A 576,716-nucleotide genomic window follows, 5' to 3' on the forward strand; every position below is an offset into this window, starting at 1 on the left:
CCTCTAACAGGCACAAAAGGGAAACAGAAAGAGAGGGAGAGAGAGAAAGATGGAGTGAGTAAGATGGAGAAAGAGAGAGAGAGAGAGAGCAGCCACCGTGGCCACTCACACAAAGAGTGTGTTTGAGCGCCAGCGTTGCAGATGGAGCAAGTGAGTGCGCAATAACAACGCTGATGACTGATATTTCTTTAACACTGGAGCCTATTCCTCCGCATGGAAAAGAGCAGGAGCGGAGGAGGAGGAGGAGGAGGAGGAGGCTGGGGTAGGAAGAAAAAAAGCACTGTATTCACCTGATGCCAGACCATAACATTATGACCCAATCCCTGTTATATTTACTGGTGGGGAACACTCGGTGGTGCAGGAAGCAGCTATAACATTGTTTTTCCCTCCTGTTAAAAAAGCCTCTGTTCTAGTAAAACTTTGGGGGGCTCGAACCCACAGCTCCCCTCGATCCGCTTCCAGAGGGGAAAGCTGAGTCACCTGAGCCCGCCTCTGCCCTCCAGCTCTCTCCATCTATCTCTCCATCTTTCTTTTTTTTTTTCTTTTTTAGCTCCATTCTCTCCATCTCTTCTCTCTCCCTCTCTCTCTCTCTCTCTCTGCCTTTGGAGGTAACCGCAGAGTACAGAGAAGCCGAGCCAAAGAAATGAAGGAGAAAAAAAAAAAAAAAAAGGGCATTTTTATTGCAAATGTACTAACTGTAATGGATCCATAATGTAACCCGCAGGAGAATCTGCTTTCACACACCGCTCTGCTGTTAAATGGCCCAGAGATGTATATACATATACAGTGAAATCCAAGCCAGGGTCCATTGTAATTTTGCCCAGATAGTGTTGTTATGTAAGGCGGTTTTAAAAGACTTTGCGGACTGACAGAGAGAGAAGAGAGGTCAAAGAAATACAATGGAGTCGCTCTTTTATGAGTCATTTAGTGGGTCATGGGCTGCCTTCTCAAGATGTCATCAACACAACAGAGGGATCTTTCACACACACACAAACAGATATTATGTTACAGGAACAACAACCCGAGAACAGAAGGGGAAAGCAGGCCACGATCATAACAAGGCCGGGGCAAGATGGATCTGTTGTTGTCTGGATGAGGACATCGCACAGCAAACTTTTTAATTACAAATAGATTAGACCGCTGTGATGTTGTTGTGTGGTCTCTGTGTAAACTCCCTCAATATTTTGTTTTGAGACTTGCGTGTATTGCTTCCCCGTTGTTTGTCTTCAGGAGACCCAGGAATCTCTCTCTGAAATGAGGGCCAGCCCTGCTTTGTATACAGGAACAGAGAGGCAGCGAGGGGGGGGAGAGGGGGACGGTGGTCTCGCGCTCGGGGCCCGACGGTGCATCCCAAACTGCAGCTTTTTCGGCTGGGTGAAGCTTGCCAGGACGTTACACTAAGCGTACACTTAAGCGTTGAGTAAGGCGCCAACACCAGTTCCAGTCACTTCAGAACCACAGATGAAGTGTCAGACAGGAAACGCGGCGTGCAACATTAGCGGGGCATCAGCCCCCCCCTCGCCCCACTCCCTCGGACTGCCTTTGACTCGGGTCCAGCTCCCAGGGCTGTGGGCTGATGTTATTATTGTTGTTTTTCGTGCTGAGAACAGGAGTTCCAGCCAAAACGGACTCCTGTTACAATAACAAGACCTGGAGGGCCCCTGCTCGGCTTTATTGGTACAGGGGAGCACCAACAACGATGTCTGTGGACAATCAACAACCAATTTGCTAAGGGGCGGGATGGGAGATGAGCCAGAGACTGTTCTTTCTCTTTGTCTCTCCTCCGGCGCTGAGTCTCTGTCACTGTTTGACAACCATCTCTGCTCCCTTCCTCCTGTGTGTCATCGACCCCCGCAATCAGCCATATGGAAATGTTACAGGCTATTTAACATGTACAGTGAGAACATTATGGCCCATCGCGGTTCTATAAAAAGGGAGATGTAGGGGAAACATGCGCCGAAGATGTAAATGTGGGAAGCTCGCCATTGCACCACATATGCCTACTCTTCAAGGTCATGGTTTGATGCGTCGACAGTGGAGGAAAGGAAATTAATAAGAAATGGAGAGGATGAGATGACTTCATAATTATGTGCTGGAATGCATTAATTTACATGAGAGGGCTTTAAAATCTGAACTGCAGACACCGTCCGTCCTTCAGCTATCAGTCTGGATACGGCAAAACTCAAAAAGAAAAAAATGTTCAGGTAGATGAGGTAAGGCAAACCTTTATTGATCCCATACTAGAGTAATTTAGTTGTTTCACCAGTTCAAGTAGAAGCAGGAGGGAAACTAGAAATGGCACTCAGTAGACTACAAACCTCCGCCAAGACAGAACAGTGACGCATTATTCCAACAGCGTAAAAAAAACATCTCTGGTCACAGATGAAAAGACATTTTCGACCTGGTTAACGCTCACTGGGTTCCCTGAGAAACTGACGAAAATGTGGGAAAAATGCCCCGTCATGCTGTGTTAAAGAGGGTGGAAAAAGTTCCTGGATCTGTCACTTTATCATCCAGATCCACACAAAACGTTATCGGGGTCTATTCTGGGACGAGACCCATCGCCCATCCCAGTTTGGTGGAAATCTGTTGGGAAGTTTTCGTGTAATCCTGGCGACAAACCAACAAACCAACCGGCCAACAAACACACGTGGACAGAAACACTGTGTCCTTGGCAGAGATTTTTAAAAATGACTGAAACGAGGCAAAAGCAAGACAATAAAACGGAAAAAGTAAGATAAAAAATAGACTATACCATACATACACCTTCCACCTATAGAGACACTATAGACAATTCAACAGAAACGGGTAAGAAGAATATAGAAGAATAGCAAAATAATAGGGAACCTTCCCTCCACGATCGACAGACATGTGATAATTGTGTCATGTCGTGTGTATGCAGGCAAATTTTTGATATTTAAGGACTCGTAGCGAGATCAGGAGCATAAAAATGACCCAGTACGTTTACATGCACAGCTAATCAGATTACAGCTATGGTTCGACTATGCTACTCAATCGGACAACTGCAATTGTCTGAGTATACATGTCGGTGAATAAATCGAATTATTGTCATACCCCGGTACGATAGGTGGCGCTGTACCCATTTCAACTAGTGACCTCTTTACGTCACCAGCAACAACAAACTGCCTCGGCATTCCAGAAAGATGGCGTACGAAGAGCGAGACGAAGCTACATCTTTGTACATTTCGTATATGGTGTACATGATAATTACACAAACTAGATGCACAATGGCGCTCTTTCTTGCCATTATTTCGGAGGAAAGACACCACCGCCGCCGTCCTTCTACTTCCGGCTCACGGCCCGTGGAAAAAAATCTCGAGCCTGCGCAGAATGCAAAATCCGATCTGATGGAACGTATACATGCAGGGGCAGTGGCGTGCACAGACCTTTTGAAGGGCAGGGGCAAAAAGAAGGGCACTTTAGCACGCATTTTGGCTCCCAAGAGGGCACTTTAGCGCACGTTTTGGCTCCCAAGAGGGCACTTTAGCACGCGTTTTGGCTCCCAAGAGGGCACTTTAGCACGTGTTTTGGCTCCCAAGAGGGCACTTCAGCACGTGTTTTGGCTCCCAAGAGGGCACTTTAGCGCATGTTTTTGCTTCCAAGAGAGCAGTTTATCATGTTTTAACCAGCCAAGGGGGCAGTTCAATGTGTTTTGCCAACCAAGAGGGCACTTTGGCGCGCTTTTTTGGCTCCCAAGAGGGCACTTTAGCACACGTTTTGGTTCCCAGGAGGGCACTTTAGCGCATGTTTTTGCTCCCAAGAGAGCAGTTTATCATGTTTTAACCAGCCAAGGGGGCAGTTCAGTGTGTTTTGCCAACCAAGAGGGCACTTTGGCAAGCTTTTTTGGCTCCCAAGAGGGCACTTTAGCACACGTTTTGGTTCCCAGGAGGGCACTTTAGCGCGCGTTTTTCAACAATTGGGCCACTGTGCAGGAGTAATGCGACTATCAATCGAATAATCTAGGTGTTTTAATCTGACTATGAGAAATCCGATCCGGTCCGATTGTAGTCAGACTAAGGTGTATACATGCATCTTAAAAATCCGATCATAGTCGGACTAACCCAGTAATTCGGTTTTCTTGAGTGCCGTGTAAACGCGCTGACTGACACAGTCGAGCCACTCACCTGTTGCTAACTTTAACACACAGTGAACCGAAAGCTCTGCATCAGCTCCTCTTACAGAAGCACAGCTATCAAACAGCTGCAGTCCCACATGCATCCAATCGATGGCCTTGTCCCGCAAACACGCTCTCATGCGGATACAAAGCCGTGATGGTAGCTACAATACGCGCAAGCTCTCTGCCAACGCGGTCCACAAAGGGGTTACTGATGCCGAGGACGGAGAGGACGGAGGAACCCCTCAGACCTCGCGATGCCCCCACATACTGGGGAAAGCCCGCTCCTTCCACCCAAAACTATTTACATAACTCCATGGAGAAAATTGGGCCGTCGCAGTTAGCTTTTCCATGTGCGCCACACAGTAGAGACGCTGTTAGGATAATTGTCCTCTTACACGAGCAGAGGGCATACGCAGTACAGTATTTACAGTAAGAAAATAAAGACGGGGGGGAACGGGACGGCGAGAGGGAGCGAGGAAAAAGGGAGAGAGAGGGAAAGTGAAAGAAAGAGAGAGAGAGAGAGAGAAAGAGAAAACTGCTGATCAGGAAAGAGAGTGGGGTTCCACGGATATTCCCCCAACACAAACACATCCACTGTTGATTTTTGTCATTTTCTTGGCTCTGGGAAGTACAGTAGTTGGCAGAACAGTAAGCTCTCTGATGGTTTGTATGACTGGCTGTCATGGTCTTAGAGGTGGCTTCCCGCTGCCTCAGCGTATGCCCCTTCCCTCCCTCTGTGGTGACCCTGCCTCTCTTCTACCTACTCTCTCTCTCTCTCTCTCTCTGTCGTTCACTCGTCTGCGATTTTTCTCCCCTGTCTCTCCCCTCCGATCCAGTTGAAAAAACAAATCAACCTGGGCTCGGTTGCGCTGCCTGCTACACCTACCGCCCAGCTGGCATCCATTGTTTGCAATTAGTTCCAAGGCATGTGTTTGACAGCCTGCGTACTTGTATACGTGCAAACTTGCTTGTGCATATTTGCAGGCGGGCACACGCGGATGCAAATGTGTGCATTTATTTATTCATTTATTTATTTATTTATTTAATGATTGGCAGAAAGGAAAATAAGGCAGCCTGGGAAAAGAAAAAGAGCCATAGAAGGACACGGATTCTGAGCAAGTCCAATTATTAAGAACAATCCATCAATATGCAAAGCAAGTCCTGGAGCAGGCTCAGCAGAAAAACATGGCAAAAAAAAAAAAAAAAGTGAAAGCAGAAAAAAATGTGGTTCTTACGAAGAGGGAGAGAAAAATCTGTCTTTACAATCCCCCTGTTTCGGCTTGCCAACTTTCTGCTGGCTGTTGGTAGTGCGGAAATGAGAGCGTGCTAGATTCTCCCCTCCCGAGAATAACACAAACCCCTCAAAGCTCAAATCAAACACACAATCCACGTCACAGGAAACCATTTTGAAGCGTAAAACCTCCCAATGGGAGCTCCATTTGAATGCTGCGGGTATGCGCTGCCTTGCTCGCCCCCTGTGCCTCCCCCCGCTCTCCCCTCCCCGCTCTCTCAAGGCTTCAACCACAACCTAACCCGAACCACACCACCTCTCAGACGACAAGACTCCCTTTCTCTCACTCCCTGTCCATTTCCCCTTTTATTCCTTCCTTTCCTTTTTTTTTTTTTTTCTTCTTCTCTTTGTTGTTCTTCATCGCCTCCTTCTCTCTTCTCTTTCTCTCTCTCACTTTCTCCATCTGCTATCGAGATAGACGGACAGATTTAAACGCTGGACGTGGAAACAGACGCGGTTTTAATCAGGTTAAGGGTCGTGAGGCAGCCCTCTCTGTTCAAGTACGGGAGTGACCTCTCCTGCCACCAGCAGCCCAGCCCCCCCTCCTCCATCTCAAAACCTCAAGCGCAACCTCCCTTACCCCCCCCCCATCCTCCTCTAAACCACGTCTTCCTCCGTCCCCTCACCCCTTTTTCCTCCTCCTCCTCCTCCTCCTCGCCTGGCAATTGAAACGCAGGGGTCAGGAGGGCATATAGGAGGCAATCACAGTAGTTTGTTTTGGCTCTCTCGCCCCCACACCAAGTCCTTGGCTGTGCAGGAGCAATGCCGCCACCTTGCCTGCTCGCAGCCTGGGAAACAAACACATCCTTAATCACCCTGGCCCCGTATCCGCCAAGGCCACACTAGTCGAGCCCCGTCTGACAAGCGAGGGCCAGAGGAGTTGGACTCCGTCTGATGAACTCAGGCCATACAAGTCAAGCTCTGTCTACTGAACCCAGGCCACATTAGCAGCAGCCAGACAGTCAAATCCAGGTCGCACTAGCTGAGTACCCTTTGTTGAAACGGAGCCAGCGAGGACATACGCTTTAAGCTCAACTCAGGCCACTCTAATCAAGCCCTGATGGTCAAGCCCAGGCTAGGGGAAGTGGAACCCCGTCGAGGCCACAGAAGTCCTGCAGCGCTGCCTGAAATCGGGCCAGAAAAAAGGCTGATCTATCTTTGGCTTTGCTGAGCAGTTCTGTCATTATGTTGGCTAAGTGTTGCCTAACAGTGGGATCCTCTGACGTAAGCACTGCGCAGCTGAGGGCTGGCAGCGAGGCAAGATGTAAGACAGGGAGAGAGAGGACGTTTCAAATGGGAGCCAGCCATTTAGACCAGAAATGAGTTGCGCAGTCGTAGCCATCCCTCTCCTAATCCCCCCCAAAACCATAACCTATAGCCTCTAAATCTCACTCTATTTTTCTCTCCGTCCGTCCGTCTCTCGCCACTGCACGTTCTCGCATACTTTCCGAAACTACCTCATCCTCATCCTCTTCCCCTTCTCTCACACCTCCCTTTTGTACATCAAGTCGCAAAACGCAGCTCAGGAGCAACAAAATGAACGTATTCAAGTCTGAGAATGTGTTTGTGTCACTTGTGTTTGTGCGTTAACAATGGGGGTACTAAAACCCAGGCAGCGTTTGTGCAGCTCCCCCCCCCCCCCCCCCCCTCGACACCAGCGTCTGTTTGACAATGAGAGCCAAGGCGGGGCCTCCGATCTGTGTTATACTGTACACCACAGCATTCTCAGACCCTAAAGAATCTCCCCTTTGGGATATCTTATTAGCATGTACTGCGTTATCCCTATACACACATACACACCACCACCACACCCTCCCACGTTACGCTCCGTCTCCATCGGGATGTCGGACAATTAACCTCAGTGTTCTCCTCCCTGGGTGATATAAAGAGATTAGTGACCCCGGTTTGATTGTGCGTGATGAGAGGAGACTTGTGTTAAAGTACAGAGGATTTCATCGCTCGGAGGGGAGAAATCTCATTGTTCTCATGGTTCCTCTGATCACCTATGAGCCGCGTTTCACGCCAGGAGTGACCGGCGGGCAGCGACAGACCCGCTGATCCCGGTCCAGCCCACCGTGCAGCCGGGCGGCAGCTGGAGCGGCGAGCAGGTACATGAAGCGCTGAGACCGGCCGGGACTTCCAGGAAGTTCAGCATCAGGGATCAGTCTGTGTTATTGACTTGGCACAGCCTCCAGCCAGTACGATTCCACTAGCGAGGGGTTCACTGGCTGCACAAGTGCACATATGTGTATGTGTGCAGAACAGGGCTCGGCGCTCTGTAGTCCAGATGGGTGGCCGTGTCCCAGTTGATTTGTGTTATTCTGTTATGACAATTGAACTCATTTGAACCATTCATACTTCTCTTTCTCTCTCTGCTCCTCTCGGAAACACGCATACTGCCTCACCAGCCCGACTCGCCTCTCGTTCCTCGGCTCTCCCTACGTACGTTTCACTGTTATTAAGTTGTTTAAAATGCAAATGTGTGTGTTGAACAGCTGGCAGAGTCACGGACCACCCAGCCAGGAGACGGAGCATTGTGTTGATAGCAGATAAGCTGAAGCGGAGTGTCGGGAGAAATGCTTCCCCTTCTTTCAGACAGACGGCCGCGCGTAAGCCTCACAAACACCCATGCCACAAAAAAACAATGGCCGATGGCTCCTCCCCCCTCTGGGTCGCCACAAACAAATCTTTGAGAGCAAACACGGATCAAAGAGGGCTGCCGCCACTCGTTTGGTGATGCAGGCTGGCATGTGCCATCTTCCATTGTCAGGACTTCTAATTGATCCTAATTGATGTTGTGACAGGCGAAGAAGGGAAGGATCTCCGGAGGACGACGGAGTTGGAAAACAGCATTCAGCTTTTATTAAGCAGCGGCGCTGTTGAAGAAACCAGAATACGACATGGCTGGCTTTTACTGATTGATCCTTTGTGTTGGCCGGAAAGCAAACGGAGGAGCATGGAAGCAATAAGATGGTTCACGCAAACCAGACTGGGACAAGATGTTGACAAATTCTACAAACAAACAGCGGTGGGAGGATCGGTCAGATCTCTAACGAAAGTAGAAATACCACAATAAAGCCTCATATTCACATTTACATATTAGCTCGTGCTTATTAGAATGTTGTTTTAAAACCACATAATGAGTCAATTATTGATGTATTATGTACTTGCGTGATGTTTTTATCCACAAAGTCACCAGGAAGTAGCTTTCGAATAGAGTTAATGGCATAAAAAAGGGCAAATAAGTGCTCTAAAGTAACATTTTAAGGTCTTTTGTTTCTGTTTTTGACGATTTTAATCTACAATTTTACTACATATTAGTGACAGAAATAGATTTTTTTAATTGACTGTATGTATCTGACAGCTAACACGAGATTTCACGTAGAAAACATGAGATTATCTTTATAGATTTAAAGGTGCAGTATGTAAGGATTTTAGCAAAGAACAACAACGATTACAATATGGACACAATGTGAAAAAGGAAGAATATTGACGTCGTGTCAAAGACGTTAAGGTGTCGTGTTGCAGAGATGTTCACCTGCGAACCCCTCGCCCGTCCTCGTGGTTCCCCCGGCGAGAAAAATCAGCAACATGCTTAAAGTGCAAAAAGAAAAAACAGAGGGGTTTGTTTTATGTGTGTCCGATCAAACTGATGACGTTTCATCTTAAATGCAAGATTTTCAAGTATTTTGACAGCATGGTGGGTCTTCTTTTACTTCAGGAAAGGTATCTGAGTACTCCCCCACCTCAAATCAGTATTAAGCTCTGAACATCATGGCGGGCTTTTCCTAAGAACCTGGTTTTGAGCTGCCATTTAAAGAAATGTACGTTCTACGTGTCGTGGATCCTTTTCGAGGCCGACTCTCAATGAGCGACAGTCGACACCAACGTAAAGACCGGACGTGTTTTTAGATTTTTTTAAGAAAAAGCTGAAACTTGCACAGAAATCTTGCTGACAATAGAAGCTCATCCGTCGTACCTTCTCTAATTAAAAACAAAACAACAAAATAAAAAAAGACGTGTTGACTCATAAAGCCCAGCCTACTGATTCTTTGTAATCCACGCAACAATAAACAGGCGCTCCACATGTTTTCTACAGTGTCCTCCTCCGGTTGTTGCTCCTGGCTCTGAGCCAACAAGTGTATAGATGTGAGTACAGTATGACCGAGTGTGTACGCCGAGGGGCCACATCAGGGTACGCTTTATGTATGTGTGAGCGGTTTACTATGAAGCATGAGCGCGAGGGTTCATGTGTGTCAGCGCGTGTGCATGTAAGCAAGAGTTCTTGGAAAAACGGAAGATGTTGGCTTTTCTTTTTCTTTTTTTTCTTTTTTCCTCTAATGTAAGGGTACATACTGTACATAGGCTCACACACACACACACACACACACACACACACACTTATGGGGTGACAGAGTACACTGGCTGAGCTCAGATGAACCAATGGCAACCTGGGGAAGGAGGAATGTGTATGGCGCTAGTCCAAGAGAGGCCGTCAGAATCCTCAGCAGGCAACCCCGGTTGTCTTAGTGAAAACAAGTGTGAGTGTGTGGGAGTGTGTGCGTCCGCGCAAGAGGCTGGTAGGGGTAGTAATTGTGCAACTATATGAGTGTGTGTAATTTTACAGACAGTTGGCGATGAATTGTGTGAATGTATGCAACACAAAAGCCCGCAGTTTAAACCTTCTTTTGCCGCGAGCTGAAGCAGACGACGACGTATACGATGCTCTCTTTTTTCCTTTCTCACGCGCGGCCGTCTCACGCGCACCTTATCGGCAGCGTTGCTTGATCTAAACCCATCAGCTACGGGGTGCAGCGGTGCATCTGTAGGTGAAAGGTTCCCATCACGAGTGGGCAGTTACTACAGCCAGCAAGGAGGAGATCTGCCCCCCCGGGGGAGGCGAGAGAGAGTCAGCGAGGACACTCACTATACGGCCACTCATCCCACTAATCCCAAAAATACAGCATGATGTCATGCAGATTCCAAGTGTGGACTGCAGTAGCAGGAACAGGGTCATGTGTGCACTTGACTAATGCACAACCGAGCAAGGAAAAAAAAAGGGAGGGAGAGAGAGGAGTAAGGAGGGAAAAGGAGGCGAGTGAAGGGCTGTTTAAAATATTCAACCCCCCTTCCATTAACTAACCGTGTAGGGATGGGAACACGACCTGCACTGTACGTCTCATGAGAGGGGGAAGAAGAGGGAGAACGAGAGAGAGAGAGAGAGAGAGAGAGAGAGATGGTGCACTGTGGGAGTGGACCTCTTTCATCCAGTAGCCCTCGAATCCAGCTCAGCATTTTCTCAGTGATGTCATCTCTTTTTCACTCTCACTTCACCCTCTTCACTTTCCTCCCTCACCTCCATCTGCTCTCTCGCTCCATCCTTTCCCTGGGCTTTCTGCCGTCTCGCACGCACATGCTCGCATTCCCTCCTTCCCTCTGCACTTTACACGACGTGCGGTGCATTACAATATACGATGCATCTTGTTCGGCACACACGGATCCCTATAAATCTGCCCGCAGTCATCCCGAGTTCAGCTGAAAGAGGATGTTCAGCGGGCTCGCATACCTCTCCGGTTCCTTTTCACACTCCGGCCACACAGCATCATCTGACATCTGACAGGCGGGGAGAACACTGTGTTAACAAACATGGAAATGGCTGCCAGCTGCATGGACAGGGTTCGGACTGTGTGTGTGTGTGTGGGGGGGGGGGGGACACATTGTGCATGCAGCTTTTTATTGGGTATGAAGAGAAGGGAGACGCATGGGGGAGAACATGGGAGAGAGGAGGCGAGTATGCAGCTCAGGTCTTTGAAGCTATACAGCGGTCGTTATTTTTTACAGCGGTGGAGTTGTTGCTGCAGAATATTTACAGTGCAGACGGGTACGGTAAAGAGAAAGTGAGGAAAAATTCATAAAGAAACACTTGCATGAGGGAATAATTTGCACTTTGCTTCGTGACTGTTGGGCAGCGACGAACCGCGGCTCCTCCTTCAACTATTTAATCCAGTAATTGTGCGACATTGTGCGTCCTGGTCGGAGCAATTAAGACGCCGAGCATGGTACCGTACGTGGGAAATTTCCTGTCACTTCTCTGTCAAAACGCCAGAAAGAAACCTAAAGGAAGAAGAGCGACTGTCCCTTTCCAACTCGGACATACTGCCTCTGTAGAAGGAATCACCTGGATCACCTGTTCTGCATCTTCTGGATATGACGTCAAGCAGGGGCGGTTCTGGGGGGGGGGCAACAGGGGCCAGTGCCCCCGTAACTCTTGAGTGTGGACCCCCCTGTGGCCCCCTGACAGGGAGTCTACATTAATAACACAATGACAGATTTCTTGCAATGGTTTTGTTCTGAAGGGAAAGTCAGAAATAAAGTGTCTCAGCAGTTTACTACCCAATCAAAATTGCTGAAATTGTAAACACTCCTTTTCTGAATGAGGGATTTATCCTTTTTTCCGGGTTGTATGTGCCCCCTTACAAAAAAGCCGGCCCCGACCTGGCCCCCCTATTAAAACTGGTTAAGAACCGCCACTCGTCAAGGACATCTTAGTGCACTGGAGAGTCAGCAAATCAGTTCAAACATTATATATGTATCATCAAGCTGAGGTAAGGCCTGATGCTCCTCAGGTCGAGGTGTCACTTCATGTTCTGCAGTCAGGTCAGGATGATGCACCGTGATCGGTCTCGTGTCAGCACATCACCACGGCTCACAATCGAGGAGTTTCCCGCAGCGCGCCGGGGTCGCCTGATCAGTCTTAATGTAAATAAAGCGCTCCGAGGTCGAACCCGCGTTCTCTCCCTGAAAAGTGAAAACAGTCGTCTGTTGAAACTCGCGTCCAAAACACTACGCAACGCTGGCCTGGTCTCTTCCCAGATGTTATCGCTTAAAAAAAAAAAAAATGAAAGTCTCTCCTTATTTAGCTTATGTTACGTTTTTATTCATTAGAATAATATCCCCAAATTATCTTGTCAGCAAAATTATCATCATGGGTCAGAAAAAAAAAAAAAAAAATCTAATCATGCCGTCTCCACGTTTTGCTTCCAGTTAGAATATAAATGATTGCGAGAAAAACAAAACTTCCCGAAACATTTTAATCACTCGTGGAACAGACCGTCGAGAGAGTATCGAGTTGCTTTCGTGCGTCTCCGTCTCGTTGACTGCGACTGTCGATGACTTCATTTGTTTTCTCGAGCCCACGGATGATTTTTCGGGTTGTTTTTCTCATAATGAGTTAATAAGCTGTTCTTGTGTACTTGTTTTTCACGGAGCTAAAATGACTAAGAGACATTTATCCGTGTGGGCAACAGATGAGTGTGCCTCAATCTGTCTCTGCAGTATAAAAATCTGTCATCTCTCTCCATTGTAGCGGCGTCCAAAAAGGTCTCCAACAGTAAATATCCACAACTGTCAGCAGGCCTTAAACAGAGTTATAATATCACCTCAGTGCCAGTTTAAAGACATCAGAGATGGCTGCAGTATGTATGTAGGAGGAGCGTGTATACCTGAAGGCGTGGGGTTTCCCTGCGACAGTAACCAGGAGAAGAACAAGGACGGGATTTGTCTTCTTGGCAAACACCAAAACTTGATTTCCCAACTTTCGTGTGGGGTCCGTTCAGGCCAAGAAGAGCGCGAGAACAGGAATTCGTTCTCCCTCTCTGTTGGTTTAGCAGCTGTTTCTCTGGAGGACCCGACTGGGCAACAGAGACAGGAGGAGCAGGGAGAGAGGAAAATATATAAAAAAAAAGTGAGAGTGAGTCGGACTGAAAAGAAATGGAGTGGCTGTGTAACTGGATGCTTGTTATGTTCCAAATCAGATTGCTTTATAGCGACGCAGGGGGCGAGTGGTTCCAGGCAGCAGACAATGGGCCAACAGGATCAATATTGACATTCTCCTTAGTGATAGCGGAGTTGGCTGGGTGAGGTCAGGGGCTGGACCTTCGTATTAGCCAGCCAGCATTAGTGGTCACGGCTGGGGGACACTTACTGTAACCTTGGCCTCTCAGCATAATGGAGGGTCTGAGCGAGCCCAGGAGAGGTCCCTCCCCTTTATGGGCCTTATTACCGTAAGAGAGCTCAGTCCTCTGGTGGCCCGATTCAAACACAGATCATTACTTTGTCAAAACAGCTACCAGACCACGCTGGCGCGCGAGAGGGCCAGCTTGTGTGGTGAACAACGTCTCGAAGTGCCAGCTGTTGAGCGCAGCAGCCGTGGGAGATGAGGCGAGGAGAACACAAGAAAAAGTCGGCAGAGCACTTTTTTGGACAAGTGACCGTTTATTAGTCCTCCTTCCAGCAGCACTTACAATTAGACAGATTCACTGGCAAAGTCCCGCGCGCTAGGCGAACACACAAACACAAACACCGGGTAAAAATCCTCTCTCAAGAGTTATGGCAAGAGGTGCTACCACAAAATAATAAAACACTCCAGCAAATTCCATATCGTTGCTTTGCTGAAACAACATCTCAATTGTTGTTTACCTAAAGTGGTCAATTAATCTGAGGCAAACTCATAAAAGGGGATGTGGGTCGTCCAGGTGGTCCGATCCAGCTGGCCGAGTGTCAGGGCTACTAGGGATACCACAATATACCTCTCCTCAGCGTGGTCAAACGGAGAGGAGTGCGGGAGACGGTCATTAGAGGAGGAAACGAAGCTCCTAAGGAAAGAGGAGAGGAGGTGCTGAGGAAGAGGAGGAGGAGGAACAGGAGACGGAGGTGGGATAGGACGAGTGGGAGGGGGAAGAAGCGGAGGTCATCCGAGGTGATGGAGATTCTGTGCGGTGGGCTGGTTTCATGAAAGATGGAGTCGGGCCACTCTCCTCCTCCTCCTGTGATTCTGTTCTGGCTCCAGTTACTGGACTCAAGCCTCGCAAACACACTCTCTCTCTCCCTCTCTCTCTCTCACACACACACACACACACACACACACCAAACACATGTCTCCAGTCTCTCTCACACACATGCTCATTCTTCTTTACTACACAGAAATAGAAGTGACATCACAACAGTCGCGTCGTAAATCAATACATGTTCCCAATGAAACACCCACGCACACACATAACGAGCACAGAGTTCCCGGTCAGTGGGCTGTCTCACAGTCCGAACCACTCTGTGACCCCTCCTCTCCTGGGGTCAGGTTTCTGCTTCTGCTTCTCGTCCTCTAAGAACTTCTCCTGCATCTCTTCCACGGAGCCCTCCGCCGCCGTCCGATCCTTTTCCGGGAAGATGTCTGGGAAGGTGAACGTCTGGCCCTGTGCCTGGGGTGCGATGGAAAAAAAAAAGACAAAGATTAGCAAAAAAAAAAACAAGCCAATTGTTCCTGCTTAGTCTATTTTCGACAAAAAATCATCTCAGGAACTAATTTATCTTTTGCTTCAACAACAACATTATCCTTTTTTCCTTGCAGAGACCAGAAGTGAGATACTGATTTGGAATTCAGGACACCCTTTCTCCCTCTTTACTCCTCTTCCAGTTACACAAACGCCCTCTTTCTCTCTGGCATTCAATTTCTCCAACTCGCTCCCACATTTAATCTCTCATCTCTCTCCATTTCTCTGGTCTTGATTTATTCAGAGGGAAAGGATGGTATCCATTATTTATTCCATACCAGCCCATCTCTGGCCATGGCTAATGCATCACTGGCCCAACAGTAGTCTGTGTCAGGCCCACCGTAGAGTACAGTACACACACACACACACACACACACACATGCATGCTTGCACGCCCACACACAAAAAAATAACAGGTCAGTGGGTGCAGGCATGCACACATATCCATAGCCGATCCCTCTCAGCCTCACCCATGGACACCTGGCAACAAGAATGCACTGTTATCAGTCTCAACTGGAGCCAAATCACTGCTGTCCTTAAACGACTCAACTTCACACAAAAGATCGTGTAACTGAACATGAGACCGCACCAACAAGTGTTCTGATTCTGAACAAACTGCTGATCCTGACAAAAGTTTAAAAAAAAAGTGAGCTTTTGACTCAAATGTCATTATGTAACTCATAACCTATTTCATACAGAGGCCAGACACTAAAAAAAATGAATTGCCTCCATAACAATTGTCCATCAACTATTCTGTTTAAATATGTGAAATATTTTGTTTGGGGTCAGTGTGTAGGCGTTAAGGAATGGTCTGGCTCTGATGTGAACGTTACTTTGTCTGCCTCCAACCCCCAAAATACCAAGAGAAACATGCATATAATTACCACATAGCATGGTTTAATTCCCAAAGGGGGGAGACAACATGAACCTCGCTCAGCCGAAGATGCAGAATGGAGCTGGCCGAGACAACACACACACACACACACACACACAGCAGGAGTGTCGGGTGTCGTTACTGTATGTTTACACCCGCCGTTGCAAAATGTGGGCGCTCAGGTGCATGTATGTAGTGTTTGGTCTTTTGGCTGGTACGTTAAGAACCAGGTAGGAACGTGAAAACATCCAAAATAAAAAGGTGACAAAATAAAAGACGATATAAATGAGTTATTTCCTTCAGCTTGTAAAAACAGCGGCTGGCCGGTAAGAGCTTTATCACGCACGTAAGTTATGACACGCCGACGTTATTTCACATTTTCAGTTTAACCGTGTTTAAAAGGAAAACAGATTTTTATAGCAGCAGATTGGTTTTTAACTGTGCAGTTTTATGTCCCCATGAATCCTAAATTTGTTCCATGAGACGACTCTGTTAACAGCAGAGACTTTATCTGAAAGGTGAAGCTTATAATATACTTTTGATTAGCACTATAAGTACTGGTTATTGTATTATCAATTAATCTGCAAATGACGTATATAAAAGCAGACAATCATCACATTTCTTTCTATTTATTGGGGAGAATGTCGTCCGTCTTCCACCAGTGTTTCTAACTCAGCATCTAATCTTGAAGCTAAAATGAAAATCAAGACACCCTGGAGGCGAGAGACATTTTAGCCTACAAAGATTCGTTGATGTAATCGCATTGAGATGTGTTTACGTACGTATACTGCAATCAAGTCTGACATGTCCGATCTGACAATGCTGACAGGACCAGGCACCTAGCAACAAGCAAAACACAACTATTATGGAAACTACTATTATGGTACGATACTTTACACAGACTTGAATTCATGTTACTCTCTAAAACCTGGCCATTTGAGTCTAAACTCTCTGATACCAGCTTTGAGGAGCAGCTACAGCAAAACATGCACAACCTTCAATCAACAGAAAAGCAACCCTGTTCTTGTGTTCTTGTCTTGTGGCAACGCCTGGATTGCAAACTACACAAGGTTTTTTCTAGTGAGCGTGGTGATGCAGGAGGAGAGACAAGAGTGCCAGACCCAGGCAGGAGCGGAGAGCTGCCAAACACCAGGGAGGAACCTGGAAACCGGTGGCCATGCCAAGACTAATGGTGTCTCTCTGCATGCGCGCACACTGCCATCGAGGAACGCAGCATCCAGGACACAGATGCTGGACCAGGCCGAGGCAAGTCTGATGCAGGAGTAAGAGGTGGAGGAGGTGGAGGAGGAGGAGGAGGAGGCGTGAGGGTAGATGATGTGAGGAAGTGACTGGGTTAGGAGGAAGAGGAAAGCAGGGGTGATGGAGGAAGGGTCTACCACAGCGCTGTAAACACCAGACCCGGCAACGGGATGAACAATGAAGCAGTGAGCCAAACAAGACTTCATCCGACCTGAACTAAACGTTGTCGCATGACAATTCCCAGTTAGACGGCGCAGCGCTGGACACCTTGTGTATACACATGGCGAAGATTAATACCGACCTCGGAGAGTGCGATTCACAAAAACAACAAAGCCCCGAGATTGGAATCAACAAAGCTCGGAGACTCGTTAAACACGTCTTATTGTTGGCAGCAGGCCGCACCCTGTGTGTGTGTGTGTGTGAACGCGTGTGTCAAGCGTCTGCTGGACACATTTCCGCAGCGAGAGAAAGTGCTGGCAGCGAGCATTCATAGTTTTGTCTGAAATATATACATCGCAACACGGCAGAGGCCGAGCCCACGTCCCCTCGGTTTCTATAAGCTCCGAGCCAAAACGATCTTTTCTGTTGTCTGTCTGCTTGTGTGTGTGTGTGTGTGTGTGTGTGTGTGTGTGTGTGTGTGTGTGTGTATGAGTGCGTACCGAGTGATTTATGGAGAAGACCGCCGTCTGGCCAAAAGGGACTAAAGTGGAGAGAGACAGTCAGGCATTATGTGCCTACAATGCTTCCTAGACGACAAATTGAATGCGTGGATATTTTCCCTCGCGTTGCCATCATCTTCACCACGCTCCCAATTGAATCAAGCTGCCATCCAGGAATACTGGAACGAGGCCTCCTGTGCTAGCGATGTAAACATACTCCTCTTACGCACATGAACATCCCATTACACCCACAGTTTCCCTCTCAATGGGAAAAGAAGGAGAAACACTGGGGGGGGGGGGGTTGCAGAGGGAAAAGGAAATGTTGTCATTGACTCACGACCAACCCGTCTCACTTTCCCCATCTGTGGTCATGTGTATGTTTCCTAATTAAGCTCTAATTCAGTGTCTTGTTCTGTTCCAAAATGTGTGCATTTACTAGAGATGCGGAAATATCTCGATTATTAGATGCGTCGCAATGCGGACGTGGAAGATTCTGCATCGATGCAGAGAAGGAGAATAATCGAGAGTCCACAGCTTACGTTGATTGTCGATCATTCGACCTCAGCTGGACCACAAAGTTACGGCGAAATATAAGTCTCATGCTTTGAATTGTGGGCTGACATTAGGCTAATGTGAGATCATCTGCGAGTGATAAATAAAACCTCACCGAGTAATTTTCAAAAACGTACATCTCTGTTAGCTTTTATGGCCTCGCTGGGAAGCACGAACTGGACGAGACCCGATAGAATTACTAATCACGTTAGCCATTTTCACCTGAAGCGAACGTCCGCAGCCATAAATAATAACCGTTCCAGCGAGCCCAGCTAGTCGGCCAAGATCTGAGGAGGCGCTGTCAACTTTGCCGTCCAACTCTGTGAGAGTTGAGCCCGTAAATGCGTCATCTTAAAGCTGCCATGTGAAAACAATATGTACAGTGAAGATTCACACCTCTAGTATTTACAGTGTGGGTCAAATTTGGGTACCAGCTATCAAAGTGGGGACAACGTTCAGCGTCCTCGTATTGTTTTCACAGCGGTTATATTCATAAAGTTGTTGAAAGCCTCCAGGACACAAATGTGCCTCTGTGACAAAGTCACACACAAACCTTAGTAATCCCGTTTGCAGCCCCAGAGGGATGGAAGGAAAGACGAGAGTGAAAAGAGAGAAGACCAGGCAGGGGATGGAAAGAGAGACACAAAGGACAACTGTATTCTATCTGATTGACCTTTGCTTCTGATCTGTGACAAACTGAGCATGCAGTCATAACTCAAAAACAGCCGCAAGGGGAAGAAGGGGGGGGAGAGAAAGAAGTCCTGGTGTGTGTTTGTCTGTGTAATAATTTCCCCTTAAGAGCAGAAAAATAAATAGGAGAATGTTGAAAGAATGGACAAATGTGTGTCCAGAGTGCCTGGAATGCATGTGAAATCAATACAGGGAGAAATGTGAAGGGGTCGACTCTTTTTATTATTCATAAGCTTGAGATTTAAGTATGAAATATAAAAGCCATAGTTGTTCTGGCTTGATGTGTTAAAATGTCTTTGATGAAAACAGGAAGGTGGCTCGGCGCTTGAATAGAACATTATGGCACGGTCGGCAACCGAGGGACACAAAAGGCTGATTCAACCTGCTGCTCTGAGAGTTTAAACATACGGGACGCGACCGGACTGGAACTGGACCAGGACCAGCTGCAGGGACCAGACATGTGACAGATGAGATACACATCAGCATTTAAATGCCACTGAATGGGCTGCACAGTAAGCGCAGAGTAAGAACTATGTTACAAATCCAGAAATAAAACACAAAAGGAGGCTTTCAAAGATGATTACTCAACCCCATTGTAGTAGGTTTGATTTCATTTTCCAATATCCTCGATCCGCAGAATAGCCTTAATGGTATCAGGTTTTATGTCCTCTGGAATGAAAGAAGTTTGGAGCAACATTTTATTGCTTTGAAGACTGTTTAACAGCTGTAAAACTACTCTCGGGGTCAAACGGCGACTTCCATTCAGATAATCTGGACAACTTAAGAATTGAATCCATCAGAAAAAAGGCATTGTAACCGCGCTTTTACTACCCCGAGATCAGCCTTTAGTTTGTGTTCTCCTAAAACCTTGAGCACCTAGAGTTATTGTGGTGCTAAATAAGATGTGACTGAGGGGGTGGGGGCCAAGTACGCTGACTTCTTGGATGACCACACTTAACCGAATTAAAGAACAGAGGAGCTCCTCAATGTGGTCACGGAGACTGAAAAGGCTTTAAGTGGTCTTAAAATGTGAAACTGAACCATTCACACCGGCCCTCAGAGACTGTTGGACAAACTACATATTCCTTTTTTTTTTTTATTTTATTTGATGAGGAACAATCCAGAAGGCCTTGGATGATAGAGCCATTCACAAAGCAGTCAATAAAAAAAAAAAAAAAATCACCCCAGATGTTGGCGGTCGCCGTTCGAGTTCGGCCAGATCTGAGCCGCACGCTGAAACGGAGAGGTGTTGACGACGCGATGGGAAATCTCATGAGGCTGTGGCTCATGCGGCTGCGGTGGCACTGTGGTGGGGTAAACTGTGGCAAAGCTCAGAGACATCTTGAGTACTGGTGGGGTGTGTGTGTGTGTGTGTGTGTGTGTGTGTGGCAGTGAGAGAGAGACAGAGGTGTTCACATTGTGGTAGAATCTATTTTGACCGCACGGTAGGAGAGCCTGGCAGACTACAGAAGGAGAGACCACAGTGATGAGGTTACCAGAATTAGAGCTGAGGGCAACCCCCTGTTGAGTATATGGGATAAATGTGTGTGTGTGTGTGTGTGTTTGCGTGTGTGTGTGTGTGCGTAAACCCTGTTTATTAGGGGAAACAGTGAACGAGCAGGCATAATGCTCGTTCTCAACAACACGTGCAGACACACACATCAACACCTGAAGTCGTGAGAGCCGCCATTTCTTTGCTGTCGGTCAGAACCGGCTTCACTTGACCAGCTGAAGGAGGTTCTACGTGCCTTGCTCAACAGCAACTCAGCTCAGAGGGAAGAGCATTTACTACACTCTCCAAACGGGACTCAGCAGCTTCACTGTGGATTTCTTAACACAAGGTGTGATCACACCTTTTTTTCTTTGGTCTCAAACACCAAACCAAACTTTGTTTTGCATTTTTTCTTCTCAGTTCATTCAAGTTCACACTGCCCAATTACAAGTGATCCGGGGCTTGTAAACGAAAGTCAGATGGACTCACAAGTAGCTTGTTTATTGGACAGGGTTTTGGCAACCTGTTATCCTGTAAGATTACAGATTTTGGCAGCCAAAGAGCATGAGAGTAAAAAAACAAATCTGATTCCAGTTCCTTTAGGTTTACTGAGGAAGTACTGAGGACATGTCTGCACTCTTTGACATAATTTAGCATCTCTGGTCTATATAACAGATAAGAAGCACAAAGCTGACTGCAGTGATCTTTATAGGCTGTGGTTTGCCCTTGGTTCATTTGGTTATGCTACGCTTTCAGAGCATGAGTTACTGCTGACTATCCGATGTCAACATCCGTCTCTCTGTACTCATAAAGTCATATGAAGAAATTATCAAACAAAGGACAACATGTTTATGAGAATGTTTTTGGGGCTGTTTCCTGCAGCTAGTTCAGATTACATTCTCCGTTTTAATAAATTGGACCCCCGTCGGCTGGGAAACGGACCCATCAGGTTCGCCTCGAATTATATTCTTCCCTGACTTAAACAAAACTCTGCAGTCGTCAGGGGTTTCAATCGGCTTCAGCTCCGGTCAGCATGATGGAAACTGACACTGCTGGACACTTTTCCCCACTTTTTCTGGCACAATGCTTTGATGCATGTTGAGGTTAAAGGTGCATACTGTACGTATCCATCCATCTATGTTCAAGCCACTCTTGAACATTGTGCAACTGGCAATGAGATAATAGACACTGAAGTTAATGATATTCGAAAAGTAACGTCTACTGGATCCAAGCTGAAGAAACGGCCAGCTGTAAAATAATTCTGACTGACTAGAACCACTTTAGGTCATATCGCCCACACTTTGAAGTGGAGAATAATTCTATATGGCTCTTGACTTCCTCTGAAATAATACTGCTCTGAATATCTGCTTGTATCATTATTATTAACACATTTGTTTTGCCCAAATTAAGGATTTCAAACTACTTCCAGAGTTCAATCCCATCAAACAAATAACGGCGGACACAGCTCTTTTCTTTGAACACCAGTTTGATGACTATTGTGTGATTTTTCATTTTTCCTTTTGATATAGCGCATATAGATATGGGAAACACTTAAAGGGATATTCCGGTGTAAATTTAATCCATGGTCTAACACACCGTGAAACTGTGTCCCTCTCGAGAGATCAAGTTTGCAGACCGCTAGCTAACGTAGTTTTAGCATCCTCAGAAACGACCGCACGACAACAATACACTGCAGTAAATGGATCCAAATATAAAACCGCCATCAAAAAGCAACAAATAATGCTCAGAACAGCACCAAACTTCAGCAACAGTACAAAAAGGGTCTCAGTACATATTGCGAGGCATCAAACATTTGATATTGTTGCCGGATTTGTCGGAAAATATAAACAAAACTCAACTCTCCAGCTGCAGGCTCGTTGTGGGGAAGCCCTGTGAGTCGATTACCGAGTGCAGTAGAGTCCCGCAGCTCAATAATGATCATTACTGCGGGACTCTACTGCACTCGGTAATCGACTCACAGGGCTTCCCCACAACAAGGATGGCTTCTCGGGTAGTGAGCATGATGCCTCGAAATATTTGCTGGGACCCTATTTGTACTGTTGCTGAAGTTTGGTGCTGTTCTGAGCATTATTTGTTGCTTTTTGATGGCGGTTTTATATTTGGATCCATTTACTGCAGTGTATTGTTGTCGTGCGGTCATTTCTGAGGATGACCTTAGCTAGCGGTCTGCAAACTTGATCTCTCGAGAGGGAGTCTAACACAGTTTCACGGTGTGTTAGACCATGGATTAAATTTACACCGGAATATCCCTTTAATGACAACTTTAACCATATCATTCGGCCTTGTTATCATAAATGTAAAGTAGTGTTTGTATTATATTACAATGGTGCAGCGTTATGCAATACATCCATGGTTTGAATTTACTTTCATGTATACTAATAAACCCAGAGTATCGACTCCCCCCCTGAAATGCTAAAAAAGAAGAAACTTGGGTTTGCACTAAAGTATTTAGTAGTATTTAAGTGCCCTAAAAAAAGCCACAGACTTACAGTGGCTATCCGTCCACACATGCTTGGTGTGAACACACTCCAACTGTTGATCTTCTCTGTCCATCCACCCGTCCAGCTCATCCCTACAGAGAATCCTGTGCCCATATTGCTGACCTCTGCTCTTTAGTTTCACAGCCTGGTATTGTATTATGTCTACGTGTTTTTCTTCCCTCATCTGCAATCACAGAAAGAAACAGTAAAAGAAAACTGGGAGAGGCAGGAAGGACGATGGAAGAGGGCAGAAGAGGAGAAGAGATGTAGCCTGAAGATTGTAAACAGCTCTTGCTGCCAGGCCCCTGGGTGGGCCACACATTCACTCTCACTTTATCTTATTGACACACAAACACATGCACACATGCACACACACACACAAACACACACATAATACTCTGCCCCTCTGTCCAGACCTCCTGGTACAAACCATTCCAGGAACAGAGTAGCGAGAGACAGACATGGAGATAGAGTAAAGAGAAGGGAGGGGGGAAGGAGTAACGAAAGTCAATATCTAAACATGAACAAAACCGAACTGCTGTTTTCTCAGGAAACACTGTGAGGTGAGAATAATTCAGTAGAAAGACACTTTTGAAGAGACGGAAACCAAACTAATCTCCATTACATTTAATCTCAGTTCACCGAGGTGAAACAGAGTCAGGTGAAGAAGTCAAACTGTGGAGAGGACATGAGAGCCTCAAAAGCACGTAGAAAAAACAGCTGAGAGGAAAAGGCAGAGTGAAAAACTTCTCCCTCTGCAAAGACAGATTTAGTGGCAGTGAGAGTAGACCACTAACCAATAGCATCCTGCTGCGGGTTGGTTCGGGGTCATGACCCTGGCCCTCCCTCCAATTACAATGACATCTCCTCCACAGCCCGGCAACAGCCGAATAACTTGGTCAGCTTTGGCTTGCAGCAGTGTATATTTGTGTGCATCTCCATGTCATTCATACTAATGGCTGTTACAAAGTGATGGTTCCCATGACGGAGACAAACAGTGTTTTTGGACAATGTTTACAGACAATGTTTGGTGTGCACAGATGTATACCTGCACATGGAAATCCAAACTGCTTGTATGCATAAAACTACTTGTTTTCTATATATATACACTATTATAAATAATCACCAACTCACCTCAGAAAGGTAGCTATATTTATACTTTTTTGGACTGCCATGTCATCAGATTCTGTTGCAAATGCTAGAATCTAAGGAGTAAACAAAGTTGGGAACCAGTGCAGACCATTCTGCTGCAAGATCATTTATTAGTTTGTTCACGTAGGAATATCAGCTTCATCATTATCAAATTATTTTTTTATTCTTTGTATCATTATTTTTGGCCTTCTCGTGGATTTATAGTAACAGGATGAGGGAGGGGATTACATGCTGCAAAGGGTCGCAGGTCAGATTCGAACCCAGCGCTGCTGTAGTGTGCTGTGTTTTTGCAGAGCACTGGTATTTGGTATTACCCGGAACCTTATCTGAGTACTGAGATCATTTCAGATTTGTTATTGGCAGTCAGAGAAAGTTGGCCTGGAGCATCAGTGCGTGCTTTAATACCTGGAATGGATGATAATTCATCTGCAAATTTTAATGGAAGATACGAAGAATGAAGCAATTCTTGATGTGGTCACACAGTGATAAAAAAAAGATGCATGTAGACTTGTTTGTGTGGTATCGCTGGCCTACGTGTGCACGTGCTTAGTTGGACAAAGAGCAGGAGTCAGGCAGGTGGGGAGGGGGGGGAGCTGCTCGGTGTCAACTGAGAGTACTTTAAGATCTGTCACAGAGACCCTCTGACACACCAGTGCAGGGCCTCCAGTGATACACACGCAAATACTTCTGCCCAGAGACAAACAGGGGGTGTGAGGGAGAAAGTGTGCACGTGTGTGTGCGTGATAGTTTTCATGTCTGGGCATGTCTGCTCCCAGCCTGCTACTGGAGACATTGAACCCTGGTAACAGAGCTCTCAGGAAAAGATCATCACCATCTAAGTACACACTCAGCCACCCACAAAGACGTTTACATCCATCTGGTCATGAACTGGTCAACGACAACAACGACAACAATAACACTGACGGCAACAGCCAAGAATAACACAATCATATCTGTCCATATTAGCAATAATGGGTAACAAACGGTGAGTCATGTGGCTTTCCGTCGCCCACCCAACCCCTGGGCCTTAAAGCCAAATCACACCTAAACCTTGGCCGTCTCAGCTATCCACCCCCATATCACATATACACACACACACACACACACACACACACACAAACACACACACAGCTGTTCACTGTCATTATCCCCTTCATCTATGTCATTCACCCCCCACAACCCCCACGATGTACCCCATTTCTCTCCCCAACGCATGTAAACAACCCTCACGTACCCTCCCCCCCAATCTTAAGCATCCCTTCCATCTACCCCGCCCCCTCTCGGCCAGACCCAACAATCTAGGCTACCAAACACACACACACACACACACACACACAGAGAATGTTAGACCCTTCCTCAAAAACACACACACACACACATACACAAGCTCACCCCTACATGCACATGCAACATAAACATCCAGGCAATGCCCCTGCCCCCTTTCCAACTCTGAGGAATGCGGGGACCAGCTGTTGGAGAAAATAAAAAACGAGGAAGCATACCAAAACAGGAAATGCATCAGCAGGGGCCTATCAGAGGGCTTTATCAGGCCAGTGGCAGCCCCGCTGAGAACCTGGGTGGCGCCATATGCTGATTGGCTGATCAAAGTGGCAGCTGTGTCATTACAGGTCAGGAGGTCAGGGGTAATCAGGAAAGGTTACGAGCATGCGCACTCGTGCATGTGTGTGTTGCCATGGCTATCTAAATGAGGGGAACTTGGAGGAAATGTGGGAGGAAATGCACGGAGAGATAACGTAGGAATCAATCGCAAATGACAAAAGGAAAGATGGAGAAAGAGATCCAGAGAGAAGGAAAGAAAGAGATCTACAAATCTAAATATGTATTCAAACAAATGAACTGCGTTGTTGGAACATCACTCACTAAATCTCTGTCTCGTTGTGCTTCTGAGACATCCGTCCAACTTGTCTCTCTTCTGCTTCTCTTGATAAAAAAATCAACAGTAAACATCTGCCGTGGCCACACATCAGCAGCACAGTCGCGTCATTAAAGGTCGTATCATCGGAACTGAATTGGACGTTAAGAGCGAAACGTGTGAGAAAGGAAACAACAGAGAGCTTCGACTGAAGCCATTCAAAAAAAGGTTCGCGTGTGAGAATCCAAACCGGATGGTTAAAATCCTGCTCGGTTCTCTATAATTCATGTTCTCTCTCCACTGAGCTCTTATGAAACCTACACGTACACACACACACACACACACACACACACACACACACACACACACACACACACACACAGGATTTTACTTCAGAGTGAATTTTCCAAATCAGGAGACACATAGAAAGATGGTGGGGGCCTTTCAGCGGAGCTTGATTGCCAGGAAAAGCTTCTGCTTTTATTAGGCTCACCACCAGCATACTCGCACGTGTGCACACACATACAGTACAAACGTACACACACTAATTAGTGTATCAGGACTTTCTTTCCTTCCTACGATTTATTCGCCCAGAATGCTGACAGACACATTTAAGTGGAAGAGGGGCTGCATGACTCTGGATAAAAAGGAGAATCATGAGCTTCTCCCTTTAAACTGATGCTACAGTTTTCTCTTCCTACATCTAGTAAATCATTTGATAAAAATGTTGTCTCTGTAATGTCACAGTGCCTGTAGGAGCTCAGTAAACATGATGATGTCATGGTTATGGAGTAAATAAGGCTTTCTGTTACATGTGGCCTTGAGAACTGTATCATATTTTGACTGTCATCATCGTTTGTCTCCCTGTAAGAGACTGTAAATCTCAACACAGGTACGAGTACTGCACTAAAAAATGTTTGTCGAAAGTCAGCTTTGTTTGCTTTGTTAGGAAATAGCTGTGATTTCTTAAAAGACACTTAATATGCAAAGAAAATAGGTAAAGAAATGAACTTGAACTAATTGATCATTTTCTTATTTCTTAAAAGGATACGTTTTTAAGTTTTGTATTGCATAAAAAAAACTTCTTGAACTTCACAGCAAAACAGCGTTGCAGTTTTGTCCTAAACGACTGAAGCAGATGGAAACTTTGAAAATTCTGACAACTCATAACATGAAAACAACAACATAAAATGGCTCCATTGAGCTCGTACGTATAATAAAAGTCTTCAGAGACTCCAAGGTCCCAATTTGATTTAAAAAAGGCATTATATACGCCCTCGACGTGCGTTTAAGCTTGTGCACTTCAGACAGTGTGTGCGCTAACACATTTCAGCTTAGCAGCTATAGCGGGAGTAAATAACATCTTCTCAAATCAATTTCAGATCTCAGCATTTTCAGAGACTTGGATAACACTGGACAGACTGTATGGAGCTATTTTTATGTGTTTTTTTATGCTGCAATTGTTACGTTTTAAAACAAGTCCCCTTCTGCTTCAGTTGTTCAGGAGAATACTGCAACGCCGTTTTGCTGTGAAGCTCCAGAAATGCTGTGTGGACGAGGAAACGTTCGGGATGAGTGTGAGAAGATAATGACTGAATGTTTATTTTGGGTGACCTTATCCTTTAAAGCTTCTGGTAGGATGCTCTGATATATAGTAGTAAAACACAATAAGGGGATGCCCTCTGCTGTGAAAAGTAGAGTTTCAAATTTCACAGATAGCTGCATTGTCTACTCCTCTTATCTTCACTGGTGTGCTTGCTTGGAATTACATTGAGAAATGCAGTGTTTCCTGTACTCTGGGCTACTGGAAAGCAACCTAGCATACAGGAGAGATAGAAGACACACTAGCGGTATGAAGTGAATGGCAATTGTAATATCGATGTATCATCCAGCTCTGTGTGGAAGAGAAAAATGGGACAGACAGAGGAGAAGAGAGCACACAGGGAGAAAAGTGGCAGAAGTTAAAAATGTTAATTGGCGTGATAAGCAAGGGTGAGGCAGCACGGGGAAGGGAAGGAAGCAGAGCGGCACACAGACGGACGAGGCTGTGCGAGGAAAGCCTGTGTTTGCGTGACAAGGTGGAAAGGAGGAAGAGGGAGGGAAGGAGAGTGGGAGCCGTCACGATCCAAATAGTTGAAAATAATAAAATTCCACACAGATAAGCAAGATTTCCCCCTCTGTGCGACCGCCTGATTCAGCACCTCCAGCTCCAGAGAGCCGGGGCTCAGAGCGGAGAACAGGAACGGGAGGAGGGGAGGTGGAGAGAGAGAGAGCGAGGGGGGGATCATGGGGGGTTCGCAGCTCCCCATCCTGTACCCCTCTCCTCCACCACCGCCACCGCCACCACCACCCTCTCCCAGACCAGCCAGATACACACAGTCACATAAATACACTGAACCCTAGAGGGTCTATTGTTAAGCAACAAGGAGTCAATAACAGATCGGAGGATGGGAGGCAGGGAGAGAAGCTGTGCAGCAAAACGTTGCCATCTAGTGTCAGTCAAACAGAGAGGGGAGAGCCAGACTTGGCCACAGCTTCCCTCTCATAATCACTCTCAATACAGCTGTTTCTTTCTCTCTCCCTCCTTTTCAGCTGTGTCACAACTCCTCCATGTTTGCCACTCAGTCTCTCCCTCTGTTTGTTTGTTGGTCTCTCCCTCTCTCTCTCTCTCTCCCTCTCGCTCTCGCTCCTCTTTAACTGTGAGCGAGGCCTTCCCCGTGGATCGAGCGGGGGTGGAGAAAGCGACAGAAAGAAACACGGGAAATGAGCAATTTGAATGAAGCTGCCACTTATTCTACAACTGTTGGTCCAACCCCATATCTTGTTTTGTTCTGTGGTCGTCGGATCGGGACATTGCTTCGGGGCAACGAGTAATGTGACTGGCGCAACTGGTTTGCTTCAATGCTGTCAGCGTCCGAGACCCCGGAGAGAAACCGTGACAACCTTATTTACGGCTTTTTATGAAAAAACCCTGGCCAGAAGGCACACAAACAATCATGAGCAGCTACTTGTGGCATGTGAGAAAGATCACGGCTTTTAATACGTGCAAACGTCCCAACACGGCTAGAAGAACTGCTGAGACAAAAAGACCGGACAAATGTTCCAGAAAAAAATATTAATTTCAGGGCTCAAATTTGTTCACATTGAGCACGTAAATACAACCTTTGAATGTATAAAAGTGCATGAAAGCGACTTCTAGACAAAACTACTGCAAAACACAAGTTTAATGTTATGGAAATTATAATAGCATTTTTAAAAAAAAAGCATGTAAGATACATCTAGATCTGTCCTGTCCTATCGGCTAATATTGGCCCGATTGGGAAATATTTGTTTAAGATAATAATGCAGAAAAGAAGATGCTTGGGGGAAAATTATTCAATTCCAAATCAAGTTTACGGTGAGATGCATTTTATTGTCAAACAGCTAAATATCCTGCCTCCATGCCAAACATATCTGTGTGCTCGATAACATAAAAGGGATCTTCGAAAACATTTATCAACTTTCTAATACTGGTACTGGTCGGCTTCAGTGACTACTATCTGTCAGTGACAGCACTGGTTGATGTGGTAACAAAACTAGCGGCTCACTTCATGACAACTAAAGGCCGGCATCGTGACAACACCTTTGACCATCTGTCTGCCCGCTCTCCCTCCTGCTGCAAAGTTTTCACTCATCATCTACTTTTACTCATTCGCCCTGACGCAGACTCTCCTCTGACTGTATGAAGTGAGCTTTTGTCTGCTGAATGGAGCTTGTGTGGGATTTGTGCAACCACACCCCACAAAAGGACGGACTTACAACAATGCGTACGGAGTCCCGAGCAAGGCCAGATAACTCTTGATACACGCGGACGTCTAATCTCTGTGTGATTTCATTAGGTGTATACACAGTGTCAAACAACAGAGGATTTTTTATGCTAAATGGTTGCAAGCATCTCGCAGGTGCCTGGAGGTGCCATGCGGTGCCCAACACATAAAGAAAACAAACTCCTGCTCCTCCCTTCTGACCTCTGAAAACAACTCCAGGAAAATGTCTGAGATGCCTTTCTTTACACGGATACATAACAGGCTTTCAGGGAAATGATGGAGAACCTTTACTTAGAAGCTAAAGACTGGTCAATTACAAAATAAAGTTAGGAAAATGTTCCAAATGTAATTTGCTAAATGTTTTCCAAACTGTTCCCTTAAAAACTATTGAGGTTAAACCACAAGACTGCAAGAGAAATTAAATAAAATAAAAGTTATTTTTCAGAATCCTGTAAGAACTGTTAAAATACAGCATGTTGTCAAACAATCTGAGCAGCTGTAGACAATCTGCTGGGTGGAAATCATTACTTTTATAGCATGGATTTGACATTTACAGAACAATGTGGCACTAAACTCGATCATTCAGAAATGCTGAGACTGGTCAGGCATCCCATTCATATATTCACAGCGTCACCCTCCGGGAGCTTTCAACATGCACTCTGAGCACTCAGCCCACTGAAGTGCTGCGGCTGGCACCAGCCAGCAAAGCTCGCTTGCAAACTAGCTGCCACTCCAAAGAGAGAAAATAACTCCTCCCCTGACCAAAACTCACCACAGCCTTTTCATTTACATGCCAGGCAGAGAGTACTTTATCGTAAATGTTTGACTGACAATAATGTTGCCGAATGATGACTGAAAACATTCAAAACTGGCTATAATTTCAGGACTGGAGTGCTTTCTCTTTTATTAAAAGCACCGAGTTGGATTTACAAAGGTTTCAAATGAAGGCAAGGTTTAACTGGAAATGGTGGCACAGTGCGCTTTAGCTGTGAGATGGGCCAAGAGAATTTAATGAGGGTAAACCACAGGGTCTGACATGCATTATGAACATGATCGGCTGCAAAAGGGCCTTCTTTTCTACCGAGCACATTCAATCCAACTTCCAAGACCATTTACTGCAAAAACACTGCAGGTTTTTCTGATAATAAAGGTGACGTGACCTGCCCGCACTTTTCTTGAAAACCAGAGGAAAATGTTATTACACGAAGATATACTGAACCACATGTGAAATCTAATTACACCTACTGTACATGAAGTAATGTCTACAACAGAGGTCAAGCAGTGCATTGCAGAGTTTTCCAACATCAGCCCTTTACGGCATCAAACAGACGGAACAGTGTGAGCTGACTGCGAAAATGTGAAACAAGTGTTACCCCGAGCGTCGCGACTCGAGTTAGCTCTTTTACACACAGCTAGTACTTCCTAGCGGTGCATGAAAGCAGTCTGACTGCGTATACATCAGTTTAATGGACGTGCAGCCAGAACTAAAAGCAGTCTGATAGACTCAAGATTTTTCATTTTCTACTGCTGTTTCTGTCGCCCCACCACCAGCACCACACACACACGGCCTCTTCCCCCTCCCCCTGATCGCTTTGCCCCGTCTCTGGACCTCCCCACTCTGGCATGACTCCATCATGCCCTTAGTCACCTCTCCTGTGTGAGCCCCTCACACACACACACACACACTTTCCCACACACAGTGCACATTTCACACATGCAGACGTTATCTCCTCCCCCCCGTTACTGGGGTCCCCCCTAAGCCTGAGGAAAATGGCCGTCACGGAACCCCGCTAACGGGAGGCCTCCCCCCGACCACAAACCAAGAGTAAGGAATGAGAGAGAGGGAGCAAACGTATTACTGCTGCAATATTAGCTGATGGAGGGAGCAGGGGGAGAGAGAGATGGGGTAGAGGGAAGGATGAGGGTAGAATGGGGGGGACCGCGGTGTGAGCATCGACCCACAGAACACTCTCCCACATGTGGAGTCAATTAGGAACAATCTTGTTTTCTACCCACCGCTGCAAAAGAAAGGAGGGTTTTCTGGGGCTCTGTGTGTGTGTGTGTGTGTGTGTGTGTGTGTGAGAGGTAGGAAAGGGAGTTGAGGGAGCATGTTTTTCTGAAAAACCTGAAAGAGGAATAGGCTGGCTGTTCGGTTCTATATCAAGCCGTTTTAAGCACAAAGTCTGCATCTCAGTCTTTCCGCCCCGCTGTTCACCATCAAATGAGCATGACTTCAGAAAACCACGACATGACTGCGACTACAGAGCGAATGACACTCGAGGAAAAACATCAGTCCTCTAGGGCTCCGCGTGCATGAATGATGCAAACATGTCACCGTGTGTGTGCTGTTCCGCATCCTCACACCTATCATCGTCGTGTGCATCTGGTGAGACAGAAGCATCACTACCGACTCCGCTGGGAATTCCAGACGCACACAAAATCACAGGCCACTTCCTTGGTGTCAGACGAGAGGAAGTCTCCCCTTTTAAAAGATTCATGGCTGCTGCAAGTATGTATCCTCTTTCAAATTGTCGTGTTTAGACAATTTTCATTATTCATCCGTTTCAAGATTGATGGCTCCCAGTCGGTTGGGCGGCGCGGCGTAAACAAGCGTCTACACCGCTGCTGATTTATCTGGGCGAGATCAAAACGGCAGGCACAAAACAAAGGGCCCTTGCTTTTCACGTCTGCATCAAAGACGCATTAAAACACTGACTTTTTTTTTTTTTTTCGACTTTTTTTCGGGGGAGGTTTGTGTGATCTCAAAGAAGAACAGACTTCAAACATTGGCAAGAAGCACAGGGAATGGGCCTTTCTGACCCACGGCTCACCTCAAACACAGGTGTGAAGGCAACGGCCATGATGCAATGAGGTAGTCTGGGCTGACACACCAACCTACACACATGATTGCTCACATCCCATCCATGGCACAACACACACACAAGCACAAAAAGTAGAGCTACACCGGATGATAACCATATCTCAATATGTCCTGTAATAAGTCTGGCATGTAACCAAAGACGACCTTTCACCCTCAGGGCCCTGCAAGAACGCAGACTGCTGCTTTCTCCAGAGGGCGGCCAGAGTGTGTGAACCGCACAGGAGGAAGACGCAAGGTAGAGCTGTGTGATTTGTGTTAGTCTAGGTCTCTAAGGAGAGCAGGGAAGAACATCTGAAACGGCAGATAGTTCTGCTTTTTGGTACATGTGTGATCTTCTTTCTTATTGTTTCTCTTCGTACCTGTATCAGGGTTCGTACACATTTTTCAAGGTCAAATTCAAGCACTTTTAAGGGTCATTTTTAAGATTTTCCAGCACCTTATTGCTAGCGTAAAATACGTATCTAAAGGAATATATATACACTTGTGATTTTTTTCTTCACTTTTTATCACAATTATGTACAATATATTATGCTTTAAACATCTAAAATTATATTTCATAACAGCAAAAACTTCAGAAATTAATTATCCAGTCTGATCCCAATTTTGTGAAAGACACAGAGTTATAATGTCAAGCACTTTCAAGCACTTAAACTAAAATCCAAGCACTTTTCAGACCTTGAAAACACAACATTGAAATTCAAGCACTTTCAAGGATTTCAAGCACCTGTACGAACCCTGCTGTATGTGTGCGTGCGAGAGCTCACCTTCAAAAGCCGCCTGCTCTTAAGAGCTCTACGGGGGAACATCAACTTACCTGTCTCACCTCTCTCAACCCCCTTCAGAAAACAAAGATAGCCCATGACACAAAAACTGAAGGCTCGAGGGCCCCGATATGCCCTTGCCCCTAGGTATTGTGTTTAATAGTGCAACCTCAACAATTAGAAAAACACAACACAGCAGGGCGAGATAGAGAAAGAGACAGAGAGAGAGAGACAGACTGAGAGAGAGAGAGAGAGAGAGAAAGTTATTGTGGAGAGGTCTCCACCTCCCACTGTGTACTGGAATGGAGTCAATGAGCTAATGCTACTCAAACAACACAGCAACAAGAAAAGGCCGCGAGTAGGACGCTGAGTGTGTGTATACGTGTGTGTTTATATCTTCTCACCAGCTGAACGTAGGCTACTTTATAGTCAGGCTGCTTAACCTTCTGGCTCAGGTGATTCCTCTTCTTATTGGAGCCTGAAAAACAGAAACAACAGCAGACGTTGAGTCGCTCGGCAAACAGGAGTGACTAAACACGAGCAAACTGGTTATGGGACGGCAGACGGCGCGACACAGTGATGATGATGATATCGTTTATGAATTTGGTGCGAGTAGGGTTGGGCAATGTGACGATAAACCGTGAAGACGATGGACATTTGTTGACTGGTGGAGAGGCGGTGCTAAACGGTGGGAAATGTTGCTAATGAGTGAGTAGAAATGCTTTTGTGTTTTTCAATGAACGAGTTCCTCAATAAGAAAGCTGAAGCTGGATGAGACAAATACAGACTTCCAACATTTGATTTAGTTTTTATCAATAAACACTCAACAGACAGAAGATAAAATGACAACTTTGTAATAAATAAGTGATCTTTTTCATTATTGATAACTCAAGTTTTTAGTTTTCGACTATTGGTTAAACTAAACAAGGGATATCATGGTGTCACATAGGCCCTAGAAACGGAGATGATCATTCTTTATTGTTTTCTGATGATATTAAGACTAAATTAATAAGTGATTGTGCGTCCCATGCGTAGTTTCCACGCTATTCCCATGAGATGCCACAGTCCACCCCTGAGTGACAATCAGCCAAAGGCTGAAGCTCTATCCCGACATCTATTCACCTGCACAGCAATTATCAGATTATGTTTCATTCCTATCAGAACAACAGATATTTTACTATTCATTTTTCCCTGTAGACCAGAGCACCAGTGGTGAAGCAGAGCCGCAGCCTTTTTTGACTGCGAAAGGCGATTTAACCTCTTCCCCAGCTGGAGATGATGATGACATCATTCTCTCTCCTGTCAGACCTCTCACAGTCTGGAAGATAAGGGACTCTGGGAGATGAAGCGTGTGTGTGTGTGTGTGTGTGTGTGTGTGTGTGTGTGTGTGTTTGTGTGTGGAGGCCGGCCAGAATTCTGACTCTGACAAAAAAAAATCAAAAGGTCATTTTACTAAACGCACAGGCACGTCACACAGGTATCTCAATCTTTGCGCTACAATGTAAACCCACCTGATGGACGACGACGAGAACATCAAACGGTTCATCCCTAATCTCAACGAGACCCTGGTGGTCAAGTCAACAGGCCCTCTGAGTAACGGCCGTTGCCATGGGAACGGTTTATGACATGAAAAACAAGGGAAACATTCCGCTGTAATGAGTCATGTGTGTGTCTGCATGTGTGTGTGTGTCTGTGTGTGTTTGTGTGTGGTACGTATAGCTAGTAATCCCTAGGAAGGCAGCCCACTGCTCAGGGAAAGCCCTGAGCAGGGTTGTAAAACACCCCCCCCCCCTCCACTCCGTGCCTCCCTGGCTAACTGAAGGCCCCTGTGTGTGTGTGTGTGTGTGTGTGTGTGTGTGTGTGTGTGTGTGTGTGTGTGTGTCAGACAGAGGTAACGAAGAGTGTGCGCCTCTGTATGTGTGCGTTTGTGATTGTTGAGGGAATCCACTGGGAAATGCTATGACGTTTTAAAGAGCGAGGTAAGGCACTGACCTGTCCCCTGTAAATGAAACACACACACACACACACACTCACACACACACACACACAGACGCACACACACTCTTGTACACCTTGAAAAAGATACAAAGTGAGTTTCTCTTCCTTCACATGGCCCTTTTCCTAACACATGCAGACGCACAGACAAAGCTTTCATACAACACTCGCAAACGCAAGCACAATTTCTCCCACTTTGAGATTGCGGTTTGGCAGCCGGCTATCATGTTACAAATCCCAGGCCAGAGGGGTAACCATGGCAACCTCTTCCAAAATACCCCTGCCGCCCATGGAGGAAAGAAAGGGTCGTTTTTTGCGCCCCTCGCTCTCTTCTGCTGGTTCCCATCTTTACGCTGCCAATGGAGTGGAACTCCTGACGCAGAGAGGGATACCTTCTCTGACGCACCTCGGGATCACCAGGGGCCCCGAACCACCCTTTCTTCTCTATCCTTCTCTGTCCCCCCACAGCCTACCGCTTTCCTTCCACCCACCCTCCCAAGGGGCTTTCCTTTCCCCCTAGCTTTTAATGACACAACCCTAATAAACAGCGTTAATGGGTCCTCCACACTGTAGGCCAGGCTATACTAGGCGCCTCTCTCCTCCTCCCTCCCGCCCCTCCACGTCTCCTAACCAGTTTCTCCTCCAGAGGTAGAGGGGGTTCCTCGTGGCCCTTCAGGCGCGGTGCAGAGGGGGCTCGTGCCTCGTTTCTCAGCATATCTCGAACTTAAAGCTACCCATATGTCTTCGCCTTCTGTTCTTCCATGAACTTGCAAATTCCTAGACTTGTACGGATCGCAATCACTCCGTGTTAACGTGAGCCGTGTACTCCCCCAAATAAAAAGTCAAAGGGATTATTACGTCAATGATATAAGACTCTTGGCTCTATGATCATCCTTGACGAGGGGTCAGGAAGGGATCGGGCACTTAGGTCCTTGAACTTGCAAGTTTGTAAGTGAATAGCATGTGTTTGTGTGGAGGGAGCGTGGGGTGTCCTGGGACAGCTGGAGGCTGGAATGCTGCAGCAGCAGATTGTCAGATAAGCAGCTGTGTGTGTTAGGGGAAAGGAGAGCCAGGCACGCCAACCACTACCACAACTAGCCGCTGGAAAACACTCCCGCTGCTGCATGTCAATGGGAACATCGTAAGCTGAAATTGCTAATAGCTGCTAACCAACTTTTACGGTCTCCTACACAGAACCAATTTGGTTTTATGCCTCCAAAACGAAAATCATCTTTCTGTGAATTCCAGCACGCCATAACCAAAATTCACTGGCTACTGGGATGGCTGTAACCTTGAGGATTTCACAAAACTTGGAAGCTGAATTCTGCGTAACAAATGGGCTGAGAAACGAGTGCAACATACTGAGCATGTGGATGGATAGTGACACGGGTAGTTTCAACAGACGCTTTTTTCTGTTTTCATCACTGGAATCTATTGTAACATGAACATCATATCAAATTTCAACACAATGTGATTGACAGGCAAATGTTTAAATATTTATCCACTGTATAAAGTTGAGGCCACTTTTTGTCATCGAGTTATCAAATAACTATTTATACACTTTACAATGTCGTTTAGCACACTGTGGATGAGTTTAGCGTGTGTGTGTGTGTGTGTGTGTGTGTGTGTGAGTGTGACCATTTGCTCGATTTACTCATAACAGCTGCAGTACAACTTTAGGATTTTAATTTGGATGAACTGTTTGTGGCTTGGCAGCGCATACCATGAATCAAGTGTTTTCACCACTGCTTTAACACCCTCTCTCTCTCTCAACTCACTTTGGTGTTTGTCTTTATATACACTGTACATTGTACACCAGCAACACACACAAATAATCAACACAGACCTCTGCAGAGGGGTTAATGTTTAAGCCAGTTATTTAATACACAATGCCTGCAAACGACTGGTCTTGCAGGGGTTAATGCAGTACAGTATCATTAGAGTCATAAATATTCCATGGGAGCCTCTCCAAGTTCTTTATATGTAACAGCGCTCTGTATGTGCTTGTGCAAAGTCATGAAGACACTCACCAAATTGTATCCTGGTGCGGACTGCTCCTACAGGAACGTTGTAGATCTTCTCCAGGTAGTTCTTTACGTCACACTTGGTCATTCTGTCCAAACATGTCCAAGAGGAGACGAGGAGAAGAGAAAAACAGACGAAAAGGGAGGGAGAATGAGAGAAAGGAGAGCAGGGGTTATGTAAGGCATCCAGCATCAGTGCTCACATTGGGTAATGTGTGAACCAGAAGGGAGTGATGGAAGATGTCTGAGAGCTTGTAGGGTTACATGCTGGATCACCGTTCATCAAATAACACCACATACACTAAATTGACACAGGCATATAAATGATACAGCCTGTTTCCACACTACATTCCCATAAACTCTGCTGTTATATTACCTACTGTAGCGGACAGACACTCCCCTATGAACCCATATTCAGCTTTTCTCTGGACCATAAAGTGGAGAGAAGAGAAATGTGAGTGTCAGTGTTCATCCAATTAGCTGTCTGCATGTATTGATCGCGCCCGGTGAAACCCTACACAGGAAGTGGGCCTGGCACCAACTGATCCGGTGGGCCAGCCCAGCTAAAGCTAGCCCACTGGGCAGCATTTGGAACGGATTTCTCCGACCAGAGGAAGAAAGGCTTTTAACGGTTAATCAATCTCACCAATTGGATTAGCCTGGTAGAGAGCACTTCCCAAATGCGTCTGACAAAGTGCTTAATAGCGACGCTGTGGTCTGGCATGAGTGCCTCGGATATGGCGTCTTCTATCACCTCATATGTTTCTTTGATAGAAAAGGATCATGTAATATCCCCTGTTTTTCAGAGTAAACAGCACGATACCTCAAGCTGCTGTAACAATATCAGGTAAGGCAAACATTTGCATGAGAAAATCCCATCTGCGAACACAAAGACTCTTTGTACCCAAGAATGATGTCATATATGTTTCCGTGCAGTACAAACAATTGCCTTTTCCTCTATAATACGCTAAATTTTGGCAAAGCTGACACCAGTGTGGACCTAGAACACTTCCATTTGACCTGCTTAGTTCTGTTTATCGAGAGTGGTAAGCTTGCATTTACGATACTTCAGTAACTCTTTCCAAATTTGATTCCACCATTACCAAAAGTAGGTTGGTGTGATGTGGTAACTATTGGGTACGATAGGGATTTTTAACCAAACATCAACTTGAGGCAGCTGCGTTTGAGAGGTCCTCTCAGAGCCAGTACTGGTCCAGGTACAAACAGGGTGTTAGGGTTAGAGTTCCTGCATCTTGGTGTGAAAAAAGTTGACAACAAACTTGCTCGGGCCTCTTCAGGACTATTCATCTCCGTTTCCTAAGTCGAGAGGAGAGAGATGTGTCTCCAAAGATGTGGCATGCAGATGCGCCTTTCTGCTCTATTTGCACCAACCTCCCCCTATAACCCCCGTCTCGCAGTGTGTGTGCCAGAGGGCAGTGAAGCAGAGCGGAGTGACCGGGGTACTTGAGATCAAGAGAGGAAGAAAGAGAGAGTGATTGCACTGAGAGACAGGTTTTCCTAGAAAGCAGGGGCAGGGAACTGGAAGGGAGGAAAGTGGCTTGGGGACTGCGAGGTCTCTTCTGGATCATTAGCAGAGGGAACACTGATCCTGATTAATGAGGAACATTTCCCTATCCAATTCCATCTGCTTTTACCACTCCAATTATCAAGCCGCCACTTACATACATACATAGTCATGCCAGTAACTCTGCACAAGATGCCCATGCATGCACACATACATACTGGGACTGAAAAAGCATAACAAAAATGTAAAATTTACGAAGAATACAGATGAACATGAATCATTTATAAACATCAGTAATAATGAATATGCTGAAAATGTTACAAAAGCATAAATTATGTCACGATTTTGAATGCAAGTTGGATACCGATCAAAATGACTTCACGATCTCGACCTTCAAAATCAAAGGTGGAATCGAAGATTTAGCCACACCCTCAGTGTCACGTCCGGCAGGTGTGCCAACAGGGAAAAAAACCCACACACAGCACATTGTAGTGCGGCGAGTGGATTCACATTGGATCCGTCATTGCGGCGAAAAACGCAGGTTTTCCCATTTCTTTTAATGAGGGTAGTCTGTTTTGGCGGCAGCGGTGCGTGCCGAAAAAAGTGAGACACATTCAGCTTTTGGAGAAATGCAGCCAGACGTCATGTTGCGGTGGCCAATCACACAAGCTGGCGATCAGACTACGACTGAAGCCACAGTGGAGGGTAAAGCAATGTGTTGTGTGTATTCACTCAGTTTGGCTTTGTGCACCAGTTTAAAACACATCTGTGGATGCGGACGATTGCTTTAGGACCGGCATGTTTAACCTGCTGTGGCAGAGACCTGACTGGAGATCATAAGCAGAGTAGGACGGATCACTAGCAGGGCATGGATAAATACTACAGAGGGAACACAATCGACATTTCACCGTGTAAGTTAAGCATTAAGTTTCACTTTCACATCGGCTTTGTGCCCAAATTTAAAACGCACAATAATAACAGTAAAGACTTTACTGTTATTTTGAGCCTGTTGTTGAGGACAAACAATCCCTCGTAAGACCAGCACGCTAGTAGCAGAACAACACACCAGCTTCACCTTTTGTCAAACTGAGGGTTCCCCATAAGTCACACACACGGACCACGGAGTGACACTGCCACACCGCCACACCAGTTACAAAACAGAGTCACTAGTTGCCAGGTACCCTCCATGACTTCTCTTCTTTTTTTTTTACAGCTAGTTTCCAATTGGCTGGTAAGACTAGTCGTGGCTTCTTCTTCTTCTATTAATAATAATTTATTCACATTTGACAATAAGGCCTTAGTGTGGTACACTGCATACAAATAATGGAGAATATATCACTCATGACACCACGTAGGCCATCTTTTAAAATAATAATGGCATAAAACCAATCATCGTAGACTAGACTAGTCTAGAAATGGTATAGCCATCTGTGCTAAAAGAAAAAAACATCAAATCGAATTGTGACCTTAAAATCAAAAATCTAATTGAATGGAAGATTTGGAGAATTAACTACCAGATAGTTTACATACAAAATTCATAGGTATGTATGCACACATAGATTTACTTTGAATGGATCCAAACACAAAAACTGAAAACTAGACTTACAGTAGTTATATTAGATAGCTGTTTTTTCCTCTGACCAGAGTCGATAATGACTCCCATTTCAGCAACAAACTGGAATCCATTCTAAGATAAAGCCTTGGGCTGAAAGCTGAGGAGAAAATGTCAAGTTAAGCTTGAACATAAACAAGGCTAAACTTAGACAAAGGGCGTGGTGTCTCCAATAGTGATGCAGGCAGCATCTGATCATCATCCCAGTATAAACACCCATCTGACTCCACAAGCTAACCTTTCACACTTCTGCCTCACAGGAAGAATGAAAACCTGTCTTCAGCAACTGCCAAGGCTAAAGGCATCGTTCCTCAGCAACTGGTATATATTTATACGCAAACACACATGCTACAAAGATTCCTCACCCAAGATGATGAAAGAACTCCAAACACAAAACCTAGAAGGGCATCGGATGACGCAGGCGATGGATAAGGTTCAATTATGGTCCGTTGTTGCCGAGCAGTTTTTTTCAACAGGCACACTGGCATTACTGTCAGAAAACAATTGAAAACGTTACATTGTTCTGAGTTGTTCACAGGGAGGTGAAGAAGACAGACATAAGACCTAAATTTGGTATCAAGTTGGGCTAAAACAAACAGGTCTCTGAGGGGATGCAGGCATGGATGAAGAATCTGGGTATGTACAAGCTTTACTTGTGACATAGTTGCTTGATAGTGATAATATAGCAGACTCCTCCACCTGCAGATTAAGACACACACCTCTGTCAGCTGTTCTCAAATGCAATCCTTTCTCTGCAATGAATCTACGCTCCTGGATATTTACTATTCTCAAATGTGGGCTGACTCACACTGAGCCAAGAAATTTGTGTATCAGTTCCAGTTCCAGTAGTTTTAGACAGTCCATTTACACCTGTGTCCCAAAAGTATATGAAAGAAGTAGGTGAAAGGGCACATTTGGAAAAGTGCAAGACAGGACAGAGACAGCTTTGATTGTCTTTGACAATAAGGCTGGTGAATGTATTCAGAAAGCTCAGAGACTGCATGTCACTCGTCCATTTACTGGTGCTCATAGAACCTCTGCCAGGTGAATGGATAATGCCTCCGTTGCACATAAAGAATGCCCTATACAGCCACCCACTCACTATTAACTCAAATCAACGTCTTCGTTCATAAGTAAGTCCTCATTGGTGTACAATTACCTCTGCCAACAATCTGACTTATCCTCCTGAGCGAAGAATTACCTATCTGAATATACATAGCACGGGCAAGCTCTATGGAGGCCGCCATGTCTTTCCGGTTTTAAAAAAACTATGAACTGCCGAGAGGGACACAAAGCACTACGTGGTACTACGGAGTAAGGCTAAACACGTTTTCGCTCAGAGCTAGCTTGACTGCGGAACTGAGAGGGAGCTCAGCGAAAGTGCTCGTCACTAACAATAACAATAACTAACTACATCTTTACCTCACTACTTGAATCAGTAGAAATACTCAACGCTGTTGGGAAAGAGTCCATATTTTGAAAATGAGTTTCTTGTCCGTCAGGGCCACCGTAGCTTCTGGAACGTCTCCAACGTCTTCAGAACAGGAGGGGTGAGCAAAGGAGTGTTGCAATGTAGAACCTCACAGCTAGATGGCACTAAATACTTGATATATTACACACTGTCCCTTTAAAAAAGACTTCTAAGTAACCAGTCTGGATTTTTGTATGAATAATGTTGATGAGTTGGTTTAGGGCATGAACCACGAAACTGCAACATCACCATGTATGCCGACGACTCAGCAATATGTATAGCAGCATCCTCAACCGATAATTTGTTCAGCTAGCTAGTTTGGGTCAGGGCTCCTGCTTTACACAGGGAATTACAGTTGGTGGTGGAATGTTTTGTAAATACTGAAATTATCCTAAATGTTTCACCTGGTTTAGAGAAGATTGTGTAAGGACACTGACAAAATATCAACAATGTGCCCAATATCATGGGACTAAACTTTAAAAAGGTTCCATACAGGAGAAATGATTATGAGATAGTTGCTCAATTGTCGTGTTTTAGTGGTGCTCATTATACACAAAAACAGCTATAACTCCTCAAGACCTGAGCCAAGTTCCCGTGACTGACCACCTGCTGATTAGCCCCAGAGTTAGCAACAACGTCTTTGACTTAGGCCCACTCAAGGTGAACAGAACTTAAAAGGTAGACCAGCTATTCTCATTTTAGCGACCAGTCGCTTCTTCGACCACGACCCCCCCTCCCCCAAAAAAAAAATACACTTGGCCTCCAGGCCCAAAAGCTTTTCTGGTGGAAATCCTGTGTTTTACCACGTTAGTGCTGTTGCTGTGCCCGGTGTACTGCTGCCACCTGCAGGTTCAGTCCATAATGGCCTATTTTCACACAGCAGACATACAGATGTAGCCCCTTTCATCAGGTTAACAACAAGGAGTTGGTTTAGCGGCAGGAATGTAGAGCATTGAACAAATGTTATGTGAAAAACTATGTTTATCTGGTAGTTTATTTTCATCTTTGTGTTGGTTTAGTGGTCATCATAGTGAGTCATCTTTAAAAAATGGTGTGTGTACTCCACTGGGTAAACTGTGCAACAGTGCTTGTAAATTAGTAATGGCTACAACAACATTTGATCCAAGGAATGGGGGTGTTGCTGTTGTCATGTCCTTCTTGTTCTAAGATGAACTTTACTTTGTATAGGAATGATTCACTGACCATCATGCTTCTTGTGGCTACCATGAATCCTCCTTGGAAAGGCTGCTTGTTTTAGCAACTTGACTTGGCAAACCGCTGAAAAGCTTTTAATGTGGCTCCTTGTTTGATAGAAACTGGGCTGCATCTACATTTGGGCTTTTTATGGTGCCTTTTTTGGTTGGCAGATCAACTTGAAGTATTACAAGGGAATGGAAAAGAAGAGGAGCAGCCACACATAGAAGTGATGCAGAGTTGCAAGCGACGGGCACTTACTGCAGTTTGGAGGAACCTCAATCCTTCAGCACATCATCAACTCGGTTCCCTCTTTTTCCTGTATGTAAGTTGCCTTATGTTGTCCAGAAAAACATTTACAAAAATGGTGGTTGCCAAGCTCCTATTAAAGCTGACACTGATGTTAATTTGTTGACAGTATTCGCCGTCTGAATTGCTCTTGCATCAGCTAGTACTTTAAAATGATTTCACGGTACAAGTGGAAAACAGCAGAGGAGCACTGTACACAGGCAGACCCTTAAATCTCATGATTGGAACGTGATTGATCTGTCTGACCACATCTGGAGGTAGGATCGCATTGTGTTTGAATCTTAGCTAGATGTAAATGCAATCCATAAAACTTGCCGGCATCTATACAAAACATCACATTGATATAAATGTGTTTTAGCGATCAGGAGATAGAGTTGATAACATTTTGAGCGAGCTAGTGGAAGGAATGAAAGCAACACACATCTAACTACTGATTATACCTGTATTCTGTGCCATGACGGTGACAAAAGATGCGTTATTTTACAGAACTGAATGAAGAAATGATACAATAGGGGCGGGATGTATGTTGCACCCACTGGCGCAGCTGATTTGCTGTAAACAATGCATAAAATTTATCAAGTTACAGAGCGACTTTTCTAAAAAAGGAATATCCGAATTTACTAAATGGGAAAAATAATTAAGACTTTTGGACGCTACCTCAAATAACTCATGCACAGGTTTGGTCTGCAAGTTAGAGATCTAATCTCAGTGAAGATAGAGAAAATGCAGTAAAATGTATCAGCACCTGGTAATTTTTAATGGTTTGTTATCCAGATTAGTAGGGTTTGGCTGATAGACGTTGCCGTCGTCCATCACTAATGGCTGACAATCATCGTCTTCTGAGCCCATACCATTAAAAACTAGCCAGCAAACAGTACAAAATGTTTTGTGTCATGTGAGAGAGAACATATATCAAGTTTGGTAAAGTTTATGAGTTAACACACAGCTGAACTGTCTCTCCGACACATTAACGTATGTTATAATAAGCCTCTTGGACTTTATTTTGTGTAACCTTCATTAAACAAGCTGTAGGGTAAACATCCAAGGTACACTAAACAGTCCGCACACACACACACACAGAGTACAACATCAAAGTACATTGTGTCAGAGCGGCTTAGTGGTGAGAATGAAACAGGAGAGTTGTTTTCTGTGCAGATGAAAGGCAAAAGAAAGCCGCTCCTCATTGTAAGTCTGCCCCATTGTCAGGTTTGAGTCGAGATACACACACTCACTACTTTAACCCTCCCATCTACACAGACAATACATGCACAGAAGTTGCTCAACACTAAGTATCAAGATCATAATAGCAGACTTTGTTTAGAGGGAAAGCCATTGAGGAACCTGAGACTTAGGGAGAGAAGAGACAGTTGAGAAGTTGAGAGTATAAGAGCAGCGTGTGAAGGATTAGATTTATTGTTCAGGTTTTTGGTCTGACAATAGAACAGAAATAGATCAAAGAACAGGTCACCAGGAGTCACTAAACTCCTTACAGAGACACAGGTCAGTAAGGACCCGACAGCTAGCTGCATTCCTCTACAGGCTCACTAAATGACTTCGGATGACATAAACTGAGGTTAATTAGCGTGAAAAATAACCCAGTTTCCAACTTCAGCCATGTGTTTATGAAGTGGCTCAGGCGAACATAACCAGAGTGATTGCCATGGCGATCATACCACGGTTTGATCCAAAAGGTACTGAAGAGTATTCGAAGTGGAAAGACAATGTGAGATGTTTTGTAACATTATGCCCATGTCTAGAGCGAGACAGCCGCATGGTCTGGTTTCATAGTTATTAGACAGCATCGTAGCATGAAATGTGACTGAGTGGTAGTGAAAACAAAGTTCAGCATTGTGATCTTTTCTTTGTGTTAATGTGTGTGTGTGTGTGTGTGTGTGTGTCTCAGCGCTGGCATCTAGCCATGCCAGGTGAGGCCCAAGAGGTGTGTGTGTGTGTGTGTGTGTGTGTGTGTGTGGGTGTCAACCTAGAAATTTGATGATGTTCCTTCTGGAGCGGAGAGGAAATACTAACATAGCACAAAAGGTTCGAGAACAATCAAAAAGACAAACAAATACTTCCCTCCAGCAGGTAGAAAGAGAATTACACGAACACGGGCCAGGTGTCTCAAACAACAAGTGCCAAAGAGGGATTGGTTTTGGACGCGTTGCAAAGCGTTTAATAAAAGCACAATAAACAACAGAGTCCAGGGTGGGACAGAGGGAGAGGACGGAGAAAGACATGCGCACATCATAGCGAGAGATTCAGCAAACAAGCAAGAACACAAGAGAAAAAACGACAGAGAACAAAACAGACAACCCCTGATATCCAGCTCCCAGGTGTCATTGAGATAAAGGCCACCTTGTGTTATTGCCCTGAGAACGCCAACATGACCACTTCTCATTAACAGCTGCTTGGCACCACAACTTACCCAGACTAACACCACCTACCCTCGAGGGTCATAACTACGTCAGCTCTCACTGCCGTAATGACTCAGGCTCATCAACAAGATGACAGTTGGAGTGATATTTGGTTCGTGTCACTGTTTCTCAATGTGTGTCCAGTTACTACATGGTGTGTATGAAAAGTTAAAAAAAAAATAAAAAAATAACAGTGTTTCAAGAGCACACTGGGGCCCAGCAGCATATCAATCAGCCATGCACCTCTCCCAGGCATCAAAGACTCCAAGAAAAAAAAAAAAACCTTACACACCCTTATAAACACACACGCACCCTGCACTTACCCACTTTTGTGCATATATACACAAAGACACACACTATTCTCCCAAAACTGACTCGCCCACACTGACAAACGTGCACAGAGAAACACACACACACACACACACACACACACACACAATTACATAAGCACCCTAGGAGTTTGGCAGAGAAGAGGCAAAAATCAGAGTGGGAGGCCAGGCACCTGGATGAACAGATTATGGTCTAAACCCCACCAGAGACACATAGATGATCTGCCTCAAACTTCAATTTTTCTCCCGAGTGTGGGTTCTGGCCCTCTCATCGCCTGAGGAGCACTGCTAACCTCAGTGACCTTGGCTTGCGGAGCTTGGCAAAATCAGCTCATCACTTTTAAGTGCTGACTGGTGAGGACCTCCTGTTGCGTTTTATGACAGAATATGTGTTGTCCAAACTCATCAAATTGACTCATCGTGAGACAAAAACACAACACGGCAAGATTAGGATGCAGTAAAGTTGTATTATATATATAGCACACTCCATTGGACACACGTTTTGAATCAAGAACAGTTTACTTTCCTTATTGGGGTATGTATCAGTATTGCCTCCTCTAGTTGACTTCTAGCAAACGCAGTTTTGACCTCAGCTCCCAACTCGCTGACCACGTCAGACTTTCATAAGTCATCACTGCAACTGAGCTCATTAAAGACAGCCACAAGGTGATATGAACTCTAAAAACTGTCGAGGACAGAGATTTCTGTTCATGAGGCTGTGACGCCACCTGGAGGCCATCGTTAGCAACTCCAGCTGCAGAATACTGGTCCAGAAATGCTGCTACGTTGCCAGTAAAAACAAGTCATTGCAGACTGAAATGTGAAACATATGTTCCTTATATAACACTTCTGAGTGATACTTAAGTACTACTATAGTCTGACAAAAGTAATTACCTGATATAACATTAAGGCCAAACAAAATAACTATCATTTTGTAATTTTATAAAAGCACAATTTACAGCTTAGAATTGTTATATTTTTACTCTTAAGGAGTATTATAAATAATTTATGATGCGAGAGTTGACACAGCCACAAATTCACCTATTCATAGGTTTCACAGTATAAGGAGCTGCTATTGTGGCCAGTAGCAGTTAGAAGTGTAGATGTATTGTAGTATGAAATGTACGGCTCTATAGAGACTGGAGAAAGATACTGTGATGAGGAAACTATAATGAAAATGTCCACTGACATAAAATGGCATTAGATCATATATAGTCAGAACTTTGCAACAGGTAATAACTAATAACATCGGATATTATTATTACATACGAAGTGTTCTTAGAAGCTGATAGTTGTGCTGTTCTATACACGCACATCGAAACATAAGCCTTTACTTCATTCCATATCTCCAGTATGTACTATACAACCACTGATAGACGAGCACTATATGTAACAAACAAGAAAATGTATTATTAGGCATCGGTGGAGCTTGATGACGAGCTCATCATTTGAATAAGGTGTGTTAAAGCTGGGAAAAATCTTATGCATGCAGGTGAGGGGGGCCCCCAGAAAAACACTGATCAAAGGGGATGGATGTGTGAACAAACACAAGAAAAGCCTTACTCCATTGGGATGCGAAACTGGGCAGTGTCAGGAGGCTGCTCTTTCCCCGGTCTCACCAGCGTCAGGAACCAGTTGGGTCTGAAGATCCTCAGCTGAGGGTTACCCAGCTGGTAGAGAGGGTATCTGAGAGGAGAGGTGAACAGCTGTCATAAACAGTGTTTCATACAATCACACTGAAACTTCGGAAGATGTTAAAGCTGCACAAGTGATCAGGCAGAATTGTACAGTGCATTTTTTTGTTTTAGATGCTAAAGTCGTCAGTTGACAGAGTTGATAAAGACGGAGCTGTTTCAAAGAGAGCTTTGTAATAAAAAACACAGGAATTTAAACCACATATAAGGGAGGCCATCAGTCCTACTATTATTCACCAGCTTGACAAAAATGTGTCTGTGTGCTTTCAGTGCCGAACAAGGAAGAGAGTTTATCAGAACTTTTTAATTTTCATCACATGACCTGGTTCAACGGTTTATTTGTTTATAACTTCTCTGATTTGCTTTTGTATGTTTTTTGCCCTGTGATGATGCAGTGTTCCCAGATATGAGCAAAGTTACATAAACCTGGAATTATCCTATAAACTCGTTTTGAGCCTGTCAAGCATCATCACATCACTGACAAATATGTGTTAATGATGACATGACACGGGGGATAAAACATTATTTATGATTGTAGCATCATGGGCTAGTCTAAAGTAGCAAACTTTATCTTGGAGCTGGTTTGAATTCCTTAAACAATGAATATGTGCTGATGCAGTTTATATTTACAGACACAGGTGAGTTACTTCACTATCTACCGATCATTAACAGCTCCACTACAACCTGTCATAGCAACGTACATAGTTACTGCACCACGACACTAGCTGCATGTTGACGGCAGTTTGTTTGTAGCATAGCTAGCCACCGCTGGCTATGTTCGTGTCGTGTAACACCATCTAAGAGTGAGTTATAGAGTTAAACAAATACAATGCGCACCGACAGAAGTGTATAATAAGTGAAAACAACGTTTACCAAAGGCTACATTCAGGCATGCAGGGTAACTAAGAGGCGGATACATGCTAACGTTAGCTGTGTTTGCTAGCTTACAGAATCACCAGAAAAGCGGAATAACAACGACACAGTCTCTAGTTGAGGCGTCGTTTGGGGGTAATTACACCAAGAAATGGAAAGAAAAGGCTCGATACTCACAGAAGTCTTGTTACAGGCATCGCTGGAGCGGTTTGTTGTGAACCATAAGCTACCAGCTAGCTGTTTTGTAGTCTTTTCAAGGTTGTCAAACGCTGTGCTGCACGTGCGTAGATGTACTTCCGGTAGCACTCGCACGGCGCAGGCGCACTGGAGTTTGCTCCATGCCCTTGAAGAACAGTTCACAGCCCAGAGGCATGGATTTATATAAATGGACTCCATGTCCACTGTAGGTATTTATATAGTTATATGTTTTATCCATTAAATCTCAGTGATAAGGCAGCAATGGAGTATTTACAATCTGAATAACTACCAAGTCATATCCTGTTATAAAGGCAGGGTGCAATAAATCAGAGGACAGTGGCTAAAGATTTAGAACAGCAGCACAGTAGTTTCTCAATATTCTGATAATATCTAACTATTGGGTTATATTTAAAGGCATGCCACCAATTGGTCTTTGTTAATTACAAGATTCAAGTTAAACCTTCTTACCAGTACACAAATTAACCAGTTAGTGGTAGTAAGAGTACAGTAAACAGGACTGATAATAATGCGGTGCTGTTATATCAACCCGCTGCCATTAAAGTAAATCTGCAGAGTGTTTCTCACACCCATTAATTCTCTCTCCTTTTCGGAAGAATTGGTCCAAGTAGCACTCTGAGGCAAGTGTTTGATGGACCGTAGATCACATCTCGTTTTGTTTGCACACTTTTATTAGTAATCCTGAATTATGATTTAATCTTGCCATTAAAAAAAAGTGTTTTATACACATACACATACAGAATATGGACATCTTTGCCTTCACTTCATGAGTAAAAACAATTCAGACATTGACACATTGTTTATATTTATTATAGCTGGATTGATGAAGTGATAGATACTCAGTCAATAGATAGACATTTAGTGCCTTGTCATCCAGAATTTTTTTATTCTTAAAGACATTATATCTCTTACTCCAGGGTGCAATATTGGGACCAACTGCTTTGATTTCCTCGTTCGACAACAACTGAGTTCCCTCTCTTAAAAGTGGCTGTCTGTTTTGGGAACGCCGGGCACATGTGACGAGACAGCAGCAGAGGGAGACCTCGTACCATGTCTCCTGCAGACCCTGTGCCCCGGAGTCTGACCTGACCTCACACCCACTACGGTGTGCCTGCAGCAGGGGTAAGAATGATTGAAGGCCCCCTGAGTGGAACATGAGTCCCTGGCTCAGCTGGTTCAGACCTGGCAGGAAATGGACCACACTGACAGCCAGGGAGGGAAGTTTCCATCAGTTAAGATGCCATGGAGTGTGTGTGTGTGTGTGTGTGTGTGTGCAGATGGCAGTTAGGCATTTGATTATTATGCAGTTGTTGTAATGTTTACCAGTTGCTGCAGGTATTCAAAACGCTGTCAGAGTGTCTTTCCGTCCCTACAGTTGTTCAGCTGAGTTTTTATCCACATTCTTAGCCAATCAGATATTCTCTACCATCCGTTCATTGGTTGTTTACTTGTTTGTCTCTTGGAACGGGTTCATCTGACAGCTGATATGAGAGTGTACTGGAGATTCATAGAGGTGGTGAGGTAAAGGCTGAAAAGTTTCTTTCAAAGCATATACTGTACCGTGCTTTGCCAACTGCATATTAAAACATAAAAACATTAGATTGTTCAATAAGATAAATTATTAACTTAAATTGAATTCCATTAGCTCCAAAATCCATGATTCAACCATCACAGAGAGTGTTTTCTAAAGAAGGCAATTTGCAAATTGATCCAGTAATATTGTTTTATTCATGCACCTGTGGTTTCTGACTTAATGGTAAACTTTGTGAAAATGCTTGAATCAACCAGAAATATAATTTCCCTGTCTTGCAGAATTATTGTCCCTGCAGCTTGTGAATGTGCACTCTGTTTTCATTTCTAATACTGAAAGTAATTCATTGGTTCCATTTCTGTAGGTGTTTGCATCCAAAGATGCAAGAAAAGGTAAAGAACCTTTCTAGGAATAAAAAAAAAGTTGGACATTAGCAACGTAAAACCAAATTCGCCGCGCAAATGTACAACGCTAGTTATCAACCAGACCAACCACGCAACAGCTCCTTCAGCTTCAGATTTTTCACTATCCATCACCTTTTCAGTTTCTGATTAATTCAGGAAGTGGTGGAATGATAATTTTATTATCTCAGCATTCAAGTTTTCTAACCTGAGCACGACGTGAGAGGACAAGAGCCGCCGTGTGAATACTGGTTCTAATGCTTACATGGCAAAAATTCTTAAATAAACTAATATTTATTCAACTTAAACACACAGGGGCCTCAAAAGGCTCTGTGGTAATGTGTTTTGTTAATATGTGGCTCCTTAATGCATCAGTGCATTAGTAGATACACGCATTAGCGAACAGCCAAACGTGATTGTAGTCCGTCGTTTGCAGGAATGACCATTCAGAAGAAGAAAAATATGTTGTTGTTTCAGCGTATGATGGATTATCAATCGCTTACTGTATATACGCACCTTGCACAAAGGCTTTTGTTTGTGTTTGTGTGTGTGTGTGTGTGTGTGAGCATGGTTGCCTCGTGACCCTTGCCTCGCTCCGGGTGCTGTAGCAGTAGCTGCACTCATTACCTCAGTCGGGGTGCCAATGATTAGCAAAGGCTCCATCCAGTGCAGATCAGGCCAGGTCTAAGGGGAGCGGAGGGGGCCAGCAACATGAACCCACGCAACCTTGAGCCAAAGGTCCGGTCTCACACTGTTATCCAACTCTGCCATTTATAGATGCGATTCAAGCCTGTTTGTTAATGCACACAGTTGGGCTCTTTGATGGAAAATGAAAGTTAACTATATGATCTAATTTCACTGGATGCCATAAGAATACAAACCTGATTAATGAGGTTTTATTGCTTTTTGCAAACGACCGGGGCGAAGGCCCCCGAGAGCTCTGCGGCTCTCGTTACTTTTTTTTTTTAATTTGCTCTTTGCGAAAATGAATGTTTGTTTTTTTTTTTTTCTTCTTACGGTTCAGTTTTGCAGAAGTCATATTCTGGTTAATGGCTTGGCCACTTAACTGCCGGGCTACAGTACTTAGTGTTGGACACACACTCACACTGATACGAGCGCGCACACACACACACACAAAGCCTCTCACACACACACGTAAGGTTAATTTGAATTCCATCAGCAGTCAAATATTAATCATTTTAATTCAGGCACATAGCAATGCCCACTGTATATTTGTTACCAAATGAGACTTCACTCGTGTGTGTGTGAGAGCGGGGGGAGAGAGAGAAGTGGAATGAAGGTTCAGGTCTGGGGCAGTGGAAAGTGGCTGTTTGTGTCACAGTACAAAAAGGAAGAAAGTGAGGGAGGAGGAGGAGGAGGAGGTGGAGGAGGAGGAGGAGGTGGAGGGAGCGCTCTAACAGCAGAGGTGGATAGACGGAAACAGTTCGGTCTACAGCTCGCTCGTCCCGCCAAGAGCGGGCGCTGGGGCCGCATGGAAACTTTCCCCCTCCGACTCTCAGCCAGCCGGAGGAGAAGTTGTCGGTATTGAATATCCTAGAGAAGAAAAAAGGGAAACGGTAAATTGAAGATCCAGACGTGAAGATGGAAAAGTTTGTCAGTTCAAGTGAATAGTTCTGGGTGTAATGGCACTCGCTGTATTTAGTGATTCCCTCTGAAGCCACTTCATCCTTCCCTGGAGAATGAACCATCCTGCTAATCTGATTCAATTCCCCCAAGTAGCTGACAGGTTGAGTTTTTATATAATGCTTCATGTGCAAAAACACCTAATCCAAGGATTATACAAACAGCAGCAGTAGCAGCGCCTTCACGCATTGCACAGAGCTGCAGAGAAGTGGATGAAGAGCAGGTACAGGAACACGATCCAAGTCAGAGAGAGCGATGAGAGAGAACTTGGAGCTCAGATCCGGATCAACAGTGGGCTGTGTGCTTCTGCTGTCGCGGGCGAGGCTCGCACAGTAGGCTCGGGCTTCAGTATGTTATGTGTGTAATGTCCCACGGTCAGGGATGAGGCCGAAATGTGCCGGGGGAGCCAATTATCATTTTTGGCAGCAGTTGTCTGTAAAACCATTCTCATCTTCCGTTGACAATCTGTAGCAGATGTTTCATACAAGACCGTCGGCCCCAGTGGCTTGTTATCTATCAGGGGTCGAGTCAGGCAGTGCGTATTAGCGTGCTAACATGCTAAACCAAGATGGTGAACAAAACATGCTATACATTAAGGCATCAGCTCAAAACTTAGAGTTCTTCAGGCGAGGGACAGATTTTGGTATCCGTCTGTATCCATTCATAGCACAAGTGATATTGATCGATCTCACTTGATCAGGTTTTGGTTGCATGCGGGTAAACAGTCCGCGTGGAGAGCAGAAGAGACGGAACCCATTGGCCGAAATGCTATCTCGGAATAAATCAACGATCGTCTGGCGAGAAATTAGGTTTCTACCTCTGCAAAGGAAGTCGCTGAGAGTTTAGATTCAGAAATCATCATATAGATTTGGTCAGCGTGCCTGTGTGGTTCTCTGGTTAGGTTGAGAGATGTTGAGATGAGACTCAGCTGATAGTCACCCTCTTTAGGTAACATTAAAGGGCCATTGTTCGGAGGAAGACGTGAGCAGTGTGTGGCTGATTAAGTCAGCTTCATCATGAGGGCTGAAACTTCCGTCCTGTTGTTCATCCGACGGCACATAAGTCAAGACGTTGTGATAGTTTGCAGAGAACGTGCCGCATGAAGTGAAGAGATTTGATTCATCACAGAGTCTGTAGTTCGGTTGGTTTGTCGGTTTGTCGGCTGCACTACACAAAAACTACTGAACACATTTCCACAAAACTTCACAGAATAGACCCTGTTACCTTTTGGTAGGACAGATCGAAGAGGAGTTGGTCGATACAGAGCAGAGAATTCAACGTATGGATGGAAAACCACCTTCACCAAAAGAATGATCACGAACCTGCCCGACTGCTGTGTTGCACATCAGCCCCATGCAGTCACGAGATCAGATTGAATTTGATGAAGACGGCTTTAAACCAGTACGATGCCATTACTGCTCTGGACATGATGCCACCATGAGTATATTCTTTACACCTGTGGATCTTGGATCGACCAAACCCCTTCAGACTTTCAATGAAACACCTGAGTGACCATTGCTGCCAATCTAAAGCAAAGACGTTTTCCGATCATTGTAACGTTGACCTTTCCCAGGGCTGAACGAAGTACGTAAGTCTGCTCGACACACAAAACATAAAAACCATTAGCCCCTCTTGCCCCCCCAAGCTAATTAAACCCCTGCCCCTTTGCTTTCAACGCTAAATGAGTGGTCAGACGTAGTGGCCAGTTCAGGTCAGATTCCTCTGTTTTTTCAGGTTCCATGTTCACACTCTCGGAAGGGAGCGGGTGCATGCCACGCAGCAGTCCTCTGCCTATTAATAGCAGCGAGGGACGGACACGGGGGGCAATCTGGATGGCGAGTAAATTTAGACCCTCTCCCCTGGATGTTCCGTTGATGTCATGAGCCTGACCTCTGACCCGGGAGCCTCGCTGCCGCAAGACAAACGTTGGACTTGAATTTCAGGGGTCTGAACGCGAGCGTGCGCACAGGAAACACATGCAACCACTTATCGATCTACGGTACATGTACATGCACGCAAATGCAGCTTCCATGTCCGTCGTTCTCAAACCGGTGGTGCAGATAGAAGCAGGGTTCGATTCCTGCAAGAGACACAGTAACGACAGAATCGCGTGTGTCGTTCTGCGATCACACGCTGATTTCCAGAGATTTTGATATCGACTACAGTTGCAATGGGGTGATTAGGTAGAGTGCTCACACAGGTTCCCACAGCCTTATCCAGTGTCTCTGCCCCTGCCAGAGTTATGTGAAACGGGGGACGGGGGCAAATGATCTTCAAGGTATGTCAGCCGACACTCTCGGGATATCTTGTGCACTGCACCGTGGAAGACCTTAACCTACAAACATAACAACATTGTTCAAGTCATGGTTCCTCTTGTCTTATTTTTGGGATCCGATAAAGTTGTTGGTGGATTGCGGTAGCACCACGACCGTGTTGCAGTAAGAACCGCGACGAAATAAACGGGCAACGACACTGAATCAAGACGAGTCAACGTGATCCAGATACGGTTCAGGTTACGACAAAGACTTCTGGAAGAGCTGAAGGTGAATCGTGTCGTCTTGTTGCGTCCACACGTGTCGACACCGACGGAGCGCAAACAGCGCGAGTGCAAACAGAAGTCCGGCTATACTATGTTGACATTATAACTGCAGACACAATAGATGGTGACGGTGCGAATGCCAACAAATGCCGCCTTCGACCAATCACGCCACCAGCCACTACCCTTGAGGCACTCGTAAACAACATTCCTGCCCTCAAATGTCTTCTTGCCCAGCACACGAGCCGCACGGCACATTAAACCTCACACAACTTATATTTTCAGACATCACTTCAATCCAACGCAGGTTCTGGTAGCGGTCTGATGACATTCCCTTAAAGCGCGAGTCATCGAAAGCCCCGAAATGTGTCAGTAAAACCTGGAATATATCAAACTCACATCATACAAAGAACAATCTCTGTTGGCCATTAAAGTTTGGAGTGGTGCTGCGCCCTGATTGGTCCTGTGTGGTTTCACTGCAATCAATATTTATGCTACCCGTTCGGTCTCCTTTCAGTCGTAGCATCTCTTTGGTTTCACATTTCTTCGAGGGTTGTGAGATAATTAACCTTTTTGAAAACCAGCGTCGCAATATTGGTAAAAGCAAAATAAAGCAGATGAAGATAAATTATCTGCAGGAACTTGTGTGTTTGAGTGCTACATACTTTTCTTTCTTTTTTTTTTTTTTTTGCACATTTATGCTAGATTTGTTCTTCTAAACAAGAACCTGGTCCAGGCAGAATGCACTGTAAATTCCAGGAGGAGTAACGGAGTAATGGAGTACTGGAGTAATCCTCCACTGGCCCTGCAGCTTCAGACGACAGGTGGTTCATTTCTGAGCAAAACTGTCAGTACGAACTGTTCAGAGCCATTTTTATCCTGCAGATCTTCAAACCCAAGTCATTTCCTCAATCCTGGGACAAGTGGAGTTATTACTTATCGCTGAAAATGTGCCATCCAACCTCCAGGTCAATTTGATGACCGCGCGCTTTTAATCAGCGCTGGTGATTTCAAAATAAATGTCACTCTTTGCTCTCCATTAAAAAAAAATATAAAACACCACAAAGATCAGATGCGGACGAGGGAGGCAGACTTCGCCATGCCCAACTGACGCTCCTGGCCCGTCCGCCAAACCGCCGGATGACAAGTCTCCACAGTCTTTACGCACGGAGAGCGCACGGTGAGTTTTGCGAGCACGCGTGGGAGGGGGGGGGGGGTCCTCGTGGCCTCCTCGCCCTGGCGGGGCAGCTCCAAGACTCAGCCAAACCCTCCTGATCCCCCATTTCCCTCGCTCTACCTTTCCTCTGAAGAAACAACCCGGCGTTACGTCAGAAAGTGCAGGGCAAGCAAGACAGCGTCTTAGGAGCTATTCGCAGGCATTGCTGCCAAACCCGGCTTGGGGCTGCTCACGAGCTCACTGCAGCCAATGCAAGTTACAAATCCAACTCTTTTAAACCAGCAGCAGTATGTGGTAAGTCCATTATTCATTCATACTGTTACATTTGCCCGCTGGGATTGTTTCTTTCTCACAGCTTTCTTCACATGACAGGTCTCTGTTGCTGGCACAAATTGCGCAAAAAAAAAACCAACCAAACCCAACAGTGTGAAGCGGTGTAAAGATAAGGAGTAGGCTGGTTTACCCTGTAGCCTCACTGGAAGAAAAAAAAAAACACCATGACATGATGAAGCAGCAGAGGTTTTTGACGCACAGAGATTTCTGCAGCATTTTTTGCGTTTGATACTTTTGCTGATCTCCAAAAGAAAAGAGAGGAAAAAAAAAGAAAAAAAAAGAAAACATGCCCCACGCTCGAAATAGGAACCCCAGCCCCATCCCAGAGGTAACATGGGACACGGGATTGAAGGAGATGAACGAGACCTGGAAGGGAGCTATAGCGTGTCTCGGGGTGGCCGTCTTCTTTGTCATGACCATCGGGATCATATACTGGCAAGTGGTGGACCAGCCCAACAAGAACTGGATCCTCAGGGGGACTTTTAGCGGACTGATCTGGGAGAGAAGGACCCACTCGCTGGTCATACAGACCCTGACGGAGGACAAGACCTATGTGGAGATCGACGTGGGGAACGTGGGGAACCCCGACATCGAGGTCCCCTTCGTGAGGAACCTGTGCTGGCTCAACAAGACGGAGTTCTGCTATACGTGGGACTCGGTGGCCGAGGTGAAGATCTCGCTGGAGGTGAACGAGGAGACGGAGACGGAGTGCTACAGCATGAACTGGGCGCCGGTGCACTGTCATGTGGAGCTGAAGGTAGGAGCTCTGCACCACACACAACCAGAGTCTTTAATGAAAATGACATTTTCACTGAGGTGTGATGTGCAAAGAAAGAAAAAAAAAATCAGTTGTGCGTTCGGAGCTTCATCAATTTGCTCTTAATCAGAGTTAATTGGCACGTGATTACGCACGGCCGGTGAGACATTGGCACCACAGGGACCCTGTTCACTTTAAAAACTTTCATCAGAATTTTATCTTTAAAATCTGTCGAAAGAAGTGTTTTTTTTTTTCATACTGGTGATTCACACGAATGTCGCTGATCTCAAACAATCTGCGGATTAAAACAAAAGCATATTGAATCACAGGAGAACTGCGTTAAAAACAAGTGGAATCATCCTTTTAATGTGTATAAATCCCTTTTTTGTTGATATGATTGAGTAAAAAAAAAATGCTTTAATTTATTTATAATGTAATTCGATGTTTCATTTCTCATCTGACGATGTTACAAAGTCCCTCAGCTCTGGATTAAACTGCACCAGTGCCTCGTCACACTTGTCACGCTTCTTTACACGCACGGTACTTACTGTACTGTACTTCCCCCCCCCCCCTCGGCTTAATTATCAAAGGCATTCAACTATTAGGATGTTTGGGGAGGTTAATCTGTCCCCACTGGAACATTCCTCGCCATAACTCCCCTGTCATGTGGCGCGACCGCTCACACAAAATCTTTCCGAAGTTTAAGTCGCTTAAACTTTTATTTTTCCTCGTTTAAAAAAAAGGAAAAAGAAATCCGTGCCCGGTGCCTCTCAGGTGACCACTTGGCACCTGTTCTGAAACTCTTTATCCGAGCCCCTGGATTTGCTGACGTGAAATAAACGAGCGGCCGCTGTGCGCATTTGTCACCCGCGCGTAAAGACGCGCTGAGCCGAGAGACCAGATTTGTCTCAGAAAAAAAACACTCATCATCACTCGTCATTCAATCCTTCCTTTCTGAGGCGGTGTCCTGCAGCAGCCATCACATTCTGATCTGCGCCCTGCATTTCTGCCAAAACATCAGATTCATCTATACTCCAACACATCAGATATATAAAGTGATAGCAGAAGGGATTGAAAGTCATTTAAATTCACCTTGTAGACGCTTAAAAATGAAATGTGCATTCATCGTTGCATCATTGATCTGTTTTTTCAAGTATTCCTCACCCTTACCCTAAATGTCAGCGATTGTGAGGCAGTTAAATGTGTGATAAAACCAGAATGGCACTCAGATCACCTCCACCGAGGCCCAGCAGTCGCACTCTAATTCAATCACGCCTAATCCGATATCAACCTCGAGAGCCACTTTACATTTCAACCAGCCCGTAACGGCCTAACCTTAACCGAAGCTCACCAGCAGCCTGAGTACGCTTGAAGATCAATGCGTTGTTCCCTGAGAAATTGATTATTATGTTTAAAAATTACGCTCAATCTGCACCAAAAGTTAATGTTGTCTATTCTGGAGGGCCGAGACTGAAAATCCCTCCAAGTTTCATGAGAATCTGTTGAGTTGTTTTTTGTGTGTAATCCTGCTGACAAACCAACCAAACAACTGTGGGTAACGAAGGAAACTTCCATAAACTCGCATCAATTTTTAGATTAGCAGTTTTTCAGCCTGTCGTCGTTCATTTTCATAAATGTTCCCGATGCACTTTTCCTCTTTCTCACCGGTTTTGTTTCTTTGTGTGTTTGCGTGCGTCCTCTCAGGACTGTTTCTCCATGACCAACGTGTCCTGGTACGGCGGTGCCAGTGTCCGGGGTCAGACCTGGCCTATCAACGATCAGAACGCCACCACGCAGCCCTTCACCGTGAGCGACCTGAAGGACAACCCCTCCGGCTTCGGCTCCGCCCTGGAACGCTACTTCCTGGGCTCGTCAGGTAAAGAGGAAGTGAATCGGAGTGAATTCGCGCGTGTCGGCTTGAGATCGACTCTTAACGTGGGCGAATGTGCTCTTCACTCCGAGGTCGGTGATCTTTGAAAATGACACGGGGGTCAGCTGTTCTTTCCACACTCGCCATCAGCGCGGGGTTTAGCGCAAGGCCCTCGAGAAATCTGACCCCACATCAGCGGGTATACAATGTGCGGCGTGAATCCCAGGGCGTGAGGGAAGCCCTGCGGATGTTGTTGTGTTTTCCTACCGCCGCCGCTGCCGCCCCCCTCGTGTTTTGTTTGTGTTTGAGCTGAGAAAAATGGTTCGCCTCCAGAACCATCGTCCCCAGAACACACACACACACACACACACACACACCGCCGCTGACCGGATAGGACGGCCGCCCCCCACAAATAGAGCGTAACCCAACCCTGTCTGTGGCATCCCGGTTTATTAATTTAGAGATTAGACTACAAAGGGAAGTCGGCCACCTTTAGCATCTTAAATTAACTCTTAGGGATACCGAGGTAATTGCCCTTTGTTTCTATTAAAAGGGCAGGTTGGATGAGGGCCCTGCTGACTCTTATAACTCACCAGGTTATTTTGGGGGTGTTAGATTTTATCCTGGGGGCAAAGGGGGGGAGGGGGGGGGAGGCAGGGGGCCAGTGGCGGATGTGAATGGTTAATGTAACTGATGAGGAATGTGTGGTGTGTGTGTACGTGTGTGTGGTAGCAGGGTACAGCGTTGGTTTTGGGGACTTTGCCCTCAAGTTGTCGACAAACCCTTGATTCTTGAAAAAAAAATCCAACATGAATGTGATAGAGTTCGGAGACAACGTCAGCTGAAATGCAAAAATCAAACTCTTGCATCAATGCACACACAAACAATCCTCTGTGACGACTTTATTCGTTTGTCGTGGTCTCACACACACTGATTCACATGCCAACAGAAGCAAATGCGCACATGCGTGCTCACATAACACCCATACGCACGTCGGGCCGTTACGTAACATCACGGTGGCTTAAACGAGACGGTCACATGACTTAAAATCCCTTTTTTTCCACCCTTATGTGAGTGATCATCAGGACCCACGCCGTCAAAAAAAAACCCCTTTGTTTCTCACTCCACACGGATGAGACGAGACCCCGATGAGAACAACTGTTTGAACGTTGCCAAGCAGCCGCCCTGCAGACACAAACCGTACATAGACCCAAACATAGCAAACTGAAGCTCAGCAATGACAGCGATGCCCGCCGGAGCGTTACACGTATGTCCGACAGCAAGATCTCGCTTTTAAAGCTCAGGGATGTTTTTTGTTCGGCTGTTACGTCACGCGGCGAGCACCATGTTTGCCTCCAGGACGGACAAATCACAACTGGAGAAAAAATGAATTAAAGCATGTATGTTCCTGTTTATTAACCCTATTTCTGAGGGAGCGACAGAAATATATTCTCCCTAAATTTAGATTCAATACACAACAATTCTCTCCTTGTAATTACATATCACACGAGCACGTGTTTGAAATGAGTGTCATCTTTATATGTCTTGAAATGTATATTTGATAAGGTATCAAATGATAAATTCTGTACATACTGACAGGTAAACATATTATTGCTGTTTTACCTGTTTTTTTAAGTATAACCAGATCTCAAGTATTAGACTTTTAAATGCATGTCCAGTGAATTTATTAAAATGTGCGTTCATTCATTCATATTTTGTTATATATTCTTGAAGCAGAATGACAACACAGCCCGACAAGGCCAAAGAATAGTAACTATAATTTCTGAGTTATGACTAAAATGTTGCTGTTTTAAATGTTTATTTTGTCTTTTTAAAAGTTGCACACACACGGAGAGACTTTATCTTTTTTCTGTATTTTTAGCGTAATATTTTAAATAATCTGTATTGATTTTTAACACAATTTAATTGTTTAACACATATTTATTAAGAGCACTGCTCCGACTGTGATGCATGAAGCTGGACAAAAATCTTTTTTCTTTTTCTTTTTCTCAGTTTCTTAGTTTGCGTGTGCTACAGTTCCCAGAATATAACGTCACATGTTGTCAAACATGTTGAATCCGTCTGTATATTATTCATGTGACGTTACATATTTCAGTGTAAATCCGTATAAAGCCTGTTTGCTCCGTCAGGGAATGTGCAGCGGGTCTGAGTCGTCCCTCGTGCGTGCAGCTCACAAAGTTAAAAATTGAAGTGACCTCATATTGCCGTGCCGCAGCTTTTTTGGCTAATGTGTCGAGGACATGTCATGTTTTGGAACGTAGCGTGCCCACAGTTGTGCAATGTGCTACACGCTAACAATCAGATGCCGCGCGGCTGTTTTTGTTTTGCGTGAAGAGCCGACATGTGCCGCTCGTCCTGCCGGCCTCCTCAGATCGCACACGGCAAGAAAAAAGTGTTTGCACCTATTATTCAAAACCGTTCGCTCGTCTGTTTTATAATCCTGATTAATTTTTAACCAGTAGACACATCTGGATGTAGAACGTGAACGATTCCCTCGATGCTTCCTTGATTTTCCAGTTTTCAGTCTCTTTCTTGTGTCCATCGTCGAAGCAGCACTAGAATCCTGCAACACAACCACACAAGTGTCGTGAGACTGGCCAGAACCACCATTTTTCTCTTCTCACCCCCATCGGAAACATCAGAAAATCATCCCACGTTTCCCGTCTCCTTCCCTCCAACGGCTCCGTCAAAAACTCGTACCTGACGCGTCTCATTTTAAACTGTGAAATGTGAGTGCGGCCGCGACAAACAGCGCGACGCGGTCGAGTCAGAGCTGCGTTATTGTTGTGGTTAATAGTGACAGGACGGGAAACAATTTAAAGCAGCTTTTCTGGAGGAAAGAAAAAACCCCTCCACAGTTATGTGTGGATAGTAAACAAGATCATTATGGGGAACTGTGAGTTTATGCAACCGTGTGAAGGATTATTGATTTGTTCCGAGTTTTTGGCAGCGAGACGTTATTATTTCTGCATGTAAAGAGACCAAATCTAACTGAACGCAGACCTCAGTAAAAAAAAAAAAAAAAACACTTCCAGCGTGTGAAATAAAACTGAATGAATTATGATGTCATTTATAACCATGTTTAGTTTTAACTGTGGCGCTTCCAAGCGTAGCTGCACAGGAATCAAAGGGAACGGCTCTCAACAGGTCTGCAGACTTTAAATTTGAAATACAAGCGTCTGCTCAGGTGAAGCTGCTTTAAACTCTCAGCTCATGAAGAACAAGAAGAGAGGAGCTGGATCCACCATGTTTTAACTTTATGTCGGTTTCAGCTCATTTCTAGACGCAGCTGCACCTTCTTTGCACCTTTAAATCCCATAAGTGTCGGAACAGTTTGTCTCTCACAAGTTCACATGAGAAAAAAACCGTCGCGCCTCTCCTGCGCCGAGCTTCAGTCGGGCCGGAGAAAGCACTGCGGCGCGTTTGTTTTCCTCAAAACAGACCCGAGGAAGGCACAACTCCAGCGGTCATAAAAAGAGCAAAGGAGTCGCCGCACGTCTTGACCGTTATGGTGATTTTTTTTTTCATTCATAATTAATGGACTGACAAATCTGTCTTTTGGTGTCGCGCGGTGCTTCGTCGGCGTTTTCTTTTTTCTCGTCCTCTCTGGAAAACAAACAATGCTGCAGTTTTCAGTCCTGCGTGCAGTTTATTATAATATCAGGCCTCGCAGCTGCGTGAACCCGCCGACCCGCTAGCAGTACTTTTTTTTGTCGTGCATGTGAGCCGTCGTGTGTGCATGGGACCTGTCCTCGCTGCCTCTAGTTAGTCATGGGGCACATTGTGAATGTGGTAGGCAACATGGAGCTGTGACTGACATTACCAGCTTAAGAAGACTCCAGAGGGGGGTGACGGCTAAAGAGCAGGACGGACAGAATGAAACAGAGAGACTCAACAACCACGTACAGAACTGAAAACAGAAGCAGCGAAGTAAAGAGGAGGGAGAGGAGCGACGGGAGAGGAGATATATGTGCGACTGTGCAGGAGAGTGACATTTGAGAGTGTTGCCAACTGGAGGAACTCGTCATAGCCCCACCTGTCTTTATCCATACCAAAACAACCGCGCTACGGAGAACAGATTAGGTATCAGCGCAGCCTCATCCCGCATTAAAAAAAACATAAGAAGGGACTCTCTGGGACGGAGAAGTCGTCCCGGAGCTTTAGGTCGGGTTTATTCCTCAGCCGGATCGTCTGGATGATACAATCCGTACGTGAGGAAATGTAGGCGGAGATCGCGTTTGGATGAATGTGCAGATACTGAAAAATAGTTGCTGCACGCGGTCGAGTCACATGACACACGTCCGAAACTGTGTCCAACCGTTCAGTCCCACAGAAACATATTAGTATTTGAAATAAAGATATTTAAACAGTTTAATTTATAGATTGATCACCTACAATTTATTAGTTTTTCCTAGAAAGTTGTAGTGGTTTAAGTCTGGAGTATTATTATAATATCAGTATTATATATTTATGATTTAGTCTCAGTGTCAGTTTTTATTAATGATTATTTAAGTTTTATTTCTGGCTACTTTATCAGTATTATGTGCTGCAGTCTGCACAAATACAGCTGGTAACACTTTTATTATAACCATCATTTGTAAATGGAATAAATAGCAAATTGATATTTAATTAAACTTTTAGTTATTTCACTCTTAACACGTGATTAAATATTTTTTTTTTCTGTTGTAATGATGCAACTGCTGATTGTTATATTTTGTTAATATATATACTGTGTAGATTATTTATGAATAATATTTGATGGCTAAAGTTGCAACTGATGTTCGTAAACCTTTACAGTTGCTTAATAAACGATTTCTAATATAATAATAAAGCATTTTATTGTTTGTTAAGAGTGGAATAACGGTTATCTGACGCTCTGGGATGGAGGTCGTGTCGAGAATGAGACTAAAATAAATCTGCTTTGTTACCGATTGGACCTTTAATGATGGTAAAAAAACAAATCAACACGGCCGTCAGCAGGTTTGTTAATTGGCAGAAGGTTCGTGTTTCAAATCCTTCAACAGCTAAATGATGGTCGATGACGTTTCAGAGCTTCAGTTATCACAACACGCCGGTCGTTATGATGTGAGGACATTATTGAATAAATAGAAAAAGGAGACACACGAGCTGTTTTCACTGCAGGGATCTGAAAGGAAGTTTTTATAAGTGAGGGTGAAAAACAAGAGTTGGAAAACGTCTCTGATTATTGTATCGCGGGTGTTTTTTTATCCCCGGAGAGCCTCGTTCTTTCGGATACTTCACGTTTGCGTGAGGCAGATGTAACCTCACAGTCTCATCCTCACAAATAAGAGCTGGTAGAGATCCTGTTTGTTTTCACAGCAGGCCGCTGTAATAAATGACAGTGTGATAGTAACTCATCAGCTAACTCGCTCGCAGACTGAATCCAATAAAAGTGAATTTATCTGCCGTTCCCTCTTTTTTTTTCCTCTCCACGCGGACGTCAGAGATTAGAATCAGGTATAATTCTGCGAGACTTGTAGGACTTGACGTGACTCCAAGTTATTAGACCACCCTCTGTATGTGCAGTTTGTTGCAAATGTGGATCAACGTGAACTCCTTCTCCGGACCTCTGATCTCACCATTGTCCATTTTAAGCAGTCGTCTTTCTCCCCTCCAGCTCAGCGTCTCCCACCCCCCTTTCTATTTTATTCCCCTCTCTCTCTCTGACTCAGTCTTTCCATGTGGGATCCAAAGAAACGTTAGTTTGCTGCTCGTTTGTTGTCGGGTCTCTCGGAGGGGAAGCGGCCAAGCTCAACAGGCAGATAGGGGTGAAAGTTACATAGCTGTCACGGGGTTTTAGATTTTTTTTTGTCTTTGTTTCAGATAATGATACTACATCAGCTTTTATTTGAAACAACAGAAACTTCTAACGACGATTGAGAACGAGACGTAAAAACATATTTCGGTAACGGTGAGGAGCGAAAGGGGGCGAGACAAAATGTTTCCTGACGATCTGAGTGCAAGAAATCCACGAAGAGAAGTTGTGAAAGTGCAAATAAAGGGTAATTAACAAGAATAATGATCACCAAAGGTCAGGTCACATGCACGGATCAAAGTTCTTCCTCTTCTCTCCACTCTGAGTGCCGTTGTACAATTAAAAAACAAAGATACATGTTGTTTTTGCAAGCGAAGATGGCCGCCATCGTGAAGAAATGGTGATTATGGGGATGTGCAATGTGAAGGAATCTCATGTAAAGCCAGAACGTGATTATAGACACAATTAAATTAATGATAGAACATAAAACGAACCAGCTGACGTCACATCTCACGGCTCTGGAGGAGTTAAAGCTTGTCCTCTGCTCGCCTGTGGTTCAGTATTTCTTTAGCGTTCTGCCGAGCCAACACAACTGAGTCATACATACACAGAAGTTAACGCTCAAACTGTCCAACTCGCATGTAGCAGGAAAAACAAGCTGGCCCCGAATCACTCCCGTGTTACTCAACAGGTCGTCGGGAGGTCCCTCGGCAGCTGCCCGGAGGCCTCGACTCTCCCGGACGAGTCTGAGGTGAAACACTTTCACAATGACTCACTTCGCCAACTGAAGCTTTGTTAAAGGCGAGCTGTCGTCTCCCGTATGAGAAGGCTACCGTATGAAAAATCAGCCGCAGCATTTTCCACAGTCGATCTCCCTCGTAATGCTTTCCATCGGGGACAGCAGTACGTATCAGCTCGTTCGATCAGTATCTCAGGTCGGATCTGTTTCCTTCCCTTAAATACTGAACTACCTTTTTTTACAGATGCTTCAAAATCCACTTTCAGTACCTTCAGAACTCTTTAACAACAGTCTGACTTCTCCAGCTGACACTGAAGCAAAGCAAACAAGAGAGAGAGAGAGAGAAAAGCTAAATAATTTTATATTGCCTCAAAGTATTCGAGCGCTGGATCTTCTCGTCCGATCATTTTTACAACAGAACACAGCGTCTCACACTTGAAACAATAAAACTGATTGATGAGAGAAATAGAGCAGAGCAAGTCTCTCTGGTGTTTCATTATTTTTTCAATAAATGGAATTGGAAATTTACTACCGTGGCAAGATCCCAGTTTTGTGGCCATCAATTTCTTGAGGGTTGGGCACAGAAACTAAGTTTCCATTGTTAAGGAAATGCATGCCTGAACACACACACACACAGTCAGCATTTGAATACATCTTTTATAAGCCCGCTCAGGTCTGTAAGTGCGCACAGGTGTCATAAATAACAGTATAAATATGACAGGTAAAAGAGCGCGGCCCATCTGGTCGGCAGCAGCGGTGTTTTCCTCCGGGCCCCGCCGCTCTCTCCGAGGCCCTAGACGCCACATTAAAACCTTCCTGATCCATCAGAAGGTGCCTCGGGTCGCCTCCGCCGCCACCTCCAACCGTCGGGGGCTCAGACGGAGCGAGAGGAAGTGCAGCACCTTTATGGGTCCTGTAAGTCCTGCTCTGTTTTTTTCTTGGAAGTCTACGGTTTCCCATTAAAGAAAGCGTGCGTGGATGCGTGCGAGGAGGCAAATCCAAAGGCGGCTTGATTTGTGTGTTTTCACCCGGCGGCTGTAAAACTGAGGCATGTGTGTGTCAGGTCACTCGAATCTGCCCAATAAAACTTCATTCACTTTTTCTTTTTTTTTTACCTCGGCCTATCTGCCGCTTTGAAGGTGAGCGGATACGCTCGGTCAGGCGTATAATTTAGCTTTTGAGAGCTAGTGGAAAATATTTCAGGGGGAAAGCTTGGGAGTGTTTAAGGAATTGTTCTAAAAATAGGGTCCCCCAGCCCGTTTCCCCTTCAACTCCTGGGCACCCCACATTGGCTGTAACTCAAGGCCTCGAACCTGCTTCACTCTCTTTAAATAACACTTATTGATTCCTGCTCCCATCTACCGATACCGTGTGTCGTACGGAGCTCTGCACCGATATGAGCTCGGTGTCAAGCGTAGGTGTAGAAACGCAAACGGCTTCACGCTGCATAAACACGCAACACAAGATTCAGTGTACGTAACGTTCAATGCTGCGTGTTTAGTCAAAGGGTCCAGCTGTTTTGTCCCAGTTCCTTGAGGCCCCTGCGGTTGTCATTTCCCATAAAAATTAAATATGACTCGAGAAGTCGTGCTTGCAAAAAAAAAAAGCTAAACTCCACTTTCCACCCCGTGTGCACTTTTGGGGAAGCAGACGGTTTGCAGCCTGCTGTATCTGCACATCATTCTGCAGGAGCGCTCGGTGTCTGGTGTGCTCCGGTCGCCGCTATTTCCACTGCCTGCATTCCTTTTCCATCCTTCCATAAAGCTGTAACGTTTTCTGCTCTGCTCCACTTTCTCGCTCCGCTGTACGGGCAGCAGTATTGACGTGCAGGCTCTCGTGGCACCTTCGCTTCATTACGGAGTTAATTTAAGCCATTTTTTATCCCTCGCAGTGCTTGTTTCCCTTCAGATATCCACATTAATCTGCCATTATGAATCTATAACAAGCAGTTAGGAGGTGACCTAATACCTTGTGAGAGGCAGCTGAGGAGTTACCAGTATCTCTTTGACATTATCCGTTGCAAACACGTGAGAATTACCCCGAGGTTGAGGGCTCTTCGCTGGGCTTTATGCAGCACTTGAATACTGATCTCTCAAACTATTAATCTGATTATAAACTGGTACATGAGTATCCTGCCTGCTCCTGGTTCCTGCCTGCATAAGAACAGTAAGCCCATTGAAACTAGAGAGGGCGGCAGGAGCGAGCCAAGCTCTCAGCCCCGGGTTCTCAGACTTGCGCCTTAATCGGTTCACCGATCAGATCCGAATCCCACGTTTTTTGCTACTTCGTGCAAAAAACTTAAGGGAGTCTAGGTTGATTACGGGTCGGGTTCTGCTGTCTGACCTGAGATGGGTCAGACCGGCAGCAGAGACAGGACAGGAAGGTTGTTAAAAGCTGAGAGGGAGAAGGTGGGAGTCAGGACGGGTGAGAAGTGGTGAGGATATGTGGTCGGGGTAACCTGAGAGGGACGAGGCATTCCTCGCAGGGCAGCTACATCTGCAGACACAATTATCTGCTTCACATAATCTGATCATTTCACGCGGCCGCTGAAGGAGCGTCTACGCGTACAGTAGGAGAGAAAACACGGCCGCGTTAGAAACTTTTAGAAAGCTTGAGCTGACTTATTTAATCAGAGGAGCTGTTTGTTTGTTTTTACGTCGTCCCCAGAAAGGAAAGTTATGATTTTAATTTTCTGGAGCGGAACGAAATTATTAAAACAGAAACTCAACTTTAAAAAAAAGTGCAGAAAAGAGACAATATTTATTATAATTATTATTTTCAATTAAAGCACATTTTCATACTGTTTTACTTTGTTTATACGTGGCGGACCCTGCCACCTCTCTAGCTTCAAACACTGTTCAGCCGCCGTGTTTCCCTCTGATAACGTCTTTTTTATTCTGTCATGGGAAAATTAAATATTGTTAATAATAGTTTGTGTTATTACCTCACTAATATTCAGTTAAATTGTCTTGAATATCGATGATAAACAGTAAATATCGAACCCAGCGGTCAGGTATTTCAAATAACGTGTGTCGTATCGGTGAGAACCGATTCCGAAAATCATGTGAAATCTATCATGAAAAACTAGAAGCTTAAGGAGGAAAAGCTCTCAGACTTCTGCCAAGGAAGCGGCTTTTAAATATAGAACGAAATGTTGAATAAGAGTCTGAGTTTTATCCCCACTCTGGCATGAAGATATAATGCCGCTTTCAGTGCGCCCGGCCTGAATCCTGCAGCGGATTGTCTGGGCCACTTTCTAATAATAAGCTGATTTACAACGTCTTTAGTCTAAAATTGTTTCCATCTCGGCTGTTTTGGGAGCTGGGAGAAAAAGAAATCCCAGATATCCTAAATACCTGAACTTATTCGTGTTTCCTCGTCTTATTTTTCTGAATCGGCGGCGGGCTGATTGCGACCCGCACGCCGCCAGGTGACCATCACCGACCTAAACCCTCCTCACTCAGTGTAACTTACCTACTCAGAAGTTCCCAGCAGTCTCAGGGTAAACTCATCTAACCGCATGCTGCCATATCTCATTCTAGGGGGTGTTTTTCTCACATCTGAGCGGAGCGATATCAGCTGACGCAGCCCACACTCGGCCTCGCACAACTCTCCATCCGACACGCTCGTCCCGGTCTCAGTAACACTCGCCGCACTATGTCATATAAGAGGAATCTGCGGCGGATCGTCTCGCTTTAATATCTGCTTGAAGTGAAACGTTATATTATCGGCGCATCTCGATTCTCTGAAGCGACGGTTCTGAGTTTCTGACAAGTGTGATGTAATGAGCTGATGTCCTGTTGCCCTCTCCTCTCCCGTGTGCTTCCCGCCATGCAGGTGTTGCAGTGCTGGTCTCCCCTGATATTCCCCTGCAGCTGGGGGTGGACAGCAGGCAGCAGTTCTGCCTGCAGTCGCTGCCCAGCATGGAGCGCCTCCCTCTGCAGTACACCGTGTGTGTGGCCCGCGACGTGAAAGCTGCTCACCAGGAAGCCGTGCAGCAGCTCTCCCAGCACAGCAGGGAGCTGCCCAACATGAAAGCACTGTGGTTAGTTCGGTTTCTTACATTCACATTAGCAGAGATGAGGAAGGGGGCTGTCGTAACACCAGTAAGTCAACCAGTGGGGTGTGTCTGTGGGTCCAGTGAGCACCGAGCGACGCTTTAATGGGTGTTTAGGGAGTCGTGAATTTAAAAACACATCCAGGTTTTCCTCACGATTCCCTCCCGTGTGTCCTGCAGGCTGCCCTTCTGGAAGCTGCTCGCCAATGTGGATTCAGGGCAGAAGGTGGAGAGGGAGCTGAGGACCTTCTCCAATCGTCTGAAGAGACACCAGCTGGGGGAGGGAGTCATCAGCCTCAATGAACATTCCACCACCCTCCTCTCTGATATGGTACGTTCTCCACACCGCATCCTGTACCGAGCCGCGATCTTTAAATCACCAGTCACAGCATCTTCAGCAGACAGGAGGGTTTTTTTGTAAAGATCTGTTTCGGATGCACAAACCTGGAGAAGAGGGATCGTAGTTTGATGTTAGATGGAAGCAAAGTGAAAAGGTGGCAGTCATTTAGCTAAACAACACGAAAAGAATTCAGTAAAGCTCGAAGGTTTAAACTACGTAGCGTCCCATCCTTGACTTCCTATAAAACAGTAGTTTAGAAACAGCCTCCAAAAAAAATCAAAGAGCCAAATCGATGAAGAAATCCACCAAAGTAACGTCACAGATTTTTGAACAAATGCCCAACAAAATCATAAAGTAGACGTCGATTCATATTCCCTTAAAGATCTCCTCCACACATGTATTAAAGCAGACATAACACGCGTGTCTCACATGTTTTGTGGAAAAGAGAAAGTGTGATTTTCACATTAAAATCTGTATAAAAATTTCTCCCGTTCCTTTTAAAAATGGTAATAAAGAGTAACTCCGAAATATTTTCACATTAAAGTGTGTGTACAGGTCTTGTGGAGTCCTCTGGAAGAAGCTGCGTGTATTCTGATAAATTGCCTCCAGTGATGTCACTCACTAGACAAAGTTGCATTGTGGGTAATGTAAGAAACCAGGTATTAAAAAGCAGTCCACTGGACTCAGGTCTAAAACAAATGATCCAGAGATACTGGTTTTTATCCCACACATTTACCTTCCTTTTGAGAATGTGATGCCTACATTACCCACAATGCAACTTAGCCAGTGAGTGACATCACTGGAGGCAATTTTATCAGATTACGCACAGCTTCCTCTGGAGCCGCAAATGGCTTTATATGACTTTTTAAAACTCCTTTAAAGGCACTTTAAAGTGAAACTCTCACCAAAATGCAGCCTAGGCTTTTTTTGTGAATGCACCAAAGTCAAACCGTAGTGTAAAAGCAAAATTACAACGAAAGAGGCACTTTTAAGATTTACCGTATTTTAGTTTTTCAGGTCAAACTCATTTTCAATGGGAGTGCTACGGGCACTTTTACGACAGCATCAAAATCTCTATTTTTAAAACAGTAAGAAGTCTCGACACAACATGAAACTTTGCTCGTAGTATCACCAGGGTCTCTACACATGAACACGAGCATTGAGAACATTGTTTGTGTACACAGAGTTTACTAAAAATAAGGTTTTTGGACAAAAAATCGTGGATCATTGTTGCTGGAAGACAGTAGTTCCACTTTAACTGTCCTCCAGGTTACGTCACATTTGGAGATTGATACTTCTCAGCTGTCATGGCGGCGGCAAGCGGAACAAGCTACTGCTAACGTGAGTTGTTCAGAAACTTTCTTTTTAGTAAACTCTGTCTGCACAAACAATGGGCCTCATTCACCAAAATCTTCTTAAGAATCTTCTTAGATTCTTTCTTAAGTTGTTCTTAAGAGGTTCCTTAAGAAAACCCTACGTCAGATTCACCAACTCGTTCGTAAGCCTCAGAATTGTTCGCAGCTGTGTTCTTACATTAATGAAAGCCGCAGGAGCAATATATATGCCATTGTTTTGCGGGCCTTGGATGGAGAAATGCCACGTATAAATAGGGTGGGGGGGTTACTAATTGATGGCATGTTTCCAATTTACTTGATTTATTTTAAATCATTGGCACATTTAATTTATTTTAGAATTTAAATTCTTTGTAAATTACCAAAACTATGAAATAAATAAATAAATGAATACATATGACAGAATTATCACTGTAATATTGCATTTTATTGAACTACACAAGAGAAGAAAACACAACCATGCCAACATTTCGGCACTGAAATGTGCGTAAGAGTACTCCTGAGTGTTCGTAGGATTTGTTCTTGCCTAAGAAAAAATCCTAGATAAGAAAAAATTCATGAATGCCACAATCTTCGTAAAATCTTCGTAAGTGGGACTTAAGAACAAATTTGTTCGTAAGAACGGTTCATGAATGAGGCCCAATGTTCTCAATGCTCGTGTTCATGTGTAGAGACCCTGGTGATACTACGAGCAAAGTTTCATGTTGTGTCGAGACTTCTTACTGTTTTAAAAATAGAGATTTTGATGCTATCGTAAAAGTGCCCGTAGCACTCCCATTGAAAATGAGTTTGACCTGAAAACGAAAATACGGTAAATCTTAAAACTGCCTCTTTCGTTTTAATTATGCTTTTACACGGCCCGCAGGTGGTCGAGTGGTTAGAGCCCATGCCATAGACGCAGCTGACCCCGGTTCGATTCCGGCCGGAGGTCCTTTGCTGCATGTCACATCCCCCTCTCTCTCCCATATTTCCTATCTGTCTACTGCTTAATAAAGGTGTCTATGCCAAAAAAAATTATGCTTTTGCACGACGGTTTATTCACCAAAAAAGTCTAGGTTGCATTTTGGCGCGAGTTTCACTTTAAAGGGGGAGAATTTAGCTTCTTCAACAGATGTCAAACTCTGCAAATACGTCCTTGTACAGAAGAAAAATACATATTTGAATTGAAGTTATCTCTTAAGTTTTACAGTTTCACCCACTACCATGTGCTTTTTTGATCCATCCTCCTCTTAATTCAGCCAATTCTCACACCGTGTGGTTGTAGACTCAATCATAATCCTCCTCTTCAGCCATCTGGGCTGCGAGGGGCTGGAGAGGGTTCATCGGTCAGAGGCTCAGAACTGGTCAAGGATAGAGATGAAAGAGTTTTCTTAAGTGGATCTCCAGAGTGTCGGAGACAGGCGGGGAAGCGAGGGAGGGGAGGAGGACAGGTTCACAGAAATGTCACAACGCAGGAAAAAAAAAAAAAAGATGGTTTAAGGGCTTTGTCTTCATGTTGAACGGTTTGTTTCCCAGAGCGCAGAACACACAACCTGCAGGAGTGATGTCTTCAAAACGTGTAAATGTGATAAATAATGCTCGTCTAATATGTTTCAGGTATTTTAAACTTTTTGGTCCATAACTAGTGTGGGACAGGTGATACTCCTCTGTTCTCTGCAAGCTGATGTTTATGATTCTCTCACATTGATCCGGTTACTCTCCTTGAGTGTTATTGGGAGCAGCCAGGAAACAGCACCAGCACCACCAGTGAAGTGGATCTGAGTCAATACTTGGTGATATTCCATTACAAAACAAATATAGCCGAGAGAAGACAAACAGGGATCTCAGGTTGCTCCGAGTGTGGTAACTGCGGGACGAGCGAAAGAATCGAGCGTGTTTGAGATCATGAGGGATTTGAGCCAAGCCTAACTCGACCGGTCGATCCCGACACCAGCCTGATGCCGTGATCCGACCCGGACCGGGGCAACAGAAGAGGAGGCAGTCGAGGCATCTCATTATAAACATACACAAAGCTGAGAGTCCGCTCCCATCGCGGGTTCAGACGGTGTGAAAGGATAAAAGGAGGAGGGTGGGGCAGATGGAAAGAATAACACATGTCAGTCGATGGATGCCGTTTGGTGAACAAAACTTTCCTTTCGCCACAATCTCAAGTTTTCTGGTACATCAGAGATATTAAACACCAGCGCTGTTGGCTCCACATTACCCAGCTCCCCTTCTGTAAGTACCATAAAGAATCAGCCAGGCGTACAGTGCCGCATGGAAACATCACGGAGCTTGAAGTTGTCCGTGAGCGGCTCTACAGAAGTGCGACTGGCAACAATGAACCTCTGTCAAAACGTCTCTTTCACTCCAGTTTTACAAGAATTTCTTAAATTACTTTCTCTTCCAGTTTCCAAATGAGTTTGGCTGCCGTTGGAAAATCTGGGTTAAAAATCAGTTTGCTGTAAAAAAAAAAAAAAAAAAAAAAAAAAAAGAATATTCCTGTGACACTAAATAATGCAGCTTTTCACAAATCTTGTTTGGGGCAGAAACTACCAGACTGTACGTTATGGACCTCTTTGTGTCTGGTTTTGGCTTTTTGACGATTAGTTGGATTTACATTCAAATTCAGGAGACATTAGAGAGGCACTCAGTAGAGTGCATACCCCTGCCAAGGCCATAAATTCCCCCTGTAATAAAGTAAAGTTAAAGGTCCAATTTATAAGATAGTAAAGTAAGTCAAATTGTGACACTTTGGGTTAGTAGGTCGGTCCGGACACCCAACGAACACGTCGGTACTTGACGAGTTTGGAAATGAGACTCAACGATCAACACTCATAGATTGGACCTTTACATTTTGTCCATCAAACTGCACTCACTTGATATTATCCACCTAAATACGCCTGTTTCTTTAATCAACATCCATGCATCCTTCCCTGGAGGAATTAACCATACTATCTTCTATCTCCTAAATCCCTATGTTAAAGAAAAAAATCCTTGATCTGTCTCTTTATCCGAGTTCCTTATCTGAGACCCATCCTCCACCCAAGTTTAGCGCAAATCTGTTCAGTAGTTTTTCTGTAATCCTGCCGACAAACCAACCAACCAACCAACCAACCAACAGACACGGGTGAAAACATAACGTCTTTGTCAGACGCAAAAGGAAAAGACCGCGACACAATAACATTCTTCACCGTTACATAATGCGTCCTAATCCACCCTTTCTTTCCCACAGCAGGTTCACCTCCAGAGGTCGATCCTTGTATTCTCAAAAGGTTTTGTTCCCAACGTTATGTAACCTGAAATCTCTGCCGGACTTTACCATGTAAATTCCAAAGGATTATGATGCATGTTAGCGGTTCTGACAGAAGGTCACGCACGTCTCTCGACTGGTTTTTTTTTCATAGCAAAGCGCCCACATGGAGAGATCAGTGTGTCCAAAGATAAACATTTGAATTTATCCATGAGTGCATCGTGTTATTAGGTGAGGCTGAGACGAGGGGTGTTCAGTTGGTTGCAACCTCACTTCCGGATGCTGCTCAGTCCTAAACACTGGATCTTTTTATCTGTCTCTGTCTCTACCAGGACCATGACTACCTCTACAGCAGGAGAAGGGGGATGTCCAAGAGACTGACCAGGGACCTCCCGCTTGTCAAGCTTCTTAACATTTCCATCACCCTGTCCCCTTTCCTGGGCGTGGGCACCACGCAGTTCCACACCTCCCTCATGGACGGCACTGAGACCTACTGGCTCAGTCTCCCCTCAGCCCCTCAGGGACAGCTGGTAAGACTTCAGCGCCGTGCCGTGTTCCTTTTTACTCAAGGTCTGTTTGATTTCATTCTGGTTGTTGTTGCGCTTCACTTCCTCGACACTGTGACGGGTCCATTCACCAGAAACATACCCCGCGTCTTAAAAACACTGAACTTTCCCCGACTTATGAGAACACGTCACTCTTTCTAACAAGAAACCAGACACAGAACTTTTTTTTCCCATCTGCCCTGCAGCCTGTTCTCCATTCACTTGTTGCGGTTTGATAAAAAGCAGAGCAGTGTGAACGCGGCCTGGTCCAGAAAATCTTAGGGCTCCATGATTCATTCACTGAATAACCAAAATAGAAAATGATAGTAGTGTAAAATGAACCCTGTCCTTCAGATCCCTGTGATGAGTCAGTGGCGAGGCATGTTCTGCGTAAAGCTGAACATCTCCAACCCGGGAGCGGTGAGCTGGTTCCTGGACAGAGTGGGATCCCTGCAGGCCCATTTGGGGATGGAGTACGTCACGCTGGAGGGCGGCGAAGGGAATCTGTTTGAGGAGCAAGGCCTGCGCTCGCCGCACGCTCTCTCCGGAGACAAGTACATCAGCATGCTGGCCGACCTGGCCACGAGGATAGGAGACTCCACCATCGTGACGGCGGGGACACGGTAAACTCAGACATGTCGTCTTTGTTCGTATGCTCAATCAGCCGCAATTTAACCCAACACCAAGAGTGCGATTACGCTTATTAAGACCCTATTTGTGTCTCAGGTCGAGCCACAAGCCTCTGTTTGTGAGGATGACCCCCTTGCAGTCCGACTGGAGCCCGATGGGCCTGAAGGGCATCATTCCCTCCCTGCTGCACCACACTCTGCTGGGATACAACTTCCTCATTCCTGATGCAGTAGGTAATACCACAGCCGATGGGTCACTTTTCTCACCTCTAATAGTGCTTCATATGCACATTTGGTCTGTATTCCTGTAATATTTCATACTCTTGTGAGCCCGTCAAACAGCTGACGTCACTCAGACTCTCATGAAACACGGGTGACCGTCACATTTATGACCGCATACGAACAAAAAGAAAGTGTTATACAGACCTTCATGTCTCCAGCAAAACGTACCGCACAGCAGAATAAACCATTGCTGTTCAATCTTTTGGGATGTTGGTTAAAAGCGATATGACCTAAATACATGCAGAAATAAAAACGTCAAACTTTTGAGGATCTCAACACCAGAGTTCATGGAAAATTGGCAGTATCGAATCGTCTTGAGGCCGGGACACACATTAGGGTTTGTTGAGCTGATTATGAATACGATTTGCATGTGGTGACTGATGGCTCCAAGTTGGACCGGGTCCGTTCCACTCTGGGTCAGTCGGTGATTACAGTTGTCGGATCAAATCATACGGATTATTCAGACCCAGTCGCTGCAAGTTGTTCCTCAAGAGTTTTGATATTTGCGTCAGACCTTGGCGACCACTGGCATTGCACATATGCACCAGTTACTAAACAGCTTCACCTGAAGTTGAATTGAATCACCTCCAGTTCCTTCTTGCCTTTTCAAAGCAAACTGCACTGCAATTGGTCTGAGTAGAGCGAGCTGCTGGTTGATTTGGTATCAGTGTGACGGGCGGCACTCTCACAGGATGACCAGAAATGAATTTGGTGTCGAGTAGATTCACTCGCTCTCAAAGTTTGTGCATCTCCCTGACTATCTTCTTCGTCTTCTTCTCTTTCGTTCCCTCCAGGTGGCTCTTTATCCGGAGACCTGGTCACAGATGAGGAGTTGTTCATCCGTTGGATGGAGATTTCAGCCTTCCTCCCTGTTATCAGCTTCCACACACCGCCCTGGGTCTGCGGCGAGGACCGGGTTGGTACACATCCAGAATTTGATTCAGAAACACACAAAACAGTCACGTAGCCACAGTTACTCCTTCCTCTTTTGGCCCACTCTGCATCCCCAGCTGTCATTTCATCTGTGTGATCCACATTAGATGTAATTACAACGGCAACAACATTCCTTCCGCGCCTGATAACAAGACTTTCACTTGTGAATATTTAAAGTGAAGAGATCAGGCGTACTGATGCGTGAGTGCTGCCAATTAGACGCTGTCAAAGGGAGTGGGAGATTATCCCACCTTCTGGTTTATGGAAAGAGGCAGGAGAGGGAGAGTTTATTGACCCAGCCGCCTCTCTGAAAAAGTTCCCACCAGTTTGTCCGAAGAGACGTAGTCTATCAAAACTCAAGACCTGGCTCTCCACCCAGCGGGAGAGGCGGGACAACCTGTTCCCCTCTGCTGGAAATCAGGAATGTACCGTTCACCGTACGCGTCAGGAAAATAAAGCCTACAGTCTCGGAGAGTTCGGTGACAGATATCGATACTCTTCACGGACAGAAAAGCACTTGCTGCTGCTTCTCCGGAGGGCGAGGCTGTTTTTCCCCCCGCTGTCCTTCCTCCCTTTCCCTCTCAGCCCTCTCCCCGACATCACCTGTGGTTAGGACTCCATCTGTTCCGAATTACAATCCTTCCTCGAGATTTACGGCTCACTCTCGAGAGCCACTTCAGCAGGAATGATAATGAATTTGAGGACAAGTCTTGGAAAAATACTTTATTGTGGCAATTAAGATTTCCATGAGTAATTGACAAGTGTGACAGAGTGGGAGCGATCCGCTGCTTTCCACTGGGAAGAGCACCGGGCCAGCAGAATATATTGGTTGTGACTTGTGTTGCGTGACAAAGATAAAAATAGGCCTTTTGGACAGCTAGACGTTTGACAGCAGCAGCAATGTTTTCCATTTTGGTCTCTCGCATGGCCTTCAACTTATAAACTGGGTTAAAGTGAGACTGAGGAAATTTGAGAGGAGAATGTGCCGCTGCATTACACATGATGAATGAGTCGTTTTTAGATTTATTTTACTGTAGTTTAAATGTGGCACACCTTTTTTTTTTCTTTTCCAGGATGTGTGATACTTCAGTCAGTCACAGACAGGTCACAGCAGCAGCAGCCGCACTGGAAATCGAATAGCAATAAAAACCGCAAACCCAAACACACATGCCTGGCTTCTCAATTAGAGAAGGATCCACTCAAACCCGGGGCTGCGACTTCAAGCTCATTCCTACAAATGTTCCCAATCCCAACTCGTAAAAATACATTTTTTATAGATGCGGTCAAGCTTTTGTTTTTGTCATGGGACACTGAAGAGGATGTGACCCCTTCCAGGAATGCTGAAGTCGTTTTTGGCCAGAGGGGAGACAGGAGAAAAGACTTGGACACTGCTAAAAAACCACGAGTCGACAATGAGTGGTTCTTAGGTTCTGACTGCGTGTCTTGGTGCAGAGATGGCACAAATGTCTTTCGCAGACCTCTTTGTCAAATATTATTCTTGTCCAGAAAGCCTTGTGGAAGATGATTTAGTTAAGGAAATGGCTTTCTTTTTGTTGGTTTCAGTTTCTCAATTGGTCTAGATTTCTTGGCTGGACATTAAATTGACTCCTTAATGAGCTAACTTTTAATATAATGTGAAGATCAGCTGGTCCATGGGAGAAAACAAACTATGAGAATACAAGATTATGCAGAAATCAGGGAACTGAGGACAGGCTTCATCTGAGAGCTAGTTCCCAGTTGTTCGTTTGCCTCCAGGCTCACTAATTATTTTATTGATTGCATGTTTTCCAGACAGTTGCATGTTGCAAAACAATGGCGTCAAACTCCTGCGTCTCTGCTGCTGGAAACAAGCAACTTGACGAGCCAATTCCAAGAAGAAAACTTTTCGGGGAAAGGGCAGGCAAAGATTATTGGCAGGTGATTCGACGGACCATCGCAGGCTAACTTGAACCAATCGGCTCAACAGTAGGAGAGCTCAACCACCAGCAGAGCCAGATGGCAAATCAAATTCTTGCCAAAGCCAGTCGGGACGAGGGCGAAAACATCTTTACCATTGAGAAAAGCCTTCGGTTCCATTCTCCTCGCTACTTTTAATGAAATAAACTTGAGTTCTTATGTGATGCTACAGTAGCCTCAACGGTCGCTGGTCGACACCAAGGATGTTACTTTAATCTGGGCACAGTGTTGGAGGTGGAGCCCCATTCATCCCTATGAAAGCCGCTTATTGGCGCTTTAAAGCCAAAAAAAGAATAAAAATACCCAGAACTTCAAGATCGTGCGGCATATAGAGCGTGCACACCAAAAACTTCCACCAACTGAGCCGGCTAACTTCTGGTTAAGCACCCTGCTAACTTGGGGATGGGGATAAAATAATTGAAATGGTGGAAATAGTGAAACAAGTCATTTTGCCGGAGTTGTCGTCACCAAAGAAAGTGTATCCACCATTTTATTTGCGAGATAACATGATGTTGCGAATCCAGCTGCCTGGCAAAGTCCGGAGTCACGGCAGAGAGAAAGAGACGTTCCTAAGTGTGGTTTAATTTCTCGATAAGAGTGCGAATTGTAATGTCCTCAAATGATAATGCCACGTACTGTAAGAGTGAAAACACCAATAAGATGATGAAACATGGGCTTAAAATTCAAACGAGTGCCACCGCTTCCAAGATAAGACCCAGGAAATTGCTCGGGAATCAAGAATTGGATCTCTAAAATTCTCTTATATTTGTATCTTCTGTCTTTTGGTGGCCCGTAGGTTTTAAACCTGACTCGGACCTACATAGCAAAGCACCAGAGGGATGTGGTCCCATTGATAGAGAAGTATGCAGAGGAGTGGCAGATGACGGGAAACCCCATCTACCGGCCGATGTGGTGGCTCAGTCCCAGCGACCCCATGACCTTCACCATCGATGACCAGTTCCTCATCGGAGACGAGGTGACTTAATGATGTTCTGATGTGAAGGGATCGAGTATCCCCCCCTTCTGTCCGCATCCGATATACTTGGCATCCGATAGCGCATGAATCAACCCGCAAGGCTGTAACCTGATGTCTTGCTAATTGAGAGTGACATCTGAATTTTCTTTGACCGATCTTACGTGTGTTTTTTCCAGGTCCTGGTGGCACCGGTGGTGGAGAAGGGGGCAGTGCAGAGGGATGTTTATTTACCTGACGGGGGCTTCCAGTGGCAGGACAGCCAGAACGCTCAGGTGTTCGACGGGGGCACGTTCCTACAGGACTACCCCGTGCCCTTGGATGCGGTGGCCGTTTTCTTACGGAGAAGCTGAGTCACGCGACTGGTCACACTGAGTCGCTTGACTGATCCTGTTACTGTTTTGAATCAAATTCTTTTTTTTTTTTTTTTTAAATACTCGTGCTGTTCTCAACTTGCACTTTTCCACTAAAGACCATTGACCCAGTCTCGAGGCTCGGCCTTCGGATGACATGTAGAAAGATTTTTTTTATACTTGCACTTTACAGTTCAAAATGATTTGTGTTTTTTTTTTTTTTCTTTTTGTGACATTTTTCTTTTCTTCCTTTTTTAAAAAATGTTAATCGGTTTTACCTCTCGGCTGATTTGTTTCCGGACTTTTTGATCTGTTCTTCTTCTTCTTTTTCTTTTTTTTTTCCGTATGCAAGTTCCGGAGAAATCTGTGTGTTTACATGCTGCATTTCGACAGTCTTTAAGTTTGTTTTTTTTTTTGCTGCTGCTGGCTCTCTTGATAAGGAGGAACAAAGCAAACCCCTCCTTTGGTTTAAAAAAAAAAAAAGAATCTGAAACTCTCAAGAAGACCAAATGACGATATCGAAGGACAAAGGAAAAATGTTTGAAAAGGTTTTTTTTTTTTTGCTTATTGAGAGGTAGTCAGCTCACAGAAAGCTTCGTACCGAGACCGACGCACCGTGGTACCGTATGTCTTGCTCACTTGGCTTTTACTTGAACTTATCAGGCCAACGGGCCGACTTTTTATGAATGTACCTCAAGTTATGGTTTTTCACTACTTCACAGAGTCATCAGACACGACAACCTATCACCCCTTAGCACTTACTGTTAGTGGTTTTAACCTAATTTATAAACTTACCACTCTGTTGGACACGTCTGAATGTCCCTTAGTACTGTAGGCCTGATGAACATGAGGCCGAGCCACTGTAATGTAACTTCACATGGCTTTATATGATGTCACCTTCTTACTAACCTGCTGTAGTAACGGCTTTTTAAATGGGCTGCTCATTATTATTATTTTTATTTTTTTTTGTCTGATGCTGTGTTGATATGCTTTTTCATCTTCATGGGTGCCAAATTGAGTTTGATAGAAAGCCTCGTGGATGAAACAGGTTGACAGAAGATTTTTGGAAAGATGGTACGTTGGTTTGGAAATACACATACTCGCTTTTTTGCAGAGTTCAGTGAGAAAACTGACGCAGCTCTTGTTGTCTGTACGGATAAATATCAACCGACTGCGAGCAGCTAGTTAGCTAGCATGATCTAGTTTGTTTTGGCTAGCTAGCACGACTCAACGCTGGATTAGGCTAGCGCTGAGTCATGCTAGCTAGCCAAAACAAACAAGGTCTGCGTACCAGCAACTCTAAATCTCATAATATCTTAAATTACATCTTGATTGTTTAATCTGTAGAAACTAAAGTGTGAAAATGATGATAGTGTCTAAGGCTAAGCTAACGTCTCCTGGCTGTTGGCTACGTATTTACCATACGTATGTGAGAGCTGTATTCATCTACTCATCTAATTCTTGGCAAAAAAGAGACTACGTGTATTTTTCAAAATGTCAAACTATTCTGTTAATAGGACAACGTGGGAGGAAAGAGGGCTACAGAACCGAGAATTCATGAATAAGAGCTAAGCTAGCCTTCGTAAATGTCCGTTGCAACCATCTTGGATTTATTAGAAATAGCTGAAAGCATGACCTGATATTTGAAGTCCTAGAGGAGCAGTGGCCACGTGACGTAAACCCTGACGAGTTATTAACGTTTTGACTTCAACTGTCCTTGTAGTCACATCCACTTCCATTGCTTTGCTTTATCTCAGTAGCATTAGGCTACGTATATAGAAGATTTTTTGTATTTTTATTTGGCTTGAACCCTGATATGCTTTAAGCAAATGATGTGTAAATGAGATGATTTTTTTCTTTTTGTGATTATACTCATAAAACTAGCCCGTGGACACATGTACGCCACCTTTCGAACCATGATGCATTGCTCTATGTGCAGTTTAGTTAGCCTTGATTTGTTCTTCACGAGACAAACTTAAAACCGGCCGGCAGTGGTGATACAGACTCTGACAACCTTAGTACTGAACGCTTTACTACTAAATCGATTGTGTAACTTTGATCTCTCAAGTTTACTGTATCAACTCAAACACTCAGGTCTACCGAAGCTTATCAGATCACCAAATGTCTTAGTGCAACGCAGTAATGTTGTGAACACATCGACGTCTTAATCTCTCCCAGAGCCGAATGTACAATAGACAAACTGTGATTTTCCCAAACCGAGCCCTTCGTACGGGGTGGAGCTTTTTCTAGCTCCCGTTCTTCTTCTAATGCTTTTTAAGGAATGCTGTGGTATGTATGTGTTATTCCGTCCCTCTACAGACTGAGCGAACCACGTGCCTTAATGTGCCACTCTTAAATCTGGACGACGCGATGTTGTCTGGATTATTGCAGTATCAGCAATGTGTACATATTACGATGACTGTGCCATTACAAGTGTTTTTTTTCTCTTCTGTAAATCAGAGAACTTAGAACGACAAAGTTACAATAAAGTTTACATTTTCTTACTTCACTTCTTTGAGTTATTAAGTGTTTATTTTTTTGTTTTTTTTTTGGGATGCTTTAGGTTTGCTTCCGTTAGACGACGGCTAACGTTAGCATTCGACCATAATCTGGCGTTACGCTACCGCTCGATGCGATGCGATGAGGAATCATCTCTTCAGTCGCTGATCAATCGGGAAGTTGTTTAATAAAGTTTATGTGACCTGATGACATTATCCCAACGTTCAAATTTCCCACCCCGAGCGTGCAACGATGTCGGAAAATGGCCGCCGCGCGAATGAGGTCTAAATGTTTAAAAGGAATATATATGAAGATCTGATCGTGTGGTAATGATACTTGTGGTATTTTGTTTTCGTGCGTGTCCGTGTCCGCCTGCACATGTTCGTGTTACCGTGCGAGTGTATACGAGTGTGTATCATTAACACTCCTCGCTCTTCCTTCTCCTCATGTCAAGAAAAGTCTACATCTATATATCCGCGAGCAATGCTGACGACTAACATCTCCACTAATTCCATTTAAACCTAATAAAAGTTATTTATAGCTCCGGTGAGCACGCGGTGGGAGAGGTTTCCCAGGGGAATCACATTCGGCTCAACCTCAGCTGAGCTTCTCCTCCTTACCTCCTCCTGCCCGCTGCCCCCTGGCTGAGCTCCACCGTGGGGCCCCCCAGACCCCGGCTCCTTTAGCGCCAGTTAGACAGGTGCAGCCCGCCGCAGACACGCACGGACTCTCCAGCGCCAACCGAAACGCCGAGCGCCCTCGCCTCAATCGTTTAGATTCATACGGCAGAATAAAAATCTGGGTGCAGTTCTCAGCCAGATTAAAATTCACTAGACAGTCTGAGTGAGGCTCGATGGTTTGTGAGGTGATGGAGTTACAGTGACGGAGGCCAGAGAGGACAGCGGAGTTTAGAGAGCTTCACCGCGAAACCTCCAGAATTCAACATAAACATACAAAATCTGCCCATGAGATCGATCCTCCCTCTGTGAGGTCCACTTTGACGGGAACTCACGGCACAATAACTCGACTCCTTCCAAAAAAGCTGCGGTCAAAGACATCCACCCTTAAACTAACATTTAGCAGCAGGACACCGCAGTCCAATTATTTTTTCTCCCCCCTCCCCATTCACTAAATCAAAAATGTAACATTCAACCCAATTAGTTTCGGGGGGCATTACGGAGCCTTATGTAAGTCGCCCGGCAGCGCAGGAAAAACAAATTGTCCTGCCAAAACCCAAATCAAGAATGACACGAATGATCTGCATACGGAAGCTGCGATGACGACAGCGTCACTCTCCACTGTTAACAGCTACCGGTGATTACCGCCGGGACAAAATGGGAACATCCCCGCTCCGGCGTGAATGATTAGCTTATAAAACAGGATAGGCGACGTTGGCTCTCCCACCCTCCCTCCCTCTTGTCTTTGAGGGTGCTGTGGAGCAAGTGGCACATGAATTAAACTGGTGACAAGCAGAGGCCGCAGATCTCTCCCAAAGTCTACTTTTAGAAAGTGCAAGTCAAGGTTTTAGGTTTCAGCGTCTAGCTCCTGAGTGAATGGGTTTTCCAGCTTGCCAATTAGGCGTACAATCTAAAGGCCTGTTGTCCAGAAGCCAGCCGGCTGAAGTCTTTTTGGTTAAAGCCGTATGGATTTCTCATAGTTTGCCCGCACGTCTCGGGGGCTTTTTGTGTATTTGAATAAAGAAGATACTGCCGTGGAGATAAAACTGTCTGAATGCACAAAAGCCAGGAAACACTTCATGATTTCTGATAAATGACATTAAAAATAAAGATAGACAAAGGTCTGGCTTTGAACGTGATTTTTTTTTTCCCCTTATGCAGCCACATTGCAGGTTCCCAGAGAAGATGAGGAGAAAGCAGACCTCAGGAATGCAGTCTTGAAATGTTAGCCTGCTATCGGAAGCCCGGGGAAGGGTGAAATCGGGGCGGGTGCACCATTGTGGAGGTGTGTGTGTGTGTGTGTGTGTGTGTGAAAAAGACGAAGGCTGTGCACAAGTGGTGGGCAGCAGCGAGAGGGAAGCTGTCACATGTAATCACTTCCTGCCCCTGCCCTCCCCGGGAATCTGTCGCCTCACGATGCCTTTAAGCGTCTTCCGTTTAATTCAAGTTAATAGGTGAATATACCCGGAGCGGTCCCAGCGGAGGGGACTTATTAATACCCTCAAAGATGGAACTGGCTCCCGGGGTGGCATCCACTTGAGCCCGACCACCTGGCCAGATGGCAGGCAGCAGCTTCCCCTCTGATTAAGTAAACACTGAGCTAAGGAAGGAAAGATCTCATTTTCACACCAGCCCAGTTTCAGGAGGTTTACAGATTGTCAGAGCTAAAAAAAAAAACCTGAGCGCCCAACGTAAACACACGGCGAACCGAACCACGGTGTGCATGACACGACCTTTGTGTGAAGCAGAACATCGGTCATAATACAACCGAGCCAACCACCTGCTGAATGTCTTAATTACAACAGCAACAAACATCAATTAACAAAATGAATGTCATAGCTCTGGAGAGATGACTGCAACTGAAATATCTCAGCCAAAGAACCTTAAACCAAACATTCCCAGAATCATCACGTCTGAATCGTTTGGTCCTGATTATTTCATGCTCACGTTTAAAGACACGACTGCTTTGTTTCAAATATAGAAAGATGATTTTTGGGGAGTGGTTTTTGGAAATCGGGACCTGCAGGCCAAAGTCGGCCCAACATCAGGTTGGATTTGACCCACCGTGGCTAAAAATAATAAAATGGTCTAAGATCAATTAATATGTAATATTTTTTAACATTGTGTACGCACACTCACGTCACCCTCAGGATGAATTGTACTAAGTAAAGTTTTTGTTCCTTTAACATCTCCTTTAGCGCCATCATCAGGTCCAAATTCCATTTATTCAATAAATTTGGTCCATGACACGATGCTTGAATTTTGTGCTCAGTCATTGTTTTGGGATGTTAACATCACAGCCGGACATCTTCAACAGTTCATCTTAGTCCAGTTAACAAATTAAATCCAAATGCATTCTGGAAAACAGCAAATCTTCACATTTAAGAAGCTAAAGCCAGAAAAATTATGTCATTTCTGCTTGCAAACAGGTTGAAATATGAAGTTTTCTCTCAGTGGATTCATCTATTAATTGACTAATCTTTTCATATTCATCCAACATTTGATTGTCCTGGTGTTAAAGTCACCCACGGCATGTAAAGATTGGAAGTAAAAGATGACAAACTCGTGTCTGATACAGCTGTCTGACATTCACTTTATTGTTAAAACTCATTTTGGTATATCAGCTGCTTGTTTTTTTTTACACATCTTTAAATTAAAGGCAAAGATATACAGCTTCATCCTCAAACACCATGCAGCAGTGTAAACATGAGGTCTACCGTGATAAAAAGGTCATACAACTACAACTTACTGGCAAAGTCCGTGACAACAGAGCTGTCATGTCCAAAAGAAAACAAATTAAAATAAAATAAAATGAAATAGAAGGAAGCTTTTTTTGTCAGTTTCACTTCTTGAATCAGCAAAGCCTAACTAGTGTGCATCGATCGCTGCATTCAGCTGGTAAAAATGCATGTTTTGTTTTATGAAGAGGTGAAAACATGGAAAAAAATAAATAATATGAACTGACAACATATACATAATAACAGAAATGCCTTCCTACACATGACGGCCCCTCTTTATCTGCCCTTCCTAAACATTAATCCAGGTGATAAAGATAGTTTCCTACTGTACCGGAGAGACATTAACAACCTGTTAAGCGATTCTGCATCTCATCGACAACTGCAACATGCTGAAACTAACAAACGTTTTTACAATTCATCTTGATCTGACGAAAAAAAAGGCTACCAAGGCAGTCAGGTATCGGTTAGCTAGAACTAAAAATGGACAGTAATGGAGTGCACAACAGAGTACAATTACAGTTAACCCACTCTTTAAAAAAAAGAAAAAAAGAAAAGAAAGTCAGTGTCAGTCAAACACAAGTGAGGTTCACCCCAGACACACACCGTGTCCTGCCGATCGCTTACTTCCACAGCAAACTTCATGTTATCCTACCCGCCATGCTCACCGGGGTCACATGGCGTCGTACTGCAACTCGGTTTCTTCTACTGTTGCACATGTGCACGCCAACATAAGCACTCATCTTCCAACGCTGCAGCCAGCGCTCTCTCCGATACCAAGTTAGTAAAACCTGAGTATGAAAACGATAAAAACACGCACACAAACATGATCTGCCTTCGTCGCTGCTTCAAGAAATCATGGCAGATGAAATGAAACAAATACACCGGCTGTGCACTTTAAAGGCGATGAAGATCCATTGATTAGACGGTGGCAGCGGCACCCTGTCTCCAGTGTTGGTATCCAGAATCACACTGACAGAGAAGCACTTTCCAAAGACGAATATTTGTAACTCTTGTAATAACATATCAACTGTTTTAATCATTCAGGCCTCCGTGGTGGGAGTTAACCAAACACCAGTGAATCACACCTTGTGGTAGTTTAAATAATGAGTCATATGAGGCTCCAGTCCTTCAGCTGAAATGAACGGACATCAAGCAACATGCCATTCATAAAAGATATTTAACATTGAGTTTGCTGCTTCGGGCCACTTAAACATGACTCAGGTTCTGCAATGAAGAAGGAAAAACCTAAAAACAATAAGGATTTTCTACAGTGGAACAAAAACTAGTAAAATATTGCACCATCTCTCAACTTCAAACATGACACAAGTATTGGATGATGCTACTGAACGATCCTTCAGCTGAAATGTCTCTGGCGGTGGTTAACCGGACTTGATCTCACGACTACAGCGGCTCTAATTTCTCCTCCCTTTCTGCCCTTTTTACATTAGTGGGTCACTAAGGCACCGGTGCATACAGTCCTCTGAGTAAAAAGTTTGATCTGTGCACTACCTGTAGCCAATACCCTCTGAATCTCACCTTGCCTATACATACAGTACACATAAGCACTTCACACACATATTGACAGCAACTGTCAGTGCTGGATTACCATGACCTGGATGACTGAGAACCTTCGTCAGCATATTGACAGCAATGTTTTTCCAAATACCTCTCAATCATCCTTATTTCTGGAACATCAATTAACTTAAAAAATAACCCCAAACCCAACATTTTGATTCTGTACAAGCTTCAGGAAGAATATATGTTTTGCAAAACACAACTTCTTGTGTTTATTCCACCCGTGGAGAGGACAATCACTTGGTTTTCTTGTCCAGCTGGAAGAGATCCAGTATGTCCATCATGGCCTGTCTGATGTTGGTGCCAAAGCGGTGGGAGTCCTGGAATAAAGCAAAAAAGTGGTCAAAAGTCTCCTCAGTAGGGGATGGACATAAATAACCTAGAGTGTCTGTAAAAACTAGGCAACTTACGGTTTCTGGGCTTGAGTGTTTGCTGGAGATGTGGAAGTTGATGAGGTTCTCACCGACAATGATGTAAGAGACACCATAACCATCATCAGCCACCTTGAGAAAGAAGAGGACAGAAAAATAAGATTTATTTTTAAACTACATTTTCAAAATTAGTGAATTTGCATCATGAGTTATTATTACACATTTAAAGATGTACAAACACAGTTGCAAGAACACTGCACAACCGCCTTATCTTTATCGTTAAAAATCATTGTTTAAGCTTTAAGATGGTTTACTTACTGGACCAAATCCACCTCCAGAGGACACGTACTCAGGGTGTTTGACCAAGTCAAACAGCTCAAGCTGCTGGAGAGGAGTCTGACTTGTGGACAGCCTCCACGGCTCAGACAAGACCTAAACATAAAAAGTAACAGCCAGTATTATTAGATACTCCATGAAAAGTTACTGGGGGAAGGAAAGAAAGTTCTGCTCATGCACTTTTTGTTGTTCATTAGGGGGAATAAACTTTCAGAGCAGAAATCCCAACAAACTGTAACAACACCTCATACCTCCTTGAGGAAGGCTGAGTCCTCTCCCAGGTATTTGGACACCACGTAGAGACAGAAGAGATGCCGATCGATGCCCTGTCCTGTCATTGCCAGGCGGTACATATTCTGATGCTTATCTGCTGCCTGTTTGAGCAACTTGAGACGCTCTTCCGTCTGAGTGGACAGAGAGAGAGAAACAACCGAAAACATGACAAAGTGTCATTAAGAGCAGCACTGTAATCGGAGGTGCGGTGCGTTGCTGTTGTTAAGCCCTTACTGTCTCATCTCTGATCATGGAACGAACGAAGGCACAAGTCTCCATCGTGCAGGAGCGCACGGTTTCTGTTCGGCCCTCACGGAACAAACGTGTCATGGAGGCTTCGTATGTCAGGCAGAACTTCCCTTTGTCCTGATGAGAGACAGGATGGATCAGCACCAAACAGAGTCACCACAGGAAGTTCTGTTATAATGGTTAATGAGTCACAGCAGATTTCTTACATGTTGAGAATGAAGATCAGAAATCTAAACTTTGTATTTTCAGATAAACTGCAACATGAACACAAAAATACAGCCTTTAACTAAAGCTGACCAATGTTTTGATGAAATCATTCATCAACAGTCTTCAATCTATGTTGGCTGGCAAGCTGTGACTGCCCTCTGCTGGAATTTAAGAGGAGTGTAACTTGTCTGTATCCATTTTTATAATTAAAAGTAGAGCATGCATAAGACATTACATGGCACATAAATAAATGCTTCAAAGACTTGTTAAGTCATAACATTTTGTTGAGAAACCAGAGAGATGTTGGGACTTACCCTGTAGTGGGCCAGCTGCAGGGCGATCTGGATGAAGGCATCAGGACTGGTGCGGCACTTCTTAATCAGACCCTTGCCAAAGTCATTGAAGGGGATGATGTGGGAGTCCACATCGTCAGCCAGGGACTCAGCCACTTTCAGAGAGCTGTGGATGACTTCCTGGCACTAAAAGAACAGACAGAGTCATTACAGACTGAACCGATGACAGCATATTTTATGTCTAATATTTTGACAGCATTCTTATTAAAGAAAGCTCTGATTAATAAAATACTCATTAGTGGCAGTTATTGTACTGTCACATTTAAATATCCAACACCTGTTTCTCTACATCTTTGATTTAGGAAATGAAATAATAACACTGGTGTACGTAGTTCAAGCGACCAGCAGAGGGAGGCCAATTCCTGAATATCACTCCCAGTGTGTAAGACTTTGCAGTGGTCTAATGCTGCCAGTATGAAAAAAAAAACCCTCACACCACACCTGTCCTGCGTCAGAGTTTGGGGGGCATGAAATCTATCTCTACAACTTCTTTTCAAAACTGAAAACTTCAAGCAGTGATTGGCCAACTGCTCTGAGCTGAGTTTAAACGTCTCTCTCTAACTCTCTTTTGCATTATTTACCCATCAATTCTGTCACTGTTGATCTATACAAGTGAGTGCAACACTCTAACGTCTCCCCTCTTTATGATGGTTGTACAACATGTATTACCAAACCGTTTTTTTTAGAAGCACAACCCTGGCCCTTACCTCAGCAGGGATGTCCCACTGCAGCCTCTGAGGTCCTGGCAGGTTGGGGTGGGGCTCCCCGTGGCAGTGACCTTCCTCACTGTATCCCAGTTTAACAGGGTCCATGGCCAGCACATGCTGTAACAAAACAAAGTATTAACATGACATGTCTTCAGTGCTATTGTCTTAGTTCAGACTGGTAAGATAGTTAAATGTATCCAAAAGATAAATTCATAATTAAAACCCGATTTCATGCACAAACTTCATTGGACAGAAACTACAGACGTACCTCCCACAGATGGCCAATGATTGGAGCATCTGCCCAGGAATGCTCTGCGTTCAGTCCCATTGTACCATTCTTGAAAACTATGAGGTTAAAGGATTTGTCGAACCACCTGAATGAAAACAAAGAATAACCAACGTCAGTCAATGTATAAATTAACTTGCGACGCTTGTTATCATCAGAACCAAATTATATATACACGTTATCTGTCCCACCTGTCGTAGCACTTTCCATGAAGCAGTGACTTTGCATAACTGTCCAGGGACTTGACTGGGTTGTTTTCATCGTACCGCTGCTCAGTGTCATCAAGCGTCACACAGAAGGCTGCCTTCTCAATAGCGTCCAGAGCTTGCTTGTTCTTGCCACGGCTAAAGAAGGTTTCACGTGCTTTGGCCCAGGGGGTCCTACAGAATGTCAAAGGCAGACGTGAGACAACGCCTGGAAGGAGTCACTTCTACCAAATACATAAAACTTTCTCCTCTGTGTGAGAAAAGCATCATATGTAGGAAGGAGTTGCATGCATTTTTGTGGTCACTGTCACAAATTTCTACTTTCAAAACACTCACAGACAATCATAGTGCCTGACCAAAACATCTTTCTTTAACAGATAAATAATCAAGTAACATTGAGCCTGACCTACACATTATCTTGGCCCATATTCTGTTCCAGTTTTGGATTATCACAGATGTCAGCATGTTGGTCTGCTGATAATTAAGACATCACAGTTTAGATATGCCACAGATGTGTTTGAGGTCATTTAGAAACAGTGCTGCCATCATATCATTTGTCCACTGTGTTTATTTTTCTAACTGCAAAATGTCCCGTTAAGTAAATCACTTTATACTTTTTATTCAGTTTTTGAAAACTGAAGATCACATGATATAATATCTGAATTTTTAATAACTTATGAAATTTGGATATCTGTATTCTATTGGTATGTATTCAGTGTAACAGCGGCCTCATCGATACCAGCTGCAGCTTGCTCTCTAACGCCACCCACCTTTCTCCTGCAGTGAGCGCAGCTAGTTTCTCCTCTCCTGGCAAGGGCTCCGACTTGTCTGCCAAAATCCTCTCCATCTGCTGCTCTATCTCCCGTGGCAACAGCAGCCGCCCGTCATAAAACATCCACACCTTGAAAAAGCGTCCCTTATGGAACACGGTTATGTGTTTGCTCTCGTTCATGTGCTGCAGGGTGTCTGGGAGGGAAGGATCAATGGTAAAGAGACAAAGAAAAACAGAAAAAAAGAAGAAGAAAGAAACGGAGAAGCGTTTGGGGAGATTAGCTGTGTGAGCTTCAGTTTATAAATGTTAATGATTAAAGCTTTATATAAAAAAGTGAAAAAGAAGGCAGCAGGTCGAAAGAATGAAGTGTGGATATGACAGCATTTAAATCCTGGGAACAATAGAAGTTATTAGTAACCAGTTCTTGGTCCCAGGAGTAAAATGGGGTGATATCCACAACATCCAGGGGAGGTTCTTTTATTTTTCTTGTGAACATCCTTCTTCTTACTGAGTTATATTCATTTAAAGTGGAAAAAAAATATCTGAATTCAAAGTGATGCTATTCGATGGGAGGGACTATCCAGTTCAAAAACTAAAGCAGCTTGAAATGGGAGTGCAGGAAGTGAGATGAAAAGGGAAAGTAATTTTGGAACAGGGCGGTGGTTTGGAGTACAATGAACTGTGGCGATGTTTGTTTGAACATCACTGTGCAACAACCAAGAGAAACCAAATCATAAACATTATCTGCCTCTTTGATGCAAAGTTATGACATTGTGTTGGTGATGCTGAGTGTTCAAACAAGCATTGCCCTTGTTACAGGCAAGACAAAGGAGAGGATGCTAGGAACAACCCCGAGAACAACAACAACCTCACATCCAGGTAATACTTAGCCTCCCGTGTTTCCCCTTACACCTCCAGCCACTCATAGCCCATTGTTTAAGTGAACTTTTTAAAAATTTCACAAAGAAATACTTTTTTATTTAACATTATTAACACTACTTACTTTAAACAAACCATGTAACGCCATTGTTTAGGCCACATTAGACATTAACACTGCTGTCTTAAATATCACACCTCCTTTGCTTGCATAATGCAAACAACTGTAGCATTATGCTGCCATTGATTCTTTAAAAAAAATTAAAATAGGCAGCATGAATGAATTACTTGTTGCGTGCATTTCGGAATCAACAAAAAGTGCTAATTAATCCAGTTACATTATTCATAATTAGCTTTTGTCCTCGCAGCCAGACAGTTTAAATCAGTCTATCAGGGCCCCAAATATCTAATGACTTATGAAATTCGATGAAATCTCAGCTCAGAGTCTCTGCCCTGAGGCTTCGAGCAATGGGCTTTTATACTGAACCGGTCCTTGTCTTGTTATATCGTGCATTAGTCGTCCTTTCCACATTAATCAAGAATGTAACATATCAGGTCAGCTCTTTTGTGACTGAACAATTGCACTTAATCCTTAAGTTTAACAAAGTAAAACAGCAGAATGGCTGCCTGCCCTCTCAGAGGTCATTTGTTATTTTTAGATGCATGCCAAAGAGCACCACTCAGGAGATAAGGTGATAGTAGCTTTTAAAAGTTTTAGAACTTTATGGAACACATTCTGAACTGTATGTGAAATAATACACATCAATGAACTTCATAAATAGTTATATATTCATTTTTGTACGTTTGCATATCTCCTTATGTATTCAGGCATGTCACTGTTTGATATTTTCATGTCTAATCTTAACACTATCACAGTTTTGCATTCTCAAACTCAAAACATTAGATTTGAGTCACATGCAAATTAGTCCTTGGATGTGCACAGAACAGCACACATGCATTATTAATCCATGGAGGTCAGATAAGTTTAAATTCAAACAAATGGACAAAATGCCCCAAGGAAAAGTACAGCAGGAGTAGTGTGGAGGAGGCGGCACTGCTAAAGACTCTACCTGTGTCTACACCTGGGACACGACTGGAGTTGAACATATGCTCGTATTGGGCTGAGCACATGGGAATAGTGTGTAGGAGCATGAGCTGAAACGCAAAAGGGGAGAGTCAAACACAGAGAGATGACAAACTAATTCACTAAAATCCCCAGAGAGCAGCAGTAGACAGACACCTACAAGGACAGGAGCATGGATGAAGTACAGAGGGAGTGATGTGGATTGGTATGGTAAGCAGTTTTAAGGAGCAGAGGGGACGTCAGGAGGCTGCCAGGGAGAGAGAAATGAGCAGGATCCAGAAACCAGTGGTCTGCTATCTCACTGCCACCAGCAAAGCCCTGATATTCTCAGTAAGATTGGTACTCAAATGTAGATAGTTTAAGATTTAAGTATGTTTACCTCCCAAATCAATGCCCAAATAATGTTAACAAACGCCAATCAGAGGTAGGATGGATTCAGGGCTGTGCTGTTGAGAGTGAGTCTAGAAGTCAGGGGTTTCCGATTGGCGTTGCCATGGCAATAGCTAGGGTCGTAGGGTACGGGGGTCAGAGGACACGGTGGAGATGTGCCCTCCTCTTACCTGTCTCCAAACCAGGGGCGCGGGTGGTGTTAAACATCCGCTCCCACTGAGCCGAACACAGAGGAACCTTGTTTGCCAGCAAGTATATCTAACGCAGCGTCCAACACAGCGAAGGGACAAAACAGTAGAACAGAGACAACTGAATGTGAGTGTGTAACAGAGCTAGCACATGCATTGGTGTGTGTAAAAATGTATACAATCAGTCTTTGGCAGAGATAAATGTGTGTTTATGCAACATGTTGTGGAATGTTTGTCAGGACTGTGCAAAGGTAAAAAGAATTTGGACCTAAAAGTAGAGTCAGCGATTCTAATCCAATATACTTTTTTTTCAAAGTCAGCGACTATCTTCTCACCGTCCACTAGCTGCCCTTTCTGTTTGTGTGCTGAAAAAGAAGGTTCTGTAAATGGGAAACTAACAAAGTGACTTGGACTGTCCCATGAAACACTTCTTCAGCCAATCAGCAACAGGGGAACCAGTTGCACTCCAACCTATGTCTGTTCCTTTGTTTCTGCCAGCTACTCTTCCTCTTCTCTTCCATGACAAATGGGGCTACACCACAACAGTATGAAATGTCAATAATATCTGAGATGTTACTTTGCCATCTTGGTTTGAAAATGTTTCACTGTCTTCTTTCCCTGGGAATTCCACGCCTTTGCTGGTGTAACGTCGCTTATTGATGTCGACTACCCTAGGGGGCAGCAGACACACTGGATTTTGCCATATTTCTCTTTTGGTCATCTAGCCCAACTTTTAAAGTTGTTTCCTTGACAATGTGCATCCATGAATTTAGGGAGTAGCACTTATGAAGGAGCACAGAAGGTAGTGGTGTATTTGTTTGGGTGGAATCGCTAACTCCACCAAGGAGTTAAGCATCATGCAGGAAAAGGACAAACAAGGGAGCAGGAATAGATGACACATGCGTGTGTCAGTAGAATCACCAGCATTCATTAAGCCTTAGTCACTAAGCCTTCAGAAAATGCTTGTGATCTCGCTTTGCCAGTAATCAAAGCTGTACTTCTGATATAAAAAGCAAAAAAAGCGTAGTGCATAGCTCATTCCATGGTCAATGTTAGACATAGTGAGCTGAACACATTATCTGGTTTCATCACTGTAAAGTTGTGGATAACACAAACAAGAAAGAGTTGTGAAAGATAAGAAGCTTTCGTTGTAAACTATAAACACAAACTCACTAAGATAACAGTTATGAATCAACAAATCATAAATGAGAAAGTTAAACATTCACAAAAGATTGATGTGATCAAATATGTACTAATGGGTTTATATGACAGCTTGCACAATGGCTGTGGAGTAACCAAAGTTCAAAATCCTTTCAGAAGTGAAAACAAAATGACAGAGGAGCTCCATACTCACAGGTTTGATCTGTGCTCTGTCCAGTTTTCTCCTGTAGAGCATGATAGCATGGATGGCATTACCAGCCCGAGCAGCCTGGATGGAGGTGGGGAACACATACAGGAAGTCCTGGAAAGAAAGAAAACAAATTAAGTAAGATATCAATAATCAGTAACATTTAATCCAACATGTCACACAGCCCTGGAAAACACAAGGTCAGAAGAAGCGACTTGCAAATGGAAAACAGATGATCACACTGAACACAATGTCACCGTGTGATCAACCCATAAATTCTTTGTTGCTAATCCAGGACTGTATGTACACACACGGCACATCACAGTACATGTCCAAGGATGCCAAATGTTGTTCCACTGACCCCATACCAGATCTATCTCCAATGACAGCAGTGTTTTTAGTGATAAGACAGACACTGCCACAGTGCTGGAAGTGCCTGTCCTGAAGCAGTGACAGTCCAGACTACTGTCTCACTCACTTAGACAAAAGATTTGGGAACTATGTTTGTGTCCGAATCTTACAGGCAGTGAGTAGTGGTGCTCACACATTAATATACAGTTTAGCCAGCCAATATACTAAAAGATCTCCAGACTGGAAGACTTTACAGGGACTTTACCAGACTTGTTCTTAAACATCACATTCAAGGACTTTTTAAAAACATTCCAGGCCTAATTCACTTAAATTAGAGGACACAACACAGCTCAGTCTTAGTTACTGTTTCGACACTGAGAATTATTATGATGAAAACTAGAAGGCTTTACAGAAACTCACAGACCATCAAATCACCAATCAAACCACCAATCAAAAAGAGACAGAGTCTTAATGGTGTGAACACTTCTCAGTCGTGCTGCTGTGTTACAGTGAGGTCAGGAAAGTGCAGGAGACTTGCATGCAGACAACAGAACATGAATGATTTACTAATATTAAGTAAAAAATAACAACAAGAACTTCCTCATGAAGAAAGTTGAGAAGACTTTAGGAAGTTCACTTGTATGAGGAAATTATAGCTGCTCGGTCGCAATATGAATTTTTTGTTACGGATACAATCCTTTTTCAGCATGTGCACAGCAATAGTTCACAATCTAGTCTTAGACGTTGTGTTTGGCTGCTCAAGAACTCATGCTACTGTGTGTCACTTAACATATCATATATCAAACACACCGCAGTTTATGTGCCACACAGTTTACTCTGGAGCTCTGGTGACACATTTCTTTTAAGATTACATATTAACAGTTAATAATTAAAAAGGTAATCAATTACAACTTAAATGGAAAAGATTATTGCTTATCTTTAAACAAAGGTTGAGCCATTGTCTGCAAACAGATCAGGCAGTCAGGTAGACATCTTACCATGGCATAATAGTTGCTGTTGACCATGATGGGCCCCCGGCCTCTGAGGTAGATGTATTCCTCCCACCAGTCACTGACCTGTGCGATATGAAGAGAAGGAGAGGTGAAAGGAGCAGAGGGTGACACTATTAGTCCAAATCTGTGACAAAGGAGCAGACAGGAGGGAAAAGGAGAGGAATTCGTTCTAACTCACATAGTTGGAGGCCCACCAGGACTTGAGTTTGAGGTACCACTGCAGTCTGGGTCCCAGGTTCTTCTCAAAGTCTTTAGCCAAGCCCTTCATTCGTTCATACCGCTCATCATCCATCAGTGGGCGCACTGACTCCAGGTACTGTCAACACAAAGTAATGCATAGTCACAAAGAGTGACGCAAAGGGTCATCGGTTTTAAACAAGGGGGGGATTAGATAGGCTAGAGAAACCAGTTATCTATTCTTTCTCCCCTGAAAGATAATGACAGGCAGGCAGGCAGGAAGCCTGCTGTCGTGGCTTTGTATTGGGAAATACGGTCAAGAGACAGAAGATGACCCTGAGGAAACTGAGCCAAACGAAAACCTGCACTCCATTTTGTTTGTACTGCTTATTCAACTGGCTGGATTTGAAACTCTTTTATGAGTCTCACTGAAATGACATGAGAGGTTTAAATTACCCTTCTGCAGGTGTCCTTGACACTGGGGACAGGCAGACGTGGCAGAGAGTTCTGGAAACTGTAGAGCATCGGCTTCCGGCCAGAGAACACCTTCACTAATACCTGGAGATGCAGAATAGACAAGGGAGAGGAAGGGCGGCAAAAATGAATTTGAGGTTCGCATTTCACCTGGAGACCTGAGCTTTGGCAGACAAAGTGGATACAGCCTACCGGTGTGTTAAACTTACAGGAGTAGCATGCACGTCACACAAGAATTGTTTGGTAAGTAAGAAAATGGAAAAAATGAAAAAGTCAATGAATGTATTACAGCAATGCACAGTAATTCAATTCATTTACATCAGATTTAATTAGCAAGTGAAACAAGTGCATCAGTACATAAATCATATATCCAAACTTAAGTGCAGTTCAACACTGTACTGCATGAAAAGTTAACTCTTTAAATTAGAATATCAAATATATTAATTGTTTGTTTCAACTCTCGTCTCTCGTACATCTGGCTCCCATGAGTTCTGACCATGTCCTCCATGTGCTATGGAAAAAATTAATGCATTCTTGACTTGTGTGGAAAAGAATCGCACAAGAACATTCCTGTATGACTCTGCTCTAAAGTGAATTAAACAGAAGAGCACATTCATTGTCTCACCATCCACACACGAGTAGACCAGGACACAGAGCCATGGCGTGCACGCATCCAGCCATGCCACGACAACAGGCCCTTTAGGACATTCCTCATAATCATGATTATGGTGACCCACAGGCCCGTGCCCACCAGAACTCCTCCGACTATCTTCTGGCTGTCTGTAGACATGTATTGACTGTGGACAGAGACAAAGAGAGAAGGAAAGATGGAGACAGTTAATTTCATGTAGCAGCTGCCAGACTCCCAAAGTCAACAGAGTCACATTTAATTATGACTGATAACAATGCATGCAATATAGCTTGACAGGACAGACACACACACAAATCCTAGCCTGTGCATTTAATTAACTTAAGAACTGACATGGCTTTCCTTCAAAATGTGTCAAACAGGAGCTCTATCCTTACACAAAATATGCATTTGACATTTGTGGAGGTAATAACCTATAACTGACTAACGACACTGTCATAAATACTGTCCTCGACTTAAGGGAACATCCCCAGTACTGTTGATAACAGAGGCATAAAAACCTTTACATCTATGGCGGGAAGCGTTTGTATTATATCACTGAACATGATCAACATTGTTATTAAAATATAAAGAGGAGGTGTGGTGGAGAGTTGGAGGAAAAAGTTAAGTCAGAATGAGGCAGAACTTAATTCAAACTGTAACTACACCTGGAGCTGCCACTTAAGGAGGCAAAGAGAAACATGTTTTCTCGTAAATACTTCAGACATGTACATGACTGCCTAAAGGTCATACAAGCGGGTAGACATCAGGTCAGATGCATTCCACCTCCACCACTATGCATTTGTCAAGATGGGGCATTTTTGCACGCAAGTTCTTTTTTGGTTTTCTTTTTTAGTCTGGGTTAATAACTTCTTCCATGCCTTCTACCTTTTCTAGCCAAAGTCCTCCTCCAGAAACAGGCCAATCAGCATTATGTTAGTTCAGTGCCTGCCTCTCTACCACAGTGCCCGAGTGTAAACAAATTAATATGGTGGTCATAAGAAAATGTGCAAACAGCTCTTCTGTGTTCCATATTGTTTTAGAAGGACATTAATGGAGGGATTTTGAAGGTTTGAATGTGCGCTTACAGAAAAACAACCAAACATACATGCTCACACTGTGCCATACTCCTGTGGCCTTACCTGATGGGTATGTGTTGGCCCAGTTTGGCAATCAACCCAAGAGAGGGGTCCAACTGATGATATTTATTGTAGGACATGTAGGACACAACCACTACCATGAACCCACCAGGGCTTCCAGGGTACACACCAGTCATTACCCCATTCTGTGCAAAGGTAAACCAAACGCAGGGTTAGAAAGGTTATCCGACTCACCAAGAGCAAATAATCTGAAAAGACTGAAATAAAGTTCATAAAATTGCAATACAATGATTTGGTTACTACCGACATCTGTAAAATATTATAAATTATAGAAATCCAGAGAAAATTAGGAATGAGTGAAAATGCCAGCAGGTCTCTGGGTTTGAGTGACTCCGTATGAACTTTTTGTAAACAGACAACTAGGCCAAAGGCTACGAACACAAAGAACAAACAGGAAGGTTACTGTAACTGTTGACTCATTGTGTTAGAGAGAGTGACCTTCCAGTGTGATATAGTACACAACACCGTTACAGTAACTTTGTCAGCGGTCAGCATATATCCCCTCATACTATGCAGAAGCCATTTGGACTTTACCCTCCCATGTGTCTAACACTTCTCACCTTGAAGCGAATGAACCTTTTCTTCCAGGAGTGGAGGCCAGAGAGGTAGATCTGGCGTAGGGCCTCGTGGCACAGCTGGAGGTCAATGCCATCAGGGGTGACGGTGAACTGAAAGGCCACCGCCTGGTGAGCTTCTGCCATGGTGGCTACAACAGTATAGGGTCACTGAGGACAAGAAAAGATGATCAAGTTAGTGGACGTTGCAAGAGAGTTCATATCACGCATCACATAACATGACTTCAAGAGTGATCAGATCACAGCAACAATGAAAAATAACCACATCTTGTAGGCTGTAACAAATTGTTGTCAGGCATATATCAAAACAACTTTTATTATTCCTCCAAAACACTGCAGGCTTACCTCATTTACAAGGTTAACTGAGTAAACACTGAGTTAGATGAATGACCACATTCTTACCAAAAAGCACAGGACATATGTTCAGAGGCAAAACTGTGACAGAGCTAAACCATGATAACATATGCGCTAGATGAGCAGCTGCTTCGAATTACTCTACAGTACAACCCTCATCGTGCTGCCATTACTGTAGTTTTGTGTACCCTTTCTTAGTTATTATAGCTCAACTCCATGTTTTAGATGGCTTGACTTTCATGCTGCCTCAGATCTAAGGATAGTGGTTATTTTTAAGACTAGCCAAAGACACAACTGTAGCCAAATCATTTGACTCTGTCTCAGAGAACTACTAGTGTCTGCCGTTTGTGCCCTTTCTAAAAAAGTGTCATGTGAGCTGGCACCAACATCTATGGTTCTTTATTAAAACTAAACTTCAGATATCAGAGTACAAAGCTTGCATCCCAAACTGACATGTTGTTATGTCCTACATAAGAAATGCTTAGCAACAATGATTATTAACTATTGGCATTTAATGATTAATGGTATGTCATACAAAAAAACAGCTTGACAGGCATGTTTTGTGTGTAGTTACTAGCTACTGGTATGCTACAGGTGTGGCATCCTTTACTACAAGGGAACTTTTAATCAGAGGTTGTTAGTGAGTAAAGAGGAAAAGAGATCGTGGAGATAAAGGAAAGCTTGGTGGAAAGTGATATCTTCCCCCACGCTGGGTAGTGGAAGAGCTCTTGTTACAAAATCTTGTCTTCAAGGGAATAATGTTTGATCAAAGGAGAGTCGGGTCTAAAGCTCATATTTTGGCACGTGGTGACTGATGCTTACCTCACCTGGTTTCTAAGACCGCAGACTTCTTGTTTACCCCATCCCCTGTAATTTGGCAAACAACAAGTCTACTAATCTTGAGATTTCTCCATGGTCTTAGAGGCTTCATTTTAAATTACATTAGTTAAGCCGTTATTTCACCATCACCAGACTAGCAGTAATTTGAGCTGCAGACCACCACCTGGATAATGAAACTCTAGCTGTGGCATTTTGAAGGAGCTGCTGCCGCCACACTAACATACACATAATGTATCAATCTGAAATAACTCGGAGAGTCTAAAGCTGCATGTTGCTTGCACAGATCGTAAGGCTAATTATGTTAAAGAGTTCATGTTATGTTAACTTTCCGGTGCATACTTTTATTTAGGGCTCCTAGTAGAGTACATTTACATACTTTAATTTTCAAAACACACATTATTTTTCTCATACAGTGTATTGCTACAGCATGCTTTTTCAAACTGTGTCATGAACACTCTATTTTAGCAATGAAGTGAGATGTCCCACCTCTGTTCAATCTAGGCAGGATGAAGCCAATCAAAGGCAGAGTAGGCTGGGTGAGGCCCAGGTAGTGGGATCTAAAATAACATTGTTAACTGACTGGAGTTTATATATTCTATATATATATATATATTTTGTAATGCCTTTTACATAGTGACTCACATAAGTCACAGGAAGTAAAGGCTTGACTCCAAACTAGGCGTTTCTGGCAGTGCAGGAGTGTTTTCTGTGGGAGAGAGTAACTCCCTTTGGGTTTTTTCACTTTGCAGACTTTTTACACAAAAATACTACATAACTGAACAATAAAGGAAAAGCAAAACCCCCAAAACCATAATATGACCTCCTTTTAGCTTGGCATCCCATGGTAATACTTTGCTGTATACAGATTTCACTAGCTCTCTTTTCTCTACAACTACAGGAAGCTACTCTGCTTGGTCTCTGAAAAGCAATGCCTTTCTCTTTGCAGGGTCCATTTTTTATTTCATTCAACAGGAACACTCTGGAAGCAGGACACGTCGTTTCTACGTTTCCAGTCCTCGGAAGGAGCATCCACAGAGCAGCATTTCAGCAGCCAGTCCCCTCCCCCCAGCTACTTTCCCACATCACATGATCCACCCTGTGCTGCAGAAACTAGGGGAAAGGTCGCAATGCTATGCCGCTTAGATACCGGTCAAAACTAGCAACATAGTCCTTACCAACCTTCGTATGTCGGCATGCTTATTCAGCTGCGGGTGCAATGAAGCCACCGAAAACATAACGTTTGTTTTGGATGTCGTATAATCGGCCAGATTCCGTTTTCTATATTTTAAAGCATATGCACACCACTGTCGTTACGTTCATCAATCATGCCAACCACCCCCACCTCTCGTGAACTTAACGTTGCGTTTTCTGTATATTATCAAAATGACCGCAAACGCCACATCATCCATCACAGAAAGCCTTTTTCATTCGTCATTACTAAACACCACAACATCAGGCGCAAAGTCACTCTACACAAATGTAGGCTACATGGCTTTTTAAAAAAATATTAGTCTCCTGCCCACGTGGTCTGTGGGAAATGGGGTCACTAGTGTGCAACCCACCCCCCCTGGTGTGGATCACCTATATGTTATTTATTTATGAAAATAATCAGCACTTTCAGCCACGTCTAAATGAACAGGTGCATGTTTGTGATGCCCCTTCAGAAGAGGACACCATGACAAACCAGCTTTTACTGACCTTCACTGGCAGGTGACATTTACATGCACACATCTACCTTTCAAAATGTCTCTTTAGCTGCTGTCACATATCACAGGCCACTGCCAGGTCCACACATACTACCTTTAATTATTACTGAATTATGTCACTGTGAACGTATTGTATCAGAGCTGCCAGGTTGGTCGTCCATGGATGACCTTTACCTGGACTTTTGCCTACATTCATGTTATCAACAACCAGTCAGGAGTGCCAGCCAGGCTCGTTCACCACAAGATCACAACACAGCAAAGTGAACAGGTTAAATGTTTTAAACAGGTAGTCAGTGGAGGCCTCTTTAACACACACATATATATATTTTACCACCAAACCAAGAGTATCTATGGTTATGAATCAACAGTCCGCCCCCCATGATTAAGTTTCGACTTTCACAAGTCATATTTCATCTGTGAAACTTAATTTCTGACAGCTACAAGGCCACACGAGCCTCGCGAAAATGTCAACGCAAAGGTATAAAAATCTACTGTACGCTACGTCATGTAAACACCGCACAGCTCTGCGCTGTACGTCGACAAGGAAATGCAACAAACTGACATTAACTGCGCACAGATCGCGACAGTTCTCATCTGCTTTCTGCCCAGGTTGTTGTTGTTTTCTTCTTTTTTCAAACCCCCTGCAGTTACATTTGCACAGCTACTTCCAAACCCGCAGACAGAGTAAACACTAAACTGAAACACGCTCTGAAAGAAGGAGCTTTATTACTCACCAACCCTTCGGATCAGTCTGAGACGGCAGAGCTTTCCGATCTGACGAGGATGTGACACGGCTCGGCTGTCGGCGGGGACTGCTATACTCACTGCATGAATGGGAGCACAGACGTGTAGACAAAGCCTGCCCCTTTTGGTGGCATACTGAACACGTCCTGGTAATAACAGCGCCCTCCAGAGGTCTGTTGAGCCATAAAGAGGGTTGTTTGAGGTCAGCAGGTGAAGTGGTGATGCTGAAAATGGCTTCACAGACAGTCTGTACCCAGAACTCCATGTACCCAGTTATACAGGGGATGGAGACAATCTGTACAATATAAGGAAGTTCAATGGGAGTGGACATTATGGATAAAATCCTCCTTTATCATGGTATATAGTATTTTTTTAACCACGGTATGGTATATACCAAAAAAGTAGACACAGTCCAGCCACATACTAGGTTATAGGGGCTTAATGATCCACTGATCTAGAATAATAATCGATTCAATGATTAACAATACAACAGCATCACTGCAAAGTGAAAACATCAATTCATATCACTACCATCGTTAAGATATGCCTCTATTTTGATATTCCCATGGCACGTCCGTGTCACCGTTTCTGTCCACGTGCAACTCCTTTCTAAACAGTGCTTTGTTGTTAGGAAACAGAAGAGTCTGGAACCACTGATAAAATAATATTTCCACTGAAGAGTTCAGTAATAAAATTGTTAAATCCTAATTTAGTTTCTTTTTGTGAGTTGTGAGTTTGTGAGACATAGTCAATCAAAAAGTGCAACATCCAAATCACACAATGCTTATTTTAATGAAAGTAAAATGTGTGACTGAACAGCTTTATAATGAAGTACTTGAGTGCTGCAGAGATGACCCCAGACTGCAAAACTTGTTCTCCAGATGTAAGAAAACATGTCTGATTTGTGCAGAGACCAACAATTGATACATCATCATGATTTTAATCATTTGTCATTTATCATTTAATTGATCACTCAGCTTGTGTGTTAAGTTTACTGGAAACATTTTGTATCACTGACAACAAATTTGATATACTGCAATGCTTAGTAACACCATTATAAGACAGTATAAACAAAAACAACATATTTTTAACAAAGGCAGTATTTTCTGCATGCTAATTAACATTAAACATTTAACATATTGCTTTTTTATTGTGTATATATTGTTCATATTTAATATCTCCACCATCTCACCAATAGAGCATGCCAACTGAAAATAAAGCAACGTTGGATATACTGTCGTTAAGTTAAAAATGTAGCCTAATAAAGATGAGTGCCCCTGACTAGAATTGGGCTTAGAATTGGAATTTTATATGTAAATCATTTGATTACCTAAAAACAGTATAAACATGCAGGAAAAACAACTTGTTGGCAATCCTACTTTAAATGTCAGACCTTACTAGTCAGGTATTTTCACGTGTGGCTTATTAGACCTTTATTATCTCATAGCAGCACAGGTGTTGCTAATGAGCGGCTTTCCAACAAACCAGTATGTTCAGTGCTCCTGAACTGACATACCTATCCCTCCATCTTAAATTTTAACAATTAGCCTACTTCCCCTTCTTCTGCCAGAGGCACACATTAGTCTGCTGAGGGTGTGGTTGGAGAAGGCAAACAGTCATTTCAAAACCAGTGGAAAAAACTACGCAAGACTAAATAAACCTTGGACACAGGGTGGCACTGTTGCTCACTCTAGCAGCTCATTGGACAATCTTCATGCATAGGCAGTGGTTGAAATTACAGATTTAAATATTGTATTAAACTTAACTGTAGTCTGTGGTTTGTTATGTGACTTAATAAAAAGCCAACAAAACCAGTTCTTGCAGTTGTCCCTCTTTAAGTTACACTGTTGCCCCGACCTGTATTTATTACGGTGACACATAACTGCAGTGTGGTGGTGGTGTTGTCAGAAGGAGACATGTAAAAGTGCACTACTGTAAAAACCAAGTGACCAGGAGGAGTGTGATAATACATTTATGCAGTCAGGATATATTTTCAACTACTAATTGGCAGCAAAGTTGTAATACTACCCCTTTTCATTTTAAGGATTTTCTATGTGTATCTGCCCCTGAAGATGCCCCCTTTTTTATTTCTCACGCCTGAACGTAAAAGTGTGAGACCTTGCCATGATAATCACAACACAATCATCAAAAGTTATTGCCTTTTTCTAAATTCCACACATTTTCCCTCCTTTTTAAAACCTGGTACCTGTATTACCCCCAATGCAACTTAAAAACTGTGTGACATCACTGGAGTTTATCAGATTGCAAGCAGCTTCCTCTTGTGCCACAAACGGCTCTGTTAGCTGCACACCTCAAGACTTGTTAAAACACATAATGTGTAAAAATTGGCAGAGTTAAAGTAAGAAAAGTTAGGAAAAAGTAATGAGCGCTTTGTTTTACAGAAATGTATGTTGTACTTGTTTATCCCCCAGGTGTGGGAGCAACTGAGACAAAGATATTCAGGTTCAATAACGACACATTACACACAATAATAGATAATGTGTTAAATATATATATAACATGTGTTTATTTATTAATTTATAACCAAACATGTTCTGAATAATATAATTTAATTCACCACACTTTATCTTATGTATTATAGCTTATATATTGATTTATTATGTATTCTATAAACATGTACTACTCCTATAATTAAATATGTATGTTATAATAATTGAAGCAAGTATTATCCAGCATCCACTTGACCCTCACCATATATATATATATATATATACACTACTCACAATAAGTTAGGGATATTGTGAGAGACTCAGTGGATTTCATACATACGGTGTTTGTTTCACTTCAGAGAGTTTTGGGATAGGGAGGCAAGTGTATTGGGGTGATAGACACACCTCATTTTGTGTTTTCCACGTAATGGTCTCACTGTGTACAGTGTGCCTTACATATTGGGGCCAATACTAAAAAACTAAAAGACAACCCTTTTCAATGTGGCATCAATTTCCACATTCTGTGGGTATAAAAAGCTGGTATTGTCAGTAAGTCATTCCAAGTTCATCATTCAAACAGCCATGAACACACGACGTCACTTAACGGACGAGCAGCGCCACCTGGCCATAGCGCGCCTTCGGGTCGGTGGCAGGCAGTCAGATGTTGCTCGTGAACTTGGTGTGTCTCAAAGTGTCATCAGCAGACTTGCATCAAGACACAGAACTACTGGCAGAGTTCGTGACAGACCCAGGAGTGGAGCCCCACGAGTGACAGACCGCAACGATGACCACTACCTAAGGACCTATGCACTCAGACATCGTTATGCAACTGCCACACAGCTGCAGGCCCAGTTATGAGATGTGAGGGGTACTAGGGATTCCAGACAAACCATTCGAAACCGACTCCACCGCTTTGGCTTGAATGCCAGTCGACTGTTGCAGGTGACTCCACTGACACCAAGACACCGCCGTGAACGTTTGCAGTGGGCACAAGACCATGTGACCTGGACAATGCAGCAGTGGTCTACCGTCCCGTTCACTGATGAGTGTCGGGTCACCTTGCACAGAAATGACAGTCGTTAGCGTTGCTGGAGAAGGCGAGGTGAGTGATACGCCGAGGTCAACATGGTCCCCAGGGTTCCCTTTGGTGGAGGAGGTGCAACAGTCTGGGCAGGCATCACCAGTCAGCGCAAAACAGATCTGGTTATTGTAGATGGCTCAGTCACTGCACGTTCTTACCTCAGAGACATCATAGAACCCATCATCATCCCCCAATTCCGCCAGCACACCCCCAACTTTCTGTTCATGGATGATAATGCTCCACCACATCGTGCCAGAATTGTCACAGCTCGAGTTCAGGAAGTCGGAGTGCCTCATATGGTATGGCCAGCAATGTCCCCTGACCTGAACCCCATAGAGCACATCTGGGACCAGCTGAAGCAGAGACTGGATGATCGTACCCCACCCCCACGTGACCTGGCAGAACTGCGTGTAGCACATGTGGAGGAGTGGAATGCATTGCCTCAGAACAACATCATGAGGCTAGTGGGGAGCATGAGATGTCGCTGTCATTGCGGCAAATGGTGGAAACACCCGCTACTGACATTGTCAATTTTTGTTATTAGGGGCTATCCTTGTTATTGTCTAAATTTTTGGGGTAATAAATATTAAACTAATGAAAATGGTGTTTCTTCTCATTCATTATTAGTAATATCAAAAGGAACTTTTACTTATTTCATTCAAATTCAGACCAAATAGGAAAAGCACTCATGTAAATAACAATATCCCTAACTTATTGTGAGTAGTGTATATATATATATATAAACACATATTTATATACCCACTTTCCTCTCTGCAAACATAAATAAATAAATACATGAACAACCAATACAATAACCATCATTAATAATAATAATCCCCTAGAGAATTTTGAAGCTGTTCTGCATCCATGTATCTTGTAAAAAATAATGTTATTGTAAAATAATATTATAATTAATTAGTTAATCCAGGGTATATGTAGGAATCCTGAATTACATTTTATACATTATAAGACTTCATTGCCACATTTACTATATACTGATGGTAAAATAGCAAAACTTAACAGTCTTGGTTTGTGGGAACTCCTTATCAATACAACATAATTCATATAGGCAGGGTGGGAACAAAGAACAAGAGAGTGAACTGACTGACTAACCCAATACAAGGTTTATTAGAAAGAAACCATTAGAAACCAGTAGTTGACCCAAACTAAACAGTTGACAAAACTAAAAATGAAATATATTTCTTTGGTGAGCTTCAGGAGGGTCATGCCATGTAGGAAGTGGTGGGAGAAGTATCAGAATATTTTAATCAAGTCAAAGCAGCAATACAACAATGTAAAAGTACTCCAGAACAGGTAAGTCCTGCACTCAAAATCCTACGTAAGTAAAAGTAAAGTCCTATCAGCTGAAACTATTCAAAAAGTATTCTGTAGAAAATTGTCCCAGTGACTGTTATTTTATTAGATAATGTATCATTAGATTATTAATCATCAGTACTGTTGTAGCTGTAATAACTTTATAAACTATTAGGTACCCAGTGGTTCCCATCCTAGGGGTCGGGCCCCTACAAAGGTTCACAAGATAAACCTGAGGGGTGATGATATTATTAATGGGACAGAAAATAAGAAATGTATTATTTGTCTGAAACTTTAGTCAAATCTTGGCTTTTTTGTGAAATATTTCAGTTTTAAGAGCCTCCGATATCTGTTTAAATCAAACAATATGAGGAGTTAGGAGGGGAAATGTCTGGTAACTTCTCATGGTCACGTAATGATTACATTCAGGCAAACCTTACCTATTTGGATAAATATTAATATTGGAAACAAGCTATAAAATGTAATTTATACTGAACCCTAAATTGATTTATTAACCTGTATGCCTTGTGTTTGTGTATGCACCTGTATGCCTTGTGTTTATCCAGCAGAGGGTGCAACATAACAATTTTTGTGAAGGACTCTTCACTCTTCTATTTTGTTTGCAGCAATTTGAACCTTAAAAACTGTTTTGGTGTTTACTAAATTCCTGAATACATGAATAAAATACATAAATGTAACGTTAGTCAGCTACAACAAGCTAGCCTCAGCGTTATTATTAGCCGTTGTTGCTAACCATTCAACGGTTAGTTAACGTTAGTTAATTAGTTAGTTAGTTAGTTGGAGGGATTTGCTATCAGCTAGCAAAACAGTTTCAAAACATACATTTAAGAAGGGAAAACTGGACTCCTTCATTGTTTGAATTTAATAATCTTATTTATAAAACGAAGAAAATCGTTGAATGTGATGCTTACCGTCTTTTAGGTCAGTTCCTGTCCTACAAACAACCGTTATTCAAACTTTCGCTCAGTGTGCGCGTGAGAGGCGCGCCTCCCGCCTCTGCTCGCGCGCGTGCGCGGTACTGTCACTGGTGTGCCGCCTGGCAGACAGCTGCAGCAGCAGCCAGCTTGCGGCATGTAGAGCGGGGCTGTCGGCGGGGAGGGGGCGAGTCCGTTTGACCAGCATCGATTTCAGCGGAGCTAGTCGACAGTCGGGGACAAACCTTCGGTGCGGTGACAGCGTGTGGGTGACGGCTCCCCTGGACAGCGAGGGAGAGAATGAGAATAGTGGATTTAGTCTCTACTTGTAGGTACAGCGCAGACGAAGAAGACGAACAAGAAGGAGAAGAAGAAGAAGAAGAAGACGGAGGAAAGTCGTTTAAAAAGGTGAGCAGCGACGACGGCTGAGCGTTTAACGTGTGTACTACACTGTTTACTCCTCACTCACTTTACAGTTATTAGCTCCGGGGACACGACAAAGCGGGTGGTCACAAAAGACTTGTCGCCTTCATGTCTTTATCAGCTCCCTTTGTGTTTTTTTTTTTACAACTTGCCTGATCTGTTAGAAACCACTAAAATAAGCTAAACGTCCACTGAATGTAACGGCTACTCGCGCGCGTGTCTACAGTGGGGTAACATCACTGCTCGTGTTGTGTAGAAATGCAGATTTACGGCGGCTCTTATTCTGGGAACACTCGCGTCTTCTTGTAAGAGTATATGGCCAGCCAGACAAACCCTCCTGCGGTGAGGACAGTGAGTGAGCGCTTCTCTCGGGGGAATTTTTGATTTTGCATCACTCTTTATGGGCTTTCCAGGAGTTAAAGAGCACGTAAACCTACTGCTAGGATGGTGAGGTGTGTACGTGTTTTCTCTTATATCCACTCCAACGAGCAGTGCGTGCTTCCTGTTTGGTTGAGGGATTATTGCGCATGAAGACAATTCTCAATCTGTTTCAATCTTGATATCTTGTTCCGCATTTAAATCAATGTATAGGCCTACATAGCAGGTATGAAACAAGTGTCAAAATCAGGAACTATACTTCTGATCGACATATTTATTTACTTCTAAATGCACACACAGCATGATTTTACCCTTCACATCCGCACTACACAGACCACAGATGCTCCAGCATCCAGAAGTAGGCCAGTTACTGGTCTGTATGTCATGTCATGCCATGCGTGGTCCCCTTTGGAAGGTTAACTGGGCGTCTCACTGGTTCAAACATGGGGTGGGGGAGGTTTGCAGACAGTCTGAGTGAAAGATCTCCAGCAGGATTTAGCCCTCATCCTCTGCCAGATGTCTGGTGGTCATTGTTTTACTCTCATTTGTCCACTCCTCATTGTCTTTTGTTGTTTTCAGTGTGATGTAGCAGATGTGCATGCTGCTTGTGGCCAGTGCACATTTCCTTACATTTTGAATATGCACTGTCATTAATTGACACACATTATGTGTGATGGCATGTGGAGGAAGCTGTAGGAGACATAATATATTTGCTCATGCATGTTTGCAGTTCTGTGCTCATGGATGCACATGATCTAATCGTAGTTCAAGCTTACAACCCACAGAGGCCGTCTTAGAAGCCTCTCGTAGCAATGAGTTATTTTTGATTACCTGTGCATGCAAATGTCCACAAGCCTACGTTGCATCACTAGACATGGAGCATTTTTTCTTTTTTGTTGTTGCTATGTTCGGCCTTACTTTGCGTGACACACTGCGTGTGGTTTTGATGAGAAGTCCCACATCGGAAAGGTGAAAACACTGATACTTCTGTGTGACAAATGGCATGTGAGAACCCCTAAACCCAACCCTCTGCATATCTGATTCAAGCCAGGAAACCTTTTAGGTGGTAACATTTTTTAAAAAAAAGAGTTAAGTGATCTAAGCCCAATGAGTCGACCAACCATCAGATTTACCGTGGTACACATTAAAATTAGGGCTTTTCAAAAACTGTGTTCTGATAGTATTTTTCCTCCCTTATAAGCTTTTTGGATCAGTATTAACATTCTACGTAATGTATATTTTCTCAATAGAATACACTTAACTTGAAATGGATGCAAATAGAACTTGTATTGGTTGAAGGCTTTCAGGCACTTGAACGTGCTCATGAACAATGATCTGACTGCCCTCTCTGATGCCAGCAGGATGTGAGCCACGTGTGAGACAGAGCATGTGAGCCCTTATTTTGTTTTTATGCCCGTGAATGGGCCTCAGTCTGCAGCATTAGCCCTTTTTTTTTTTAGATCTTTCAGTCTTGATGATTCAAGTCTTTTTCATTATTCCCTACTGTGTCACCACTCACTTTGAGGCATGAAAAGACACTGATTGCTCTACTTAGGAAAGACACCATCTCAAAAACATTTTAATGCCATTAATAGCTTTATTGTCACTTAATCTTAAGGCCTCACTCTCTCCAAAGTCATGGTTCTCTCATAACTCTCTTCAATCTGCATTGTATTCTGTTGTGATAATATTATTTCAGTGAAGAGGCATCAATAGCCTTTTTGTAATGCTGAATGGCGTCTTTATGATAGATGTCAAAGGCCTACAAACGCACCACTGTCACAAAACGCACCAGATAGTGAAGCCTTTTGCCAGACACAAAGACGACAGAGAGGCTTTAGCCCTGCAATGTGACTCACGAAATGTCTTTTCACACTTTCAGTGCTGTCTTTTCAGATGTCATGGAAGTTGGCCTTCATGTCCATAGCCCTCCTTATAGCTCAGGGTCCCCATAGGCCCTGTAGCCTATGTCAGCACACACTATAGGTAATATGCGGAGGCACTCTCGGGACACGTTCTCAGTCTCTTCTAGGACTACGGTCAGACTCAAGGTCACACCTACATGCTATTTCAAGTTTCCAGTTCAACAAACCTGCATGTGGTGTGGACTGTGGGAGGAAACTATCACAGACACAACAGGCAAACTCCACACAGAGAGGCTTCAGCTGGCTGGTGGATCTGAACCCATGATGTTGCTCATGATATTTCTGATCTAGTACTTATTGACACTGCCACAATGTTGATTGTCACTATTCGTACCTTTTTTTAAGATATTAATCCACAAAGATACAACAAAGCATGTTTCTTTATAAGAAATATTGTGAAATATATATTACATAACAGCCAGAATTTGGTTTTAGGTTACTACTAGAATAGGTCTACATGCTTGAGTGAGGGAAAAAATAACAAACTGTCATGGTTAGAGCTTTTCAAGTTGATCGATATCTGCTTTCCCTTTTTTTTATATAATAGCATTTGAATATCTTTGAGTTTAAACTGTCTGTCTGACAAAACAGGCAATTGTTAGGTTGGGAAATTGTAATGAGCCTTTCCCCCCACACATTTCTTTTTCACATTTGATGCCCAAATATCAATTTAAATAATCGCTACAATGAGAGGAGTTGATAATGAAAATATTCATAGGGTGCCGGCAGCCCTACATGCCACACAGAGTGATAATTATACTGCACCATCATGTGTTGGTCCATAACATTCAAGCTCTGCCAGAAAACAGTGTGAATATTGCATGAGCTGAGTTTGTCTATAAATTAGCCAAACCTTTTCCCAACACTCTGTCGTTAGTGAAATTTAGGTCACACTTGTGTTGAGATTGTGGATTGTCACTTAGGCTAAAAATAGCTGCACCACTGAGGAGTTGAGTGATAGCTCTATGGGATAATAGCCCAAATAGTTGTTTGTCTTTTGGCATTTGTATAAAGGCTAAATTGGGCGATCTTGGAATTTCCCCTCTATGATTGTCTCAAGCTTGTGTCTTTTTTAGATGCCATCTTAGATTTGTTTTTGCTCTGAATACTTAACCTCTCTCTGCCGCTGAACGCACTGAAATTACAGTTTCCCTCCAGTGTAAAGCTGCTCCCCTTCTATGAACCATAATCCTCTGTTTCTGCGCTTGTTGACGTTTGAACATGAAAACTATGATAACTTAATCGCCAGTGCTGTGTGCATCATTGACGCATAGCATCATTTCTCCTCAGCTTTTGACTTCAGACCAGCTGACTTTGCTCCTGGTTGAGCCTGACCCATTGCATGTTCTCTATGTGTTCAGCTTTTAAAATTATTCAATCAGTTTGCATGTTTTGTGGTGCAGATAGGCATTGGGGAAATAAGTCAACTCTTACATATATCGCAATTCTGTCTTGATGCAACAAAGTCAGTAATCAACAATGTGAAGTCTAATTTTAGACATTATGATCTCCAGTAACGATTTTTTCCAAACAAGGCTGTACATTACTAATGGTTCCAATTCCATGGTGAAACTTTTGGAAATAACTCATGCATCACTATGTTGCGTTTATGTCCCTTATGGATGAATTTATCAAAATGTACGCCGTCTTTTCCTGCACGTGTTCACATTGTAGCCCTCTGAATCCAATTCCCATCTCCAGCTACTATCTATTTCTTGATTAATTGATCTGTTGTTTATTATGAAACATAATACAAAGCTCAAATTAACCCAAAGATTCTTCGTTTACTGTCATGGATTAAAAAGAAACCATTTTAATTTAAGATGCTGGAATCAGAGACCTCAAATCAATTGTTTGTTTATAGTTTAATTGTACTGAATTATATAGTTGTTGGTTTCAGTTGTAGTTGTTGTGAGTTATGATCACCAGGCCTGAACTTGGCGCAGAGTTATTCCAGTAGATCTCTGAAAATGGTTAGATAACTGATGGAATTTGAAAATAACATGACAGTTAGTGCGTGGTTGCAAAATCCTCCCTAAACGTTGTGTATTTCCCCTGTGCATTTTTAAATCCTTCATTATTGATTGCTCAACTTAATATTCTGATATGAGTTTACAAAGCTTCTATTATGTAATAGCACTTTTCCCTTTAGCTTCACTGCTAGCATTAGGACGCCATCCTTGCTGGGAAGAAGATCCATTTATGAGAATGTGGCTTTCTCAGCAGGATCCTGTGGTTTTGTGTTTATGAATACTGTTCCCTTGACATTCCTGTCCTCCTCATACCACCCCTCGAAAAAGTGCTGCCACTCTGGGAAACAAGGCCTCTCTGGCTGGCCGGCTACTGCAGCTTCTGAAACTTTCTGTGGTTATTGTTATATTTAGACACCCCCTCCCTCCCCTCCCCTCCCCTCCCCCCAGGTAAACGGGGTGAGACAGCAGCAAGGACCAGAGATTGTTCCCAGGCTGGGTCAGACGCTGGGTGAGGTGATAGAGAGCCCCTTTCCTCAGACTGCAGCTTGTTATTTCCTTTGTTAAGATGTGGAAAAGGTTAGGTAATTTGAGATGGTCAGTGTTATTGGTAAATCTGCATTCTGTGTGCTCAGCTTTAAAAAATAAATAAAAAAAAGGTTAAGTTAGAGTGACAGTGGTGATACAGAGCGGAGCAGGACAGAAAAGCCCCTTGGGGACAACAAGCTATTCTGAGCCATGTGCTTTTCCCCAGTCCCTGTGCTCTGGATGTTTCGCCCTGGGTCACACAGTCTCTGTGTCGCTGCTATTTTCTATGCATAAACACAAACACTGCAGCCGTACAAAAGAATTGGAGGGAGACGGAGGAAAGAGAGGCTCAGACAGAAAGAAAGACAAGGAATCTGTTGTTGAGGAGACTTTGTGGCTGGCCGTCAAGGCTGCCCAGCAGTATTCTCTCGTTGGCCTAATTTGGTATCATTCGCCTTGCTGTTCCCAAGTTGATTTCCTAGGTTATGTGGTCTCAGTGGTCGTCTTAAGTTAGTACACTGTTTGTCATGCTTTGCTGTGAGTCAATAGCCACTATGTTCAGGTCCTGAGAGGAACCACTGGGGAAAGGGTAAACAATTGGCCATTGTCCATGCACCATCACACCTGCAAAGCACATGTTTGGGAGCGTAGGGCTTTTGCATTTTTACATTTGCGTCCTTGTTCTTTGTCTGGGAGGTGACTGTACTGAAGTATCTTAAGGCTACAACCAACAAACATTTTCCTTATTGAAAATTTGCGGATTATTTTCTGAGTCTATAAAATTGTCAGAACTTTTTGAAGAATGCTCACTTACTTACTTGAAATTACTTGTTTCATCCCAACCAACAGTCTAAAACTTAAAGACTCCTCATTTATAATCATAAATAACAAAGAAGAGCAACAAATCCTCACATTTAAGAAGCTGAAACCTGCAAATGTTTGACATCTTGGCATGAAAAATGGCCATCGATTAATGACACTCTTGTACACTATTGGTCATCAGTATAGTGTGAGTTTTATACCATTTTGTACTATGAATTCACACTGAATCACTGTCTGGCTTACACTAGCGCCTTCAACCTACTGTTATCCAGTCTGAGCAGCTTTAGTGTATCTCTGAAGTTCCATCTGGACTCCATACCTTCCTTCATAGAAAGAGACGACTGTTGAACATCTCATACCAGCCTGCTTTGATTTCCTCTCGGGTGATTCTGTGAGACTCTTAGTCGCTTCAGGGGGCTTCTTTTTTAAACCATGACTTTGTTTTTAACTGCAAAACCAGCATTGTGTTGAGAGGAAATTTAAAAAAGATCAGTTGATAGTTGAACTGCAGTCTGTGGTAAGAATACTTGAACCTGGAACAGAGGCTACTTTGTCATCAACACTGATCTTCCTCATCTTCTTTACAATGGAGTACCAAGAAATCCGTTATCAAATAAAAGATTTCAGATGAATTTCTCACAGCTACCCTGCTGCTCTTTAAATAGACGACCTCTTAGAATGATCTAATTTCTTTCTCACTGCTATTTTCTGCTTCTATTGGACTCATGCATGCTTACATGCACATGCTGTGTGTCTGACACCCATTAAAAACTGGAGCTCTGAAGTCATCTTGGACTTCAGATGTCTTCATGTGGAAATTAGAGCCATGTGGTCGCTTGTTAGCCTCCTTCCTTTTCTGTCCTGGAATGATACGCTCGTTCTCCACAATCACCACGAGTCTACAACAGTTAGCATAAAGTCAGCATTTAGGGATAATAACATAAAGTACATTACAAGACACCCTTTGAAGTTCATTACTGTGAACTGTATTAGTATTGACTGCAGTGATTACTAAAATGACTACCTTTACTTGTTCACATAACATGGATCTCCTTGTCAAAAGTGTACAAAACCACAACAGTTGCAAAAAGTAGTAAATTAAATGTGTGTTATGGTATCATTCAGTGGTGTCACGCACCATCACACTGTGTAGTCACATTCAGCAGCATACATGTCATGGGATTTGGGTACACTGGAGACAGGCAGGAAAAGATTCAACCACACTAGTGACAGACGTGTGATAAGGTTTTTCCCTGGTTGGGTGATCCATTTATGAATCATCAAAATAAGCTGGTATTTTGTTTCTTTGGTAAGTGGTGGGTGTTAAATTCAAAACCAAAGGCAAGGTAATCTAAGCATGTGCAGAACAGATGATGGTTCATCATACATGTCGATGATAAAAGACACAGACGGATGATAGCAGAGGCACGGTATGGGAGTATGCTCTGTGAGGCTAACCAGGTTAAATGAGCACATGGCCCGGACTCGTCTGATCTCAAAGCCTGAGAGCATCTTTTGGCTGACCACACAGCACTGACTAATCATTCTGCACTAACGAAAATGAAGCATCTGTCGTGTTCTTCTATGTCACGCCATCCGCAGCAATTTGGGGAGAGGGTTCAACTACCAGTTTTGATCAGAAAATTTGATAGAATCTGTCAATGTAACATCTGTCAGGATGAAGCGGCGCGTACACAGTAACTTCAGCTGTTTCTCTCCTAAATCTGTCGATATAAGACATCCACACCCTGATGTAGTTTCACTGAAAGGTTTTAGTTCAGGATGCTTGCCCACTAATGCACAGATACTGTACATACACACCCCGTATCAGTCCAGTGTAGCTCACTGCCCTCAGTTTCCAGGCCCCTACAGCTATATGACAAGTGCCAAACTCCTAATCTCAAGCTTTCCTTCTGACTGTGCTCTGACCGTATAATCTCCTGCCTTAAATCTGACTACTGCTCAGATTGAGATTGATTGTAAGCCAAAAGAGAGATGATTATGGATCAGGGAAGAGCAGAAATAAACAAAATATATATGAATATTAAATGCCAGCACAACAATCCCATTAAATTTAATGTCATCCGTCAAAATTTTTTGTGTAGACCGCTTCAAAATGATAAAGCTTTAAATGAGTTTTTGTTCTTTTTTTTATATTTTCATTAGAAAAGGGCAAAGCTAGTATATAAAGCTCTTAGACAGAAATCAATGAATCATGGCATCAAGGGCCAAATCATGCTTACAGTTGTTACGTGTCGTAACAAATTCTGCCTCATTTATTTCTTGTTAACCATGACTTATTCCATGACGCCTCAGGATATGTCGGCCATACCTGAGCTGAACACAGCCGGAGAGACAAGTACTGAAAGATAAGGATGTTTTGAGTGGCTAACAGTGTCATGAGCATGATGTGATTCAGTATGCTTTGCAAGCTTTTTGTGGTTACAACATTGCACAGAGCTTTTATACGCAAGCTAGTTTTAGCTCTATGTCATAACAGGAAATGATGTCACCCAGGCCCCAGGCTCAAAGTCTTGTACCCAGCAAGCAGCCAGGTTATCAAAATTCAGCTTTACAGGAAAGTGCTATCCGCCTGTAGATCTACTCGACTGTTTGCACATCCCCACCTACCAGTTTCTCACGACCTCCACCTCACTCTGCCTGCCCACTGTAAAATATATGAATACCTGTCATTGTTTCAACAACTCACTCCCAGCTCCTCCAGGTGTTATGTGTCGTCGACTCTCGAACCTTCTCTGCTGCCTACTTACTTTTCACCACCAGCTTCCATCTGTTTGACACCCTGATTTCCACCACAACTAACCAACCACCTTTTCTAATCACCACTTTGAAAAGAGCAGTTCCAAGTTAATGTCTTTGAACCAACAGTAACATGTGATGTTTTGACGTAGTCAGACGGGCGTCTGTGGGTGACTCACAACCAAAATACAAGCAGTGTTAATGTGAGCTGACCACCTTGTGGCATTACTCATGTCTTTCCTGCTGACTACAAACACCAGGTCTGGATAACTTGAGGCTTTGTCAGTAGAAGGGTTTTCCTTGGTTAGGAGAACTGTTGTCAGTTCTCATTGAACCTGTTGTTGAAGGAGTGGCGGTTTCCTTTTCTTCCTGACCCCCAACACAATACTATCAGCGGCCTGGAGACTCAACACAGGAAGTAAGCAGCAGGGACCTAAAGATGAAGCATAACAGACCTTTTACACCAATGTACCCAGTAGACAGTGATTTAAAAAAAACAGCTCACATTCCCCCCATATGCAGCTTGAATGAAAAACATCTAATTGCGGACAGTCAGACCAACTTCAAGGCCGCTCCTGAGTATGAACACGTTTTACTTAGACTATTTCTTACAGCTCTCGCTCTCCATGTGTGGCTAAATCTTGTCTCTGCTTTTATTATTCATTCAAAAAGAGAATTAGAGGTTATTTTATGATTATCTTTAGTATAAACATAGACCTTTTTGTGGGGTTTTACCTGGTATCCATCTGTCACGGTTTACGGTTTTTATGTCCCACTATTTTGCTTTTATAAGCATGGTATAAACATGTAATACTTGGTTAATCACACTGCAATGGTGTTATAAGCTGATGTGTACTAATGTACGATGTTTGGTTTATAAATACATGTTTAATATTTTAACTATATTTCACTTTATTGTAATGTGATTATCTGTTTATACACCACCTTCCACTTCTTCTTCCTCAGAAGGAGTTACAGTTTTAGATGTTGTGTACATTAAAAAGCACTTATACTTGCTTACAGCTACATGTTACTGTGTTATAAAACATGCAGATTACTGCCAATGTGAGCTTTACGTTGATTTATCTTTAAGCCTTAATACCTCACCCTTTCCAATGTAGCCTGCTTTTTAAGTTTAAGGCAGGATTTTTTCGCTGATCATATGACGCACAGGAGGCAAGGTTAGTGGTACCACCCATCAGACAGCTTACTCAGCTGTCCTGAAAAATAAGCTGATGCCTCGAAAAACCTGAAATAGTTTGACCTGGGATGGACGAGAAAGGGAAAAATGGGAAAGGGAAAAAGAAGAGGCTCAGCAGAGTCCATTTGTTCAGTGGTCTGGTTTCACTGACCACCTGTTAGACGAGAGACTCAGCTGTTGTTTTGATGGAGAAGACTGGATGCTGGTGACTTGGACGTTGGTTATATGTGGTTAAGGGGCTTGGTACCTGATGAAAAAGAAATACTCGTCAATACTAACATCCATGGTATTTAGTTTGAGTTGAAGTTGAGGAAGAATGAATTTGACTCCTGTCTGACTTTCTTCTTTTTGTCAGAAGGTCTTCTTTCAGCTTGTAGCTTTTCATCCTAAATGGATATTATTGAAGATTAACTCAATGTGAAGCTGAATAAAGTAGCCCTCAACGGTCTCTGTAAGCGTGCCTACTGCTCTGACATCAAGGTGGAAGTCATGTCAGGGAAATGTCACATCGGTTCAGAAGACACTTAGCCTAGTCAGCACAAGGCGTGAGGGTCTCTAGGGAAAATTTAAAGGGCCTTTGTGCGAGGTAGCAGGTGTTTTCACACCTGTTGCTGCTCGGCATGCCAGACATGCATGCAGCCTGAGGCCTCAGCTGGCTTCACATGCCGTCAGGGGTCGGTGAAGATATTCCTCAGTGTACGGCACTCTGAAGATCTTGTTAATGTGTTAAAATGCTGTAGCTCACCCTACAGTTCTATGTTCAAAGACTTTTAATTTTAATTTTCTCTGCTTGGCTATCTGGCCCATTACAGCATTTAAGGGCCCAGCACAACGAAAGCCAGGCTGTCAAAACAGGTTTCTTTAAATAAATATCAGGTAGTAGCAGGTCCTTAACCCTGGTGCTGTAACGCCTACAACACTTTCAAAGGGTGTGGTTTGGTATCTGTTTCTATTTATCTCCTGTCATTCACTGTGCCTGCTAGGCATAACTGACATATTCTTCATATCCAAACATCACGCTGGGATGCCGACCTGGCAAACGAGTGGTGAGGCTGTTCTCTCTGGGGCGATTATTCAGCCCTGACAACTGCTTCACAGCTGAGCCTATTGCCAAAACACATCAGCTCAAGAAGACAGGCCAGAGGGAGGCTTAGAGAGGCAGACCTGGGTCTGGTTGGGGTTATACTGTGTGAGGGAGGGAGGGGGGGTGAGGCTCCAGGAGCATCCGAGTTCTGGCTCAGTTATCTTTCCTCATGGGCTCAGGCCCATCCGTCACTTTCTTGCTTCGTCTGCACCAATATGATAGTGTGCTCACAGGCAGATTGTTACATACATGTGTACACACACACAAGCACGCGTGCACGAACATACACACAGACAAACACGAGAGTCCCATGACTGTCACTCTGTGTCACACTTCATACATGACCTACTGGCCTACTCTGACTGTCTGCTAGAGATGAACCCTTAAATAAGTCAGGAAAGACACTCACATCAAAATATACTTGCTTTCTTTCTTTCCCCAATTCCAGAAAAGTTTCAACGCTGTCTTAAACGTTAGTATGACAGAATGTTATTATACCTTTGCTCATACTTTTTAAAATTAAATCAGTTGAAAACGGTACAAAGAACATTAATTATATGTTTTACCTCACGAACGTGATTGATTTATGTTTTTTTGTCTTGGCAAATTATGACATTCCGAGCGGCCAGACTTTTTATGCAATCTGAATGGACTTTCAGTCATCAGATCCAGAGCTACACCGGCAGATTATCAGGGTGTTTTTTTATTCACTCCAAAATCATGGAAGGAAAGCTTCCTTGCAATCATTTCACTGCCCAGATTATTTGATATTGTGTGCGGTTAAGAGGTCCAGTCTAACTGTTCTGATCCTCTCACAGTCTGACCTGAGCTGCTCTTATCAGACAACTGAATTGGATAGATTGGTAAATATGAATTTTGAAAAGTGAGGAACAGATTTATTTATTTATATATTAGATATATAAATGATATATTTAGCATCCTTTTTCAGGAGATGGCTGTATACACTAACCAGCAAAACATGGAACACCTCTGAATGTTGTGGCTTTTATTTCTTAAAATAACCAAGTAATTTCCGCTGTAATATTAATCATAATTTCACATTCAGTACGTGTGAACTTGTAACGGCGAACTCTTAAGCGTTTTGTTCGTTGAAGCTCTGGACACAGTTACAGGAAGTTGCAGACGGTCTTGTGGTTTGCGTCTTCACACCATGGCTCCTTATAGTCTCCAGCATGCTTCATGCAAAGATTGCTGACCCACAGTATGGTACACAGCACGATTGTTGCAAAGATTTATCAGTGATCAAATGAATCAACAGCTTTTTTTGATGAATTATGTATCGGTTTAAGTATTTTGTTTTATTTATTTATATCGGGGGGGGGGGGAGTAAAAAAATCTCTTGATTCAAGCTACTTCAATGTGACTATTTTCTGGAGTTTTTACTGCTCTATGACTGAAAACCATCATCCCTGCACAGACGGGCCAAAACAAAACAGGGTTAGCCACTTCTCTCCAGTATTACATTTAAACAAATTGTGATTACCTTTCCATATTCCACACCTTCACCCACAACAAGCTGCAAAACACCAGGCTATATAATGTTGTAAATGTGAATATTACCATGTGGTTAATGCCAGTTCTGATGATTAGCATTAACATTTTTGTCTACTTCCTTCCAGATTTGGACATGAAGAAGGACATAGACGCGTTGATAGCAGAGGAACGCGCTGAAATCATCTCTAAATATGACAAGGTAACTGTGTGCACAGAGAGACCGTCACGTACCGTACCTGACAATACTTCGGATCATGATGGGAGCCATGAATACTGCCTTTAAATTTTGTATCTGAAAATCAAGAGACCTAAGATGTGAAATTGTGAACCTTCGAAACATAAGATTTCTGCCAAGAAAGGCTGTCAAGGTGTATGCAACACATCTGAACCACCAGGAAAATGACTGTCTGTCTTGGCCCTGAGTGGCGCCTGCAATCAGTGTGAACTCTGAATAGATATGTGCTCAACAGCCAGCAAACATGGGATTACATGGAAGGATCAATTAATGACACAGCCACTGGGTGCTGCACGTGCAGTTCCCAATCTAGGGTTCAAACACTTTCAAGTCAGACATTAAGAACAGGAAAACAAGAGAACAACATGTGAAAGGGGGGAAAAAAAGAATAGGAAATTTCGGTGTGTCATTGTAACAGCTTATTTTGCATACACTATTTTAATATAGAGCTTTGTGGTGTGTGTGTGTGTGTGTGTTTCAGGGTAGGCAGGAGGGTGTCAACATTGACCCGTGGGAGGATGCCGACTACAGCATCTATAAGGTCACCGACCGCTTCGGCTTCCTGCAGTAAGTTACCCCACTTAAAGCTCTGACAGCTTCCTTATAGTGAATTCTAGGTGACTATTTCATCCCCTCTCCTTCCTTTCCACTTTCCTCTTTCTTCTTCATTGCACTGATTGATGGTGTCTTGTATTAGTGCTAGACAAATAAGACAACCCTCTCAGTGTGCGCGTTTAAACGGCATGTTGTGTGTTTCTGCCTCAGTGAGCAAGAGCTGCCAACACCCAGTCCGCTTGAAGAGAAGGTATAAACTTGCGGTGATTTCAGATTTTTGACGTTGCTTGTGACATATTTCCCCAGAGGGACTTACATGTATGTTCTTCCTCTCCTCAGCAAAAGCAGCAGGAGATAGAGCGGGTGGAGAAATGGCTGAAGATGGTGAAGAACTGGGACAAGTACAAGAACAGTGAAAAGGTGTGTATCTCAGTGGGGAAGTGCTCTGGCACAACAACATGCTGTCTCGATTTAGCCATCGCTTCCCTTTTTTCCCCATGTGATGTATTATTTCCTCCTCTGTTAATAATCTGTTTTCCATTCCCCTTCAAACCACAGTTTATTTCCCTATCCCTCCTTTCTCTCCCGTCTAGACAGTTAAAGCAAGATCTTAAGTGCATGCGATGAGTCCTTGTCTTTCATGAGAGTCAACAAGGCCACATCCTATAAAGCAGCATTTATACATGACCCTCTGCCTCTTCCCCCTCTGGTTGATGACTGTCTCTTTATGTTTAGAGGGTCCCTATTCATGTCTGATCATATGTCTCTGACACACTTGTTTCAGTTGGTGAAGCGTGTCTACAAAGGCATCCCTCTGCAGCTGAGAGGCCAGGCCTGGGCCCTGCTTTTGGACATAGAGAAAGTCAAACAAGATAACATGGGAAAATATGAGGTAGGAATCTCAAAGGGTGACGGTTCCTCAAAAATGTAGAGATTGTGAACGGGAACATTTTGACATTTTTTGCTCGTTCTTTTCTCCAGAAAATGAAGCAGCAGGCTCGTAGCTTCTCCACGGAGATCAAACAGATAGACTTGGACGTTAACAGAACCTTCAGGAACCACATCATGTTCATGGACCGCTTTGGAGTCAAGTGAGTTCTCAGCAGGAAACGTGTATTTAAATGTATTTACAAATATTACTCATGCAGTGTGATGACCCTTCATTCCTTCCTTTAAGCTGTCACATTAAAAACTTTGAGTCCTGTGTAGCTGCTCTGCATGTTAATCAAAGTAAACAGACTGCTGGTGTATCATGGATACTCCTCTGACCCCTTAGCCTGTAAAATAAATCACACAGTTTAAGTAGCTTCCATAACAAATCCCCTCAACCCCTTTTCTGTCACACGGATGTCTCCAAAGTTCTTGTTTTTGTTTTCTTTGTCACCGCACACGTTCAGGTTTGCCCTTGCTAAATCCTTCACAGGGTGTGACCTCTCACTTAAACCTTTCGGCAACAAAACACACACACACACACACACACACACACACAACCAAAATGGTGGTTTCCTCCTCTCTGTGTTTTATTAGCCTTCCTGTCAGTGCACAAAGCCCCACAGGAAATGGCATTCATACAGAAATGTGCACCGACACCAAGTGTACATCCGAGACAACACATCGGTATAATGCTCAGACATAACGAAACACACAACAAAGGTGAAACACGCGCTTCAGAAAATGATAGTGGGACAGTTTCGAGTTTAAAATCTGAAAGCCACTGGTTCATCCTTGTCTAAAACTCGCCTAGAGTGTGACTGAGTGCTCGCCTCTTGCTCTTTGTATCGCACTCTCTCCCCCCCCTTCATTTCAAAGCCACTGAGTCCAAACAGACCAAAACACCGTTCCATCCTGCTCGGCTGCCCACTCCTTCCCTGCAAGTCAACAGCTGTCCCACTCACACCGCAACACTGACAGCTATTTAGAGTTCCTTTCCTGTCTCTGTCACTGTCTATAAGACGTGTATTTACTATAGAGGCCTGGAGGGGAGACATCCTCTCCCTCGTCTGCGTTGTGTTTGTTAATGCCCTGGCTTCGCTCGCATACACATTTACACACACGCATGCACACAATAGCCGCCTTCACTGTCTCAAACCGTTGAGACTCCAGATGTAATCAGCCATGCAGCGCACAAGCCTGCGGTCATAGAAACTGGATAAAAGCTGCGTGCTTTGGAAGAAATGATGTGATAAAAATGCCGGATCTTTAGATTTTACCTTACTGACTATTCACCCACACTCCCAGGATGAGATGATGCAGCCAGGGTGTGTCAGCCTCCCCCAGAAATACCTGCTGTTGTTATGAGTCTGTGCTGATCGATGGACTTAATTTAAGGATGAGGTGGTGGAGTCATCGTATCTCATGTGGTCTTGGGGGTTTCCATTTAATAACCTCTGTCTCAGGTTGCATGATTGTTGCTAAGGAACCACATTTTTGTTTTAACCGGCAGTTTCTCTGTTCCCTCTCTAGGCAGCAGGCACTGTTTCACGTACTAGCAGCGTACTCCGTCTACAACACGGTGAGTTTGTTTGTATATAAGTATCGATGTGGGAGTTACATAATGTGGAGGAGTCTTGTGCAGAACAACAGTGCCGTAACAGCTGCAAGTCCATTGAGTCCGTTAGGTTGCGCGCAGCAAAGAACAGGCCAACCACTTTAAACCCATCCGGCCTCGGTGTTGTTCAGAGCCTTTCGGTGAGATCTTTTATTTATGAGTGTGGCTGTGACTGAATGCACAGCGGCACATTGTAACAGGCAGACCACCAGTGAACCCAGTCAGCACTCACAAGTTCCTCTTTGGCACTACGCGTTGATAAACGGTCAAGGAAACGGTCCACCTCAAGTACGTGTTTCATTTCTCCTCACAGCCAAATCAAGCAGTTTCATCCTTTTTATTGTAATTAACATTCATTTCTTGATTATGTGTTTAAAAATGCATTTTTGGATGATGTTGTCACACATAAAAATGACTCGGTGCATCTTCATTAAAGTGCCTTTAAGTTCCTCTGTAGCTTCTCCACCAGAGTTTGTGTCTGTTGGGTGAAACCAGGTTTTTACAACCAAGTAAGACTTAATGCAGTAAAATATGCATGTAGCTTTATCAGTATACATTAAAGGGTAAGTTCACCCCAAATAGAAAATGTACCCTCATGCTAGTTGATAGTCGGGTGAAGTAGCATTGTCCACATAACATTTCTGGTACATTTGTGGTCTGTGTTCTATTGTAGAAGATTCCATGGTCACCTCTTTTAATCGCACCGGTGTATAATAAGATGGTTTAAGTTTAGCGCACCCTGATAGCTTACCTGGTGGGGCGTGCAGCCCATGTATGGAGGGCTGAGTCCTCGGCAGCGTTGGTCTTTGCTTCACTCACTCCCAGATTTCCTGCCATCCGTAAGCTTTCCTGTCAAAATAATATCTTGTAAGGAATGGTTTGATGTTGAATTTCATGTGCGTTCTTCATCTCGGGACAGATCAGTGACTTTTCACAGACTGCCATTACGTGACCCAGAAAGACTACAGCTGTGGCTAATCACGCTTCGTCTGGATCTCAGCTCCTCTGTTGAATCCCCCCCCCGAGCAGGCCATATGTGTGATGAACACTTTTCACAAAAGGATTACCAAAATGCATGGCAGGAGAACAGAAAAACTGAAGCGCATATATGTGAACTGGAGCTCGAGCACTTCAAACCAGAAGGGTGCTTTTAGCTTAGTGGCTACAGTGAAGATCTCGGCTTTAAAAAGGGTGTAAATAAGGTCAGTTTTTGGGTCTCTGGGCAGGAAATGGAGCCATTTTGTGCTTTTTTTTGCTGTTGTTTTTTCCCCCAGAAACGTTTTGTGAACTACGAAACTTCACCAGACTTTCTGTCAGCATGAGGTGGAGTAGATGATGACCACATTTTATTTTTTGGATGAACTGTTCCTTTAATTCGTCATCCCTACCGTCTGCTAGGGATAAAAATATCCCCATCCAAAGACTCAGTCGTACAGCACATTACATCCTGCCACACGCAAACACCGTCCAAGTCTGTTTTTCTGATTGGGCTCGGAGGTGTTGGAGCCGGAGGAAATGGGCATGTGCTGTTCCCTTTTTCCTTTTTCCCCTCTCCTCACACACTGCTCAGCAGAAACTGGGTCAGTAGGAGAGAGTGAGTGAGAGAGAGAGAGCAAAGAGGGGGGAGTAGTGTGTTTGTCCTCTTGCCTATGTGATGGCAGAGAAGAATGTGGAGAATGTGTATTTTAACCTCCAGTGTAACCCTGATTATGTTTACTGTATTCCCTTGAAAGGATACTGTGGAGTGTCCATTTCTGGCCGTGCCATCAATCCGCCTTAATATGGACAAATACCAAGTGTTTGTCAGGTTTTGTGTATCTGTGCTTGGCAAGGGCGATGCGCTAAGCGTAAATCATTGAAACACCGTGGAGTCAAATTGGAGTTAATTCAAGTGGAGGACATGACATTACTGAGAATCTATGTTGGGCTACAGTAAATATTTGAACAACCTTTGGTTTGAGTGTTTATAATATCGTGGCCGAGTGTTCAGACAGTCTGCAGCTCCTCGTGTGCAGCGTAACCACACATATCCACAGTCTGCCTCCAGACCACATCAGACATTCAGGTGCTCTCTCCCCGCCCTCCTTCTGTGTGTGTGTTCTCTATTAAATTATGAATTATTCCTCTCATTTGGCCATTCTGTCTAATTGAACCCGTCTCTTCTCATGTGTTCCCCCAGGAGGTGAGCTACTGCCAGGGGATGAGTCAGATCGCTGCCATCTTGCTCATGTACCTGAACGAGGAAGATGCCTTCTGGGCTCTGTCCCAGCTCCTCACCAACAGCAAGCATGCCATGCACGGTGAGAGACCGAGGACAGAAATGAAGACAGACCTGATTCATTTCTGAACATCTCAGATGCCACAGATTTATATGTAATATGCAAATGTGTGCGAGTTGTCAAACTGTAACTCACTCCAGCCGTGATTACCTTCGAGAGCTTGTAAAACAAGATTTTTCAGATCCACTTCATGTACAGGACGGCTTTCAAATTGGAGTGAATTCAGATACAGTTTCACAACACATTCTTTTATATTATTGCTGCAATATTTGCCCCACAGGAACAATTCAAAGAATTTGATGAATCTTAAAAACAAAGCTTAATTTGAGTCAAAACAAAGTCACCAAATCTTACCAAATGATGGAAGGACATCACAGATTTTGTCATGTTTTCTCAGCGTCCTTTCATCAGACCCTTTTCATTTGTAAATATTATGTCTCTACCATTACCACAGACCCTTTATGGCCTGCTGATTTATTTTTTCACCGGTCTAGGGTTCTTCATCCCAGGATTTCCCAAGCTGCACCGTTTCCAGGCCCACCATGAGCTCATCCTCTCCAAAATGCTGCCAAAGCTGAAGAAACACCTGGTAAATTAAAGTACATCTTTGCGGCTGAGGTTTTCTGTCCTTGAAAGATAAACAGTGATAATTAATTGCTTACAAAGGCTGCAGTTGGTTTTATTCGGGTCATTTCTCATCATTTGAAGAGTCAGAACTGTTTGGAGAGTGAGATTGATTATTAAGAACAAATTATAAGGAGGAGAAACTTCCCATAGAGACTATTTCTCATTCACTCTTGCCCCACAGGACAAGGAGCAGATGACAACGGGGATTTACACCACCAAATGGTTTCTGCAGTGCTTCATCGACAGGGTGAGTATTTACATTTCCTAAAGAACGTGACCTGCAATGCTCCATCTCCAGATTTTCCCTGTTTACTTTATGTACTCCCACATATATGCTGCATTCAAATTCAGCCGTTAATCAGTACACCACAGTGTATTCTGTTGTTTTATCGTTGAACTTAGAACCACATGAAGTGCTTTTATTATTATTTAATCAGACTGACTCTGCTGCTCCATGTCTTACGTAACAGACCCCGTTCACCCTCACCCTGCGTTTATGGGACATCTACATACTGGAGGGAGAGAAGATACTAAACGCCATGGCTTATACAACCTTCAAGCTACACAAGAGTGAGTATGAGGCTGACAGCGTTATCCCCAATGCTGAGCTCAGTGTGTCAAACCATCTTCATGCCCTCATCCAGCCACGGTTGCTGTTGCTAGACCAGCGAGCGTTGCTGTGTGGATTACACGGCACGCTGCATCTCGCTCGGCTGCCTCCTAACTGGATGGCTTACATAATGCAAGTGGCCGGTTGCTGTGGAGAAGAATAGAAAGCTGACTTTTCATTGGACGCTTGCAGGAGCGTCGCCTCAGCATATTGGCTGAATTCTTGCTAAACAACTTTTTTGACGAGCTGGTTCTGTACTTTGCGTCTTTAAGTTACGCCTATCATTGAAGTGCTGTCTTTCACAATACAAGTGCTGTTCATGGCTCGCCACAGTGAAGAGGTTACCTGATGTGTGAGCTCATACACTATGAGTTAACTCTGTTTTGTGTCTGTATTGTGTTTGTCCAATCAGAGCGCCTGCAGAAGCTCCAGTTAGAGGACCTGAGGGAGTTCCTCCAGGAGCAGCTGGCTGTTTCTTTTTTCCTGCCTGATGATGTGGTGGTTGAGCAGTTACAGGCTGCCATGTCTGAGCTTCGCAGTAAAAAGCTGGACCAACCTCCTCCAGGTGCACATGTGCTCTCTTATTTTTCTAAGCTGCATTCAGCCATTTCTCCGATGCCTCCTAAAGTATCTTTTGTTTTCCTTCGTTGATGTATTCTCCATTTCCTTTTTTTAGCCAAGTCAGAGGAGCTGCCAAAGAAACCTCTGGGTCAAGAGAGACCAGTTCTCCTTCGGCCTCTGCAGCCAGAGTCTCCTCTGGAGGTCAAAATAAGCCTGCAGCCACCCAGCCAACCCAGTACAGAGGAGCAACAAACAGATGGCATCACCCGACATCGGACCCCTTCTCCTGCAGAGCCCCAGGACTCCAGAACACCTCCATTGCCTTCACCTGACCAAGTTGTAGTCCACACACAAGGAACACCTTCTTCTTTAAGGCCTTGTAGGGCACCTCCATTACCTCCAAAAGCAGACCAACTCTGTGTCCAGGTCGGGTTGGACAGGGATACAACGGAGTCGATTCCAGTTAGTCAGACTGAAGATGGGAGGAGACAACAGGAGAGCCAGCCTGGAGAGCCAGAAACCCAGGAAAATCCTGTGGACTGGCCTCCACCTTATGAGCCCCCTGTGGATGCTCTGACTCTGCAGACTGAGGAGGAGCTCATGGACCTTCCAGAGCTGCCACCTCCACCTTTCTTTTTCTCTGAGGAGAACGACCAAAAGCCTTTAGAACGCAGCTCACCCTGTTTGGGGACTCGCCCAGAAACCAGGCGTCGCTCTCCTTCCCCCCACGCAGCCCAACCACCAGTCCCTCCAGTGAAGCCATCTCCAAAATCATGCCTAAAACCCCCCACGTCTCTGGACTTAACACAGAAAACACCTTCCCCTCCCCGGGCCTTTACCACGTCCTCCTCCGGCTCTCCGAAACCTCCTCCCCCAAAGCCAACCAAGTTCCCAGTGTCTCTCTACGTCCCGGGGTCCGCAGGAGACCGCAGGCCCTCCAACACCTCCCAGTATGACAACCTGTCTGAGGCGGACGAAGAGGACCGCTACCTGGAGAGGCTCCTGGCCACCACGCCTGAAGAAATTCTCAGCATTCACGGTGAACCTCAACATACCACAGGCAGAGACTATGACGCTGCTCTCTACCCTCTGCCCCCTCCTCCTGTGTTCATCCCCCCTTCACCGTCTCCTGTTCCTCCCTCGCTGTGCGTTCTCCCCAGTTTGCCTCAAGAGCCAGACTATGATGGAGAGGACAGCTGGGTGAAGGACTCCATCATCCCCCCGCCTCCACCTTGTTTTGCTGACAAACTCAGTCCCTACCAATGCAGTGCTGCCAGCTGTTCCGACACACATCGAGCCACCTCACCTGGTTACTCTAAGCCTTTCTCAAGGGGCCCCAGGGACCATTCTGCTTTCCCAGCACCGCTGTTGTACACCGGGTCCCCCCCAGGCCACTCCAGGCCCACAGGACAGGTGGCAGTAGGAGTGCCCTTGGTCCGGTCCAGCCCAGACTTTTGCAGGATGCCTCCAGGTGGACAGCAACTTCCCAAATCAGTGACCTTTTGAAGTTTCCAAGCAGCATTCAAGTGTTACTGATTAATGCCATGATGATTCGGAGACTCTGTTCATGCTTGATTCGTTTTCTTAGCCTTGGAAGAGGTGGAAGGCCAGTAGCTATTCAGTGTGTCAGGTTTTGTGTGTGTGTGTGTGTGTGTGTGTGTGGGTGTGTGTTGGTGAGAAAGGACTTTTTTCATTGATATGTACAAATTCCTGATACTTGCACCTTTTTCGCAAGGGCAGTTAACTTTTCTAAGTGTTACATTTGTATTTAAAACTGCTGTGAGTTACTGTTGGCTGCACAAAAAACACGCCTGCTTTTGTTGGTGCTTCAGACCAGATTTGGTTTTCAATTCGATGGATATAAGGTGATCTAATACCAGCTGCATGTTTGCGTCATCTCCAGTTTGTTCCAAACAAAGTGTCTTAACCTGATCGCTGTGCACTGAGGGCAGCGACTCTAACACAAGGGCTTCTGTGGCTGCAGAGTAAGGCCATCTTTTGCTAAAGCACCCAAAGCCTATACATCCACGTACTGTGAGCAGGCTCACACATCGTACCTACGGAGGAAGGAAACTGCCAAATTCTGAAATTAATACATCATTTACTTGTTAAATGAATCAATATGCCATTGGACGCACCAAAAGTATTATAAAAGATAAATGCAAGCATAAATTAATATATTAAAATGTGACATAAATGAATATTTCTGTTTTATTTTGATCCTGTATTTATTTCCCATTGTATTAATTACCCCATTTATTCATTATTGTATCTTGTATCTTTTTATTCATGTATTTAATTATGACACAGTTTGAATGACATTAGCATGATGACAGAATGTAACATTTAAAATGCATAAATACATTTGGGGGAATAAATGGAGGTAAAATGCAAAAGTGAAAAAAAGACATATATATATATATATATATATATATATATATATATATATATATATATATATATATATATACACACACACACAAAGACATAAATGAAAGTTGAAGAAAATAAGGGAATTAAAACAAAGGTAAATAAATACAAAAGGATATTAAAACTATTATTATTTTTGGTGCATTTGATGAGATATTAATGTATCTATTGAGGCATTTTGAATTTGGCAGTCTCCGTCCTTCATACTAACAGTATGTCACACTGTAAAGAGGAACTGTTGCGCTAACAACGTTTGTTTACTCCAACCTTACTTGACAACAGCGGACCACTAAACCAGGTTGCACCGAAGCAGCTCGCATGCAAACTTTTTAAAAGAATCACCAAAGTCATCACCACCAGCAACACGGATGACACAGTGCAATATGTCACTGGTGTAAATACAGAAGTTAGTTTCGTTCCCATGAAGCTCAGCAAGGTCATTTTCACCCCCTCATGCAGGCAGCAGTTCGTACTCTGTGGGTATTTTGCTGCTTTTTTTAAATGTTTTTAAATTGATGCTGTTGATTTCGAAGGAATGGGTTCAGTGTTAAATCTGTTTGTCTGACACTTGATTTAACAGCAATAATGTACTGTTTCATGTGTATATAGGTGCATGCATCAAGGCTTAATATGGTGGAAGCATGAAACTTAACAGAGGGATTTATGAATGCAACATATTTATCAGCACTGACTGAGTTACAGTTAAAAAAAAAACCAACATTGTCACAGTATTTATGAAGAGGTGCTCCATCTAGTGGTCAGACATGTCGCGGACCGACAGGACGGAGGCTTTTTGGAGAGACTAGTTCAACTAGTAAAACAAAATCTATAAATTCTACCTGTAACTCCCATTTTATGAATGTGCACAGACTCGTTTCGACATTCAGGCATGTCTAATGATAAAGTAAGCTAATGGAGACGTTGTGTTACACTGTTCTGTGCTGGTGACAGACTGGGGAGGGAAAAAAATGACTTCAAATTCATTCATATGCACAGCCATGCTTCAGAGCCATTGACAGCGACTGTAGTGTAAGAGAAAAGTACTTAAGGAATGGAAGTTGAGCCATAATATACTGTACAAGGACCTAATAGTCAAACATGTTTATATTGTTGTTACATTCAGTCATATTTTATGTTATATACTACGTCTAAACAACCGTTTTGTTCAGTGCACTGACCTTTGTCATTACCAAGAGGTTTTGCAGATCTTTTAAGTATTCAGCCATTTTTTTCTAAAATGGAGTTCAAGGTTACTTCTAAAAAGTATTTTCATTTTAAGGAGTGATGTTAACAGATGTTTTTTACAGATTGTTCATGAACTTTGGTCTCGCTGCTGCGGTTCATTTCAGAGAACTCAGACCACTTGAACTGACCACTTCTTGTACATCACCGCTGTTTCTGTGGATTTGGTTGACATGAGTGACGCCGGGGCTCAGACCAAAGCTTGTGTACATTTATGCAAACTACTTATTTGAGTTTTATAAAAGAGACGAAACCTTAGTTGTCTGTTGTCTTCTCTTTCCCACAGAGACGGTGCACACGCAGTACGGTTTCAGATATTTATTGCACACCCACAGAGTCGTGTTGTTTCACTGTACATGTCTTTAGGTTCCAGCTTTCACACAGAGTAAACAAAGGTTAGTGCAAAGTCAATTTAAATATGAGAACGGCAATTAAGGCCATTAATATATATATATATACGAGTTGTATTTAACCATTCATGTGTTGACTCAACACCAACACCCTGTGCTACATATAATATACATGATTCATACTTTATCTGCATTCTGATTTCTCCAGAAGAATTAACGAATGGGTTAGTATAAAAATACTTACATCGTTTGGTGTGGCGTGTCGGCCAAATTAAACTTGAGCTGTTATAAAAAATATACGTAGTTCTTCAAAGCATTATTCTTTCGATGTCTTTGCAGAGTGTCATGGCTTTCAAAGGTTTTTTAGTGCATCAATATAACATGTTACAAATTGTGAATTTTGTATGAGACAGAGAGAAAAACCCCTCAGTCCTGCTTCATGTAGATACAAAATTTCAATCTGTACTTTGACATTTATCATCATTTGTACCCACTTTTAATACACAGTATCCAACGACAATATAGAGACAAATCTTGTGATTAAATTCTGCTTATTTACGACAGCAGTTATGTCCATTGCATCAGAATTGTAAGTAGTTAACTTCATTCAAACTTCAGCGCAGTCCGTCCGCTGAGGAGGTATCGACTGGAGAACTGCCCAGCCAGTGAGCAGCTGCTGCTCCCAGACTGGTCGGTCCAGCCAAAACTGAGGGAGCAGTCGCGTTCTTCATATCCTGAGCTGACTCATGAGGTTAGAAAGGGAGCCGACGCTGTCCCTCAGTTTGGAGTCTTCCTCCTGCCCGAGTGACACTCCGGCCAGGCGCGTGGAACCGCTCGCTCCCATGATGCACGGCAGGCTGAGGAACACCTCCGTGCCGATGCCACCCCAGCCCTGAAACAGACGACACGGTGTCACTCGTCAGTGTAAACCACCGATGCACTTCATTCACTGTTGTTTTAATGGAGGCCTACAATGCTTTGTCATTTTCATTTTCTTTCCTGTAGTGTGTTATTTAGGTTCAGCACCAACAGAAGCTCCTCTCCTTCCACAGGAGCTAAAACAGAAGCTGCTTTTTGAGCACTTAAACATGTAAAGTTCTAGCAGTAACCCAAAATAAAATTATGAAGCTGAAAATGAGCATGATACGTCTCTTTTAATAGGACATTTCTACCTGAGCCAGTGTGGAGACCGAGTGAGTCTTCTTCTTATCCGTCAGGACACTGTTTGTGATGTCAGCGATCGACAGACCCACAGACCACGACCGCTGGCCTCGATTCTTCACGATCTCAAACGCTCTGGGAGCACAAAAAAGATATGTTTTATATTTTAATGCAAAGGAACAGACACTGGAGAAACACCAAGGAAACATGCCTCTGTTATCACATTTTCTAATCGCATCTAATTCTCTATATTTGTACAAGTTTCTTCAACACCACCTGTGTGTTCTCATCCGTTTGATTCAACTACAAATTAATCCTTCACTCGGGGTCGTCTTAATTCATGTCAGTACCTGTCTAACAGCGGTTTGGTGGTGGCAGATCCTGATGCCATCTCCGGCTTCACGCTGGAGCTCAGCCCGGTGTTGCTCATCACAGCAACTGCAAGACACAAACACTGACGAGCTCAATCATGCGTGTCAGTCACAGACACGAGAATGGAAACGGCATACACGATGAGCAGGTGGCGCAGCATTCCTGGTGACGTCGGCACGATTCAGAGCAAAACAAATAAAACCGAGATGGTCACATGACAGGACGACAGGCGAGGGGAGGGGCTGGATGAGATAATACAGCTGCGTAATGGAGGAGCAGACACTAAATGCAACACGAGGCCTTCGTGTAAATACGTAATCGATCCTTTCTGGCTCACCTTTGTTGTCTGATAGCTCTCCGATGACCCAGGCAGGTTTGTGGGTGTTCAGGTTAATATCCAGAGCGTGACTGACGCGCTCTGAGTCCAGGTTACACCCCGCTCCGATCACGTTTGTCGGCGGCAGGCCGCTCTGCCTCCAGGCGACGTGGGTCATGATGTCCACTGGAATTGGAGGAGACAGAGAACAGAGCTGAAGATGTGTGAAAGGTTAATGAGCAGAGTGGAAGTTTATTTTCCTCCGGCACCAACCTGGCTGTGAAGCGATGACCAGCACCGCGTTGGGGCTGAGGCGTGCCAGATTTGGGATGAATCCTCGGTACAAGTCCACATTAGTCTGAACCACGCTCACGTACGACTGCTCGCTGCTCCATGCATTTGCGGTCACCACGACGACTTTGGAGCCCGCTGAGGCTGAAAAATCTAAAAAAAAAAAAAAAGGACGATAACAAAAATATCCAAAGCTTAAAGTATTGTTTCTCATCTCAAATACACGCTGATGGATACATGATTTGTGTTGTCCCTCTGATGGGGTCAAAGTTCAGAGTCAGCTACAGCACAGCAGCTGGTTGTGATAGAGATGCGTCATCGAGGACCGACTCGATGACTGTCGGCTACCTTTGAAACAATCAATAATATCTGCGATGACTCAGCCAAGAGACGTACCTCTGGATACCTCCACCTTGGGCAGACTGAAAATCTCCAGATCTGTGCTTCCGCCTTTGGTGGAACTCTCAGCGACGTCGACGAAAACAAGCTTATCCACTTTACACTGGATGGAAAGTGGAAGAAAAAGGAAAAAGAAAATCAGCATTTTAATAAGAGAATTTGACATTTTAATTCAAACTAGTACCATTTGTATGAAGCTCCCTGACATACAATTCAAAAAGGTGATTACCTTCGATAAAATGCTCATCACCGATGCCATTCCTAAATCTCCTCCCCCGATTACTGTGACTTTGTTGAGCTGTTGGTCGTGATGTCTGCTTCCACCTGAAATAGACATGAGGTAAGATAACTTATGATGATCTGATTATTGTATGTCAAGTAAAACTAATAATAATTGTATTTATACAGTATATTTATTGCCTCCAGATTAAAACATTTCAAGCATAAAAATGAAAAAATCTGATATATGCTGATAAATATATCAGGCGGCACTGAGCCCATACATACACAAATGGGGAGTGTAAGTGGCAAAACTCAATATATATATAGTATGAGGAAAATGTGAATTGGTGAAATAAACTCATATAAAGCAGGTGAAATTGAAATATAAGAAATAAGATTCATATATAGGAGATGATCTCGTATGAAGCAGATCGAATGACAACAAGAACACGTGAATTTGATCAAACTGACGCACCATCACTGATCTTCAGATTAGAGACGAAGGCCAGAAGGTCGTGGGGGTCTTCGGTGCCTCCCGTGGTCTTGGTGGACAGCGGAGGCTCCTCCTCGAACTGAGCAATCATCTCATTCAGCAGACCGACCACTGACGACTTCGGCTGTTAAAGTGCAAAAAGAAAACAGAAATAAAACACAGAAAACTTGATGAAAAACACCTCAGAACCTCTACTGTGCAACTTCAAACTGGACCAGGAAAGTTTTAACCCTCACATAATCCCAGCTACGCAGCCCCGGCAGGTGGAGCCGTCCTTGGGCGTCCACATGTTTGCCCTCTCTGATGACCATGTTGGCGGTCGGTCTCAGGAGGCATATGGGAGGAGTGAAGGGGAATGAGTCCATCAGCCACAGCAGGATGGGGATGTTGTAGGAGCGTCCTTCAGACAGAGACACCGTCATCAGTACATGATCACGACCTCACACATGAGAAACGGTCTCTGCAGGCGTCAAGAGGTCACACTTACCTCCATACTTAACAGGGAGGTTACCGATTAACTTCAGGAGGTCCTTCTGGGAGCTGTCGGTAAAGGCTGGAATTGACACAACGATGCGGTCAGTTATAGATGGATAAATAGAATCAGGTTTGATGTATGGAGAGTGTCTTCCAAGAAAGAAACTCACTGTATGTGCCTGTGGACGGCGTCATCCCGGGGAAGATGCGATGGATCTTCTGCAGCTCCTCGATGGCAACATCACGGAATTTGTACTAAAATAAAATAAAGTTAAAAAAATGTTGATGATGAGGGCGTGAACATATACGTCTATGAGTTTCTATACACATAATTAACTTATTTCATGTCAGTAGAGACATTAAGATGTAATTATAGATCGTTACACATGATCTTAAAATGATTTTGTTATCAGTATATTAAAGTAAATCTGTCTTTTCTTGTTGAACATCTTTTTAAATGTCAATTATTTTCTGCTGTGTACGCAGCTGTTTTCAGGCTTTATTCAACATCAACATTAAGATCCATTAATTAATCAATCAATCAGTCAAGGCTCAGTATCACACTGCCACATTCTTGATTTTATTTCATTATCTCTTTGCTTCCCATCAAAGATTTCAAAGATCTGTCCTGTACACTGGTCAGATACTATGGACTCATTAGCAGCACTGGACTTTCTTAAGGGCAATTTAACTAATAATTAAGAATAAGAAAACAGAAGGGCCACGAATAAGCTTTCAATGGATATCCTGGAAACTCTTTTAATGTGTTCTGACAGTGATTTAATGAAGCCATGAGATGCTCTGTGGTTTTATATCACTATTATTTGAGTTGTTTGGAGAAAATGAAACAAAAAAAAGTTGTTTTGGATCACATATGCGTGTTATTAAGGTTTTTCCATGACATGATAAGTAACAGAGCTGGTTTAACCAGTTAGTAATAGCTGACAGCATCTTACGAGAACTAGCTTGTTATGCTAGCCGGCACTGACACCTAAACAGCTAATTTAGAAGTTTTCAAGATTCGTCATGACTTTAAATAACTGACCTTGGAGAGAATCCGCTGTGTTTTCTCTGAACTCAGGTCCATCTATTGAATTATAGCAACAAAAAACACGCGTAATCTTCTGGTTTCACCCTGTTGACGCCCGACTTCAACTTAAGCTGTGAACAAACTTCCGCAAACTTTCAGGAGTAGCTAAGCGAAAGGACAGGCCACGCCCACTCGGTTGGGCGGCTACGGCAAGCCACGAGGGAACAAAAAGGCAGCCACAGCTACAACGCTGCTAATGGCCGTGATGCCCTCACAGTCTCCTGGGTACAAACATCACACTTCTTTAGGTTTCTTTCCACAAATATCTTTTTTTTTTTTACAAATAAATACATATAAACAATAACCACGCAATTGTATGGCAAGAAAATAACATTTCATTGCTTTGACTGGCAACCAAAAATCATTCCATCTTCTAGTCATTTCTGGATTACTAAGATTTGTTATACTCTTGATAAAACATTGACATGAAACTAGGACATTTAAATAAAACTCTTTATGCAATCATTTCTCTCAAATCCCTCTAAAGACAAACACGTCAAGTGATAATGTTTTTCTTTGCATATTCGATTGACTTTACAATCAAACATTGTAAAAAATATGCGACAGCTTCTGCTAAAAAAAATAGCATATTATAACACTTGAGACTGTATTTTTATTGTTGGTCTTTAAAAAAGAAAAAAAAAAAAAACACACTCTTTCATATTTATAGTTCTCTTTGCAACTCAGTTCCTTTGAGAAATTGGGACTGCTGATAGTGTAAACCTTGCACTCTTTGGGGGGGAAATAAATAATCTACCGGGGAAAATGTGACAACATTTCATCACATCGTCGCGGCCTAATGCCTGAATGATTTGTGCATATTTTGTCTTTGCCTTTTTAATGTTTCCTCTTGAGCCAATGTCATGTGTCGATCCACTCGGTTCTTGTCCAATCACAGGGAGAGAAGCAGAGAGAAAGCAACGAAGGCCGATGTGGACACAGTCACTGCCCTTCTGTGTAGGCAGACACACACTCCGGTCATGTGAGTGTTTCTTCTTCTTTCGTTTTTTTTTTTTTTTAATTCAGTTCATCAGCAAAGCAGCGTCAGTTGTTTTTTCTCCTCTTGATACTCCTTTTCAGCTCCTCTTCCTCTTTTCTCTGTTCCTCCAGATCTTCCTGGACAGCCATTTTCAGGCTGAAGTAACAAAGAACAGGGATGAAGAAAAGACAACATGATTTAAAAAGGGGGTGAATACAACAACTTCAGGTCAGAGTTAAGGACGATCAGGTTTTATCTTACCTCCTGGCCTCCTCTTTCTGCAAATCTCTCCAGCTGCTCTCCATGAATTTAAGTGCATAGTCACTCTCGTCCTTGTATCTGAGGATGTAAAAAGCATGTTTTTAGTTTAGAATTTGGTTAACCATACAGTGAAATGTCTTGTAACCAGAATTAATGGGGACAACACTAACTTGTTTCGATCATAGCCGAAGATTTCCTTAATGTGCTGGGAAATTTCGTCTTGTTGGTCGCCTCCATCGTCAATAAAGTCATCCATTTCTGAGTCATACTCCTCTTCTTCGTCCTCATATTTTCTCTTGTATGCAGAGGTGATGGGTGGCAGCATTGTACCTGGATAATAAACACAAGAATACATTTGAAGTATGTAGGTTTTTGGGTCATGAAATACAGTAAGCACTCTGCAAGAAGACGACATTTGATCCTGCTTAGGACACTCGAGCTTGGAGATTATTGATTTTAAAAGTCAGTTTCATGGTAAAAGAAAAAAGAAAAAAAAAAAGAAAAGTTAATTACATTGAAACAATGTTTTGTTTATCTGTGCGAGGATGATCGCCGCTCTCTGACCCAGGAATAACGACAAAAGCTGCTGAGTGTTGCTGACACACTTCATTCAGTTTGGCAAACAAACTCTTTGCCCTGTAGCACTGACTGTGTTATTTGTCTGTTGCAAAAAGTCAACAGCAGTTTATCATATTGGATGATATCATATTACAACATAAGTTTAATTGTAGACATTGTTTTAGTCAGTCATCGTCAGTGTTGCTAAAGGAGCAACACACCATGTTTTCAGATCCTTGACTTCAGTAGAAGTACTAATACCACACTGTGATCCTGCATTCAAAACTTTGCTTTATGTTCTCTTAAATCATTATTACTTCTGCATTAATGTTTGTTTGTTTTTTTTAAGCTTGGACTGATTAGAACAATCTATTGTGCTGCTGTCTTGTGAGAACCACAAATCTCTAAAAAGGTAAAATTTTCATAAGAAAACATTTTCATCTTGGTAACAATGCATTTTTCACCTATCAAAGAGGGATTTCAAATAGTTTAGTTAAATAAAGAAGTAGGGGAATTTTCTCAACACAAAAATATAACCTCATTTGTAGATGCATGGTTGTCAGTGGACAGGAAATATATAAAAAAATTGTCGCCTGAAAATGATCTAGTAGCAGAAGCTCTCAGATAAACATGAATGAGTACAAAGTGTAAAGTTGTGGAGAAATACTGGGACAATTGTGTTATTTTAGTTTCAACATTGTTACATTGTAATGTCTGCTTTATCCCCATTAGTAGCTTTATTTGCACAAACTTTGGCACTTTGCAGTACTGTACTGGAAAGCGCAGTAAAACTGAAGGTTAGTACTACTGCAATGTGTACTCATGGTCAACAATTGACAAATCCTGTTCTTTGGTGATATCATACCATGATCCTCTGTCTGGTTCTTACCTGGGTGTCTGTTCATTCCGGGTCTGGGAGGCATTCCTGGTCTCTGAGGCATCCCGGGTCTCTGAGGCATGCCGGGTCTCTGAGGCATGCCGGGTCTCTGAGGCATGCCGGGTCTCTGAGGCATGCCTGGCCGAGGAGGGACTCCCGGTCTGGGTCCACCAAAATTCTTCGATGAGATTGTCTCTGACACCACGGTGCACTTTGGTCTACCAGGCCCTGATCCAATAGCGCCGGTCGATCGTCCCGGTACTGGTCCTCCAATACCAGGCCGACCAGGTCCAATCCCTGGAGGACGGGATCCACTACCTCCAGGGTGACCCTGCATGCCCCTACCAGCAGGTCTGTTCTGAGGGACACCACCAGCTCTTGCCTGGGGTGGACCTCCAGGTCTGGCCTGGGGCTGCCCTCCAGGTCTGGCCTGGGGTTGCCCTCCAGGTCTGGCCTGGGGTTGCCCTCCAGGTCTGGCCTGGGGTTGCCCTCCAGGTCTGGCCTGGGGTTGGCCTCCAGGTCTGGCCTGGGGTTGGCCTCCAGGTCTGGCCTGAGGTTGACCTCCAGGCCTGGCCTGAAGTTGGCTCCCTGTTTTAAGAGGGCCACCTGCTGAAGGTCTCATCGCTGAATTACCACTTGATCTTACAGCAGAATTCATTCCCGGCCTCATGGGTTCTCCCTTCATAGACTTTGGGCCTCCAACTGTAGGTCCCTGCTTAGACGAGCTACCCTGACTGGGCCTGGTCTGTTGAGATTTTTGGCCTGTTTGGCCAGCTGCACCAGGAGGCCTGGTCCCAGGAATACCTGAAGCTCTTCCTTGAAATGATGATGAACTTTCTTTTTTACAACTAAGGTCACTTGAGGTGCTGGCTTTGTGGCTGGATGATTGTTTGGCTGAAACCTGAGAAGATGTGGCTTTCGAAGGAACTTTACTGTTCATGGCACTGGATGAACTAGAGTAGCCCGTCTTGGATCTGTCTCGGTCACTGTGAGACATCTTCGGTCCATCTCGTTCTCTGTTAGCAACAGCTGACTTTGAAGACGAGTGGCTTTTATCGCTAATCTGTGTTTGGTGCGACTTCTTTCCCAACCCACTGGGCTGCCCTGGCTTCTCTGAAGCGTACTTTTGTGGTTTGGAGTTCTTCTGCTCTCTCTCTGTGGTGCCTTTTCTTATTGAACTAGAGCTAGACTGGGACTTGCTGTCTCTTTCTCTTTCTGTCTTTGAGTCTCGGTCTCTGTCTGGTCTCTTAGCCTTGCGCTCCATCTCCAGTTCCCTCATCTCATCAGCTGTGCGGAGCCTTTCATCCTTTTTCACCGCCTTGGCTTTTAGCTCAACTGGCTCAAACTGCTTCTTCTCTGCCAATTTAAGTAAGTCTGCATAGTTAAAGGCTGCCGGAGGGGGCTTGGGCGGCCCACTGGGTTTTTTAGAGGAGGGTTTGTTGCTGCTGCTGCTACTGCCACTGCGGCTGCCACCAACACCTGTGGTTTTCCCCGGTCGCGGCTGCTCCGGCTCCTGATCCGGCTCAGAATCTGTCTGCTCATACTCATAATTATCCTCATCATCCTCTGGGTCAAGTGAGTTATTCCTAAATCTTTCCTCCTCCATTTCTTGTTTTGTCCTCCTCTTCTTAGGAAGCTCTACGATTGGGATGCCATTGTAGCCTCTGAAATTGTCCTTAGTTCTGGATGCCATGGCTCGTGCTTTACGGTCAGACTTCAATTCCACCCTCTTGGCGTTTAGAACCTCCTTCTGTTTCTTTTGTTGAATTTCTGGGGGAGAAAAAAACAGATGCATATTAAAGTAATGAATGAAGAACCCTTTCTGTACATTGTGTGTATAGCTATAAAGTGTTAAGTCATCACCTTTTTTCTTGTTCTCTTGGTGTTGCTTCTTCAGAAGAGCCTGAACAGCAGCAGGATTGACGCCCTTCGACCTCGGGTCCTTTTTAGGTGGTCCAGCTTGTAAACTGTATCTCTTCTGCTGCGAGAGGCACACAAATAATAATTATGGAGCAGTCACACACCGATTTTTTAGTCATAAACCTCAATCATAAGCCTAAGTAATTCATTGGGTAATCTAAAAAAACGCTACAGGCACAGAGGGTTTGGTAAAAGTCCAGCATGCAGTGTCACAGGGGTGGACCTCAGCGTCAAGCTGCATTATCAGAGCCTCGTCAGACAGATGAGCTGGCATTTGTGCTCACAAGGTTATCCACAACATCTGGTTTTGCTGTTCGGCTTAACTACACAGAATGCAAGTGACAGTCTCTAACTTACCGGTTTACTCACACTGCCCCCACCCTGGTTTTGCGTGGCGATGTCCAAAATATTATCAAAGTCCATCATTTTGGCAGCAGGTGATTTCAACTGGCTATCTGGAGACAATCAGGCAAAACTCATCCAAGAGTACTGCCGTTAGCTATTAGCTTATAAATAAGATAACGTTAGGCTAGCTCGAGGATTAGCGGTACCAAGCGGCACGTAGACAACTTTGTAGAGAACGCCGTCATCAAACACAGTCCATGGGGGAGATAAAACTGAATATTAAACAGTTAACGCCACATCACTTCATCCGCTTTACGTGAACATGAGCTAAGATAGCTAAGTTAGCTAGCCTAATGTCAACGTTAGCGTTAGCCAACCCAAGAACACCGAAAGAAGAGCTTTCCCTTTTGTACCGTTACAACAGCCCAAACTAAGGCCAAGTCCATCAAAATATTCGAATTACTAAAGCCTAGCTAAAGAAAAACACTAAAAATGTAGCCATAAGAACAAAAGCCGGGTGTTTGTACAGACGACAGCGAGAAAGACCGACAAATTAAAGAGTCCGGAGATTATGTTAGTCTGTGGAAGCGAGAGGATGCACTCCTACGTACTTCCGTCTTTGTGAGGCGCGTCAGATAGCGTCAGCAGGGCTGGTAATCTTGATAGAAGGTCGTTAATTTCATCGTTATGTCATGACGCCGGAACGATTCACGATGAAGTTTGACTGAATACAATTTATAAACACTATTTTTTTTTTCAAATATATTCTTTAAGTATAGCCTTTGAAATTGTGATTTAGCATTTCACTGACGACAAACAAAAACAAGAGGCTTGTGATAGATTTGTATTCAAATAAAAACAAATTTAGTACGAAAGCAAAAAAGGGATAATAAGTCATATTAGTGTTCATTAGTGAATGTAAATGTCTGGCAGTTACATTTATTCACTTAAATTTAACTTAAATCCGTTCATTTAATAAAATGACTTCCGCTTTTCTTCTTTCTCTTACGTGACGCAATGTCCGCCCGTGAAGACTACTTCTTCTTCTTCTTCTTCTTTTTTTTTGAAAATGTACAATTATAGTCCACATGATGTCGCTAGCAATCTAGATATTGCACTTCTTTAGAACTAAATCATCTGGATGTGGTGTTAAGCTTTTTTCTTGGGTAAATTAGAATTATGTAGTGCAAGCATTTACTATATATATTATACAGTATAAAAAGTGGCAGTACCAAAATGTGACAGTACTCAATTATAATCAAAGAACCTTCATCGATACTACACTTGAACAAAGGAGCTTGATTAGAAGCATTATCAGCTAAATGAAGCTCATCAACAGAACAGACATAATAAGAGATTTTACTTAAAGTAGCACTTGTAATTATGCAAAATGTCTCTTTCAGTAAGTTATATTAGCACCCACACAACAGAGCATTTTAATGTAGGTAACAATTATTTGAAATCGATTATAACTTTTCAATATTGTATTAATATTAATATATATATATATAAATGATGCATATACAAGTCTATTTCTGTTTCTTACCTTTTAATAATATTGTTTATTTTTTCCTATCATTATTGTTTATTGTTAAATTGAATTGTCCTTTGGCTGCTGTGACACAGTAGGATTCTGAATTTTGATTCTGTAATAGAAACTAAAATATTATCCCATGAAACGTAGTATAATAGCTGTATAAAGTATTATAGAATTAAAATGCTTCATTCAAGTTCAAGTTAAAATCCAGTATATTGTATTAAACAAAATGAAGACACGACATATAAATACAACAAAAGAGTCAATTCTACTAGCATAATTGTTTATTAATCAAAGCATATTAACATAAAAAAACAGCTGAGAGCGAAACTTGAAGAAAAGCGAAAGAAACAGATAGCTTATTAGTGCTTATTCCTTGGCTATACAATTCAGTTCAGTCTAAATGTATTTAATATGTCTACATTTATTTGATAATAATGAATTCATTGATATTCCATATTTCTGAAATTATACTTATGTGCCCATCATTAGATTTGCGGGGAAAAAACACATTTGTTAACGACTTATCTGAGAAAACCAGAGGTGGAGAAGTTAAATATCTTAACAATTAATAACAAAGATTTAAAAAAGGGAAATCAGTCACAGGACACACATATAAAATTTCCCAATCAATTAATTTTAATAGAGCAACATTTTGAGCCGGTACAGATGTTTGTCGGGCTCTTTTGTCCGCTCTTTAACTTGTAATCACAGCCATTAACAAAGGATCATCGGTGCACAGAGCCCGAGACAAGCGACAGCGACGAGCTCCATCTCTCTAAAATGTAAATAAAGGCCATCTGCTCCGATATGTAAACAACAGATTGGCTCCTCCTATCCGGGTGTCGCTGACGTCTTGGCCCCTCCCACCGTCACAACTGCCCCTCTTCTCCTATTGGCCCACAGACGGGCGCCCCGCCCACATTACGGCTAGCTTCTCAACTCCTAACGGACGTCGGACCGCCCACCGGAGCGAGCACAAAAACAATCGGCATCCCTCATCCAGAACATCACAAACAGCAGCATTTCACCCGGGTTTTATCTCATAAACCGGTTTTTGTGAACAGACGCGGACACCAGCGAGGGGAGACATGGTTTCTCCGGTGACAGTGGTGAGTGTCCGCTTCAAACCATCTGATTTATCGCTCACATTAAACAGGAACATTAAGCTAGTTTAGCTGCAACACAACACTTCCGAACAACAAAACCATCCATCCGCATTCACGTTTTCAGTCATTATCATCGATATCGACTGCTCGGAATCTCTAATCCGGCTGCTAATGTTTCATTCGCGTTATTATTTAACATCTTATCGTGTCAAACTTTTGTCCTGGAAGGCCAGAGAGGTGCTCTTTAGCTTGAAATTCAATTAACGGACAGTTAAGTATGTCTAGTTTGCTAAATGTGGAGATGTTTTTCGGATATCCTTGTTGTTCTTTTTGCTGTCACCGTGTTATTACCTGGTTATCTCACAGTGATCATCTGTGTATATATATGTGTTGGTGTGTGTGTGTGTGTGTGTGTGTGTTGGAGGCTCAGAGCAGGAACTTTTTATGCCCGGTACAGTTGTTTCCCTTCACATGTTTCGACACGACTCTTCTTCCTCCGCTGTTTCCCCCCCTCGTTATTCCACGAACAGCAGGACGTTTCCACAGATTTCCCCTAAAGGCAGCCAGCCACCCCCTGTAGAGAAAAAGATAAAAACCTGTCATGTGACGACCGTTTTTTGTCTCTTTTTTTTTTTCTCCTCTCCTCTCTCCACTGACGCATGCGCAGTGCACTGCTCTCTATCACTCTGCTTCGTCTCCTATGCTGGTAGCTGAGCTTGCATAGACTCCACACATTAGCTGTTTAATTGACCCAAGAGTACAATTTGAAACAAAAAAACAAGACAAAATAAAATATAAAACGCCACATGAATAATTGAACCCCTCCCAGCATCCTCTTACTTTGACAGAGCTGCTATGAAATGTTAGCCCATGTGCAGGGGGTCATGTGGGATGGTGTAACTTGGCCTCTAGTAAACCCTGATGTGCAGGCTGTGTGGAGGAATGCCTGACATACAAACTGGTTGCCGTAGTGATGGCGATGCTGCGTAACTCCTTTTTAAAGCCCTTTCCCGAAGCACCGCAGTGAAAGGGAAGGTCTGTGCTGAGAGGAGCATGCATTTTATTTTGTCTTCCAGGAAAAAGTCAACAAATTCTCACCATTTTCCTTCTAATGTGGGTTAATTGTGTATGCAGTTTGTCTCTGGTAACTGATCATTACCTGCTTCTCATGGCCCATTCTGATCAAATAAAGGGCTGCACAATAAATCCTAAATTAATCAAAATCACAATATGACCGAGTGCAATATCCAGTGTGTGTCAGACAAACAGTGTTTTAATAAAATATTGTACCGCTGCAGAGAAGCTCCGCCTCACAAACCTCGTTCTCCCGATGTAATAAAACAATGTTTGCTCAGCAGAGACTGGGAGGAATATCACATCCTCATGACTTTACTGGCTTTTCACTCGCAATGAAAACCGTGACGTAAAATGTAATCATCAGCAATAATCATGAGTTATACGGCAATCGCACCATCCGTCAGAATAATCACAATATCACTCTCTGACAATATCGTGCAGCCCTGTCAGAAAACTGATCATTTCAAATTGTTCGTATTTTCAAAAGGAGTTCATAACCTGTTTGTTTTTGTGAACCTCGCGGTAACAAAGGCTAGGATGTAGACAGCAAAGACGGATGAATTGATGTGAGATCTTTTCCCTCGTCTTTGCAAATGACTGTCAAGTTGTCTTCCTGTGAAACAGAATAAAAACGGTGATGACATGTAAAGCTCTCTGCTCTGCACGGCGAGACTCCCCCTCATCGTCTTCTCCTGCTTGGCTCGATATTATCAGCTCTGTTCATCATCTAGAATTTCACTAACATAGATAGCTGGCTCATCATGTACATTTCCCAATAAGAGACCGACAATTCATCGGTTCCCAGTATTGTGTGATCTGTGATGATTTACATTTAAAATGCTGCATTGTAATAATTAAGAGAAAGAATGAGAAATATCAGAGAGTTCAGAGTTTGCAGGTGCACCGTATTCCTGCTCACAGGTCAAATATTATGGATTATTACACCATTATATCATACTGTAACGCTATTATTGCATCTAAATTAGGGCTTTCTTTATATTAAGACTGTTAAATCAGGTCGTGATAAACACTGACACACTCCGTGCCAGATGGCGAACAGACTGTTGTGCTCTGAGGGTAATTTATCAACTTAAATCTTACAAATAAAGTAGAACCAGCCTCTCAGTGCAGAAAACCAAAACAAGTGTGTGCCCTCAGCTGAATATTGCACTTTGCACTTGCTGGCAGGTGCCGGCTGTACGGCACAGATAGCGCAGGTGCTTCACTTTGCTTTTTGGCTTTATTTATATAAACGCTGCGGTGTCTGACTCCTCCCAAACCTCAGTGTTACTCACTTATGTTAGAATTTACAGTACGTAAGCAAAAATGTCATGTGACGACGGCCCGGTTTAACTGAGTTCAACTTGCTCGTTCCGCAGCTGACCTCGACGTATCCTTGGGAGTCGCAGCAGCTGTAAGGAAGGAAACTGTTGTGTGATGCTACGTAGAAATAAAATCGTCACATGACCCGCATGCCAGCTGTTCCTGCCAGGACCACGCTCGTGTTACAGTTTCCCCTCCACCGGTTTACGTACACGGGACTTTACAGGTCTTTCATACTGTATGTTTGCGAGTGTCGTGTTGCTGACACTCGGCGAGCATATGACCCCGAAGGGCTGAATAGACGTTCATCCCGGCGGGGTGTTATTCAGTGCTCCAGCGCAGTGCTTTTGTTAGTTCATGGTCGGTGCAGACACGTTAGTGCCTAACAGCTGCTTTTACCTTCCTGTTCTGCAGCATCACAACAAGCTGGGTGTCAAATGAGTTCCTGATAGTTCTGTCTGGTTATAAACGTGAGGATTAGTAACCTTTTAAGGATATTTATCTTTTATTTTTAGGCATTTCCTCCCTCAGATGATCCACTAAACTAAACTAAACACGGATAAGTGAGCGGTTCATCTATACAGTTTAAAATGGCAGGAAATAGATTCTAATAACTGTTCGTTTGATGCGATTTGTACACCAGGGGGTCGTTCCATCCTGTTCTTTTCACTCCGAAACAACCTATCGCTTGAAGGTGACCATGCAAATACCGTCAATCATTAACCGTATTATTCTTTACCAGGCGCGGAGGAAGGTGGCAGCTGCGCGTGCGCCACGGCAGATTTGCAAAGCAGCTCTCGTTTAGAATGCGATTATTCAGACAGCGAGATGATAACACAGTGATTCATTTCATTTTCCTCCCAAACGCGGCAGTTTGTCCGGTTCCTTCGTGCTGCCGACAGCAGACAGGGGCTCACATCCTTGGCTAACGCTTCCTCAAGTGTCCCTGTAGACGAACTGACGCCTCAATCAATGAGAGGAGTAGCTCGCAGCTGAGATGATACCCTGCTGCAAAACCCAGATAGGCTCGAGACGCTGGCCAGGAGAAGAAGCGTCACATCCTCTGCAGACGGGTTTAGGAATCCCGCCAGGCGATCAGGTCGTCTTGGTGAAACAGCTTATCACAATAATGTTTTAGCTTCATGAGATAGGCAGCCATTAATCAGAAAAAGAACAGTTTCATCAGAGATTATAGCAATAATGTTTCGCATGCTTCCTTTCTAATTGTATCGGTGTTGCTGATCGCAGGCCAGTTAACGATACAATGAGGTTTCTTGGAACGTTCGAAAGGGCAGCTTCATGCTTTGTTGACTCCATGTTTCCCATGCACCCGGTGCTCTTTAGTCTCCCGTCTCTCTCGCTCTCTCTCTCTCTCTGCCTCGCAGCCCTTTCTCTCATTGTGTACAGTAAGTTTACATGAGCAACAATGGAGAGGGAAACTGCAAAGTATGGCTCAAACGCTGCGTGAACAGGACCAAAGGTTATGGGAATCTCTCACTTCCTCCCACCTTCCTCCCTGGAATCTGTATTCACAGAAATCCCTCACAAGACGCCGGTGATATCCATACATTTGTTTATTCCCCCCCCCCCTGTGACGACAATCAAACTGCGATCGTGGATCATTGAGCCTAAATATAATTCGGCCTTGGAAGTATCCTTTCAATGCACTTCACTGAATGATACATTGGCCCTATCTGTGCGCTGATTGTCCTTGAATGCCCGACATTGCAATACGAATGTTGTGTTTTTCTTGCGTCCCGTGCTGTGAGTTTGCACCAGCGGCCCGACAAACAGTTATGATACCGGCCGGTCTGGGAGTTCTGCCAGGGCCGTCCTCTCCGCTCGGTATCTTCTTCTTCTTTAGTTGGAAAAAAATAGACTCACCACACAAGCATTTTTTTTGGTCACAGGACCGACTTTATGTCTCCGTTTGTTTTGCGGACGCACACGACGGAGATAAGAGGAAAGGCATTAGTTTACATTACACCAGAGTTTCGCTTCCTCCTTCAAAATTCCTCTCATGTTACTTGAGAGGCTGATTTATCTTAAATGTACATGCGCGCGTGTCTGTGTCTGTAGACGTCACAGCGTGGTGTTGCTATACCGGCTTATTTTAATCTCGCCAGTTCTCGACTGTTGTTGTTCCTGTTTTTTGTCACCTTCGTTGGCAGATCAAACTTCAGAAGGAAAGAGTGAAAGTCAGAGAGATGCCGTGCTTACAGTTGGCAAACAGCGAGGCCATAAAATGATTCATGTTCCTGTTTCACAGCCCTGTTTATATAAAGACACTAGCGTAAAAAGTAAATCAACATAAGTAGACGGAAAATGTGCAAGAATAGCAACGGTAGCGATTAAAAAAAAAAAAAACTACGGGAACAGATGCTGGACAAACATAGCAATTCGTCAAGTCAAAATGGCTCGCTAGAATCCAGTTTGGGAGCAGAGTTAAATATAAAAGGACTCGATCTCTGCTTCTGAAGCCGCAGTGGAGGATGTGAGTGAACGCGAGGGCGCGTGAAACTACAGGCTGCCTGCGCTCTTGGCTCGTCTTTAGTCATTTCCGAGCTTCGGATACTCTACAATCAGATCTTAATGATGCAGAGCGCCGGTGTTTCATCGTCCAGCTGAATACCGGAGTGATATTCTTTCACTTTAGAAGCAGGATTTGGAAAAACACCATAGCGTCTTCGTGGCCTTTGGCGGAAACATTGTTAAAAGTGCATCTTCTCAGTGTGGTGTGCTTGAGAGGAACACATACACGAGCTTCTCAGCATCCCGCAGGCTCGTGAGCGTGCGTCCCGCCATTTCAATATTAAAATCACAGTAGATTACACCTCAGCTTGTGTAATTTGAGTTGGATCACTTGTAAAAAGTGCGCGTTGAGTCCCTGTTGTTTCCCCGCTGCGTTATCCACACCCGAGCGGACTGGAGGTCGCTCTGTTTTATCGAGCCGTTGCGCAATCGGGGAGCTCCCCTTTCTTCCATCCACCACGAGCGTAAAACCATATGAACTAGAGTGACCCCTGGTTTCCTCTCACCTCTCCTCTCCCAACCCTCTACTCTTAAATCCAGCTGTCATCTGAATGCCAGTAACACTTGTTTACTCTTTCGTGAATATTGCAATTGGAGCGGTCGCTTTCGTGTGCATTATTTTACTTCACCAGAGTGGTGTGCGATAAGTAGCGGCCCGGTCACTTCAACTCTGTCCCCGTCTCCGTCCTCCCCATCCTGTCTCACCCACATCCTCCTCATCCCTCCTCCAGTGGTCTTAGCTCTGGTGAACCTTCACTCGATTCCTCTCCCTCCCATCCAAATCTCCCCTTCCGCCTCACTCTCCACGAACCATAGGTGGGGTGGTCAAACCAGAGGCGTTGTGAAACCCTCCTTTTTTTGTGTGTGACCCTTGTCGGGCCTCATCTGTTTGGACAGGAAGAGATATGAGTGGTAACACAGCTGGAGAGAAGAATTCGAGACCCGAATACGTGACTGAGATACGGGGATGAAGGTGAGGCAGAGGAGGTGAGGAGCAAGGAAAACAACGCGGGGGGAGAAAAGCAGAGAAGAAAAAGGTTACTGGGAGTCAAAGAGACGGTGTGGTTAGCTTCGTGCGTTTCCCCTTCTCGTTGCCGTTTCTGCAGAGTTTCGCTTCAGCCACGAAACACGTGCTCGTCTGACACGGTGATGCAAACTGATGACCACACAAAGGCAGCCCGGAGACTGTTCCGGCTCCAGCCCGAACCACTCTCAAATAAAGAGAAGTGCTCAAAGTTTGCTGCTCGTGTTCCTTTTTTAATTAAAGATGTGAGATAGTGTATTCAGACACACAAAGTGCCGACTGTTTCCCCTCCCTGTGATGCAGTTCGTCCCTCTTGCTCGACATAAAAAAGCCCTTTTTAATAAATCCAGTTTAAGACAGAGGGACAATAGCGTGGTATTGTTCGGCCCCGCTCAATAGACTCGGCTCACGTGAGCGCGACCGGCTGTGACTCAAGCAATGATTTTAACGTGTCGTCTGCTTTCAGGTCAAGAGCGAAGGCCCCAAGCTGGTGCCGTTCTTCAAGGCGACCTGCGTGTACTTCGTCCTGTGGCTGCCCACCTCCAGCCCGTCCTGGTTCAGCGCGCTGATCAAATGTCTGCCCATCTTCTGCCTGTGGGTGTTTTTACTGGCGCACGGCTTCAGCTTCCTGGGTGCTCACTCCAGCGCCCGCAAGATCTTGGCCGGCCTCATCTTCTCCGCTCTGGGCGATGCCTTTCTCATCTGGCAGGAGCAGGGCTACTTCGTCCACGGTGAGGAGAGAAACCCGTGCACGGTCACGGTCGTCTCATCCGCAGGCTTGACTGCATTTGGATTTGATAGATTTACAAGATAAATCCGGCTGATTTCAGCTGTTGTTAATTGGCTGATTGTGTCTGGGAACATGAAAAAAAATCAGGTAATCATTAACCATTAAAATGAGAGCGGACAGATTTGCTGTTGACATTCACCCTGGTTAAACTTTGACTTGTGCAGCGTTCAGTAATCTGACAAAATTGTTGGTTCGCTCAGAGGTTGTTTGATCATCTGACTGAAAACCTCTAATTGACTCGTTACACTTGTTCCGACTTGTCGCAGTGTGACAGGGTTCGCTGCTCCCTGGAAGGCCTTTGTTGAGTACACAGAAATCAGAACCAACAGAAACACAAATATTAGAGCTAAATATAAGTTGTTAAACGCTCTCATGTGTCTGAGCTGCTGATCACCTCATGCCTCAAGCTTTAAGACACAGTTCCAAGTCCTATTTATCCGTCCAGATTGTTTTGGTGCGTTCGTCCATGTTTTGGAGGTGATTAACTTAATTTGATCTGGATAGTAACGAGGCTACTTTGTCAGACTGTGTTAAATTTATATCCTTCATAAAATGTCTTACAGGCCTTCTGATGTTCGCCATCACCCACATCCTGTACTCGTCAGCCTTCGGGATGAAACCCATTAACGTGTCTGCCGGCCTGATAATCGCTGCTGTGTCCTCCGTGAGTTACCTGCTGCTGTACCCCTACCTGTCGGGCCCCTTCACCTACCTGGTCGCGGTCTACATCGGTCTGATCGGCTTCATGGGCTGGAGGGCCGTGGCCGGCCTGCAGCTGGCCAACGACCTGTGGACCTGGACCAAGCTGTCGGCCTGCCTGGGCGCCGTGCTCTTCATGGTCTCCGACCTCACCATCGCCGTCAACAAGTTCTGCTTCCCCGTCCCACACTCGCGCGCCATCATCATGGCCACCTACTACGCGGCCCAGATGCTAATAGCGCTGTCGGCCGTCGAGTGCCAGGACGTGGAGATCGCCAGGAAGAGGTCATGAGGTACTCCGGCCCTGAGTGATCATGGACACGTCTCACTGCCAGATCCCCCGAAACCCTCGACCCTCATCTCAGCGTGGCGCTCCCACACCGTTGTTACAATGACGGCTGGTCCACCACAGTCTCCACTAGTTTGGTAGTCTCACACCGGTCTTCTTCCTACAAAGACACGGTAGTATTATCCTCGGCCCTACCTGCCTCCTCCAATCCTAGAACGGCTGTCTCTCAACCCTAGTTACCGTGGAGACGGGTGTAGTAATATTAACCTGCTATATATAGAGAGTATTACTTTAACTCTTAACTGTTTTAATTTAAGGGGAGCATGTCACTGGGGACCTTCAAGGAGTGTGTGCGGGAGAGCGATTGTGTCTGCGCGCATTTACACGTGTGTGTTTGATTTTTACACTCTTACCTCCACACAGTCACCACACTGACTCCCGCCACACACACCGCCACGTGGTCCAATAACAATCACGATTTCACATCTTATTTTTTTTTGTTTTGTTGTCCGAGACCTTGTTCCAAAGGGATTTTTTTTTTTTTTTTTTCCCTGTGCGTGTTCGATGCTTTCCATCCCCCGTACGCTCCGCGTTCCCCTGGATTAAGGGTGCTATTCTTAAAGTCAGGAGCGTATCCGCACCTGCTCCATCACCGCCAGTCCTTTCCATTTCATTTAACCGCACTGCCTTTGTTCCCCTCCGCTGTTTTACATCCCCGACAAATCCGCACCCGCTCTCAAACGAACGAGCGAATTAGGTCGTCCTTGATGTACGACAGAAAGAACGACAGAGACGTTAACCAAAAAGAAATAAAAGACATAATAATAAGGCAGCGAGGTGGCGAGGAGGGAACGTTGCGTGACTGCGACAACCGCAGGCGCATTGTAGTTTTAGCGACTGAGCACTTTAGGAGGAGGGGAGGCTGTTTGTGGGAGCGCGATCCTTCCTGCCGAGATTTTATTGACACAATCCTGCTGTCGCAAAGAGAGCCCAGTAAACATTGCAGTCACGCCAGACTGCCGCACGCACGCTGACACGCTGCACCGAGCACCTGCCTTCTCCCTTTTTTTTTTTTTAAGAGTCGAGTCTTCCAAGGCGTTTAACAGCGATGAAATGTAGGTTTGCAAAAAAAGTCGACACGCTCTCACACACACCCGACACCTACGACCGCCTGCTGGGTTAGTTATTAGGAAAAAGTCCGCGGGGTACTTATTACTGGACTGGATCAGCTGACTCATGCTGTCACTGGCCTGGGACCATGTAATGAAGACTGAAAAGAAAGGGCTACGTTAACTGGCTGGAAATCTTTTTTTTTTGTGTTTTGTTTATCAACTGTGTGTGTGTGTGTGTGTGTGTGTGTCGACGCCTCAGAAGGCATCCAGTCACTCATAACGACACACACACAAACACACACACACACACACACACATCGCCCCGAGGCAACCTGACTGAAGAGAAGCAAAAAAAAAAAAAAGAAGAAAAGAAAAGAAGGGAAATGAGAGAACTGGCTTGTCATGTGAGGGAACAGTAATCCCATTATTCCCAATAATTCCCTCTCACAGCGCACTTCATCGGCTCTAATCCCGCAAAATCCACCGCGGCTAATCCCCGACAGGTTGGCTGATATTTCGTCTTTCATCCATCGCACGTTTCCCCCCCTCCATCTCGCCTCTCGTTTGTTTCAGCTCGGGGTGAAGTGTCTTACCGAGCATCGAAGACGTCTCTCTTATGTGCGCGCGTGTTCTGAGCGCGTGTGTGTGAGAGAATGTGTGTGTGTTGTCTTGTGTACCTGCGACCAGTCAGAACCAACTCAAGGCCAGAAATGCTGTGAATCATCATAGTGGAGTAGAAACACTACCGGGTCTCTGTAATGTATTCTCACAAGGCTCTTAAACTGTCTTCGTACGTTTCAGCTTTTTGTAGCCTCTCGTTTTTTTTACAGCATCCCCTGAATGTGTTGTCAGTTGAACATGACTTTAAAGTGTTTGATCGGGTACAGTGTCTTCAAACCGGGTCACGTCTGTTCTTTAGGTTTGATCTGACCCGGATGGACCTGGATTGGTGGACATGCCTTCTCTTGACGATTAAAACCACTAAACTTAAATCTTAAAAATGTACCCGAGATATTATATTAAGTATTGATTATTCCAGGATTTGCTGTTTTTTTATTTTATTTGTGACGTTAAGTGAGGAGCTTTTGGGGGGTTTTCAAACGCTGGTCTGACGAGAGAAGCACTTTGAAGACATCAGCTGATGTTTCGAGAAACCCAAACAAGTACGACGAAGCACTCGGGATCGCTTGATGAGCATTTTTTCTCAGTTGTGTGACATTTTAAAGACTTAACGTTAGTCGCAGCCCCGAGTATTATTAATCACTAAAGCGACGGCAACCTGACATGTTCGGTGTGATGTAATCTATATATATAAATATATTATGCTGTATATCAAACAAACTAACAGGGAAGAGAAACTGACCCGTGTTTTGGGTTCCTCCTGCCAGGTCATTGACCCCTGGAGCTGTTCTCAACACACCCACATACGCACAAAACAAACCCACACACTCATCGGAACGTGTTTACGCGTTACCACCGTGATAGATCTGCGGGCAGGCCGCGATGTTGACACTCACTCGAGGTTTTCCGAAACATCAGCAGCAGCACACACGCAGTCTTAAGTTTGACCAGGACCACTCGGGCCCGGCACCTGTTCCCCGACTGCCAGATAGTTCCTCAGTCTCCTTTCGGCCCGTCAGCACGCTCGTCAGCAGCATATTTCTGCTTTTGTCAGTCCGAAGTGTTTCATCAGTCCGTCTGTGTGTCACCACTGGTCATCTGTTCCCTGTTTTTAATTTGCACTGCTCCAAGCACTGCTGCGTGACTTTGAAAGACATCCGCGGAGGCTCGCTGGCGTGCGTTCCTCTCCTGCTGCTGTCCTAAATGAGGGTTTAGCCGTTTGGAGTCTTGAGTTGAGATGCTGGTTAACGTGAATCGGCTCCAGCACGCAGTCTGAAGTAAAGTCACGAGGGACCGACGAGAGGGAGTCGAGCCGACTTACTCATCCTCGCTGTGTGGGCACTTTATGTAAGCGCTACTTTCTTTGTCTTGTGCCACATAAAGCCCGCTGACTTTTGTTCCTACAGTGCTGATGGCTTCCTGCCAGAAGACAGGCTTTACTTTGAAGTATTTTCTGAGATTATTCCTGTTGGCCAACCCACACTCTGGAAAATCTCCATGACTTTGGCATCAAGAAATAAGCTCAAATACCGTATTTAGCGAGTAAGTTGTCGGTTATTATGCCGATCTGGAGCATTTAGTTTTTAACCACTCGCTCTGGTTCTCATCCATCGCTTCGGTTTTTATCTGGCTTGGGCTCAGATAAGCATAATATAAAACCGGAGTCGTTTCATTGCGTGGAACCTGTTAGAACTACAGCACCCTCGTGTTTCAAACAACCTTTTGTTCTGGAGGAGACAGAGGTCCCCCCCCCTCGTTGGTGTTGGAGTGCATCTGGCCTTCCACTCCGGAAGGAGGTTATTGTTGAGCGATACTGTTGCTGGAATTAGGTGAAGAGGTGAAATATGACACACGGGGGAAGACTCCCCTTTACATCCGGCCCTCCCCGCACAGATGGCAGGCCAGCAGGCGCATCACTTTACCTCCTCCTGTCAACAGGCCTGTTGTTCTGAGCTTTGTGCATGCAGACAAAAGGGACCTGGGAGCTGTGGGAGGACGGGGTGGTTTGGCCCGAGCTATGAGTATTGAGCTGGAACCAGCAGCTGTTGCAGTGTAGAGGACCTGTGGTTTCCTCTGATGAAGTTGGCACTTTTTTCTCTCTCTTTTTGCTGTTTTTCAGTTTGTTTTTTCCTTGTGCTCTTTAATTTGAACCTTGAATGAAGGAGGATAATGTGCCGTGCTGTTATCACGCAGAGACATTCAAAACACACGGCTGTTAAAGGTGCAGTATGTAAGAACTGGTCGTGCTCGAAAAGAGAAAGGGGGCGGGGTAACTGCTAACTGCCGCCGACTGTAGCTGCCATTAGCTAGGTACTCGGTTAGCTGCGCAGCTAGCGGCGCGGACTGTGAACAAGGAGCGCGGGTGGAGTGTTCAGCAAGGAGCGCTGTGGCTAGCTGGTTAGCATGCCGACCTCAAAACTGTCATTTCTTCACATTCTGATCACTATAATTCACTTCTCAACCACTTTTTGTTTTTGTTTTTACATATTGCACCTTAAAGTTTGTGTGTCTTTTCCCGTGCATGACAAGTAGATGAATCCTCCACAGTGGTGGGAAAGTTCACACTACTGGACAATTGTGTAAAAATAGTACAAATCTTCTCTCCTTTGTAATATGAATCTGAATCTTCTGTGTGCTGCAGTTTTCTGTTTTTCCCAGGTTAAGGCCAGTCAATCTCTCCACCAAACCAGAAGCTACAGCGTTTAAAACAAAAGGATCGTCGTGTACTGTATTCTTTAAACTTCATGCTCCCTTCTCCTTTTATTCGTTGCATTTCTGTCTTTGAGGGAGATAAACAGAAGTTACTGTTCTGAAAGATTGAGAGAATCTGCATTTTTTTTTGCTCTTGAAGTGTTACAAACCTTTATGTATAAATCCTTTTAATCTTAAAAAAAAACAAGTGTTATCCTTTTATTTTGAGAAACGCAACCCCCAAATGTAATTCTTGCCTGTCAGTGTGGAAAAAGCTGGTTTTGTTTTCCACAGATATTTTATTTTTCATCTTTATTTCAGGCCCATCGTTTGAATTTTATGAACAAATGTGTTTTTTTTGGTATTATTCTATGATATACTTTACCTTGTTGTCCTTTCATTTTAACTTAGTGATTCATTTCATTCATGACTGTAGAGACAAAATAGTTTCTTTGCTGTAGTGAAACTGCTCTGAATGTGAATATCTATTGGAGAAATAAATGCAAGTACAATGCAACTTCACCATCGCGTCCCTCCTGCGTTTTTTCCTCCTTGTGTTTGTTTTGCCGCTTCCTCGCGTCAGGAAGGGTTTCACGTTCAGAATGTCAGCTGATATTTATAACAGGCGAGTGTTTTGTGTTTCCACAGAAGCTGTTGGCCTTCAGCGGCTAAAGTGCCATTAAGGCAGAAAGGACTGGAGCACAACAGAGAGCTCTGTTCTAGTAACTGCTGCACTCTATAGTCTGACAGAGGTGGAAAATGTGCTTTCAGCGGGCTTTGACCCCGTGGAAACACACATCCACTCTGCTACCAGTGCTTCCTCATTCCTTCGCCCAACTCATCCTGTCTGCTTTTTATCTCCTCTCCTCTCATTTTTTTTTTTTTTAAAACATGCACACACGGATCACAAGTTTATTCCTGTCTGAACCGTGCCAGTTCTTTTCCCAACGCGTCTCATTCATTCGCAGCCAAGGCCTCGGCATCAAAGAGCTCCAGTCTTCTACGAGAATGAGGCGTAATCTGTAGTGGCTTTTATAAAAAGAACAGTTTCGCCGACACGCTTCCGCTGAAATACTGAAACCCCGATGAACCGACGCTGATTCTCCAAATTGCAATTTTATGTCGCGCGATTTTTCCCCATTCAGGTTGCGACGGAAATACCGCTAAATAGGTTTTTCAGCCCGTTCGTGTGAATGTGTTTGAAGCGTCAGGGAAGCTGATCTGAGATGCAGGAACGCGTCGTTCCCTTCGGGGGTTTCTGTCAAATACCTCGATTGACTATTCAGGCTTTCACTGCTTCCACCTTATTATGCCTCATTCGAGCGGTAAGGAGGCGGAAGGTACCGGTGACGTCTGTTCGGAGCCCATTGGTGCTTTAATTGATTTGAACCTGGCAACCTGACCCTGCAAGTGCCCCGGTGGCTCTATAGAAACGGACTTTGTGTGAGCCAGCACAGTGACGTCAGGATGGAGAGGGGTTGTGACCCCTCTTTCTCTTTTTGGCAGCTCCTCACCGGACCACACTGACTCTCTCGAGCAGCAGCAGCGGGCCAGAGGCGACGGGGGCTGTCAGGGAAGGCTCCACACACTGAGGTTTAGGAGATTAGGACAGTTTTTCAACATTCACAGCGAGGTTGAGGCGTCCTGTCAGGGTCGGAGGCGCACATATGGCTGTAGTGGGTGAACAGCGTCAGACTTACAGCCCCCAAATGTTAAAACCATGCAGCAGGAAGGCGATCTAAAGAAGGGAGACTACTTTAATTTAGGGAAAAGGAGTAAAGCTGCTCCACAGGTTCATCCAGTGTGAGTGATAATACCTGCAAAGCTGGTGGTCAGCACCTTACTCTCATTGTTATATTTCAAATCCAATAATCCAATAATGTGCGAGACAGAGACGATATAAAAAAAAAGATAAATGTGGTGACCCTAAAATCTCCCAGTGGCTCCGGTGAAATCATTTCTATTTATGTGCATTTTTCCAGTCCTCCATGCAGAATTCCCCGGACGGAATTAGTAAATTTGAAGAGGATGGGCTCGGATAAAAACTGGTGCGCTGGACTCATGCATGTTCGGCAGATTAACAAACTAAGCAACCACGTTAAAGGCAAGTAGGATTTTCAACTAGTTGCATAATTGGCAGTGTGTGTGTGTGTGTGCCACTTTGCTCCAGCTAGCCTCAGACTCTTAAACTCTGGTTCAGTGGCTTTTGGGGATATTCTGCACTCACTGCGTGCTGTTCTATTAAGTTATTTTTACGTGCACACACACACACACACACACACACACACACACACACTGTCCCTTCCCCTCGGTTGACATGGCATTCGGCCTGGTACAGCAAACACTGTGAAACAAGCATATTTGGGGAAGAGAAGAAAAAACTGGAAACCCCCGAGAATAGATGCAAGTCAAATGTCTTTATAGAGACACAGAGAAAGAGAGAGAGAGAGAGAGAGGAGAAAAAAAAACATTTGTGACTTAGAGAGGAAGGTCAATCTCTCAGGCTGCGGGAGCTGGCTAATGAGTAAAAATCCCTCCATCACACTGAGCAGTAATGTGGATGGGAGCAGGTCTGACCTCTGGTGGACATCTGATGCATTACCAGAGGTAGGGAAGGTGAGTGGAAGGATTACAAATGTCTAAGGTGTGAAGCGCAAAGCAATCGGCCAATCGAAGTGCAGCTGTCATGGCAACAGATCGAGCAGACGTGTTAGAAAATGAGCTTCTCTTTGTTGGCCTGGTCGGTCAGGCTCTCCAGCAGGCCCTTGTCATCCTTATCTGGAAGAAACAACACATACAGACGGATGAGGAGTGAGTGAAAAGAAGCAAAATACAAAATCTTTGTGACCAAAATGTTGAAAATCGATGCAGGGGTGACGTAGGAGGGAAAATATGGTGTTTAAACAACTGTATTTGAGGTTTTTTTGCTTCCTGTGTGACATCACTCCACTCTCCTCCATCCTTCTCCCTCTCTCTCTCTCTCTCTCTCTCTCTTTTAAAGCCTACCAAATATCACTAGGTTGCAGGAGCACCTGGCCGTCCCCAGCGGGTTCTCCAGCACCAGTGTGTACTTTCCGCCATCTTTGGCTCCGCAGGTGGGGATCACGAGGGTGCACACTCCGTTGGCTGTGCTCTGCCAAAACCGAGTGCAGTCGGAGATCTTCGATTCCTCTTTATACCAGAAGGCCTACGCAGAGGAAGTAGATTACCTCAGGTGACTTGTTTCAGGTGGATGCGCCGCACTGACATCTGTAGCCGTGTCCTTCATATCATACCTGCGGTGTTGGCATGCCCTGATAGGCACAGCTCATGCTGCAGTCGTGGCCTCTGCGGACAGCGTGGTCCTTCAGGGGCAGCAGGAACGTCGGTTTCACCTGACGTGAAGGCGGAGCGTACTCCTTCAGCTGAAGGCTGCTGACGCACTCTTACGCACAAACACAGACACGCACACAGAAAACTAGTGTTGATTCAACTCACTGATCAATATCATCATCCTGCATTCAAACGTCTTCCCTCTCACCAGTGGCGTGCACAGACTTTTTTGAAGGGCAGGGGCGAAAAGAAGGGCACTTTAGCGTGCATTTTGGCTCCCAAGAGGGCACTTTAGCGTGTGTTTTGGCTCCCAAGAGGGCATTTTAATGGCGTTTTGGCTCCCAAAAGGGCACTTTAACGTGTGTTTTTGTTCCCAAGAGGGCAGTTTATAATTTTTTAACCAGCCAAGGGGGCAGTTTAGTTTGTTTTGCCAACCAAGAGGGCACTTTAGCACGCTTTTTTGGCTCCCAAGAGGGCACTTTAGCACACATTTTGGTTCCCAGGAGGGCACTTTAGCGCGCGTTTTTCAACAATCTTATGCACATCACGGCCTCTCACCTTTCTCCTTGGCGATGATGACCGGTTCCTTCGAGTCCAACGGATCGCTGTCTCCGATGGAGTTCTGCGCGATCACCCGGAAGAAGTACTTCCTCCCGGGAAGCAGTCCGGTGACGGTGTACTTGCGGCTGAAGACGCGCTCGGCCACAGTGAACCAGGAGGCGGTGCTGGTGTCACGTTTGAGGATGACGTAATGTGCTCCGTCATCGCCATCAGCCGAGTCGGAGGTGTGATCCCACTGCAGGGTCACTGTGCCCGGAACCTCCTCCTCCAAGCGGAGGTTCTTCGGGGGTGGAGGGAAGTCTAAAGAGGGATGGAGGTAAATACAGACGGAGGATGATGAGGAGAAGAAATATAACAATCAAGCCTTCGTCTCTTACCTGTAACCCTCACACGGACGTCATAGTGAGCCTCTCCGTAGTCGTTCTTCAGGTGCACACGGTAGACGCCAGAGTCGGATCTCTGAGCGGTTGAAATGAGCAGCTGGGAGTGATGCTTGCTCTTGGTGACGACTTCTCGTCCTGCGGTTATGACGCCATCCTTGAACCAGGTGACCACCGGTGGAGGTGAGGCCTGTCAGAGTGGAGAGAGGAAGGATGGAGGTGATGGAATTCATTCGATTGGACTGATGGATAGAATCGATTGTGTCTCACTGTGAAGCTGAGGTGAAGGCACAGCGTCGTCCCTGCTCGGATCACCATCTGCTTCTTCAGCTTCCCCTGGAGATCAAACCTCGGCGCCACTGTGTAGGAAAGAAAATAATGAATAGAGAAAGCGAGAGAGAGATAAAAGAAGCAGGGAGAATGTATTACCAGGTGGAGGCATGGCCGGAACACCCTCCAGCAGCTCGATGGGCTCCCCAACCCCTCCTTCATTGACAGCCCGGACACGAAAGTGGTACTTCATCCGCTCTTGAAGTCCTCCCACACTGAACGCGGTGCCAGCGATGGGGATCTTGGAGGCCTTCATCCACTCTTTGGCATCTTCAGGGCGAAACTCTAAGATGTAACCCGAGGGCTCGTCTCCGCGCTCCGGAGGAGTCCACCTCAGAGACACGGAGGAGTTTGTTGAGTCAGACACATGCAGGCTCCTCACCAGGCCGGGAGCTCCTACGAGACGTTCGATATGTCAGATAGTGTCGATAACGCAGATACGGAGAGGAGAGGAAACGAATAGGGCGGCGAAGGACTCACTTATTGGGTCTTTGGCCAGGGCAGAGTTAGAAACGGTGCTGGGACTGCCGGCTCCAGCTCTGTTCACACCGGTGACCCTGAACTCATACTCCACGTCACCCAGCAGCCCTTCCACCGTGAATTTAGTGTCTGAAAACAATAAAACATGCAAATTAATTATGAAAACAGAGGATATGTGTCATGTGAATACAGCAAAAAAACAACAAACATGATATATGGCAATTATTTTAACATATATAGGAGAAAAACAACAGTTTTTATACAACTAACACTGTTTGATATATAGTTGAGTTCATTTTTGTAACTTTTAATAATGTGAACATTTCATTTTCTGTATGTTTTTTGCAGCATTATTCCATATAATCTAATTATTTTATGGTTTATTGCATTTTTAGATTTAATTAAACGTTATTCATCATGTTTTTTTGCCTCACCCATGATTTCTGTCACCGTGAATTCATGTATATGTAAAAAAAATAAGTTTATGAAGTCAATTCTGTTTGATTACAAGGTGGTACAGCAGGAAAATGAGTGTTTATCCAACTGCATCTGTGATTTACTGCATTTTATTGCAACAAAACATCATCATCATCATTGTTTGCTCAGTCTGACCTGTGAGCAGCTCCTTATTGACCTGCATCCACGTGTTACTCCCCTTCTTCCTCCTCTCTACGTTGTAACCCAGAACTGGGGCTCCCCCGTCGTGGGCAGGAGGTGTCCAGCTCACCGTCATGCTGTCCTTGGTGACGTTGGACACCTGGGGCTGGGACGCGGTGCCTGGAGGTTCTGGGCGGGTGGGTTTAAACGGGAGAAGTGTTCTCAAACGCAAGATATGAAGAAAGTTGAATCTACCTGGTGAAGATGATTGCTCAGTAAAACAAAATGTCTTTCATCTCTCCGAGTGTCTTTCACACAGATGTTTTAAGAGATGATGATGGCGTCTTACCTACAGACTCTCCAGCGCGCACCTCCTCAGTCTCCAGAGCGTCGCTCATCCCCTCCACGTTCACGGCTCTGATCCGATACTGATACGCCTGGCCCTCCTCCACTTTGTCATCGCTGAAGCCGGTGGTGCTGCTGTCTACATCTCCAACCCTGGTCCAGGACTTCTTACCTGCCGCACGCCGTTCAACCACAAAGCTGCTCACCCGCTTTCCCCCGTTGTCGCGGGGGGCCTTCCACTTCATCTTGATGCAGTTTCCCGAGAGCTCGAGGAACTCCACTGTCCCCTGAGGAGGCTTAGGACGATCTGAGGAAGGTGGTCGAACATTTTTTTAAGCTTTTCAAATCGAGACCGAGGAAAACTTTGCTGTGAAACGCGCGTCGTCACCCACCGATCACATCCAGGTGCAGGGTGGCCACGGCGGTGCCACAGTCGCTCTTCAGACGCAGCATGACGACTCCACTGTCTTCTCGCACACATCTGGGCGAATATTTACACAAATATGTACGTGTGATTTAATCTGCGCGACCTGTGAGAAGATTCATAGCATGTGTGAGTGGGCGGAGCTCCGTCACCTGCTGAGCACCAGCGAGGTGCTGTCAGCTGCGCGCTCCACCTTGGTCCTCTCGTCCTCGATGACCTCGGCTCCGTCCTTGTACCAGGTGACCTTGGGTGGAGGCTTTCCTTTGAAGGGGATCTTAACGGCAGCTGTCTGACCGGCCTTCACAGTCACAGGTCGGGCCCCCAGCAAGTCCAGCACAGAGGGATCCACTTCCGGAGGGTCTGGGGAGCAGAGGTAATATAGACTGGGATGTTATTTCTACTGTTTCTATTTCAATTTGTTTGCAGTAAAGGTCTGGAAGTTTTTGTGAGTAGCATTTGAAAATAGCTGACTTTGGCGACTCCTGCTGGTAGAATAAAAACAATACACTGTGAGGATTTTAAATATGAACTCAGGTTTTGTTTCCACGACAGAAGCAGGACACTCGTACGAACACACACCTGCCACAGTGAGCACCGCCTCGCTCTCGGCCCCCTTAGCCCTGAAGGTGTACCTGCCCTCGTGGGCGTCGGTCACAGCAGAGAAGATGAGCTTGTGGACGGCTCCCTGTTTGAGCACCTGAACCCCGCTCAGCTCTGAAACCTGTTGAATGTCAACACAAAGGACCAAACACAACATTTCACGGCAACCGAGACTAAAAGACGGGACTTTGACCAAACATTTCCCATTATTGATTGACATAAGCAGGATGCGTTTGAGGCGCTTCAACCCTCCTCTCCGTTACCTCCGCTTCATCCTTCAGCCACACTCCGTCCACCTTCTCCTCATCGAGCGCAACACAGAGCTCTGCAGGGGAGCCGGTGGGACACTGAGCATCTGACATACCGCTCTTTACTGAGGCAAAACGCTCTGGAGACACACAAAGAAACACGGCTTATATAGACTCTTACATAGTGTTTATATGAACGTCCTAATTATTGCTGGCATGTAGTGAGATAAAAACTCTCTAGCAGCTCAATAAACAAAGATAACTGTCAATCCATAAGCGCTTTAACAGTTTACAGATGCCTAAGAATAAAAAAAACATATTTAATCTTTTATAATATATTTATTAATTGATTATATGATTGTTAATTTGATTTATTGACCTTAATAAGAAAATGTTCACCCTGTATATCTGTTACCTGCTGATATGTGCATAGTTAACTGCTAATAAATGCTCAATAAAGTATGTATTAATCTCAAGAAACATGCTTGTAATGTTATTATAAACTATTCACTTCATCTTTTAAGTCTTTGTCCAGCACAAATGTGTGTATTTATGCTGTTATTAACTCTTTAAATGTTAGTAATGATCTTTTAAGGTCTTATAAGGGCTGTATAAGTTCAAACTATTTGGCTGACACTCCAGACAGACAGAAATCATTACCATCCACCATCAGATTGGCCGAGGTGACATAATGGTGCGCGTCGTTGTCCTGGGTGCAGACGACAGAGTACTCTCCCCCGTCTGTCAGCTCGCAGTCCTCCACGATAACCTCTGCCCTCCTCCCCTCGCGCGTGAAGATGTAGCGGCGGCTCGCCGTGATATCGCGCCCATCTTTCAGCCAGCGGACGAGCACGTCCCTGGAGCTCACCTCGCACTCCAGACGGGCCGTGCCTCGCTCCTGCACACGGACGTTCTTCAAGTGGCTGGTGAACCTGATGGGAATCCCTGCATACAAGTCGGAGCAGGCGGAGATTCACTTTTCAGAGTTTCATTTGGCCCTTTTTTTTCCCAGCGTGCTTCAGGTGAAACTTTTTTGGGTGTCAACTAGGGGTGGGTATTGGCAAGAACCTCACGATACGATACGTATCACGATACTTTGGTCACAATACGATACGTATCACGATATTGCGATGTAAATAAAGATGAAAACACAAGTACCTGTATATGTACATCAGATGATATTGATCAGAGGACAAATTGAGTCAAAACTATTTCATTCAAATCAGCCTCTCCATTTTATTAATTCCCATGAAATTTCCGGGCAGTAACCTTCTCTTTGTCCAGCTCGTTGTTCTTGCTATTTTCCAAACGTCAACTTTAAATTGCGGAGGCGTTGTTAACTTGCAATCCATTTTGCAAAGACCTCAGCCACTCTCGTTGTACTGCATTCAGAACGCGTCTAAACATTTTTCGCATCCAAACAACTTTTTTTTTTTTAAATCGATATTTGGAGTTTAAAAAACGATATTGTATTGGGCGGCAAAGTATCGCGATATATTGCCGTATCGATATTTTTACCCACCCCTAGTGTCAACGCATGCAAACTCGCTCTAAACAAATCCAAAATGCAGGAAACATGATTAAAGAGTGATGATACACATTTATCCAACACATACAGCAGACCTCGGTGGCAGAATTATAGGGAGAGAACTAAACAGATAGAGTCGACTCATGAATAACTGTAATTAACACAACCTCAATTACCATGCCTCTGTTTCCTGCAAACCCCAGAGGACAGCCACATGTCCTTGTGAAGATATTTACATGCCCCAGCTTGCACCTTTGGGCAAGTAAGCATCTTGTTAGACAGCGCTGTAATAAATGAGCGTGTTGCGAGGAGGGATTTGGTTGGATTACTTTCAACTTAGCACTAGGAAGGGAGGATTTATTACGCTACCCATACGTCTACGCTGGACGATGGAGGGGGAGATGATGTTGTTTAGCATAGCGACGAAGGAACGAGAGCCTCTAATCTCAGGGGAGTGTAAAAAATTAAAAAAGAGGCAGTGCTGCTCATCTCCAACCGAGTCTGAGGGGGGAAGTTTGTTTCCTTAGAAATGCTGGCTCCACTAAAACAGGGTGACACGGCTCTTTTGGGAAAAAAAAAAAATAAGCATAACAAAGCTGAACACACAGAGCTCCTAGCACACATAAAAAAAGTTTTTTTACGAGGGCGAAGAGCATAAAGTACTCCGTACGTTCAATGAAAAGTGGCACGGTGGCAGCGAGGTCTCCGATGCTGACGGTGTAGTCGCCGGTGTCGCTGACTTTCACATCTTTAATCTTCAAGGTGTAGGTCAGACCATCCTCAGACAGAGACACGTCGAACTTCTCATCTCTTTTCACTTCCTTTCCCTTTACCTGCCAGAACACAAACACATCTGGGAAAAAAACAACTATTTCCATATTCCTGTATTTCCCCGGTGTTCATGTTCGCTGAGAATTTGTGTTTTATTTTTTAATCAAAGTTACTCAGATGCAGAAAACTCCTAGAAATGGTCTAAGAGAGCAAATTCTTGAAGCTTGTCCAAGATGGGAAAATGACACGTGTAAAAAAAATGTTTGAGTGACGTGCAAACCTTCCAGACGAGCGGCGTGTCCGTCTTCTTCGAGAGACGGATCTCAAACACGGCGGTCTGGCGCTCCGTCACTCTCTTGGGCTTGAAGTCAGACAGAAATTTCAGAGGTTCGTCTGAAAGAGAGATGAGAAAGAGAGAGAGAGAGAGAAAAAGACATTTTTCTTTAATTAACCAAATCAGGTAAACACCTCGCTGGAGAGGAGTTCATGCCAAATAACTACAGATGCAGGATACTGAATCATTGCTGCTCTTATATGTAAAGATGCTCCTGCCAATTTTCAGCTGATTCCTGTATTCCACCTAATTTGCAGAGAACATCAAGTCTCTCCTGCGACTGAAAAATTACTTATTATTATACCTCCTCTTATTGTGACAGCCCACTGGCAATTTTCAATCAAAGCTCATCTCACCAGCATGAAATATCGGCACTGATGTTTGTTGAATTTTCTGCAGATACCAACATTTCTTTTTAAAGCCTTTACTGGCAGATTCCGATGATGTGCTGCTGTTTTTGTGGTGCGTCCCTGGATATAGCAGCATTTATAAGCTACTAACACATCTGGCAAGCGGCACTTTGACATGTGGGTGTTCAGAGGAATATCTAAAGACAGCCAACTACTTGGGACTGGTCGAAAAAAACGAAATGATTAATTTGGTCTATTTATGTCCTGAGAGGAGATGGGACAAGGAACCGATGATGAAAGGAAGGAATAAGGGTGTGAAAATGTGTCTCTGAGAGTTACGAGCACTGGGAAGGACTTTGTGCACTTGCCTATGACGTAAAGCCTCGCTGACAGTCTCTTGTCTGCAACCTGCAGAGTGTAGGTGCCCGTGTCGGCGAGGCTCACGCTGGAAATGCACAGCATGTGTTTGGTCCCCATCTGTTTCGCTTCGTATTTCCCACGAGAGTACTGGATCCGCAGCAGCTCCGCGCCCTGAATCGTGAAACAGCACACTTGGATGATCAGTTTTGTGTTTTCTTTTTATATGTCGCTGGGATGCTTCGTGTGCATGCACAGGCTCGTCAGTTTTGTTTTTTTTACCTGGAACCACTGCATCCTGGTGTTGGGATCCTTCAGCTCCAGGATGGTGTCGAAGACGACGTTGGTGTCAGCCTTGGCGGTGACGTCCTCCAGGGGCTTCAGCACGCGCACCATCTGGGGAAAAACACCAAATGATCAAACACACATGAAAAGTGACAACATGACACTGCAAGCTATCTCCCCGTAATTCACACGGGTTGCTGTGCGACATGCGTGCCTTTGTTGCCGTGGCTGTGCTGTTTGACATTAAGCTTTTGTTCTTTTCTACCTTTTTTCCATTGTGCTCTATTTTAAGCCGTTTTTCATGTCACATCCCTAAAACCTTTCCCTCTTCCTCGTGTGATCCTGGGCTACGTGAACGAGCGCCGTGTGTGACAGGCCCACCTCCACCTCCACTTTCTTCTTCATCTCTTTCAGCTTCTTGAGGATGCCTCTGAAGTCGGTGAAGCCGTGCTCGGCGCAGATCCTCTCGTAGTCCTTCCTGTCGGCTCCGGCCAGGATCTTTAGCATCTCCTCCTCTGTAGGCGGCCTCCTCTCCTCTCTTTTCTCCACACTCCTGCACAAGGACAAAACAATTGGAGCACGTGTGTTTGAATGCATGACATGACAGCAGGAAAGCATCTTTTTTTTCCCCCCCCCCTGCAGCTGTGGCAGCATTGGTACACACACACACACACACACACACTGTGGCTCTTTAGATCTCGTCTTGTAGATATTTCTGGATGCATGCATGAGGGTGGATCAGAGAAAGCTCCATCACGATCCTGACAGGTTTTGGGAGTGTCAGGGCGAGTATTAGACAGCAGGCTCCTACCGTTTCTTCAGCATCTTTTTGAAGTCCAGCGCTGGATCTAGAAAAAACAAAGACAGACTCAGACGTTACCTGAAAACACACGCAGACTAAATAAAATCACGGGGGTTGAGAAAAGTTCACACAAGTGTACGATATGACGTGGGCGGACTCACTTTCTGTCACAGCGAGCGATACGGAGAAGGTGGCTTCTCCGTGCGCGTTGGAGGCGATGCACTCGTAGACATCAGCATCCTCCAGGGTCAGGTTCCTGATCTGAAAGTCGTTAGTCATGACATCATCAGGTCACCTGAAACCCCCCCTCCTGCAGTACGCATTTTGCATCAGAAGGAGGCAGTGCCACGCTGGAAATGCCCGGTAAACATTTAGCGCCACAACTTAACAGTCATCCCTCACCAGAGAAACAGATGGCAAGGGGAGATGCATATGTCAGCACCCACAAGTTAATTGCTTTATAATAGCTATTTAAGCTTCACTTAAGCTCCCCGGCTGGTACAGAGAAAGCGCTAAATCCACTCCAGAGTGGTTATAGATAAAAGGATCAGAGAGAGTTTTTTTTTTTCTTTCTAGCTACTTTTCCTCATGATGCATGGTCTGCTGTCTGAGATGACAGCACCAAGATGGCAGAGCCTCCTTCCCTCCAGGCTTTAATGAAAGGCTGGTCAGAGCCGATGCCCTCTGCAACAGTCTGTCACGCTCACATTCATATTCTAAAATGTTGTGTTTTGACTCTGCACTGTATCTTAGGAAGCGCAATCAGGTTTAAATGCACCTGAGACACCTGCAGATACGAGTGCTCCAATCGCACGCTCGCTCTGGAAACATTTATTAGCCACAAAGGAAGAAATTATAGGAGAACTGTGTGTGTGCTGTGACTGACAAACACTGAGCGGCTTTCTCAAACACTTCTTTGTCACATTAGTCATTGCTCAGTTTTATCAAACGGCGCAACGATGGCGGACAAAATGGTTCAATCGTTTGATCAACGCGGAACATTAAAGAGGCTCAACATGGATCAGAACCAACACATTTCAGGACCGTTGTTGTCTTCAATCGGAGCCGCTGGTTGGTTTTCAAAAGCAAAAAGCTGTCAGTGACTCCCTTTAATCTCCAATCAGGTCTGATATGAGCCGCGTCGTTGTCGTGACAAACCTTGAGAATGTGCTGATTGTTTATGTTGTCAAAGAAGGATTTAGTCGCGTCGGACAGTCGGGTCCCGCTGGCCCGTTCCCAGTGAACGCTGGGCCTGGGCGTCCCCGTCACCTTGGCCCTGAACGATGCACTTCCACCTGAGAATGACAGATGAGGTTAACGCGTGTTATCTGCTGTAATCTCATAAATATACAGCTTCCTGTACATGTAAAAAGATTCATGGACCAAACAACTAAGCGATCAATCAAGAACATATTCGACAGGTTAATTAAGTGTCAAAATCAAAGGTCAAACAGAAGCTCCTCTCTCCCACACGAAACGCTGCTCCTCAAACGCCTCGTCAGTAGCCCCGCCTTTATTTCTGTGACTTTGTGACATCACACTACGTCATCATGTCGCACATTTGTATAATTTATCCCGAGCCTTGGATCGATTTAGCGCAGCTGCTCTGTTGGGTCGGGCGTGTTTGAACTGGCCAATCAGAGCAGACCTCTTACTGGAGAGGAGGGGCCTTAAAGAGACAGTAGCTAAACAAAGCATGCACAACTCTTCTAGTAGTAACCCAAAATAGAATTATGAAGCTCAAAATGAGCATCATATGTCTCCTTTAAATCACACTGAAGCTCTTTCGCCTTTGCCCGTTTTCCTTTTTAGACCAATAAGTTTAAGGTCAACCCATTGATGCTTTTAATACTCTGCAGTGTTGCGACAATCTATCTTCCACAAGCCTCTAAATCTATAATTCACAGGGAGAGCGCAGGTGAACGAGGCTCAAACACCAACCGTTTTATGCACAACAGGCACTAGTATTCAGCAGAAGCACCTTTTTTTTTTCTTCCCTTTTCTTGTTCTGTTTCGGTGGAGGTCCTTAGCCTCACACAAACTTTTATCACGGTGTCTTTGAGCCCTGTGAGGTCTCTGTCAGGACTTTGATCAGAGCGGCTTTACAGTACCAGTAACGGTTCCGCCCGGAGAGGAATGTGGTTCTCTAAAGTTTACACGTAGCAGCAAAGTTTCACTTCCCTGGTGTCATCTGGAGTTTCCAGGCAAACTATTGGGCGAGGATCTAAAATTAGCTTTCCGTCTCAAGGGGCTCACAGTAGTTCATAATGCAATGTGAAGAGAGATGTTAAGGGGGCGCAGAGGGCGTTTTCCTGAAATTTCAAGGTGCTGCGAGATGACCTCACCCTCCCGGGCAGTGATGGGGCGCAGCTTCTCCTCAAAATCTGGGACGGACTCTCCCTCGGGGATCTGCGGGGATTTCTGTACCTGGCTGAAGAACTCCACCACAGCTGAGGTCCTGCTCTGAACCCCGGCGTGCTCTGAGGGGAGACAGGAAAAAAAAAAGGACGTCCACATCGTAATGTGCAAACTTTGCTAAAGCGGCCTCGCATGCAAATGTGATGTTATCTTTATGACTTTGAATGTTTGTTTGCTGCACTGAAGCGCTGCATAATGTAGTTAATTAGCTTTATTGTTGGTCTGGATTTGTCCGGGAGCTTAAAAATGGCACCCCGCCATCATTTAGTTCCCAACGTGCCCCGAGGTTTAAAACACTAAAAGTTACTATTTTCACCATCTTACGCCATTATGAACTTTACTTGTGCTCATTATTATGATACGCTGTCGGAGGATTCTTCTGCTCGTGTCTCCTAATGAAGAAAGATTCCGTTAGAGAGCGCGGCAGATGGGGAGAAGACGACCTTGCTGGGTTTCTCCTACCTTCCGCGGACCTTGACAGGCCCTGCGAGACTTTTCGCAGCATGGCGGAGCTCGTGGAGGAGGAAAAGGTGGAGGAGGACATTTGCATCCCTGACATCTGCGTCGTCTGCTCTTCCAGCCGCTCCACTCTGCCTCCAGCGGCCTGAAGGAGCTCTGCTGCCATGATGACGACGTTAAGGTGGTGCTGAACTACACCTGGCTGCGGCAGACACAAACGGAGATGTGAATCATGGAGTTTTACAACTAGCAGACTCAATTGACTCTTAATCCGACTGGGTCTCGTCGCTTTTAGTCCTGATGTATTGCCTCCTGTAGATAAGAGGGACCAGAGGGACGGAGGACAATCCTAACCGTCCCCTTCCACATTCACACACTGATACAGCTAATATCCTGCGGTGTACTGAGACTGCAAAAGAGCAAGCTCGTACTCTTGTGTTTGTCTACGTGCATGTGTGTGATTGTTCGCTTGCGTGTGTGTGTGTGTGTGTTGATCATCCTCGCTCCGTTTCGCTGGTAATTGGGTTGGTGTTTCCACAAGCACGCACGTAAAATGATTGAAACGCGCCTCCCTTCCTCTGCTCGTCCCTCTGCCCTTTCCCTGTTCCATCATGCTTCTTTCAACAGTGACTACAATAGGCCTTTGCCTCTGCCGGGCTTTTACAAAGATCCAATTAAAAAGGTAATCCACACACCTGCTGTGTGAGATAAAGCATCGTGTTTGCACCGCTGATGAACCGCGCTCTCATGCCCGTTATACGTTTCTTTCTTCCAGCGTGCCAGCAGGCTTTGCAACGGGGCGCATCTGTGCAGCGGGACTACGATTACGTGTGTTTCAACTAGAGCTGGTCGATGAATCGATGTGTTGAAATAGTGTCGCACCCTTCAGTTTTTGAGATTTGTAACCTTGTTACGCGTTTATAGCATCCCCTAAATGTGCTGTCAGTCAGGGGATGACAGCGTTTTAAAGCATATATGTCCTCAGGGTTTAATTGTCCTGTCACCTGACCTGCTTCTTAAATACTGTGAGGGCATCAAAACACAAAAATGCACACAGTACGTATTCACAAACTGTCTTTGAGCGAGCTGTCAGGACTGACGTACGGTTGTGATGTCACAACTATACAATCAAAAGGCTGCAAAAAACACCCACAGAGCTGATGTGGAAACATCGCGGGCGGTTCCTGCTCAGGCTTGTGAGAGCGGACCAATAACAGACAGAGGGTGAATAGAGGTGCTGCAGAAATGGGCTGCATGAGAAAATGCATGAGCTTTTTAAACGATAAAGCATGTAAACATCGTTTCATAGACACACAAAACAAAGGTGTAAACATTAAAATGAGGATTATACGGGACATTCAGCAGTAAGCATGCACAGTCATGCCTTGTCTGCAATGATTACTCGATCAATTGATTGGTTGCCTGATCTTTTTATAATAAATTAATTGTTTTAGCCATTTTTCAAGCACAAATGTCAAACATTTGCTTGTTCCAGCTTCTAAAATGTAAGTATTAACTATCTTTCTTCATCATTTTTGCTGGTAAAGACGAGTATTTGTGTTTTGGAGCGTTGGTTGGACAAAAGAAGCGATTTGACTTTGGACTCTGGGAAAATGTGAGGAGCATTCTCCACTTTTCTTTTCAACATTTTATAGACTAGACGTTCGCTGGGGTTCTCGTTGAGCGTCTCCATATTTGTATGCCGGCCTTAAACTACAGAATTTTTGTTGTATCAACAACAGCCCCGTTGTTTTTAACGCTGTAGGGTTGTAAAGCCAACGGAACAATTAGCCTCAAGATTACTCTCCGGAAGAAAAAAAAAAATGTCGAAATTGCTTCCTGCAGCAAATTCACCACATGTTGAGGTTAGGGAAGTAATTAGTTCTGTAAGCTTTGATACCAAACCGAGAGGAAGACGTTTTTTATTTTGTTCTTTTTTTTTTTAAGCTGCCCCAGCAAAACTCTTTGAAGGTTTAACTCTACAGTCTGAAGGAGTAGCAACTTCGCAAGTGACTGGAAGCTACAAAGTGCTGAACAGGTTGCCGCCTCACTGCGAGTGGAACACAAGAACATCTTTTCCTCCCCTCCCTCTCTGCCTCTTTGTTCGGCGCCCTTGATCTCTCGCTCTCTCTCTCTTTCTCACAGCATCCAGCATGGAAAATTGCAAAAGGGTTTTTCTCCCCCCCTCCTCCCCCCTGGCTCTATTATTTTAAAAAAAAAAAGAAAAAAGAAAAAACAGAGACACACAGCCAGCTGAACTTACTTGTTACTGCAAAGCCTTTACTTTCTCACAGATTCAGTGTGCGCCCCAGGTTTCTGGTTCAAATGCTTCCAGCCCAAATGTCTCCTCTTATGATGTTCTTAATCCCCACGCTGCTAACCTCTCAGCCGTCCTCCACTGTTGCTCGGTTCCCCTTTTTTTGTGTGTGTGTGTGTGGACGAGCCGAGGCTGAAGCACTCAGCTTTAACACCTGCTGTGTCTTGTCTCTGGACAAATAAGGCTCTGATCTGTCCTGGATTCACCGGGCCAGGCTGTCCTGGGCTGGACCAATGCATCACGGTAATATTTCCCACAGGTCGGTCGGTTTGAGGCTCCACTTTGGGGCCGTCTGCAGCCCAAAGAGCATGTGGTGACGGAGAGTTTCCAGCAGGTTCGGGCCTCGGATGCACATCTTCTGCGTCAGTGTCGGGCGTCTGAGTGTCTCGTTTAAAATGCAACAGTTAGAGCATTATACAGAAATAACATGCAGTAGTACCACTCTCTGTTTAACCGTGACCTTGCGCGTGCTTTGCCTCTTCAGTACCTTCAGGACGTTCGAGGCTCATGCCATCTGTCGAGAGCGCGTCAAGCACTAAACCAGTTTGTGTTTATGAGGATAAAGCAATCGACGGGACAACCGCTCGAACACGCAGAACTATTAGTAGTCATGTGTGCACGTTATACAGGGAAGTCAAGGGCCTTGGAAGTATGGAGAGTCGCAGTGTTCAGTTTTAAATTAATTAAGAATACAGTGTACAACAGATCGATGTCGCGTTACATCATATATATCTTGATGTTTTGAAGACAAAGACGTGGCATCGGAACTGGACGAGAAGGACTGTTTAATGTCACTCTCTGTAAATGCCATTTGTCGAATGTTGGGACAGGAAAATGGCAAAGTAAGATAAAGTGAATCAGGAGTTGAAGGCATAGCGGCATAAATTTTACATTTAGCAGCGGCGCCTTGTAACTTATCGGCTAAAGTTAATGAGCTTCAGCTCGACATACCGGGATCTTCCGCTTCTCATTTGCTGCCGCAGATAAAAATGAATTCCTCCGGATTTAAAAGTGTCTCAAAAAGAGAACGGATGGAATCGTTTGTAGCCGAGAGAAGACGGCAAGTGGCGGAAGAGACAGTCTGAAGAAATGCAAACGTTAACAGGGAAGCTATCTTTACCACATTTCTCAATTTGCACGGGAGTACAAGAGTACGTATCTTGAATTTAATTGCATAAATTAGGCCAACATCATCGTAGGGGGGCAGCTAGTCTTGGGGCTAACGTTAGCCACAGTACACGAGAGGCCCGATTTTTGGCTGCAGCGGAGTTAACCAGCCATAGTTTTATAAGTTTAGAAAGTCACTGAAGACTTGAATTCACTGATCAACTTCTGAGATGGGAAAACGTGAAAAATGTGGTAAATGTGTTTATTTTTCTCCGTGCTTTTATTTGTAATTGATTTACATTTTGTAGTCAGGTTTGACATCACATTTAATTACCCAGAGTCATCTCATATTCAGTCCGACGCCTACCTGTTTCAGGAGGGTAAAAATTTAATGAGGTTTCGCAGATTTTGTTTTCTTCACCTCCTCCACACGTTGACTGGTTTATAAAACGCTGCTGATTTAATCTATTCGGAGCGAAACTTGAGCCACGAAATATACTTTATCAAACATTGATTACATTTTTCTTTCTTCTTCTTTCCTTCAAAACTTCAGATGAGACGTTCAAACCTTCTTGCTGGTCAGACGACATTGAATGTCGATGTTGCAGAATCCACCCCCACCTGACAAGCGAGCGCCTGGTAGCAGACTTTGTGATATCGGTAAATATCGTATCGCTGTCGGAAGAATCGATATAATATCGTATCGTGATGAAACTTGTGTTTTAATCACAGGTACTGTCCTCGCTGTAGTTCATTCCTCTTCCACCAAATTCCCTTTTTGTTCTCATGAATGTCATCAGCGGCTCGTCTCTGCGGCTCACACTCATTCAACACTACGCCCATAAAAACAACCTTCTGTAGAAGTCACGCAGGACTTTACAGCGTGTATTGTACCTGTTGACTAAATGTGCCGACCTTGACTTTTTTTTTTTTACGATCTCGCGTAATGTCAGAATAGAAATTTAAGGAAATATCCCCGCTGTAATGGGCTCGAAACAAGCTCATCGTCAGAGCCGGGGTAATACATGAATGTTTTATTACGAGCCGCGGACGACTTGTCATGGATACGCTCTTTGAGGTGACAGAAGGGAGCACTTAAGTGTGATTGTTTGGTTTGAGAGCGCGGGAGAAAGAGAGAGAGACAAAGAGAGAGAGAGAGAGAAGGAAGGAGAGATAGACGTAGAGAGCCCCATTGGCATTACTTCCCTCTAATCCTCTTTGCGCTACACCTGGCTGGCATACTAATGATGGAGAAATGACCTAGATTTCTCTCTTAGCACATTCATACTCGCAGCACAAAACATAATGAATGAGTCGGTTGAATTTCACTTTGCGCGACTGCTGTTTTTTCTTTTTTTTCTTTTCTCTCCCTTTTCTGATGATGAATCTGAGAAGGAGGCCAAGCGTGGATATTCGGTCTGGATGAAAGACAGACTGCAGCGCTACAATAGTCACTTTAGTCTCAGTTAGCTGGAGCTTCTGCGGCGGCTCGCTGATGAATACAGTCTGGAGTTTTTTTGGGGGGGTTTTTTGAGAACGAGGCCAGGAGATTGTCAACACAAATCATACTTCTGATGTCTTTTGAACACTTTATGACTAAGAACATGGATACAGCTAATGTAACACTGGCAGCAGGGATATTTCTTTTTTTAATGTCGCTGCGTTAGACACTTTGGTTTATTGTGTTAAGCTTTCTGTGGAGGTGCACAGCTGAGCCACTCAGTGCGTTTACATGACAGTCAAGAAAACCGAATTACTGTGTTAGTCCGACTATAGTTCTCCTATAAAATACCTCTCGTAGTTGGATTAAAACACCTAGATTATTCGATTGACAGTCGAATTACTCGTTCTTCTATGTTCCATCAGATCGGATCAGATTTCTGCGTTCTGGGCAGGCGTGAGATTTCTTTCCCGGGGCCGTGAGCCGGAAGTAGATGGACGGCGGTGTCTTTCCTCCGAAATCACCGCAAGAAAGAGCGCCATTATGCATCTAGTTTGTGTAATTATCATGTACACCATATACGAAATGTACAAAGATGTAGCTTCTCCTCGCGCTTCGTACGCCATCTTTCTGGAATGTCGAGGCAGTTTGTTGTTGCTGGTGACGTAAAGAGGTCAGCTGGAGGTGTTTCTGTTACCACTAGTTGAAATGTGTACAGCGCCACCTAGCGTACCGGGGTATGACATGCTCCGGCCAATAATCCGATTTTCTCACCGGTATGTATACTCGGACGACTGCAGTTGTCTGATTGAGTAGCATAGTCGAACTATGGCTGTAATCCGACCAAGCGGTGCATGTAAACGCACTGACTGTCTATGAGGAAGTCCAGTAGCTGCAGGTCTGCGAGGCGAAGCTTGAGCAGGATAAGTGAATGCATGAGAGGTCGTTACTCTAACTTTTTCCCCGAGTATGATGTTCAACACGGCAGCAGCTGTAAGCTAACGTGACGTCTGAACTCCAACGTCTCCGGAGGCGTCTCGTTTTCAAACTTGCCTCGGCGTATTTGGAGGAAACAGCTGCAGACGAGTGCACGTGTCCGTCATTAGTACGCGTGTTTCTGGATGCAGGGTGGAGGCTGAATGTAAGAAATGATCAAAGTCGAGGTGTAAAACCTTGAATTCATGAATTTTCAAACATTTTCACAAGGTATTTGTGCTGTAAATGTGTGTTTTCGTGCATTTGGTGCTGACAAACATAAAATATGGGCCACTATGCCGAGCTATTACAGAGGAGAAGGCCCATTTAACCAAAATATAGAAAACAAATGTTCCCATATCTTCCCCTCTCCCCTCAATGCATCTCTCTTCTTTCATCTCCACTCCTCTTCTCTCCTCATTCCTCCCCCCCCCCCCCTCCCCATATCTCACATTTCCCTCTTTACTCATCTGTAAACATGGAGGAATGCTATCTCCCCAGAAGGGGAAATTCAATAGGGCACGGCGAAGCTGGAAGAAATGCCACTCCGCACCTGTTTTGGGGAGGAGGAGGAGGCGGCTCCGGCACAGAGGGCGGGCGGAGCTGATCCGGCAGGGCGCAGGAGGTAAAACCCCTTAATCCCTGCGACATTTTAGCTCCGACCTCTCGTCAAAGCCGGCGAGCTGCTGGTGCAAAAAAGGGAAGGTTGGAGGAGGCGGAGATAGACAAAGACAGACAAACGAGCAGATGTTGGATTAATAAGGGGACGGACATTTTTAAAAACCAAGTCTGAGATCAGATGAGTTGCTGGTTTAAAGCTTCTTTTAAAGAGGCCAGCTTCTCCTCGCTCGCCTGTCTGTTGGAAATGCACACACACCGCCACGGTACGATGCTCTCTGCATACTGAGTTTCTGGTTCTGCCTTCCCTTCGGCTGCGCTCAGCGGTATCATAACTTCACTGCCACACTTTGACACCTGTCACAGCCAGCTGGGCATTCACTCCTCCCTGTGGGCTCGGTCCCGGCGACACCCCAGGAGACAGCAGCTCCCTTTACCTTTATCACTGCCCACCTTGAACCCCCCCCCCCTCTCTCTGTCCATATCATCCCGCTGCACACCGCCTCTTCCCTGGACTCATCCAAGCATGTAGATCCCTGGAGGAGGAGGAGGAGGGTGGAGGTGGGACCTGGATGTCAGATGTTCCTGCAGGCATGAAAGGAAAGGAAGGCAGGGAGAAGGAACTGAGAAAGACTCGTGTTCCCTGAAAGATATTAAATCTATTGCCATTTTACACCTTCTCCAATAAACGGTGCCATTCGCAGCGTGTGCAACTTTCTGTCTTACCTTTTTTTTTAATGTGAGTTAAAAGTGTTCGGGTCCCTCGCTGTGCGTTTGGATGCCTGCCTGCCCTTGGATGAAAAGGAAAATAACGGAGGAGCAGACAGACGGAATATCAGGCGCAGCAGCCGAGGAGAAAATAGACTTGTGTTTTTGTCTTCAGTCTGACAAACACGAGTCAGATGATCAAACGCTGAGAGGGAACAGAATCCGGGCCCTCAAAGGAAGCCCGTGATAATGTCCTGCAGCCAAGGGAGAGAAACACGGGGCATGTAGGCATTCGATTACACACTTTGGATGACTTCGGATCCCGGCGTGAGTGATGAAACACCTTCAGTTTTCCCTGCAACGGCCCGAGCAAGGTGAACGCCTCGAAAGTTTGGTTTTTTTTGTTTCAGCGTTAAATGATGTTTGGCCGAGGTCAATCTCTAAGTACTCGCTTTCAATACAGCTCAGATGAATACCTAAGCATTTCATCTACCGCTCGGTGTTTGCTCCGAAGATTACATTATTAATCCACGGAGAGAGAGAGAGGATTACTGTTTGCCGTCCGACAGATTCAGAAGGCAGCAGCTGTGGTGATGGAGGGGGGGGAAAACTAAATTGAGGTCATATTCTTTCAAGCCATTTGATCCTTTACCTCGATTCATAATGGCATCAATGGCCGATCATAGCTGCAGCTGGATGATTGGACATGTAGTAAACCGGGGATAAACCGCATGTTTGGAGCATACAACGAGAATGATACAGAGGTTCGTGTGAGAGGCATCGGTAGTGTCTTCCCCCTCTTTCAGTGCTTTTTATTTTAAAACCCTTCACACCCACCATGAGTCACCCGCTCAGGTGTTTACACCCGATCTGCCTGATGAGACGTCTTCTCCGTCAGGACCGTGTGTGGGTGTCTGCAGACTGACAGCTCCCTCCTGACGTCGCTTTTTTTAAACTCCGTGTCACCTGTCAGGGTGCCACTACTTAAACCGAGACTATTCTCAGCGTCCCAGTTCCACATGCAAAAGGTGTACAGTAGTTTCTGTTAGTGGAGGAGGAAGCACTCAGATCCTCTACTTAAAGGGATATTCCGGTGTAAATTTAATCCATGGTCTAAATCACCGTGAAACTGTGTTAGACTCCCTCTCGAGAGATCAAGTCAGCAGACCGCTAATTCACGGAGTTTTATCAACCTCAGAAACGACCGCACGACAACAATACACTGCAGTAAATGGATCCAAATATAAACCGCCACAAAAAAGCCACAAATAATGCTCAGAACAGCACCAAACTTCAGCAACAGTACAAATAGGGTCTCAGCACATAGTCCGGGGCATCTAACCTCTGGATTCTAGCTGGATTTCTACTGAAAAGCTGACTAAATTTACCACTCTTCTGCAGCAGCTTCCTGTTGACGGGAAGTCCCGACGAGTCGATTACCGAGTGCAGTAGAGTTCCGCGGCTCATGGATGAAAATGTATGATTATGACTCCATGGAAAAGCAATCAAAGTTCATATGTGTCTTACCTGCCAGTTTATAACAGTTATTATCGAGAGCGGACAGGGAAAAGAACGGAATTGAGCATTTCTAATCGCACTCGGTAATCGTCGCGTCGGGACTTCCCCGACCCGGAAGCTGATGGAGGAGAGTTGAAATCTGTTTTAAGCTTCACAATAGAAATCCAGCTAAGCTAGCGGAGGTTAGATGCCCCGGACTATGTGCTGAGACCCTATTTGTACTGTTGCTGAAGTTTGGTGCTGTTCTGAGCATTATTTGTGGCTTTTTGGTGGCGGTTTATATTTGGATCCATTTACTGCAGTGTATTGTTGTCGTGCGGTCGTTTCTGAGGTTGATAAAACTCCGTAAATTAACGGTCTGCTAACTTGATCTCTCGAGAGGGAGTCTAACACAATTTCAAAGTGATTTAGACCATGGATTAAATTTACACCGGAATATCCCTTTAAGGGTGCGCTGTGTTGTTTCAGGGACGATGTTTGAATCAGAAGAGAACGATCTTCAATTTTTCTGCCTGAACAAACTAAATAAACACACCGTCTTTGTTTTCATGGCTGAATAAACAAACGGAGCTTAAAGAACAGCTTGTTTATTCACGTAAATATCTGAGTTTGCATTATTACCTCATTAACATCATACATATTCAAATTCTAAGTTTTAGTTTCTTCTCCCTTTCACTGAAAGTAGAAATACCATTGTCTGAAAATTCTCCAGCAGGAATGAAAGTCCCAAAAGTAAAAGTACTAATCCCAAAATAAAACTGATCATTTTGTAGAATGGGTCCTTTCATGGTGTTGTCGTCCAACAGGGGCGGAAGAAGCAAACAAGTATGTTTTCAAGTCTGTAACTTTACTCCTAATTAGGTTAACATTAATGTAATCATGTAATCTACTTAAGTTAATTTAAAAATCGTGATCGAGATCTGAGTTTCCTTTCATCTGCATGTTTGTGACCCGGTAAGACTCTTGGATCACAAACGAAAACCCTGAAATACAGACGGAGGAAACAAAACTGTGCAGGAGGCTCAAGTTTACACAAGTACGGAAGAGTGTTAGGGCCAAAATATGAGAAGAGGTCGGCATTTTTGTCATGATGCACCTCAAGAAATAAGTCAAAATGTGGACAATAAACCTGACATTTCAAGATTAAGGTCGACCTTTTCAGGCGACATCAAAACTACTTTAGTCACAAATGAATAATTTCTCTTTAAGCTCATAAACACAGTGTATTTGTTAATATTAGGACTTTGAACAGTGTGTATTTATATTAATCTTTACAGTAGAATGTATTTTCAATTAGTAAACTAGACATCAGTAAAAGAAAAAGATGAGTCGCCACTTTAGAGCCTCAACTAGGATTTTATTTTTCCTGAAATGCAACTGTGTCATGAGCAGCTCTATCAGTTTGTTTGTGCATATAAGTGCAGAAGAATAATGGAAATCAAACAGCACATAAAAAAACTTTATTTTTATGCATATCTGCTGCTTTTTGTATCTTAGTTCTGTCCAATTTTAGCGCTCTACATACCAGAAACCTGCTTCTAATTAGTATGTCGTAGGAATTTATTAAACAGCTTTTATCCTCTTAGTGTATCAAGTTTGATGACATCACTCATGCAGGCAGAATTGCTCCGCCCAACATCAGCCTGAGTTCTGATGAGCCAGAATAAGTTAATGAGGTCATATTATGCTTTTTTATCTTTCCTTTGTTATAGTTATGTCGAATGTTTGTGCATGTTAAAAGTCTGTAGAGTTGCAAAGCCCAAAGTCCTGCACAGCCTGATCGCCTACCTGTAACTTACCTGCGTCACTGTGTTACAGGTGTTAAGTAAAGAACATGTGCAGCTCCCACCAAAGATAGAACAGGGGCGAGATGTCTCACTCTGTAGCTAAAACAGGGCGACCAAAACACAGTTAATGTGCCTCAATTCAGGGTCTGCATCCTTCGAAGGACTCGGACTTTATGGTCTTCGAAGGCGAGTCCTTCAGAGAGACCTTGTTAACCTCGTCAGCCGTTGTTAAATGGGACGGTCTAGCCTTTGGAGCATTTTCCATTTGTTTTACCCTTACGTCACGATTTCTGTCGCCCAGGCCCGCGAAAGTGACCATCTACGTCACGCGATGTCGCCATTTTCTCTCTTTCTTTCTTCTTTTTCGGCGCGCAAAGACTCTTGTGATATGTGAGGCCACGAAGGATCGTAGCGGTGCATCCTCCAGAAACAGAAAATAAAAGGAGCATTTGGAGGAGCCTTCAGATTGGGACAGCCTTCACGCTGCCTTGTAACATAATTGGCCTTCAAATCCTCCTCCGAAGGATGCAGACCCTGAACTGAGACACAGCGAGTGTGAAGAAGAGATTCTGCAGCGATGCACCCTATGAGAAAAATAACGTGTTATCTGAAAATGTAAACGTGTTCTACTAGGACCCCAAAATAAAAGCATGAACCTGAAAACAAGCACAATATGACCTCTTTTAAAACACCCGAGTGTGAGCAAAGTCTTCGAACACGAGCCTTTTATTGTAGTTTTCGGAAAAGCACGAGTAGAATCGCTAACGTTCAGCCTCGTGTCGGGTCCAGGTTCTGTTCGAGCTCACCGGCCTGATCATAAGCTCTCACTCTACCGGGACAATCAGAGCCATCGTTAAAGACATTAGTTCCATCTCCTCTTCTTCTTCTGCTGCGACAAGTCGAACTGTTTGATGTGAAAAGACATCGTGTGCTGCTGACATGAACGCGCGCTCTGAAAATAGTCCGACAGGCGCGTAGATGTATGTTGAATGTATTTCAACTCATGGAATTGAAACACAGGCCAACCTCGCTTCAAAGACGAGCTCCAGCGAAGCACCAAAGACTCTCTGCTGCTGGCATTTAATGAAGTCATTGCTCTTTTATCTTCGGCCAGCGGGCGGCAGTCAAGCGCTCGTCTCTGCAGGGTGTCACCACACACACTGCAAACTGGAGGCCACATTATGTGTAATTACTTTGTAACGAGCCTTGTAAGGAAGTGCAGAGCCAATTAAGGGGAATGTTCTTTCAGTCAAATTAAAAAATCATTTATATGTGGAATAACTCTTCAGATGCAGTGCTGGAGATGTTTACACGCGCTTATTATTCATCTGAGAGTGAGAAGACGGGTCAGCTCTACAAAAAGACTTTTTTTATTTAATATCAGAAAAAAAGGGGAATATCAAAAATAAAACCGCCTGCTGATTTCAGAGATGTGACACAAAAACAGTCATTACTGTCCACAGATGCAGCGCCGCCGCTCCCACTGAGGTCACTGAGGTCATATTAAACCTATATCAGTAAAATAAACTATTATATATGATTAATAACTGCACTTTTATGGTTAATTAAGCTGTATTTAACAGTTATTTAACTGTAAACAAGCAATTCAATGCGTTGTACTCTATTTATTAGTGATTGTTTATTGGAAAGTTGCAGTTGAAGTTCATAATACATTGTAAATGGTTAATTATTACAGTGTAGGTCATGTAAAAACATTGTTGGATGGCCAGAAGAGAGTTGCAACTTGTGTTTTTAACCTTTACAACCTTTGATTTACTTAACATGGCAATATCAAGATTTATGGAAGCGGTAATAAGTATTTTTGGACCTCGGTGCTTCCCAGAGATCCAGAGACGCCTTTTTTTTTGGAAGTTTCATCGTCCGTTCTTTGTTCGGGCCACGACCGTTAACAGCAACGTTAACTGTTTCCTCCCAACGCCAGCAGAGACCAGGACGAACAAAACTGCTACGTCACGTATGACCCACCGCCTCTCTCATGTATTTATTTACATGATTATTACTTTAACTAGATCTAATAAACTATAAATTAACCATGTTTTCATGATGATTATCATAAAGTGTTAGCCTGGTTAATAAGTTCAAAGTGTCGGTATTTCAAAATCAAATCAACTTTATATACACATCCCAAAATCACGATGACAGTCTGCACATTGATCGACGTCCTCTGTCCGTATATTTGTTATTTATCTTCTTCTTCTTCTGTCTTATTTGCTGGCACTGATATTATTCCCTAAGCTGTTATCTGTCCTGTCAAAATGCAGAGAAATGCTTTGATTTATATAACAGTCTCCACATTGTCTTGATGTATGTGTGTGTGTGGGGGTGGATGTGTGGATGTGTGGAGGGGGCATGACCTCAGTGTTTCTAACATCCTGGCTCCGGCCCTGCAGACAGTGTATTCAAATCATTACCTTTTCTTTTTTCTTTTTTTTTTTTTAACAGCACATTTCTTCAAAATCTTAATTTCTATCAAATCACCACTGAGCCTCGAATTCATGGGGAACAGTATGAAACCTTAACAAGTTTCAGGGATGCGCGTTCAGCTATTGGATGATGGATTACACGGGTACCAAGCAACGGTGAGAGCGAGCCCTCGTGGTCCCGCCTCCTCGGAACCCGCTGCGAGGTTTCCTATTGGACGCCGGGCTCCGTCAGTCAACCCGCCCGCCCGCCCAGGTTAGGTTGCTCCGCACCGTTAAAGATGCTCAATTGATGGGCGTACGGAGCTGTGCAGTGGAAAAAGGAAGGAGAACCCCCGGTTTTTTTTTTGTTACGTTGTTTCATTGTCGCCACACACAGAAAAGAAACAGAACAACAACACAGAACTGAACCATGTTGTTTCTGTCTGGTGTCGGCGCTGCTCGCGGGTTCCTCCTCCTCCTCCCCGGAGCTCAGCTGGGTTTCCTCCCTGCGCGCGGCGGTGACAAGCGGGTCGGACGATGCTATTGCGGCGTTTTAAAGGGAAAAAAGCTCCTGATGGAATAACAACACACGGCAGAGCATCCGCCACACCGCGCCGTGTGCGAGTCCAACCCGGGGGAGAGCTGCTTCTGCTGCTCAGGTAGGATTACTTTTCGCGGGGGAGATTTTTTTTTTTTTTTTTTTTTTGCGTGTGTGTGTGCAGAGAAACGCACCTGCCCGTGGAGACCATCGCGGACCATCCGGACGCACATGGACACCTAAAGACAAACTGTTTTCTACCCGAACCTCTCCTCCTCCTCCTCCTCCTCCTCCTTCTCCTCCTGTACGCCGCCATGAAGCGTTCCCAGGTTCCGATCCACATCGGTGTGATATTATTTACTCGTCGCGGGGCTTCAAGCCAACCCGAGTGAGGAGGATGACAGCTGACCGCCCCTCCTCTCCCGGCAGGACTTAAATAAAAAAGAAGAAGAAGAAGAAGAAAAAAAACGCTCCACGTGAATCTGGAGTCTCAGTTTTCAGCTGTGTTTAACAATAGATGGAGCGCGCGGGGCTGTGACATTTGGTCGCGCGCCACCTGAACCCTCGATCAGGTTACCTCCTCCACACGCGCACACACACGCGCACACTCCACCAGCCTGGATCACATCGCACCGGAGGCCCCCCCCTTTTTTTTCCCTTTTTTTTTTTTTTTTAAATTCCGTTTGCGCTCCTCAGCCGAGCAGCAGGATCGCAGGTGCTCCGTGCGCTCACACATGGAAACTGGATCTCTTCTTCTTCTCGCTCTTTGGCACTCGTGCGCCACAGCTCCTGGTGCTGGTGCTGGTCCTGCTCCTGGTGCTGGTCCTGGTTCCCGGGGATGATCCTTGAAAGTAGCCGATAGAATAATCAGCGTCGCGGTGTCAGCAGAGGCTTGAGCCGCAGGGGATTTGTGTAGATTATCGCCGGACTGCTATTTTGTTCCTCCGGTCACACTCTCGGCTGAACTTAGCGGCTTTTTGATCCGCTGCCTTTTTCTCTGCTGCTGCCCTCCTCCTCTGTCCAGCTGCCTGGAAACTCCAGCAGGGGAAGCGTGTTTACAAGCCCCGCTATTCACAGGGGAAAGGGGAGGAAAAGCCGGGTTGCATTCATATAAGCAATGACCGCCACAGAGGTGTTTGGATCCGGATCTGAGGATACGACCAGTTTGGCGCTGCCGTCACCCCGCGGTGGATCCGGGGGACCGAGACGCGCTCTAAGCCGTCTGTAGTGAACACTCCCCCCTGTTTGCCGGCCGGGTCACATGCCGGCGCTGTGACCGGGAGGAGAGTTTATCAGGAGAACCGGAAAAAAACTCAAAAAAAAAAAAAAAAACGCAAAGCGAAGCGAAGCGAGCGCTTCTTCCCGGACCCGTTCTGACTATCTACCGGGCGGCTACCGGAGGATGTTGAAGCCAGGATGCTGCGCTTCCCCGTGAAGAAGATCCGGAAGCAGTTCAAGCTCCTGCTGCTGCTGGTCCTCCTCACCTCCGCCGTGTGGTTCACCTACCTGCACATCAACCAGGGCAAGACCATCAAACTGCACTTCAACTACGGCAAAGGTAGGAGCCCGGTTCAGTCTGCACGGTCGGTTTTTTTGTCTCTTACCCTGATGGATGCGCACTAACAGCCCCTAAAGACATTTAACATGACATTTAACAGATCCCCTTTATGAATACTGTAGTGACACCCGAGGAGGTGATTCCATAAACTAGTGTAACACCACTATAAAGTCAGTATGCTGAGTGCAGCCGGCTCCTGCAGGCGTCTTATAGAAATACCGAGGTGACATCAGAGGAGATAATAACACCATAAAGCATCGTTAAGTCTCCTATAAACTCACAAGATCTAAGGAGAGTAGATCACAGCAGTCAGATTGGAGATCAGAACAACACCACAGGCCCATAAAGTCTCTTTGCAAACATCAGTTTTGTGGATTTATGACGATTGCGTCCCCCTGAAAAAACGAACCGCCACCTCCTCCTGGGCTGACTGTTCCTCCGGAGGTCAGTGTGACGGGCAGGATCAGAGATAACGAGTCACAGCGAGAGCCAGCGTGTCTTCATAAATTAACAATAGTTTCCTTCAAGAGCACGGCGGCGGTGTCGGAAGGCCCCCGGGTCGAATGCCAGACCTCCGCCTTCCTTCAGCATTAATAATCAAAGGGCTGTTCATGGAGGTGGCCTCAGAGGTCACAGGCCTGCCGGTCAGACGTGGAAGAAATATCAGGGGTTGTGGGTTTTTTGTGGGGGGTGGGATGGGGGTGAGACGTCCACCTGCTGCTGCGTTGCTTCTCACTTGACCAGAGCTCGATCTGCTGTGATGATGCCGAGCGTTACGCAAGAACAGCAACTATTAATGGAGGGAATACTCATAAAGGTGTAATGTGGCATCGGCAGCTACGAGGCATAACACGGGGACGGCGGTGTACTCTGTCTCCTGCAGCTGTCTGTGTGTAAAGTGATACCCAATGATTATCACGTCCTTGAAGAGTGCACGCACACACACACACATATATATACACACACACGCACGCACGTACGATGCACGGCCACACAGGGATCATTTCATTGTCTCTGATCTCGGTCGTGGGGGGGTTTTCCCAGCGACAGACTGGATTTAGCTTTCCTGACGACGAGCCTTTATACTCATCAAGCTGCCGAGTTTGTGTTCAAGCTCTTGGGTTCAAACTGCGAAGCGAACGCAGCGAGCCGGTGGAACGCATCGATTCTCAGATGCAAGTTGTGTTTAAAACGATACGATGTGCGCCGAAAGTATCGACGAGCAGCATCGTAACGAGGCACTGTGGCGCTGCAGACACGCCGATCTTGTTCCCCCCGGATGTGAGAGCGTGTTTGCGTTTGACACGGACCCCAACAGACGTCACATCGTCTCGACTTTAGTGTCTTTTATTTTGCGGTGAAAGTGAATATCGTGATGCAACTTATCGTATCCGGATCGTGATATCTGTCGGCTTAAACGCAAGATTCGATTTTAAAGATCAAATTGTGCAGCTTTAGTCGACGCTGTTAAAAAGAAGGGATCTATAATCAGGTATTAGCGTTATTGCACATGTGTTGGTGTGTGTTTCTCTCTTCCAGCGCTGCGTGTGGGTTAAAAAGAAAACCTTTTTTTTCGTGGTATGCGAGGAGGTGTCGACTGCATCGTGGCGACCTCACGACACAGTGTTGTTCCAAGTGAATTTAACATTAATTGTCTGTTATTCAATACTGGATGCATGTGGCAGACCTCTCCAGAGAAGTAAACAGCAAAAAAAATTGTACAATATCGGCTTTAATTAGGTGGAATTGACTTCTCTGCACGTTTTGCACGCCCCGTGCTCGCGCATACAGACACTAAAGTTAATTAATGGTCACTCTCGCTCCTCCAATACCGGCGGATTGCCTCAATATCACTGCATTGTGCATTATTTATCCCTGCCTGAGAGCACGACAATCCCCTTTTCTCATTCCCTGAAATCACAAAGCCCCCGACGCGCGCTGCTATTTTCGATATCGCTGCGTTCCTCTTTTTTTTTTCTTTTTTTTTTTTTTCAAGTCTGCCTTTTGTGCGACTCGTCTGATGAGGAAGCCGGCTGTTTCGCGGCGGCGCGCCGGTCCGCGTGCCTAATTGACTGTCTTCCATTTAGCAGGCATCTGAGCAGGTCAACTCACTTAACCTCTTATGAATAACATGTCCCCTCTCGCACCGAGGGTTTTCTAAGTGAGATGTAGCCATTACTGGAAATTGGGGCTCCATGAAGTGTGTAAATATTCATATCAGGCTGGCAAGTGTTCTCTCTCTCTCTCGCAGCACCGGAATCCTTCATTGATTCTTAGCAGGCAGGTAGAAATAATGCGATTTCATTTCTGGCCCCTCAGTCCTCCCTTATTTGAATATGAAATGACAATTTGTCAGATTTCCCTTTCCTGCCTGTCACCTATTTTGGGAGGAAATGAGATCCGTGTCAGCCAAAATCCTCTCCTCGAGCAGGGCGCCACGCTCCCCGCCCTGCAGATGAAGTCTCGCCGGCCGGCCCCAGTTTGGCATGTGACCAGCAGACTTATGAGGAGTGTAAACGTCTCGGCATTAAATTGCCCCGCTGAGGCTGCGTCGGGTCTAATTGTGAATAACGATCTGAGAAGCGTGTCGGAGACGGTTTACAAGCTGATGTTTTTTTTTTTAATGCACGGTCTGTCAAGTGTTTTTTCAAACGTCGGTTTCCTCACCTCGCCTTGCTCGCGCGTTGGTTGGCTGGGTCAACATAATGAGGGAGCAGAGGCCCGGAGCCCGGCGCTGTAACGGTACCCTGCTGCACTGTTTCCAACGCTTTCGACGTTTACGTTCACCAAAAAAACACGTCTGCTAAACAACACTTGCGGCGTCTTTCTTGGAAGCCTTGAGACTTTTCTTTGTGCGTAAGTTTGCCGGCCGTCGTCTTCTCTTCTTCTCTACCTTTTGATGCATTAAATCCGCCAGCCTTTCGCAGTTGGCAGTCGTGTGTGTGTGTGTGTGTGTGTGTGTGTGTGTGTGTGTGTGCCTTCCTTGTGCGCCGACGCAAACATGTGGGAATTTCAAGTCATGGAAAAGTGTGTTTGAACTCTGCAATCTGGCCGACAAGAATCTGGGCGCGGCGGTGAAAGGAAAGCATTCTCCGCAGACGTCGATTGGCCCCCCGACTGGAGCTTCGCACAGCAAAACGCTTGTGTTTCCTACCTGACTGGTGACATTTACATCCCATGCTGAAAGGGTTCTGCTGGTGTCAAAGCGAGCCAGAACGTCCCCCATCAGCTAGTCACTATAACAGAAACTGTGCGATCAAAGTTTACGTACTCAGTGGGATGGTTTTTTTTTTGGACGCGCGTGGTCAGTGGTGTCAATCAGCGGTTGGCGGGTTAAGTTATCAATTAAACGTAAGTGTCATCAGGTCGTGTTGGTACAGAACTGTCATCGTTCAGAGCACTAAGTCGGCCACAGCTGTGTTGAAAATGGATTCATCTGCCACTGAATTATTCAGAGCAGGAGAGAGCTGTGTGATGGACTGGTGATGGTACGCTGATGGGCAGCACACTCACCTTTTTTTTTTTTTTTTGGTGATTTCACGGTAAGTAGAGAGGGAGACGGGAGGGACGGGTCCAGTGTCAGGCAGACGGTGGCACACGTGAACAAGTCGCTCGAGAAGTGAGAGGTGAAGTCACCTCCTACATCTCTGCTCGAGGAGGAGAAACTGCGGGTCGGGAGCTCGTCCTCGCGTCACCTCGGGGGGGGGGGGAAACGAAACAAAAGCACGGGAACAACCCGGATTTGCTTTGTTTATGATTATGATTTATGATTATTATCATTTACATATCCGCATGCTCGCTCATGAAAAGGCCAGTCAAAAAGGAATATAATTACAGCGCCGTGAGCAGTATAGCAACTAACTTTTGGTGAGCGCGTGGGTGTCTTTTCTTCCGGCGTTCGTCCGTATTTTCCTTAAAAGCCTTGGCTAGCTTGTTGTGAATGTGACGATGGGGAAGGCCAAAAAGGTATAATTAAACAGTTTTCGGATTGCACGCTGGCCAGACTGGCCTTATTTAATCAGAATTTCAATGAGAAAGTGTGTTGGCAGGCAGTGCCGCGGTGCATATTAGATGAGTGCCACATCTATGCGGCCACCCAGTTGTACAACGGCCCCCCTGTTTTCCAGCATCAACAGGTCCACTGAGGAGCAGGAGGAGGAGGAGGAGGAGGAGGAGGAGGCTGCATACAGGCCTCTATTGATTAACTATGATTACACATGTGGAGGCACGCACATATGCATTCACTCAGCAGCCCCCACACAAATATGTTGTGGAATAGCACATATTAAACACACACACACACACTTCCGTATCATCGCCCGCTCTTGAGGAATAAGGAGGAAGCCGGAGAGGGGAAGTCTCAGGGGCATCGACAGATTGGCTGCTTGGTTGCCCATGGAGACGACATATGGGAGCGGAACATGCTGGTGGGATGATGATGATGATGCCCAGCGTATTTTCACAGAGACCATCGGTTCTGAGGAAGCTTCAGTGCGTGTGATGCAATGAAATCCACTGAAGGACTAGAAATAAAGACAGGTGCAGGGATATTTCAACAAGGGGAAAAGTAGTAACGCCACAGTGTGGAATAACAACGTCTGATATCGATAAATCAGCCGAAATACACATTTTAAAAACGCTAGATTTCACAGTGTTAGCCCAGTATAGGCAAATAATAAATATAAAATAAAATAAAAAAACAATCTGTACTCATGCAGAATGACCCCGGTTCAGAACGATATTCAGATGTTACAGGATTATAATTAGCGATGCATTAAGGTGGTTAAGTGTTACTAATGCTGCAGCTGCTAAAGAGTCATTTTAATTACTTTATATTCTGCTGGGTAGCTTAATCTATCATCATACATTATTTATATTGTGTATTTAAGGTGCAATGTGTTAGAATTTTAGTTTGAAACATTCCTAAATCAACAGAATGTGAAGAAATGAAAGTTTTGACGCCTGTGCATCGTGTTCCGGGGTATCTGTTGAAGTTAGCATGCCAACTAGCTAGCTCCTAGCCGTGCTGCACCTCTAAAGGTGACAGTCTGTAGTAAACAACACCAACGATCCCACTTGTTGTGCTCCGAGCTACCTGACTGTACGGTAGCTGCATGGTTAACAGCGTTTTCGAGCTAACTGCAGCTACAGTTAGCAGCAGTTAGCGGCAACTGTGGTGATACAGCACGGTTGTTTCTATTTGCGTAAATGGAACCGGGGACTTATTCTAACCTACTGCACCATTATTGATGTGAATTTTAAAAGCAACTAGTAAAAAAATGTATTACAAGTACTTGAGTAAATGTACTTAGTTACATTCCACCACTGGATGAAACGGACACAACTGTGTTCGTGTCTCCGGAGAAGAAACGGACGCTCACATTCAAACACTTGGATGCAGTGGCAGTGTGAAGTTGGATTCGGCTTGTTGTTGCATCTCAGCAGCAACACCCTCAGGCTGGCTCGCTGTCATGGTAACCATGCCCTCCGATGTCACTTCCCCTAATTTTAGCTCCGGTGGTTCTCACGGTCGGTCAGCTTTACCTCGGCCAGAACCACTCTGCCAGCAAAACGGTAACAGACGCCACCTCTGTGTGTGCGTTAAGTGCTCAAAATCACACACAGCACCGCTTTCGTCGCATTATTTATTCATGCCGCAATGAATATTGTCAATTACCTTTTCAGGTTTTTTTTATTTTTGAATAATGCAGCCGCACGGTGCACACTTGCACCTTTGATGAGACGGAACAGTTGTTGATGGAGGAGGAGGGGAGGATGGAGTAAGAAGACATAAACAACCTGCGCGCTTGGTAAAAAAAGCAATTTCCGAGGCAGTCATGTTGTATATCGTAGGTATGTTTCCGACAGAGCTGCTTTTATAGGAACGCCGAGCCCAGCGTGGGTGCAGTCTGCAGGTCTGCATCGACAAAGTGGTTTGGGCATGTTAAAGCGGGGACACGTGTGAACCCAGCTGGGCGGTGTGGCTTTCAAAAGATTGCCTCCATTTAGAAAAAGTTTGGGCCTTCGTATCAGCTGTGGAGGAGCTCCGTTAGTCAGACAAAAAGAGACCTTTCATCAGGAGAAATTCTGAAAGGAGTGAAGTCGGAAATTGTAGCCGTACTAATGTGGTGATTTATATTCTTTAACAGAAATAGTTCCAGTTCTGTGCGAGCACGTGATTCGATTTCCAGGGGGAAGCTGTTTTTTTTTTCTTTCTTAGTGCTGTGGTCGTAAAATTCAAATTGGAATCTTAAATCTGTTTTTCAGCCATCCTCGAGAAATTATTGTCTATAAATTAGCCAACGTAGAGAAATCGCACAACATATTAAAACAGTTATTTCAGCGGTATCTTCCTCGAGGTATTGCATTCAAAAAGGGGCCCTGTCGTGAAAACAGTCGGTCTGTTGTCAGCTTGGACGCGGACTGTCGCAAGTTCAACCACGAATCTTCCCACTCAGTTCATCTGACCGACCCGGTAAATCTCTCTCTGGGTAATTCCCGCCGCGAGGATGAACGACGTCCCCCATAACAGCACACACGCTGCATCCTCCGCCGGGTGGAGGTGGAGACAACGCAGGGATTAAGAGGGAGAAGTAACACCTCACGCTTTTCCTGTGAGCACATTGCTTATATTTCACTGCGCATGCTGTGGAGGCGTGGATCTCTACTGGCCTCGTGATTCGATTCAATTACGATTCACCTGTCGATTCGACTGTACATGGCTACCGTACAAAAAAAAGCTGCATCTTTTCTGTTATGTGAGTACTGTATCTACACAAAAACATCTGCAGTGCGTTACAAGTGTGCTGGAATCGACAAAGATATTGTTTTTCACATCCGACAGGTCAGCAAACATCAAAAACACGACTTGGCTGCACGCGCGTCCCTCAGAGTCGGACGGCAGCAGCTCCTCCCGGCTGATTATCGGGGCTCGCCATTATCTTTAAGGTTGCAGACGTTAGCTCAGGGTGAAAGCAGCTAGCGTAGTTTGTAACTGTTGCGAGGCGGATTTAACGAGAAGCGCGCGTCCGAAAACCAGAAGCGTGCACCCAGTGTTTTGTGCGCTGCTTGTTGATCCGTGCCTCTTTCAGAACGATCTCCAAACATTCAGAAGTAATGTCAGCCGAACGCTCGGCCGAGGCCAGCAGATCAACATTCAGCATTAGTAGGCTTCAAATGCGCGTTGGCTCGCAAGCACCGATTCAGAGTCTTCCGCGTCGACGTCGCGTCTTCGGATCCGGAAATTTGCACACATGTTGTCAGATGAGTGGATCCGCTCGCTCTCGCGTCCGTGTGCATTTGTGAAAGCCTGTTCATGCTTCAGCTACACTCTTGTCCTCCCTCTGGTAATTTAGCATTCTCTGTTTTCTTGCCAACGCTCGAGCAAATGCAACAGAATTTCATAACAGCCCCTAAAATATTTCCCACTCAGGCAGGACGTGTAAAATTCACATACCCTCCGTTGCGGTTCCACGTTGCTCTAAGTGTTGCGTGCAAGATTAACGGACGTGGACGCAGGATTGACGGATGGTGAAAGGCGGGCTTGGTTGGAAGGTGAGCGTACGCGTTGGGGGGAAAAAAAAAACACACCGGTCAGGAGTGTGTTAACCTCGGGGTTAATGAAATTTGTGTTGGCCTGCCTAACAAGCCACCATCAAGGTACCAGCTCTGCCCCATGCAGATGAGAGCTCTGGCACACTGCCACGGCTTTGCCGCAGGAGATTTGTGTGTGTGTGTGTGTGTGTGAGAAAGAGAGTGAGAGAGAGAGAGAGAGAGTCAGCGTGTGAAACAGAGATTTAGTGTAAAAGAGAAGGCAAATGTGTACGTGTGATGTGGTTTGTTTTTTCCCAAAAGTGTGTCACTGCATGTGTCTGTGAGCGCGCCGCTCCCCCGATCCCGCTGCCGTCTGCACTTTAGCCCCAGTGTTTAGCCGAGCAGAAGAGGAAGCAGCTGAATGATGGCACTGTCTGCCCGCTGGCACGCTCGACGCAAACGGGGGGGGGACGAGCATTCGGGGAGGGCGGGAGGAGGGGGGGGACGGGGCAGAAGAAGGACGCCCTTCTCACGCAACAGGTGGGACATGCAGCAGGATGCATCAGGGGAGGATGTGGCCGTGACTTCTAATACCGTGAATCTGTTTGTGCACGGAGCCGCAAAAAATTGGATTCAGCGTCGGATGAGGTTTCGCCGCGGAAAAAGCCGTTCAGGTGTGGCGATCTTATACGGCAAGGGGGGCGTCTAATAATGCAGCGATCACGCTGTTAAACAATGCCATCAAGATTTAATTAAGGCCCAAATTTCCTCAGTGGCGACTCGTAAAAAGCCCACACAATTTAGACGCTTTTACTGGGACGCTGCTGGGAGACAGGCGGGGTGTGAACAAGGAGGGCAGAGAGTGAGTTGGTGTTGAGTTTAGCTTTTTTACGAAAATGAGAAAAAAAACAGAGAGAGAGAGAGAAGGAGGGAGCGCCAGAGAGACAGATGTCAGGTGGGAGTATCGACTGCAGACGATCATGATCCTTGTCATGATGGGATTTGTCAGTTTCCCCCGCGCTCTGGCTCGGTTCCGCTCTTTACCCCCCCACCCACCAACACCACCAACACCACCAGCCCACCGCCCCACCTCTGCAGAAGGATTTTCTTTCATAGGGGTTTCTATGCAGCGCCGGGCTGTATCAGCTCTGGTGTTGCCTTACTGTAAAGTGATCCAGACCTTGCAGGATTTCGATCAATCATCAAAGAGTTGTGTGTCTGTGCGCTCACCCCCGCCCCCGCCGCTCAGAAGGAGCTTTCTGTAGCCGTGGTTAATGGAAAAGGTCACCTCTCTCTTTCGTGGCTCGCAGCAAAGACAGAAGGAGGATCAGAGGAAGGGGGGGGGACAGATAAACCTCAGTAGACAGAAAGAGGGTGCCTTCTTTTTTTTATTTATTTTTTTTTCGGAGGCGGGCGTGTTGGTTGCACTATAATCGGCTTTTGTTGGATTCCTTTTGAAACAGCTCTGTTGAAAAGTCATAAAAATGGATACACTCGATATAAAAGAACAAATTGACCGTAACGTGTCCGTCCCTGCGTGCCGCGCTTTCTCGGCTCGTATTCCCTCTTCACCCTCCGCCGCTCGCTTATGAATATTTACGCGTTTGTGGAACCAGATCTGAAGGTGGGGAAGGAATTTCATCTGCATTTATGAAAGGTTTCGCGGGGTGAAGTCGAAGCAAACCGAGGGAGAGAAATCTTGAAGGTTTTTTTTTTTTTTTTTGGCATTTGAGGGCTTTCGCTAACATGAGCGGCTGCCATTTAGATGAAACTAAATCCCGTGCGTTACATCTGGCTTCGCATCTGAGGGGATAGAAGTGTGATTGCGGCGGTGATAAGGTTCCCCACCGCTCCACGGCAGGTCTGATGTTCCCCCCGCTGACAGAAGCCCGATGCGAAACTCTAGCAGCGTTTTTTTTTTTTTTTGCATTTTTGCATTTTGTTTAGTTGAGCTGCTCCCATCTCGACTTGTCTTCTCTTTTGTTATTCCACCTCACCTATCATCCGAGATATCTTTTATATCCTTCTCCATCTTCTTTTTTTTTTTCTTTTTTTTTAATCCTCTCTGCACGAAGCGTAGGAGTGTCGGAGGAGGCGAGGGAGCAGAGATCAGGAGAAAGACAGAGGACAAGGGCTGCACTTTGTCATCCTTTTGTTTTCGCGTCTCAAAGGCCCGCTCGCCGGCTTGATTACCATGTGAGCTGCTTTGTGAAGGAGCGCGGCGTCGCTCTCCGCGGCCTGTCAAACACTGTTCCCTTTTTTTTCTTTCCCCCCCCCATTGTGGCCAGTCATGAGGAAAGATATTCAGCAGAAGAGGAAAAGGTTCCAGTGTACTCTGGAGCCGTGTTTGTGTTTGTACAACTGTGCATACTTTGCTTTGAGAGGAGCCCCCGCCGACGTGCGCCGCATTTCAACATCTCTTCATTAATTTTACGCCTCTGTAATTCTCGGTAATTAAATACCCTCTTTTAGCATTCAATGTTCCATACTTAAGTTCTTGTTTATCCCTCTTGTCCTCGTCTCAATCACACGAACGCGGTTGATGTTTTGATCGGTAAAAGTGGTTGTTGAGTTTTTTGTTGCCGGATCAGCTTTTGTGTGTGTGTTTTTTTTTGTCTTTTTTTTATTTCTGCTTCTCTTAGTTTCAGCTTTTCATCTTTCTAAAGCCTGTTTTTTCTTTATTTGTGGCAATATCTGCGGGGAAAAAGTTGCAGGCAAAAGAAAAAGAAGGTTATAAAGCGAGCTGTCAGAGAAAAGTTCAGTCGCAGGCTGATTTGAGAGGACTGGAGTGAACGTTCCTGCGTACTCTACCACCGATTATTTTCTTCAGACTGGCACAGTTTTTTTTAAATGTGTATTTTCTGCGCGTCTGGTTTTTGCTAAAATCTCCACGACATGAAAACGAATAAGTGAATCCAACAAGTCGCCGTGAACTTGATGAAGTTCATCACATCTGCTCTCATATCTGGTTAAAGGTTACGTTATCATCGTGCGCGGCGGATAGCTGCAGCTGCATGTTGATTGTGTTTAGCCTTTTGATTTGTTGTTCCCTGTGATGGATTATGTGTCTCTGCAAGCTGATTTTTTTTGTAATGAGTAGGCACCAATGCTTTCTCAAAATGCAAGACATTTAAATTTGCTTTTAGAAATGCCAAACACATCTGGAGCAGCGGGTTTTTCTCGCTGAAGAAATCCTCCGTGAACATTTCTATAGTGTCTCCGAATCCCAAAGTTTCCTCCCATGTTCCAAGTTGAAAACTTTTGCAGTAAAAGTGTAAAAAAAATATGCCATGAAATATGTTTTTTTTTGGGATCTACAACATGAGCATAAAGCGAATCATTTATCTTCAGTTTTCCCTGCGTGGCGAGGACGTCCTGGAGAGAACGCGCTTCTCTCACCTTCAGGCTCGGTCCAGAACAATTATACCTGGCTGAGTTCGGCCTCGCTTCATATCTCTCCCATCGGATCGCCACTTTTCTATCTCTGCCTCTGTCGGCTTGTCTCTTGTACAGAGCAGCGGGCAGAATTCCCCACCTAACATGACGATGGCTGCCGGCTGGTGCAGCGCTATACATTCCTCCCTACTGGGCAGAAAAGATGGTAAACATTTTGCATCGCTTTCTTTTTTTTTAGTAAACCAGACTGTTTTTCACAGGGTTATCTTCTGTTACAGTACTGAAAAAGCCTACTTTTACTCCCTAAAATGCTGGATATATACATGAGTCTATGTACTGAAATGACAGCACTTTATTTATTAGCCCCAAATCAAGATGCTGCTATTTCCTAGAAGCGCCTTTAACAGCTGCGTGCAACTTAACAAGAGTTTTTTAGATATCGTAACTTATGCAAGCACATGTCGGTAATCTTTGGTCTGTCATTTGTGGGGTGACAGGGGAAATACTCGTGGTTTAAAGCAAAGTAGTTTTACTTGATGCAGATACAGTCAAAAAAAACTGCATGGCTGTGTAGTTGGGATCAAAACGAAGGAAGAGTTCAAAGATGGGCGAGCAAAAGGGGGCCAAAATTAGCGGGTGGCACGCATTTGTTCAAAATGAAGGCCGAGTTCGAAGACAGGTGTAGACCGACTCATTAGTACTGAGTATTTATGCAATAATGAAGTATTTGCTGCTGAGAAGTCACGAGGTGGAAACGTCAGTATGTTGACGGGCGTCACGGTTGGTGTGATCCCAACGTATGGCGGTCCCTCATTTATTCCAGGGTGTAATTTATTGTTTTATGACTGACTGTCAAGCTAGATAACAGGTATTCATTCTCTGTAAACATTTGCTCATGTTTCACAAAGAGCTTAACCTGATCCCCGACAAACGACAAAGGCAGCAGTCACGTACGTGAAGGGCGAGGACCGGATCTGGTTGACATGCAAGTTCAGCTACTGGGATCTTTGAATGGAGGGGAAAACTGGTATTTGGCGAGGCCGTCGGGGTTTTTCAGAGTGTCTGGTTGGCCAACTGGCTGTCTGGTTGACTTGCTGTATTGTTCAGTCTGCAGCCCTCGCTGTCCTGCAGCAACAGCAACGCTAACAACTCACATAAAGAGCCGGAAACAGAAGCAACAGTCCTCTGTCGGTTTAAAGAAAAGGATCCTCCGGCCTCCAGTGAGCAGGGAGTAAGCAGAAGTTGGGTGAAGATGATGATGATGATGGGGGAGTAAAGAGGAACGTTTGTGCGCTCCGTCACACAACATCAACATCAGCCACAAAAAAATTGATGATGACACTAAAAGCTAATTACCTGACGTTAGCTGTGCAGCAGGAAGAAAACCAAAACGTAGCATGTGAGCTACCTGTAGCTGCTGTTGACGTCTTGAGTGCACATCGCCTCGCGGCTTCGTTTTACGTGACGGCACAGAGAGGACATTCTTTAAAAGCTCGGCTGACAGAGGGGGACATTGTACGTCTAATGTCGCCACGCTTCCCTCCACCTCTTCCATTTCCCTCCTCCTGCTCGGTCGCTCCGCTTTGTTTTCTTCTTTTGCTTTCCTTCTCGGCCTCCTCTTTCCCCCCCCTCCGCACAATCACACGTCTTTTCCCACCCTCGCGCTTTCTCCTCACATCCATTCTAGGAATCGACAAATGAGACGCGGGACAAACGCGAGCTTTTTCATCCGGCTGCATTTGACATGGAGATTCACCTGCCTCAGCGAAAGCAAGACAATTCAACTCCATTATCTCTCTGTCAAACATGCCGCCGCCGCCGCCCGCCCCGCTGCTGGAAATGAGGTGTTTTTACATTGCTGGGGAGGATAGAATGACTGGCGACGAGCCAGCGCGCATAATACATCTTTTCTAGCACTTTTTTTCTGGCCATGTGATCGTGTTTCAGAGCGCAGAGAACGGAGAGAAAGCAGCCGAGGACTTGTTGAACGCCGGAGGGTACGGCGAGATTCAGAATGTGCTGCATTTTAAGTGGGTTTTTTAAGATCGGCTTGCATTTACACATAGATGTACACAAAGAGGAAGAAAACAAGATGGAGATAGTTTGTGTTCTCGTGTTATATTTAGATAAATAGAGGCTATAATACATGTAGAAGGCCACGGTCTTCAAACATGTCCATAAACAGACATATGACAAGACATTAGACGTGTTGAATCAGCAAACTGTGATTGTGTTTCTCTTTTTCAGTGTTCAAGTGTGTCAGTCAGGTGTTTCCGTCTCCCGACATCTTTGTGCGCTCGCAAGTGACTCAGCTACTTTTTTTTGGACGGCGCCACGTTCTGCGATAACAGGTCCAAACGGCTGCAATCTCCCCCCCCAAAAAAAACCGAGAAAGAAAACCCCGCTCTGTTGTTTTCAATCAGATAGAATCAGGCCTTAATCAGCGCGACGACAAAGCGTGCCCGTGTAACTCACTTATTTTTCGTGAATTAAAGTGCCAAATTAATTAGCCATTACATCAACTGTTAACTCTGCTTGCCAAGTTAATGCTCTTTGTTATAGCAGCTTGTCAGGAACGCACAATGCCCCTCATCAGACTCTGTTCCCTTTCAAAGGTGCTGCCGACTGCGCGCCGCCGGTTCACAGCGTCGACACCTCTGGCGCGCTTCGGCGTCGCTGACAGCTGCTGTAAAAGAGTCTCTTAAAAATTGATTCCCCCCTCTGAGCAGAGATTCCTATCGCGGTTAAAACTGTGCAGTTTTTTGACACTCCATAGGTCCGCATACTTTATTCTGTCTGTGTGAGTGTGTGTGTGTGTGCCTGAGGCCGAATGATGGAGGGAGGGAAAAAAAAAAGATGACTTTTTTGTTCACAACAGTGTTTCCCACTTAAAGAGCTGAAAGTTAGTGATGGAGGAAGCGATAGCGCGGCTCGTCTCCTCTGCAAACAGGGTCAGCGCGGCGTGATAACGCGTCGGAGATCTCGTCCTCTCCTCCCGTTATCTCACGCTCTCCGGTTTCTGTTAAGAATCGTAGGAACGCTGATTGCATTTCCTCCTCATACTAATCTGCTCCCAAGCCCACACACACACACACACACACACACACACACATGCACACGTACAGGATGCATGGAGAAGTAATTTGCTTTTCTTTGAGTGCACTCAACCCATTTCTGGTGCTCTGGATAAAACTAAACATAATCATCCAATCAAACAAAGTCCTCGCCGTTCAAACCTCACCTCTGCCGGAACAAATGGAGCCGTCACATTCACAGAAAGGCTCTCTCAGTGTGAGGAGGAGGGCGAAGGCCTCACCTCACCAGTGCTTGTTCACCTGCGTGAATACCACAGTGTCTCGGTCCTTTCTGTCAGGGTGTACGGGTGCTTGAAATCCTTGAAAGTGCTTGAATTTCAATGTTGTGTTTTCAAGGTCTGAAAAGTGCTTGGATTTTAGTTTAAGTGCTTGAAAGTGCTTGACATTATAACTCTGTGTCTTTCACAAAATTGGGATCAGACTGGATAATTAATTTCTGAAGTTTTTGCTGTTATGAAATATAATTTTAGACGTTTAAAGCATAATATATTGTACATAATTGTGATAAAACGTGAAGAAAAAAATCACAAGGATATATGTTCCTTTAGATACGTATTTTACGCTAGCAATAAGGTGCTGGAAAATCTTAAAAATGACCCTTAAAAGTGCTTGAAAAGTGCTTGAATTGGACCTTGAAAAATGTGCACGAACCCTGTGGACTGTGCAGGTGGCTTTCTGCAGGGTGCATTTTATTGCGTGTGACTCCCTGCACCCCTGAATCTGACGGGTGGCACATGTGACGGCGAGTAAAGAAGGAGTTTGATGCATGTTAACTTTTATGACCCTGACGCTGCTCCGTACAGGCAGTGTCGTGTTGCATAATTTAAATTGCGGACAGGATTAGAGATGACGTGATTCTGACGTCCTGCCGGAGTCCTTTGAGGCGAGCTTCGCCACTCAGCAGCCATCTTGGCGACGCCTCCGGGGGGGGCGTTATTCCGGGCTAACTAAGACCAGGCCGCTATCTGAATGAGAGGATGAATGAATGACTGGATGATGGCCGACTGTGCCTCCGAGCAAGGTTTACACTGTCAGCTAATCCTGTGCATTAGCGCGATATCCTCCCCTTCCTGCAGCTGCAACCACACGATTGGCTGACACTGTTTCCAGATCCAGCTCTGATTGGTTTGTCAGCGGGAGGAGGCGAGTTTTGTGTCAAACAACCGCCGTGACAGACTCTTCTACTCAACATGCTTTAAGTGGTTTGTCCCGTCTCTCATCACGTCTCTGTTTGTCGTGCTGACGGGTTCATTTTTACGAACAAACCTGATGAATGCGGGATGTTTTCAATCAGGACGGGAGCAAACAGGTGGCTGCTGCTCCCTGATGACTTTCTCTCCTCTTTTCTCCGTCCTAAATAATGGATGATAAGTGAAGAGTGGCAGGCGAGATACAAACTAAGATGTATTTGTTTGTTTGGAGATTCTGGCTTCCGACCATTTGCATAGTAAGAGACGAATGAATACTTGTCAGTGACATCTGTTGTTCACTGCCATCTCGCTGATGAAATCTTCCCGGTGTCTGCACGAGCTTCCTGCTGCATTTACCCACACTTCCTGCACGTAATACTTAAAGTATTCTCTCGGGACTAGTGTCATCCTAAAAGTGGGAAATTAGATATAATACAGGTTTCAGGTCCAATTGTTAGTTTACTTAATTATAGATACAGTACGTGAAATGACAGACATGCTGGGACATTCAAAGTTTAAGGGACAAATAATAATGTTTCACCAGTTTTGCCTTTTTCTTCTCAACCCAAAAATTCTCGTCCTTATATTTGCATTTCTTTTTCATAAATGAGAGCAATAAAAACAATTTATCGCTGTAAGTCATTTTTGTTCTGTGCTGCCACACGTGAGAATTTGTGTTCTCTTGGATTTCCGGGGCCTTTTTGTTTTGTTTTTTTGGCACCAGAACTTTCTCAGTATGAGTCTCTTTCCTCTCAGCAAGACTGAACAGCGCGTGTACGCTTGTGTGGCAGTATGCATGCGTTCCCTCTAATTATTTCTCTACAGTAACACAGTCAACAGTAGCTAAAGGTCATCTGACAGTGCTGTGCGATAAAAAAAATGGGATGTTTGTAGCGTTGATATTATCACAACGGGACATTAAGAGCTGTTTTTTGTGTTTTTTTTTGGGAGCGGAGCAACACGGACGTTGCGCCTCTTTCCTCGTTTACCGCGGTGAGTTTCGCGCTCGGCTGTTTCTGCAGGTGGTGTCCCTCCATCGTTTCAACGTGCCCAGACAGGCAGCTCTCTCTCTCTCTCCTCCTCCACCACCTCCGCCATCACCACCTCTAACTGTCCGTGCTGCAGCGAGGATACTGCCGGTGTGTGATGTGTCTGTAGAAGGTAGCACCTGTGCCCTGCTGCAGGCGGCTGGCCCCCCTGGGTTGGATGCCATCCCTGCTAGTACCCAACACACACATACAGGCACACACACACACACACAGGCACACACACACACACACACACACACAGCGCCCTCAATTTCATCCGTTCCCTTAATTCAAGCATTCTGTGCTCATTCATATGCTATGAGGGATTTCCTATTGTGCAGCCTAGATTCTATTCCTTCCGGGGTTTGTGGGAGTCCGCACCTGTGGGGGGGGGGGGGGGGGGAGGGTGCATGCACACATTTCGTGGGCTGAATTTTGCTCGCATGCCTCCTATTTAAAGCTGCAGGGACCCCCGACTCTGCAAGCATTCGGATGTGCCCACTGAGTTCCAGCTGCGAGGAAAATAAGTGCATGAGCTGCGCGGGAGACGGCATGAAAAACACAGAGGATGAAGGATATCATCGGATTCCTTTTTGCCACAAGAGATTTGTTTAAAGGGGATTAACGTGGACTGTGCATATTTAAAAAAAAAAAAGAAATAAAAAAACCTACAGACCTGTTAAGCCATTTCACACAGTTTTATTGCTTTTCACAGAGAGCGCAGGCTGCTAGCTAATGTTGTCAGACGCAGGTAGAGGATGCGTGGCGACGGCGCGGAAAACCTGAAACCTGCCGAACGCGCCGGCGAGAATGTGTCGGCTGCAGTGAGAGCTGAGAGCGAAACACACACATGAGATCTGTGTGCATCTGTATAGGTGCAGTGTGTGTGCGTGTGTGTGTGTGTTATATAAATGACAGTGAAACTACCTGAAGCCTATACCAGCTTTCCACCGCTGCATTTTCCTGTCAGCAGGTTGACTCACACGGCTACATGTGAGTCAGCTGAGTTTGACACCACATCCCAACGGACACACATACACACAGTTTCCCCTACACACACACACACACACACAGTTTCCCCTACACACACACAAACACATGCACAAGACTGTACCCACACCCCGCTCTCTGCAGAAGATGAATAAAATAGACATTAGTTTAAAAGTCAAGCTAAAAATGGCCTCCATCGCTCCGCTCCGTCCACCGCCCCACAAACACTATGTGTTTGTTTTTACTTGACTGAGCATCTAACTCAGTCTGGCCTCGCAAACCTCATCCTGTTAGCTCAGACGAGCCGGCGGCCGTCAGCAAGTTCAGTGTTTATTCAGGTCAAAGCGGAGCACAACCTCTCCCCAATGAGATTTAAATGTCCCACCCATAAGCCTAAATGTTAAAACATGGGGGAAAGCTCCTCCACCGAAAATAAATCACAAAGCCTTCCCGAAGGAATCGCTGTAAAATCTATTTATAAGGCGCTGAAGAATAACGTGAAGATCTGGATGACTAAAGCGCTCAGATATGCTATTTTTAAGCCCTTTTATGCAAGAATTGTTATTTTTTTTTTACAACTTGAAGCATCTACAGTCGGAGTTCAGTTCTCTTTTACATCACGGGACAACTGTATACGTGCCAGCGTCTCGCTGTAACATGCTAGCGGCTGTCGAAAATGGGCTAACTTGGCTAACGATCAAAAGCTAGCAAATCTTGCAACACAGCAAAACATCTAGCAAGTGCAATCAAGCTACTATTACTTACTAGTCCAAAAGGAAGATCTGTCTCGCAGACTTTTATTTAGTAAAGCTCTCGCCAATGATCTCTTCCTAGCTTCCTGCGTCGACGTCCTCTTTGGTTGCTGTTCCTTTGCCGTGCTGTCTTCACTGAGCTAGCTTCTTCTCATAGCTAGCCAAAGACCCATATTTGGTGGTGTGTGACGCAGCTGTGTGAGATCTTACCTGCCCGACTGCAGTGTGAGAGCAAGCAGGGAATGAACAAACGCTATTTTCTCCAAAAGTCAGTGTGCCATCAGAGTTATTTTGAATTGTTTAAGTTAAAATGTTGCTTTAAACACGGTAAATCATGGCTTCACATCATGCACATGTTTGTCTTTGTGAAGCTCAGTTCTAGAGGTATCGTTTCTATGGAGAGTGAAAGGAAATAGAGCGGGTCAGAATTAGCAGAAGTGTCACAGGGAGTGTCTTTTCCACTCAAAGTGTTTCATCGCCCATTAGGGGCTCGGACCAGAACCCACCTGTGAACGATTAACAATCAGAGCTAGAACCTTTCTAACCTGCCAGTCTCTCTGAATCTTGAGCAGCTCTGCGAGGCCGGATTGGTCTCCGCCCGTCCTCCTCCTCCACTATCGCCGCCCCGCTGCTGACAACAAAGGCGTCGGAGTGACTGCGAGCGCTCAGGCTCGATGTAATATTTCACCTCCAGAGATTGTGAAGCAGTAATCTGGATTTAAACCTGAGTCGTTCGACAATCTGTCCCGGACCCCAGACAGAAAAATCCCACCGTCCTTTATCCTTTTTCTACTTTCCCCTCTCTCCGCCGAGACTTTTTATATAAAACCTTTTAATATCCTGTTGAAACCAAACTGCAGCAGCGTGTTATTTCCCGATGACAAAAGTGACAGCAGGAAAGGAGAAAAGACGCACAATAGAAAGCTCCGGTTACGTCGCGTCGCGGACTACAAAGACATCTGGCTGCGAAGTGACGCCGGCGACACCGTCCTCTCCTCGGTGATGGATTTCTTCCTGTGTGATTTTCCCGTCACGCTGCAGAGTTTGACCAGTTGGTCTCTGAAAGTTAAGTACGCGTTCGGACGACAGAATAGGCCTGCAGGTGCGAGGTGCGTCCCCCCGCGGCTGATACGTTGGCAGCTTGACAAGTGCATTCAGAGTCTAAAAACCTTGATTTTCTTTCAAACCCAGCAGATTAAACCCCACCAAACAGCAGCTTTGTAATTTTTTTTGCACTGCAGCGGGACGGTAAAGCGTTGACATGCAGCATATTGTGTGTTAGTCAACACTTAAAAATGGAAGGAGTTGCCATCAGCCATGTTTTCTGAACATCCCCCCTCCCCTTGTCTTTCTCCGAGGCCTTCTGGCGCTTCCCTTTTAAACGCGTCTCGTCTCCGCTGTTCTCTCTCCCGGCGTTCCCCCTCGGCGTTTCCTCTTTAAAATGTCTCTGATTCCACTAATTGAGGGTTCGGCTGATTTGGGTGTCAGAGGACTTAGGGGCCAGATAAACACACACAGCCCTCCCCCCCTTCTTCCCCTCCGGTGCAGCGCAGATGCAGAACGGACGCACCCGAACGCAATCATGCGGTAAATAACGTTTCTCTTTACAGCCATCTGGGAAGTAAAGACGTCAGGACTCGTTTGTAGCCCACTCAGAGATTCAATTAATTAGACAGCCGTGTGGATATGTGTTGTTGTGTCTCAGGTTAAAAAGGGAGCGTTTTTAACAGCTATAATGTTTTTTTTCCCCCCCTCTCCTCGGGTCGCATCAAAGGCGCAAAGAACATCAGCGACGACGACATGCAAGCGGGAAGATAACGACGGGAATTCTCATCATGCTTTGCCACTTTTTATGCCGATTAACCAGCGTAGCAGGCTGCGCGCATACAAACAATACACCTAGCACGAGCAAATTTCCTCTTTTTTTTTAAAAGCATCTGGTTGTATTCAGTGGGTTTCCTAAGAGTCTGCTGGATTCTTTCAGAGACAAAGAAAGGAGAAACGGTGGCAGCACAGCGTGACACAGAACAACCTCGCACTCATGACAAATATAAATATACCTGCTGCTCATTCAGTTAAACGTTCTTTCGCGAGCTCTGCTAGGCAACCGTTTCTACGGGCCGTTTCCTTTGTTTGCGGCACAAGCTCCCTTTCTCTTTTTACGAGCCCATAAAGCGCCCACTTGTGTATATTATACCAGAGCGTCAATTCACTAGCTGTCCTATTTCATTTTTCCCCAAATAATATATTCTTCCCTTTCCGATATTCTCCGGGGCATCTGACAGACAATATGGGGCTCAATGAATTCCCGAACTCGTAATCCAATTTCATAATTCACAATTCTCCGTTCCTACCGGCTTGCCAAGCCGAGAGCAGCAGCAGCGGCGGCGGCGGCGGCAGGCGGCTCAGAGGGATATGTGCACTGACGTGTGGACTGTCAGTGAGTGTGAGCAGAAGGGTTAGAGGTTTAGTACCGCCGGCTGCTCTGAATGCAGAATAAACTGCAGGTTTTAAAAAACAGTTTTCTCTTCAGGTGATGTTCTGGCAATTGCAGGTCCTTTATCTGCTGCACTTCTTAGAGTTCTTTAAAGTGACTTCAAGGTCTTCAACTTTCTGAAGGGGGGGGGGAAAATAAGCTTTATTTTTTTTTTTTTTATAAAAGCAGTGTCACTGGCACAGACAGCTCTTAATTCTTAATGCACCTGCCACAACGCTTCACACGAGGGTTTGGTTTCACGCTCCGACTCCCGTTTAATTATTTCTAGAAGTCAGTCTGAGTCTTGCTGGAATTCTGTCCCATATTTGTTTGTCAGCGACTCTACCTCATAATTCCCCCTTTTTTCTTTTCTTTTTATTTCCCTCCATGAGTGCATAAACTGTCCACCCGGTCCGGTCCTCGCTAAAGACTTTATGCGTTCCGCGGCTCGTTCTTTGGCTCTGAACTCAGTGTCTTGGCATCCATTCATGGGTACACAAGCGTGATATTGAATCACACAAAGAGAGAGAGCTCTGATTTCCCCGCTGGGTTTGCCCTCTGTGGCCCCCTTCGCCACCACCCCCCTCTCACATTGGGTGGCACAGAAAAAGCATCATGGCCAGAGGAAAAGGAAAACTCTGATGATGTAATGAAAGAGGACAACGGGCAGCATGATGAGATAACCACATCATTTTTATGGCTTTTTCCTCGCCCGTGCGCTTCGTTCCTCGTCGAAAGATGTGACATTTTGAGCCCAAATGTGGTTTGATAAAAGTCACAACATGCATGAATTAAAAAGGTCAGCGGAAGAGAATCTGTAAAACCTGAAAAGAGAAGCTGATCTCCATAAAAAAAAAAAGGGAAAATTGTTCATCCAGCTGTGAGTTACTAGCTGCTTCTCTCTCTCTCTCTCTGTAAAGTCCTGTTTGATAATCGTGCTGCGTTGTAGACAAACACTGACCAGTCGATATTTCTGCCATGAGGACTGTCCCAGTATGCATTTATTAGCACGCCGCCTCATTGACTCGGACGCAGCGGGGGGTCCAGGGTGACAAATCGACCCGCTGATGTTTAATGTGGAGCCTGATGTAGGTTAATGATTCAGCGGGACCAGAGGCTATGACAGCAGAGAGCCACTCATTCTCTGTACCGCAGTCCACATTGGTGCAGACAGCGAGATCGCCATGTCTTTTTATATATATTGTAAATACTGCGAAAGGCAAGACTTCCGTATTGTTGTTACGTTACAGTCGCTCAGCAGCGCCAACAGCACAGCCGTGGCTGCTGAAAACCACCAGCAGAGTTGATGCGGAAACACGCTGTGCCTACTCGGGCCTGAGAGAGCTCGCCAAAATCAAAGCATGCCAACATTTATCAGGAGATAAACTAAATAAAGAGCATGAACCTGAAAGTATGCTTTAATCCTTGCAGTGGCGTGCGCAGACTTTTTGAAGGGCAGGGGCGAAAAGAAGGGCACTTTACCGCGCGTTTTGGCTCCCAAGAGGGCACTTTAGTGCGAGTTTTGGCTCCCAAGAGGACACTTTAGCACGTGTTTTGGCTCCCAAGAGGGCACTTTAGTGCGAGTTTTGGCTCCCAAGAGGACACTTTAGCGCGTGTTTTGGGTCCCAAGAGGGCATTTTATCATGTTTTAACCAGCCAGGGGGGCAGTTTAGTGTGTTTTGCCAACCAAGAGGGCACTTTAGCACACGTTTTGGCTCTCAGGAGGGCACTTTAGTGCGCGTTTTTCAACAATTGAACTACGAGGGGAGGCGACTGCCCCACCTGCCCCCCCCCTTGTGCACATCACTGAATCCTTGTCTCTTTTTTGGAGTTGACTGGATCCTGTGCCTTGCTCAGGGGCACCTCAGCAAGGCGCTGCTCCAGTCAGTGGTCACCGTACTCCGGATCACAGATAAGGAAACCCAATTCCGGCTCTACAGCATGTCACCACTCTTTTCTCTTTTTATAGTTATTATTTATGAACAGAAATGTGGAAGTCCAGCTCTCTTGTCTGCTGGACCACTCTCGAGAATGAAATCATAATCTGCTCACGCGGGGTCGGCGCAGGATGAGGTAAAGTCTGTTTTGTTGCTGGACCCACGTCATGAGAGGAAGGAGCGAACTGTCCTTGTGTCACATTCAAATGCCAAATTTTCTTTTTATGCCATTGGGGAATCAATGGCCGCTTGTTTCCGCATGTGGCACTTTTTTTTTTCTCTTTACCCATTTCCTGCGGAGGTGGTGTGCAAATCGACGGCTTTGAACTCAGACGAGCGGCAATTCAGTCGGGAGCCGGGCGTTTAATGAAATCCTGCCCACTAGAGACGCGCGCGGTCGAGTCGCCTGGTGCAGATAAAACGCGTTAGATCTCCCTGATATATTTTCTTACCCGTGCCCACCAATTACCCCACAAATGCATGTGTTGTGAAATATGCTGAGATGTGAAGAGTCGCTGCGACATTGCACTGTTTCCCATTTAGCGTCTCCTTATAGCTCGCTATAGGAGGGCAGTCCGTGCCAAGCCAATTACTTAACCCTGACCCCGGGTGGCAGGCGATCAGACGGGCTCTGGACTGTAATCTTGAAAGGAGAGCGGTGAAGCAGCGGTCCAGCTCTAATGTGGAAACCGAGGACAATGTGGACTCGTAGCTGGAGCTGCAGGGAGGTGGCTACAAAAACAGGGACTGCCGCTGCGACTGAATACACACCAACGCAGTGAAACACTGATAAAATGATTACCTGGGCTCTGGGTTTTTACGTCTAGACTCGAGGCCACAGGGGCTTGATTTTGTCTCGCTTATTCTCCTTTTCTTTCAACCTTTATCACATATACTGCTACACAATCCTATTGTCACGAGGGGCTGATAGCAGCTCGTTGCTCTTTACTGAGAGCGGAGCGATGCCCCAGAGCCACCTATTCTTACTCGGCTTCTACAAAACCGAGCTCTCTGAGGCCGCGTCCAGCCTAATGTGGGTAAACTCGAAGAGGTGTTAGAAGTCTTCTGTCCACACCGCATATTTCAGATTGCTTGCTATAAGGTCAGAAGTGCAAAACAATGAGAAGAAGTTTCCTCCAAAGGTCCAGTTGCGACCTCTGCGTTGTCTTCAGAGTAAATCCTGGTTGTTTTGGCTAAATCTGCGTCTCTTGTTCATTTGTGTCGTTCTGATTTCCACCGTTAATGAGAGACTACACTTCTTACTATCTCTTCAGCGGGTTTGGCAAAGCTTTTGGTGCCAAGATTGTCACAGACTTGTTTGCTGAATGTTTGAATTTCACTCAGAGTTGTTTGATGAAGCAAAAGCACTGATATTCTGACAGTCGTAACCGAGATTGCGACGAGTTTTGAGCTAAATTATTGAACAGGAAAGCATCACGCTGTCCCCGAACAGCCGAATGATTCAATCAAAGCAGCGCTGAATAATTTTTTGATTTATTTTTTGCCATTAAGGACGTCAGAAACAAGAAGAACAATGACATATTAGTCAAGAATTCTGGGATGTAATTCAGACAATCAGGAGCGAGCTACTTTCCCGTGCTGCTTCATCAGATTCACATTATTCTTGATTGCCATCAGGTGTGCCTTTTAAATAATCAGGTCCTGATTAGCCGAGAATCCAACAGGTTCACGTTCCCCAATACAAACAAAACAAAAACACATATCCATTTCCTGTCGACAGTGAGCTACAAAAGGAATGACAAAATCCAGAAAAAAACATGCAATTTCCTCACAATAAGATAAAAGTAGAAAATATAGAAGATACGACTCACACCTGTTGTCTTCTTCGTTAAGATGATCACACTCTTGGCTATTAAAGGGATATTCCGTTGTAAGGTTAATCCATGGTCTAAATCACCATGAAACTGTGTTAGACTCCCTCTCGAGAGATCAAGTTAGCAGACCGCTAATTTACGGAGTTTTATCAACCTCAGAAACGACCGCACGACAACAATACACTGCAGTAAATGGATCCAAATATAAACCGCCACCAAAAAGCCACAAATAATGCTCAGAACAGCACCAAACTCCAGCAACAGTACAAATAGGGTCTCAGCACATAGTCCGGGGCATCTAACCTCCGCTAGCTTAGCTGGATTTCTACTGAAAAGCTGACTAAATTTACCACTCTCCTGCAGCAGCTTCCTGTTGACGGGAAGTCCCGACGAGTCGATTACCGAGTGCAGTAGAGTTCCGCGGCTCATGGATGAAAATGTCTGATTATGACTCCATGGAAAAGCAATCAAAGTTCATATGTGTCTTACCTACCAGTTTATAACAGTTATTATCGAGAGCGGACAGGGAAAAGAACGGAATTGAGCATTTCTAACCGCACTCGGTAATCGTCGCGTCGGGACTTCCCCGACCCGGAAGCTGATGGAGGAGAGTTGAAGTCTGTTTTTAGCATCCCAATAGCTTCCCCAGCTAAGCTAGCGGAGGTTAGATGCCCCGGACTATGTGCTGAGACCCTATTTGTACTGTTGCTGAAGTTTGGTGCTGTTCTGAGCATTATTTGTGGCTTTTTGGTCGCGGTTTATATTTGGATCCATTTACTGCAGTGTATTGTTGTCGTGTGGTCGTTTCTGAGGTTGATAAAACTCCGTAAATTAGCGGTCTGCTAACTTGATCTCTCGAGAGGGAGTCTAACACAGTTTCACAGTGATTTAGACCATGGATTAAACTTACACCGGAATATCCCTTTAAGTTGCTAAATGCTAATAACTACTTACTAGTTGTCTACTTTGTGTGTCTGCTTGTCCTCATCCGAGCTGAATGACATACAGTACAGTATAAACCATTATATGCACGAGTATTATTGAGAACACATCATTTATTTGTGTCTTTGTCTGTAAACGTGCACAAAACAAACATGTCTGACACGGCTAGTGAATGAACGACGGTTTGAGGACGACCCCCGCGTCACCGGCGGCCCTCTCCTGTTACGGCGATGCCCGCTCGGAAGCAAACGCGCTGACTTTTGTGCACTTCCACATCAGTTTATGCAGACTGCCCGCGCTTTTCATGGCTGAACAATAGCTTTGAGTGGCATCGTGAGAGTTGGAGCGGGATTAGACCTAACCTCCGCGGGGCTCTCTCCAAAGCCCCTTTTGTGTGTGTTTGTGAATAGAAACATGGTTCCCTGAGATTGTCTGTCGGTCTGCCTGCCAGCCAGCCGTGTCCTACATGCTGTCCGCCTCTCTGCTTCACCTAAAATAAGCATTAATGTGTGTGTTTGTGCGAGGGTGTATCGGGGATCCTTTTCATCCGTCTGGTTTCAGTTACAAGATGATTATTTTGAGGTCTGTTTAATGTCTAATTGTACCTAAATGCAACATGAACGGTGGGCTGATGTCTCCCAGTCGTCCCTTTAAGTTATAAACCGATCCGTGTATCTGCCTCTTTGCTCGTCTTCTAAAATGGACAAATGACTTGATTGAGGATTTTCCTCCTTCCTCCTCTTCTGCATTGCCCCTCTAATCATCCGTTTCAATTGGCCGGGAGCATCCGGACAGTTATTTTGTATTTTCAGCTGGCTGAGAAAACACAGAGGGAATCGGCAAATCTTGGCAATCATGACTTCAATGTAATTGGCAGGCTCAGCCAGTAATCACGCCGCAGATCCGCCTGATAATAATAGTGAATCTCCTCTTCCTGATTGTCTGAGGGGCATTTCTGTAAGATGTTATCGTTTTGTTTTTTTTCCAGCCTCCCCTCTCGTTTTTACAGTTAAAGGAAATGTAGCAGGGCGGAAGTCGTCGGCGGTCAGTCGTGCGTGAACGGCAGATTACCGGGAGATATCGCTCTGGCTTTGCGTTTGATTTCAGATTTAGAAATTACCCCCTGCCCTCCGTTCATCTCTTGACGCGCTGCGTGGGTAATGAATGATTGCGCAGGTGTACTGTCTGTGCACGAGTCACTTCCGTTCGCACGTGTCTCCGTGACTGAGTGTTTGCGTCTCGTCGGCGGCAGCGGCCCTCTCCATCTTCCGAGAGGTTGACCCGGTTTCTGGTGTCAAGTGCTGCCGTGGTCAGGGGTGGCGAGAAGGTGCTCCATTCATCCAGAGTTGTAAGCAGTTTGACAGTATCGGTCCGCCATTAGGGCCCGTGATGGATGCTTCGCGGCGTGCCGGGGGGGGGGGGGGGGGGAACAGATGCGCGGAGGCTGCCGAGGACGGGAAGTGGGATTTGTTTGTAGGCACACGTTCGGGGTTTTACAGCACGGATCCATTCATCCAAAGTGAGCGGTTTGTGCAACAAAATGTGTTTCACATTTCATTTATTACAGCTATTTGCAGTGGACGCAACGGAAGATTGAGCTCATATTCCCGGCGTTCAGACTGTGCAAGCAAACCTCGAGGAAAAGCCTAGAATGAATCGAAAAGCAACGCATCGGGACATTTCTTTTTAATTTGCAGTCATATGTTTTTGTTCCGACATCAGAATGGGATGTTCTGCACACTCTTTTGTCTGTGTCCTGCCCGTGTTTGCATGCTTGTTTAACTGCGTCCGAGAGTATCATGGATTGTGTGTTTACACGCCCAGAGCGAGGACCCCGCGGTGGCTGCATGTGTGTTTGCGATCCTCCTCGGTTGTTTGTCCCCGGTTTGCACGGATGAATACAAATTGGGCCGGCTTCCTCGTGGCTAGAGACGCTGTAACGAGTACGATTCTTTAGCCCCCTCCGTCTCTCCCTGTTTTCTCCAATCTCTTGAAGCAGACATTGCCGCGCTGCCGGCTGGCTTTTGGTGTTACTCACGTCCTCCCTGTTGCAGCCCGGAGTAATTCGTTTTTCTGTGTTATGAGTAATATTGTCACCCCCCCCTCTCCGCTGTTGTCTTGTGACCCCGCCGTACGGGCCCGAGTGCGAGCGCTGCCGGCCCGTGTCCTCGGCAGTGAGCGTCACGTGCATTTTTTTGCCACTCCGTATGCCTCGCTGCTGCTTGTCTCGGCTTCCTTTGGCCCCTCAGTTCACCCTTGAGTAGTTTGGCTGTAGTTGGTGTTGCATCCCTTCCCGTCTTTATCTCTTCTGTTTCTCTCTCACCGGCATTTTTTTATTCTTCCGCTGAGAAATATCAAAAAGGAGCAGGGGGAAATTAGCTCCGCCGCTCTCTTGCATCGCTCAGCATGTACCTTTTACCTCTGTTACCTCCGCTCTCCCTCTCCCTTTCCCTTTCTCCTCAGCTCCACCAGACTCTTCATCCCCCTCCACTCATCCCCCAATCTCAAAAACCCACACCTCCAGCCTTGGCGGGCGAGGTGGACCGGGGGTTTATCTCTGCTCTGGCAAACACTCATTCGCCAGCCGCTGTCCTCCCCTCCTCCGTCCAGTCCTTTTACCCATCATCTGCTGTCCTTCTCACCTCTCGGCGCTCTCCTCCTTTCTCCCTCTTCTTTCCAATTTCCTCTGCTCAAATGAGATGTTGTGTGCCGAGGAGAGTGTGTACATTCCTTATCGCCGGCTCCTGTCCGGGTATTAGGTGGGGGAAATGGGCCTGTAATGAAACAGAGAGTAGTGCTGTGCTAACACACACCCGCCAGGTTTGTAGGTATTTGTGGTGTGTGTGTGTGTGTGTGTGTGTGTGTGTGTTGGTACGTTGCTGCTGATTAAGGTCACCCTGTTTCTCATCTCATTACTTCGGTGATTCTCTCATCCTCCCTCATCCTCTTCTCACTTCTTCTGTCTCTTAGCATTTATCTCTGCTCACGCTTCCCATCGTCTCACCGTCGTCCTGCCGCCCTGCCACAGTTTCTCCCATCGTCACGTTCTCTATCGTGTGTATTTCCCCTAAGTTTCATCCTGCACAAATTATTCAGTATGAAAATGAACTCCCAAGTGCGTACTGTGTGTGTCTGTCATTCTTCTCCACCTACACGCCACCGGCCTCCACCGTGGTCCGTGCCCTCTTTGCTCCGCCGTTCCTACATGCAAACCAGATTGCGTTTGGCGGCAGCAGAGAGCCGACACAAGCTCCGTCTCCGGCTTCCCACGCTGCCACGTCGTCTGCTCTGACAATTGAACGTCTTCTGTCTTGGCGGATCTCTTTTCGGAGAGTGCACTTTCACCGAGCCCACACTGAGCAGAATGGGCTTTTGTCTTCGTCAGAGACGCTCTTCCTCGTTTCCGTCTATGGCGCTCTGCGGCTGAATGGAGTTCTCGCGTATAACTTTCCCCCTTTTGGCACGCACTGGTGACTCTTCATGAGCCCGACTGATGAAGGCAGATTGCTTAATTGGATAGCGTTGAGCTCTAAAGACAGCATAATGCCAATTAGCGAGTGACAGAGAGTCTTACTGCTACGACGGCGTTACCCAGTGACTTAACGCCGCTGACTGGTAGGAGGCTGTGATTGGATGTGTGGCAACGTTGTCCTGAATCCCAATTTGTAGTTTTATAATTTAATTTTAAGCAGAAATGGTTAATGACACTGACATTGAGGATAATGTGACGGCATTCTGGCGATCGTCTTTTACAAGATCTCCGTTTGCAAAGTCTTATAAACATCAGCTGCAACTTACAGCAAACAGTCGCCTGGTCGTGATCAGATTCCTCCTGAGCTCAGATCAGATGTCAAATCTCAGGTTTGCAGCATATTTCAAATATTTGTTCTCACAACCTGATGTGATTGTGTGTTGATACAGGGCGTTCAGCAGCTCTAAAGAAGTGGGAGTTGCAAAACTAATAATAAAGGGAGAGAAAACTCTGAATCAGAGACAGAGAACACTACGTAGCGAAATGTTACGGCGCTGGAAAAAGAGCGAATGGAGAGATTCTTTCAGGTTAATAGAAGCTCACGACTCGGGGGACGTCTTGTATTAGCTCTACAGTAGTAGGTGCATATACAGACAACAGGATGGCGTGATGAGTGTTACTAAGGTTAACAGATTCTCGGGTCAACGTGGCTGCCCGTGGCGAGGGTTAACACGTTGCGGTAAATGCTCCTCAAGGGTGGATGAGAGCAGAGGTCTGCGAGGGTTTGCAAGACTCTGGTTTAGCATCAGCAGAGAGGAGGCTGTGTTCATTTCTCTGCTCAGCTCTGGTTGTTAGCTGTCTCCTCCTTCCTTCACTGCCGTCTGTACAGTGTTTTGCAATTCCGGCGCTCCTATCAAATATGCGTCGCACGGCTCAGCGGGTCGTGAACTGCTGGGTAGCGACGAGAGTTCAGATACGGGTCATAACGCTCTGCATATCAGTCGCAGTTGAATAAACCGTGGCAGCTCCTCTCCTCACCTCCAGTGGAGTAAGATAATATACGGAGGCATTTCAGGTAAAGAGGTGATATAACATTATGAGGTCATGCACGGGGGGACGCAGGGAACCAAAGTCAGACTTTATAAGGTTACGTTACGAAACGCGTCATTGTTAAAAAAGGAGTCTGATTGTGAAGTCTTTTGTGTTGCATTTAACGCACGATCTGTGAATATGAAACGTGTACGTAAGAATAAGTAGAAAAACAAACTTCCATATTCCATATTGTCCATCATGGCCAATTAATATGATCAGGTGGCAACTACGCTTCCGAGGCAATGGACAATGTTTTGGGGTTTAGCCAGCGATAACCGGGCGAAAGACGTCCTCTTTCCTCTGCTAGCAAATGTTTACAGTCCAATTAGCAACTTTAGACTTAAGAGTGGAGTTGGAGTTTTAGGGCAGAATAACACATGAACGCTTTTTGGACCAAAATCTCGTTTATGCAATTCATATGCAGGCGTCTGTTTATAAAGATTAGTCTTAACAAACCTAAAGAACCTCTGGAGCGCTTCACAAAATCCCCTTGATCCCCTTTTCCCAGTTTGGTAAATAAACCCAAAGATGAGTCAGGCTTTTCACCCATGTATACCAAAATAAGAGTTAAAGTCGTACGCCTTCGCCACCCTGAGCATTTACACTAACAGTATGCGTTGGTGTGTTGTGTTTCTATGTCATTATGTTGGATTACTTCATATGATCAAACGACGGCGACTAGAACTCAGCGGTTTGTTTTTGGTGTCATACGGAAAAGTGACTTTAACTGAAATTACCGGATGCAGAGACGAGCGAGAAGAGAGACTGTGCTCATGTTACGTATTATTCTCGTACAAAGCCAACATTCTGATTTTTACGACTGTTAGACAACATCTTGCCAATTTATTCTTTGGTGTGTCTGCTCGTTAGGGGACGTTGCCGAGCGGGGAGTCACGGAAGTCTGAGATATTCTGACACCGCGCTTGGACACGTTTGTAATCTGTCTCTGCAAATCAGTGGCAAAAAAAGGCATTGACTGAGGCCATGCCTGCGCTCCAACGCCGAGCGGGCCGGACATCTGTTCAATTAAGCACATTAAAACGATTCTGTCGCACCCTCCGCTCACCCTCGTCGTGCCATCTCCCCCGACGATCTGTTAAAAACAGAGGCGGAGCTGTCAGATAGCTTCACCGATTGCTCACACGCCAACACGCCGCATTAGTTTTATTTATGTCCTTCCAATTTTTTTTTTTGACTCGTCTGTCTCATCCTGTTTGATGTACTTCATGTTTTTGAACACGCAGGTTTTTTTTTTGTGTTTGGGTTTACTGTGTTTTTGTTTTTGCATTAGGGAAACTGATGCGTATGCGAGACGTGTCGTTAGGTCCGCAGGCGAAAAACAGTCGACGAAGCAAGAAAGCAACTTACTGTAAGCCACAAACAGAATCCCAAACAGTGATGGTGCACACATGCATCTGCATATTCATCACTTCCAAGGAGCGTCTTAATGGAGGTTGTGTAACCCCACGGGGCAGTCGGTTGACTTTTAATGTAAATTAGCTTTAATTTGAATTCTTTTTCACTGACACGAGAAACGGCTTTGCGATCGAGTGTCAACAAGACGACCCGGGATCTAAAACACACCAGTCTGATTAATAAATGAACGAGTGAGGTGTTTTTTAACAGTCCATGTCCAAAAATATTGCTGATGAGAACCAGGAGATGTAAATGAAAATGGCGACTTTGAGTTGACATTAACGTAATCTGTAGCTGTTTTTATAGCAAGCCGCAAATTTGGCTGTACTTTTTGCGGCTAGGTCCGCGGATTTTGACAGAAGGCGATAAATTGGGGGTCTGTTTTGGTGGGTAGACTTTTTTTCCACCTCCATTGCTGTGTAACTTCATCTGCGGATGTCAAAATGAGCAACTGGACAGCCGCTGAGATCCAGGAGATGCTAGCGTCTCCTCGGTCTCTGTAGCTGTCTTCGTTGTTTGCTTGTTGTTGTAGCGGCAAGCTACTAACGGTCGCTACTTTCAAAATAAAAGCCCCACGCTAAGAACACAGCCCTGAACCCCAATGGTGTGCAATGTAAAGCTCTTATTTTGAAGACAAATTCGACCTGCTTCACTGTTCACGCCCAACTTCGTGCTTCACGTCACGTCACATGTTTACGTCTACCCCAGTGGCGGCTTTTTGGAAAAGAAGGAATATTACACCTCCCTTTTAGATAGACAATGCGGCACATTGCAGCCTTTACCTTGTTGCAAATGTGCTGCTTTTTGTATCTAAAAGGGGCTTGGGTGTATTTTAAACAGTCCGTTGCTCCGCGGATGACACATTGACACACGTACAAAGACACAATCACCACATGTTGAGGCTCACGTCAGGAACATGCATCCGAGCACCGAGTCTGGCCTCACGCCGTCGCAGGCGGCTCTTGAGTTTTTTTCCGTCAAAGCCGAGCAGGAACGTCCGCCTTCGTTTCCAAACATTCATCAGATACGTCGATCAATGGGCTCCGTTGTTGCCTTCGTGTTTGCAGTGTGACCGGCCCCTGCTGTCACGGGAGGATACAAAAAGGAACATCCATGAATAATTTACGCCGAGCAGGAATATGTAAACGGGTAAACAGACACAAGGAAACAAAATGTGAGCAATCGCGGCAGCTCGCATAGAATTAATTGCCCGGTCGAGCCCCGCGCTCTCCTTGTCGGAGCTCTCTTGTCCTTCGTGACTGACTCAGGGTCAGCCGGCTCTGGGGATGTTTGAATGGATGGCGTATGTGGGAGTGAATCTGCATTACAATTTCATGCGTTTGTTTGCTCAGGTTTTATGTAATCCTGTTTACTTGACTGAATAGTAGCACGTATTGTTGAGCAACTGAATTTGCATCTTGCACCTCAGAAAGCCTGTAATTGCAAAGTATTGCTGTAATTGGACTGTTCGTTAAAGAAAAAAAAGCTGACTTGGCGTTTCCCCATCCCAGTGTGTAAGTAAGTAGATTCCGGTGTAATGAGGTTTTCTGTGCATTATTATTTTATTCAAGCACTGCGGTTGAACGGACCTGTAATTGATTTAATCCGGCGAATGTCCTAAAAATGAAATGGTTGCCGGCTGATGTCACAGGTGGCTTGTTGTCGAGGCGACAGAACGTTGATAATACCGCGCTATCAGCAGTAACCAGGCGATGATGCGCTGTCAGGATGGAGGGCAGAGGAGGGGGAGGGTGGGACGTGACAGAGTGGCCCCATTTGAGGTTGTCACCGGGTCCCAGGAGTGACGACGCCGACCCAAGAAGAGACCCAGCTGGCTCCCTCGTATAAGTTCCCTGATCATAAATAGCCAGGGCCGCAGAGAGCCGGGTGGAGGCGGTTTGTCATCGGGTCCGGCCCCAGCCGGGGCACCGGCTCCCCGACGAGAAGGGAATTTATCACTGTACAGAGATAAGACAAGGCTATTATTGTTGCTGTCCTCCTCCTTCTCCTCGTTGTATGTAACACATAACCTCTTCCTTTTTCGTCTTGAGTTTTCCACCGCTCTCTTGTCCCCCCTTCCTCTGTCCTCCTTTCCCTTCTCCTCTCTTCTTTTGTCTATTATTCCCACGTTGTAGCCCATCACCACCATCTTCGCCGCATCCCCCCCCCCCCCCCTCTCTGCTTCACCACCCTTTTTTCCTCCCCGTATCTCTCTTCTTTCTCGCAGCACGAAGGCGATGTTATCAGGGAAGTAATGACTCCTCGGGACAATGATGATCAGATACTGGGTAGAGGATAATGACCACGCCGCCGCTCTACAAGGAAGCAATATTTGGGTATTAATCGCTGGCGATGCATCACATGGCTGCAGAGGGTAACCGAGAGGGAGGGGGGGGGGGGGGAAGAGGGAGAGCCGGCGTGTCGCTAGAGCAACTGGAGAATGAGGTGGTGAGAGAAGAGAGGAAAATGGAGAAGGCTGTTTGTGAGGGAGACAAAAGGGGGGAGAGGGAGGTGGTAAACAGAGCGAGGTTGTTCAGGGGTCAGTCCTGTCTCAAGTGTTTGGAGGTTTCTGAAATGCTCTTCTTCTGCCTTTTGAGGAGGCTGAACTTCCCTTTCCTGACACCTCTGTCTCCTCTTCTTGGTGCTCCCACATGAAAAAAAAAACACTTTGCGCTGTCATTTGAAAAAAAAACAAACAAAAAACGTAACTCGGTGCCGCGAGACTCGGAGCCCGGGACTCGACTCTCGAGTTTATCTGCTGCACTTTTCCTCCTCGGATGCGGGCCGGGTGCAGGCTCCTCTCTCATTGTCTCCCAGCGCAGCGGCTCGGCTGTCAGGATGGCAGAAGATGGATGAATTATCACACAGAGGTCTCCTCCAGCGCTCTCACCTCATTTGGATGCTCCGCTCGGCTCCGACTCTCGCTAACATTGTGACAGCGCGCTAGCCGAGCACCGAGGCCCTTTCCGGCTCTGTTTCTTTGTTTACAAATGTATGCTAATGAGCGCGAGGGCGCAGAAAGCACGCGACCCCTGCGTGCTCACTCTAATTCCTTCCCCAGCGACACATCAGCTGTGACAGTTGTGATTCTGCAGCGGCTCAGAGTCGCCTCCTTATCTCCTCTGCTGTGATTGGAGCAGCTGCCTCTGGGTGTCACTGGCAACTGTTTGGATTGCCTGTTGGTGTGTGTGTGTGTGTGTGTGTGTACATACATTATGTATCTCTGTGAACTTGCTCACAGAGGCGTAATTAACGCCCCGCTGAGAACGCTGGACACCTTTAGCCTTTATGTGACACATCGAGGCTTATAGAACAAGTATATGTTACATCCTAACCATTTAAAGTAGTTGTGTGTGTGTGTGTGTGTGTGTGTGTGTGTGTCTGGATAAAGTCCGTCCACTTTGGTCAGTGTCTCTCTGAGAGTGGCTGCTATAACTTCCCGTCCCGCCGTCTCACTCTCCGGCTCCCTCGCCTCGCCTCGTCCCGCGCCTCTTTCACTTTCATACGACATAACGTGTCATTTAACGTGATGGAGACGCTTCCTCCCTCTGCACTCTGGTCTCCATGGCAACCCCGAGCGAGGCCGATGCAGACGTTAAAGGCCTGCAGACAGCCAGTGCGGTTCGCAGGAGGCCTTGGGCGCTAAGCAGCAGCAGCAGGAGGAGACGGGCAGAGGCAGACAGCCGTTTAGAGGTCGAGCGGGGCGAGTGGGCTGGCAGGTCGCGGAGGGATCACGCCGTTTGGCTCCGCAGCCGATGGCCAAAGAACAACAAGATGGGAGACGGACAGAAAATGGATCACACGTTCAGTTTCTCTCTAGCTAGCCCCTAAAAGTTAGTCAGTCGATAAAAGTACAGCTGTTTTGGATAATATCACGCACATTGTTTGTCACCTGAGTGTAAAAACCTCAAGAGCAGGTCAGATATAAACCTTATGAAGCAGCAGACGCAGCCCGGCTGTCTCAGCCTTTTGCGATTGCGGATGTAATCTGCGGACTAGTTAACGGCACCCTTCACATTCCCACACATGCTGTAAGCGGTAACAATTATGCACAAACACTGTAGAGGAAACGCAGCCGACCTCACCCTGATCCTTGTTTTTGTCAACTCACGACACTCCTGCTCTCGAATGAAACGCGTGTAATCGATTCTATTCTTTCAGACGCACTTCAGAACAACACCCTCCCGAGTGTCAGCGTGCGTACGAGTTGTGCTCGCAGCCTGACGATGCGGCGGGGTCATCTGTTTTTTTTTCTTTCAGGCTGTCTATTAATCTCTGAGTGTGCCGGGGGCCCCGGGGCTCTGATTTTATGTTCGTCTCCATCCGAGGCACTTTGTTTTTTTTGTTGTTTGAATTTTCCTAAGTGGCGGCTTAAGTGAGCTATTAGAGGAGTGCAAAACATTACAGGAGCTTAGAGTAGAGGGAGGAAGAGAGAGAGAGAGTCGGACCTCTTTGCCCCTGACCCACATTACAGCACATTAAGCATCTCGGCAATCTCCCTTCTCTCTGTGGCCTACACACCCACAGGCCTACAAGCACACTTTCTCCCATCGCAGCCGGCTCGCTCGCTCGCTCGCTCTGCTTCCCGTCTTTCGCTCCCATCAAGATCCCTCGATCTCTCTCTCTCTCTCTCTCTCCTTCCCTCCTCTGTCACAGTCCCTTCGTCTCTATTTATCTCATCTCCAAAGCCTTGTTATGCCTCTCGTCTTAATGCACTCCTGCTCTCCTCGGAAGGCTTTTGCGTTGTTAGAGCTGAACTAAAGGCCGGGGAGTGCAGCACTCAGAGCCCGGGCCTATTCATCAGTTTCACAGCATCCCTCCACTCCGCTTCATTACTGACTGGCTAATGGCACAGATCAGTGCAGTTTATTTGCTATAATTAGGTAGCTCCATTGGCCAGTGCAGCCCCAGTGAGGCCTGCTGCACTCACGCTGCCCCCCTGCCGTGTCACCCTCTGCAAATGTATATATATATATGTACGTACGTGTCTGTGTGTGTGTGTGTGTGTGTGTGTGTGTGTGTTGTACTTGGCTGCCGGGCCAAGAAGTGTCATTAAGAAACTATACTGGCTCATCAGTTTTACATCCTCCATTGCCTTGCGTCAGCCACGTTGTGTAACATCATGCCTGATTGCAGAGCAAAAAAGCCATCAGGGCTTGTAAAACTTTATAAGCTCGGCGAGCAGTAGAGTGTATTGAAAATGCATTGCACGGAGAGAGAGAGAGAGAGAGAGGGGGGGGGATCGGGACGTCGAGGGAATGAATGACTCAGTCAATCAATGACGGGCTGACTGAGTAATGAGTGATCGAATGAGTGAACAGTGAGCCAGGAAATAGTAGACTCTTGCGGTTTCACCCCCCCCCCTGTCTTTACTTCTGACACGCGCTCTTGTCGCCGCGTCCCCGCTCAACTTTGACTTCCAATTTAATCTCCTCCTCCACTCCCCATTTTGCATTCTCCACCCGTCCCCCGCTTAATCTCCCCGTCCTTCGCCCACTCCTGTGTTCTTAAAAGCCGCAGCCTCTTGTTTCGTCGTCCTATGCAATTTTAATCTCGTCCCCCCCCCCAATAGAGGCAGAGGAGGTGAGAGGTGCATTTAACGTTCTCCCGCCAGCGCTCAAGGGGACCACAGCTTACGTCACCGGGCGGGGGGGGGGGGATGGAGTCGCGGTGTACTCGCAGAGTGGAGATCAATAATTCACACACATTACGTTGTTGCTGTGTTTCTGCAACTCTCTTTTGTCTGTTCACCCTTCCGAACCTTAATTCTTTTGTTTCGTCTCCATCTGTGCGCAGTCAGTCGGCGGCTACTTGATTAGCCGGGCCCTGCTCACCGAAGCAAAACAGCCCCCCCGACTCCTTCCGAATAGCAAATCGGCGCGGCGCCGTTGTCGACAAGGTCAAGAGGTTCATTCGCGCTCGATGCAACAGGCATGACGGATAAGCTAAGCAACTTTGATTGGTTGTTGCAGTGCCAGGGGTTGTTGTCCCGGCATCTCAGAAACAGCTGGCCTCCCGGGAATTGAGCGCTATAAAGAGAAGGAGAACGTGCCGCCGGCTGCACTTAAGCATGCAGAAACACCTTGGCAGCGAGGAAGGTCAGGGGCAGACAGGAAAGGCCGCACGTACGCAGCAGCTCGGTACAACGGGGCGCGTTTGAATTCGGTCCATCAAACCTGGAGGCGGGCGAGAGAGGCGGGGAGAACGGGCCGGGTCACACGTTTAGGTGTGGGGGGAAAAAAAAAAGAGGGAGGTCACGTAATCATTAATCTCCGGTGATTTACTCCACCTCGCCAGACATCAGTCCTAACTCGCGTCAACGGAGCAGGCGATGGGTTTGTTTGTGGGAGTGTTTTCCCGCACAAATTAGGCCGCCGTGACAGCAGATGTTGATGATGAGCTCCGTTTGGATTTATTTGAAGTCTGGGAAAAAAGCATTGCTGCTGAGATGAGTGCGAACTCATCGCAGAAAGGCTCCGTTGGTAGTTGAAGATGCTGTCAGCTCCTCAGAAACATGTTTAAGTCCTGTGTCATCCTCAATTGGTCAAAATATATGTAGAAGCAACATTTTTCAACATTTTATGCCTTTGTGCGGATCTTCTCCTCTTTTATATGATATGATATCATTTAGTTTAGGGTTGGATGGATAAAGCAAGCATCGCTTTGGGCCATTTTATGTACTTACTCGTCCACTCTGTAGGATTTAGGGGCTCTACTGGCAGAAATTGAATATAATATATTTTCATTAGAGCGTAACCACCTGGCACAAAGAGTCATTGTGTTTTTGTTACCTGAGAATGAGCCTTTTATTTGTAAAGAGGGAGCCGGCCATGTTTCTACAGTAGCCAAGAATGGACAAACCAAACGCTGGTGGTCCAAGTGGGCCTTTTGTTTTCTATAATGGAGGTTGAGACAAAGAGTGTCCATTTGGATTTTTGATATGAATGTGTATCTGTAAAGAAGCAAAAAGACTCGATGCATGTTTTTTTCCTTTCTTCTGCTGTTTTTTTTTTTTTTCATCCTCCATTAACGTCGAGCTTCGAGTGCGCTCGACTGCTCCTTTTCAAAGGAGACGGCGTAGGAGCGACTCTTCAGATAACACCGGCAAATTAATTGTTATGATCACCGTTGGCGTTATTCTGTTTCCACTTGGAGCCGGTGGGTTTGACTGTGGGCTTATTTCCTCCTATTTACAGATGAGCCTGCGACATGGACCAGATCCCGAGGGCTCCCCGACAGATTACATCTATCTAACGTGTCAACGCCCGGCTCTGTCACATACGTGTTCAAACTAAAGGTTCATTCGTCCGCGCTATCGTGTTCGATTCCCTCCTCTTTTCTCTTCCCGGTGCCCTTCGTTTGCCGTTCCCGTTGCTTCTGCTGCATTCTTTGATTCTGTGATTAGCATTCTGCTGTATCACCGCGCTGTCTATCACTTAACATACAGCGCATCGCCGCCTTGCAGTGAAACCCAGCGGTTGTTGTCAGCCTTGTTCAAAGATAAAGCCAGACGCGGAGATACGACGGCGCGCGCACACATATGCTCGTATGGCGTGCACGTGCGCGCAAACACGCGCGTGCGTATGAATTGGGCACGCGTACGGCGGAGATGAGAGCTCTGACAGCTGCAGTTCGCTGAGAGCTACGGAGTTTAGAATATCATTAGTTTTAAAAAGGGCAGCCAAGGCAAGGTGAACTTATTACTCAAAAGTAGAAGAAAGCTGAGGAAAGTTTTCCCACAATCCTCGTCTCTATCTGCGGCTCACACCCACATCAACCTTGGATAAGAATCCTGTTTGTTGCGGTTTTTAATATACTGTGTCACCGACTTAATCTACAAAACTCAAACACAAAAAGAACAGTCACTAGCTCTGTCTGCTGGAGGTCACGGAGGTTTCTTCTCCCCCCCCCCCCCCTCATCTTATCTGCACGGCTGCAGCGTGAGGACTGGGGGATGTAAACAGATTAGTCCAGAAACATAAGAGAAAGAAGCTCCTGGATGATTAGTATTCTGCCCGGTGTCCTGCTGGTGGCTGGAGCTCCTATAGTCGATTGGCTTCCATTAACCTGCCAGTCTGCTCTTCATTACTTCATCAGAGCCCGCGTAGGGGCTCGAGGAAGTGCCGTCACAGTCCAGGGACTGACTCCTGACTCGCTGTCGCCGCCGTGTCTTGTCCGTAAAGCTGCATTTCCACCAAGCAGCCCGCTTTCAAATCAGCTCAGTTCGTCAGACTTTATAAAGGATATTTTTTTGCGGGTTTCGTTATCAAAAAGTGTGGATGGTACCAGAAGAACCGCTCCGTGCCGTGTTGTTTTTCTGTTGGGGTACCTGATCAGAAACTAAGAGGTGGGGTTAAAACACAGCAGGCCGCTGCTGCCAATCTGAACATCCAGAGTCGTCTGATCGTCTGCACTCTGATGCAGGATTTCCCAAACTCCTGTTTTTCTTTTTCAGCAGTGTTTTGTCTCGCTGCCTGCAGCCCTTTCTCGAACAAAAGCTCGTTTCCTTCTTGTAATAAATAACCACATACTGAGGAGACAGCACAGTGCAGCTCAATGCCTCTCTGTCGCTGCCTCCTGTGCTTTCAAGACTTTTTCGACACGGCGTCCGTGAGTCGACGACGGCGGATGCTGCGGACCGCAGCGTCGGTCCGCGCGGCAGATCCTCCACCGCCGAGCCATCTGATTTCTTCATTAAACATCCACTTCCCGCCAGCAGGATACAATATTCATGACTCATTGTCATTGCAGCACCGCGACTTTCTATCTGACGAGCCGCACGCAAGCGATTTGTTCACTCGCACGTGCATATTTAGACACTCTCTCGCAGACGGACGTATCTTTTAAGAGCGCTCAGGGATACGTTGGCGAGGAGTGTTTGAACATTCGTCCACACACACACGCGCGTGTGAAACTAAAAGTGCTTTGCCGTTCTCATTATCTTCTCCTTTTGGGACTGTTGAAGAAATTATTAGAAGAGTATATTGGTCGTAAATGTTCTTTTCACAGTTGTTTCGAATGTTTATCGGTAAGACGGGACTCTGCGAATGTGCCGCTAATGATTTAAATGTTACATAAATAGCGGGCACAAAGTTATTTCCACGTCACGCCCGACTCGATAAGGAAAATGTTTGCAGTGTGCAGAGACGCATTCTGTACTTTCAGAGCTTTTAAAAAACTTCTCTGCAGAGAAGTTCAGTCAGAAATTATTCTCTTCAGACTTCAAAAGACAACGCTTGAGGGACTTGAAGAAGGGATGTTTTGAGAGTGAATTCTTTGTTGGAGTTTGACTCCTGACGTTCAGTCTCCCGGTGATTCTCTCTCCGTCAGACTCTAAATGCGGTTAATCTTCGCTCTGTTTTATCGAGCTCAGGTGGATTCGACTGTCAGTTTGACCGTCTCAGTCGCTTGGATTCCTTCTGCCGTCATCGCATCGTGTCAATAAGGTCATCACGAGCACGACATGCAGTTTCGCCTTTGTTTTTCAAAAGCACGAGGCGTTTTTTAACCTTGTTGAGTGCGTTTTTTCTTTCCAAGCCAACGGTTTATTTTGGTCTGTGGTGTCGTGTCCTCGATTGCCGGAGTACGACTGATATGCGGGTCTCTGTGTCCCGCCCGATCATTCATATTTAAGGCGATCGCTTACGTAAATGAGGCGAGGCTAACGGGGGAGCCTCACCTCGCTCCCCCCCGGTGCACCGCCTGCCTCATAATGGCTTCAGATAAACAGTTAAGCGGAGATGTGCTGCCAGTTGACTCACGCGGTGACTCACGCAGTGTTTATAACTGAGAGGAAGAGCAAAAATAAACCGTCACGAGAAGCAACACTTTAAAAACAATGAATCTGCACGTTTATTTTAAACTAGAGGGTTATTTAAGGTGGTTTTTTTAATTACAGCATCACATCCTCTGTTTGATATCTTCTTGAGCATTGTGACATTTAGGTGCACGTCGTATTAATGAAATATAAATATTGAGGCATCCTGAACACAGACCACGCGCCTCTGCTGAAATCTGCATTGGGAAGTTTCACAAAAGAGGTTTTAGTGACATAGTTAGACGAAAAGACTTGGAAGTTGAAGTGTCCTATTTTTGGCTCGACAATGGCAGGAAAGCGAGGCTTGAAGTGAGACGAAGGCGAGCACGGCTACTCTTTGGTGTTTGCTCTTTGATCTGAGGGAGCTTTGAAAGACCCCCGAGGATGTACTTAGACCGTCCACGTCAAGTCGGACCGCCGGCGGACAGTTCTCACAGCTCGGTTCCTGTCGCTCACGTGGCCTCGCTGGACTTCTTTCGGCTCGCGTTATGTCGCTTTTTTTAGGGGGGGGGGGGGGGGGGGAGTCGGAAAACATACATCACAACCGGAGAGAAAGATGGGACGCGGTTTCGGCGGCACGGTCGGCGAACGTGGCCAATTTTCTCCTCGATTTCATCCATTCGGGGCGGGGAGGAGATGATTTCTCAGATCAAGACAGATTTTTTATTACGCTCGCCTGAAATCAAGTCAAATTGCAAAGGGGACCGGAGGGAGACGGGCGAGATGATATCCAAAACAGACGCGGAAAAAAAAAACAAATCACGATGTTTGCCGGAGACGTCCGTGATGCAGAACAAGCTGCGGAAAACTTCCACTTGTGCGATATGTTTTATTTTCCGTTTTGTGCGTTTCCAGCTTTGGTCGTTTTTCCTCGCTGCTGTCTTATTTCCGTCTCATACATGAACGAGCTACGCCTACACCAGTCCTTCCTCCTTCTCCCCTCTCCTCCTCTCCACCAAACCCCTCTTCCCTTCCCGTTCGGCCCACTCAGACTCATTGTTGAGGGCACATATTGGAAAACCATTAGCTCTCATTATGCTTTATAGCCGCCCCGTTCTCCCCATTCTGTCTTTTAATCACAACCCATCCCCCTCCTGTGTGTGTGTGTGTGTGTGTGTCTGTGTGTCTGTGTGGCTGCATGCATGTGCGTGCACCGCGGCCACCCCTCGCTCAGCAGACAGTAATGAACCACTTTCGCCGTAATGCATCTGGGACACCACGAGCCTCCCTCCCTCTCTCCCCTCCTCCTCCTCCTCCTGATTTTTATGGGGGAGTCAATGGCACGGGCGCCACCTTTTACGGCGGCCCCGTCCGAGCTCCGGCGTCACGTCGGCCGAATGAGATCGAATCCGGCGCGCTACAAATATAAGGAGATGAAAAGAGTATGGATTCCCTTTTTATATGAACTCCTCGCAGCCCGTATAGGAAACCTTATGAGTATCCATTTGCTACTTGTAACTCCAAATAACCAGACTCTCGTAAAGTGTCGAATATCCTGTTACTGCTCCGTATTGAATTGTGCTCCGGTTTGATCGTCTGTGACTGCGCGCGTGTGTGTGTGTTGTGCTGGCAGTGCAGATAGGTGGCAGTTTTGACCATATGCTCCTCTGTGACGGACACACAAAAACACACACTGGCACGCACACGCACACACACACACACACACGTACGAACTAGTAATGAGTGGATTTAAATTCCGGTTGTTCTCTCCCGGCCAAGGCCCGCTGTCATCATCGCGCGGCAAAACTCCCATAATCCATCTGTGGCATGACAGCATCCTATCTGCTCCCCCCCTGCGCAGCAAAGAGAAGCTATTCTTTATGTCCCTTCGGTTCTCCATCTCTTCTTCTTCTTCTTCTTCTTCTTCTACATTTCCCCTCCGGTTTTTTTATTCCTCTCTCTTCTTGTCTCTCTTTGCTTTTTCCAATTACATTTTTCCTCCCCCCCCCCCCTCCACATAATCTCCTTTTTTTTTTTCTCTCTCCCGGAAACTTTTATCTGGGGTTTTGATTACAGAGCAGAGCGTCTCAGCGGGAGGAAGAATGAGTGATAGCTTGAAATGATTGTTGACCACGATGATGATGATGATGGTAATGAAGATATTCATAATTGCAATTACGCTATCAATGACTGTGATGATAATGATAGAGGGGGGGGGGGGGGGGGGTCGGAATGACAATGATGCCATTAATGATGATGATTAAAAATGGAGGATGAGGATGGTGATGACAATAGCGGTGATAATAGCAATGATCGCTGGATTTGTATTAATTTTTTTTCCCGTCCATGTTTTCACCTTGGCCCAGATGGAGAGAGACAGACGGAGGGGACGGACGCCAGCCGCAAGAGGGACGCTCGCTCCTCAGCCGGCCACCACAAGAGCGAGGACACCAGCGACAGCAGGGAGGACGAGGCTGCAGTGAGTCTTTCTTTGTGTTTTTTTCTTCGTAATGTCTGTCTGGACCAAATATTAATGAGCCGTCACAACCTAAACGCACACACACACACACCCACATCCGTCTGACTAAGCAACACTGAGGCTTTTCCTGCTTGTGTGTGTGTGTGTGTGTGTGTGTGTGTTTGGAGGAGCTCGTCATCTCATTAGCGCTCCATTCTGCCAGCGCACCCCCGAAACACAGCTCCGTCTTTCTCTGTAACACAAAAGGTATAATGGATGATGCAGGTTAAGGCGTTGTAGGAGACATTTAAGAATCTGTGATCAGATTTAACTGTCTAAAAAAAAAAAAAAACTTCAATTCCACTCAGTTCAGCCCTCGTGACCCCAGACATCCCAGCTCCTGCGAGGCCACAACTCAAAGTCTCGCCTCCTCCTCCTCCTCCTCCTCCTCGTCAAGCGCTCGTTCTCGTGATAGTTTCCACGCTGAGAGATCTGAAATTAAACATCCAACAGCAGTAAACACAGACAGTTTGGGCCGCTGCCAGAGATCATTAGCACTTGGGTTCGCGTAGCAGTAAACCGCTGAGACAGTCTGACACCGTGACTCTTATTTCCCCTGACACTTTCTTTTGGGTGATTTCGGGGTTAACTGCAGCAATTTTGGACCTGCAGGTAATTTCCAATTACTGCAGGACCTGCGGCGCACATTAGCCCCCGACTGTGTGTTGAAACGACAAACTCCTGTTGGTTTTAACGAGCGGTCCAAATGAGGACTATTATCAAACATTCCTCCAAAGAGAAAAAAAGCACAGATTTTAAAACATGTACATCTTAAACAGCTATCATCGCGGTTCTGAATGTCTGCTGATGTAGATTACAGGTATGAGGAGGGTTAAAGGGAAAATTGCAGGTTTTCGGTCATTACAATATGGGTGGTTAATGCAAATGAGGTGTACCTACCTCCAGGTTGCCTGCCTGCCCAGAGCTCCTCGCTCGCTTGCTCATGATTTGCTCATCAGCACTCAGTTTGAGGGGCTGCTGCACAAACCGCAGATGCTTCGGCAAAACCCGGCCGTGCCGAGTCTTTTCAGAGACTTTCTGAACGTCATGGTTTGAGTTTTTTGGCTTAGTCGTTCCCTGTTTTGTTTTGTATTTTTCTCCTCATGTGTGTTGTGTTGCCTCTCACTTCCTCCCTTTGTCCTGTGTGTCATTTGTTAATGAGTCTCTGTGTAGTTAAGCCGGTGTTTTTCTCTCCTACTCGTTGCCAGTTCATCTGTTCTGTTTCCCCCCGTCAGTCCTGCCTCTCCTCGTGTTCCTGCCCGTGTTCTTCAGTGTTTCTTTGGTTTTTCCACCTTTTTCTGTTTGTTGTATTTTTTTGTACTTCTTAATCCTGGCCTGCTTCCCATTCTTGTTCCCTGTTATTATCCATTTTTTGTCGTCTTTCTTCCTGTTTTTGCATTTTGTGTTGTCGATGTCTTACCGAGCTCAGCTTCGCTTAAAGCTTCACTATTTGTTCTTTACCCCGCCGGCCTCCTGAGCGTCCTGCGTTGGGCCCCTCATTATTTTTGCTGCACTTAACAGTGAAAGAAGTGGCAGCCGTAGTTTGTAAAAACTGAAACGAGCACTCAAACAAGACTTTATTCCTGCTTAGCCTTTTCCCCCCCTGAAACACTGCCAGAAACATATTCTTGTGCACTGTTTAGCTGCAATATGAGATCCTTTGTTACTATCCACCATGTTGAATTCATCCATGGGAGTGTTTTTTGGCTTGGTGCACTGCATTCTGGTTGTTGTAGGCTTTCTACCGTTTGAGTATGAACCTTTTTCTCTGTTTTTTTTCTAGCCATGGTGCACCAATTTGTCTTTCCGGCGGTGAAACGCTTCTTTAAGGGTTGACAGACTTCAAAATGAGATTGAAAACCACTCAAATAAATTCCCCGTGTCTCTCTGGGGGTGTTTGAGACTTTCAACTCTCTTTTCTCTACATAAGTCGTATCCGGCTGTTTTTCTGTTGGCTACGCTGAAGTAAAAAGACTCTTTCAGTTCTGTCAATATTCACCGCTCATCTTCGGGCCTCGAGGCGGGGTAATTTATTATTAGTCGCCTCCTCCTTCAACCTCAGTCGACCAGGTTTCCATGCCAGCACTTGCGCCTCACGTTGACAGGCCGTCTACCTTGAAATGATATCTAGCCGGAGGCTCAGGTATCCGTAAAACTACCTGAGTTACGGAGGAATCAGGTCGAGAAGGCGGACAATCTGCTGTAATTAAAAGCTCGCTGCGTATGTGGCTGTGTCGACAGTTTGATGTCAGATTCATTACCCAGCCGGGGACGTAGACAGACGCCGATTAATGAGATGTATCAGATTTAGTTATTGGTATTTTTGATAATAAAAAGCTTTTACCTCTCTGCCTGCTGGAGAGGATCATTACACAGAGCTATGAAGGAAGTCCCAGAGAAGCTGCCGCATGTGGCAGGAATTCAAATGAATGTGGAGACAGTGAGGCTTATTCTAAGGAATGAACTGCTCACAGTCTGCTCACTTTTCTGAGATATGACACCTCATTAAGAAGTAATCTTAAACATGTAACTGCAGGTGATGTGTCAGGCAGCGTAACGTCACTCTGTCCAACACAAACACGCAGCGCGTACGACATACAGAATCGCTTTGCCGCACACAAGCAGTTTAAGACCCGGCAGTCGAAGTTAAGACCCAAATTGTTACGATAACGCCGCGTGGCTGTTGACTAGCCGAGGGTGCCATCCCAGAAGAAGAAGGAGGAGAAGAAGAAGAAGAAGGAGACGATATATCTCATTCCATAAAATGCAGTCGTCTTCAAAATCGATTCAAGTGAGGGCTTTAGGAAATGTGCTGGAAGAGATAAGAGTCGTGAAGGGAAGCCGCACGGCCCTCCTCTAAACTCTAAACCTGCCTGATAGCGTTAGGGCTCCTCTTTTGTAACAGTCAAATGAAAAAAAAAATAATGAAAAAAAAAGCAGCGTCTCTCGGGGTGAGTCAGTCAGTCTCAAATATTCCGCCGCACCGTAAGCTTTCTGCTGAAGTCACTAAAACGTGTCAGAAAGTTTATGGCACGCTCTTTATGAATTTTAATAGCGCCTCTTTGTCATTTGTTCCCTAAACGGCAGGTGATGGATTTGCTTTGCGTGGAATAATGATCACTTAGATGAAGCGTGTTCATGCTTAGATGGTAAACACGCTCTAAATCATCACGGTCGCACTGGAGGAGATGGGCTCGGCCTGCTGCAGGAGGCGCTTAGTTGGATTTACGATCAGCGGAGTAAAAGACTGAGCTCCATTTCTTGGTTATCTATAACGCCGCTTTATTTGTGTGAGTGTGTGTGTGTGTGTGTGTGTGTGTGTGTGTGTGCATGTCAGCACAGCTCACCCTGAAGACTTCTCTCTGCTCAGCTCTATGACAGCGTTCCTCCTCATCTATAATTTATGCCCATTTACCAGCCTCTTGTTCTTGCAATGCTTGACCTCTAAGTGTGTGTGATGCTACGAGCGTGCTGCGTTCGTTTCAAGACTTCGCCGCTCGTTCGGCGGGGAAGAGAGAGGAAAAAAAAGAAAAACCCAACGCAACATAATTGACGGCCTCGGTCGATGTGACGCCGGTCTGCTCCCTCACTTTCGGAAAATGTCAGTGCCAAAGGTCAGAGCTGTAGTCCGTGTTTCCAGGGCCAGATAGCCGGAGACGAGTTCGACGCCAGACGTGCGCGAGTGTGTCGAACAGAAAGTCAGACACACACACACACACACACACACACAGAAGGATGTCTTAGTGTGCTTAATGTGCTGTAATATGGGTCAGGGGGACAGAGGCCCTTCTCCCATGTTTGCCTCCTCTGTTAAGCCGCTCTAGAGTTTTGTGCTGCACTAATAGCTCACTAAAGCTGCCATTTCAGACATTTCAGACAATGAAGCTCAAATGGCACGGATGAAAACAAACAGAGAAAAAAGCCCCCAAGGCTGTGTGCACTCAGAATTAATAGACGGCCTGAAAGAAAATGGAATGACCTTATTGCAATTGAGCAGCACAAAACACTCGGTCGGGGCTTTCCAGCAGGGAGATACAAGGACAGTATCACACACACACACACACACACACACACAGATAGGGGAAGATATTTTTGCTTAAATTGATGAGAACTTTTATGAGCCGTAGAAATCAAATTAAGCCTCTAAATGACATCTCTCTGTTTTTCTCTGCCTCTTCTTTAAAAGTGCAAGTGATAGAAAGAGCAAAGTTGCATCCTTGGGAGGTAAAAAAGGGTAAAAAAAAAAAAGAAAAGATGCTGCGTACCGATAAGAAAAAACAGAGTAAGTGCATTTTGTTTGTTGTCAGACGGATAGAGAAAGTGTTAATCCGAGCTCACGAGAGGGGAGCAGGGAAAAAAAAAGGCAAAGGAGAGGACGGACAAAAAGGAAGGACACGGGTTGAGGGAAGGAAACAAGAGAAAATCAGTAAAGTAAAGAGAGGTGAGGAGTCGAGGAGCGGGATCTTCTGTTGCGGAAGTAATTGCGTTCCTCTCCGCCCGCTGTGAAAGGCTGCGACTGAAAAGCAAATGTTTGCCTCTGCACCTTTCTTTCTTCGCCTGCAAATCACTGAAATTGCAGCTGAAATAGTTGACAGAGTGTGTCAGGGTTGGCAATTACAGGAACCGACCGACTTAGGGTGTTTTTTTTTTTTTGTGTTATATTTTTTTATTTGCTGAAAGACGCGGAATATCTACCTGGCCACCTGCTTTTTAACATGAAACCTGCAATAGATGTACACTGTCAGAGTGTAAGAGTGTGTGTGTAGCTGTGTGCTCCAGGTGGTTACCGCTTTGTCTGACTGTTTTAACACTGAGGTTATATAAAGTTTGTTTTTTTGCCCTTGTGCCATTTGGTGCAGACATTACCATTTATGTGGGCATGTATAGCTGTGTGTGTATGGGTTGTTAATATGGATGAGCTGTGGATACCGTGCTCTGCGCCCTGCTTCTCCTTACAGTGGGCAGATTGCTTTCGTGGTGGCCGCCCCTTCATCTCACGCTCCTGATAAGAGGGGAAAGACTGATGGAGGCGGAGGAGGGCGGGTTGGGGCTTCACAGTGCACAAAAAGGCCGGAGGGACAAAAAAGAAATGGAAGAGAGGAGCAGACTTTGATGGAAGAGGGGATAATTAACATTGATTGAAAGATAAATGAAAAAACAAACGATATGCCCATCAGTTATTGATGGTTGATAGATATCATAGTTGTCAGACAGAATAACTCAATTTCTTGGTTATCTATCTATTTTTTTCTTATTGCAGCTGTAGACTTTTTGAAGGGCAGGGGCGAAAAGAAGGGCACTTTAGTGTGTGTTTTGGCTCCCAAGATGGCACTTTAGTGTGCGTTTTGGCTCCCAATAGGGCACTTTAGCTCACGTTTTGGCTCCCAAGAGGGCACCTTATCATGTTTCAACCAGCCAAGGGGGCAGTTTAGTGTGTTTTGCCAACCGAGAGGGCACTTTAGCGTGCGTTTTGGCGGCCAAGACGGCACTTTAGCACGTGTCTTGGCTCCCAATAGGGTACTTTAGCTCACGTTTTGGCTCCCAAGAGGGCACCTTATCATGTTTCAACCAGCCAAGGGGGCAGTTTAGTGTGTTTTGCCAACCGAGAGGGCACTTTAGCGCGCGTTTTGGCGGCTAAGACAGCACTTTAGCATGTGTCTTGGCTCCCAATAGGGTACTTTAGCTCACGTTTTGGCTCCCAAGAGGGCACTTTATCATGTTTCAACCAGCCAAGGGGGCAGTTTAGTGTGTTTTGCCAACCAAGAGGGCACTTTAGCATGAGCTTTGGCTCCCAAGAGGGCACTTTATCATGTTTCAACCAGCCAAGGGGGCAGTTTAGTGTGTTTTGCCAACCTAGAGGGCACTTTAGCATGAGCTTTGGCTCCCAAGAGGGCACTTTAGCGCGCGTTTTGGCTCTCAGGAGGGCACTTTAGCGCACGTTTTTCAACAATTGGGCCACGAGGGTGGGCGACCACCACTGACTCTGAGGATACTGAGGAGGAAAACACCGAAGATTGGAAGACAGACACATGCATGTCATGTAGCGGTGGACAATATGGCCTGGAAGTAATATATTACAATGTGTTCAGCCCAGAATTGGAATTTAAACTTGATTTATACAACCAACATTTAGAGTCAGATCTGTACTCTTTAAAATAACCTTCTGACCCGTCACTTATATAAACAGACCAGCCGATCAATACCAAACTTTAAACAGATTTGAAATGTGTTGAATAAAATGTACCAAGAAGCTGTTTCCCTCTAGCATCGTCACCTGACTATAATGATTTTTAGATGGTGATCAGTCTTTAAGGCATTCGCTGTCTGATTTTCAAATTATAGAGATTGCAATATTTAATACCCTATTATTTCCATCTCTACACTTCACATTACGTCACTGACTGGCAGATCTTTGCCTTGGGAACCGACCAACAGAGCGCTGTAGCCAACCAGATGGCAATTGAACAAATAATCCACAAGGCTTTTCCTCAGGTTGACCTATTGTAAATAATGCAGCATGGCTGATGTGGAGCTTTCGCCATGAAATAACTCTCTGAGATGTAAATGTGCAAAAGGAGAAATTCAAAGGTATTTCAAAACTGAGATAGAAAATGTACATTGTGGATTGAAATCGCAATTAAATGAGTCATATTAGTAATTTTTTGCCAGATAACCCAAACATAATGTTTTATCTCATGCCGCTCTGACACGTTGCTGCGATGAGAACCTACAGTGTCATGATTGATCACCTCCTTTTCTTTCTGAAGTCGAGTCCTCATTAGTAACGTTAGATTCACGTTCTGCCACGTGTGTCACCGCTGTTCATTGTCAGACTGCAAAGACATAAAAAAACATCACAATGCTATTGTACTCGGACGAATGTGATCAATGCGTACACGCTTTGGGTTTGTGATGATACCGTGATATTAATGACATTGCCAGGTTTTGATGTATGGACTTTGTTTCTTGAGTTGAATTTCAGCAGTTTGGATTTAACCGCTAAGAGCCGAAGTGCCGCCTCAAAACACACAAAGCCCAAGCAGACCTTCTTCTGGTAAACATCAGGACCTGTCTAATTAGTTAGTTTGATAATCACCACAAATACAGACACACACCAATTAGACTCACGTCGTAAGTCTCTCTAGGTCTGTCGAATGCATCAGTGTCTCCAATCAGAGTTGATATAAGGTCACGGTTAAAAGAAGTTGGGAAAACATTTCGGTACAAACCCCACAGAGGCCAGAATAAAGAAGCTGTTGTTCAGTATCACAACAGATGAAAAGTGTCCTTCAAGTCAACAATTCTGCAGCTGATTCGATATATAAGAAACCCCTTTATTATACAGCATCACGCACAAAGAGCAGGTCAGCAGCTCTCGGTGCACTTTGCCCCCCGGCATTAATAAGACAGTGGGCTGTAAAAGGCCGGTTAGCCAAGGTAAAGGCCTGCGACCGAGGTCATGCTGATGAGAGGAGCTGGGCGAAGGGAGGACTAAGTGTGTGAGGAGATAATTCACAGCAGGCCTGAGAGAACGGGCTGCACCATTGTCTTTCACCTGACGGAGATTTTAATCATAGTGGCAATTTTACAGCGGGCCATAAACCTGCAGCAGCCCGGCCTCATTGTTAACCTCCAATTGCTTCCAGGGCTGTAAATATGGCCGCCTTACATCGCTCTGGCCTTGCCGATAGTTTATGGGAGATGGGACTGAGCTGGTGCCGGCACTGGGAGACCCGCCTGAGAGTGATGGGGAGCAGGGAGCGCGGACTGACTAGTAAATAAACAGACGGCTGATTGGCGAGGCTCAGTGCGCTCAGATGCCCTGCAGTGGACTCTGGCCGTGATGATACAACGCTGCTGTGTGTACCAGCCGGGTATCAGACTTCATGTAATCTGTAAATGGACCCAAACGCGGGGATTAGTGCTGCAGCATAATTGCTCATTTTGACATTTAGATTTGACCGAGGAGATCAGTGACGCACGGCTCATTTTTTCCAGGTACCCATTACATTTATTTAGCTTAGCAATCGCTGTCACGGATTGGGACGGATAGACGCTGAGCGGTCCAGGCTGATGAGCCCAGGTGGTGAATCAGCGGACGCAGCTCTGACATTCGGTTGACGAGGTTCTCCCCCCATGCCGGCTGATTGGATCTGCAGCCGGCCAAGTGGAAATGGACGTCCCATGAGGCATTTGGTGCATCGGCCTGAGCCGCCCATCGCCGGGATGTCTGAGCTCACGCTGCTTTTGTTTCCTGACACTTTTCGCAAGTGTGTTGTCACCTGTGACACCGAAAGAGTTTAATTACGTTTTCTGGCCCAATCAAGGACTCCGCTGGCCCTCGAAGTCTGCCGAGTGAAGTGAATAACCGCGACAGATTGACAGTCCGAATGGGAGATGGAGGAATAATAGAGCTATTATTGGGGGACTCCCGTCTGTTGCTAAGTTAGCCAGACAGCGAGCTGTAAAATATGAACTCAGAGCTCTTAAATAATGGCGGGTCAGTTCGTCCTGAGGTGCGTATGACAACTTGAGCTGGTGTTGCAGAGGAAGGTTAATAGACAGAAAGACAGTGAGGTTTGCAATACAGGAAAGACAGACAACTACAGCCCAGACAGATTGAACAATAAAGTAGCAGTTCTTACACACAAGGACACACAAGGTCTGATTTTATCAGACTCAATAGTCTCGCTCAAGAATGTCTGCTGAAACTCAGACAATTCAAGCTCAAAGGATGGTTGGAGATGGGAGTCTGGACACAGTGTGCTGTTATTATACGTGAGATGAATCCAGTGCCACAGTGATGTTGTGAATTTCAACAGGAAACTAAACAGCGCCTTGATTTCTGAGTTGGTTCCATTTTCAGTCTAAAAGATTCTGAAGTCTGTTTTTTTTTTTCTCCCTCTTAAACTCAATGAACTTGCCGTGATGCGAGTGAATAGATCCACAGAAATGTGCCAAAGCCGCCTTTGTCACGCAGGAAGCTACAATCTTACGGGTAAATAATGACATATTGTGCCTGCTGAGATCTCTCAGAGCTGAAGGACTGAAAAGGTCGAGTGCCGATGACTCCCAACACGACGGACATACTACTCAGGGTTCGTACGGGTGCTTGAAATCCTCGAAAGTGCTTGAATTTCAATGTTGTGTTTTCAAGGTCTGAAAAGTGCTTGGATTTTAGTTTAAGTGCTTGAAAGTGCTTGACATTATAACTCTGTGTCTTTCACAAAATTGGGATCAGACTGGATAATTAATTTCTGAAGTTTTTGCTGTTATGAAATATAATTTTAGATGTTTAAAGCATAATATATTGTACATAATTGTGATAAAAAGTGAAGAAAAAAATCACAAGTATATATATTCCTTTAGATACGTATTTTACGCTAGCAATAAGGTGCTGGAAAATCTTAAAAATGACCCTTAAAAGTGCTTGAAAAGTGCTTGAATTTGACCTTGAAAAATGTGTACGAACCCTGACTACTGTACACCTTCGTCGTCACATCATTATCGCTGTGAAATGGCGGCAGTTTGGTGAGGTTTGGACGCCAAAACTACTTGGTGAGGTTTAGGAAAAGATTATGGTTTCTCTGGGGTTTGTTTGAAAACATCCATCCACCCCGTTTCTCCTCCGTCTGCTGATTTTGACACTCTCAGACGTGCATATCACCTATATTCACGTTTATATTGAGCTTCTTGTACAGACGACCAGATATGTCGCTGTTTTTGTGGTTGAGCTTATAATTCACCTGCCACTGTTTTAGTTTTAGCACCAAACAAAGTGGTTCAGGTCACATGGTCACATCTTCCGCATGGAAACGATGTCCACAGAAGCGAAAACAAGACTTTCGCTGTAACAAGTAGTTTTATAATTTAACGTTTTCTATTTTGTCATTCCGTTTCTGTAATCCCGGATCAAACGAAATCAAAGGACGAGGGGAGCGCTCAGGATTGATCTGGTGTTTACGTTTTTTAGCGTTCGATCCTTTTAAAGTCCTCCTTAGGAATGCAGCGGTGCATTTCCCCGCGCTAATTAATGTATTCCCTTGGACGTACATAATTTTACTTCAAACGGCTTGTTCGAACCGCAAGCCTGCGATAACTAGCTGTAACCCCTGCAAAACAGTGAGTTCTTCTCCTGCTATTTTTCAAAACCCTCGGGGTGTTGACAGCTCAGTTATACGAGGCTATTTGAGGGCTCAGTCCAGAATTGTTTTCCCCTCCGGATGCTTCAGTGCCTTCACTCAGTCTCACTATCACCTCTCAGGCATTTGTCAGCCCGGTGTTGGCTCACAGAGGATGAAGATCCAGGCTGCGGGCCCTGCAATAAACTTCCAGGCAGGGCTCCAGCGCTGAGGTCTGCACGGTCCTCGTACTCTACCGCATGCCAGCAGAAAAAGAAGGGGGGGGGGGGGGGGGCGGCTGTTTCTCAGGCAGGACCAGCAGCTCCGTGTGTGCACATCCACGTACCGACTGAAACAATTCACCCCCCTTTTTCTATTTCTGGAAATAAGAGCATTTAGCTTTATTCCCATCCTCTATATCCCAGATAGGGAGGAAAAGAATTACGCAGTGGGATCACCCTCAATCCGTTTAGGCGCTCTATTGAAGCTTCCTCTTCCTCTTCCTCTACCCGCTTTGGTTCCTACCAACTGGCTGAGTTCCAGCAGGTCTGAGCTGTTAGCGAGCGGCTGTTTGCTGTTGCCGATCAGTTTCACGCTGGGGGCCGTGCTGGGTTAAGGTCGCGGGGTCAGCAGACACGACACCACACTATACGTCTGTTTCTCTTGCTCGCAGCCCCGCCTCTCTCTCTCTCTCTCTCTCCGCAGGGCTCTGTCTGTAACACTGATATGATGGATGGATGCTTGCTGAGTGTGGTCTAAGTGGAGCGCTGATAAAAGTCAATGAGTTCAGGGCAGCACCTCCCGTCTGCTGCGGAGAAATCAAGCGTCGACGGTATTTTAGGGAGAAAGATTTATTGTGTTGAAGCGATAACGAGTGAAGCTGAGCGGCTGTAACACACTTTTAATTGGCGGATATAACTTTGGTCAAGGTTGGCGACACGGCTGGGTAATTTACTGAATATTTATTGTGTTTTTTATGAAATGTATGTATTGCAAGAGTTATTACGATGCTCAGCGTTACTTCTGTTCAAAAAGAAATACAGGCAGCAGCAGCATTAGCTATCTTGAGGCACAGCAGCCGCGTACGGGAACCTCCTGGAGTTTGTAGCACCGGTGTGACTCAAGAGATCGTCCTGTTTCTGGACATCCTGTAGTCCATGGAAAAACCACTGTGCAAATGTATCTAAACTCTCATCAAGGTTCGTACGGGTGCTTGAAATCCTTGAAAGTGCTTGATTTCCAATGTTGCGTTTTCAAGGTCTGAAAAGTGCTTGGATTTTAGTTTAAGTGCTTGAAAGTGCTTGACATTATAACTCTGTGTCTTTCACAAAATTTGGATCAGACTGGATAATTAATTTCTGAAGTTTTTACTATTATGAAACATAATTTTAGATGTTTACAGCATAATACAATGTACATAATTGTGATAAAAAGTGAAGAAAAAAATCACGAGTATATATATTCCTGTAGATACGTATTTTACCCCAGCAATAAGGTGCTGGAAAATCTTGAAAATGACCCTTATAAGTGCTTGAAAAGTGCTTGAATTTGACCTTGAAAAATGTGTACGAACCCTGTCTCATGTTTGGGTTCGTTGAGGTGAGATTATCAGGTGGTGCCGTGGAGCCGAGATGTTACATGGAGCACAGAGGAAATACGCCCAGTTTAGAGCAAAAAACGGTGTCAGCGTCTGCCGCGAAAGATTAACAGGCAAGTTCAGGGCCACAAAGTTCTTTCATTGCCTTCATTAAGCAGCTGAACGGCCCTTTTTCAGCTGATAAAAGTGCTCCACTGTTAGAAGAGACGGCTCCAGAGACTACTTGCACACTTTGCACGCCTTAGGGGAACGCCTTATTTTAGGGGGTTTTCTGATAAAAGTATTCTAATGCCTGTTTTCACAAAAGGGAAGGCCTCGGGATGGGGTCCGTTTATAGAGCTCCTCAAACAGGCAGCCAGGTGTTCTCCTTGGAGCTCGTTTCTTCGGTCCGTTTTCGGCTAAATAATTCACAAACTGCACCAATATTTTCCACTAAAGAAAATGCATAATTTCCCCCGCATTACCCTGTTCATCGTTGAAAAGTCACACTCACAGTTTTAGCGGCTAACGTTACGTTACGTCCTCCTTCTGGGACAACGGGAGGTCTGCTTGCATGTTTTAACTTATTTCAAGAGTTGGGTCTTGTGTTGATAACTTAGACGAGTTATCAGATCAGAGTTACGCTTAATATCTTAATTTTCGTGCAAAGGTGTTCATGCTAACTGTGTATGATGTCTCGTCTTAGCCAATAACGTTAAATACTCTCTCCTCTTCTTCTTCGTTGGTTCCTGGGAAACACCGTCTTCTGACTAACCTGCCAATTCAGTCTGATCGTGGCCCAGGAAACTAACTACTCCCACTACTCATACTCAGATGGCTTTTTTAGGACGCTGCACGTGTCACCTGATGTCTTAATTATTTGACAACAAATACCAGATACTTGGGAATGTGCTTGGATTGTAAGCGCGCAGACAGACAGCACTCACTCATGATCCACGGTGTCATATGAGAAGCAGGATCCTTGAGAACACAAAGGGGCTGATGGTCAGAAGGACTCTGATGGGAAACTGCATCCGCCGCCTCCGACACGAACTTGTTTAAGTGCTTAATGTTTTAAGTGCTTTCAGACGGCTGGATCATAGCAAATGGCCTGGCGGGGGATGTCATTAGTGGAGTAGTGTGTGTGTGTGTGTGTGTGTGTGTGTGTGCGCGCCACATTAAAACAAGCAGGTGCTGCTCCTGTTGCTACGTGATAACGGGGAAACAAAAAAAAAAAAAAATTCTGCACACCTCCATTTTTCTTCTGCTTCGCAGAGCATCTCAGTAAACAATGGAAACAAGGCAGGGATAAGAACCAGGGCCGAACAATGGAAGCGGAGCATTCTCAGGCTGTCGTCATCTTTCTTGCCAAATAATCCCACCGCTCAGGCGTTTACTTGACGACTGGCAGATAAGGAACGACTTGGCACGGCAGCGCCACAGATAGATGGATGGACGGAGTGGTGGATGGATGGATGGATGGGCGGATGGAGCGATGTGATTAATTGAATTGAAAGCAACAAAAAAAATAAAAAAAATGGTGGTGTGGGCACGCTGTGGGCCCCGAGGGAGAGGAGGAGCGCATTCATTTGCATTCCCATGAGAACAATTTCCTGCTTTCATCAGTGTTCCCCCCCCCCACCACCACCACCACCACCACCACCACCCGTTTGCCAGAGTTAGAGCGGGTGCCATATCTCTGAAGAGTTGGAGAGAGAGAGGGAGGGGGATCTCGTGTTTTGCTTCAGTTTGCAGAGCTCTTTCTCCGGGGACTTCTCTATAGGTGCCGGCTTTCAAGTGTCTCATTTTTCATTTTCTTTCAGCCCGCATCGCTTTCATCTCGCGAGTGGCCTCAAAACATTAACCGCTATACGGAGAGATGCGTTAGATGTGACTGATGTTCTGTACAGAATCATCGCCGCCGATAGAAAAAAAAAAAAAACAAAACAAAAAAAAAAAACAGATGACAGTTTTTGCAGGTTAACATTTGCGTAGGTGTAAAAACTCGCTGGTACAACAGTGTTTTGATTTATCTGGACCTTCACTCCCACTGCGGTAATCTACTCAGATCGTTCTCGCAGGGAAACAATTGAACACGTTTGACTTCTGAGGTCGGCGTTTCCCTGTTTTCTGTTGTCACTTCTGCTTTTTATTTGCGTCCCACTCTTTCGGTATCTTTGCCGCCTCGCCACCCGCGGTCGCCCAACAACTTCTTCTTCTCCTCAAAACTCTTTCTTTTGCCTCGTCATCACTTCTTTGTCGCCTCCGTCTCCTCTTCCCTCTTTGCTCCCCTTCACTTCTTGGGCGGCGCTTTACATTAACGGGCCTGTTGGGCATTTACAGCCGACTCTTAATAAACTGTTTACAGCCCTCTAAAATGTAAATGTCAATAATAACAGCTGTTATAAAAACGGCACACAAGTAGTGATTGATGAACTGCTATTTCATTATATGCGATGACGCACGTGATAGAATCCTTGCACTGTGTTTACGAAAACATTATTACGTTTTTTTGCGCTTTAATCCGGCAAAAGAATTATTAACTCAGCGGTCACTTGCTGGGTTTTATTCTGGAGCTTTCAGCCACATCTGGAGGAAGTCTGCTCTTTGTAATGAAGGACAAAAAGGAGGAATTAATGAAGCAATAACTACTTTTTAAGATAAACCACCGACCTGTATCTGAGCCTCTGTAGTTTCATTGTGGTGCCATTTGGTGAAAGCGAAAGAAAAGATGGCTTTTAAAACTTTTGCAGGAGAATTAACAGACAAATCTTTCCTCTTCTCTCCGCGGATGGCGAACGGTGTACGAAATAATCTCAAAAGCTGTCGGCGCGCTGGGAACAGATTTGAAACGCACAACATCACTGTTGTGATACACCTGCTGCTCAGTCTCACGTTTTTTTAAGCAGACTGAAAAATAAGAAGTTGAAGGGAAAACAGTCTAAACCACAGAAAGATGGCTCCGATTCATTGTGATGTATTATACGGACCGCCTGCAGACGTGAGCATGAATAATGTAAAAGAGCCCACCCGTGCTTTCTCCTCCTCTTCCTCCTCCTCATCAGCTCCATCAGTGTCTCTGATTCCACTCCTCTTCCTCCTCGACCTCCTCGTCCTCCTCGTCTCGCAGGTGCGAGAGAGGTTCTGTGCTCTGCCGTTGCATTAAAAAGCCATTTTCACATCGCTCCATTATAATGATATAATTATCATGCCATAATATTTTAGTCAATACAACCCGCTGCACTTGACTGTTACAGATCGGGCTGCTGTGATTACCATAGAAACCACAGTTCAGCTCTGACCTTTAAAAGTCTTTGTGAGTAGGTGGTGAACGACACGGGCCTCATTTACCGGCTTTCTCTAACCATGTCACCCACATCGGATCATTTCTACACTTCATGCGCTGCCGTGACAACTTGCATGTCTGAGGATGTACTTTGAAGGGTGGGGGGTGGGGTGGGGGTGGTATTAATGGATTTAAGATTAAACATTGACCGTGACAATGAAGCGGCTGAGATAAAGGAAAGAAGGTGATTACTCTTCATGTAGCTCATCCCGGGGTAATGCCCTAAACAAGCCAACCGCGCAGTCTATTAATCTGGGCTACAGTAGCGCTTTGTTTGGCTCTGTTGTTATTGTCAGGATATCAATTTCTTTAAGCGTCCTCCTGGATTTATTCTGTCATTAAACAACCCACCGCCTTGATTTTTTTTTTTTCCTCACTTCACCCAGTCGAAGTTTGCAGGTAGATATCGACGCGCGAGTCGATGGCGCCGGCCGGGAGGCACGGGCGTGCCCGGGCGCGGCCGCTTTCAGACTCTTGCGAGACGGCAGCTGGCGGGAGAAAACCAATTTTTATTGGCTTTTTCAATTTGCGCCTGACCGGACAGAAGCAACACCGCGTTAATTGCAACCAGCGAATCGATGGCGTGGTTTGAGTGAGCATCTCTCTGTCCCCGTTGTGCGCTTGCTTATAATTGAAAAAAAAAAAAGCAGGAGGAAGATGACTTCTGCTGCCGCTGTACATAAAGTAAAGATCTGCTGAAATACATTAACAGGGAACGGCGCTGACGGACAGTTTCTGTCCCATCAGCAGTGTGAACGTTAGGGGTGATTTGGCTAACTAGTACTGGCCGATTACTTCATTGCATTGATAAGCAACAGCCTGTTGCCAGCGCTGCAATATGAATTAAATCTCTTCATCCTCTCTTCCGTCTCTTTATGGCGGTTGATTTGAGAGAGGCAGATGATGAAGAGCAGATTCAGATAAAACTTCTCCAGCTGGTAAAAATCAATACAGACGAGAATCTGGAAATGTTCGCCAGATGGCTGAAAAATTGGCAACTGTTAAAAGTTCCCCCTGAAGTAATTACAGCCGTCCAGAACGCAGCCGCAGCCTGCAGCGTTTGACGCGTCTCCATCAACTTACATCTGTTTTTTGGCGCCTTTATTTTCCTTCCTTCATCTGCGCTCGGTAGACTGACTGCAAGTAGTTGCAGTCGCGCTGAGGAGAGCAATTTTGTTTCTTCCTCCAGATGAAATCGTGTCTGCTCAGGACACCTACGACATATTTTTTTTTTTTTTTTGTAAATTGTGTTTTTGCTCATTTTCATGGCCTCATTTTGATAGGACCGCCGAAGATAGACGGGAAATAGGATGGGAGAGGGAGGAGGTGGCTGTCGGCCGCTGCGGCGAGGAAATAGCTTCGTACACGGGGGCCCAGCGCCTCTTAATGTTTTCTGGCTTTAGTGGTAGAGTGAGTGTCTCTATGAGGGCTTTTTCCACAAGGATATGAAGTAGCCAATGAGAGTAAAGAAGCAGGCTAAGGAGGGTTCAGCTGCATGAAAGACTTTGTCCATAAAAGCCCACATTTGTTGGCCTCTTGCACATCATATTGCCCCTATTCCATAATACACACTGGTGATATATATTTTAAGAGTTAACCTACCTACCCAAGCTTGTTAATCAAAACTATTTTATCATAATCAAACAGAATAAAGTAACTGGCTCAACTTAAATGAGCAGTCAGCTGCTTGGCTGATGCTCCGCAGAACATTATGTAAAATACACGTGCGCCAGTGTATTGATGAAGCGCGGCGTATAGAGATGTTGCAATATTGATCGTCATCTCCTCTCTCTCTGTATGCAGCAGGTCTCTCACAGGGTCACGAGGATTCATCGAAGGGTTTTACGTCGCTGTAATTCATGCGACCGCGAGCGCATTTCACAGAAGATGTTCATGTGTTGTGTTTTTGCGGCTGGAAGTTTGGCGAACAGATGATGAGACCGGCACGTCTACGATGATTAAGGGCGTTTTCACACCTGTAGTTTGCTCCGTTTGCTCTGGTCCGAATGAGGGACCAACTCGTTACAATGTTGCATATTGCCTCGAGTTTGGTTTGTGTTCACACAGCAGCATTTACAAGTGGACCAAAATGTGTGATGCGCGAGGAAACTGCTCTCTAATTGGTCTAAATTTCGACAACGAGGCAGCAATTCAGCTGAATTTAGCACCGAGCAGACAGGAAGTCAAGCACTGAAACAACAACAATTTGACATTTTCAAAATAAAACACTCCGTGTTTACACCAGCACACAAATCTCAAAAAAGAGACAAACACAAGCTCTTCTTCTGATCCTTCGGTCGGGAACACTTCGTGTTGTTGTTTTTATGACACAGACCTATAACTGCGGTCGCGAGTGATCATGTGATTATCGCGGGAACTCCTCGGCCTCGCGACGCCAGCTGCCTACCGTACTGCACCGTGTCCGACTCAAAACGCAACCAGGGGTTACCGGACGGCGGAGCAAAACACCTGATCGGGCCATAACGCAGCGGACACGTATCCAGTGGAAATTCGGGGTTAAGCGCTGATGCTCCTGCAGTTGGGTCGGATCGAGTTTGGATCATGTTCTCACCACAAACGAACTGTACCAGAGTCTGTTTGGAACCGGACCGAGACCACCTCTTCAACAAGGTCTCGGTCCGGTTGTTTTGGTACGCACCCGAGTGCGATTGATGTGTTCACACCTTCCAAAACGAAGTGCACCAAGGGGCTCCAGGGTTCGATTCAACCGAACTAAACAAGGCAGGTGTGAAAACGCCCTAAAAGCTACACAAACAAAAAAAAGCACTAAATCAGCAACTAAGTAACGTTTGAAGAATCCTCAGATTTCTCGATCTCTTCACCAGGTCGCTTCTTTCACCTGGCACACAAAGAAAGACGTAGTTTGTTGATCATTTCATCGTTTTTTTAAAGCTCTTTCATGTGGGATTTTTTTGTGTATTGCACTTACTGGCATAAAAGAAGGACTCCAAATGATATTACATATCATGTTCAATGACCCGTTATACTATTCCCAGAATCATATGGCTATGTGTTGGCTCCGAGAGAGAATCACACAGACTAGTGAACACGAACTTGGACGCAGATGTGATGGACGTGGCCAGAAAAATGGAGGCGATCAGACGGACGGAGTGAGATTGAAAGACTTGACCCTGAGCAGCCGCTGAGTCACAGCCAATCATCGCTCTCCAAACTCCGTAATAACGCAATAAAAGTTCAAGATGCGGCCAATTCAACGCCGTTCTATCCATGAATTTGTGTTATTCTCTTGAAGACACGAGGCAGGTTATACTTGAAGGCCGACTTGTATGGTTATTATTATATTTAATAACAGAGTACGTTTGTGAAAGAATTCATTGGTATCTTCGTGTCGAACACTGTAGGTGTGAGTGGTGTCATACGGCGTCTCGGTGCAGCATCACAGGTGGAGGTATATGTTGGTACAGTACGTGTCATCTATTCATCTCCGATCTGACGAGACACCTGCAGGTAGATGAAATTACGACCCACGCACCCGTTTCGTATCGACGGAGGCTCCAGAACGATGTGGGCGTGCTGTAAATAGAGGTGGACGCGGTGTCCTGCTATGCGCTATAAATTACCTTCCCCGCCTCCGTCCAGGTGTCTGGAGATCGGGGGGACGGACGGACAGGTGGATGGATGGATGAATGGATAGGAGAACACAAGCGAGGAACGGCTTGAAGGGACCGAGATACGCAAACAGAGCCCGAAGACAAAGGAGCAGCTTGGGACCGTGGGTGTGCATGGGCGAGAGAGAGAGAAACAGTGACGGACTATGATGAAGATTCATTGTTCTTTTCCTCGCCGTCATCTATCTCCACTAACATGCGCCGACACCATTGAATACCCACGCCACCAAAGCTGGGTTTTTGCGGGTGTGGGTGCTAAAAAATGCAGCTGGTGTCAGAGAGGTTAGAGGCGGAATGATGAAATGTAAACGCTGAGGCAGAGGAAGCAAAATCCAAGTGTCAGAAAAAAAGTGCACAGGTGATAAAGGGCGCCGTTTATGTCAGCAAACTTCGGGGGGGAAAAAAAATGCTGTCATTTTCTGTTTTTCTTCAGGTGTGGGGATAGATGTGCGGTTCACACGCAACAAGCTGCAGACAGCTGAAGCTGACGTGAGATAAAAGACAGGAACCATCCGCTGTCTGGACCACCCAGACTGTCATTATTAGAAACACTACATACACCGGGAGAAAGAGGCTGCTGAATGTCTCCTCCGTCAGTGGCTCGCCGGAAAAGTATTCTGACATTTCATTCTTGGCACGGTAGAAAAATCTGTCTTATTTTCAGGGCTCGACCCAGGTTTTCCTCCGCACTTTGAAACCCGAGCAGACAAAAAAAATGTAGGGCTGTCAAATGATTCATTTTTTTAATCGCGATTAATCGCATTTTGTCCATAGTTAACTTGCGATTAATCGCAATTTTTTTTGGCACATTTCTTTCTGTTCTAAATGTACCTAAATGTATTTTTGTCATGTTCTTAATACATTTAACAACATAAGAAAGGGCAAATATGCTTTCTTTATAAAAATGTGCAATTCAACACTAGGGCTGGGTATCACCAGGTACCTCGCGATACGATACTATCACGATATTTTGCCCACGATAATGATAATATCACGATACAGCGATTCTGCGATAATCGATATATTGCAAGAAATTTCATCCACGATACATCACGATATCTGTGTCACTGAAGAAATTCAGAATTTATTGACTGCACTGAATCCATTTCACAGGAATTACAAAACATTGTCAATCAATTTCACATGAATGACAGCCAAGTAAACAAAGAGTATATTGCACAGTGACTGTTCTTAACACACACACTGACTACAACTATCAGTAAATATCTATATGTGTGGGTTTCAGAGCTACTTAAACCATTTTTTTAATTTTATTTGGTTGTATACCTATGTTTGAATAAAGATAAAGCTGTCCTCCGAAGAGGGGTGGTGGTGGTGGGCCAAAAAAAAATAAAAATATGTATTTATTTTTTTTGAATATTTTTAAATATCAATATTTGGCACCAGTGTATCAATAACGTACCTCAAGACAAAATATCGCGATATATCGTAGTATCGATATTTTGGCACACCCCTATTCAACACTTCAAATCATGCAGGAAAATAAAAGGCTCAAAAAATATCCCTTCACCCTAAATGGGATCAAAACATAGTGATGTCAGCTTTTGGCGAGGGGGGGGGTCTGTCTGCATCTGCTGTGTGTTTGGCTTACGAATGATATTTGAGACTCGACATACTTCAGTGGTAACTCATTTCATGTCGACAGTACGTGCAGATAACTTTTGCCCTATCGACCAAACCATCTGGCAGTGTTTTGAAAGTGAATTTGCCGTTCATAAGTCCTTTCTCCATTTACTTTCACTTTCGCTTTTCGGTCCACCGTGTTTTTCCCGAACGCCAATCCTGCTTCTTCTTCTTATGACTCCCTTTCTTATTCTTCTGCCACCCTCTGGGTCAAGACTACAGGTGCCACTGACGGCCGTAAATCCAACAACGCACACTTTTTTTTTTAAAATACCGAGCGTTAATCGCGAGTTAAAAAGATTAGCGGCGTTAAGAGGATGTTGCGTTATTAAGTTAACTTTGGCAGCCCTGAAAAAAAGGCATTGAATTTGCTGTAAAATAAAAAAATAAAAGCTTCCCCCCTTCCCCGTCAGGTTAGCTGTATAATTTTATGAATAAAATTGCATAAAAGGTGACCTCTGTTCAGAAGCTCGCAGGGCGACTTGGTGTTGTGGAAAAAAAAAAAGAAAAAAAAAACACTGTCGGGTCAAACGGAGCCGGCCTGGTTTTGCTGTGAAGTGACTCCAAGGCTGCGGTGGTCCGACAGGGGCATTAAACACAAAGCAGCAGGAGCGGTTTTAATTACGCTCTTGTCTGTCCTGTTGTCTTGGTGACAAAGGGAGTGAGGGATGTTTGCAGATGACGACACGACATGAAATAGAGGCTAAGCGAGGAGGAAGGCGCTGGCGAGGGACGGACCCTGTTGTTTTTTTTGGGGATGGAGACGGCGCGGTCCAGACAGGTGGATGCGAGTCCTCCAAACAGGTGTGCAGCTGATGAAGTGTGCTGTGGAGGAAGGAGCTGAAGAGACATTCAGTTTGACACAGTTTATTACCCGGAGGCCCTCCTCCTCCTCCTCCTCAAAGCTGCTCATGTCTTCCCTGTCTGTTTGAGTTGGATTAACTGCAGAGGAAGAGGAGGCTCCAGAAGCAAAAAGCAGGTGTTTTTTAAAAAAATGTGTCACAAAGGTCGTCTGAGAACACGCACGTATGTACATGCACGGATGCTGAGTTACAGAGGCGTAAGCTTTTTATTTGAGATGAAAGATGGAGCCTCAAAAAAAAACGTCTTACACCCCGGGGAGACTGCAGATTTCTTAAAAAGGAAGCAAACAGGAAGAGTGGGAGAGGGATGAAAAGGTAAAATAACGAAAAATAAAAAAGGAGAAAAAGTCAACCCCCCCGGTGCCGCGGCTTCTCTGACACACTCCTCTGTTTGTTTAAGTGAGGCAGAAATGGAGTCTGGTGTGGCCACAGGTTCCTCTCATCTCCTCCACGTCTCCCACCGGCCGGCCTTCACGTTAAAAAGTACTAAAAACAAAAGCTTGTTCAAATAAATGGACGCCTTTTTCTGCCCTTTGTTTATTTTAACGACAGCTTCTGTGTTTATGCTCGCTTTCAAAATGGAACTTTTACTTGTGTGCTTAAGGAATCGAGCTCTCTGTTTTTTCCTTTTTCGCCCACCAGAAATAATTTTTTATGGTCTGCCTTTAGCCGGAATTTGAATCTAAGAATATAGGATTTATTCTGATTGATAGTTACTTACTCTGCCCCCATTAATCCTGGTTAGTTTGGGGGCTGCACCGGGTCTTTAAGGAGACTTTTTAAAACGGAGCGCTTGACAAACAGAGCACTTAAAGAGCTTACATAATAAGCGGCCCTTCATACGTCGAGTCAGGACGGGGGCTGCTTTTGTATTAAGCTTCCATTTAGCTCTCTTTGGACTTGGAGGGGGAAAAAAAAAAAAAAAAAAGTGAAATCGCATTACATTAAACAGTTTTTCTGAGTAGAAAAGAAGGGAGGAGAGAGCTGGAAAATTGCCCGGGGAAGAAGGTTGGAGGGAAGAAAAATACTAAAGCGGGACGGAGACGGAGAGCTCGGGAGTGCTGGTCAGCAGAAACGTCAGTCGCGTAAATTGGGCAGGCAGCGGGCAACCTACATATCACGGAAACCGCATGTGAAATGTGCTGCAACACACATTACACAGCCGATACGTCTTGTCTGCTGCGAGCTCTGGGTCGTAACTGCCTGTGTAGTGTCGTGCACCTCAGCATGTGGCTGCATTTATGATTACACAGCTTTACTTTTTTTTTTTTTTTTTACCACTTCATATTGCACATCTCATTCTTATTAATCAAGGTTTTATAAAAGAAATGCTTCGCAGTCGAAACTGACGTGGGAACGAGCGGCGAGAGAGGCTGGCGGTGGGTTTGCATCTTTTTATGCGAAACAGATTTTTGCTCGTTTTGCAGTTGAAGGTGTGACAGGTTAAAGGGATATTCCGGTGTAAATTTAATCCATGGTCTAACACACCGTGAAACTGTGTTAGACTCCCTCTCGAGAGATCAAGTTAGCAGACCGCTAATTTACGGAGTTTTATCAACCTCAGAAACGACCGCACGACAACAATACACTGCAGTAAATGGATCCAAATATAAACCGCCACCAAAAAGCCACAAATAATGCTCAGAAGCAGCACCAAACTTCAGCAACAGTACAAATAGGGTCTCAGCACATAGTCCGGGGCATCTAACCTTCACTAGCTTAGCTGGATTTCTACTGAAAAGCTGACTAAATTTACCACTCTTCTGCAGCAGCCTTCCTGTTGACGGGAAGTCCCGACGAGTCGATTACCGAGTGCAGTAGAGTTCCGCGGCTCATGGATGAAAATGTATGATTATGACTCCATGGAAAAGCAATCAAAGTTCATATGTGTCTTACCTGCCAGTTTATAACAGTTATTATCGAGAGCGGACAGGGAAAAGAACGGAATTGAGCATTTCTAACCGCACTCGGTAATCGTCGCGTCGGGACTTCCCCGACCTGGAAGCTGATGGAGGAGAGTTGAAATCTGTTTTAAGCTTCACAATAGAATTCCCTTGCTAAGCTAGCGGAGGTTAGATGCCCCGGACTATGTGCTGAGACCCTGTTTGTACTGTTGCTGAAGTTTGGTGCTGTTCTGAGCATTATTTGTGGCTTTTTGGTGGCGGTTTATATTTGGATCCATTTACTGCAGTGTATTGTTGTCGTGCGGTCGTTTCTGAGGTTGATAAAACTCCGTAAATTAGCCGTCTGCTAACTTGATCTCTCGAGAGGGAGTCTAAAACAGTTTCACGGTGATTTAGACCATGGATTAAACTTATACCGGAATATCCCTTTAATTCGCCAACAAAAAACTCACAGTGGAGACTCGGGTACGGTGGTTAATTTACTACGCAGAGTGCGAACACAGTGAAACAGAGACGGGTGAATGTTGCTCTGTGGATGTTTTTCTTGTCGGCTTGTTGCTCACAGCGGGCCGATGAGCGGTAATTCTCATCAGACGACAGCTGAAGCGGCTGCACAGCGCCGGTCTCTCCTCCACCCCCCTGTGCCCCCAGACTGATAGCAGCGGCACACTGCTGGCCCGGCTAACACAACAGCCAAGCCCGCAGACCTTCCTCACAGCAGACACACTGACTTGTCAAACACAGGTGTGGCTAATTGCTCAACTTTAGATGCCGCTGTGCCAGCTGAGGGCACCGGTGGCTCTGCACGCTGCGGCTCACTCGCCTGATTGAGTGCGATATCTAAATAATACATCGTTGGCCTTGTTATACGTTGTGAACAGCAAATTCTTAAGTTTTTTTCCTGCATTACAAGCTAAATGACTTAGTGTTACAATAAATATAGAATAAGCATTCATTCATTCAGCTAATGTCTGTTCTTTTTTAACAAGCTCGGTCCATGTTATCATAGTAATAAACCACCGAGCCGCTCTGTTCGGGCTCATTGTGCCAGAACGACTGATTGCTATTTCTTACATATTCAGAGCAGGAAAAAGACCTGCAGACCTCCTGCGTGAGCGCGCTCCTATCGCTATATTTTATTCAGTAGGGGAAAGATAAGAAGATGTAAGTATTGATTGTAGGCTCAGCTAATCTCCACGCAATCTCCATAATAGCAGTCGGGGTCCTCTCTCGGTGTTGTCTTTACTTTTACGATCACAGATAATGAAGACGCGACCACCTCCTCGGGGTCTTGCTGTTAGCTTATTGATCCCAGCAAGTTCCCCCGAAGCCACTTTTTATTATAATGAAGTGTGTAACTGGGGCGTAACGACACAGACTCGGCAGACATTAACTTGGAAGCGTGTCGGTCTTAATTCCAGAGCCGATTTCTCATCTGTGTTGCTGTTGTTGCGCTGATGAAGAATAGGAGCTGGAAGGAAATGTGTGTGTGTGTGTGTGTGTGTGTGTCTATGTCAATGTATGTATGAAAGGAGTACATCATGTCTGTATCTGCTATGTGGTCAGTGCACATGTACATTCGTATTCACTTGTGACTGTGGTTGAGGTTACGAGCGGTCACTTTGAGATTAAAGGCTCCAGAACAGTGTCTCCTGTTATTAAACTTCATATGGAGCCTACTTTCATTCATAATTCACTTCAACTAGAAACGCCCGTGTGTGTGTGTGTGTGTGTGTGTGTGTGTGTGTGTGTGTGTGTGGTGTGGACTTTGAGTTACCTCATATTAGATCTCTGCTTTTAGGTCAAGGGAGTTTTTTTGCTGTAGAGTTGGGAGGGGGAGGAGGTACTTTGGTATCTTACATTTATGCTTTGATGTCTTAATACCAAATGTGCTGAGGTTTCTGGAGCTGCGTGCGAAAAACACACACAGACGTACAGTAGCTCTGCACAGAGGAAGCCATAAAAACAGGAAAGTGCCTCACAGTGTGAGTTCAGTGGTCACATTTGTGGATGCTGAGAACATCGGGGGAATGGCCTTTGCTAACACCGAGCATTAACATGTGTCACGAGTGATCCAGGTGGAAGTGGACGGCTCCAAGAACAGGTGCGTCGAGGAGGCGTCGAGATCTGTTCTGTCACAGATTAAAATAGGGAGTAATTCAGTCACACAGAAGCAGGAAGGTTGAAAACAAAAAAACGACCTTTAATGGGCTGAAATCCACAATCCAAAAATTCCAGAAAGCAAGTAACAAAAGACCAGGCGAAGGAAAGTACAAGATAAAAACTAAACTAAATTGAGGACAAACCGGGAAACCACAAGAAGCCATCAGGAACACAGGGAACGCACAAGCTCCCGGGGAACAGGCACAGGAGCGCAGGAGGAGAACCGACAAATGCTGTGTTTCAATTCAGGCTCTGCATCCTTCGAAGGACTCGGCCTTTGCGGTCTTCGAAGGCCGAGTCCTTCGGAGAGACCTTGTTAACCTCGTCAGCCGTTGTTAAATGGGACGGTCTAGCCTTTGGAGCATTTCCTGGTTGCGTCACCGGATGTTTTACCCGCGAAAGTGACGATCTATGCCACTCCTTTTTTCTTCTTTTTTGGGCGTGCAAAGAATCTTGGGATATGTGAGGTCATGAAGGATAGTAGCAGTGCATCCTCCAAAAACAGGGAAAAGAAGGAGTATTTGGAGGAGCCTTCGAATTGGGACAGCCTTCGTGCAGTATTGTGATGTAATTGGCCTTCAAATGCTCCTCTGAAGGATGCAGACCCTGAATTGAGACACAGCAAATTGAGGGAACAACACAGGCCAACATACAAACTAAACTAATGAGGAGGTTGAAGTGCAGGTGGAGAGACGCTGGGGGCAGGGCAGTGCTGACAAGGCTGAAGTGACACAGGTGTGTTGGGCGGAGCAGATAAACACAGGAGGGAAACAACACTGGGAACGCAGGTGAGCAGGAAGGTGCCAATCTCTGTATAGGGACTTTTTCGCTTCTCTGCATCTGTTTTTTATTATTATTATTATTACTAAAACCACCAGTGACCTGAGAACAACCTTTTGTTCAGGTAAATCGTCGTATGGTTTCTCTGAGCACACTGTGGCAGCACTGATAGGATTGTGTGTTTAAAGAAAAACTTCGCGGCAGTTTGAGGGGGAAAAAAAACCAAAGAACATGTATCCGTCCGTCCATCCATTATCTCTGGTCACGGCTGAGAAACACAGTTTGGAGGAGGGGGAGAAGAAAAAAAAATGCCACAAACAAGTTAATGCAGCAAAACTGTGAACATACCTGTCTCGTTAGAGCGCGGCCGGCCTTGTTTGTTAGGGTTTGTGTGTCCGTCTCTGTCTGAGGCCGCCTCGGTTTCTCTGCAGCCGGGCTCGCTGCTGATTAGGTCAGATTGAGCACCGAGGAGGTCAGGCATGATTGGCAGTTGAGTGTTTGCCTTTTTCTGTTTGCCAGCTGCCCCGTGTCACACCCTATCAGCAGTCATCAGCCTGGACAGAAGAGCCAGGCCTAATATAGATGACAGACCTTTGCTCCTTGTCCCTCATGTCTCCTTCATACCTTACTGTGATACAAAAGGTTCTGGGTAGAATGTATTTGTGCCCCTTCCAACAAAAGGAGAGCCGGATTCCAGATCAGATTCTTGTCGTATGCTCCTTCGTCCCCTTCTTATTATTTCTCCCTTTCCTCTGATCTGACCTGTATCTTGTTCAAGCTCTTACCTACATTGAATTTATAATGATTAAAAGCACCTTTAGCTGCCTCTCTCTGCAGGCTGTACTGAAGCACCTCTCAGACGGTTTTAATTACATGCAGAGATTACATGCCATCAAATATAGAGCTTTAGCTTTGCCCGCTCGCTCTCCACCACTTAACCGAACGCACAAATCCTGTCCTCAATCGGTCAGCCAAATATTTACCACTCTGAATCAGTGATGACGCGATATTACCTGGAATGTCTTAAAGGGATATTGCAGTGTAAATTTAATCCATGGTCTAACACACAGTGAAACTGTGATAGACTCCCTCTCGAGAGATCAAGTTAGCAGACCGCTAATTTACGGAGTTTTATCAACCTCAGAAACGACCGCACGACAACAATACACTGCAGTAAATGGATCCAAATATAAACCGCCACCAAAAAGCCACAAATAATGCTCAGAACAGCACCAAACTTCAGCAACAGTACAAATAGGGTCTCAGCACATAGTCCGGGGCATCTAACCTCCGCTAGCTTAGCTGGATTTCTATTGGGAAGCTAAAAACAGACTTCAACTCTCCTCCATCAGCTTCCGGGTCGGGGAAGTCCCGACGCGACGATTACCGAGTGCGGTTAGAAATGCTCAATTCCGTTCTTTTCCCTGTCCGCTCTCGATAATAACTGTTATAAACTGGCAGGTAAGACACATATGAACTTTGATTGCTTTTCCATGGAGTCATAATTATACATTTTCATCCATGAGCCGCGGAACTCTATTGCACTCGGTAATCGACTCGTCGGGACTTCCCGTCAACAGGAAGCTGCTGCAGAAGAGTGGTAAATTTAGTCAGCTTTTCAGTAGAAATCCAGCTAAGCTAGCGGAGGTTAGATGCCCCGGACTATGTGCTGAGAGCCTATTTGTACTGTTGCTGAAGTTTGGTGCTGTTCTGAGCATTATTTGTGGCTTTTGGTGGCGGTTTATATTTGGATCCATTTACTGCAGTGTATTGTTGTCGTGCGGTCGTTTCTGAGGTTGATAAAACTCCGTAAATTAGCGGTCTGCTAACTTGATCTCTCGAGAGGGAGCCTAACACAGTTATAAGATAACATGTACGTAAACTCCTGCTTTTAACAAGAGTGCCTGAGACAATGAGTTCAGATTTAAAACGAGGGTACCTGAGCCGTGACATGGCCCAAAGTGACAACACAAAGCTCTTCAGACCGCTATCGATCCCAGGAGAGATTGCAGTGCTCCTCCACTGCCATCGTCCTCACATGCCCGCTGTATCGACGTGGACTCGAGCATGACAGAAGTCTTACCAGACCCGGATCAATAAATTACACCGGGTGTTGAAATAAAGCCCAGCGTGTGCTGCGTGCACATGTCTGTAGGGGTTCATGCGAACCCGCTGGGTGCACACATACTCATCATCATCATCATCATCATCATCGCATTAAAAACCAGCGCTCTTTAAGTTCCCTTGCAGGATAATAATTGCTCATCATCTCCCCTTTTTCCTCCCTCAACCGTCTGCAGTTTTTCTCCTCACCATCGGTCCATCTCTCCCTCCCTCCCCTCCCTCCTTCCTCTCCTTCGTGTCTTATTGTCTCCCTGCCGTACTCATCTCTGCACCATTAATCTTCCGACCAATGAATTGGAGCCACTGACTCTATCACTCCCATTGTCGACTGCAGCCGTCCCTTATTTATGTTCCATTTTTCTCCCCTCTCTCTTCCTCACTCAGCCTTTTTCCTACTGTTCCACTGACCGGCATGTAATTTCTTACATGAATAATGCAAGGCAGCGTGACAAAAATAGTTGCACTCCTTCTTTCTCTTGGCCGGGGATTTGTTCTGCAATAGTTTAACTGAACGCGCTCGGGCTGATTTCTATTCAGCGGTGCCAGCCACTTTGTTAAAGGGAGTAGGGGATTTTGGATGTGAAGGTATCGGGGGCTCCTAAAGCTGCATTCTCACTGAAATAGACTAGAACCGGCTGACGGTGAGATCAGGGTGCAGATTTATTCAACCCTCTCAGCGCTGATCCAGGATCACTGAGGTGGTTCCCGGGACAATCCTATTCATTAGCCGACACCCGGAGCGGGAACATCAACATATGGCAGTCTGCAGGCAAAAATTAAATGTCAGTTTCCAGCCGTGTTTGCTGATGTGCCAGTGTTAGGAATATCCAAGTGGCCAGCTTTCATCTGTCGGCTCTGCGTTCCAGAACAACACAGGACGTTTTTTTTTTCTCGAGTTAACCGAGTTTACGGTCGTGTTTTACATCTTGGCAAGTTCCGCCGTCTGAGCACTGCGCTGATCTTTTCTTTGTGGAGAACAATAACTTCACTGCGTAAAAGAAATGCACATTTGTCGAGTGGATCAGAGGTGACTGACTCATTCTTTACATCTCCTTTTCTCTCACGTCAGCCTCTGAAAAGAGCAGTGTAATTCGAAGCACAGCGTGATGCCAGAGGGGTAGAAATTGACATCGCAGCGTGAGACAAATGACTATTTGGCTGGTCGTTCGTAAATCCTTTTGGATTTTTCAAGGGGCTTCTGGGCGCAATTGGGAAAAAGACCTTCATCCAATTAGAGTACGTCACCCTAACCCAAGGAGAAAAAATGGCAGTCTGTTCACAAACAATCTGCCGTTACCCTAAAAATGTGTTGATTCAAGGCAGGAAATAGTCCGTGAAGTAACAGAATCGTGATACATAATTCATCACCGCTGCCGACTGTGACAGTTTGATCAGACTGGAAGCTATTTGGTGAATCACAGCATCAAATTGTGTGACTTCTCAAATCTGGACTCCTAATCCTCTTCTGTCTGTCATCGCGTCAAACCCGACCCACATTAGAAAAAAATTGTGATTTGCCTGATTCAGACCAGATCTGATGGGAACCTATCTTCTGAATTTGACGGAGGGTGGTGGTGGTGGTAGGGGGGGACCAGGCGCATCTGCCAGAGCAAATAAGCGTGGCAGGTTCATCCGGTTTCCTGGCTCCCATGTAAGAACACTGTAACTGATTCTGTCACACAGGTCTGCTGTGGGAAGCCTTTAGTTGCCATGGTGAGCAGCGTGAAGGACCAGGTGCATATTGGTCACACTGAGGACCGTTCTAATAATCACCTTGAGTATTGAAGCACTCATTGTCCCGCGAGAGTGCCCAAGGACCTGCGTAAACACGCTTTTGAATCCCCTCCAGAGTCTCCCGAGGGTAATTCAGGACATGTGCCTCCTCCCCTGAGCCGAGGAGGCATAATTGGTCCTCTAAGGTACGAACTAGGAAAACAGAAGTGGGCCACCTTTCGCTCAATCAACCTTGTTTTGTTGTTTGAGGAAAGTCACCAGTTCTCCTCTGCTTTATTTGTCTTCTTTGTCTTTTTGCTCATCAGGTTGATTCTTGAGTCTTATCACCAGGTTGTCAAGTGTTGAGATAATGGGGTCGGTATTCGGCACGAATATTTCTTTTCTCCAGAATCGCCTGTGAAGCGCAGCAACACTCCTTTGAACGTTACTCTTTTTCTTTGCAATGCCGTGATGCTCGGATGAGGCGGGGAACGTTTTGACGCCATTGTGGGCTTTGTTAGAATGTGGAGTGGTTGAGAGTGGCGATAAAAAAGCCTCGCTGTGACCATGAACACTCGCCTTTTGTCCCAAGGCACTGGAGGAGCATTACTTATTTCAATAAAAGCAACACTGTTAAGAAGGAAACGATGACAAAGGGACGTTACAAAATACATTTTTATCATCTCACCCGGCCCTCACCCCTCTGTGGGTTCTCTCTCTCTCCAACTCATCACAACGACCAACTTGCAGTATTCCTTCAAGGACTTTCTGGTACTTTTTATTCTTTATTTCTGCTCTTGAGTATTGGTTTTGTTTCAAATCCTAGTGGATGCTGCATCATCACCTTCCCCCTATTGTGTATTTTCTCCATATTTGTATTCTCTTAGAGATTGTGTGAACTACCAGACTGGACTGAATTCTCCCAACGGGGGGGTTGAATAGAGTACCTATGTATAGAAAGAAAACCTTCTATCTGTGGTATCCTGAGAATCTTTTCAGCGGTAGTTACATCACATGCGGAGCCGCGGTGCCGGTGAGCGTGTCATACTTCACAGAGCTTTGTGGTTCTGCTCTGAAACCGAGCAGGCACTGGTCTGTTTGGTCTGCTCAGTTAAGAGACGTGGGAAAGGGAGTCTGGCAAGTCCACGGCCGCTTCAGACATTCGCTGTGCCAGAGGGATTTCTGAAGACTAGTCTGGCACAAAGCAGTGTGAACTACCTATCAAAGGTTTTCTCCCAGTCGTGCTTTTTTTTTTTCCCCTCCTCTCTATTGCGCCATTGTTCACCTTCTTCTCTCTTTTGTATCCGTCTCTGTTCATCTGTCTTGTGCCGCGTTGCTTTGCGTCCGTCTCCGGTCTGGCCTCTTCGCTCTCTTATTTCTCTCTCGGCCTCGTCGTCTCCTCGTTTCATTCGCATCCTTTTATCTCGCCGTTTTTTCCTCTGTAGAAGTCTCTCGGCTTCGCGATCGATTTGTAAATGTCCGGTCCGCGGTGACACGCTGTCCGAGGTTGTCTGACGCAAAAGATGTGTCTGAGAGTTGTATCAATATCGCACAAAGCCGCCGTCGCAGCTTTTCTGTCCGGTGATGAATCACTGCGATTAGTCACTGCTACAGTAAATGCCATCCAGGTATCTTTGCTTCCAGCTACGCCTGTTAATATGTACAGTGAACAGAGATTCAGTGAGACCATAGGCTGAAAAATGTGAAGCGTCTATATTATTATGATGGTGTCGCACTAATTAACATACTCCATATCTCTGCGGAGGTTAACATGAATGAAAAATGGGGAATAATGTAATTATTCCGCACTGATTGTCAATTTTCGCGCCGCGGGTCGCTCGGAAACGCAGCCGTGATTTGTGGACTCTTCGGGAGCCGCCTGAGCTCGTTCGCTCGGGTTGTCGTGGTGGGTGGGGAGAGGGTGCAGAGATTTGTGAAACGAGTCCCAGATCTCTGCTCTGCTTTTATCTGCTGTGCCCCCCCCCCCCTCTCCCATCGCCGCTGACTGGTGCTCGTTTGTGTTTAATAAGGGAGATTAATTAAGCTCGTTGGTATTCTAGGACACCGGCTCGCAGCTGTTTCCCCGGGCTAAGATCAGCAAGGTCGTCCGTTTGAACGCCAGGAAACCAGCACCCACCAGAGTCGGTTTTTTTTGTTTTTTTTCCCCACCGGTGGGATTGATGGATATCAGCGACAGACGCTCACCGATTGGACGGCTAATCCATCAATCAACGCTTACGAGATGAACAACCTCTGCGGCGCGTGTTCACACATAAAACAGCTTAGTTTGGCCATAATTAAACGCTGCTCTCCGGCACTCTCGCTGCCGTAGCTGACGAATGCGCACATTGTTATGGACCATTTGTCATCCCGTTTGAGTGAAAGTCAACAAGGTAAGTAGCAATGTAAACACATGATAAATAGGCCGTCTCATCAGCGTGATTGATATTCCCTGTTTTGCCTTGATGCAATGTTTAATACATAAGGCCATCTGACAGGCCCCCCCTTTAGCATCAACTTTAATTATCAGTGAAACATGATATCACAGTTCTGGGCCAAGTGCCAGGAAAGAAAAAAAATTATAAAAAATGGAGATCTGCTAATAAGCTGGAGGTTTGTAACTCTGAAGAAATGAGTCATGCAAAAAAAAAAATGTTACGAGTATTTGCAGCGAGCTGTAAGTGATGACAACATCTCGACGAGGTGTAAAGTCGACACACACAATGGAGGAAAAAAAAGAGACGCCGCTGCTGAAGGATGTAGCGTAGCTTCAGGTCAATGAGTTTAACTTGCGCCTTTTAGTAATGTATCGATAAGCAGACTTTCCAGTCGGATCCAGCTGAGGCATCACTTTCGGAAAGTGGTGTCTGTGTGAATTAAAGTCCAAAAAGCCTCGCAGTGATTTAGAGTTTTTGGTCTTTTTTCCGGGGTGGACGGCGCGTAATCTCTCAAAACGCCGTCTCTTCTAATCGCAATCAGTAACCGCAGATCACAAAGCGCTTTACCTGCGCGGATTATCTTTCATCATCACACAAACAGTCATCGCACCTGTTCTAATGAACGGTGAAAGCTGATTAGCTGACAACACAGACAGGCAGGAACAGAAAACAGCTCTCGGTTTTGCTCACAGACAGTTTGAGGTCTGAATATGATTTGAAATGAAATGAGGGCGCCGAGCTGTTTAAAGAGATGAAAACAGGAGGAAAAAAAAAAGCAGCATTTTAGCGTAAAGAAGAGTGCAAAGTGTTAATGAGAAAACAGAGCTGAGATGATTTCAATTCCAAAAACTGGATTGACCTCAGAACTCTAACTTAAGGTTCGATGTTCATTATAATTCTTTTAAAGATGTTTATCGACTGTATTTCAGATTCATGTTTATAAGCATACAGCGTTCTTGATAAAAGAAGAACTTGTTATTTTCCTTTCCTTCAGTGTTTTATAGGTTCTTGTGCACGTAAGACATCTTGAAAGTAAAAGATCCAAGTCCCAACAACAGACGCTCCTCTCTCCTACAGAAAACACTGCTCCTCAAACGCCTCGTTAGTAGTCTCTCCTCTGATTCTGTGACTTTGTGACATCACACTGCATCACCAAGTCACACATTTGCATCATCTGTGCCACATGGCTAGTTCAGCCCGTAAGAATCAGTCTAGCACTGCAGCTCTGTTGTTGTCATCGGTGCTGGGTCAGGCGTGTGTGAGCCGACCAATCAGAGCAGACTGAGTATTCAGGAGGGGAAGAGCTGAAAATGAGTAAAGTGTCTCCTTTGAATAATTATGGAAATTCTCTGTAGTTTGTAAATAAATTAGGCATTAATTACTGCATTACAGTAGATTGCAGAAATTAGAGTAAATAATTAGAGTTTCAGGATTTTTAATCACGGCTTTATTTCTTATTATATGGTGATTTTCCACCGTGCTGCACATGCACCAGTGACACGTCAAAGGAGACACGCAGCGGGTTCACTTGTCCCCTCAGATAGAAAGGTCAGGTCACTGTTAATCAATACAAAGATGTTCTGAATGATCACCTTTCTCCTGTGATGAAACACGTCCATCCGGATGAGAGCGGTCTCTGTCACTGGACGCTTTGATGGGTATAAAAATGTGTGGTATGCTATAACCAAATTTCCATCCGGATGAACACCTGTGGGAGTTTTCGGACCGACGTGTCACCCGGCGTTCTCCAGCACCAACATCAAAACCCAAAAAACAACGGAATATTTAGTGGACCAATGGTGTTCCATCCCTCCGGTAGAGCTTCAGAGATTTGTTGAATCAATGCCAAGGCACGCTGACGCTGATCTGGCAGCGTTGGTTCACCCCGAATCTCACTAAAACACTATGTTGGTTTTTTCCTTTAGTATTTCCACCTGCCTGTGTGTTTCAAAACCGGTAATCTTCCTGCAGGTTTTGAAATCAGGTGACCCAGCGTTTGCAAACCACTTGCGTTTCGTCACCGCTTGGTATTTTACTGACCACTGAGTCACGGCACGTACTTTATTCCTCTGCTGTCTTTGTTTTGCTGCGAGACTCCAGCTGATGCAATATGGATGTTGTGTCCTTCAACCGAGCGGATCTGTGTGTGTTTTTTTTGTTTGTGTATGTCTACGGGCGCGCACACACACACACACACACACACACACATCAGGCACTCTGCCGCTTCGTCTGGTGTCAGACGGGAGGGGAGCCTGTTGTCGCATTGCTTCATCATTACCTTCCCTGCCCTCCTTCATCTCGCTCCCTTGGAAGTTAAAAAAGTAATCAAAGGCTTGGCATCCGACAGCTCTGTCTTCCTCCCCTGCTCCGCTCTGAAAACTTCCCTTTCCTTCCCCTGATTCTTTCAAAAACGCTGGTGACTTCTCGACGAAAGCCCCTCATTTCAGGGGTGCTTAAAGCCTCTCCAGTGTCTCGGTGGAAGTGCGCCTCTCTTTGACGTTCCCGCTAAACGGAGGATGCTTTTGTCACTCATCAGCTCTGTGAATCAGTTCCTCCTCTGGGAGCCTGGCCCGCCCTTTTATATCCTCGCAGCTAGGCCCGAGGAACACGAGCTCCTCATTTTGCTCCGTCACACCGCGGCACTAACATTAACATGACTCCCGGAGAAAAGAGCCCTGCGGTGCTCCGGCCGGAGCGCCGGGCTAAATCCCAGATCAGGGGGGAGAGTTCAGGCTCCCTGGAGAGGAGATCTTGGCCGGCAGGGTGGATGGTTAGAGCATGTTGGAGATTAAGGCTTTAGAGAGTCAAACACTGGATTAGGGGTGAATGCTGAAGAAGAGATTCCACAGGGTCTTAAAAGTAGCCTTCTGGGGAAATAACCTTGTGTTTGCACGGCCCGCTCTTTCATCACGCGTGTGGTATTCCCAGCCGCGCGCGACGCAATGTACACACTGCTAAATGCCTCCATGAATAAGAAATGGCTGCGGGTTTTTCCCCCCCGCTAATGACGCCTTTTTATCCCATATATCAATTATGGAGGAGAGTCACGTTACCTCGGTGATGGATGGATGAACGGATGACTTTAAAACACCACTCATCTGTCATTTCCTGTCGTCATTGTTTCTTTCGTGCTGTTACTGATTCCTTGTTTCTGCTCTGTTTTTCTGTTGTTTTTTTTTCCCCCCAAGGATGACGAGCCGATCACAGGAAGGGCCGATGGCAGAGACCACACACACATACGGAAGTTCCTCAGCCAGCACCACAAGAAATTGCCATGGAAACCAGAGGTGAGATAAATCATTTTCTCGAAATTCTGGTATTATCTTGTATATCATCCTCTTTTTATATCCCGTGTCTTCCATCTCTCCGGCAGATAAAGATGATTATTTAAAGTCCTTTAGCTTCTTTTGCGATTTGTCTTCTTTTCTTTTTCATCTTGTGAACTCGGCACACACACACACACACACGCGCAGACACAGGCTCGGGTAAAGAACTTTCATCAGCAGTCGACCTCAGTGAAAATGGTTTTATTAATGCCGCTTCATCAGTCGTTCGGTAATCGAGTGTTTGCTTTTTGTACAATGTAATTTAGCAGCAGATGTCTTTCTCCCATTTTTCTTTCAGTTGTCCTTTTTAAAGCGAGGCTGATACTTAAGGTCAAACAGAAACGCAGTCATTCTCCGGCACAATTATGAGCGAAAATACACCTCGTGATGACAGATTACCGGTGCGGGGACGATCGTTTTTCATCCTGAGCCATTAGCGGGGTTATATTTAAAGGCACCTGTGACTCGGAGATTACAAGTTGATTTGATTCATCCTAATTTTTCAGCTCACTTACTGATGTGCTCTACGCCGCCGCTGTAACAAAGAGAGCAGCCGACAGGGCAATTAAGCAGCGGATTTGCGATAGGGAGAGCGGCTCTAGATCTGTAACCTGTTCAGCAGAGTTTAATTAAAGGAGTGTGTGTGTGTGTGTGTGTGTGTGTGTGTGTGTGTGTGTCTGCAAGCCCGAATATGCAAAATATGATTTATTACGCGTTCTCTACCTGGAGTAGTTTAACTATCTCTGCTTGAGCATCGCAGTGTGGAGTTGTGGGTAATCTGCAGAGACTCGAACAGCATGTGGTCGATAAATAAAGTTTTTCGAGTAGATTAACTGACTGCAGCGATACAGGCAGCACTTTGTAATACCAACTTATACTTTACTTTATGTGCTCAGCTGGCCGCTCGCAGCATAATGCATGTAATCTTCTGCATTACCATAGCTGCGAGAAACAGTATGCGTCCCATAATGTTGCAGGCTGTTGTTTTATTTCTGCCGACTCTCCTGGGTGAGCTGGATTTCCGCATGCCGTTGAATATTGTCTCAAGGCCTTGAAAATGGACGTGAATAGATGGCAATAAACAACTTTTTTGCTTCTGCTTCTCATTCTGAGGTAAATAGCGATTTACAGTGTGATGATTGTAGAAAAGAGACATCATACACGTCTAGATTGGTCCTATAAACGTCGCTCTCAACATGCTATTCGATCTGCAACTGGACTGGTCCCATTTGCAAGAAGAGGCATCGATTTCTCCGGTCGCTGTCCCCGGGTAGCTGTGGAACAGCTGGAATAACTGTGGAACTGACTCTGCACTGCAAAGGAGAACAAACCTGCTGATGGAGGAGGCAGAGAGGCGACAAGTGATAAAACTAGTGAATGGACGGGCATTCACTCAATGGAGAGCAGCCAGTGTTGAGTCAAAGTCTGTTTCCTCTCTGATATGTGTTCCCCCTTGCCAGCGGGGACTTGGGTACGGTTCAAAACCGGCATTCTGTCTACTAGATCGGAACAAAACCTGCTACGTATTAACACAACCGGGTGTTTGTCTCTGCCTTTGCGTCGCTCTGCGGTCGGGGGCTTTCTGGGTCAAACTGGGATTCCTACAGTTGTGTTTTGCTTTGGACAGCAGCCACGCAAAAGCTGTGTTAGCAACAGCGACGCCGACTGTAATACCGCGGGGAAAAGCCAGGACGAGGAACGTTGCGCGGCACAGTTCGCCGTGTCCAAGTGGGACTCCTGCAGTTGCATCATTGTCTCACGTGACACCCGACTCAAGAAAGTGCAACACTCCTGTGTGTGCATGACTTATTGAAGTCGCGTGATGCAGGTTACTGCAAGCAAGTCAGAAAGCAAACCTTACAGCCTGATAGTTCCCTGTTGGGTCCTTGAATTTGAGGGCATTGGGCCTGGAAAAGTCTTTAAAAAAGTCCATTTACGTTTGATGTTTAAGGTAAGAGAGGCAACACCGGGTTAAAATGTAGCACAAAAATAAATTCCCACATTATAATATTCTCCTACTTTGCTTTTAGCACTTTTGTTTTTCTAATGTCATCTGGCCGAGAAACATCTGTTGCCTGAATATTTACGGGCTCGCATCCAAGTGTGGAGGACGCTGCTGGCATAATTTAAAACTGTGCTACTTAGAAAATGAGATTTGAAGTAGATATTAGACAGCCGAGCTCGGACTGCAGCCAAACCAGATACGTATCTGAGGTTTGGGCCATGTGGGCTCGTCCCACAAACGCTTTATTATCCACGTCCTGGTTTTTTTTTTCTCTCTGTTGAACCATTCCGAGACCTGCAAAAGGGCACTTCTGCACTAAAAAGACACGTACATGACTCCATTGACCAAACGAAATTTCTTATTTATGCTTTGGATTGGAAAAAAAAAAAACCGAGACAGACTCAAAAGGGAAATAAATTTTGCAGCAACCTCACCGGCTGCATTTTACAGAACATTAGGCGTGACTAGCATCAAAGCTCGTTCGTAGAAGTCATCATGCTCATTTCCAAGCCCACTCGTGAAGCAACGCGCCATCACATTTCTGTGAATTTTATGTAAATCCGGCGTAACTCCATCAAATATTTCATATATCCCTAAGAACTTTTATCCTCTAAAATCTCTTCCTCTCTTATCTCGCTCTCCTGCCACGTCGAGCCGGAGCCAAGTCTGTCAGAAATCATGGAGTGAGGCGGCTCTTCCTTTTCGCTTTCCTCACCAGCTATCTGTCCTAATTACCGCCGCTAACTTGCTTCCCTGGTGCACAGCCAAGATGGCAGAGGTCTGAGGCGTAGACTCGGGGGCTGGTGGAGGTGGAGCGCTGCCATATGCCAGCTGTCACAAACTGGCAGAGGTCAGGCGGGCATCCAGACGCCGTCATGCACGAGCCAAATGAAAGAATTGACTTTATTTCTTCCTATTCCTGCACCCCGCCCCCCACCTCCCCTGCAGAGACAGGAATAGAAACACGGGGAGGAAAACACAGCTCTCGATAATTTTCTGACTAAATTGCCGTGATTTCAGTCGCTGCCGGGGAGCTGACCGAGGATTCCCAGCTGGTGAACTCATCCAGGGGATGACTGTGGATTAGCATCGACGTGCAGCTGTAGAGTGGACATCCTCCGTCTGTCAAGGACACCAGCATGTCGAGGACTGGAACTGTGGATAGAGATCAGGAAGAGAGAGAGAGAGGGAGAGAGATCTGGCCCACTTTTTAACACAGACACACAGTAGCCGGGCACGGACAGATGAACAGTCGTAAACAGTCAGAGCCGACATGATCCGGAGAGAATCGTAGCATAATGGACAATTTATATTTAGTCAGGAGCTGAAAGAAAGTGATGGATAGATGGATTAAATGTACTTAAATGGGAATTAAGGTATTTTTAAACACAGGCTGTAGATTTACATGTTTGAAATGTGAATTAGTCATTTTGGAATCTGCAACTGCAACTTTCAAAGTTACAGCCACGAAAAAGTGCTCGTTCTCGCCACTTGCAGGCCGAAGTTGTTTTCTCTAAGCGTCCGACAACATTACGGAAACGATTCCCGCGGCGACGGATCCTTTCGTTGAATCGGAGGATCCGTTTTGTCACTAAGAAAGTCTCCCTGAAGAGGTCTCGCTCTGAAATCTGGCGAGAAGTGAGTTGCGGCAGGGAAGACGATGTGAGTCAGAGTTTGGAGAGGGAAGTTTAGAGTTTACCCAGAGGAACTGCTGGCAAGATCCTTTTTCCCAAAGTCACGGCTGACTGTTTAACTAATTTTGACAAATCCAGACGAGACAACAGCTGATACGACTCGCCTCTCATGAGACCTCGGAGCGAAACTTCTCATTGATCGAGGCTTTCTGGGCACAAAAAAAGATCTTCAACTTTAAGTAATTCTGAAGGAAGAAGAAGCTAGAACTTTTAGTGGAGGTAACACTGACAGACGCGGTCGGTGATCTACTGGACCGATTCCAAAAACTTCAGTTGGTACAAATCATTTAAACAGAAAGCTAGAAATATAAAATCTTGGTTTACAAATATCGGAATCCCCATTTTTAAATGACTGTTCAGTGTAAGTGTGAGTCCGATCATCATCCCAGATGTGTTACAGCTAATGTGCAGTGATGTAAATCTGATCGTCAGAAGGTGCAAAACCAAACACAGCGGAGGACGGATGGAGGATGAACGTTAACTGACCGACTCTACGTTTGGTTCTCTGGCTCATGTGCCGTGCAGAAGAGAAAGCTGGAGAAAAGTTGGAGATGTGGTACAGCTGATCATTTACCATTCAGGAGGGAAGTGAGGAAGACAGTGCGACGGAACACAGACACGTGACTCAGGCGGGAGCGGCCGTCACATGTGGCTCTTCACACCGAAACGCGTGCGACGACGGACGAGGACGGAAGAGGAATCGGAGCTTCGCCTCGTCTTTCCGGCTCTGCCGCCATCGCACCATCCCGAGTGAGAGAGCGAGAGACGGGGGGAGGAAGTGATGAGAAGAGGCGTGATATTTGTCTCACCAGTCTGCCTTTCTTTTCTTCTTTTCTTTTTCCAAAAAGATGCTGAACAGTCAAACGGGAGGCACAGAAAAATCGATTTCTGTCGCAGGCCTCTCGTTACAGCGGGGTGAATGATCGAAGGAGGAGGAGGAGAAAAAAAAAAACAATCCTCCGTTCCTCAATCCTCTGATCCACGTTTCTCGGTTCAGCCACATCCTCCCTCCTCGTGTTATACCCCTGGCATGACTAAAGACACGTTATCGCAGGACAGATGGCAGATTATACCAACCTTCATTACAGCAGTTGATGAGGCTGGAATCCAGATCACATGAACCTCGTCTTCCATTTTTTCGCGACTCTTCTCCGCGCGAAATGACTTCTCTCATTATCCGTTCCCCCGTATAATCCCCTCTTTCAAACCTCTGTACCTTTTGAAAAACCGCCTCGCTGTCCCCACCTACTTACCCCACTTCCTTTTCCCTTTTTTTTCTTCATTTTTTTTAATCCTCATTTCCTAATGGCCCGAGCAAAGATGAGATACGCACGCTGAATTCGCTCGGAGAGATTTTCATTAAATGTCTCGGAGCGGGAACATTCCTGCGTTAGCCGCAGGGGGAATAACTGGCATGTATGCATCATTTGATCATTCATTCGGCGCTTACATTCGAACGCAGCAGCTCAGTAGAAACCGCAGTACAGTATAGGCGATATGATGCATCAAGAGCGAGCCTTAATGCCCGTCTCTCCTGCAGTCTTACGCCTCGGGGGAGCGAGCCGAGAAGTATTGTATATACCCCCAGTGAGCCTTTGCCAGGAACATCATGTCTCACTTTTCTTATCCAAAGGGGGATTTACAGTGTCAGTTGGTGCGACTGCTCGTCAGTGGGTGCGCCGAGCGGCCATTTGTCAGTGCCTGGCTTGCCAGCGGGGAAGCGCAGAAGGCTGCACCAGATTTTTGGGGGGGGGGAAGGGAGATAGCGTCCTGCCGGAGAGAGAGAAGAGAAAAGTCTTGATTTGCAGTGCGACCAGATGGGTGAGAGGAGAGAGGAGATCTGGGTGAGGAGAGGAGTGTGGACGGAGATGTGGAGGAAACGAGCGGTCTGAGATGGAAGAGCGCTGTTCAGAGCGGCCGCTTGAAATGAGCACTCTTTCGTTTCAGATGTTATCAATCAGTTGTGTTTCCTTACTCAGCTTCTTTCCTGTCATTCCCCCCTTTTTCCCGTATTTCTTCTCCCCCCGTCTGCGTGCCCCTCACTCCTCGTATTTGACAGGTAGCATTAATTGCCTCCTTTCCGTTCTCTTTCCTCCAGTCTTGTTTTAACGGCAGGTAGAGCTGCAGTAAAGTAAAGTTGCTCTGCTGCTTTGACACGGTTGCAGAGTATACACTATACAGAACAGATGATAGGACTTCCTCTAGTAGTGTGTGATAAAAGTAAGAAAGGGGTGGATGAAGATGAAGATGAAGATGACGGGGAGGACAAAAGGGATTCTGACTTGAGAAAGACTGACAGACGATTGAAGAGGAAGTTGAATCTTTATTTAATCACATATCGTACGACATAGTGAAACCAAAGCGAACCATGGAAGCTTTCAATAAACCTTCAGTATTTTATGTATTTTATTTATTATCACTTATTTACTGGCCATGTTTGAGAGGGTTGTAACATGACGTGTGAAGAAAGAGACCTTCCTCATCTCTCTCGGCTGCCTGTTCAAGCCCGTGGGTTAGTAAGTCATTTGATCCCGCCGGACTTCTTTGGACTCGGGTCAGATTTTCCGCGTCAGTCCAAAGGATGTGACTCTGTGCACGCTCTCGAGTGTCTCAGTGACATTAACCAACGACCAGCTTCCAGCACAACACAGACAAACTAAATAAATTCTTACTATAACGTATTTTCTGCATCTGCAGCTGCACTCTGTGCCCCGTCTTCCTGATTGACTGCACGCTCCTGAAAGCAGTTTAGTATTTCATCCGCCGGCTTGTTGCTGCAGAACAGAGATGTTTTGTATCGATCAGCTGAAATGACCATGGAAATGTTATCAGCAAAAATCAGATGTCCCCTGTCTTCTTCCTGGCAGTCCCAGCACTTAGCCAGACAAATATGCAGTGTCCTCGCCGGTGACTGCTGACTCAGATCACCACAGAAGTTTGCAAAAACTTAGTGAAACAAGTTCCCCCCTCCGTTAAACACACAGAGCAGAGGGAGCTAGTTTGATGTCTCGTGTAGTCTTTTGACGGTGGGGATCTTTTATAGTGGGTGAAGTTACAGGAAGCGTCTGTGGTTAATACTACTTGTGGTGGCAGGAAGATGCAGAGGTCTGTCACTGGCTTTGGATTAAGATGGAATTAGACTGAAGGAAGAAACCCAAGAAAGTCAGCAGAAGTCACTCCGTCCCTTCTTTAGCCGATTTACGGACGAGGTCGAAGTAAAAGCTGCTGTGTGAAAGGCGACAAGCTGCAAGTTAATACCACAAGCAAACCATCTCTATACAAACTGTTAATGTGAGCGTTATTTTATCCCACGCTCTGAAGCGAGGAATCAGGAGGGGAGACCAAAAAAAAAAAAAAAAAAAAAAACAAGATGGAGAGAGACAGCAAAGGGAGCTGACAGCCGACAGCTGAGCTCAGGGAAACTGAAAGACTGGAGTGTAGAGAAAGTGACCGGAGCCAGACAGAGACAGAGGGATGAAGAGGCAGAACGAGAGAGGTCAGAGGGAAGAGCAGACAGCATTAGGGATAGTGGCACTATCTAGACAACAAGCTGCACTCCCAGTGAAAAAAGCAGAATGACATAACAGCAGCGAGACGGAGGGCGGTTAAGCGGTCAGGGAGGCAAAGGTGGCGCGGGGTGAGTTTAAGTCAGAGAAACTGGAAAAAGGAGGACTTCCTTCTTGCCTTGTTCCACATCCTGTTAAGGCGAGTGCACAGACGGACCTCTCACGCTGCCGTCACCCTCAAAATACAGCCAATTATGCACAAACACCCCTCAGCAAAAACGAGCCGACTTCGCTGCCTGCGGCCCTCTCAGGGCTACACGGGGATATGTGTGTGAATAATTAGAGACTTTTAAAGCGTCCCTCTTACTGCTACTTGACAAGAGGAGGAGGGGAGGGAGGACCGTTGCTTTTAAAACCCACAGGAAATCTATTAAAAGCCTTACACAAGGCATATTTACACGGGGACCCGTCCCGCCTGCTAAATCCCTCTAACCTCGCTGTGCCACTCCTTCTTCTGGAAACATCACACGCTCTCGTTCAGCTTTTTTCGACTCCGCGCTTTTCTCTCGATTTGATTCTGTCGACCTCGCAAATCCCTGTCTCCGTCTCTTTCCCTTACTGTTTTTCTTTTGTCTAAAAGAGAAGGGGAAAAAAAAATCAAATATATGCACATATCTGAGATCTAAAATCAAGAGTCCCACTGCTTCGGACTGACATGTTTGCACAACAAAATGCCTCATGGTTAATGCATGAGCTGTAATTGCCCGCGCTGCTGTCAGTGTGCGGGTCACCTAGTTGACCGTGCGGTGTCGGGAGAGGGATGAAAAGGATCACCGGGGGTCAGGCCATCTGTTAGAATATGCCCGCGTGATGCTGAAGGTGCACGACACCCTCCATCCTCCGTCCTGCTCCTTCTTTTCCAACGCAGACGTGGATGCGGAGCGGCGCTTCACACCGTCTCACCCCTTTAATCACGCTGATGAAAGGACGAGATTTGCAGCCGTGTGTTTTGTTTTTTTTTTCCCGCCATCCGGTCACTCTCAATCTCCTGATTGATTGATTTGACCGCTCACACTTGTTGACTGTGCATCTAGCAGCTGCTCTGCGCGACGCAGAAATGCTCCCTCAATCAAATGAAATTGGGCCAAAGTAGTAGAGCCAGCTTTTTTTTTTTTTTTGCTTTGATCCAAACGGGGGGGGAACCACCCCGAATCGTCTCGCAGTCATCTGGCGAGAGTCGGCTTCTCTGCTCAAGTTTTCTGTGATGTCTAAATATCTGTGGCAGCATTACAGTGGCAGCCTGCTGGGACTCCTAGTCACGCATTAAAAGGATGGCATATGTGTGTGTCTGTGTGTGTTGTTCGATCAGCTGGTATGAAAGTAAGAGATCCCAGATCATCAAATCGCTGAGACAACCTCCTACGGCTCGACAACAGAGCTGCCGTTCGTGTGTGAATTTGTGTACAGCTGTGAATCCGTGCATCTGTAACCTCCGCTGTGTCTCTTACTCTTTTCGTTTGACTGTATGTGAGTCGTAACACCTCACTGCCAGAGCCGTGCGAGTTTGACATGCAGGTCATCAGAGACTCGTCTCTCCTCGTAAATGAGCGGGCACAAAAACATGGGTTTGTGTGTGTGTGTGTGTGTGTGTGTGTGTGTGTGTGTGTGTGTGGGAGGAAACGATACCCCAAGGCAGACTGGTTTCACCATCTGTCCTTGCTGTGTCCTGTGATTTCCCTGTGTAATTCAGACAAATGTCAGACCATGAGCTGGGGATGAGCTCTGACAAACTGCTCCAGACGTTCTCAGTTCACACCTCCCCTCCCTCCCCTCCCTCCCCTCTCGATGCCCCTGACGAGCGCTCTGTCACCTTTTTCTTTTCTCTTCGGGACAGCGAGAACATTTGAAACATCACGCTGCGTTCTCATGTTTCAGGGAGAATTCATTTCTCCCGCTTGCGACATACATTCCAGCAAATGAATACATCCACTGAAACCGGAGCGAATGTCAAATGCTGTAGCTGAAGCACTGAAGCGCCACCGAAATAGGAAATGTGATGCCGTTGTTACTGCATCTGCTGACCTGTTTCCTCTGTGTGTGTGTTGGCAGTATAAGGGCCAGGCCAACCTGCATGTGTTCGAGGACTGGTGTGGCTCCTCTGTCGCCCAACTCAGAAAGAACCTGCACTTCCCTCTCTACCCTCATGTAAGTATTAGAGTGACCCTCTGGCATTGAAATTGAATATTCGCAACAACATCTCGCTGGCGACTGTCGCTAGCTTTTTGATCAACTGTTGCCTAATCAAGCTAACATTAGCTTCATGAAATTCGAGGCTGCTGGGGTTTATTTGAAAACGTGATCTTTGTCTGACTTTAAATCTCTCAGACTCAAAAACAGGAACCCTGGAAAAGGGTCTCAGAAATGCACTTAACAGGCGACATGCATATCGTGCTAAAAGACTGAAGCTGTTGCCGTCTCAGCCCACGTAAAAGCATCCCAGCGTCCACACACCATGATTAATTTAGAGGATACCGGAAAATAAAAGTAACAGCATTGCTGTGTTATGGCATTGCAGAGCTAGTTAGTCCCGATGTTGCAAGTATGATAAGATAAAGTGTGAGATCAGACTCGTATTCATGCTGTTTGGCTGCTTACATCCTTTAAAAAGCCAGACAGTGTTTGTATGTTTCACCATGAAACATTAACAGAGATGTGTTTTTGCAAATGAATGGATATATGGAATAACAAGTCTGGCAATTAGATATGCTGCGGTTTACACATCAGGAGCCTCCTGATGTGTAAACCGCAGCATATCTAATTTAGGAGCCAGACAGAGCTGCTAACATTAGCATACGTCCGAATGTAGTGGTAGCATCCAGGGCTAGAGAAGCTACATAGTGGATGTGCTGTCATGATGTTTAAATTTTTCATAAGATGAGACTCACCGCAAAAATGTTGTTTGAAATTGGACGTAGTGCTGCGTCACTGCTTTTGGTGATGAGCTAGTTAGCCAGAATGCTAACATTTGCATCTCACATCAGAGCAGACAAAAAAAAACTAAAAAACACACAGTTAATTTATCATCTTACACGTCTGCTTTGCATTTTTGCTTTCAGAAAAACACTCAGCGTTACTCTTACAATCTTCCTCCTACTCACACTTATTTCTGTTTTTCTCGCTGCAGACCAGAACCACGGTGAAGAAGCTGGCGGTGGCGCCGAAGTGGAAAAACTACGGCCTGAGAATATTTGGCTTCCTCCACCCTTACAGAGATGGTAACTCACTCATCTCATTATTAGCGAAACCCTCCTCTGTGGCCAAGGTCCTTAGAGCATGTGTCCTTCACGAGAGTAGACAATTTCCACAGCCCTCTTAATCCGACCACTCGAGAGCCGCTAATAAAGTGGATATTCACATTTTTATTGAGGCCGAATGCCACAGATCTCACGGCTAAATCTCACCGCCGCGCCCTCTCAGCCCCAACCTTGAGTCCTGTTGCTATGGGAACTGAAAAGCCTTTAACACCCGAGGGGGGGCCCCTTACATAAATTGCAGAATATGAACTTATTAATTAGATTACCACTTGTTTTATTCTTGTGTAGCTTTTTTTTTTCGCTGGCGGGTATGGCGAGAGAACCAGCTGACGGCTCAGAGGTCACTACATGAGATCGTCAGAGCGTTAAATCACTTCATCGTTTATACTTTATTATGCTGATCTTTTACCGTTCTGATTCAGGTGCATATCATATGTGAATTGTTGTATTCACTATCGATTTGTAGTTGTAAAATGTGTCTCTGTGGAGAATTTTGCACACTGTAATAGAATATAAACGCTACGATTTACAAATACTTTTACTTTAGATACTGTTCAATATTGTCTGCTCACGTCCTGAACTTTGATTGATTGATACATTTATATTTTGGACAACTAACTTAAAGTGAAACTATCGCCAAAATGCAACCTAGGCTTTTTTTGTGAATGTACCCGAGTCAAACCTTTGTGTAAAAGCATAATTCCGACGAAAGAGGCACTTTTAAGATTTACCTTTTTTCGTTTTCAGGTCAAACTCATTTTCAATGGGAGTGCTACGGCCACTTTTACGACAGCATCAAAATCTCTATTTTTAAAACACTAAGAAGGCTCGACACAACATGAAACTTTGCTCGTAGTATCACCAGGGTCTCTACACATTGAACATTGTTTGTGTACACAGAGTTTATTAAAAAGAACATTTAGCAGTTGCTTGTTCCGCTCGCCACCGTCCTGCCAGCCGAGAAGTGTTGATATCAGAATGTGATGTAACCTGGAGGAGAGTTAAGGTGGAACTACTGTCTTCTGGCAACAACTATCCACACGATATCTCACTTGACTTTTCCGGCTTTTGATTTCAGTATTGTTTCTTATATGAGGCTCCTTTTTCAACTTCAAGGTCAATATTGTTTTTCGCTAACGACAAAACAACAAATAATCCTGCATTTATATGGAACTGAGCTTTAGGAGCGTTCCACCTTAACTGTCCTCCAGGTTACGTTACATTCTGAGATCGACAGCGGAACAAGCTACTGCTAACGTGAGTTGTTCAAAAACCTTCTTTTTAGTAAACTCTGTGTACACAAACAATGTTCTCAATGCTCGTGTTCATGTGTAGAGACCCTGGTGATACTACGAGCAAAGTTTCATGTTGTGTCGAGACTTCTTAGAGTTTTAAAAATAGAGATTTTGATGCTATCGTAAAAGTGCCCGTAGCACTCCCATTGAAAATGAGTTTGACCTGAAAACGAAAATACAATAAATCTTAAAAGTGCCTCTTTCATCGTAATTATGCTTTTACATGCAGGTTTGACTCATATACATTCACAAACAAAGCCTTGGTTGCATTTTGACGAGAGTTTAAGTTAAGGGCAACAAAATGACAGAAAGATTTACATGTTCAAAAAAAGGAGCAGGAAGACTTATAAACGTATTAAATCATACTCTTTCTCCTCATTAATTGAAAACCTGACCCAATAACCTGTATAAAAAATATTAACTTCTCGTTTATCTCATGATCTATCTCAACGACTGTAGTAAACATAAAACACCTTTTCATTTCCCCTTAGATCCGATCATCTCAGTCTTTACAAGGATGACAGTCACACCGATCGGCACTATTTCTTTCTTTTCACAACATAAAGAGTCTCAGGCAACAGCTTGACACATGAATCATTAAGGGGTAAAGTAGCTTCAAGCAGCTCCCGCTCCTTTTCACCTTTAATACTTAAAGATACCATTAATTACAAACTCTTTATTGGCTGCTCATTTATTCTTCCGACTCCTCGTGGTTTGAGATTTCTCTGAGTAAGTGTTCATTTCTCACGCTGTTGCATATGAATTGGAGATTAAGTTGCAGTAACACTTTTTGGATATCATCCTCGGCTAAATGTGTCATCTCTCACCGCCGCCGGGAGCGATCTGGGCGTCATTCTAGATTCTGGGTCCATTTTTACACCTAAGAATCTTTTTTATGAGGTCATGTCCTGTCTGATTATACTCTGATTATATTTAACTGGGAATCGTACCTGTCTACTTCCACTAACGCGCGCTTTGATCATGTTTTTCCCCTTCAGGCGATTTCCAGTTCTCGGTATCGTCTGATGATAACTCTGAGTTCTGGCTGAGTCCTGACGAGAGTCCTCTCAACGCCAGGCTGCTGGTCTACGTGGGAAAGGTAAGCACTCTTTTATAACGTCTGAATCTCAGTGAGAGGTGCTAAATCCTCGGCAAATTCATTAAGTACACGTTTCTGAGACTCTGAATACATTCGCTGGTTTTACCTAATGTTGCTTGGAAACAAGCTTTTGGAGCAGGAAGATAGTGAATCACCTCAGGGCCAAAATAGTTTCGAACTCCTCAATGTCATGACTTAAATAGCAAAAAAAAAACACTTTGTATAATATATACCTCTGGGAAAGAAGCACTTTCACTGTGAAATATGTGCAGGGAAGCCAAACCCTTATCATTAGGCTTCATAGTGACTTATCTGATATGATATTCAGGCTAAGAGTGACTCGCAGCTCTGAATGCCAACGAATGCATTCTCTTTGTTTTATCGATAACCATGCACTCAATAACTGGATGTGGGAAATGTATTTACTAGAAATGTATTTATGAATGACATTGTGAGGTGACGAGAGGCTGCTGGACTAATTCTGCCAGGATCTGACATCCGCGATTCGATAGTTTGTCAGCTTGTTTGTGGTTCCCGACCAGTGGCGTGCACAGACTTTTTGAAGGGCAGGGGCGAAAAGAAGGGCGCTTTAGCGCGCGTTTTGGCTCCCAATTAGGCACTTTAGCGTGTGTTTTGGCACCCTAGAGGGCACTTTAGCGCGTGTTTTGGCTCCCTAGAGGGCACTTTAGCATGCGTTTTGGCTCCCAAGAGGGCACTTTAGCGTGTTTTGGCTCCCAAAAGGGCACTTTAGCATGCGTTTTGGCTCCCAAGAGGGCAGTTTATCATGTTTTAACCAGCCCAGGGGGCAGTTCAGTGTGTTTTGCCAACCAAGAGGGCACTTTGGCATGCTTTTATGGCTCCCAAGAAGGCACTTTAGCGCGCGTTTTGGCTCCCAAGAGGGCACTTTAGCGCACGTTTTGGCTCCCAAGAAGGCACTTTAGCGCACGTTTTGGCTCCGAGGAGGGCACTTTAGCGCGCGTTTTTCAACATTTGGGCCACGAGGGGGACATCACTGTTCCCAACCCAGTCAACGGTATCAGCCTTGTGTTCTGTCAGTGGTCCGGCTCAGACAACCAGGAGGGACACCGAGCGTTTTTTTTTTTTTTTTTCAGTTTTCGTGTTTAGTAATCACCCGCTCACCTCGTGTCACCATCCCGCCGCTCGGGCTATCGCTTACCTCCAACGCAGCTCAGAATACAACAGACTTAAATCCTCCTGCAGAGAAAAAAAAAATCTTTTCCTTTCTCCATCTATCCTTGAACTACCCTACAGCCCGCTATTGAATAAAAGTCAAGCTGTGCCGCTCCTGCCTTCTCTAATAAAGTGTTCTCGGTGAAGCCTTCTTAAATTTTAAAGAAGGAAAAAGGATGCGTGAGGTTGCACAGTGTTAAAAAACACCGGCGCTGTGCAGTGTGAGCGCTCTGGACAAATGTGTGTTAAGAGCAAAGGTTCAGCTGTGGAGCCATCTGTATTCCAACAGGATGTGAGATGCCATCAGGTTCCATGGGAGCTGAGATTAATTAGCCGGCAGCGAATATTGATGTGACATTTAGCGGCGGAGAAATATCATCTAGGTGATAGCAGGGGAGCAGAGCTGTGGCCAGGGATCACTCATTCTGCCGCCGGCTGATGGACAGGCCTCGCCGCCTCCCCCGTCTTCAGAGACACGTCGCGGTTCGCAGATGAAAATCTCTCGGCTCCGTCCCTCATTATCTGACCCATCTGTCTGCATGAAGTGCAGGACAGAAAAAGTCTAACAAGAAAATAAAGACAGATTCTGGAGAAAATAGGACACTGGGAACAGAAGACCCTGACAGAGCACATATTAAAAAACTAGGGGAACGTAGGACATTTGTAAATATCGGACCCTGGGAACTGAGAGTGAATGTAATTAGAACTGTGGGAAACTAGGACGCTTTATCACGTTCTCATTATGTGCCATAAAAATCTGGGTGAAATAGGACCCCAGAAACATAAAACCCTGTGAGTGCACATATTAAAAACTACAGAACATAGCACCCTGGAGACGTAGCACCTGGGGAAACCTCACAGGAGTAGGGATACGAAATTCAGAGTTGATCCCCTCACTTAGGGTTAGGTCGGGGAAACTTTTGCGGAGATATTGTGTAAACTTTTAAAAATCATTGGATTGTGTGCCACTGTCTGATGATTTGGGCAGTTTCTTATCTTTCGCTCACACGAAGGGCCCCGGCTGTAATTTCCTGCTCGATTCATAACCTGACTCACCGCTCTAAAAATACACTCGGTATGCTAAAGGATTGCCACTTTATGTCAGTGGTCACAGCGGTGTCATCCCACGATTGGCGAACTGGCTATATATGGAATAGTGCTGCCGTGAGACATTCGGCTGTGGTCGGACGAGATGCGGGGAGCTGAAGCGTTACCGCCACGTTTCTGTGGAGAACCCCTGTCAGCGTTTTCCTGGCGAGCTTTTTTATCGAATGATGTACCGGATGTGACTGATACATCCTGATTCCACCCTGAAGGACATGTTAATAAAAAGATTACATCATCTAGCAATGCCGCTTCTGTCTCTCCCACTCACGTATACACAAAAACACACGTACAGAACATGTAGAGATGAAGTTTAATCCGACTGACCTTGAGTCATGGTCGGTTCCTCTGTTCCTTTCACGTTGCTGTGGTCAGCGTGTCGGAGGAAAGGGAGGGGCTCTCTAATAAGACCTCTCTCCTCCGCGGTCCTGCTGGGACATAATCTGTGCACATATGCAATGTACCTAATGCGAGTGACGATCATCCATTGTCCCGTCTCGGCATTAATCATATTTTTTTGCCCACAGCTAATCTGTAATGAGATTTTCCCTCAATCAGAATGTCCAGACAGCTCCCGCGGAGCTTCCCACCGAACCAGACCGGGGCCTGTCTGATATTGAGAGAGAGCCTTAGGAGTCGCATAATGCATCCGTGTGTGTGTGTGTGTGTGTGTGTGTGCAGTCATGCACCGATGTAGCTCTCGCCGTGACTGATGTACGTCACGCGGTGCTGTGATACTTATTTTTGTGTTGCTCGGACACAAAAAAAAAGGACGAATACACGGTGACACACAGGAAACTAGGCCAGTGGAGGTGGAATCAATACGAGACATGATAGCAACAGTCGCTGCTCATTCTCAGCCTGGTAAGACTTAGTGATTTATTGCTTAAAGGGATATTACGGTGTAGATTTAATCCATGGTCTAAATCACCATGAAACTGTGTTAGACTCCCTCTCGAGAGACAAAGGTAGCAGACTGCTAATTTACTATACGTTTACGAGTTTTATCAACCTCAGAAACGACCGCACGACAACAATACACTGCAGTAAATGGATCCAAATATAAACCGCCACCAAAAAGCCACAAATAATGCTCAGAACAGCACCAAACTTCAGCAACAGTACAAATAGGGTCTCAGCACATAGTCCGGGGCATCTTACCTCCGCTAGCTTAGCTGGATTTCTACTGAAAAGCTGACTAAATTTACCACTCTTCTGCAGCAGCTTCCTGTTGACGGGAAGTCCCGACGAGTCGATTACCGAGTGCAGTAGAGTTCCGCGGCTCATGGATGAAAATGTATGATTATGATTCCATGGAATAGCAATCAAAGTTCATATGTGTCTTACCTGCCAGTTTAGAACAGTTATTATCGAGAGCGGACAGGGAAAAGAACGGAATTGAGCATTTCTAACCGCACTCGGTAATCGTCGCGTCGGGACTTCCCCGACCCGGAAGCTGATGGAGGAGAGTTGAACTCTGTTTTTAGCTTCACAATAGAAATCCAGCTAAGCTAGCGGAGGTTAGATGCCCCGGACTATGTGCTGAGACCCTATTTGTACTGTTGCTGAAGTTTGGTGCTGTTCTGAGCATTATTTGTGGCTTTTTGGTGGCGGTTTATATTTGGATCCATTTACTGCAGTGTATTGTTGTGGTGCAGTCGTTTCTGAGGTTGATAAAACTCCGTAAATTAGCGGTCTGCTAACTTGATCTCACGAGAGGTTGTCTAACACAGTTTCACAGTGATTTAGACCATGGATTAAACTTACACCGGAATATCCCTTTAATATTTGGAATGATACACCGTCTAAAAAAAATCACTGCTAACCAACAGACGGAGGAGTAAAAGGTATAAAAATGAAAAATGCTTCACTTTTTAGCACCCTCGCATGGTGCATGCTGGCTCCCTGTCACACTGTCATGTCTTACTGGGACAACCTTAGTTAATGGGCTTAGTAACACCTGTGCTTTACCCTCTATGACAAGTCAAAATGTTTGCCGTGAAAAGGCTTTTCAGGTTGCTTGACTGCCAGGCAGCAGCCTCTGTGCAAAAATAGTAAAATAGCATTTTTTGGGATTGAAAAAAACCCCACGACAAGCGTATAATCACTTTCGTTCTTTGTTGAAGTTCCAAGCTGACATTTGCAACCTCCGTGCACCCAGTAATCCATTTGGAAAGACATTAAAAAAATAAAAAAATACAACAAACAGGGAGGAAAATGGATGCCCCCGAGATTAAAATATTAAACCTGCTTGAGTTAGGCAATCCATCACAGCAGGCAGCATGTCTATGTTTGCTTTTATTCCTGCCGTTACATTAGCGTGTGCACGATGTTTGATTCAAGCTTCTCCAACAGCTGTCCAACCACCCACTGATAATGTAACTTTGACAACAATTAAAGCAGACATGAGGATAATTGTGATAGATTACAAACCTCCAGCCAGTTTGAAGTATCTGCAGCGGAGGAGGAGCGTTGAAGGGAGGGAAAAAACGTTGTTTGGAACCGTACGATTCATCCAGACAGACTCGTCTCATGAACTGTGAGCGCGGTCCCACCTGAGGGAGCGGAGCATTACTGCTTAATGAGACAAGTGTGCCCAGAGGTCACAGCTGTTGTCGACTGTGGCTCTAAGTGCAGCTGTTTCACATCAAGTTGATTGCAATTACTCCCATGACAACGACTCTGTTGTCTATGCTGAGGTCAGAGGCAATCTGCGTGTTGTTTTTCCTCCAGGAGCCTCAGAGTTGGTTAAAGAACCTAAACGATCAATGCACTTGAATTTATAGTGTGCTTTTCCAATCTGATGAGTAGCAGAGATGACTCACAGCGCTTCAAAACACCTGTCGCACCTGCTCGTCAGGAGCGATACACGGCTTCGACAAATCGGGTTCAAGAATACCTCGACATGCAGGCAGGGGATCCGGGGGTCGAACCACCAACCTCCTGATGAGGAGATGACGCGCTTTGTGGATGAGTCACAGCTGCTAAATAATATAAGAATACTTTAGTTTTTAACACCTGGCTGAAAAAACTAAACAAATATCAACGACTTTGGAATGAGAACGCACGAGAATGCACAACAAGATGCCCGTTAACGCCTAAAATGTCATGTAGTATTAATAATTAATGACTTTTTACACTTTAACTTTTTCTGTCATGACATAAAACTCCCATAAATCCCTCGTTTATTACTTATTTATGTTTTGGGCTTTGTCATAATGCTGTATATATTATATCTTGTCACGCGTATTCGACTTTTCATCTTTCTCTCTAGCTCGCCGTGTGTCGGTAAGGTGCGATTGCATTTTCTCTTTTTTTAAATTGAACTGTGGAGTTACTCCACCACAGAGGCCTCTCCTCTTTCACTTGATTGATTAAGCAAGTTAAAGGCTTTCCAGGTTACAATCAGGCTTTTTCTCAATGCTGTGGCAAGAAAAACATACTTGTACCTTTTAAACCATTAATAACGAACAACCGCGTGCAGCGTCAGGGTCACGAGTTTGGCTGTTTTTCCCCTGCATCAAAATTCTAGTCTGAAACTTTTCCGTGAATGTCAGGTTACTTGTCCTGGTTTCTGGTTTGCAGTCCCGACCCCTCCCGACTTTATCCATCTTACCTCACGGCCTGGGTGTCCTCGTGTCCTCGTGCACGCGGCTGAGACGAAATAAAAGAAAGAAAACAGCACTCTGAAGTTACACGGCAGGTCGGCCTTCTCACTCAGAGACAAAAGCAGACCTTATAGAAGAACGGGCTGATAGAGCGAGGAGTAAAAGTCTCCACAGCTCTATTACATTATTTCTTATACTCCGTGACCCTGTTTTTGAGTTTCGCTTTTCAGTGTTTCAGGGCCAGTGGCCACCTGAAATGAGTTTTCTCAAGGTACCTACATATGTGGGTGAGGTGCACACACAGAGACACAGCGTGTGTGTGTGTGTGTGTGTTGTGTGTGAGAGAAGAAAAAAAGAAGGAGGTTATGTGAGAGCGAGGCTGGTGTGTGTGTCTGGGTTGTTCGTCTGCTTTAGGTCTAAGAAATGTGGTCTCCAAGTCCCCTGTCTTATTTCTCAGAGGAGAGCAGGTAGAAGCAAAATAAGACAGTGTGTCAGTTAGAGGGTGTGTTTTAGGGTGTGATATGTGTGTGTGTGTGTGTGTGTGTGTGTGTGTGTGTGTGTGTTGCCCATCATGACTCCCTGGCTGCTTGCCCTACAATTTACCTCCCGCCTACATCGCTGCCCTCAATAAGCAGTGACTCACCATTTAGTGGGGAAACATGTCTTTGTGCATATATGTGTGTGTGTGTGAGGTGTGTGTGTGTGTGTGTGTGCGTATCCTTGTGTCTATACTGCACACACCCGCGTACCTTCGGAGAACAGCTGCCACTTTCATACTTTCATAGGGAAACTGAGGTACAGCGCTGTTATTTGTCCTCGTAACAGCGCCTGTGATCCTGCCTGTGTTCACGCGCAGCTGACTAACCGTCTGACGAGTAGAGGAAAAAAAAGAAAACCTTTAATTTTGGAAAAGGGTTCGCTCCTTTGCATTCATGTTTTTTTCCTCCTTTGTGTGAAACTGCATGTTTTAAAAACCTCAGTGAACATTTTGGAAACCCGATCATTCAAAACTCTGGAAGGAGACTGAAGTACTGAGAGATTGAGGCGAGGGGAAACGGATTGACACGAAAAAAAAAGGTCATGAACGACTGAATGAGTTCAGAACGTTGTAAAACATCATGTGCCTGCACACAGAAGTCATTACAGATGTAGCCTCTCGAATTTAACTGGCGAGAAGTCGAATTTTCTTTCATCAATTTCATCTGAAGTCGATATTTATCTGCACTTTCACTCTGAACTGAGACGACATCACCTCTTTCTGCTTTCTCCTCTAAATTTCCATTTGCTTTGAAAACAAACTAAACTTTTGTGGGGTTTTTTTCGCCTGTACAAAGTTTTTTCTTTTCACTTCTAATAAAATAAAACATATTTACCGTATTTAGAGTCAGCAGGAGATAACAGAACTTGCTGAGATGAATATTTTTGCAGTGCTGCCTCTGCTGTGTGATCGCTCTCTTTATTTTATCTACGCTCTTTTTCTGAGAAAACTGTTTGCTCAGTGGGGATACAAACAGGTTCAGTAACTGGAGACGATTTCAACAGTATCGTCTTGCACGTTTTCCCCATTTATATTCAGTGACGAGTTTTAAGTCGCAGATTTCTTCGCTCCGCTTTGGAAGATTTTATTTTCAAGTTCTGCCGAGATGCCCCCTCCGTTCAGCTACGGTTCGTCAAAGTCGTTTAACTTTCACTGAAGGCTCTTAATAAACCAACAGCGCTTTGCAGCGACACAGATATTTTTATTTTAATAATAATTCTTGCGTGGGAGACGGCTTAAATGAGATCCCACCGCACCACTTTATGCAGTTGTTGCTGTCAGAAATCAGGGTGAGCTGAACAAAACACGATGAAAACTTAAAGCAGCCGAGGAGTTAAATGAGTTAACGCTTTTCATTAATTTATGAGAGCGGCACGCGCTTCATACTACACAAGAATAGTGAAACACAAGTATTGTTTTCCGAACAATCACAACAGTAAGAGGCATAGACGATACAAAGAGGAGGCAGTGGGGGAGTTTGTGTGGATAATTAACGAGTGCAGCGTTTACAGGTTGCAGTGTTGGTGTGTTAATGAGCCGACTGGTCTCTGAAAGCAACATTTTGCAGTAATCACTACTTGTTTTTTAGCGCAGCAGCATCAAAAACCGAGCCGTTGTTGTTTCACAGCTATACAACACTGATTCCCAAAAAACGTCCTGACGCTGTGAAGCAAAAACAGAACACAATCGGTAACAAATGAACCCCACGTAATATAGGTTATACAGTCATGTGCTGGCGGCCCTTTCATACCCAGTAGTGTCACGATCAGCTGTTACCAGTTAACCTGTTTATCAGGTGATTTGTGAGCATTCATTCAAATCTTTTAGAATTTCCCACAAAATTCAATGTTTTGTTGCCCCTTTAAAACTCAGAATAAATATATATGTACACAAATAAATGAAGCTGATGAGGTAAAACCTTTTATATATTGGCTGTGTACTGTTTTTTTTAAGTTTATGCCAAGAAGGATTAGCAAATTATCATATTCCGCTTTATTTATGTTTCACACAACCTCTCCTGAAACTTGAAGCTACTGAGGGGACGGACGAGGGGTAGCTAGGTTAGCAAATGCAGGTTAGCGTGCCGCTGTACCAAAAGGTCAACTGCACTTGTGTTGTTTGAGAGTTGACTGGATGCTGTGAGTGGAAACTTTCAGTGTGTTTCCAGGTGAGGGGGAATAAAAAGAAGGTGCACAGAGCTTCAGAGGGAGCTGGATGGCGTTTGCGGAGTTGAGTCGTAAAAACTGTGCATGCCTCTTTGAAGCTAGCAGATAGCGGCTGCACTGCTGGTATAGCTCACCTGGCGAGCCTACATCGAATAAGAACAGTGTTATAGACTTGCAATGTTAATTCAGTGGATTGTTCCATTAACACTGTCTGATTAAAGCTTAGATTTCATTTGGAAAAAAGCCGACCCGAGACCAAATTAGCATCGCAGCATTTATGAGCGAACAAGGCTCCCCGCTCAACTTCTATCAACTTCAAATAACCGTAATTGAAAATCAACACAAAGCGGTTTTTCCTGCAAATGAATGTCAATACGCATTGAAATGTATATTGGCTGGAAGAAAAGTTTTCATCTTTAATGTGAATCCAAGTAAATCAAGTTGAGCTGACTGAGCTTAATCTACCACCTTCCTTCTTGCTTTTTTTTTTTTGTGTGTGTGATTTAAATATTCTCTCCCAGCCATTTTTTTTTTTTTTTTAACTCCTACCACTCTCTCCTCCTCCGGTCTTCTGTGCCGGAGGAGGAGTACGCGAGGAAACTGTTGGTGTGGAAATGTACTACGGCGGCGGCGTGCTGTGGGGCTTCACGGCGAAGGCACAGTAGCACACATTGTGTCCTCCTCCACTCCAGCCAACTGCTTCACAGAGACTCTCAGAGGCTCTCATGACTGCCAGGGGCCTGGTTGATTTTGGACGGACATTACTGCCTGTTTTTTTTTTTTGTTTTTTTTTGAGGTTGTCTTCTCCCGTAGCGGCTCTCTTCTCATGCCAGCAAATACATTCATAGATGCTGGTGTGATTATTTTGTAGGTGTGTGTTTCTCTCTCTCTCTCTCTGCATGCTGAAAGGCTCTTGTGATCCATTAGCATCACACCCCACAATGTTTTCTGACCAGTTTTCAAACCCTGAAGTGTGGGCCAGCACAAACAATTAAAAGCAGGCCCACTGTGATCTTAGCCTTATTCTTTCATTATGGATCAGCAGCAGCGGGGGCCCTAATTAGTCGCGTTGGCTTGCTGAGGAAATGAATGGGCACTGGCTCAGCTGAATCGGGGGGCCCCAGGGGTCCTGATGAGCCGGCTTCTTAGAGCTGGTATTGGCAGGGAATGGCTGTTTCTGATTTTCTTTCTATTTATAGGCATTAGCGCTCATCTGTTTGCTCAATTTGCCTGTCAGAACTCGCCTCCTGATTGACTGTCCCCGTGGCTTCGGGGGCATATTGTTGTGTTTTTCCCAATTACTCTTCATTTGCTGTGCCATCCTAACCAAGGACGATCTCACGATCTCGCCTCCTTTTCCAAACAACCAGTCTGCTCTCTGTATTTCTTTGTAATCCTGCTTGTTTACAGACAGGGCCCGTCCAGTTAAGTCATATTCAGTGCCTAAAAAAAAATCATAAAATCGATGTTTTTCAGATGAATCCTCTTCAGTCGTCTCTCGCTGCTCCCTCTCTCCCCCTCCCCCCCCTCTTTCTCTCTCCCACCGGCTCGCTCTGATCTGTGCCTCTCCTGTCTTGTGTGTTGCAGCTGGGTACAGAGTGGACCGCTCCAGGCGAGTTCAGCAAGTTCAGGTCCCAGTCCTCCAAGTCTGTGCAGTAAGTACCTGTGACAACCACACACACGCTTTCTCAACGGCACAGTTATGTCCCTCTCAAGCCGCTGCGAGAGAGCAGGAGGAGGCCCCGGCTTGACAAACACACACCAACGCCGGAGCTTCTCCGAGGGCCCCTCTTGTGGCTGTCATCACTAAAGACTCCTTGTGAGCCCACAGAGGCTCTGCGTAGAGAAAATTCATGCTTCTTTTATGAAATAATTACCCCAGAATATTGCCCGCCGGACGCCGGACAGCAGGTGACGTGGCTCGTCTGTACTCCGACATATGTGTGTGATCTTCCATCTACTCTGAGTGAGTGCTCTCACCGGGTGTCAGAGCGTGGAGGATCTTTGCACTTGAAAGGCCTCTCTCTCTCTCTCTCTTTCTCGATGTAAGATGAGAATGTATTAACCTAATCAGCGCCTCTCAGATTCAACACATCTCTCTCCCTAATTGCTGGGAGCCGCTCGCATAAAAGCACCCTTTAGTGTGCGCGCTGATCTGCAGTTTGCCTCTAAAGTCATTGTTAAGTTGATATGATTATACAGCGAAGAGAGAGAGAGAGAGAAGAGATCCTAAAGAACCGTGCTTTTTATTCCTGTGGGCTTCCCTCGTTTGTTTGGCCTGATTGGGTGAAGCTGGGAAGTGTGTCCTTAAATTATTCACACACACACACACGCACACACACACAGCCGGTGGTTTTTGTAGCAACGGTTCAAAATATTTCAGCAATACTCGTACAAAAACGCTTGATGAATGCAAAGAGGATGATGAAAAATTGTGTTTAGTTATTTACACTTACGCCTCTTAGAAGAACTGACAGCTGAGCATCATGGGTACGGTGATAATACGAGACTGAAGCAGGTCTAAGCAGCCTTCCGGGGCTCGCTTATATTAATATGTTAATATTAAAAACAAGGTCATGTAGAGCAACTAGCACATGACGCATCAAATCAAAGCAGCAACGATAAATAACGTTTCATATAGTAGCGACATTATAAAAGCAAGATTATTGGGGTACATGTGGAGCAGAAGCAGCACATACATTATTCTGATTTAAAGTTCATTTAAAGAAACAAAAGTCGAAAGTTTGAGCTGCAGGTCATGCAGGGGCCAAAGTAGAACAAGCTTGTTTTGCCGACCTCTGATCTGCCTCTTTACACTGAGGCCATCTGTGCGACCTAAGATCACGACTGCTTTGCAAATATAAAAACTTCTGGCTAAAGTAAACAGGAAATCTGCCTCAGAGAAGATACTCTTATACATTAAGATGCACCAGGGTTGTAGCCCACATTGCTGTGTAAGTTACAGTTATCAGTATGAGAATATAATATCAGTATACGTACTGAAAAATGACAATAAGGTGATTAACTATCCACTTCAGAAACATTTATTTGTAAAGCAACGGACCAGATGATGAAATATACTGTGCGTTCGGATGTCTGATGGAGATGTACATCATCTAGTTTCCTCCTGGGGTCACAGTTTCTTGTACTTTCTGCAAATATCTGACACATTTTTGAACCCCCCTTTCAGTTTTCACAGCCTGTTTCTGGCACAGTGCAGCGAGAAGGCAACTGGAAACTGAGAAAAGATGAATGGAAGGAGGAAGAAAAACTCACATCAAAGCTAAATTCAGACATCCTGGACAAAAAGACTTCTCTGTTCTTAGATAAAGTTTTCAAGCGAAGTATCATGCATTTTGTTTTATCCGACACGTCAATGTTTTCTGTCGAACACTGAGGTCGCACCGACGTCAAGTATATCAAGTTTCTGACAAATATACAGGATGCCGTGTGCAGAATCTCTAAAGGAGCAGGAAAGATAAACTGAAAGCGATAAATATTACCTAATGCCAGAGATTTATACAAGTTCGCGCCAGAGGGGCGAATTATCCTGCATTTTTTATAAGAATTTAAAGTACAGTTAAAATCATTTTACGTACAAATGCTGTTGCAGTTTAGTAATTATTATTATAAATTATTTCCCCTCCAGACCAACACTCTGGTTTCCAAATCATCCCTATTTTTATGTCTCAAGGATGGCACATATGCTGATGTATCAAAGAAATAGTTCTGATGTTTAGTTGAATGCTTCATTGCAGTGCAGCCGTGACAGCGGCAGTATATTAATAGACGTGCGGAGCAAAAACTAAAAAAAAACAAACCTCTGTGTTTGGTGACAGTGAGTGTAGGTGTGATGCTCACGCTCTGAAATATCAGCTGATGATCAGATAAAATCCTTGTGGCGGTAATGACTTCCTGATCCCGACTCAGCTTATGATTAAAGCTAAATCTGTGGAAGATTAGAGTGATTTAATTTCTCATCTATTGACTAAAATACTAGTTGATATCAGTTGTAGGACATTATACTGTTACACACACACACACACACACACACAGATCACAGGTGCTGATCTTTCACGGGCCATTTGTGTCCTGCAGGTTGGTTTTTTAACACGCTTATCCTCAAAGGTCCACAGTATCATGCAAAATAGAAGCAATTGCATCAAATGAGGTTGTTCTTTTTTAATGAAAATGTTTTTTTTGTCTGTTGTCAGACTATATTAACCAGCACATGGCAAGATGAAAACACTAAAAAAAAGCCTTCTAACGTAGAGAGACTAGAAAAGTACAATCCTGTGACTGTAACAATCCAAACGACTGATACTCATCATGCATGAAGTCGCGTCACATCAGTGTCAGTATCGTGTCAGAGAGACCAAACTCTGAAAAACAAAGGTGGAGCACATTCAGCAGATGGACGTCTCATGACGAACTACACTGAGGGTTTTTTATCACAGGACTAATTTGACGTTTGCCGTTAATTTGCTCTGACTCACTGCTTCACTCCGAGGTCTCATCATAACTCCTAATGAATCATTCTGAGACGGGTTATTAAGATGCGTAAAGCCACAAGAAAATCTTTAATGCTCATTTAAACCACCATGCATCTGCTTTACATTCTGCCTCCCTTTGTAAAGGCACGCTATGACACCCACACACGCCCACACACACACACACACACACACACATACACGCCACAGACATTTTATATAATGAATGAAAATTCATTAATGCCATACGAGGCTGAACGCAGGCCAGGACCTGTTGGCGAGTGTTTGCGCTCGTCTGTGCGTAGGATTAACCGGGCCTGGTTAGCACAGCAGGCGCTCCAGACAACAAGAGAGCGCAGAGAGGGTGACAAGATAACGTCGGAGAAGAAAAGAGAGGAGGAGGAGGAGGAGGAGGAGGAGGCGGCTGAAAAGTTTGTCTCCTTTCTCTTCCTGTCTGACAAGCGTCTAGCGTTCTCTGACAATAACAAGACAACAACAGAGTACCGAGGCATGGAGGTAGAATACGGCAGGTACATTGAAAAGCTTGTTCGGCAAAGAAATTTGGGGCGTGACGTTGCGTGTTCTGTGACCTGTTACCGTGTGCTTCAGTGTGTGTGTGTGTGCACTCGTTTATGTATGTAGAAATGTCAGCAGGCTGTCGTGAAATAAAATATTCCACTCGAGGAGAGCTTTGTTCTTCTCTGTGTGCTCTCCACCCAGCTGAGCGCCGATACAACAGTGATATCCATCACTTTACACACACATATGCACGCACCGGTTGCTGCTCAGTAACTTCCACTGAAGATCCTTTAATGTTTTAATACCCTGATGTGTAAAGTGATTCATGATTCCGACCGTCAGTTCATGAAATGTCACCTAACAGATAAAACGGTTAGAGAAAAAAAAAAGTAGGAGTTTGGCGGGTGGAAGGAGCTAATGACCAAAGTCAGATCTGTTTTTATTTAACTCCATCCGACGCTTTAAGGGGGAGAGTGTCGATGAAAGTCTCGCCTAAGATAATTAGCCCAAAATGTAGCTTGATGTTCCCGCGTGTGGGCGAGCATATTCACATTCTTTGCGTGTGCACGTGTTTGTTAAATACCGCGCCGTTTCAAATCCCGCATTAACATCGGGTGACTTTATTGAGAACATCCTCGCAGCAAAGGCTGTTTATCCGTCATCTTCCACATGTGCCGTCTGCCGCGGCGCCCGACGTGAACCCCTCACACACCATTACTCTCGACCTGTTTTTTACGGCACAGCTGATGTGCTGCCGAGCGTGCTAAATTGTGCGTGTGGCAGGATTAATAGCCCCGTATTCATAAAAAGATTCAAATTTGATGGGATGAAATTGAAATAAGCAAATGAGCAGTGCGGAACAGGACGGGGTATTATTTTCTGAAAGAAATAAAAACATCAGAGCATGTGGACAGCAGTAATAATCAGTCATTACATAGATTTTATCACCTGGCAAATAAAGAAATAATTACACACAATGAATTAGTTTTCTAGAATATTATACTCAATTTTTATAGATGGAAACCGACTGTGAAAATTAGCCATCACACATCAGGCGAGCCCTTGGCAGCGTAATCCTCTAGTGCAATTTGTTATTGAAGAATAAGTTCAGGTTCATTTGTGCCAATTTACAGACTCCATTCTGGCACAAAGCTGCAATTTAAAACAGCTCTCACTGTTTTTGTGCAACTGTTCCCCCCTCCGCTTATTATCATATCGGGGGCCCGGGACAGAACGAAATGGGACAGAGCTGATGTAAAAATGGAGCGTAACAAAGGGATGGTGTTGAATGGTGCAGAGCAGAAAACACAATCGAACGGAGGGCAACCCTTCACCGACGTAATTGAACAGGGTAGAGCAGAACGAAGCAGAGCAGACACTCCCACTTTGAGCGAGGTTGTTCTTTTTCGCGCTCTCGGACTGCCGTTATTTATACGTCTCGGTTCGTTGGAGCCGTACGGCCGACTGTAGTGGAGCTGAAGTGAACAGTGACTAATGGCTGCTGCAGGCTTGAATCATGTTGTCAGGGAACGAAACATATTGTTGTGGAGGGGTTCATGAAACACTTCACTCGCCTGTTGGAGGTTTCCGCGCGATGCAATCAAAAGCTACTGAAAGCGGCAAACACACACACACACCCACACACACACACACATATATATATATAAATATATATAATCGAGGTACCCTCCAGTTGGCAGTCCCTCTGTGGTTACTCTGCATCATGGATGACTGCAACTGGAGCTTTCAGGTGTCCCACCCTCATCTAAAGTACCATTTTTCCCATCAGCCCCTCGTTCTCTCACTCACTTTTTATGGTCTTCTCTTTTTCCATCTCACTCTGTCGGTTGCCTAGAATGGCAATTACATGTGCGGAGTGAATTTTGAAGCTGTAAAAGAGGAAGAGGTGCAAACGGCGTGAAGCAGAGACGCACGTTGCTCAAAAACTGATGGAAATGTCTTACGTTCTCGGGCGGGGCCTTCCTGTCGTTTGCGCTGTGTGAAAGCCTGTTCTGGGTGCCAATTTAAATAGATGGGATGGACAGGAGAGTTGGATCAGTGCACCTGTTTGGGAGATCGGGTGGCCGTGCACACCACCTGGCCATGACCACCTGGAGGTAATGACTCACAGTGTGTGTGTGTGTGTGTGTGTGTGAAATAGTTCTGGCCGAGCTCTACATCTGAAGTTTGCTCAATAAAGCTTGAAGATGGAGAGTATTCGTCCCTGTTGTTGTCTCAATCTGTCACGCTTCTGTTAGTTTCCTTTTTACTGCTCGCACAAAAAAACCTTCTTCCAATCTTTGTGGCATTGAAATGGATCCAAGTTAGGATTTATGCATAAAGCATACCATCAATGAATCGTAGTAAGATCCATCAAAACAACTCTTTTATGCCCCTTGACTTGTTTTATATATTTTTTTTATTAATCACAAACACACTAAATTTGTCCTTTTCCAGCTTCTTAAACAAGACGATCGCATCTGTTTTCTGTTTATATCACAAGAAATGCAATTTGAAAAAGTCCTGTTGGACTCCGGGAAGTTGTAATGGGCCATTGCAGTGTTTTCCACCAGTGCATACAATGTCCAGCTGGTTGAAAATAGTGGCCAGCTGGGGACCCTGTGGGGGTGATGGGGTGTCTGTTGCTGCTGCTGCTCAACAATGTGTACCAAAGTTGTCCATAACACAGAATATTTCTGCAGCTGGGGGGGTCTCTCAATCAAAGCACTAGTCGAAAGACAGAGTTTGATGACTCTGTGAAATATGAGGTCACGGGAATCCTTGTTAAACAACCACCAGCGGTGTTTTATTTTTAGGTTAGCATTCGTTCAGCGGAGGGGAGGTTGCAGAGAATGTTGGCTCGGCTTAATGACTGCAATCCCTCAAGAAAAGTTGTAGTTAGATATCTGACAAAAAAAAAGTGCATGACTTGAAACAGTAACAAAATAATTGGCTACGCTTACAGAAATCTCTGCTATTATTCACAAGTTCTATAGTTTATATCATTTTATTGCCTTCACCAGTAACTCCCACAGTGTGGGCGTCAGGCCACTGGTGGGTCGTAAAGTTAGGTGTCCAGATTTCTGAAATGAAACTCAGGGATACAGTATCTCCAGTCCTGCAGCCAGTATATATGTAAAATATCCAATGTTGTTCTTCATGGAATAAAAAAGGGGGATAATTCTGCTTCTATTTATTTCGACCACTAAATAAACTAAAGCTGACTCATAGAATTGAATACCAAGTACATTTTTCCAATTTTCCATCCTCTACCTTTTACTCTCGTCTCGACTATTAAATAAAATACTTGTATTGACAGATTTCTTGCCTCAATTTTGTATTTTCATCTACAAATAAGAAAATGTGTGGAATGATAAATTGGCCAGCTCTGCAATCATCTGTGCACCCTTCCTCCTCTTCTAATTTAGCCTGCTCGTCTTTCTAGTTACTCTACGTGGCTTTGAAAATATGTTGTGGTGATGTGGAAACACTTGCTAGCTTCTGGGACAGGTTTTCTTTAAAACTACTATGAGCAGGCAGTAGAAGAGTAAAAACAGTGATGTGAAGCTGCTGTAGCGAGCGGCCCTCTCTGTTGTCTTTGAGGCATCAATCATAGGCTCTGATGTCTGCGCTTTGTTGACGTTGAGATATTGTTTCTGGTAATGGACAGTTTAAAAAGGGGAAGTTTCCGGGGACAGCTCAAGCCGGGGGTCATCCTGCTGTGAAGGTACTGAACTTAAAAACAAGTTAAATCAGTTGTTATTCTTCATTTATTTTGAAATACTTCATCTTCGTCTCACGTTCATCAGAGTTGTGATTCAGATTTTTGGAGAGCCACATCATTCTTAAGTTTGGGAATGGCTAGCCTACATTGTTATTCAATTTAAGGAAATAATAGAAGACATGTTAGTCATAGAAATAACAATCTTCAGTTGCTGCATAATCCTCTCCAGAATCATGCCTTTCAACATTTATACTGGAGGGAATCAAAGTCAAATGTACTAAAAAAGAAGCTGCATCTTTTTGATGCTTGGAAACTGTCCCCTCTTTTTTTTGGACTGTCTCACTCTTTGTCTCCGGCCACGCTCCTACCTGTGAAGTGATCGTCTGGCAGTGGCTGCTCGGTGCTGTCACGGCGGCTTGATGAGCGACGGCCGAGTAGTCAGACGAGAAACCCAGATAACCTCGTCAACACTGCCTCTGCTCTCTTGACACAGCTACCAGAGCCTCGGGGCTGTATAGACAACACCGGGGGGAGATTGACATTTGCTAAAATTCCATAAACTAAACCGTGCTGAGTAGCATACTGAGCTAGTCTGACGCCGCGCTTGACGTCAACTCTGTCTGAAGCCTTTGAGGAGCTCAGACCGCGGATGTGATTGACAGCGAGTTGGAAGATTAGAGGGAATATTGTTTGAAAGATTTTTGGAAACTAATGAGCGTCGGCTGAATCTGAGGCAAGAAGCGAAAGTCAATCAAATGATATCTGTGTTTGTGTAGATGGGTTTCCATACATCTGGTCTGTCTGGATTTTTTTTTCCCTCCCGCCCTTCGGATGTAATGACTGAAATTAAAAATGGCTGCTGCTGACCTTTGGCTGTGGCGTGGTGAGGAGGAAAAAGGCAGAAGAGGATTCCAAGGTTATCTGGGGCACCACAGCTGGCATTTTGAAGGAGCAGCTTTCACATCACAAGACTGCTGGAAGTGACATTTACGCCCCAATCCTCCACAGACACGTGGGCGTTGATGTGTGTTCCTTCTTTTTTCTCCGTGAGCGTTCAAGGCCTTTCGCTCTTCTCATAACTTCTCCTTTTCTTCCTTCTCATTCCCGTGCTTTTTTCACACTCCCATGTGTTTTCTGTATGCATGACTTACCAGAAAAAAGAAAATAACAAAGGCGGATAATAGTAGGAAGGAAAGAGTTAACTGTGCCTTTCCGAGGCAACAATGAGGGGAAACCTAGTGGAGAATGACCAGTTATTTCACTATGGGATCTCTCAGTATCTATAATTGAATCATTTAAGCACTGCTGGCTATTAGCTAGTGCGGAGACTCAAGCGTTGAGAGAGAGGAAAGTGTAGTTCTCGGGCTCATGGCATCATAGGAATACTGATTGAGCGCAGAGACGAGCTAAGTGTTGCACCTGCTCTGCAGCGAGCGCCTACACTGTCTACATGATATGTATGCATTGACTTACATGTGAATGAATGTCTGTTTCTATCTTTTGTGTGCATGCATTACCTGATTGTGTTCAACTGTGAATACCAACCTTGATGCAAACCTCCCCCCGCTCAAGGTAATTGGCTGATACACTGAAGCTGTTTGCCGGCGAGCTGCAATGACTTCGCTGTCCCACTTTCCTCCCGCAGGCCTTCACTCTGCCATCTGTTCCTATGAGTGATGGGCGCCCGCCGAGACGCAAATCCATGTTTCAGTGTGTGTAGTGGCTTAAGTTTAATGTCTCGTGGGGCGCTGATGCGCATCTCTTGAGCTGTGAAAAGGCCACGATAGAGGACGTCTTATTGGCAGTAACGCCTGACTACGACCAAGCGGTAACGTCAGGCAGCCTCTGGCCAAACATGATTAGAGACAGTAACGAAGATGGATGGTCAGCTCAGTCTGAGGAAACACAGAAATCAAATTAAGAGCAGCTGGGGAACGGATATGTAAGCTCTTTGAAGAGTGACTCTGTGAATATTCAGGACGTATCGTAGATGTCAAGAGGAGAGATTAGTTGTTTGGTGAGGACATGTCATCGGCCCGTCAACATGCACACAGGAAGCAATTGATCTGAATCAAAAGATAATCCTTTCTTATTTTCAACAAATCGCTTTGTTGTACCTTTTGCAGGACTTGTCGGTTGCTGTTGTTGCTCTCCTGCTGAGGCAGAGACAGCAAGAGCAGCAGTGGTCGAGTGAAGGAGAGAGTGAGCAATGTTATCCAAAGGAAACCCTTAACAGTATATTAATCTGAACATACTTGTGTATACTTGTAGCCAGAGTTATCGTCAGTGCACTTCAAGTATGCTAATGATTAGCTAACCTACGTTTGCTCTTCGGGAGCACAAATCTTGTACTAAGTATATTTCAGTTGTAATTAAATTGTAGAAAAGCACAATTTGAAGTGTAGTATTTCTATGTGCTAAAGTGGCACAACTTCAAGTATACTTTGTACACAGTATATGTGTGTATGTACTAATATACATGCTTTATTAGTTAACAACAATATACTTCAGCTACCACATGAAGTATTTTTGAATTAGTATATTGGTTTTTAGTACATTGAGTTTGAACTTAATGACATCTATTTTTTTTAAAATATATACCTTACATTAAGTACAAAAATTAGAGGTATACATGTGCTTTTTTCTGTACCTAAAATATATTTTATTATAATTGGGTAATATTTTAGATAAAAACACCCACACGTCCGCGCCAACACTCCAGATTTTGTGTAACTTCCAGAAAACTGACATTCACCCCTTCTTTTTGACTGGCCAGGTGTGCGTGGGTGAGACAGTAAGCACTTCTCTCTCTCGAGCTCTCTTCTTGTAATGCTCCACTGTTTCTGTCACTTTTAGTGTGCGACACTATAAATGCCTTCCAGGAGAGACTGTCCGGGAGCGTGGGCTGTTATCTCCGTATTCAAATGATTATCTCAGCCTTTTCGCCCCGCCTGCATGTATCCCGCTTTTTAACGCCTTTAACCATGCTTGTCTTTCAACATGCTAACGAATTTTGTCAGCACAGTGATAAATGGGCTCGATGTTGAGTGTCTGCGCTCAAGGATACACAACAATACTTGTCAGTCGTCGCTGAAAGAAAAATGTTGCTCGCCTTTTCCCCGTAATTCTCGTGAAGAGTTGTGCAACTCCTACATTCCTCCTGGAGATGAATTCTCAGCTTGTACTTGACATTATGTAACAATTATACTTTGCTGTGATGAAAGGAGCATATGTTTTCTCTGCCCTTCAGCGTAGCACAAATACAAAAAAACCCTGGGAGAGAAAGGCATTGTGAGATACTATAAATTCTTTCTTCCCATGTCCACGCATTCAAGCCGGTAGGAGAATGAGAAGGAGTGTTAATATGAAATCAAAGTGAGACAGGGGTGAAGTGGAGGCGAGGAGAAGAATAAAAGCATTGTAGATAGTAATGCTATAAAGCCATATTAGATAAATACATATGGGGGAATTCGGACGCAGAAGATAGAGGGAGAAGAGACGCCGCGAGAGGCGTCGGGGAGAAGCGACGGACGAGATACAGGAGGAGAGAGGGAAGAGGAGACAGGGGGGGATGAAGGGAGAGAGGAGGGGGTCGAGGGGATGGAAGAAAGAGGATTTATTGAGGCTGCAGGGAAGAGCAGCGTGATAGCTCTCTGATGGATTAGAGGAACGCATGAGAAATGGAGTGGAGTGCGGAGATAGAGAGCGAGAGGGGAGAAGAGTGAAGTTTGCGCATCTCCTTGGGGCAGCTCTAAACACAGGTATCATTAATGTAGTTGAGAGGGGAGCATTCGCCGAGCATGGTCTTTTTTTTTACTTTCATATTTAAGGGCCACCTGTGGGTGTTAGAGAGAGAGAGAGAGAGGGTGACAGTCAGATAGCAGTAATGAGTTGCTGGAAAAAAGAGAGGAGATGCTGGAAAATGAGGAAGTTGCTGTAGCTGGCGGTGCAGTTGAGGTGAGATGAAGGATGAATGAGAGCAATCAAAGGGTGGTGTCTTCATTTCACCTCGGCTCTGCTACCTGCAAACATCGCCAAAGGATGCAAAGAGAAAACATTTTGAAGTTATATTATTGTAAAAAAAAAATTATTATTAAATAAGCTTTTCTATTCTTTTTTTGTTTTGTTTTTTCAAAATAACCAGAAAAAAGGAGGTCCCCTCTTAGATTGTGGAGAAGTGTAGTGCCCTGTTGGGAATATTGACGTGTTTGTGTGTGTGTTTGTGTGTTTGTATTGCTATGCTTGTGTGGACCCACCCTTGATATCCCACCTTTCTTGTGAGGACAGTTTTACTTGTGAGGACATTTTGCCTCGTCCTCACAAATAAAATGGTAAGATGAGCTGTGTGTGTGTGTGTGTGTGTGTGTGTGTGTGTGTGTGTGTGTGTGCGGGCTCTTGTATATTTCTTTGGACAAACAGTTTTTCTTTGAGGTGCTTCTGAAAGGAGTTTGTCTCTCAGCAGGAATAAAGAGAACGCTCTCTATATGTTCACACCGGATGAATATTTCATACTCAGAACCCGGCGGGGATGATACTCTGAATATTTTGGTCCAGCAGTCCCATCTTGTGTTATCCAGCCCAGTCGAGCTCCTTTGTCTGTCTTCTATCCATTCGGCCCAATGAAGGGAAACTGGAAACAAAGACTCCAATTAGTCAGGCAATTAGACTCTTGTTTTGTGTCCTCTGCTCATCCTCTGAGTCACACGCTAATAGCTATTCTTTCCTCTTCCCATCTCTCATTTGCCCTTCACTTGTTCTTTTATGTTTTTTTTTCTTCCTTCTCTTCTCGTCTGGCATGGCTGTTCTGTATGAAATCACGTCCCGCTGATATTCGCTGTAATGTATTTTTCCTTTCAAGACACAGAAAGCATTTATAATTCCCTCTCTGTTTCTGCTGTTCATTTGCTATTTATCGCTCCTCCTTCATCTTTCTTTCCGCCTGTCCCTCTGTCTCTTCATCTCTTTCAACCGGAGCCCGCCTCGCCATCCATCACGAGGACTGGTGTGACCGGAGAGCACACACACACACACACACACACACACACACACACACACACACACTGACAGACTCATCCAAGCTGCAAAAACACCTCCACCCCTCCCACTTCGTGCACCTTTGTTTGTCTCGCTCTTTTATTTCTGCAGACTCTCAATTTAATATAATACTTCATTTTTTTTAAGAAAGTAGAGAGCTTGAACAAAAAAGTCGTTCATCTTTTCTCGTGCGTTTCTCATCATCTCTTTATTTAGATCCATCCTGATTTCATTTTCTGAGTGTCTGTCTTCGCACCAAAATTGAAAAACAAAAACAAAGACGCAAAAGAAATTATTCAAAGCTTAAAAGAGGAAATCACTATCAGCAGATAACTGCAGGCTGCAGGCTCCCGCAGGACTCAATACATGTCTCACCTACGCAGTGGGACTGAATTTACATGAAGCAAAAATGAAACAGCGACTGAATCGGCATGCAGAATTACTTCAAATCACAAAGAGAATAAATAATAATGTGACTAGGACTAGATGTCCCGCTTTCTCCATGTATTTATCCGTCTCTGTTTCTCAGTGTGGTATGATGCTTTTGTTTGTCTGGATCTTGCTCAGTAATAGTTGATTGGCCTGTTATCTGTGGCTTTGGAGCCAATCTTCATATTGGCTGAGCTGCTTCTGCTGCTGCTTCTGCTGCTGCTGCTGAAGTTTAAACTCTTTGAGCGTATTGGTTTTTTGAATTTCTGAGCATGGCGAGGGGCTAGAAGAAAATGATTCTCACATTTTGACAGACGATAGTAAGTTGAGAGTTTTCTGGGTATATTTGTTCTGATTTATGTTATTCTTACACGTGAATTTTTTATTCTGATTTTTTTTACATCACATGAAAAATAAGAACAAGCACGTAGATGCAATAGAGTGTAACAAATGAGAGTACGAGAGGTCAAGGAAGGTGCAAGACAAAGAAGAAACAGTAAGTAAACAGTAAGAAATTCTGGCATATTGATTGAGGCACAATGCAACAGTACAGTACAATTAGTTTGACACCTCTCCCTCCGAATTTGTTCAACAAAGGCTCCCCAGATCTTTGTTTCAGCCTCGTTTTCAAACACTGTGGCGGCAGACTGCAATCCTCTCAGCTCTGACATTAGATTATTCCACAGATGGAGCTGGATTACAGGCTGAAATTGACAATCTAATAAAGGGTCAGGAAATGTACTAATATATCCTAAAACCCATCTACAGTCGTCCGCTCGGGGACGGGAAGTCAATGAACCACAAAGACTACTGCGGAATATCACTTTGACTTTATGATGTTCAAAGAAAGATGTGACGTGTCAGTTTATGATTGAACAGGGAACAGTGATAAAGTCTTATAAATGCCTGTTACGTGTCTGATAGTAATATTTTTGTTGTCATTTATACTTTATATCCCAAGACGACGTGTTGCTGTCGGTTCTTCTCTCGTCAGCGATAATTCTGATGACTGAATTTCCCCACGTATCCATCACATTAATTAAAATCTCATCCGGTTGAATCTAATGTAATGTCTCTTTTAAATCTGTGTTGTCTAAGTCGAATTCCAAAAAGATATTGTGACTGCCTTCGCCATGTTTGAATCACAGAAAGGGGCGAAGCAGGCTGCCAAGAACCGAAAGAGGCACTTAGGTTTCGCTGAGTGCCGTTTCAGCAGCTGCACAGAAGAGGTGTTCCCTATTCATGAGAGAGTGACCTTAGCGCACTGTCAACGCTCTCCAGCACCTGCGATGATTTATTGGTTACAGAACGCTGGGCAGCCGGATGGTGCGGCCGCGTTTGTGCACAGGGCAACACGTGATCGTCGCACCTTCAGCCTTTGTCCTTCACTTCCAACTCGGGTCAAACAGGGCATAAACATTCACACACACACAAGAACAAACGCTGCAAAATACTGTGAGTGTACCGTACAGTACAACTTTAAATCAGGAAACAATACAGAGGCTGTTGTGTCTGGTAGTGTTGAGACAATTAGTGACAACGTGTTTTCGAGGATTGAAAAGTTGCTCGTGCTTATCCGTACCAACCTTGGCCTCCGAGTTGATGTCGAGGGTTTTCTTGAAAAAAGAGATGTAAAGATTGTTTTTAATTCATGAGGAAATCCCAAAGTTTTACTTCCAAACTTTTGTAGTTGGGATTTTTTTAGAAGTTTGGCCCTTAGAGCTAAATTTTATCATCTTAGTTATTCTTTGTGTGTGCTCTGTGGTGCACTGTTGCCTCAAAGTAAGAAGATCCTGTGTTTGAAAACCTGCTGGGGCTTGAAAAATGAAGAAGAACCTTTCATTTTTTTAGACATTCAAATGTCAACTAGTTTTAACTTTGCTGCAACCAAATTAAGATTCTGTGGCGTATCAACAAGTTTCATCATATATAGAAGGTATTTGGTCGTGCATTAAAAAAATTCAGTGCTGCAGGCTCTTGCAAAACCCCCATGTTAAGTTTTTTATTAATTTGAAATTTCTTGAAAATTATTATTTTAATTCAGTCATGAGAAAGTGTTAATATTTATGGCAGAAATATAAAGAAAATGAAAGACGTTATATTACTTCGATGCTTCTTTTTTTTTAATTAGCTAATGTATCATACTTTTCATTAACTTTGATGTCACATTCAGTGGTTTTATTCCACAAGTAGATATTTGCTTTGTGATTACGTTTTAAAGCCTCTGGAAAGTTACAGCTTGTAATCGTTTGTAAACTATTGATGTCATCTTGTTCCCTGTTTTTAGACAAAATGTCACTAAAATATACTTTGTTTACTGGCATCATCACCAAGCAGCATCAAAAAACCATTAAGCAAGTCTGGGCTAATCCCAGCTAAAACAGGTCGTAATTAAGTAAGTAAGTATTTTAAGGGCGCAGTCATAATTTACTTTCAGGCAGTTTGATTTGTTAGTGAGGTCATGGAGCTGCACTCTGTTGGAAAACGCCTCGGAGAAGAAGCCTTGTACAAATGGAAAAGTTGATCTTTCAAGTTTGGCTGAGTTTGATGTCATAAATTAGTCAGACAAGTTTGGAATTGTAAAACAAAATATGTCATGTAAGATACAACAATTGTCATTACAACCTGTAACTTGCCGAAGTTGACGATTTGAATAAGAAATACCAGGAGGTAGAGAGAACAGATATACTTCATATTAAAGCGTGCAGTGAACAGCTTTTATAGATCCTCCTCTGCACTCCTGCCTCGTTTAGTTCTTTGTTTTGTCTCCTTCTATCTGGCAGCTGCTTCCTTAGAAGAGCCCAAGATCAATAGTTTGAAGGTAGTAAATATGAATTTCCATTGGGGAGGATTTGTTAGTGATTTTTACCTTTTTCTCCATTTTCTTCCAATTTCGAATGACCGCTAATAAAAGAAGTGTGATGATTCAACTGATAGAATACGAGTTGTCTCGGGGGCTTCTTGACTGAGGCGGGTGGGGGCGCCCTTTAAATACCACAGATGAATGTAGAATAAAAATGCAGATTTTAATACCAAAATACCATCCTTTGTCCAAAAAAGCTTGTAGGCACCCTGAATTTTAATAACCATTCAGGTTTCCTCTCAAAGGAGACAGTTCTTTTGCATTTTCTCTTCAGGTTTTGAACTTCACAGCAACAACATGTTGTCACCTTGGGCTGTGGAAAATTGTTTAATTTGCATTTCTTACTTGTCATTGTTTGAATGAATCGATTTTTAAACTGCGCATTCTCTCCAAAACAAGCATAACATCCTGCAAATAACAACAACAAAAAAAACCTTGGTTCTGTTTGCTTGCTTGTCTGTTGTTTTCATGTTATCCCCTGTTTTTTTTTTTTTTTTTTTGCGAGGCTATTTTCAATGCAGAACACTGCCTTCATCAAAGAGGATGAGCTTGTGTTTGTTTCAGGAAACAAACAGGAGACAGGAGAGAGAAAGGCAGCCGTCACAAGGAGAGAAAAGAGAGCTCGGAAAATGGGAAAAAATAACAAAAGGCAAAGAAACTGAAGGGAAGAGCGAGCGAGCGAGCCGGTACATATCTCTGTGAATCAGAGCACATGAATATGGAGGAGCTAAATAGTTCAGAGTAGCAAATGTTTCCCAAATTACCAGGCTGCGGCAAACAGAATCAGCATCATCTTGTTCACAGGCGTCGAAACATTCTTTACCGTTTCATCCTCATAAGTATAGCTCGCCGTGGACGTTTGTTATCCACACAACATGCAAATACGTGGTTTTATTCACTGCCTAACGGTGTTTGTGTGTATTCAGCGATGACTCTGTGTGTGTGTGTGTTTTGAGAGCTAATGACGTGTGAAGCAGTGCCTCTCATTCAGCAGCAGATGCTGGCCTATTATCTCAGATGTGTTTTTGATAAGAATAAAGTGTCGCAGCTTGGAGTGTGTGTTTCGTCAGCGCAGGGGGGGATGACATGCAGACCTTTTCTTCTTCTTCTTGCTCTAACCCAGGAGTCTCCGAGAAATACTGGAGCCTGTATAAGTGTAAAATGTTGATTTATCTGGAGCATTGATTTTCCTCCTCGCAGCCTCTGAAGGAGTGTTTTATTCAGGACCTCAGCCTGATAATACGGCTCGCTGCTGTCTCCTCTGCCATCTTCTCCTGTAGCCCCAAGTTATATTCTACGCTGATTACCCTGTTTATGCTCATTCCACATTTATGACTATTATCTGCTTTTAAAGTCTGTTTACCTTACTTTGCTGCAGTCTGATTAAATCATGTTGTACTTTTATCTGTTTAGCAACCCAAAATTTTAATTCTGGTATGTTTTCCACACAGCAATAGTCAGTATATTTGCAGTGCGGGTCGCTGAAAGAGATGCTAAGGTTGAAGTAGCCGCAGTGGCTTATTATAGAAACAATCTTTTTCTTTTTCACCAGTGTCAAATATCTAACAATAGCCCTCTCTATTTCCCCCCTCAGCCTAATCTCATCCAGACAGTACTACTTTGAGATCCTCCACAAGCAGGATGACAAGGGCTCGGATCACGTGGAGGTCGGGGTAAGTGGACCCCATCGACATCATGAGAGCGCACTTCCTCTATGCCTTAATCTATTTTCCTCTCCCCGGTCATTTTCACTTCATCTTCATCTTGCTGACTCTCGCCGTATAAAAAATGATTTCACCTGTCTGGAGAAAGCTTTCAACTTTAATTACGACCGTTTGCATTTAGTTTTTATTCGTGCCCACAATCATTATGAATAGTCGACAGAGGTCTGGAAAAGCGAAACCAGTGCCGAAGTGACTTAAATCTTCATTCTTTCAAACGACCAGCAGGGGGCGACTCCACTGGTTGCAAAAGAAAGTATGTCTATTAACATCTGGTGAATGGACAGCCAATGGAAACTAGCCATTCAGACAACTTTGGTGCACTTACATTTGTTTGTCCCTCCTTAGAAACAAGGACTAAAGTCAAAGTCAGATTGTATAGAAGTCTATGAAAAAATGACCCTACTTCTCAGTGGATTTATTACCTCAGTAAACAGTTTCCTAATGAGTTTATGGTCTCAATCGCTAGTTTCAAGTCTTCTTCAATACAGCAAGATGTTTATTTAGTAAATTATGGTTCCATTTAGCTTGAAATAGACAATACAGCAGGGGAAGCTTAGGGTGTGGCTACCTTATGAGTGGCAAGTCGCTACCATAGTGTGTCCTCCTCCATGACATCATCCTTAGTTCCACCCTGTTGTTCACATAATGGTCACACTTGGCTTCAAAAAACAAGATGGCAAAGGGCATAAGGCCACAACCCAGGCTTCACAACCCAACAGGTGACGTCATGTTGGGTTAACAACATTGATTAACTGTGCAAGAGTGAAGGCTGAACATTATTTAGCAATGTCCTCCTGTTTCCATTCCCCCGTCTGATCACATCTGTATGCAATAAATGCCTTTCCCGATGTCATGCTGGCTTTGGTCTTTCAGAGCAGCTCATTTAAAGTCTCTCATCTATTGTACATCCATCCTCACTCCATTCCTCTGCCATCACTCTCCTCCTCAATCTTAAGCTCCCACAGCACCTCTAATTTCTTTTTTTTCTACCCTCTCTGTATCTTTGTTCTGTACTTCTTAGTCTCTAACTTTCTGTTTACCCTCTCTGCTCGCTTCGACTCGGCTCTGCACCACTCCTCTCTCTCTGTAGTGGTGTGCAGCACCTCAGGCAAAGCTCAGAGATGAGTGGGGCTTAATTTCGATATGAAGTTTCAAACGAGAGCCCACACGCCTCGTGTGAGCCTGTGCTGCGAGTGGGAGGGCAGATGATAAAAAAGAGATCACTGGCGTGTGTGTATGGGATGAATCGCTTAAGAAGCCCCGGGTTATCGCCATCCTGGTGACCATCATCATCAGCAGAGCAGCAGCGGCGGTACAGCAGGAGTTGCTCTCGTCTTTCACAAAAACTTCAGCGTCTGTTTTTCACCCTCCAGGTTAATGATTTTTTTATGTTCCCTGCAAAGTCTTTCTGAATGCCTCTGGCTATGTTTCCTTACCTATCGTTCTTGTTAGTTTCTTCCTGCGTCTTAATAAACTTAACTCCCTGAGCTTCGGCCACAGTTTTCCATCCCTGCTGTAGTCTCGGGCCTCTCAAGCCCGCAGTCTGTTTGGTGCTGTTTGGTTCAGACTGTCTTCTCCGAGCACAGTTTTTTTTTTTTAAGCGACGAGCTGACAGAGTGATTTGAAGAGCACCATGCTGAACTGTGCTAGCTCTGTGGTGCCGGGAGGATCACACATGAAACTGATGAGATGTGGGCGGCGGACTGTGTGTGTGATGTGTGTGTGTGTGTGTGTGTGTGTGTGTTGGAGAGAGAAGATGGCTTGGATCTACTTTACAACCACGCCATACTGGCGCTCGGGCCTCCAGTCTGATCATTGTAAATTGGCTCAATCTGCTGGTATCCTCGGCGCTGGTTTTACACAGGCTGTATGAAACGTCCGATTAGAGGTCTCCCAAGCGCCGTGCTGTTGCTGTGGGATGTTGTGGGCCGTTGATGTGGGTTGTGTTATGAATATTCTGCTGATGATGTTCGAGCGTGACTAATAAATTACAGCCTGTGACATCCACATCCCAGCAGACGAAATACCCTCGCCTTTATTTGGAGAGCCCCCGGACAGGACAAACAGACTGGGGTTGGTGAGATACGACGCAGTAAAAGAGGAGACGATGCGCCGTTAATCTGCTGCCGGTGTGGAGGGCGCGGTCCTGGGGGCGAGACGGTGTAAACCATCGCAGGTGTTTGTACCTTATTTCAATGAGACGACTGTGTTTGCGGAGGTCTCATAAAATTGAGCAGCTCGTTATAATGCCGTGTCGTTCTGATGTTGATTTTAACGTCGTCATCAACACTGAGGATTAAATGTTCCTGAATAAATGTTTCTTTCTGCCGGTGAATACACTAAACATACAAGTACAAGTACAAACATCAGTTGAGGAAAACACAACAACCTTTAAACACAGCACGGTCGTGTCATCACTGTGTAAGTTCATACAGCAAAAGTGTTAGCAAACAACCTGATTACACACCAAGCAGACAGGAAGCAACATCCTTCTGATGAATGGAACTCCAATATTTATTTTTCCTTTTAGCTTTTTTTTTAGGTTCCCACCATCTCCTGAGGAAAACATTTGGCTTCTGTGGCTGCTAAGGGTCCATCCACATGGAAACACTTTTGTGTAAACGCACGTTTTACATCGTTTTGGCCGATCATCCACATCGATCCTGTAAACACACTTTTTTGAAACCTGGTCTCATGTTGTAAAAATTTGAAAACGCCGCCCTTGCGTTCTCAAGTGGACAGCGGATCCGCACACTTTGCGTATCGATGACACCATCGCCCCACCCCTTGAAGTCTAGCCTTCGACCTCTTAACCCAGCGACGTCTCATAACAACAACAACAACAATGGCGGACTACATGCTTGTGTTCAAGCTGCAGAAGATATTGAGCCGTACTCACCTTGCAGTCGACCTCATTATCGGTCCACACAAACGATTCTGGTTTCCTTGCACTAGCTATTTTCATCTTCTTCTTCTTGAGTTCGGTTTCTCCGTCTACTGTCTGTTTGTATACATTGTGCAAGCCACCTATAGGCCTGGAATATGAACTAAAGCGTGTTGAGCCGCTTACAATAGATCCGTTTGGATGCAGATATTCTTGAAACGATGCCGAGGAAGACAGGGGAAAAAAAGATTGTTTTGGTACGTGTGGATGTGGCCTAAATGTCCACAGCTAGTCTGAGTTCATCCTCAGACTTCTCACTAGAAATAGCGTGACAGTATTCTCCGTCTCCTGGATGAAGTTCCCGTTTGTGTCCTTCCACTCAAACCTGACCTCCACTCCTCGTAAGACTTTGTCGTTCTCTGCACTTCATCGGATGAAGTCTTCCCTCCGATCGTCTCATATTCCAGTGGATGAGTTTACAATGGATTTTTAAAAAGCGTGGTGGGTCTAATAGAGACGCTGAAGGCTACCTTGTGTGTCTGTGAGATAACGTGGTTACTCTGCAGACAACGGGAGGTTGTGTTGACCATAACGCGGGAGAATCGGTCATTCTAAATTGGAAGAAAATGGGGGAAACTGTTAAAAAATACTAACGCTGAAATTCCGATTTACTACCTTCTAGCTATTGATCTTTTGGTCTCTTAATCAGATCTGAGGAAGCAGCTGCCAAAAAGAAGGAGGCAAAACAAAGAACTACACGAGGCAGGAGTGCAGAGGAGGATGTATAAAATCTGTGCACCGCAGGCTTTAATCCGTAATATATCTGTTCTCTCTACTTCCTGGTTTTTCTCATTCAAATCATCAACTTCCTTGCAGACTTTCCGAGTCACCCAGAGAAAACTCTTCATGTGATTATGTCTGCCAGGGAATCAAGGTCATGTTGAAATCCGTCTCTCTCTCTTTTTTTTTCCCCTCTCCCCCTCCTTCTCCCTTCCACCGACTACTCATGAGGCCATCAAAATAGGTTTGTACTTGTAGAAACAATTTAATGAAGCGCATAAAAGTCATGCAGCAAATCAAGGTTGTGTGTGGGAATGTGTGTGTGTGTGTGTGTGTGTGTGTGAGTGTGTGTGCACCATGCTGTCTTAGGAAGGGGCCCCTGTGTGTGATTTAACAGCCGAATACATTTCACACCTTGACAAAAATAGCAGATTTACCGTGACCGGCCCACAACAGCATTAGCCCTGGGCTCACATAAATCTGCAGAAACCCGGGCACTCATTTGTTAAAGAGCAGATAGCTTGGATCCACCGCTTCTTCTTCTGTGTTCAGTGCCAGTCTGTGATTGCACGGTCAAAAGGTGCGCCGTTCTTCTGGGAATACATTTGTTTACCGGCGCTTCGTTCCTAAAGTAAATATCAGATAGCGCAGTCTGAAACTTACCTTTTGGCAAGAAAAATAAGAAAGAGAACCTTTTGTTTTCTCTGTGTTGGCCCGCCTTTACCACCGTGTGAAGGAATTAAGAGGAGAGAATGGCTGCAGGGCGGGCAGAACATAAACAGGAAACAGGAAGAGACAGGTGAGGAATACGCCGTGCCTTCCCCGAGGGGATGGAAACAAACCGTAGGCCGGTGAATGAGGAGATTGTCGAGTCGTTAGGACGCGTAGGCAAGTCACTAAACCTGCACTCTGACTGAACCTTTCCATTACTACGCTCTACCTCAGTGGTTTCTTTTCTTCAATTAACTCCAAATAAACTCTCTTTAGAGTGATGACTGCTTTTTTTTTTTTAAATGGATTACAGCGGGTGAAAGGAGGCTCAGTGAGCGGCCGTTTCATTAACTTTCCCTTAAATGTCATCTGGACGTCGGTCGGTGAAACACAGGACCTTTTCCCACATTGGTCTAATGGAAAACGTCTCCTGCTGGCCCACGTGACGGAGCGAGAGAAAAAAAAAGAGGCGAGAGTTGGCTATTAAACAGCGTGATTGAGAGGAGAAGGGAGTGAAGGGAAAGAGGAGAAGAAAGTCACGCCTTAATTAGCAATGGCAAGTTTATGGAGAGCCAGGGGTGTGGGATTTAAATGCATGGTTTTAATGACCCTGTTTTATCACTCCTGCCAGGCCAAGCTTCAAACTGCCCACCAATTAATACACACTCTGACTCACACCCCTTCCATCCACCGCAACCCTGCAGACTTCACCACACACACACACACACACACACACACACGCATGCAAACACACACAAACACACAGAGGCCTCTGCACATCTGCTTCACGCCGTCCCTCCACGATGTAAATCAGTAGTGCTCCGTGCGACCTCGAGCCAGCTGTTAAAGTATGTTGTGTGTGTCGTATTACTCGGAATAATTCAGATGTTTTTTTTTTACCACTTCAACACCTTAAGGTGCGGATGTAGTTCAGCAGCTCTCAGACATACGAAGTCTGTTTTTTTTTTTTCAGTTCAGGGTTTCTCACTCCGTAATGTGTTTTTCTTTCCGCTTTGAACTTCTTCAGCTCACTTTTGTGTTATTTCTTCATCATTACCATACAAATGTTTGCGTTTCTCCCTCTATAAGTTACTTTTGGGATGTTTTAAGATCCCACATTACACTTTGGTGCTGTTTTCTTGCAATTTTTGGGGGGCCAGGTGGGTTGATGAACAGGTACAAAGGTTCTATCCACAATGCTAGCTGGAAACTTACCACTACATTTGACATTTTTAGGGCATTTAGTATCCATTTGTCCAAAGATTTGTCCATGCAAGGTGCCAACTGCTCATCAGGAGCAATCTGGGGTTCAGTATCTTGCTCAAAGACACTTCAACATGCAGCTAGCCGGGATATGAACCAGCGACCTTCCGATTACTAGACGACCCGCTCTACCTTCTGAGCTACAGCCACCCCACTGTAATTCTCAGATAAAGATCTGATAAAGCCCCCACATTTGGAGGGAGTGTTTCAGAAGATCTGGCAACCTCTTTTTAATCTGAATGAAAAGTTAAGATGGTTTAACAGGCGAACTATGTCTTAATGTCACGTGTTGGTATTCTATAACTTGTTCGTGTCATCACCAATATTGTTTTGTTTTTATTTGAATGTCTGTATGATTGTTGTAGCAAATGAGTGCCGTCTCTCAAACCGGAGAAACTTTTTCCTGCCACGTTCCCTCTCAACCTGTAGAGGGCAGCATCAGTGCCGGTCGTGTCATCGCCCCGGCTCTCCCCCCCACCACGCTGCGTGAGGTTAATTAACAGTGCAAGACACGGACACGAATCCTCAATGGGAAATCGCTTCTCATCATAATCGCGAAGATCTCATCACATAACTGGATATTATTCTCATTCATGTTGCTCGTGTTGGTGAAACCACTGGCTGAACACACTTGGAGCCCCGCAGGGATTTGGAGCTGATGTTCGTATCTCTCTGTCTGCCTTTCATGCCGGCGCTTTTTTCTTGTCATCATGCAGATTTGATCAGACACTTCCCAAAGAGCACCGGCCCACACATGACATACCAGTTTAACATAAAAAAAAAGGGGAAAGCTACGTAGTTTCCCTGCACCCACAACCATTGTGTCCTCGTCGTGTTGACTGTCACTTGCTTACATTCATGTATCTCTTATCCTGTCTTACGGGGTGCGGCTATAGACCAGAGAAGCTGGGTGTTATCTATGAAAAAGTAGTCGGTTCAGCTTTAATAGCCTTTAGCTCGTGGCTACAACCAGAGTGGTTTCCACGCTCGTTGAACTTTTGGGATTCATATTTCAGTTCCATAAGTTTTCAAGCAGTTTGAGTTTACGGGGTGAAAACATGCAGGCACGCTGGCGTTAGCAGAAGCGGGTCATGCTGAAAGTATCCCGCGAATGCATTTCATCATCGAAATCTTTTTAATCTGGCATCCGCAGCGTTAATTCTATCGTATAAAATCAATTTTCACATGTTCTGTCGGCTCTGCTTCCGTCACGCTCACTCTAAAATCACCAAGTTTGTTGCCTCTGATTTATCTGTATTTGTATTCAGGTCAGGTTTGTTATCCTCCGCGGTCTCTCTTTTTTTCCAGTAGGCATTATGTCGACGGTAGTACCTGCGTGTCCTTGTCATAAGTTTTTTTTGATTCATGTGGCCTCAGAATAAAAGCGCAAAGGGATTTTAGGAGGTGTGCGCAGACACCCTGTCACCAGTTTGACTTGATTTGGATCTAGTGAGAGTGTTAGTGTGACTAACCGGTTGCGCCTCGGAGCACAGAGGGCATCGCTGTAGACGCGCCGACTACAACGCGCCAGTAATTGCTATGGATATTGGGCTCATTTGTCTTTCTGAAATGTCTGGACTGGGAAGCTTTGGCTAATGTATAATTCAACACAGAAAAATCAAACACCCCGTCTCCGTATCCACCTCCTCATCTTCCTCTGAATATTGTTCCTCGGTCCCCGGGCGAGACATGATATGACATGAAAAACAAGCCACTGTTTTCATGTCAGTGTGACAGCGAATGGAGACCGGCATTTATCCTCTAGCATGTAACAGTTTATTTCTGTTTGGTTGTCAATTTAAATAAGAGCATAATCAGTCAGGAGCTTTATGTCCTTGTTTCCTCGTTGTTGTGTTTGGTTATTTTTTCTTTCTTTTTGGTCAGGTGCTTTTTTTTTTGGGGCTCGTCTTCGCCGTCTGCCTCCTTGTCAACTTTCGTTGTATGAAGTCTCTACAACAGTATCAGCGAGGCATCAAAACACGAACGGTCTTTTGTGTATACGGCGCTTGGTTTTGGGGAGGAGTCTCTTCAGAGCCTGTCAGAAGTCTCTCCTTGATGCTCCGCTGCCAGCCGGCTGTCAGTGGGCAGCACCGTGGCTCCACGCTGCACACTTTCCATTCCTGCCAACGGGAACATTTTTTTTGTTTCTCTTCCCACCAAAGCTGTCATAAGCTTCTCTTGCTTTCCATTTTCTTGTCACCGCCTGTCAGCTCCCATATTTTGTCCCTTTCTTCAGGAAACAAATGTATCTTTATTTAAAATATCGGTCCCAAACACTGAGTTGAATAAACGTCTATATCTGACAAAAGCATTTTGTGGTAAAATATTATTACTTTGTGCTGATTGTTCAGTAAAAAACAACCAAAAAAACTGATTTAATTTTCACAGCCTGGGATGAAAAGAGTGCTAGAATAGTGTACTGCGGCTTCAAAGAAATATTACTCAAGTTAAAGTAGTTGAATAAAAATCAAAAGTAAAAGATGTCACATGAAAAGCAGATGATGAACAAAAAAAGTCACAAAAAAAGTTAAAGAACAACTGCAGGTCCTTAAGTCCCAACAAACAATTCGTCCCTTCAGACGTCATGTTGCAGCTTGTGCATGCAGCTAACTCACATTCCTTACTATAATACATAATAATAATCCAATAAGTAAGTATATACATCACGACAGATGCAACAAGCCAACTCGAGCTGCAGAAAAGTAAATAAGCTGTCTCTTCCAATGTCGTTCTCAGCAGAGTGAAACATTACCGAAGCAGACAGCTTGAAGATGTAAACTCTGCAGCAGCTGCAGCCGCAAAAACACAAATTAAAACAAATCCAGGACACACTGGATTCTATTTATTGCTCTGTTGCACCCTTAACCAGTCCACTCAGCCTCTCTGGACCCACTACAACCAACATTTGTGAGCTGAAATAGGCTCTGCAGTCCCACCTGTAACACTGTGGACCTGTCAGAAACAGCAGTGGCTCCTCTGTGAAGGCAGGAGTCACTGCTGCAGGATCCATGTATGTTAAGCACTCAGCCAATTGGATTTGGGTCACTTAGCGCGCCTGCTACATGGTGCATTAAATCATTGATTAATTAAGGCAGATGCATTGCTTTTTTAAACTGTTCCGAGGTACAGTAAGGGGGGAAACATTAGCCACGGTGGCTGCTGCTCACATCATGCTGCTGAGACAAAGACGCCAACAATTAAAGGTTATAAATGTGAGCTCTCATTAGCTTGTTAGCTGTCACTTTGCATTCTTTGCACTTAAACTACGAGACGTAATTCTTGGCTTGTTAGCAACGCGTCATTATCAATGAGGTCACAGTTTCTATGGCCCAACAGTTGTCTGGCAACAGACGCACAAAGAAAAGCCAACAGGAGAATTTATTCTGCCTTCCCTTCAAACCCAAAATTAGTGATCGCACAGTGAATGTTGGGGGAAGGAAAACTTATTATTAATTCTCCTGGCAATAGTGAGAGCTGTGTCCATTTCCCTCACCTCAGTAACAACTTCCACTCTATTTGTATCCTGTGATTGTTTTGTACCTTGGCTGTGAAGTAGTGGTCTCGATATTAAGTGGACTGAATGTGAACTCTCCTAACTGCCGCGCTCACAGATATACATCACGGTTGTGTTGTTTGTAAAATTGTTTTGACACTGGAGCGGATGGAGTCTGTGCACCTATTTACCTCTCAAGCTAAACCAGCTTTAATTACAAAGACACATTTGTTGGCCCCAATAATAACGGCAAGTAACTGATTACCTTGATCTTGCACAAATTGTGAATGTCGTTGCCCCGCCGCCTCCACGCGGTGCAGCGCGTGACCTGCATACACTTCATAAAAGTGCATCGAAGCAGCTGCTTGTTTTAAGAAACAACAGTTTTGCCGGGTTTTGTTGGATTTTTCAACCAAAGGTGGCAACGAAACAAAGGTGGGAGAACTCTGGCAAACTCTGCAACACTCTCAACTCCAAGCCCCAAAGCGTTTTGGGGGGATGTGGAAAAAGTTTTCTCTCACTCTCTTGTGTGTCCTTGTCTTTTTTTTTTCCATTTTCTCCATCAGCTCCCTTTAAATAAATCATGACTCTGAATAGTTAACAAAGGACGCAAAGGTACCAAACAAATAAGCCTTCCTGAGATTAAAGTGAACACTCTGCTATCTCTATCTGTCTGACCTCAGCTCATTTCTTAAGATCCTTTATGTCACAGCCAGACTTTTTGATGGGCAGGGGCGAAAAGAAGGGCACGTTTTGGCTCCCAAGAGGGCACTTTAGCACGTCTTTTGGCTCCCAAGAGGGCACTTTAGCACGTCTTTTGGCTCCAAAGAGGGCACTTTAGGGCGTGTTTTGGCTCCAAGGAGGGCACTTTAGCGTGTTTTGGCTCCCAAGAGGGCACTTCAGCGCGTGTTTGGGCAATTTAGCACGTGTTTTGGCTCCCAAGAGGGCACTTTAGCGCACGTTTTGGCTCCCAAGAAGGCACTTTAGCGCACGTTTTGGCTCCCAGGATGACACTTAAGTGCGCGTTTTCCAACAATTTGGCCCCCCCCCCTTGTGCACATCACTGGTCACAGCTCAGCATGGATCATCAATCAATCAATAAATCAGTCAGTCAAGTTACATTTGGTTGCTCAACCTCATTCACTGCAGCTGAAGACGAAGTTTTCATTTTAACAGAAAGGTAATTTAAAAATGTAAAAAGTAAGATGAGTTAGTGATGAATTTGTTGAGGACTATTTTCACTTTGTCATGGTGTGAAGGGACATGTGCTTTCGGACCACAATGGCGGCTGAATAGCCAAAGTCACCTGTCACGGCCTTCAAACGTGACTCATCCCACAGTGACCTTGATTGCTGTCAGACATTATCCAGCTGGTCCTGCTCTAAAATAAATCACCGTGACTGTAAAGAGGTTGCTGTTCTAGATTGGCTGTACGAGTTCACCCAACCTGCCCTGTATGAATAAAAGTGAAATGAAGGAAAAAAAAAAACAAAACATTGTAATCCCGACCTCTTCCTGCCTTTATCCCTCAGACACCTGTTGTCAGGCTTGTTAACATCTGTCTTGTTCCGCTTTCCACTCTGCCACTGACTTCTCTCTGTTTACCACTCCACCAATTTGGGCTCAAAGCCAGGTGTGTGTGAGGAACACACAGTGAAAGAGAGAGGAACAAAGATAGAGAGCACTCAGTAAACCTTTCTCAACAAATGGACAACAGCTGGACAGCCTTTGTCCAGTCGAATGTTGGACAAAGGCTTCAAGGACACATCTTTTTTCCTCCTCTCTGCCCCCGCGGTATCCACTCATCATTTATTAGGAGATCGTGTATTGGAAGGCCTTGATATTCCAATAAGAGCAATTAGATGCCGCCGACAAACAATTATATATTCCCTTGAAAACTCAGGCGTGTGGCAGCACTAAATGGAAGTGTTTACTTACTGTTAATCTTATTGGGAGCTCAAATCTGAATTGATTTTTTTTCTTTTCACGTAAACGGGGAAAAGGTCAGTCGGTTTCATTACGTCTGCACCTCTTATGTGTCACACTAACAAAACAGCTTCATATCAATAGTGCCCGAGGCTTCGGAGCCGCCAATTGAATTGAAGGGAACAAACAAACACAGCAGCAGCAGCAGCTAGCAGCAGCTAGCAGTGAGCTCTCTCGGAGGCAGTAAAGCCCCTAATCATTGAGGGAGGAGAAAAACAACCTGTGCGTGATGGAAGCGGAGGCAGACTACCTGTGTTTGCTACTGAAAATACTGCATGTGTGTCGCTCCAGCTGGGCATCAGAGCGACTCCCGCTTTTTTGGCCAGCTGAATGAAAACAATATGAAAAGCTCGTATGTCACCGGGTGGTCGGGCGCATGATGAAACGTGATGAAACAACCCTGCCGGCCGCCCGTTGCCATTTTGCTCTGCGATTGGTACTTTTTATTATTTCCCCCCTCGGATATTGATTTTCTTTCCTCTCCGGTGAACTTGTGGGGCCAGCGAGCAGGCCTCCGCGTCTCCCCGCTGCTTCCTGTCAACGCTATTTCACAGCGGACGCGCCCATAAACACAGAGTACACACACCCGCATTCACACACACACAACGAATACTGTGTGTACATTCAAGGTGCAAACCATGCAAACGCTTTTTTAAATACACGCCCAGTCATTCTCTCCTTTTGAGGAATTAGTCAGAGGATCTATGAGGCCAGGGGAGGAACTAAACTTCTGAAGTTACAGCTCACATGTGGCCTCCACTTTTATGTCCGTCCTTTAGTCGGGCTGTGACAGCCTGCTGACATGACCTTGAGTACAATCACCGCGCGGTAATGACACAACGCTGAAGCCTTGGGTGGCCCGCTGAGCCGCCCTCCGCTGCCGCTCAGCAGGATGTCGCACTGTGTCCTTGTTTGTTGTTCCTTTCGTACGTGCACTTGTTTGGCTGCGTGCGCGTCTGTGTTAACGTGTGTGAAGGCGTAGCATACAATACAGATATGATATCAGAACATTTGCCTGCGTTGGGTGGTTTTGCATATCGGCAATCGGTGTCGCAATCAGCGGATGACGAAACGCAGATTGCGACAGAATCTTAACACAGTGAATGTGAGCATGTGTGTTGTGCATACACATGTGGAGGCATTTGCATGAGCCCGAGGAGGCTGTTTATATTTGTATTCTCCACCCCGAGGGCTGGAAAATGACCTGTCTCCTGCGATTATATCCGCGGTAACCAGAAGTGACGTGGTAATTGTGAAATCTATTTAAAAGAATTGTAGCTTCTCCCTCTCCCCGCTCTCTTTATACCTCTCTCCATCCTTGTGTCTGTTTTCAGGTCATTAGTGGATCTTCCTGTTTACACCTCCCCGTTACAGATCCCGCGGCTCTCTTTCTCGCTCGGCTCGCAGTCTGTTTTCTAAAAAAAAAAAAGAAAAAATGTTCTGCTGATTTCCCCCCTTCCTTCCTCACATGTCTCGCTGTCTGTCCATGCGCCACACATTCCCCCTCCCCTGTTTCCTCTTCTCTTCCTCTGGTTAAGTGTGTTTATACAAAAACCCCCAGCATCCCATCGATCCTGCGATGCTGCTCGGATCGATAACACAAAGAGTGTCACAGTTGAATCCGCAAACAGTGATGGACGACTTCTGCTCACCTCACACTTCCTACATGTCGGCATTTAAAGTCTTCTCCTTCTTTTCGCTCGCAGTGGCGTCCGTTCCTCCCTGGTCTGAAGTACGAAGTGATCGACTCAGCCTACATCTCCCTGTACACAGGTAAGTGCCGCTCCCGCCTGATGATACGTTGCACAGAAAGCTTTCTCTGTCATCTTGTCATCTTGAAAACATAATAAATGTCATGATGGCATTCAAGATGAACGTTAAACTTTCTTTCCCTTTCCTGTTTCTAGCCGTTCTGCTTAGATAAGAGCTCGCCAAATAGAGGGAGGAAATGATGCTATAAAAAAACAGCTTCATTAGTCTGGCCTTGTATCGATCAGCGGTTTAATGTCACAGAATCAGCCTTATTTGAACCGAGGCGTGCTTCTCGCTTGTCCCTCAGACAAACTCGCGATCGACATTTTCCCCCTCGTGTTATTGTTTTTTTTCTTAGCGGCTGCAGATTGTGGCTTTGACAGCACAGCATGTCTATATCCGTGTGAGGAAAAGAGAAGATACAAGATCTAATAGTTGCTCTATTTTCTTCTCCATAGGAGCCATTTGTAGCAGAGATAAGAGCACGAGCCTCCTGAGTAGATGTCTAACCTCAGTAAGCTCCCAGAATAGCAGCGCGTCACGGTATCGTTAACAAGGGAAAATGCCGGCTGCACAGAAAATGATGTGTTGTCATTTTTGGGCCGAGCTGCCGCGGGTTTTTTTCTGCGCGACGTATGCCTTCTTGATTATGAACGGCTACGTCAAGGAAAGAAGGAGGCCCTCTCTTGCCGTATATGAGGTCACGTTCTTGGATTGAAGCGTTACCATCTCCTCATCTGTCTCCCTCCACCCATCCATCCCTACTCCTCCCTGCCTGTCACGCTCTCAGCAACTCGGCTCTCTCAGATCTGTAGCCAGAGGCGCAGAGATGGGTGGCAGAGCAGGAAACCAGGGTCAAAGGGTTCAAATACTGAAACATGTATGCTCGTGTAAAGATGAGAGAAATAACTTCTCAGTCTGTCTCTGGAAAACCAGGAAAGACTTCGCCAAACCTGGAGAGTGAATTTGTTCTGTGGGATGTTTTCTGACTTTTGATTTTTAAACAAACATGATGATAATTTATGATGTGATAATTCCCCCGAGTGCATCGAAAAACATTTTCATTTGCAGGGCGTTCACTTCACGTCCAAAGTGTTGTTTTTTTTTCTTCTTCTCATGACTTCAAGATAAATACAGCTCTTCATTGGTGTGATCACAATCAGTGAGAATCCACATCAAAGGGCAACCCAGATGGTGGCTGTTAATGAATTTTACACCATCACACACACACACACACACACACACACACACACACACACACACTTTGACATTTACTACAGAGAACAGGAAATTCAATCAACAGCATGGACGAGGCCTCTGTATCTGTTGCAAACCGAAATAGTGCCATACTTTATTGTAATCAAGCTACATCGGTGCAACATGCTAGAAATTAATAAAAGAAAAGAGAAGGAGAGTTAAATTGTTTTGTTTGTTTGCTTGTTTTGAGGATTTGTAGTAGAAGATAATTAGTCACGATTCCTTAAATGCATGATTCAATTTCACTTTTGATTTTAAGGTCACAAAACTATTTAATTATCTATTTTAATTTCTTTTCAGCACCGACAGCTCTGCTAAAAGTAGACGCTAGCTGTGTCTCAGTTCAGGGTCTGCCTCCTCTGAGGGACTCGACCTTTGAGGTCTTAGAGGGCGAGTCCTTCGGAGAGACCTTGTTAACCTCGTCAGCTGTTGTTAAATGGGACGGTCTAGCCTTTGTAGCATTTCCTGGTTGCGTCTGCAGATGTTTTGGCCTTACGTCATGATTTCTGCCGCCCAGGCCCGCGAAAGTGACGATCTACGCCGCGCGATGTCGCCATTTTCTCTCTTTCTTTCTTCTTTTTCGGGCGCGCAAAGAATCTTGGGATATGTGAGGCCACCAAGGATCGTAGCGCTGCATCCTCCAAAAACAGGGAAAAGAAGGAGCATGTGGAGGAGCCTTCATGCTGCGTTGTGACGTTATTGGCCTTGAAATGCTCCTCCGAAGGATGCAGACCCTGAATTGAGACTCAGCATTAGACTTTCTGCCCTAACAACTGTCGTTTACAATTTTTATGAGGTGCACTTGAACGCACCATGACATATCCTTTGCCGTACGAGGCGACATAGATTTCAGACAGAACACCATTTAGCACTCTGTTTCAATCCTGCACTTGGCTGTCCAAATTGGTTTGAATTGGCTGATTTTGCTCCATTTTCAATTTGATATGAAAATCGTGACGCCCCCAGAAGTCTTTGTGATCAACAGATGTCTTGTTCTTTGAAAGAGAGGGAGTCGCTCTCTCTTGGCGTGGTCTTTGCACACAGACACACACAACAACACACACACCAGATCTGAGCGCTCCACCCCTCCTGGGTATAAAAATGATGCTGACCACCCTGTTAATTATAAAGCATTTCTCCCATCAGGCCTCGGCTCCTGACATGCCATTAATCACACGTGCTCTCTCCTCCCTCCCTGCTATCGATCGGTATAATTATGACTCGGCTCTGCTCTGTTTTTGTTTTCGTCCGACTTTTTGTTCTCATCCTCTTACCTTCAGCTTCTGCCTCTTGCTCTCCTCCTCTTCCTCCTCTTCCTTTGTTTCCTTCCCCTCTGCCTCTCTTTTTCTGTCCCCTCATTCTTCACCTCTGCACGGACGGTAAAAAGATTTACGAGGGCCCCGGCAAGAAATAATGTGCATTAATGTTCCGCTTCCTAACCTCAGATGTGTCTGTTATTAAGATAATAAAAACAGGGAATCTAATAATGATCCATTTCCTCCGCCTCACTCTCTTACAACCATGCCTGTGTTTTTTTTTGTTTGTTTTTTTCAGACGAGTCCAATCTGAAGATGAACAGCGTGGATCACGTACCCCAGACCTTGGCCAGTCACATCCGTCTCCCGGAGGTGTCTCCGCCTCAGAGTCTGGAGGGAGGCGGCAGCGTGCAGCACGGAGCGGATATGCTGAAGCCGGACCCCAGGGACACCTTCTACAGCAGTAAATCTGCCAGTCATCATTTCCAGACTGTCCCCTTTTCCTGTCCTCATCTCTGCTACCCTGCTATCATTTTCTCTGACTGACTGATTGACCGTCTGACTCAGGTTGTCACTTTAGCTGCATTCAGACGTGTCGTTTCTAGCTGGCTGTCTGGGCTCCATATTCCATATTATCTTCCTGGGTTTCCCTCTTGGCCCGATCATCTCCCAGCTTTCAGACTCCCGTGTTTATTTAAAGCTGAACTCTCGTATTTGTTCGTACCCGACCTCAAATATTTATTTTCTCCGTCTCCTCCTTCCCTCAGCTCCTATGATCGACCCCTCCCGACTGGAAAACGTTCTTCCGGCGTGCCTCTACTCTCCAACATACGTAGTCAAAGACTTTCCCATCGCCAGATACCAGGGCCTGCAGTTTGTAAGTCACCTTTAACATCACCTTCCCGCTGGATCGCAAAAAAAAAACATCCACTGAGGGTGTGTGATGATGCTTATGTGTGTGTGAGAGTGAGATTAGTAACACTTTCTACGAAGGTCGTATCTATAATGCATTATAAACACACTGATCAGACAATAAACTGCACTTAACGGGCTTATGATGCTCTGTCTGATTCGATTAAACTGTGCGGTTGTGTGTTTTTTGAAGAATAAAGGAATCATCAGGGCTTTGATATTCACTGTGCTTTATTTTTGTATCACAGTCACTGATCATAGTCCTAATTATTATCGTGTTATTGTATCATACAGTTGCTAATAGCCTCACGCAGCTGTCACTTTACTTAAAGCTCACAAAAGTCACGTGAGATTTGCGGAGCGATGTTATTGCATTAGATTTATGATTAAAAAAGGAGCGAGCTCAGTTTATTATAGGGGCTCTTTAGATAAAGATACAGGAAGACTTTTAAATCACAAGAAAACTCTTTAAAACTATCAAGCGTTTAGTTGTTTTAGAGGCCTAACAGAACCGTGGCATGATAAATAATCCATTTTAATAGTTTGAAAGGAGGTTTCTCGTGATTTTTATGTAGAATTTATAATCTGCTGTAATATATTGGAGCAGTTCTCTGTGTGTCTTGAAAGCTGGCTGAAGACTCGGGACTGGAGGAAGAAGAATGCTGGCGATTGATTTGCATTGTTGAGATGTGAAACCGTCGAACTTGTTTATTTCTGTTGTCCTCCTTGTAAAGATATCTAGTTAAACACGTTGGTTCGACCTGTCCGACGTTTCTGCTGTGCTCAGTTCTAGTACCGTGTTGATCTGTTGGCGTCTTTGATATCTACACAACAGCAACATCTCGGACCGATTGTTAGTTTGTGTTAAACTCAAGCTGTCGTTCTCTTTAGTTTGTGGCCCATCAGGTGAATTAGATCTCCAGCCTAACGTTTGAAATAGCATTATTAAAAAGACAGTTACAGTTAGTGTGTGAAGTAGGGAGCTTAACGTAACACATTTTGTCCACAGCTTACAAAACTTTACAAGCCTTGTTATAAGTTGTCATGCATGAATATCAAGATTTATACAGAGTTGTTCAAGCCTTATAAATTATTGTGCACGTGACATGAACAGAAAGTGTCACTGAGAGTTCTGCAGAGTCAACCAGAAAGAAGACATAATAACACAGAAGCTAAGTCACTGCTGATCTGAACATTAGCTCCTCATCCCTCCCTTCAAAACGCACAAAGGAAGCAGGAAGCAGTGAGTGTTGAGCGCTGCTCCCCCCTTCAGGACGCCACGCGTTACTGCAGCTGCAAACACAAGCGATAAGCTGGAAGTGAGAATCATTATCGAGTTTCATTGCCTCGAGTCAGTTTTATACACAAACACACACACACACACACACACACACACACAGACTCTGCCTCGGTATATTGGTGCATAACAATAATAGTGCTAGAGAATAGAAAGAAAGATGAAAGCGAGCACTGCAAGTCGAGAAGCATAAATAGAGAATTGAAAACAATATTATGAAAACAATATGAACAATGTGATTGTTGTACCACGGCAGAAAGCCGAATTTACAGACAAAACAAATAAATGCACCAACACACTGATCTTGATGTCATTAAAACAAAAAGTCCACGAGAAGAACCACGAGAACATCCAGCATCGTGCAGTTGAAGTGAAGCTAATTGAAGACGAACCTCGTCGTCTGTTGCATCTTTGATTGACGTTTAACCTTTCTCCAGGTGTATCTCTCCTTCGTTTACCCCAACGACTTCACGCGCCTCACCCACATGGAGCGGGAGAACAAGTGTTTCTACAGAGAGTCCCCCATCTACTTGGAGAAGTAAGGGCAATATTGCTTTTATCTCTTCGGGGAGCTCGGGCAACATTTGTCTCTGTCTCGTGGGTTGTGAACGAGTACACTGATTATGCAGAATAACTTTTCGAGTCTGAATTTAATGGCAGTGATTCATGCGACCTCTCACCGAGAGATTAAGTTTATTATTCCGCCAGGCACATTGAAACCTCAGCCTTCTGTTAATGCATGCGGTCGTGTGTGTGTGTTTGTGTGCGTCTGCCAGGTTTGGTTTCTACAAATATATGAAGATGGATGAGGAGGAAGATGACAGACCGTTCTTCTTCCCCAACCCAGATGGTAACTATTAACGAACAAACACACACACACGCACGCACGCATGAGCTCGTTCTTCCAACCTCGTGTCTCCTTCGTGTCTCCAGATTTCCTCGAGGAAGAGGAGGTCGTAGATATGGAGGACGAGGCGGAGATCGTCGGCACGCAGCCGCCCAAGAAGCCCTCTCATCCCAGCCAGACCAGCCACACCTCCAACCCCTCCCACCAGCACTCGAAGCCTGGGCCCACACCAGCTGGCAGGGAAGGGGAAGAGGAGGAGGAAGACCCTGACGAGGAGGAGGAGGAGGGAGCAGTTGACAGTATCATACGGCGCAGAGAAAGGAGACACTTTCCTCCAAGAGATGGACAGATGGTCAGGGATGTGGACAGAGACTGGGGGAGAGATCATACGAGAGGAAACATGAGGCAGGACGCCGGGGAGAGGCTTGAAGAGCCACAGCCCAGGGTGCTTCAGGCCGACATGGACAGCGTGGTCAGGGGTCGCTCCTTGTCTTGGATCCACACTGGGCCTCCAGAGTCGGCGGTCCCTGGCAGGAAAGGAGTGGGAACAGGTGGTGGCGGTGGCGGTGCAGAAGGAGGGGGAGGAGAGAAGGGAGCCGAGACTCCGCCTAAACTGAGCAAGTCTTCGCTCCTCTTCCCTCAAAAGTCTTCTCTCTCTGCCCTTGCGAGCCGAGCCAAGCAGATCCTCAGCAACTCCGCCCATAGCAACAACCCCATCAACAAGCCTGCTGGCAACAAGAAGGAGAAGAGGGAGGAGAACAAGATCTACATCACCAGGCCTCGACCTGCCAAGGAGCGGGAGAGGGACAGGGAGAGGGAGAGGGAGCAGCGACGGGAGAGGAGGGAGGAGAGGGCGTCTCGCCATCCTAGAGAGGTGTTCCCGGGGGTGTTTCTGTACCAAACAGGGAAGACCACGAGGCTGGTCAACCTGGGCGCTAAAGGACACGCTGGGGGAGGCACAAGAGGAGGTAAAAGTCTTGTTAGTGCCCCTCAACTCTGGCCCAACCCGCCTACAAAAGAAGGAAAGATGTATCCTCACAACGGAAGCGTCAACATACAGAATGAAAGTGTGCACAAGTCTGCCAACAGAGCCGTGAGACCACCAGAGAAAAGCAAGAGGAAAGGAGAGCACCACGCTTTAAAGACTACTCCTGCCGACCTGCTCAGCAAAGGAGACAAATTAACCCGACGGTCCCATCATCAAGACCCCGCTGTGCCTCCGGTTACCCTGCCAAGGTCCAACTCCACAGAACACACGCTCCAAGGTCAAACACGGGTCACCTCTTACCTCAGGACTTCAGAGATCACAGAGTCCCAACAGCAGCCAGACCCAGACCCCAACCCACCAGACCTCGACCGCGATACTAACCGCTCAAATCCCGACCCTGATCCAGAGCCAGAACCAGAGGAGGGAGAGATGTCGGACTATAGCTACGAAGAGGTGGAGGCCAGGCCGGGCTGGGCGGAGGAGAGCATCAACTGGCAGAGGACCTTCTCAGTCAATCCGATGGACTTTGAGCTGCTGCGCTCCGACTGGAACGACCTGCGCTGCAACGTGTCCGGCAACCTCCAGCTGGCGGAGAGCGAGGTGGTGGACGTGCTGGCGCAGTACATGGAGAAACTCAACGAACGCAACGGAGGGTAAGGATAAAGAGGAAGGAGGGGAGTGAGACTGATGTGAGGCTAAAAGAGAGCTTGTGTTTTCTTGCAACCTCGTAAGTTCAAATGTGGCTTCTCACGCTGACCGTTATGTAAAACAAGAAGTCATTTCAGTGGGAACATATTGGTCATGCCCTGGTGCTCTGACTCCATGTTAGCAGTCCTCTAAATGCTGATTACCATTTTCTGCAGCAGCGCCTACAAACCATGATGTTATTTGTGTGAAGCAGCATGACCATTAACTTTCCTCTGTTTTCATTTTCCCCTCACATCACAGCATGCTGACTTCACCGCGCCAAAAATAATGAGTAGCCATATTTTTGAAGTGGTCTGCCAGCAAACTAACAGATAATGAATCCAGAAAACATCCTCTCCCTTTCGTTCACACTGTCATGGAAAAACCTGTCTGGATTTTCTTAACCCTTTCTATTCCTTGCCTGTGCCTCAGGATCTACACTTTGCTGCGAATCATCAACGTTGAGAAGCGGCGCGACTCGGCGAGGGGGAACCGATACCTGGTGGAGCTGGAGCTGATGGAGAGAGGCCGCAGCGTGGTGCGTCTGTCTGAATACATTTACCTGCTGCTCCACCGCAGCAGGCAAGGAGAGGAAAGCCTGGAGAACACTGACTCTGCCCCGGCATCAGCGCCGGCTTCGGCCCCGTCCGCCGCCACGTCCAGCCTCGCCACGCCACCGCACCCTCCCCCCACCAGGTCGCCCGCCCGGCCTGGAGCGACCCCATGGAGCACGGCGTATGCTAAGCCTCTGCTCTGCCAGCCGGTCATGCTGCAGTGGAGGAAGGATGTCATGGTGCACTTTGTGGTGCCAGGTCAGTCAAAAAGAAGAGTATTAAAGCAACATTATGCAGAATTGTTATGTTGTAATGATGTAATGTAATGAGTTTTGTTTGCAGTCAGCACCTTCATTTCCTCCGACGCATTGTTACAGACCTGGGATCTGTATTTACGACAGTGATGTTGCACTCAGAAACTTCAGGGGGCGCCAATTTCTACACAATGTTGCTTTAAACTCACATTATTCAACTTTTATTTTCTACTCATCCAGAGAAAACTAGACCAGACTCTGATTCAGATACTTTGCAAACAAACTTTTTAACCTTGACAAATTACAGTTCCTGGTTCCTGTTCCAGTCACTTTTTTGGAGGCAGCTCTCTTTGCTTCTTTCTTTTCTTGTGTTTTTTTCCTTGCGTGGCATGTTTGGTAGTTTAAACCGTCACCAGTGAGTGCTGTGTTGGTAGCTGTGCCTGTTAAACTGTTGCCTGTAAACTGGATCATCGTGCTCTCGGCCCATTTGTGAGCAGACAGGACCGCCTCTTTACAGAGTTCTCTGTCAGGATCGGTTTAAAGTGGGCAGGGATTCCTTCAAATGTCTTGTCTCTTTTTACTGATGTGGGTTACTGACTGAAACCTTTATGACACACAGTGATCACTGTTGGAATTCAGAGCTATTAAACACTTATTTTAATATGAAAATAACGCTGACAGCAGCTTTACTCCTGATCGGTCAGCAGTCACACCCTTTTAATTGTCCTCTGTCCAAGTGGATCAATGAGCCAATGCAGCTGCCAGACTGCACTTATCTGGATCGAATCAACAGAACAACATTTAGCATCAGGCTAAGTGTTGTCGGCTAAGATTTAGTTGGAGAAAACACTCAATGTTTACTGATGTTGCTCTACTGAATGACTGTACTCCCACTCAAACTAGTGTTCCATCAGTAGTAGCTGTCCTCAGCATCATGAAGGTATTTACATTACTGACAGTGAATATTTATGTATCTTAAGTGCTTTAAATCTCAAGTGTGGGAAGCTTGTTTTATAGTTTGACAGCAGCTTCACTCCTTAACAAACTGAAATCAGACTGGCGCTCGATGATGCAATGCTACTCCTTGTGACATGAAAAGGAAAAATTCAGAAGAAGAATCTCTTTGATTTTTTTTCTTTTGTTTTTTTGTTCTCCTAACTTTCTGTCTGCTTTCCCCCTTTGTTCCTAACCGTCCATCAGTGAAGAACCAGGCTCGCTGGGTACAGCAGTTCATCTCTGACATGGAGAATCTTCATCGGCAGACGAAGGACGACAACTTCAGCATCATCATTGTCGACTTTGAGAGTGAAGACATGGACGTGGAGCAGGCGCTGAGAGAGAGCAGCGTGCCAAGGTGTGTGTGTGTGTGTGTGTGTGTGTGTGAGACACAGTCATGAATGCAGAATGACTTAATTCAAAGGCTTCCAAGTGATGTGTGTGTATATTTTTGGCCCAACAGATATGAGTACCTCAGGAGAGAGGGGAACTTTGAGCGCTCAGCAGGACTGCAGATTGGAGTGGACACTATCGAGGTCAGAGCAACAAACACACACAGAGACACGATGACAATATGTGAGCTGGCAGGGAAAAAGCCAGCTCATTGAAGGTCAGCCGCTCACACTGGCCGGGCGACCTTTACTGGCTGATGGACGGACAGAAAGAACACTCATGCATAATGAATACATCACCGCTCGGCCGGTCTGTCACAGGGCTGCGACTCTCGCCCTCATCACCACGCCTCCTCCTGCTTCCTCCCGTCCTCTCCCGCAGAGCCCAGCTGTGGGCGACGGGGAATCGCTTAGACAGTTCGCCGCATTTCTTCTGTCGTGTGTATGCCGTAGCTGTCACATCCGTTCCCTCTCACAGGTTATTTGTGTGTGTGTGTGTGTGTGCCCTTATGCCACTCTCTGGCTGTCTTCTTTATCACACACACACACACAAAAACCACCCACAGGGGGGCGTGGAGCGGCTGGGAATTTGGACAGACGTTGATCCGTCAGTTGAGTGTCAGTGCTGTCATGGTGGGATGACAGGGCTGTCACTCATGTCTGAATGACCTGCAGGCTCTGAGAGTGAAGCTGAGCCTCTGAAGCCGAGCCCAGTCTTCTCCCTTTTCTTTAATCCTTAAAACCCCATATTAGGCGAGTGTGAACATCGGCTGGCGTTCGCACAAATCTGCTCCGGCTCATGCATAGACTCCTCAAACGGAACATTCACACACTCTTTACTCAGACACGGGAAAGATTAAGAGATTGTTTTTTCTGTTTTTTTAAAATATGTAATGTAAGTGTACATGCGTGTGTGTGTTTGCTCCTGCAGGATAGTCACAGCATCGTGTTCCTGTGTGATCTGCACATCCACTTCCCTCTCAACATCCTGGAGAGCATCAGGAAGCACAGCGTGGAGGGACGCCTCGCGTTCGCCCCCATCGTCATGAGACTCGGCTGCGGCAGTTCGCCACACGAGCCTGATGGTAACACACACACACACATGCAGACACACAGCTGCGCTCATACAGGCATAATCACACTCATATTAACAGAGTTCGCAAGTTCGCAGCTTCACTCATCAGACAGTTACAGATCATTTGAATCGCTATATGCAGCTTTTCAGTTTACACGCCTAATAAACACGCTTGCGTCAGAAGCACACGCTCGTGCTGTATAAGCATCACATTTTCCCTTTTGTACCCACCGTTGATGCAACGTGGTGCAACAGCTCCTTCAAACTCCCCCCTTTTTTTGTTCTTTTCTGCAGGTTACTGGGAGGTAAACGGCTTCGGTCTGTTCGGAATCTATAAGTCTGATTTTGATAAGATCGGAGGCATGAACACGGAGGAATTCAAAGACCGGTGGGGTGGAGAGGACTGGGAGCTGCTGGACAGGTAACCCGGCAACAAGCCAACCCTGCAGTGCATGCTGGTCCAAAGACATGAAGTCATTTCTCTATGCTGATTAAACAAACAGCACCACACCCTTGTCCCAGACCGATATCCAGTTCCTGTCTCTTCTCTCTAAACTTGTTTTAATTAGGAGGTGAATTTAAGTTAAAGGCTTAGTTTACAAAATGATATTTTTTTAAATTACCTTTTGAGCTTTTCTGTCATGCAGATGTGCAGGTTTCTACCTTCACCCCCCAAAATAATAAGGGTGGATAAATGACTATTTAATATACTATTTGATATATTTTTAATGCCTCTCAATGCTCTCATCTCGCTCAACTCAGAGATGGATCATTAAAAACTTGAATCATTAAATAAAAAATATATGTGCATGTCTACCCCCCGAGATGTAAGTTGGCCTAACTTCTAATAAAAAGAAGAAAGTTTTTATCGAACTATGGAAGACAGCCTCAGTTGTGAAAAAGACCCCCGTTCTAACCCGGTGGTTTCTCCCTCTCTCTCCTCCCAGGGTGCTGCAGAATGGTTTGGAGGTGGAACGACTCCGTTTGAGGAACTTCTTTCACTACTACCACTCCAAACGAGGCATGTGGAACGCTCAGAACAAGAAGACTCCAAAGGGATAGCGCCGCCCCCTGCTGGTCGGAGGACTCTGAACCTGCCTGCAGATCCACTGTGTGTGAGAGAGAGGCCTGTAGGAGCTCGCTCACTGCCTGAACTCTGCCTTTTTTTTTTTTTTTTTTCTTCCTCTCTTAAACTGGCTCCGTTCAGGGAAGCCTCTGTTTCGCCACCGGGGCCCCTTCTTGTTTGCTTGTTTGTATGAGGAAAACGGAGTCTGAACTTTTGCAAGCGAGGCGTTTTTCGGGGCGGACAGACCTGAGTCAGCACTTTGCCTCACTGACTGAACTACTGTACAGAGAGAAGAGAGTTATTTTTGTTCTCCTTCTCTCTGTCCCTTTTTTTTTTTGGGCGCGATGTTTTCAGACAGACTGGAAAGCAGCTGATTTTGTGTGCGCGTGTGTGTGTGTGTGCGAGTGTGTTTGTCTGAGTGCGTGGGTGTGTGTATATATATAAGTGTACGCGGGTGTGTTGCCCGCTCGTGGTGACAGGAAGCACCTTTTTTTTCTAACAAGGAGACGTGAAGACAACCTAAGATCTTTTTTTGCTAACACTCTCCCTCCCCCACCCCGCGTCGGGAGCCTCTAATAGAATGTGTGTCGACATGTTGTTCGGACGGATCCAGATGGGGGCGGTCGTTAGCGCAAAGTAGAGAGAGATTTACTAAATATACATCAACTACTACCTGTTGGATATCATTCACCAGTACGGCCCGAGGTGCTTGACGTTCTCCTGATGTTACGAAACGAAGACAAAAAAAAGGTTTTCAATCAGAAATCAACCATCTTTCAAACAGATACATCCTCTTTTTATCTCTTTCTGTCCCTCTCTCTCTCCCTCTTTTTTCTCCTTTACCTTCATCTCATCGATCTCCTGCTGACTTGTATCCATCGGAGCATTATATATATAACTCTACTGCTGTTTTGTAATATCGGTTTTACATACTCTGCCCATGTTAATGCTGTTTAACGGTCATGACTTGATTAATTTTATTTCATTTGCTGGGGTTGAACTGGAGCATTTGTGCCGTTAGTTATTTAAAAGTGGCTTTTTTTTTTTCACTCGTCCTGACCGAGTGTGGATGCTCTTATCATATTCGGGGTGCTATTTTCTGTTCTAAAACACTGAATCTGTCAACAGTTTACACCTTTTTTAACTCGACTGATGGTATCCTCCCGCTCCCTCCGGATCTCTAACCTCATTGTCAACTGGAACATAAAACTCTGAACAGGAGGGAAGCACCCGAGGACGGCAACAGCATTTTTTTCCTGTATTTTTTTTTCATTTCATGTTGTCACACAGTTTGTTATTTTAAAAAAAAAAGAAAAAAGCATTTTCGCAGCTTCGTTTCAAAATACTGGATTTGAGGGATTAAAACTCTCTCGTGTTGAAATACCACCGAGACAGGGAAGTGCTCAGCTATCAAAAACATCAACGCTCTTCTTCTTCTTTTTTTTTTTTTTTTCAAAGCTTGTATAAAGCTCCAGCAGAAGGGAGAGAGCGGTTCATGTGTCGGACACAATGTGGCAAAGCATGGGCTGTTTTCACAAATGTGTGCCTTTTATCAGGGTTTGGCTGCGGGCAGTTTTTAAACTAAGCGACTGACAGAAGAGGGCAGGGACAGACAGAAACACACCGTTATTTATCAGCAGGCTGTAACGTCACTGTAAAATTCAGATTTACACTGTAAAGAAGGAAACACGGTTCTCTTTAGATGGATTACAGACGTGTCAGTGTGTTTATCTTGTTACCTTAGAAGCAGGAAGGAGCGGTCTTTAGGAGCCAGCTGCCCCATCGGTGAGGCAAACAGAGGCGGTGGCACTGATGACTACTGAGGGGAATCATGGAGGTGTGATGGAGACTCACCTGGCAGCTGCAGTCCAGCAGGAGACCCGACCTCCACTCGTTAGTTTGTCTGGAGGTCGGCGCTCCTGACGCCTCTGTTTATGCAACATGGTACTCACACTGATGGGGAGTGGCAGGAGGGCTCGAGGCTGGACGGAGAGTTAATGATCTGTTATTGACTACATGATTGTCAAAATGCCCTCCGAGACCCTTTTTTCTTTGCCTCTACAGGAAATAAAAAAAAAAAAAAAAAAAGGTCTATACTGTAACGTCATTAAACGCTGACATGGGACTATTTAAAGAAAAACAAAAAGAAACACATTAAATATAAGACTATATATATAAGAAACATAAAATTGAAAAATAGGAATATACATTCCAAGGTAATTTCTGTGAAATTGTTTTGTAGAGAAAAGGTTTTAAGAATGTATTGTACTTTTATTTTGATTTGTTGGTTTTTTGCAAATAAAATTTTATGATTACGTCCAGATAACTTTTCAGGCGTGTGTGTGTGTGTGTGTTTGTCTATTTCTGTTGTCTCCTATCCTGACTCTGGACTGATATCCAGATGTTTGACGCTTCATTTGAGGCGAAACAAACTTTACTTTTTCTTTTCTTTCTCCCAAAAAAACTCATGAAAGATTCGGAGCGGGTTCCGATTGGCTGCCGCAACACAAAAAAGTCGGCCCTTCTCCTGATTGGTCGCTCGAGCCCCTTCCGCGTTGTCACTCAGCTTTGGGTCCCTCCCTCCTCACAGCTGTGCCTGAGTCTCTCCGGCAGCCTGCCTCTGACCGAGCACCGGGACGGGGACGGAGGGATGTTGTCTCCTGTCCTCTTAGTGAATGCCATTTTAAGGTTCTTTTTCCAAAACGACATACCGAAATTAAAAGCATGACAGCTCCCACATAGTTTGAGACTCAGGGATGTGCTTGGTACCACTGGAAAGGTAACACCCTTTTTTTCTAAAAGTGTAAGTGTGATTCTATGATACACTGACACAGAGTTACAGAGGTTGGAACACAGGTTTGGGTTTCCGTCCAATTCAAATGTCAATAAACTGACTAAGATATAAGGGCTCAGGTATGTCTATGGACACAGCAGACACAATTAGGACATAGCCACAGGTCTCAGCTTGCTACACTCAAAATCTGAAGTCAAAAGACTAAAAATTATTATTCACAATTTTTTTTCTAAAGGCATGTCTGTGCGTTTTGCTTGGGTCCTTTTTTCCAAGAGCGCCTACTGAGATTCAAAGGCTTATAACTTGAGAACCCCTTTACCTAGAAACATAATCTTCGTCTCAAATGAAAGCTAAGATCCTGGAGTTTCTTGCTTGTTTGACACTTGTAGCTAGTTTTGGGTAAAATGACATGGATATTCCCATTCTATGGACTCTTGGCGAACTATGAAAAAAAAAATTGCGACATGATGTTGAAGCTGTGGAAAAAGGGAACACTCCGAAGGTATGTAGGCATTCTTGCTTCTTGCGGTAGAGAGCTCTTTCTAATGTTGTCATGGTGAGTTTAGAAGGCTATTACAGGATCTGGAAATAACTTTTTTCTTTTGTGTTTGGGCTTAAAATAATCACGACAGTCTCAGCTTTCTGACAGTGAGTATATACTGTTAAGATCTGATGCTTAAAACTATTAGCAAAAAAACTATTCGTTTTTACGAAGGGTGTTTGTTTAGTGAAGGGTGCTCCTATCAGCTGCATATAGAAGATGAAATAAACAAAAAAAAACATTATTCCCTTTTTGTCCACACGGTGGTGCTCCACCCACACGTAGCACACACACCTGTGGAGGCGCAGTGCTCGGATGGTTTCGGACACATCATAATGAAACCAGCACCGCAGACGTATTTGTATCGGGGGGTTCCTCAAACAGGTTGATTCAGTGTATGAGAATAGACACAATGTGAGTCGTGAGATTGCTTCAGAACAAAATCCCCCTCCTACACTCACATGAACGCTCGTGTCAGTGATCGCTTCCTTTATGCAAACGACTTACCGCTCTTGACCTCAGATGAGAATGTGACCACGTCAGGTGACACGATGAAGCCCTTTGTGTCCTGGAAATGAGTCATATCATGCTTCAGTGGGCTTACAAAGAATCCACGCACGTCACTTTACAGCCTCAATGACAACTCTAAAAAACACCTGTCAAACACATTCCCTCAAATAGAACGAGAGCTGTGTGTGATGCGCTTCTTCTGTAGATGTGATATCTCTGTGAGCCTCCCTCTGTTTCCACTCTGTGAGGCTGACATCACTCTCCAGATACCCACTCCAAGATAAATTGATCTAGCGTCGCAATTCATTGTGTTTCAAGGCCAACGCGGAGAGAAAAGCAAACATTATGAAACTTCACATTTCAAACTGCAGCAGAGCTGACAGGTTCTCGTGACTGGATGAAATCACTCGCAGGGGTTTTTTTGTGTGTTTTCGAGCTGTTGAACCTCTGCGTGTGAGTGTGTGTGTGTGTGACTGCATGCGCTCTGGGTGGTGGACTAACTCGATGTCTGTACACACACACACACAGAGAACATGAGGTAAACTGTCCCCCCCACTGCAGCCACATGAGGTCTGGATGAGGCAAGAGCTAACCTCCTGTGATCTCCTCTCCGCCCTGTGTGTGTCCTCTGATTTCATTTAGACCGGGGAGGTGAACTGGACTGAAAGGTCGACTCCCTCCGCAGTGATTCATACAAACATGATGTAGGAGTGAGGGTTTCTGGTTCCACGTTATGTGCATACATGGTCATCTGTGTTTGATGCTAAATGATCTGTCAGTTCTCAAGTGTTCCAAAACTTAGCGTCAGTTTTCTCGGCAGCCAAGAAAACGTGGAAACCACCCCGTCGTCTTCCTATCAGATCTCGGACCTTGTCTCTTCTTGGATGTCAATGCATGGAGCTCTCAACAGCTCCAATTAGTTTTACACTTTAAAATGCCTGAATCCTTGAGGAAACATGTTGTAGGGTCAATATATTGCCTCTGACGCACTCGTCTTGGTGTCCTTCACCGTCTGGTCCCCTCTGCTTTGTTTCTGTGTACGACGTGTCTATATATTTGTTTACTTTATGATTATGTTTCTTTATTTAATTCCTCCTCCCCCTCACACTTTCATCACAGTCACTGTTACGTTCCTGACGCATCCCATGACTCGTTCCCTACGTCTCGGGCCCTCTGTAGATACGCTTACCCTGAAAACACCAATCCTGTGTTGTAATATCCTACTTTGAGTATATGTCTGCTGTGGTTTATCTATTTTGTATGCCCTCTAACCTCCACGTCTGTGTATGTGGAAGAATGCATTAATTACAGCCGCTTTCACAATGTGTTGCCGTCTCACGTGCTCGGCTCTAAACCCATTATGGCGTAGCGTTGGACTCTGTCCCAGTGGAAACACACCCTACCTGTGTGTGCGTGTGTGTGTGTGATGAGTGACGAGAAGCAGGTAGTCACAGGCCTCTCCGACGTGTTTGTTTCACTTCACCTGAAGCGTGTTACAACATCCAACCAGACGTAACAAACAAAGATGCGCCACACTTACACTGTGACCCAAAACTGGAGTTACGTAAGAGGATTTTGCTCAGAGTTTGTTTTGAGAGCAGGAGCTGCCACTCGTCTGGCATCAGTCCTGCTCAACTGGTACCGGATGAGCAACAAGAAGTAGTGGACTGGGTGGAAAGCATACAAGAAGCCAGTACACTTTGCAAAAATTGCATTTAAAGGAGAACTTCGGTCGATTTAAACATGCAGCTTCATTGCTCAAGCTACCCTTGACTTGCCAGTACCGAAGACGCTAACAAATTTGGTCCAGCCATTACAGAGCTCCGTGAACGGAGACTTAGCATTGAACGCTAACAGCATGGGGTCAGAACTTTACACTGTGTTTTAAGCGTCTTAACATGCTCCACATCTCACACCAAAAGTTATGCAACATCAGCAGACACCTTAGCACACAGCACTGTAGCGTGTATGACTCAAAATGAATAAAAAAGTAGTTAAAATAGTGTGTTTGTGCAAGGAGCCACGTACCTGTTTGTTGACATCGGCGTCTTCCGGTAGCTAGACCAAACTAGTATATCCACCGAGTGTGCACTTAACAGGCTTAATAGGCTATTGTAAGGCTCATGGCTCATGACAGGCTGTAACATGGACATGTACATTATGAACATAAACACGAAAATGCTGGAATACGTTTCCGTCTCCGCCAGTGAGGGAGTAAGTGCACGCTCGACGGATTGACTAGTTTGGTCTAGCTACCGGAACACACGGATGTCAACAAACAGGTAAGTAGCTCCTTGCACAAACACACTGTTTTAACTACTTTTTTATTCAGTTTGAGTCATACACGCTACAGTGCTGTGTGCTAAGGTGTCTGCTGATGTTGCATAACTTTTGGTGTGAGATGTGGAGCATGTTAAGACGCTTAAAACACAGTGCAAAGTTCTGACCCCATGCTGTTAGCGTTCAATGCTAAGTCTCCGTTCACGGAGCTCTGTAATGGCTGGACCAAATGTGTTCGCGTCTTCGGTACTGGCAAGTCAAGGGTAGCTTGAGCAATGAAGCTGCATGTTTAAATCGACCGAAGTTCTCCTTTAAGCTGTTACAACACTTCTGTCTTCAGTGCAATCCCAAAAAGCACTTTCAGTGAAAACCCTTTAAGCTTCATTGAATCAAAGCAAACACTGCTCCACCTCTTACACCATCAGCAGAGGCTTTCACAGATTCAGTTTCTGTTCCAGGCTGCAGGTGAGGGATTAGCTCATGTGCAGGCTGTGAGCCAAGTCGTACCCCCCCCCCCCCCCCCCCCCCCCACAAAAAAAAGAGTCATCAGGAGGAGACGGCAGACGTCTGCTCGGTGTGCAGTTTGGTTCCAGGTAACTAACCCAGAAGAATTCCCTCCACACTCATACATAAAAACTAAATGGGATTTATTCTCATGGATTAGTTGAGTGAGAGGCGACAGTCGTTAATTGGATTATGCATTATCATATTTAATCGCATTTTGTGGGTTGATAAGAAAACAATGGGAGACTGTGTGGACACGTGTGGAACATCTGGACTGATATCCAGATGTCCGACGCTTCATTTGAGGCGAAACAAACTTTACTTTTTCTTTTCTTTCTCCCCAAAAAAACTCGTGAAAGATTCGGAGCGGGTTCCGATTGGCTGCCGCAACACAAAAAAGTCGGCCCCTCTCCTGATTGGTCGCTCGAGCCGCTTCCGCGTTGTCACTCAGCTTTGGGTCCCTCCCCTCCCCTCCTCACAGCTGTGCCTGAGTCTCTCCGGCAGCCTGCCTCTGACCGAGCACCGGGACGGGGACGGAGGGACGAGGTAGACTCCGACTTTTCTTTTTTTTCCCTCAACGAAAACGAAGCAAGTTGTGCGTCCGTGGAGCTGCTGCGCGGGTCCAGTTCTGATACACGAACTCGTGTGTGGCTGTTTTCAGTCAGAGAGGAGACATTACGACGTGTTTCAGGAGATTTCAGGATTTACTGGAGGGAAGTTTAAATCCCTGCGCTGCCCGGAGGGGAAAGGTGAGACGGGGGGTTGCTGCTTCAACTTTTTCCTGACTGTCCCGCCTGAACACATCAGCAGCAGGTCGTGTGTGCGGGTCTGTGCGGTGTCTGCACGGTGGTGTGTTCACTCTGGACTCTTCACGCAGTATGTGTGACGCGCGTCCCGCGGTGTAACCAGTTCATCCGGCTCGACGGAGTTTCGACTGCTGATTGACTTCCAGGTAAAACTGCTGACGAGGTTTTCCCACAAGTCCTCGTAAGAGTACGCCGTTCCACAGCGATGGCTGGTCTGATAAATGTCCACATGAAGACCCTGGAGGACCTGACGCTGGACTCTGGGTACGGGGCGGGGGACTCCTGCAAGTCCCTCAGCCTGTCCTCCTCCAAGTCCAACTCCCAGGCCTTCATGACGGCCCCTCACCGGGGCAACTGGTGGTACTACTCCGGGTCCATGAACAGCCGGAACAACAGCTGGGACACGGTCAACACCGTCCTGCCTGAAGACCCCGAGGACATCTTCTCCAAGTGCCCCCGCTTACCTGAGCTGGAGGAGTTCCCCTGGACCGAGGAGGAGGTGGCCAAGATACTGCGCAAAGTGGCCGAGAGCGGGAGCATGAAACTGGGACCCGCACCTGTGTTCTCCCCGGAGGCCGTGCGGCGGCTGTCCGCGCTCCTCCGCAGGGCGCTGATCCGCATCTCCCGGGAGGCGCAGCGGCTCAGCGTCATGCACTGCCGCTGCACGCGCTTCGAGGTGCAGAGCGCCATGAGGCTCGTGCTCAGCTGGGCTCTGGCCGACCACTGCGTCTCCGCCACGGTCAAGGCCATCTCCATGTACAGCATGAGCGCCGGGGAGCTGCTGAGGAAGGGCAAGTCGGCCCGCTGCGGCCTCTCCTTCTCCGTGGGACGCTTCTTCCGCTGGATGGTGGACACGCGCATCTCCGTGCGCATCCACGAGTACGCGGCCATATGCCTGACCGCATGCATGGAGGCTCTGGTGGAGGAGATAGGAGCCCGGGTGCTGATGGCCGAGAGGGGTCATTCGGGGCCCGACGCGGGGTCAGCGGGCGCCCCGGTGAGCGCAGAGGCCATGGAGGGGGTGGTGAACAATGACGCGGAGCTGTGGGGAGTCCTGCAGCACTATGAGCACCTGATCTGCGGGAAGAACGCCAATGGTAAAAAAAAAAACCTTTCTACAGTCCTTTATAATAATCAAACTGTCACATTGTTCCTGTGGGTGAATTGATGCAGTGTGATTTGCTGTGTGGTGCCGGATGTCAGAACATTCAGCCTCCCAAACTTTCCCTGTATTCTGTCACACACTCTCCTCCCAAAAAGTGCCGCACGGTCACCACTTTCCACTCCCTCACAGGGTGGAAAAGGTGACCTGTGGCCCTGCTGGATACAATAGCAGCTCTTTGTGCGTGTGCATTTGATGGCCGCGCCGCTAATTCGACCTGGCAGAATAGGAAAATAACAGTTCAGAGGCATCTGACGCCAACAAAGACAGCATTTTCTCTCTGACAGGGTCGGGCGAGGAGAAAGCGAGCGCTGGATTCTGCGCCCCAGCGGCCAAATTAGATTCTAAAGCCACTTTGCTCTCATCAGCCCGGTGGTGGATTGAGCCCTCACACGTCACTCCTCAAATCTGCTGTTGTGATTTGGGGTGCGGAGAGCCTCTGGAGCTCAGGCAGGAGGCTTGTCTGTTGACACAACTCTGTGTTTACGCTGACTTCACCTCTCATCCTCCCGCTGTGTTGGCTTGCACTCCCCTTCAAATCCTCCCCTTCTTCCATTTCCTCATCCTGCTCTCCTCCTCCTCCTGTTGGACAAATCCCCCTTTTTCACCCACAACCATCCCCACATTTATTACATCACTCTGCCTCCTCTCTCGTCCAGCTCCAGCTGTGTGTCCCTCTCCCTGTCCATTTGTTCTTTCTCCACCCTCTCACATCCCTTCCTCAATCAACTCTCCTTCTCTCCCCTCTCCGTCAAAACCCTAGTAGACTCGCAGGGCTCTTTTCCGTGGCCGGTTCTGGCAGCCCAGCGTTGAGTTGATTCATGAGCTTGTGTTGGGACAATGTAACCAGCCTTTGTTTGTGGCCCGCTACCAGCTCCCTGGAGCAGAGCCTTTTTTTTTACTGCAGGACAATGGCCTTTTGTTGTGTGATTGCGCAGCTTAGCCCGACGCAGAGGGAGAGAAAACAAATGCTGGGGAAACCGGGCATACGCATCCAAGTGCACAGACAACAGAGAGACAGAGAAAATAGCTGGAGATGGCTTTTATTACAGGGCTGCAGGCCTCGCTGATTACCCAAGTCAAGATTTAAGAGCGCCTCCCCGTTGCATGTGAAGACGCCAACCTCGTAAAGGTCTGAGATCAGTCAGCACAGAACACACACACACACCTGCACTCACCTCACACACCTTACATTTCATATTCTGCGCGCTTACAGGGGTTAAAAACAACTGAGTGCATTGCGTGGGAACTTTCATTGCAAAATAAGTTAAAGAGCAGCTTTTGTCCCAGTATTTAACCAGATGTCTTTTGGTTGGGTTTGGACCGGCCTATTTTGGTTGAGTTCAGTCATTGGTTTTTTGAGAAAGACCAGTGTGTGTGTGTGTGTGTGTGTGTGTGTAATAACAACAGACCATTATTCTGACCACCCTAGCTTTTTATAGGCCCAAGACCGGGGCTGTGCAAAGCCACACACCCCTCGACCACCTCACCACCTGACACCCCACACCCTGGACCTTCTCTCTCAGCACCCACCCGTCCCCCCGACTCTGCTGCAGAACTTCCCTCCATCAGCGTCACCGAAATTGCAAAGATCCGCTTTTTCTCAACCGAGACAGTCTCAGAAAAGGGAGTGAAGGCTGCTGATCATACGGAAGGGCAAAGTCTGATTAATACTCCTCCCTCCCTCTTGATTTCTCTCCGGCTCTCTGCCTCTCTGCCTTTCTCAGGGGCTGGCCCACATCTGGAACTCTTTAAGTCAGAAATGACTTCTACGGCTCCAATAACAATTCTGAAAACTCCCTCCCTCCCTCCCTCCTCTCCTCCTGCCCTCTCCTGCTCACTCTCGCTCTTGGCCCTCTCTCTCTCCCTTTTTTCTTTTTTTTTTCTTCTTCTTTGCCTTCACGTCCACTTCATCTTTATCTGTTTATTTCTTCTGGTCTACAGGGAGTGCATTAGAGGGACCCGGGTTGTGATGTGCCAGGATCTTATTCATTACTCATGCACAAGCAGAGATCGAGCGTGCACGGACGCACAAACGCGCAAACCCTCGAAACTTATTTAGTCTGCTGCTTTGCATGTGTTCAAATGGTTCCACGGCACTGGTTTGAGCTGACTTGCACAGTGACGCTATTCAGAGGAATCCATTTGTCATTCACTTCTCCACACAAGGAAATAGCAGGAGCCATCTCTTCCTGGTATAATTTGCGTAGATAGTACTGTGGGGCTTTTTAAAGTGCAGAGTAGTAGCTTTACTAATGGACAGTGGAAGTGGTTATGAAATCATTGATCTTTACAACGGGCACACAGATGTCTGTTAAACTCCGGTCCGGCCTCGCTGGAATGGTTTTCCGTGTGCAGTCGCATTTGAGCTTTTTTTTGGGAACGTTTGTGTCTTGTTTGTTTCCAGAGTCAGCTGTCGAAGCGTGGTCGATAGTTATATATATGCAAACGAGTGACTTGACCTTGAGCAAAGCTGATCACTCTCAACAGCTCCCATTCAGCGGCAGATCGTGGATGTGAATGGCCGCTGTGTGGCTCGCAGGGACTATCTGAAAGAGAACATTCATGCATGAGAGCGTGATTTACCTGGATAAATAAACTTTGATTCGGTCCAGCACTAACAAAAAAAAAAAAAAAAAAGAAGTTCAGTTTCCCCCGCCCCGGCTCTGTGAAGGTAGTAAAAAAAAAAGTCTGTGAGTAATGGGGGTTTTGGGTGCACTCAGAGAGCAGGGCATATGATTTGCTGCTCAGTATTTCCCTAAATATGTATTTAGCCCAGAAAGAGGCGTGGGAACGGCGGGGCAGAGAGAGATGCAGGGAGAGCAGCCCAGCACTGTGGTCACACAGATGGGGAAACCAGCACTCTGAAAATACACTCCCTGCTCCACAAATCTGGAGCGGGATCAAATACAGTCTTTGGAAAACATATCAGGATATTAATATTATGGTTGAAATTGATTTAAGCTCATCCTCGTGTGATGTATGCCCGCTCGGGCATGCCGCACATTTCGCCCGGGCTTTTAACAGTGAGCCTGTATTTTGGCCTGAATAGCTGCACGGATGAATTTAAGTTGCGAACACTGTCAGCAGGTCAGTGTGTGTGTGTGTGTGTGTGTGTGTGTGTGTGTGTGTGTGTGGAGTTAAGACCATAAGTCATATAGCTTTAGAGGATAATAAGGGTTAATCCTACGCAAAACACTACAGTTTCTATTTGTGTGTGAGCTGTGTGTTATGTTCGGGTGCATGTACCACCTCAGGCTACACACACACACACACTGATGGTCCATGTCACTGTTTGCACTGGCTTCTTCTCTGGTCCCAGCTGTGAAAACACTGACCCATTAGAGCGCTGGTGTGCACATGTGTTCCAATGTGCTCATCTGTGGGTGCTCAAACGTTCTCGTGTGGGTACAAAGACTATTCTTGGAAAGCCGTGACTAATGCTTTCACAGATATTCACTCTGCAAACGAGTTGTCGGACGATCACAGGAGCAGGAGCCTCCTGTCTCCATCATATCTTCGACGCAGATGATGTAGTTTGTGACATTAATAACTCTCAGCGTCACACAACCTTTCCCAACAGTTTCCTCCCCCCCCGTGTGTCGCACATCTTCACTCGCTCGTCTCTGTTTTTTTCCAAACTTTGCAAGTCATTTTGCTGATTTCAAAGCCACGCTCCTCCTGTTACATTACAGTAGCGTGAGTCATGCCTCTCAACACTGTTTACAGTAAAACACTGATAAAGAGGAAGCGAAGAATGATGGGTAATAAGATACTCAAGGGAGGGAAAAAAAGGGCAGCGGACACAAATGGAGAGTTATGGTGACAGCAAACTTTAAAGCATCTGCGCTCGTGCATCTCGATTTATGGTTTCTACTTCTTGGACTGCGGGGGTCGATTTCTTTTTATTCTATCCAGAGAGAACGGGAGGGTTCGGATTGGAATTGAGCTCGTTTAAATTGGAAAATGTGCAGCCAGTGTGTCACATGCGTCACCGCAGAGTTCTGGCTGTGTTTTTTTTTTCTTCTCGGGGGAGTCTGTCCTGCAAGTCGGAGCTGAGGTTTGCAGCCGGAGCAGCTAATGAGGGAAGCAGGAAGACTGGCTGCTAGGTGGCTGGAATCTTGGACCAGGCGGCTCAAGTAGCATCGCCTGGATGCTAGCATGCTGGTTTTTTTTTTTGTTGAAAAGGAAACTACTTCACCGCCACATGCACCTGTGTTAGAGTCTGGCTTGGTCATCATTATAAAAATGAGCTTGTTGGTGTTCATGGAGCCTTGGATGAATTACTTTGCTCCTTGACTGAGGAGCCAACATCGTTCCTAAACGACTGACAGAAAACACAGCAGAGTGTCCGTAAGCTTCTCTGGATCATATTGACCTTGGTTGCCACAATTAAGTCTCTTTGAGTCTTTTTTTTTTTTTGTTTTTTGTCCGTCTTGCCCATCTAATCTGTAGCCATAGCAACACAGGCCTAAAAGGAATTGATTCAACATCAGGTTTGATGTGTGAGGCTGATGCTGAGGTGCGATATCAAGGCTTCTCTTCACGTTATCATTAAGCTCCTGCTGCTCATGTAACTTTTCTCCCAGCGACTGCCATCCTGCTGGAGGATTATGTCGGACCCTCACATGGAACTGGAGTGGAAATGGTTCCAAAATGGACTGTGCAAACTTCAAGTCTTGTTTGCTTAAAAGAAAACGGTTGAGTTTATACACCTGTGACTTACATCAAGAAAAACAGACATTTTTAGAGATTTTCCTTCATCATGCTGAATGCAGACTGTAATTACGACCGTGTGCATAATAAGCTACTGTTGCACTGAAAAGGGTAATTGTCTCTTATCGCACACACCCCAGACATAAACCAAGCACAGGCTTACAGTCGCTGTTAGAAATCTTTCATCGCAGCGACAACACCGTCTCACTCGGTTATTTGACACAGAGATGGTTTGATTAAGTGTCACAGCATATGGTTTGCGAAAAAAAGAAAGATACAGTACTCCATTCAGTCTTTTTGTTGGTTGTTTCTGCGGCGCCGCAGATCCGTTCCGACTCGCTTTTAGACATTTGTACGGGATCTCTTCGAGTCTGTCGAACCACAAACCCCCGACTAAAACCATCAAGCTTTCCTTCTTGCTTCCCCCCCCCCCCCCCCGAAAAAATCAATGCCAACCATCACAGTTCTAATTGCTAATAGGCATTAGCTGGCAGGCGTCGGTCTCTCTGCATGTGTGCTCCAGCAAAACCGAAGCCACTTACTGTCGTCAATACAGAACCGTTGTGTGGGTGATTTGGTTGTAATGCCTAATTACGCACAAACGGATCAGATGGGCACACAGGGCAGTGTGGAGTGAGGAGAGGGAGTGTTGGAGGGGGAGGTCGGGCGGTGTGTAGTTTAAGTGGAAACAGATTTGTCAGGCCAGGGATTGGATGTAATAACCCCTCGCTGTGTTCTCTGGTGAAATCTGTTGGAGTCACGCTGACTAACTTGGCTGAATGGAGCCAGAAAGCCAGATGAAGCCCGCATATCCTTCTCTGATTGTGATCTGTACAGTCGGGGCCGGTCGGAGCCAAATCTCCGTCGCTGAGGGAAGACTCGCTCCTGTGTACGCGTGCATGTGTGCCAGAGGAAGGGCTGCGATCAAGGGGGAAGAAGAAAAAAAAAAAGAAAGGCCTCTTTTGGCGAAGTTTTTTTTCTTTCAAGTATAAACTGTTGTTTTTATAACCGGACTGAAAGAGGGAGCTTTCTGTGACGCCGTCAGTGACCTCTTTGTGCGGCGGCGTCAGGGCAGCAGTGTGTGGAGCCTGAACCGGTTCAGATATACTGCGCTGGAAAAGCAAACACTCGCCCGTAGAACCGAGCTTGTACACACGTCTCTCTCTCACCCTCCGACTTTTTCTTGGCCGCCTCTCTCGTTTTCACACCTCTGTGCACGTCGATGTTCTCTGACATTTGCAATACACCGGCGTACACTCAAGTAGGCTCGCGCGTTTACACTTTTACACATTAATCTGTCATAATCCAGATGAGAAAACAAGTTTGAGGAGTCATTTTCAGTATATGTTACCGTCTTACCATCACTGTTACACATTTTGAAAGTCTTCAGGTAGGAAAACACCTAATACCCCTCTGCACATGCACACAAACGCACACATTAAGACCGGAGGCAGGCAGAGAAGATGCTTTTCTTTTTATTGCATGACTACGAAGGGTAGTGTACGGAGGGTGGAGCAAGCAAACAGTGTGTCAGTGGACAGAGACGCTCTGTTAAAGCATCCTGTTCCTGCTTCTTAACTGCTCAGTGCCTTCCAGTTTGGCTTTTATAGCCAAAGGTCTGTAAATACGAAATGTATCAGTCACTGCAGGACTTCTCATACCTGCAGCTCGCTCCGTAAAATCAGCACCGACCTCACAGACCGTCCTCCACAGGTTGAGCAATAGTTTACAGCTCGCATGATTGTTTGGAAGTTTCTCCAACAGCCCGAACAGCCAGCCAACTTTCCAGCAGGAGAATTTGGAGAGAGTGAGAGGAAGAAAGAAAGAGAGAAAGAGAAAGAGAGAGAGAGAGAACAAGACGGAGAATGGAAAAGTAACATCAGCTTTTATGACAAACTTGTTGGTGAGTGTGCCAGGCTCGGGAGGCAAAGTGCCCGTCCTGACAGGTTAACTGTGTGTGTGTGTGTGTGTGTGTGTGTGTGTGTGGTATTTTGCCCTACAGTCATAAGTAGGCCACCACAGCTTCTGACTTTTCCTCTGCATGTTTTCACCTATGATGTCTTATTGCTGTCTCTCCCATCTCGGTCTCTCTCCTCTGACAGTGATGCTATCAAGGGTGTGTGTGTGTGTGTGTGTGTGTGTGTGTGTGTGTGTGTGTGTGCGTGTGTGTGTGTTGGCCTGGATTTGTCAGCCGAGTTGACTGAGTGACTTTTAGCGCCGACGTCCGACCACAGAGTGATGGCTGGGGACGGGGGGTGTCCACTCGTGTTTGACTGAACCCGAGGAGATGCAGCTTATCTTTTGGGAGTGAAAGCACAATGAAGAGAAAGAGAGACTTGTGCTTTTTTCTTCCTTTTTTAAAAAAAAAAAAAAAAACCCTCCAGTGACAGTTGATATGGTGTGTTTCAGCATGCGTCCACTGCTGCTACGATCCTCGTTATCTCCCTCCTCCTTCGCCTCTCTCTGTCTCGGCTGTCTCGTCTCTCTCCCGTCAGACGCTGGAATGTGTTTTGTTTGTGCGTCGTCGAGCCGGCAGCCTCGTCAGCAGCAGCAGCAGCAGCAGCAGCAGCGACACATACACAAACATCAAGGCTCAGGCGGCTTGTTTGAATCCCTTCTCGCCCTCATCGTGGGACACGTCGCCGCCCCCCTCCCCTGAGTCACGCTGACAGCCAGACCGCAGCGGGTTGAAATCATTTGAAGTCGCTCTGATTCGAGAGTGTTTCTTTTGTTACGCTCCATCAAACCTGGTCATCAACCCGACCTCCATAACACCACGCCAGGCTCCGACTTCCTCCTTTGACTCTCTACTTTTTTGCCGTTGTTGTTCTATCACCCTACGTTGATTTCAATCTCCCGGCTCCGGCCCTCAACTGTGGAACTTTTTCCATTCATCTAACACATCTTCTCGCATCTTACGCCGTCCCCTTTTTTCTCCCACTTCCCACGTGCTCCGAGGCAGCAGAACTCGGCCTACATTTCCATTTTTATTTTTCCAAAACATTTGCTTTTTCCGTCACCTGTTGGGTCAAGGTCACCCGGTTGGACACGTGGTGATTAAAAAGAACCGCAGCGGCGCACACAAGCACATTTAGACCCAAACCCGCGTACAGTACGGCTTCCTGGAATTCCCTCGTGGTTAGTGGAGGGAAGGGGCACGCTTTAGCGCCGGGCCATGTGGAGAACACATGCGGGCACAGGAAAAGCAGACTCTGTCAAGACAGGACACCCTCGACGGCAGCCTTTAGTCTCCTTTCTGTCGATAAGATCTGCACAGCACGTCCGCCACATGTGGACTTCCAAAATAAACATTTCAGATCCCAGAGGTAACCAAAAGAATATGTGTGTTACTCAGGGGGGGGGAGAAGTTGGTAACAAAAACTTTTGAGAAGCGGAGGTGTGACTCCCCAGCACGGACCGTGATTTACCACTTTGGTGCCTAAACATGTAGAGCTTTAGATAATGTTTAGGAGACGCAATGATAGAGGGAACAGTTATCATCAGGTGGGCCTGTGTTCCTGCTGCAGGCTTAAGAGGCTCCTTATATACACATAATCACCATGTCTGAGTTTCCTTTAAATACTCTCAGGAGTGTTTGGGTTTGGAGTCTGTGTTGTGTTTGTGTGGCGAGGAAAACTTCTAAAACCTGCCGCGATAAGAAAACTCTGACCTGCGATCTGTTTGCGTTACAGCGTCTGTGCAGGATATGTCTCTTCTGGGTTCGCTCCCACTAATTTGGGTCCCAGCTAACTGTGTGCATGTGTGGGCTAACGGCCACGTGTTGAACTCTTGTGTTTTCTCCGGGTTCTGTCTATTCAGCTACATCTGATGTGTGTGTCTGTGTGTCGGCCTCCTCTCTTCCCCGTCTCTGTCTATCAGTGATGTGTCGGCCATCTGTGTGTCCCCGCAGGGTCGCAGACAGTTTCTGGACACAATGCGCTCCAGTAATGGTGGCCAAGTTTCCTCTCCTACACTGATAATCTGCCTATTGAGCATCGGATGGATGGAGGGAGGGGAAAGAAAAAGGGGAAGATGGTGGTACGTGGTGGAATTTCTCGCTGATGAAAGGATGCCTTGTTTGAGAGAGTTTGGAGAAATGGAACTTCCTTTGGTTCGACTTGATGCTTCTCTTCAAAAGGCCGGGCTGCGCGTCGCGCCCTTATCTTAAACGTATTAGGCGGCGCGCCTCGTGTCTGTCGGTGCACTCTGTGAGATGATGTATTGTAGTATTGTGTCTCTGTATGAGCTGCAGAGGAAGTCTTTCAGACGGCAGTTAAACAGACCGTGGCTTGAAACCAGGCGCAGAGCGACGCTCCACGCTTTCCCCCCCTTCCCTCCACCTCAAAGAGCAAAAAACAGCCTTGTAGAAAACGTTGCCAACGTGTTCATCAGCTCATCAAATCTCATTCTGTTTAACTAACTCTGTGAGCCCGCTGGGATTATTAAACATGTTAGGATTAGACATTTGTTCCACCCGCGTGGCCTGTAGACACAAGTGTGACTAATTTGGGCTCTATTGAACAAGCATTCTCGTTTTTGTGCACATGTTTCACATTAGCTAACAGTCCATACAGTGCACATACTGTATATACGTTTGTCTGCGTGTGGGTGCCCTGGCCTTATGGTGCTTCTGTTAGGAAAAAAAAAAAAAAAAAGGGGGTTGTAAAGGCGCTCTCAAAGGCACCCCGGCTGTAGTTAAATGTATAATGTAAGAGCCAGCCGAGCGTTTGCTCTGGCAGAGGTCAAGCGGGAGGAAGCGGTGGAGGTCAACACACCTTTCTGCCATTAAGAGAACCGACCAACAATTCGATGCTTTGTCTTCTCGTTAATAGTCTGCTGCTGCAGGGAACTCCTCCACCGGTGAAGGAAGGAGCCTTTCAGCAGTCCAGTCAGGTGCTAAGAAGGGGTGTGTGTGTGTGTGTGTGTGTGTGTGTGTGTGCATGAAGAGGTTGGAGAGGGCAGATGTGTCAGGAGTTGAAGGCGGGTGAGGGGGAGGGAGACGGCCTGAGGGTCAGCAGGTCGTAAATACTGCAGAACCCAACCAGCTGGCAGGCTGTGGAGCGTTAGCAGCTTTTACTCATCGGAGTGGTTCCACGAAAATATTTTCACAAAGTTGTGTTCGTTTGTTACGCCGTTAAGCCGAGGGGATTTGTTCGGACATGAGGTCCGCAGACACGATCCGAAGCGCAGACAACAATGGAAGTCAGTTTCGCAGAGAGACGGGCCCACATGTGGAGTTCCCGGGCAGGCAGGGAGATGTGCTGATGCGTCTCTGTGAGTCTGATAACATTGTGCCTCTATCTCGCTGATGATAACACTCGCAGAACAGCGCTTGTACGCACACACTGAGAATATCAAGAACCTCTCGAGATGGAGACACAGGCTGATAAGTAGCAAACAGACAGACGGAGTGGGAAAGGAATTTACATTATCAGCATGCGGTGGATGCAGGTGTGACAACCGGTGCTTCTCAGCCTCATTAGGATGTCTGTGTGATATCTGCCGTGCGTGGGAGAGAGGCGAGAAAGGAAAACAGATCCTCGGCATTCATCGTGTGTGGATGGATGGCTGTCATCTCCAGCCCCACGCTGGGACAGGCAAACTTTAGCCGAGGCCCCTCTTCTCTTCTCTGACCCCGTGGAAACCTCCCAAGAGCTCCATCTCTCTCTCTCTCCCCGTCCTCCTCCGTACTTCCCTTTCGCTCTTCGTTCCACTTCTCCTCTCTCAAGTCGCTCCCTGTTTTCCGCGCACGAGTCTTGAAATACCATCATCATCTCCTGCAGAGGGGAGCACGAGGAAAGTAATAACATAGTATTTTTTTGGTGTGTGTGTGTGTGTGTGTGTGTGTGTGCTTGAGTGAAAAACAGATGTTTGTTTTTCTCAGCGGATGCATTTGCATATGAATCCGTAACTGCAGACGAGAGGAGACGACACCGAGACTCTGGTTACAGCAGTTTCGCTCGAAAACATCAAGGACTCTCGCTGTGCTGTCAAGTTAACGACCTGGCGAAGTGTTATTAATGTGTTTCTGGAGCGGTCGAACATGAAGGGATTAAGGCACCGACAGGAGGTCTAATGGATCTACCTGGCTCGGTGCTGAGAGACGCAGACAGGACGGAGAGCGGAGTGGAAAAAAAAAGAAAAGTCAGACATGACACGGACAAGCACACGGAGATGAACCTGCCCGGCGGTTCTTGGCTGTGGTCGCACTCCTGCGCTGAAGGCCGCAATTACACTCTGACCGACTCGTGTCGGTAGCGAGAGAGCGGTGAGGTCAGCGTTTAGCTGGCTAACACAATGAGGTCAAGTGCTATTCGTGCCCTGGCTCGTGTATTTCCTGCATGCGACTGTCCGTCTAACGCTCTCCCGCTCTCTGTTCGGCCTGTCTTTGTCTCGTATGAGTGCGTGCGTGTCTGCAGGCTGGTTTTCTTTGTGTCTGAAAATTGAATCAGTGAAGTCTGCTATCATCCAAAACTTCTCTTTCCTGCTTTCATTTCTCCGCGCGTCCTGCCAGCTTCTCCTCCAGCCGAGGGTCAGCCAGGCTCCAGGTGACCTGCCGTACGGAAGAAGCATCATGGTATCCGCGCTCAGGCACCAGAAGGCTGAAGCTCGGTTTTTTAAATATGCAGGGTAATCTCTGAGAGGATGGCTGTGGGGCTCTCTCAGGCTTTTAGCAGGGGGGGGGGGGGACTTAAGAGGTCTTCCATTTGCCTCTTGAAATACCATCACTGTCCTCTTGCAGAATTGCTTCTTTACACAAGCTCTCCCCAGACTCTCCCCATCTTCATCACGGCGTGTGTTATTTTCTTCCCGTGTTTCTCTCGAGAGGCAAGAAGGTAAAATATGGCTAATTATCACCCAAGCCCTTCTGAGACTTCACAGGCTGAAACTGGAGAATGGGAGTCGTCCCAGGGAAGGGAAACAATGTGTGTGTGTCTGTCTGTCTGTCAGTGTGTGTGTGTGTGTGTGTTCCTAGCTTTAAGGCTTTGGGTAGTCTAAACCCCAACCCTGAACATTTGGCAAGGAGTTGAATGAAATATCCCACGAGCCTCTCCTTCTGTGAGTCTAGCCATTTTGCGGTCGCGGGGTTTCCCGAGCGGGCAGAGCAGGGGCTGCTGTTTATGCTGGCATGGGACAGGAAGCGAAGAAACTAAAAGTTAAGCAAGAATAAAAAAGAAGATGAAGAAAAAGATTTCGTAGAGTCAAAACGTCAGAGGAGGCGCAAACGCGGGAGGAGGGGGCTCAGCCGGCGGCGTCGCACCCAGACGACCCTACGGTGGGAAAAGGAGAACGAAAACAGATTCGTCACTCGGCGCTCTGTTTGCACAGGAGCTGTGTGAGCATGTGCAAGAATAGGACCCTCAACCCCAATCTGTTGCACACAAACATTCCTCTAAAGCACTCACACACCCACTCCTTTTAAAGGGTCTCTGCTGGGCAGTCTGGTCTCTCTGGGAAGGGTAGAGGGGTTTGTGTGTTTTAGTGTGTGTGGTCAGGATGTGGCTAGCACCTCTCACTAGTCATGATTTACTAACAATACCCGCGGCGGTTAGAGACCGACACTCAGCAGTATTACTAAGTCGGAGCGGGTCGGACGCACAATAATGTGGAAACTTTTCTCCCCCCTTCGTGTCTCCCGTTCCCCCCCGATTTTTTCGCTCACATTGTAACACGGCCTCACTCGCGAAGTGTGCGTCGTTGCTGATTTATCGATTGTTTCCTGCCAAGCGAAGTTTTATTGATTTCTCCAAAGGGCGTAGTTGGTAACACACAATGAGGCCAGTCCAAAATTTATGTGTGTGTGTGTGCCAGGGTGTGAGTTTGTGTGCTGTTTTTTCAGGAAGGACTTGAAGCCTGTCTGCTATTATTTGGCCATTGCGGCTTGGGAAGCGTTGTGGGAAAACGTCGAGTCGGAGTGAACTGACCGGGTCTTCGTAGATACTCAGGAAGAAATGCATTAGCACACACACACACGTGCACGCTCATGAGAATTTCCCAGCTTCTTAAGCAGTTAAAAGGCAAACGGCCTTTGGCTTTGACATTGCTTGCGCTTCTTAAAGTGCTCCGTTTGTTAAAGTGCTCTGGTTTTATAGTTGGGAGAAACATGGAGGAGTTAGAGAAACGCGGCGGTCTCTCCTGAGGTGATATCTCCCCTCGTCTGCGATCCTTGTCTTTCTTTTTCCATCTGCTGCTTTTAGAGGAGAGGGCTGCGGTGGGTGGTCCACGGAGACCCCCGGAACAGTAGCTTCTCGAGACCTGCATGACTCGCAGACACGCACACGTACATAGGCACAAACACACACACGGATGCATTAAAACACATCATGCAGATTAAAACCTGTCTGAAGCTGCAGAGATGACCTTATAAAGCATTTTAGCGACACACACATTGAGTCGAAATCTCCTGCAGCACCTGCAGAGGCAACAGCTGGGAACGCAAACGGCAACAAACACCAGCCCTCGTACCCGCAAACACACACACACACACACGCTCACATGCTCACCTCCCACAACTTTTATTTGTGCTGCTGCCACGCTCGGGCCGAGGAATGTGCGAGCAGGTGCCCCCTGTGGAGAAGAGGCAGCAAACAGCCGTCACACAGGGTGTGTGAGTTGTTTGCACTGGAGTCGCAACACTGTCGGCTTTGTGTTTGAGCGACGAGACTACAGTAGAGGTGACTCGGGACGACGGGGGATAATGTAGCGATGACTCGCCTCTTGAGTTTTTAAGAGTTTTTGAGAGTACAGTAGAACTTTGATGGGTTTACAGATGACGTGGCCAGCCTACGTAAGTCAGAGCACACAGAGGAAGAGGATACACACTCCATCTATGTTTGCACCGGGACCAGGAATAAATGGCGCTTCATTACTCATCTTAATGTCCCGACCAGGCCAAAAATAAACCAAGAGTGCTAAGAAAGCGCGCTCATAATCTGACACATATTCACAGGTTGGCATTTCAATTTTTGGTCTTTTTGTTTCAAGTGTTAATTCCTCCTTTTTATAATGATTTCCTTCGCTCATTTTCTTGTTCCATTCATTCTTTTTATGGGTAGTTTTCTCCCCGTCTTGCGCAAAACTGTGCAATCAAGGTCAGAAGCGATCGCAGAGGCACAGTCATCTTTTCCAAAAAAGGACGAGGGGAGAGAGATTATTTGATCTGTCTGGGCGCAGAGAAGACAACACAGATGGTTCCTTAAGCCTCAGTCGAACATCCTTAGCCGGGAGTGTGTGTGTGTGTTTGTGTGGCGGATGGGTTTGCGTTTTGTGTGGCGGCGGTTAAAAAAGAGCCAAAGTCAACTTGTGACTTCTCGTTATTTGGTCAGATTTACTTTAAGGAAAAGAGACGAGAGAAAATAAAGGGATAAAAGAAAATGAGAAAAGAGAAAAGTTAGAAAAAGAAACCATCTTTTCTGTCCTAAAATCATCGCAGCTCCGTTTTATATAAGAAAAAAAGTGAGTTTCTTCACTCTTCTGTGACGGTGAACTGAATATCTTTGGGTTGTAGACCAAGCTGATCAACATCTCTCACCACTTTCTCACAATTTATAGACCAAACAACCGATCGATTCATAGACAAAATGGATCAGACATGTGACACACCCGACCCGGCGACATAACCGCATAGGAGGATGGTCTTTTTCAGGCACCGGACACTCCCCCTCTGTTCAGAGTGTGTGTGTGAGGGTCAGGGGTGAGCTGTAAACCCCCTTTGGGCGTCAGATGGGTCACACAGCGGGTTGAATGAGGTGACTGGTCTTGTTAGAGGTAGTTTACGGCCTCCTGTATGAGAGGTTGGACGCTCTGACACGCCCTGCAGCTCTCCGACACACCCAGGTCACAAAAACACTCACATGCAGAATATTTAGAATATTTAGAGCCACGTGATTTGTGATTTTGACGACACCTCCGTGCCCGGCGCATTCCATTATTTAATTCTGTGCTGATATATGTGTGTGTGTGTGTGTGTGGTCAGACTGCACGTTCATCATGCCTGTCTGATGTTGGGTGGTCCGTTGATTTATCTCCAGCGTGTCGCTCTTACACATTCTCCCAGAGTGGCATTGATTTCTCGACTAATTGCACGAGGCGTTCTGCCCACTTTAACCGACGTGCGTCCCCTCCCATCATCGAGCCCTCGCCTCCCCCCTCCTCTGTCTTTCACAGCGAGGACAGTTGTTAACAATGGCACGACAACAGCAGCACAGTCGGGCAGATGTGGACGGACCAGCCCTCCTCGTTACCGCAGACTAAAGCACCATTGGCCTCTTTGACAAAGCTCTGCCCACTGCTGTAAAAATGCTGCCGAGTTGCGACGCCCATGGAAACTGCACGCTCATCCTCTCAGTTTGTCTCAGCCATGACAGGTTATAATGGGATGGGATGACTTGTGTGTGTGTGTGTGTGTGTGTGTGTGATTGTGTGTGTGTGTGGGCGGTTGCTCTTTCTTAATGCAGGCTTAACTGAAGCACGATAGCAGCACGGACGTTAATGCAACAGCTCTACAAATATGTCTACAGAAATAAATGTAGCCTCCTTTGTTTATCGAGCTGACTGTGCAGGTTTTAATCACTTACACTAAGACGTCTGTATCCAGTAATGGAAGGTAAATCCATTCATTTACTCGAGCGAGTTAAGTTTGGACGTTCTGCTCTTGAGTGCACTGGTGTGTAACAAGGCTAGAGAGTAAACCAAAGCAATTTAGTAGTAGTAGTTTATTAATAAATTAATGGCTACGTTTATTTTTAATATCACTTTTGTATTTAATTTTTTATTTGGGCAGTTTTAGTCGTCCGTATTCGGTACTTGCTGATGGATTACACCTACAATCAGGGTGGGGTTGCCCCTTTTTTTCAGGTTCGGGCAACACCCCCTTATTACATCCACGCATGACTCCTACATGTGCATTTACTGAAGTGCATTATTGCAGGTATGATGCAAGTACAGGCCACACTTTACACAAACATACTGCACTGTGCGACAAACTTGCACGTCCGTGTGAGTAAACAAGACTCGGTGGCTCCCCGGAAAGTGGTTTGCTTTTTCCCTCCCTGAGCATCTTTTCCACTCTGTGCTCTGAAAACTCAAGAGAACGAAGGGAAAGAGTGATTGAAAGAGTGAGTGAGCCTCCAGTTCTAATCGTAATCCATCCATCCATCCATCCACCAACCATCCCCCCACAACCCCGGCGTTTTTTCCCCCCTCACTCCGTTCTGCGTCATGATTTCGCTCTCTGCCCAGCCCAACACGGAATGTTAATCAGCAGAAAGCTGCTTTAGATTTACAACGGGGATTTTGGATCCATTCCTTTGAAACGTCAAACCCCTAAGTCTCTCTATCAAAACCGCTTTTTGGGGGACTGTGAGAACCACGCTGCAAGCAGGGAGAGTTTATACCTCAACATGGGGAGGGATCGGTGGCGGTGATTTTGTTTCCTGGAGCTTTTAGAAAGTGAGGTGCAGCATGGCGCTCTCGGAGAGCGTTAATTAATGTCAGGTCTAATGTGTGAATGCTTAATTTAGTGTGCCAAAGAAGAATTAGGAGGGAGAAAAGGGGGCTAGAAATAGAGATCTGAGATCAATCTGTTATGTAACCGGTGAGTCACAAAATGTGCTTTTTGTGGATGTTATTGAGGCAGAGGTTAAGGTGATAATGAAACGGTGCCACATGCGTGTTCGTGCGACACAGATGCAGAAATAATGAGGCTATTTCAGTCTGGAACTTAAGATACTGTGAAAGTTATTCAATGACAAAACTAGTGAGAAACCAGTTTATAGACGCTGCAGTCTCTCACAGTGACCCCTCAGAAGAGTGCGATGGAGACCCTGTACTTTCTGATTTTCTGAGATTTTTGCTGTGTTTGCAGTGTTCCTGGGTGTAAGCAGTTCTTTGGAAAAAGATGAGTTGATTGTTGAGTTTCCTTCGCAGCTCATCAAATACAGACTGTTTGGGTTGGGGGCGAGCCAGCCCAAGGCGTCGGGAGCATCTGTAACTGGTTTACAAACAACAGCTGACGTATAATGCGAGAGTATGACTTTAATGCACTTTAAAGCTGCTCCTGCACACCTCCAGCCTCAACGCATAAGTCCAACTCTTGCTCAGTGTTTGTCATTAATTCACTTCCCCATTTGAGTATTTTAAAAGCCTTGAAATTCGCACTGTTTATAAGTTCAAGGCTGAAAGTACTCAGCTTCATGAAGGAAAGATTTAACATCTGGCTACCACCAAATAACCAGAGTTCATGTTTATTTGGTGGTAAGTGGCTTTAAACATCCATCACGGCACACACACTCGGAAAAAGTCACAAGTGTTTTTCAGGCATCTGGCTCCTTTAGAAGAGAGTGAAGCGGATCCGCGACGGCCAACTGGCCGGTCGAAACTTTTTTACTGGAGTTTCCTCCCCTTGAATAGAATATGAACCTCCACCTCACTCTTCATTACTGTGTGCCTTTTTTCCTCAATGAGCATGTTGTCTGCCATCCAAACTGACTGGGCCCTCTGTTCTTTGCTCTCTAGTGGGTCCAGCTGAGAGAAAATGAGCTGATCACACAGACAGAATGGGGAGCAATTAGTGCAAACACACACTCGGATACACACTTTGTGCCTCTCTGCCCGTCCCTATGCCCATGCAGTTATTAGTCAGAGGAGTGAATAGAGGGCAGCTTGATTTGTAAAAAAAAGGAGGTTAACTGTTTAAATTTAACAGCCCGTCCTTGACAGCGGCGTGCACAGACTTTTAGCGCGCGTTTTGGCTCCCAAGAGGGCACTTTAGCACGCGTTTTGGCTCCCAAGAGGGCACTTTAGCATGTGTTTTGGCTCCCAAGAGGGCACTTTAGCACGCGTTTTGGCTCCCAAGAGGGCACTTTAGCATGTGTTTTGGCTCCCAAGAGGGCACTTAAGAGCGTGTTTCGGCTCCCAAGAGGGCAGTTTATCATGTTTTAACCAGCCAAGGGGCAGTTTAGTGTGTTTTGCCAACCAAGAGGGCACTTTGGCATGCTTTTTTGGCTCCCAAGAGGGCACTTTAGCGCACGTTTAGGTTCCCAGGAGGGCACTTTAGCACGCATTTTGGCTTCCAAGAGGACACTTTAGCATGTTTTTTGGCTCCCAAGAGGACACTTTAGCACGCGTTTTGGCTCCCAAGAGGGCACTTTAGCACGTGTTTTGGCTCCCAAGAGGGCACTTTAGCACGTGTTTTGGCTCCCAAGAGGGCAGTTTATCATGTTTTAACCAGCCAAGGGGGCAGTTTAGTGTGTTTTGCCAACCAAGAGGGCACTTTGGCATGCTTTTTTGGCTCCCAAGAGGGCACTTTAGCACACGTTTCGGCTCCCAGGATGGCGACCCTCCCCCCCTGCCCCCCCTTGTGCACATCACTGGTCCTTGATCTGTTCCAGCCAATAAGGTTCGGCCTTCACTCCGGTCGCAGTGAGCTGATACCGTCTGCTGAGGGTAATTCTCTTGACCAAAGTGCTTGTTATAACCCGCCGCCATTACATTTTGCCCTCCTGAGTGTTTTATTTTGTCAAACACTTCACCTCCTGGCTGTACTTTGGGCTGGTGACATCATCTCAAAAAGCAAAAGTGGGTTTGGATTATGAGCGGGTGGGTTTGAGGTTAGATGTTTAACCCGCTGGTTTTTTATTACACCGTGTGTCATATCCGCCGTCCCGTGTCGTCGAGAAAAACAAAACCAGCCTCCGAGTGTACAGTACGGTATACTTCCAGCTCCAGTACTGTACAACACGCCATCACAACCTATAAAAACTCACCATCTAATGGCGGGAGCTATACGGTCCCCATTTGTGCTGTACGTTGATGTGGAGTGGCGTCACATATGGAAATGGGGAATGTCGAATGAGACGAGATAGCCACAGGCACCGCGCTTGGCCTGGAATGTAAAATATAAAACATGATTAGAGAGAGGGGAAAGGAGGGGAGAGGATAAGGAGGGGGGAGAAAGCTGAAGTCATGTTTAGGATTAGGGTGAGTCGTGTAGAGGAGCTTATGGGCGATGCTTTTCAGGGCTGTGGGAAACCAAAGCCGCCTTGAGTCCTACCACTCCTAATTCGACTCTGTGCGTATGTGCGTGTGTTTGTGGGGGGCGGCGGTGGAATGATTTGTTATTGCGGACCACATTTGCAGCTCGAGAGAAGCATTGATGAACTTAACCCTTTGATGCGCAACATATGTGCACCCCTTCTAATGCACAACATGGGTCAAAAATGACCCGCATTCATTTTCCATGTTATTTCATGCTGCCTGAGTTTTTCTTTGTTCTATCTTTTGAAATTAATTAATATTATGATTTAATATTCCAAGTATTCTTTAAATATCATGTTTTTGATTACCACTAATCATTTTTTCCATTTTTCATTTCATACTTTATGCACAAAAATTGTTTTTATAATACTACATCAAATTTACACACATGGGTCAAAAATGACCCATTCATCCAAGTGTGATTTATAATTAAAAGACTTAATACTATAATAATAATAATAATTTGTTTCAAGTAATTACTTTATCAGTGAGTGGGGCCAAACACCTATTTACTTACTTACTGTACATAATATTTGCAACATTGTCATTTTGTAACACATACACATACTGTCAGGTTTTGGGGGTGGTGAAGTGGGTGGACCCAAATGCAGAGACCATAGGCCGAGACAGTTTGAACAAAGCATTGGTTATATAAACAAAAAAGTACAGGAAAAAAAGGGGAGGGATGAGGAGAACACAGATTGGTGGGTAGGACACTAGGAGGCAGGGATCAACAATTGATACAACAAGACACAGGTGTGGCACAAAAGGACAGGTGTGAGCAAAGACAAAGACAGGAAGTAATTATGAAACAGAACACAAGAGAAAAACTACTACAAAATAAAACAGGAACTAAATAACACAACCATGACACATACCTCTGATAACAGATAACACAGCTATTGAACTGAACTGTAAACTGGTGAAATGTGACCTAACAAAATAAAATACAACTTAACACATAACTAGAGCGAGAATTGCCACCTGGGCCTGGGCAGCTCCTCAGAATATTATGGCCTCTTGTTCTGCCATGAGTGCCCAGAGGAAACGAAAATTGGAAAAGAGATCTCAGTAGCGTCTCATTCATTTCTCCTAGACAACTATGATATCTATGTGAGACCAAAGTGAGGCTGTGGATGATTTCTCCTGTTTCTCAATTGTTTCTCCTAAGAAACAGGTGCAGAAAAGCTCAACTTGGGCTCCCTGTAAGTTTCAAAGAAGATCTCATCGAGCTCTCAATGAAGTTTCAGAATGTCTCCCCAGTGCTGGAAAGGAGCAAGGTTTGAGCGGTAAAGTCTCAAGTCTCACCTATTGCTCCTAAGGAATTTTAGGAGAAACACATGAGAAATGTTTGAGACCAAAAAAGACTACAACGAAACTGCAATGAGAACTCTCATTGAGCTCCTTTACGGCTCCATAGCCATAAAGGAGCAAGCTTTGAGAAGTAAAATTTTCCTCTGGGTGGGGGGATTCTCATTCTAGTAAGACTCGTTTTTACTCAGTCTACTGGACTGAGTCTGAGATTCGTCCTCTGAGGACTCATCAGACGAGTCATCTTTATCATCAGAGGAGTCTTCATGTAGGAGAGCTGGATCCCCAGACACACCCACAACTCCAGCTTGACCCTGTGGCAAATATTCTGGGTCATCATCATCAGAATTGGTTGTTCTGTCATTAGTTTCAGTTAGGAGCCTTTTCTTGCAATTTTTAGCTTTTCAGAGCGAAAGACGCATGTTTTTGCCCTTTGTGACAGATTAAGTAATATTTCACTCCAAACTACTTTTTCAAGTTGGATTCCACTCAAAGTGTATGAACTTTATCTAACTGTAGCATTGCAAACATGATTTTAGTCATTACTTTCAGTCAGAAGTCTTTGCTTGTCAATTTGAGGTTTTCAGAGCGATTGGAGCCTGTTTCTGCCACTTACAGTGCAGTAAGTTGTATTTGAATGAGAACTGCTTTTTCAAGCGATTTCGACTCAAAGTGTCTGAAATTCATCTAGTTAGCTGGACTAACTACAATAGTACCTAACTATGGTAGAATTAGCTAACTAAAATAGAAATATGTCAACAGCTCGCTAACTCATAGTAATTACTTTTAACTTTCTGTCAAGTAATGTACCCACTCTCAAGGTAAACATGTTACGTACAGTTATCTTTCACAGTTGTCATCAAATATTTTCAAAGGTAATGTTAGAACAATTGAAAAATATTGACAATACTTACACAGGGAGCAAATGTCACAAGCACAGTTGACACCAAATTATATAGCAAACTTATGTGGGTCGTTTCTGACCCATGTGTGTGAAGTTGATGTAGAAATACAAAAGCTGTGCTTGTTCATAAAGTAAGAAAGAAAAAAGATAAAATATGATTTGTGTGAAACAAAAACAAGATATTTACTGCATACTTGGAATAATAATGATACAATTATTTTTTTTCAAAGACATATCATAGAAACACTCAGCAATCGATGAAATAGCATAGAAAATGAATATGGGTCATTTTTTACCCATGTTGTGCATTAGAGGGTTACTGATAAAAAAGGGGTTTTTATTCAAAAAGTAAGAAAGGAAAAAATAAGATAAAGATGTATGATGATCAAAAACAAGCTAATTGAGGAATACCTTGAATACTGAATGATGAAAGTAATTAATTGCAAAGATATAGAAAATAAAAACTCTGCCGGGTCACTTTTGACCCATGTTTTGCATCAAAGGGTTAAAACACTTAAAAGTCCAACTGAAGGTGAATCGGATTTTGCATTCTCCATATCCTCCAGGCAGCGGCAAACGTTGAACAACAACACAAGTGTCCTTCCTAGTCTCAGATTCCTTAACACACCTCCTGTCCTTCACCTCAGCTTGTTAAATGAACGACAAGGTTCACGTGGGGAAAAAAAGCACTGCTCGTAGTTTGCATCGACATTATTTTTGACTGCAGAAAGGAGAACTAAATGTGATGCACCTCAGATTAACTCAAGACCATTTTAAGATACTAAACCGTTCTCTGATCTTGCTGGTTTGTCCATCCTTGAGGCTTGCAGTGTAATATTTGCAATCTTTCTGAACACAGACAGCTCACTCCTTTCAAAGTTACCACGCAGAGATTTAGATGTGATATCTTGTGGCTTTGCACGCTGGGATTTCTCGGGGGAAAACTTCTGACGGCGGACGGATCTGCAAGTCTTATACTCTCAGCTTGTGGGCGGGAAACTAAACTTCACACTTTAAAATCTTTATTTTGAACGTTCAAGTCTTAGTTTAAACATTCCTCTTGGTTTTGCTTCCTTGAAAACATCTTTACAAGCCAGAGGGCTTGATGCTGGATAACAGCAGCAGTCTGAACACAGCAGGCACGACATGAGATTCCTTCACATCCACCAAATATAGGAACTTTCCTCTCTTTCTATCTTCGCCTGCGTCCTGCGGTGATTAACGATGTGTGTGGGTGTTCTGACTCGGTGGCTCTCAGGGAAGCCCCCTTTTTTACACAGCTGATAAGGTCACTTCCTCTTTTAGCCCCAGCTGAGCGCCACCTCTGACCCGTGACCCCCTCGCAGCCGGGGGTCACCAGAGGTGTCGGGGGACATCGACCAGACCCCACTTCACTTGTCTATCACCCGTCTGTGATTTATCAGGCTCTGACAGGAGTGACTGTGAGTGCTGATCAGTGACTCGGATGCCTTTTTTGAAAATCAGAAGCATTCACACGAATCTTCCAGTGAAAAGTCAGGAGTACTGTAAGCGGCATCGGCGTATGAATGCTTCTCTGTCTGCCCTTCAGTCCACATAGGTAGTTTGTATTTTGAAAGACACGCTTCTATGCTAACTTGTCAAATGAACGATTATTTTTAGCCCGAACGCTAATAGACCACTTTGAGTTTCTAAATGGCCCTCTGTCCCTCTTGAATTCTGTTTAGATAAGGAACGCGATGAGGGTCCGCCAGAGCAAGCAAACATGGTTATTTTTAACCCCGTGCGCTCAAACTAGCTAGCCCGAACAAAGCCGAGCCCTCTGCCTCGACTGAAACACACAACAAAGATCATTCATCGATCTCACTGTAATTCTCTCGGAAATCGTGCCTCTAATGAAAGACCTGTGTGGGACACACAATATCTGAAAGCAGGGAGAGGAATGTGGAGTGCGTGGGTGAAGTTGGATGTGTGAAAAACAGGTGTTTTTGAAGCCTTTAAGTGTGGAAAACAAGAGGCCGGGGCCTGTGAGCGAAGGATCACATCTGGTCCTTCCTGGATTCCACGGACATGAAATGAAGCATGTGTGTGTCCTTTTTGTTGTGTGAAAGACACGGGAGACCAGGCTACCGTGGGGGCGACACACACACCCAATAACATCTCCGTCAAACACTGTACTTTTGTGCGAGCGTCCACCCTCCGGCCTCCACACAGGGACGAGCGTGTAGCCTCCTGGCCCAGAGTCAGAGCTCCTTTCTGGACAGGGGGAAGTGTCTTTGAAGCCCCCTTTTTTTTTCCCTCGACTCTCTGATCCATTCAGCTGGTAATGAATGACGGGGCTGTTAAAGGAGGCGAGGCAGGTGTTGACTCGTGTGTGTGTGTGTGTGAGTGTGTGCGTGCCTTCTTGAGTTTTTCTATCGGCTTACCGAGTTCACAGCAGGAGCAAAGCTGATCATGTCCTTTTGTCTTTCACTCTCTCTCTCTCTGCGGTAGACAAAACACATCGGCACACGCAGACACAAGAATGTGTCCTAATCAGAGCTGAAGCTGTGAGAGAATATGGCAACACACAAAGAAAACGTCAGGGTCTCTGGATTCCTTGATGGAAAACTGTTTATAACAACAATGCGTAACCTCGCATAACTGTAGTTTTTCCACCGTCAAGAATACAGTAACTGTTGTGCAGTTTTTAGTGACATTTATAAAGAGACATGAGCAGTAAAATGTAAATTATTACAATGCTTATAATACTCGGAAGAGCTTGGCGAGCGTTCTCTAAACAGATTCCAAATTTTGAAACTCAATCCAAAGTCTATTCACAGCGTGCAGTTTTTGCCGCTGTCGGAGAATTTTAGAGCTGTTTTATCTGGAGGCGAAACCCAAACATAAGTAAAGTCCTCCAAAGCCTGAATATTTTCTGTCCTAATACCGCGACAAAACTTGTGTGCATGAAAACACAAAGTTGCAGTCGAGGAGAACAAATTGCGGCATTGGGAGATAACGCGAGATATCACAAGAGCAACAGAGATAGAGAGCGGAGGCGTGTGGGAAAAGCTGCTGCGTTGGGTTCTATCAGCTCTGTTCAGACTGTTGTTCCTGGCTCGCTCTACGCGCAGGTCGCAGTTTAAAAAATGCTTATGATTTCCTGACAATACGTTGAAATTCAAACGTTGAAATGTGCTTTGACAGGAATATAATTGACGTGATATGACTCATAAAAGCAGCTAATCGAGAGTGGCGGCGCCGGCTGGGCAGAGTTTCAAGAAGAACATCAGCGTAGCAAAAAGTGTTTCTTGGATTTTTCGGACTTTGTTGCAGCAAAACGTCCAACTTCATCATGAGTGATGGCTTGGCTGGCCGGCCGGCTGAGGAGGAGCTGTAATGGTTTTTTTTAGAGATAGTTTGGATGGGCTGGGGGGGCCTCCGCAGGCTCTGTGGTGAAAGTCTCAGCTGTGATTTGTAGCTGGGATTCCCACATGACATTCGCAGGGTCGACCTCAGAAATGGAACCGCGGAGGCCGCAAAAGAATGAATGCCTTGTGCCACTTGTCCTCCCCTGCCTCACCCTGTTCACAGTCCTCAGATATTCCTCTGTCTCCCCCCCCCTCCTCCCCTCCCCTCCCCTCAGTCTTTACTCCCATCCTTCCTCCGTGTGACTCATTCATCTTCCACCAAAGCTCTCTTCTCTCCTCAGACTTTACTCCCATCCCCTCCTCCTCTTTGTCTTATCCTCAGCCTCTCCCAGTTGCCAGAGACAAATGATGCGTGCAGTTGCTGGAGCTGCTGGTGCACGAGATATTAGTGGTGGTGGTGGTGGTGGGGACAGGCCCTGGTTGGCTTGTCGAGACCTACATCGGGCCCAAATGACGCAGGCTCGGGTTCAGCGGTGAGGCAAGCGACGGGGTGGGACTGTGGGAACTGCAGAGAGTGTGGTGGTGTGCGAAAATTTGCCACAGCTTTGAAAAAAAAATCCAGCAGAATCAATAGAAAGCGCAGTTATAGTAACATTTCCAAAGATTTCACTCCTGTTCAGGACTCGTCTATTTTTAAACGCGCTAAATATAGTGCCGAAGATTATTCTGTGAAAGCAACAACAGAATAAATCAAATCAGTGCCTGTTTTTTTTTTCTTTCTTTTTTTTCTGTGAGCTGGAAATCCACTTTCTAATGTTCTCCAAAAATAGTTCCTTATTTTAATAACAAGAAGCCGAAGAGGAGATGTCTGGTTCATTGAGCTGGTTTAATTAGTCCTCCAGGTATTATTAGGGGTTTTATTTTAAACCGTTTTAATATATTTTATGCAGATGGGAGGAGATTGAGACTCGGATAACGTCAGCGTGACGCTCTTGGTTGAATCACACTACAGGGAGTCGGGATAACTAAGCTAATTTGAACGCACCCTCTGTGGAAACTGTCTTGCGCACACACACACCTGCTGACACATTCATTTTTCTTTTCTTTTTTTTTCACGCATCCTCACCCACATTAATGAGACAGAATCTCTCAGAGAGGCTCACACACTCACACCTCAGGAGGTATGAGTCTCTCTGACAAGACGTTGGAGCGGAGCCATTTCTGAGAGAGGCATTCGCGTTTACATGTCAGACAGAAATGCCCGCTACTCTGTCACGGAGGCCGCTGTAGCAGTGATGTGCACAAGGGGGGGGCAGGGGGGGCAGTTGTTGAAAAACGCGCGCTAAAGTGCCCTCCTGAGAGCCAAAACGTGCGCTAAAGTGCCCTCCTGAGAGCCAAAACGCGTGCTAAAGTGCCCCTTCTGAGAGCCAAAAAAGCGTGCCAAAGTGTCCTCTTGGTTGGCAAAACACACTAAACTGCCCCCTTGGCTGGTTAAAACACGATAAACTGCCCTCTTGGGTGCCAAAACACGCGCTAAAGTGCCCTCTTGGGAGCCAAAACACTCGCTTAAGTGCCCTCTTGGGAGCCAAAACGCGTGCTAAAGTGCCCTTTTTTCGCCCCTGCCCTTCAAAAAGTCTGCGCACGCCACTGCGCTGTAGTTATGGTTGGCCATAAAACACGGTGGCATATACACAGCGAGGCGGTTCAGAAGGAAAGTTAAGACAATAACGTGCAAGGACAGAAACCGAGGCCCGTTTAGAACAATGGGGAACAAAGAGAAAACCATCTCACATCCCCAGATGCTTTGCTCGTGTTTATATGTCCTCAGGGTCATTTTGCCACAAAAGCAAAAACCCTCATCATCGCAATTACCAAAATACCTGAGTAAGTGAGGCATCAAAGAAAGTTCTGACGTACTTTATATGCACAGACATGAGTGTGTGTCTTGTGTGCGTGTGTGTGAGAGCGAACAGGGATGTGTTGAAGCTTGTGTACAGTTTTTCGGGTCGACTGCCGCGCGGGTTCTTTGTAGCAGCGGCGCTCTGCTAGAGGCAGCCGTTTCCATTGTGTGGGAACGGAGAGTCAGCACATATTATACAAGTCAGATGGTGCACAGAAAGTACCAGAGAGAGAGAGAGAGAGAGAGGTGCAGGGGAGGGATGGGGTTACACTTTTTAGACTAGGCTCCCTTTGGCAGCACGACTCTGTTGGAGTGAACATATCTTTAATTCTATCAATGTGTTTCCCATTTACAGAGCATTACTCCGGACTGAAGTGACTTTCTCCTCCCGTGTTTGGTTTTATTTTTAGGAAGTCAACAGATCACCGGGGCCCTGTACCTCCTGCTCCCCTCCCCTCTGTAGAGCAGCTGATGTACAGCCTGTCCGGACCGGATGATGTCTCTATCGAGCACATCTGATTTAACACCCGTCTCTTTGTTTTTCTCGTGAAATACTACGTGTGCGTTTGCGTCCACACACAGTTGACACCGTGTCGCAAATTTGATAGATTTTCCGTTGTGTGCTGTTACAAAGCAGCATGTTTGTGCAGCTATAGTGATATATAGAGGGACATAACCCCTGCAGTATAAAATGAGCAAATCCTGCTCACTGCAATAAAATACCCAGCACACATTTTGCGATAAGGTGTGTACTCGCTTTGCTTGTTTGCTAACGGTGCTGATATCACAGCTGCGGCTTATATCGGATCTAAATCTTCACATTGAATGTGAGCTGTGGGCTGTTCACATAGTAATAGAATGTTTCCCTCTGAGGCGGTGGACAAAGATCGAAAGGCAAACTTATGTGCAGTGCATTGAAAAGAAATAACACTTTTTAAAAGCTGTGGTTCAGTCCAAAACATATAAACATATACATTTAAAGGTAGTCAGAGTTCAGGTACTATACTGTGTTAGCCTGTGTGTTCATTTTTGTGAATAGATTAGTAAGAATAATAACAGGGACAGATTTTAATTATTAAAATCTAATTATATTCCCAAAAGTTTGCTGCTTCAATGCTCAGATGTCATTTTGGACGGTAAAGTTAAATGTCAAACTATAAAAAATCTTGTTTTTGATAACAACAACAGTCTGCGTACGTACTCTGTGTGTTTAAGAATATCAGTCGATATATCAATGTCACATTTTTGTCCTCAGTGACCTGATATTGGTATCGACTCTGTCCCCAAAAATCCAGTATTGGTCAGGTTTGAATGTTTACTGTAAACATGTCTCGCACAGTTAAAGTGCGGAAAGATGTTTGTCGGCAGGACTAGTAAATATTATGAAGAGGATTATTGGTTAGCCGCTAGTTTTAAAATATTTTGTACTTCCCTCGACTTTCCCTGCAAGTTCAGTCTCTTCTTGTGTCACACAGTGCTGACAAGATGAAACTTCAGACTTTTTTTTAAACTTGTGTGTTTCTTTCTTTTCAACATCCCTCTCAGACTCCAGTGAGAGGACAGCGCTAGCCGGAAGCACATGGGAATGTCATTTTAGGGATGGTAGCCCATCGTTTCCCTTTTGGGAGAGTTTTGAGATGAGGAGGCTTTTTATCCTCAGGCTTTGTAAATAAATCACAAACCAGCACCGATCATCTTTCCTCCCTCCATTTCTCTTTTCTGTCCCCAGCCATCCCCCACTCATTTCCTCTGGCCTGGCACAGAGCACACCTCTGCCTCTGGAGCCAAAGTAAAGGTTAACCTTTGGGCAGCGAACCGGGTTCAGCCAAATGTACTAGCCGCACGGCAGCTAACAGCGCAGTTTGGTTCTCATACGACCGCAGATTGCTTCAGATAAAGCTCGAGGAACAGCCGACAGAGATGCGGAGAGGCAGAGAACAGAAGTCACTTGTTCCGACTTCTCCCCATTTTGGCTGGAAAACAACAATCACAAGCAGCTCGCAGCGGTTAAAGAACAAGATGCTACTTTGAGTTATGCAAGAACGATGTTATCTGCTCGCCGGCAATTAGTCTGACAGCCGGCTGTCGTCAGCTATAAAAGATTAAACCGGGTGATACATATCATAATTTATCTGTTATCTGATTCTACGAAGGGAGATAAATGAGACTTCTGTGGAAGATTGCATATTTTTTTATTACACTGTATTAAAAAATACATATTTTTCCTTAACGTTACACATCCAGTTTGTCGGGGATGGCTGGGCTGGGCTGACCGGGTCTCCAGAGGGTCCATTTAAAGAGGAAATACCACACGTGTCTGAGATGAACACAAGCCGTGATAGTAGATGGAGTAGATGGAGTCCCCTGCAGGAAAATTCAGTTTGTGGTTTCATCCCAGTGAAATTTTACCGTAGCGTCTTTACATCCAGTTACCCAAAGTTTAAAACTCATTCTTACAACCTTTGACTGTTTGTGCAGGTTTTACAGATCCGCCTTGATTCTTCATTGTCTGACTGAGTTAAATACGTCAGAGCAGAGGTTGTTCGAGTCCTGTCATCCTGGTGGTCTTTGACCCCTTCAGCACTCAGTTGATTGATGACATCCTAAACATCCACCCCCCTGCCACTCAGTAGGCATATGTATTGTGTAATGTCTGTGATTTAAAGAGGGGTGAAATGGCTGCAGAAACACTGAAATCGTAACTTGATCTTTCTCTCTCTTGGTGTTACGGTTTGGCCTCAGCCGCCGTCTGATGCTGGGTGCCCGTGTTTGTCTGCATCAGCCCGACGTCGCCGTGCGCTCTGTTTGTTTTCCTGACTGCGCTGAGAGCACGGCTCACGTTTCCCTCGTGTGTTTGTTTGCCCTCAGCGGTGTCGGTTACACGTTGCCGCCATTATAAACACTGTAAATACCAAGCAGCAGTTGTTGTGGGACTTCTGCAGAAGCACCGTGGAGAAAAGTTATTATGGTCCCATGAATCTGTTATTCTAATCGGAAAAAATTCTCTCTCCGTAGGTGTTTTGTCTCTTCCGGCCCATTTCAGCCCGTACACAGAGAACCAGCAGACGTCTGTGGACAGCAGGGAGGATGCCTATGCCCAGCTGGAGCTGAGGACGCTGGAACAGTCGCTGCTGGCTACCTGTGTGGGCAGCATCTCCGAACTCAGTGAGTAGTCCAGATTATTGTGCGCGTTGTCCTGGATCTTCTTCATAATGAGCAGATTTACATGTTTAAAATCAGTTAACAAGCGAAGCCACACATAAAAAATTCTTGTTATTACAGACGAGCAAGCATTCCCTGAAATTATAAACTAATCATCATATTTGAATGTTTTAAATACTTGAACTTGTTCTGAACACTTTCTAAAACACACCCTGTTATTCCCTCATTGTTCCGCGGCTCTGAAAACATTTCTCCTGTCAGCGGGGGGAGAAGGGGGGGGGCTGTTATTTCAGATAGCAAAGTGCCAAACAGCGATAACGCAATTAGATTTTTATTTTAAATCACTTTCTGCCTCATGACGAGTCCCATCTTGTGCCTCGTTATGCAAGTCATCTAATGAGAACCCCGTCTAAAAATAAGCAGTGGAATAGATTATCTGCACATGGGGCTCCTGAGAGCAAAGTGATAATGCCGCGGATTGTGTATCGTCTGGCTCTGGACTGTTTTGCTGTCTGGAGTCTTTTATTTCTTGGTGAAGTGAATCAACTCGGGGAAACTTTATTCCGTTTGCTGTGCAGATGCACGGATGCAGCCTGGGAAGCTGAACTCCCCTGGATAACGACAAAGTTACCAAGAAAGTCGGATGTTTCTGTGAGAGCATGGGTCGGAAATTTGGGCCTTAGATGTTCAGTGTCTTTGTCGGGGTATTTCACAGAAGCATTCATCACATCCAAAGCTTCAGTCCTGCCTTTATAGAAGGATGTAGTCAGGAGAAGTGTCAGAAAGTGACGACCTCCCTGTGACTTTTATTCTTTCCGAACCATCCGAGTTTGAGTGGTCTGACGGTTTTCTTGAAAAGCTGCCAGTTCTAGATGTCCATGTTTCACACACACACACACACACACACTGTACTCTACTGTACATGTGGTTTGTTTAAACTGGAGGCTGTGACGGAGCTGACAGATGATGGAGAGCTGAAATCAGGTCGTTAAAAAGTGAGAAAAACACAGGAGTAGATGGGGGAGCAGAGGGATGGAGGCAAGGGATTAAGTTTAAGGATGGAGTTCATATCGTAAGAGGGGTTGAGATGTGTTGACGGCGGTGGTGGGGGGTGGAGGTAATGATGGAAAGGTGGAGAATTGAAGGGTGAGCTTGTCAGGAGGAGGAGGAGGAGGGACGGAGCTTAGTGTCGGTGAGAGCAGGGGATACGTTTCCTCCTGCAAGTGAGCTAACACTCTGCCATTTGTTCCACCAGCACAAGGCCACGTTCATACGCCGCCACCGCCGTTAGTGGGGCATTAAGAAAGTGTACACACACTCTCTCCAACACAGACACACTCTTTCTCCCGCTCGCTCGCTCGCTCGTTCGCTCACTGGTCTCTTTGTGCCACATCTCTCTGGTGGAGCTGAGCCGGGCTGTTCTGGGCAGGGCTGGCATCCCTCAGACTCATTTACCAGCACCGACAAACACACACACACACACTCACACCGATACGCATACACACAACAACAACACGGAGGGGCTTGGCACTCTGATCTGAACCCAAGAGACCACGCAGACACAGGAGCATCTGTACTCAGCTGCCCGGTCCTGCTGGATCTCTGGACTGGACTTGGCCAGACACGCGAACACACAGCATACATAAACATGATGGATCATGGATGGCAGCGTACGGGACGTTTCAGCTAAATATCCAAAATTGCTGGAAAATGTAGCGTGAGCAGCAGTCTCCAGCTCTGAGAGTCGTCTTCAGACACGTTGTGAATGTTGCGCTTTCAGCTCCGCGGCGGTCCTCGGCAGCCATGGGAAACTATTCGTTTGTGACCGTCCGAGTTAACGAAGGGGGAATATTAAGGATCAGGATCAGACTAACCCCAAATAAAATGAGCTTTTTTCGCTAAAGCCTGTAAAGCCAATTAACAATCTGAGGTCAAACAGAGTCCGGCAAAAAAAACCTGTTTGTATTGAACTGGCTGACAGAACAGTCAACATCATCCACTTTTCTTATCCTCGCAAATATTTAATTATCTTACAACTTTGACCCGAGGGCCACATTCTGTCAGCAAAAAAAAGCATTAATGTCACAGTTTATTACCATCCAGGCTTTTTCACAAGGACTCCAATATAAGACGTAATCTAAAACTGGAGCGTTTCATATCCCTCTGACCCTTGGAACTTTGCCTCGGGGCACAATATGGGCTGGAAAAGCCGGGGAGAGGCTCTCCATCTTGGGCAGGAATTCCTGTGAGACCTCCTGGAGGGGATTGCTGGTGGTGGTTAACACAAAGGAGGCCCTTCAGCTTGAAGTGGGGTCTGTTTTGGGAGGGCCACTTCACAATCCCACCCCCCTCGAAGTTCCCCCGAACCTCCTTAATATAGACGCACACACACACACACTCAGTCTGCTCCACTGCCCCCCCTCGCAGCCTAATCTGGTTAGAAATTAACCCAGGAGTAATTATGGTAAATGAGCCAAGTTCAACCTGGATTCCCTCTCCGCCCCTCCTCCACATCCTCTCCCTGTGACAACTGATATTTTGTCTTCCCACTTCACTCCGGCTGTGAAACCCATGGTCATCTACAAGCCGGAGTCCTTGCAGAGCTACGCCCTCTATCTCACGTACCGTTCTATCAATCCATGTCTGTTTACATTAATAATAAAGTTTCAGATTATACTGTGTGTACAGTAATCTAAATCGGCCTCTTATCCAGCCGTGCATAGCTCTCCACTTAGCTCACAGTGTGGGTGAATGAATGAATGAATCGTCCGATAAGCTGCTTAGTTTTTTGTTTTTTTTTTGTTTTTTTTTTTATTTAAATTTTTACAACATTTAACAACAAAATAAGACACATACATTGGGAAAGAGGAAAAGAATTTAAAAAAAATAATAATAAAATAAAAAAATAATAAAAAAAAAATAGAAAACAAATAAGATAATAATAAAAAAATATATAGTAATTAAGGAAAAAAAAAAAAAAAAAAAAAAAAAAAAGCTGCATAGTTGTTGTGTCTTTATCTCCTCACAGCAGCAACACGCTCAGACATTTCTTTGCTTTCACGTAAAGATCCTCAACCTCGCTTTTATCATGTGACTGACTGACACCTTTCGCCCTCAGATGAGTGCTGCGATTGAAACACGGCGATACTGAAAACAGCTGAACGGTTCATTAGAGGCTGTGATCAGCTGTCTGTTAGCCCGTTAACTGCTGTGGCGATTAAAGATGGATGGCTATTTAGACTAGCCGTCTGGCTTTGCTCACTGATAATGACGCTGCTAATGGCGAGCACCACTTCAGACGCGGGGGAGGCGGGGAGTAATGAGTAAAGGAAGGTACAGTTTGAGTGGTTTAGAAAAAAGGGGAAATCCAGTTGGATTAGGAGCCCAAAGGGTTTAAACGGAGCACTGAGATCTATTGTTGTAGCTTTAGTTTTCATTTCCTCAACACCCACATAACTCTGCCAGTAATCTCTGACACATGAAATGAACAAGCTTCACACTTTTACCAGAACATTTATCTACTATATCATCTAAATCTGTTCTCTCGTTTCCTTTCCTTCCAGGTGACTTGGTGTCCCGTGCAATGCACCACATGCAGCGCCTGAGCTCAGTGCGCCCGGGACTGAGCCCGGCCCGCCACGCCCGTCCCCAGCAGCCCGTGTCCTGGTCGCCGGACGCCCTCCACACCCTTTACTACTTCCTGCGCTGCCCACAAATGGAGTCCATGGAGAATCCCAACTTAGATCCCCCGCGCATGGCACTTAGCAAAGAGAGGTGGGAGTCAAGCATGACCGGACGAGAGCGTTTTTTCGATGCTCGTCCAAAAGCGAAACAACAGATCTAATCTTGGGTTTTCATTTAAGTTTTCGGTTCCACCCCGAGTAGATTTAGTTTCGTACTATTCTCGCTTCTCCTTTCACACGTCAAATGCTTTGTTTTGCTTGGTGATTACATCTATAATTAGAGGGGATTTGATTTGGTTAATGAGGTTGACAGAAATGGGATTAATGCCAGCAGCTTTACACACACACACACACACACGTACTCAAATACGCAAACAGAGACAAATTAACAAATAGCTTCTAATCGAGAGAGCAGCTTTTTTCACAGAGCACAGCCGTCACTAATCCTACTCGCCCCGTGGTCATTGAAGTGTGAAGTTTCTGTCAGTGAATTACAGGTGAGCGCGAGACTCCAGGTGTGAACGTTAGTCTGATAGAAGGGTGTAGCGGCCTCTCACAGTGTAAATTAGGTAGGAGAATGGTGGTTTAAGGGGTTTGAAGAGGCGCTAATGGTCTGTAATTGTGTCAGGCTCTCCTCTGATCTTCCTTAGGTTGCCTTTGTAAAACAATTACGTGTCTTTTTTCAGTCCCAAGACAAATTGTTTAATGTATTTAACAGCACATTTAGATTTTATTATAATGCTTTGGTTTAAGCAGCGTTATAGCTGATAATTTTGAACATTTTTCTTGGCTTTAAGTAAGAATTGGGAAATTGCGGTTCCTGTTGTCGGGTTTCCAGAGAAAGCAAAGAGAAACCCTGAACTGAGTCATGACTGATTTCATCATTTCATCCAAACTGATTAAACTGTCGGTTTGCCGCTAAGAATTCTTCATATCGAGCATTTGCAAAAATGTGAGATTACGTGCCGTCAGTTCTGGTAAAAATGTTAGGGTTTTTTTTTTTCCATGTTTGCTGTGTGAGAAAGAAAAGTGCTTGCAGCCTCGTGTGTTGGCCTCAAAGAAAATACTCAGTGTGTGTGTGTGTGTGTGTGTGTGTGTGTGTGTGTTCCAGAGCAGCTATATGTTAAAGCTGTCAGTGAAAAGTGCTCTTGTGTGTGTAAAGGTTAATTACACTTTTTTAACAGACATATGGAGGCCGACCTAAAGGGAGCACCGACGCATACAAATGGGATACAGCTCTCGCCAAAGTGTGTGTGTGTGTGTGTAGGTGGGTCGAATGTTTGTGTTTTGTTTTCCTCGACGGGTATTTTAACCCTCTTAGAAACCCATGTGTTTGCGATTGTTGGGTTATGATGAGGGCGTGACGTCGGGGTGGGGGGGAGAAGATTAAAGTCAGGTGAAAGTTTTTTGTGATGAAATCAGCCACCGACCCGAACACACGTCTATCTACACAGATGCAAACGGACCCCAGATGTCTCTTACATACGCGCTTAACAACGAACAGACACAGTGTAAGTGAGCAAAGGTGGGCTCCTCATTAGCATCAAAGAGAGCAGATATACACCCGTCGTGTCCTCCAGGCCCTCAGATGTTTTTAATGCCGGGCGTATATCAGCGAGGGTTTCTCCCGTGCAGGATGAAATGATTTAGCGTCCTGTTATACTATATACTTCGAAACCATCTGTGAGGTTTCTTTTCCAGACATCTACCGGTTCGCGTACATGCCTCTCCGTGTAGCGCCTTGTAAGCGTTAGCATGCACGACAGACTCAGGTGGTGGTGGTGGAAGAGTTAGAGCCGCGCGAAAAAACCTGGTAGTGATTACACAAATGTGAGCGCCTGGTAACGATACAGACCGCTCTCCTTCGACGGGGCCTCTCAATCTCTCTGGCACACCCTCTATTGCAAGCTTTATAAAAAAATCTTTGGTGGAAACCCAAAACCACCAGATCTGTGTGGGCCACATCATCAGACATTATGGGGAGCCTGGTGAGAGCCTTACAGCAGAATCCTCCAGCCTACGAGAGACGGCGTTTTTTTCGTTATGACCCTCTAAAACCTGCTGCTCGGTCGTAGTTATTACCGATGCTCTCGTGTTGGGAGTATTAGACTGACACCACCTTACTTTTGCTGCCCCTCCCCACTCTTTTCGCTTTACTTTTCACTACTTTTATTAGTGCTGAAAGTTATTAACCAATCTATTTAATGGTGCAATCACTACCTAAACAAACACTTTTTAAACACTCTGCAAAACAGACCACCCCGAGCCCGGCTGCTTACTCTGAGCGGATGGAACGGAGCGCTAATGGATAGATGTGTTTCTGAGATAAGAAGCAGGCAGTGGGGCTCACTTCTAACCACAGATGCCTCAGATATGGTTTCATCCCCCCTCGTGGAGCCTTTATGAGAGTAATCTGACTCCAGATCAGTGGTTAACCTTGACCCGTTGCAGCACATTAAGGGGTCTCGCTTTAAGACTCCTTTACAACATGAACTCAACCACAGTGGCTTCAGGATACAGGTCATACTGGACGCACGGGCGAAGCGTAGCGTGTGTGAAGTCGCCTCCCCGGGGAGAAAAGCCTTTTTAATGTTGGACAGGTTAGAGTTCGAGCACACCTGATCATCATTTGAGCCGACTGTCTTTTTATGGCCAGCCAGGTGGTGGAGAGAGAGGCGCCATGAATCAGAGCCAACGTTTTATATGTGCATGTGTGGGAGAGTTTGCGTATGTGTGTGTGCGTGTGTGTGTGTCTACATCCCGCTGTGTAGCCTTAGCACGTCGGGTCACTAGGCTAGCCAGAAGCGCTATCTAGTTTCAGTATTAACAGGCGGTTTGGCTTTGATGTTGCAGGGACTCTTTGGCGAGGTTGGAGTTTGTGTTTCAGGCTGAGGGGGCATAACCCAGACACAGGGGTCAGATGGGAGTGAGGGAGAGAAAGAGGGGTCTGAGGGAAGGAAAAGGGCGATGAATTGTGGTTTAAGGGGCCAAAGCTGTGTGGATGATAGTATAGACATGCTGTCTGCAGTCGTGGGCCGCTGGTAAAGGTGCGTACACACATGTGGCCTCTGGTGATTTGTGTTGATGGGTATTTCTGTGCACATCCTCCACAAAGACACACACACATACCTGCTCCACATTAAAGGGATATTCTGGTGTAAGTTTAATCCATGGTCTAAATGGATCCAAATATAAACCGCCGCCAAAAAGCCACAAATAATGCTCAGAACAGCACCAGACTTCAGCAACAGTACAAATAGGGTCTCAGCACATAGTCCGGGGCATCTAACCTCCGCTAGCTTAGCTGGATTTCTATTGTGAAGCTAAAAACAGATTTCAACTCTCCTCCATCAGCTTCCGGGTCGGGGAAGTCCCGACGCGACGATTACCGAGTGCGGTTAGAAATGCTCAATTCCGTTCTTTTCCCTGTCCGCTCTCGATAATAACTGTTATAAACTGGCAGGTAAGACACATATGAACTTTGATTGCTTTTCCATGGAGTCATAATCATACATTTTCATCCATGAGCCGCGGAACTCTACTGCACTCGGTAATCGACTCGTCGGGACTTCCCGTCAACAGGAAGCTGCTGCAGAAGAGTGGTAAATTTAGTCAGCTTTTCAGTAGAAATCGAGCTAAGCTAGCAGAGGTTAGATGCCCCGGACTATGTGCTGAGACCCTATTTGTACTGTTGCTGAAGTTTGGTGCTGTTCTGAGCATTATTTGTGGCTTTTTGGTGGCGGTTTATATTTGGATCCATTACTGCAGTGTGTTGTTGTCGTGCGGTCGTTTCTGAGGTTGATAAAACTCCGTAAATTAGCGGTCTGCTAACTTGATCTCTCGAGAGGGAGTCTAACACAGTTTCACGGTGATTTAGACCATGGATTAAATTTACACCGGAATATCCCTTTAAAGAAGAATTTCTTCCACCTTTACTATTTTTATGATTCTCTTCATTTTACTCACTAAATCACAGGCTGTGAAAATGCTTATAGATGAAGTAAAAGAGAGGAAAAACAAATCTCTCTGATGGATCAATAAGCGTTCGGTCTTAAAAAAAAGCTCGATACGGCTGTTTTGGATCCGCTTCAGTTCTGGATTAGTGCCGGTGTCGTGAGCACGCCTGCAGGCAAAGCGTGCAGGAAAGTAGCAGGGTGGAGGCCTCGTGGGGATTCGGGGGAGACAGACGCAGACACATGCTTGAATGCACACATGAGCAAACACTCCCACGCAGCCCAAATTGTGTTAAGTGAAGCCCATTAAATGTAAAAAAAACATTTACCTCCACTGGCCCTCCTCGCCTCAGAGACACAACTTTCCTGTCACTCTGCGCCTAGCATCTCCACCCAACCCCCCCCCACTCTGCAGCACGACATACCCCACCTGCCTCCCAGCTGTTACCCAAACACTCACACCCTCCTTATATGCCGCAGATCAGACCCATTTAACATTCCCCTCCTACTCCTCCAACATCCCGTGGGCCTCTTGTCTGCTTGTTAACTGTCACGCCTGGGTGACAGCAGCGTCCCTCCTCCTGACTGATCACGGACTGATAATGCACCCAAGCAACATCTGACAGAATAGCTGGAGGATAAGAAAGGACTTCAGGGTGTCTGCAGGGTATATTAAGTCTGAAGCAGTCAGAGATTTACATAATCGTTTTTTTTTTTTATGCAAGCCTTGAAGGGACACATAACCTCAAAATCAAAAATGCATATTTTTCGTGATATCTGCCACGGAGTTGTCTGCCTTCTCTCCGAGATAATGGGACTAAATGGCTCTCTGTTTAATGTTTAATGCGCCAAAAAAAACAATACATTTGGAAAAACTCAGCGCTCATATCTCTTTAGTGGTTTCACAAGATAATCAACAGTTTGGCTTGTTGTGAGAAGCTTCACGTAGGAACTATTTTCTCTCTACCAAACTTCAGACTCAGTGTTGCGGCTCAGCCTCGGAGGACACCATTAACATTTATAATGTTTACATCCCGCGCTGTCAAGGGCGCAATTTTCTCGTCCTCGAGTAATTACAAAAACAATGTCTGCCGCACAGCTCAACTAGGAATAAAGTATGAGAAAGTGGGTTTTATTGCTCAACTGTTCGACTTTTACTAACCACAGTTGGATTCAACAACCGTTTCCCTTGGATTTTTGTTTTTATACCGTGCGGCTGCTTTCATTAGCCACGTGCAACACATGCCCTCTCTGAAAGCTTCAGATAAAATGGAGATTCTCCACTTTACAATATGCATTATTAACAAACCCTGATGAATGAGAGAGAGAGAGAGAGTGCTGCTGTACAGAAGCCGTCCTATAGGAAACCACAGGTACCTGCGTAAACACACTGAGCAGAACAAATGGCACTGCTGGAGTCCCGGTGCTCATTAACAGTAACTACAATCCTCCATAGCATGCACACACTGCACAGCTATATGCCTGTATAATGTTCGTGCATCTGGCCTCCATCTGTATTCATGAAATGCGATGGAGTGTGTTGCATCTCCTCAAAACAAAGGTGAAGCCACCGCTAAGAATAACATCACAGCAGGAGGAAGGCAGCTCCGGATAACACGGCGGCGGCGTTCAAACAATCATTAACGCACAATGGCTGAAGGCTCCATAGGATCAAAAGCAAACAGCAGTCACACTCACGACAATGTGTCATTGTTCTCAGGCACATATGGCGAGAGAAAGACACGAGATTAGGAAAAAGGATTAATGCCAGATAACCAGCCAGGCGTGGCGTTGCGAGATAGCCGCGTCACCGGAGCTTTTTCTGAAAGAGTCTGCGAGGGATAGAAAGAGAGCAATCAACTAATCCAGATGACTTTCAGAACGCCACGCTCGGAAAAAATCTCTGCAGACGTAAAGTTCTGCTCTCTTTAATTCCTCTACTGATGTTTACTCCACTGCTTCCGTCATTATCTCCCGTTCCATCAGGGTCAGTCTCGTCTACCGTTTCTATTTTAAACCTGTTTCTCGCCTTTTTAAGCTTCACTCATTTCTCTTTTCATCATGTTGTTTTTTTTTGGGGGGCAAGATCACAGAAACCTTCCATAACAATGCCACGGTGCTGCACCTTTATTCAGCCCTCCTTCAAGGTAGTTTATTCGGCTCCAGCTGGTTTAAAAATAGGGCTGATTATTCAGAAGCCACTGCGGTTTTTTGTTTATCAAACCACAGCAGGGGGATGAAGTCACCACTGCTCTCATCTCTCATCACATCCTACAGACAAGGACAGATGAGGTTTAACTGTACAACCGACGTATGAAAACCGATTAGTCACGTATGTATACATCTGCTATTTGAGCGCGTGAGCTTTGCATGTATGACTGAAGCAGAAACACAGCTGTATACGGTGTGTGAAGGGCTGGCAGATATGTGTGATCAGTCGAGGTGAGCTGCTGTGTGTGTGTGTGTGTGTTTAAAATGTGACTCACGGTGGTCAGGGTGAGGGGAAGCACAGCCAGACACGCATAAGTCATCCGGCTGACGACAGTTTACGAGTTCCTCCTCAACATGACTGAATCATGAGTGAGGAAACTTCCCACTCAGCTGATCGGTGGTTTACCAGAGAAGCAGCTGTGTGCTACACCAAGAGTTACAGTAAAATAAAAACACAAACCTCCACATATAGATGGACAGAAGTGTAATTAATCATCTTTTCCTTTTTACAGGCCATTCCTGTTGCTGCCACCTCTGATGGAGTGGATGCGAGTGGCCATAGTTCACGCCGAGCATCGCAAGAGTCTACTGGTGGACAGCGATGATGTCAGACAGACCGCCAGGCTCCTCCTCCCGGGACTGGACTGTGAACCGAGACAGCTGAAGTAAATGAGAGCGCACAGACACAAAAGAGCAGCGGCACCGTTTCTAAACATCTGTAATAAGAGCAAACAGACGACGCCTTCAGGGCAGCATCTGATTGCGGTTTCATGATTCCAGTGTCATGTCAGCTATATGTGTTTATGAGGTCATTCTGATTAGAATGAAAGAAAGAAAACGTTGTTGTGCTTCCAGATGTTTCTCCGTTCCCCCGTGCACTATAGGCCCGCAATTTAATCTGTTCTCGCTAACAAATAATTACACACTGTATACGGCAGATTAATGACCGTGCTTTGACTGTAATGTGGCTCATTAACCTCATCATGAGGTGTACAATTAAAGAATGCAAATGTACACTGTGCACGAGCCACATGGTGTTTGAAACAAACCCGTTGTTGCTCTCAGAGTCTAAAGTGTTTTTCTTTACGTCTCCATCAGGCCTGAGTGTTGCTTCAGCTCCTTCAAGCGTCTCGACTCCAGAGCCGCCACGGACAAGTTCCAGCTAGATTTGGGTTTCCGGATGCTCAACTGTGGACGCACGGATCTCATTGGCCAGGCCATCGACCTGCTGGGGCCCGATGGGGTCAACAGCATGGACGACCAGGTACTGAACACCTGTTTCTGTATGCATGACGTGTGTTGAGAGGAATACTGGGTAACACTTTCTATGAAGCCCACTCTTATAACGCATTATGATGTGATCATAAAACGGTTATAATGAGGTTATAATGATTTATAATTGGTGTTATAATTACTTATACATGTTCATGATGTGTTGTAATAACAATTATAAACAGATTATAATGTTTTTTTTATAATGTTTTATAAGGGTTCGACCATCATAATGTATCATAAAGTAATATAACTAATCTCTCGTGAACGCATTATATCACTATTATTATACTTTATAACGTGATTATAATTTATTATAAGTGTTATGTCAAATAATAGCCGTATGAGAGTGTATAATGCTTAAACAGTGGTTATAAACCATTATAAGCGGTCATTGGATGCCACCAGAATGTCCTCACTTTACTTAAATCATCCAATGACCTCTTATAATGGTTTATAACCACTGTTTAAGCATTATACACTCTCATACGGTTATTATTTGATATAACGCTGATTATAATCACGTTATAAAGTATAATAACAGTGAATACTTTATGACACATTACGATGGTCGAACCCTTATAAAACATTATAGAAAAAACATTATAATCTGTTTATAATTGTTATTACAACACATCATGAACATGTATAAGTAATTATAACACCAATTATGAATAATTATAACCTCATTATAATCATATTATGATCGCATCATAATGCGCTATAAGAGTGGGCTTCACTGAAAGTGTTACCGAATAGTGCACTTTTGCTAGAGTCACTTCATGTAGTTGTTTCTCCTCTTTCATGCGCCGATATAACTCTGTTTGTCACGCAGGGGATGACGCCTCTGATGTACGCCTGCGCGGCTGGAGACGAGGCCTTGGTCCAGATGTTGATCGATGCCGGGGCCAACCTGGACGTGGCGGTAAATATACTTAAACACTGGACACAGAGGCTGGAGTGAACCTCTTATTGTTGTGTTTTCAGGAGGGTATGGCCTTGATATCTGTGTGTAACGCTGTGCTTTGTCCTGTGCTGCCAGGTGCCACCATGCTCCCCAAAACACCCCTCTGTGCATCCTGATAGTCGCCATTGGGCAGCCCTCACCTTCGCTGTCCTGCACGGACACATCTCCGTAGTGCAGGTAGGAAAGAACTGCTCCTTTTATTAGGTTTACTTGAGGATAAATGTCCCGCTGCATAGGCACAATGGTTTGAGGCTGTCCCGAGCTAACTGTAGATGTGATGGCATACTTTAAAACATTTGAGTGACAAATGTGAGGTCAGAGGTCGGTCCATAAATAGGTTACAGCATGTCAGACATTGCCGAATATAACAGATGTGGTGTGTCTCTCTCCAGCTCCTGTTGGACGCAGGGGCCAACGTGGAGGGGGCCGCGGTCCGCAACGGACAGGAGAGCACGGCGGACACTCCGCTGCAGCTGGCCTCAGCAGCAGGTGGGCAAACACACGTGCACACACACAGAGTACAACATAAAGCACAGCTGATGCTCCGAGTGCTGTCCGACTTACAGTAGGTCTGTGTTTGGATCTGATTCATGGAAGCTAAATTACTACTCGCTACTAAATTATACAGGCGGAAAGTCTGTCGGAAGGGTCAAGCGGAGGAAGAGATGAATGAATTAAAGCCGCTGTAACGAATCATCTCATAACAGCTCTCGGAATTCAGTCAGTCAACAACAAGAACAAGCAGTGCACAGGTTTTTTTTTACAAAAGAACAGGATTGTGTTATGAATGACACACCGGCCGGAGGAATGAGGAAATGAGAGGGTAAAAAGGGAAGGCGCAGTGAAAGCAGCGCAGCTCCGCCTGTGGTTGTTTAGAAGCCTCTGGGCAGCATTCCTCTGTGGGATCATCTCAAAGCCACACATAGCTGTAGTAAAAGAGACGCATGCTCTACATAGCAGCAAATGACAGTGTGTAAATACAGCCCGATATGAATGCGTGTGCTTGTTTTTGAAAAAGTGTGATAAAACTTCATTTATCCCTTTGGAGAAAGCTTAATTGCGTCATAAATAAAGTGTGTAAAAGCAGAGAAAGAAGAAGAAGGCGTTACAGTGTAAGTGCAGTAATGAATTATAAAATAAGCAATAAAAACACTACAAACAATCAAAATGAAGCCATAAAAAATGTTAACGGTTGCGGGGTGATGTGTTAACAATACACAGATACTAAGTGGACTGCACCAGTGGGGGAAAAACACAGAGATTAGATTGCTAAAGTACGGCTGAACTGGTGAAATAATAATGTTCAGTGTCTCTACCTGCGTGTAATTGACTCTTTATGTTCTTCCCAGGCAACTACGAGATGGTGAGTTTACTCCTGGCTCGAGGCGCAGACCCCTTATCGAAGACCCACGATGGAAATGCCCTGACGTCGTCCCTGTACGAAGACATGAACTGCTTCAGTCACGCCGCAGCACACGGACACAGGTATGTGTCCGTGACCTCAGAACACAGCACGTTGTCGACAGCTGCTGACAAACCGCCTCTGAACGTCAGAGAAGAAAGCATCGGAAATAACTCCATCAGCACTCGATCATACTCGACCTGCGTTTGAGGAGAGATTCGTCTCTTTTTATTATGTGCTGAAATGGAAAAACCTTGAAAGTATATTAAAAAAAAGGGAATTCAGAGTCTCCTTCTATTCGGCATCCATCTGTCTCTGCACCCCTCCACCTGTTGGCTGCGTGTATGTGCGAACACAGTGTAGACTCAACACTTCACATTCCACAGTGAGGGTGACGGATTATGTAATCAGAGAGGAGGGCGCGGGGTCACGCAAATGGATGTGCGCGGACACGTATTAATGTTGCCGTGCTTTCTTTTCTTTTCTCCCGCTTCCTCCTTCGCCCTCCCCTCCTTCCTCCCATTTATCTTGTCAGGAACGTGCTGAGAAAGCTACTGACTCAGCCCCAGCAAGTCAAAGAGGACGTCCTGTCCCTGGAGGAGATCTTGGCCGAGGGGGTGGAGGGCGAGGAGGCCGGGATCTGCCCTTTCCTCCCTCTGTCCCCCCTCCCCACCCCTTCTTCTGGCCCCGGGGCCCTGCCAGAGGGGGGCATAGCAAGACTCTGCAAGGCCAGGATGAAAGCTCTGCAGGAGGCGAGCTACTACAGCGCCGAGCACGGCTACCTGGATGTCACCATGGAGCTGCGAGCTATGGGTACCTATCAGACAGCAAGAGGAGGATTTACTCACCTTCCAAATTGAACTTACTTTGAAAACTAAACAACATTTTGCTTCTTCTAAACCTAGGCGTGCCCTGGAAGCTACACGTGTGGCTGGAATCTCTGCGTTGTGCCCAGCAGCAGTCGAGGGCCGGCGTCACCCTGTCGCTCCTCAGAGAGTTCACCACCATCAGAGAGGAGGACTACTGCGAGGAGCTGGTCACCGTCGGCCTGCCCCTGATGTTCAGCATCTTACGGACAACCAAGGTAGCATCAGACGCAAGTACTCAGCGTGTCCCGATGGTGTAATCAGGTTGAGCAGAGATGCGTGATATAACCCTCCTCCTCCCTGTTTTCTCACTTTCCTCCAGAATGATGCCATCGTACAGCAGTTGGCAGCTATTTTTAGTCACTGTTTCGGCCCAGCACCTCTTCCAGCCGTCCCCGAGATGAAGGCAACTCTTTCAGCTCAGCTGGGTGAGGAAACTGATTCTGTCGTGCACATGAACGCACACACAGTAAACCAGCGTGGAGGACAAATAGGGATGGCGTTACTGACTCATCTGAGGATTATTTTCTTAATTCATCGATTAATTTTTCGATGTGTGAAATATCAGAGGCATCACCGTCCATCACAGTATCCTAAAGCCTCAGTCGATGTTATTAAATTGCTAGATAGTGCAGCAATTCATCACAGCTGCAAACTTGAACTGGGGAATATTTGGCTTTTCGTTCTTAAGAATAGAATTAAATGATTTATCTATTACCAAATGTCTGTTTTGTGAAAGTATTTTCTAGCTCGAGACACTTTTGAGAGGCTTTCTGAAGTCAAGCTTCCTGAACATGTGATGTTATAATGGTGCACCAGGGTTCAGACTTCAGGCCTCCTTGTCTCTAAAAAGCTGTCCTGTGAATGGAAGTTGTAAACTGCTGATGTGTTTTTCCTGCAGACCCTCATTTCCTGAACAACAAGGAGATGTCAGATGTGACATTTGTGGTGGAGGGGAAACCGTTTTACGGCCACAGAGTCCTTCTGATCACAGCTTCTGACAGGTGAGCGCAGACAGGTTGACGCTGGGCAAGAAGACATTCATAACCACTTTAGAAACATCAGTCATTTTAACAACCTTTTGGCTAATTTGTTGTTGTTTTTTTTAGATTCAAGTCTCTGCTGGCCTCTCATGGACCGGACGGAAGCCCCAACAAGCAGATCGAGATCAGTGACGTCAAGTACAACATTTTCCAGGTAACAAATCGACTCTTCCCTGATTTTTTTTTTAGGTCAACTACTCTTCTGTCTTGTTCCTAAATGAGACCTTTGACCTCTCTGCAGATAATGATGTCATACCTGTACTGTGGAGGAACAGAGTCGCTGAAAACCAACGTCTCCGACCTGCTGGAGGTGAGAATCACAACAGATACCGACAAGTTGATCACAAGATTCAATTCTTGTCACTTACTACTCTCTCTTCCAGATTGTATAATATAATGTCCAGATATGTGGTTTTGTCTACACTGCAGACTTTAATGTGCCTCCATGTTTGAACAAACGAGCCTGTCAGCAACATATTCCTAACTAATAGAAGATGAGAGCCGATAACGGAAACATCCGTGACTCCTGTATCCAAAACTTTTGTCTCAGTGTTTGTGTTTTTTTCCTCCTGTAGCTGTTGTCAGCTGCCAGTCTGTTCCAGCTGGGGGCGCTACAAAGACACTGTGAACTCATCTGCTCCCACCACATCAACCTGGATAATGCAGTCAGCATCTACAAGACAGCCAAGGTAACACACACACACACACACACACACACACTGAGAAGCTAAGATCGTACTGTACTGATCTGTGAATTCAGAAAATAAAGACTGACGAGGTTTATTATGTAGCAGAGCTCTTTGTGTCAGTAAGGTCACTCAGTGAGAGAAGAAAGGATTTATGTTGAAATGAAGAAAGATCTTGTATGAATACAAACTGTATTTATTCAGTATTCAATGACGTACATTTTACACTGAAAAGCCGTTTTCTTGGGTCTTTACATTTTTACTTCCAAGGTGGCAAAAACATAAAACCAATGATCTGTCCTCTCTTCCTCTCAGGCTCATGGTTCGGTGGAGCTCAGCTCTTTCTGTGAAGGTTACTTCTTGCAGCAGATGCCCGCTTTACTGGAGCGAGAGGGCTTCAGGAGCCTGTTGCTGGGACCCCCCGGGGCCCGACAAGGGAACTCCTCCACCTCTACGCTGGTCCACAGCCGGGTAGACTCGCCTGTGGAGGAGCTGGAGGCCACGCTGGCTCAGCGGCTACGCTCTCTCCACGTCACCTCCCGGGTCTGAGGACAAACAGGATCGCTGCGGAGGAGAGAGAGGATGGAAATAAGTGGAAGAATGTGGAAGTCGGAGAGGAAGTTTTCATCTTATCACTGACACGGGATCCGATCTTGAGGAGCCGTCTAAATAGTTTGAGATGTGTTCTAATTAGCATCTGATCCTATCTCTGGTAACAAGCGACTTCCACAGTACTTTGACACTGGGGCAGAGATCAGAGAGTTCATATTTAGTGCCAAGCACTCCATCTTGACATTTTTATTGCAGTGTACAGCATGTTTATGAAGACGAAAACTGGACTACGTGATGCTTTTTAGTTTTTTTCCTTCGAGGCTCGGGAAGCTTTAATGGAGAAGCAACAGATGGATGCAACAGGTGGGAGGTCTGAATAATGAAACTCTGCTGCCCTCTAATGGACAAAACCGGCAGAATAAATAAAAGCCTGGGAGGATTGGGATCAATGGCACCCTCCTGGTTCTGACTGAAGCTATGTAAAGAAATAAAGGACTGAATTGTCTATTAGAGTCAAGTGAGGTGGCCATGCTGGACTTTTGGCTTTGTCAAACTAATAATGCAGAGTGGGAGGGAGGAAGGAAGGAAGGAAGGAAGGATGGAAGGAGACTCTGTGCCTCCAGCATTGATGTAAGCTTCAGATTAACAAATGTACTTTTTATGTATGTTTTTTATTTTCTATTTTTTTTAAAAAGAAAAGTATGACCGCAGAAACAAAACGCTTACTTCAGAGTGGGATGGACATTTTCTATTTAATGAGGAGAAAAAAAAAAAGATGTGAGAGTATTTATCGGGGTGTTCCCTTTTTATCGTGTTTGTTTTTTTTTTTAATCCAAGCAAAATTATTAATATTATTGTTGAAAAAGTTGCTTTTGTGTAGCTGTTGTTTTTTTTCCCCCCCAGGTACACTCTTTAACAGTTAATTAAGCTTATGTATACTGTATGCTTCTTACGCAGGTAACAGCAGCAGAATCCAAACATGGGATTTTGGAATACATAAAGTCTGTTTTTAAATGCTGAATATTGTAATAAACCTGGTAAATGAGCCTCGTTGTTTTTACTCGTTCATCTTATGGCCGTCTGGGGTTGTGCAGAACTTACCTGAAATCCAGGAACACTCACCGGCAAAAGCTGAAATATGAAAGTCATTACATGTGCAATAAAAAATGAAAAACGGTAGATGTTAATGCTGAGATGGTGAAGTTAAAACGTGAGAATTTTTATTGAAAACAGCCGAAAATTAACTGAAATAATCAACTTAAATGGGAAGAAAACCTATTTATTGTGCTAGCATGCTAACCAGCTAGCCCCTGCCAGTTCTTTCTTCCATCTGCACGGCTAACTAGCTAACGGCAGCTACGGCTAGCATCAATTAGCCGGCTAGTCTGCTGCTATCCGTCTCCACATTTGTGGCCAGTTCCTACATATTGCACCTTTTAAATGAAAACAATTACGCGCAAGATAATTAAACTCTTATAATATCACTTCATATATTCTATTGTTTATATTTACTGCAGGTCCAAACTTACCCCTTACATGTAGAGGCACAAAGAAGGGCAACACAGACACCATAACTTAATGAGTTTATTTGTTTCAGCACTGAAGATGCTCACAGTTATTTTATATGGGGGATTACATCAGTCAGTTTTGTTTCCTGCTCTGTCAGAAGACCGCTCGGGGTCTCAGAATCACTGGATGTCCTTGGTGCTGCTAGCTTCCCATTGTAGAAAACAGAAGAGGAGGGGAGGGAGGGGGTGAACAATAGGGTATTGCTTTGTGTTTGTGTACCGAGATCCCCCTCGCTGCGCCTCTCCACCCGAACAGGTGGAGAGAGCCCAGACCTCCGAGCCTTCCAGAGAGAGGTACAGAGTAAAGGAAGCATTGTTCAAAAAGCTTTTGTGTGCACAAGACTCGAGGAGGAAGGAAGGAAGGAAGGAAGGGGAAAAGATAAGCAGGAGCGAGGGAAGAAGAAGAAGAAGAAGAAGAAGAAGAATAAAAAATATATAGAAGGCCAGAAAATAAAAGCAGAGAGGGTTAAAAGTGAGGGGCCAGAGAGGGGCGGGGGAGGGGAGGGGGGGAATAGAAACAATTAAAAAGGTAGTTTTGTAGAGAAGGAAATCGATGAAGGCTGAGAGAAGGAGTGAGTTTGGCATGGAACATGAACACTAAAGCCATGCAAAGAAAAGCTCATGTTTGACATGCACACAGCAATACAAGCTAAAAGCATAGAGCAGGAATCCCCAGCATGGTCGAGAAGACAATCAACCCCCAACGGTTCGTCTGTCTATTTACAAAGAGAAGAAGTAGACCGGGATCTGTGGTTCGTCCTTCTCCTCAGGCCTGGCCTACAAGCACAATAATATGAAACTGACAAATATCAATAGAAGAGCATATTCCCTCTCCAAAAAGAGGCTAAGTCTACATTCTTAAATTACTGGTAAATCATTTTTTTTTCCCAAGAGCTCCCAAAGGTTCCCTCTCCCTCGTCGAGGAAGAGATAACTCACGACTTGTTGATGTTTCACATAATTTCTGTTAAATTCAGACCGAAAACAAAAAGAGAGAAAAAAAAAAAAAAAAGTTCTTTTTTTTTTTTCTTCAAACGTTGCCCCATTTTTACGAACACACAAGAGGGTAATAAATAACATTCAACGGACCTAACAGCTTTGTTCATATAAATAGCCAAGTTATAATAAATTAGGAACTCAAACAGTGAGATGAACCAACATGAATAAATAAGGACAAGATATACAAAAATATCCACAATTGCATTTTTCACGTCATGATATTTTTTTTTTGTTGTCGTCGTTGTTCCTCTACTCCTACTGCTGGTATGTGAGACTAAGAGAGAGGTATAAATGGAGAAAAAAAAAACAAAAAAAAAACAAAGACAAGTTGCTGCAGATAACACAAACAGGAACATTTGGATCAATTATCAGGTCAATCAAACAAAGTCGGAATTGATCGAGTAACAAAAATACGTAACGGACAGATTTAAAATGACAGCGTGTGGGCGGGCGCGGGTTCACCGACCTGACCCTCATGGTATCTAAACATCGTGTCACAACTAGAGACATTTCATTGATTTTTTTTTCTTTTACATAAGAAATGATATCAGTCTGTACAACAGAATAGATCATTCATTTTAAATACCCACATACCCTCCCGCGTCCCCCCCCCCCAACCCTGTACTATCAATATCATCTCCCCCCTGCCCCTGTTCTGCTCTCTCCCCCCGCTCCTCTCTGAAATCACAATTCCAGTCCGTTTTGCAGCAATAGAGTTAATTTTTCTAATAAAGTCAGTTAGTATTTTTAAACCCAGTTTCTTCACAAAGAAAGTACATTAAAAAGCAAAGAAATTACAATCCAGCAAGCATCCGCGTCGGCTGTTTGGGCGTTTCCACAAAACTCCTCCTCCTTCTCTCCTCCTCGGAAATCAGTCACGTCTTCTTCTTCTTCTTCTTTTTTTTTTTTTTATTGTTGTTGTTTGTTCGTGTTAATACATCCCAGAGTTTTTTCCTGTGCATACTGGACCTGTGCGTGTATGCATGTGTGTGTTCTGCGTGTGTGTGTGCAACGTCTTTACGTTCAAATTGTTTTTCCAATTAATGAGCGCTCCTCGAAATGAGCTCCAAACAGAGGAAAGGTGAATCGGGTCGGTGAAGTGGGGAGAGTGTGTCTTCTTGTTTTCATCCAGATGTGTGTGGATTAGTTGTGTGTGTGTGTGTGTGTGTGTGTGTGTGTTTGTTTCTCCGATAGGGGAATACTAAAGGTATTTTCATCTATTTCTACTGGCGGCTGCCAAAGGTGGAGAAGGGGGCTCGGAGGGAGATGAAAGTAGAAGTCTGCATGAAGGGGGTCTGTTTCCATGGTAACCCCCCACCCCTCTTTCTCAGCGCACCTCTTAAAAAGCAGTCCTCCGTCAACAAATGTCCGTCTCTCTCGGCACGCTCGGGGGGGGCGGTGGAGGGGGTTCGGTCGGAGGAAAAGGGAGGGCGAGCGGAGCAGGAGGAGCAGGAGGAGCAGGAGGAGCAGGAGGAGGGGCTTAATAGGTTTTCTGGATAATTCCTGGTGTCAGAAACAAGTCAGGTCATCACACAGGTTAGCAGCGAGGGAGCAAAAACAACAGAGCCACAGGTGAATGGATGGTTGGGGCAGAGGGTGGTGATGATGGTGGTGGATGGCGAGGGGGAGTGGAAGGACAGGAGTGTGTGTGGGTGCGTGGGTGGGTGTGTGTTTTTGTAAAATATCACTTCTCTTAATATATTTCTATCTGTATAAAGTCATTTTATACAAAAAAAAATGATGTCCATAAATGATTATGTACATCTAGCTTTGTACAGAGAGGGTCTTCTCTCTGTGTCACTGGTTTCTAGTGATACTGGGATGGGCTTTAGCGCGGGCTCGACTACGCGGCGTCTCGGTCTAAGACTCCTCCTGCGTCCCCACAGACGCCAGCGACAACTTGGCTCTGTCTCGGCCCGCGGCGGGGCATTTGGTGTCATTGTTTTCTGCCTCGTGCCTCCGGACGTGCATGGGCGAGGGGCAGCGCTTGGTGGGCGTGCCGGACGGGTAGGGCACCTGTCCGTTCTTCTCGTCTGAAAAAAGTTGTTTTATTACGTCAAAGAAGTTACTCAATGGGCTGCCTAGGTACACAGACGGGAAGAAAAGAGGACAACAACAACAACAACAAAAAAAAAAAGGGGGGAAAGAGAGAAGAAAGAGAACAAACAAACTAATGAACAATGGGGTTCACAGGATAGAGACGCGACCACAGGTAAAGACAGCAAGCAGAGGCGAGGACGAGGATGAGGGACTGTGTGGTGTGTCCCGTAAACCATGCATTATGTCACAGCACAACCAAAGGAGACAACACAAGTAGCCATTCAATCTGAGGCTAGAAATTAAAGCAAACTGGGCGTCTTGAACCACTGCAAAGCTCAGATGATGAAGGCCGTCTGTCCGTCTGTCCGTCTGGCTGGCGGGTATTGTACCAAGTGAGGCGATCTAACGCAGCGATATTTAGACTCAAGTCTGCTTGGAACAGACGAGCCTTGATCAACACATTCCTACACTTGAGTTCAGAGTTTCAGCTAAATTTCAAACCTGGCCAAAGACTTCAAACACGCACCATCACTGAGCCAACTATCTAAAGTCGGGAAAAAAAAGTCCAACTCGTGTGTTTACGCTACAACGGAATCAAGACTTGAAGTCTGCAGCAAGTCTGCGTGTACACCCGACGGCGTGCATGCAAATGATCTTCAGCTGAACACTCTCGGCGGTCCCACAGCGGGCAGGTGGAGCGGTGAGGACACAAAACACAAAGTCTGTGTTCTTTTGCTACAGCACATCTCAGGGACCCATCAGCCACAGACAGGACTGTTCTGTGAACGCTCGGCAGAAGAGCCATCTGCAGAATAAGACTCCTGCGGGCCGACAAATGAGCAGTGACAACATCAGTAAAAAAACAGACACGTGTGCACACAGTGGACTGGAGTGTGTCTGCTCTTTATACGACGCTGTCTGAAAGTGTTTCTGCTGTTACGGCCGGTTTGCGCTAAAAAAAAAAGCTTCAATTCCAAAACTCAGCCGGGCAATATGAACACGCTGCCGGTGTGCAGACCGCCTGGAGCAAGAGAGGAGGGCGAGAGAATGTGTTTGTTCGCGTGTGGACTGTGCCACAGTAGATTTCACCTGCTCCGTTATCCAGCTAGAAAATAACTGCAGCTCAACTTCTCCTCGCCTTCGTCATGTGCGAAGAATCCCAAAGTTACTATTTGAAAAATGCCATCTGCAATCGCTTTGTTGGATAAAACAGAGACGGTGAATGTCGCTCCTCTTCAGTCCTGAAGTGCGCTCTCTACACACCTTCTATTGTTCCAGCCCACCATTGTCCTCTCCTTCAGCCTGGCTCCCAGGTATGCTGCTGTTAATAGCGATTAGGGGACACAATGACCAGGACTTGATGAAACCTTTTGTTCGACATCACATTGGTATGCAAAGCCGTTTCTGTTCTTAATTACAGCCACTGGCTTTTCTTTTCAAAAGGCCCTGTGGCCAGGTGTGTTAGGAGGTCAAAGGAGAGAGGCGGGCGGAGGAAATTGAATTTAACAACGCACACATTGACCCATTTCTTATCAAAAGTTGGGAGATGCCCTGATAATCTGAAGACAGGAAATTAATTAAGACCGACCTCGGTCAAAAACACCTGGTAATGATACTGAATGTATCCGCTCTGACAGTGGGTACAGTGGAGAATACCTGACTTCATTCCTTGTGTTTCGTACAACCTTCTCCTGCTTTGAAGGTCCCATATTATTCTCATTCTCAGGTTGAGACAGGAAGTCTCAGTTCCGACAATATGGGACCTTGAAAGGGGCGACAGAAGATGTAGGAATTTCTCATTGAAAACATAAAAAAACTGACTTAAAATGATCAACAGAATGCGAATAAATAGCAGATTTGACATTACAAATGTATTTATGCTGCAGAGATATCTGCTAGCTAGCATGCTATCCAGCTAGCCCTGACACATCCTGGTAATCCAGAGTAAACAATAACAGTCCCCTGTTTCCTGAGGTCCTACTGACTAATTCTTACATACTGCACCTTTAAGTATTCCTCAGGTTAAACAAACTACTCCACAGCTGCTGAAACAACACACAGCAGTCTTTTAAACCTAATACAATGCAATTTATTCTAATTTCACACTCCCTACACCTCAGCCTGTTCATCAACTCAACGCTAATATAAAAGATCAGAAGTACCCGGTCGACTTACTGAAGCACTGCAATGACAACAGACTGTTCAGTGTCTCAACAGCTGGGATTTCTTGGCACCGCGGAGCAACGACACCGCTCAAACTCAACGTAACGTGCGGCAGAGAAACAGAGTGAAGCGCCAGGCGATACGATGACTGAGTCTCGGTAACCTTCGTCAGTCGGACAGAGTTGGAAATGAGCTATTAGGACAAAGAAAGACACAAACATACAGACACCGAGGTGGATGGAAATGAAACTGACATCCAGAGAAAAACAGCACACTTCCACCTGATGACAAATGGTGCTGTTTCCCCCCTCTGACCAGCAGGTGGAGCTGTTGTCAAGAGGATGGCGGCTGAGACGCACATACACAGAAGAGTGATTCACAAGGAGGGACATGCTGAGGGGAGGAGTCGGGTCCCTGTTTCCCCCTTTATTTTCATTTCCATCATCCAGAATGTATGTTTGGGCAAAGAGGAGGGGAGCCACGCCGGGTTAAGCTCAGGCTTATGCATGTCCAGGAACTCGGCATCGACCCTACGACTGACGAGAGGACGGAACGACGTCACAGAGTTCACAGGTGAACGGCTCGGTGGCGTTGGAGGCTCGCCCGTCAGAGGTGGCGGACTGGAGAAAACAGGGGGAGGGGGTCCTATTGTACAAGCACCCAGCAAAGGGAGAGAGAGTGCGCCTGTCAGGTGTGGTGTGGCTGTGCAGTGCAGTGCATTGTGGGAGCGCGTTGAGGTGCAGTGGTGTTGCCATGGTGACAAGCTCCCCGACAATCAGTCTTGGAAGTAACAGAATTCAAATCAGCTTACCGCTACCTCTGCTCTAATCTTCACTGCCACGGCGACTAGGCAACATTTGACCCGCAGTCGGTGCTTTGGGAACGACTCCCATGCTTTTTTTTTCATTTTCGAGGCAGTGAGGCGCGGGCATGCATGGAAGCCGTTTTTTTTTTTCCAGAAGCGAAGAGAGTGGCTCGGGGATTTCAAGCAAGAGGAGGGGAAGGGTTTAGCTTAGCTTCAGCAGTGAGGGCGGTTTGTTTGGGGAGGGGGGGGTAGGTGGTGGTGGGATGGGCGGGTGAGGCGGTGGGAAGTAAGGGTGGAGAGGTTTTTTTTTGTTTTTTTTTGAAGATTTTGAAATATTTATTTGGAAAAGGAGGAGTTGTTACTCACCAGACAGCTGCTGGACCCCCGGCTGGTCATGTGTGCTTAACAACTGGCTCTGAATCGTCTCCACTACTCGCTTAAAGCGCCGGCTTGGTCCTGAAAACAGGCACAGAAGAAACCCACAGAGGAAGAGTCGACATGAGTGTGACGACAATACATGTAAGATGGAACAATCGAGAGAGGAAGAAGGTAAAGGTGAGGAGAGGAGAAGCATGTCTGGGATGATAAACAGGAAGTGTCACTGTGCGCTCTACCTGCTGTACACAGTTTATGATCAGTGACATGGAGGAACCAGCAGGATCCAAACGGCCGCGATCACAGCCCATTCAGATCAAACGTGGCCCCCCCTCACTTGAGTGTGTGTGACTGTCGGTATGTGTGTGAGGACAAACAGAGTGAATGAGAGCATGCATGTGTTTCTGCAAGACCGAGCATTCGCGCATGACTGCATAGTATGTAATCTCGCATAGGCAGACCTCATCTTCTCCCCGCGCAGGGAGGTTTGGGAAGGAAAATCTTATCAAGCATTCAGGATTGCGAAAACTTTGAAAATCCGTAGGCAGCCGTGCTTTTTGGCAGGCAGCGTGAATACACCCACCTCTGGAAACAGCATTTCTGGTTTATTTGCTGGCCTCGATTAGAAAAAAACGTAGTTTAATTTCATTAGTTTGGAGTGTGACGGCATCCCACTCGACATGTAACGGATGCCTTTCCGCACTTTTCCAAGTGCCTCGTGAGCACTGGATTTCCCAAAACCTGTGTGAGCCTGATTAGATGCAAGAGCAGCTAGCTATTCCAGATTGCATAATACTGTGTGTAACTTTGTCCTGTGTGATTTGTCTCACACCACGACAGTCCGGGGTTTGAACTCTGTATGGACGGAATCAAATCCTTCAAAGACGCCCTGTTCTCGATTGAGGTATAAAAATAAAACATGTTGCCATGGTGCATCAGGAAAGTGTGCGTGGGTGGGGATACTCCAACAGCCTAAACACATGTAAGCCACCATGTAACCTTTTAGAGTCTACTGTGTGTTGCCCTTGTGTGTTGTGGCGCTCCTTCTATGTGCCTGTCAGGTGAGAAGGGTCCAACAAACTTTTTCTTATGCTCCATCTTCTTCCAAGTTCTAAAATGTTTCTTTTTAATGTGTGTAACAGAATTAAATATGTTTTCTTTCAAGATAATTTTTGAGTGTGACAAAAAAAAGAATTCACAAGTATTTTGTTCTCATGATATTTCATGTGTCGAGCCGAGTGAAATATTAAAATAAATACATTTTTTTTTTTACTGGGTTTTTTTTCATTTATCCATTAAATGAACACTAAGTAAATGGGGAATCAGAAAAACAAGTGACAAAAATGTGCTGTCATGTGTGAAAAGGAAGAAAATAAAAGTCCTTTCATGTGTCAAAAATCTTTTTTCCATGTGTGAAAACCAGTGTATCCAGTAAATGAACATTCCTGGGAAATTTTGCTCTCAAATTTTCCCAAGAAATTTTGTTCTAGATTTTTCTATCAAATTTTGATGAGAATTTTTTTTCTCAAATTTTCTTGAGAAAATTGCTGCTGATTTTCATGTTTCGAGCGAGTGGACATTTATATATATATATATACACACACACATATATACTTTTTTTTTTTTTTTTTTTTCTCTGTGTGTGCAAAAGCCAGTTTATCAAGTAAATGAACACTTGGAGCACCAGAAAAAAACGGTGACAAAAATTCTTTTTGATGTGTGCAAGCGGAAAAATTATTTTCTTGTGTCGAAATGAAAAAAAAAAAAAAAATCCCAAAATTTCATGAGAAATTTTTTTTCTCAAATTTTCACAAGATGTTTTTTTTTTAATGTGTTGAGCAAGTGGACATTTTTTTTTCATGAGTCTTTTTTTTCTGTGTGTGCGAAAACCAGTTTATCCAGTAAATCAAAACTTAAAAACTGGAGCAACAGAAGAAACAGTGACAAAAATTTTTTTTCATGTGTGAAAGTGAAAGAAAAATAATTCATGAGATATCATTTTATATTGAGCTGAGTGAAAAAAAATCTTTTCACTAGATTTTTTTTTTCATGTGTGAAACAATATGTCTTGTGATGAACCGAGAGGAAAAATTCATGTTCATGAGAAATGTTTTTCTCAAATTTACATAAAAAATATTTTTTCTCAAATTCTTTCTCAAATCTTTTCTAATTTTTTTTTTTCATATTTTTTTCATATTTTCCTGGGAAATTTTGTTCTCAAAATTTCCTGAGAAATATTTTTTCTCAAATTTTCATGAGAATTTATTTTTCATGTGTCGAGTGAGTGGACATTTTTTTCCATGAGAATGTTTTTTTTTGTGCGTGACACCATGTTTACTGAGTAAATGAACAGCATCAGACAAAACATGTTTTTTCATGTAATTTTTTTTCACCAGTGAAATCATCCCTTTATCATCCCTCTTGCCCGGTTCATGCAGGATACGCAGGTAAAGAAGGCGTAGGTGGTTTGTAACTCCTGACCTGAGAGCAGAGTGAAGGTGACCGAGTAGATGCCGTTCTCCTTGGTGGCGGCTGTGCTCTCCGTGTAGGTGATGTCCACCTGGAATTTAACCGGTTTCTGGAAGACTGTGGGGCCCGCTGTGGACTTGTACTCTGCTCGGAAACTGGTCTGAGAGATCACACTGTGGCTCAGGCTGGGGATCTTGAAGAAAGAAAAAAAAAAAAAGAAGAAGAGGGGTCAGTAATGGAAAAACGGACAAAGAGGCAGAAAACTAGGTAGTAAAATGAGCCAAGTAATGTGACTTTACACGGGGAGCATTGATGTTTAAATTTCTTCCACACCTTTGCAAATGACAAGCTGAATAACGCCTCATTAAAATACCCTCCACATACTAGCGAGCCCCAGTCGAAACTCTGAGCAGATTAATGCCTCGGGGAGCAACCATGCATGCCAGGGAGACTTAAGCTAATGTAATCTTGAGTCATCCAACAACATTGCACTCTCCCGCCTAAAATGAATTTGTATGCCCGATGAACAGGTGAGCTCGGAAATAGTCACGTCGCACGCCATAGTGCTGGAGAGGGTTTGACATTCCATTAATGTGAGTGTGCTGAGAGGTATAATTCCACTGATTCAGGTGCCAATCTCCTGTCTGGAATACCAGCAAGCACAACCCAGAGGAGAAAACAGCTACCTGCAGGGACGGGGGGGGGGAAACAGATTTGACATTGACCTGCACTGGCAGAGTTTGCATTTACTCAGACTTTGTTAAATCTAACCGGGGTGGGAATAGGCGATGTTCAATTATGTACACAGAATACCAACTACCACCGCTGAATGTTTGATAGAGATTCTGCCGCGTGCGGCGAGAAACCCCCATGTTTTCCACATTCCTGCATGTAATTGTGCACCGACAGTATCGTAAACACAACACACACACAGATACCATCTACAGTATTTCTCAATTTCCTCGCGCTACACGTCTAAACACACACACACACGCGAGCTCAATGCGTGGCAATGAGGGCAAAGCATCTATATGCTAATGATCAATGCTCTGTGTTGATTTTTTCATTGACCTAAAGTGAGTCCGTGAGTCAGAGAGAAAATAGAAGCGCTGAACACAAACAGTTTACTGAATTGCCACATAAATCAGAAGCATGTTAGCCTACGCTCGCAGAGAGGCTGCCTCGTAGCGCAGCCAATCACAGCCGCCGTTAGCACAGGCAACATCCTGCAACGGACACCCGATACATAAGTAATACTGCGGCATGAACACATGGAGAGGGAAGCACGGGGAGCAGCTGGAAGAAGGGTTCATGAAGTACCGAGAGGAAGGCTTGAACGATGTCGGCCTTGATGGAGCTGAGAGGCTTATCTCTGATGACGATGAAGATCTGCTCCTCTTTTTCCAGGTTGATGAAGTTACCAAACCAGGATTTTTTGGCAAGTCTGCGGAGAAGAAAAGGGAAAAAGAAATGTTTCCAGTTTTAAAGTTTATGTTGTTTAATCCTGTACATGGAGAGTGTTTGTCTTCCTTCCAGCATTTCTGAACCATCCGTCTGTTTATGTATCTATCCATCTCTTCCCGCAGCTCGGGGGAAATGGAAAGGAGCGGGCGGAGGATACCTCACGGGCTAAAACCGCCGAGGAGGAATGTTTTCTGACTTTCACCCTATGTGCAACTTTGCATTTGTAAATGAATGTGTGTGTGTGTGAGAGAGGGAGAGAGAGAGAGTGAGAGAGAGAGAGAGAGAGAGAGAGAGAGATAATTGAGCCTCTCTGTGAACAGAACTGCAGGTCCAGAAGGGGCAGAGGTAGATGAATTCACTACTGGCCCTGGGCCCAGGTGTACCTGCACCCACTAATAAGCCATATGGACTCCTTTTTTTCCTGGCGTATTAACATTTCATTAGATTCTTGAAAATGTTGACGGATTTGCAAACTTCCACGGAAAGAGAGAAACCCCTCCTTAATTCCCTCCTTAAATATAAAGAATGTAATGTTTAGAAGAGAATTACAGACTTTACATCAACGTCAAAACGTCTGCAGAGACATTAACGGACACGTTGTTAAGATGTGTGAAGCCGGTGCGACTGTGTTTGCCCACGATGGAGAGCAGCCCAGCTAAGAGAAGACCTTTTCCAGCCAGCTCTCCAGCTCCTTCCAGCCAGGATCTTCTTCCCAGCCAGATGGAGATGGCCAAAGCCAGACAGTCGGCCAACCAAACAGGCATATCTAGGCCAACCTTGAGTTATCAGGCCCCTGGGAGCTCTGCAACATCACACGGGCTACCTTCCCTCCCCCTGTATATAACCGACCCTGCTACCTCCTGCTACGGTGCCGCCGCTTCTCCATCCCAGACCAGACCCGAGGTCATTACAGGGAACTCGGCAGGTGAAAATCAAACATTCATGGATGTAATACTTTTCCAAAACATCATGCTATCAAGAGCGAGCCCGTTTGAGCCAATAGCCGAGGGGCTGGCAGGTTATGCATAGTTATGATCGTAAGTGGTGACTTCAAAAAAGTGCAGCATCTACTCACTCTGGGGAAGACTCTGGTGTGAGGCTGGACATCTCCTCTTGTGTGGGAACTGTGAGAGCAGGGTCAAAGGTCAGACAGAGGTGGAGAGCTCAGAGAAAGATCACAAGTAGACGGAACTAGTGGGTACAGTAAGAGTTTTCATTGTTGATTCATTTGTCCATTATTTTCTTGGCTTATTGATTTGTTTTCATCCCAAAACTCAAGATGACGTCCTCAAATTCTTGTTTTGTCCACAATGCAAAGATAATCTGTTTACTATATATGAGCAAAGTACAGGGGCGGTTCTATGGGGGGGGGGGGGGGGGGGGGCAACACGGGCCAGTGCCCCCGTAACTCTGAGTCTGGACCCCCCTGTGGCCCCCCTGACAGGGAGTCTGCATCAATAACAGATTTCTTGCAATGATTTTGTTTTGAAGGGAAAGTCAGAAATAAAGTGTCTCAGCAGTTTACTACCCAATCACAATTGCTGAAATTGTAAACACTGTTTTGTCTGAATGAGGGATTTATCTGTTTGTCCGGGTTGTATGTGCCCCCTAACAAAAAAGCCGGCCCCAACCTGGCCCCCCTATTAAAACTGGTCTAGAACCGCCACTGAGCAAAGAAACCAGAAAATAATCACATTTAAGAGGCTGTAATCAGAGAATCGATTAGCAGCTGACAGCAGTACCTTGAAGTTTCCTGCGGTGGAAGCGTGGCGAGCCCAGGAAGCTGTTCTTGATGGAGTTGAGGCGCGTCCTCCAAGGCATGCCTCCGATGGACGGGCTGGGTGGCGGCGTTGGGGTCGGGGTCCCGGCCGGGCTGTCCTTGGGAGTGTGCACAGGGGTGCCCTTTGGGGTGGGGAGGGGGCTGCCTCGAGGGGAGGGGTGAGGGGTAACCTGTATGAGGGGGATAGATTTGGGCGGGTGGTCAGTGAGAGAAGAAGGCACCGGCGCCACGGGGTGAAAGTGGTGCAGCCGGATAGGCGACAGGGGCACCGCCGGGCTGAAGGGCACAGAGAGCTGGGGGTTGGCAGCGAAATGGGTGCGCCGTACCAGCGGGCTGTTTGGGATGGAAGCACCGGAGATGGAGGTTGGGGAAAAGGGGGAGGACGGGGAGGACGGAGAAGTCGGGGTTGGTGGCACGGAGGCGGAGGGTGGCTGCGACGGAAAAGGAGTGGAGGACTCTGATTTGACCGCAGATGCTGCATCTGGGGAGAATTCTGGGAGCGGGTTGGATCGTGTGGCGTGGAGGGGCTTGAGGGCGACTTTGGGCTTGGCGGGGAGCGTCTGCGTCTTGTTGAGCGCCTCCGGCAGGGGTTCGCTGTTGGGAGTGAGCGAGTTGGGGGTGGAGATCCGCGGGCCGGTGCGACTGGAGAGGGGCTCGGGGGACGGGGACGGGCTCGCGTTAGGGGACGGTGGCAAATCCGGAGACTGAGGCGGCACACAGAACTTTCGGACGGGCTGGGAGGACAAAAGGGAGGACGCGGCGGCACAACACAGCCAAGAGCAGGTGGAGGAGGAGAGGAAAACAAAGAAAAACACATGGGGGCACAAACACGCAGAAAAACAGCGTGGCAGATCAAACAGCCACACAGCCAGAAGCAGAGGAGAAGCCAGAGAATATAGAGGCAGGTGAGGTGTGGACATACACGGGAGAGATGGAGGCATTGCAAGAAAACAGAAAAACAGAAAAAGAAACATGCAGTTAGACCATTCAGTGACTCATGTCAAAAGAAAACAAGGTGAAATGGGAACAACAGAAACAGCAAGCGACGCGCACAGTTCTAAAAAGGCCAAACCAAACGTATAACACAAGATGGAGTTTGTTTGAGTAAGACATGCAGGGCTTCTGCCAGCAGAGACGAGCGAGCAGACACAGGCAGGTGTGAGCGGCACGCGGCCAGCTGTGAGGACAATTTGGCCCGTCTCAATAACAGGAGGAACACCATTACGGCATCTCTGCTGTAAAATCTCCAGCTTCCACGTAGGTGTATCGATCTGTTGCATTCGTAATGGTGCTATTGCGGCCACAATGGCGCACTGATAAACCGTTTCCCCCGGACGCCTCCCCCTCCCTCTTTTTCCAGACACAAATCTGAGAAAATAACCCCTCGCTGAGAGCACAATCCGGACTCGGGGTAGGGTCTGAGAAATCAATTTCCCTTTCAGATCAGCCCTGAAAGAAACCTGTGTGTGGCGGCGAGGAGCTCGTCTTAGGATCCCCCCGGCTAATCTCGAGCCCTCTCAGGTTAGTCAGCTGGAAAAGTTTACTACAAGCTCCTCCGGCTCTGGGCAAGGAAAAAAGTGGGATTTTCTCAAGCATTCCCTGAGCTGGATTTTCACAGGGCTCAGGCCGCAGAAAACAGAGAGAGAGGGATAATAAGCAGAAAGGATGGAGAAAGAGAGAGAAGAGGCTTTAGGGGGAGGAGAAAGTTTGCTGTGCTGTCACATCCGCCCTTGCGTTCGCTCGTCGGTGTGTTTCACTCGGAGTTAACAGAAAGATCCAACTACGTGGGCACAGTGATGACTCATGCAGAGGCGGATATGAAGGGCTTGTCGCGGAGGATCCCTGCTCCCTAAAAGAGGTAGATCCGAACTTAAGGAGTGGAACGACAGACTATATTGCAGACTAATAATAAAACAGCAGAGCGATACTGCGATATTGCTTTCTTAGCGGGGTTGCGCTCCGTTAAAGGTCAGAAGCCCCGCGCGATGCAGCCGCAGTGACTGTCTTTACTTACTCTGGCGAACATAAACAGCAATAAGACGACGGCAATAAAGACGGGGATCGGCAGCAGCGGGAGCAGGTGAACAACTAGATAACTGAGGACGGGGGTCAAGAGGTGTGTGTTGCATGCGTGTGAAAGTGCGCAGAGGGTCACGACTTACCCGTGGGCTGCTGAGGGGGCTGGTGGAGAGGCCAGAGGAGGCTCCGCTAATAGACCGCGACCTGTGGCAAGAACACACACACGGGGGGCAGAGGTAGTGGAGGGATCAGCGTGTGGGCCTGTTACATGTTTCAGTAAACACAGGTGGAGGTGAGAAGCTCGAGAAATAAAAAAAAAGAAAAGGTTAGATGCTGCACACAGTCAGAGAAGCACTACAGCGTTACGTTACCGTCATACTAAGCACGGTGGTTTGCTACCAAGGCCTTTGCAGACACGGCTACTCACACAAAAGAGGGCGAAAGCGTCACAACACTCACATGTAAAACAGACAGGACGCCCAGCGATTAGTCTCCACCCGGTTTCAAATGTGGTATGATTTCACTGCAGCTCCCCTCCCGCAAAAATCCATAGGAGACTTCTCCTCACATTAGCATTCAAATTAGCTTTCCGCCCCATGTATAGTTTGCTAATAAACCAGACATGTTGACTTTTTAGGCCTCTTTCACCGGATCAGTGGGAAAAACATCTCGAGGGGGGAAATGAAGCGGGACATTTGGTTGAGCGTCATTTGTCATGTTTTTTTCTGTTTTTTTTTTTTTTTTTTTTTCCCCCTGCAGATGCCGTCAATAACCCCGATGAGCGGAGCCCGGCTCAGAAATGAACAATCACAGGACAATCTGTCTCCATCAAGCGCGCACGCACACGTGCACACACACTCACACACGACAAACAGAGGCTGTCAACACTCGGAAACACCAGCTGCTCACTGTCACAACACTGCTCCTTTTTGTCATTCAATCTATTAATACCCCCCCCCCCCCCTCTTCTTCTTCTTCTCCTTCTTCTTCTTCTTCCTCATTCCATTGATGCATTTGGGGGAAATATAGCCTACAGGTCTTTCATCTGACTGCTACAACTGGTGGTTTTCAGCTCGCTCGTTTTGAGAGGAAAGCCTCGTGGACCGGTGTGACAGGAGAATGAGGGAGTTCAGGAGGGACGCAGGAATGAGGGAGGGATGGAGGAATGAAGGATGGGAGGCAGGGACGGAGTAATTGAGACTGATGTTCAATCCTGATGCCGGAGCAGTCCCACGGGACCACAGCGGCAGCCATACATGGACACAAAAGTGTGTACAAGGTTCCAGCTAGTAGCCGTACACACAATATCGCCGCCATAACAAGCCTCGATTAAGATCTGTGCGTATCAATCTTCCGAAGGTGGAAGCGCTTGTGTGGGTGCAGCCACACACCCACCGCTTTTAAATTCGCAGCCACCTAAAAGAAAGAACTGATACTACAACGGGAGTCTTTCTCTTGAGACGCACCAGCACGGTGGAGAATCATCACTAACAGCTACCGTGAGAGAGAGCAAAATATAGGAACTCCCACACTCCAGCTATTTTTGTAATTCTCTCGCTGCCCCTTCTGCGAGTGCATTAACCGCACACGCTCATGCACACATGAGTGGGCGACGCCGAGACCACGTTGGCTAGGAGTTCTGGTTTCAGGGAGCAGCTGACCAGACAGTTGCTATCATTTACATTTAAGTCACGCGTCCGCAGACACTCGCCACAGCGCCCGAGCGCGCATAGCCAACTGCACTTTATCTAAACGCGGCCAAAACACGGCGTCCTCGGGCCATTACGAGCATATTGTTCGAGGCACTCTGCATCTGTTAGTGTTGGACCAGCAGGTCCATAAAGCTACTGTTACAGATGGTTATGCTTGTACATTAATGGGCTGTCAGAGGCTCACCCTCGCTCCAGAGAGACGATGAGTTATTGTTGACGAGCGTTTTATTTATAGTGAACAGCGAACACAACTAAGCAACCATTTATCATCTATAAAACATATTAATAAAGAAGCCGTGCTACTGAAGCAGAAGGAGACGAGATGCCAGCTAAGCCAGCGTACTTGTGTTAAAGGGTCAGTTCGCCCCGATTACACAAAACGTGTTCTCTTGTAGAATTTAGGTTTAAGTTCTGAGAGATCCATCAGCTACGATTCTCAGAGTTTTTAAGAATCATACCAAGAAATTCTAAAGCAGCAGCAGCTCTTAGCGCCCATCTCTTTAAGGCCCCTCCTCCTTGAAGACCCAGCCTGCTCTGATTGGTCAGCTCACACACGTCTGAGCCAGCACTGCTGACAACAACAGAGCAGCTGTGCTAAATTAATTCCTACGAGCCAAACTTGTTCCCTGACATAAATTATGCAAATGCGTGACTCTGTGACATAGTGTTATGACACAAAGTCACTTAACAACTTAAAGGCGGGGCCACTGGTGAGGCGTTTATGGATCAGTGTTTTCTGTGGGAAAGAGGAGCTTCTTATGGTACGGACTTTAATCATTTTAACTTTCAAGATCTTTAACATGCACTAGAACCTAATAAACTGAAAAGGATAACAGGTCCCCTTTAAGTAAAGTATCTGAATACTTTGCACCACAAACTAAACTTTTCTTCTTCATTCTTACCTCATAAAGTGTTATCTATCCTGGACAAGTTAAACCAAAACTATCTGCACTGGTACAAATCACTTGGGGTAAATGAGAAAATACGCTTTCCTGGGTGAAGTCACCCATACATGTGTGCAATCTGTATGTGTGCGCTATACGTGCATGCCTGTGGCTACCCATTCTTGTCTCTCTATAATCCATGAGCCCTGAAGGTAACACTTCCTATAAGCCTGTTGTGGAAGAGGGCCCGTGTCCTCAGTGTGTGACCACCAGCTGCGTCAGAGACCCATCCAAGGCACCTGTGGGGGGTCTAATGTTAGACTGTGGGGGGATGGAACAAGTACAAGAGGTTCTGCGCTGAGGGCATGGACTGAAATAAAACGAAAAGTGAAGCAGAGTGAAATGGATGGCGCCAGGAGTCAAACGGAGAACGAATAAAAAACTGCCACAGTCAAAAACACAATGCTGCTGCTCTGCGAGCGTGATTTAAGTGTTGAAAGTTCAATTTCTCCTTCCCTCTCCTCCTCGTCGACATTGACTTTGTCCTGCCGATGGAAGCTCTTTTTCTACGTGGAGCAGATATTCACATAAATCAACACGCTGCTTAAATTCATTTCCTTTCCTGAACCCTGACAACTCCCAGAGGACTCCTCGGTGCATTAATATTCACTGCTCGGCTCCTCAAATCTCTAAATGTACTAAGACCCCTACGGTTTCTGCTGTGGAGATCAGTGTTAAAGGTGCTTTATTTGTGCTCATTTCAGCCTCTTAAATAAATTAGAGTCAATAATTAGCATTGAGAGCTTGACTTATCGAGACTGCTCCGACTAACCCGACACACTTAAACCGCGCGAAGCAGCCAGAGCCGATCTGTAAAGAGAAAAGAACCTCAATTGATATTCTCTTCTTCACACTGCAGCACTTTTTTTTTTCCTCCATATTTCATTTACATATCATTAACCTCCCTTCATTTCTCCTGGCATGTTGTTAAGATTTCAAATTAAATCAGTGGGATTCCTTGCGCTTTGAGTTCGGCTTTCAACGTCTTTTTTTAAGATACGTCTGGGGATGTAAAGAATGAAACCGGCGTTGGTTCTCCGTGTGGATTTCTCTGCCAAACGCGGCTACTGCAAAGCGTTTATCCCAAATCTATTCGATCATACTACACAATTATACAGTCAAATCAACAATCACACGTATGAAAGTGCTGCCCGGGCAGCTGATCGGACCGAAGCCGCCATGCGCGAGATATCAGAGGCGAAAGATTGTAGCCATTTTTTTTTTTTTTCCCGTAGTGTAATTGTAGATAAAAAAAAAAAAACATTCCTCCCCCTCTCTCTTCCTCCATTTATGCCGGTGGAAATGTATCCTGTCAAAACACATGTTTCAAAGTCAGTCCTCGCTCTGACACCCTCTGATCTGAAGTTCTACGGATCTTCTGCGCTGTCGACAAAAGTTTGCTGTCGGGGAAAGATAAGGTTAGGTTCAGAGAAAGTCAGTCAAATCTTTGGACGTTATTCTGCCGCGTTATGTGCATCGTCTATACACACACACACACACACACACACACGGGCACGCACATGATCAAACAAAGCGCACACAAGGACGCGATAAAAGGCAGAAGAGTTCAAAAACACAACAGAAAAAAAAAGAAAAAAATCTAGATTCACACAGACTTTGTTACTAATATCTTTTCCCCCCACTGACGGGAGAGTTATGAATTGCAGTGGGGGGAAAAAAAGAGACATATAGAGCAGATAGAGAGATCTGATTTGATTTGGAGGCGGAGGGGACGTGCTATTGGACGGCCGCCCCTCGCACCACCCACCACCCCTCCCTCCCTCCACCTCCAACCCAGCCGATAGGAAGCCAGACGGAGAGGAAAATAAATAAAAAAACTAGCAGCGGTTTCCACATTAGCATAGCAATTCCATACAAACAGAGGGAGGGGGGAGGGGGGATGTTGGGACTGAAGGTCAGCTGCACACAAGGGACCACAGCAGAAAGAGAGAGAGAGGAGATATGAGAAGGGAAGGGAGGAGCCCCTGAAAGAGATTTGGGTGGAGGAGGGGGGGAAGAACAAACACACTGAATTAAAGTAGCACAGAAGAAAGATGCAGCAGAGCTTTTTTTTTTTTTTTTTTTTTTAATGACTGTAGCTGCTGATATATCTCGGATCCAGACGCACGCTGCCTTCTTATTGAGATTCATGCGAATAAACCTTAAAGGTCCTGTTTCAAACACAGGCTCATCTCAGCGCCCTTTTAATTCTGATTTACGAAACTGCCGTTGACGATGTTTATAAGTGTTGACCCTATTTCAGGATTCTACACTTGACTTGTGACGGATGAGTCGGAGCGAAGGGCAGGAGGAGACGACTTCTAAACGAACGCAACCTTTCAGTAAAGAAGAGATAAGACTCGGTTCGCCTGAGGGGAAGAAGGAGCCGAGCAGAGGCGATGAAACACAAGGAGATCAGTCTTAGAAGTGAAATTCGGAGGCACCGGAGGACAGAAAGAATTAGCCGCGAGTTTTTTTTTAGAGGTGGAAGCTCTTGGAAGTGATTTAAAACTTCTGACGCGGCCTCTCTGATATGTTGTTGATTGCTAAGATCTACATTGAGGACGTTTGGATGAATATTCAGGTCTATAACTGCATTTGCCTTTAATATCATAACATATGCACTTACTGCTTGTGCATTTAGGTCCCATACATCTGATAGCTTCTCCCAACTCTCTGACAATCTGCCTATCATTAGGAAGATCAGGTTATCACCCCCCCCCCCCGCCTCAGATTCAATCTTCCCCGCTGTCACAAATGTCACCGCCTCTGAGCCGAAAATACGTGGTGTGATGATATATTGCTTGTTGAAATAAGATGAGGAAATAGATTTTAAATCGGTCCGCCATGCCTTGTGGGTGCGTAGGGTTCCGGCTCGACTCGAACACTTCTCTAAAATAGAGAAATAATGTTCTGCATGTGGTGAAAGTGGGGCACAGTGGGAGAGAACTGATTATCAGTGCGTTCAGATTACGAAAGAAGAGATAATTGAGCTAACGCCGGAACACGAGGGGGGAGGGGGCCTTGTAGAAATTAAAGCTTCTGAATTGCGAGAAAATTAAGAGTTAATTAAGAGTCAAACTTCGCGCCATCCTAAAAACTGTTGACTCTGTCGGACCCAGCCTCTTTCATTTATCAGATGAGTTGTAAGCATTTTAAAATAGACCTGTTAAGCCGCTACATGCTGCATATTTGATCACCGTTTAAAGGGATATTCCGGTGTAAGTTTAATCCATGGTCTAAATCACCGTGAAACTGTGTTAGACTCCCTCTCGAGAGATCAAGTTAGCAGACCGCTAATTACGGAGTTTTATCAACCTCAGAAACGACCGCATGACAACAATACACTGCAGTAAATGGATCCAAATATAAACCGCCACCAAAAAGCCACAAATAATGCTCAGAACAGCACCAAACTTCAGCAACAGTACAAATAGGGTCTCAGCACATAGTCCGGGGCATCTAACCTCCGCTAGCTTAGCTGGATTTCTACTGAAAAGCTGACTAAATTTACCACTCTTCTGCAGCAGCTTCCTGTTGACGGGAAGTCCCGACGAGTCGATTACCGAGTGCAGTAGAGTTCCGCGGCTCATGGATGAAAATGTATGATTATGACTCCATGGAAAAGCAATCAAAGTTCATATGTGTCTTACCTGCCAGTTTATAACAGTTATTATCGAGAGCGGACAGGGAAAAGAACGGAATTGAGCATTTCTAACCGCACTCGGTAATCGTCGCGTCGGGACTTCCCCGACCCGGAAGCTGATGGAGGAGAGTTGAAATCCGTTTTTAGCTTCCCAATAAAAATCCAGCTAAGCTAGCGGAGGTTAGATGCCCCGGACTATGTGCTGAGACCCTGTTTGTACTGTTGCTGAAGTTTGGTGCTGTTCTGAGCATTATTTGTGGCTTTTTGGTGGCGGTTTATATTTGGATCCATTTACTGCAGTGTATTGTTGTCGTGCGGTCGTTTCTGAGGTTGATAAAACTCCGTAAATTAGCGGTCTGCTAACTTGATCTCTCGAGAGGGAGTCTAACACAGTTTAACGGTGATTTAGACCATGGATTAAACTTACACCGGAATATCCTTTTAAACAAAAACAAATGTGGGAAAATGTAGAAAGCACCGCTGCATCTTTCTGCCGCCATGGACGTCCCCATCGCACGGGGGAGTGGGGGGTGAGACATGGAGCAAGAGGAGGTGAAAAGGTCAAGTGAGTACCTTTCTTCTTTGCTGCATTTTGTACTGGCGTCAGGAATATCCAAGCTTTTACTGTACACTGATTTACTACAGTGAGACAGGAGACAAAGCGAGGCAGAGCATCAGTCTCTGAGTTTCCATGCAGCCTGCTGACACCCAGAGCCAGACTCGCTGTCAAAACCTGCTGAAACTCTGCTGCTGCTGGGCTGCGAGCTCCTCCACACAACCACCAACACAAAGCTACGTCCTTCTCTACTGAAATATTGATTCTTTTTTTAAAAAAACGTTTTCATTTCACCTCCACGCGTACCTCTGTCCGTGCTGCGTCATGTCGATGGCCCTCCTGGCCGGCACAGGCGAGCCTCCGTCCGTGACGCTGAGGACCTCCATGGACTTCCTCTCTGGTCTCCTCTTGCCGTGACGGTTCAACATGGGGGAGTCCACCCGCTTCCTCGGAGGATCTGTTGCCAAGAAAACAAAAGCGGGCCAGATGGATTCAGCGTGCGCCTGATGACTCTGCGTGTTAATGCGTGTGTGTTTCTTACACATCGAGAGGTTTTGGCTGTGCGTGCATGTCTGCACGTGTGAGGGATGTTCAGCATTGACATTTTAACTAACAGTGAATAAGTAATAGTTTCCTCCCAGACCTTGAACTAATGGCCAACTGTATTGACTGTATCACATTCACTGAAGAGGGAGTCTATTCATCAAAATGTCGGTATCTCGCAGCACAACACACACACACGCATTCACATTTGCACATAAATACCCCATCCTGTTGCAGCGCTCTTGTGAGAATATAATGCTGGCAGAAGTCTAAGTAGAGCATCTCTCTGTTTCGCTCAGATTTCTGTGGGTGGAAAATCTGTGCTGGGTTGTTTCTGTGCGAACGGGAGAATACCTTTTTTTTTGATGTGTTAATATCTGATCCGAAGCAGCTGACAGTTTTACAAAAAAAAAAAACACAGAGGAAACAAGAACATCTCTGGCCTATTGACACCTTCTATTTCTGCCTCTGTATTTCATTGAGAAGCTTCGTCTATATTCAACAAACAATAGGATTTTTCAGCTGGAGAGCGAACCTACGTCTACTGGAGCCGATCCAGTTTCTTCTGAGGGAAGGAAACACTGCAGAGCATTCATGAGCTACCTTCTTGCAGTGCTTATTCCTGCCTAAATCGGCTTGTTTTGCCTGAATAAAGAGCTGATTAGACACACAGAGCACTATAGAACACATATCCTGCGTACCATAGCTCAGTAGATCACCCTGTCAGTCCACAGTTTTTGCCATCAGCTGCTCTGTCTGCTTTTCTATCCATGAGGTCGAAATTTGTTGCATATTTTAAATGTTCATGAGGTTGAGAACGTGTGAAAGACGTGGTTTGCATGGTCGGCCGGTCTATTATGAATTTGTTTGTAGGGCTGCCCCCAAATAGTCGACCAAAAACTCATTAGCCAACCAAAATTTCATTGGTCTATTGGTTGCAGGAAAAAAAACAATAACAAACATTTGGAGCCGTGTCTTGTCAAAATTAAGTCAAAATCTACATGACTGGCGGCTGGCTTGTGTATAAAAGGCTGGAGGGCTTTAATTTGAAGGGCCAGATACAGGAAGTCGTGACATTCACTCACTGTCAGTGTTTCTTTTTTAACACGGCAGGTCCCTTCAACATCGCGGTTAGACAGTTAACAATTTATAGCCAACCATGTCAGGAAAGACGTCCAAAATATGGGATCATTTTGAGAAGGAAGAAGGAATGACCTGCAAAAAAAACTTCGCCTATCACTCCTCCACGACGAACATGATGCACCACCTTAAACATGTAAGTAGCCTAGCTACCTGTCCCATGGCACCCCGAACGTTTGAAAGCAGAGATAAATACATTTTATTATTGTTAGATGCGCTAGTATTAGACTATTTGTGTGTACTGGGGAAGCTAATTTATTTTTTTTTATTTTTAATATATATCTTTGCGTCGATTAGTCGACTAATCGCTCTAAAAGACGACCACTGGTCCACCGAGACAATCCTTGGTCAAGGACATCCCTATTTGTTTGCTTCTATTTTCTCCTGCTAAGCTTTTATCTTCACGTTTGTTAAACTGTGTTTTATGATATCGCAGTCCTCATCTGTCATTTCTTTGTTTTTAGTCCTGATTCCTCACCAATCTCGTTGCGAGGCGGAAGGTTCTGGTCCTCCTGACTGGGGTACCTTTCCTTGCGGTCCAGTAACAGGAAGTAGATCATCTTTTCTTGGTTGTCACTGCAGAGCGGAGATAATAAAACAAAACAAAACACTGAGACTTCTGGAGAGAAACACAGTCTTTTTAAGCAAACACTTACAGTACATGTGTATATATTAGCGGAGCATTCAGAGACAAAGCAGGCAGCTCAAAACCAAAGACATTAAACTGCAAAAAAAAAAAAAAAAAACAGTATGATTAATGTCCTTTAATCTTTTTGGTTTCATTGTGAAATAGCGACTAAATAGCTTCCATCATTAAAACAAAAGTTTAGTTTTACAGGTCATTAAGCCGTCATATAATATTCTGCATATATTTCCCCTCCATATCCGGAGTCGGCTGGCTCAGTTTATGAAAGTATCAAAACATTACGAGTTCATCCCATTTCTTTCTCGGAGAATCTGGATCTTTAGCCTCTGGGCCAACACTCTCTATGCACGAGGCCCGAGGATTGGCCCTCCATAATAAAGACAGATTGGAAAGCGGTAGGAGGCAAAGAGACAAGGACCTGCAACTTCAGCTAAAATGAACCGGGGAGAGGGAGATAGAGACCACAGATTTTTTTTTCTCCCTCCAGTCCAGCACTATTACGGGATGCTCCCAGGAGGAAGGAAGCGAACGGAAGAGATGTGGAGAAAGAGAGAGGAGGGGGGGAGCGATAGAGTAATTCTCGTTTAGTGTTAAATTATGAAGGCTGGTAAAATGTAAAGTAGAGGGAGAGGAGACGGAAAAACTAAGCAAAACAAACTGTGTGCCCACATTAATAAGAAGTAAGTGTTTAACGGTGTCCGCAGCATAAACACAAACATGTGTAACTCAGACATTAGCAGAGGAACATAAACAATGTGACCCGGGAGCTTGTTCGCGGTTCGAGCCAGGATCTGTTTGGGGGGGAATGAATCCAGCGGCAAGCGGTGTAAGCGCTGTGTGATAACAGTTAAGTGATCTATAGCTTCTGACATCTGAAGTGACAGCCTTGCAGGGTTTCATAAGAGCGGGGAGGAAAAAAAAAAAAACAAGGCTGCCTGTGAGCGCAGACACCACACGGCCCCGTCCTCCTCAGACGCTTTCTGTTTTTTTTTTTTCATCTCATTTCTCAGCACGCCGTTTCTCCATCGATCCTCTATCTTTCTGTCCTCGCTCGCACCCTAACACTCACTGAACCACACCTCCGCTCGCTCTCTCTTTCTTCTTCTTCTTCTTCTTCAATCCCACCTCTTTCTCTATCCAGTCCATCCCGCCCTCCCATTAACTCACTCATCTGAGAGCAGGTCCTTCAGTAGTTTGTTTTTGTCTCTGAAGCAGCCCAGGGAGTGCATGCTGTCCAGCACATCTGGGTCGATATCGTCGGCAGAGGGCAAGCTGCGGATGGTCACCTTCCTGGGCACGGGCTGCTCCGGCTCTGGTTCGTTCTTCCCCCCTCTGGGAAAGGAAAGAAACGACACGACAAATAAGGACACCGTCAGCCATTTTGCTCCCTACTACTGTAATTAAACAGTGAACACACCGATTATTAAAACTGTTCATATACTGTAGCTGATAGAGGCCTCGCTCTAACAGAATATGTGAGGCATTCTAGTGTTTGTTTACCTCATTACTTTTAAAAACTTTCAAGTCACGCAGTTTCCCCTGGTTTACTCATTTTGCACGGGAGCTTCAGAGGGTGAACGGAGGTCATCAAGCTCGCCGAGATGCAGACAGACAACTGAGTCACGCCGTTAAGTTTTGCTCTCGTCCCTGGCTTGTTTCCCAAACTTAGTTTCTTCGTTATTCCCTTCCCCTTCTTTCCAGACACTCTGCTAGTTACGTCATTTAGCTCTCTCTCTTCTGTCTGGCTTTATCTTGAGAGTACATACGCTGGACTTTTGAAATGAAAGTTGAATCTACCCGGACGCCATTTTCAGGAGGATTTCTGGAAGATTCAAGGTGTGTTTGTTTAAAAGAAGAGATTCTGCTTCAGTTGCTACAAATGTGAGAGTAAACACATAGTTTGATAAGCGATCCTCACTCACTTTTCCCCACTATTCTATTTTCTCCTTCGTCTGGTGAAGCCGATGGAGCGCAAACCCCACAGGCAGCTATTAAAAATCACCTCCACTCTCCTTATACGCCGTGAACTTGTGAACTGAGTCCGCTGCGATTGTTCACTCTACAATTTGACGGTGGATGTGAGGAAAAAATGAAAAAAGGAAATGGGGCCCTGAGCTAGGTGAAGCTAATCTACTGGAACCTGAGAGTATGTTTATTTTCTGCCCATCCTGGTGGAGGCGGTTTGGCCGGGCGCATAATTTTACGTTTACATTAAAAAACACATCAGTTTTCTCATACTCATACATTTCCCCCCTCTGTCTGAAACACTCTGTTTTAGCTCCTTTCTCTGTAAGGCCTAGTGTCCTCCCATTGGTCAGCTCACACACGCCTGAGAAAAAGACAGAGCATCTATGCTTAATCAATTTGCACATTCTAAACTAGCTGTGAGGCGTCAATTAAGCAAATGTTTGACATGCCGGCATAATGTGACATCACAAAGTCACAGAATTAAAGGCGGGACTCCTGACGAGGCGTTTCAGGAGCAGTGTTTTCTGTGGGAGAGAGGAGCTTCTGTGGTGCGGACTTTGACCTTTTTAAAGGGATATTCCGGTGTAAGTTTAATCCATGGTCTTACACACCGTGAAACTGTGTTAGACTCCCTCTCGAGAGATCAAGTTAGCAGACCGCTAATTTACGGAGTTTTATCAACCTCAGAAACGACCGCACAACAACAATACACTGCAGTAAATGGATCCAAATATAAACCGCCACCAAAAAGCCACAAATAATGCACAGAACAGCACCAAACTTCAGCAACAGTACAAATAGGGTCTCAGCACATAGTCCGGGGCATCTAACCTCCGCTAGCTTAGCTGGATTTCTACTGAAAAGCTGACTAAATTTACCACTCTTCTGCAGCAGCTTCCTGTTGACGGGAAGTCCCGACGAGTCGATTACCGAGTGCAGTAGAGTTCCGCGGCTCATGGATGAAAATGTATGATTATGACTCCATGGATAAGCAATCAAAGTTCATATGTGTCTTACCTGCCAGTTTATAACAGTTATTATCGAGAGCGGACAGGGAAAAGAACGGAATTGAGCGTTTCTAACCGCACTCGGTAATCGTCGCGTCGGGACTTCCCCGACCCGGAAGCTGATGGAGGAGAGTTGAAATCTGTTTTTAGCTTCACAATAGAAATCCAGCTAAGCTAGCGGAGGTTAGATGCCCCGGACTATGTGCTGAGACCCTATTTGTACTGTTGTTGAAGTTTGGTGCTGTTCTGAGCATTATTTGTGGCTTTTTGGTGGCGGTTTATATTTGGATCCATTTACTGCAGTGTATTGTTGTTGTGCGGTTGTTTCTGAGGTTGATAAAACTCCGTAAATTAGCGGTCTGCTAACTTGATCTCTCAAGAGGGAGTCTAACACAGTTTCACGGTGATTTAGACCATGGATTAAACTCACACAGGAATATCCCTTTAACTTTTAACATCCTTTACATGCACCAGAACGAGTATGACACACTGAGCAGAAAGGAAAATAACAAAAAAGCACGACAGGTCTCCTTGAAGTGTCACAGCTCAACTCTGACGGTGATGAAATATTATTAGGAAGTAGTGAACAAACAGTAATAGTGGACGGCTTCATTTAAATTAGATGAACTGCTGCATATGTTTTTATTTACGCCCACCACTGATGAGCAGCTTCCGGGAAAAAGCCACAGCCTCATTTGTCTGAACAACATCCCTCCATCCCATTCATTCATTCATTCATTCATTCTTTCATTCTGCCAGACAGTTGGCCAGCCGGGCGACTTCCTCACTGACAGACCTCACATTGCATTAGTCTTCTCTCTTGTCTCCTCTTGTTTCTTTTATCAGTCTCGCTGTCTGTTTGCATGATCTTTCAGTACACGACAGAAACCATAACTCAACCCCCCTGCTCACGACTCACAACTTCCTGCCATGAATCATCGTTGCTCTTGCAGTGCGAGGACAGTAAAACCCTTTAAAAACATCTTTAAATGACTTTCTGAAGTGGGTCCATCACCACTTTTAAACGGTGATAATGGAGATATCATCAGTTAGTGTCTGTTATATACATATATGCTTTTGTTCCCCATTAAAAAAACCCATTCACATAAATTAACTCTGACATAATTTACGATGACCTGCACCACAAGTTTTCCCAAAAGATTTATTCGGATTAAGAAGGTGGCCACACTCTGCCTATGAAAGTTAAACGACGGGCTCACTGAGGTCATGCAGGGTTTCATCCTTCACCACATCCCTGCTTGTTCGCCTCTCCCCCTGCTGCCCGTTCAGTTGACCATATAGCTGCACATCCTCTTTCATGCACTACCAATTTACCCCCCACAGCCCCGAGCGTGGATTCATGCCCTTGGCTCAAATGTAGTCTCGTGTACGGGGCTGAAACTCAAAGCCATTCATCATGCAGTCGCTCCCCCCCTCAGGCCTGCAGCCCCTCTGCAGAATAGGCTATGAGAGGGGGAAGGAGAGGAGAAGGGGGAGGAAGAGGAGAGGAGAGGAGAGAAGAGGAGAGGAGAGGAGAGGAGAGGAAAGCGGAGGAAGGAAGGAAGAAGAAGATGGAGAACTTGAAGAAGGAACGGAAAGGAAAGAAGAGATGATGAAGAACATGAAGAAAGGAAAGGAAAGGAAAGGAAAGGAATGGAGAGGAGAAGAGAGGAAAGGAAAGAAAGGAAAGGAAATGAAATGAAAGGAAAGGAAAGGAAAATAAAATGAAGGAAAGGAGAGAAGATGAGAGGAGAAGAAAGGAAAGGAAAGGAAAGGAAGGGAAAGGAAAGGAAAGGAAAGAGGAGAGTGAGAAGAACTGGGAGGAGAGGAAAGTAGAGGAGAGGAGAGGAAAGGAAAGGAAAGGAAAGAAGACGAGAAGAACAGAGTAGGGGAAAGTAGAGGAGAGGAGAGGAAAGGAAAGGAAAGGAAAGGAGAGGAAAAGAGAGAAGATGAGAAGAACTGAGAGGAGAGGAAAGTAGAGGAGAGGGAGAGGAAAGGAAAGGAAAGGAGAGAAGATGAGAACTGAAAGGAAAGGAAAGGAAAGGAGAGAAGATGAGAAGAACTGAGAGTAGGGGAAAGTAGAGGAGAGGAGAGGAGAGGGAGAGGAGAGGAAAGGAAAGGAAAGGAAAGGAAAGGAAAGGAAATGAGAAGAACTGAGAGTAGGGGAAAGTAGAGGAGAGGAGAGGAGAGGAAAGGAAAGGAAAGGAAAGGAAAGGAAAGGAAATGAGAAGAACTGAGAGTAGGGGAAAGTAGAGGAGAGGAGAGGAGAGGAAAGGAAAGGAAGGAAAGGAAAGGAAAGGAAAGGAAATGAGAGGAAAGGAGAGAAGATGAGAACTGAAAGGAAAGGAAAGGAAAGAAGATGAGAAGAACTGATGGGAGAGGAAAGGAACGGAATGGAGAGGAGAAGAGAGGAAGGAAAGGAAAGGAAAAGAAAATAAAGGAAAGGAAAGAAGACGAGAAGAACTGAGAGGAGGGGAGAGGAAAGGAAAGGAAAGGAGGGGAGACGAGAAGACAAAAAGAATCGAGGGAGAGGAGTGGAGAGGACTGGGGGCGGCTGTGGCTCAGGGATAAAGCCAACCTCTTGTTATCACAAGGTCACTGGTTCAATTCCACTGCATATTGAAGTGTCCTTGGGCAAGATACTGCAGCAACCACCATCAGTGTATGAATGTTTCTATGAATTACTGTACTTTGGACAAAACCATGTTTATAGTACATGAGCTGACATTCTGGTCAGCAGGAGGAAAGAATGGTGGTGAAACACTCGGGTGAAACTGAAAATGTGAAAACAACGCTGTGTATAAATTCTTTATGAGATGTCAGGACATTTTCCAGCTGTGTCTGTGTTGACAGAATATCTTTTTTGCACAATTATGACTTTAAGAATTTAAGAATTCCGTAGCTTTCCCAACATAAAATTGACAAAATTAAACATAAAAGAAAAAATAAAGTTGAGGAGACGTAGGAGTACTTACATGTACCACGTGTGCTTCTGGATCTGTTCTAACTGTAAAAGACAAGAGAGAAGAAACGGCAGGTCAGTACACAAGCACTGGATGTGAATTCGATCATTTCATCGCCCTTTTGGTGTGACAGGAAATGATCGCTGAGGAAAAAAGTTGACTGCAAAGAGCGTTCAGTATTCTGCCTGTGCGTGGAAACATTTGGCGCAGGATGAGCCGAGTCACCGGAGACACAATAGGGACAATACGACCAGATTGAGCAGTTGAAGTAAATAATGAGCTCTTCAAATATTAATACTGCCAATGGGAAAAAAAAAACGTATTGAGAAAAACAGAGAGGCCGACCGAGGTGCAGCAGGAGAGAATGAGAGGGTGGTGATAATATTATCTCCCTCACACACACTGCTGACCCTGCCAAGCCCTCTGGTCTAAAGGGAATCTCCCATCCTCATTCTCTTCCCCATCGCTCTTTACTCACACACATACTCGCTCTCTCAATACTACTCTTGGCATCACACTTTTAATGTGGCCACTTTGTCAGCGACACTGTCAGCGTGGGTCCTTTGCCAGGCGGAACGAGGCAGGAACTGTGAGCAAAAAAGGGCAACAAAGGAAGATGTCTGTTTGAATGACTTCACAGTGTTTCAACAGCCCACGGAGGAAAAACACGATCAATGTCACTGTTGGGACTTTTTAATTTGCTCCTGCTGTTGTTTGGGGGGACCACAGGAGATGCACACAGCAGCTCTAATTATTATCACTTATTCAGAGGTATAGTTCTTGGGCGAGTGCCTACATCGCTGTCTCGGTGTCCCCGCGTGTCCCAGAGGACTCACCTTGACGCTCCGGTGCCTTCACGTGAAACTAGTTCAATCACAGAGAGCTTGCCAGACGGCGGTCACCGACTACAGGTGAGTCGCGTCAGCTTCCACAGAGGTCGCGGTATTGACAGAGACGCCCTGCCTGTCAGATAGAGGCCAGTGGGTGACCTACTCTCCTCCCACTTTTTATTGAAGGCCTGCAGGCAAGAGACTGATATCGCACGCGGGCTTGAAAGTGATGTGGTTTGAAATGCGGTATCACATCAATCAGTCTTTAAATGTGACAGTACCAATTCCAGCTGCTTTCACTCAGGCGGAGGAGGGAAAGCTGCTGTAACGCTGGTCGGCTGAGGTGTGTGTACGAGTACGCGCTCACGTAAACGACATTTTTAACCTGCTGCTGCATGAAGTCATTTCTGTGCAACTTGTATTCATTCAAATGTTTACGTCCTTGCGTGTTTGCATGTCTCAATCATCTGAATGTTTATAAGAGGAGGGTTGGTGGAGCAGTAGAGTACTTTTCTGCGTTACACAGAAGGGCTGACGGGTTATGGCCATTAAAGGGATAGTTCGGGTTTTTTGAAGTGGGGTCATATAAAGTACATATCTATAGTCCATCTGTTTCCTACAGTTATCACCGATCAGCGCAGCCTCAGTTTGGAGAAGTAGAGAGCTGCTCCAGCCCAGACGCTCAGCTTTGTACTGCAGTGAACGGGGTCCAGCGAAAAAAGCGAAATTAACCACCTTAAACAAGGCTCACCTAGAGATTTTACATCAGGTCAAGTGTACGTTGTATAGGTAAAATTCATTCCGATTTACACCGCTGTCAGACCACGCTTTCTTTTGGCACCTCATTTACTCAACCGCAAAACCCCGTATCACTACGCGTGACTGCTAATGCGGAAGGATACGGAGAGTTAAGTTTCGCTTTTAAAGAAAGTAAACCTCTCGTCCAGCAGCTCGGTGATTACGGTAGGAAACAGATCGACTATAGATATGTACTTTATATGCCCCCACTTCAAAAAACCCAAACTATCCCTTTAAATAATATCACAATATTTCAGGCAATACAAAATTTATATCTTCATAAAAGCTAGAACTGGGCGACAAAACCAAATATCACAATGATTTCACCAAATGCCTCGATGTCAATATTGTGACAGTATTGTAGGGATGACTTTTTGTACTACTACATTTTAACACAATGAGATTTTTGAGTTATAATCATCTGCGCTGTGGATATAACGACTAAGTGGGCGAAGTTATTAGAACAGGAAGAACAATCTCATAGATTTATTGTAATGCAGCGTTTGAAATCCGATATAGCGACGTCAAAAATATAAAATTATATATCGTCTCATGTTACAAAAATGATTTAGCATTTATATTTGGCCTATAAGTCTTATTACAAAAGCCGAAACAAAGGAAATACATATTTTCATGCTATAGAAATTAGCAATTTGAAGAAAAACAGCAAAGACTGCAGTCCAGTCACTTAATGCTGACTGTAACATCTTCAAAATTGATTATATGACCTACCAAATGAGACAGTAGTCAGCAGGAATATGTGAGGGGGGGTGGTCGTGCTCGTTTTTAACAAAATGGCCAAAATACATCCCCATTGTTATTCGACTCTTCCCCATCTTCTTCCAGTCTAGCCTGTCTGACTCACTGATCCTTCACCTGACTGAGGTTTGTACAAGTTGGAATCTGTGGCCGTGACTCTGAAACATCAGCCGTCACGCAGCGCTGCGTATCAATAAAACCACGGCGCTCTCCGTGGTGCTGAAGCGGCAGATGAGCTCTGTAGGTGTGCCTTTGTTCTCTCAATCGTTCTAAAACATCTTCTGCTATAAAAAACTCTCCTTTATACTATATGATAGCCTATATGATCAATAGAAGGGTGTCAGCTTCACGATCAAAGTGACAAGTGAAAGAGAGGATCACAGAGACGCGCTCCTGCCTCCATAATATTCCTTTAATGCGTCTGTGATCGTTCGGCGGCATCTGTGCAGCTGAAAATACACCCCCAGAGGGTTCCTGTTATTGGGTCAGCGCCACTTTTAAGAATGAATACATCTCTGCCTGGTAGTAGCTACTTGTATCTTATCATGTAGAGAGTAGTGACGCCAGATAAAGATAAGTGTCCCCTCTCTCTCTCTCTCTCTCTCTCTGCAGCATCTGACACCGGTGAAGTTTACGTGATTAACTGCGCTTTAATTTCTCAATGAGGTCGGTTTCATTTCTCGCGCACTTGCTTTATTTTCCTTCCAGCAACCTTGATACTGTGCGCTGCCCACCCATGAATGCATAATGTGTCTGCGATTATCTGCTCTTTAATATAATAAGATAGCCAATCCTCTTCATTAGCCCCGGGATCATGATGAGGCAGGACGTTATGTGTTTCATTTGAAGAGCCAAGATGAGATGATTGTGTTCAGGTGGCTCGGCCCTCCGTCACCTCCAGGGACCCGGACTACATGGACAGGAAATGAAGAGAAAGGCTTTTTTTTTTTAGCGGGTTAAGCCTCTTAAGCTCAGGTACGTGCCCTCCCACCAGTGTGTGTGTGTGTACTTGTGTTCATGTACAAGCAAAACATAATTAACAGAAGGTGTAAGCAGACATACCGGAGCACAGCCGGGGGTTGTGGTCCGATAACGGCAATCGATTTGATTCGACAAACTACCGTCGACTTTGTTTAGGAAAAACAATCCCTCGCAGAAGAAGAGCACGTTCCCGTTATGATGTCATTCCCACCCACGGTGCGCCTGCTCATCCCTGACCGAGCGGTCGCGACTAAACTCCAAGAACGCTCAATCTAAAAGGGCTGTTTGACATTCTGTGAGGTTACAACGCGTCCCAAGAGCTCTGTTTGGAGCTGGAGGGAGGCGGGCGGGCGGATAGGTAGCATATTCTCTCCCAGCAGCTCGGCTTGCGTGTTACGGTTTGTCGAGGACAGCGCTGCAGGCTGCTGGACATATCTAGGGGATCTCAGGGTGACCCGTCCTCCTCGGGCAGAGGAGAAACTGAAAACTAGTGTACATACAGCATACCAAAGAGGTGACGTTCAGGAATCAACACCGCTGCTTATCTGAGAGGGGGGCCGCACCTTCAGGTTGTCAACCCTCCTGCAAATGAGCCTCTTTTTCTTTGTGGCTTTCTGATCTTTTTTTTTCTACCGTTGTTGTTTTTTTGTGTGTTTTTTCTGCGAGTTTAAGTTATTCTGACAGAAGGCATGAGGAAAAAATGGAGCGGTGGTGTCATCACATTTGCTTACAGGCAAGCGCATGTAAACAATTTTGTTTACCACACTGAGAACCTGAAGAAGGTTTGTGCTTACAGTACGAGTGTGAGAATATGTGGGGTTTGCTTTTTAATTGTGTGCGCACAGACACAGTAACTTCTGAGCACGTCTGCGTCTCTGTGTGTCGTCCAAATGCGAACTGCAAGACGAGAACAAAGGGCAGCACCATCTCTCTGTGAAGTGGGTTGTTTTTCTGAGATCTCTGGCCACCTCCATTATTTACATTTCCCTTTTGTCCATGGCACCCCCTCTCTCTCTCTCTCTCTCTCTCTCATCCTGACTCCCTGCCCTTCGCATCTCTCTGTTCTCGCGCCCTCCTCCAGCCGCCTCGCCAAGGTGATCAGATGCCGTGCAGAAAGGGGGACTGGCATTGCGATGAGTGCACTAAACAGTGCGGAGGGAGAGCTCACGAACAGCGGTCCTCTCCTGAATTCACATCCTGTACTTGAGGAGGAACTCAAACGGAATTGGGGATGAGGCGAGACAAACGCATTCGGAACACAAGGGAGACGAGAGTAAACAAAGAATGAGACAATGGCTGGCTCGGCAGCGTCGAGCCGATATTAGGCCACTTCAGTTTGAACGCGTATGTCTGCCATCGCGCTCTCTCCTCGGAGCATTAAAAGTTTTCCGTGCATCTGCAAAATAATGATTTCCCTCTCTTGACAAAGAACCGAGGTGTACAGGCTTTTCCCCTCATGAATGGTATCTCAAACAACATCTATAAATGTGTTTTGCTGCTTCTACAGCATCATTAGTAAACACTACAAGTTGCGGACTGCGAATATAAAATATTAAGCGCGAATATAACTCATGTCTTATTGATTGGGATCGAATGAATTGTGCATAACGAGGTGCAAAGGGTACTTTGTACCTTCGTGTAGCGCGGAGACACGGCATGCATAATGCTGAAGAATGGCAACACGCGCTGCAGAGGTTCACAAGGCTTGTGTAATATTAATATTTGTGTGCTAACGCGGATGTGAGGGCAGTAAATACATACCCTCAGAGATAAACGCATGATCACACACACGGCCACACGGTAGTCAGACTCATAAGAAAAACATGGAGATGAATAAATAACACTTTATAATAACATTACTAAAACATGGCTAATTCATAGTTAATTAAACCTGAGTTAATAGTTATTGAACTGTAGTGTAAAGTCATAAATGATGTTTATAAACCTTCATAAAAGACTTTCGTTGTTTGTTAACAGTCAAATTAATATAATAACTAATAATAACTAGACAATTCCCCGCCGGGAAATCGCGTGAGTGGGCTGTGCGCTTTGCCCCGTGACGAAAAAGCAAACATGGTATCAGCAGAGTTTCCTCACCATCAAGCGGGAAAGGCCTTAAAGAACACACTCATCAAGTTTTGTGGTCCTATTTTCAGAAATCTGGTGATCGGAGCGAATTAAAAAAAGGGTCGCAGTTTGGCAAATCCTCTTCCCGATTTACAATGGAGTGAATGGAGCAGTTGAGAGCATCTCTTGTCGGTTAGAGGCAGATGATTCAAAAACCGTAAATCCTACCGATAAAGTGGACACATTGAGAGAAAGAAGACAAGTGCGGCTACAACTTTGGAAAATATCACTGTTTTTGAGTGAAATTCGTGGCTGGGAGCGTCATGCAAAGACAACATTTTGGAGAGTTTTTTTGAGTCTCTCACCGTTCAAAGACTACACATCGTAGGAAAAACACTGAAGACACCTTGAATACACAGGACTTGTGCCTACATTTTGAAGTTTGAATGGTGTTTCTAGGTGAATGTTTGCAGGAGTAGGAAATGTTTGAAAACATAGAAGATTTGCGACTTTTTTGACCTCGTCCCATTCATTCCTTACGGGACATTTTTCACAGTTTTTCGCATGTTACGTCACGAAGATCTTCAGCTTCAAACTTGGATGAATATGATGATTACTATTATATGATACTTGTTGTCTCAAAGTTGAAAGCTGAAATAATCCAAAACAGACTTTTTCCCACGAGGGGCCAAAAACTGAACATTAATGAAAGAGGGAGAAAATAAATCTGGTACTTCATTTTGTTTTTATGGCTTAAGAAATGATTTTTTTTTACGACGGGATAATCCTTCTATGTTCGTTAAATGTTTTCTTTTCTTGCCTCACAGTGCTTCTGTCGTGCAGCCTGAATGAAGTGTCAATCTGCCCACTGTGCTTATTAATAAGTGATGATATATGATGACAGATTTGGCCCATGGGTCCCACTTTAGGCAGCCCTAGTCTAAAAATATCATCACGATAATAACGATATACCAATTAGGACGACAATCGTGATATTTGAAAAAGAAATATTGATATCGTGATTATAATAAGCCTCGTGTTAATGTGCCTCTTATAATCATTTAGGTTTCTTTCCATTTGATAATATTGTTTTTGTGAATTCTTCTGGCCACAATAATCAAGAAATTCCCTCAGTTACACATAGGGACTAAGCTCAAGACCAAAATCAAAAGTTCCCAAACGTATATGAGCAAAATCTTAAAGGTGTGAATCATCCAGTCTCCTAATGGAACTGACCGTTAGTCTTTTGGTGGCGTCCACTTCGATCATGCCACGGAGGAGGTTCTGACAGTCTGGAGGGATGAAGTGTGGCATGTGAAACACTCCCAGCTTCACCTTCTCCAGCAGATTCCTCAGGTTGTCGTCGTCGAACGGCAGGGCACCCTGCAGGGGCGAAGGAAAGAGGCAGAGAGTGATTAGAAGAGGCCAAGTTGTCGAAAGGGAAAAAGTTTGAACACAGAAAATAAGCCTTTGCTCGATCGAGGGCAGAAGAGAAACTGGAAAAAAGGAATTTGAATGACTAACAAGGCTCGCCAGAAGAAACAAAACCACATTTTGAGTCTTAATCCTGCACCACTTAAAGAACAGGCTCGCTTTCTCAACTTGTTCAACTCTCCAATTAGAGACGCTCTGCCCTGAGCCACGAGGCAAAATAAATAATAAACAGCAGCGAGCTGAAAACAGGGCTTTTTCTAATAATTACCCAGCTTTCTCATTTACCTCGTTCGTTTAACATTCTCTCATCAGAGTCATTCATCAGGGCGAGCTGACACCTCACAGATGTGGCTGCTTGATGAATGACAACCTCTAGCAGCAGACAAGATGGAGAGGTTGGGGAAAAAAGGCTGAGAAATTAAGAGAAGTAAAGGAGGGGGGAAAGCGGAGGGGAGGTGGGGAGAAGGCTTGTGTAACAGATGATCTGAGTGCAGCCTAACTGCTGGGGAGTACGCGCGTCTCCCACAATCAGACAAATGGTCTCGCAGCCAAGACAGCAGGACGGGAAAAAAAAAAACGGGAGGAAAGACGGTATTCATCTGCAGTCGAGCGGTGACGGGGAGAAAACTTTTGTTTTTGAAGAGAGAGAGAGAGAGAGAAACACAGTCATGGAGAAAAACATCAGGTTTTTACGCAACACGAAAGCACACGGGAGACTGTCCTTAACACAAGTACGCACGGATATGAGACAGAAAAGACACGGCGAGAGGGTGAAAGAGGCAAAAAAACAAAGACAAATAAACAGAGCCTGTGGCCAAAAGCCGCCCTGTCAGCGTTGGTATTTATTTTGGGCTCTCTTCTTTCAGTTTGGCGGGATGAATTATTCATGGCGCAGGAGTGTGTAGGAACTACAGTACAGCTGTTGATGAAACAAAGCTCCGGGGCTGCACGGCTGGGGAACCACAGACATAATGTGGCTGGAGAGTAGACCTGATTATGGATCCGGGATTGTATGTAGATCAAGGATAATGAATAAAAATCCGCTTCTATTCTCTGATCTTTCTATTACGCAAGAATATCAGCTCGAGGAGGTTTCAGCAACGTGCAAGACCTTCTCGATATTAGGATTTTCTTTTCAGCCGCCTGATTTTTTTTTAATGTTTGGACTCCCTGCGGCGGCTTCGGGATCATCTCATTCCACCGAGGTCAACTCTGAGTGAACGAGCTGCGAACGTCCTGTCAGAAGGTGCTCTCGAGTTCTACTTTTGATCCTTTACAGCCGGAGCAAAAAGGGGAAAAGGTAACCACTTATGGTTACATTGCATAACAGCAGACTTCAAGCAGGGGAAAATAAACTGTCTGTCAGTCCAGTCGCCATTATTAGGAAAGAACAAGCTGACACTCACCACCAAGAGGGCAAAAAGAATGACCCCACAGCTCCAGACGTCTGCTTTCCTCCCGTCATACTTCTCTCCCTGAGGACCGGAGAGTGTTTTGTTAGTGGGCGGAGTGTTAGCGTTGCTTAAAATAAGAAGCAGGACTTTGAGCTGGCTATGAATCATTGGAAAATGACTTACCCTGATGACTTCTGGACAGGCGTAGTGTGGAGATCTGTCAGGGGAGGAAAAAAAAAGAGCACAAAGAGTGAATGAACTGAGACAGAAACATAAGGAAAGAGAGGAAAAAAAACTCAAGGTTTTTTAAGGACTTTCTGAGTCAGAGTTATACAATCATGACGCTCCAAACACTCCAAAAGACATAAACAACCAGACGAAAGTGTGAGAAACGCTATTTAGGCGGACAGTAAATGTCTCCAGCGAGCGTAGATCAAGATGTGCTTTCGGGAGTTTAGACATCCTGAGGGTGTTTGGATGTCCTCCTGCTCGCTCACTCAAGGGCATCCTCTCACAGCAGACAGTGAACAGACCCACTAATCTTTACAGCACCTGGATGGGCTGACAGTAAACCCAATGAAGAGATCGACACACCAATATCGTATGAAGATTTATGGAGCCAGCTCGCGGCGGCCGCTCCGTAAGCCATGTGGCTACGGATGAGGAGAAGCGACTTGTTATTCCGTCCATACGCAGCTGCACGTTCGCAGCACTCTGACATTGCCAGATTGGCGAATTCAGCACCTCGGAGTGACAAAAAGAAAGTGGTAATGAAAAGCGCTCAACATCAATCTTGAATCAGAAAACTTTTTAATTACAGGACGTCTGTTTGTTTCTCTGATTATGGGCAGCTCATGTCTACATGTCACTGCACACAGAACGCAAATCAGGCACCTGTCTCCCCCAAAAACCTCTCTGCCTCCTCCTTCTTATCCAACACCAGGGCATGCGGCTCTAATGAGAGACCATCCGAAGTCTGTAAACATGGCGCCCATTAGCCCGCTTGTTGTCTTATGTACTCATGAATATCGGCCCTGACGAGGCGGCTTCCTCCGGCTGTCAAAAAACTGGCCGATAACAAACGCTGCCACCGCGTCAACGGGGGGGAAGTTCAAAAGCGAGCCTATGCAAATAGGGCCTTCCTGATTGCATGTGTCAGAGTGCATTATGCAGATGAGCGAGGAATAAAAACAAAAAACAAGCAGGAGATTTGCACTAGTTATGCCTCTCGAGTGCCACGACACGCGAGCCACAGCTGGAACCAGCGTGAACATAAACTCATTATTTGCAGGGCTTTAGGTGGCAAACACAGGATGAGGCTAAAGGCTGGAACACAAGCACCTCGGCTCTTTCTTCCTGAGCTGAATACTAATTTGACAATAAAAAAAAAACAGGAAACCAGTCGGCCACATCATGTACAGTATATGCTTCAAAGATCTGATCCATCTGCCACCTTGGCACGGTTATCATACGGCTTATTCTTCCTGTACGTCCACACATGTGAGATTTAAAACCGTGAAAATCTCCATAATTGTTTAATCTCTCCACTGTGGGAGGCGAGGATCTGTAGATATTCATGACCCCTTCGTTCCTGGTGTGTTTCACCTGGATTTAATGACCTCATGTTATTAAAAGGTGTAAATAAAGTTTATTTAAATGCGCGCCAGGTAACTGCATTAAATGTCTGGCAACATACTGTACATCATGAAATTTATATCGTGGTATAAAAAAAATAACAAAAAAAAAAATCCCTCGCTGCTCACACCAGAAATTCACATTATATCCTCAGACACTCAAGATAAATAGAAAACGCTGTAAGAGCCACTTCCCTCCGACCGGAATGAAAAATACAGTCTTTTGTAGAACAGTTGCGCCGCGTTGACACGACATTAGTCTTTTCCTGCTATTTGCTACTCCATCACTCTTACACAACTAACATCCCATAAATAAAAATGTACAGACAGAGCAAAAAAAAAAAAAAAAAATTGTCTTCGTTCTGACTACAATAAAATAGAAGCATAAAGACAGAAAACACATTTGGTTAAAGCAACGACGAGGAACTTTAATTCTGCGTTGATTCTGGCGCCCCCTGTGGCCAAACGCAGTAATCGTGATAATCCAGCCAGCGGATGCATTTTGTTTTGATGCTTTTGATGCTATTTTTATATGTTACAATTCGGATTTGTACGATTTGAGCATCTGTTAGCAGCAGTTAGCGGTTATTGTAGCAACAAGTAAAGGTGTCTGTCCATCAGGAAACTCCATCCTGAAGGTTCCGATCCTGGAGGACAACCAGAAGACAGTTTATGATCCAGTTACACTAATATAGTTGGTATTGTGTGACACCCCGCCCTCTTCTGCGAGAACAACAGGCAGAATAACTATAACAACTATCTAGAAGTAGTCCATCTTCCTGCCGATTGCCTTGTTTGCTTATGTAGGTCATACGGAGGCATCAGTATTAAAGTCCTGCTGTTCCCTAACCAGTTAAAAACTCCTTTCAGCACATCTATGGACCAAAGATTAAACTCAACCAGACGGCTACAGCGCGGAAAAGAAAAATGAAAAACCTTATCAGCGTCAGACTGTTTACACAGAGATGTCTGGCCCGCGAGTTCAAAAGAGTATTTCTAAGTTTACCACGAGATTAGCGACGTCCCTTACAGCCAACGGTACATTGCGCGCACTTTGCGATGAGAGCTTTGGAGATATGAGTTCCTACGGAGCCTCGAATGAATCAGCAATGGTGGGCCGGCGAGTATCGGAGGAAAACTGAGAGACGCAGCTCGTGTTTATGAAAATTCATCTTTTTTTTTTTTTTTTTTCTCTTTCCAAACCAAATTTGTGCGGCTCCTCGCTGCACACAGATAATTCCCCCTCATCAATCAAAGCAATAGAACTAAACAAACAGCGAGCGCTAATGAACTTGCAGCTGGGCTGATGCAGACCGAGCGAGGCAGAGAGAGAGAGAGAGAGAGTGTATGAATGATCCATATTTGTACATGCTCGCCAATGCCTCGACTCATCTAATACGCCTGTACGTCGGCATGTATTTATGTACGTTGCCCCGACCGAGGCTCCCCCCCCCGACGCTACCTGGGGTGAGCCTCGTCCTCGCTCGGCTCCATTACCCGTGGCAAATGGAATACATTTGTGTCAGACTGCTGCACCGGGGAGAGAGAGAGAGTGGGGGCCAGATAAATGCGTTTAATTAAAAACTGTCATATCTACACTTAGAGATGGGACAGTCAGAAGAGCATGAATAATCAATAACCACACGTACAGCGCGGTGCACACTCGCACACGCATTAGGCCACACAAACGCTGCTCCACACAAACAGATCAGGACGCGGTGATGGAGCCGAGACCGGAGCGAAGACTACGTCACTCAGCTGCGTGAGGGAGTGTGGGAATTTGCGTGCCTGCGTCTCTGCAAGACAGCTCTGCGTGCCCACCTGCAACAAGTACCTTTAGCGCTGCGTAAGTGTACGCGGGGGGGGGGGGGACCGAGCAGATGCGCTGCACCTGGATGGGGACGGCAGAATCTGCACGGAAGCGAGAGCAGAAACGCGTTCAAGTGTGGATACGGTTGGTCTGGAGAATGCTGCGAGAGCTGTCGCATTCCGTGGCCTCTCCAGGAAAAGGAAACACTTCAGCGTGGTCATCACGGCTGCAGCATGAGTCAATCGAGCACATTTTACTTGCAGATAGCTCTGCACACTGCACTCAGTCGGCCTGATCTCAACCGATGACTCATGAGAGCTTAGGCACCGTGCTACTGCTGGAAGAATTATGCAACGGTGTCAGCTTGCGTGCTTGTTTGCGGGCACGCACGCGCTTCAATGTGCGTGCATGTGTATTACAAGAGAGGGAGGAAGGGAGAGACAGGCAGGGAGACAACCAGACAAGCATAGGACAAAGGGTCCGGGAGGTCAGGGATGAACTAAGCCTTGCCAGCGCCGTGTGCGCACGCGTGGTTGCAGAATTGCGTGTATGAGGGTGCGTGTTATTTCAGTTGGGTCTGATTTGGAGGTATAATCTGGACAGAATCAGATCTGAGCCGGGGACAGATGTCACCGGGCCGTCTCTGTTTGGATCTGCCTCATGTGTAACCACAGAGCAGAGATTCTCCCCTCGACCTCAGGGTGACATCCAGAGGGCACCGGACTCTTTTTTTTAAAAAGTATTTCGGGAGTGATTTAGTCTCCTGTCATGTGTCACTGGGGGATAAATTAATCCACACAAAAATTTGGAGACACGCATCATTACGTGACACCCACCCCCTCCTCCGTTATAACATAATCCAGATCAACTGTGTTTCCCACGTACGCCTCGCATTCTCTCTGTAGGAAGGAAATAAATCACAAAATCTGCTTTTGTCAACTTGTGAAGAACACCTAAATAAACTGATTCTCATTTGCATTTGGTGGGGAAATAAAACAACAAGAACAAAAACTGAAAGTTATGCAGATGATTAGATGGTTAAATTGACAATGTACTATGCAAGGTGATATGAAATTTGTAGCCGTTTACATGTATAAGTCGATATGTGAGCGTATCGTGATGCGACGTTAACGATGAGACCTTCCTCTCTCTCGTCTCGCCCGGCTGCCTGTACGAGCCTGTGGACCATTTGTTCTGTTGTTGGATGCTGCTGGACTTCTTTGTGAGGGAGAGTCGGGTCGAATTTTTTCCCCGAAGCGGTGCAAAGGATGTGACTTTAAGCGCGTTCTCAAGTGCCTCGGCTTTTTCTCCACTCTGCCGACAGACACCAGCAGTTGACCAGCTTCCAGCACAAAACACAAGTGACTCAGAGCTGCTTTAACAAATAATACCCCAAAAAAGTCATTCAACAGAGGAGTGTCAGCTTTGGTTCTGTATAGTTCAGACTGTCCAGGAGTCGAGGCGGAGTTATGCCACCAAGCGGGTACATACTTCTGGCTCGTTGACACCCAATACATTCACGTTTTCTTTTCCTTTTACGGCCCATCATTGTTTGTAGTTAACTAAACAAAAAATGGTTTAAAAAAAAAAAGTAATTGCTTGCTAAACTGCTTGCACCACTTTACAAACCTGAATGTATTTGAGCTACCAGCAAGCTGCCACAAACTGTATTTAACCTGCGAGTGTAATCGCATTTGGTTCAACGCTCCCTAACTCTGTCTACCCATTACAGTTGGTAGAGCTCACGCGGTGACTCATTCCCAGAGTTAACTTCGGGTGAGAGGGAAATGAAAGGCGAACGACTTTGAATGCGGCAGTCAAATTTTCCCGTTAACCTCCGCTGTCACCCGAGTTTATGAACCCAGTGCTTAAAAGTAAACCGTCATCAACTGTGCCGCTTCTTTTTATTGACAGACGTGACCCTGCGCACTGCTCGCCGCACTCCAGGGTTAAATCAAAAACACTCCCAGGATATGGATGACCATGCTCGGGGAAGACTTTGAAAGTGACTTTCCCCCTGCAGACAAATTCATTACGGTCGTTGTGGGATTGATGGGCCCCGGCGTGGTCGTGACTGGCCGGTCATAAAAACCCGGCGTCAGATATGAGGAGACGGAGAGCGGTAAAGTGTGGCCGTGGCCCCCGCTCACACCCAGATAGCAGACTCTGTGAGAGACACCAACCGTTCCCTCTTCAAGAGATCAACACTCTGCGATAAGGGAGGCTCTGAGAACACGGCACCTTGCAGAGGACTTGATAGCTCCACTCATCATTCTCCATCGCTCCTCCGCTCTCCTCTCTGTGGCGTCCCGGCAGCTCCACCTGCCCTCCGCCTGTGACCTGTTCTCGCTCTATTCTTAGACGTTTCCCCCCCCCCAGACATTGAATTTGAAAACCGCATCGTGATGTTCTTCTATACAACTCACCCGCAGCTGGTTTCCAGCAGACTGTCTCCGACCTGAAGGGAGGCCATGCCGAAGTCTGCTATCCTGATGTTGTTCTTCTCGTCTAGCAACAGGTTCTCAGGCTTCAGATCCCTGTGGCTGAAAAACAGTCGGATGAAAAAACATAAAGCGGTTAATGAAACATGACAGAGCCCATCGTAAGTCATACGCGCTCGCACAGAAATATAAGGTGCGCTGCGAGGTCCATCAAACACCTGTGGATCAAGCTTGGATGCACATCCGAGCGCTGAGAACAACAACACAACGCCGCGGCCTGTTCCACCCTCCTCCTCCTCCTCCTCTTCCTCTCCGCAACGCCCTCTCTTTGATCGGCCCGTGCTGAGACGATCGGGGCTCCCACCTCAGCGCTGAGCTGGTACGAGGTGTGACAGCCCCCCTGCTGTGTCCTTTTTCTCCTTCTTGTTTCCCTCCCTCCTTCGCCCCTCGCCCCCTTTTCCTCTCATCTCCCAGACAGCCACCGGCGAAACCCCGGCTGAGCAAAGGGCATCGAGGGGAGCCGAGTGCTGAGGAGGTGTTCATTAGCTGCCATTCATTACTGCTAAACACAGCGAGGGGGATAATATCCAGCGGACATCGTCTCTCTCGCTCCCTAAAAGGGGGCCGCTGAGATGAAGATCTTTCGCACATCAAGCCCTCTCTTGCTGTGTCGGAGGTTAAGAATCTCAATTTTGATGAGTGACTGTTCAAAAGCAGGGTAGCGTTACAGCGTTGTATTATGCATTTAACATCTCTTTAACATCTCGGGGGTCGAGGGTTGTATTACATCACACCGCGATGTTCTGGAGATGTCTGCCAAGGCATCCCGCACATGTGGGAATGCCCCGATATCCACCTCCATCCATCTTTCTTTTCCACGTCCTTACATATGTGTACACTCACCTCCCTCTACGCTTTTTACAGTCGAGGGGAGCGCCATGGAGCCACGGGGCTGTCAGCGTGTCATGAACGAGTACTTTCATCTCCTCTTTAAACGAATGATAGAGAGGGGGAGAGGAACAATGGCTGGATGCGTCAGCCTTTGAAGAGTGCCTCATCACAACGGACGTTTAACCTCAGATGACATCAGCCGCTGTACAACTCGTTTCCTGTCCTGAGGGATTAGCTGTCAGCTGGTTTGTTATCACGCTGGCAGTCTCTGTGATCCCCGCTATAATTGAAATAAAATGCAGATAGCATCTAAAACAGCTCTCCCCGGGCGAAAACCTTTGTCAATTCACACAACCGTCACTCGGCGGCGATGTCAGTAGCCCGCGAGTTAGTCTTTTAACTAATACTGTCAAAGCGCACGCGGGGAGGGGAACAAACATTTACCCAACTTGCCCGGGGGGCCACCGCTGTGTGCCTGTGGTCGCATCTCCCAGGAATGTGCGTGTCCCCTTTTATTCCACCAGGCCAATACTGTACAGGAAAGTTCCTCATCAGCATGCCTGATTAAATAATGCTTTAAAAATAATGTTTCTCCCGGCCACAAAATGTTTCAGACAGCTGAAAGTTGCAAATCACTTGTGACTGGAGTTTAAACATGACAGGAGGTCAGATTGTGACTTTGCCGCTACAGGGAGGAGGAGACGGGGCCTGGAGGACGTTAAATAATTTGGTGCGACATCGTCAGCGGCGGCGGCGGTGACATCAGTCGCGCGCGTGTTTAAGACGACGTTCAAACATTGCTCACTGTTGACATCGGGGGGGGGGGGGGGGGGGGGATCTGCAGCTTGATTGCAGCCTGCAATCGTGGATCTGCAGCTTGAATCGAGTCATAAATATCTAAGTTCTCTTTAACTGTCAGCCTCGGATGCAACAAAGCGCACTAAATCGTCACCTTAATGACCCGTAAACACGGCGTAAACACTGTGTGATCTCAGGGCTATCACATGTAAAACACAAAGAGCCAGGCTGTAAAGACAGCGATCCACAAAAGGAAAAAGGAGGCAGCAGCATATTTATCCAGCGACAGCATCAAGGGGGACAAATTGCATCCGGATGCTTTATTGGCTGTCAGGACCCCGGTGTCCATAATAGGACATTAAACTGCCTCTCTGACACATTAGGGCCGCACTTTGCTACTGTAATCTCTCTCGCACAGAAGGCCTAGCAGCGGGGATATCTCCGCGCTGCACTCTATATGTCATACGGGAGGAGATGCTGGTAAACGGATTTGAACGGCTGCAATGAGCTTGAATGTAACTGTAGTTTTTCCTTGCAGGACTGTGGAAGCTGTGCAGGGCGAAGTCTTGGACGAATGCCTTTATCGCAACTAAGAAAAACGGTACGAAACTGTGTTGTTTTGCGTCACATTGTTTATCCAGTCATGACAACTGAGAGAGTTTATTTACATAGTTTGTTTAGGCGTTAAAAAAATGATTCAGTGAAGATCTCGATCTGTGCTACAGGCCTCACAGTTCAGCTCTTCCGATGTTCCGTTAAGTGTAATTTACAGGGCACATGTGTGTTTCTTCATGCTGTCTGAGCGAGGTTTACACCCCAGTGGGACTGTTAGACATGATTCTTGCAATCTAACACCGAGCTCTTAATTGCCTGCGATCATTTGGGCGCACCACGCTGATATGTTATGTTTTACACGGGGTCGTAATGGCTCCGTCCTCTTGGGGCTCACATCCCCCCCCCCTCGTAATATCCCCGACATGTTTACGGTGACGAGCGGGTTTTGTAACTAAATCTCGCAGCCCGAGGAAAACACACTTCTCCCATCGTGACACATTTGACAGAGGCCGTGTTTAATATCGCCCTCTCGTTAAGCGCAAGATATGTGACACTAATTAGCAAAACCAGAACACTTGAAAGTAACTCTAATGGCTCACATGCATCTTTTCTGGCACATTAACGCGCCCTGTTTTTTTTTGCATTTTCATTTAAGCCATCCTCGTACCATTATTGTAAGCAGGAGCGAGGTTTTTTTTTTAAGCCACTGCGGTGAGTCGTAATGCACCCGTGTAGCCCGTGGCGCACCTCTGTATCATCCTCCTCTTTCTATCTTTTCCCTTTTTTTTTCTCTCGAACTTTTTTCAGGCTTCTGTTGACCCAATTAGACATAGAGACCGAGCACATTCGCAAAAAAAAAATGCTTTGGGCGAATATTCTATCGCATTAGCAAAAAGAGGACATTCTGACTGCTGACTTAGATGTGCTCGGCACAATCGCTCATTAGCCAATGGGGTTAATTGTGTATTAAGAGCAATGAGGGATGAGAAAGATAAAGTTGTCTTTTTTTTTTTGCTGTCTAATGGATTTGGTCTGTTTTTTGCATTTTTTTTTTTTGCTCAAAGCGAGCGACTGGTGGTGAACGTGTTTGGAATTTTGCTGCTTTTTATCATCCTGTAGTTCACGGATCTTTTCTTTGTCGGGGCAGGCAAGTTAAAAGTTTGTTCACAGCATAGATTAAAAAAGAGCAAGGTTAGCTGAGCACAAGCAGGTTCACGGTACACAAGTGTGATCACAGCTGCACGTAAATCAAAGAATATCCATCATTTCATGGTGTCGTCTCACACAGTTCCTCCTAAGAAAACTACATTTAGTGGAATCACAACGGCACAAAAAGGTATCACACTAAGCGACAGATGGTCATTAACCTCTTAATGAACGCCCCCATTTTAAGGTTCTTTTTCCAAAACGACATACCGAAATTAAAAGCATGACAGCTCCCACATAGTTTGAGACTCAGGGATGTGCTTGGTACCATTGGAAAGGTAACACCCTCAAGTTAGAAGTGTAAGTGTGATTCTATGACATACTGACACAGAGTTACAGAGGTTGGAACAGGTTTTGGTTTCCGTCCAATTCAAATGTCAATAAACTGACTAAGATATAAGGGTTCAGGTATGTCTATGGACACAGCAGACACAATTAGGCCATAGCCACAGGTCTCAGCTTGCTACACTCAAAATTTGAGGTCAAAAGACAAAAAAATTGATTTTTGACAATTTTTTTTCTAAAGGCATGTCTGTGCGTTTTGCTTGGGTCCTTTTTTTCCAAGAGCGCCTACTGAGATTCAAAGGCTTATAACTTGAGAACCCCTTTACCTAGAAACATAATCCTGGTCTCAAATGAAAGCTAAGACCCTGGGGGTTTCTTGCTTGTTCGACACTTGTAGCTAGTTTTGGGTAAAATGACATGGATATTCCCATTCTATGGACTCTTGGCGAACTATGAAAAAAACATTGTGGCATGACGTTGTAGCTGTGGAAAAAGGGAACGCTCTGAAGGTATGTAGGCATTCTTGCTTCTTGCGGTAGAGGGCTCTTTCTAATGTTGTGTCATGGTGAGTTTAGAAGGCTATTACATGGTCTGGAAATAATAAATATTAGTTTTTACGAAGGGTGTTCGTTTAGTGAAGGGTGTTCCTATGTTGGAATGGTGTTCCTTAAGGGGTTAAACACGTGTCATCTACCAACGTCCCTCAACTAATATCCGCCATTGTTGGACGGTCTTGTTTCCACAATAGCCTGACAGGATCAACCAAACTCTGTTCATGTTTTCTGTGTTTTTAGTGGCCTGCGTAGAAGAGCGTGAGAACAGGGTGAGGATTGCAATCTGCAACCTCGCTGCTGAATGCTAATAAATCCCACACACTGGTCCTTTAATTGTGCATTGTAAGTTGCCAAAGCTTCACACATCATATCAACTTTAGTCGCATTTGATCTCACATGCTTCCCCGGGACAGCTGCAGTACAGTACTCATTGCCTCCTTACACACGGTTCCCCACACATTCCAGTCGTCTCCTCTCATATAATTTGCATTTAAAGTGGATTAGAATTGAGAGGAAGGAGCGCAGCAGCCTCTCCAGTGACTGGTTAGAAGAGTATTTCCTTACGCCATCTGGGGCATCTCTATCTTATTCCTTTCTAGGGTTTTGAGCGACGCTGGGAAAAGTAACGCATCGTTGCATGTAATGCAGTGACGGCAAAATGGGATTACGATGATGGCTAGATCTGTAATAAACAAACTATTTGCTTTTGTTGTGCCAAATCTGTGTGTGCAACCCAGCGTTTGCTCTTAATCCCGAGGAGTTTCGACTGGGGGGAGATAGGCTGAGCAGCAGAGCTTCAAGGCAGAATAAACAGACGTGCTGTCAGAGAAGCGCTGGAGTGAAGGAGTGGCATTCAACTCCAGGCGTCTGAAACAGCCATGGTGGTGCATTACTTCTCTAAAAGTCGTCCAAATTACAAAGGTAAACACTCTTTATTGTTACCTATATCCAAATAATTTTCGTATATACTTTCCACATTGTTATCATCTTAACAACGCGCCATTTCTCTTCTCCTTACTGACATTTTACCCATCTTTAACTCCCCTCAGTGAACCAGCCCCCCCCCCTGAAATCAAGCACCATAAACCAACCTGCTATTTCTGTCCGCTCTCCTCCCGCTCCATTTTCCATGCCCATTTTACCCTTCCCATTTCCATTTTCTAAATTCCATCTCCTCTCCACATCAACTTCCCTCCCTCTCAGCACAGCTACACCTCAATGCTCTAACCGGCTCTGCAGGAGATGAAAATATCAGAAAAATGTTAAAAGACAACGACGAGGGGAGAGAGAGGGAGAGAAAAAAAGATTTCCATTCTGTGTTGTTAGCCGCCATCAGCCGTAATGATGATAGGCTATAAGTACAGGCTTTCTGCAGGGGAGGCAGCAGAGGCTGTCATCTGGTGAAACTCTCCTACGAACGTCAACAGGCAAAGTCCAAAACAGCTGCAAGGGCACGGCTGGCTGTCGTGGACGGACGGATGTGCCGAGAAAAAGAAGTGAGAAAGAGACAGTGGTCGGGCGTTCACTTAAAACAGAGTTCACATTCTAACCTGAACTCAAGAAAATTAGCGATAGACAAATAAATAAAGTGTGTTTCCTCCTTCAACCAATGCTTAGATTAGGAGTTGGGTATGTAAAGGTAAACAGCTGGTTTTGCTAATTGTTCAGTCTGCTACCAGTCCACAAACACCTGATGAAGTTAGTGACAAAACACTTTGATACGTCAATTATTGAATCTGCTAGTTAAGTCAAAAACAGGCGTTCCCATCTGGTTATTTTATGTATTGAGACAAATGCGCTTAATCACAAAATTTAACGATGTTCTAATCCATAACTACATGTGCCAAATTCGAGCGGTAAAAGAGAGATAAATGTTACTCAAATAAAAAGACCTGTGGCTGCCTTTACTCCCCTCTGTGGAGCAATAAGCAAGTGATGACACAGACAGATGCGTGCGGCTCTCAAAACCCCCCTGGAAGAAAGGAATAAAGCAGCTAATGACAGAGGGAGCGTGGGAGAGAGAGAGAGAGAGAGAGACAGAGAGACAGAGAGAGAGAGAGAGAGAGAGAGAGAGAGAGGTGGATATGGATGATGTGCATGATTACGCCACTGCGTGGGTTTAATGTCACTTCTGGACCAGGTGTTTTTTCTGCACATGTAGGTTGTGGTAATAATGCGCCTAACCATGTCAGGGACAAGAGGATGTGTGACTGTGTGTGTGTGTGTGTGTGTGTGTGTGTGTGTGTGTGTGTGTGTGTGTGTGTGTGTGTGTTCTCTTCCAAGGTGGTCCAGCAGCCTCTGCATTACTTGGTGGGACGCTTGGAGTCACTTTATGTTTTATCTCTAACTCGCACACGGTCGCTCCTCGTGGTTAAACATGCACACGTAAGATTGTTAACTGTGTTACAAGGGGAAACAGAACCGGGGTGAGAAGGTGGACAGAGTGTACAGCGGAACAATCTATCAAAATATTATTCAAACAACAAGTTTCTAAGTGCTGTATCGTAACGGCAACTGGAGCTGTTTCAGTTTGCGCTCATCCAGAAGGAGACCTGAGGAGTTGGCTCTCTTCTTCTTCTTTTCTGGGTTTCTGGCACAAAACAGGAGGGCCAACTCCTCAGGTCAACCCTCTGCTGTCCACTTACATCTGAAGGAGAAATAAAATCATTTCTTTGAGGACAACAATGTGAACGTCTTGTCCAGAGAAGACAGATGGTTTCAATCTGGAAGTGAGGAGGTGGTCTACGTCGTTACTTATCGCCCACCTGTGGTGCTGTACTCGGCAAGAGCTCCCTCCCCAGACATCTTAACAACCATTCACACCTGGGCTCACCTAGCCTTAGCAACCCACATTAATGTCGGTCGGGTCAACCACCCACAACTCTGAAAGTCAAGAGTTCACACCTGTCCTTAACGACTCTGTAAGGACACTCCCACTTTAAAAGCCTGCAAAATCCTCTCCAGTTAGTTAGAACCAGAGGAAGCGTCTTGGATGAGAGGTGACGCGTCCATTTGCCGACGATACGGCACTTAGAATTACCATGAACTAGAATGAAAAGTGAAGTATCCAAATTGCACAAGCTGTTAGGCAAATGCTCCAAAAACAGCATTACAATGAAGCACTGTGGCGCTCCAGAGAATCCCCGGGATACAAATCTCGTTCTCCAGATGTAAGAAAGCATGTTTGTTTGGTACAGTCCCTAAAAAAATGTCACATCATCGTGATTTAAATAGTGAAAATTAAAGTTGTGATGCTGAAATAGTTATTCCCACCAATCGCAAATCGCATTGCAATACTAATATCCGTCAAAATAATCGCAGTGTTATTGATTTCGACATTTCATGCAGCCCTACAGAGGGACGGACGCCCATGCAGACGTAGGTGGAGGAAATATCTTCATGTGCAGCTCATGACGGAGTGGGTGGATAAAGAAAGGAGTGCAGAGTGATACAGGAGTGTGTTTACCGTCCACCCAGGCTCACTTGACCTCCTACACTGTGTATAGTCTTGAAAGTGGCTTCAGAAACGCTGAATAAAAAAAAATCAAAAAAATCAATACAATAAATCTCTATTGCTCACACGAGAAAGGAAACGCCGCACAGAAGATTTATCAACAGGGAAACAGAGTGTGGAGTGCTTTCTGGTGGGATCGAGCGAAAAGTGTAGATAATGACAAATGGTTTTTAAATTACACTTTGCGTTTCTTTCGCAAACTTAACCTCTGAGCGTCTGTTAAAATGCTCTAAACGGCGGGTAAAAGCACACAAAGCCGCCTGTTGAGTGTTCAAGGAAAATACACTTTACTCCTCTCAATCAATCCGAGTCTCTGCTGGGTGTTTTTGCAGTTATGGCAGACTGCCACGCCGACTCCGCCGCAGAGTGTACATACTGCGTAGTAGATGTGTGTTTTGTCGAATGTCAAAGCCGCTGTTGGGATTCCCTCTCAGGTAACTGTGAGAGTGAATTATCTGCAGGAATGTACTTCATCTTCGAAGCGTCGGGTCTGTTATCTCTCGCAAACAAACTGGATCCGGAGGAGCCGGAGGAGGGATGACCCTGACATTTTGACATCCGCGCAGACGGACTTGAAGGAGAAGTTTTCACGAGGATCGATAAAAAGTCATGTCATTCATTATATGTGGATTGTGTTCTGTTCCCTGTTCTAACCAGTCTGTCAGTCAGAGTGTCTGAGTCATACGTTCGCAGATCTCACACTGGCAGACTCAACAAATAATATCCAAACACGAGAAAAGTCGGAGCGAGGACGAGAGAGTGAGAGAGAGAGAGAGAGGGGGGAATAGTTTGACATCCGCATTAACAATACAATAAAGATTTCCTCTCACCGCCTTCCTTATAAATATCCCCGACTGATGATTCCTTCCCCCCCCCCCCCCCGCCCTTACTTATCGCACCTCATCTCACCTTGTCAGCTTTCCTAGCCTGCCTCGCTTTGTCCCTGTTTCACTCTGCCGAAAAATCAGAGCGTGATCTGAATCAGGCCGGGGAAACACTGAGTCATAAACAGCCCTCTGCGTTCTTTCATTCACATCCAGACTTATCCATCTGGCTCAAGAGAGATATTTGGGGATGGGACGTGGGAGGAGGGCGGAAGCATGAGGCGATGAGAAGAAGCGAGAACGGGGAGGTGTGCAGAGAGAAAGGAGGGCTTAGGAGCGAGTGTTTACCCCCCTCTGCACGGTGAATCACTGACAAGAAGGGGAGCACTTCTAATGGCCTGCGTAGGTCTCGCCGGCGCAGACGAGCAGAAATGGAAGAAATGATTGCAGAAGCGCGTCTTTATTGAGGAGATGCTGGGTTCTCATTAGCAGGAATGGAGGGGAGGTGAGAAAGGCTGCGCCTGTCTGTCTGTTTGCCCCTAATTGAGGTTGGGAAGAGGGCGAGCGGGTGCTGCAGCGCTCCCAAATAATCCTCCTCATGATAAATTTACACGGCATCATTTTTCTAAGAGCGTTAGCGAAGGGATTTGAAGGGGGGGGGCAAAGACGGAGAGACAGCCTGAAAGTAAAACAGGAAGACGGGTAAATCTGCTGGCGAATCTTACTACAAAAGAGCTGTGATAATCTATGTATGTGCGCGCACTTAATGTCAGTCCCAGATGCTTTCTCCTAATTGGCCTAATCTGTTCTCCTCACAGTCAGTTATTTACACCGACTGATAAAAGGCTCCTAACTTTCGCTCCCTTAGGTGGGACGCTTTTGTTCTATTTCCAGTGCCGCGAGAGTTAGCGTCTGTTTTTTTTTTTTTTTAAACGCACCCCGCAGAATTCAAGACTGAGTCCATCGGCTACCTGTTTGATGGCTTCAATCAATAAAATCATCTCGTGATCGTGAGATAATCAGTAAAATGGAAAGTAGTTCTGTCACGGGGACGTATAAGCTCATATTGTGTACGGCCACTTCATTATTAAATAGCGGCGTCCATAATGTAATTGCCTTTTTCTATGAACTATACTGTGCAATAACACAAAGCACATCAAATCACGGAGATTAAACCGTACCTAATCATTCCATAACAAATCACTTTAATTCTTTCCCTTTAATTGCCCGTGCATTATGCAAATCTATCTCCCAGGCATTTAGCGCTCGACGCAAGAATCGAGCGAATATCACAGCAGAACTATTTTTTTCACCCACTTCATCATCAGCAGGAAACTTTCAAGTAGACTAAATTGTGCACGGACGAGTGGAAATGCCTCTCTGGCTCTCTCTCTCTCTGTGCGTCTCTGGTGCTTTAAGACACAATAGCCTTGGTGCAAAAGTTATGTTGCAATCACATAAATTATCATCAGGAACCGACCGGCTGGCGAGCAGTCATAATGTCAGAGTCATGGCCGAGCGAGGGTTTTATGGTGAGGTCTTAATGTTTGAGCCTCTGCCCGTGAATATGAGAGTGACGTGAGCAGCAAAGGAACAAGATAATAACGTGCTGCATGATGGTTACTGTCACTTCTGTTCATACCTAACTTTAGAGTATTTGCTGTTTACATAACCTTCATTATTCACATATATCTTTCTATACATATATACACATGACCATACTGCACTATGTAGTCCCCCCAGGAATCTGCAGAGAAAAAGTTTAAATTCCACGGAGAGCAATTCTTGATTCCGCGGCTTGAGAGTTAAATTCCGCAAACATCAAAAAAACATACTTTTTTAATGTAATAATGAATTAAATATTCTCTTATGAAATTAATTGCAATACCAGAACACTGTAAAACATTGTGGAACCTACTATTACTGGTTTTTAAAATAATCAACATCAACATTTTCTTTGTCCCTGTTGGGCAGATTTATTCGCAACATAAAAAGTGCAAAACTTTTCACCAAACTATGGGTGAAGGTTTAGGAACAGAAAGTGCCTACTGCATACTGCAGATAGTAAATGTAAACATTCAGTTACAGCAATGAAATGCTGACATAAGATGTGCAATCAAGTTGGTCGGAATGAAAACTACATGCAAAATGTGATATTCCGGATTCCTGGGGGGACTAACTATGCTTCACTTTTTGGACTTCTTGTGAGATGACAAAGTTTTATCACATTTAGCGTTGAAATGTCCAAAAACTATTTAGGTTGCTTCTCACTAAACTCGGGTATCTCTTCTTTGTCATCTCTGTAATGTTACTTTGTGAAAGTAAATTAGGCTACATTTCCCCTCCAGCTTCAGTCGACTCTCAAAATAACAGTACAGAAACGCCCGACAATGGAGGTCGCCTCTGTAGATCGCTGCTGCAGTCGGGCTGCTAAATGGGAGTGAAGATAAATCCGCTTTTTAATCCTACAGGTTAAATAATCGATATCTGAGCTCTCCTCCCGTCTGCGACAACCCAATGTGACTCGGGGTGTTTATTCCTCTGGCCTAACTTTGTACCTGACTCTTTCCATTTCCTTTTTCTTTTCCTTTTCCTACCAGACATGTTGTAGATCTGCCTTTCTGAGAATTAACCCCTTGTTAAATGTTATACACTCTCGATAAACCACTGGGTTGGTTTACATTGGGGTTTGGCATAGGAAGGAAGAGGGTGCTGTAAACATAATGACAATACACAGTTTAATATAAATGTAACTAGTGTAGCTATAAAAGATAAAAGAACTAGAATAATCGGATTAACCACTAATAAGACAAAAACAAAGTAATGTTTCCTGAAATGCGAAGCAGCTTTCTCTCCATTACTTTTGAATATTCTGGCACCAACTCTTTCATCTCAGTTAATGTTCGCCTCATTTCATCGTGCCTTCTTATTACCACGTCCTCTCTGTATTCTGGTTTTACTTGTTCCTGCGGGTCCTGAACGTCCTTGTACATTGTATTATATTTCCCTGTGACTGATTAGTTGAATGCAGTTCTATTTTTTTCTCCCACTCTCCTCTTCTTTTTTTTTATAGCCCTGTTGCTGCACAGTCGCTGGAAAATTCACTTGCGACCAACGTAAAAATAAATACACTTGAACTCATTCTGCTCTGCGGTCCTTGTGCCGCGCTCTGCAAGTGCATGTGAACGAACCGCAGAGCAAAGGCAAACTCTCTCTGGAGAGGAGGGAAAAAATAAAAAAAAAAACCCTCACTCTCCGCTTTAGGATCACAAATTGGGTACGTACACGACACAAGTTACACAACAGGAGTAACGCACACACTCGTAAATTAACGAACGCTGCAAATCAGTCCCCGCTGACATGTTTGACTTGTGAAGTATACATGATTGCCTCGAGTCTCTGAGCTGGTAAACAGTTAAATTACCCCCTGAAGCCAAACACGGTGTGCCACATTAATAAATACCTGGAAGCTAATTTCTATAAATATACAAACTCATCACTGAGCGTGGAAAAGGAACATGAACTGTGTGCGAACAGAAAACGTCACTTCTGCTCAGCTAAAAATAATACCTGAGCGCTTTATGTGGAGGAGAAGTGGACACGCTATTATTTCAATCTGCCCCAAAGCATCTTTATAATAAACCGTTTTTATAGTAGTCTGAAATGTTTCCTGTCAGCTCATTATGGGAAATATAACTCATACTGTTGTATGGAGCCACTTGTATTCTTAGAGAGCAGAATGTGTCTGAGAATTCGACTCTATCAGTCATGAGTCGGCCACACTCAGCTGTGGAAAGCCAAGAGAGACTTTAGAAAAGAGGAAAAAAATAAACGAGCAATATCAAGTTTCCTCAGTTCTGTGATCTCCACACTGAATCATTGGTTTGAAAACCAAACGGCACTCGAAAGATTTGAATAAACTGATTGAATTTTAGATTGCAGATTCACTTCAGGAAGAATGTGTGTTTCTTTTTTTCTTTTTTGGAATCCATTATTTGGCAACTCATTATTTGTTCAATGTTGTATGACAACTTAATGGTTTTTGTTACACTTCCTGAGTTCGGCTTTTAACTCGCGGTTTGATGTTTTTTGAGTGTGTCTGATGGTTTTATGCAGATTGTGAATGTGCGGCTCTCAAACCTTTTTCTGCTTTGAGCTCCTTCGGGGTTTTAAATCCCACCTGTGGCTCTTTGTTGTACGTCATTGTTATGAGGAATAAGCAAAGAGCCAACACATATTATTGGTATATGTTTATAAGCATGTAGATGGATCCTCTCACATACTTTTGTACGTATGAAAGTCAATGAAATGCATGCACTTCATCTTGTATTGTAGTATCATCTTCCTGTCTGTTCTACTTATTTTTTTCAAATTTTTTTTATTAGTTTATTATTATTTTTTTCTGTATTTATGTATTACATTTCTTTTATTTCGCCTATTTTATCTATTTCATCTCTTTTATCTCACCTACTTTACCAGTTTTGTATCATTACCTCTGTTATTTCAACCATTTCATGCAATCTATTTCATTGTCCTTTGTAATTGTAAATTGTATTCTTGCTCTCTCTTTCAAAGCACTTTGTAAACCTTGTTTTTAAAAGTGCTATAGAAATAAAGTTTATTATTACATTGTTGTTATTATTATTCCTGTTCTCATTAAAGGCCAATCCACCTTCCTTCTGCTACCATTTTCAAAATCCCAGGCATCCCTTTCTCCACGTGGAACAACCTCCGAGCTCGCAACCTACCTGCTGAAAATGTAGAGTTACCCTAACACTAATTTGGTCGCTAACGGTACAAAATTAGCCGTTAACTTATCCTTTCGCAGAGATCCGACAGTAATTTCGGGGGGGACCATCTCTCCATTCTTTCTTGGTTTAGTGTCGAACAATAGAGCTCAACAGTGAGGTTCCGGAAGTGAAAATACCATTCATATTCTGCATTTAGATTTTGATTATTGGCCACAATGTCGTAACTACCCAAAGTAGACTTACCACGAGTTATAAGATTGTCAGACGATGATATATGATCCTGTAGAAGTCACAAGTCCGTATGAAATCAATCTTGTTTTGATCCCTGATTGGTGGAGCTCGCTGTTGCCATGGAAATGTTTACCAAACCCGCAAATTTTATGTTAGCTAGTTACTGCTAACACTGAACTCTACGATCGTTTACCACAGAGCGACCATGATTTCACTTTCTGACCTACTGCGTTTATTTAGTGATGAGGAGAAGAGCGTGGAAAGGGTTCATCCGAACATGAAATTCACGGGTTTGGTAGACATTTCCATGGTAACAGCGAGCTCCACCAATCAAAGACGTAGTTGTTACATTCGCAATGGTTTATGGGATTAGTAGTTCTTTTACTCTTAAGATAATTATGTACACAGTCTTGTACCTTTGCTTTTTTCTCCGTTTTCCAACTTTTTTTTTGCGCCGAATTAAATGTTTTTTGGTCTCGATTCATCTGCTAGCTGATTGGCTCGGTTCCAGGCCTAAAACTCTTTATATAAGGATTTTATGAAACGTCAATGGAGTAAATGAATGGCAAATTCATTTCTGGAACCGGAGCCGTTAAAAAAATTGGTGGTCACTGTTGAGCTCTTGAGATGTGGTTTAAAGAGGTGGAAGCGAGCCAGAGCGTGTTTTCCCTGATCCCAGAATGATAACTGGTGCAGCCAGACCTTTCTCCAGCGCTGACACAGTGCTGTGAAGATGCAGGTCAGGTCTGTCTGCAGCATCCAACCATTCTCATCATATACATTACTAACACCTATAAACACATCTTCTTGCATATACATCATTCCTCTTACCATATGGAATGACTGTGGCAGAAATCCAGAGCAGACATGATCTGTCTGAAGAACTTCCTGGCCTCTTTAGGCGTTAACCTGCCTTTCTTCACCAAGTAGTCGAACAGCTCGCCACCAGACACGTGTTCTAGCACGAGGTACCTGAGGAAAGGAGGGAGAGAGGGGGACATTTGTGAAAGACATACAGATGAAAACAAGGAGAAGAACAACAAGAAAAGCCAGATGTCACATTTAGGGACGGGAACAGGAACCTGTGTGTCATCAGAAAAGACCCCGAGGAAACAGAAGAAGCTCCTGACCTCAGAGCTCCGTCAGAACCGGAGCAACGTGGGGCGGATGGTTCCCTTACTGGCACTACACGCAGACAAACAACCTCACATTGATCTGATCCCCCCCCCAAAGTCATATCACGTCGACTGTTTATTTTTCATTTTGTCGTCTGTAAGCTGTCCCCACAGTCAGAGCGTGAAACATGCCAACAGTGTGTTATAATACATGTGAAGGTTTCTGATATATGATGCGCTCCGACCCGCGACGGGAGGCGTCGGAGGGATGATATAGTTGCATTACACTGGAGGATGATGGAAAAGCCGCGTAAAAGCTCAGACGGATGCGATTCCGGAGCTCGTGGATTCTGCTAAGGTACAGCAGCTTCTGTGACTGTCTGTCTGCCGGAGAACCCTCCAAGGTTCCTTGTAATAAATATACAGTGCTGTTGTATTTTCTTCTTTTACCTTCCACAAACATGCACACACACACACACACACACACACACACACACACACACACACACACACACATTCACACACACAACCTTCCCTGCCATCACTTGTCTTACGGCCACTGTCCAGGTGGCCTTCGAGACGGGGAGAAGATGAATCTCTGCTGACCCAGACCTAAAGCTGAATCTGTGGGCTGAAAGCCAGCGGTGCCCTGCCCCTGCTCCGGACCGGCCCGCTCATATATCCTGTGCTGAAACTCCCTCCATCTTCACTAGGACAAATTGAAACTCAGACAGGCGGTGAAATACTCTGTTTCTTCTCCTTCTCCCTCTTTCGGCTGTGGATGTGAGCGTCTAACATGCAGCGCCTCACTTTTATTGATAACACGGCGGCGCTGAAAACTGAAAACTGTGCTCGGTCACAAAGCGAGGGCTCGCTAAACAATCCTTAACTCCTGGAGCCAAAACTGCTGGCAGAACTATAATAGCTTTGGAACGTGGAACAAACCCGACCAAACACAGGTCGATGAAAACACTGACACGGATACATTTATAAAAACAAGGTTGCACATAGTTTACTATATAATATGATCGAGATTTGAATGCTATTCCACTGAGTCCTGCAGGTTTTACATTTTAAAAGACACATTCCTTTATTCTACAGTTTATTTTAATCCGTAGCACGGATTAAAGCTGTTGTACAATCTTTTCTGAGAATCTGTCGGGTAACTTGCTGCAAAACAAAAGCTTAATTAAGACAGACTGTCAATGGAAAACCTTAATTAACAAATTAACAAATAACTAATCCTGCAATTTTACACATCAAAGTGTGTTTACAGGTCTTGGAGAGTGCTTCAACATGTGTCTAAACAGTAAAATAAAGCCGTCTGAGGCTGCAGATGAAGCTGAATGTAATCTGATAAGTTCCCTCCGGTGATGTCACTCAGTGGCTAAGTTGAATTCTGGGTAATGTAGGCACCTGCTTTAGAAAAGGATAACATTTGCGTGGAATAAGAAAGGAGATATGTTTAGTTTTAAGTGTCTATAATGAGTCTAACACCATTATAGCAGTCGACTGCTTTTCACAATCTTGCAACTACATTACCCACAATGCAACTTAGCCACTCAGCGGCATCACTGGAGGCAATTTGTCAGACTACATGCAGCTTCCTCTGTAGCCGCAAAAGGCTTTATACTAAAGTTTTTTCCACATACGCAGCAGTTCTCCCTCAGACCCGTAAACACACTTTAATGTAACGCCACCAATGTGTAAAATTGGCGGAGTTACCCTTTAATGGGTCCCTGGAGCACTACTTTTAATGATATACGCTGCTCATGCATTGCCTGTAAGATTATATCATTACTCTAACAATAAACATCAATTTACTTGCAGAAATGCACGGATGCATTAAATATGGACGCTGCACAACACCGGCTTCACTGTTTCCACAGAGCGGCTCATCAGATCAGAAAAGTTTTGTCCTCTGAGAGTTAGTATAAATCATTTTGTTGCCTTTTCAACATTTTTTCAGCGGCCATTCTTCATTCTCAGAAGCCTAATTTACACCGTGATGTGATCATTCATTCATTTCCTCGCAATATAATACATCCATAAATAAAATATTGTTGGTGGTCTATGTATCAAAATGCTCCCTCACCTCTTCTGCACTCACACACACACCACAACACTTGTGGAAGGAATCAGCGCCAGCAGCACCGTAAATCTGTAAAAGCTGCGGGACCGACCAGCTCAAAACGAGCAGTATCAATTTTCGTCCTTCAAAGGGAGATATCCGAGCGCGGATCTAAACAATATTAATTCAGATATTACATCACCGATGCGAGGAGCGGCGCGTACTCCAGTCGCTGGTGATGCAAATGTAAAGCAATTTGTCTTCCGCGACGCTACTAGTGACCAGCTGTCAGAAGTGATGAAGCAACGGCCACAAAATGTGATTTTAATAATCCAATTACAGGATGAATCTCAATATTCTGCTATTCCTATCGTCTTAACGGATGACATGTACAGTACTGCATGTCCGATCCCATTTGGCCCGCGAGCTCAAGATGAGAGCTAATTGAATTCAGTTGACAAACAGTCCTCTGCGGCTCAAGAAGGGCCTCTATAAACTACTGATGGGCTTGTCACTCAAGGCCGTAAAAACTTAGCTAATAGATTTATGTGTGCGTGTGATGCATGCGTATGTGCGGCCGCTGCTGCAGACGAACGCGGCCGCCACTCTCCACGCCTCTAATGTTTCTTAATGCAGCGGTGTTGCCTCTGATGAGCATGTCATGGTTGTTTACATTACGGAGACCTCCTCTCCCTATTAGCAGTCCCCTAGCGTGCGCGAACCAAATTAAATGCTCCATGCCAATACTAATGGAGCATCCGCCCCTCCAAGGCTATCATTGTTGGCCCTGCGATCATAATACACCAATCCAGACTGCTCCGCGAGGCCACCAAAAATGATCTGTGGGATTTCAAAGACCGCTCCGGCGTCCAAAAGAGCACTCCATCGTAATGATGTCTGCGAGCGCCCAAAGTTTTGACACCAACTTACAGTCATTAACGCGTGCGGCGTGATTTAGGGGACTTTTACGTAAATCAAAAATGCGGCGATACTTACAAGTACTTTTTATTTTCGTAGACGTCGTGCAGCTTTAAAACGTGCGGGTGTTCTATGAGCTTCAGGATAGCTATTTCCCGCTCCACCTGTGAGAGAGAGAGGGAGATAGAATGGGAGAGAAAAAAGAGATTTGATTAGCGCAACATCAACAAAGTTAAGTTCCTGAAAGCATTCGTGGAGCAGTTGTCCTAATCTGCTCCCTTAAAGTGCAGCGTTTCCCTCCGCCTGCAGCACAAATCTGAAGCACCGGGCGGACAAACCGACTGACCCCCCAAAACAGCCTGTGATGAGTTCTTGATGAGGTTACCTGCGAAGGTCACAGTTAGCGAGACAAACCTGAGAGGCAGCAATCTGTAGCAACACTTGACACAACCAACACGAGGGCTTAAGAGGAATAAGTAAACCGATGAAAGGAGCTGACTGGCACTTTCCGCTGGTAGAAAAAGGAAAGAGATAAGCCCTGGACCACACTCTGGTTGGCATCCAGGCCAGCAAGCAACTGCTATCTCAGGTGGAAAATATGGTTTGCTTCAAAAAACTGAAGGCAAACAGGTTGCGTGTGTCTTATCTTGCAGAAACTGCGTCCTTCTCGGAGCCCCGGCTGCACACTTTGCAATCACATTTCGTAATCCGGCGGTTTGCTTGAGGTGAACATAAATCAGCATGGCTGGATAGGAAACATGAAGTAAAGTAGCCCGTCAGAGTCAGACATCCTACATGGGAACATTTCTGCCCACTGAGAGTACAGCCTGTGGGTGAATCAGGGTCAGGACGTCCACTCAGGTACATCCACATCTCACGGAGGCTTTTTTTTTTTTTTCCTCTCTTCTCCCTGCAGTCAGTCTGAGACAGCGGCTCTATGTTTAAAGACAACACTGCGTCCAGGACAGGCAGACAGCTGAGTCCACAGAAGTTTCTAAGTTCTTTTTTTTTTTTTTTTGCTTACAGAGCTGCTGAGAGACATGCTGCAGCGCACTGCGAGACCGGCGGGAGCTGAATTCCACCAGAATCGAGCAGATCAGTTTGGATTTGTGTCAGCATCTCCGGAGGTTGTAGTCAGCATGTACAGCTGCCACTGAACATCAGCATGGAGTCCACTTCTCCAGAAGCCACCGCTAATCTTCAGCCCCCCCTCTGTGCTCCTCTCCTGCACCGCTTGCGGTTATCTGCTCTCCCCTTCTCCTCCACCTTTCCTCCTCCCCTCCTCCCCTCCTCCCCTCCACCCTCTGTGTCTAGCTTTGACTGACAACGACGGGGATGAGGGGACGGCGTGAGTTAACGGCTCCTCTGACTCATCTCAATCTCATCAAAGTCAATTTCACTTTGTCACTCGCCTGTGACAGCCTTCACGCTGCTTTAATGTCACACTCGTCTTAGTTTTATGAACACCAGAGTGGAATAAAGTCAAAACTCTGATCTGCTGGCTAACTATGTTTTTTCGTTAAACTCCCACAAAGCTGCCCGCCTGACTGGGCAGAAAATCAGTTCCCCTCCCCCTTAATTATGCTCTCACATTGTTTTTCACTTCAGAACAGCTTCTATTAGTGATAACCGTTAGCTCGGGCAGGTATCGTACAACATCTCGACGCCCTTTTGATGATTGTTTTTCGCCCTAACAGCAGCTTCCCTATCTCTGCTCTCTATCTATTGCAACATGTCGCAGAGTGGGTGATAAAAAAACCTGCTGAATTAGCTTTAATCTAGTCGAAAATACAATGCAGTGCAACTGGTGTTGGAAGCCGCAGCCAAGAAAAAGTCATGGGAGCTTGTGTAAAAAAGGGTAAAGTGGTAAATACGTAATTAGCATTAGCATGGCGTATCAGTGGGAGTAACGGCTAGGCTAATCAGGGCTAATCCAGAGACTAATGAGCGCCATCAGCTGTGCCGCACCGTGCCAGCCTCTCTCTCTCTCTCTCTCACACCTGAGGCTAAGGTGTGCTGTTAAGAATGAGCCCGTGGAGGCAAGCTAGCAGCTAGCTGGCAGCGGGGCTCCCTGCAGAGAGACTAATGCTACCCAGGACTCAGGGAGAGATGAGCTGTCGAAAAATGCTACAGAGCCAGCAGCTGGCTTCCTAAGCTTCCTTTAAGCGCCTCCTTTTAGTTAATTGAAATAAGAGAAATGAGGCTTAATGTGGAGACTTAACTGTACAACTGCCTGCTTACTGCAAGATTAGCTGTTGATTAACACGCGCGTGGAAATCTGCGGTGCAACCCTTGCTCTTTCCAGCACAATGCAGTGCAACAGTTTCATTCAAAATCAGTCGAAAAGGAAAATAATCCCGAGGACGTTTGCCTCCACCTTGCACAGGAGTCTCGTGCCGTGCAAGGTGAATGGATCACTGCAAACGGCATCAATGCAACAACTACATCCACACACTCGCAGTGACCAGCTGTTGTTCTCAGCCTGCGACACACACATACGCAACACACTCCATAACTTCCTGCTAGGAAAAGGAAATGCCAGGTGGCCATCCTCTCTGTTGGCCCGGCTCCTGGACGTGACTCCACACACTCCTCTCATTAAGTTTCACATCTGCGAGTGTGGACAGTTCCCTCCATATCACCGTGGCACTTCATTAAGCCTTTATTAGCAGGCGCTTGGACGCCGTTCACCGACACACACACGCAAGAACATGGACAGATGGACGGGCGGTCAGATGAACACACACCTGCTCTTTTCATCTTTCTTGTTTTTCTTCCGTTCAAAACACAGACAATTTGCCCACTTTTGCCGGAAAACCAAACAGGGTTACAAGGTGGGGTAGAAAGAAAAAAAAAACTGTTCATCAGGAAGCGGAGATGGAACGAGGGCGCAAGTCTGACACTAATCCAAATTGGCTATTTGACTGGGAGATAATTTGCCTCGTAAAAGTTGGGTGGTTATCGTCGCGGAGTGGACATAATTAGCAGGAGATGTCAGAAGAGGAGCCGCTTTGTGAATGAGCCGATCGGCAAGCGTTCTGACCCTCGGGGTTTCCCCATCAATGTCATATCCTGCCACTCCGAATGGATCAAATAAGTTGTTAAGGTGTTATCTCCAACTTCAGATGGGTGCACGCGAAATAGAATTTAAAAAAATGAAAAATGAGGCGCTGCGATGAATGATAAAACATCTTACTAGCAGGCAAACTGCATTTTTCCATCCAGAAATTAAAAGCTCCGGCATCATTTTCTTCACCCTGGAATCCAATTTTGATGAAGTCGTGTCTGAAAGTGCGTCTAATGTGATTTATTACTTGTAATTACGCTGTAATCTTCGGGTGCAGGTGCTGCTTTGCAATAGAAAAAGTAAAGCAGGACTGGGAAGACTGGGAGGACGCAGGCGAATGATCCAGAGCTGTCACATGGTGCTCATATAGTCATGAGAGCCAGTCAGTTCAGCATAGCTCCATCAGCTCACTATTGATTCTTTAAATTACAGCCCTGGACCTGAATGGATGAATGGACGAGCAAACAAATGACTTGGTGACATCAATAGTGCCATCGCTGTGGCTAAGAGTCCGGTAATGGAGGACGGGAGGATGAGAGACAACCAGGCAACAACAAAGAAGATTAGATTCATGTCACACGTGTCACCGAGCGACCGAACACAGAAACCAGCAAAAAAAAAAAAAAAAAAAAAATCTCAGAGGGGGAAAATATTAGATCACAGGCCCTGTCATCTCTCGCTCTCCACTTATTGCATCTCGTCCTCCCGCCTTTCTCTCTCTTTTCTCTCTCTCATGCACACAGAAGGGAAAACACAGACATTTCTGTCACCTCCCCCAGGCGAGCGAGTGAATGGTCCCTTGATACCGAGATCTGAGGATCAAAGTCAACAGGGCGGCCATGTGTGTCAGATAAAAAAAAAAAAAAAGAAAAAAAAAACGGGGGTGGCTATGCTAACGCGGGAGCTACGGTGCATGCGACTGGCTTCTGTGCGGATAGAAAAACAAGGAGAGGAAGACGAGTGGAGGCGAAAGGGATGAAGCACGGGGCCATGTAATTCTCTGCAACGGAAAAAAAAAAGAGAGTAGCAGTGCCAGCTCGCCTCCCCCCTCGAGTCCCGCAGCCTCTTTTGTTGCTAATTAACACAACACGGGGAAGGAATAACCTTTTTAGCAGCGCCATGCACCAAACAGCCCACGGAGAGCGAAACGATAACAGATAAGGGCGATGAGGCGGAAATGTGAGGAGCCAGAAGCAATGTGACAGTCAGGAGGAATGAGAGGCCGCGTCTGACCGACAGGCGACTGCGATGGGAGTTATTATTTGCACCATATTGCTCAAAAGCTTTCGATACAGTGAATCATATCATTTCGGCGTGTTAAATTCTTGAAATATGGTTTTCATGAGTCACTGTGTTCATTGGTTAATACATTATATTTCCAGGCTGAAAGGTTGCCAATCTGACGAGAGAGATATTCTCCGGACGAAAACTGTCTTCATACACTTCAACAGTCTTCAGCAAATCCGTGCTTCTCATAGAGGAACATGGGTTGAGTGCTTTTTCTTGGGAGTTTTGAGCACAACTATAAATCATCTTTCATTATGCTTTTAGGGTGTTGCGTATGTATCATCTACTCTAGTTTTTTTTAACTTTTTCTCCACAGTTGCGGTAGGAAAAGTGGCGTAAAATGAAGTTAAATTGCATGTTTTTTAGCGATAAAATGTAAAAATGTCCTTTGAAGAGGACCCCCCGCCAGAAATATACACTTAAGACTCCCACCAACCAAGAGAAAACGCTGCATTTCCTACAATTTTCATAATGTTTTCTTCCTTTAAAACCTTTTTTTTTTTTTGTCAGAACTGCAAACACATTAAATTCTTGCACCCCCATCAGCTTTATTTGGGGAAAAAAAAACACAAACTCCTTTCAAATCATGATGCAACTGTTTTCCAAATGTTGTTTTTATGTAGATGCGTTTCAGGGAGGGAAATCTTGCAGATCATTTTTCATAAATTCACTGACAGAAACCTCGGTGACGAGGAGAGGTCAGCATTCATTAACATATAGTTTACAGTCATCACCTGGTTTTCTGACATTGTGAATGAGGTTTTATTGGGTTTCTTTTCTTCACAACAACATCTCATCACTTTGATTTTTGCCGTCAGACCACAAAAATACATCTCTAACTCGATGTAGAACTGCGGAGAGAAGGAGAAGGGTGCGGTAAATAAATAGATGAGATGACACACGGGTGACGGAGGGGTGAGGTATGGACGGGGGAGTGGCCGGTGAGGGAAGGGGGACGTGGGTCCAACTGTCGTGAGCAGAAGGGGGAGGAGACGGCACAGCTTGGCCACTGGCTCGCACACAAACCCAGTCAGCTTGTCAAGACATTTATACTTGTGACATGTGGACACATCAACGCATGATGAACATACACACACGCACGCACACTGTACAGGCACACACACCGCTGATCTCGGCAAGCTACGAGCCACCTCCATCCATCCATCCATATGTCGGTCAGTGAGCCAGTAGGGCAGAAACAGTGTTTTCTGCCAGGAACAGAGGGTAGCCAAGCTGGTGTGTATGCATGCATGCATGTGTGTGTGTGTGTGTGTGTGCGCATGTGTGTGTGTGTAGGTGCTGACACGTGTCTGTAAATGGCGGGGTGTTTAGTGGCTGCACAACTCTGTATGTCAGCCTTTGTAACCGGGATTGAAGGACATTAGCTTCAAGGGCAAACACACACACACACACACACACACACACACTCACACACTCACACTTTCTCTCTCTCGCTCTCTACTTGTATACACCCCAGTTTCTATTAAAGGAGACCTTTTAATGCGTCTTTGTTTCCTTTCCTTCAGCGTTTTAAAGATCTTCTCATGCATTCAAACGCCTCGTCTGTGGCGTCTTGACGTCTCGCTGTGTCACCATGTCACACACACGTGCATCATTTATGCCTGTATTCACGGGAGAATGAATGAATGAATGAATGAATGAATGCTTTATTTCAAACATGTGAAAAATATATTACACTTGAAGCACTAGTCATTAAAACCCTTTGTATGTTTGAAAAGGAGTAGGAAGAAGCATTAGCTTATTAATTCCTACCCCTTCTCCACTTAGTACCTAGTACTATAGGTTATCTTACTTCCTGTGTATCCTGTTTTTTATTTATTTATTTATTTTTAATTATTATTATTTATTTTTTTAATACTCTCAACAAAAACAATCACCAACAAACAACACAATAACCGCTTGTGTAAAAACAAAATAAATGACAGGACAGAGGCGACCGGAGACACGGCGAGCGGCGCTGGCTCAGGGGTGTGTGAGCTGGCCAATCAGAGCAGGCTGCGTATTTGGGAGGAGGAGCCTTGAAATGACCAGAGCTAAAACAGAGCGAGTCAGACAGACGGGGGGGTTACAGTGCTGCGGCAATGAACAGCATGAGAAAACTGATGCGTGTGAACATATTCTAGTAGTGACTCAAAATATAATTACGAGCGTTATATGTGTGCTTTAACAGATATCTGCAAATAAACGCAGAATCTGCAAGGAGGAGATAATATTTTGGAGATCTAAATCGCCATCAGACGTTTGAGACCCTGATCAGAGGGAACAGAGTCTGTCCCAAGGTGTCTGCGCGTGCTCTTCCTGTACTTTGTGTGCAGAGTATGGCCACTACCTTCATCTTGATATTAACATGTGTTCCTGGGAGAACCTGCTTATCCAAAACCCAGTTCAAGAAATTGATGGCGGCGGGCCCGGGGGTGATGGATTTAACAGTATTTGGGGAGAGAGCGCGCGTGTTCGGTGGTTGTGTTATCTCCCCGCGACCGAGCGGCTCCCTCAGAAGAGCCAAACAAAATAAAATCATATTTGTTTGATTCCATTCCAGTCAAAGGCGTCGAACTGAGAGAAAAATGAAAAAAAAAAAGCAATCTCCCCCTTATTTTCATCTTTCTCCGTTCATCGCCTTTTCTCGCCACCCTGCGGACCTCGCGAACGCACGCGGGCAACGAGCGCAAACGCACGTCACAGCGCGGCAGGTTTTTCTGATAATCGCTGTATCAGTCAGCCTTTTGTGAGGGGGAGGTGAATTCCCCACACGGGGGACATTGATCAATGCAAGAGACATGTAAATCGATCCGTACATAGTCTCTGCTAGCTCGCCAGTCTTTATCCTTTATCCATCTCCCGCCCCTTTCAGATCTTACTCGTTTACCCCTCAACCATCCAAGAGCGGTTCTGACCCTCCTCCCTCTCCCCCCGTCCCTCCTTCGTTCTTTGCCTCTAATCATGTCGGCGCTGTGTGCCTGCGCTGCTGACGGATCCATCAAGCTGCCACTTAAACCAGTGGCAGGCCACATCATTCCCCACTAACAGACATGTCCCTGGGTAACCTTGGCCGTAATAGAGTCTAATGGCGGAGGTCCTCCACATCGTGAGGTCAAAGGGTGTAATCACGAGCCTCTTCCGACCTCCAGCATGGGCTGATGGGTGGGATGGAGCGGGACTGGCTGGCTGAGAGGGTAAACGTGTTATTTGGGTGTAATGTATGTGAACGGTCGGGCATGTCCGTGCGTACGATGAGCATTTTATCACTGACAGGCAGGCCGGAGAATCCCTTCGGCAGGCCTGTTTTTTCTGTCAGTCGTCTGAAGTGTCTTTTTGTCAGCTCCGTCCACTCCGTCACTCACTCCCGACGCCAGAGATATTTCATACGAGGGGGTTGGCGAGGTGACCTTGGACTGTAGAGATGTGAAATGTGGATTAAAACCACAATGAAGTGTTTTTTTTTTTTTTTCACCGACTGGAGAGAAAGTGCAGAGCAGAATGTGATGATTAGATCTGAAGGTCACCCGTTTCAGTTATAAAAGTGGAAGTCTTACAACCTACGGTCGCCTACATTTACATGTGAGGTATGAATTTTTTCGCGCCGCGCAGGAAGATAAAACCCGATCCTCCGCGGATGATGGAGGAATCTGTCTTAAATGCCATCTGCTGCCTAATCTTGCAGGAAGTGTCTTTTTTCCTTACCGCCAACCTCAAATTAAAATACCTGTGATGGAAATTTGGGTGATTAAAAGGTTTATTTGAGCGTCTCACTGCGGAGGCCGAGAGCGGCTGAAGGTGCGGTTAATTTTTTAATGCCGTTATCTCGACATCGCACTTAATTATTCAGTTATCCTGAGATAACAAAGCTCGGGCTCTCATGATAAGAGGGAATGTATCTTATCTTGAGAAAAGACGAGCTTTGTTATCTCAAAAAATTAAGAAGTAATCAACCTGTTATCACGAGAAGACAAAAGGTTGTTTCCTTAAGTTATCAGCAGAGCCGTGCAGGGATGATGTCTTGACAACATAAGAAACTGATTTAAGCTGAAAATGTCGGATCAAAGCGACTTTATTACGATTTAAACACACTCCACTGTGGCGGGTTTCTTTCCTCTATGTCGACAACAACAATCTTTTGGTTGCAGCCTACTGGCCTCTAAAGGGGCGTTCAGACCAAACGCGATAGACGCGAATGGAGCGGCAACTCTACATTGAAAATCAATGTAAATGGCGCGATGACGCTATTCAGGCGGCGCGAATGAAGCGTCTGAAGTGTCTGAGGTGTCGGGGGCATCTGGAGCGGCACGCTTGAAGTGACGCGAAAAAAGTTGAAAATATCCAACTTTTCAGGCAGCATCGCACCGCGACATCCAATCAGCGACGAGTTCAAGCCGACGAGGTCACTCCCCTCGCGTACGGTTGTTTACGGTCGCTTAGAGCAACGATGGAGGAAAAGCTTATTGTAGCTGTGTGTGGGCACCTGGTGCTGTACGGGAGATCCTGGCACCGACCCGAGCTAACAGGTCCTCGAACTGGGCTGCAGTCAGCCTGAGGTACCGCTGGAACAGGTCGTCATCCAGATGGAGCTCCTGGAGGAGACAGTGAAATTCCCCCAGCTCCGTGCGTCTCCGGAGGACTTCATGAACCCAGACACGACGGCGGGTGGTTTTCCGGCGTTTCTGGGACTTGTACAGCAGGTACAGTACAGCAACGGTGGTGATATCAGCCACGATCGATATGGAAAGAGAGCGGGTTGAGAAATACCGGTTCAAAAATGAGTGGGCAAGCGTGTCGTCTTTTTTTCCCCTGAGCGTCAAGTGCGAGTGACGCGAATAGTCCAAAATGATCAAGCGGCATGATAGAAGCGTCTGAAGCGATTGTATTCGCGTCTGTCGCATTCGGTCTGAACGCCCCATAACACGTCTGCTTTAAGTTGATCACTGTATGTAAGCCGAGTTTTCACTCTGCACTACACTAAATGAACAATTTATCCATTTTCAGCTGCTTACACACTTATTAAATCCATCACAGTTTAAGATTTACTTTAAAACGAACGCTCAAGCCAGCCGCTACCTAAACGTGACGCTCTATGAAACACCCATGGAAACAAGGCCCCTCATAATAACACCATTCGTACACCACTCCCTCACATTTTATCAGCCATAATGTGAATACACTCGTGTCAAATTGCGAGGTAAAACATTGCATGGTTCATAAAAAGCTCATATTGTTGCACACACACACACCGATAACACGCAGCAGTCTGTGTACAGTACGTCACGGTCCACTCTCATCAATCGTCTAAGTCATTCTCTCGTGATAAATTATCTCGTAATTGGCCATTTCTCAAGATGTTGAGGTAAATTAACCCATTAACGTATCTTTTTTTATCTCGAGATAAGGCAGTAATTAACTCGTGATCTGGAGATAATGGAAACTGCACCTCTGGCTGCTCTCGGCTTCCGTAGTCGTTCTGTATCAGACTCGAGAAATAACGTAGAAGAGATTTAAGGAAATGTGAAATTGATCGTCTTTCAAATCATGACTTTATGGAGACACTGACGTTATCTTGGCATCTAAAGCGGACACAAGAGTAAAGTTCTGTTACGAGATGACATGCAGCATATTAAGAAAGCTCTCGACCAAAAGATGTTCAACTGATTAAAGGATAAGTTCACACAAAGTTTTAAATTCATGCCAATGGAAAGCCTGGTGAGGTTTCTTCTTAGTCCACTGAAGCAGATGGCGACTTGTTTTAAAAACATAAATCCGGCATAATCCAAGTCTGCAGAATCTCTGGGACCCTAAACTGAATTTTAAAAAAGAAGTTATTTAGACCCCGGACACACGGTGGAGCTTGTCCACCCACTTCAGCTACAGCGAAGATTTAGTCTTAAAAAAAAAGGGTCAGTTTGGGATCTCGGGGCTTCCAGAGACTTGTACGACAAGCGGTATGGAGACATCTTGTGTTTTTTTTATCAGTTGTTTTTTTTTTTTACATTTAAGAGAGAGCAAGTCCTGATCTAGTTCTGTCGTTCAGGAGAACGCTGCAACGCTGTTTGGATGTGAAGCTCCAGGAAACGACAACAAAACTTCACCTGACTTTCCTCCAGCATGAGGGCCAATAAATAATGACGGCTGAACTTTAATCCCTGAATCCGACAAGAACGGTGACCCGACTGTAAAATACAGCACCGCCAAAACCAAAGCGAGCCACAACACCTCTCCTGCTTCTGGCTGATGTACTTGGAAGTTATGTGAGAACAACTTAAACAAAGAAAGTGAGACGAGTAATGAAGACCACCAGTGCAATAATTCAGGCGGACAGCGGTGATTAGCACACAGTGATTAACTTACTTACTCATTATCTCCACATATGAATACACGGCCTATTCATTGACACGTGAGCCTGGTCAATAGTTGGGAGTCAATACTAGACTGACAGCAGGTCGGCGGGTGAGACCGGTCAACTGAAAAAAAAACAGAATTAGCTTGCAACTTTGCAAATAAGTTCAAAATAGCTCCGATCACGTCATCAGGGAGCTCTTTTAGCTTCTTTAGCTCTTACACGAACACAAAAACACACTCCTGGGCTCTCGTGGTACTGTACACAAATGCTAATTGAATGAGCGGAGATGTATAATGCATGTATGTATTTACATGTGTTTGCGCTTTGTAGGCATGTACAGTGTGTGAGTGAGTGAGTGAGAGTGAGAGAGCGAGCATGTTCTTGAGAGCGTGTTAGCACAACAGAGTCATTAGCAAACAATCCCCACAGGGCCGCAGATGAAGGAGCTGATGGAGTTTAAAAGCGTCGCGCTTCAGACGTTCCAGCACACGGTGACCGCGAAAAAAGCCCAAATAATACACATCAGGATCTGTTCCCCCGACTCATTAACACTTCGCCACGTCCCCGCCAAGTTCCCTGTTTATCTTGCACCGGCTAAAAGTGGTACATTTATGCCCGATTCACAAATTAATTTAGCCTGTGCGTAATGTTTCGAGCATAATCGAGAGATAAAGGAACTAGAGTTACATGGACGTAACTCTAGTTCTGTGAGTACACCTGCCATAATCATTTACTGTACGACGCAGAACTGTCTTTATATCAAGCAGGATGTATGGAGTTTTATTGGTATTCATCCTTCTAGTGGTGGTAAAGTGGCACTCGTAAGCACTCGTAAGTTCTCAACTCAAGGTAACTTCTGTGGTAAACATTCTCCTTCACAGCAGCAGAATAACAAACCATACCTTGCCACTGATATAATATTTAAGAGACGTTCTCTGGTGTTTATCTCTACTGCAAACGCACCGATTGTACAGAAAGTGCACCTGGCAGTGGCGATGTCATTTAGTAAAACGTTGGTTTTGATAGTTTCGGAAAGCTGCATCATTCTAAAAAACAGAATCAGGAGTGACAGATCGAAATAGCGTAGAGCATGGAGTGTGTTCTTTGGTCACTTCGATGCTGACGAAGGAAGTCAACAGAGCAGAAACATACTGAGAGAGAGAAAAAACACCACGTAGGAAAACTTTTTCAGCAAACCCCCGTCGCCACAGGTACACGGCCGTTCTGTGGGAGACACTGCCGATATTTCCTGGGCATCGTTATCAGGTGTGCGCTCGTATTGAAAGCGTTCCGGTTCGGGTTGGAGAACACTTTCGGCGCACACGGCCTGTGCGCGCCTGTAAAGCGAGCAAGTGAGCAGCATTGTTTGGCAAGCGCTCTTTGTGCCGCGCTTGTCCACAAGCTGTGATTCACCCCCACGACCCCGCCCGTCTGATGTGAGACTATTACGGACCGGATCCTGCAGCGAGACGACGGACAGACGGACAGACGGAACCTTTAAGGGGAGCTGTGGGTTTTGTGTGGAGAGATGTGTGTGTTTGTTGACTCTGACAGCGGTCACGGAGCTGCCATTCACGTCGCCATTTATAGTGAGAGATGCATGCTGACAGACACACACACACACACACACACTGTATGTATGTAGTGGCAGTTGCAGTGACACCATGGTATATGAATAGAAATATCACAGCCAGCGAGATGACAGTTGTCACAAACTGTGACACACTTTATTGTCCATCATTTATAGTATTGCAAAGCTCTGCCACACACACACACACACACACACACACAAACACACACAAACACACACACACATTGAATAAGACTGTTTTTTCCACAATACACAGCAGAATAAAATCACTACTTGGCCACTGGAAGTTTGTGTCTTCAAATTGAAGCAGCGAGACATAAAAAGAGATGACAAAGACAGATTTGAAAGTATAAAAAAAACGAGGTTTTTATGTCTCTCCGGGGGACGTGATGTACCTATTCAATTATCAGTCCCTGCTCAAACAAGACGGATAAAAGATGATCACAATACCCAGCGGCTGAGAGGAAACGCGCAAAAGCACACTTCAGTGGGTCCACGGGTGATGTAAAGAGGCGGGAAATCCCAGCGCAAAAACAGAGAAATAAACAAAGGGATAAAAAAACGAAAACCGAACTTTGAAGGGGAACTTCGCTGATCTCCCGCGGAAAGCGTCGCTACACTTAAGGCAAGAAGAATTGGATAAAACGTGCCCCCGCGCAAACAAAGGAAGAGAGGAGAAGAAAAAAAAATAAGTCCAAGAAACGAAAAAGCGACACCAAAGCAACAACAAATGAAGAAGCAAACAGCGCTTTCTCATCTCGCTGACAACACAGCGGCTTGTGCCTTTGAAAGAGGAGAAACAAATGCCATCGGTTTAGACGTCTGTCTGTCTCCTGTCGCGCTCGATGGGGGATCCCCCGCTGCATCTTCTGTTCTGCTACCCTCCGTTTCATTATTGCGCCTCGCGCTCCGTCTCTGTTTTATCTCGATAAGACATATGAGAGGTGAAATCAGTCAAACAACACCGCGTGTGTTTGATGAGCTTTGTCTCCAGAGTGAGAAAGCAGCGCTAACAGTTTTACACAGTCTCTCCAGGATGTGTTAGATCCCCAAACTACCAGGCAGAAAGTGTGTAAAGACTCAGTGTTTGGTGTTTTCAGTCGATGGTGTTTAGCAGAGAAACATAATGTGACACAGGTAGGGCCTCCGAGCTGACGATCCCCCAATCCTCAAACATCTTGTGCCCCCGTGGGTAAAATCTATCGCCCATTTCCTTTTTTCGCCGGAGCTTCATCAACACTCAATGAAGACCGGACATTTGGGAGCGGTGATTGGAAACCAAATTAGGATGCAGAAAGCTGAGTGACCTTCATATCGACTGATGACAGACAAAAGGCTTTGTAAGGCCTGATGGGTTCAGGGAAATCTATATTATTATTTAGTTTCTTGAAGACAGCTATGAAGGAAAAAGGGACAGAGAGGGGGAAAAAAAAACATTGTGACAACGGAAAAAGTGACAGATTCGTCAATATATGAAGAGGATAATCAACTTTCTCATGATTCTGCTCTCTAACATAGCTTTTAACCAAGATCCAAGAAGTCTGCTACTCTTCATCGAGCCAACACAACTATATTTCTTGAATTCTTCTAGTAAAAAACGGAACCCGGCATTTTAATTTAAACATACATCAGCAAGCAGAAACGAGTGAGAGAAGCAGAGAGAGAAATCAGACAGTCGAGCTCAAACTGTGCCAAAGCCGGAGCTTCTGGCTCGGCGCCATACAGAGCTGATGGATCAACGCGCAGGGGGCGCAACATATGAAGCCCATTTATTTTCGAGGGGGTGCCCGCCTGCGCGGCGTCTGCAGCGGCACGGACGCACGCAAACACATACGCACACAACATGAAGTTTAAAGCGGTACGTGTGCGCGTCGGAGGCATTTTTCCTACATCCAACCCACTCGCGGCACAACAGAGACGGGCGAGAACGGCCGATCTATAATCATTAGGAGGGAAGAGTAGAGGTGGCGGAGAAAGAAAGCTCCAGCGCTGTCAGGGAGGTGTCGGGGTAACGAGATTAGACCTCGTGTGATTCATCTGCGGCCGTGGCATTCTGCTCCTCACACGCCCACCGCAGTCTCAGTCGGTTGGCGTACTCTGCCTTTATTCCTTTAATTTTTTTCTGCCCTTTTAGTCTCACGTGTTCTTTTTTTTTTATTTTCGATGCCGTGTATAGAACTTGGCTGTGTCATACAGTCAACCCGGAAGAAACTCTCCCTCGTGTTGTTTTTTTCGATTTGAGACACAAATATGCAGCCAGGGATCACATAAATTATGTGAATGCAGATCTGATCATTCAGGGACAGTAACAAGTATTTACCCTTGTGCTTTACAAGTTTTAGACTGCATGTCCGTCGTCACAAACTGCTCCACTGAGTTTAAAATGAGCTTTAAACGCTCAGAAGTTCATCTTCTCGAAATATCGCCTTCGTTTGCTTGATGATTTTTTAGCATTTTCACGTCTGAGGGTAAATCCGTTGAGGCGGTGCCCTCGTACCAGCACTTGGCTTTTTTTTTATTTAACGTACAATTTAACAATCTAGTTAGGAAGCTCAAAGGGGAGTTTGTCCTTTATTGTAGAAATAAATCTTGCTTTACTTTTAATGCCAAGAGAAAACTCGAGGGAGCTTCTTTCTCGCCTGACATATCTTTTTTATTACGGAGCCTTGATTCAGTGAGGGGACGTCACCGTTCCCCAAGTCTACGATTCCATTCGAGTTTGGGTTGAAAGGTAAAGATCGGAAGAGGTTCTATGCCGTCTTTTAATGACTTGGTGACTTATTGCAGCCAAGTGTTGTTTTCTCATTATTCAGACGTGCACTGGACTCGAGCAAGCAGACACGAAGTGCGGAGCGACTGGCCGTGACAACCCTTAATTCGGTGCATAATGAATCTCTACACTTCATTACAGATGCAAAAGCCATTACTCAACATTGCATCTTTTTTATGATTTGGTGATTTGACTGCTCAGAGACAACAGCAAAGGGTGAGCTTCGCTTCTCTGTCTCGACTCTGGGGGTTAAATTCCTCCTTGCTTTTTAATGTACCTGACAGACCCGAGGAAAACTGCATTGCACAAACACATGCACTGATAAATTTAAGAGCAACATAAAGAATGTGCTGAAGGAAACACGTGGTTGTTGTTCTTGAGAGGATTATATATTACATACGTTGCATTTAATATGTTTGTGTGACTGCTACCTGCAGGGTCTCTCTTTGCAAAATAGAGTGGACTCTATCTCAGTGGACTTTCTGGTCAAATAAAAGGTAAAACAGAATAAGTTCAGGCCGTCTCAGGTAACACGGCTGTCTCCTCCGGGTGATGTACTGCCTTGTTGGCTCTAACACGCAGTGTCCTTAACATGGCCCCTTCAATTGTTTGCTTTAGGGGGGCAATTATATTGCATACTTTCCCATTTCCAAACTCTTTTTTCTCTCTCTCTCTCTCTCTCTCTTTCTCTCACAGTTTCTTCATCTGAAATGCTTTGACATCAAGGACGGAGTCGAAAAACCACAAGTAGCCTCGCCACGTTTAAAAAAAAAACCATCATAAAACAGCAAAGTAGAGATATCTGCTTCACAAGAAGTCCAAAGTGTTCTAACTTCATGTTCGCCATCCTTTTCTAACCATCCACACACACACACACACACTCCTCCCTCCCCTCCCACAGTATCTCCCTTCATCCCTCACTTCTTCCCTCCTCTCCCTCTCTTCCTTTCTCTCTCCGGGCTCGGGGACAGTCGAGTGACTTTGAAGTCGCGCCTGCTTCAGGAGGAGAGAGAGTCACTCCGGCTAATTAGTCGTCCTTATCCCAACAGCAGCAGCCGCCACCAGCCCACCGGCTCAGAGGGAGAAACAGAGCCGGCGTCAACAGCAACGACCGACTGCTGCATGCTAAAGATACCCCGCTCCCTCCACTAGACGTCACCGCTAGCGGCTAGCAGCAAAATTACTCACCCCGGGACTAAACTGTGGATTAGAGAAGTTGCTCCGCTCAGCATAATGATAGGTAATATGGTATGAAATATGGTACAGTGAAGCCTCTGCTCTCGGGGAAAGCTTGTCAGACCGTAGTTGACTGCGGTGGCAAGATTCCACTCGGCGCCAATTTTTTCCACCACGTCATCATCATCAACATGACCATCAGTCGTACAGTAAGCACCGGGACGAGCTGCAGCAACAGACTTGTGGTTCTGTGATGCACGAGGGATTTACGAGACAGTATATTCAGGCTAAGAGGACGCAAATAAGTAAAACACTCCGAGGTCGTGTTAGGTTGCTTTTAAACGAGCCCTGCATGTTAACTTGTATTGAACTCATCACTTATTTCATTAATTAAATAGTTTCCTAATTTAAATAAGAGATTTTCCGAGAATTAGTTCTTGGTAATTGGGGCAAAGATGGAGATGTGCAATTAAAAAACAGTTTTTGGAGAAAAACACATTTATATTTCTTGTTGTTACGTACTGAGAAACATTATTTATTTGGTAAAAACCAAAATGCTGATTTAATATCGATACTAGTTTTGACTTCTTTTACAGGTTCAACACATTTTCTAATACCGTCTGTTGCTGCAGCACCTCTATTCAGCCCCCTGTCCAAACTTTCCATTTTAACGCCTGTCTCTTTAAGGCCGGCTCCCAAAAAGCAGTCTGCACTGATTGGTCGACTCTCACAGGCCTGAGAAAGCACCACATACAAACAGCTCAGAGCGTGTTTTTTTGGAACATACATTTTTAATTTTCAGGAGTGTGCAAGTTTACAACTGCATGCGTGTATAAAATCACTGCATTTACATGAAACAGGAACATTTTAGGGATGGATGTTGTTCTGCTCATCATCCTGCACTTGGATTTCTTTTCGAAGGAAGTGTGCAGAGACAAAATGTACCTTACTCACCGTTAATCATCATCTAAAAATCTCACCGCTCTTTGTGACGGTACGTATATGTGCCATATGTTTGAATGTCACATTAATAGTTCAAGAACAAAACGCTCACTGCTGACAGGATGTGTGAGCAGAGACGTGGTGTACCTACTAAAAGCGAGTGTGTTATCTCGTCTCAGCAGGGTTTCTCGCAGCACGTCCGTCTCTCTCTCCTGAGCCTCGCTCCTCTTTCGCCCTCGCCGCCTCTCCCTCGCTCAACCCCGCGGCCCGCCGGCTCAGAGGCATGGCGGCGAGAGAGAGAGAGAGAGAGAGAGAGAGCGAGGGCTGGCTGAGCCTCAGAAACATTAACTACTCCCTCGAGATACGCTCACACACACGGTGTTGGTTTCTTGGCTTCTCTTTGAATCGGATCGCCACACTGAGTCCTGTTCTGGCCTCAGTGCCAGTGACTGCTGACACACTGTCACATGTGCACACGCTGTTTATGCTCTTTCTGTCTGTTCCTCGTGGTTTGACATGGCAGCCAGACACTTCGCACTGACGGAGACTCTTATTACGATTCAACTAACTCCATTGTGAGCTTTCCTGCTCAAAAGTAAGCCAAAAAAAAAATAAATAAACCCCACTGCGGTGCACTTGATCTTTGAAGGAGTCAAGGCTCATTCCCTGACAACAAACTGACTGACAAGAAGTTCATAGACGAATTCATTATCCAGGACAATTCAATGTCTTTCTGGTGTCGCAGCCTGTGGGGGCTGTGGACTGAAAAGTTCAACATGAGTTATACATAGCTCAACACACCAGTGAGTGGAGGAAGGACCTCTCTGCCAGACACTCCGAGACAATTAATTCAACCCGTCATCTCATCGCCGCAGACCCCTGACTCCCAAGGCCAGGCAGGGGGGGGGAGAGGACAGACGTAGAGGGTTGATGTGCGTCATGGAGGATGTGTCCGTGCACATACATATGAATATGTGTCTGTATGACACATTCACACATTCCTATGAACTCTTGTGTGCGTGTGTACGGCCCGCATGAGTGTATCGTGTCAGTGTTGCCCACACACACACACACACACACACACACACACACACACACACACACACCTGTCCAGGAGAGTCAGATTCCTCCCCCTAATGGCACCATGGGGACCCTGAGACATTAGCATATTAAAAGGTGACATTTCACAGTCTGAGCCTTACAGTGGAGTGCACAGCCCGATCACTCTGACAGCCTGACAGCCGCACAGGCAGGCAGGCCGGAGAACACATCACGCTGTGGAGTGCAGCACAAGGGGAAAAACGGGGAAAGTGGCTGGACCGAGTCAGAAAAACACCTGTCCAGAACCCCGGAGAGCCAAAAGCTGCGCAAATGACCTCAGCAATAGCGTGGTCAAGTGGGTCGTGACTCTTAGTTTACAGTAAATAGGTGCAAAGTACATTGGCACAGAGGCACTGAATTATAACTGAGGTGTCAAGCAGCTTTATATCAGGTGCCAGTGAACAAATCAGCACATTAGCACATTAGCATGCCAGCACAAAAAACAATGCTGCATGTTTTCAGCACATCAATGAGATTTACAAAACACTAGGAAGTAATGAATGTTAGCCGTGTTACCTGGGAATGACCAATAACACAAACACACACATAAGATCACACACATCTGTGTTTTAAGGTGAAATCTACAACATTCGCTGGCATCACCAGCATCTCAGACCAAAGCCAGAAGACAGAAAAGCAGCATCTGAAGACACACTGCTTTTCAGCTATAATATGAGAAAGCTTGTAAATGGATATTCTGAACCTTAAAGGTGCGATGTGTACACAATTTAGCTGAAAATGCTAAGAATAAAACCTCTGAAATGATCAACAGAATGTAAAGAAATAAGAGCTTGTGATGTAATGTCAAAGATGTTTATGTTTTCTGCCAAAGTTAGCATGCTACACAGCTAGCCTCAGGCCGGGGAAAACTCCTGTGCTAGTAGCATAGACACCAACACTGCGCTGACAGTCCGGCTAGCTGCACGGCTAACTGAGTGAACAAGCTAACAGGAGCTACAGTCATGTTTGATAAGAACACAGTTAGCAGCGCTTAGCAGTTATTCTGGTGATCTCCTGCCTCGCACATTACACCCTAAAAAAAACCACTAAATTCAACATGACAAACTAGAATATTCCAGCAGTTCACATTTGTGCTCTCACTCACAGACACCAGCCATCTAAATAAATATGTGTTTCATAAAATCCATGAGAAACTGTGCAGTATGAGCAGAAATGTCTAAAAACATCCGAGCTCGCGATGTTCAGTATTTTATTTTTGCGCAGTCCTTCTGACAAACCAGTCAAACATGCAACCATCCAACCAACAAACGGACAAACCAAAGAAATGGACACGGATGGAAACATAACCTCCTTAGCGGAGGAAAATAATGCTCATCGGTTCTGATTTTTGGCATCCGCTACCAAAAGCACAAGACACAAAACTGTCTCTTTCAGTGGAACTTCGTCGTCCTTGGCATCCACACACACACACACACACACCGCACACACTCACCAGGGGCCAGCAGTTGAGAGAAGTGTGACAATGGCTGAGTTCAGTAATTGGCTCTGAACTGCAGCTTCAGCAAAAAAGCCTCGGTCCTGTCGGAAACCTGTCAGTGTTTGGCATCTGTTACCATCACTTACCTCTGCAGGACAGCCCGATGTGAAACACCTGGGTCGGGACATTATCCTGCCGCCTTCCCCTCCGCTGTCAACTTGTTACAGCGGTTTCCGGCGCCTACTTCTGCTAGAACTAATAATACTTCTGTCAGTGCTGAGGCAACAGAAATGACCCGTCTTCCCCCCCCCCTTCATATGAAAATATCACACTGCACATTGAGCCCAATAAGAGACGGAGAGAGAGCGACTTCTTCCAGAGCAACAGAGCAATAGATGAGGGAAAAAAAAGTCGTGGAGACACCGACGCAGCGAGAGGCTGATTAATACCGACTGTTTATCAAACAGCAATATCCGAGCACAGAGAGCTTTTCATCTAAAGTCTAATGAAGCCGCCGCAGAAGTGATGCAAAACGGAGGGATTTTCCATTTGCAGATAACCTGTACCGTGAGGTAGCGCTTCCTGTTTTCCGGCTCATGAGCGAACAATTACTGTGGGTGCTCCTCTCAGCGTGTGTCCTGTGAAAGACAATTTTCGGGTTGCAGCATCTTGATGTCCTCTATCTTCCCGTTTCTCTTCGGTCCCTTTACAACTATTCCATCAACACGAGGGCCAATTTTTGCAGCGTGCCAATTTTGCTGCGGGCATTGAATAGAGCTGCCCAGCAGGATCCCTGGGACATAATAACGGAAGAAAAGAGGCTGTGTGGGTAAAAGCAAAATTACATATAGACGTGTTTCACCCAGAAGATTGTGAAGTGTTTGGAGGAGAGTATAGAGTAATTATAGTTGCAGAAATTCTGCTTTATTGTCGTGTTACCCCGAGGTTCCTCGGAGGCTCAGACTCCTGGCAGGGGAGCCAAACAGCTGACTCCTTCACTTCGACTGTTTGAAAAGGATGAAAATCAGCTGCTTCAAAGCGGCGCCGTCACCAACTCAGGCAGCGATTCCACTCTTCACGAGGCTCATTATGATATAAATCACTCGCATTCAAGCATTTTTTTTGCAAGATCAGCCGTTGATTTATGTAGAAATTTTAAAATCCACTCGAGTGCTCCACTCCTTGTAATTTAGATTTTTTAAATGCTAGCTGGCAGTCAGCCCAGAGTTTGTGTCACAGAGGTGGCACTTTCAGGGACATCGCTCTCCAGGCACAGCCTCGGCGATGCTTCAGTCCACCCTGCTGCTGCATATTAAGGTTTTTGGGAGCAGAGTCAACAAAAACCTTCAGACCAGACTTGAACGGAGCCAGTGTGGCTGAAGTCCCTTGCCTTCTTTTTCTTCTTCTTCTTCTTCTGCCTACATACACATGGAAGGATAAAGAAGTAGAGGACTGAAAGCTGAAGACGTACCTTCATTAGTACTGACTCGCTGAGTTTCTCGCGGTTGACGATCTTTATGGCGACTTTCTGGCATGTTACACAGTGGACTCCGAGCTTCACCAACCCTGCAAAAACAAAACAGGAAACACACACTTCATCAGGTCGGACAGGTGGAACACTTCATAGGATTTAATGCTAACTCCACCAATTTTACAGATGTATCAGGTCTTTTGTGGCTCCAGAGGAAGCTAAATGTAATCTAACGCATTTCTTCCAATGATGTGATAGGTGGCTATGTAGCATTGTGGGTAATGTAGGCACCAGGTAGTGAAAAGCAATGCATCGGTTTAACACAGTTTTAATACAAATGATCAAAATCTAACCATAGAACCAAAGAAATCGCCTTTTTTATTCCATGCACTCTTCTTCCTCTCCAAAACCTGGCTCCTACATTACCCACAATGCAACTTCGAGTGACATCACTGGAGGCATTTGTTCAGATCAGAAATATAAAAAGTTCTCCACAAGACCTGTAAACACACTTTTTAACCTTTAATAACGAGGCAATGAGGGTATTTAAATATTCATCGGTATCCTGGTTTTGAGCCTTATCCTGTCTTTTAATAAATCTGGGATACAACGTTCATATAGAACATGAAAAACACAGTCCATCACCCGTATGCATGATCATAACAGTGTCCAGGTTTGTGATAATCACTTCTCACCATCTCAGCCACTGCTTAGCAATTCAAAAACCCGGATGGATACGTTGCTTAGATGCCACATCCCTGGTTTCCACAAACAAGAATATCAGTGTCGAAAACATAACTTGAATGCTCCAAAAACCATGATCACAGACACGGTGTTGGTGTGCGTGTGCACTCGCTCAGCGTGTGTTTTGATGACACAGAGAAAGCGCACTTTTACGACCAATCTCCACCGACCTGCCTGATGTGAAACGGCTCGTGGCCTCATGTACAGGATGCTGGTAATGACTTCTGAAGTGTAAACAGTTCCTTAAATAAACTGCCCTCCGGGGGTTTATTTGAGTCATAAAGGCAGTAAGTGAGTGGGCCATTTGTGTTATTGATTCCTATAATGCACTACACCGCTGTACTGCAGTCGTGATGCGTTCAAAACAGACAGTATATAGCTAAACAGAAGCGTTACGAAGCCAAAGGTCAGCTGCTGAATGGGGCCTCGTTATTGACCGGGAGCTTAGAAATGACGAGAGAGAAAGCAACAACAAACCGCGGCGGAAGGAAATAAGCATGTCGCATTTTAACGACCCGGCGAGAAAACATGACCCGTTACTTCACGGCAAAACACGGCGAGGCATGGAGGGAGATCTGAGTGTGTGAAACCACTCAGTTCTGCTGGGATTCACACACAGGAGCCCTCTGCAACCGCATCAGCGTTGAAATCAAAACCGACATGTCATAAACCGTGTGATTCACTACGGAACCGCAAAAGCATCTCCCCAGGTATCCGAAGTTAAATGATCAGCCACAAACAATGTAGAAGACGAGCGGGGGACGCCCCCTCCAGTCACAGTGGAACAAAGTGCTGCGTATTCGACACGAGCGGAGCCGTGACGACACCGCCAATCCGTTTTTTCTGCATCAGAGAGACGTTTGCATCAGACAGATTACTTACAAACTGAAACGGCTCGTGAGCGCAAACAAACGTCGGCTCTCTCTTTTTATTGATTTCCCCCGATGACCTCGTGGCGCTTGCGGGGGCGCGGAGATGACAGAGGATGATTTTTTTTTTTTGTAAAGTGCAGCATTTTGAGCTCTCTAATGGGCGGGTGCACGGAATTTACTGGAACATCAAAGTGGAGAGAACAAATTGCGCGGGCTGTGATTTCTTGCCACTGTCTTGCTGGCAGAGACGGAGACAGTGGGATTAAATTAAAAAGTGTTACTATAATGTGCCTCAGACGGAGACGGTGCAGTCGATCTAAGAAACGCGTCGATGGAGAGACAGAAATGTCTTGTATTAATCTGGCCAGCTGACGTAAAACCAGACTTAACGTGGGCTTTTGGCTCGCTCCCCCCACTGTCTCTCATGGCGGTTCAATTTCTATAATAACCAGCAGAAGAGGGAGAGTCAATGGGCTCTGAGGAGGCGGTGAAACTTCGGCGTACAGAAACAAGTCCTCCGATGCCACAGAAGGATGTCAAGGAGGCGAGAGAGAGGGAAGGGGGATGGAGGTGGGGAAGGAGAGAGGTAAACAGAACAGGAGTACGTGAGCGATGAAGGGGAGAGGACTGAGAATCAGGGATGGCATATTATTCAAAAGACAGGCCACAGATAATTAAGCAATAATGGATGGCGGTGTGTGGGAGTGAGGCTCCGGCTTGGGAGTTGAGGGGCCGCGGGGGCCGAGAGTGGAGACACAGAGGAGAGGAGGCGTGAGAGAGAGAGAGAGAGAGACAGAATGATGGAGAGAAAAGTCAGAGAGAAACAATGGAGGAAGCAAATGCTAAAAAGGGGGGGGAAAGATAAAAGATGAAGAAAGATTTAGAAAAAGGGGAGACGAGGCAGTTGAGCAGGAGAGGGAACGACAGACAAACCCATTAGCCCTGCGATGCTAATCGTATGTTAATGGCTGCTATAGAGGAACTCATAAGTCACGATAAACACATTAAAGAGAAAATATCTGCCTGCAAACACGTGGAAAGTTAACCGGATTATTTGCCTCGCTATCCATCTTCCTCCGCCGCCTGTGCGCTGGTGAGCAGAGGGCACATTAGCGGGAGGGAAATGTGCACGAGAAGACGGCACATTATGACTTCTACAGCCACTTTGTGTGCGGCTTGAAATGAACTCTCAAAGGGAAGTTCAGTACATAACACAAAGTGACAGGAGGCACACGGCTCTGTTACACAGCACGCATACAAATCGTGACTTCGGCACAAGTAGCAGAACTCATATTCACGGCAAAACATTCAACTAACAAGCGTAAGTCACCAAATGGGTCCAGCAGCGGCGGATACAAGCGCCTCACTGACCCACATTAATGCAAATTTGACTTTTGTTTTCGGTGAGATTGCCATCACTTTGAAATTTTTTACCAGATGATGGAACTAAATGAAAAGTCAGGAGATCGCTGAAGCTATTAAACTAACCCTGCACTCAACAAGAAGGTCTGGACCAAACTTCACGATGATCCAATCAGTAGGACAATAATAAAGTATAGAGATTTTTCCAACGGAGACCTAAAACAAGCCCGAGCGAGGCATCATGTGTGGGCATCGTGTGCATTCTGTTTGCTCGTACATTATTTCAAAGTGTGCATCAGAGACGGAGAAGAAACCCAGATACTGCTTTCAACTGAGAATAGAGACGATAAAACCAAAAATAATAAATAAACCTTTGGTTTGGCTCAACAAAACAGAATTGTCTTTGTAGCACGGGATGCTAGAGACATGGTACAGACGGCTGCAGCTGCCCGGCTCTCCGCATTACTGCACAAAGACTTCACACAGGCAACTTTCAGCCTCAACACCATCAAAGCCCTTTTATTATTTTCAAACCACCACCAGCAGCTATACATTCTCCAGCTGATATCCTAACTGTTTGGACTCAATGATTCCTCCCTGAGTCTTTCTTGCCCCAAATGTACTCCTTCCATCAGGAGACATAGGTGTGATTTGTTGGGCCAGGATTTGAGGGGAGATTAAAAAACATTGGGGGCAGCATGTCACCGCAGGAACCGTCAACTTTTGCTCTTTGCTGGCTGCAGTTAGCTAATCAGCTCATGACTCAGTAGACCCTTTTATATAGAAAAGGTGGCACATGTGCAGCAAGGTAAAGGCTGCGATGTGCCGCCTGTTCTATCTAAAAGGGAGGTGTAATATTCCATCTTTTCCAAAAAGCAGCCACTTGGCCGCCACTGGGGTAGGCGTGAACATGTGACGTGGTGTGAACGGTGAATCAGGTTGAATTTGTCTTCAAATTAAGAGCTTTACATTGCACCCCATTGGAGTTTAGAACTGGGTTCTTAGCGGGGGGCTTTTAATTTGAACGTAGCGACTGTTAGTGGCTTGCCGCTACAACAACAAGCAGACAATGAAGTCAGCTACAGAGACCGAGGAGACGCTAGCATCTCCTGGATCTCAGCGGCTGTCCGGTTGCTCATCTTGACGTCCGTGGATGAAGTGATGGACTGACTGCTGTGATCAGCTGTTTCCTGGTTTTAAAACTCCTCGGCTGTGGGTAACACAACAGTACACATCATCGACACCTCCGCCCATCTCACGCAATTGCCAGCACATCGACGGCATACATAGCAATGGAGGTGGAAATAAGAGTACCCTCCAAGGACCAAAACAGACCCCCAGTTTACCGCATTCTGTCTAAATCCAGGACCTAGCCGCACAAAGGACGGCCAAATTGGTGGCTTGCTGACCAGTATAAAAACGGCAAGAGATAGTGGCCCCTAGAGTTTGCCTGGACCAGGACCCCGGGTCACGGGGGGGAGTCAACATGAGCGATGGGGCCCGGGTCAACCAGAGTCGGCTGCCTGACGTGAAAGGCATGCTGACTTCAGTAGCTATCTCTGAAAACGTCACATCAACACTGCTGTTTCATCACACTCTGTTGATAATATCTGTTCAGTTTTTGAACATCTTAAACCAAAATTCTGATCATACTGTATCTTACAAATTGCTCCTTTAACTTATCTCAATTATACTGTAATATCAAATGAACCTCTGCCTATCCATAACCCTTCTTCCCTCTTATCTAAACTCCTGCAATAAAGGTGATTGCCTGATGCTCATCCACCTTCCGCCTGTCGGTGACGATACCCAGGAGGGAAACCTCTCGGCTCCGGGTGAGCACGCCGAGGCTGAACCTGGAGCGGCGAGGCGTGAAGGGAGGAGCTGTTTGGGAGATACCGCGGAAGACACCGGGGTTTCGTCTGGATCTGGCTGGGCTGTGCAGGTAGGCTGTCTTTGAACAGAGCTTCAAACGTGAGGCTTTGACTGAGACCACAAAGGATCAGAGCCCCGCGGGGGGGCGGAGGATACAGAGAAGATTACCATTACAGTTGCGAGTGTCTGTGCATGATTCTGTGTGCGAGAATATGGATACGTTTCATTTGAATTTGATCTCTTGTAGCTGCGTTGGGATGAAAATCTGAGACTCTGAGACTTTAAAAGCAGCGGTTTCAAACATGTGTGTTTATGGATCTGTGCCTGAGTGTACAGCTGGTATCTTTGTGTAGGAGTGTTTGTATTCCCCCTCTGGGGGAGAAGGACAGGAATGTGTTGTGATTCAGTGTCACGTATATGTAATTTATTAACCGGACCGGGGGGGGACATGCAGACTAGCACTGCAACACACCTTTCATTAACACACATATAGACAAAAGCAGGCCGTGCAGCTGACCTGAGTTTGTAACGCCACTGAATCAGCAAGTGCATCGATCTCTCCTCTCCTTCGCCAAATCAATAGCATCAAAAGCTCTCGCCTTCACAACAATGTCAGAATAATGACACCAGCCAGGGACTTATGGGCTGGAGAGGCCACCATCGACTGACCCCAGGCCTCCATCCCGGCTCTGGACTCCTCACTTTCCACGCTGCTCTGTGATTAATGATCTAATGTGGAGGGACCGCCAGAGGAAGACACGGAATGAGAGCTTTGGTCCGTGGCTCAGTGAGCAGCAGAGCCGAGCGGTGTTTTGCTGCACTGTGCCAGAAGCTGCCGCACTGCTTGGAAGTCACGGTTCAATCGTTTCCCCCGCTGGCTTCGACAAATCAGGGAAGAATAATAAAGTTTCCGAATAGAAATCAGAGCTTGATTGCGCCCGTCGAGCCGACCAGTGAGGACAAGCAGGGCAGAGAAAGGGCCAGAAACAAGCAGCCAGTGTAAGAAAAAGAAGAAGGAGGAAAGATGGAGAAAAAACAACAGGAACCATGACTGCGTGATAACTCCTCCTTAATGAAAACAATTAAGAAACAACACTGAGTTGTTTTTTTTTTTAAACAAAGCATATTCTGCTGCTTGTCTCCTGCTCAGCATCACTGAGCCATGTGCCAGCGCTGATTTGGTAATGAGCTGTTTTGTGTCACTTCACTGTCTCTTCATAAGTGGTTTCGCTTCATGATGTCACAGCTGAACTTGCAGACATCTGTCCCGAAAACATCTCCGAGGGTTGTCAGGTTACATTAATTGCGTGGAGCATTTGAACTTTTTGAACGAAGAAACATCCTGCCAAACAATTAAATGACAAGTACTTTTAGAATTTGAGATTAAAGGGTCCAGTGAGCAGGATTTATTTTGCTGAAATGTGATATTATATTTATGATTGTGTTTTGATTAGTGTATATTGACCTGAACAAGAGAAATGTGTTTCCATTACCTTATAATGAGTCTTTTGTATTTTCAAGAGAGCCCGTCATGTTTCTACCGAAGCCCAGGATGGACAAACTAAGCAATAGATCATATTCACACTCAGGAAGGGAAGCCGAAATGTCGTATTGCTGTGTTTTAAGTGTGTAAGTCATGTACGCAAAGGCAATCTGACAAAAAAAATACGAAATGAGCCTCCAAATGTTCACTTTCTATTGTCTTTTCAGTTGCTGATCAATTGGGAAGCTGTAATTTATCAGATTAACTACAGTTATATGACTTGTTACCTGTGAAAACAGCAGCACGGCATTATCCCAGCATTCAAGTTTCCCCGCCCTGAGTGTGAAGTTGGAGGAAAATGGCCTGGGAATAATGACTATAATGGCTCTCAAGAGGGCCTTTCACATTAGTCACATTTTTAGCAGCCACTGTAAAAAAAAGATAAAACGAGGGGTATTCAGATCACCCAGAGATGCTACTAAATCCTAAATGATATTATTCTGTATTCGTCCGCAACCAACATACGGTCTTTTAGTCTTTATCCCATCCAAGCTGCTTTGAAGCCGCTCTCGCACGCTTCTGAAACAAACCACGATCAAGCTGAAAGAAGTTAGTAACCCTCTGGGGTACCAAACGATTTTACGGTGGGGCAGTTAATCAGAAAAGCTCAGTAGAAAGTGAGAGCTGTGTGTAGCACTTTCTTTAAATCCTTTGACTTGTTATGGGAGTTCCCAGCGGGCGCCTTCGTTGGCATGTTTGCCTTCCTTTAACGCTGCCAGGAAACCCTCACCCCCAGTGAGAGAAACCTCGTCTCCCCGCTGTGTTTACTTGTGAGAGCTCTTCATGTTTCGTGCATCCAAAGCATGCCGATCAGTGGTCAATTCATCAATGGACGGTGCCTGGGACATCCGGGGAGGAGCAGGTAGGAGACGGGCCAAGGACACTTGGATGTGCGCTTGATTTCACCTGCCATTGATCTGAGATACAGAGAGGGAACGACGGCGAGCTGCAGAGAGGGGGACAGGAACACTCTACTTGCAGGAGAGTCTCTTTATCATCCACCCAAACACATCACAACGTCTAACACGAACACAAGTCCTCTGCTTCATCCTGCTCGCAGCGCTGGCATCCATGCCGTTAAGGATCATTACTGGATAGCTTAATTTCCATCTGGAACAAACTACTAGGAGAAGAGAGAGAGAGAGAGGGATGAAAAAGAGATGTCTCCACTTGCACACCTCTCTCACTTTCAAACTTGATCTTTCAGAAGCCCTAAGCCAACGCTGGCAGATGGTAGTAGCTTATGCTGGCTTAGCTTTCTCTCCCTGAGGCGCTGGCTCTGAGAAGCTCGTTGCCCTTAGGCACAGATCTGTGAGCTGCTTCCCACTTCTGCTCTCGAACCCTGAACGCTGTACGTGGGGGCTACAGCTCTGCTCTGGGATCAGCGTTTGAAAGGAAACACAATGTGATAGTGGGGCTTACTGCTGCTGCTTCTTGTGGCTATGCGGAAAGCCCCTGCAGCAGGGCGTGGGAATCCCCTCCCACCAGGGCAAAGGGCAGGAGTTGAAGAAGCGTATGTGCTGTACACATCAGCATGCATGTTTGTTTTAATTTTACTTACATTTACACACTTAATACAGTCTGTCTGTAATGTCAAACACATATGTGGGTGGAGAAATACATGTTCTCCCCGCAGCTAGACAGCAGTTTCTTAGTTACAGCTTCTATACGCTGATGACAACGTGCTAATCACATCTATGACCTTCATATGTAGTGAACTCCTCCCACACGATCTCTGCTTTCTGCCAAACATCTTCCTGTTCCGTCGCACAAAATTCAGGATGTTGACGTGTGAATCCTTGGCAAAATATCTCCTTTGTCGACTGTTTCTGTTTCCAAAACACTTTTCTGCTTTCTCTCCCTTCCGTTTCGTTATCTAGTTACCCCCCCTTCCCCTATACTTTTTTTTTTTCCCCGACTATGTTTGGGCCCAAGTTCTGCCCTCATTCCTTCTCTACCCATCAGCGCTTTCTGACTCATTCGCATCTATTCATCCTCTCATCTATCCAGAAGAAAGACAGAGAGGGAATACACCAGCAGAAAGCTGTTGAGTCATACAGTGCAGGAGGGAGACGGCGTGTCGGAGATCAAACAATGCTCGCTCGCTCGCTCGGTGAATGCGCTCTGTCTGTCTCTCTCCTCCTTCTTCATTCACTAAAGCTCTGCATCTCCTCCGTTCCTCCACCTCTTCTTTTTTTTCTCTCTCTTGCATTTTCAGTCAGCCGTGACGTTAGTCTACGCAGCCTGAATTCCCCGTGCAACCCTCTAAACCCTTCCAGCCAAAGCAACGGCAACAACATCAGTAACAACAGAGGCCCGGACCAACAGAACAGCTTCAAAAGCAGGAAGAGCAGTTTAGCCCTGGAGTGCTGGAGCGAGGAGGGAGGCACACTGACGCATGCATACAGAAAACTGTTTATTTGGCCCGAAATAAGACATTTGCTCAAAAGCTCCCTCATAAGTTAACTCCCTGCTCAAATAATAATGGTACTGTGCTGACAACAGAAATTGGAGTTATCTCTTCTCTCAAGGGCACCCTGGAGATAGTTAGGGATAAGGTGCTTTAGTCGAAAGCATTTGAATTTCTTACTTCATTACTTTCCTTCCTTTATTCAAATAGGGTGGGGACCAATTATATCAATGATCGCTTATATAAGAAATCATTATCAGAGGAAGCAGAAATGTTATTTATACCGAAAAAAGGACCCAAATGTAAAAAACCAAGGCAGCAAGAAAAAGTAAAAGTGAGGTTTATTGAAGCAAGCTGGAATCCAAAGAACACAATTTGCAGATATAAAAAAAAAAAAAACAGAGGAAGCAAAACAGGGGCAAATCCAGGAACTAAAGAAGTACAAAAAGTACAACTAACTGACAGGAACAGAGAGGGAACACAAGGAGCACAACAGCACTGGGTACCAGACAGAACAGAACAGAACAGAACAGAACAGAACAAGCAGAAGAAAAACACAGCAGCTGACTAACTAACGAAACACAGCTGAACACAGGGTGGGAAAAAAGACAAAAACAGGAAGTGGGCGGTAAAACAACAAGTTGTAGTATATCTCAGCTCAATCAACCAGCTGTGGACTTCTTCCTGTTCCAATCTACTGTTTTTACACCAGCCTTTAAAAATGTGAGTTCCCTCCATTATTATTTCTTAACTCAGCTTGACAGTTTTAACTCTGGCTCAGCTAGAAACAATTTCTCCTCCATCAGCATGTTCAATGTTTGCGTAAAACAGTTGAACCCCAATCTGCTTACAGCGACACTGATGTTTGATCGGATGCACAGGTAAAGATACCAGCGTTTCAACCTTTCAACCATTCAATTTACTAGAATCGAGTCGTCACCATTGACTTTTGATTATCTCTGTAACTGTGTAACATTTTTCATAAATCCAACTAGCTATACTCAGGGTTCATACACATTTTTCAAGGTCAAATTCAAGCACTTTTAAGGGTCATTTTCAAGATTTTCCAGCACCTTATTGCTGGGGTAAAATACGTATCTACAGGAATATATATATACTCATGATTTTTTTCTTCACTTTTTATCACAATTATGTACATTGTATTATGCTGTAAACATCTAAAATTAAGTTTCATAATAGCAAAAACTTCAGAAATTAATTATCCAGTCTGATCCCAATTTTGTGAAAGACACAAATTATAATGTCAAGCACTTTCAAGCACTTAAACTAAAATCCAAGCACTTTTCAGACCTTGAAAACACAACATTGAAATTCAAGCACTTTCAAGGATTTCAAGCACCCGTACGAACCCTGTATACTGCAAACCAACACACTTAAGTATTCCTTACAGCATCGGCTCCCTGTGTGAGTTTATAAGTGTACGTACTGCGTTTCAGCGCTCATGTTTGTTTTCCTTGCTATTTGGGTTATAGGGGGAGGGGACACATGTGTGTGAGGAGTGTGAGAAGCCAATTCAAATACACGACTGCATTTACATAACACAGCCCCACCAACACAAACAGAGAGAAATGTGGCGTAGGGCGATAAAGTCTCCGAGTGGCTCCATTTCTCAGGTTCTGAAACAAGAATGGGAACGACTGAGAGCGTCGCCCAAAGGCAGCGGCGACTGAGCGATGCATTGAGTCATCTTACCAGCTCCGTGATTGGCAGATCTTAGAGAATCCCCACCCATTTCGCCTCATCAGTATGTAAATGCATGCACAAAACACCTCCGAAGCTCATCACCTGCACGGTGGAAGATGCACTCTCTGCTGCCGGTAAGGCAAACAAGTCTCATCGCCAGAGGTAAGTAACGCGTGGTTGCACAGCAGAGAATATCTGTGAAAGTTGAGGCTGTCACGTGTTTGATTGAGTGAAAAGTTCCTGGATGACTCGCTCGAACATATGGCACATACGGTATACCAAATATTCTCATGTTTGCCATTCATCCACACCGCAGTTTATCTATACAGACGCCATCTTCCATTTGAGTATGGTGCAGATTCTGTGGATTAAACATGCAAATAAAAAAAAAAAATATCAAAAATAGTCAGGGCGAAGTTTTTGGGCAGCGATTCTGTCTACTGTGAGGAGACAGTCTCCCCATTAAGCTGATCAGAGGCAGCGATATCTCTGCTCTTCTGAGTCTCCACTGCCGAGATGTCACGGCCGATTCAAAATATTCCACTCGAAATTCTGGCCCCGATGCGACTGGAGTTCAGGCCGCCGAGCCGAGCGAGAGTGACGCTGTCAGAGGAATGTTCTGCCCGAATCCCAAACGGGAACATCAGAGCAAACATGAATGAAGCCACGGCGGGCAGATACGGGAGAGATGAGAGACTTTCTTTTTTTTTTTTTAAAGAAAGTTGCGACAATGAGCGATGGAAGGAACACTGTGATGAAGGATAGATAAATAGAGAGACGCCGGGAGAGAGACGTAGTCAAAACACGGAGAGAAAGTGGGGCCGAGGAGGGCGGGGCGCGGAGACTCAGATCTATTTTTAATGCCTCTGACTGGGGATCAGCAAAAGGAATGTATAATTACAGCCTCATGAATAATGCAAGCAGGCTTCTTTTAATTAGACACACCAGGCCCCCGATGCAGCAACTGCAGCAGACGGGACAAACACGTGCACTCGTACGTCCACACAAAATGACGTTACCGGCGTGCACATGTGTGTCACTTTTCCGAAAAAAACCATATGTGTGCGCGTGCTAAACATGTGCAGGAATGCTTCTCCGGGGAGACGGGAGTCAAATAAAGAGGGGCGAAATGATGAGCTAAGGATTGGTGGCTCGGTGATGACTCTCTGATAGGCTTCACAGCGAGAGGAGCCCCTAGACACCACTCAAAGAGCTGCACACTGTCTGCCTGTCATGTGTTAGATAACCCCCAATATAAGAGTATGAATTATTAAACATCTGACTGGATAATATTACAAAACCTCGCCGTAACCGCGGAAAAGACACGCTGGCAGCGGCGGTGCGCTCTTGCCGTATTACTCAAGACACGCGCGCACGCCGGCGCAAAGAGAGAAACGCGCGGATTCTGGCGTGCGAGTCATGCAGAGAGGCCAATCGAGTGGGCTGGAAAAGAGATTGGAAGAGGAAATCTGGTTCTGAGAAGCAATTAATCAAACCTTGCCTCATCTATAATTCAGCGTTCGGAGTTAATTCATTAATTAACAATGTTTGGGTCGTCTATGCAACATCTTCATTATCAAACACGAATCAAGCCGGAACAGACTTCTACAAGACGGGTACTCATCAACCCGCCTTAATAGCGAGCTCCTGGGTGGAGATCGAAATGGATGGTCGACGCTCAACCAAAAAAACTTCTCCGCACATCAAGAGACGGCAGGAAGCTGGATCCAAGTTGGACCGACACATCAAGACGGCGGCAGGATGTTGCTTCGCTGTTATCTGGCAAACGCGACTTCTCCCGTCTTCGCAGCCTTAATTTGTAAGCTAATTTGCGGCTGGCAAAGACGGGCTTGAGTACGGGAGAGGATATTGGATGTAATTCGATGTCTCACTCCATCTTCGTTTGTTGATTGGAGTTTAATTGGCAATGAGGGTGCCGCGTTCCCACTTTAGGGCCGGCAGGGGAGATGACAGCTTGAGCGCATGGACTGAAAATTGAGGCTCGCTGTGGTGTTTTTAGCAGGGAGCGGCGAGGAGCGGCGAGGAGCGCCCACTCCGAGGTTCAAACCTTCACACAGCTGAAGGAAAACACACACGGAAATTGGACGGACAACAAACCGAGGCATCTGTATTTTCTTTTCGGACTTATGTTTCCAAAAAAAAGAAGAAAAAAAAGAACTGGCTTGACACAACTTTTTGACATTCAGCCCCGCCATAAATAAGAAGGAAAAAAAGGAAATAACAGCAGGAAGTCGAGCACAAACCGCTCTATTATGGTCAATATGCACAAGGTTGTTCCTTTACGTTCCAACTGTGAGTGGATTGAGGGCATCTATAGGGGGATATAGGTCTGTGTGTGTTCCAGGTAGGGATCCAACCCCCCAGTGTGTGACATTGAGACACACACACACACACACACACACACACACACACACTTCTGAAAAAACGCTGGAAAATTGGTTTCCTCTCCCAGCTTTTTCTTCCTCCTACCTACGTCTGCGGACAGCCTTTTATTCTCGACTAGCGCAGAACAAACGCGGCGCGGGAGAAAGGTCAAAGTGTCAAAGCTTCACCATTAGTGTACGGTTCAATCGGAAACAATGGAGACGAGATGTGTGCATCTGTGTGTGCGAGAGAAGTAGTGTAGTTCAGCACAGGAGGCTTCCACCGTCTCATATTACTATACAGTATATACAAAAGAAGAGAAGGCTAATATCTCATGCAGACAATGTAGCACAGGCCGCTCCTGACCAGCTGCTGATTGTTATTGTGTTTATTCTCCGGAGTTAATTCAGTCGTTTCTCATTTTACAATTAACGTGATTGAAAACACCGAATACATCGAGGCGTTTTGCTTTCGTCAGGACTTCAGAGGTTAAGATCGCACAGTAGATCCAATCACTGGGGACAAGACACTTGAAACGTCACCGTGTCATCGTGCTACGAGTACAACTAATGTACAATCCGACCAAAGCTCTCTTGGGCACCTACATTTTCACAAACGTTTATTATCATCCATTTTCAGAGACGGCACCGGTCTAAGAGCCGAGCTGAGCGCACATGACTCATCTGATTTTGGAACATTCTCCTGTTTTCTGCTATTTTTACATCTATGCATAATCCATGTTAAACGCGCATTTTGCAGAGCACGATAACACGTAGTCATACACGCTCATTCGCATATTATCTTAAAGAGACAGAGCTGATTTCCCGCCCAGATGCTCTCACGCTTTTCATTCTGTTATGCTCAAATGCTCATCGCTGTGCAAGCAATAGTATTTTTTTTTTCCCTTTTCATTGATATTTCACCTGCAATTCTGCCTCTTCTAGTCAAACATGGGTTCACTCAGACCTCCAGCTGGAGCAGCTCACTTCATGCTTCCAACAGAAAACCTTTTGAAAAAGCCCTTTTAACATTTAATAAGTAGTGCTGACTTGAGGGGACTCGGTTTTCACTCAGGTAAATGTCATCTCAACATGTAAAAATGTTAATTTAAGATATCTGTAAAACAATTTTGACATGTAAAATTATATTTTCACTTTTAGAAAATTACAATTCTACGAGTCAAAATGGATTTTCTTTTGTTCAATTCAATTATAGATATCAGTAAATCCTTTTCCTCTAGCAAGAGTAACGTCGGCCCGACTAGCAGCAATTTAGTTCTCGCCGGTGGAATTGACATTTTGAGGTGTCAAATGTTAAAGGAGACTTATTATGCCTTTGTTGCTTTTTCCCCCCTTTCCCTCAGTGTTTTACATGAGTTCATGTGCATGTAAAGATTTTGAACGCAAAAAAGGGTCAAAGTCTGCACCAACAGAAGCTCCTCTCTCCCACAGAAAACGCTGCTCCTGAAACGCCTCGTCAGACGTCGCTGCTTAAAGTTTGTGACTTTGTGACGTCACATAATGCCACCATGTCACACATTTGCATAATGTATGCCCACATAATACATGATGAAGCACAGCTGCTCTGATGTTGCTCGCTATGCTGGTTCAGGCGTGTGTGAGCTGACCAATCAGAGGAGAGTGGGAGGAGGCCTTAAAGAGACAGGAGCTAAAACAGAGGGGGAATACAGAGCTGCACCACTGACCAGTATGAGAAAACGTGTTCTAGTAGTGACCCAAAAATAAACATACGAGGTTGGAAATTAGCATAATGTGTCATCTTTAATTTAAGACATTTGAAAAACATATTTTCACATGTAGAAATTGCATTTTGACAAGTCAAACTTACAGACTCTCTAATTTTCACAGTAAAGAAACTACTACTGCTACCGATTGCACGCTGTTGCATGTTAATTGCATAACAAGCTAATATGTTGGGAGGGGCTACGGAAGAAGACGGGATGTAGGCGGAGGAGGACTCCCGTGCAGCAGAATGCAACACATGCCCATTTGTGGGCGGTGTCATGTTGGAAGGATGCGTTGTTAATTACCCCCGCAGCCATTGGTGGAGCTGTTGACATCTCTCTCCAGGAGTGGGATAATTTGAGCGACTCTTCTGGCTAAATCAATGCTTCAGCGGCAGCTAGCTCATTACCTAAACCACCGCTGCATCTCAATGAGGCAACATGGGAATTTCTATTAGCTGCCGAAAGCCTGATCTCTCTCTCTCTCTCTCTCTCCCTCTCTCTCTCTCTCGGTCTCTTCCTTCCCCCCCTCTAGCTCGAGTCCCTCTATCATTTTCACTTTGTCCCCTATTCCCTCTCCTCAGTCAATCAGTCACTCTTCCTTCCCACTCAGTCCCCCCTTGTTTTTGTTGTTGCCCGATACGTCGCTCTCTCTTCTTCAAACCCCCCCCCCCCCCCCAACCCCCATCCCACCCAGGGGACATAAGGAGGGATGGCTCCGCTGTTGCATCATACGCTCCTACCATAACAACGACGGCTTGAGTGTGTGTGTGCATGTGTGTATCAGTGTGTGTGTGTGTGTGTGTGAGTTTGTTTGTTTGTGTGTATGCCCACACAAAGTGTAGGAAAATATCCAACTCCAAAAGACGAGGGACAAAAAGAGAAAGTTTTTCTAAGGCAAAAAAAAAAAAAAGCTGGCCGCCAACCACGTCTGAACACTCAAGTTTGTCTGTAATTATCAGTGATCTGTGTGTTCATGTGTGTGTGTGTGTGTGTGTGTGTGTGTGTGTGTGCACATGTGTGCTCCAGTGAGTAACATCCCGCTGCTGAATGGAAATGAAAGCGGTTCTGGAGAAAAGCCAAGGCCCAGATTGCCTGCTTTCTCAGAGACAGGACTCGCGTCACAGGGGTTGGAACATTGCCTTGTACAAAAAAGTGCAGATGCACACAAACTGGACACACACACCAACCCACACACACACACACACACACACAAAGAAGAACACCAAGGGCACTTCACCGAGAGTCCATTTCACCTGGCCTTTTTTTACGGAACAAAGACGGATCTGTAAGTGAGCTGTCTAACAAAGAAGCCGAGGGAAAACTCTGCCTGAATAGCAAAGAGCAAAAAAGAGATGAAGTGGAAAAAAAAGTCTAAGAAGTATGTTGACTGAAGAACGAACAGCAAAGTTTAATAATTCAATAAGAGTAAATTGAAAGACAGAGAGAGAAAGAGAAAGAGAGAGAGTCAGAACTCCAGGTCTACATATTACACCACCAGGGAAACTGAGAGAGCAGCGAGGCATCTGTTCAACACGACTTCAGGGGGCTTTTACTCTGATGTCAGCCTGTCACCACATACAGGACCGCGGGAGCAGATACATGCTGAGAGCTTCAGTACGCGCCATGACGCACACATGCACACACTATAACATACATACACCGTCTCTCCACCCTCCCTTCTCTCTCCATCTCACCCTCCTCCATGAAAATCCACAGCTGAAGCCAACCTTTAAAAGTAGACAGTATCAGTACTTTGAGGCTCACTTCATCCTCTCAGTCTCAATTGATCTTCACAAGCTTAATGTCTCTGCAACGAGCTCCTCTTTTTTTTTATTAATTGATTTAACAAAACTATCAATTCCACCGGAAGACAGACATTTAATCCTTTTTTCTATCTGAAAAGCTGATTCCACCAGTTTTGAGCGGAACTTTTGTAATCAAGGACGCTATCACCATTGGATCGATACCCATGACCTGCACAATATGACACGACCACTTCAATTTGCACTTCAAGTCAAGGAAAACTTTCTTGGTTCCAGCTTAGACGAATCAATTTCTGTTTTGCTCAGCAAGGTTCAGAGTAATGTGCTGAAAACTGAAGCTGTCATCTGTTCCGTCATCAGAGCAAAATAATCAACAATACATTCAATAACTGATCGATTGTTCAGGTAATTCAGGCAAAACTATTCCTGGTTCAGGGCTCAAATGTGAGAACAGCTTCTCCCTGTTTCAAGGCACAATTAATAGAATCTCTTTGAGTTTGGACCGTTGTTCAGCCGAAGCATGACGAACTGAAGACGTTACCTTTTCTGACATTTTTACAAAAACACAGAAATAATCATCAAAATGAATCAATAACAGGAATGATTCTTTGATCCGAGGTTAATCCAGCAGCTAGACATGATCACACGTGGGACTTCACCCCGTGTTAAGCGCTCTCTCCTATTACATAAAGGCTCATATTATATAAACCTGTGTGGGGCATCGCACCCCTGACATTAACTCATTCACTGCATCGGTGCGTCGGTGGAACCCGGGGAAGTAAGAGAAGTCGCCATGATCACGTTCTCCCCATAACATCCGCATGTTTGTATGGAAGCTATCGGAAGAAGTGGACAATTTTCTACTCTTACGTTTGCTTTCTATGTATCAGTCCTGTGACGGCAATGTCTAGAATAACAGGGACACACTTCTACTTAAGAGAAAGAAAAACTGAACTTGAAATTCACTTGAACGACTGACAGACTGTGCCTACTGTACACTTGACGTAGATTCCCAGGGAGTGCGGAGGACGAAGATATTCACTGGGAGATGATCAAGAATACTACAATTATTTTTACAATGAGTACTGATTAATTCATATCATTATTGGAGTAATTTGGAGCCTCTATGAATCATCTATAGTTGCCATTTTGTTGCTAATCTCCAGGCGATCAATTAAATAATCTTGAATTCTCATAATTCTTTTTTGTTTCTGCTAATGTAAAATGCACCTCTTGACTGATTAAGCGAGCTAGCTAGCACAGTAGCATTAGCATATTACACAGTACTTATTTAAGATATTGCTGACGGTCAAGTTTATTTATTAATTTCCCCTTTAGTGTTGTGACCAGTGCCTCATATATAAAATCTAAGTTATGTTAAGTTTGTCATCTGTATGAGGTGCTGCTAAACGGCAGAATGCACAACTTGGATTTGTCAGTAGAATAAAACAAACAGATGTAATGTAAGAAACTGTACTGTCTCCATCGGTTGTTTGGCGTTATCAAAATGTCATCGGCCACGACGTGACGCCCGACTGCGGCCTCTGACTGGATACGGCAGCTTTGAACTTTTAGAGACCTCCGCTGTTTCCTTGTTTATCTCGAAGGCCATCAGCGAGGGGAAATACTGCAGTCATTAAAATGATAATGATACAGTCAGAGCGGCTGAAGACGTATTGATCAGCCACAGCACCTCCCCCATCTGTTGCACACACACACACACACACTGATGAGCAGCACTGTTTGTGTGTGTGCTTGCCTGTTGTATATATAATGCGTGTGCGTATTGTCAATAATACAAGAGCGCTTTATAGCTGGACACGAGGACGCAAGTATCGCTCAAACACGCGGTCGATTTGTATCATTAAGTGATCCAATCACACACACACGGACAGCATCACCGCCCAGTGTCAGTGCAGACAGTGCTGGAACATCAGTCATGTTTGCGGGGCTGATGATGGCTTTTATATATCATGGTAATGCTCATGAAGCTGTCAGAGGAGCCCTTGCAGACGTGGGAGGTATCCCTGACGTGCTTATTACATGTTGTACATCACTGAACAGGGATGTGTGCTCTGCTATAGCTGCAGTGAAGGAGTCCGTCAGGATGGCGTGATGCATGTTGCACGTCTGTGATGGATGGGGTGCGTGAGGCAGTTTGGACATCCTACATCGCCGGGCAATCAAAGACAGAAGTGCAGATCTGACCGAACACCTTTCAAAACACCTCTGCACTTATCCTTCCCGACCTTTTGTGAGTTTCCCCGCTGGCGATCGGGAAACACCGGCGCTCAAATAATAAACCAATTTTCGCATTCCTGTGCTCGTCCTTCACGGGCCCGTCTCATTCCGAGGAGACGCACTCTTCGTGAATGTCTGAGCGGCAACTGCCAATCAAGATGTCAGGAGGGCTTGATGGACAACCCTCTCAGCCACTGGTGACAGATGGAGAGGTTGGAGAGGGGCGGGTTGGGTTCATGTCAAGGGCTCTGCAAGTAACGGGTTGCTATGGCGTTGCTATGGAGACAAGATAGCGGGAGAAGTGGTTTATGATGGACACTGATGGGTGGTCCACACCCGAGGTTAAAGTAAAGGGAGGGACGCGTGTTTGTGTGTGTGTGTGTGTGTGTGCGCGCGCTAAAGAACGCTCCTGTGAATTTGCATATATGCAAAGAAGACACATCAGTTTTATCCTCCATGTGCGGCCTCTGCACTGCTGCAATAATGAGAAATATACACAGAGCTTAACATTCAACTGCTGTGCAGAGTTCAGGTCAAACACACACACACACACACACACACAAGGCCCACTCTGCCCGGAGCCGATGACGCAAATCGCCTGATAACTCTTGCTCGGTGCAGCGCTCAAGTGCAGATAGGGAGGGACGGGAAGTAAAGAGGGATGGAGAACAGAGAGTGGAGAGAGGAACGAGAGAGAGAGAGAGGGGGGGGATTACGGTCCGAAGAGTTGTAGCTGCGTCTCTAAGTGGGATGCAAACTGTCCTGCAAGCATATACTTAGACGCACGTGGTGGCGCGGGCCGTCAGGAGGAGGGTGAGATTACCGCTAATCTGCAAGGAGCATCATCCGTGACCCTATAACGTGATGGCTCTCCTCGTCTGAGAGAGACAGACAGGAGAAGGTGCAGGAGAGGAGGACGGCGGTGTGTGGAGGAGGTGGGGTGTTGGGGGTTCAGTACCAGCTCCAGCCAGTTGGGGGCTCCCTTTCACCTGCACTGTTGCCTCAATCCCCCATCCAGCCTATATTCTCTCCCTTGTTTTCATTCACACTCTCCTCCCGACTCTCCACACATCTCTGCCAGAAGAATCCTTTACATCTGCCCCATAACTTTGTTTATATTTGATGCCTCTCTCTCTCTCTCTCCTCTGCCTTTCTTTCCTATTGCTTTCAATCTCACCCCCATTCTGTCTTTCCTTCTTTATGATGGCCTCTCTCTCTCTTTTTTTTTTTTTTTGCAGTCACTGCAATCCTGTCCAGCCACTGTGATTTTACTGCAGAGACGCTGAGACAAGAGGAATAGCCAACAAAACAAGACAGGAAGAGGGATAAAGGGATAATCAGAGAGAAAGAGAAAGAGAGAATATGGGATATCCTGGATATAAAGATAAACAATGTGCCGGAAAAATAATGAATAAACAACACACATGTGCTTCAGAGAGCGACTGATCCGTGGAGTCACGGGGATGCTGACACTCATGAGAAGACGGCGCTATTGTTGCTAGGAGAGGAGCGAGGCAGGGGGAGTGAGAGGGGGGAAGACGGGGAGAAGAGGAGGACAAGGATGAAAAATAAGGGGGTGAGAAGGCTCGAAGGAGAGACAGTTGGACGGAGAGGGAAGAGGGGGATGGAGGTGAGGAGGAATGTGGCACATGGATGGCGTGCGCCTGTCGATTAGAGGACATAGTGGAAACGCCACCACCTCCACCCCCTCCACCCGCCAGCGTCTGTAATGTCAGTGATTTCACATACCATCACCTCACCGCAGAGCCCCGCTCCACTCCATCACACACACACACACACACACACACACAATGACGGCTATAGCCTCAGCCAATGAAGAGGAACGATGGGAGAGGAGAACGACACAGAAGAAGAGAGTAGGGAAACAAACCTGATTGGAGCAGCAGAGTGAGATGCGGGAGAAGAGAGAGAGACACATACAGTCGCACACTTGGCTGTATCGATATTTACCCACACATCGCTGCTCCGTCTATCAATACACCATCTAAGTACTGTGGCGACACTAGAAGTCCTGTTGGAAGCTCATTGACAAACAGATGAACAGCACCTTCATCACTACAGAAGCCGAGATAAGCCGGTCTTCAATAGTCACTTCAAGACAGTTTATGGCGCTCAATTTCCCTCGCAGGGTCTTTGAAACATTCACTCCATCTTCAGCTCTAATCAGGTGACGCGTAGTTTTAGAGGTCATTACTAATGCAAAGCGTCACTATTTCATTTCCAGTCCTGTGAGCCGGAGTAGACTGTCAAACAGCAGGTAAACATCTGCTCTCAGTTCAGTTTATCAGTTCGAGTACGTCACAGAGAAGTCTTGGTTTTGCTGCCGCGTGCGAAAACTGGCTTGAGTGTGGAAACGGGCTTCCCCTGGGGCGTAGCGGGTTCAGATCCAGAACTCCCGAGGGGGGCTGAAGAAACCCAAGAGCCATCCCCTACGTGAGCACCGGCTGATCTACCGTAGCCGTCAGTATGGCTGCTACCACATCGTATCATATCCACCAGACTGAAGAATCTGCGCAAGCAACCGCACATTCTCCGACCTCAGGGTTGAAACAACTGTAGCCACCGCCAACCTCTCCTTTCCTCCACAAAGGAGAGTGACATTTCCTGTTTACTCTTATTTTCAAAGCCGGCCATGTATCTAAAAAGGAACTACTTAGCAGGAATAAAATGATCTGAGCTCAGCGTGTAGTGTCAGCCTTGACATCTCGGCAAATCGTTTCCTTTAAATAAATAAGCCTGATAACAGGCGTCCTTTCCATCTCAATTATTTCAAGTCAGACTCTTTTGCTTTTGTAAGCTGCATGTTGGTCCTCTGACATCTCTTCTCTCTGCTGCTGCTGCTTTTCTTCCTGCCTCTGTCCTTGGATAGAAAAACACACTTAAGTCACCTTCAAAGTGATATGTACTTTAATGCATATTTTTGAACTGCGGGACATCTAGATTCGCAGTTTTTGTTCTCAACCCACCGTAACCCAAAATACAAGCCTGTTTTGCTCTGCTAGATTGCCCCACAAATAGCCTATAAAAATGTAAACATATGGGTTTAACAACAAGAAAGATTCCCAAGAGCAGTTGTTGAAGGGGTCACTGCTGTTTTAATGTATATAGAAGAAATGCTGATGACTGCTATTATAGTACACTGAATAATTCAAGGTTGTAACAAACATGTTAAAAGGCAAAACTTCAAAACACCAAAACCGTGTGGCTGCATCGATGCACAAGATTCAGCGGCGAGGACAAAACAAAATGCCGCCTGGTTAAATATGATTGTAAAAAGTGTTTTAGTGAGTTGTAGAAGTAAATAAAAATGTCAAACACATCTTAGGTTAACCTCATGCAATGTAGTGAGGTATCTGGATGGCAACACGTTCTGGCCTTTAATTCAGCTCAGTTTAAATTGAACCTGTTCCTCCTCCTTGTGTTAGTTAGGGAATGTAGACTGAACGGTGCTCACAGCTCCAAGGGACCTTGGAGACAGCATTCAGCTTTGTGTGTGTCAAAGGTTAGCAGGAGACAAGGCCACTATAGTGACTAAAACGGAGCCTGACTCCTATGTCAGATGGAGGAGGATATCTTAACGTGTGCATGTCCAGAAAAGGATAGAGGGATCCTTTAGGTAATTTTGGCATGCAAGACCTAAGAAGTGACAGTAACAGATTTAGTCATTTAGATGAGCAGGGAGGTAGACCAACTCCTTTTCTATTTGATTGGACAGATGGACCCTCAACCCACCACACTGACCAATAAGAAGTAGGCAGGTACAGCCCAAGGGACTTTAAGAAGGCTCACAGGAGTAGAGAATCTGGGGTGGTACTTGGTAGATATCAAGATATTGGCTTTGCTATAGATTCGAGAAATACCAGAATGCGGCCGCTGTCTGGTTAGGACGCGGGCTTGAGATCTGTTTCAATAAAGATTGCTCTATAATTCCACCCAGAATAATTCCACCCTTGCCTCCGCAGAATTCTTTTATAATCAAACACGGCGACACATTTGAGGAAGGTGAGGCAGGTTAGTGAAGTGAAGCAAACCACTGTGAGGCAGATGAAGGGGGGACCCAGTCTACTTAATCTTCTAAAAACTTAAAAACCACATTGTTTTGCATCAGTGCATATTGTTACATCATTTAAAATCATATGTTTACAATGATAGGCTACTGAAAAGGACAATTCGCTGTTTTTTTTCCCAGGAAGTGGACATCTGGACCCCCCTGTTCTCCGTGATTTCCACATTTGGACTTTAAACTACATCTTGAACTCATGTTCATGCTAGCAAACTGTTCTTCCCCGTATCAGCAGCTCTGTCTCTGTTTGTTTAAAGGCCCATAAAAAAGTCACACAGTGCACCTTTAACTCCATCACCACAACATTTGGTTACAGCATCTGTTCAGAAGCAACTTTTCGATTAATTGGTGATTCATCAGCAGCAGCTGCCCGTTTCTTACCTGATAGACGTGTAGAAGGATGAAGAGGTGGTGTCGTTCCATCCAGCGAAAAAGAGGAGGGAAAGAGAGAAAAGAGAAACGAGGTTAGTGATCTTAAAGTATAAGATAAGCAGAACAGAACATTTCGTTATCCTCACATTTCATGACCAAGCAGATCCCGACAAAATCACAGATGACAACGAAGTGATTAAGAAGGCCGACGTGTCAGCGTTAAAAAGTGAATAAAGCGGGTTTAGGGTGGATTTACACTGTATTACATCCCTGCCAATCACTGGACTTTGCACTCAGCAGTTAAAGCCCTTATCCCTCCTCAATGTGTTATTCACTCTCTCTCTCTCTCTCTGATTCCAGCTCTGACAGTCCCCCATCCCCTGCAAAGCACCCCTCCTCTAAACACACACACACACACACACACACACACACTCTCCAACTGACTTCCAAAATAAAACCCGGCTGTTTACCAACCCAGAGAATCCCGAACGGAATCACATTTTGCCTTTCAAAGGCTGTTTGAAGTTCCCGCACAGATGTTGCTGTCTTCCTTTTTTTTTCTTATTTCATGTAAGAGATTTTCCCCCTTGCTCTTTCCCCCTCCACCTCACTCGGCACAGTGTGACACTCTTTCACTCCCCCCCCCCCATCCCTCCATCTCTGTCCCCATGATCACAGGGAGAAAGTTTTTAAGCGGCAGAGAAGCATCTTTTTGAAAAGTTGTTGGGGGGGATAGTCTCAGCAGAGAGGAGAGGAAAAAAGGAATCAGAGGTTGAACCTGAACGGCAGATGTTTAGTCATCATGCTAACCTTTGTGTGTGTGTTAATGTGCATCCACACACACACAGACGACCAGAATATATTCGCGTCTGCCATACAATCAAAACAAATCCTTTACAGTATAACAGACAGGTAAATAAATCATCACACACCAGACAGACAAGAATGACTATGCACAAAACATTAACACACCTCGGGTACGACTCTTCCCTTCACATCACCGTGTATTTTACTCTGAAAGCGATCATCATATATGTGGAGAATCATCAGATTTGAAAGACAAGCTCCGCCCCACACCATCACATCGGATTTGGGGGGGCTGTGTTTACGGAACGAACATCCGACATACTTTCACCGTTCAATCCCCCGAAAAAGTTTTGCTAACTTCTCTAAAAAAATATTACAGATAAGACAGAAAGTCATTTAAACTTTTTTTCTTGTATCTGCAAAACCAGCAGCAGAGAATGATGACAAGCAGAAGCAGCACTTTCAATACTAGGGGGGTCATGGAGTTATGCACAGTTACAAAAACACGATAATGGTGTCACACAAAGAGCGCAGAGGTCTGACCCAAATGCAAGAGACGGCAAAGCAGGCGGAACTTCGGGAACGGGTAAACAGAACAGATGACTCGTCAGAGACAGACACGACAACTGACAATAAATACAAACTAAACTTATGAGGCGCAGGCAGAGAAGCACAGGCGAGGGGAAACGGGAGAGAACAGGAAGGGAGCTGAAAAACAGTCTGAGCTAACGAGGCTGATGCAGGGCAGGTGTGGAGGTGAGCGCCGGCTGGGGAGGAGCAGGAACACACGAGGGAAACAGAGGCAACTGCAAAGAAACCACGAAAGCCAGAAAAAGATGCAAGGATCATTGCATTAAATGCAATCACAACTTTTACAAATCAAGGAAGCATCAATGCACTGACATTGTGAAGAAGATCGCTTTTTAGAGGAGTTTTAAAAAGAGTTTATAATGAGTTTGGTGACCTGAACCAACGAGGAGGACAACCGAGGAGCCAGGAGAGCGAGACATCCATCAACACAACTCTTGACCTTTGACTGAGGAACAACTTAAGCTCTTAGAGAACGCCCCCATTTTAAGGTTCTTTTTCCAAAACGACATACCGAAATTAAAAGCATGACAGCTCCCACATAGTTTTAGACTCAGGGATGTGCTTGGTACCATTGGAAAGGTAACACCCTCAAGTTAGAAGTGTAAGTGTGATTCTGTGACATACTGACACAGAGTTACAGAGGTTGGAACACAGGTTTTGGTTTCCGTCCAATTCAAATGTCAATAAACTGACTAAGATATAAGGGCTCAGGTATGTCTACGGACACAGCAGACACAATTGGGCCATAGCCACAGGTCTCAGCTTGCTACACTCAAAGTCAAAAGACTAAAAAATTGATTTTTCACAATTTCTTTTCTAAAGGCATGTCTGTGCGTTTTGCTTGGGTCCTTTTGGTTTCCAAGAGCGCCTACTGAGATTCAAAGGCTTATAACTTGAGAACCCCTTTACCTAGAAACATAATCCTGGTCTCAAATTAAAGCTAAGACCCTGCAGGGTTTCCTGCTTGTTCGACACTTGTAGCTAGTTTTGGGTAAAATGACATGGATATTCCCATTCTATGGACTCTTGGTGAACTATAAAAAAAAAAAATTGTGGCATGACATTGTAGCTGTGGAAAAAGGGAACACTCTGAAGGTATGTAGGCATTCTTGCTTCTTGCGGTAGAGGGCTCTTTCTAATGTTGTCATGGTGAGTTTAGAAGGCTATTACATGGTCTGGAAATAACTTTTTTGGGCTTGAAATAATCACGACAGTCACAGCTTTCCAACAGTGAGTAAATACTGTTAAGATCTGATGCTTAAAAATATTAGCAAAAAAACTATTAGTTTTTACAAAGGGTGTTCGTTTAGTGAAGGGTGTTCCTATGTTGGAACGGTGTTCCTTAAGGGGTGAAGCCTTAAAAGTCATGAGAAGAAATTCGAGATTTGATGGAAGCAGGTATAGAATTATATATAACAGTAGGAACACTCCAACTAATTTCAATGCTACTACAACTTGCGTAATAAGCTGGCAGAATCCTTAAGGGTGGAGGCCGTGTCCACCTTAAACAACAATCTTCTATACTAGACATTTCCCTTTCCTATAAAACTCCCTTTCAATTGAGGAGTTCTGGCTTTGAATGCCGGACTGCAGGGCAGTGAAAGCGGCTGTGTCAGGAGGTTTACGACCTAAACAACTGTCGGCCTCTCGAGCCGTCACGCTGCGGAACCGCGGCGCGACGTCAGTCCACTCATAGGTTAACAGCGCGGTGTCACGCCGTTAAATTCAATTGGTTTTTTACGACCGCTCCTATCTGTCCCCAAGGGCAGGCCGGAGAGGGGCTGCGAGAGATATCAGAGGAAACAGAAGGCGGACGAGTTAGACTTGTAGTGGAGGAAAAGTGAAGGAGGGGAATGTGGAAGGAAGATGATTACCGAAAGGATGAAGCAGAGGAGGAAAAGAGAGGCAGAGAATAAAAAAGCCTTCCCAGCAGAGAGAAAAGAGAATCATTCACCCCCCTGCCGACTGGAACGATGCGTGTTATGATTCTGACGGAGTAAAATGAGGCCAGCTTTGATTATGCCTCTCTCCTCCATTAAAATGGAGCTCTGCATCACACACATATAATATTCTGTGGAGCAATGCAGGAAACGTGGGCCGGCGTGCGGCGCGGAGAAGAACAAAGGCTGCGGTGGAAAGCTTTCCTACAGGAGCTAATTGCAATATTAGTGGTCCTAGCCAGGGGAAGACGAGGAGAAACAACACCACTACTAATTAAAAAGAAGAGAGGCGTTCTGTGATTGAACAGCGGGAGGGAGGACGAAGAAGAAAGAGACAGAACAGGAGCGAAAGAAAAACAAAAGAGGGTGAAAGAAGTGGTACTAAAAAGACCCACAGAGGGTGGAGCGGTGTGTGTGTGTGTGTGTGTGTGTGTGTGTTCGTGTCAGAGTATAATCTAAACGAGTCTTGTATCTTTAGAGATTAATCCGGCCCCGGTTTCAGACGTCACACTCTAATCCATCTGTGTAAAGCAAAGCAGCAACACTGGCGTTTGGATCTGACGATACAGTACACACAGTAAGACCAGGTGCAGGGTTATTATGGGATGTAATCCATAGGCAGTAGTGATGTTAAACAGTGTGGGTTTGTTGCTTTTCCAATCTCATCTGGAGCGACATCCTTGTGTTTTTTTTGTGTGTTTTTTCCGAGATTTTTCCACCAAAAGAGTCGCTCGTCGTACTTTTTTTTGGAGGAAATCAGAAATTTGTCGGCCAATCTGGACACATGCTAAACCCAGAATACAGGCCTGTCTGGGAACCAATCTGAAAACAACAATAATTAAAGAGATCACAAAGTCCTTGTAACGAGTCATCAGATGCGTTGTAATGTTAGCTGAAGGGAAGGTACTGTTATTCTCTTTTAAGCCCGGCCAGTATTTGTCGCCATCTCAGCAAACTGGCACCATGAAAAGCACGCCGAATTGGCCGTGAGCAGTTCATGTTTTCAGCGTATCCGTAGATATACAGAGAACCGTCACTGAATGACTTTGGTGCTGAAGAAAACTTAAAAATCTGATGATTCACGGGCAGGTTCTGCAGCATCGTTTTCTCTCTGATTCATGAGCAGTTTTCTGGACGTTTATCGGCGATAGACATCAGTGAGGACGATAACCGTGACAAAATCTTCCAGCGTAAATCAACTGAATGATATCAGGATGTGTTTCGTGCCCGTGTGTTCTGACCCGGCTGAGCCGGGACTCACGAGGAGTGCTGCGATCTTTGACTTGAATTCACCTCACGCAGCAGGTTAATCAAAATCACTCATGGGAGGCTTTTTGGGCTTTGTCCATTACCGACCATATCCTTTAATTTCCTCGTGGTTAATGGAAAATTAGGAGAGCAGTGAATATATAGTCCCCCTCCTCCCGTTGTAATCTTAATTAAATCCAACTGGGGTTTTTTTTAATTTATTCATTTGATGTTTATTTGTGTGTAGGGACAAGTACGTAGCATCGACCTGCGAACTGTGATGCAGGATTCTTGTGGTGATTCACGTCAGCAGACCCTCCATCAGAACCGTCCCTCCTCCCTCGTCTGACTGAACGTGTTGGTGACCGAGCGTCTTTATTAGTGATGGGAAATATTTGTTTATGTTCAGGAGGGAGAGAGAAACACAGAAAGCATGCATGTAAGAATCATGCAAGAGGGAGCGCGTTCACGGACGGAACGACAGATGTGACAGTTTTTACTCGGTGTGAATGTAATTCTGTGTAATTAACCTGTTACAGCTACCTCGTACGAGCGGTTCCCACAAGGTCTGACTGCGTATTCCAGCAGAATTGGGTCACACACACGTGTTTGTTGTATGAGGAGGGAATTGGAAAGATGCTGCGGCACAACTAAACTCCAGAAACGACTCTACATGAACTCCACTGGAGGCACGAACGCCGTTCTTTCCAAAAGATATTCCCACTTTTGCTGTTTTGACGACGGTGAGACAAATTCAAACACTATAGAGAGCGTTTTTTCTGTAAGCAAGATGTTTTTTAAAGCATCCGATTTCATCTTTGTTCTCTACTTCTGTCACACCGCGGCGCCGCTCTGAAGACACATGGCTGGCAGCTGCGGTAATATTTTCTAATTGTTCCGGGGGCCCTTATACGACCGCTGAGAGCGCTCAGCTTCTGTTTTCGATTATTTCCGACAGCAGGACTTGAAGCTCTGCTGTCAGAAATGCTTTTCCCCTCCTTGCGAAAACAATTTTTGTGAATGAACCTTCCGCTACAAACGGAGCGGAATCGCTTGCCTTACATCGCAATCTGCAGGCTTTGATTTTGCTAACGATTAATTATACCGCACAGGAAACAGGTGGCATTTATCAGAGTGCAGCAAACAATTTACGCCTGGTTTGTGAAAAACACAATCCTGCGGAAACATGGAGGGAGGTCAGAGAGCTGTGTGTGTGTGTGAGGCAGTGAAAGTGTCATGTCAGCTTTGGACAGAAAGAACAGAAAACGTCTCTAACTCTCTGTTTCCCCTCTCCACTCCCTCTTGATTTCTTTCTCTCTCCGCGGTGAAGCCACCCATGAGACTGTAATGAAGCTTTTCACTCACAGGAACTGAAACTGTTGCGTGCTCGGACTCTGAAAGCGATGCCGCCTCTCTCGTCCCTCTTTCCTATGTCCGTTTTCCTCTTCCTCCTCCCCCCCCACAGCCCCGTCTCCCCCTCTCTTCTTGTCCTTGCTTCCTCTCTCCTCCAATCACCTTCAATCACCTCGTGGCCTCCCCCTCGCTCCGACCATCTGACCGTCCCGCTGCCCTGTGAGCCGCGTCGCGTGCTGTGCTGTATACCATCATGAGGAGAGGTCAGCTGCTGGCACTCGTCCAGTCCATACAATCAGACATGCTGTTCACGCTGACCTGACCAGACCTTCTCACGTGTACCAGCTGGTGTAGGATTACGGGTGTGTTACTGTTTACTGTATACAGTAACACGCCTGTAATGTGTGCGCACAGAAACACTGCAGAGAAGGAAAACACCTTCTGATCGACTGAAAAAGAATGGAAATATAAAACTGCATTTCAAAGATCGCGTAGGATGGCCAGTGTGTGTGTGTGTGTAGGTGTGTGTATGTGTGTGTGTGTATCCAGCTCTACTGGTATGCCACCTGAGACGAGGCACCTGATCTGAATCACAAACACCTGATTGGTTGAGCGTGGGGCTCAGGTGCATCCCACTGAACTGTGGAGAACACCGCAGGGACCTGGGATTCCCTGCTCTGCCAAACACCCATGCAAACACACACACACGCACACGCACACACACACACGCAAACACAAGTGACTTTGGGGGGGGAAGCAGGAGTTGGGTAGAAATCAATCTCCAGCAACAACACCTGCAGAAACAGCAACACACTCCCACTCAGCTCGCGTCCCCCTCTCCATCTGTACCACTGGGTAGTATGCACACACACACACACACTCCGAGGCGACCATTCCTTTGTCTCCTTTGAGAAAAACAGCTTCACTACAAGTCAGTAATCGATTTGTCGTAGACAGAGAATAATCAGAGAATGATTTGATCATTGATTACTTGTTTAAAATGCCGATTCCAACTTCGCACTCGTCCCGTTGAGGAAGATTTATTTGATTGAAAACGGGAAAATTGGACTGTAAGTCGGACACAACGGGCACATTTATGACATCACCTTAAGGCACTCACTTAATCGATTGATCAAGAGCTCATTTAGACAATCAGCACTGACAACAATCGCTACAGCGGCTGCAGCTCTGAGCAGCTCCTCGGCTACTAAGATGCCATCTAACACTCTGGACGTTGAAACTCACAGACCTCCTTCAAACTCCACTTCATCACCTCAGCCTCACTTTCATTTCTTCGGCTATTATCGACTGTTACTTGCATACAAAGGAGTCATCGTCATATGGAGACAACGCACAAACCACACAAATCACATTTCTATTACCTCATGAAGTACTTCTGCTGCGTGGGACATTATTTTTTACAATCTTCACCCTATTCTTCGTCTGATTTGACCTCGTTTCCTCGATCTCCACCATACTGTCCTCGTCCGGCTTAGGTTCTCTCTCTAACTCAAAGTTCCCCTCAGCTCCCTTCCTGCGTCCATCTCTCATATAAGTTTTCCTTCACAGAAGAGAGAAAAGTGTGCACGATCATGTTTCACAGATAACTTGATCGCCGCATTTTTTTTCTCCAAACGCACTAGATTCCCCAAACGCAGGCGCCGTATAATGCTCCCCGCTAAGATTCTGGGTTACAGCTTGATGGCCCCGACGCCGAATCGATTTGTACAGGCGACATTATCCTCACTGTTTGTTCTGTGTTCACTTCACGCTCGACGCTTTCTTCTCCGAGATGAGTTTCTCTTGTGTTTTTTTCCGCGAGCCGAGACGAGCTTCTCTCAAACGCGATTAGAGGGGAGCTGACACCCAGATAACCCCGCCGAGGCAAATCTTTGGAAATAAAACTTTTGCTTTTTTTTGGTGACGAGCAGAAAATGCCAGTCTCCATTGAACTTCAACTATACCTAATGCAATAGGGATTTTCTGCGAGGCGGTATGAAGTGGCTCGATCAGACATGCTCACATCACACAGCGGGAGAAGATTCTTTTGACTTTCGGCGCGGAATATCTCAACCTAGGCAGAAAAAGAAGGGGCGTTTCGCGACATGAAACAAATCAATGCACGCACAGGAGCGGCTGCTGTCTGCTTATTTTGCTCCGTTTTCCGGTGGAAGTAATGTTTGCACTGCGTACAAACACTTTACTGCAGAGATGCATCGCACAGAGGATAAAGGACGGATGATTTTGTTGGCGGCGCGCTAAAAAGAGGCACCGCAGACGACAGAAGTTTCGCTTCGACTCTTTGTTGTGGTACGAGTTTTTAGCCAGCTACTTCACCCACTACCAGGAGCGTCTATACCGTAATCTGGATTTACATCACAATGGCACAATGCCTGCGCCTGAGTCACGCAGCCTTGCAGCTCTCCAGCTAAAATTAGGCTGCTATTTTTTTCCCCAGTCGTACAGTAGCTGTGTGTGAATCTGACTTTGTGTGTGTGTGTGTGTGTGTGTGTACACGTGTGTGTATGCGTGACAGGGTCCATTAGGAGTCTAAGTGCTGGGCTAATTGGCAGTAATGACTTTTTTGTGCTGGGGGTGGTTTGGGTGGTGATGGGGGGCTATAGGGCTCATGTTTGGCAGCTTCTCCACAGACCACTCCACTGAAGGGGCTTCATTAACACTGCTTTCACTGTCCCATGGAAAGAAAGGTGTGTGTGTGTGTGTGTGTGTGTGTGTGTGGATTTGAGGGTGTGTGTGTGTGAAGACTACCTATCCACCACAATCTCACTTTTCTCTCCACGTGAACTTTCCCAATCCTTTGCGAGAGACGACGACAAGAACAGCACGAGGGGAGTTCAGAAGTGACGGCGCAGGCAGCTCGGTGCACCTTTTTCTGAACACACACACACACACACACATTTACACACTCGAACACGAGAAGGCACCGTGCCAACTCCATTTCCAGTCAATCCCCTCTAATTGACGGAGGCATTCATTTGTTTTTCAGGAGAAGTATCCGGCGTTTTAGGCAAATGAGCAGGTAAGCGAGAAATGGAATTTTCAAGTCTTTTCAACGAATAATAAAAATGGAAAGTGATATCTTCTCAGTTATGGTACAAAACGCTGAGGCAAGGGCGGGAGAGAGAAAGAGAGAGGGAGGGAGAGGGAGAGAGAGGTGACAACAGTGTATGTTTAACATTATTTCCAAATGAATGTTTGTGTTTAATGCCGTGCGTCTCTCGGGGGGGCTTGGCGAGCAACGGGCCTGTGTGTTGCGAGGGGCCACAGAAGCAGCGACTCGCACTAATGTAAATTACACCTGCCGACTCTGTGCCGCCGCGTCCTTCAATCCACACGCATACCGGATAACTCATGCTTTGTCAAGCTGGAAAATTTCCCATTAATTCCACACAAACACGCACAATCCATGAAGGCTTTTTCCTCCAGTGAGCATTATATTCATTACGTTTAGTTTGGCAGCCTCCCCCCCCCTCCTCCTCCTCCTCTTCTTCTTCCGACGTCCACCCTCCTCCCCTCTCTAATCGATTGAATTGTGAATACGAAGAACAGTGCTTTCTAATTTGACTCGAGTAAGTGGGTGACAAATAGTCCAGCCGGAAATCAATGAGGGGAATTATGTATACACGGAGGGGGGGGGGAGGGGGAGGGAGGAGAGTCCGATGCAAATGACTGTATACACTGACGAGGCACGAAAGCACACACACTCTAAGCCATGCAAACACAATGCAAACCAAATCAGTATCTCGACAAATCCTCTATTTAATCATGTGTACTCTGCGTGAGTGCGATCTAATAATGCCGAGAACACAATCATGTCCCTATATACATTATTGATGCGATGTATAATCTTGTTCTGTGTCACCTGCTGTAAAAAAAAAAAAAAAAAAAAAACCAGCAACAAAAGTGAAACACGGACAAGACTGTAAGTACATTCCTTTCATTGATTGAATCACTGCAGGAAACCAAATACTGTGTCACTCTAAAGGGATATTCCGGTATAATAACCTCCGCTATCTTAGCTAGGGAAGCTATTGTGAAGCTATTCACTCCATCAGCTTCCGGGTCGGGGAAGTCCCGACGCGACGATTACCGAGTGCGGTTAGAAATGCTCAATTCTGTTCTTTTCCCTGTCCGCTCTCGATAATAACTGTTATAAACTGGCAGGTAAGACACATATGAACTTTGATTGCTTTTCCATGGAGTCATAATCTTACATTTTCATCCATGAGCCGCGGAACTCTACTGCACTCGGTAATCGACTCGTCGGGACTTCCCGTCAACAGGAAGCTGCTGCAGAAGAGTGGTAAATTTAGTCAGCTTTTCAGTAGAAATCCAGCTAAGCTAGCGGAGGTTAGATGCCCCGGACTATGTGCTGAGACCCTATTTGTACTGTTGCTGAAGTTTGGTGTTGTTCTGAGCATTATTTGTGGCTTTTTGGTGGCGGTTTATATTTGGATCCATTTACTGCAGTGTATTGTTGTCGTGCGGTCGTTTCTGAGGTTGATAAAACTCCGTAAATTAGCGGTCTGCTAACTTGATCTCTCGAGAGGGAGTCTAACACAGTTTCACGGTGTGTTAGACCATGGATTAAATTTACACCGGAATATCCCTTTAATCTCATCAGAGTTATTCTCACGCCTGTGAGTAAAAGTGAGAAGGCAGTTTTAATCCTGAGAAGAGGATCCGGACGATCCCGGAGTCACTCGGTGTCGTTTATCTCCTCCTGGTTCTCTCTCTAATTCCTGCGATCACTCACGTAACACTCGGAGGATATTTTGCCATTAGGTCTGCATAATTAGTCACAGGTACCTCTACACTACATTTCCAGAGTTAATAGTCTTGTAAATTTAGTGATATTGAGGCGACACATTTCCAGCTGCCTTGAGTGAACTGATGTTGTATACCTGAAGGTTTCTCTCTCCATGTGTTGACCAATCACAACCTTCACGCCACGCATGTTCGTCTGGGGCCGTAAGATGGAGTAAAATCTTTCTCCTCGGTCAGAGTGTGAACGTGCATAAGTAGAGATTAGGGGTATAAAGATTCACATTCGAATCGGTATCCGGTTTTAACGTTAAAGATGCGACTACATCGATAAGCGGACCCCTGTATCGATAATAAAATGTCCATTAACTGGTCAATGGCCCAGTTCAAAAGTTATGTATCGGTTGACGGAAGCTTTGCTGCTAATTCTGCAGAGCATTTATCAACTCTTGTATAAGGTTAAAGGTCCACACGAGATTCTTAGGAGAGTAACGTTGGCATATCTGAAGGAAAAACCACAACAACAACATGACCGACAACTCCGACACTGTTTACAATGCACCAGCTAATCAGATATCTAAAGTTTGGAAGAGCTTTGGATTTCATAAGAAGAAGGGACATTTTGACAGAAGTCTGGCCATATGTAACGTCTGTAGAACAGCTATTAAGTACAGCAGTAGAACGACAAATCTGAAAACTCGCCTGGTGAGACGCATGGAGAAAACTACGAGGAGTCTGTGGATGGTAACGCTAGTAACGTTGCAGTTAGCACAAGCAAGAACACGCAAGACAACAACATGGCTATTAAATACTTTTTCCAGCCACAACTTATCCACAACTCGGCGAGGTCCAGGGTCATCACGGCATCTATAGCCGGTTTTATTGCGTTACTGACTTTAATGACAGCCACCTGATGTTGAATTCAAACAAACAGGGGGCTGCATATCACCAGGGTAACCGCTAAATGCTGCTAACTGTAGCTGCCAGTAGCTGGAGAGGTGCAGCATGTTTCAGCTGACTCTGTCTGGACCGGGAGCTCTGGGCAACAGGGGAATATCTGTATTGTTTCTTATCTGACTGTCAGCTCTTGAGCTGCAATGTAGCTGGGGGCTAGCTGGTTAGCATGCTAACTTCAGTGGATATCCCAGCAACACAACACCGAGACGACCCTGAGACAATGCCGAAACTCTTATTTATTCCCATTCTGATGATTATTTTAGCTCATTTTTGAATGTTTAAAACAAAGATTCTGACATATTGTCTTTAATATTATGATAATACTGCACTCAAATATGTAAAAAAGCAAAAAATATGTTTAGTTTGGGTGCAAAATCCTGCAAAAGCAGTTGAGCTGATCACAATGATATCTTTGCATAATCATGAAGTCTGCTCAGTCTGGAATATAGAGACGTTTTGGAATTCAAACTAAAACAATGATGCCAGAAACAAAAAGGGCCAACAAGTAATGCACATGTGTATTAAACCTGCATCATTCCCATCTCTACTCTGCACATCCGACTCCGCACAGAGAGATTCAACCTAAATTGAGCCGTCTCATTGACTCCCTCCATCGAGGCTGTGGTGAGCCAGGGTGTCCATTTGGCACCGGGCACCCTCCGGTGTGGTGGGGCCGGTGCTGAGGGTTATATGGCTGCTTTCCAGGGGAGAAAGTGGTCACAGGAAAGCGGGAGAATCAGAGGGAAGTGGTCCAACACGGTCCGACACAGAGCAGAGAAAACCTGCTGGAATTCATTAGAGCGAGTTACTCGCGGGAGAGTCAAACACACATGGTTGCACACAAACCCACACAGACCTAGAAATGCATGAAAACACAGGGTGTTCCCGGCAGAGCAGGGGAAAAAAATTAATGGATACCGGTGCACAAATACATACAAACTGGCAGAGATAGATATTGCAATTTGAGTGTGTGTGTGTGTGTGTGTGTGTGTGTGTGTCCATCCCACTTCTCATAAACCAGTGTGATCCCCACAGGGGGGACTAATCAGCTCATCATTCTTAGATTGCCACCAACAACCTCAGCACATACGGAGGCAGTCCTGCCCCCAGCTAATAGACATACAGACCTCTCTTTGCTGGTATTAACCCTCAGCTTGGGGAATTGCACTTAGAGTAAACACTCACACGCACACACACACACATTGCCCACACACACCTCTTTGAAGACAGAGCAGGGCTCATGCTGTCGACAGAGTGCTCTGGAGGAGGGAGATGGAGGGAGAAGATGGAAGGAGCTGCAGCTGAGCTGAAAAAAGGTTTTTCTCTTAGCCCCCGTGGTGAAATCCAACTATAATCCACCTGTACAATGGCCAGAGGGAAGGAAAACACTCGTCCTTTTCTCTAATGAAAAATTCTACAAACGGTTTCTTGAAAGAATCGAATGCTGCAGCAGAAAGTGAAAATCAATATCAAAGGGGACATTTACATTGAAACAGCAATCATCGTTGTGATTCCCCCCTTTATGTTTTCGTTTGGTTTAATCAATACCTGTGTGCATGTGCTGAAAAAATAAATTTGGCCACTTGAGTTGTGAGGGCTGAATGTTTAGCTGAGCTTTCACAGCTAAATTGTCTTTGATTTCACTGCAGCGTTGACAGAAATAAACCATGACCAGACACGAGGAGATGCGTCTGCCTTCATTCATCACTTTTTTCACCGCCTGTGACCCAAATGGAAACACACCCACGATGTTGCCCGACGCTCATCCAGCTCCGAAGTTTTTGAAAGCTTTGAGGAGCTCGGCGGACTCAGTGGACTGATCATATCTGTTTGTTTTAGCATGTGTGTTTGTAGGCTGCAGCTGCCTTCATGCACATATTGTCTCTGTACATTATACAGTACGTCTCTGCCTCCGTCTCTTGGTGATGTTTTATTCTGTGTTTTTTAAAATGTATGTAGGTTTAACATGCTGGTTGCAGACTCAGCGGTGGCCATGGCTCTTTTTATTTATTGAAGGCCACTTCTGACTCATGTCCTCTTATAGAGTTAATTTAAATAAGGCTACATTTAGGAGGGCAGTTTGATAATGTGCTGTATGAAAAGGTCAAAAACTGTAGCGATACTGTAGCTGACTGACGTAGAGTCGCTGCACCACGACGAAGGTCACGAGCCTGATCATCACGCTGAGTACGTTTTCATACTATAAGTGTTTTCAACATTTTCAGCCTTGGTGAAAAGTCAGCCCCATCACCAGAATACATTTCAGCTGAGCATGTTTCTGCAAAACCACGGATAAGTTCATGCAACTTTACGTCTTTACAACACTGTGCCTATATCACTTGGTCCGGGGAAGGAAAGCATCATGGTTTGGCTTAAAATACCTGTTTCGGTCAACACGATCAGAGTTCAGGATACCTTGAAAAATAGTCAGTTTTGGTCACGACAGAAACCTCAAACTGCAGTCAGCTGTTCAGCAACCTTGTTGGCTGTATAACACCACCTCCATGCTGTCCACCTCCATGTAAAAGTCACCTATAAGGCACTTAATGTTAACCTGATTCGCCACGTTTGCTACAGATCGTCCACCTTGAACATATCTGTGTCTACAGAAATGTTACTGCCAACATCATATCCCGGCGACCGGGCTGGTAAAGCTGAAGCGAGCTTTGAATAGCTTCTGGGAAATCAAGCAGTAAACAGTTCAGTGTACCCGCGTGAACAGCAAGAGGACTTAAACTGACCTACTTTTTGCGTCTCGCGTACAATTTTCCAGTAACCTGGTTCTTGTGAAAAACAGACTCGCCGCAACATCTTTTGTTTTAAAGACGCAAATGCATTTCGATTCACTCCAAGGATAAAATAAAATCAATTACAGTAACTCAAACATTTTCTTCATTCTTTTCCCCTTTGCCAAGCTCCACCGTTCCTCTTTAACCGCACCGCTGTCACCGCTGCCACCAAAAAAAAAGCTATTGATTTTTCAATTGACTGTGCCGTCAAACAATACAGTAACACTGATTCTACAGAGCTGCTGACATGAAGCAGAGAGCAGAGCCGTGACAGACCCGCTGGTGTTGAGAAAACATCGCACCTGCAGTACATACTGTACAAACAGACAGCGACGGTGTGTGTGTGTGTGTGTGTTGAACATATGCACGAAACTCCATGTATCCTCCAACTTGCCCGACTAGTTTTTAACATCCTTAATTACATGCTTTTTTCATCATGAGGGACTTTGAGCATGAGGCAGACGGTGGTGACGGGAAAACTCATTACTCGCCGTGTGATCATATGCCGCTATACTGACACCCTGGTGACAAATTACACATGCATTTCTTTTCGTAGTGTTTTTGCTGTGAGTTAAATCTAAAGTGATGACTGAAACAGTAAAAAAAACGGTGACACTAATGATCTGCGGTGTGTGTCGGTAACCCCCCCTGCAGCAAGTCTGCACCTCCATCACTGTGGAGTTCTGCTGAATCTCTAAAAAAAAAAACCCAACACTTCAACAGCCATCTTTATTTAATTCCCATCTTTTTCTCACTCCCTCTGCTTCTTTATTCTCTTCCCAACAAACATCACGCAGCGAGCCGTGCTTGTTGTGCCCGAGTCTAAAGCAGCCGAAGCATCTGAGCTTTTACCCTCCCAGGACGGCAGAGGGGGAGTTCCAAGGCAGCAACACAAAGAACCGGTCAGAACAGGACAGGCTGGCTGGTTTTTCGCAGCTTGCAGGGGAGCCACATTTCCAATGTGGCGACAGTAATGAGCACCATTCAGCTCCCATTGCCAGGGGACGTGAGCAGAGCGGCTGGAGGGGTCAGAATATTACAGGAGGAGGGGGATAGGAAGTCGAGAGTGGAGAGTGGGGTCATAATGAGAATGAGAGAGCGTGGAAAGAGCGCTGCTGGGTTCGTAGCCCAATTTGGTTTTTGAAAATGATGGTTTATTTCCCTGCTCAGCTGTTGAACACACTTTAAAAGGCCTTTCGGGAGCCCTGACCAGAGTTTAGGCTTCCGCTGAGCCCTCCTGCCAGGGCTTAAAACGTTTTCCGGCCAGCCGTTGCCGGCAGCCCACGGAGGGCCGAGGCTCAACTAGTCTGAGTCAAAACTGAAAGGAGACGGAGCAGAGAAACAGGACTATCACGCTGCATACACACCAGAGAAATCTGACGATGCACTAAACTCAAGCTAGGTCGAGCAACAGACCTAGAGATCAAACTCTCAGCTCCTGAAATGCATCCGCACTGTCAGAGAGAAAAGCCAGGTCAGCCAGTGAGAGGACCAGCTCGCCCTGCACCGCGTAGAGGAAAGATGGGGGTCAACGGGTTTACCCAGCAAGGGGTTAGAGAGGAGAGGAGAGGAGGAGAGGAGAGGAGAGGAGAGGAGAGGAGAGAGGAAACAATTTACACGACATGCCAGAGCAGCTTTAAAAAGGAAAAAAAAAAAAAACATCCTTCAAAGAGAATGGTAAAATGTGAAGACTGGAGGATATTTAGAGGCCAATTTAACTTGGTGCACATACTCTGCATGTATGCGTTGGGCCTAAGTGGTGCAAGAGAAGAGGAAGCAAAAGAGCTCAACTAATGGGGCACCGAGAGACTCCAAAAGAGAGAGAGAGGGGGAAGGAAGGGAAGGAGAGAGAACACGGAGAAGAGGAGGGGGGGGGGAGGAAATTTCCCTCCATCAATTATTAAATGATGGAAGGAAATCTCGCACGATGAGTAATGCAGATAAAATGTGCTCGTCCCCAGACCACAGCGGGCTTAATTAATTACTCCGATCTTGTTTTTCCTGTTCTTTTGTTGCGTAATATCGCCGCTATAATATTATCCAAATATAGTCGAGTTCAGGGCCCGCGGTACAAAAAAAAAACAAAAAAAAACAAAACATAAACAGCAGCAGAGCGTCAGGAACAAATGTGACAAAATGAAGCAGACTAATTCAGAAAGCCTCTCCCGCGCTGCTGTGACAACAAACACAACGCCCCGGACATCATCGCCCGACTCTGTGTCACACCGTGTTTGCTTCTGTTGCCTCTCCTGCTCTCCCACTTGTCGCCGAAGCAAAACAATATGAAAAAAAAAAGGACACACAATCGCATACAGATAGACCACTGAGATATATAATTTGCTCCCGTTCACACAGCACCTCACCCGTGACTGCAGAGACAAATATAAAAATGGAGAGAGAGAGGGAGGGGGTAGAAGCAGGACTGGGAGTTGATAAAAAAAATCACACCTACAAATGAGATCTCACAAGAGAAGAAGGTTTTTTTTCCAGCAACCTTTATATCCTGAACCCCTTCTGCTAAAAATACGACAACTATTTCTGCGCGGGGAGATAAATAACTAACCCGTCTAACTCTTCTCCTGCTCCAACCCCATGCGGTGCAACATGTGCCAGTCAAGCGGGGGGAAACGGGGTCAAGCATCTCCTTTCACAAAACCCTCGGAAATATTTTTAGGAGAGCTACTCGGGAAGCGGAGAAACACAACAATCGGATGATGAACAGCAAACGAAAGTAATGCTAATCATTTCTAGATTTTAAATCTCAAAGCTGCGACGAATCGGCAGCTATTTTAAACTCAACTCCTGGGAAAAAAAACAAAGTACATTCTTTGCATGTGGGAGGAAGACGACTGAATCACGACGTCAAACCTCAGGGTGGGTGAGGGGAGAAAACGCACCTTAAAGTTTGGGGCGGTTAAACTGGCAATAGACACATTTTTTTTTGGCTTTCGGTTATCATCAGGAAGTAGGCGGCTGTGGCTCGGGGGTAGAGCCAGCATCTTGTTATCGGAAGGTCGCCAGTTCAATTCCCCCTGGTCTGCATGTCGAAGTGTCCTTGGGCAAGATACTGAACCCCAAACTGCTCCTGATGTGCCACCGCCATCAGTGCATGAAAGTATGTATGAATAACTGTAAGTCGCTTTGGACAAAAGCGTCTGCTGAATGCACTAAATGTAAATGTAAGTAAATGTCGATTGCACAATGTTAATTATCCCCATCGGCACTTGGATTGGTTCCCTAAACTTTGTTTGTGAGACTGGCAGCCTGGCGCCAATTTCATGTGCTTTCACATCTCTATTATAGACTAAACGCATGAATAAGCTAATGTTTGGTCCTGTGTTGGAAAATGGAAATTTATCTGGCTGTCGATGCAACAAGTTCCCACTTTAAGTCGAGTTGGACGACTCTGTCCGCTGATAAACTTCATCTCCACGCTGACGGCTGCACGCACGTCATCGTGTGCGCGGCGTGCAGCCAACTTACAGCGCAAACGAGCGAAAACCATCCACAAACTCTCGTTTATCTTTCTGTATGTGCAGCACAGAGCAACGAGCCTCTGCAGCGTTCGAGGGGCCGCTTAATGGAGTCACTGGCAGCCGTTGTGGAAGAGCACTCCATCTCTCTGCCTCCCTCTCTCCACCCCTCCGTTCCTCCATCCCTCCATTCCTGCCGTCATTACCTCTGCCGCCAGATAGTAACGATGCAGGGGGAAAACTATGGAGCGGTCCCCGCGTCTCGCACCCGCCGCCAGAGAGGGATGTCGAGGGAGGACGTCGAGGAAAGAGAATCACCATACAGAGAGGAAAGGGAGCGGCTGTTAGTGCCGAGCGCTGGGAGTGAGGGAACGGGACGGACGGGTGAGGAGAGGGTGATGGAGAGGGTGAGAGAGGAATAAATGGAAAGGAGAGCGAGAGGGGGATGACAGTCGTTATGGGACTGATGTGTAATAAACTGCATGAAGGAGCCTTCAGGGAAGCATTATTTTCGGGCTCAACACACACCACCTCCAAGAAGAGCCGCCACACACACACACACACACACACACACACATTAACACAACACACACGCACGACTGTGAACTCTGCGTGACTCATAACCTCATTCATATTTATGAGGATTCAAACACCAGCAGACGGCACTGATAAACACAAGTTTTGGTGAAGTCTTCCACCGTGTCAGTCTGGTTTGATTAATGATATCTGAGCCGCAGACGGTTCGGGGGCGCGCCTGCAGGTGGAGCGCAGAAATTCGATCTGGGTTCGCGAAGGTTATGCAGCATAAACTGAGCCGGCGTGGAGCCTCAAATGTTCAACGTCTAACTTTATTTAAAACATTTAGCAGCTGGGAACTCACTGGGCGTAGGAGAAGCCTTCCTCTTCAGCTTGACCTTGATTGTAGCGCCGTTGGAACATTAGATATAAAATAACGAGTGACCAGACGTTTGGGGGCAAACGTTTAAATATTCAAGCATTCAGTGACTTTTAAAAATCAGTACAGATGAGGTCAGTCGGATATCAACTTTCTTCGGAAAGTGTTCAAAGTCTCAGAAACTTTTTTTTATAGTTAATTTGGATTTCTCGCACTCAATCAACAGGCTTCAGCAACAGAACAAACTTTTTGGAATATATGCTTATAGCGTTTTTCACTGAGTGTTAGATGACAAACGTGAAGATAATAAACTTTTTTTCTAGCTTTACCTCTGTGGTTGTATTTTGTGTCTGACTGTTGGTATTTAGATTGTTTTTCCTGTTTCGGGAAATGTAGTTGTGCACTTTTATTTTGAAATTCTTGTGTTTGGGAAGTAGTTTTCCGCCACCATGTCCTAGTGTATGCATGTTCTCAAAAAGGTCAGCGTCTGGCGCCTACTTAGTTTTCTCATTTCGCTGTTTACTTGAGTACATGGTCCGAACAAGAAGTGCGAAGACGTAAAGCATCAGCTATAGTCAGTCTTTAGGAAGGAGAAGAGAAACACGCCGAATGAAGTCCGACTGTTGCGTCGCCTCTCGGTTAAAAAGCTGCACTTGAATGCACCGCGATGACTACAGCCAACAGCCGATTAGCGCGTACGTTCTTCTCCCTCGTGAGATTAAATAACCCTCCGTACCAGCAGGTGGCAGTAGTCTGTATTTGTCAATCAAAAAGAGAAACTGAAGGACTCAGTTCTAAGAAAATTTTTCTGGTGAAATCATGAAAACTAGTGATTTCTGTAACAGACAGATTCCACCACCAACATGCTCAGTTGGCTGAAAAGGCACCAACAAGGCCGACGTTTCGTGACAAGCCGCAAAAACAAAACAAAAAAACAGGGCCACACACACACACACACACACACACACACACACACACACACACACACACAACACATCAAGTGCACAGCGAGAAAAGTTCAGGCTCAGCTCAGCAGATCATGCGTCAGACTGAAATCCATTAGTCTTCCCTCTGACAAAAAGCAAGCGGAGAGGTGAAAGAGCACGTCCATAACAGCTCTGTGGGGAGGCAGCGTAACACCGAGGCTGACGGCGGGCTAGACTACTCCCAGCATGCTCTACCAGAGGTCAGAGGTGCACATGATCTGAATGAATCTAAACGTGATTGTTCGACAGCTCTAAATCTCCGTTCTATCACACGTGGAGTTTTTTCTGATTCCATCTCTTCCATCAAGGTACACCAGCTGTTTGTTTCTATCTCATCATCGCTCTCTTCGTCTCGTCTGAATCCAAACGTCTTCTCATCCTCGCTGTCACGCACCTGCCTCTCCTCCCTCTACTTATTTTTCTCTCTCGTTCTCTTCTCTTCCCCCCACGGACCATCCATTAAATATCTGCGGGGCATTTGAGCGGTAGGATGGAGGAAAAAAAAAAAAAAAAAGAAAATCAATGGCTCAGGCGTTCCCCTTTAAACACCAGTGATTTTCAGATCCACTTAAGTGCGGGAGAAGATTTCATTGATGATTTAGGCACAGTGTGAATCAACTCGTGAATAAAAGCGAGGGGAAGCGAAAGGCGCCGATGGTGGAACGAGGCTCCCGCGGCAGCTGTGGGACGCACAAACACTTCACGGGGAGATAAATAAGGATGGAGGGAGAGGCGACGAGAAGAAGACGGCAAAGACAGATACTGTACGGGAGGAAAATCACAAAAGAGGAGGTTGGATTTTTTTTTGGAAGGCAGAGAGCTCCTCGCTCCTGTCACTACTCCTTCCCTTCTCCCACTTTCCTCACTCTTCTCCTCCTCCCAGCCTATTTTTCGGAGATTACTGCACAATGCATCTGCCAGTGGAGACAGCAGCAACACGTTGCTATGACCCAAATACAGCAGTGTGGTGTGATGATTGGCTAAGAGAGGGAGCAAGCGGGTGGGGTGGGGGGGGGGGTGTAGTGCAGCACATCCACAGCGGCACGTCAGCAGAAGCACCTTTAAAATTCAAACATTTATATAAGCTAGAAATTGACCCATTCCTCTTTTTATCCAATTATCTATCCCTCTCTCTCCCTCCTCATCTCTGCTGCCACTCATCTTTTTACTTGCTTTCTCCTCCTTCCCATCTTTCCTCCTCTCCCGCTCCTTCTCCCATTTTTTTCCCTCCTCCTACGTCTCTGCGTTGGGGTTCGTGCAGAAAGACGGGGGGGGGGGGGACTGAGCGCGAGAACGCCGAAAAAGAGAGACGGAGATATGAAGCATGAAAGAGAGAGGACGGAGGGAGAGAGGAGCAAAGCAAAGTCATCCATTCTTAATCAAAGCTGTGGCGTACACTTCTGTGGTACTGCATGACAATCCAGCAAAAAGCCAACACACTGGCACCCTCATTTACCACTCCAAATTCACCCGCAACTTGGGATTCTTGCCGTCTCTCATCGTACACACCATCCCCGCTTCCATCATCACCTCATTAGACAGCGAGCCGACTCTCTCATCTCCACTTTGCTGTAGTGGTATTTAAGCTTCGGATGAGCCGAGTCCTCTCGAGGATTGATGTCCACAAATGTCAAACTTTTCAAAGAAGGAGCAGCTTCCTCAGCCGCTGTTTCTCTACAGCGACTATACATAGTGTGGATGCTATGACATTTGTGTGTGTGTATAAATATATACACATATCATTCCTTTACATGCTCTGCTCTTGTCTAGCTGGATTTTGGCCTCCCTTAAAGGTTAACTCCACCAGTTTTACACATTAAAGTGTGTTTACATGTCTAAGGGAGTACTGCTGCGTGTGTGAACTAAGCTGCATGTAACCTGATAAACTGCCTCCATTGATGTCACTCAGTAGCTAAGTTGCATTATGGGTAATGTATTGTAGGCAGCAGGTTTTAAAATGCGGTCCATAATGGACAGTCGGAAAACAGACAAACAATCAGAACCGATAACAGCAGAACCAGAGATATCACATTTTTTGTGTTCCACACATTATTTCCTTTTTCTACACCTGGTGCCTACATTACCCACAATGCAACTTTAGCTACTCCATGCAGCAGTACTCCCCCAAGACATGTAGATACACTTCGATGGGTAAAATTGGTGAAGTTACCAATTAAAGGTGAGAAAGCTTCCTTTAACCAATTAAGAAGGATTTTAAAGGTATTTACATGAATAACAAATCAGTGCAGAGATGGGCAGCTGAATAATGAATACACATCTGTACTGCATATATGGAAAAATATATTGATGTGTGAATTAATTCAAATGGATACGACGAACACTGAATGCAACCAGAGGCAGCAGGCTTGTTTAATAAAGAATGGTTGAAATCGGTGCAGCAGAGATGACCCCAGTGATCTTTGAACGGCTCCTTCTAGCGCTGCACGCAAAATGTTTTCACGTCTGAGGAACTCCACGTGATGAGTAAACTGAACCTCAAGTGCAAGATTGGTGGAATGGCCCTTTAAAAGTCCATTGATGTGTAAGGAGTCGGGGATTTTACACCTCTCGCAGCAACAACTTGTCTTGTTTGGATTAAATTGTAGTGCTACAGAAGACTGGGCCAAAGAGAAAGACATCAACAGAGCACAATAATAAGTCTCAGTTTATCGTTTAACGATCGTGACCTTAAGGAGTTGTACGATTTAAAAAAAAGGCCAATTCGAAACTCTATCATCCCTTTGTGCTCACTCAAGTTTGTCCTTTTGTGCTCTCAGGCATCACTCTCCTTGGATTCCCCACCAGGTCATCCCCCTTTGTCTGTCAAATCTCTGCTGAGTGCATATTATCATGTAGATGTAAGCAGCCTCCGCGACAGTCAGCCTGCTGGTGTCTTCTGGGATACAGTGACAGGCCCACGCTTCTCCCCCATGTCGCCACACAGGGGGTGGAAAACAACACCAGTGGAGAGGCAGACAAGTGGCACTCTGTGCCCTCCCTCATCGGATATGAATACATTTCAAGCAGGACAGATATGTGAATATGTATCGTGTCGGGTTTTTTTTCAATGCTGCCTGACTGAGATCTTAGTATGTACTTAAACTTACAAACAATTCCTCACAGATTTAGGGGCTGGCATGCACAGATCAGCAGACAAACACAATCAAACAGGTGAAAACGACTGCGTTTGCCAGAAAAACACACATACACAGGCACCGCAGGTATAAGCTGCAGCCTGAGGTGACGCCACAGGTTAAATCCCTCCCGCGTAATCTGAGGTCCACAGTCAAAGTTACCACAATGAGGCTGCAGGGACCACACACACACACATATACACACACATATGCACACACACTATTAATAGAGCCCTGTTTCTGTGCATCCCTCCTTCTCTCCATCCTTCATTTTCTCCCCACCTGCAGATCATTTCTTCCCACATGCTCTTAAAGCTTCCCTGCCTCTGAGCAATCAAATGACAAACACGTTCTAACTACTGCAATGTGATCACAAGGACACCTTGTTTTCTCTCCTCTCTCTCCCCCCCCCCCCAAATCACATCTCGCTCTCTCCACACTTTCTCTTTCCCAGGGGAAGCAAATGAGGCCAAATTTTCCCTTTTCTCTTATGTGACTTAATCAGAGCGATGACGCTGGTAGCTGCTTATAGAGCGGGGAGGAGATTCTTAACAAAGAGCAGCCTCTTGCACAACGCGTCCTCCTTCATATTCCCATTCATTCCGCTGCCTAACAATGTGTTTTGGTGCTGTCATGTCTGAGCGAGCCGGGGAATGTGCATACAAATGTGAATAAGAATGAGTTTGAATCTACAAGCAGCGCGCATCTGCAGATTATCGACTGTCTGGTTTACTCGCACCTCCTCGTAGCCTCACATTACAGATCACAACACAACAAATCTCAACAGCGACAGTGCGAAGGCTGGCACGATACCAATATAACAACTTTGTCGTATCTTTCCAATCCATGACACAATGTAGCACTGACACTCTGAGGACACAGCTGTTGTTTAATACATATTCAGGGATGAGAGACAGGTGTACGGTGACCTCAGTAAGGTCACGACCCTGATCAATCTTCTGTTAAACAACTAAATCAAAGAATTTTCTAAACTGTGTGTAACAACAGAAAAAAAAACGTTTTTTCAACTTTAAATTTTATGACTTTTCCTAAAGTGACAACTGAAATGAACGTCAATGTAATATTGTCCACAAACGTAATAAACGTAATAAAAATCTGCAGCACTTAAAGGGATATTCCGGTGTATATCTTGGATTTCTATTGTGAAGCTAAAAACAGACTTCAACTCTCCTCCATCAGCTTCCGGGTCGGGGAAGTCCCGACGCGACGATTACCGAGTGCGGTTAGAAATGCTCAATTTCGTTCTTTTCCCTGTCCGCTCTCGATAATAACTGTTATAAACTGGCAGGTAAGACACATATGAACTTTGATTGCTTTTCCATGGAGTCATAATCATACATTTTCATCCATGAGCCGCGGAACTCTACTGCACTCGGTAATCGACTCGTCGGGACTTCCCGTCAACAGGAAGCTGCTGCAGAAGAGTGGTAAATTTAGTCAGCTTTTCAGTAGAAATCCAGCTGAAGCTAGCGGAGGTTAGATGCCCCGGACTATGTGCTGAGACCCTATTTGTACTGTTGCTGAAGTTTGGTGCTGTTCTGAGCATTATTTGTGGCTTTTTGGTGGAGGTTTATATTTGGATCCATTTACTGCAGTGTATTGTTGTTGTGCGGTCGTTTCTGAGGTTGATAAAACTCCGTAAATTAGCGGTCTGCTAACTTGATCTCTCGAGAGGGAGTCTAACACAGTTTCACGGTGTGTTAGACCATGGATTAAACTTACACCGGAATATCCCCTTAATGTAATAAACCCCACAAATGTAATAAATGTTCCACAAACATAATACCCGCTGCCTAATACAAGCATAACACGCTATTTCTGTCAAATGTGATAACTTTTACATTTGCAGGGATTTATTACGTTTGTGTGGAAGTGAAAATCTTTATTGTAATAACTTCCAATGAATAAGCCTCCTGTACACTGATCGCTGATCCATGTATTGATCGGCCCAGCCGCTGGACGTTCACCTGACCGTGCATTCATCCCTCATCGCTGCAAACATTTAGCATGGGTGGTCACACACCACCTCAGCAGCACGAAAGAGCAGCCACTTGGCTCAAACTTACATCAGTAGCTAGAAGGAGTGCCTCAGGCGCACAACACTCAGCTACTTCTCATTCACCAACACCGCCTTGCTCCAGTGTGTGCATGTGCACCGCCCTGTAGTTGTGGCCACCTAATGTGCTCCTGCGCAGCTGTGCATGTCCGTGCTCGTCTTTGTGTGTGTGTGTGCACGTGCAGACGTGTGTGCAGGCGCGTGAGTGTGCTTCCGTTGTGCAGCTCTGCCCGGAGCGCGATGTGAAGCAAGAGCGACGGCCAAGATCTGCGAACACCTGAGAGGAGAATCGGTATGGACACGGAGGCTCGGGTCACAAAGGGATCTCGAGATACAGGAGGAGTGGTGCACGTGGGTGTGTGTGTGGCTTGACCTGGTGCCTGACATATAAAAAAAAGGCAGCTGCTGCACTGAGAAAGACCAGAGAAGTGGACAGTGTGAGGAGGGAGGAAAAAAACAGACAAACGGAAAGACGACTGGCAGGACAGAAGTGAAGACAAGGTAGCACAAAGTGGAGGAATAAACAGGCAGAAGTGGACAAAACAGCAGAAAGAGGAAGAAGAAAAAAAAAGAAAAACAGACACAAATTGGATGTGAAAGGCTCTCTAAAACATGGCCAATTCTTTTCCTCTTTGGTCTGTATTTTGGAGAAAATAAAGCTCACTTTTTTTTTTTCCTTGAGCACGGCGAGACCAAATCAATAGCGCTCCCAGTGCACAGCTATTATTTTTCAAAGTCTCCTGCAAGGAGAGAAAAAGAAGGAGGGAGGACGGGAGGAGGGTATGTGTCTTCCCCTGCGTCTTCTGCAGCGGCGGGGAAGACACGCGCTGGGTTGGTACAATGAGTTTAGCGGGTAAGAGGAGGCTCTGATTGAGGTCGTCTTCGCAGGTAAGATCAAACAAGCATATCTGCAAATCAAGCCAATCTCTGACCCTAAAAGCCAATACAAAGACGAGGCGTTCAGCTAAAGCCGAATATCATCACAGCTGATTCCAGCAGTATTCACGGTATGTTTGTATTGATGCCTCGGCCGCGCTGTATTTTTAGGGCGGGCGTTTGAAGTCTTTCTCTCTTATGAAGCGTAACCTATAGAGCTGCTTTGAACCCGCCGTGTGTTTGATGTGACTTGCACCTGAAGCCTCGGGGCTCCTTTGTTCGGAGTCAGAGGCTTTTAACCGTATTACCGCCCTCTCTTTAAAAACACACCGAGGCACGCGCAGAAAGGGACGGTGACACTTGTAGACATATATACATAAAAAAAAAAACATAAAAGGGCTTTTCCCAAACAATCCCATTCTTTCCCCTCTCTCTCTCTCTGTCTGAGCAAGCACCGCAGTCAGATAACAACCCGACAGATGGATCACATCTTCTACGCCTTAGCAACCGAAACCTACGAATCAGCTGGGTCACAGCCCGCGCCTTAGCAACTGTCCCCTCCGTATCAGAGGCAGATGAGGGAAGCCTCGCGAAGCTCCGGCGGTCGGCACAGGCGTGACGGCCGGCGCTGTCCGAGAGAGAATGATGATTTCTCTCTCTCTCTCTCACACACATCTTCTCCTCCCTCTCTGTGAAGCCTCTCTCCCTCCTCCGTCTACATCACATACACATTTATGGCAACATTAAGAATGAAGCGGAGGCACATTCAAATGAAGAGTGGCAGCGGCTCAGATGTTGACTGAGTGCTCAGCAAATTCTTTTGACGACTCTGAACTCCGTTTTAAAAAGATCTGCTCGGAGTGTATTTGGGAGGGGGGTTTTTTTTTTCCCCTTCCTCTTTACATCTGCTGCCCCTCTCTCAGCAACGTGTTGACTCTCTAGCGGGAGATGTAAGGAAACAGAGCGGCGAACTCCGTGAAATGTATTCACAGAGTTTTTTCCGGCTTCCACTTAACCGCTTGTTTATCTTGTGATCTGAGTAAGTCAGCGCCGAGATGAGAAGGGGGAGCGGTTATGTAACACCAGCCAAAGATGAGCTCCGCCAATGAACATTCTGATAGGAGACTTCTGCTTAGTAACATAATCACACCGAACACAGGGAGGAAGACAGGAGAGCGAGGCAGAGAGGGAATGCTAACAGGTAGACGGAGAGAAAGGATGACATACTGCAAAAAAAAAAAAAACTGGACGAGATGGGACAACAACAGAGAGAGGAGCTATAGTTCAGCCTGCTGTACGGTAGGGTTTTTTTTTTTTTTGTGAGCCTGCGGACGAATCCTTTGTTTGATGCCGGCATGTGATCTTCAGATCGGGAGGCAGGATGGCATCGACACCCACCTCTGCATCCACCTGCAGCTGCATGCCGTCGGTCTCCTGGGCAACAGGCTGGGAAGAACGGCGCTGAGGTGTCGGGGGGGTTGAAACCCAGCAACGCCGGTTCCTTCAGCGGCTATGCAAATAAAAGCAGCATTTGTGCACGGAGAGCGCTCTCGAAAAAATTCAATATTTCATAAGAATACTCGAGTGTAAATACAGGCAATGGAAAACACTCCAGAGTGCTCGAGTCAGAACTGCATATAAACCATGAAAGAAGGTGGGGAATCACATGGAAGCAACAAATATGTGCACCTTTTAACCTCGGGATACTATCTGAATCTTCTCAGGGAGGCGAAGCTGCAGTTTATCAATCAGGCCCCGCACGGAAACTGATTAAACAACTCCTGGACGGCAATCCAAGGGGAAATGTGGGTAAAAGTAATTGCTGGGCATTCTGGGAAATGCGGTTATTTGCTTTCTCGCCCAGGGTGATGAGAAGATTGAGTCCACTCTCATATTTGTCTGGAAAAATACGAAGCTACAGCGAGCAGCCAGCTAGCTTAGCACAAAAAACAGACTGGAAACAGCTACTGTAGCCTGGCTTTGTCTAAAGTTAGCAACACCTACCAGCACCTCTAATTAACACATTATATCTTGTGCAAACGACCCGCTTGCACCTACAAATTCTGTAATTTAAGTGCAATTAAGTGCGAACTTCATTGTCTGAATCTGTGTTATGAAAGTGGCGAGAGGTGTATTCTGCTACGGAGAAGAACGGCATTTAAGAAATATAATTCTGCTCACCGTCGCTAACCCATAACCCTTAATAGCCAAATGTCCAAATAAAGGACAGCAGGCTATTAAGGCGACTTGATTTATCTGCCAAGGACATAAAGAGGGTTTTTTTTTTTGTTTTTTTACAGACACAAAATAAAACGGCCACACTTGAATAAACTTTTATAGCCTGCTGGTTCAGTGTGTGTTCGAGGTGAGCGAGTATACTGGCAGGAAAATGCCATTAACAAGTATACTGAAACATTAAAAGGAATAATTCCTCAGCCCTATGTTCACTTAGTGTATCATTTCAAGCTGTGCATAATATTCCTGTAAGAACCTTACAAGGACTTAGACAGTATTTGTCAGGGTTTAGCGGCTTCACAGCGACATTATCATATTTAAACTTCTTCTGTCTCGTTTCTAATGTTTTAAATCCACATTAGTTCTCAGTTACACAGTTCTGCGTTTATACTCTCTACATCCAAGTGTATAGTTTCTTTATGTGTTATCATCATTAAGTACGACACAATCTGTTGCATCAATCTTCAGCAGTAAGTGCATTTCATCATTATATACTGCTTTAATTGCGCTCACTAATGTACTGTCGGGTGTCTTCTAGTTATCATCGGCCGGTCAGTGTGTGCATCCTTTGCCAGTTGTCACACCCACATCCTCCACCCGCCCATTATCACAGTAACATACATTCTTTTCTTATCATCTGAGTGAACGATGCCACAGAGTGTTTTTATTGCACTTCAGTGAGCCAAAGTAAGAAGTTTCTCAGTAGAGCCGAGAGATGCTGTTGTATGATGATAGAATAGTAGAGGATGGATAAAGGGAGGGAGGGAGAGAGTGATGGATGGATGGAGGGAGGGATGGATGGATGGATGGTTGTAGGTATGGATGGATATAGGGATTGATGGATGAATGGACGAATGGATGGAGGGAGGGAGGGAGGGAGGGAGGGATGGATGGATGGATGGATGGAGGAATGGATGGATGGATGGTTGTAGGTATGGATTGATGGATGGATGGATGGATGGATGCATGGATGGATGGATGGATGGACGGAGGAATGGATGGATGGATGGATGGATGGACGGAGGAATGGATGGATGGATGGATGGTTGTAGGTATGGATGGATATAGGGATTGATGGATGAATGGACGAATGGATGGAGGGAGGGAGGGATGGATGGATGGATGGATGGATGGATGGATGGTTGTAGGTATGGATGGATATAGGGATTGATGGATGAATGGACGAATGGATGGAGGGAGGGATGGATGGATGGATGGATGGATGGATGGATGGTTGTAGGTATGGATGGATATAGGGATTGATGGATGGATGGACGAATGGATGGAGGGATGGATGGATGGATGGATGGTTGTAGGTATGGATGGATGGATGGATGGATGGATGTATGGATGGATGGATGGATGGACGGAGGAATGGATGGATGGATGGATGGATGGAGGGTTGTAGGTATGGATGGATATAGGGATTGATGGATGGATGGACGATGAATGGATTGATGGTTGTAGGTATGGATTGATGGATGGATGGATGGATGGATGGACAGATGGATGGATGGTTGTAGGTATGGATGGATATATGGATGGATGGATGGATGGATGGATGGATGGATGGAGGGTTGTTGGTATGGATGGATATAGGGATTGATGGATGGATGGACAAATGGATGGGGGGAGGGATGGATTTCACTGGACAGGTGTTGTGCATAACAGTAGCCAACAGTATGGCTGAATTCACACAATGGAGACTTAATATATACACACATATATATATAATAAATGTATCTACAGTATACATATATATATATATATATACACATGTGCAAAAAATCTGCGTTTGTCAGTTGTGACATCTTCAGCTGAGCTCTGAGAGACAGATTTGACACTTGACTTCAAAAAATCAGCATGGGGCTTATATTCAAGTCGATGAAGCGTCTTTTGATGATCATTGCTTTTAAATGTTGGTGTTTTCACGCTGCATTCACATTTACATTGCTCGGAAATAGCTTTCCCGTTACAGAGATTCCATTTGGGAGCAGCGCGCCGCAGAAAGAGAACATTTGAAAACCGAATATTACTCCGCCGAATGTTCCCGCTCTCCATTATATACTGCAGTGACTGACATTTCCCTCTCGCTCTGACTGAGTCCCTCGCCCACTGCTGCTCCATTTGCGAACAAGTGGTAAAAATCCCTTGTGTTGCCCTTTCTTCACCCCTCCATTTCCATGCCCTCATCTCTCTGTCCTTTCCTCTTTCTCCTTATCACCTCGCCTCTCATCTATGACAGGACACAGGAGAACAGCTTCCAGGTCCTGATCTGTATCTCTGACGCTCTCCTGCTCGCTCTTGCTACCTCTCTTCCTCCCCTCCTTCGCCTCCCCTCATGACTCCCCCTCCCTCTCTTCCTCCCCCTATCTGTGCTCTGGTCTGTGCTCTGCGGCTCTTCGTCCATATCAGAACAGAAACACACCCTGATTCCTATCTCTGCTCTCTCTGTAGAATACACAACGTGTCCGGCAAACAATATTCACTCTGCCTCTTTCTTCCCCTCCATGTCCCTGTGATGTGAGTATAAGTGTGCATATATATTCCCTGTGATTTCAGCCTCCTGTCCCTATGGGGGAGACAATGTAAACTCTGCATTATCAGTGAAGAGGCGCTCCGTGAGGCGGAGACAGATAACTCCTAATGGTAGTGACATTCAGCAACAGACATACACTTTTAGCTCGAACGTATCTCCTCGAACAGGCCCATCCATATTCATCCCGGCGTTACAGAGCGATGTGATACGAGCCGATATGTGGAAGGTACTCAGAGGCACGTGTGGACGGCTCCCCTTTAAAAAAAAAACAACTGTCAATTGAAAGTCATCTCACTTTTAAAGCCTCTTATGTCGCAGAGTGCACGGGAATTTTAATGGATATGGAAATTTGTTTAAAAAAAAAAGGAATGCTGTTTGTGCTTGAGGCTGTGTGTATAAGTGCTCCATTTCTCCACCTTCCCTGTTCTTTACTCTCATGTGGGTCCCCTGTGTGACTCACATGCAAACACAAGTACCAACACACACACACACACACACACACACACACACACACACACACACAGGTGCTCTTGTCGAGATGCTGCGGTCCTGCGCTCCGCATCGCTGGCTCGTTGCCAGGGTGACACCCCATCGCAGGGTTAGGAAACAAACAGCCCATAATATAATTGGAAACTGTACAACATGACAACACCGCGTGACCTGTCCTGTTACCCCGGAGACCCCCATCCATCCCATCGCAGTCAGCTGCACACTCCTCCTCCTCGCTGAGAGGACGGAGGCTTGTGATTGGTGGCTGAAGCGCCGCTGCCTGCTGCGATAAAACAAAGTCACAGATACGAAAAAAGGAATGAATGAAAATTAAATCTATTTCTGGTTTCAACCTGATGCTTTCATCAGAAAAAAAGGGAAATAATATTTCTCAACGCAACTTCTGCTGATTAAAAAAAATAAAAAAATCTTAATTGCTCTAACAGCTGAATTGCACAAGCTGGAATTTCCTGCAAGCCAAATATATTTCCAAGAAACACTGACTTGCTGTAAAAGTGTGAATTAGAAAAAAAAAAAAAAAGAAAAAGGTTGAGACTGAAACGTCTCCTGGTGGCCGCGTCCTAGATTAACGCCGAAGCATGACTGCAAGAGTGTTGAGTGACTGAGAGAGCTTATGTGTGTGACAGTGTGTGTGTGTGTGTGTGTGTGTTTAGGCCTGTGTATGAGCGGTGAGCGGTGAAACTCCGAGGCGCTGCAGCCGTAGCTAGCTCACACTTGCAAAGGGGTTTAATCTCCAGGCCTAATAAGGATCAATGTAAATGCAGAGTGATACTGTTCTTTCCAATGACAGGACCTGCCACTGAGCTGAGAGGATCACCCGACACTCCACCCACTCAAACCAACATTCACACGCTCCAAGCTGCACAGTACAACAGCTCTGTGTGTGTGTGTGTGTGTGTGTGTGTGCAAAGTCAGGCGATACAGACGAAGTATAGGTCGCTTATGCAACAGCAAACACATTAAGATTCTCAACAGCCCTCATATCAGATTGTCTGCATCAGTGTCGTGTTTTTATACACCTACACATGAAGCGGGAGGGAAGCCGGCGCTGAATGCTAATGCGAGCCAGAAAAAACAATGCTAATAATATCAGATTAGATCTCTGCTGTGAATAAAAAAAAAAGGTATGCAAGATATTAAGACCACACACCATAAAACGGCGGGCGGATCGTATCAGACAGCAAATATGACAGATTATCGTTACAGCTCAACAGTCCGCCGCGTCGCATGTAAAGAGTTTATCCAGACAAAAATGCACGCGTTTGTTTGTGTGTGACATGGAGGTATTTGTGTGTGTGTGTGTGTGTGTGTTTGTGTGTGTGTGTGCTCAGCAGCAGCAGAATATGAAAAAGGGCTCCTGCAGTCTTGCATGACAGACAGTCACACACAGGTGTGCTGTGATTCATGTTCAGCGAGTGCCGGGTATTTTTGAGCGTCAGGCAAAAGAGTTTATAACACGGTGCTTAATCCTGGATACTGTTGCATCTGAGAAGTTTGTATCATCTTATGAAACGTGTTCTTTTGTCATCATATAAAATGTTTTTCATGTGTGAAATGATCTTAATACAGGGAAGCAGGGTGCTTTACTTCCAGGGTTCATTATGCACATTTAATACAATTCATATAAGTCATATGAGTAGTTTTCAGGGCTCATTGTGCATTAGTTACCATATTTGTAAGGTTGAGAACTTAAACGTGAAGTATTATACTCATTTAACAGTTCAGGGACGACTGACGAGGCACTTCAGGAGCAGTTTCTTGCACAAGAACATATAAAACAACGAGAAAATTAATTATAAGATGTGTCTTTTAATGTGTTTCTTGTATTTTGGGATTCTTGTGATCACATGACTTGTCAGAAGTAGATCCCTCCATACAGGCACTTGTACTTTGAGTCTCTACACTTGTTTTAATGTCTGACAAAGGGCCTTAAATATCACATGTGGAGGTTATAAATGTTCGGGTAACCATCATCTAATGTGTTGACTCTATTCTTTAATTGTTAATTGTGGACGGGTGCACTGCTATGAACTTTTTTGCAAGTCAGGTGTTGGCATCATCGGTCACTGCCCTGACATTAAAACATTTCAAAGAATACCCAGCTTCAGGTAAAGCAATTGCTAGCAACATACAAAATCACACACGCACAAACACACACGCACAAAGCTGGCTACTAGAAAAATATGTGGGACCAGTTTTCCATCATCTCTCAAAGGGAGCCACATAAAGCGACTTGTGCGCAAAAACAATTTGGAACACAAAAGGAGCACATAAAAGTCTTTACAGAGTTTTGCCAGCTGGATTAATTTATTTTTTGGCTGCCGCGGAGGGGCAGAGGATCAAGCCGAGAACACAACATTGACATATCATTGTATTAAAATTGGTCAGAGAAAAGACGGAGAAACATTCATTTGGAGTGTTGTTCATATTTGTCAGATTTTAGCCCCGGCTAAATACTAACTTTTTCTGGTTATGGCACAAACTTTAAAATACGATCCATCCATCGAGAGCGGTGACTTCAGGAGTTCAAAGCAATCGACGACAGAATGTGTTCGGTGCGTTCATTTCCACATTTTTTTTTTAACGTCGTCAGCTGTGAATTTTCTAACGTTTCCCAGCTTGTTTCCCCGCACATTAGCGCCACACTGGAGTGAGGTAAGTTCAGAATCAAACACTTGTGCATTGCGGTATAAACAGGTGCTAACTTTACACCAGGCACTCGGTAAACGTGCTCTCAAGCCAGACTCTGTCCCAATCCATTAAGCCAAGCGCCACTTCAGATTAACTGCCCTCGGAAGGACCTGGCCTCAATAATGTATACAGCTATACAAGTCTCTATTACTCAGGATTAATAATACATGGACTCCCTGCCCCGCTATACCCATCTCACTATTCTTTCATTCTCCCCATCTCTGCCTGTTAACGGTGATGGGCTTCGCCATCTGGCTCTGAGGAAAGGCTGGAGGAGGTGGAGGAGGAGGTGGAGGAGGAGGAGGAGGAGATGGGTTGGGGGGGCCGTGAAGTTCACCGAAAGTGTGGAGTTATGCACGCAACTTTGTTTAAAAAAGAAAAAACACAAAAACAACCCGAAAGTTGTCCGGAGACGAGAAGCTGCAGTGACCTTTTCGTGATATCAATAGCAGACGATGTTCATTTCCTTACAAATGAGCACATGGGAGAAATTAAATTTGGACATGTAGCTATTCAGGGACTGTGGGCGTATTAACTGCGTGTGGATGAATGTGTATCTAAACTGCACTAACTGTTGAGAAGGTCAGCCTTCACATTCTATCAGCTCTGCTCTCGCTGCTGCCCATTGCTGCGAGAGACTCGCTGTGCTATAATGAAATTATCCAGTCCTACGTTTCTCTCTCCCGCTTCACCATTACTGAATCTCCTTCGGTACATCTGTCCCTCCCTCTGTAACTGTGTTGGTCTGCGTCCCAGCGCCATATGGCGTATGGGCAGCAGCACTACGAGCCTGTCAAGATAACAAGTAGTAGTCCCTCATGGCAAGTAGTACAGAGTCTTCAGTGTGAACTGTGACAAACATGGAAGTCCCCCGAGATAAAAACAAGACACACTCGACAACAACAAGCAAAGAAGGGGCCAAAAAAGATCCGATAACCAAGGTGGTGCCTTCAAATGACTTGTTTTGTCCAATCAACAGCCTAAAGTGACATACAGGAGAGAGACCTTTATATGTATTGCAATCGTGCCTTTATTTGGATGGTTTCTGTTTCTGGTGATAATGAACATATATATATATATCAACATATCATGTTCTCAATCCAAACCAGTCAAATGCAGCAACCAGAAGATTCAAAATATGACTTAAGTGTCAGTTTTGCACGTACAAGTCTCCACAGTCAAGCTGGTCATAATGAATAGGACTTAAAAATAAGTCAAAACTCAAATAACACTGACGTTTGGTTGAAGGTGCAATATGTCAGTATAAGCCACAGAGTTACCACCAACTCCCTCTAACTATAGATGCCGTTAGCTTGTTAGCTCAATTAGCCTGGCAGCTAGCGGTCCGGACTGGGAGCTCAGAGTCCAGATGTGTGATGGTGCTCGCAGAGCGAGTACAGGAGCTTTAGACCGAGACAGGCGGAGGCTAGCTGGTTAGCTTTCCAAACAAAACAAAAAAAGAAACATCACAATGTCAAAACTGGTATTTCTTCACATTCTGTTGCTGATTTTAGTTGATTTTATAAATGTTTTTAACCAAGTTATTATGTATTTTCCCTTTAAAGTCAGGATTTAACCTTGTCTTATATTTGACCCCTCCTTTGACCTTATTTGTGCTTTAAGTTGTACAGCTCAAGACATGAAGCTGCAGCGCACCTACAGCGCCGTAGTTTGAAGCTTTCGGCCACTGACCAAGCTGCCATGTTTGACACAGTGGAAGAATATTCATTTCTGTGTTTAAACAACAACGCAACCCTTCAATGGGTAAAAGAAAATAGGTTCGATCTTAATTTTTCAGCAGCAAGTTGTGGTGAAACCGATCTGTGATCTGGATCATCAATATTACAAACAGTGGACATGCCAACATGTCTTAATCATGAATAAGGCCTCTGGATTTCCCGCGGTGTAAGACGAGAGGTTGGAGGGGTTCAGGTTAAGGGTGTGACACTTTAGGAAGGCGGGGAGAAGCTCGTTAGTGATTGAATGATTGGAGATGGATCTATCAGCGTCCTGTGTGATTGTGTGGGACAGAAAAACAAAACAAACCAGCAGCTGAAGAACGGAGGCCCGCTGGAGAAACAGATAGAGAGCTGCCTGAAGCGTCGGGCGGAGGAGGTGGAGAGTACAGTAAAGGCCTGAGCGCTGATGTTCTGTCAGAGATGGAGTGTGATTAACAGCAGCTGAAAAAAGGCTGTCCGCTCAGGGCCCTGACATCACTCACTCTACTTCTAACACACACGCACACACACACACACACACACCGATGCAGTCACTCAAGCAGCACTCTGGGAAATGAAGCAGCTGATTCTCAGAACACGGTGACCTTCTACCCACCATGCACTGCTCCCCGGCAGTGGGAGCCAGACCTGGTAGTCGCTTTTGACGGCGGCGACTGTTGTTACTTTTATTTCACGCCGTTGTTACTCCCGACTCTTTCAAACCGAATGTAAATGTGCTCGCTTTTAATAATTGATCGGATTATTTTCTATGCTCAACAGAATGCTGCATATCCACTTTAATATAGATCAAACAGAGCTTCGAGTGTGTGCAAGCAACTTATCTCCGGCGAAAGGAGACGAGGAAGTCTTCTCCCGAGCTGAAACAGTATTCTGTGTGTGTGTGTGTGTGTGGATGTGAGGAAGAAGCAACAGAGAAAAAAAAAAGATGTAAGGTCGAGGCTAACTGGACAGTCAGAAATGCCAGTGTCTACCCTCTACAGCGTAACCCTGACAGCTGTAAAGAAGATACAAGCGGACATCTAATAATGCAAATACCAAAGGTTCGCTGGCCTTTACAGCCTCAGGGCACGCTGTCTGTTAGTGCTCGCCTTTACACAGGGGGGGCACGCACGGCGGAGGAAACGGGGAACCGTGCTGAGGATCCCGCATATGCTGCACACACACACACACACACACACACACAGACGTCCTATTGATATCTTCCTCTCTGTGTGGTACGTTTTCTAGTCCTGCAGCTAGCGACAACAAACCATATCTCACCGTGACTTCATCTCTCCCATTTGCCCGTTCTCCCCTGCTTCTCCCCACCTGCACTAATGGATAAGAGGAGACAAATTACAGCCCTGAGGTGAGCGTGTGCGCGTGACAGAGGAGTCGGCGGCACACACATTACAAGTGTTCATGTGTCGGCGCTCGCGTGACCACGAGGAAGAGACGCCTCGGAAGTGTAAGTGTCAGAGGGAGCGTCGGTGTGTGTGCGTGTGTGTGAGCGGCTTTACCGGTTTGAACATGTGTGACGACATGTGTGACAAAGTCCTTCAAGGCTCTGCTGTGTGTGTGTGTGTGTGTGTGTGCAGATGTGCAGTGTGTGAAGTCGCAGACAGATGTGCTAGGTGTGAGAGGAGCTGTTACTCCCCTATATCATGCTGCGGCGCACCCCGCTAGTTCTCATTGTCACCCCGCCGTCTTTTATCTCACCTGCTCTTTCTTATTATTTTCTAGTTTCATTCACCGCAGCCATTTATTATTCATACATAGGGCTCAATATGTTTGTTTTTTTTGGAGTAAGTCTGACATTTAATCAGTGTTTTGAATTAAAAACAGGTTAAAAGTTGAATCAAATAAATGAATTACAAGATTAATCAGCAGCTCATTTGTGTTTTTTGCCCCTCACTATCGCTGCGTTTTGACCTGCGCTCGTTGCAGGTGAAACACAACGGTCAGTGTGATCTTGGCAACCAAACAAAACGAAACCGGTCCAGACAGGTCCGTTCCTTTAATGACAGCTTGTGCCAAAAGCTCCGCAAGGCCATACTTAGGCACAGCGGTGCTCGGAGCTAAATGCTAACATCAGCATGATAACACGCTCACGGCGGTGTTGGCACGTTGATTTATTAGCGGGTATAATGTTCATCGTGGTCACCAGCTTCCTGTCGCATATCGCCACGCTAATATATGCAAACACAAAATACGGCCGAGGCTGATGGGAATGTTTTAGAGTCAGAATTGAACTTTGGCGGCAACAGATGACGAGTCATAGGATCACCAACGTTATGTTGTATTAATACCTTGTAATGCGATCCGTCCGATATGTCACGTAAAGGTACAAATTTCAACCTCATACTGGCTCTAGATGATGAAGTAAAATCACCAAATTCAGTAGGATCTGTACAAAATTCCAATGAATCCAGCGTATACAGCTACTTTGAAACTATTTTTTGGCTTTTTATGCTATATTTAATTAATGTATTTGTCATTAGTGCAAAAAAATCTACAGTATTTTCATCATTTTTGTGCAATTTGATGTTTTAAGAGAGACTTTAAAACAATCTGATGATGACGACGACGTTTCTTGCGACTGTGCATGATCCCAACCAACCGATCAACCCACAGCCTTACTTAAAGACACTTTTTCTATGCCTCAAGCTGATCCTTCCCACAAGCTCAGGGTGAAAATAAAGGGAAAACAAAGACAATGTGTATATGTATGTATATATGCAGTATGTGTGTGTGTGTGTGTGTTTGTGTTTGTGTATGCTCTGCATGTTTGTGAGGGGGGTGTCCTGTGGAGAACTCCAGACACAACAGGCTTTTCCCCGCAGGACTCTGTCTTTGCGTGACAGCCTGATTAACATCACACCCACACCTTCACACACACACACACACACACACACACGCACGAATCCACAAGTCATCACACATCGGGAGTCACATCTTGGGGGGAACATTATCGAAGGCGCACACACACACACACACACACACACACACTTGGCACGTATGCTCACGACCCGCACTGCGAATCGCTCAAGCTTATCTCCCACCTGTTTAGCATTTTCAGATACGTGCCCGTGTGCATGCAAACATCGTATCAGTATCAAGCAACACAAAGAAGACATTTACTCACTAACGCGTGCCTTCAAAGAGACACGCAGCGGCAACGCACAAACTAGCAACGCAGTTGGCGCCTCGATAATTAGCTGTATCTCCGTCTGACCGTGCGGGGGCCATAATGGAGTAAATGTAAATATCATCCCCTTGCTTCAATCCTATCAGTGCAACCATCAAAGCTCGGCTGGCATTTAGGCAAATCTCTCACTCTAAGCCCCGGAGAAGGGGGTCAAACCGCTCCCCCCCCCCCCCTCGATGTCTCCAGCCTCAGACCGTCCCCCCTCCACAGAGCTCACAGACTCGCAACAGAGATACAGCTTGACATTTCCCCACGAATTACGAAGGAGGAGGAAGCGGGGAAAAAAATTGCAGGGATTAGGCAGCAACTGGCGGCGAGAGTTAGAGATGTGAGGAGAGGGAAGGAATGGATCAATACACGAGGTCTAATAAAGGGAGGATTTATTGGCACCTTGCAATAATGTGAAGCGACTTCAACACGGCTCAGGAACTGTCTCGGAGGCAGAGGGAGCGCGCGCTTCCTTCAGCACCACGGAGAGCTCCTGGTGTTTGGGCTTATGCAAACAGCACCGGGACAGCTCCTTTAAGTCTCCATGCGTGACCTTTCACCCGCTTTCAAGATAGCGTTTTCCCTTTCTCGTCTCCCCGCTGCCGTCGGCCCCTAGCCTCGAGTCTTTGCCCGCTAATTTCATATCCGTTACAGTTTCTGACCCCCCGCATCCTGCTTTAAATCAACATAAATAATGCAGGCGAGGAAAAACAGATTCAGGCCAGAAGAAGACACAAAAACACACATTTCAAGTCGCATTTCTCCTTTAACGTCCCTCCAATCTAACACGTGGAGAGCTGCAACGATTAATTGATTAATCGACAACTTTTTTAAGAACCGATTAATCAGGATTCTCTGATTTCAGCTTTTTAAATGTGAAAACTTCCTGGTTTCATTGCTCCTTAAATGACAGTAAACTCAATATCTGTGAGTTGTGGACAAAAGAAGAAAGAACAAGACATTTAAAAACGTCATCTTGGGCTTTTGGAAACACCGACTGATCGATTTATAGCGAATGTAAATAATCATTAGTTGCAGACCTAGAACATCTGTACATGAAAACTACTACAGGATGAAAAAACAAACTATATATATAAAACCGGAAATTATAGAATCCCATAAGAACAGAAGCGAGCAGACACACACAGATGGAAAAAAAACAAAACAAAGCAAAACACACTCAGTAAATAAGCTGCTGTCAGCAAAAGTTCTCAAGCTGCTGTCAGCATAGTAGGAATCACAAGGATTCATCTGAGAGCCTCTATAGACACACAACACACACACACACACACACCCACACACACACACACACACACACACACACACACACACATACACACAAAGGCAAACGTTTAAAAATCGTTCAACACCTTCCTGACGATTGTGTGAAAACAGCCTGTCTACACTTTGTATTGGTGACATAATGAAAAATCCTGACCTCACACACGCACACACACACACACACGCACACACACACACACGCACACACACACACACACACACACACACACACACACACAGTTTATACAGAGGGATCCCAGCGCTGACAGACGACTTTTACCCCTCTCTCCTTCATCACCTCTGCCTGCGTTGCTCTCCTCTCTTCCAGGCCTGACAGGATCTGCAGGATACCCCCTCTTTCCACAATCCACAATCACTTACCTCCTCCCCCCCCCCCCCTCCCCCTCTCCTCGCCTCCCCCTCTCCTCCCCTCCCCCTCACCTCCTCTTCCCCTCCCTGCCCTTCCTCTCGCCTCCTCTTCACTCCCCTGCTCTCACAGCTTCCCCCCCATTGCTCCCTCCATCTCTCTCTGTCAGCTCATTAAGCTTGACTTATCTCACAGTGCAAAGCGGAAATTAAATCCTGGGCCCTGAACCCTCCTCCTCCTCCTCCTCCTCCTCCTCCTCCTCCCTCTCCTCCTTTTACCCCCCTTGTATTCTGTGTACCCATGTAACAAAGTCGACGGAGGTAAACTCTGCCTTGTTTTCATGTGCAGCATTGTCGCTGTGTTTGTTCTTAAATGGGAATCATGATGCCCGGCTGCTTTTTTCGGGGGTTTCTGCTGCAGAGTAGCTGCAGTTAAATGGCGGAACACGGGTACTGTTGCATTCATTACTCTGGGAAAAAGAAGTCACGGTCAATTAGCTGTCGGATTATTAACAGTTTGGAAGCAGCAGCCTCCTTTTCTGGCCTTCTGTTTTGTTACACTTTCTCTTGAGCTAGTCCAGCGCTCCGCTCCTGCTGTAAAAACTCCAGAGGGCAGTAAAAAAAAGTTAATGTATGCTGTAGAAATGTAATCAGAGTACTTTTAAGCAGTAACACCGTGCTGCACGGGGGAATCGCGGCAGATTAAGGACCTGTATTTGGCAGCTCCGCTAATTCAACTTCACTGGAGGAGAGAGGAGGTCCAGCCCAACTCAAACAAGACACTCACACGAATTCAGGGAACCACACACACACACACACACACACACTCACACACACACACCATCAGAAATCCACTAGTCTCAGCCCGGCTCCGTTCTGTGTCCTCCAGCTCATTCATATCTGACAAGCTTAAGGTGTAGTTAAGCATTTAGCCTCGCTCTGTCCTGGCACTCTGCTCGACGGTGACGCATACTGCAGAACGCCGGTGATTCGTCAGCAGCCAATAGGATTAGCAACGCGGCGTGTTGCATTGTGGGTACTCTCACGCCTGGGAGGTATGGCTCGCTCTGTAAAAAAGACGGCAGACGCCGGTTGTTTGGATGTTTTATTCAGCAACAAAAAAGATCGAGAACGGAAGAACAGAAGGCGACAGGAACGGACCGCGCGACCTGATTCTGCTAATCCGTTCACGGCCGTAGATTGGCGCCCGCAATGAAAGGAAAAATGTTTTCTGCGTGACGTCAGCACCCGCACCCACACAGTCTAATCTACTGTGTGACTCGAGGCTGAAGCCAAGTTTACATCTTAAAGACGAGGCGCCAACGAGGGCGACACAGCCGGAGAACGCATGATACAGATACAAACACTGTTCAGTTGTTTGTTTCACTGATGTTTATGTTCCACGTATTCAGGTAACTGTAACTTTTAATCAAGCATGTTTAGTCGACATGGAGGGAAGCACAAACTTATTATCAGTCTTCGCTGCACTGTGTCTCCCATCAATAATCACTGTCGCTCAGTATATTAATAGTTGGAAGTAATTTTTAACAACACACAAGTACACACAAGTAGAAATTTGAATATTGTGCGACTTTTCCCAATATGAAACCTGAATCTTGATTCAAATTGCAAATAAATCAGTACTAACTGTCAGTATTTCATTATTTTTGCGCAAAACTCTACTTTTTTGACTCAACAAAAGAGGTTAAAGTGTAGCCGACACACAGGTGATCGTACAGGACCGTCATTGATATGAATGTGATATTTTTGGGGGCATTTATTAAAGGGATATTCCGGTGTAAGTTTAATCCATGGTCTAAATCACCGTTAAACTGTGTTAGACTCCCTCTCGAGAGATCAAGTTATCAGACCGCTAATTTATGGAGTTTTATCAACCTCAGAAACGACCGCACGACAACAATACACTGCAGTGAATGGATCCAAATATAAACCGCCACCAAAAAGCCACAAATAATGCTCAGAACAGCACCAAACTTCAGCAACAGTACAAATAGGGTCTCAGCACATAGTCCGGGGCATCTAACCTCCGCTAGCTTAGCTGGATTTCTATTGGGAAGCTAAAAACAGATTTCAACTCTCCTCCATCAGCTTCCGGGTCGGGGAAGTCCCGACGCGACGATTACCGAGTGCGGTTAGAAATGCTCAATTCCGTTCTTTTCCCTGTCCGCTCTCGATAATAAACTGTTATAAACTGGCAGGTAAGACACATATGAACTTTGATTGCTTTTCCATGGAGTCGTAATCATACATTTTCATCCATGAGCCGCAGAACTCTACTGCACTCGGTAATCGACTCGTCGGGACTTCCCGTCAACAGGAAGCTGCTGCAGAAGAGTGGTAAATTTAGTCAGCTTTTCAGTAGAAATCCAGCTAAGCTAGCGGAGGTTAGATGCCCCGGACTATGTGCTGAGACCCTATTTGTACTGTTGCTGAAGTTTGGTGCTGTTCTGAGCATTATTTGTGGCTTTTTGGTGGCGGTTTATATTTGGATCCATTTACTGCAGTGTATTGTTGTCGTGCGGTCGTTTCTGAGGTTGATAAAACTCCGTAAATTAGCGGTCTGCTAACTTGATCTCTCGAGAGGGAGTCTAACACAGTTTCACGGTGTGAAACAACACTGATTCCAGAATAAAGTCCAGATGCTGCATAAAACATGATTCAAACCAAGACTATATATTTCATGTTTTACCTCATCCACTTCATTGACTTCAAAACAAAAACACCTGCTTGGAACATTTCACCGTTCAACAGCGTCATTGGTAACAGGTGATAGTATCATGATTAAATATGAAAGTGGCCTCCTCGACAGGCTCAGTCGGATTATGGTGAGTGTTCAGGCATGTTGCCCGGCCTCCACGTTCAATACAACATTTAAACAAAACCTGTTAGGATCGATCACCGGAGCAACACGAGGACGGTGTGGTGTGTCTGTCGGTTTATCAGTTTAGTGCATTATATTCATTCAACACCGCTCCCCTGACACTCTGCTGCTGGATTTAACTGGCAGGCAGAAACGGCGTCAGAATAATAAAAAAACAAAACACTCTCCCGGCTCGTCCTGAGATCAAACGAGCCGGCGCAGCTCTGGGAAAAAGCGGAGATGCGGCGAGGAGACGCACCTGGCCCGCAGCGAACACGCAGCACCCACTGTGGACCGCACGCAGCACCCAGCAGACAAAGCCGTACGAGAACACGCTCCACGGTGATACAATATTGACTCTCCATCTGACAGAATACACGCGCTCAGACGGGTGTGTACATCCCGAGCAAAGACACACAGACACACATCATCGTGCCGCCGCCTTCCACCAGACACGCAGACCGACCAACAAACAGAGACAAACAAATAAACAAACAGCAGATTCACATAATGGCTGCCACACAAACGGCAGGCCATCCTCTTCCTCCCTCTCTCTCTCTCTCTCTCTGGGGAAAGCAGAAATAGACAGAGTGAGGGATTTAGAGAGAGAGAGAGAAAGAGAGTGAGTGAGTGGGTGGGTGAGTGCCAACACTCAACAGCAAGCAACAAAAAAAAAAAAAACCCAAAAACATCAGAACATGTCTGAGTGGATTATAACTATACCACGTCACAGGGGAGTGGAGTGGCAGGAAGGAAGGAAGGAAGGAGGGAGGGAGGGAAGGAAGGAGGGACGGAGCAGGATGGGGGAGAGAAAGAGGGGGAGGAGGAACGGGGAGAGCAGGCTGAGGCTGCGCTGTCACACCTTTCAAACGTTTATCACTTTGAATAAATACCTGCACATGGGAACGTACAGTACACAAACACACACCGATAAAGACTCAAACTATTCATTCTGTCACTCTGTGTGTGACAGCGCCTCCCCCCCCACACACACACACACACACACACACACACACACACACACCGCAGCAGCAATACTAATCTCCCTCTCTGAGTTATATCCCATCCCATCCCCTCTCCTCCACCAGCCTCCCCCGCTCTCTATCCCATCCAATGGCCCCCATTTCAAAACTCTGCCTCTGCAGAGGGCGCCTTCAAAGCCCAGTAATCTGTCTGGGGAAGCAGCAATGAGTGAGAGAGTGAGAGAGAGAGAGAGAGAGAGAGAGGGGGAGTACAGCTCTGGATTAGATCCCCTCTCTTTTTCTCCCCCCCCCCCCACCCTCCCCCAAAAGTAAAAACCTCCTTTTCATTCTCTGCCTCCACATTTTACTACAGGATGCGATGTGACTCATCCTGCAGCGAGCTAACCTCCCGTCACACAAATCTGCATGTACAGTCATCGACGACAAATGGTGACAAGAATCCCACAACTGATGAAAAGATCAAATGGCTCCATAACAAGATTTTCTTCATCTCTTCAACCGAAGCTGCAGTATATAAGAACTGGCCGCAAAGCAAAGTCACTCCCAACGAACAGAGGGCGGCGTGCTGCCAGAGTAAATGCTGCTAGCTGTAGCGGCCGTTAGCTCGCTACCCCAGTTAGCCGCGCAGCTAGTGTCGCTCTGACTTCCAAAGGATGTCAGAGAGGAAAGAAGGAAGTCAGCAAACAAGACTAGACATGACTGGAGTTAAACTTTTGAACATGACGATGTCCATGAACATTTCTACCTGAGTCACCTTGATACGTTTTCATCAGCCGTTTAGCTTTTTAACAATGACAACTCCCACAAATCTTTTCTTCTGGTTTGATTTAGAGACCTTGCGCAGGATTCACATACTGAACCTTTACAGTCGCGCTTCCATCTCTCTTAGTCGCCTCTACAAGCCTGCAGACAGGTTGCTTAATGCTGCTGGACTGTGGACTTCTTTGGGAAGGACTTGGGTTTGGATTTTTCCACGACAATCCAAAGAATGTGACTTTACGTAATCTCTTGAATGCAGCATCTCAGTGGCAGTTTGGAAAAAAATGGCTTCCAGCACAACACAGAAGTTCCACACAGCCCCGTTAAATATAAATTTGGAAACATTATGTAAACTGAAAAATACTTTTATTAGTATTGTGCCTTTGCTTCAGTCATGTCACTCTCTAGGACCTCCCTTGTGCTTGACGCTAAACATTAATATGAAACCTGCTGTTACACCCCCGACAGAGCCCCGGTGAATGAAGGACGCCCAAGCTCATGAAACGAGATCATAGAGTGATTATGAAATGTCTAAGTCCCAGAAACAAGCGTCTTAAATAGCCCCTCGCAGGCAATCACAGCGGCGGTATTATGGAGTAGAGGTGTAGCTTAAAAGATTACACTTGGAAGCCCTTTAAATTAGTTTCCCTTATTGTGAACAGGGGACCAAAGGTGGTGCACAAAGACAGAATTAGAGCTCCAAAAAAAAAGTTCAAGCCCAGGGGGGGAATCGCTAAAGTACCTCAAATAGACCGGTGACTCTGAACAAAAAAAAAAAAATTGGGAGCATGAATGAGATTAAAGTGTGATGTGTGGTCAGGAGGGATGTATCGCTCGCTCTCTCTCAAGAAGTCAACAGGCAGAAAAGAGGACAGGACGGAGAGAAGAGACGGGTGGGGGGGATGTGGCGGCGTCGGATGTGGAGTCTCCCGAGGAATCACGCTCATATTTAAGACGATTCTCCAACGCAGACAGTCATTTGCGTCCAGTGTTACACGTGGAGACTGTCAGGATGTCGATAAAACTGTCGAAAAATACAACGACGAACGCTCAAGTTATGCCGAATCGACCAAAATCAACCTTTCGTCTGCAGAGCGTGTTGAGCAATACGAGACTAAACGCGGCGAGGATCCGGCCCGAGGGGTTGTTGCGGGGGGGACGGACACAGAATTCAACAAACGCACTCCTCGTAGTTACAGACCTGATCCGACCTCTCCTCCACAGATCGACTCCCCTCACTTTAAACACTCTATTTTCTCATTCTTCATTTCGCTCTGAGCCTCTCACGAGAACACTCACCCCTCTATTTATTCACGCGGCCCGACACTTTTACATCTTTACACAAAATAAATGCGAGGATCGTACGTTAGGAGAGAAACTATTCTGCTAAAAAAAAGCCTCCCAAAGAAACTGACAGTTCATATCTCAATAATTGCTCTTCCTACCAATTTAGACTCACTACAAAGACGACACAACTGCAGCACTTAAACTCGACACTGGCTGCCCAGGAGGACGGCTAATAAGCTCCTCTGTTACTCGTCCACAACATTATCTGTCACTCCTATTTTTCATGAATCAAGGTCAAAGAATAATTCGGGTTGTGAAAAAGCACAACTGCTCTTCAGCTCCAACAATGGACTTTGTGTGAAAATGAATATAAAACTTCAAAACCAGTCAGATGAGCGTGCCTTCTCCTCTTTCTTCGCGCTTTGATTGGATGTGACACGTGGCTGCACACCGGAAAGGATAATAGACGTTTTAGGAATCGGCTCTAATGATCCTGAACCAGACAAATAGCTAAGATGTTTGTTTTTTCTACTAAACGGTATCAAGTTCTGCAGCTCCTCGTCTGGCGCAGCAGCTGACACGTTAATAGAGTCTCTGATAACCGGATCTATACACAACATGTAATCCAGTTTTGACTTCTGTAGTCAATCCCCCTGATTCTGTCCTAATCTCCCAACTCCTTCTCTACCTCTTCCCTCCCACTCCTTTGCCTTTGTTCCTGCACCTTTTCTTTATTCCTGTCCTCCCCGTCCTCGATCTTTCTCTTCCTCCCCGCTCTCCCTCTGTATAACCCACCGAGGATTAAGGCGTCGTAATGTGCTGTGCTGGAGGCATCGTTTTGAACACATACTTGGATAAATCCCACCTCAGCGGTAGAACCATGACGGGAGCTGAGTAGCTTAAATTCTCCGGGGACGCGTACAACAAACATTTCGGGCGGCGTGCGCCGAGTCGGGAGCACGTACGGCACAGAAACGCAAGCACGTAAGTGGACAGCGGATGCGTCTGAAAAAGCGGCGTAGTGCGGAGAAGAAACAAATGGCCTGGAGGGAGAGATAAGTAGAAAAGTTGTTAAGGAAATGTCTGCGATCATTAGCGCAGGCATGGCAAGAAAAAAACTCTTTGTCTTCTCCCCCCAGTGAGGCTCATCACTTTCCACCTATAACAACAGCTGCTAATATGGAAGCCTGCGAGGAAGACGTAGACGTGAAAACAGAAGACAAATGCACGCCAGTAGACAAATAGGAGACGCAGCGGCGCCTGATAGGAAGAGATGTGTTCGGAGGAAAATAATGTCTACCCGCTAACAATATGTGCTGATCTTAGGGGAGGGGTGCATCTGGGTGTAGCTGTCAAGCGGAAAAAAAAAGCCTCTCGCTGTGTGCTTTGCATACGCAAGCAGGTGGTCCTCCGCTGCACGTCAATAGATCCTGTCTAATTGAATTGAATGGGATAAGAAACGCTGCCGCTCTCCATCCATCTCCCATCTATCTCTCTGCAAAAACACACACACACACACACAAACACGATGCGCACCTTCGTACCCGCTTACACACACACGGAACTGCAAGCATGCACATCCACGCCCGTCCGTGCACATTTACTGTACACTCAAGCACATCCAGACACACACACACACGAGCACACAAACACACACACACACTGCCCTCCAGACCTGTCATTCTGAGGTAATTACCTGGCCTCACTAACTGACAGGGTTACGGCAGCTATAGACCCCAGGCGCTGGGAGTCGTTAACCCTATATTTGCCACAAACAGACACACACACACACACACACACACACACACAAAGTCCAGGAAGGCACAATAAATATGAATGTGTCGGTCAGGCTCACTGCCCCCTGCACATTTTTAATTTATTTGCTCTCCTCCCCAGGGTGAGTCCTAATACGGCTGCACACAGCTAATAAAGAAGAGCGGGTGGAGGAGGTAAAAACACGAGCACATCCTCCACCAGCGCTGACCTCGGCGCTCTGCCTCACACCTATTTCGCACCACGAACGATTTCAGTGAAATTTGAGACACTGCGCTCAGTCTTTGGTGTCGAGGAATGTGACAACAATCAATACACATAAAGAACTTTAAAACACAAAAGCCAGCCTGTAGCCGCGTGTATGTACGCCTACAATGGGCCTATATGGGGCGAGAGGGCGGGGTGTAAAATGTATGTAAACCAGTCAGCACTTCCCATTATACACTGGATAAATGGGGACAAACAGAGAGGAGGATGGGAGGACCGTGACCTTGAGAATGACTGGGACAGCGTAGTGTGTGTGTGTGTGTGTGGTGCAATGTGACAATTACACTCCATAGTACAACACTGGCCTACTTTCTGCCTGTGGATAAGAGAGGAAATATTTAAAAAGATGTTCATGTCCAAGAAAAATATTAGAATGTCATCACTAGCTGGTTGTTTATCTCGTCATTTAAATCAAATTATAAATATTTGACCAGATTTTAGGCACGTATGGTGGCTGCAGTGTGTCATAATACAAAATGCCCTAAAGCAAACGTTTTAGGTCACGGCACCACAGTGTTCTTCAGTCCCTGTCCTGCATGTTCTACATTCTTCTGAATCAGGTGTGTTGGGGCAGGTAAACATCCAAAACATGCAGGACAGGGAGCGCCAGGACCCCGCAGTGTTTCCCACACACACATATTTTTACCTGTGCGGCCGTCACGGGTATATTAACGGCCGCCGTACAAGTAGGTCACGTGGGAGATTTATTTGTGGACGACTCTGGTCTATTTTTTTCCTGTTCAATTTGTCTCCTACATTTTTTTTTTATTTGTACCATCCCCAACTTCTAAAACAGCACTTATTATAATTTCAATGTAATCTTTTCCACGACACGCACGCAGAACAGAATAAATGACTGAAAGCAAACAGCCTTATCAAAGAATTAGGATGCGTGCAAACTCTGATTAGACACACTTGAAACAAGCAATTTGTCAGCCTATTTGAATAAGTCCCAATCAGTGCACACCTGGGCTCTTTAACTTTGACACAATTTGACAGCAAATCTGGTGGTAGGCTCCCCCCCCACCAAAAAAACCCCTGTGATCCATCATTTAAAGTTCTATTATTTTACACAGGAAAGGCAGATTAAGGGTACTTAATTTGCCATATTTCATCCTAAAACGTCTCCGTCGACAGGAGCTTCCCAAAGCTGGCGTTGCACGAACGAGCGGCGGAAAACATTTAGCTATTAGGGAGAACGCGGAGGCACGAGGAAAAGAAAGCGCCGAGGCTCCGCGCTCCTCTCGCTTCCCCCCTTTTCCCCATCGCGGTGTAAATTAGCGGGTTAATGGCTAACACGTCTACGGAGAGAGAGAGAGGGATAGAGGAGGGGAGAGAGAGAGGGGGAGAAAAGGGGAGAGGAGGGGGTTGTAATGGACTAAAATGAATGAATGCTGATCAAGGTTTGTGAACAGGGAATGTTCGGCTGTGGACGAAATGGGAAACGTATCGGCGCTAATTAACGCTCCACAACAATACTGCTTTCATATAATGTGCACACACACACACACACACACACACGCATTCGGCTGCATATTAACCATGTCAAACGCACGTGAACTCTGTGTTGCACCCTCAGCTAAGAGTATTTTGCTGATGCCCCTCCACGTTCCAGCTGTGTGATGTGAAACCTGTCAGCGCTGCTCAGAATCAAAACGGTTAAAACTGGGTTTGCACTTCGCCACGCACGCCACACAGACAATATTTGGGAATAGAACCGCTAAATCACAATGAAACTGCCCGAGAGCCGAGTGCATCAAAGCAGCTATTCTGCTGCACGGTAATTATTTAAAATACAAATATAAAAACCCTCTCCGTGTCTGCCTTTTTGTAAACACACAAGCATGAACCCAGCTCCTTCCCTTCCAGGCCACCGTAACCCCCTTCAGCACACACAGGCGCGCACTAAATATTAAGCAGGGAGAAGAAGCAGAGTAATGGGAGAACACTTATCAGATCTAGTGCTCGAATTAAGCCGTGAAGCGATTTAGGCGAGAGGCGCAAAAAACATCTAACCTCTAATTTAAAGGAATTAGGGAGTCAAGCCAGTCGTCTACCCCGGCGCTACAAACGAGCACGTGGCGCGAAAACTGCTGAATTACAGTTAACAGGTTCTTTCTGTCCCCGCGGGCGGATCCTGTTCCTCCCATTCTGCATTACATACATTAAGAAACGACATCCTTTATTCAATTTGAAGATCCTGAATACATTTGGTCCAATTTGCTTTCGTGCGCAGCGGGAGGGCAAGAGAGGCATGTGAATCTCACCCAAAAAAAAAAAAAAGAAAAAAAAAAATTCAACTCTCCCAGAATAATAAGCTGCGATTTCCTACATTAAGGTGGAAATAGGATTTGGCTCGCACCCTGGGACACGGTAATTGTATCATTCATGTCTCCTGCTCAAAATTGCATGAGGTCCATCTGTGCACAGAAAGAATAAGACACCTCGCTCCGCGCCCACCTGTGCTCCGCGTTCGCACCGCCGCCTGCCACCGCGCAGGTTCACCGCAAGTCCAATCTATATGCACGGCAGAAAGGCCGCGGACAGAATAAACAAACCCCGACGCTGTTACTTTCATTATGAAGGCCATTCTGCTCTGTCGGACAGATGGAGGTCAGCCCTGAGCTGGTCTCGTCTCTCTTCCCCCTCGCGCTCCTCGTGTGTTTTCAGGCCTCCGTTTTTGACCTCGACGTCGACGCTTCCTCCCCTCCGTCTTTTCTTTTGAGGATGCAGCCCGAGAAGCTTCGACGCCCTGCCACAACCTGACAGGCCGAACATCATCAATGCCCACGGCTCTATTCAGAGGGCTTTCTCCACGCTTATCACTGGTGTCAGCTCCTGCCTGCTTGCAGATGACATCAGTCTGACCCTGTCAGGAACAGCCGCTCTCTAAAGGGGTCGGGAGCGCTGGAACAGGCCCCTTCAAGGGTGCTGCGGGACTCCTCATCCACGGAATCAATGGATTCTGACAGCTTCTCGCTCGACTGCTGAATAAACCGCACCGCGTTGAGTTAGCAAACAGGTTAACGCAAAGCAGACGCGGCGCATTACAGGCGACGCGTGGCCCCGTCACGGGTGTGCATCTGGTGGAAAGATGCACAATGCATTTACTAAGAGACACAAAGCTTTACATCAAATGTTCCCACTTTCAAGTCCCCGAAAAGTACTTCAGAGACGGAGGAGCCGAGTCTGACAGTTTGGATGAACCTCTCCAGCAGCTCAACAAGTACTTTACTGAGCTCTCCCTGGTATTTTCCCGCCCGTTCCTCCCCTCATTTCAATAACTTCAAAGTGCACAGCCTTTTTCTTCTGCCGCCTCTCCCCGGCGCCGCTCTAGCCTCCGGTTCCAGGTAAGACGGGCAGAAATTAAAAACGGAGAGAAGGTCTTTTTGCCTCTTAAGTAATGATCAAAGAAAGCGCTTCGGCCTCGCAAGGACTGGGCCGCGCCGTTTTCTGGAACCTCTGTTCAAAAACCAGAGTCATTTCCCACTTTGAAGGCCTGTTTAGTCGAAACACCGAGCACAACTCCTGCTCTCCCTCCGACATAATTGTGCCTGTAATGTATATGCCTCCGGGGGCGTAACACGTCCCGGTGGATTTTTTTTTCTATTTCTGTCAATTCTCTTCGAGGGCCATTTGAAACCCACTTTGCGGCGAAACAAACATGAAAAGATGGCAACGAGGCAAATTCATTTGGGGAGGCAGCTAGAGAAGAGAGAGGGAACGGCAGCCTCTGGATTTAGGCTTCCGGTGACCGTCCAAGTATTTGTGACAAGTTGTCCTTCTCCATCCTTCATCCTGGACTGTCAGAGGCTCCGCTGTTCGCACCCGATGCATCACGATCCGGAAACAAGGTATGTGCGAGTGTGACAGCAGTGGCGGCGGCGGCGGGGGCAGCAGCTGCGGGTGATCATCACACCTTCAATTCCTGAGTGCCACTGACATGTTTACGACCACACACGTACAGTAAAACGCACACGCACGCACTCTGTATATGCTACACATATAAAAAAGCACATATGCTGCACGTAAACCTGTGCACCCACACACACACACACACACACACACACGACAGGCACGCTTTTTTTTCTGTTTTTTTTATCCGAGCTTTATACCACTCCACACTTCTGATGCTCACGGCCCAGCTGGGAGAGGCAGATAAGACTGGCTCGGGGTACAGAGGGTTAGAGAGCTACTAAGGGACACGCCGCAGCTTTTTTTTTTTTAGGAATATTCCTATTGATTTTTCAGCATAGCCAAAGCAGAAATAGCTGTGTCTTACTCTAAAAATGTTTCACTTTCTACTCTGCAACCGAGTTAGAGGAATAAAAGGGTTGGAAAGAGAGAGAGACGGTGAAACCCATCAAGCCCGGAGACTTAAAGTAAAGCTACCTTCCTCTTCCTACTTTGGTTCTCTCGCAGAGTAAAAGTTCAACCACAGCTCTAAGAGGGCTTTCCCCCTTTCCTGCTCACGCTCACACGACTGTCTGCCCAACCAAGCCAAAGCCAGCCCAAACCAAGAATAGTGCCTCCGGAGAATAGACACAATTATTAGCCTTCGCGTTTCCTTAGCCGAAGGACGCACAGGCCGTGAACCCTTTCCCGTTCCTTTCATCACGTTGGTTTATCCCTCCACTGGGGCGTGAATAAAAAGGGGATGTTCTCCTCCATGTGAACAGCTAATGAAGTGAGGTTGTTCAAGGTATGCAGGGCTGAGATAGTAACAGCAAAAGTAAAGAGAGAGGGTGTCATGAGGAAGAGGGAGCGAGACAGGAAAGGAGAGGCACTGGAGGGAGACCGGGATGGAGGCTGACATCAAACAGATTGGACAAATAATGGATGTAGTGGGAAGCTTTTTCAATATCGTTGCTCGAGCAGAAAACACAACTTCTAGTGACACCCGTGAGACGATACGCTTGCAAAATGGAATCAGAGGAAACATCTTGAGCTCGCAAGAAAAGGGACGGAGACGAAAAAATCCGACCCGAGCGCGTAAAAAACGCAGCGAAGTCCGATGTTTGGACACGCGCGTCAGACATACGGCGGCTGTTCTAGCAGCGCCAGCCGCGGCGTGTAGCAGCTCATGTTGCAAATGTGTTTGAAAGCTCAATCAAGAGGGAGCCGGCCTCGGCTGACTGTAGAAATCAAGGCTAAAAAGTTACTTAATTCACTGAGCTTTGCTTAAGTTCTCAGGTCAGAGCCGACTGCATGAATCTATGCACTGACTGTAAAAGAGGATGAAGCTGAGAAATGATTTCACGGCGTTTCATAAGGATTGACCTGCGGCTACAACGCAAAGGGGCCCGGAGCAAGCGTGTGTGTGTGTGCGTGTGTGCGTGTGTGTTATATAGCAATACAGAAAGAATGAGAACAGTTTTCTTTTTTTGCAGCCTCAGGCTTCTTCTGCACCTCTCCTAGGCACGGAAAGACACGGGGAAAAAAATGGGGGAAAAAACATGAAGACGGCGAGGAGAAAGAGCGAGTTAAAACCAAATGCGATGATGAAACAGGAACAAATCTGTTCACGTGTGCGTGCACGTAATGTGAAGAATATGCTAAATCTGTAGGCGCTAATTGCTCCGAGGGGTCGGACCAGAACTGTTTCAGGGCTTTACACTTCTGTTTTGAGGCTGTGGCAAAATACAAAGAGTTTCTAGTAGTCGACATTTAGAGAAATTATTATTGTCATTGGCTCATCATCAGTGGCGCCATCCTACTCAGGAGTGTTCCCCTCCCGTCCCCTTTTCTGGTGGCCACCCCAAGATTGTCAGTCGCCCCCCCCCGTATGAAACATTTCTAGCGGCGCCTCTGCTTATAATCCATCCGTTGATATTCTGCCAAACATTTTCACCTTTCCCCCCCAAATGCAACATTACAGTCTGACCGGCGACCCGGCCTGTCTTCTCTCCATCCCTCCATCTCTGCCCCACGTGTGAGAAGAAGAGAAGAGCCACGACGAGGATAAAAACTTCTGCTACGTGCGCCACGACTGATTTACGTCTTTACGTCCGCTTTAGTGGTCCTCTTTCACCACCGTCCTCCACCTCCACGCCCTGCACATCTTCCGCTAAGCTGGGGGAAAAAAATGGGAGGAAAGTGGGGGAGAATAGGTCGAAGAGGCTGACGGTAATGAGTGTGTGTGAGAGAGAAGTGTTGGAGAGAGAGGGGGGAGTGTATGATGTTCCAGCTGCAGCAATAAGCCTGTTCAAGGACACTGTGTCTTTTACACACACACACACGCACGCGAACATCCACCGTCTCAGATCTACCTCCCAGGGAAATTAATCACTGTTGCAAATAATATAAGTTAAATACATTTGTAAATACCCCGGGGACTCGATGAGAATATTAGCGATGGTGGAATTTATAATTGATCAAACAGCCGAGCCCCGGAGTCTCTGATCTATATTGACCTTTATCAAGGTTTATCACACCAGACATTCATAATCCAGAATCAAGAAAGCCTGCCAAGAATCTGGGATACAGATTTCAGAGGAGGCTGATCACAGGGACGCGGGCGGAGCAAAGTGAATCAAAGCGGGCCGGGGCAGACAATGAGTTATTCCAGTGTGATAACGGCCGGATAGATTTGCGTTGAGCGGCACACGAGGGGGTCGCGGGGTCGCCGGGTGATAAATCACATGAAAACCGCCTATGAATATTTCAGGCTGATTCCAATTGGCTGTGAAATGAAATGATGGCTTCATTTATCGTCAGTGACGCCGAGTGTTTAAGGATCTGAGATTACATTCAACAATGTCGGGAGCACCATCGGGCTTTTGTGCGTCTGTCATGTGTTGAGCCTGCGTGATGTGACAACACAAGGGGCGCCTTTGTGTGTGTGTGTGTGTGTGTGTGTGAAAGAGAGAGAGAGAGCATTGGCATGGGGTGCACACACAGCATAAACAATGGGTTTGGGTAACCTGGATTAATGCATCATTTGGACACGAGGGCACAGCCGGAGAGCAGGCCAGATTAACCAGGACAATAGAGGAAGGGAGGGGTGACAGGAAAAAGAGGGAGTGAAACAAAGAGGGGGAGCTGGAGGGATCGAGAGGAAAAAAAAAAAGAGGTAGAAGTGGGAGAAACGGAGGGGACGGAGGCAAGGACGAGAGGAAATTTTTTTTTTAAAAAGGTGCGGCGCGGATAAAGAAAAGGAGCGTCCGAGAAGAAGGAGGCTCTCCTTGAGAGGCAGAAAGCATATGGAAAAGCCATGCTGAGAGACACAGACGGATGAGAGAGGCGACAAAGAGACAGGAGGAGGAGAAAAAAAGAGGGAGCAAAAGGCCAAATGAGGGAAAGAGATGAGAAGGAGAGGGTACATGTAGCAGAGAAATTGGCAGATTGTCAGAAAGACGGAGAGCGAAGACGGCTGAGAGGAAGAAAAAAAAAAACACTTTGACCTTGGACTGCAGGACTGACTGTGTGACGCCACACACACACACACACACACACACACGCAGGACGCAGTCAAACGCACTATTTCTAAATGCCTGCTAATATGTTTGGATAGATAAGTGTTTCATTAATGTTATTGTGGTTGTCGTGCAGCCAGCTGGTTGACTGTGTGCTTTGTCTGCTCCAATAAAAGCCAAGTGAGCCTGAGTGTGTGTGTGTGTGTGTGTGCGTCTGTGTGTGTGTAACAGAGGTGTTTTCTTAAGCCTGCGCTCAATCAAAACAGGAAAACACATTTCGCCAGAATAAACACACATCCACAGCAGACAAGAAGTTCACCTACCACTTCATTTAAAACTGCGGGAGAACACAAAGCGGGCGGTGCGCAGGGAAGCCCACACACACACACACACACACAAAACCAGTGAATTCACTCGCTGCCCCCTTTTTTTCCCCCCCATCACCGTCACAAAACTGCACACTTGCAAATGCAGCATTTCTCAGGGTCAATAGATCCATTATCATTTAAATCTTGCAGCCGTAGCCTAATTCAAAAAGTCACATTAACACACACACACATGCACGCAAACACAATTACACACACACACTCACAAAACAAATAAACATTTGTATGCCGGACTCTCATCAAGTTTGGCACACACACACACACACAAACGCACAGAACTGTTTCTTTTGTCGCGCTGCACGACTGATGTTCCCAAGGCTTCAGCTCCCTCAAGGCCAACTCACACAGTCAGTCCCCCCCCCCCTCCCGTTCTCCACCGCCACATCACAGCCGCCCCTCTGAAGTGACAAGTCCACGCGCCCCCCCCGACACCCCTCTCCTGCTTTAATGGGACTTCAAGAGCAGCAGAGGCACAAAAGACTCGCACATACATGCGCACATTTCCTTCGAAATCTCAAAGCCCCCACGCCAGCAGCCCGGCCAGCGCCGGAGATCAAACTGACCTCCCATCACACGCTCGCTTCACCACCCTGCTCGCGTCGCCAGTCATTAACCACCTGCCCGACCATCACCCATGGCAACACCACACGCCGCCCGCCCCCCCACTATCCTCTCATCGGAACATCACCGTCCTGTCAGCTCACTGGCATCCTCGTCCGTCAACCCATCGAGGACACAACCGTCGCCTGATCCAGTATGTATATATGTGTATGTATCTGCCTGTACTGTGACAGCGACTCTCGAAACGGGGACAAAAACTCCCAGAGGAGCCTAGAGTGGGTTTCCCAGCGGCAAAATGAGGAATTTAATGTACTAGAAATAATGCTAATCTGAGTTAAATCAGCTTTACCTTCACGCAGATGGTGAAGCGATAGATACCCTTTGGGAGACGTGAATCCTGACAGCACCTGAAGCTGGACCGATCTTCGGTTTTCAGTTTCAGGCTTTGGAAGTGAATAAACTGCCGCTTCCGCAAGAAAAATAATTGATTATAAGCGAATTCTGGTCCTTCAGCATGTTGTTATCTACACTGTCAACCCCCAAAAAATGTAGCTTGTAAAAGTCATCCAGATACCCAATAATTAAAAACACATTTTCAAGCTTTAAAAAAAAAACGAGCACCTGTAGCTGTAATATGTGTCTGACTGTGAGGTTTGTGGATGAAAGCTTTGCGAAGTCCTAATGACGAGCATCTGTGCCGAAGTGTTTGTACACCACATGCTGTGCAGCGCTCCTTCTTCAGCTCCTCAGACCCTCAGACCTCTTCAGTGACCTCCTCTCGGCAGCAACAGACACTAAGTGGTAAACTGGGCGTCTGCAAGCGTAGATGCTATTTCTGGTTCACGCATGTGCTGAGTGAAGGTGAAGGTGTTTTTTTATATATATACTGTATAAACGTAAGTGTCTTGCTGCCTTTATGTTGCTTTAGGAATGGAATGAGCTGCAACAGAAGGTTTTCAGCTGTGGGTAACAATCTCCTGTCTTGATTTATAGATCAATTCCTGCTTAAACAACATTTTTGATGCCAATTAAAAAGCATGCACATGTTAAAAAAATCTACATTTGAAGCATTATTGCTGTAGTTTGCTGTAAGAAAAGGGGCCCCGACTCATCTACGCTCCACCCGCTACAGCTGACCTCTGTATTTTAATCAAACCCAACTATCCCTCCTGCTCTTTGACTGATTCCAAAAGCTAGCCTTCCAACCTTTATGGCCTTTATGAACTGCCAACTCTCTCTCTACACACACACACACACACACACACACACACACACACACACACACACACTCACGCAGACACACATCTCGCTGACTGACACTTCCACTCAGCCCGTGCTAGCGGGAAATCCTAGAGCAGTGTTTAAACGCTTGGTCAAGCCCTGTCTGAGTGCGGTGCTACGGGCTTGACAGGAATCAACTTCACTGGGGCTCTGCAGCTCTGCGGCACACACATAAACACACACACACACACACACACCAACACACACACACACACCAACACACATACAGTACATCCCCCCCAGCCCCCCTCCGCCAGCGCTGGCAGCCGTGATCTAGGCCAAGAAAACAAATCCGCGACGAGAGGAATCACCGCAACCGAACTGCAGTCTAATGATGAGAAAACCTCATCAGTTTGATTCATTGACTGTGCAAAGGACGCGGCTGTAGCCTTAAGCCTGCACTCTTTCCAGCAGTGGGCTCACGACTCCACTGGTTGCAAAAAAAGAAGCTGACGGCGTGTAAGCTTATGAGAAAATGACCCTACTCCTCACTTGAATTACAACCTCATTAAACCGTTTTCCTGATGAGTTTAATGGTCTCGATCTCTAGTTCAAGTCCTCTTTAACACAGAATAATGTTCATTTTGTACATTTTGGTTCCATTTCAAGTAAAATCCAGGGTACAGTAGGGTGTGTTTGAGGACGTGGCTAACTTGCGATTGATTGATTGCTATGGTCGGAAACCTAATCAGGGTTTTCAGCAAATATCGTCACCTCAGGCTCTAGAAAAAAACTAAAGGTGACCGCCTAAAATGCCAAACTCAAGGCTTCAACAGTGGGTGACATTAGGTTGGCCACCTCTTTTATACATTTACGGTTTCGTGTTAATCAGCAGCTGCCAGACACAATAAAGAGAAGTCACTGGTTTTTGGAGGATTTCTGTATAGTTGAGCTGCTGGAACAACTCAAGTGCAGATCCAGAACACACTGTTGTGAATTTACAAGTTGGAGCCGTGACCTGAAATGATCTACTGTCCTAACTTCTCCTCAGCCTGTCTCTCTGCCTTCAGATGCACCTCACTGATCCCGACTGCCTGCAGCTATACCGTGCATGCCTGTCTGTCTATCTGTCTGTTTACATGTGTGTGTGCGTGCATTCGTCTAAGCGTTACAGCCGCATGTGTGTATTGCGAGTGCATGCATATGTCAATCCCCAGGTGTGCTTGTACAACCGGCGGAGTGTGTGTGTGTGTGCGTGCATGAGCATGTCAGTTTGAGGAGCACCCGGGGACCACTCAGGTAGACGCGCCCGGGGGCACGCACGCTCAAGAGCCAGCCTAAAGAGGCGCGGCGCTCGGTTTGCACGACTATCGGGTCCCCACGCTGAGCAGCATCCGCCCTCAAGAAGCCCTGGTTAACTCGCACACAGGTCAGGTACAGCACAAAGAGCATGTTGATCAAAGCATTTAACTCCAGCTGAACCTCGCTCATGCAGAGTGATGTTTTAAACATAAATCTGTCTTCCTGAGGGAGGGAGGGGAAGGGAGGGGGGGGGGGGGGGGGGACGGGAGCGCTGGAGGAGCATCACGATGTGACTTCCCCTTTGTGTGGTTTAACCTTTATTCCTCTCATTCACTCTACCAGAGAATCAGGAAAAATCAATCCTGGATGGATGAAATAATGCGAAATTTTAGGCAGATGTTCTTGCAAGTATTGGCCCCTACAACTGTTTGGGATGCAAGTCGAACATTTTTTTTTTTTTTTTCCTCGTTACAAGCAAAACAGAAAATGAAAGAGGCCTGATTTCTCTTACATTAAAGGAATAGTTTGACATTTTTGGGGGGGAAAGCTGACCTGCTGGTTTTACATGACGACTGGTATCACTCTCGTGTCTGCAGGCTGAGACATGAGAGATCAATCGATAAGATCAATACAATTTACAAACATTTTCCTCCAGCACTCTCTTTTATTAAAAGCTATTGTGAGCTACTGTGCATTTTTTAGATTGTTTTCTTTCCTTCTGTGTGCTGTTGGTTCTTGAGCATGTAAAAGGTCTTGAAAGTTAAAGTTAAAGTTAACGTTTTCCTAAATTCGAGGTAGAAGTGAAGCTAACTGGAAGCTGAAACAACAACAGAGTCCACTGGAGACACAGTGAGCGCTGCTGGCTCAGGTGTGTGAGAGCTAACCAATCAGAGCGGACTAGCTATTTGGGAGGGCGGGCATTAAAGACCTAAAGCTAAATAAGCTTATATAAGTCCACATGAACACGCTTCTGCTTTCCTCTGCGCGCCACACACACTGTTAGCATCGCGTTCGTGGGTGTTTGCTCTGCCTACTCCTGACCTTTAACTCTGCGATCTGACATGTACACTGTGATGAGTCTGGTCACATGGGAGCGAGCACGGCTGGCCTTTACCTCACCCCAGTCTCTGTGTATGTATCACATAGCTCACTGGCTCTCTTACACCGGTAGGACCCCCCACCCCCTTCCAATCCCCCTGTAACACACCGGGGAAGACACACACAGGTCCGTGACATATTAATGAGTTATCACCGTTGACAGAAAGCGAGGGGGGGAGAGACGGAGCACAGAGGAAGACGAGGGGAGAGAGAGAGAGGGTGAAGCAGTGCTGCCTCTTTATAAAGGCAAATGTGCCCCCGTCCCTATTGTCTGCCAGGCTGACATGAAGCCATGGGGGGGCCGAACGAGAGGTGAGGGAGGGCTCTGTCATCTCAGGGATTCACCAGCGGCAGTGAAGGTGGAGGAAAAAAACAGAAATACAGAAGCAGAGGTAGAGAGAGGCGAGGTGAGAGTGTGTGTGTGTTTCTGCGTCTGCATGCTCTGGCAGTAAGTGATTCAGAGAGTGATGACGGTAATGACAGTCCTCACAGAAAAAATTGAACTGGACTATTATTACCACGACGTCTGCGGGGGAGTTTGTGTGCGTACGTACGTACGTGTGTGTGTGTGTCCGTGTGAGCGTGTCACCAAAATTTCAGGCTGCCCTCGCTCAAATCACCTCACCTCACCTCACCTCACCGCCCCGAGGATGTCTGAACCTCGCTCCTTCTCCAACCGCACTGAGTGATGGGAGCTCTGGTCGTCCCAGCGCTGGTTCCCGTGCCCGAATGTGTGCGCGTGTGCAGATATGTATGTATAAATAAGAGATGAACTCAGAGTCAGACGGAGTGAGAGAGGCGGCGGTCGCTGAACACTTTGCTTCCCGGGAGAATCATCTCACTGTGACGAGCCGGAGATTGTGAGCTAACCTTAGAGTAACCCTTCCCTGCATTAACGGGCGACCAGCGTGCCATCAGTCAGCCCTTTTGTTCTATAAAACACCAGAGATGACCGCTTTTTTTTGTCTGATTTATCACTTCAGAGGGTTATCTTTGTCACCCAAAGCATTTTTTAAAGTCTGTGTTCTTAAAACACTTACGGCTGTTAAGGAAAAACTGCCGGGCGATAAAACCGCGTAAAACAAATATGTAAAACTTCCACACCGAGCTTGATCTTACAAGCAGTCCTCATAAACACCACACTCCCCAGTGAGCCACCAAAAGGCCTGCTAGTAGTGAATAAAAAAAAAATCAATAGAAAGCTTCTAACTTCTGGGTCACATTCAAAGACTACTTCCTGGTCTCTTCTGACAGTAATTCTGTCTAAGCCTTCTTTATCCCCCCATATCTTGTATTTTTTCTTTTTTTCCCCCCCTTTGGGATCCTTCACTGTGTCACAGCGTGGTTGAATTTCCATTCGCACCTCTTGGCGCTACGCTACAGATTAAAACGCTACACTTCAGTCTACAAAAAAAAAAAAAAAAACGAGCCTCCCAATGTGAAATCGCAACTCGAGCGCAACGAACGTAAAACAACTTCTAAAGCACATTATTATTTCAGATGTGACGGATGAAGAGACGATGAGCAACTGATGATTTTTCTTTTTTTTTGTGAAAACGAAAGATTCAGGCAATGACTCCCATCATGACGCACGTCCTGAGTGCTTAGCTGCTTCTGTTCCTATGTGTTCGTATGAATATTCAACCGAGCGCGGTGTCATCCCGACCCAGAGGGATTTGGTTAGATCACCCCGCTGTCTTATCTGTCTGTTTCTGTAAAGGTGTAATGGAAACCGGTGAATCATTATGGGTAATTAGTTTCCTGTGTTGTCTACACGCTCATCCTTAAGGGGGCAGGGACAGGGGACTGAGGAGGGGAAGGTGCCACCTAGCTGGATGCTGACAATGAGGCATACATGGGCGACGGCGAGACAAAGAACCTCGACCGAGACGGACGGAGGCCTTTCTAAATGAATCACCGCTTCAAATAAAGACGGGCCGCGTCGGAGGAAAGACGTGGAGGTGAGACGCGGCAAATGACCAGCGACGCCGAGGCTGACAAACTATTTCCTCCGAAGAGAAAACGTCTCTCAAGGCAGCTGTCTGCGCTGACAAGAAGTGATTTATTAAAGAGGACATGCTATGACATCTGATGACTGTCAAAGTGTTGCTTTTTCTTTTTTTTTTTTTTTTTTTGTTCTCAAAAGGCTTTTATGCTCCCAAAACTCAACAGCGGAAAGAAAATCCAGATGATAAAAAAAAAAGCACATTCTGCACATGCATCCGACACAAAACCGCTAAATCTAGCCACGTTACGATTATATAAAAACTGAAACCATTCCTCTCTCAGGACGGACGGTATGCGAGTACAATCTTACAGCCAGAAAATACGCTTATTCTATTTTTCTAGCGTTCTATTTACGTCCTGGCTGAGAAGCAGAGTCTCTGCTCGTTGCCTGCCAACTGTTCCCGGCCGAGAAAACAGTCGAGCACACAAACACCTGTAAAAAGCAACAAATTGTCTGTTTTTTAATTAATTTTTTATTTCTGGATTAAAACAAACAAGATTAAAATAGCGAGCTTGAGAGGTGGTGCAGGCAGGCAGGTGGACGTGTGTGTTATCTTTGGACCGAGTCAGACGAGCTGCATTTAAAAAACGACGAGATATGTGAGCGGTGTTAATCTCCTGATCTGACTCTCTGCCAGGGAGCAAAGGAGGACGCTGCTGGTCTTATAATATTCAACTTAATAATTTAAAGCAACGACACAGAACTTTCTTTTGCTGACATCTGTTGCCAAAAGCGTTACAGGCGGCGGCGGTGCTTATGATAAAGATCTTTCTCTGGCTAGCTTAAGATTTTGTTTTGGAAGCAAGTGAAAGAAAGATGGAACTTATTTTAAAGCTGTTTTCCTCCTTGTTTTTTTAAAAAAACACAGCTGTTTGGAGCGAATCCTCTCTTTGATTAATAACCGTAATATGGTTTACAATGGGGGAAACCAAATAAAAATTGAATTATAGCCATCGCATACCACCAAACTACAAAGCAGCTTCTTTCCTCATGCAGACACCCCTGAATTCATACCTCCACCGTGAAAAATCGGTTTTAATGTTGTGACTAATCAAACCTGGATACGTCTTTAATCAGGTGACAGGCAGCGAAAAAAGAGCCAATCTTCTGTCAGACTCATTTGCTTATATCACATAAAGGGATAAGAATAAAACTGTTCCTTGTAATACATTTAATTATCGGACAAAACCCGCTGTATTCGTTTTAAAACCTACGTTGCGTGCCTCTGCTCCTCCGTCTCAGAGCGGCACAAAGACCGGCCCTCGGTTAATGGGTTTCTTGCCCTACAACCGCCCCATATTGTACAATACACACTCTCTCAATGTCAGCTTGTCAGTGAGTACTCTGAGGGCCTGACTCCATCCGACTCCCCAGCACACACAGGTCCTGCCGCCACATGACACACACACACACACACACACACACATCCACAAGCCTCTGGCCCCCTCACTCCCTTCTCGCTCTTTCGGCGGCCTCTGACATAGATTGCCACGGTGACATCAGTCAGCCCCGTTGGCATGGTGACCCTCCCATCACCTAGTCAGGTCACCTTGGCTCGCCCCAGCACCCTACTGGGAGTGTTTTGTGTGAGCGTGTGTGTTTAGCGTGTGTATATATATGTGTGTGTGTGTGTGTGAGGATGCTTATCTGGCGCTTCTCCAAACATCCTGGCACCGCGCCACCGCCCTCCCACTACTTGACGGCCCGGCTGTCTCTTTTCTCCAGTTTTTGCTCTCCTCATCCTCTTTTTTTTTTTTTAAATCATCCCAACATTTGGTTTGAAACTAAACTCCTAAAATCCTACACTGGAGAAAGAACATATACAATTCTACGTGAAAAGAGTTTATGTGCATGTCTGTGCTGTGTCTGAATGTGGGATCGGTTCTCGGTGCGGTTACGTAACAATACAAAGGGCAGCCATCTGCTTCACCCCGGCCCTTGTGTTAGCTGCGAGGCCCTAATCCACTATATTGTTTGTGTGTTTATGTGCATGCACGTGGGGTGCGCGTGTGGGTGTGCGCACACGTGTGTGTGCCTAATCTGCCTGCGCTTCAATAGCACTCGAGTGGGCAAGTTGGTAATCTCGCAGGGCCGAATGAGATTTAATCCTCGTAGATAAACTCCTTCTCTTTTCCCCTCGTGGGTTATCTATCCATCTAGTCTTTTCTCTTCCTCCAGACTCACGCTCTCCTTGTCCATGGATTTCCTCCTACTTACTTTCTTCCCAAAGTAAATAAGTCATATTTCCCTCAGATCTGGCCCCTCTTTTCTTTGTAAATAATGGTCTAAAACTCTCAATCTTCATTCAGACAGGAAGCATTTCTGTGTGCCAGGAGTTTAAACCCCAAGGCAGTGGTGGACTCAGGGTGTTTGAGGGACAGGGGCAATAATAACAAAAAGGGCACCACGTGTATAAAGTGCAGAAATGTACATTTTTAGGGAAACGGGCACATTATGTGGGGCAGTTATCATGTTAAAGTATGGACCACAAGGGCGTCATGTTTCTATGAACATGGGGGCATGAATCCAACACATTTAACAATGTCACCCAATGTGATTTTCTCTACTCCCATCGCTGTAAATTGAATATATGTTTTAATTTGAACTATTGCTCAAACAACTCATATAAAAAGGTGCCAACTCTGGCTCAAGGAAATAGCGATGGACATTTTTTTTTTTGCTCTCTTCCGACGATTTATCGCTCAATCAAAACAATAGCCGACTCATTAACTGATCATGACAGTAATCGGCAGTCGCTGGCCCTCAGAGGCTGATTTTTTTTATCCGCATTTCTGCGAGATCTCCACCATTCCCTCATGGGCCTTTGATGACATAATATTCCCTTCAATTAGAGGCAGTCCCCTTGTGTAATGCGGCCTGGGGTTTTCAAAGGGCCCGGTGAACATTTTACAGTGGATGAGTGAGCGAGCGAGGAGCAGCATCAAAGCCGGGGCGCAACAGGCCCAGCGATCTCTCCTCCAGAGATCTTTATACCGCTGTCTCTCTGATCACGGCCGCTGAGGAGGGAAAAAATGGTGAACTCTGCTGCCATTTTTGGAATTAAATGACAGAGGCATGATGGGAATATTTTCGAAAGATTTTCGAAGGAGACCGAAGAAGGGACAGTGACAGATTGTACACAAGCTTCTAGGCTCTTACCTGTGGAGCCATCTTGCCCATATGGATATCCAGTATGTTAGTTACCATGGAGACCATACACATAGGAGTATACTGGTATCCACCCCGTGAGGTCAGCTTGATACCGAAGCAAACAGGTGCAGTAATACACACAAAAGGGTGTATAAATAACTGGCACTCCCACTCTCCCTGCCTGCCAGCACACACGCCTGCAAAAATCAAATCAAGAACAGCGTCGTCTTCTTCTTCTCTGCAGTCAAGTACGAACCTATATTAATGTGCATGTGTGTTTTGAGTATGTGTGGTGTGTGTGTGTGTGTGTGTGTGTGTGTGTGTGTTCGTCTAGGTGGGTGTGGTTGCAGGAGGGAGACCGCACACAAGCAGACGGGGGGCCCGACTTCAGCATCACGGTCTTGATTGGAGGCGCTCGCTGTGAGATGCTGACATGCCGTCTAAACTCACCGGGTGTGCCGGCACATGTGGCGCGCTTGTATGTGTGCGCTCGCTGTGTGTGGTTGTGGGTGTGTGTGTGTGAGAGAGAGAGAGTGTGTGTGTGTTTTCAGCATCAGCGAAGTCGGGTTTTGTGACAGATAATTTCTCCAGAGCACAAATGTATTTTCCCTTATTGATTAACCCATGAGCCAAGCTACAGGCAGCTTCTGTGCATTATAGTGAGAAACCAGTCAGACACACACACACACACACACAGACACACACACACACACACAGACACACACGGTGACAGCATCATATACATGCACAGCCCACCAGCGAAGACATCTGTTTGGGCGACACCATGTGTGACATTTCTGACTGGTAGATAGGTTTGACATGATAAGCACGGCTACGTACACTAAACAACAACACACACAAACACACACACACATCCTCCCACTCTGTATATTACAACCTATAGAATAAAAAGGCACCGGGTCACTAACAAAAGCCTAATATTGCCTCCGAGAGAAAAGAAAGCGGGGGAGTGGGCAGGCAGGTGGCGTTTCTGCTTACTGAACACACATTATGTGCATCCAGGCCTTTACGTTTTAATATTAGGCGACGCTGCACAATACAGGAATTTTAAAAAAGGATTGCGGGGAAGATAACAATACGGATGAAAGGGAGGAGATGCATTTACAGCTTTATCGATTGTGCGCGAGAGGCGGGATTAAGAGTCAAAGACAGGAGAGAGGGGAGCGAAATAATCTTTCAAGCGTTTCTCAAAACCACGAGAAATAAAGACTCAGAGTCGGGGCAGAGGGGACAGCAAGGACGCGGGAATAATAAAGATGTTTTGAAAGAGAAAAGGGGACGGGGTGGGCGAAGAGACGAAGATACCGCAGGTAAGGGAAGCGAAGGGGAGGAAAGGGGGTCACTCCCGTACTCCATTTCATTAACTTCACAGCGATAAGTGAGGATATCGTCGAGAGCAGAGCCGGAGAGGGGGACGTGTTCGCCGGTGATCCCATTAGGCTGAGAAAGGGTAATACAGAGAGAGATGGAGGAAGAGAGGGGAAATATCCGGGCTGAAAAGGCGCAGGGAAAAGTGGTGAGGGGAAGGGACAGGCATGACAAAAAAAAAAAAAGAAGAAGAAGGAAGAGAGGATGAAAATGAGGGAGGGGTGAGAGGGCGGCCGAGGAAGATGCTGATGGAAAAAGAAAAAGCGAGTGCAGCAGGGGGGGGAAAAAAAAGCACCTTTGAAAAAGAATGAAGTTGGTGAAAGCCATTAAAAAGACCTCGGCTCTTAGTCGCATGTGCCGGGGTGAAGATGGGGGGATTTAACTCGTGCATCACTACGGCCCTGCTGGAATTTGGGGAACCCCTATTAAAGCGAGGCGACCAGTGGTTTTAATGTGATGGGGATCATTTGCGAGTCTTGATTGGAAATATGCGAGCAGTCAGGTAATTTAAAAGCTATTACATGTCCAAATAAAATAATATCTCGTAGGCTAATGTGGCTCGGCTTAATCAACTTGTTTTTACTAACTGGCTGAACTAATATGAACGCAGGCCATTATTTGTGTTATTATAATTGGACTGATCACTCATCCAAGTGATTAACATTTGAAAAGAACTCTGGAAGTTAAATATTGCTTTTGTCAGACAAAGCAAACACCAGATTTTTCCTCCGCTGTCACGGACGAGTCGGCTATCATCGCGCGCTGCTGGAGACTATTTGTGAGGTTTCGTGAAAATCTAATGACAGCCCTGCAAAAATAGGAGAAAATTTGTATATTATGAGAGAAATATATAAAAAGGAAACGCGGATGTGTCAAATGATGAAAGCTGAATAGCCAGCGGAGGCTTTAAGGCACATTTAAATTTGCCCTGCGACGCGCTGCGCAGCTAAATGAGGCGATCCATCACCTAATGCTTTTGCTAATAGCTGCATATTTGACTTTTTAAATAACTAGCTGTGCAAGTTTCCCAATGAACAAGAATCATCCTTCGGGCTGGAGCGCCGCCCGAACCGCAGAATACGTTCTTTCAAACAGGCTTCGGTAAATCCCTCCGAAAATCCAACACATGCAAAGAAAGCGCCTCTTTCAGCTGAGGAAGTTAATAAAAACTGTGTGAAAGTCAACAAAAGGGAAAGAAATTAAGTCAGTCATCCGTGCAGCCGCCGCGTTACGGTATTCTCCCCGCGTACGAGCAGATTCCAGGAGAGAGGAAGAGGACAGAAGAGAGGCGGGCCCGACTGAAGGTCCGGTTATTACGGCACCCAGTTCACATGAGGGATGACCACCGCCGTCACCTCTAATCTGACCGCAACACCTCCGGTCCTCAGAGCTTAATCCCACGCAGACACGGACTAACACATGTGAATGATACGCGCACATATTGGCAAACTCTCTCTGCACCAGCGAGCGTTCTGCATGTGCGTTCAGCTCGTCGGAGGGTAGATTAGGAAAACGGCTGGCATGACAGCGAAAGCAGCTTCATCCGGTTGATCAGATCCTTAGCGCTGAATAATCTGGCCCTAATTAACCAAACATCTGCATGCCTGTACACATCTGTGCATGGATGGCAGATGCATGGTGCTGCGAGCTGGGTATGACTTTTCAACGGGCTGTAAAAACAGTGATATCCTGAGCTAATACAAACCCCTCTGTCACTGAAAGTACATTTAAAACACATTCAAACAACATAAAAAAATAAAAAACAAGCTGCCTAGAAGCTGTTTTTTAAAATGACTACCATTCGTTTGTTGTAGCCATTAAACTGTGAAAGCGCCCAAAGGGGAGAGCAGTAATCACTTCACGTCGGACTGCTTATATACGACCAGATAGATGGAGGAGCCTCCTCCTGCTCTCCACCAACCACTCCGAGCCTCTCCGTGAGAAATCACAGACCGCCCATGTGTGTCAGGCGCATGTAAAGCCAGGGGTCACATCAAGCAGAGCGCCTCCGTGTGAACCAGAAGAGGCCTGATGCGGGTCCTGGGACTCTCTTAATGAATCACTCCGTAGTCTGGACACACATCCCGGGGCCCCAGGAGAGGGGCCTCGCTGAGCTCTCTGTCATCTTTATGCCCTCAAACACGGGACTTCTCATACGTGACACGGAAGCCGCGCCGGTATAAATCGCAGGGAACAAGAGCGCTTCATTAAAGAGCCCCTCGAAGGGGACAAGGGCAGGAAGGGTGGGTCTGTTTCCTAAAGTCAAACAAGACGAGGGGCGGATATTAACAGCCTCTCCTGGACGAGTGGGAGACTTTAAGACATGAGGAATTTCTCTGAGTTAGCTTGATGTACAGTCAATAACACATCGAGGCAACAGGTATTTGCGTTTGCGACCTATTTATAGAGAGCTTGGAGCCGAGGAAAATGTGCATTTTAATTAAAAGGTCTGCCTGATTTAGTGCTGCGTTCAGGGAGAGACAGAAAGTGGGCGAGCTGGAGTGAAATAAAAAAGAGAGGAGGCCCAGAGTAAGGCTAACACGCACACAGAGCCCAAAAAAAAAAAAAAGCACGTCTCCTTCCGGGCTTAATGAGCCTGATCCAGCCCGGACTCATCGTCAGCTGGGACGGCAAATTTCTGGAATAACAAATCATTACGCCGACTCTAATCCCGTCTGTCTGCAGGTGCGCGTCGATGTATTCCTGCGTCTGTCTGTCTCCTGTCTCGCCGCATTTGTCAGCGCTAAGAGAGAGATCAAAAACTGCTGATACACACTCAAGGATAGAGAATACAAAGCCGAGGGACGCACACACACACACACAGACACACACACAACACACACACTGAACTCCTCCAGGTAAAGGTTTGAATATTTCATAGGGTCTCATTAAGGAGTGAATATAAGAGGTTGAAGTATAATGACACTGGCGAAGACAGGAGTAATAAATTCAGGTCTCATGCAAGCCTAATCAGCCCACGTCGTACAGACCCAATCCACAAGCTTAAGGGCATCAGAAACATGTGGTAACAACACCAAACGTTCCCCATTTCCAGCTCGGAGAGACAATGCATCTCTTCGGTCGTCTACACTTTTTATAAAGGTCTTTATTTTCCCTTGTAAAAAAAAAAAAAACAAGCAGCGCTCCAAATTTCCCATTAGGGTGAACGGAGCAGCGGGCTACACTTATCTGAAGGATTTATTTATCAATTACCTTCAGACCAACGAATATATATAAGAAATTGATGCAAACATGAAAACAACAACGGGCTACTCTATAATGTTATAATGGTACAATCAATTTCGATGCATCAGTGGAGCAGACCAAGGCCGCTAGAGAGCTATGCACATACTCAAAGAACTGGAGTTACATCTAGTAACGATTTTAGTATACGCAACATGTGGAAATCTGCCTCTTTGCAGCTTGGTGGGTGGAGGCCTTAAAGGGGTATTCCGGTGTAAGTTTAATCCATGGTCTAACACACTGTGAAACTGTGTTAGACTCCCTCTCGAGAGATCAAGTTAGCAGACCGCTAATTTACAGAGTTTTATCAACCTCAGAAACGACCGCACGACAACAATACACTGCAGTAAATGGATCCAAATATAAACCGCCACCAAAAAGCCACAAATAATGCTCAGAAAAGCACCAAACTTCAGCAACAGTACAAATAGGGTCTCAGCACATAGTCCGGGCATCTAACCTCCGCTAGCTTAGCTGGATTTCTATTGTGAAGCTAAAAACAGATTTCAACTCTCCTCCATCAGCTTCCGGGTCGGGGAAGTCCCGACGCGACGATTACCGAGTGCGGTTAGAAATGCTCAATTCCGTTCTTTTCTCTGTCTGCTCTCGATAATAACGGTTATAAACTGGCAGGTAAGACACATATGAACTTTGATTGCTTTTCCATGGAGTCATAATCATACATTTTCATCCATGAGCCGCGGAACTCTACTGCACTCGGTAATCGACTCGTCGGGACTTCCCGTCAACAGGAAGCTGCTGCAGAAGAGTGGTAAATTTAGTCAGCTTTTCAGTAGAAATCCAGCTAAGCTAGCAGAGGTTAGATGCCCCGGACTATGTGCTGAGACCCTATTTGTACTGTTGCTGAAGTTTGGTGCTGTTCTGAGCATTATTTGTGGCTTTTTGGTGGCGGTTTATATTTGGATCCATTTACTGCAGTGTATTGTTGTCGTGCGGTCGTTTCTGAGGTTCATAAAACTCTGTAAATTAGCGGTCTGCTAACTTAATCTCTCGAGAGGGAGTCTAACACAGTTTCACGGTGTGTTAGACCATGGATTAAATTCACACCAGAATATCCCTTTAACATTGCAACGTTACGATAGAGAAGGGTTAAGTTGTTGATGTCTGTCAGCCATAGTGGCTCAATTACAAGATGCACAATTCTGACCAGAGTCAGAAAAATCTATTCTGTCAAATCTGCAATCTGTTTTTCAATCTCCTTCCTTGACCGTGACATTTCGTCATTACTGCTTCACGCCGCGGAACACGCTGAAAAAGGGACTGCACGGTAAAATCCTGGCGCCGCACAATGCCACGAGACTTTAAACATAACGACGGATGATTAAAAAAAAAACGCACGTGAAAAATTACACACACTTTTTGCTCCCATCACTGTCCAATTACTGCCGTCATCATGGTTTGGCCAGGCGAAGTATGATGATGACAGTCTGCTCAAATCAGCTCCTGTACAAGCAATTACCAGCTCTGGCCCATAAAGCCAACACAGGATACGCTTCTTCCATTAGACATACCGTGATAGGCTGTGTTCACATTAAATTAGCCCATTTACACACATACTCACAAATGGTTATGTGCGCGATTTGCTATTTTTAATGCTCCAAATGTTTTTTTCCTGTCCATAACACTGGGAAAGATGCGAGGCAGGAGGAACAGAACGGGGGGCAATATCGTAACATATCTCATAACAATGCGTGCGCTATAAAAGGCTGATCATGGCTGTGATATTAAAAACATGAAGCGCTGCAGTCATGGCCACTTTAATATATTAAATGAACATCTAATACAGCGTATGTGATTGCATTTTTTTTTTTGCATCCATGCTTGCTTGTGTACGTGTGTGTGAAACTGAACGAGCGTGGCTGCGCGCCGTGCCCTTGCGTGTCCGCTGACTGGCAGGTATATACTGCGAGGGGGGAGTGTATGTAAAGATTTAATTGAATTCCTTCTGCAACTGTGCCGCGGCCCGCAACACTCTCAGGCTTATCCGGCCCTGAATTGCTGCCAGTGAGATATAATCATCCTGCATGAAATGAGCCCCTACCTGAGCAGAATAGCAGTTGCGGAGGCCCGGAGGCTGCAGGGGGAATACCTCCATTAGGCACGAGGCGAGGAAACGAGGGAGCGGGAGAGGAAGAGGGGTCGAATAAGAAGGGGGTGACAAGATGAGCGTGAAAGGAGGGATAATGGTTACAGAGATAGAGAAGAGGGAGAAGGTTGGGGTGTGTTTATTAAGGGAGCAGCGGTTAATATAATAAGCGTTTTGGAGATCAGATGTATAGAAAGAGCTGGAATATCAGGTTATTTCATGACATATGGAGCCAAGATGGCACTGTCGTCTCAATCTGCTGTGCTTTTAGAGCAATCTTTGCACTATTTACGACTGAAAAGTTCCATAATAAGTTAAATATTTAAAAGCAGCGAGAGGGCACCGTGGTAGCTCAGTTGGTGGAGTTTGCCGTGTCCTCCCCGCAGCAGCCCAGGTTTTCGAATCGGGTTGAGTGATGTTTTCCAGAGGCGCCGCGACCATATTTTTTTCTTGAGAGAGGCTCTCGGCCAAAGCAGAAGCAGCCATTGTTTTTCTCTTTTATCATTACAGCTCTATTCTTCAATAAAACCCAGAGGAAGCTGCTGCTGAACCGCACGTCCGACAAAGCAGAGAGGTGGAGAGCGCATCACACAAAGAGACAAATAGCCGTCGTAATGATCATAACATGAGTCATGCGGTGCCACACGCAGGCCTGCATATGTCGTCGGTTTCTCTACAAAAAACTGCTTGTGTGCGCAGCGGTGCCGACGCGGACAAATGGACCCGGACACCGTCGGCTCGCATTCGCGCACTCAATTACACAAACCCTAAAAACATCCAAGCGGCGCTGAGGACAGCAGCTGACCGGCCATTACGACAACTTATTCGAGCAGGAACACTCATGCCCTCAGCATGTGAAATAGCACATGAAAATGTGTCTCAGTGTTGCTATGGCTACCGACTCTTCACATCAAAACGCCGAGGCCTCCAGTCTATAAAAACTCACACATGAAGAAGTCAATACATCAGCCGCGTCTGCACAGTTTTCTATACGCTGACCGGCGGTATGAAATACTTTACAGGTGCCTGCACTCAGAGGTGAAACGCCTGTGAGGTGAGACAGGACTGAAGAGTGGAGGAACAAGCTGCCTAAATGTCCTAAAGGCATGTGGATGTGTGTGTGTGTGTGTGCGTGTGTTTGTGTGTGTTTCCTAAGGCTACATGCTGTGAGCAACTTCTTCCCGCTGTGGCTGCATTTTTCTCTCCGGTTAATGACGTCAGAGCTCTGCTGCCGTCGGAGGGAGAGCTGGGATTCCTGAAGAAACTCAAAATCACTCACTCGTCTGCTGCAAGGGAAAATTCCTCTGTGTGTGTGTGTGCATGCCTGCATTTGAATGATAATAGACACACTGACCCTGAGAGGTGCTTTACTGCTGTGACTCTTTTCCTCACTCAGAAACTGTCTCCTTCTGTGAGGCCTCCCCCTCTTCCTCTCCGTCTCTCTCATGTTCATCCGTGTCCCATGAGTTACGGCTCTCAGACGCTGTTATGTATCGGCAGAGAGCCCGTAAAAAAAAAAAGGGAAAAAAAACAGGGGGCACGCGGCGCACACTAAAACACTAGCACTCAGGCAAGTATACACACAAACACACACACCACACACACGCACTGCAGCGCGAAGCACAGCAGCAACGTCAGCAGCCACCTCAGAAATAAGCAGCTTTTAGTGACGGCAAAAAAAAAAAAAAAAAAAAAAAAGTCAACCATCTGGGATAAAGAGATGAAACCTTCGCCTACTCCATCACTCTTTCCCTTAATCACTCCATCAACTGTTCCATTAGTCAGGGGAGAGTGCAGCAGAAAGGGAGCGAAACATAAGAAAAGACAGAAAAAAGAAAGAGGTAAAATAAAAAAAATGACGCTTCTGACTCCGGGAAAAGATGTGTTTTGCAGCAGCAGAGTGCACTCAGCGGGTTGCAAAAGGCCAAAAAGCCATTTGACTGATGGATTATTCCTTCTGTGCAGAAGGCCTGCGCTTCAGCGTCCGACCTCACAGCAGTATGGAACTGGATTTACTGACTCGGATTTTTAGCCCATTGAGGGAGAAGGGCAAACGTATTATCATCATTCATTACAAAATAAATGTGAGTTCCGGACTGTGGGGCTCGTTTTATCAACTGAGTAACGACGGAAGGATTGATGTATAATTACTGCCCGGGTCACATTAGAGCACATAAGACTTCGGAGGATCTTTCGATGTTTGCAGAGTCGCGCCGAGTTCACTGCAGCCTCCCTTTTAAAAAGACGCCACAACACGGAGGAGAGGGGGGCCTGATGCTTGTTTGTGCGCCGTCAGCCAAAGGATATAGGGCAAAATCCAAACGGGAGAGCGTGCTGGCAGTATTAAAAGATTTATGCTGAAATACTTTCGCAAACCAGTACAGCACTACAAGGCCAGAGATTTGGTGGAAAGTAGCACAAGCCCGAGCAACAATTCAGGCCAGATGGGGGGGGGGACACAAAGAGTCATGCTAGGCTCACCGCTTCAAGTATGACATCTCCCTGTGATCTGATTTCATCCTGATACATAGTCATGACGGAGGATTTGACCTGGCAGCCGGCTCAAAGCGCGCCGACCCATTCTCTGATGAAGTGGCAGGACAGGAAACGCGAACAGAAAAGAAACAGTTTGTCTTGGCGGGGCCACTGATGCAGGAACACATGTGATCCAGGTGGGGTTTTTTTTGTTTTTTTTTCTGTAAAAACTGGCAACAACACTCCACCAGCATCATCAGAATAGAAAACCGAAGCCGCCCCGCTTCCCCTCTCGGCGGATAAGAGACTCCTTGATGCTCCCAGCTGAGATAAAATAAGTCGAGCTGGCGAAACGTAGCGCTAATTCTCTTTTAGTCCGGCCAAGTGACAGAAGCCGGTGCCACGGAGACAAGCAAGCGAGCGCAGGTTGCTGGTTTGTGACCAGTCATGCTCATCTAACCTAATCTCATTGAGGGCTGTCTGCTTCGCTTCACATGCCAAGCCACATCTCAGGTGTTTCAGGCATGGGCGACATCGGCTTCATGGCCTAAAGTGCTGACAACAGAGCGAGTGGCAGTGGAGAACTCTGAATGCATCACAATTAGCCTGCGTCTGCCATCTGGGATGCGTCGCACACATTTTTCATTCACTCTTGTATTTTTTCTTTGGAAAACAGTCAGAGGGGAGTTTCCAGCGGGTCCGCGAGAGAAAAACACTCATGTTTCATGTAATTTAAGTCGCTCCCTTCGCTGTATTCACACTGGAAATGCACGAATACTTCAGTTAAGTAAATCTTCATATTTTCTAAATGGCAACACATCCCAAGTGAAATCAAGTGCACTTAATTTACATAGCATTTATTTAGTGCTAAAGCCGTAAAAATACAGCTTTTCTTAAAGCAGTTTTTTATCCTGCTAAGTGCACAAATAATCAATCAACACATTAATATTATAATATATTATTATATTAATATATTAATATATTATCAGTGATAATATAATATCACTTATATGTTGAATCCAGATCATCAAAAAATGCAAATCCTTTACCGATAAAAAGTGTTTTAGAAAGACAAATATTGCAGAAAATATCAGCCAATGTCACCAAAATCTAAAATAATTAATACTTTTTTGGAGCCTTAAGAATGATTTAAACAGTGTGAAATAAATCTCACCAGGTTGTAAAATACACTGTTTACTGTTTTGTCCTGTGAGGCAGGCCGATGACAAATGCTGCCGTGTGAAGTGTACAAGTGTGCTGCAGCACTTAGAGAACTGTACCAAAGTCAAGGTCACTGGCCCACCCATCTATTTGATAATGGATAAGGTACAGCAGGGCAGACAGCAACGGGGGGATGAGCACAGAGCTTCCCCCCTGATCTGAGGACAGCCTGCCAAGGCTAGCTGAGCTGACGGCAACTAAAGCCGAGGCTCCCCACATGTGCTAATCTCCCAGATTTAAATGGGAACACAGCACACAGCGCAGAGCACAGAGCAGGGCAAGCCTGTCTGATCCATGACCGTATGTCTGAGCGCACGCACACACACACACACACACATGCAGCACACATGTGAACACGCAGCCATTCATACATTCACATTGTGATTTTCACTGTTGAACATCGAGACGAGGCAGATAAAGACTCACTTGCAGGCGTTGGAAAACATGTTTACTTCATTATGCAGCCACTTAAAGAGCAAAACACGGAGAAAATTAAGTCGAGCTGGTACTAAACGCTTTACTTTTTTAAAAGTAGTGGCTGAATTATGACAGAGTTCAGCTTCACATTAGATCAACTGGTGCTTACAGTGAGTCAGGGCGCCGGCGAGCCGCAGGTGTGATAACACTTTCTCTGAACTCGATGCTGACGTCATTCACAGAGCTGAAAAAGGAGTGACACCTAAGAAAACACCTGTCGAACACATAATTATATCTACAGCTGAAGAGTGAACAATGTATGATAGCCTGAAAGCTAATTCCACCCGCGGCAGCAGCTAATGTTGAACAACGAAACTTTGTGTGATGCATTGACGACTTCATCGACATAATAATTAATAATAAGTCATTAATACGTCGGGTTAGTTGTTGTTGGAGATAGCTGAGCGTTTTTCATAGCCTCGGTTGACGTTAGCTTAGCATTATTACTATTGTTAGCCACACGTCTGAAATTCCTTGCAAGTTTTTTACAGTATTTGAGGTATTTTAGTGTAACCGACCCTTGTTATGAAACTAATAGCAGGCAAATCGAATGCTATTTATGTGTACATATTACAGGATGTAATGCACCAGTGACGACGACAGACGACGACAGCGGGCAAAGTCGTCGTTGCACCTTGTTTGTTGACCAATCAGAGATCTGTGACCTGCAGTGCTGGAGGAAGCACTCAGATCCTTCACTGAAGTAAAAGCATCAATACCGAAATGTAAAAATGCTTGATTACAAATCAGAAATCCTGCATTCAGGTGTTTAAGTATTACTGGTGCCGGTCAAGTGTGAAAGAGAGACAGAGAGAGAGAGAGAGAGAGCACTCCCCTTTCATTCTTCGTGGGGGCAGACTGGAAACCAGCAAGAAGCAGGGAAACCATGACAACCAGACAACCAACCTTGGCAACCAACCCGGCGTTCTCACAGTCAGAGCCAGACAGGCGGCTCAGCAAGGGTTAATCTGAGCTGGGTGAGGGAGGAGAGAGGGAGAAACAGGCTGATTAAGCCCACCGCTGCGTGCACAGACGTTTAATATACCGTTCATCTTAAAATGTCCCGTCAGGAGCGGCTGCTGACTGAGTGACCGGCTGACTGGCAGCGGAGAAAAAAAAACTACTCGTGCTGGCACGGGGGGGGAGGTGGGGGACGCCCCGGAGCAAAACAACATGTATATTTTATTGAAGCAACAGTGTGAAGTCGTATATATATAAAAAAGGTAACAACTTGGAGCAGAGCGGAGGAAAAAAGTGTGTTTGACTGTTCGCCTTCTCTCTGCTGCTCAATGAAATTCGAAATAGCGTGAGGCGATAACACATTACACGGGGACCTTAGCGATGATAGCGAGGAAGAGACAGGCGGCGCGGGAAAAGGTTGCGTTGGCATGAGCATGGATGTGTGTCTCGGTATAAGTGAGGGGAAAATGGAACCCAGAGCCATGTCGCCCTAACCTGATTCTCCACGCCGCGTGTGACACGGCAGAGAAACACTGACGGCGGCAGTCAGAATGAAAACCACAAATAGGATGCGATGGGGCTTGTCCGAAAACATACACACACAGATACACACAAGTCGTTCGACGCTCCCACAGAGGCACTCCGGCAAGTCCTTCGCTTATTCAATGACCTCCCATCTAAAGATTGAGCCCTCTTCCTCCTCTGGGGGGTCAGCGATAGAGGGAGATGAAAATCGGGGAGGAGGGGAGAGTAATGAAGAGAGTGATCAATACTTCGCCTTAATTAATAACCTCCACTGCAGTCCGAACGTTCAAGACCGCTTCATGCTCTCTCAGTTCAAGGTTTTTTCTTTTCCCCCCCCATCTCCTCCTCCACCTCCTCCTCCTCTCCTTGCCTTCATGCTTCCCTCTCCCCTCCCCACTTCTCCACCTCTTTCCTCATCATTAATCTCTGAAAATCGTTGGCTACATACATTCCTCCCAATCGATGCAATTCCACCGAGGTCTTGTCTGATTTACCACATGGCTGGAGCCCTGTATGAATCTTGACTGGCCAGGGGAGGAAGAGGGACACAGAGGGAGAGAGAGAGAGAGAGATGGAGGGAGGGAGGGAGGCGGAGGAGAGGAGAGGAACACTAAATGACAGAGACCATCATCATTACGTAACCTCAGTCAAAGTCACAGACGGTTCAGAGAGTCCTGGTTCTGTTTACTTGAGGCATTGTTCGTGTACGTCACGGACTGTCGCGCCAGGAGCAGCAATAACATCACAGTGCTTCCTCTTGATGTGGAAATTGGGGTTAGGGTTATACTTGTCGATTTATTGGCGCCAAATAAATATTTAATGAAATCGTTCGGCATCTCCAAAATGATTCCCCTGCCAATCGGACTATTAAATAACTCCTCACGTCGCTGCTTATTAAATAAAGTGATTGGATGTCGGTTCCAAAATGGAAATGGAAGACGGTGTGAAGTTACGGCATATTGACAGGATTCCAGTGAGGCCGATTGTTGCGGCTGGTATCCATTTCTTTAAAGGTTTCAGTATCTGACGACCTGGGAATGAGTCTCAACAATCAATTACCCTTCTCTAGAATCGCCTTCCCTTCGTTCTTGGTTCTTGGAAACATGGACGTTTGTTCATCCAGAGTGCAGATCGGTATTTGGTTGTCTGATACGATGTGCTTCTCTGCGAGATCACCCCGATCGCTCTACATGGTTAAATCTGTCAGTTTGTTTTGTGATTTCGTGATGGCATCTTATCTCTGAGTTAATCCCATCCCCTGTTCACAAACCTCACAAATTGACCACATATGTATCAGCTGAGGCACGAGCATTCCCCAGCATGTAGGATACGTTTCAGGGCTGAGGGAGCGGGGGGGGGCCGAGGCTTTAGCCAGACAAAGTCAAACAGCTGAGGCCATGCAGGCTTGGCTTCCTGCTCCACGGCTCTGATCCAGCTCGCTAACACAGGGTGCCATCCAGCTGGGAGCAACACAGCTCAGCCATCGGGTCGTGGGCTCCTCTGACTCGGATCTCTGAGCGGGCCCTGCTGAAACATCGGTATGTCATCCACAGCCTTTCATTTTATTTCCCTCACTCGCCAATTTTAGGTCAAGGCTGCCTGCTTTTTTTCTGGGTAATCTTGTGAACACGGGGGAGGAAGACACCTGTGTTTGAGCTCAACACGGGTATCAAGATTATTTCAATGGCACAGAGGCTGCAGGTCACTGAGAGTTTGAGCACCTGCATCGCTCGCAAAGCAACACGCGCGCGCACGCGCACAGATCCGTTCAGTTTCTGTGGATTTGCCAAGTGGTTTTTCATCGACAGCATCGACTGAGCATTCCCTCCTCACTTGTCATCATCAGGAATATCATGTGCTGCGAAACAGTATGGATCCCCTCCACCAGGACAGGAAATCTTTGGGAGTGCCCATTGATCTGAGTCAACCACCCCCAGCGCACCAGCTATCAATCAACGTCGAATTAACGGTTTTGCGTTACCGAGCAATGCACCAGACTCCCAGAGCGGTCCGGTTAAATTGTGCATGTGCGCGAACGTGTAAATAAATGAAACGGAAAGACAAACAACGGCCTTTTTTTTTTTCCCTTTCATTCTCCCGTGAACAGACACAACCAAACACTTGCAGCGGCGAAACTCACAGTGAGCGTTACGAACCGGCCAGCCCTTCCGCTGACACGCAGACAACAAAAACAGCTGGATGCTGGCTTAAATGTCTCGCAAGCCCGCTGAACCCAGAGCGAGAACAGACAGAAACGGGGAGAGCTAAACAGAGAAAGGAGAGAGCGAGACACAACATCACAGGCAGCTTTTTGTCAGATGAACAGTCAATACGAAAGCCCCCGAAGCACAGATGATTTCACTCCCTAAATGTCAATCAGAGAATCAAGGAGCCAACACATCAACCTCCAACTCTTAGCCTGTCAATATCCAAGTCTCGTAGTGAAAAAAAAACAAAAAAAAACAGGGACTTACGCTGGATTAACAGGCGGTGTTTTCCACACAATAGGCCTCTATTCCACTAATCAACAGCCTTCAGGAACAAAGTAAAGGCAAAGCAAGGCAGTGTTTTCCGATGCATTAGGGGAACAGAGCGCCGATTCAGACCGCCTTAAGTCGCTGCGTGGCAAAAACACAAATCTTCAGCTTTGTCAAACAAAGCTTTAAGATTCTGAAATACAACAAGGCTGTTACTCCGAAAACCCTGCTGTGATGGAGACATTTGCGCGGAGTACTAAATGCTACCCTCGGTTGCCAGGACGCCGTCGCATCGTGACATCGATTAAAGGCTTGCGGGGCTAACGCAGAGCATTACACAACCTAACAGACGACACGCTGGGCTAAAGAAACAGTGTTTTATAGGAAAGAAGAGAGTTTACTGGCAATTTCTCCGTGCAACGGTAACAAAGAATCTGCTCGGACTCAGCTGGTCACACGTGGAAACCCCTATAAAGTACAGGACCGCTACCAACCATCTCGGAGGCACGGTGACCCCTGGCCAAGTTCCGCCAGTCAAGCACAATAACTCTGTCTTTGGCTTGGAAATGGCCTCCATGCTTCCGTGGCTTCGGCCCCAATCAGCAGGCAGCCATGCAGACACTCAATATCTATAGATCCCATCAGGCCCCAATGCACACCTGACAAAGAGGGACTCATACAGAGATCTGCCAGAGAGAGAGCAGAGGGAGAGATGGGGCGCATCATAGACCGAATGAAAGGTCTGGTCCACTTACTTCTTGAAAAAACCAAACGAATGACACTCAGCAATCCCCCCCATCTTACAAATTGGATCTGTAATCAAATTACTATTGATAAAAAGGTTCAAATGTGTCACAACATAGTGTTATAAATGAAGCTACGTGGGGATTAAATGTCCCGGCGTTCCAATCAAAGTCTCAAGATGTGATGAAAGATGCTTGTTTGGTAAACGCCTCAGCAAAAATCCCATCGTCATGGCCATCATTCTTGAAAATGCAACGCAACGAGAACCATTCACACAAGAATCTCGAGTCGTATCGCAAATCACAATAATCATCTGTTAAAATAGTGTTCATGTGATTTTTATTTTTTTTGTTTATGTATATATTGAGCTCTACTTTGAGCCACGTGAGTGCGTGAGCGAGAGAGCCGAGGAGACTTTGGCTGTGAAAGGGGATTAGATCAGGAAGCCAAACCAGAACCACTGTGGTGGCCATGTGTGTGTGTGTGTGTGTGTGTGTGTTTGTCAGGACAGGACCTAATCACTTAATGAACACGGAGCAGCAGCACCACTCCTCTGAGCAGGACAGCCAGATCAACCAGAGGGCTTCCGCTTTCTCCCCCTCTAATAATACCAGCCAACCGCGGCCTGGGAAAGCTCACGGGGGATTTAGCCCACTGGACGGTCCCAGCTGCCATTCACGATCGAGCCCGGCCCATTGGGCGCTCACGGTTGCCAAGCCAACCCCCTTTCCGTGGGGCCTGGGAAAGAGATCTGACAGATTAACGAATGGTTAATGGGCGAATGGGATATTATGCACTGTCATTAATCTAAAATAGGTTTGGCATGAACTGCCTAAACAGACGCCAGTAACCAAATGATTTCTCTAACACCGAACACTCACACACACACGCGCGCACACACACACATAATGCCGGGCCCTGTTACTGCTGCACATCTGAAACATGAAAATGTAATTGGAAACACCAGGCCCAAAGCATTCAAAATGAATACATATCATTTAATTAGAAAATCCTCCCTAAGTGAAAAAAAAAAATCATTGAATTCCTCCAAATTAAAAAAAAGTCATGCGGCGGGCAACTCGCTCGACAGAAGACACGATCCACGCCGGGCTGCAGCTGACTGCGCCTCCATGAGGTCCGACGTCCAAACGCATCCCAATCAGGATGGACGCTCACGTAAATACATCCCGAAGCCCTGGATGATCTCAGAGACACCGTATGATTAAACGTAGACCAACAGAGCCGGCTCTACACCAACGTAAACAGCCATTAGACACTCCTGAGAGCACATCTAACATTCAGCCTGGCTGCGAGTGAGAGATCCTCCTGTAATCACAAACGACTCAACATGAGTGGCCGGGGAAAAGGGAGACCGGCCAAGGTGCGTTTGTTATTAATCCTCTATCAAAAGTACCAACTGGAGCGTCGCCGGGAAACATTCACTCCCACTGTTAGATCAAACGACAGTCATCGCGCTGCAGATCCTGACTTACAATCTGAGGAGGCCGCTCAGAGCGTACGAGGGCTCACATGCGCCTGACAACACGCTGAGGGCAAAACACACACAAACTCCACACCGATGAACGACCGGGGGAGTGAGGCAGGAGAGTATTTCAAGAAAAGAAAAAAAAAAAGCATACTGTCTGAGAGAACTCACAAACATTTTACACACACACATACACATGCGCGGCCGCTCAGCATGACCAGCTGGACCGGGGTTGGGGAAGTAACGCCTATTGTAGCCGTTTTAGACAACAGATGGGAGGAAAATCTCTCAGCGGAGACGAGAGGCGAGGAGGGGAAAAGTCTCTTTAAAGGGTGGTGAGCCTCCGGTGCGTGCTGCATCACTCCTGCCATCTCTGCTGCCTACACTGGGGCTGTGCCTGCCTGCCTGCCTCCTCTTTCCCATCCAGCTCCACCGGCTTGCATGTGGTTGACCACCGCCGAGGATCCTCCTCCTTCTCCTGCTGCTGCTGCTGCTGCTGCACATGGCGTGACATATGAGTTGGAACGATGACCACTAATTGTACATGTGCATGCAACTTTAACAAACTGCAGTGTCATTGCTGTCTGTGCTGAAGGATGAAGCATGTGCTCATTATTCAAGAAGCCCAGTTTCATCCCCCCCCCACCTCTGCTGCTGGGAGTGTATGAACACAGCACAGTGAGGCTCATGGATGTGATCTGTCAAGGTGGGACCCCCTCGACTCCACAAGCGGAGGAAAAAAAACCCACGTATTGCAGTCAGAGCCTATAGGAGGAACGCCTCCCTCTCCGCCTGTGCCTGCCTGCGGACTAAGAATAGATCAATGTATCAGGCAAATCGGGATTAACGGCGCTGTGCTCCAATCACAGGACGCAACACACACACACACACACACACAAGGCAGCCAGGACGCCAAAAAAAAAAAAAAAAAGTTCATTTTCACTGTCATTCCTCTGGCGTTTGGACGCGTCTCCACGCTGCTGCTCTCTACACACCCAGTCCGACGCCAACGCACAAGCAGCGCAAAAACCCAATGTAAAGCACCATCATCACCTAAATCCCCCTCCTCCTCCTCCTCCTCCTCCTCCTCCTCGTCCCACACTGTGTGAACAACGATCATGTCAGCGCGCAGAGGAAAATAACAAGCCCTCCAGAAATGTGCCCACAAGGCGTTTGGCAGGTGTTTGCAACTGAGTTATGTATCACCTGCAGACGCGCCAGAGCC

General features: G+C 45.5%; 11 protein-coding genes across 23 annotated transcripts in view; 5 read left to right on the forward strand and 6 right to left on the reverse strand.

The window, feature by feature from the left end:
• Window positions 1–13,680: 13,680 nt before the first annotated feature.
• On the reverse strand, window positions 13,681–49,025 carry mrpl23 (mitochondrial ribosomal protein L23). Its single transcript, XM_030426925.1, has 5 exons — window positions 48,874–49,025; window positions 47,693–47,815; window positions 37,282–37,364; window positions 33,661–33,734; window positions 13,681–14,683 (listed from the first exon to the last, which is right to left on the reverse strand). Exons 1-5 carry the CDS (start codon window positions 48,891–48,893, stop codon window positions 14,519–14,521), a joined length of 465 nt encoding a protein of 154 aa, XP_030282785.1. The 5' UTR covers window positions 48,894–49,025; the 3' UTR covers window positions 13,681–14,518.
• Window positions 49,026–56,174: 7,149 nt separating this feature from the next.
• On the forward strand, window positions 56,175–82,858 carry LOC115585938 (SITS-binding protein). Of its 2 annotated transcripts, XM_030424606.1 has the most exons (12): window positions 56,175–56,204; window positions 56,335–56,495; window positions 56,574–57,291; window positions 58,996–59,167; window positions 69,535–69,742; window positions 69,935–70,085; window positions 75,011–75,208; window positions 75,578–75,846; window positions 75,950–76,086; window positions 76,929–77,050; window positions 79,820–79,999; window positions 80,176–82,858. In XM_030424606.1, exons 3-12 carry the CDS (start codon window positions 56,821–56,823, stop codon window positions 80,347–80,349), a joined length of 2,082 nt encoding a protein of 693 aa, XP_030280466.1. In that variant the 5' UTR covers window positions 56,175–56,204; window positions 56,335–56,495; window positions 56,574–56,820; the 3' UTR covers window positions 80,350–82,858. The 2 variants fall into 2 exon arrangements, with proteins under 2 accessions (XP_030280466.1, XP_030280467.1); XM_030424607.1 differs by lacking the exons at window positions 56,175–56,204; window positions 80,176–82,858 and having other exon boundaries at window positions 56,229–56,495; window positions 75,950–76,082; window positions 79,820–79,954.
• A 3,237-nt stretch (window positions 82,859–86,095) lies between these two features.
• cpt1ab (carnitine palmitoyltransferase 1Ab (liver)) lies at window positions 86,096–109,407 on the reverse strand. Of its 2 annotated transcripts, none has more exons than XM_030426203.1 (20): window positions 109,284–109,407; window positions 103,497–103,679; window positions 99,848–100,012; window positions 99,270–99,412; window positions 98,125–98,296; window positions 97,482–97,583; window positions 97,027–97,164; window positions 96,834–96,911; window positions 95,491–95,598; window positions 93,545–93,629; window positions 91,597–91,792; window positions 90,812–91,000; window positions 90,603–90,708; window positions 90,335–90,451; window positions 89,589–89,753; window positions 89,053–89,184; window positions 88,797–88,949; window positions 88,528–88,641; window positions 88,249–88,341; window positions 86,096–88,158 (listed from the first exon to the last, which is right to left on the reverse strand). In XM_030426203.1, exons 3-20 carry the CDS (start codon window positions 99,986–99,988, stop codon window positions 88,075–88,077), a joined length of 2,316 nt encoding a protein of 771 aa, XP_030282063.1. In that variant the 5' UTR covers window positions 99,989–100,012; window positions 103,497–103,679; window positions 109,284–109,407; the 3' UTR covers window positions 86,096–88,074. The 2 variants fall into 2 exon arrangements, with proteins under 2 accessions (XP_030282063.1, XP_030282061.1); XM_030426201.1 differs by lacking the exon at window positions 93,545–93,629 and adding an exon at window positions 94,119–94,206.
• A 40-nt stretch (window positions 109,408–109,447) lies between these two features.
• Window positions 109,448–131,729, forward strand: LOC115586819 (USP6 N-terminal-like protein). The gene is made up of 14 exons (XM_030426200.1): window positions 109,448–109,694; window positions 122,018–122,091; window positions 122,609–122,694; window positions 122,893–122,932; window positions 123,022–123,102; window positions 123,467–123,574; window positions 123,664–123,773; window positions 125,146–125,194; window positions 127,410–127,530; window positions 128,004–128,098; window positions 128,318–128,383; window positions 128,607–128,706; window positions 129,159–129,311; window positions 129,423–131,729. The coding sequence occupies exons 2-14, from the start codon at window positions 122,026–122,028 to the stop codon at window positions 130,811–130,813; spliced, it is 2,466 nt and encodes an 821-aa protein (XP_030282060.1). The 5' UTR covers window positions 109,448–109,694; window positions 122,018–122,025; the 3' UTR covers window positions 130,814–131,729.
• Window positions 131,730–133,282: 1,553 nt separating this feature from the next.
• Window positions 133,283–138,240, reverse strand: uevld (UEV and lactate/malate dehyrogenase domains). Its single transcript, XM_030426207.1, has 12 exons — window positions 138,103–138,240; window positions 137,228–137,312; window positions 137,071–137,136; window positions 136,820–136,983; window positions 136,566–136,707; window positions 136,098–136,192; window positions 135,866–135,971; window positions 135,452–135,622; window positions 135,200–135,364; window positions 134,841–134,928; window positions 134,502–134,625; window positions 133,283–134,221 (listed from the first exon to the last, which is right to left on the reverse strand). The coding sequence occupies exons 1-12, from the start codon at window positions 138,142–138,144 to the stop codon at window positions 134,057–134,059; spliced, it is 1,413 nt and encodes a 470-aa protein (XP_030282067.1). The 5' UTR covers window positions 138,145–138,240; the 3' UTR covers window positions 133,283–134,056.
• A 346-nt stretch (window positions 138,241–138,586) lies between these two features.
• On the reverse strand, window positions 138,587–143,825 carry spty2d1 (SPT2 chromatin protein domain containing 1). Of its 3 annotated transcripts, none has more exons than XM_030426206.1 (6): window positions 143,699–143,825; window positions 142,686–142,803; window positions 140,835–142,592; window positions 139,558–139,717; window positions 139,388–139,465; window positions 138,587–139,282 (listed from the first exon to the last, which is right to left on the reverse strand). In XM_030426206.1, the coding sequence occupies exons 3-6, from the start codon at window positions 142,513–142,515 to the stop codon at window positions 139,192–139,194; spliced, it is 2,010 nt and encodes a 669-aa protein (XP_030282066.1). In that variant the 5' UTR covers window positions 142,516–142,592; window positions 142,686–142,803; window positions 143,699–143,825; the 3' UTR covers window positions 138,587–139,191. The 3 variants fall into 3 exon arrangements, with proteins under 3 accessions (XP_030282066.1, XP_030282065.1, XP_030282064.1); XM_030426205.1 differs by lacking the exon at window positions 143,699–143,825 and adding an exon at window positions 143,100–143,692 and having other exon boundaries at window positions 142,686–142,800; XM_030426204.1 differs by lacking the exon at window positions 143,699–143,825 and adding an exon at window positions 143,100–143,692.
• A 1,728-nt stretch (window positions 143,826–145,553) lies between these two features.
• Window positions 145,554–158,413, forward strand: tmem86a (transmembrane protein 86A). Its single transcript, XM_030425361.1, has 3 exons — window positions 145,554–145,736; window positions 152,156–152,420; window positions 153,043–158,413. Exons 1-3 carry the CDS (start codon window positions 145,716–145,718, stop codon window positions 153,468–153,470), a joined length of 714 nt encoding a protein of 237 aa, XP_030281221.1. The 5' UTR covers window positions 145,554–145,715; the 3' UTR covers window positions 153,471–158,413.
• A 1,876-nt stretch (window positions 158,414–160,289) lies between these two features.
• LOC115586366 (immunoglobulin superfamily member 22) lies at window positions 160,290–186,540 on the reverse strand. The gene is made up of 28 exons (XM_030425348.1): window positions 186,099–186,540; window positions 179,657–179,721; window positions 178,866–179,515; window positions 172,476–172,674; window positions 171,941–172,075; window positions 170,754–170,890; window positions 169,757–169,856; window positions 169,605–169,641; window positions 169,175–169,346; window positions 168,791–168,904; window positions 168,520–168,682; window positions 167,748–167,860; window positions 167,367–167,529; window positions 165,829–166,113; window positions 165,184–165,308; window positions 164,900–165,041; window positions 164,473–164,680; window positions 164,289–164,377; window positions 163,901–164,203; window positions 163,567–163,740; window positions 162,955–163,083; window positions 162,574–162,870; window positions 162,415–162,503; window positions 162,142–162,334; window positions 161,762–162,064; window positions 161,167–161,315; window positions 160,898–161,078; window positions 160,290–160,669 (listed from the first exon to the last, which is right to left on the reverse strand). Exons 4-28 carry the CDS (start codon window positions 172,636–172,638, stop codon window positions 160,602–160,604), a joined length of 4,032 nt encoding a protein of 1,343 aa, XP_030281208.1. The 5' UTR covers window positions 172,639–172,674; window positions 178,866–179,515; window positions 179,657–179,721; window positions 186,099–186,540; the 3' UTR covers window positions 160,290–160,601.
• A 4-nt stretch (window positions 186,541–186,544) lies between these two features.
• On the forward strand, window positions 186,545–333,617 carry b4galnt4a (beta-1,4-N-acetyl-galactosaminyl transferase 4a). Of its 2 annotated transcripts, none has more exons than XM_030425349.1 (20): window positions 186,545–187,462; window positions 230,740–230,852; window positions 266,402–266,500; window positions 275,854–275,949; window positions 276,929–277,019; window positions 279,352–279,452; window positions 289,646–289,713; window positions 306,712–306,790; window positions 319,665–319,731; window positions 322,522–322,686; window positions 322,991–323,100; window positions 324,870–324,970; window positions 325,209–325,282; window positions 325,366–326,920; window positions 327,387–327,766; window positions 328,963–329,116; window positions 329,222–329,294; window positions 330,082–330,235; window positions 330,520–330,646; window positions 331,173–333,617. In XM_030425349.1, exons 1-20 carry the CDS (start codon window positions 187,321–187,323, stop codon window positions 331,285–331,287), a joined length of 3,864 nt encoding a protein of 1,287 aa, XP_030281209.1. In that variant the 5' UTR covers window positions 186,545–187,320; the 3' UTR covers window positions 331,288–333,617. The 2 variants fall into 2 exon arrangements, with proteins under 2 accessions (XP_030281209.1, XP_030281210.1); XM_030425350.1 differs by lacking the exon at window positions 186,545–187,462 and adding an exon at window positions 230,371–230,523.
• A 4,788-nt stretch (window positions 333,618–338,405) lies between these two features.
• On the forward strand, window positions 338,406–386,931 carry abtb2b (ankyrin repeat and BTB (POZ) domain containing 2b). The gene is made up of 17 exons (XM_030425351.1): window positions 338,406–339,823; window positions 369,104–369,253; window positions 372,814–373,024; window positions 379,610–379,762; window positions 380,196–380,361; window positions 381,205–381,294; window positions 381,412–381,513; window positions 381,729–381,825; window positions 382,686–382,821; window positions 383,274–383,551; window positions 383,644–383,822; window positions 383,927–384,032; window positions 384,506–384,608; window positions 384,714–384,801; window positions 384,889–384,957; window positions 385,223–385,336; window positions 385,649–386,931. The coding sequence occupies exons 1-17, from the start codon at window positions 338,932–338,934 to the stop codon at window positions 385,880–385,882; spliced, it is 3,168 nt and encodes a 1,055-aa protein (XP_030281211.1). The 5' UTR covers window positions 338,406–338,931; the 3' UTR covers window positions 385,883–386,931.
• Window positions 386,932–387,451: 520 nt separating this feature from the next.
• brsk2a (BR serine/threonine kinase 2a) overlaps window positions 387,452–576,716 on the reverse strand; it is a 189,800-nt gene continuing 535 nt past the window's right edge. The window contains exons 1-21 of one of the 8 annotated variants that reach the window (XM_030425359.1): window positions 492,996–493,178; window positions 492,761–492,858; window positions 469,748–469,842; window positions 448,631–448,716; window positions 445,280–445,420; window positions 430,825–430,941; window positions 425,138–425,171; window positions 424,967–425,035; window positions 423,363–423,509; window positions 416,704–416,735; window positions 411,921–412,085; window positions 410,586–410,683; window positions 408,719–408,881; window positions 408,442–408,507; window positions 401,710–401,770; window positions 399,510–399,717; window positions 398,843–398,891; window positions 397,624–397,747; window positions 396,316–396,496; window positions 393,826–393,915; window positions 387,452–390,484 (exon numbers count right to left, since the gene is read on the reverse strand). In XM_030425359.1, the coding sequence (XP_030281219.1) occupies window positions 390,312–390,484; window positions 393,826–393,915; window positions 396,316–396,496; window positions 397,624–397,747; window positions 398,843–398,891; window positions 399,510–399,717; window positions 401,710–401,770; window positions 408,442–408,507; window positions 408,719–408,881; window positions 410,586–410,683; window positions 411,921–412,085; window positions 416,704–416,735; window positions 423,363–423,509; window positions 424,967–425,035; window positions 425,138–425,171; window positions 430,825–430,941; window positions 445,280–445,420; window positions 448,631–448,716; window positions 469,748–469,753 (2,010 nt within the window). In that variant the 5' untranslated portion in view covers window positions 469,754–469,842; window positions 492,761–492,858; window positions 492,996–493,178 and the 3' untranslated portion in view covers window positions 387,452–390,311. Of the gene's footprint in view, window positions 390,485–393,825; window positions 393,916–396,315; window positions 396,497–397,623; window positions 397,748–398,842; window positions 398,892–399,509; window positions 400,282–401,709; window positions 401,771–408,441; window positions 408,508–408,718; window positions 408,882–410,585; window positions 410,684–411,920; window positions 412,086–416,703; window positions 416,736–423,362; window positions 423,510–424,966; window positions 425,036–425,137; window positions 425,172–430,824; window positions 430,942–445,279; window positions 445,421–448,630; window positions 448,717–469,747; window positions 469,843–492,760; window positions 492,859–492,995; window positions 493,179–576,716 lie in introns of those variants that run through there. The other 7 variants (XM_030425352.1, XM_030425355.1, XM_030425356.1 and 4 more) reach the window with 7 other exon arrangements.

This window comes from Sparus aurata, chromosome 8, assembly GCF_900880675.1.
Source record: "Sparus aurata chromosome 8, fSpaAur1.1, whole genome shotgun sequence".
NCBI classification, from domain to species: Eukaryota; Metazoa; Chordata; class Actinopteri; order Spariformes; family Sparidae; genus Sparus; species Sparus aurata.

Bases quoted from the DNA above. Each gene is read 5' to 3' on its own strand.
- LOC115586819 (XM_030426200.1), top strand. From the start codon at position 122,026: ATGAAGAAGGACATAGACGCGTTGATAGCAGAGGAACGCGCTGAAATC. The intron at 122,695-122,892 runs GTAAGTTACCCC...TTTCTGCCTCAG, and splicing joins GACCGCTTCGGCTTCCTGCA to TGAGCAAGAGCTGCCAACAC. The intron at 128,384-128,606 runs GTGAGTATTTAC...CTTACGTAACAG, and splicing joins TGCAGTGCTTCATCGACAGG to ACCCCGTTCACCCTCACCCT.
- b4galnt4a (XM_030425349.1), top strand. From the start codon at position 187,321: ATGCTGCGCTTCCCCGTGAAGAAGATCCGGAAGCAGTTCAAGCTCCTG. The intron at 325,283-325,365 runs GTAACTATTAAC...TCGTGTCTCCAG, and splicing joins CTTCTTCCCCAACCCAGATG to ATTTCCTCGAGGAAGAGGAG. The intron at 329,295-330,081 runs GTCAGAGCAACA...TTGCTCCTGCAG, and splicing joins TTGGAGTGGACACTATCGAG to GATAGTCACAGCATCGTGTT.
- tmem86a (XM_030425361.1), top strand. From the start codon at position 145,716: ATGGTTTCTCCGGTGACAGTG. The intron at 145,737-152,155 runs GTGAGTGTCCGC...GTCTGCTTTCAG, and splicing joins TGGTTTCTCCGGTGACAGTG to GTCAAGAGCGAAGGCCCCAA. The intron at 152,421-153,042 runs GTGAGGAGAGAA...AATGTCTTACAG, and splicing joins GCAGGGCTACTTCGTCCACG to GCCTTCTGATGTTCGCCATC.
- cpt1ab (XM_030426201.1), bottom strand. From the start codon at position 99,988: ATGGCAGAAGCTCACCAGGCGGTGGCCTTTCAGTTCACCGTCACCCCT. The intron at 94,207-95,490 runs GTGAGTATGGAG...ACGCTGCGTTAG, and splicing joins ACAGAGCACAGATCAAACCT to ATATACTTGCTGGCAAACAA. The intron at 88,342-88,527 runs GTAAGTAAACCA...TTCTTTCTCAAG, and splicing joins CTGGAGGTGGATTTGGTCCA to GTGGCTGATGATGGTTATGG.
- LOC115586366 (XM_030425348.1), bottom strand. From the start codon at position 172,638: ATGGCAGCAGAGCTCCTTCAGGCCGCTGGAGGCAGAGTGGAGCGGCTG. The intron at 168,683-168,790 runs GTAAAAAAAACA...TTCACGATTCAG, and splicing joins CCAGGATGCAGTGGTTCCAG to GGCGCGGAGCTGCTGCGGAT. The intron at 162,335-162,414 runs GTGAGACACAAT...CCACTCTGACAG, and splicing joins GCCTTCACCTCAGCTTCACA to GCCTCACCTCCACCGGTGGT.
- spty2d1 (XM_030426204.1), bottom strand. From the start codon at position 143,168: ATGATGGACTTTGATAATATTTTGGACATCGCCACGCAAAACCAGGGT. The intron at 139,718-140,834 runs GTAAGAACCAGA...TTTATTATCCAG, and splicing joins CGGAATGAACAGACACCCAG to GTACAATGCTGCCACCCATC. The intron at 139,466-139,557 runs GTTAGTGTTGTC...TTACATCCTCAG, and splicing joins TTCGGCTATGATCGAAACAA to ATACAAGGACGAGAGTGACT.
- uevld (XM_030426207.1), bottom strand. From the start codon at position 138,144: ATGGACCTGAGTTCAGAGAAAACACAGCGGATTCTCTCCAAG. The intron at 137,313-138,102 runs GTCAGTTATTTA...ATTTTATTTTAG, and splicing joins CACAGCGGATTCTCTCCAAG to TACAAATTCCGTGATGTTGC. The intron at 135,365-135,451 runs GTTGGTGCCGGA...CTCCAATTCCAG, and splicing joins GGTCATCGCTTCACAGCCAG to TGGACATCATGACCCACGTC.
- LOC115585938 (XM_030424606.1), top strand. From the start codon at position 56,821: ATGCCCCACGCTCGAAATAGGAACCCCAGCCCCATCCCAGAGGTAACA. The intron at 59,168-69,534 runs GTAAAGAGGAAG...CCCGCCATGCAG, and splicing joins CTACTTCCTGGGCTCGTCAG to GTGTTGCAGTGCTGGTCTCC. The intron at 69,743-69,934 runs GTTAGTTCGGTT...TGTGTCCTGCAG, and splicing joins CCCAACATGAAAGCACTGTG to GCTGCCCTTCTGGAAGCTGC.
- mrpl23 (XM_030426925.1), bottom strand. From the start codon at position 48,893: ATGCCTGTAACAAGACTTCT. The intron at 37,365-47,692 runs GTAAGGCTTTTC...ATGTTTGGACAG, and splicing joins CAGTTTCGCATCCCAATGGA to AATGACCAAGTGTGACGTAA. The intron at 33,735-37,281 runs GTGAGTGTCTTC...TCTGTTTTTCAG, and splicing joins CCGCACCAGGATACAATTTG to GCTCCAATAAGAAGAGGAAT.
- abtb2b (XM_030425351.1), top strand. From the start codon at position 338,932: ATGGCTGGTCTGATAAATGTCCACATGAAGACCCTGGAGGACCTGACG. The intron at 369,254-372,813 runs GTGAGTAGTCCA...CTTTCCTTCCAG, and splicing joins GGGCAGCATCTCCGAACTCA to GTGACTTGGTGTCCCGTGCA. The intron at 380,362-381,204 runs GTACTGAACACC...TTTGTCACGCAG, and splicing joins TCAACAGCATGGACGACCAG to GGGATGACGCCTCTGATGTA.